Source organism: Dipodomys merriami, unplaced genomic scaffold, assembly GCF_024711535.1.
Source record: "Dipodomys merriami isolate MVZ:Mamm:240054 unplaced genomic scaffold, mDipMer1.0.p SCAF_15, whole genome shotgun sequence".
In the NCBI taxonomy this organism is placed as follows: domain Eukaryota; kingdom Metazoa; phylum Chordata; class Mammalia; order Rodentia; family Heteromyidae; genus Dipodomys; species Dipodomys merriami.
The window spans coordinates 5,013,499-5,590,214 of NW_027202826.1; the positions used below are offsets into that span (position 1 = coordinate 5,013,499).

At 40.5% G+C, this 576,716-nt stretch overlaps 3 protein-coding genes across 9 annotated transcripts in view; 1 reads left to right on the forward strand and 2 right to left on the reverse strand.

The window, feature by feature from the left end:
* Il15 (interleukin 15) overlaps nucleotides 1-6,693 on the forward strand; it is a 13,483-nt gene extending 6,790 nt beyond the window's left edge. The window contains exons 5-7 of the mRNA XM_070022118.1: nucleotides 1,644-1,688; nucleotides 3,508-3,645; nucleotides 6,283-6,693. Of these exons, the coding sequence (XP_069878219.1) occupies nucleotides 1,644-1,688; nucleotides 3,508-3,645; nucleotides 6,283-6,393 (294 nt within the window). The 3' untranslated portion in view covers nucleotides 6,394-6,693. The remainder of the gene's footprint in view (nucleotides 1-1,643; nucleotides 1,689-3,507; nucleotides 3,646-6,282) is intronic.
* Nucleotides 6,694-67,492: 60,799 nt separating this feature from the next.
* Nucleotides 67,493-406,491, reverse strand: Inpp4b (inositol polyphosphate-4-phosphatase type II B). Of its 7 annotated transcripts, none has more exons than XM_070022124.1 (25): nucleotides 406,385-406,491; nucleotides 376,029-376,089; nucleotides 363,156-363,345; nucleotides 360,700-360,744; nucleotides 339,613-339,731; nucleotides 337,148-337,264; nucleotides 277,854-277,904; nucleotides 270,292-270,371; nucleotides 252,418-252,529; nucleotides 246,388-246,460; nucleotides 238,769-238,916; nucleotides 218,011-218,141; nucleotides 217,541-217,645; nucleotides 210,308-210,416; nucleotides 199,205-199,382; nucleotides 189,841-190,044; nucleotides 176,582-176,723; nucleotides 160,605-160,777; nucleotides 159,558-159,681; nucleotides 158,449-158,566; nucleotides 154,754-154,894; nucleotides 150,589-150,686; nucleotides 133,716-133,828; nucleotides 129,951-130,105; nucleotides 67,493-67,592 (listed from the first exon to the last, which is right to left on the reverse strand). In XM_070022124.1, the coding sequence occupies exons 3-25, from the start codon at nucleotides 363,244-363,246 to the stop codon at nucleotides 67,508-67,510; spliced, it is 2,712 nt and encodes a 903-aa protein (XP_069878225.1). In that variant the 5' UTR covers nucleotides 363,247-363,345; nucleotides 376,029-376,089; nucleotides 406,385-406,491; the 3' UTR covers nucleotides 67,493-67,507. The 7 variants fall into 7 exon arrangements, with proteins under 7 accessions (XP_069878225.1, XP_069878221.1, XP_069878222.1 ...); XM_070022120.1 differs by lacking the exon at nucleotides 67,493-67,592 and adding an exon at nucleotides 88,152-88,432; XM_070022121.1 differs by lacking the exons at nucleotides 67,493-67,592; nucleotides 406,385-406,491 and adding exons at nucleotides 88,152-88,432; nucleotides 387,614-387,657.
* Nucleotides 406,492-483,546: 77,055 nt separating this feature from the next.
* Nucleotides 483,547-484,386, reverse strand: LOC138827051 (uncharacterized). Its single transcript, XM_070022575.1, has one exon. It carries the CDS (start codon nucleotides 484,384-484,386, stop codon nucleotides 483,547-483,549), a length of 840 nt encoding a protein of 279 aa, XP_069878676.1.
* Nucleotides 484,387-576,716: the final 92,330 nt, after the last annotated feature.

Sequence of the window (576,716 nt, forward strand, 5' to 3'; positions counted from 1 at the left end):
AGCTTGGTACCACCTGGGAAGGAACATGACCCCAGGAGAGAAAGTCTTATATATGGAGTAGAGATCTCTTCTCCCACCCAGAAACACCAGGTGGCCTAGTAGAACCAGCAAACAATAAACAGCAAAACCCCACTCAAAAGAGCCATTGGAAAAGTATTTATACCCATCCTCTACCTAAAACAATGAGCCTGACCCAGAGAAGGGCCTTCTGTCCCATTGGGAGACACAAAAAAGGATCGGTGCTTCAGTGGTATACCACAATACAGAAGCCATAATGACTGGACACCAAGATTAGAGATACAACCAGGATGGATCAAATACTGGAAGTACCTGACATGGACCAATTACAAAAGTTCACTGAAAAGTAATGAATTACCAGTACCATTAAAATAAAAGATGTAGAAATCTTAGAAACAAGATATAAATAGAATCCAATGGAAATAACAGAACTATAAAATTTTAATGAGTAAAACACAAAATATGTTGGAAAGAGTCACTAACAAAATGAATATGACAGATTGAAGAGAGTTTGATGGTAGAGAGTCTATGTGAGAAAAAGTTGGGGGTAAAAATAGTGTCTTTTCAGATATCATTAGTGAAGGTAAGATCAGATCATACTGCAGTGGAGGCTAATTGTAAAGGCAAGTGTCATAAATGGAATTAGGGGTGCAAACTATGTAGTCATTAAAAGGCTGATAAAATGAAAATCAATCTTGTGCTCACAGATCTGAAAAATTACAGGAAACAAACCAGCCCTTCAAACACTCACGCTACCAAAATGTAGCAAGAATAAAGTAGATAATTCAAGTATTCCTCAGCCAGCACAGACATTGAATTCATCATATACTCATTCTAAAGGAAACTCTAGACCCAGCCAATTTCACTGAAGCATTTGGCAAAAAAAATTTTTCAAGAAGAATTAAAATTTCACAGTCTCTTTCATAAAATAAAAAGAGGGAAACTTTCCAACTCGTTTTAGGGGGCTTATTTTGTTCTGATGGTAAAATCAGATGGATTTGGTATTAAAAGTAAGACTAAAAACAATTATCTCATGATTTTATATATAAAGTTCCTCAATAAAATATTAACGATCAAATTTGGCAATAAGTTATATACCTTAGTCAAATAGGATTGATTCTACCTGTTGTTCAATATTTGAAAGCCAACAAGTGTAAATACACACACACACACACACAATCTCCACAGCCTAAACAAGGAAACAATAGGATCATATCAATCAATTGAGAAAACACAGATAAAAAAATATGGGCTGAATGGTGTTCCCCATGGATTCATATGCTGGAATCCTGTCAGCGCCTCAAGATATAGGAAAAAAATAAATCATTTGCAATTATGAAATCCTAACGCTAAATAAAACCTGTCGAGATTGTTTCGGGAAATGGGAGAGGCAAAAGGGAGAGAGGACCAAGGCGGTGAGACTGACTGGACTGGATTGTAAACTTGTGGCAATGAAACAGCCAAGCCCCTCCCCTGCCTGGGCAGCGAATGTAGAAACGGAGAGTATTCGTCAGCACAGAGGTGGCCAGAGGTTACAAGGAGGGGGAGGGGGAATGTGTGGATGGTGGGTTAATAGCTAAGGCATGGCGTACTGTTTCATATTATCTCATTTTATTTCCTTTCAGGCTATACACATTGATGCTACTTTATATACTGAGAGTGATGTTCATGTGAGTACAATCTGATTTTTACAAACCTGATGGTGTTTCACCTTTCAAAAGCATAACTTTTATTATTTAACTGAAATGCACATAGGTTTCAAATTTCATTTTCCACGTACACTTCTGATATATAAACTGTGATTGTTAAGTTTGTAGAAATTGGGAAAGGAAAACTATTCAAATACTATTTTTGTAATTGTGCCCCAAAGCAAAATAGTAGAAAAGAAACTCACCTTATTCTATCAATATAAAAAAATCTATTACACATTTTCATAATGCAGTTGGATTGCGATGAAATTAGATGCTTGAATCGGGTTAACCGATCCAATGCTATCCAACCTATCAGCCATTTCCTGTGCTGTGGAGTATGGATGTTCTAATCACAGCTTCTATAAATTGCCTACGGGTGCCTATAATCTATATTTTGCATAGATCTTGACATTTTTCAGGAGAGCATTCAGACTAGGTATCCTCTATGTGAGAACAGAAACACAATCCACACAACTTACAAGAATTCAAAAATGATGAACCTGTTTCATTAATACGCTGACATTACCTAAGGCCGATCATGGTGGTACTCTTCTCTCTGGAATATTACTAAGACCAAGAAATAAATCTCCAGTTTCACTGAAGGGAAGACAAACTCTGTATAGTGTGTGTGTGTGTGTGTGTGTGTGTGTGTGTGTGTGTGTGTGTGTGTGTGTGTGTGTGTAAAACAGTGTCCTCTTTGCTATTTCTCAACTAGAATATATCTGAAATGTTTTACAAACACTGGAGAAAAGCCGTAGGCAGAAACGAGGGGAAATGGCTGTTTTTCTCTCAGTGGGGCAGGGCTGCTGCTCCTAGAAACTCTGTCTTCTCCGGCATCAGCAGGCTGTCTGATTTTCTTTGCGTTTTTTCCTAAGCATTCAGATCTTGCAATGGCCTTCTTGCAAGAAGGTAACCTCATATGCAGAGGCATTTGCTAGCCTCAGGCATCCACTCGGCCTCTTCTTCCCGGTGTCACCGGGGATGGCACTAAGTTTTCAGAACCTCCATTTTGTTCCTGCTAAGTTGCTTAGAGAGTCTACCTTGCAGTCCCGGGCAGCCGCGGTGCCGCCATGCTGGTGCCGCCATGCTGCATTCCTTCAATAGTTCATCTACTTCATGAGAGCTGTTACATGTTTGCAAGGACCAGGTCCTGTGCTAGCAACCAGGGACCCAAATAAGTCATAGGCAGAGTTCTAGTCAGATTTCTAGTCTTTGAGTTCAGGTTTTTGTTAGATGACTGTTGTAGGAAATGGATTGTCCTGGCACCTTTTAGAGATCCCCTCCTTCTTTGGCTAGCCGGGAGGTAGGGTGCTACATCTGCTTTAATTTTTCCCAGAATTCTGTCTGCTGCGGGAGCTTTGGGATGTACGGGAACAGGATGATGAGCAGCTACCATGGTGAAATGTTAACATTCGATCTGATTCCAAAAATTCTTTCAGACGTACTTCTAGATTGGCATTTGAGAGTCGGGGGGTGGGGGCGATACCATTATTGTTCTTTCCACAGACGAAACACTTTGGCTGAGAAAAGGTCATTCAGTTTGTCCAGATTTTTGACATAATAGCACCATCCTTGAAAGGGGAAAAATTCCTAGGAATTATTTTTAAAGATATGCAGATCTTTATAAAGCATCTGGACTGATGTTTTAAAAATGAGAATGACATTGATGTGAAAATGAGTGAGAATCTTCTGTTTTAATTTTAGTTGATTGTAAAGATGCCATGCAGAGGGGTTACAGTACAGGAGTAAGGCAACGAGTACATAGACCCTTTGTAACATTTTCTTTTCTTTTCTTTAGCCCAAGTGCAAAGTGACCGCGATGAGATGCTTCCTGCTGGAGTTTCAAGTCATTTCACATGAGTCTAGAAATGTGAACATTAGTGAAACAGTGCGCAATCTCATCATCCTGGCCAACAGCAGCCTGTCTTCCAACGGGGTGAGTTCTCTGCTGGTCAAGCTGGCTTGACTGGGAGAAATGGTCCATAGACAAACAGATCTTCCGCAGAGGCACAGAGGAAAGAGGATTCAGTGTGAGTCCAGTGGCCTCCCAAAGGGACACTCGCCTGGATGCGCTCACAACCTACAACTGCCCAATGAGATATTTGTTGAAGATATTTGCTGACCTGTGTCACTGTGTGCTTCTGTGCTAGAGTATAGTGGCAAACCAGAGACGCAGATGCAGTAGAGACGCTAGCTCGATTGCATAAGGTTCAACACCAGTAATAGTGAGCCATAGATAACTCGCATTGATTGAGTTACTACTGCCTGCCAGATTCTATTGGTTAGGCTTTAATAAATCCTTTAATTCCTATACTGTGTCTCCAAAACCATTCTACTCCTTTGTCTTTTTCCTCTTATTTCTTTTCTTCCTCCTCCTCTTCCTGGTTTTCGTTGTCCTCCTCCATCTCTTTCTTCTTTTGATTTAGTGATTCTTACTTCTGTTTGAAGGGAGACAAAACTAGGACACTGTGGGCTTGAGTCATTTGTTCCTACTGGGAAAACAGGAGGCGACGGTCTACTGGAGCAGTGTCTCTCCAAAGCCCGACCTCTCACCTGAAAAGTTACATGTTGAAAATAACAAAAGCACTGATAATCTGAATATACCATCAAGGCTTCACAACACAAACAGGAAAGCTTTCCGGGAGCAAACACCAAGGACTCTCAGCATGTGCAGGAAGTAAGTGATGCAAAAGCCCTGAAATGAAAGAATTACGGCTTTCCGTCGCCAAACAAAGACAGGCAGAAAGGAGTTTAACAAGCATACAAAGCATAGTAAAATGACCTCCTCTAATGCATACTTCTTGGCCCAGAGGATGCAGTATGAAAACAGACAGAATCCACACTCAGCTGGCCCATCAGCGAGTGAATGAGCGTGGTTTCTGAAGTCTGGTGCATACGGAAGGCAGGACAGGAGTCCAGGGGTCTAGCATAGAGAAGTTTGGATGAACAGGCTGGTGTGCGATGACACAGAGAGGCCATGGCCTGGGGACCCAGCCGCTGAGGCCAGGCAGCCGCAGTGCAGCGCAGACCCCAGATCCTGTGAGCTGTGCACGCTGGTTGTGCCCTACCAATGTCTTTGCGTAAGCTGTACGCTGGGGTCTTTCCTCCACTTTGATCCTCGTCACCTTCTCTTTCCTTACGGAGGTTTGTTTGGTTTCCTCCACTATTCCTGGCTGAAGTGCTACCGTGCCATGCTAGCTCCGTCAGTGACAGGGAACCATGCTTCAGTGACAAGGCCGGTGGCCGTCATGCAAAGTGGATGTTCAGAGCCATGCCGGCCATGGCACTGTGCGGAAGTGCTGGAGGGGTGGGCGGGCCTACATGGTCAGATAACCCAGATGTGACTTACTATCTCTCCCTTCCTCTCTGATACGAATATCTTCCGGATCAAATAGGATGGCCGTCTATGGAGCAAGACAGCGTCTGGCAGACAGTCTACACCTGATAGATGTTGGTGAATCTATCTTCCGTGTGCTTAATGGATGCAAAAATCTAATTTCATTTTTTTTCTGGCACAGCCTTTCCACTTCAGATGATTTCTAACAAGGTTATTCATAATCATTGTATTTGCAGTATTCTTGTTATCCATGAGACTGTGTTGGAATTTACGATTTGGGGAAATCACTTAAATAGTCATTTCAACCAAGGATTAAATGGTCACTATGTGCCAGGCCTTGCTCTAAACAAACACACACAGCTTTTCCCTCTCCTGGAAGAGCTTAGAACTAATGACATAAAAAGAGAAAAGGTCTGATATGAATCTAACACGTGAATACGGTGAGAGGCTTAAATGAGGATTTCTTAGGTAGAGTCAGTGCGAGGAGCAGAGCCTGGGAGCCTGGAGCCTCGCAGCATCTCCTGCAGGAGTGAACACCTGAGTGTAACAGAGAGAAAAAAACAAGAGCATCCGGGTTTCCAGTATTATGATGTGTTTGTGGTGGGAGGGAGGCAGTGGCTCACGCCTGTAATCCTCACTCCTTAGAAGGCTGAGACGTGAGGATCCCCACCAGAAGCTGGCTGGGGCAGGAGAGTCCTTGAGATTCTTATCTTCCATTTATCACCAAAAAGCTGGAAGTGAAGTTGTAGCTCAAGTAAGAGACTGCTAGCTGTGAGAAAAGAAACAAAACACAAACAGAAAACCTCAGGGACAACACACAGGCCCTGAGTTCAAGCCTCAGGAATGGCAAATAAATAAATCAGCATACATACATACATACATACATACATACATACATACTACATACATGCATGACATAGGTCATGTACCACACAGAGAAGCAAAGACTTTGTGCTCAGAGTAGGCAACAACAAGAAATCACTGTCAGACTCTGAACAAGAAGTCCGTAGTTTATGAGCTAGGGCTTTTATTTTCAATAATCTGAATCCATTTCAGGAAAGATAAGCTCCTATCGCATCTCCCAATTCTCTTTTGTCATTCTTCTTCTTTATAGGACACTAATTAGCCAACATCTCTTGTCTAAAGGGCTGACCATATGGTTCAAATAACATAATATTCCCAGGAAAGAAATATATTAGGCTTGCCAATCTAATTCCTTCCTTTTCAATTTGGCAGAATATCACAGAATCGGGGTGCAGAGAATGCGAGGAACTGGAGGAGAAGAACATCAACGAATTTCTGCAGAGTTTCGAACATATTGTACAAATGTTCATCAACCCTTCCTGACTGCAGTGGACCCGCGTCCACGTCTCTACCATTAGCAAACGTCTTTCTGCTGTGGAGAGGCCAGGAACACTTCATTGGGACACGCTGCCAAAACCATTCTTCCAAGCGAGAAAGCGATCAGGATTGCGTATCACATGCATGCTAGGGATGAAGACAGATAAAGGTCTGAGAAGCATGCTGTCTAGGAACTGGTCTCAGACTTATTTTGCCCATTTATTTTTAATTTATTATCGACGTTGTATGTGTTTGTAATATATTATAAGATCGTGAATAAAAGTATACCTGTTTTATCCATGGAAATTGCATGGATATTCTACTGCTTCTAAGCATCTGGGGTCCTCTGGTGCCAAGGTAAGGAATGTCCTGGCCCAGGCTGCAGCTCCATAGCTGATTTGCATGTTTCTTCTCCCCCTGGGAGATGGGCCCTGCCAGCCCGCTGCTTCTCCAGTCAACATAGATCCCAGAGAAGGAACGTGCTTTCCACAAGAAAAGGGGGGCTTGTCCATGGACCAGTGCTTGGCCACAATCACTTACTGATAAGGAAGTGAATGCTGCGGAGTAAAGCACTTGTGATGGAAGAAGGCCACTGCAGTCTCTGGGATACCATGTGTATCAGTAAATCAGTCATAAATCTTCAATGACAGGCAGACGGATGTATAGAGAAAGTATGGCTGTGATAGGTTTATATATCTTGTTTTCCTCAGCAGTTGCTTTTTTTTTTTTTTTTTTTTTTTTTACCAACAAAACCCCCTGCTTATTACTTGGAGTTTATTGTATCTAACAGAAATCATTCTCTAGCTGATTGCCGATGGCTCACACGTGTAGTTCTGGTGACTTGGGAGGCTGAGATGGAGAGGACTGAGGTTTGAAGCTCACCTCGAGCAAAATAAGTTCACGAGATCCTTTCTCCACCCATAATCGGCATAGTGGAGCTCGCTTGTCAACCCTCCCTACGTGGAGGGTGGGGTTGGAGTACCGCTGCCACAGCGCAGCACAGCACAGCCAGAAAAGTCCTCGGGACTCCATCTTCAAGGAGGGGAGCCGGGTGTGAGGCCAGCAAAGACAGAAAGCCCCAAAGTGGGTGGATTTCATGCCCGCATGAGAAGCAAGACGGGATCCTAGAAATACCCAGTGAAAACTAGAGATGGGGATATGGTTCAATGGTTCAGGGCCCTGTTGTCCCAGCCTCAGTGTTTCCAAAAGAGGAAGGAATTGTTTATGGTTTGCTTTAGTTGTTTAGGACATTTTTGCACTAGTCTGACTAAAATGATCATGCGTGGTAGCTGTACTGTTGGTGATGAGTAGAAAATAAACTATACTGGTCTCCTCCAGTGATGCACGTGAGCCCTCCTTTGGTGTTTGTGGGCATTGGAAGAAGGAAAATCCTAATGCCAGATGTATTTTTTTTCACTTTGGTTCTACCAAAACCTACCCAAGGTAGGTTTAAAATTTGCAATATTTTTCTTGTGCTCCAACTTAGAATTCTAAGTAAATATTACTTACTCTGAGTCAATTCAGCTGGGTTTAGTAGTAAGCTTTGGACACTGACCTGCAACTTCTGACACCACAGGGGTAACATGAGAGACAAAGCAATCATTTGCAGCAAGCTAAATTGTACCTTCCACTCCCGGGCTCTTAACAACATCTTTCATTTGCATTTCAAAATCTACATTGTCCTTTCTGATGGGCCACTCCAATACCATTTTTCTAGAGGGTATTCTATTTACAACTCATCCACTGCTCTAAATGCTGAAAACACTTGCCATCTATCCCATATCCTAAAGAAAGCCCAAGATCCTACTTGCATCCAGTAAAGGTAAGCCTAGCCCAAATTAGATTTAAAGTCCTTGGTCATATTGGTGAATTATAGTCTAGCATTTTTTAAATTCCCAGCAAAGAAAAGATGTATGAGAGAATATTATCTCTGCATTCTCTCTGGCAGTAAACAATAAAGACTAGAAGGCAGAGACACAAAAACACAAGCAGAACCAGGACATAATTTGTGAGCCAAGAGACTCTTAAAGCCCAGCAACAAGTCTAGTTTTATATAATCTCCTTCTTTGTCTGAGAAGAGTGAAGAGATAGACTTAATTTGTCTTCCTCTGTTGTTGTAAAGAGGGACTTCTATATTTTAATGAGTTACTCTTTATGACCATCAAACTCAATAGCTCATAAAGTCAAACCAACATACACAAAATGAAAATATAAAGTAATATGTCTATTCCATACTCTGTCCCCATCCAACCTGCAAAGAGCAGAGAACACAATATGGTCCCTTTTCTGTTGTCGCAGGCTGAAGCTCTCCGCAGACAGCGTAGGTCATAGGTAACACGCATGCCCTGTATCGGCGTTGCCCCAGGGTAAATCTCATTTCCATATAGATTTGTGTCAATGTTTCCAGATGTGTCTGATGACTGAATTGTGGGATTTACTATGGAAGCAAGTTATGATAGGTAAATGTAGCTATCCTCAAGCAAGTTGCCTAACATAATTGTGAACTCTAGCAGAGACAGCACTGACTCATTAGCGGGGGGTCAAAATTTCACCTGTGTCTCACTTCTTCCGTCCTGCATTGTGAACTACGATAGCTTGGAGGGGGAAAATTGTTTTTGCAAACTGTGTCATCCCTTTCAAAATGCCATCATCACAGGCTCCAGCATCGCCAGCCTGGTCATCTATCTTCACCACCGTGGTCACCTTTCCGTGAGCCAAGTCACTGTTTGAATTGCACTGCAATCCGATATATTGCAAAGATGCCCCGTGAGCAGGATGCGAGGTGCTGCCACTGAGCAGTGTATAGGAGGCTGCAGCCTGCCCCCGTGCAGTTCCCAGTCCAGCAGCAAGGTCGCAGGGGCAAAGCAGTCACCCAAGCAGTCACCTTGCCTTGCCTTCGGTTCTGTAACAGGGACAGGGACGGGGGAGGATCGGGCTCGTTCCAAGTGTCAGGGAGAAATTCTCTGAGCAAGGGATCATCGCTGTGCTTACCTATGCCTAACACATTGTCGAACTCATGGTCTCAATGATTAGTGAATGATCTAGGGGAAGCGGAAAGGATCAAATGGAGACGGAGCCTGTCCACCCCATCAGTAGAGCAAAGCTGCGGGCCAGGGGAGTGTGAAAGGTGACCAAGGTGGAGGTGGGGGGAAACTGAATGGGAAATGTAGTGAGAATGCACCCTGTGGCTTTGCTCTCTACTGCAGAAAGATGAGAAATCTTATTCTGATGTGCATAAAGAAATATCAGACACAACATTCTACCACCAACCGGAGAGCTGAAGTCCAAAGTTCCTTACCTTAGATTCCAGGTTCATAACATTTCCAAGAGCATCGTCCTCCATGATGTATTCCTCCCAACACTTCACGGGGAGAAGCAAGAGGTCTTCATTTCCCGTCATCACACCCACTTGGCCCCGGTGATTTCTGAGAGGCCGAGACCCTGAGACACGAGGCAGAAGGCCAGCACTGGACTCTGGGCACAGTCAGAATTGGTCTGGCGTCCAAACCTGGGCATGGAGAGGTTTTCTCAGAAGAAGGATTTTCTAGGTCCCTGTCCACTGAGGCTCGTTAAAGGGACTCCCATGACTGTCATGGAGAAAAAGTGGAGGGAGGAAGGCCCCAAACAAGGCACCAGGGCTCTGCCGAGCCACAACGGGGCACAGGTTAACACAGGCTGTGGGGAGAGGAAGAGGTCGGGACTGCTTGGAGAGAGCCAGTCTGGAAGCACAAGCGTGTGGCAAATGGTCAAGGCGGAGCCGTACAGAAGCTGGGAAGAGAGGAAAACTGCCAGGTTTGAGGCGAGGCTGAGGAGGTGACAGCTATGAGCCTGGAGTGGGAACACGGAGATTGTGCTATGTCCGCCATGTCCTTTCCAATTCATGGCTATCCGCCGAGTCCCTGGAAAGTCAGCGCTCCCACGTGTCTATGAAGGATGTACCCGGCTGATGTTAAAATAATATTAAGGGGCTGGGAAGGTGGCTCAGTGGTAGAGTGCTTGCCTTGCATGCATGAGGCCCTGGGTTCGATTCCTCAGCACCACATAAACAGAAAAAGCCAGAAGTGGCGCTGTGGCTCAAGTGGTAGAGCACTAGCCTTGAGCTGAAGAGCTGAGGGACAGCGCCCAGGCCCAGAGTTCAGGCCCCACGACCAACAAAATAAAATAATAATAATAATAATGATAACACTTTAATACATTTAAGATTCTTTGCACTACCCATAACAGTTTATCTATATTATTGTCTTTTTAAGTGTGTTTGTCTGTCTTGGGCACAGACAACACGAAAGGGCTTTGGAAATGTTTTACTCTTTTGTCACCATTGCATTAAATTGAAAGGAGAAGCAAGGAGCCACTGGGAATTTTGTCCAAGTTCAGCTGTGTATTTTCCTATGTTCTATTGACTTCTAAATTTATTTTAAGGAAACATGAGCCTAACATGTGGGCTGGAAAATTATATGTTATTCAAGAAATAAACATAAAATTGAAGCATGTATTTTTATTCTATATTTTAATTATTTTCTTCGTCGTCGTCTTCTTCACGCAATTCTATTCTGGTCTTTTGTTTGCTTTGCCCAGATGGCAAATGCATCATTAAGTTTCTCCAGCCTGAATTAATTATCTTTTTATAGTAAACGAAAATCCTCTCCTTTTGACAAGGAAGATGTGTGTGCTGTATGTATGAATAAATAAAGACAGCTGTTGTATACAGCCTTATTAATAGCATTGCCTCAGATATTTCATCTGAATAGAATTCCAGTCTTTGCAATTTAACAGAAGCTCTTCATGCCCCTCAGGTTGCTGATGGCTGAAAGTGACAGACCTGCCATCCACACAGTCATGCTCACGGCTCGTAACAGTGAGCATCAGCGGTGTGCGCGTAGACGGATATTGCCTTTGCTCGCCATGGCCCCGACTCCTCAGTGCTGGGCATGTGAAGGGTCTGGACCAGCAAAGCATCTCTCCTTAGAGATAGAAAGTTAACATGCTGACAGCCCGGCGTGGCCTGAATGGCCACAAGGAAGGAGCCCATTCCCTGCTTTGCAGTTGGAGGGCCTTTTAATGGGTGATTCAACCACTATGAAAGAGCCTTTTTGCTTTGGTCAGAGAGAGTCTATTTGTAAAGTGGAGAACCTCTCTCACCTTACAAAGAAGTGTTCTCATCTCTGAGCTGGGGAAGGTCAGTGGAGGAACACTGCACAGTACATTCAAAATTTAAAAAACACTGTGTTTCACCACAGACTTGATAGTTAATAAAATACTATTCATTTATGGCTAAGGTGATATATGTCCATGTTTTCTGAAGTAAATTATATCCCCAAATCCCTCTGAACGAGGTATTTAAATCTCATCTTAGAAATATGTGTCGTTTGCCATGGAAGGTACTAGCATTCTGACTTGTGTTACTCAACTTCCTGTCTCTACAACAAAGCTTCTGAGTGCATTTTATTTTTAAATTTAATTTTTATTGTCAGGTATGTACAGAGGGGTGACAGTTACATACCTAAGGTAGTGAGTACATTTCTTTTTGAACATTGTTACCCCCTCCCTCGTTTTTCTCCCACTTTCCCTTCCTCTCACCCCCCTCCCAGATTTTAAAGTGGGCCCCTGGGTGTTGTGTATGTGATCTGAACTAGGGAAGGGAAGGGGGAGAGCACAATGGTGAGCCAAAGGACAGAGGCTGAACCAAGGCCACAGTGACTCCAGACAATATGTTGGAACTGAACGCATTTTAAATAGAAAAGGTTATTGTGGCTCTTAGTCTTTGCAGTTCTAGTTCAAGATTACCCAGATACCATTGCTTCGGAATTAATGTGGAGGTGACCGAGCGAAACCATTCACCAACGGTCAGGGAGGAAAAGACAGGAAAAGGAGACCAGGGTTTGATCATGTTCTTTCTCTTTTTTTAAAAATTGATTTAATTGTCAAGATGATGTACGGGGGGGGTCACTAATAAGGTGGCGAGTACATTTCTTGTCGAACTTGTTACCCCCTCCCTCGTTTTTCTCCCACTTTTCCTCTCGCCGCCTCCCAAGCTGTACAGCTCATTTCCGACATCTCGTCTTGTGAGTATCACTGCTGCCTTGGTTCGTCCTTTGTCCTACATTTTGTGGTTCCCCTTCCCTTCCCTAGTTCAGATAAATGTATATTCAATAGCCAGGCTGCCAAAGTCAAATACAGTGATCATGTGCTCTTAAGTGACTTAGAAGTTATGACTAATTTCTAGGACAATTTCTGACATAATTTTTTTTTTTACCATTACAGTGCTGCTAACAGAAAAAGTGTACTTGCTTTTGCCATTTTTAAAACTTATCTTCCAAATGTTTTAATACTGGTTTCGATTTCTTCATTAGCTTAGTCGTCTCTCAGCCTTAAACACGGAGTCTACTGATAACCTGACTGTCCATACTCGGTATTTGTGTGTGTGTGGGGGGGGGTGTCTCTAACCTTGAGCAAGTAAACAGGAGTGTTTATCTGCATGTCTAAGTCTTTTACAGGAGTAGGAGTCTAGTTTTTTCCAGATTCTTAGTGTGTTCCATGAATCCACATAATTAAAGAATGCTTCTCAAAGAATTCCTATTAAGCCAAAGGGCCAGGCAACCTTGTAATGTTGTCCAACTTGATTTGTACTGTAATGCGTGTCGTGTTAAACTCTGGTTAAAATGCAGGTTCTTGTGCAGCAGTTCCCCGAAGGCCTGATGCTCTGAGTCCAGGGGTCACACTGAGAGCGATGGAGGTATAGAACTCATAAATATCATCAGAGACATTCGGCTGTCCACGCCGGGAGGGCTCTGAGCTGCTCCAGGGATTCACAGCAATGGTGGCAGGCTGGGTAGCAGCCACGGAGCCGTGGGCAAGTCTGACCCTGGGCAAGTCCCTCCATCACTGGATCACTCCGCACCTGTACACCAGTGTTTCAGAAAGCAATGCGCTCCAGAGGGGGTGAGACTGATTGGACCGAGTTCATGTGTGGCCATGTGGGGATGAAGTCCCCTCCTGTAGGTCTAATATAAACTAATTTTTAAAAGGCCACAAATGATATCATTTGCCAGCAGGATTATTGGGAATTAAATTAGATGCCAACTATAGCAAAGACTTATAACTAAATACTTCTTCCTTCCTTCTTTTTTTTCTGGAAACTTTTGATTTTATTTTACTCTAGTGAGGTAATTATTTAAGAGCTATCATCACCATAGCTGAGAATTAATATGCTGGTTTAGAACAAGTTACCCTATTTAAGCTCTCCATTTAATACTTACTGCTTTCAAGTATAATTAGAGTTCGTGTCTTTCCTATCCAGTAATCTTCCAAACAAATTAGCCAAATACTGTGCTTTAAAAAACAAAAAACAAAAATAACACCCAACAACTTAGTTACCGGTTGCCTTGGAGAACAACTGCCAAAGTCACCAATCATTTGTAATACATTCAATGTCATTTCTACAGTGAACAAAATATTCCCAAATTCCTTCTCTCTCTCCCCACCTCATTTTCAAGGTATCTGATCTGGTAGATTTTACCCAATTCATTCAAACAAATACTGCCATTTTTACCCTGTTACCATTAGTGAGTGCAGCCGCTTACGTTGTTGGCATTGCTGGCCAGTGGTCGGCCTCTCATTTTACCCTTCTCGCATTGCTCAAGAATCAGATATGGGCAGCTCTTCTTTCCTCACAACTCTGACCCAGCAACGGCGAATCACAATCCCGGACTGTCAGGTGAGCTGGGAGACTGAAGGCTTTGGAATTAGTCATGGTTATTTCTTCCTGGCAATTTACTGTGTCGCCTTTGCTAATGAATGATTTCACAGTCTCATCACTAAGGACAACTTAGTCACTGCTTTTTTATTACTAAGGTATTATGGTCATGGTTACTATGGAACTCACATTAATTTGACTATTATGAAATTCTCATTGGCAAAACCCCTGAGCAGTGGGTAGAAAATCACTCTAGTGGGGGACACCATGGCTTTCATTTATGCTTTTTTTTTTTTTTAGTTCTCAGAGTTGCTGTTTGTGCACATAGATCACAGAATAAAAAAAAAACAGAGAGGAGAAAAAAAAGACTATTGTGCTGTTCTTCAAGACTATTAGGATCAAGGTTACCAGCCAAACATAATTCCAGTTTAATTTTCCCCTTACAACCTAATTCTCTTGTTGTCAGGAACACCTTTAATAGAATGTCACTTCAAATCACAGGACTACAAAGGCAGGCGCTGTAATCTACATTAGCTACAACAAGAACCCCTTTCCCCAACCCCCAAGCCAGCATGCACAGCAGGCCCTGTACTCACTGCCTCTGAGCTCGCTGAATGCCCACCACGCCGTAGCGATGCTTGCATGGACACCAGCCTCCCCCGTTCCTCGCAAAAGTGACTTTTTTTCTGAACCATCAGAGTTGCTAGGTGAGGATCCAGGGTAGAAAAAAAATATTTCTGGTTCCTGACACATTTGTTTTTAACTTTGGGACAGAAAACAACTTCTTTACCCAACTCCTCAGAGTTACTTAGGAGTTCAGGATATTCCTGCATCCTTCAGCCTGGGACTGCCATTAGTGGCTTACATATATCTGTAAGACAAACTCCCAAATTCTTCATTATTGAGATACTATTTGGAGAAATCTGTATTGGCATTTGAAACACAACACTGCAGCTAATACATACACGTTTGGCCATTGATAATAAAGTAGAACAGATTAAAAGTCACCCATAGAACTCCAAATAGAAAATTTAAAGAACACATCTCTGGCACTGCAACTATATAAAAAAAATTCTGACTTTCTTTGTGGTATAATAACTGAAATGCTTCATTGGTAAGGCATGCAAGCAAGAACCGACCTTGTCATTAGGTGACAAATATGATCCGGATAATTGCTTACTAGTCATAAATCAAGACAGCGGAATAATCTTTGATTCTAGAAGTAGTTGACAACTACGGAAGACATTTACATGGTTGCTAATGGAATTGGTTGCAGGGTCAACAAACTGACACCACATTTACCATCAAATGCAAATTCCAACAGTATTTCTCCCTTGTGTCTAGAATATGTACTGTGAATCCTGTCATGGCTTCATTTCCCTGTTTCAGAGCTGGGTTGCTGAGAGCTCAAGGAATTCAGGATGAGGAATGAGGTGGTGGGGCCCCTGAAGCACTTTCCTGATCCCGGGTTGAAGGATCCTATAGGAGGTAGGCAGGTGTTAAGCGAACCACTGCCTTTCACTCCCTTCAAGACTCATGTCATGACGTTAGCCAGTGACTTTTCCTGGTCTCTTGCCATGACTCACACAATTCAGCACAGCCTGGATTCACCTGGTGGCTCATGAGAGCAGATTGTTGGAACATGATTGCGCTTCAGGCTTCAGAGGATCTAGAGAACAGGAAGGAGAAATCATTCGGCATTACTCACAACATAGTGTAGAGACTACCGTTGAGAATCTCTTTTGGAACACCCTGCTTTGGGGTACTTATAACTTTATTCTCAGAGTCTTCTTTGCTTTTTAAAAATACTTTTTTTTTCCTTTTCAAATTAGAACGTCTACTCCAAGACAACGAAAATCCTGTCTTCCCAAGGTCATATGTAATTAAGTAGTAGAGAAAGGATGTGGACAGTGTGTGCTCAAGTTGATCTTGATAGAAGTTATCTAAATAGAAGCTGTAGATAGATGAAAGAAAGAAAAATAGATAAATAGATAAATCCATTCTTAAAAGTGTTTGAAAGGCTTTAAAATAGCCAGAGGCTTAATTATCTCTAAAAGGAGGTGACACACAAAAAGGTGAAGAATAAGTTGGAGTAACTCCAAAACCTGGTGGAGAAGGGTAGTCTACTACCTATTTCCCTGACCTCTACACTTTTCACAGTTGTTCTTGTCCCTTCTCTTACTTCTCCCTCCCAGGAACTGCCTAACTGGTCTCTGCAACCATCCCAATCTTCCTTCCTGTTATGAAAACATGGAAGAAGTTCAGTATGCTGTTCAGTGTTTAATTCTCTCATTCTAGCTTCTTACTGGAGAAAAGCTTCTATTATTTTTTTTTACCTTAAGTGCTGCATAGCCTGTTCCCTTTAAAAGCCCGGATAAAATTATTTCTCACTTTTGCTCCACCTTCACTTTCTTTAAGGCCCTAAGAACGTGATATTTTTCTGTACAGCTGCTTCGCTAAATAACTTTAAAAATTGTTACTCTAGGTGATTTGCTGTAATGCTCAAGCACTCACCCAGGGGAAGACGAATCAAACAGAGGTGAGGACTGGTGTTGAACATGAGCACGGTCCCCAGCAATCTGCTGGGGAATTCTGGGGGCTCAGTGAAGGTCTGAAGAGGCCATTATATTCGAGGAGAATTATCCAGGAGACATGACCCTGGCTCTTCTGCTGTCTGCAAGGGGACTTAGATTTGTTGTGACATTTCAGAAGTTTGTGAGAGACTTGGATGATCTTTGAAGGTCACTTGGGGGTCTGTAAAAACTCAGTGCATCTCAATGCTTCTTGCCAATGAGAACAATCTCTGGTAGTCTGGGACCCACCAGGTCTGCCTGATTTCACATTTTTGGAACTCCCTGGCCCTGAAACCATTCTGTATGCAGCCGCTGATAAACAATGCCACTCAGAACTCACCTGAAACCCTGGGTTTTGACCATAGATATTGGCTGCGAGTGCCACAGCTTTCGGAGCAGTTTCTGGGGAAAATGCATGTACGAAACAAACAAACAGACCCAAGCATTTATGTAAACAACCATCACTAGCTTGGTTCTGGCTCCTGTCCTCTCCAGGAGGGAAACCTTGTAAGTCATCTGGTGGTGGTTCCATGGCCTGTCTTGTCTTGAATCCTCTGAATCTTGGTCCTCAGTGCTGCTTAGGCCCTGAATGGAGAGCATAGGACTCAAAATTTCCTACCTTTAGGGAAGATTAGATTCGAGGACCCTTAGGCTGGATAACTAGGTTTCTTTCTCCTCCCTTAAGCCCCTTAGCTGGGTAGTATTTTCATATTTTTGCAAAACGAAATCCTATTTTCCCAGTAAGTCAAGTGTGAGCTATACCTTCTCCAAGACTCTACTGTGGCAGCCGAGCTCATCATTTCTTGCTATTTTAATCAAAAACCTTTCAGTGACATTAGCAACACTAACAAACAAATGTGTCGAAAAAAACTACATTGAAAGGTAGGCTAGGAGTAAAACCTCCAGGATGTGCTTTACCCCACACAGGTCAGTGAATCTGTTCCTCACAGCCCTTTGAAGGAATCGGTGAGTGGGCTACAGCTGTAGGGAGAGAACTCATACAACAGAAACAGAGGGTGCCGGAAGGGTAGAACTCTGGTCACAACTGGGGTGAGGATAAAGGGAGTCAGATAAGCAAACAATCCAAGGAGAAGCTGCGTGCTTGCTCCCTGGAAAAGGGCTCTCTGGCTGAAAATTTGACTGATTTCTACCAGACGCCGCTCAGTTCCTCTCCCTGTGACACTGGGACCGGGCTTTCCGAGACTGCTGTTTATGCTAGACCCACTGCTGACCAATCAGCAATGAGGAGAAGAGCTGCCTGCCTGTCCCATTTGCCTGTAGGAAGAGAAGATTCTGGCCCTGCCCGAGGGTTTTGCTTCTTGTCCCTTGACAGTCACAACTCTTGTGAATTTGAAAAGTGTATTCTCTTATGAGCTTGCTTGAGCCTAAAGTGTGGATGTACAAAATCCAGACAGAGCACCATGATCCTAAAATAGTTTTTCTCTGAGCAGCCCTGCTTTGACTAAAAAGACACTTTCTTTATATTCATAGGTTAGGATTTATTGTCACTTTTGTTTTGTATTTTAAGTAAGAAAAAGGCAGGCTAACCTGGACCCTCATTTAACAATGCTAAACAATTTGAAAGACAAGTTAAGATACGATATTATAGATATTGATGATTTACTTGCCACAAAAGAAACTGAAGTTGGAATTTCTTAAGAGAGAATTTCCACGTGATACTAGCCAGTTGCATGACATCAACCCAGGAGGTCTTCATAGCTAAGTAAACTTTAAAAACTAGAGTACTTGCTTAAGAAAGATATGTTGGAGCCAGTATGTGAGAAAACTTTTTTTAATTTGTTTACAAATCCAAAGAAAACCACCAAGTGGATGTAGCAGTTTGTGATTTTCTCTCCCTCAGCGATTGCTCGACTCCTCATGTAAAAACAAGTAGAAAGATCGATTTCATTACAAATTTGGTCCTTTTATATTCCCCCTTGAAATCACAATGGCTCAAAATCACTTGTCTGCATCCCAAAGATATTACCTCATAATCCAGTGAAAGTGAAGCTATTTTAACAATATTTTTATTTAATTTTTGTTTGTTATAGTTTATTCAAAAAAATCTGTGAGTAGTTTGTAAAAGAGGTCTCACTTTAACATGTTAATTGATGAGCACCATGCTTCTTGATTATGTTACTGCTTCCAGCATTCACCTCTTCCCCTACATCTTCCAACCACACCCATCCCCACAAGTGACCTGCTTCCATCTTCACATATGTACATTAAGAATTATGACTGACTTCATCCCCCCAAATAGGATCATCAATCATTGGGTCAATCCATGACTGGAGCTCTACCGCTGGCGCCAGGCCTCCACTTCTGCCTTTCTGTGGGTTGTCTGGAGTCTCATGATTTGACTACCACGCTAGATCCCTGCCTAGACGCTCAGATCACAGCCTCCTGAGTAATTGTCTTTTACATCTTGATGAAATTGACCACTCACCCAAAGGGAACAAGATAAGGATGTCAAAATTATCTTAAACTTAAAGTCTCAGAGTAATATCAGGATAAAGCATAAGTGTTGCCAAGCCTTTCAGGTGAGATTTACATTTTCAGCAGAGTAACCGGGAGGAGGAAGATTCCGCAGACACGGTATGAAGGACAAAGGAACTTGTAAGGATTTTTAAAGTGTGCATGTAAGCATTTTTTAAAGCGTGAGTGTAAGAATTTATAAGCCCTACACATTCAATTCACAGATGGACTCTGCGATCCCTGGCACCATTCTAACCCAGGCCCGCACAGGTGCACCTCAGGAAACAGCCAGGCGGGAACTCTGAGAACTGTCTGCCTCCAGCCTGAGCTCTGTGCCTCCCTCTCGCCTGGCAGGAGAACCAACGAAGTGAGGAAAAAATCATTCCAGGCCTTGTGGTATGAGAAGACCTCTGGTCTGGGAACAGCTGGAAGATGACCTTTTGAAATGCACACTGAGGGAGCTTGTTAAAGTACGGTGGCCGAGAGCAGGCTGACTCACCTCACAGGAAGCTGGAGCATTGCACAGAGTAGAAAGAGACGGGGCAGCCATGCACTCCAAGAGGACCAAGAGCTGGGAGAGACTGACCACGCTGAGGGGTCCCCGGGCAGCGGACCCTGTGGGGGCCGAGCTATGTTTCCACCATCAGAAGAGCATAGGTCTCCACACATAAGATCATGCGGTTTCAAAAAGAACACAAAACCAAAGCTGTGGAGAAATCAAAATCTTCGGAACAAATGATGATTAAGGAAGCAGAGAACAGAACTTTTCACATCATAAACAACAAGCAATTTGAGATGATTGCAGATGTAAGCCCGAAAGCTGGAGTCATAAATCTTTTAAGAATACATCAAAGGAGAGCCTTCCCTACTTAGATTGAGAAAAGATAGCTGACTATCCTCAGAAAGCCATTAGCCATAAAAGAAAATAAATTGGTAAGGAGAAGGTCATCAAAACTAAAACTTGTGCCCTGAAAATTCTCCATGAAGAAAATACACAGGTAAGCTTCAGGCTGGGGAAGATATTCTCAACTTAAGGATTTGACAAGAGGATTTTTTTTCCTGGAATATAAAAATAGCTCTTAGAACTCAATAATAAAAAGACAACCCAAAGGGTAAAAAGCTTGAAAGTTACTTTCCCAGTGAAGATGCACAAATGACCGACCAGCTGATGAAAAGATTCTGCACGGCTTTGCTCATTCAGGAGTTCCAAAATCAGCCAGCTGTGCAACTCGAATACACACACTAGCCGCATGCCAATGACAGGGTTGGACGGGTGGTGGACCATCTAGACTTCTCATTTGCTCTCTCTGTTTGTGTCAAATGGTACACCAACTTGATCACAGTGTGGTGGTTTCTTATAGGTGTGGAATATACTTATACATCACTGCAATTGCACTTATACTTGTCATGATTTATAGTGTTGGTTTATTCATGGTAATATCAAACTGGAAAATCCTCAATATCAAAGAAAGGGAGAGGAATGGGAATGTAGTGATACACTGAAACACTACACCATAATAAAAAGAAAGCAGTAATGGCATATGTCACAATTAGTCAATTGTCCTATTAACCATTAGGCAATTTACCAGAGCATTTATGTGAACAAAGAGAAGGCTTCATTGCCTTAAGGTGGGGTTTGAACTGGTACATGGGACAATTCTGGTAGTGGTGAATATATTCTAGGCCCAGTTGAGGTCCAGGTTAGACTAACATGCATTTGCCAAAACCTTTGATACCAACACTTCTGTAGCTATGTAAATCATAGCTGACAAAATTGTGGCATTGTTTTTACATTCTCCGACGTATTTATTTTTTATCAAGTAATTATGATCCAGTATGTTTTCAGTGGAACCTGATCACCATAATGAAGCTAGATTTCAGTCACCTTTGAAATAATTTTACATAAATGACTTTTTTTCTGCCAAAGTCTTGGGGAGGGGCAGTTAACTAATTCATGTTCACAGATAGGGACCCAGCCTTAAATTGAACTAAGCATACTTACAGAGTGTGGGGTTCAGTCGTCGGTAGGCAGAAGGCTGCTGTTCAGCCTGGCAGTGCTCACGGATTCATTGTCCACATGGAGCATGGCTTTACTGCTGGAAATGGGTTACACAGCTTACACCGGGGGTGGTGGGTGGGTGAGGAGGGGAGACTTCATCCTTATTTTCCTATAATTCCTTAAAATGTGAATATCCCAAAATACTTAGCCAACCTTTATTTATTAGACCTCTTAGCCTTCCTCAGATGGGCTCCCAAACACATACTGAGAATTCACATTCATTTGTTAACAAATGTATCAAATTCATTTACCTAAGTTAGTGTTCCTTAGAATTAGACATTAAATCAAACACTTTTTACTTAAGATCTTTTTTTATACTTTTTTTTTATTGTGAAAATACTGTACAGAGGGGTTACAATTACATGGGCAAGATAATGAGTACATTTCTTATCAAGCATTGTAGCCTCCTCCTTTGTTTCCCCTTCTCATCCCTTCCCATCCTCCCCCCCTCCCCCCACCCAATCCTCCTCTCCCCTCCTACCACCAAAGTTGTACAGTTCATTTTCGACATAACAACTTGTACATCTCATTGTTGCAATGGGTCAACCTGTATCCCTATTTAAATGATTTGTTTTTTCCCTTCCCCTCCACAAATTATACCGACATCAAATACAGTGAAAGCAGGGGTTATACCATGGGGGAAGGACATACAAAGCAACAAAGAAATAATCTTATAAATGTGTTAGAAACAATCGCATGAAAGAAAAAACATTTGAATACATATCTTAGGGTTCATTTCCCTAACATCAACTTATCTGACCTTTTCTGCTTGACTCAGACATATACTAGTTATTGCAAATAAGGAAAACCATGGGACCTATGTTTCTTTGGGCTTGGCTTACTTCACTTAATATAATTTTTTCCAAGTCTTTCCATTTCCTAACAAATGAGGCAATGTCATTCTTTCTGATGGAGGTGTTTAAGATCTTAAGAGCTAATTTTCAAAAGCCACCTGGGAAAAAAATGCTCATTGCAGGTTTTAAACAATAGGTTGGTCATGTTCTTTGTTCAAAAATGGTTATCAATCATACCTGGTTATCCATTGGAACATCTAAGTAAAGTGATGATGATTTATTTCAATTAAGAATATTTACAAGTCTCATTTGTAGACCCTGCTTCTTTCAAGGCGCTGCTTCTTGTCAATCTAAAGGTTGAGCATGTATGAGAACAGTTTATCTGAGCCAATTTGAGGATGGCTAACTTCCTGGAATAAATCTTGCAACATGATATCCAGAGGCTGGTGTTCACAGATAATAAGAATTTTTAAAAACTTAGGAAATAGGAATTATACAGGTTATGAGCTGATTATTGCTCCATGATGCTACATGTTCCCTGGATGGATTGTCATGAGGAGAAAAAGTCTTTCCGTAGGTTGTTGTCAGAAAGCCTGCAGAAGCAGGAAACACTGAATAAAGACGATCAATCATGTATCAATAACCATTGTGCAGGCAGAACTTGTGGGTGTAAGTTAAAAAATTAGTACAGAAAGAAATAACAATGGGACATTTTTAGAAGGTGCAGTCTATATGACCCTGCAACTTTAATGATTGAAAGGTTTTGGCAACCATTAAAACTTCTGACTACATCAATGGTGTTGTCAAGTTAATGCAGAAAATATAACATTCAGGTAACAGAATGGAGTTAGTGCATTTTTCTCCTCCCTGGCTTCTGGCTTGATGTACAGCATTCTTCAGAGACTGTATTGAGGCGGTGGTTTGTAGAGAAGAGAATCAAGTAGTAGGTGATGATGGCAGACCTCATTTTCAGAACCCAGACCTCATCTTCAGCATGCTCGTGTAACTCTTCCTTCCAGTGCTGACCCCCGTGAGTTCCTGCGGACAGGCCACATTTACTGAGAAGGATGAACTATAAGCACCTGGTACCTGACCTCTACTATCATCAAGACAATCTCCATGCTTTTATATTTGACCAGATTCATAGCTGGAGCTAAGAGTCCATTTGAGAGGCATTGGTGAGACTTGGATAACACTGAGCATATTCAGATTTTGCTATCTGCTTCCAGCAGAGCGCTGCACTCTGTCTCCAGGGCTGTTTTCTCATCAACAGACGGTGTCACAGTTGATTGCTGTACTCTTGTACCAGCATATAAAATCTAAAACAGCTATCCAAGGGTGCATTAAACAGAGAAGGACTGAGTCATTCTGTCTTACAAGGAAACATATGGGAATCTATGCTTCCTAATAAAGAAAACAATGGGGGTGGAGGCAGCCTCCAAGGAATTAATCTGCACCACAAGCTCCCAGACTCAGGAAACAGCTTGCAGAGTGCAGTGCGGCTCTGTTTATTTCATCCCTGGGCAGCGCTGTGAAGTATCACAGCATTCTGAGGACAGGAGCTGAGCAAGGCTGAGTAACTGACTCCTCCCCACACCCAACACTCAAGGCTACAAAAATAATCATTACGACATTTCTTCTGCTTCCAAACACAATTTTTCTTTTAGTACTCAGATTCTTTATAGAGCTTGGTTTTCTCTTTTATGTTGGCTCTTTCTCTATAGGTCTGTTATCTTTGGCTGTTGCTTTCTGTTTAAGACTTGTGGCCTAGATTTATTTTTCTTAGTAGTGGTTGGAGGCATTCTCTGTTATGGGGGGGATGTCTTCCACATCTGGTCTCAAGGATCTTTGAGACTGTGTTCCTGGCCTTGTTAACTGGTTGTCTCTTCTCTTTCAGTATGTGGACAAGGACTCAAGGTAGTGGTTAAATTAATGTAATGGTGGCTAAATGTAATGATACAATTTGAAGAGCTGTATGCCAAAGGGAATCCCACTAGAAATTGCCTCTCCTGGGACATTTCTTTCATGGTAAACACTCCAAGGGCTAATATAATGTTGGTACAGATATTTCACACTGAAATTTCAATATTATCTTAATATGTAACTGTATATCTATCTATCTAATTTACAAGCTCTGATTTTGGTAGCTATCTTGAAAACATCTTTAAAATATGTTTCTGAGAAATTGAGAGCAGTCGAAATATAATAATAGTAATATAAGTAAAAGGAAAAGAGGATTTAGATGAAATAACAAATGAGCCATTTGTAGTAAGTCACTATTTCTTCTTTCTGGAATGTTCTTCTTCTCTGTGCTGTACTTAGTCTTCTGTTCCATGTCTGAGTTGAAGTCAATCTGCCATAGGCTCTACGTTTTTTTTTTACCAGCACCTAGCTCATTTTCTGTCCCTCACATTCCTTTATGTTTTTATCACAGAATCACGGAAAGCACATTGTTAGCGTCTTCTTCAGTCAAGTGTCAATGATACCAAGGACAAGGATATTGGCCAGTTTTATTGATCTTTTTCCTTGTAGCCCAGGACAAATCTTAGCACGTAAGAGTACACAATTAAAATTCTAAGATAAACTAATATGAGGAGATATGAACCTACTGCCAACCCCCAACAAGGGGACCTTTAACCATACACAACCCTTTAAAGAAACTGTTTAAGCATTAAGGAAAAGTAAATATTTATACTTCAAAAAGCAAGCCATATGTTTCAATTAGTAATGTACAATAATACAAAGATTTAATAATTAATGAGATAGAAATGGCACTAAAAATGTCAATGGCACCCTTAACAAAGCCTTTTTTAATACCTCAGGGTAGAGCAATAGGAAGTGCAGAGCGTGACTGTCGACAAAATACTTTATGTTCAGTCGTGGAAGTGGAACAAGGTGGCGGGTGGAGACTGGGTGGGCAGGGGAGAGGAGGGGGGAGAAGGGGAGGGAAGTGGGAAGAGGAAGAAGCACGTGTCACCCAATGGGGCAGTTGAGATGAAAAGAAAAACTAAATTGTTTACTAAACTACTGTTTAAAATTACCCATCAAATCCAGAGAACGCAGACCACAGAGTAACAGAGACGTAATCCCACCCTAAATACATCCACCGCAGCGAAAGTAAAACGGAACTGACGGGACATGGACTTCATGTTAATATCAGAAAACTAGAAAGGGGACATGAAAAACCACCTTCCATTCAGTAGGAAGAGGTGACTATTTTATTTTAAGTGTATAATTTAATGCCCCTTGTAAAATCTGAATTCCGTTTAGTTCATTTTAAAAAATCACTTTATCGCTCTTATTCTAACTTCTTTGTGGGAATGCAAGAGCTTTGAACTCAGGACCTTAGGCTGGCTAGGCAGCTACTCTACCACGTGAGCCACATGCCCAGCCTACGTATAGTTTATTTAAGACAATTCATATCAAACAATGGAGATTCAGTGACAGAGGATAAAGGGCTGGTTCTCCTTCCACCTCACCTTCTCAGTCTTTCTCCCCGTCTCTCTGAAGGGCATAGCACTGTTCACCCCAAACTTCCCTGCCAGGCCCAGTCATGCCAGCTGCTCCCTCCAAACTCAAGCCACCCTAACCTGAAGATTCAAATTCCAGCAGGTGTCCCAAGCATGCTCAGTGTCTTTGTATTCTGTGTGCTCAGGAGAGAAGAGCTGAATCTGAGGGATCTTTCTGGAAATTCTTTTCTTCCAGGGAATATGATTGGAAACTCATTCTGTGTATGGAAGTCTCAGTTTAGCCTGGTGCCTATCATCTAGCTACTCAGGAGGCTGAGATCTGAAGGTCACCGTTCAAAGCCAGCCTGAGTGGAAAAGTCAGTGAGCCTCTTAGCTCCAATGAACAAAACTGGAAGTGGCGCTATGGCTCAAGTGGGAGAGTACTAGCCTTGAGCAAAAGAAGCTCAAGGACAGCACCCAGGCCCTGAGTTCAAGCTCTAACACTGATACGTGTGTGCGTGCACATGTGCAGACATGCACACACACACACACACACACACACACACACACACACACACACACACACACAAACACACACCCTGAAATCTAAATTTAGTACCATGCTCAATGCTTTTCCTCAGAAAGAGTAGGAGACATTTTCTTTTTTTTTTTTCAACCAATGACAAGGACATAGTCTATGCTAATTTTTTCTTTACTCTGTCAATTTTTGGTACTAAGGATTGAGTTTGTAGCCCTGAGCTCTGCAGGGAGTCTTCTGCTTGTGCTATATCCCCAACCCTTTTGGTTTAGGGTTGTTTTTTGGATAAGGTCTTGTACTGTTTGCTCAGACTTGCTTTAATCCTCCGTCTTTCTATGCATGGGTCTCTCTAGTAGCTGGGACTTCAGGTGCACCCGCTTGTGCAGCTGCCTCCAAACCTCATGTCTTTTTTCCAGTGTCTATTTTTTATACTAGTTCCTAATTTGAGTTTTATCTCCTGCTTTTAGGGTCGTATCTTTACTTTCTTTGTCCAAGAAAGCCACATAAATGCTTCTAAGATGAACTACATATTAATTTGGTGGTTTATTAAAAAAAAACTAAGGCTTTTCCTCCTTTCAGAATTCTGTGCTTGAGAGTTTTTTCCCCTCACTTTAAAATGTAGTTTGGCACGCCCAGGTATTATCTCTGTTCTGCCTGAGTGAAATCATATGGCAACTATAATTTGAATTAATACCAGTGAGCAAGAAATATATTGCCATCTATTCAACTGAGCATTTCTGGTCTTTTCCTGGAGCTCTCCCTGGCCCTCTGAGCCACAGCTCCCTGTTTAGCCTTATTGTTCTAATTGCACTGCTGACACTTTGGGCTGTGGGCTCCAGAGGCACACACACACACACACACACACACACACACACACACACACACACACACCAGTTTCCCAAATGAGTTCCAAACTCAATCCATCCTTCAGTAATTACATTTGTAGATAATGGAAAAGAAACCATTAACACAGAGTGCTTTTAAATCATAATTAATTGCTCATGCAAATGCACTGCTAAATTTGGATGCTCAATTAAACAGCTAATTGCACTGAAAATGAAAGTGTACCCTTAAATGGAGGGCCACAGGCTCCGGCCCACCTGTGTGCGTTCCTCCCGCACACAAGCCTCCGCTTCCTTCCTGGATGCACTTGTAGGTAGAGAAAGAAAGAAGAATAAAAAGCTCCCACCAGCAGAAGGTGGAAGATGTGCCCAGTCATAGCTGTCACGCAATCTCCAGCTGCAACACACGTGGTCTATTTTAAACCAGATCTTTTGAAGATGAGACATCCTGGGGAGCTCAGGAGTTTTAAGCACCTTCACAAGCATTTTGCTTAGGAAGGAAAGGCTATGCTCGAATGAGAGGCCATTCTTTGAAAATGTACTTCTACAGTATTTGATTCCTTGAAGCTTGGGTAGCAGATACTGGCAGTTGCAGGAGAACATTTAAATTACCAACATTATAACTAATACATGCATAGCCTCCTATTATGGAATAAAGGTAGCATAATATATAGTATATATTAAGTGTATAGGTATATGTGTATGTGTGTGTGCATATATACATGTATATGCTAATCTCATCAGTTCTGCATAGCATTCCATAAAAGGAGCAGGAGAATGCAATCAGCCACGTGCAGATGAGCAAGAACCTGATTCAGAGAGGTCACAGTGGTTTGCACAGAATATCCACAGGAACCGGTTTATCCATTTTTCACACACAATCTGTCGGTCTCTCATCAAAGTCGTGGTTAAGTATTAAAACATGTTCTGTGAAATAAGTGAGTTGAAAATGTCCAGCATGCCAAGATAAAGTTGCAGAGTTTGTAGCTGTAGTGTAAATGCAATAAGAAGATCAAAGGCATTTAGACCAAATGAAGTCTATCCACAGATGCCTGTATCACAGACTCTGAGACATAATGAAGATATAGCAAAAGTTAATTAAGGTTGCTGATCAGCTGACCTTAAAATGGGTCCTGATTCATGACTAAGTGTCCTGTGCAGCAGAAAAGGAAGGCAATGCATGCAGCCCGAAGGCACAGATGAACGCAGCGTGGCTGGCTTTGAGGATGGAGGAAGACATCATGACTGAAGGATGGAGGTGGCCGTGGAGCTGGTCACAGCCAGTGAATTACTTCTCCCAGCAAGCCTGGCGACGACACTGATGCTAGCCAATGAGACAGGTATCAGACTTCTTATGTCAAGAATTTTAAGTAACAAATGTCCACGTGGTTAGTTATTAATGATATGGCAACCATAGAAGGATTACACAAGTTGTTCTGTCTAAAATCTGAATTACAAGCAATGGCTTGCAGAATGAATGAGAGACATCTCCTTCGTGCTGTGACTGCACCAGGATGGTATCCTACCCACTCCTGGCCGGTGCCCCTCACCTCTCCCTGTGTTCATTTTCAGAAACTCTCCCTGATGCTTAGCTGAGCGCTCACTGGCATTTACTGACATTGCTGGTCAGAGGAGATGAGCAGGATCTTGCAAAGACAGCTACGTCTCCTTTTCCCTTGACCTAAAGCCTGCCTTGTCAGGCTGTCTGAGAATGTCCACCTCATGGCGACACAAGCTGCTTAGATGAATGACGAAGTGTCCTTTGGACATCAGGCCTATTACAGATGCTGCTGGTCTTAGGATGGATGACACCCTGACAAACCTGCTGTGAGTTATAAGTCAAAAATTCCTGTCATACACCTAACCTACCTACTGAGCTCCACCACAGCTCACCTAATACTGTCCTTCAATGGAGGAAAGAAATAAAAATGGTTGGTATATATGGATGGTTGATGGGAAAGAGTAAGGAGAGAGACAGAGAGAGAGAGAGAGAGAGAGAGAGAGAGAGAGAGAGAGAGAGAGAGAGAATCCAGTCTTTGGTAATTTAGGGGCTATGGGCTAAAGTGCTTTATTTGCATGGTCAAGTACCAATGCATACCGCACACAACCAAATACAAATTCCAAAATGATACTGAGATGACAGCATCATAAAATCGCTTTCAGGAAGGAAAGATTCTCTTAAGAGGATAGGTTCAAGTTCCTAGGAGCCCTTTGGCCTAGAAGAACAAGAAGGACCCGAAGAAGATGCAGGCATGTGATGCCCAGGCCGTGAGTACAGGTGGCTATGAAAACCTCCTAAAGCCCTGGAGGGTGAAGATAAGATCCTCAAACAAGTCAGCTTCTAGCTCCATGGCGTTTCCTGCATCACCCAGGCCAAGTATAGGAGGCAGGCTAGGAAGCGCACTGCCAAGGGGGTCAGGATCTGCCGCCCAAGGTCAAACCAAGGCCCAGGCCCAGGCCCAGGCCCCAGCTCCAGCTTCAGCTTTAGTTCTGGTTTTCAGTGAGACTCGCAGAGGTGCCCAGCCTCCACGCAGACGGCACAGTACAGGGCTCTGCCTGCCAATATAAGGACGGGGTGACAGATAAGACGCTGGGCTGCTGTTGGCAGGGGCTGTCTTCCTGTGCTGTTTGTAGAAATAAAGCAGAGCTAGGGAATCCGCTGAGAGAGAGATGGAGAAGGAGAGAGGGGAAAAGAGACAGAGAGACACAGCAAGAGCGAGAGGCTCTTAAACATCTGGGAAAATAAAGAGATAATTAAAATCAGGAACTGCTTCAGCGACAGTTTTTTAAGCTGCCATTTTGACAATGGCTCTCGGTGGAGGCTGCGTGGCGGTGGGGATGGATCAAGCGCAGGCATGTTCCATTTGACTTAAAAATTACTTCCTTCAGAAATCCTACCATCGCTTCTCTCACATGTGTAGAGAACAACTTCATATGAAAATCATTGTTGGAAAAAATATTTGTAAAGGCAAAATGTAGAAAACACCCTGAATATATTTGAATAGGAAACTGGACAAGTAATAACAGAAATGCTCCATGTTTGTTATACATCAGATGCCATTTCACATTGTGAATGTATTGACTAACTTCTTTCCTCAGACTAAAGAGGTAGAGATGATCGTCACTCTTGAGAAAATGGAAACGTGGACTATTTATCCTGTGGGAATAAAGCTAGCACAGGTAGAAGACCCAGGATTTGACCTAGGGCTTAATCCTCTAACTGTTGGTAGAGACAGAACTTGTTCTGCAGATTTTTTTTATTACTGGTGGGAAACAGAATGAGACCTGTATATGTGTTTATGGAATGATCTCTAGTCCAAAGTTATACATGGAAAGAAAATGAAATACTATATTAAATATACATATCCTCTGTGAGCAAACACATACATGCCTGTTTAGGCAAATTCCACTTGGAAGACTTTGAGTAAAGACCCTGTTGGCTGGGTCTCAGTGGTTGGAGACTTACTTTTCATAGTAAGCACTTTGATATCTTATGGATTTAATGTGATTCTATTGTCGTGCACATTGAAATTTTAAAGTAAGAAAATAAAGATGCGAAAGCACTAAAATAACATGTAGGTGTTCATTGACAAAACCCAAGCTTAAAGGAAATGCAAAGGTTTGTGCGTTGTGGGAAGAGGAAGAGGGCTTGAAGAAGAGCACACTCCTACAACGTGAAGCAATGCAGAAAAACCACCATGTTTTTCTGTTCTTCTTAATTCTACCAAGGAAACACCAGGCGTGAGATCCATTCCCTTCATCTATTCACAAGTTAACAGGATGGGATTTCTAAGTCTATGCACACTATTCTACAAGAGATCATCTGTCATTGCCTGACCTCTATACTCACTTAGATTTGTCAGCTTGGGATAACAAGCATTTAGTTTTGTTTACATTCTGGAGTCTAGAAGTCCAGGATCAGGTGTCTGCACAGTTGGGTTGGGGTGAGGCCTATCTTCCTGGTTTGTAAGTGGGCTCCAAAATGACAGGTGTTCCCATGACCCCTTCTCATGTATCTCAGGAAAGGGAGAGAGCAAGCTCTTGTGTGTTTCTTCTAAGAAGGCCGCTAATTTGGCCTCACCTGGGTTCAATTCTATTCTATGCCTTCATTTAACGTTAATTGGTCCTCTGAAGGCCCTATCTCCAATAAAATCCCATACACGAAGGGATTTTAATCCCATAGTCCCTTTCCTATAGACCTTGAGTGCCCATTAAAAGTGCATGTGCTGAAGATGTTGTGGCCAGGCTGTGGTGCTCTTAAAATAGAACTTTAAGGGGTGGGGCCTAGTACAAGGAAGTCAGGTCCTTGGGAGCATGCCCTGGGACCCTGGACCACTTCTGTCTTCATCTTTGCTTCCAGATGTCAGGAGGTAAAGAGGCTTCCTGCATTATGATTTCCTGTCTAGCCACAGAGCCAAGCAACCAGGATTTAAAATCTCTGAAGTCATGAACTAAAGAAATATATGTTTCTTCCCTCAGAGGAGCTGAGTTCCTGATCCTTAAGAGCTATGGTGGATCAGATAAGAACAGTGAGCACTGGAACTAACAATGCGGGTGGATATGGTTGTTTGTTTTTTTAATCCTTATGTGTGAGTTCCTCACCAATCAGTTAGTTCTGGTATTCTGAGTAACACCTTATCATTTACCAAATGCTTTTTGACATTGACTTGCTCTTAAGACTTTTATTTTTACAGAACATTTTATATCATGTTATCACTATTCTATACAGAAGCCAGTGTCATTTGCCAAAACTGGAAAGGAACACCATGAAAACAAAACAAAAAAACCTGCTGGTAAATTGTTGCTAGATTTTGTTGTCTGCCAACATTTTAAGCCTGAGGCCTGATCTCTTTTTTTATTGAAAAGGAAGATTAGTAAGTGGTAGACTGATATTAATGGTATTTTAAACTCAAATTGGATTATCTTTATCTATTTTTAAATACTCAGCATAAAATGAAAAAGAATAACTATGTAGCTGTTATTTAATACGACCACTCTGCTACTTTACTTTAAAATAATTTCTTTTTATGCTTCAATACGTTGCATTCCTGGGCGTGCATTAGTGTGAAACCTGAATGTTTCAGAAACAAGATAATGTGGGAGTCAGACGGATCTGAGTAGCAGTCCTGACTTGGTCTTTAACCAGCTATCAGGCTCAGGCAATGTGCTTGAGCCTCTTTGGACCTCAGAGCCTTCATATTTAAAGAGAGGATTGAATTCCTAAAAAGACTAAATCCTGAAGATTTCACAGTCTGAGCAGATCTATAGTGGAAAAGAAATTGAATCAGTAATGAATAAATTCTCAAAAAAAGATCAAATATCTGGCCAAGAACTTTAGTTAAGAATTTTACTCAAGATCTAAGTAAGACTTAATAGCAATGCTTCACTAACTCCTTCAGAAAACAAAATGGAAGGATAATTTCAGACTCACATTAGGAGTCCAGCATTGTGCTGATGTCCACACTATAAGAAATCAGCTATAGAAATCAGCAGAAATACAGGTCAGCATGAAAGTTTCAAAAGTGAAATTCAGACTTCATGTGTGGGTGCATTGCTGAATAATAACACGCCTTCAGTGACTGTCTCAGTACTCTCAAGGTATAATTACATTATGCTCTGTGTGTGTGTGTGTGTGTGTGTGTGTGTGTGTGTGTGTGTGTGTGTGTGTGTGTGTGTGTGTGTGTGACTTCTTTTTCACCGAAGTAAGTAAAAATGTTGGACTATATGGTACTCTGGGTATAGTCATCCAGTAGCTAAAGCCTTCCACTTCCGAACTGTACATTCCCTCACATCTAATTGGTCTCTTCATTTGGAGGAAAGGACGTAGCCTTGTCGCTCTTCAAGGCACCAGCCCCAATAGCTTTGCTGACTCTGCAATCCCCCGAATTTCCATGTGTGTGTCATTCCAAGCACGATTGGAAGCCAGTCAGAAATGACTGCCTCAAGGTTTGTATCCTTCTATAGAGCACTTGGCATAATCTTCACATTATGGATATTATTCCTTAATGCAGAAATGGAATCATACCATTACAGTGGAGAGCAAATTAGGTTTTGGCAATTCACTTCTAACATTTCTTTGAAATTTTTCATTTTCATTCTTCAAGTTCCTCTTGGTTGGAGGAAAAAAAAATAGACACAAGAGCAGAAGTTCCCTAAGGGGTTTTTGCGTATTATTCAATTCTTGCCACGGGACAAATCTCCTGACCCAGTAAGATTTATTCTACAACATTTATAAACAATCCCAGCCCCTTTCATGTACTTCTTCCTACACCCAAATTACATTTTTGAGAAATGTGAGGACAAATTTGATTGCTACTCTTCTGCTCTGAGCTGAAGGCATTTTAACTGGAGCTTCTGAGTACAGCCCATTGCTCTTCCCAAACCATTATCAATGAGTCCAGCAGAATGTACGCTTCCTGAATTGATTGGGGTTTTTGAAAGGAAGAGGGGTTGAAGATACCGCCTTGCTCGTTCATGGCTCAGGTGGGAGGGCTCTGGTGGCAGCTCTTCTGAAAGTACAGGTGCAGGGGCACGTGGGTCCTGAGACCACCCATTTCAGGTCAGCTGTCTGAGGAGTGAATTCAGCCTCTGGTCACCATGACTAGAGGACTGAAAGTTCCAATGTGAACGTGTGTGTGTTTCATTGTTAAGTCAATTTGAAGCCTGACCAAACAGTGAAGCAGAGAAAGACAAGTGTGAATGACGCGCATTGTTGGGGACAGGTGGGCAGGCGGAGCGAGGCAGGCTGTGGTGCCAGGACAGCTGCAGGCTCGCTGCATCACCCCATCCCCCCTCACTGCACTGCGGGAGTGGGTGGCTACACCCGCATGGTGGAGCCACGGCCTTCCTCCTTCCGGTGCATGCTGTTCTGGCTCTTGCATGGTGGGCCTTGCTCTAAGATGCAGCTCTGCCTCTGTCCCTCCACCTCTCCTTGCATCTGTGAAGACACGGGCGTTCCCATAGAAGTTGGAGAGGAGCCAGATCGGAAGAAGGTGAAATATTTGTATTTGTTTTATCCATGGTTTTAAGCATGGTGAACCTATTTTAGGTTTTTAGTTGAGTGGTACTCATATTCAATTAAAAAAACCACACACAGGTTGCAGAAATAGGTGTACAGAAAACACTAAAATAAGAGGAGAAGACAGAGCCAGACCCTGTAAAGGATCCTGAACTGGGCAGGCAGAAAGACTGGCCCAGGTATTCACGGCTGGGGCTTGCTTTACCAGTGGACAACCTGTGTAGGTTCACAAGCAGGGTCCAGGCATGGATGAACCCCTCATCTGCTTAATGGCGGTAACTGTCATTGTTTTTATCCAAGGGGATCTGAATTTATATTTTATTCTTACTTATTTCTCCCTGAAAGTCAGGTGAAGACATGATTGAATCACTACTATAATATTTTTTTCATAGAAAGCGACACAATTAAAACTTAAAAATGATTTGTTAGCCTAGTTGTATAGACCGGTACAGAAAGATACACTTTTCATGTTAAGGTAGCACACATTTTCTTACCCCAACTAGATCACTGTCAATATGTCTTCTTGACCATCATTTACGAGAGGAGGAAGACGTAATAGTTGAAGGAGGCGTCAGGATTCTGAATGAAGTCTACTTTTGGACAAGGTGTCAGACAGCTGAGGCCTGAGACAACTTTTTTCACTCAGAGTTTTCACACAGATACCAGGGATCCAGCCCTAGTTCATGTCTGGTCACCCGTCACGTACCACACTTTAGTTTGCTCTGTCACCAGCTGTCTCTTCTGGTTTTTCAGAGCCCTCTGTTTATCTTCTGGAAGGCAGAGGCTGTCTAAACATCTGAGCTGTGTACACAGGTTCTGACACCAGAGATTAAACCTAAGTGACCTGAATTTCTGTTCCTCTGTGTCTCAGGCTTTCGTGTCATGGTCACAGCAACAATTGTGATGAAGAAGAAATGCAAAGCCTTAGAAAAATTCAAAATACTTTGCTATGACTTCATAAAAGTGAGGCTAGGAATATATAAACATATACATATACACATACATATATACATATACACATACACACACACACACACACACACACACACACACACACACACACACACACACACACACACACACACACACACACACACACATAGTTTTCCAGGAAATTATTGCATGCAAATTGGGTGACTAATTTGGGGTTGCTTTTTTTTTTTTGTCAGTTGTGGGGCTTGAATTCTGGGCCTAAACGCTGTCCCCCAGCTCTTCAGCTCAAGGCTAGTGTTCTACCACTTGAGCCACAGCGCCACTTCCAGTTTTCTGGTGGTTAGTTGGAGATAAGAGTCTTGTGGACTTTTGTGCCTGGGCTGGCTTTGAACCGTGATCCCCAGATATCAGCCTCCTGAGTAGCTAGGATTACAGGCCTGAGCCACTGGCACCCAGCTCAGGATTGCTTTTGAAGGCAATACTTTACAGAAAACATGGAAGTAAATCTAAGAGACAGCATTGACAATGGTTTCAATAGCCTATGGAAACTCCTCATGGTCGTGACATCGTAAGCGCTTACAAAAATGGTCATGGGCCTGGTTATTCTTTTCAGAAATTATATCCTTAAAATCATAAAACACTTTAAACAGAAAATTCCTGGAACATTGTTTAGTGAACAAATAGTCCTTTAAAATTTTAGACCTTGGCTAAACGCATGAGCCACAAGAAAGTGAGCGAGAACTCAGTGTTTATTTTTTATGGCTTGTGATGAAAGACAAAGAAAGATACTCTACATATAAGTCAGAATCTTATCTGAAACAGCAAGGCTAAAAGTCTCTGCCGTGTACTTGAGAAACAATCTACTGATAACGTATTTTAACTTTCTTTCCAGAACTATCTTTGGCTGTTTTCAAAGCCTACAAGGCAAAAATGAAGATGAGAACAATTCACAGAATATATCTTTTCATCCTTCCTGACTTCCAGAACTCCCTAGAAAGATCCTCTTGTGTTGGAGATGACATTCCCGTGAATTTAATTGTGTTCTTTAGTGCAAAATCAAACATGTCTGGGACACTTCAGAACAATTAGCAAATTGTCATCCATTTTCTTCTTCTCGTGCCCTGACCCACGGGGACCCACAGAGAGCTGTCACAACAGCGTTGGCAAACCATCTTTCACTTTTCTTTTTCCTGCTGACTCCTTCTAATCTAAGATTCATGCAACTACAGTGTTAAGGTTTACACAAGAAGAGCCAAAAGTTAGCCTCAAAAAGCCAAACTTATTTTCCAGTTCCATGATTTCCTCCCTCTTGGTAATTCATGAGGGAGCTGATTTCCATTTCATCTCCCAGAGAAGCCCCATTATCATATCATCACGGAGAACTAAATTAGCTGCTACGGTCCCCTCAGCCCGTATTCTGAGGTCAGCCAATCGGAATTTATCCTTGCCGATCTCGGGAGCCTGAGCTACTGGGGAACAGTAAAGCAGGCAGCAGACCAAGAGGTGTCTAGTGTCCCTCCTGAGGAATAGAAAAAAAAAATGACCCACTCAGGTCCTGATAAAGGTAATTTCATGCCAAAAGACATTAGCACTGTGATCGGAATCTCTTATTATTAATTTTTATTGCTGAGAGCAAATGTGCTTGAGAAAGGTCAGTGCCCTCCTCTTGTAAGCTCTCCTCATTAGCTAGAGAAGGCACACTGCCTGGTGGAATAGCAAAATCTTAGCCTCAAGCCCACCCCCGCCACCCCCCCAGGAAGTGAGCGCAGTCATCACCCTCCCCCAGGAAGTGAGCGCAGTCATCACCCTCCCCCAGGAAGTGAGCGCAGTCATCACAACACGCTGCTCCCAGGAGTCTGCTTTCCTTCCCCCTTTATGGTCTACAGATTTCACTTGTCTATGTTCTGTCTGGGAAAGTGAGTGAGTCTCGAGGCCTGGAGGTGATGTCATGCCTTTCCAGCTGCTCACTCAGCTGTGTAGAACAGATCGTCACAGCGGGCCTGGGGACTCTTGTACTTAAGCAGAAGAACAGAGTGAGACTTACCTGCAAGGCCTGGCCGTTGGCGGCTGGCAGCAGCCTTGAACTTGGGAAAGGTTGTTGTTATTCCAGGAACTGGTAAGTGTAGTTCAGTGTCATTAAGAACCAACACATTAAGGACGTAGTACAAATAAGGTGGTTTTTGGTGAACACCTTCTTCCATCTTGAGTCTGGACATTTGGTAGACTGTGCGTAGAGAGTGCCAGCTCCTGGTAGAAACCAGGGGCAACACGTTTCTAGTAAGTTTAGAGGATAGATGATATTCTGGTGCACGGCTGGAGCAATTGGGTGCATCACGCCAGATTGTGGTGGGGCAAGACCCAAAGCCGGTACCTGCTTCTGCTTTGCTAATTGTTGCTTTGTATCCTTTGTCACAACCTTGAGTGCACTAGAGGCTGGGTCCCAAGAGTCCTCCTCATAAATTACCCCAACTGGAGGTGCTTACAGGAATGCCTTAACACACACAAAAGTATCTCACTCTAATTTTTAGCTAGCCTTTTGATCTTAAAATGTGAAATTGCATTTGTTTACTATTGTATATCACTTGAACTCAACACAGCATTATGAGTTCTGCACATGCTTCTGTGTTGACTGTCCTCTTAGAAGTCACGATTATTGATTCTGCACTTAAATTAGCTATTTTCCTACAAGTGTTTTGTGCTCTACTGAAATGTGTGTTGTGGCAGCTTTTATTTGTAAGAAAGCTGTCTAGTGGAACAATTATTTTCTCAGAAACAGCCCTGGTTTCTGGAGTGCCACACTGGAAAGGCCTTAGGTCTGACTCAATTACTTTCCCTAGAGAAGTACTTTGGGTTGAATTTTCGAAGAAACAGAAATAAAAGCATTAAATCTGAGAAAACATAGAGACTGGAAGGTCTGACACTCTCAGGATAGTTCCTTCTTAGTGTCTGATGTAAGGACTGACAGCTTTGGATAGTTGTATTAAACATTACATTACTTTATGTCAAAATGCTTTAGATGTGCTTCAGATGGCTCCAAATATAACTTCGGGTTCCAATGAAATCTAAGCTCAATCGAATGATGAGAGATGAGAGATAAAAGAGGCCACACAGCAAGTGAAGGCTGGGAATGGGAAAATGAGAAGAGCACATGCTAATGCTTCTCCGTGCTTGGGAATCTTGCATTCAGGACACAGGAGTCTTCCTAGACCTACTCTGCCGAGGCGGGAGGCGCTTGCCTGCTCGCTCACCACTGCAGTCAACATCCTCTTTCTACCCAACTCGGAATAAGTGGTTCCCAATGCAGGCAAGCATTCTGCTTCAAGCTGAGCTCTGTGTAGTTTATTAGCTAAAAATCAAGGTTGTCACAAGTATGAGTTTGGGAGCCTGATACTAATGCTGTTTGGTAATTGTGTGGCATGACTGAGGACACACCGTTGCTTTTGGGATGGTCTTGCGATGTCCGCGTACCACGGAAGAGATGCCATCTGATGCGCTGCACAGGATTTTAGGAATGACAAGCTGAAACTGCATTCGGAAATGAAATATCCAGCACGCTAAGGACCGTGGCAATGTGGATGAGATGCTGGGCCATGAGGTCAGGGACATAGGCCTGCAATCCAGGACTGAAAAGACCAACAAGAGAAGGACAAGGATATTGGATGAACCGTCAATGGCAGCTTCCATTCGGGAGACATTTTAAGATTAAAAAAAAAGTAGTGAATGAGGGAAGGGGTAACAAGTTTGATAAGAAATGTACTTATTCCCTTACTCATGTAACTGTAAGCCCTCTGTATACCACCTGACAATAAAAAAATAGTGAAATAATAAGGTGTGAAAGTGCTGAGGAGCTGGAGAGTTAATTGGTGGTCAAGGGATACAATTTGTAGCATCAACCTAGGAACATGAAACTGATGGAACAGAGAGGAAAAATATTTGAACCTCAAGAGTAAACGCATCTGGAGGAGAATGAAAAAGTGGGTGACATTGATCAAGATGCAGGTATGCATACACCACAACTCCTTTGCACAGCTACTTGAAGCGGAAAAGAAATAAACATGAGAAACGTAGACTTATTCCCTGCCTCACCTTACTGTACCCCTTTTGTGCCCTATAACCTGGGGTGGCCTGGAGACCTGCTGTTGGCGTAGCTTACTATTGATCCCATTGCTTCCTCAGTCAAGAATGACCTTTGCCCCCATGCATCTGTGCGCGAACACGTGTTCAGGGCTTAAGATTCAACTTGTGCCATTGTTTGGGTGCAGGTCAAACTGCACCAAGTCCTCCTTTGGACTGTCTTTGTTACTACTTGTAGTAGCACATTTTATGTGTCTACAACACATTTTTGCATGTGTGTTTTATGTGGCTTTCTTGTTGATTATAAGTTCCTTAATGCCTAAGAACCCAATTCATCTTTGCAATTATGTGGCACAGAAATGTAATTGAGATTAATGACCAGCGGTATCCATGAAGCAAGGGAAATGAAAAACAATAAGCAAAAGGCATACCAAGAATCTCACAAAGTCAATAAAATGGTATAAAAGAGGATATTTTCCTCACGTAAGTTTACTTTAGCTGTATGTGGTGGGGTAAAAGTTTCTCCTTTCAGTCCTTGCTCAAAGATAATCATCAAAAAATGCACAAATACAACAGCAAAGCAAAACAGAAAAGGAAACCTTTAATCAATAATCTAGACATTCTTAATGGACAAACCACAACTTGAGTAACACTTGGAATGAAATCTAAGGACAAAAAGAAAGCCAAACTCTAGGCCTTCACGTAATTTACTTAAGATCAGAGACTCTGAGACTGAAAAATCACCTGCGGACATTTCCGATGGAGTGTGAACACACGCAATTGTGTGGACACACTTCACTGGCCTGGGCTACCAAGAGGCCTTAGAGAATTAACATAGGAAGTCTACTTCCTTCACCCGTGTATGAGATCTCCACTTTGAAGTTACATCTTAGGCCACAGTGAATTTACCCAGTGTTAAAGTACAGACCTTGGCATTTGTGATTTCTCAGGCCATCAGAATACCACATAGCAATTCAGTTATACAAGTTCACTGACAGCAGTCCCTTTCTTCCCATGAAACACCCAGCCACAAATGGTTCTTAATAAGTTTGAGTCAGGGCTGCCGTGTTGGTCTGGAATCAACAGCAAACTTTTAACAGCATCATTGTGTGTCATTTTGGCCTGGAGCCAGGCTCCTACGGCCAGCCTGAGGCACACCTGCTTGTGTGGATCTGCTCACGCTGACACCCTGGTGCCTCATAAGCAGCCCTTGTCTCATCCTGTGAGGCCGGCCTCTGTAGCAGGATTTGATACTTATCACTAAGTGGAGCGAATCAAACCCTGGCTGCTAGAGTAAAACCAGAACAAAGATGTGATATTTAGAGGTCCTCTCTTCAATGGTCATTCCAAATGTAAATCCTAACAGGATGAAAGAAAGAGGAAACAAAGTTCCCATAGCCCACTAAAAAATGTATGATGGATGCTGAGGGAGAAGAAAAAATTGAAAAGGCAAAGGAGACATTCAAAAATGGAATAGAGAGGGGCTGGGAAGGTGGCTCAGTTGTAGAGCGCTTGCCTTGCATGCCTGAGGCCCTGGGTTCGATTCCTCAGCACCCCACAGGCAGAAAAAGCTGAAAGTGGTGCTGTGGCTCAAGTGGTAGAGCGCTAGCCTTGAGCTGAAGAGCTGAGGGACAGCGCCCAGGCCCAGAGTTCACGCCCCAAGACCAACCAAAAAAAAAAAGGAATAGAGATCCAGTCATGGATGGCTTAATCCTAGCCACTCAGGATTCCTATACCTGGTGCAAGGGGAAGGGGATAAGGGCTCAGAGCCAACCCTGGCATTGAAATCTTTAAGGCCCCATCTCAAATTTACCAGCAGAATGCCACAATGGTGACATGGCTCAAGTGTTAGAGCAGTAGCCAAGCATGAGAAATTCCAGTGAAAGTGTAAGGCCCTGAGTTCCGTTCACTGGCAGGAAAGTATTAGCACAGCTGGCACAGTGATATCATGCCTGCAGGAGTTATTCTGGGTGAAGCATGGGAAAATGAGGACTCCAAAGAGGCAAACCTTAGAGAAGTATGTTGCCCAGGGAGGGCAATACGTTCAAGTCACAGTTATGAGCTATCCAAATAGATGTTACTGAATAGTTTTGAGACACTAAAACACTAAGAACTGCATTTAAAAAGATTGGTCTATTTATGGCTGGAAGAGAAAACTGGAGATAGCCAGAGAGTGAGAAGGCATTGTTAAGAGTCAAAGTAAAGCCCAACAAGAACTTGAATTTGAACCTGAAAGTAAATTAAGGGGAAGAAAAATCACCACAACAGTGAAAGTACTGAGTGAATTATGGGCTGTAGATATGGAGCATAAGAAAGAAATCAAAGATCAATTCGAGATATTTTTATGACATAATGATGCGGTAGGGAGCCAGAGAGAGGTAACGTTACATGATGTTTTGGAAATGTGGGTTTGAGGTGATGTTAAATAATTCCAGCAATCACTGTAAACATGCATTTTGGGTAAGATGTGAGCAAAAGGACCGTGTGTGTGCTGATTTTCCCCCACAGTTCTATGAAGCCACTACCATGTTGTTTTCCTGCTGTGGTCTCTAAGAGGAAGAAGCAAGTCCTGCATAAATGAGTCTGTACTGTGTAAGCTTCAGGTTGTGCTAAGTATCAAGGGATGAAAGTGTTCTGATGGTTATTCAAGGTAAATGTGAATTCCTGTTAGAATTCTCTCTTTGCTCGCAGGCACAAAGCATCGAAGGAGGAGCCAGGGCATCACAGATCTTCTCCAGAGATGAGCTGTGTGTGTGATGTCCTTTGGAGCTATCACTTCTCTTTGTGTCAATCTGTTGCCAAATGACAGACTCGATCCCTCCAATTCAAATAGTCACACACTGACCTGCGTGACTTAGATTTCCTGATTGCAGCAATTGAAACCAGGGTTGGAAAAGATTCCATTCAATTCCATGTTCTTCTGGTAGTAACGTGTCATTTTTCAGACAATGATAACTAGGGTGATTAAGAAAACAGGTTTTAATGGTAAGGCCCGTCATTCTGCTGTATCACTAGATCTTTTCTTTTTGTGTTAATATCTTTTCTACAGGTGAGAATAATATTTGATACAGGACGACAGAAAGTTTTTTAAGGATAGTAATTTTGAAGGTTTGAATACCAAATACAAACATATTAATATATATATATGCATGTACACACTCATATAAGTAGAAGTATACTACAATCATTAATGATAATTAACTAGTTTCACCAGAGATATATGATTAGATATTATTTTTTAATCTTCAAAAAGGAGAGAAAATAGCTATGGGAAACCAGTGGCGATTTTCAATTTCATGCCTGAAAAACATTCCCTAAAAGACTGATGATATTGAAGCGAGCACCCACGTAGAGAGAATTTCTCTAGAGCTACTATGAAAGAGTATGGATGGCAGTGTACCCCCAAATCCAGTGTCTACCATCCAGAACTAATGTCACTCATATTTTCATTTTTCCAGTTTTTTTATCTTAACTATATTTTTCTAATAATATTCTCAGGAAAAGAAGGGCTGAGTATTTTTTTCTTATTCCTGTATGTCCATAATTGATGAAGCACTGCATAGTAAAGATATAAAATTAGTTTGTGGTTAATTGGATAAATGCCCAGGAGTGGGATTGCTGGGTCATAAGGAAGCTCTATGTTCAGTCTTTTGAGGAGCCTCCATACTGCTTTCCAGAATGTTTGAACAAGTTTACACTCCCACCAACAGTGTAGTAGTGTTCCCTTTTGGCCACAACCCTGCAAGGATCTGTAATTGTTGGGTTTCTTGATAATGAATGGCCATTCTAACTGGGGTGAGGTGAAATCTCAATCATGTTTTGATTTGCATTTCTTTTATGGCCAGAGATGTTGAACATCTCTTCATGAGTCTGTTGGGTATTCTAACTTCTTCTTCTGAGAAATCAAAGTCTTTAGCACCTTTCTTAATATGGTGGTTGTTTCTTTGAGAGTTTATTGGGGGGTTAATTTTTGAGCTCTAATTATATTTTAGATATGAAACCCTTGTCTGACGCATAGCTGATAAAAATTGTCTCTCTTGGGCTGGGGATATGGCTTAGTGGTAGTGAGCTTGCCTTGCCCTGGCTTCAATTCCTCAGTACCACATACACAGAAAAAGCCAGAAGGGGTGCTGTGGTTCATGTGGTAGAGTGCTAGCCTTGAGCAAAAGAAGCTCGGGGACAGCTCCCAGACCTTGAGTTCAAGCCCTAGGACTGGCAAGAGAAAATTGTCTCCCATATTGTGGGCTATTTATCTCGTTAGCTATGTCCTTTGCCATGCATGCTCTATTTTCTTCTCTTTTCACCTTCCCTTCTTTCTTTTATCCTTTGTCTCCTTAAAAAAATTTTTTTTCCTCCTTCCAATTTCTACTTTTGGTCTACGGGGACCTTGCTGATCCTGGTAGTGTTTGAGGTGCCGTTGGTTTCTCCTCGTTGCTCACTGGCCACCCATTGGCGGTCTTTTTTTCCTTCTTGTTTAGTAAAGTTTCTTTGACCTCTGTCCTTGCTGCCTTTTTATATTCAGCTGGCGATGTGTCACCTGGGAGGAGCTCAGCTAGGTTGTCGATATGAGCCACTGGTCTCCCAGCAATTCTAGTGCTCAGGCTGTCTTCTCCCTCCCCCGTCTCCTCCTTCCTTCTTCTCATCCAAGGACAGAATCTTAATAAACCGTGTAAGTTACAATATTACCTGGACAGGTACATACTTTATCTTTGTTCCTGTCTTTTGAGATGTCAGTAAGAAAAATCCCACTTTAAAAATCCATCACTTCAGTTTGCAAAGGTCTACCCTTCGAAGAGCCAGAAACACCTTGCTCAGACACCCCTTAGAAAGTAGTGCCTCAAGGAATAGTGCCAATAGTGCTCCCAAATAAATGACTGTTATTAAATTTTCCTCATCAGTGCATTCTGCTTTAATGAATCCCTGTCTTGATTAGATTTTTGAGTTGAGAATTAGATCCAAATATTGATGAAGTTGTTTATTTCTTCACTCAAAGCATTTTTCTGAGTTCTCAAATTCTTGTTTTCCCCTGGTGATGCCTAATAGTTGTTTCAGTGCTGTCGGCACAGAAGAAGGCAAGCACTTTGTTCCTTGATGTTTGATCCTTGGTGCTTCAGCACAGTCATGGCTAAATCCTTTGGGAAGAGGCAGGGCATGCTTCTTTCTTGAAGACCAAGTTTCTAAACCACCATTTATGGTCAGACTCTAGGAAAACATGAGAAGAGCGTATCAAGCATCTACTGATACAAAAAAAAAGACTAAATTGTAGTGATTGCTTCATTGCATTAGGCAACATTGGTTTTGAACTAATTAAGAAATACTGAGCATCTTAATTGACCCAATAACTACTAGTTTTCTACTTTTTATAAGCTGAAAGAGCGATCTTTATAGGTATCCGGGGAATTTTAGAAAATTTCCAACATGATTGAGGTATGCATATTATATTGAAAAATATATTTCTTAAATGTAGGATTTGTTCCTAGAAGAGCAACATCAGAAGAATAACAGAGAAGATAATCAGAGAACTGATGAATTGAAGAGTACAGATACGTAGGAAAAAGAAATGGTTGTAGCCTATCACCATTAATCAAAATGACAAAAATAATGTCTTAAAATGGACATAGGTAAAGGTAATCTAATTGTAAGAGACCTTAACTCTCTCAGAAGTAACTTTAAAAAATTATTCAAGGGCATTACAAAGCGACTCCTCGCTTTACCACAGGAGGTAATTCTGATCTCTGTGGTCTAGAAAATTATACCACAGGTAGAGCATAATTTTTTATTATTTCTTGTTCAGAAGAATTGAGTACTCCAAGACAATTTATCACTTTAGCAAAGAGAAAAAATCAAAATTACAGTAGTGTCTTGATATGTTCATTGGCAAGGAAAGATGAACAAATGTATTTTTTCTCTAATGAACAAACTCATCATAAAGGCATTTCATTACCACTTTTCAGATTCATGCTTTTTGCAGCTTAGAGTTTCATAGAAGGAAAACTTTTTTTTCTCAAAACTTAAAACAACTTCTTATGAGACAGAATAGAGATATCTCCCCCCTAGTCCCAGGTCATTGGGGTTGGAATTAAGCATTCTTGGAGTATGTCAAATATTGTTAAATTACCATTAATAATAATCTTTTATTGTAAGGACCTCCTTTGCTTATTTTTCCTTCAAATGACCTAAAATATTTGGGCCTAGTGATCTGATTTCCTAACTGTTAGACATCTCCCTTGCTCCCAGCTGCTTTGGGTGAAGGACCAGCGGCCAGCTGGACTGCCCTTGCATGGCACCTGGTGCTTTGAGCCCTCTATAAATACCTTGAGGAAGCTACAACGGTGGCTGTTTGCTGCTCAATCACAACCTTGGCATCTGAAGGTGCCATTCTGTCCATGAAGAATCACAATCTATGCACAGCTCCAGTTAAAAACACTGAGGAGGCTGGGCACCAGTGGTTCACAAATGTAATACTAGCTACTCAGGAAGCTGAGATCTGAGGATCATGGTTCAAAGCCAGCCCAAGTAGGAAAGTCCATGAGACTCTTATCTCCAATTAACAACCAGAAAACCAGAAGTGGTGCTGTGGCTCAAGCAATAGAGCACTAACCGTGAGCTGAAGAGCTGAGGGACAGCACCCAGGCCCAGAGTTCAAACACCACGACCAACAAAAAACAAAACAAAACAAAACACTGAGGACCTATCCAAAAATAATTAAAGTGAAGGGAGCATATGGCATCGCTCAAATAGTAAAGTTCCCACCTAGCAAGATGAGGCCCTGAGTTCAAACCCTAGTAGCATAAAAAAAAAGAATTTATTCTTGTATATTAAAGGAAGAGTCATTATTTAACATGTTAAGATAAAAGTTGCACCTTTGAACAAGTATCTTAGAAAGGGTCTAGCATCCCCAGGTGAGGTACTAATTAATTCTGCTAGTATAGTAGTCCTGATGTTTCTTAATTCTTGTATTTCTCTAGAACGATGTGCTTACTCAGCCACCCTTGGCAGATAGCTGGGAGTCTGGCTTTAGGAGTGCTTCCTTCATGGTTAATTTATAAAGCTCTCTTACATGCGTGGGGCACCGAGCCCTGCAATACTAGCTTGTCAAAACTGTTTTTAAAAACAACATGATTTATAACAAGCACCTTCTTTCCTTCTAGAATCTGGTATTTTTGTTCGCAATTGCAGCTGATCACATAGGTAGAGTATACGTAGCCTGCATGGCCAGCTCCCAATAGCAGCTTTGTTCCCTGTCACAAACAGGTTTCCTAGCTGCAGCTGATGCAAATGGCACAGGGCCAGGGGAAGGGGCCTGAGTTACCAATCCTGGTGAGGAAGAGCTCTGAGGACCTGGCTGGAGTCTTTACTCTGTGCTCATTGCGTTTTGTGTCCACCACCAGTAAAACTCAACCCTCCTAAGGTCCTTTGAGAGCTTGCAGGTATGTCCTCAAAACTGTAACACCAGAAACACTTCTGCAGGGAAGAGCAGAAACCCGATTTCCTACATTTCCTCATCCTTGGAGACAGATGACTAACATGCCAATGCTGATCTCCAAGAAAGGAGGTTTCCAAATATTGCCGCCACTAATCGAGAATTAGTTATGGCTTCTGTGCTCATTAGAAACACACCGAAGTTAGTCATGAGCCCGAAAGAAAGGAAAACGAAATAACACAGACATTCCTGTAGTCGATAAAGAAAGTAGTATTGAAATGGTTCCTAAATGTGAAGGAAAAAAATGTTTGATGACCAACAGGGCAATGAAACTATAATTTTCGGAGTTCTCTTTTTTAACTGACATGAAACATGTGTATCTTTCCACGCAGAAATTAACCCATAACTCTGAAGCACTTGAGCCTCTGCCAATGGTCCACAGTAATTTCCAAGGCTCATTCCTGGAGAATTTCATAATCCCACCGTGGATCTGTTACCCAGTGCCCCAACGCAACATTTGCAAGGACATTCATTCATCCTTTTGCTCTGTCTTGAAGTGTAGGATAAGTCTTCTTATGAAAGTGACTACAAACATACAAAAATAGACAGCTATATGTGTGCATGGTAGGATATTGAAGAGTATGTATGAAAACTGTATTGACATAACTTAAAACCAGATTTGAATAAGAAATACAATTTACTTATTCACTACATGTCTAACATCAATAACCGACAAAAGATCATTTGCTCGTTTATTAAAAGATTGTTCTGTACTCACAGTGAAATAAAATGAAGCATAATATATATTTTCAGGGGAGGGACATAGTATGCTCCATTCTTTGTGGTTAAAGGTAATACAAAAGATTTATGCTAGGTTCAGGCAATGAAGTATAATGAAAAATAATTCTTCTATGGGATAAGAATTATAGCTCCATAAAACTTGCCTTCTGCAAAATAATGGTGCAGTTAAGTGAATGTTTGTCTCCCCCCTGGATTTATACATTGAATCTAATCCCTAATGTGGTAGGATTTGGATGAAAGACTTTGGGAAGGTAATTAGACCATGAGGGGTGGAGCCTGAGAGCCTTCTGAAGAGAGATCGCAGCCAGCTCGTCCTCTTTCCGCCACAAGGATACAAGTCAGCACTCTCCAGTGAGTCACTTAATGAAGACTCTCCAGTGAGTCACTTAATGAAAGACTAACAAGCTGGGGCTCAGATCTCCAATTCTCCCCTTCTGGAACTATGAGGAATACATTTCCAGGATTCATTTCTGTCAGGGCTGGGATCTTAGCTCAAAGCACCAAGCTCACTTGCCAGGTAGGCACTCTACGGCTGAGCTGCACCTCCAACCCTTTTGGGGGTTTCAGTGATGCTATCGAATGCTTATGAGGAGGTAGGAAAACTCCACCACTGGGAGCTTGTGAAGGTGTGAGAGAACACATAACGCTACGGAAATGCTCGGTCGTGTCTCCAAAGACAAACACAAAATGACCGCAAAGCTCAGCAATGATACTTTCGAACACTTACCTTGGAGAAAGGAAGCCATATTCATTCGTAGACCTGTACATGGCCATTTCTACCAGCATTGTGATAGCTAAACATTGGGGATAACCCATTGTTCTCAGATGGTTTAATGGCTGACTGAATTATGACACATCCATACCTTGGACTACTAATCGGGCAACCCAAACTACTGATGTATGCCACATCTAGAAGAATCTCTGTGGAGGAATGTGATAAGTGAAAAAGAGAACTCAGTCTCCCCAAACTGCATCATATACAACTCTATTTACCTCACATTGTTGAAATGAGAAAATTATAGAAATGGAGAATGTGTGACTAGTAACAGGAATTCTGGGAAGAGTCACCATGAGAGGAAACAAGACAGCAGCTGGAAGGATTTTTCTTTTGTTCTTTTCTTTTGTTTTTTTCTTTTTCTTTTTTCTTTTTTTGTTGGTCATGGGCTTGAACTCTGGGCCTGGGCGCTGTCCCTCAGCTCTTCAGCTCAAGTCGAGCACTCTACCGCTTGAGCCACAGCACCACTTCTAGTTTTCTAGTGTTTGTTGGCAATAAGAGTCTCACGGACTTTTCTGCCTGAGCTAGCTTTGAACCGTGATCCTCAGATTTCAGCCTCCTGAGTAGCTCGGATGACAGGCATGAGCCACCGACGCCTGGCTAGTTGGAAGGATTTTTGAAGTGATGGAAATGTTCTCTATCTTAGTTGTATCCATGTCGACATCCTGATTGATTTTCTTGTTGTTTTGGTTTGGTTTGCACTGCCGTTTTGCCAGATGTTTCCATTAGAGAAACCAGGGCTGAGGATTCTTGAATCTTACTATTTCTTACAACAGCATGGAAATGGATAATGGCAGAAAAGTTTGGAAAGCTGAAGCAATCACGGCGCAATGCTGTGTGTGTGGATAGAATTGTAGATCCTGTTTCCTCCTGATATGTGGAACCAGCGGAAGGGCTGGCTTTCTTCTCCATGATCTACCCGTGAGCAACCGCAGAGGAGACACAAAACAAGGGCCACACAGAGGTGAAGGAAGCGACTTGAAACTCCTGGTGTGATAGGAATTCTTCTGAACCCTTACACAGAGAAACGGCTTTTCCTCTAAGAAGGAAACGGCCATGTGAGGCTGCGGCAGGACACGGCATAAAGGAACTGTTGGAATTCTGATTTTGTTTCTCCCCATGAGTTTGCCCTCCTTTGAACCCGAGGCTGCTCACAGCTCTGGTACGGCTGCCATCAGAAGATAATTCATACCTGACAAGAAGTCTCCAAACCGTGAGAATCAGATTTAAAAAGTAAAAGTCTCATTTTAAGCAATCATCTCTTCCAAATTTTTCAAGGGCTGGCAATTTGTAATATGAAGAATCTCTGCGAATATAGTTCTCTCTAGGAAACAAAGAAATTATGTCACTGTTTTTGCTAATCTTTTGTGCTCTGGGCTTCTCCACATGAGCTGCCTGGGAATGTCCCCAGCACCTTCCCAGGATCATAAGACTTTTGAAGATTCCAAATTAAGTGAAAAGATAAAAAGAAGTACCAGTGTACTGAAGATCCTATTTGAGGAAAAATAAAGCACTCGAACAAGATGAATAAGAATTGTAAATTAAACCCTGGTAGAGTGGCTCATGCCTGTAATCCCAGTCCGAGTGGGAGGCCTTGGGTAGGGCCATGGCAGCCAGATAGTGGTCCTGGGGCAAAAATTGAGACTCTGTCCAAAAAAATAACTTACAGCAGGTTGGAGCTGTGGCTCAGTGCAAGAGACCTATGTAGCCCGCATGAGATGCCGAGTTCACACACCCGAATTGCCAAAATTTAAATGTGTTTCCATTTAATGTGGCCATCACCTGTCACGTAGTCAATGTTGTTTTCTTCCTGACAATTGTCCTTTGAAGACAGCAGTGGGATACCAATGTCCTGTGGCTGTCAGTGTCTCTGAAATTGCCCTATTAAGGGCCTACTCTGAAAACACTCGCAAAAGGAGAGCAGACACCTGGGGGGGCGGGGAGGAGAGACGCCCGAGACTCACAACGAACCTGAAACCGTGGGGTCTTTTATCACACTCCAAGTCTCCAGGGAAGAGCACCCAGGATAGGCAGTGAGTGGCCCTCATGCACAGAGCTCAAGTCCCTCAGGCCCCCCCAAGGGAAGGCCTCTTGCTGTGGTGTCGGAAGAAAGACATTGGCTTTATTTTTTATTTTGGTTAAGTATGAATGCCGGGGGGCGCCCTGGCTTCCCATCCAGTGAAGACGGGGTTCAGTGGCTGCCGCTTCATCCTAGGCTCCAGTCACAGCAGTCCGAAGGTCTCCTCAGAAGGAAATTTCCCATCTTGTGTTGGATGCAACATCAGAGGTGGGCTACACATTGTGGCCGGTGATGGGGATCTGTGTGGAGGTATAGACGACTCTATGTCTGATCATGCAGATGCGTGCATGCATAAATGAAATGTTAGAGGAAGAAGGGAAGCCAGAGCACCTGGGACTCCTGTCAGTTCTTCTTGTACACGCTTGGGAAATCAGGAAGGGAACATTCTTCTCTCCTCCAGGTGTCTGGAGTTTTTTAGGGTCAAGGTATTCTAGTTTAGGGGGGAAACTTGATCATCACTTTGTGTTTCCTAAGCGCTTCTGAACAGTGTATGCTCCTGGCCCTGATGTAGCTTCTGTGTTTCTAACTTGTGGCCCTGGGCAGATTTATGACTAGGAAAGTTTAGAAAACATGCCCAAGGTTGAAGACTATGCACACAGTCTTTCCATAGTTTTTTGGGGTTTCCTATGAGACTTGTACGATGTCTTCCACCACTCAACAGAATAATAGAGCATTCCTTATCTGACATTCACTTAGTAACACTCCTATTTCTAAACTGTGTAAGTCTTGGTTTCCTCACTCCACATATGAAGATGATATTCATATCTACCTCAGGAAGATGTTTTTAAGTTGTGGTAGTTAAATGCCTATAAAACACTTACATAAAAATCTGAGTAATCCTGCAGTAGTTGTGGCTACTGATAATTGTTAGCCATTATGACAGACACCTTTTGCTTATTTAGAAAACATTGCCTTCATTTTCTCTTCTGTACCTTGGGTCTCTATCAGGTAGGTCCATAGCTCATCCTATCAGGACATGGACGTCATTTTTGCCCTGCACGTGCATCTGGAGAAGCAATGTCAGCTGCTTGGCTAATCAGACGTGGTAGCAGAAGAAACACGGTATTATTTCAGAGCTTCGGCTTCACAAAACTAAACATTATGCTTTACTTATCCATTTCTTCAAAATAAAACATTAGAATTTCTTTTGTGTGCTGTGCAAATGCTTGGGACACGTGATATAGTTCCATAACAAAATCAGACTAAGGTCCCTTTTTATAGAAAAAAATAATTAATGAAAGTCAAATACTAATGTGAAGAAATAAGTAAGACACAGCGATCGCATTCACAAGGCTTACATTCTAGAAATATAAACAAAGACAAACTATGCATTCATAGAATTGTAGGCCAGTAAATAAAACTGTGCCCAAGAAACAGATCCCTCCCACTTATAAACTTCAGAAACTTTTAACAATCTTTGACACTATTACTATGATTGTTGTTATTGTTATCTGGCAGTACTTGGTTGGAACCCAGGGCTTCATGTTTGCTGGATAGGTACTTTATAGCTTAAGTCAGTCCTCCAGACATCTTCTACTATTAATTATCTATGACATGGATTAGCTTCCAAAATTGGGAAAAGTAGCTTTATATTATCTACTTAGTGAGCAATGTCAATATTTTGTATTGATAAAATGTCATGTGAGACGGAAGAGTTCCCTTTGTAATTCTTTCCAGAAGTCCACAATGACTTAGGACAGTGCTAGGCGGAGGCCAGCTCAAGAGGCTGATGCTGTATATCTTTGGGAAGCAGGAGAAAATTCCTTGGCCTTTAGAAACACAATGAATTCTTAGAAAGGCTGGTCTTCCAAGCATGCACATTGCAAAGTGCACTCTTATCTTTGAATGACAGAGACAAGCTACACTCTTAACTCACATAATAGCTGAGCCTCCTTCCTGAAAATTGAAGAACTCTTCCTGGAGTATTCATGAGTCCAATTGTGAGAAGAGTTATGGAGGAAACTTCCAAGTTATTTAGATTGGGCACTGCAAATAGAGATATAGTTTTTTCCTTCTGAGTGTGAATGAAATCTCAAATGAGCACATGTAAGTAGATAGCATGTTGTCAATGGTAGATTTTGGTTTTGGCTGCTCTTGTCTTTAAATTTTATATCAGCACTTTATTAAAGTGAGCCGCTTTGTACTTGCTATGATTCTTGATTCTTTCTTGTTAGCCCTGACTATGAGATACTTTTTCTTACCTCTTCATTAAAGCCAAATGAACTGCTTATTTTCCCCAATCACTATTAAGTAATAAAATAACAGTATCTTGTTTTAGGTGCCAGGAAGTCTCATCAATGTGACTAGACTAATCTTTACACAAATATCTCCAATGTCCAACTTCTTTAAGATTTCAAATCTCATTTCTACTCCTGCCTTGACACATACGTCTGGAAACCATGTTACTGGATTTGCTTTTTAAGACCTGTCCTCACTCCTGAATACAGGACTATACTTCAATTTTTTTTGACACAGTAACTAACACATACAGTTCTTATTTTGACTGGCAAAATGAGTAAAGTTTTATTTCTTCTTCAAAACCCTACTTTCATTAGTGAATTGGAATTGAATTCAGGGGACCAAATTGCTGGTAGTAAGACTTTATTTTGTTCTCATCCAGTGCCACACATTTTGTTTAAGAAGTCCCATGTCTCCTATGTCATCTATATTTTGTGTTTTATTTTGGTGATATATAATGAAAATAAATGTCTGTGCCAGTACTTGAACTCGAGGTCTAAGTGCTGTCCCTTGGTTTTTTAACTCTCCCAACTTGAGCCACTGGCTTTTGGCTGGTTGACTGGAGATAAGAATCTCATAGGCTTTTCCTGCCTGGGCTGGCTTTGAACCTTGATCTCAGATCTCAGCCTTCTGTATCGTTAGCATTACAGGCATGAGCCCGTGGGACTCAGCTAAGGAAAAAAAAATATGTTTCCCAAAGCAAATGCCCAAGTCTAAGAGAGAGGAGAGCAAAGAAGTAACACGGAAAGATGTGAGTCTTGAAGAACTGGCTTTCACCTGGGCAGGTGGGTCAAGGTGCAATGTGCTTCTTGTGCTTGCTTCTTTGAGGGAAAGGGATGAAGCTTTTGGTAGATCTTTACCAGGAGGAAGAGCAGGAACATGGAACTTACAGCCAGAAGACTTAGACTCAAGTATGTCTCCATCCCCTTTTTTCAGGCAGCCACTCACAGGTGTTTATTCTCTATCTGTGTAAAGGTGGTAATAATAACCATCTCCCAGGATTTCCATCAGTGATATATGGAGAACCGCAGTCCTCTGAGACAGGTACCATTACCTCCCTGCCTTCCCATGGCCAGAACCGTGTAGTGATATTTGCCTGAAGATAGTAAAACTAATTTGAAAGTCAAACCTCCCTCCTCTCCTGCTGGGGAGAAGGGCAATTGGAAAAATAACACCTTTGCCCCTCTAGTCAAGCATGTCGATTTCCATTTTTGGGTTCAGTTGCTCTCTTTGTGCAGATGCACACACAGGAGTTGGAAATGCCCCCAGCTAGCAAATTCCTTACACGAAAGGGATTCTTTTGATTTTGATAGTCAGGTATTTTTTGGCATGCTTCGTCTCCGTAAGACACGCTATAAATCACTCAAGTCTTTGATTTGAACCCAAGATCTAATCAGCTATAAAACAAAAACTTGTGGTGGCTGAGAGACATAATTAAATTTTGATTAATCTGGTATCTCTACTTGGTGTCCCCAAGCAATGCTAACCTCCTTACAAAATGATTTATTGCCTCACATGTCAGCTTGGGAAATACGTAAGTTTCCAACTAAAGGGAATTTCACAAGGCAACAGACCCCCACATTTCCTCCAGGCACACTGAAGTCCTTCTGCTTTTATTTCATGATTTTCCATTTTCTGACCTCAGGTTTTGAGTTTCTTTTTCTTGAACATCTATTGAATAAAACCTTGACTCTTTATGGTGTAATTTGCCAAGATGTTTTGGTAAACTTCACCTAATCTGTTACTGACTGACATGCTTTTTCTTTCTGCCATCAAACAAAAGGAACGCTATGTTTTGATTATGCTGTGACATTTACCTTGTACATAACAGATGAATCCTGTGATTTCTCTAAGCACTTTCTTTGTTAGCAATGTGGTCTCATTTCTAAGTAGGGAATTTGGATAATCAAGAATGTCATAATCCTCAGACTGCAGACCAGACCAGCACCATTGATACCACCAAAAACTTGCTAGAATTAAAAAAACTTCAGAAGTCACTGCAAATATACTGTTAGAACCTCAGTACTCAGAGTCAGAAAAGCTCTCCCAGGTGCTCTGATACATGCATCCCGAAGTCTGGGCTATGGGATGATAAACCATCAGAACGCTAAAATTTGTGGTATAGAATGATGAAAAGAACATATGAAGCAACATGTTATAACAACATTGGTGCTCCAAAAAGTTAGGTGGTAGGTGGCTGTAATTCCCAATCACCTCATATGCACTTTATGAATAACTAGAACTGAGGAACTGGAAGGTGGCAAATCAGAAGCGACAAAGATGGAGTTATTACTAGCCCTGATTTGATATAGTTTATATTAATATATACACTGAAATAGCACACTACACCCAGTGAAAAGGTATCTTACTAACCAAGACTTCCAAACATTTTAGGAAGGCTGAACTACCCTGATTTTGTAAATATCCACTGTCGATGTGTATTGAGGTATCACATGGTACCTCACAAACCTACAGAGATTAAATTAAAAAAATAAACACAGAGAAAAAGAAAATCACCCTAAGACCCCTGTCTCTTCTATATGCTCCAGGCTTAGGACCACGGATGTGGAAGCCATGGCTTCACAGAGTCCTGTGCTGGCCCCTCCCCCCTTCATGCCCCCCTTTTCCCAGTGCTTTTCTGCAGGACTGTGAGCTCACTTTCCTAAGGAATTACACCCTTTGAGTTCTCCCCCTGAATCTACCATATTTCAGTTAACACACTTATGTACACTTGGATACCGCCTGGAAATTGAGCTTTTCTTAGAGAAGTATGAGTTTCACAATGATTTGCCGTGTACCCCATACCCTCTCACAGACACAGCCCATCTCCTATAGAGTAGCACATTGACTGTCACTGATGACCCACTACACACCGTAATCACCCAAAGCCCTTAGCTGACATCAGGGTCACTCTGGCTGCTGTACCGTCTGTGGACTTGTGCACATTTCACGGCATTACTGGCGGCTGTTCTACCACGCAGAGAATGCTCAGTGCCCTCCTTCCCACGCAGAGAATGCTCAGCGCCCTCCATCCACCCTCTGTGTTCTGTTCATCCACCCCTACTAAAAAAAATGAAGATAAAGGAAGATAAAGGCATTTCTTCCACCTGTGGAAATGAAGAAATGATCCATTTTGTCACAAATCCTAGACAGTAGGCAACACGTACAACAAAACAGGAGAGAGAAAGAGGGAGCATGTCAGAAGCGTCTTTTATCTGGAATTCGTGCTTAGTCCATCGTTTCTTGTGAAGGAACGCCTGGGGAAGAAAGCAAACATCCTTACACGTATGTCGGTCTTCCCTCAGGAGCTCCGGGCGGGGTCTCCCCGCAACCAGGCCGAAGGGAGAACCATCGCCTCGTCTCTTACGGACTTTGAAGCTGAGCTGACTCAGTCATGGCTACATGAGGATCTGCGGGGCCTGCCCAGGCAGTTCCCCAGGTCTGAACCTGATGAGCAGCGATTCCCTCACCCGCTACACGACGCAGGTCCTCTAGCTGGAGAGGCAGAACTCGACTGAGCTCCGAGGTGATGACAGCAATGTGCTTCGTAAGGAAGTAGTCTCCTGAGAGCACCTGTCAGGAAAAGCTCAATCCTCCCTTTTTAGTCGTTTTCCTGGTCTACTGCACCTCTGACAAGCTTCTGATCAGAGTCTGGTGGGGACGAGACAGTCGGGGGAAAGAGGGCCTCTGAGCACCTGCTGGGCTGAGGAGCTTCTTTCCAGATATCACTTTAGCCATATAGATGTCTCCATGGATACAGCAAAGCATCTCAGGAAATCCTCTAGATGTGGACCTCCATTCTAACAGAGAACAGGCTTGGGATTTGGTGAGACAATTGTTTTAGAACTCAGTGCTTCTCAAATGTGAGAGATCCTTCCACTGTCTGTTCCTTTCTGCGGCTCCTGGCTTCCACGCTGAGCAGCAAGAGGGTTTCCAGATGGATCCCGACACTCTCCCAGCAGACCTCAGGCACCAGCAGTACAAGGAAATGACCTCACGGCGAGCAAACTCCTCAGCCTCACTCCCAGAAATCCATTCTGAATGCTGAGGATCTGCTCACCATTTTGACCTTAAAAAAATTACCTGTGGGGCTGGGAAGGTGGCTCAGTGCTAGAGCGCTTGCCTTGCATGCATGAGGCCCTGGGTTTGCTTCCTCAGTACCACATAAGCAGAAAAACAAACATAAAAAACAAAACAGAAGTGGCGTTGTGGCTCAAGTGGTAGAGCGCTCACCTTGAGCCAAAGAGCTGAGGGACAGCGCCCAGGCCCAGAGTTCAGGCCCCATGACTGACTAAAAAAAAAACAAACAAAAATCCTGTATCTCCTATGACCACCTTTTCTGTCCTGTGAGAGCACACAAGCCATAATGAGAACATGAGACGTGTCTGTCGCCGCCAAAGCAAAGTTCATGGAATCCAGTGCCTTGAAGAACAAAGTCCAGCCCTCCAGCTCCAATGGCAGATGTCCCTTTCCATAGGTGTTTATTTCTTATGTACTCTTTTGCCTTCAATTCTGTAAGGGGGATCGTTAAACTATGGGCACTTCAACAGAAATAAATAACAGATGTGAAAAAATCAAGATGTAAGTAGTTCAAATAAATAAAACCAAGAGTGAGTGGAGTCGCCAGACCGCAGTGTGGAAAACACAGTGGCTACTGGGACCTGGATTTGGTTTGAGCGGGGAAACATGAAACCCAGACACAGAAGTGGCTAAGAGAGCCACAGTTTTGAGAAGGGGCGAAGGCGTGTCTCCAGTGGAGGGAACTGCCACGTTCATGTTGCATTGAATTGCAATGTGAGAAGAACGTTCCCGAAACGGGCTCATAGAAGGATTCTCAGGCCCGTTCTTTCTGCGTGCACCTGGCCTGAAGTTTGACACGACCTACTGTTCCCAGGCCCCCGTGATGGGGGGAAGTGTTCTCATCTCTCCCCAAAGTCCTAATAGAACACGTTATTGCACACCGCACACAAGGCAAGAGCAACAGAAAATTCTGAAAATTAGGTAGCTTAGCAATAGGAAACCAAATTTTAAAAGTGCCCTCCTGCAGTATCTTCAGGGATGGAAATATCTGATTATCTTCAGGTACTATAGCTTCTTCCCTCACACATAGCATGAATGAAACCAGAACAATAATTGACCCAAGACATTTGCAGAGTAGCCTGTCCTTTAAACCACCACATTGTGCTACCTCGTTGCTAAAAAAGTGTATTCCTGACCATGTTTTATGGTGCTTCCACAGTTCCACATATCCGGGAGACTGAGGCAGGAGGTTTGTAAGTTTGAGGGCAGCCTGGTTAATTTAGGGAGATCCTTTCTAAAAAAAAAATAGGAAAGTATGGAGAGTTCTCACCTACTGACATGCTCCAAGACCTTGACTAGTACTAAAAAAACAAACAAACAAACAAATCTTACAAAAAGCTGAATGGTTATCATCAGGAATTCTTATTTAACGTGCTAAATTGGTCCATGAACTTCTGTCTGTATAATCCAAGAAGTTGAGGAACTTCTGCAAGTGCAGGAGACCTTCGGAGCTTAGACGTTTGGCTTTGCCTTCATGCCTGCATTGACCCTGGTCTCCATTGTGCTAAATCCCTTTCCTCGTGATCTTCCTTTTCTCTGTGTCTCAGCATGCTAGGCATTGTATGTAAGTTCAAGAGCAGCCTCCAACCCAAGCTATGATGTAAACATTCCATCTACCTTATTGCAGATAGAATAAGCTGATTTTATTGAAAGGTAAGAGGAATACCCTTGTCCAGATGGTTTTCAGTGATACTAGGACATTAGACGGTACAATGGGAACAAAACTGCATTGCGCTTACTGTGTGGTGGGGTGTCCCTGATAGTGTTCTTCCAGTAGTCAGTTCAAGAGAAAGATGGCAGCTGCCCTTACTTTGCATTGAAGAAAGATTATACATCCTTCTTAATTGCCACCTTTCCTTTTTTATGGAGTCTGTGTGAATTATTGTCTGTTTCATCATTTGTAATCAGTCTGAAACAGATGCTGAAGGTTAGTTTAAAATGATATGTGTCTCTTATAACAACTTGCAATATGCTCTCCAAGGTTTATTTACCTTCCACAATCCAGAAACTCAGCCCTAGGGACTTTATTCTTAAAAGCAGATTGAGGTAAGTTAAACCTGATGAATGTGACTTTTATTTTTAGAGAGCATGTGGCAAGTTCTTCTAGGGCCTGTTCGGCCTGCTTTGAGGGGTATTCGCCTTAATGTCTGCGTTTAACAAGCGTCCACTTCCTTGCTATCTGAGCTGAAGCATTCTGTCTACTATTTGCTCTCAGGAGTTTGGTGACTAAATGGGTGCCAATCCCAGCGTGGGGGTACTTGTAAAAACAAAACTAGTATTTACGAGAATCATATTAACAGCCTCAATTTCAAGCCATGCTGGTAAGATGTTAAGTGTCGTGTGCACATGTTTTGTGCTGTCTTCTGGGGAGAGCTGGAGGCCTGGAATTCAGGACAGAAGCTGCCTCTGGCTGACAGGTGTTCTTACTTCTTGCAGAGCAAACAGCGCACACAGTGAGCAGCGGAGCTCACCAGCTCATTCTCTACATGCACTGGGGTAAGTACTGGAGCCATCCCAGTACCATGGGCGAAGAGAGCTGGAACCCAAACCAGCATGGCAGATCTCATTTCTCGTTGGTTTAACTAAATGTGAGTTGCAACAAAGAAAAGACTAGGAGAAAGTATATGACAAGAAAAGGAAGAAAATTTGTAAAATACAACAACAGGATCACACAATCCACCTGTAAATCGCCAAAGCATAACCATCAATAATAGATGAAGTTATGAAAACAAAGTCATTTTTTATTTTTGTTGGTCGTGGGTCTTGAACTCTGGGCCTGGGTGCTGTCCAGGACAAAAAAGTAAAACATTTCCAAGGCTCTACACCTTTTCCTATTGTCTGTGCCCACGACAGGCAAACAAACTTAAAAAGACAATAATATAGATAAATGGGTATGGGTACTACAAAGAATATTAGGTGCATTGAAGTGCTATTATTATTATTGTTATATTATTATTATTTATTTTTTGTTGGTTATGGGGCTTGAACCCTGGGCCTGGGCACTGTTCCTCAGCTCTTCAGTTCAAGGCTAGTGTTCTACAACTTGATCAGTGCCACTTCTGGTTTTCTGGTGGTTTATTGGAGAGAAGAGTCTCACAGACTTTCCTGCCCAGGCTGGCTTTGAACCATGATCCTGAGATCTCAGCCTCCTGAGTAGCTAGGATTACAGTCATGAGCCACCAGCGCCTGGCTACAAAGTCCAATTTTTTTTCTTATTTTTTAAAAATTTTTATTTATTTTTTATTGTGAAAATACTGTACAGAGGGGTTACAATTACATGGGCAAGATAATGAATACATTTCTTAACAAGCATTGTAGCCTTCTCCTTTGTTTCCCCTTCCCATCCCTTCTCAGCCTTCCCCCACTCCCCCCACCCAACCCCCCCCAAAGTTGTAAAGTTCGTTTTTGACATGAGAACTTGTACTTCTCATTGTTGCAGCGGGTCCACTTGTATCTCTTGGCTCATGCTTGTAACCCTAGCTACTCAGGAGGCTGAGATTGAGGAATGTTATGTTTATTTCTATCTATAAATCTATCTAGCTATCTTATGAATCTATGATCTATCTATCTATCCATCTACCTATATTACTCTATCTGATTCTCTACCTACATGAATCTGTATCACTCTGACAACATCTGTCTATTATCTATCTATCTATCTATCTATCTATCTATCTATCTATCTATCATCATCATCATCATCATCATCATCATCATCATCATTATCATCATCTATGTTTCTATCATCATCTATCTGAAAAAGAAGGGAGGAAGACAGGAAGTTAAGTTTGTTCCAAGTGCCCTGTGAGCATGTGTGGAAGCACCACAACAATCCCCCTCCTGTTACAAATCTGTCTTAAAGATTTGAAAGGAAAGGAGAGGTAATAAGCATGCTTTGGAACACAGCGAAGTCCCTCCCTCTGCAGCTGTCACTGTGAGTGTGCTGTCTGTGTGAGGGGCTAAGACTTCCTCCTAGCATTTCACACTGTTCTTATCTCCATCCACCAGACATCTGAACTGCAAACTGTTGACTGTCAGCTAAAGGGAGCAGGCTATTTCTGTGGGTGTTTTAAGTAGCTCTAATTTTCTGCTTCAACTGAAATTGGATGCCATTTTTCAAATATATGTAAATATGCGAACACAAAACAAACCCAAGCACTGACAAAATAAGAATAAATAAAATCACCTTTCAAAGGAGAGTTTTTCGCAGGGGAAGGATGTCATGTGGGCAAACTTGTGCTTAAGCGGCATAGCAATATGTTACATATATAAAAATTCATGAAGGAGGTTTAGTAAATGAGTCTCACAATAACAGTGACATGAAAAATCACTTGAATGAAGATGAAATCCCAGATTAAGGTGGCAAATGTTCAAGTAAATCACTATCTTCTCTGACAAGGGAGTTCCTAGGGAGGCTTTAGCGTGCTGTGTGCATTCAGTTCCCTGATGCCCTTCCCATGAGGGAGCTGGTGTCAAGAAGAAAGCCCCCAGAAAGACTGAACCGACTCAGCAAACAAGCAAGGAATCCGAAAGAACAAACAAGCCAGAAACACATTACGTTCACACCTTAAACTTTTCCCAGGTAGTGTGAACATAGCCACACAATCTGCTTTGTAAAATGTGCCTAAGAGAACTCTTATTCCAAAGCTAGATTCCTCTGAATGGTGCAGCCTTTTCGCCTTTACTTTTCTTCTCTTACCATTAACATCTTTGATCCTGCAGAGCAGCATTTTACCAAGCAGAAAGTCAGGTAAGTGAGCTATTGTGTTGCCAAACCTAACATATGTGCCTGTCTTACCTACCCTCTGCCTCCCCCTCCCCCCGCTTCTCAGCACAGTAGGAGCTGTGAAGAACAGTAGCCACTGTATGGACACCTTTATTTTATAGGTAAGGGCTCTGAGTGTGAGAGCTGCGCTTTGCAGGTTGCATGGTTAGACCACAGGAGACAAGACCTCACCCCACTCCGACTGATCTCATTCAGTCGCCTCCCTAGCTTAGTGATAGCTACCATACAGCAAGGAGACTTGTCTTTCCCTCAGTTTCCCAGATCACCAGACAAGGATGTGTATGTTCCACATGACGCTACAGCTCAGGTGGACCTAATGAAGGGAGGTGTAGCGTGCACGCACCGCACATCAACCCCCTGCGCCCTTTGCCGTCTACACGCTCTTCCAGTTCTCTCTCTGAAACCCTCCGGTCTGCTGTGGTGTTGGTTAGTTGATGTTACAATGTTGTTTGCAGCATTCTGTTTTCTATGATCCAGTTCAATTCCATTGACTGTGATGTTTTGTGTTTTTTTGGAAAAAGATTTCAAATGAACTCAATTCTCTATGACATTTTCTATGCACATGTCACTGGATAGCTGTTATTATATGAGATTGTGCACATACAGGGCTTAATTCAGCACCAGGAAAGCAAATATAAACACCGGTGACACTTTCCAGTGCTTTTCCCTCTTCTAGGAATCTAAAGGCTTGGGGCTTTTTCATGATGTTTAAGATGTAGAGCAGGAGTTCTTATAACACTTAAAACTTGCAGAATGGTGGAAAGATTAATATATTTTATAGTTTAATTGAAACATCTCAAACATTAAGACCAGTAACAGGCACAGAACAAATAATTCTAAATGAACCAAGGGAGGCATGTGAGCAGTGGAACCATTCAGCAAGATAACTCAGGAGTCCAGCTGTGATGATTGCAGCTCAAGCTCACAAATGAAGCAGCTGCTCAGGATGGCAAAGCTGAAACTCAGGAAGAGACAAGTCTGATCAAGAAAGGTCGCTCGTAAGGGGTCTTTTCCTTCACAATACCAAGATAAAGAGCTCTGTGGCACTGATTCCATTATGAGGAATTAAAATGAATCCCAACTCCCGTCAGAAAGATCATTCTGCTAATTGGGACTGAATTTTTTCATGGTTGATATTTAAGAAGAACGAAATCATGCTGTTCCCCCCAAACCATAGGTTCATTGACTTCAAACCACCATGGATTTCAGACAATTTTTCCATCATTGTTGTTCATTGTAATATTAATTTTTTTAAAGAAGGGAGATACTGCTTTTAAAGCTTACCTATGTAAATCAGATGGTTTAGAAAGCTCTTGCCTTGAGGTAACTCAGGAAGTAATTATCAGATTTGCTAAGTTTATTTGCTTTCTCTGTGTTAATTAAAGTCCTGTTCTTAATTAAAAAGAAAAAATTTATTTTTAATAAATTCTCCTAAACTAGGGTGTCATCTATAATGCATATCATTATAAAAGGTAATGTATTCAACAATGCAGCCCAGAGAAGTGTAATGGTAAATGTCACAAGGTCATTTTCAATTTTCTAGTACTGAAGTCACATTAATATGAGACTAAAGTAACTTAATAACATATTTTACTGGGTCCAGTATTATTTCAGTATGCAATTAGCTTAAAAAGGTTCATGAGTTGTTTTACTTTCCTTGTCCTAATTTTCCCAAATATGACTTTGGGGAAGTCACACATGGTTAGTGTCTCCCAGGAAACACAGAACATGGTGAGAGGGGAGGAAGTTTTGCACTCAGAAAATTCTAGGTATAAGTCTTGCTTCAGGAGTGACACACAAAAGAAATTAAAGGATTTCTGAGTTCTGATTTCCCAGCAACTATGAAATAAGAATAGCATAGTTTAAACATGTTTGTGAAAGTTATAAATTATACATATATACATATTAAAATACTTCTAAATGCATTTGTATTTATCTACCATCCATCTGTCTATCTATCATCTATCTATCTATCCCTCCCTTCCACCTGCTTACCTTCCTATCTATCATCTATCTGTCATTTATCAGCTATCAGCTATTCTACTATGTTGGGCAATCAGGAGCTACTACTTTCTGAGAAAACTGAGGTTTCAGTGTTCAAAACCATTTTTTTTTATTAACTGTCATTGCTAGTCACATCTTCACTGTACGCCTTTGAAACTGCAGGAAAACTCTGAGCTTAACTTTCTTCACTGAGAAGCCAATATTACACTGACGTAGGAAATGAAGCCTATGGTGGTGGAACATCTGAAAGGTGACCTCATTAGCACACAGTAAGAGAGATAATACTGGTGTCACTTCTCATTGAATGTGCATTTATCATGAGACAGCTCACTTTCACCATCAGAGGTCAGAAGGAGATGACAGATGATGCATTCCTTTCAAGGAATATTATCTTTACCAAAAGTCACACAATGCCTTGGTCATAAAATTCATCCGAGAATAAATTAAACCATTCCCACGCTCTGTGAAAATTAAATTTCCTCTTGGTTTCAATTCACATGTTCACTCTAATCATACAGTCTGGATGAAGAAGTTGGAGTTCTGGCTCCCACTAGGAATATAAAAATGGAGACGTGTTTGGATTTCTCTGGAAGAAAGGGATGGACTTGTGGATCTGTGGATGCCACAAGCAGACCCTGGAGAAAGAGGGCCAAGGGTTTAGTGGGAAAAGAAAACCAAAGGAAGGACCATTTCTTGTCACATGGGAGTACCAGTTGGCTTAGTTCACATCGTAGAATGACGAAAGCATTCAACAGATTGGAGTATCGGATGGTACATTTTAAACCTTGAGGAATGCTCAGTTAATAATTTCATTTAGTGAGAAATAGGTAGGGATAAGCATTAAGTGAATTATAGTAAATATTGCTCGATTGGTCCTTACTACCTGGATAGTTAACACGGCGAAGTTGGGAGGATTGTGATTTTGTGAGGCTATTAAGGCAGATAATATATTTTACAAAATTCTATTGCAGTTATATTGGAATAATAAGTTAAAGAAAAATGATTTCTGCTGTTGCTTTGTTTTGTTTGTTAATGGATTTTTATCAGAGTCTGCCAGGGGAAATTAAACATGAAGAGCTTGTGAGAACAGAGCTCTTATGACTCAGTCACTTTCCCAAAAGTCCCAACTCGTAACCCCATCGCATTAGGCACTGAGATCCCACATGCTTAAAAGAGCCCAGCCGTCTTGTCATAACTCCTTCGTGTCTTCTATATACCTCTTGTACAAATTCCTATTCCTAGGAGATAAGTGAAATCACTGAGATCACTAGCCAAGCAGTCATGTCAACCATTCACACCCAGAGTGCTTCTTCACTGACATCTGACATCTTAATTGTTTTGAGAAAACATCTCAGCTAGCCCATCGTGATTGGCTTAACTTGCAAGATCACTTTCTCCTTCCATGACTTGCAGGGTTCTTCCTGTCTTACACAATCTCCAGACTGACTTGCCTGGTGTTTGTGCTAATTTACATTCCCACCAACAGTGTAAGAGGATAACTTCCCTACCACCTTCCCCAAATCCTCATCAGCATTCTTGTTTATTTTCCTGATGGTGGCTACTCCAATCGACATGGGGGAATCTCAATTTTACTACACCTATCTTAAATTGTGGTTTTAAGGTGCTCAGTTTTTGAAGTGGTTTTGACATTGTTTATAAAAGCAGATAACAAAAAATATAAGCCAACATTCTTTCAAAAACAGTAAACCCAATATATTTTTTCTCTATTCAATATAAGCTGGTACCTTGATTCCTTCTCTCTAACTCAGTTCTGAATAGGAAACAATGAGTAGTAGTAGACAAAAGCCAATATAACATTTTCGTTGTTAATCCAAGCTAAGTTGAAAGTTGTATGGGAGCCAAGTGAGTTTCACAGTAGTTCATCGCCAAATAGTGAGAATTATTCTCCCTGGCAAGGGAACCAGGACAAATACCTGGAGGGAACATCTTGGGTCATTTTCATGGTAGGTGTGGGTAGAAGAGAGTGGGTGAGCAGGCTTGTCTCCAAGAGGCGCAAAGAATGGTTTGTTCTTCCCAAATTACCAGTCAGATGAATCACTAATCTGGGTTGGGTGAGGTCTATTGAAGGGAGAGTTCAGGAGTTACACTAATTCACTCCTTCTACAAAAGAGGACAGACTAGGAGAACATAAAAAGAATTTTCCTTTTCACAGTGAAAATTGATATGAATAAGAAGTGATGGAACTGAAAAGCTTGTGAAAATAATATACAAATATTTTCAAATTGTCTTAATTTTTATTACTGATTATAATTTTAAAAACAATGAATCTCATTAAGGCTTTTACATATGTGTATACAATCTCTTTCATAGTCTCTTTTTCCCTTCCTTCCTTCCTTCCTTCCTTCCTTCTTTCTCCCCTTTTGTTTTCATGGTGTTTGGTCATTATTAAGAAAGTTAATAATAACAGATGCTGACAGGGAAATAGCCAAAAGTGAACATTATTACACTGTTGGTGGGAATGTAAACTTGTTCAACCTCTCTGGAAAGCAGTATAGAGGTTCACAAAAAACTAAATATAGAGCTTCCTATGATCCAGCAATCCACTTCTGGACATTTATCCAATAGACCACAAACAATGCCACACTAAAGTTATCAGAACAACCATGTTCATTGCAGCACTATTTACCATAGCCACAATATGGAATCCTCCCAGATGCCTCTCAGCAGATGAATGGATCAAGAAAAATGTGGTATATATACACAATGGAATTCTATGCTTCCATCAGAAAGAAACATATAGTACCATTCATAAGGAAATTAATAGACAGAAAAAATTATACTAAGCAAAGTAAGCCAAATCTGAAGAAATATGGCTTTCCTCATTTGTTGTAACTAGAAAGTTACAAGTATAAATCTACAAGTAAACACACTGGATTGTAAAATACAAAAAATATACTTGGATATGAGAAATTATACAGGTTTCTAGACTTCACACAGTGAGACCAAACGAGGATATTTTTAGGAGAAGATTACAAAGGCTCAATAGCTATGTGCATATGATCATAAAATGATGTTTATCAAAATGATCTCCAAGAAATGGAAACAAGAGGTTTTTTGTTATTGTGCTTTTCCCCCTCCTTTTTTGCTGTTTTTTTTATTTCTTTACTTTTTGTTCTGTATATAAGTTTATCTGTTTGGAGGAGCATAAAGAAGAGCACAGAAATAAATGGTGAGACAAATTGTGAACAAATGCAGCAGTGATACTCACTAGTCACTACATTGAAAATGAACTATGTAACTTGTGGTGAAGGGAATTGGGTAGGGAAAAGCTGGGAGAAAATGGGGAAGAGGTGACCCTATTAAAAAAGAACAATAAAAACAATAACAATAAAAATGACTTCAATTTTACATAGAGAAAACATGTGACATTTGTTTTTCTGAGTAGAAGACGAGATAGTAAGAACAATTTGGCTTTGAAATGGGTTTTTCTAGTACTAAGAAAATGTAATCATACATACTTAAGGAGATGAGTTCCTGGGACCATTTAAGAAACTGACAGTGTAGCTACTATCTACATTATAAGCTAATAATATGAAAGCAAGAATTGCAAGTCATTACTCAACAGAAAAGCTACATAGACTTTATGGAAGAAGGAACACAACAATGACAGGACATATTACAAAGGTATCTACACCTTGTGAAAATGGAGGTAGGGCAACTTCTATATGCTTAAGTGATGCTATGCCTTTAAAGAAAAGTTGATCTCTGCTTGCAAACATTTCACATGGTAATTCTGCCCTTGATTTTCATCAGCTCTTAGATCAACAAGCAAAACCCTTTCTTTCCCTCTTTTCATTTGAGAACTGCAGTTTATTAAGTGTCTTGGCCCAAACTATATAGTTAGATCCCCCTAAAAAATAGAAAATACTAACATAAAAATTCTAGAAACATTGAGATGAAATAGGAAAGGACAAATATCTTCCAATGATAGAAAGTAAAAACGAAGAACTTGAATAATGAGTAAACGTTATGAAATACTGTATATACAGTATTGTGTATTATATATACAATGAAATAAGTTGGAAACACATTGGAGCTATAACAAAAGAAAATAAATGAATAAACACAAAGCAGAGGGGCCTGTTCACTATGTAGATGTTTACTAAATCTGGAGTCTCAGAATTTCTTTTTGCCCATGTTTGATTTTCAAGCAAAACCCTTCCACGCTGTAGGTTTATTTAACACATCATAGGTTTATGTAACTTCCCACAGTGGTGTTTTACTCAACAATATTATTATAATTCATCATGTCAATGACTGTTCTGATCATTCTCTCACTCCCTTATGGTCAAGTGGGAATGCAACATTACTAACAAGGCGTATAGTTGCAAAGGATAGCAAAGGACCAACTATTTTCAGCTCGACTCTTACTTTTATTGTCCCCAGGTCAAACATTAAAAAGTAGCCAGTGAAGGATTCATTAGTAGTGTTAAAAAAGAAAGCAAGAATGACTGGGCCTGCTGACTAACTCCGGAACCCAGGAGCAATTATCAGATGACCTTCTAGATGTCCGGACCACCATGAGCCATACAGGATGGGGATGAATGTCCTGAAAGGGATGAGATAGAAAAAGAAAAATTGTTATGGGCTGAAGGCATAGATTCTATCCCCCAGTCTGTGGGCATTGAGCCCCGGAAGAGCTATACGGTAGCTGGGAAGGATGAGCATGTGTTCCTGTGTACTGAGCATCTTCTGTGTGTTGCATCATTAGCACACCCCATGTGCACTTTGATTGAAATAATTTAGATTTACTTGGATTCCTAGGTACATTTCTACTTTCCCAGCTTTTCCACTTCATAACCATCGACATTATGCTTCCAGGCTGTGAGAGTCTGTGCTGCTGTTTCATGTGAGATATGAACACATGGTCTCCCTATGCAAAAACATTGATCTTCCTCTTCACCTTCAACGCCCTGTCCAGCCCCATCTCCTCAACAGAACAAGGTTCCAGCCCACGCAGCAAAAGCACATTTTCTTTGAAAAGTGGAATAATGATTTGATGAGTATCACTCACCTGGCCAGAAAACCTAAGGCAAGAAAGAAGTTTCCTTCCTAACCATGAGCCAGTTTATGTGATTTCAAGTACACGGGAATAGGTTTGTTGTTTGGCAACAAGCTAGAAAGCAGACGGTATTAAAAAGCCCCCCAAGACCTTCAAGCAGTGATTCTCAATCTTGTCTTCAACTCGAATGAATGCTCAGGGGAGTCTTTAAGTCACGGGATGGATGTTCAGGTACACAGTAGTTCGATTAAATCAAAAGTTCTGAGAGAAGAATTGGAATAAGTAGTCCTCACAGATTTCAGCTGGTGTCAACGGGTGCCCAAGGCTGATATCAGCTGCTCCGAGGGCCTCACAGGGGAGGGAGGAGGAGAGAATCGCATTGTCTGCGTGCCCGATGTGCCCACAGCACTGGAAACAAGCCTGAGGATCTTTTACTCCCGTAGCCTGTTAATCATGTGGTCTCTCGAGGGGCCACGTAACAGGATTTGTTGACTTGGCAAGAGGCACTGCTATGGCTTCTGGGGAAAAATCAAGCCTACCTCAGCCTCACAAAGAGAATCTATAAACGCGTTGCCTAGTCTGAATTTTAAACACATGTTCCTTATTTTAAATCAGAAATGGTTTACCGGAGCCTGATAAATCTAAATCTGTGACTACCAGGAAGATGGTTCCATAATGAACTTCTTGAACAATTACCTGAACACTGCATAGACATCTGTCATCGCAAGTGTCTGGGGGTTTCATTCGTCCTCTGTTTTCCGCAATTATTTAAATGATTTCCCTGGAAACAGGGTGATATCAGGTAGAATCTTGATGAATATTCGAGTGTTCATTGCATTGGAGGCATGCATATGAGAATCACAAATTAATCAGGGTTGTTCCTTTCAATCGGTCTCAATATAATGGAAATGGCCAGTGTAAAGTAAGAAAGACAAAATGCATTGAGGAGCATTCAGGAATTCTACAAAGCCACCTTATGAATCCGATGACTTACATGCAAAAGAGGATGAGGATTACTAATCTTAGTTATTCAACACTAGTTTTTTCCTAATAACTAATTCAGAAATGTGTAAGGAAAATCGGAGAAATATCACCAGCAGTCTTGTCATTCACATGAAAACATGCATTTCACGCACATGCATATGTGTACGAATATAGTGTGTGGATTATATACTATGTTTGAGATACTTGCATGTGTCCTTTACACAAGTGTGTAAGTCTCACACTTATATAGACACACGTATATGTACATACATAGTATATTTAAAAACATGTATTTTGTGTATTACACATATAAAAACATTTTTATATGTACCAAAATATATTTGTTATTATAGGAGAGGAAATAAATAATGGCATAATTCCTCTCTTCATGTTCTTAATTCTTTGAGAAGATGAAGGCTCTAGCAAGGCCTTTATTAGTGGTAAAGACTACATTAAAGAACATAGCTTTGTCTGAGAATCAAAGGAATCATCTAACAGAAGTTGAGAATAAGAATGATGCAGAGCTGCAGGGAATTCTGGACAGAGGCTACCTGAGCTTTGTAGCATAACTCTAGAGAAGCAGAGTTGATCATGAATGCTCTGTAAATAGTCTCGCTCCCAAGGAGAAGAAGAGTTGGAGTTAAAATGAGTATGCCATGTCTAGGCTATACAAGTTTACTGTATACATGTAAATTTTCCATAACATATGCATAACTATATCACATAGAACGTGAACTGCATCTACAATTGTAAAAACTTGATGATCTGGAGACTTAGCTGAGTACAAAGTAAATTCTTGAGAAGTTAGCTATATTAATTTAAAAGCAACTTACATTTGTACCTATTCTATCAGAAGTTTTGCAGTAACACTTACAGGCAATGAATTATAGACTAACTATAACATGAATAAAGACATGAATTCATGGATTCCATCAACAAAGTTGTCCTAATCTTATATAGACACCTTCTGTAAGTATTAAACTTCTATGGAGAAATTAAGGTTGGAACAACTGATACCACTTACAAGTAAGTCCAAGAAAATTCCAAACTTGGAATTCCTTGGAATTTTGGGTGTAAGTTAGAGTCCAAAAGTTATCCTCACGGTTATTAATTTCTTTTGGTTGGTTGTGAGGCTTGAACTCAGGACTTGAATGTTATCCCTGAGCTTTTATTTGCTCAAGGCTGATGCGATACCATTTTGAGCCACAGCTCTACTTCCTGTTTTCTGGTGGTTGAGTGGAAATAGGAATCTCACAGACTTTCCTGCCTGAGCTGGCTTCAAATTGTGATCTTCAGATCTCAGCCTACTGAGTAGCTAGGATTCCAGGCATGAGCCTCTGGCGCCTGGGTCTTTCCTAACTTTTTAATCTGTTTAGATTGGTTAGAAGAGTCCAGGGTCCCTGAATGGGGTTAATTTCCTTCCGAAACTGAAGCCTGGAAATGATCCAAGTCTGCCAGAGTCTCAGAAACCCTTAATTCAGTCTTGAAAACCATGTTTAATCTAACAGAACTCTCTAATAGGACTCACAAGCTGCAAGACAAACCCTACCCTTCAGGACCGCAATCCAGACCTCATGTATGGATTGTAGAGGCTCTCTGTAGTCTGAGCCAGGGAGGTGAGTGAAGGAAGGGGAGAATCCTAATTCCCATGTAGCTAGTTTACTGGCCAATCTACCTTTCTGGAATCCACAACTCATGGAGATAATATATAGGGACCTCCTAGCGAATGACAGACACTGGCAACATACCCTACTTCAGGGAGAGCAGGAATCTCTGTCTCTGTGTCCATCAGACTGTCCTCCACCCGAGGACAGCCTTGAAACAGCTCTCTCTTCCTTGTGAACATGCCAGCAGCTTCTTCACCAGGTGTGGAGTGGATTTTATTTCTGGCTCATCTGACTTTAAACAAACCTCTTGACTTCCATTTCCTCTGGAGCACTTCAGCTCTGAAGATGAGCTCCACTAAATAGTACTGACTTCAAGGGAGCTGTCAAGCACACACTTGGGTGGCTGTGTACGTCGGCCCTCTTCTTTCGCCTCTTGAAAAGGAATTGCTATGGTCTGAAAATACCCTGCTTTCCACCTCAGAGCCAGCGGAAAAAGTGCCCTGGGAAGAGTTCTGAGCTGCAGCTGCTCTGCAGGCTGTGCAGGCTGGTGCTCGTAGGGAGGGTCAGTACTGCAGTCATGTGCATCCCTAGGTCTACTGCAACTGCTCTATTTTCCATCCCATAAATTTCATGAGCACAGTGGTACCCACGTGCCCAGCTACCACAATTAACATTTTGAGACTTCCATACCTTTTATGGTTTTTCTACTCGTGAGCCCTTAAACCAGACATGCAATTTAAGATTGAGTTTCTCCACAGCTTCAGCCTCTACCCTGAATATCAGAGGGAATAGCATCTACTGTGCCCCACCCCACCCCGATGAGAGAGCCTAGAAGCTCCCAGGGCTCTTTGGCTCATGAATAACTGTGCTGATTACTGTATGTGCTGCAGGTAATATCCCCTCTTTAACCTAACCAGGACACCAGGCCAGGCTGTGCACCTATCGTATAAACTATCTCAGCCTGAGGCTGTAGCACCTGCCAAAGACACTCCCTTTGTTAACATTCAAGGTCAAACTGCAGCAGTCTGCACGCGGAGACCATCTGTGCTGGCCAGGTCTGGGCCTTCGGCCCTCTCTCTTCAGAAAGTCATCTGGGGTTAGAACCACAAAGTCAAAAATACCTAATGACTAATGCTTAAGGACTCAGTATGTGCCCCGTAGTTAAAAGCTAATTATACACAGCAAACCTTACTTGGCCTCATGCAGATGCCACAAATCACCGATGTCAAACTCCCTCCCCAGATGCTAGGCCTAAGGCTTTACCAGGGGTCGTATTCATTACACCTGCAATTGGCTTTCCAAAGCCACTTGTCTCTTGCCTTGTTTCCCAGTGCACTAGGTGATTGTGCAGAATATGGATTGAAATACACAGATACAAACATATAAATATATAGAGAGACACACATATATATACACACACACATATATTTCCTTTTTTTCTTTTAATAAGATTTGTATCATAGGAGACATCAGGACACTGCATCCTTAATAGATTGTAAATGCCTCATCTATATTTGCTCACATAAAGCTATAAAACGAATCAATTGGTTTCTAGGTTAATATGTAATACATAAACTGTTGAGTCAATATTGGTACTATTTAGCATTAGTCACTGCTCATTACCTGCAAAAGAAAAAAAGACCCTCAAAATTATTTCATCCACATGAAGAATTTAATCATTCATGGAACCAAAAAATCCTAGTAGAGACAAACACCGAAGAAACCATGACCGGTGATAGCTCTCCTTGGACCTGTTTTGTTCCCGTCCACCACCCAAATCGCACTTTCTTTGTGTTTAGCTTTCCTCAGCCTGGCAGACATATTTGGCTAGCTAACCGACCATGTTGCATGCCCAGAGAAAATGGTGGATACGTGGAGACTCCAGTGGAGGATATGGAAGATATGTCCCGTGGGAGGATATGGGCTCTGCTCCACCAGCTCTTGAACAACATGCCTCCAGGTTTCATTCATGACTGATGCTCACTTCCCTGGGGCATGTCATGGTTCTGGCCACCCCAAGGGCAGGGGTACTTACCCAGCAGCCCTCACACACCCACCAAAGTCTCCCATCCTGCCGAGCCATTGTTCAGGAATGGGAAGACAGCTACAATTTTCCCAAGACACAGCAGGCTCTACAGAATGAAGAGCCTAACAATTCAAGGGCAGATGGGGCTATCTGGGCTCGCTGTTTCAGAGGCGCCCGCTGAAGAGAGAGAACCTTGGTGGAAGGGGCTGGAGGAGCAGAGCTGCTCATCTTGTGGTGGTTCAAAAGCAAAGGGAGAGAAGGTAGGGGAGAAAGGAGATGGACAGAGAAAGAAGGGGTGAGAAGCCCAAGACAAGATCTAGCTAGCTTCCTAAGCGATTGGAGTCCACCTGGCCTGCTGCTGGTATGCACAAATGTCCACCAGCTTTTCTTCCACTGGTCATTTGTGAATAGACATTCATGACTTTTCCATGAGAAGAGTCTTTAAAAGACAAAAACATGGGTACTAGCATTCGATAGCTAAATAAAACAGTATTTGAGAAGAAATGGGCTGGAAAGACAAATTCAGGTTTATTTAATAGAGATTAGTGGAGGAAATAGGAAGGATTAAAGAAATTAATCTTTAAAATGGCTCCAGAGATGGATGATGAACAGACACTTGCAATAAAAACAACAGCAAGTTCAGTTGAAGCCTGAACTGAAACGTCAGTTGGTCATATATTTGATCTCATGATTTATTTCTATTCACCCTTTATCCTGCTGGAGCAGGAAAGGACCCTATTCTGAGGCTTCTGGGGGAGGGGCATAAGGAGTTTGATTAATTAGGGGACCACGCAGGAGGAGGTGGGCAGGGCAGGGCAGGACAGGGAAGGGAAGGGAACCGAACGTTTTTGAGGAAATGATGAAAAGTGATTAGCCAAGAAAAACAAATACTCTGCACTGCTGGAAAGGCTGGGGTGCCTGTATAATTCTATCATCCTGGAAATCTAAAGTAAGAGCATTTGTCAAAAGGGACAACATTTTGCACACTTAAATATTTCTTATTAACCCCATTAACTACTTCAGTGGAAGTAAGAGCAACCTGTTCTACATGAAAAGTCTTTCGAATGCATTGATACCTTGAACTCTTACATAATTGAAAGCAATTAAGTTGGCATATAAAAGCCATTGTTGAGCCCGGCACCAGTGACTCACGCCTGTAATCCTAGCTACTCAGGAGGCTGAGATCTGAGGATTGCAGTTCAAAGCCAGCCGGGGCAGGAAAGTCCAGGAAACTCTTATCTCCAATAAACCACTTATGAAACCGAAGTGGCGCTGTGGCTCAAATGGTAGAGCACTAGCTTTGAGCTGAAGAGCTGAGGGACAGCGCCCAGGCCCAGAGTTCAAGCCCCACGACTGACAAAAAAAACCAAAAAACCAAAAAAAAGCCACTGTCATATAAGAGTTTGGCTGGAAATGGATGAAATAAACTCTGAATTGTCTAATTATTTAATGTATTTTGGTGAATTCACTGACTAGTGAAATAAATGACAGGTAACAAAACTGACTTCAAAAGTTCACATTAACATAGACCTTCAAGGTGTTCTCAAAAGTCTACAATTGCCTGGTGTCTGCTGGTCAGCTCTCAGACAGAGCACTGTCTAGTCCCTGACCTTCTATAAAGAAGACTAAATATTAAATCAACAGTTTGTGTCTTATCTATAACACAGCAGTTCCATATCCCAATTATCAGTTTTAGGGTACAAATTGCAATCTAGCTACTATAATTATTTCATTTGCTTCTACTGTGACCTTCATAACCGTTTTGTACTAGTGAGTGCTGCTACTTATAGGTTCCAGATTCAGCTAAAATAAAGGCCCAATGTTAACGTGCTCTTCATTAGGCTAATGGGAATTGGCCGCAAACTTATGTCCTCTTAGAAGATACCAAAATGGTTTTTAGCAAATTAGGTTCGAAGCATCCTTGTGAGCCTGGCGCAGCCGTTTTAAAGCACACAGTTGTTAGACATGGCCCTGAAGCCCTGCTGGTAAATCAATAGCCTAACAATTTTATTTTCTGTCTTTTATCCCCAAGTATTGAAGTGCTGTCCTTAAGAAAGAACCTTCGGAGAGACCATTCTTTCAGACCTGCAGAGCAGAGGACTGTATTATTGATCTATTTATTAAGAGAGAGATAAGACCTAAAAACGGTGAGTATCGAGCTTACGTTTTATTTTCTGTGCTCAGTGAACATGAACAAAATAGAATAAAACCACAGTAGCAAACCTCATTCCTTACATTAAATATAACTTGCCCTTTTCCGTGGCTACTATAATTACACTACAGTTGTGATAGACAAAATGCCAATGAATAATTACTGCATTATGTATGAAAGACAATTGAAAAATTACTGGATGTGGAATCCAACGGCTGGGTTGAGATTTTCCTTGCGTGGCTGCCAATAGACTGCTTTCTTTTCCTGAGCTTCGTTTTAAAATTGTCCTGAAAAATCAGATGAGGTCATCCTGCAAAGTACCTGCCGTTTAGTCTGACAAATGCTCCACAATCATTGGTGCACTCTGTGGGAGAGAGAAGTTTGAAGCAGATTCTTCCTGTTGCTCTGTAGCCCATGTGTAACAACCCTGGTGTCTACATGCCAATGACATATTATTCTCTGATGCCACACGTAGGCTGTACTTCCAACTCCACCTGACCATGTGACAAAAGAGGGAGAGTGTGAATTTCTTTGTTTTCTTACTGCAATGTCTAAAGTCACCATTCACCTAGAAAGATGCTATTTTCTTTATTAATGATGTCTCAACAAATAAAATGTTAAAAATAAATTGCTGGGAAAGATAGTGCAAAATGAAACTTAGCAGGTGGAAGATCAAGTAGAATCAAGCTCTTGACCACGTCATAAAAATGGTTTGACCTAATAGGTTGGAGGTAAATAGAGGTACATTATTTGGGACATGCAAATGTGCATGCATACATACACAATCATATATATATATATATATATATATATATATATATACATCCTTAATGGTGTGTTCACATCTTCTTTCCAGTGTCCTTTTAGAAATGTCATGAATAAATAAATAGTTTTTTCCATTTAAAAACTACATCTTTTTTCTCCCTTAGAGATGTGCTGGGTTTTGAACTTATGGCCTTATGTTCTCTAAGTAGATGTTATACCACTTGAGTCATACCCCAGCCCTAAATTCAAATTTTGAGTCAGAAATTAGAAACAAAATAGCAGCTCACATATGAGTGGAGAGAGTTGAAAGATCATAGCCACGTCGGAACTGGCAAAGCTAGCTACTGCTGCATTTCGTGGCCAACGGAGTGTGATGGCTTCTATCACATCTTCGTGATTAACTCAGTCAAAACCTTCCTGTAATTATTTTTTGTCATTGTTTGTTTCTTTGTTTGTGCACCTACTATCAGACAGCAAAGTCCTTTTCTATTCCAAAGCTTTGCCAGGTGACTTGCAGTGAAATACGTTCTGTCAGGTCTCCTAACAAATCCTTATGGAGCCTCCAGGGCCCAGGTTCACATCCTGCAGCCGGTGTTTCTTTTCTCCCTTCTTCCTATTCCTACCAACAAAGTGTCCCTGCTAGGTGACCCAGCAGTCTTCAGAATATTAAAACTGAAGATCTGTCTGCGAGCTCCCTGAAGTTGGGGACCTTGAAGTCCTGTCCCATAGCACTATGCCAGCACACAGAGCACACATGAAGCAAGTTCGGTTGGTGTCATGATCATGAGTTTCTGCATTCGCTATGGTTTCTGGGAGAGAAAAAGCACACATGAACCCACAACAGGTGTTACATGAACAGCCATGGGCTGAGTTTATACATACAGACTTTCATACATACAAGCTCTCAGATACTCTTACACTTGTACCTGTGAGTTCGACTCCATATTTGGTTTTCTGATCTGCAAAATAAAAATAATGACGACCTGTCCTCCTTATCTAACAGAAGCAATCAGGACCCTTTCTCTGCCCAAGAAGACAAGGGAAAGATTACTTCTGACTTAATTAGAGCTCATTTTTTTTCTAACAGGGTTCTTTCCTAATGTACAAAATTATTACCATGAGTACTCTACAAAACACACATGGAAAATATCAGTTATTTTTAGTTATTAGTTAGTAATAATATGTAAAATGCAGTTTAGAGGAAAGTGAAAAAATGCTAGAAAAAAATACAACTTCTAGGTAAAAAATGTCTTGTACTTAATAGAATCATGTCCCTTTTATATGACAGGCATCTTATTTTGCTAATTATTGCAACTAGATAATTTAATGGAACACAGTAGAACAATTTAATACATGTATAAAATGGGTGATCATCAATTCAGGGTTAATATGCCATTTTTAATATTCTAAAATTGTATTGTTAACACATTATGATCACAGACATTTGTGGTTGCATTGTGATTCTTCAACACATGAGTATAGTATGCATGGATCAAATCTGGCTAACGAGTGTTTCCAAGACCTCATCATTACTTTGTTTGGAGCCTTTAAACTTCTCTTTTCGATAGTTGCTCATAAAATGTTTTCTGTCCACTATTCTCCAGGTCACTAGGACTTATTGTTCTGTCTATATGCAGAGATCCATGAACAAATCTCTTACCAGCACTCAAACCCACCATTTCTGTCCCAAATAATCAGTAGTGCACAATCTGACCTGTTAAAATTGTCCTCCCCTGAAAGAACATGTGGGACTTGTCTTTGTACACCTGAGTCACAGCCCTGGGCATTCTGCCTCTTCCGTCTATTTTCCTGCAAATGATTACATGTCATTTTATCACCAAATAGTATGCCACTGGGCATATAACTCATTCTTTTTTTTTTAATTTAATTTTATTTTATTTGAGAACATACTGTACAGAGGGGCTACAATTACATGGGCAGGATAATGCATACATTTCTTACCAAGCATTGCAGCCTCCTCCTTTGTTTACCCTTCACCTCCCTTCCCAGCCTCCCCCCTCCCCCCACCCAATTATACTCCCCTCCCCCCCCACACCGACATTGTAATGCTGGTTTTGACATGACATTTTGTACTTCTCATTGTTTCAACAGGTCCACCTGAATCCTTAAACGACTTGTTTGTCCCCATCTCCTCCACATGTTATACTGACATCAAATATAGTGAAAGCGGGGGTTACACTGTGGGGGAGGGACATACAAAGCAACAAAGAAATAATCTTATAAATGCGTTAGAAACACATGCATGAAAGAAACGCAAACATTAAAATACATATTTAAGGGTTCATTTTCCTAACATCACATTATATGACCTTTTCCGCTTGACTCATACCTATACTAGATATTGCAAATAAGGGAAACCATGGGACCTATGCTTCTTTGGGCCTGGCTTACTTCACTTAATATAATTTTTTCCAAACCTTTCCATTTCCTAACAAATGGGGAAATGTCATTCTTTCTGATGGAGGCATAGAATTCCATTGTGTATATATACCACATTTTCTTGATCCATTCATCTACTGAGGGGCATCTGGGTTGGTTCCATATCTTAGCTATGGTAAATAATGCTGCAATAAACATAGTTGTGCTGGTAGCTTTAGTGTGGTCTTGTTTGTAAACATTTGGGTAAATGCCCAAAAGTGGGATTGCTGGATCATAGGGGAGATCTATGTGAAGTCTTTTGAGGAACCTCCATACTGCTTTCCAAAGTGGTTGAACAAGTTTACATTCCCACCAACAATGAAGTAAGGTTCCTTTCTGTCCACATCCCCTCCAGCATCTGTTGTTGTTAGAGTTCTTGATTTTTGCTGTTCTAACTGGAGTGAGGTGATATCTCAATGTTGTTTTGATTTGCATTTCTTTTATGGCTAGGGATGTTGAACATTTCTTCATGTGTCTATTGGCCATCCTTCTTTCTTCTTCAGAGAAGCTTCTCTTTAAGTCTTTCGCCCACTTATTTATTGGGCAGTTGTTTCTTTGAGGATTTGTTGTTGGGTGGTTTAATTTTTTGAGTTCCAAGTATATTTTAGATATGAGACCCTTGTCCGTTGTATGGCTAGTAAAGATCTTCTCCCAATTGGTGGGCTTTCTATTGATCTTGCTAGCTATGTCATTTGCCCTGAAGAAGCTCTGCAACCTTATGCAATCCCATTTGTCCAACCTTTCTTTGATTTGTTGTGCTTCCGGGTCTCTATTCAGAAAATTTCAGCCTGAGCCAAGGAGACCTAGGGTTTCTCCTATTCCATCCTGTAATGTATAACTCATTCTTTATCAAGTCTTCTGTGTATGGACATTGAGGTTGGTTTGATATTTTAGCTATTAAGAACAGCACAATGACAAAATCAAGAATTGGAGTGTTTCTGCTGTGCTATTTTCACCTCTTTGATCGATACCCAGCAATGTGGAAGCTGGAAAGCAGTTTGGTTTTAGGCTTCGTTTCTTGAGGAACTCTGTTTCTGCATGATGACTGTGCCAGGGAATTCTCTCCAAATCCTTGCCAGTGTTTGCTAGTTTGGTCCTTTGTATGATAGTCATTCTAACTAGGGTGAGATGCTATTACATTGTGAGTTTTTACTTATATTTCCCAATCATCGAGGAAAGTGCACATTTTACATATTTTACATATATCTGCTGATCACCTGAATTGCTTAAATTGGGAAATATCTATTTATAGAAAGTAGAATATAGAGCATTTCTCGATTGTTGTTTTTTTTTTTGGGTAGAGCTAGGATAACAAGATACATTTGACTTCTTTATAAAGAAAACTGAAATGTTAAAAAGCAATTTTACATATTCAAATTGAGTTACACCTCATCTCTCAAAAGTACTACAAATAAAATAACTTGAAGTACAACTAACAGTATGTCATCCAAGACTCCAGAATTAAAAGAAAATATTCTTTCAAGAAGAAAAATCATTCCATTTTATGTGTCATAAGGAGACAATATTGATTTACCTTTATAATGATTTACCTTTACTTTTTTCTTGACTTAGAATACAGTACAAGGAAGGATAACTAATGTATTTGTATTTACTTAACTTTTATCTCTGAAGAATGGGGCGATTGCCACTGAGGTAGGATGGCACCTACTTCCCTTACAAGGAGAATCGGTTCTGTAGTGGGAACCCAGAGAAAGATTTATTTTATTACAGTGCTCAACATTAGAACCATTATTTGCAAGTTTTCAAAATTAAATTCAAAGACATAAAACACAGAACAAAAGCAGGGCAAATAGACTATAAAGTATTTTTAAAAAAATAATTATACACAGAGTTTCAGTAGTCAGTACCCATGAGGAAAAGACACGCTTTACTAATTGTCTTCTCCTATAATGTTGAATGCTATCCTGTGAAAGAGTGTGTGTTGTCTCACTTTCTAGTAGTAACAAAGTCTTCACTAATAAAAGATCAATTCAACTCAGGAAGAAGTCATCAATGCACAGGACACCCACACAAAAATACACAGGTGGGATTCCAGCAAAACTTCTCCACAGCACAGAAAATCACCAGGATGAAAACGTGACTTAGAGAATGGGAGAAAGCTGCACGTCAACACTGGGTTGATACCCAGGACAAAAAAAGAAAAAAACTCAACAGCAAAAAACAAAACAAAAAAACCCCACATACTTTTTAAATAGCCAGTGGACCCTAAATAAGCATTTCTCAAAAGGACACTTAACAGAGACCAACAATACATGAAAAATGTACAACATGTGTAATCATGAGGGAAATGAAAAATAAAAAGTACAACATGATATTGCCTCAGTCTGGTAAAAAAAAATGGGTATTTTATTATTAAAAGAGAAATGATAACAAGAGTTGGCAAAATGGAACGCTTCTATAGTCATTAAGAAAAACAGTACTGAGATTTCTCAAAATATTAAAAACAAGTACACAGGATGCAGAACTTCCACTGCTAATATATATATATATATATAAACAAAACAAGAGTGTTGAAAGAATTTTAAAATTCCCATGTTTATTGCAGCACTAGTCCCACTAACCAAGAAATAAAAACAACTGTCTACCAACTGATGAATGAATCAAGAAAATGAGGTAAACACACACAACGAATTGCTCTATAGTCCCTCTGTCATTAGCGGTGACATGGACGTGACTGGAGATCATTATATTGGGTACCACAGACACAGAAAGACAATTCCTACATGATTTTGTTTATGTATAGAAGCTAAAATAGGCGAATAGCTGTTGTGTTACAGAGGTTGGGGGTGGGGAGGAATGGGGAAAGGTAGATGGGTACTAAGTTCCAGTTCGATGGGAGAAGAAGGTTCTGTGTTAATGCAGTGCAGAGTGACTAGAGATGAAGAGAACTTGTACATTTCAAAACATGGGAAGAGAGGATCTTGAATGTTTGAACAATGAATGCTCAAGGAGATGAATAGGTGTAACCTGATGTGAACAATAAGCAAAGTTCACTCATACTGAAACTGATACTGAAACACAGGCTGCCCAAAAGATAGGAATGGTTTGTGTTGTTGTTGTTGGTTGTGGGGCTTGAACTCTGGGCCTGGGTGCTGTCGCTCACCTCTTCAATCAAGACTAGTGCTCTACCACTTACCACAACGTCATTTCCGGTTTTCTGGTGGTTTGTTGGAGATAAGAGTCTCGTGGACTGTCCTGCCTGGGCTGGCTTTGAACCACGATCCTCAGATCTCAGCCTCTTGAGTAGCTAGGATGACAGGCGTGAGCCACAGGTGTCTGGCTAGGAATGATTTTGAGGGTTGTGTGTACAGAAAAGTTTTGAAATACAAAGAAGCAACTTCAATGCCCGTCATATGTTAAAATTTGCACTGTGAAACCTCCTAGATAGACAATATTACGTTAGTTAAATATCATGTTAGTGCCTCTGGGTTTAATGGAAGTGGAGCTCATGGACACTCGATGGGCTAGGCCTTTTAGTTCTGTGGATATACTTGATCACCTTCAAATGGTACTTGAAGCATCCAATGGCAAAAGCACTTGTACATTCCAAGCAGGTTGAAAATTCATTATGCATCTTAATACATTTTAAAAAGGTGTTTTTGGGTTTTCCCTTTAAAAAATAAAACAGTCTCTTAATGGTTTCTGGCTCCAAGGTAATAAACCACATAATGTGTTCACTTGCATACATTTGTCTAAGTGCTTTTTTTCTTCTTCTGTCTAGGATATTTTAACATTTGTGCCAAGACAATCTAAAAGATTTTGGTTTGCTATCTATGCACCATCTGTGTAATTTAAGTTAATTTATACAGAAAAGCTTCTAAAATCATCCATTATAAATATTGAATGCTTATGTTCTTTAACTGGGGGGGAATTTATACTAGAAAAGATTTTAATGGGAGAAAAACAAATGTGTGTGTGTGTGTGTGTGTGTGTGTGTGTGTGTGTGTGTGTGTGTGTGTGCCTAAAACAGAGATGGGAAGTAATTTCCAGTCACAACTCAAGTATAGGATAAAACCTTTTTCTTGATACTGGGATCATTTTCCCCTCAAAAGAATATTTTAAGAACTAGTACTTTATAAAGTGCCCCCCCAAGACCTTTTTTTCTTATAAGCTTAACTCATACATGAAGAATTTACAATCCTAAAGTATTATGTGTGCTAAGGTGTTCATATTTGCTCTCCTTTTCACTTTTTTCCTAAAAGAGAAATAACCCATATGCATACCATCTTCCAGCCTTTAATTACTCAAATGATTGAAATGGATCATTGGGGCAGGTGCGTTGCTCCTCGCTGTAAGTTTAATGTATCAGTAAGAACAAGCGGGGCATGTTGACACACAGTCATGAGCCCAAAGCCAAGGGGTCACAGGTTTGAAGCCAGCCTGAGTTTCATAGTGACACTCAGTCTTCTCCATTCCCCAAAGTGGCATATTCAAACTATCAAGACTCAGCTAAAAGTGTCACAACTGAAGGGCAATTTTAGAATATCTGGAATCCATAATCAAGTCCTGTGCTAAAGCTGGGTCTGGCGAAAGCACACAATTCTGTTGGGCCAGAGACTGGGAGCAACCCTAACGTTAACTACTTCTGAGTCTTAAAGGTCATATAAAACTGTTTGGCGCGGGGAGAGTTTCAGAAGCTATGGATCACATTCCCTTGCCACTTGTGGTGCTAAGATTTTAATGGCAATGTCAAATTTGCCATCCGCAACATTGGTCAAGAGGCATGGTATTCACAACCTGCTCTGTTCAATGGCAACTCCTTTGTGCAACTACTTCAATATTAAAAAACCAAACCAAACCATTAACCTCCCCCCAAATTGTAATGGCTGAAATAATCTTAAATCCACACTACGGTGTCCTCACGAGCTGCAAATGCATCTCCCTTCTGGGCAGGGTCCGCGTCGCCACGGTCTCATGTGTGCATGGAGCTGGATTTCTCTAACGCCGGAGTCTCAGCTGGCAGAGGAAGCTGGGAAGCTCTTTTGACACCTTAGAAGCTGCATTAGCTCACAGGCAAGTGGCTCTTGTTTTCACGCCTAGCGAGTTAACAAGGCCTACAAACACGACTCTCCACAGCCTTCCCCAGGTCTGTGACAGATGACACTTTCAGCTCCTAAGTCAGAGGCTTCCTGTGGGGGTTGCCACAAACGAAGAGAAATTCAAAGGGTTTCTAAAGAAAAAAAAAGGTAACGGAAGTCTTATTGATTTTAGTCCATCCTGGATGCCCGTTAAAGATGGTTATCTGGGTCCATGGTCTATGAAATCAATCTCAATTAGTGCATGTCTTGTTTTCGGTAATAGCCACCAGATCTGAAAATATCACAACGACACCTGGGGAAAACTTCCACTGGATGCTTCTAGTCTCTCAAAAGTGGCATTTAAAGCACATATAAACTGACAAGTTGGTTTTTATCTTTTCCGTTTTAAAAAGTTTAATTATTATTTTTGCGCCCTTATTGGGGCTTGAGTTCAGTGTCTCACTCTCTTGCGTGGCTTCTTGATCACAGCCGGCGCTTTACCACCTGAACTTCCAAATATTAATTTTGTTAAGAATAGTTTTAGGTTCACTGCACAATCGAGATGAAGGTATAAAATGTTTCTCCAATCACCTCCCCTTCCACATATGAACAGGCTTTGTCATTATACACATCTTCCACTACACTGCTACAGTTATTATAATCAGTGGAACTATACTGGCACACCATTAACAACCAGAGTTCATGGTTTGTATTAGCTTTCACTCTTGTTGTCTCTTCAGAATCTCTCTCTTTGTTACCATGACACGTCTCATTCACGGAATCAAATGCAGGATACATTAGATCCATCATCCTGCACTGCTCTGAACCAGTTTTAGAACTTTTAAAAGTCGTAAGATTGGTAGTAAAGTTAAAACACAAAGATTGGAAGTGTTTATCATCATGGAAATTTGAGATGAGCTATTTTCTTTGGTTGTTTAAAGGCCCTTACAATCAATTCTACCCCTGTCCTTACGGCCTGGTGTTTCCGGCATTTCATTCTGCATTTCTTTCATCATTATTTTATTGCTGTTAAGTTTATTGTCATCATGTAGTTGTACAAAGGGGTTAAAATTCAACATGTCGGCTTATGAGCACAGAGCATTTTGATCAATGTCATTTCTTTTCTCATTCTCCTTCACCCAAACTCACTCATCCCCTCAGTTTACCTGTCACATTCTCACAACTACATTGAATATTATGCCTACATTCTGCCACCTTTCCTCTCTTAATTTGTCCACCTTCTTCTTCTTGACTTTGCTTCCTCCAACGACAACTCAAGGAACCAGTTGCCTGGTATTCACTTTGCTAGACTGTAAATTCCTTGTTTAACGGAGCTGCACCGTTAGAATTCTCCCTTCTATATACCAAACTTTAGGTAATACATTTTTTATATGTGAATATGACCCTGTATATGTCTAACTGTATATGTTAGAAGTTTCACAGATGAGAGAAAACATGCATCTTTTATTATCATTATTTTACAGTTTTTGTGACAGATTTTAGTTAGGTATTTTTATACTATTGTAAATAATACTGTTTCTTTGATCATTCAGGATTTTTATTATCAATATACAGAAATACCATACTTTGTATATTAATTTTTTAGTTTTTATTTCCTACATCTTCACTGACTTCATTTACTGAATCTGACAGAGGTGTATGTGTATATGTAAGTGTGTGTGTGTGTGTGTGTGTGAAGCCTGGTTTTCAACATATTGAATCATATCATTTACAAATAGTAATAGTTTTAAATTTTTCCCCAATTTGGTTACCTTTGATTTCTTTCTCTAGTCTAACTGTTCTGACACAACTTGTAATACTCTGTTGAATAGAAATGTTGGTGGTGTGTACTCCTACCTTGTACCAGGTCTTGGAGATAAAATTTAAATCTTTCTTTTTGATCATGATATTAGCTACAGGTTTTCCAAAAATGATTCTTATTATGTTGGGGAAATTTTGTTTTATACCTAAATGTTCAGAATTTTATCAAAAAGAATGTTGAACTATATTAAATGTTTTTTTTCTCTGCATCAACTGATATGGCTAAGTGCTTTTGTCTTTTATTCTATTAGTCTAGTGAATCACTTTGGCTGTATTGCACATAAAACTAAGCTTGCTGACAGTAGTAAAACTCAGTAGTCATCATGACTAGTCTTTTTTGATGAATTTTAAAATTCACTTTGCTATTTATCACATCTTTGTTCAGTAGAGAGTTTTTCTTCTGTGGATTTTCTTCCTTTGTGGTGTCTTTTCTCTGACTTAGGTATCAAGGTATGGCCAACCTCATAAAATATCTTAGGAAGTAATCTCTTGATATACTTTTTTAAAAGAAAAGTTTTGAAAGTCTGTCAATTCTTCAAAGTTCAATAGAAGCAGTGCTTGTACATTTTTATTTGAGAGATTTTTAATTACTACTTCAAACCTTTCCTCATCTTCTCAGGGTTTTTCTTTGCTTGAAATTCAACCTAATAAGGTTTTTTCTCTAGGGGTTTAGCCATTTCCTCAAAATTACCAAATTTGTTGGTAATTTGTTGGCATATGATTGTTCTTAACATTCCCCCAGCCTTTCTATTTCAGAGGTATATGTTGTGATTTTTTCATTCTTATTTCAAATTTTATGTATTTGAGAATCCTTTGCTTTTTCTAGTTTAGTCTACCTAACAGTTTGTTAATTGGGTTTATTTTTCAGAAAATAAATCTTTTTGATTCTTGTTGTGTATATTTGTTGTAATTCTACTCTAATTTTCAATGTTTCCCTTTTTTTCTGCTAACACTGGATTTAATTTGTTCTTTTTGTGGTTCCCTGAGGCATAATGTTTGGTGGTACATTTGGAATCACTTGACCTTTTTCAATGTAGGATTTTGTGTTGAGATCTTCCCTCTTACATCTGCTTTTGTCATATACCATATCCTTGATATATTGTATCTACACTCTTGTTTATCTTAGATAGTTTTAATTTTCCTCTTGATCTTTCCTGTAATCAGTTGGTTTTTCAGGAGTGCACTGTTTGGTCTCCACATTTTTGTCCATGTACCAAAATTCCTCCTGCTACCGCTTTCTGGTTTCATAACATTGTGGTCAGAAACAGTATTTGATATGATTTCTACTTTCTTAAATTTGTTAAGATTTGTTTTGCTTTCCACCATATGGTTTGTCTTGGAGAACTTTCTATATAAACTACAGAAGATTATATCTCCAGCTTATGTTGGATGGAGGGTTATGTAAATTCATGTTATATCCATTTGTCTGAGGTATAGTTCAATTCTATCATTTCCTTCTCAATCTTCTACCTAGTTGATCTTTCCCTTTTTTGCTGAGCATGGTATTAAAATTTCCTGAGTATTATCACATTGCTACTTATTCATTCATTTATTCATATCCATTAATACTTGCTTTCTACATTTAGAGGCTCCAAGTGAATTCACAGGCTGTGCCGTAAATGTGTTTCTTTACAATTATTATTTGTTCTTGATGAACTGAATCTTTTATCATGAAATAATGAGTTTGTGTTTCCTCTAGTGACAGTTTATTACTTGAAATGTGCTTCATCTGATATACATGATGCTTCTGCTCTTCTTTCCCCTTTGCTTTCACAGTACAAATGTCTTTAAGGCTAATGTGAGTTTCTCAGCCTCAGATGTTCTCTGATCTGTCCAGCAAGTCAATGTCCTGACACTTGTCCATTCACACCCAAATTAATCACTGAGAAGTTAGTAAATAGTTGAGCTTTTTTTTTTTTGTCGGTCATGGGGCCTGAACTCTGGGCCTGGGCGCTGTCCCTCAGCTCTTCAGCTCAAGGCTAGCGCTCTACCACTTGAGCCACAACGCCACTTCTGCCTTGCATGAATGAGGCTCTGTGTTTGATTCCTCAGCACCACATAAGCAAAAAGAAAAAAGCAGGAAGTGGCACTGTGGCTCAAGTGGAAGAGCACTAGCCTTGAGCTGAAGAGCTGAGGGACAGCGCCCAGGCCCAGAGTTCAGGCCCCATGACCGGCAAAAAAAAACATTATATTTTTGACATCACATTTTAAAGGTGATTATATTATTTCTCTTGCTTGCTTCCTTCCTCCTTCTCTTCATATTTCTCCTCCTCCTTTTCCTCATCTTTCTCTTCCTCCTCTTCCTCTTTCCTACTCCTTTCCCACCCATCCCCCAAATACAGGATTTGAATGCAGGACCTTGTGCTTGCTAGGGAGATGCTTTACTACTTGGCTCATGTCCCAGCCTTTTATATTTTAGGGCTTTGCTCATCTTAATCAGGCATATCTGATCTATCAACTTCCTACTTACCTTTCTTATATAGACGAGATTAGAGGAACACACAACCAACTCTGTGTGGTATGCTTCTTCTCCATGTAACATCTGATTTGGTAGCAGAGTGACATTGGCCTAAAAGAATGGCTTCAAACATATTCTCTCACTCCATTTTGTAAAAGGAACCATGATCAGCAAAGGTAGGGAAATATCACAAGAAAGCAAATAGGTAATGGCTGAGCTACACATGGTGATGATCTCCCTTCCCACATTCAGCCACCAAGTCGCTGGGTGAAGGCACATTGTACGGTGTGCCATCTGAAACAATAAATATCACTGCAGAGGGCAGTCCAAACCTAAAAATATGAAAGGAGGGTAAAAGGATGTTCATGCTGTGCCTTCTGTTTCTGTGAACAGGAAAGGCATTTAAGCCCAGAACTAACCGAAACACCCCCGAAATCATATATTTTAGAGGAAATGCATGTTTTTATAAAATCCTTGAATTCAAGTGGATTCATTCTTTGTTCCCTGAAGCCTTTAAGGGACAGACATGGAGAGCTATTTATCTTCAGCTTACATATTGGAAAATGAAAAACAGGACTGAATCGAATCATTCACGGTTAATGGCAAAACAAGACACCATTAGACCTCTCGTCTCTCAATGCACCAACATAATTGTTTCCTTAGTTACCTTTATGTCTCAGCAAAAATGACTTTTCATTTTCATCTTCCTAATGCATTTAGAACGTAGCTCTACATAAGACACAACTTTAAAGTATCCTCAGCCAAACTGAGCTTGCTTGTTTTACAATCTGCCTTCTTAATGTTGGAGCGAGGGCCGCATTGTCAGTACCCAGAAGAAGTGGGGTGTCCGTTCCCCACCATGTCCTTTCCCCTGGGGGATTGCTCTTTCCCAATAACATGGTTTCAGCTGTGCTGTCATTCAAGGTGACCCGCTTCGCCTGCACAGCGGTGTCCAGCTGGCCCTCCAGGATCTCCCTCCAGGATTTCCTGATCATCAAAATCCATTTTAGAGAGTCCATGCTGGGAGAGAAAAAGAGAATCCCATTTTCTTTGTGAGACATGAACTACCATGTAAGCTTGAAGCTGGCAGAACTTTCTGGAAAAAAAAAAGGGGACATAAAGAGAGACAGGAGTACAGACAAAACCAAACATCCCTAAGGTATAAAATGTACTATTATGTTAACAATCATTATTCCCATAATTATGTTAATATCTACAACTTTATATTCTTGGTATATAATGCATTTCCCAAAGAGAGAGAGAGAGAGAATATGAGACAGAAAGACAAAGAGGGAACTAATTTTGTCATTTTAAACAGCAGACAATTAATGTGTCTACAGTTCAGTTGCTGCCTTTGTTTTTCAGGTTACAAGTGAAGACACTGCCTTTTATCCCTGGCATGGTAGTTCATGCCTGTAACCTCAGGTTTACAGCAGGCAAGGTAAGAGGATTCCGGTCCAAGGCTGGTGCCAGGCCAACATATTAGGAGTTTATCTGAAAAACAAATTTTTTTAAAGGGGGAGGACCGAAGAATGGCTCATCAGTAAAGCACCTACCTAGAAAGTTGAAGGCACTGAGTTTAAACCCCAATAATCCCTCCAAAAAGAAGAGGAAATTGCCTTTCAGTGTGGAGTGGTTTCTTCATTTGACATTTTAAGTCAAGTACAGACTATTTTGAGTACTTTTTGTGTCTTCATATGGCATAGGACGATGGCAGTCACTACTACATTTTCACTTTGACTCTACCGCAAACTTGGGACTCATGAATATTTTTAATAGACCTGACTTGCTACTTGCACAACTCAGAATCGTTCAGATCCACCATGTTTAAAGCCAAATAACAGTTTTGTCTCGCAAGACTAGTGTCACTTTACGCTTTGTAACCCCCCCCCCCCCCCCCGGTGTCACCACTGAACCTTTCAGTTACACAGGCTCGAAAGCTAAAGCTTCCTTTGATTTCTTGTTTTCACTCCCTTTATGTTACAGGAACCTTCCCACACTTTTACCTCTTATCCCCTGGCCAGGCCCGTGCTGGCTTCCACTCCCACTGTATCTTTCCACCAGCCTCACTGGTTTCAACTCTGATTCCGTCATGCATTTGCCGTACACTTAGAATGATCTGACTTCAGTCCTTTGCCTGGAAAATTGTACTTGCTCCATATTGCACATGAATAAATTCCAAATTCTCTTCACAGTCAGAAATCATTTTGTGAAGGCCAATCATCTCCACCTCCCCCGCGTGGTACTATAGGCCCGTGCACTGGAGTCACACACACCCTTCCCCTGTGTGTGACTCTCACTTGAGCACAGCTCAGCGGAGAATTTATCTCCTTATGAAGATCGACTCCTTCCACCTTTGCTAAAACAAAGAACCCAACCAACATCATCATTCTCTGCCAAAACTCTTCATCATGGCTTGATACCATTCATGATAACGAGTTATTTCAGGACAATAGTTGGCTTCCTCTTTCTCTGCATTCCTCACTGCACTGGTCCCTGAGTAGAATGATAACTCTTGTCCACTACTAAACACTCTGAGTGTAGCTCAGTGCCAGCTACAGACATTCAAAGGTACCTGCTAACTAAACACAGTATCAAATGCAGAAATGAAGGAATGGATATATGAAGGAACAGGATGTTTTACAGAAGTAGATACTGAGGAGACTGACACCATTCAGGATAATAAGGGAAGATGGCTGAAAATAAACAGCATCTGGATTTGCCTTCAGCAGCAATTTGGAGAATAGTGGGAAGAAAGGATATGTCCTACTATTGTCCTCAAGTTTCAGATAAAACTGTGAAGACAGACACATTGAGTAACTGCACCGGGTCAAAAGTGAGAGCGACGCCAGTGGAGGTGTTAGTTTATGATCCCTTGTTTGAGGAATAGAGACTGATGCCAATCGAGTTAGGTTACTAGTGCCACTGCCCATATGTCATTAATTCTCACCCAGAAGCTACACATGCATTAAGCAACAGAGAATAGCTTTGGACTAGTTCGTAGCACATCCCTGGTATTCTCCCCATGTGTGCCTTCACCCATCCTCTCATATGGCTTCCAGTTTATTAAAAGATGTAAGCCTGAGCTCAAAATCAGCGAGAGAATGGAAAATTCAATGCTTGTTTTAGATGGACCAATGGTATAGAGCCATGAAATCATGTTCTTGGACTAACTCCAATGGCATAGACCCAGCCTGATGAATCTGTTCTCCGGTACAATAAAAAGTTCAGCCCCAGAGCAAATATCTGAGTGCCTATTGTATTTTCATTTTGAGTGAGGACTCCTCTAGCCTGCTTCCAATTCAGACACAGAAATACCCATTAGAATCAGCACACACGGAGGATGCTGACGTTACATCGAGAATTGTTGGCTTCTCACTGGATCAATGATGCTCTTAAAGCACTCCAGATGGCAAAAGTTCATTCTCTACGTTTACACAGGGGTCTCATCTGGTTAACTCTCTTGCAACAAGGTCTAATTAAAACTCTGAAGTTGATCTACTGTTAACTGCTATGATAAATCATCAATGATCAAATCCAAAAAGTCCATGAGGATATGTTGGAATGACTGTATGTAATGAAGTAGACAGAGTTGGATGATTTACACTGTCAGGAAATGTCTGAATCTTAAATAAGGGTATAGGTTGAGCTTGCCTCCATAGAAAAACAGCCCTTAAAAGCCCATTCTGTTGGTGAAATGAGACTAATCTAAGTGGAAAATTTGTCCTATAATTTTGATCCAGCCCAATATCATTCCATTCTCATCCCATTACAAATGCTACCCTTTGAACTTTTAATTATTATTTACACACTGTGACACAATGAAAATGGAAAGTAATGTACAATAGTGAAAACAAGTCAGAAACGTAAAAAATAAAACCATGTTTATTAAAAAAATACACACATGTACAATGGTACAATGAATATGGTTTACACAGAACAATACAACACAAATGGTAGTTTTTAAATGCCAGTATAAAATGATCTAATCTATTTGGGCTCATTTCCTAGGTATACACATTATTGGTCTAATTAAAGTATTTATTTAACATTAAAAGAGAACAAATGTCAACTTTCAAATGAGTACCTCAAGAACCTGAGAACGCAGTATTAGGTTCAATGAAATAATGACCTGTTTATGTAAGAAGTCATACGGATTGCATGTATGGCACATGCATGTATGGCACATGCAATCCGCAAGGTCTACAGATATCTGCACTCTGCCTTTTGGAAATAGGAAAGCTCTTTACAACAGGAAATGGTTTATAGTGTTGATAATGGTATAGAAACATCACTGTATATGTATATACATAATTTTGGTAAGATTGGAGTCACTAATGTCTCCCAATGACCACTACCACAGCAGGTCATCTTGGAAGATATGCTAATGGGTTGTATCCATTTCTCACCTGTGAAGTTTAGATGTTTTCAGTAATATCATGGCTGGTTTCTTAGAACACATCATTGATCTCAGGCCTTCTTTGTTTTGATATTCACTTTTCAGTGTACTGCACTTGTGAATATTTGTCCTTTCAAATGTAAAATTCTATGCTTGATTTAAAAATAAAGGTTAAAAAAAAGCTCAGGCGTGATTGCATGGGCCACTTGGGGTTTAATATTATTCTATAATTTTTTCATTTTACTTTGTTACAAATAGCTAGACTTCATTTATTTCTTTAAAATCAAAAGTGTCTAAAGACTTTTTCTTACTTGCTCAGAAATTAAATTCAGCATGATTAACATGCACCATTTCTCAGAAAGGAAGAAAAGCAATTTTTTATTCCTTAATTTCATACTTAATTGGCTTGTCATATTTTATCTAAAACAGCAGTTTTATTTCCCTAGCTTTATAAAGGTCAGTTTTTGTTATAGGTAGCATCTTTGTGTGTGAAGGTCTAATTTCAAACTGCCAGAGAAAAAAGAGATACAAGAGATACAATATATTGGCATTTTCTGCCCAAAGCTGAGAAACAGTTTAAGGGTGGAGGAACGCAGCTCCAAAAGACGGCAGCTGGGCCAAATAAATGTGAATTTATGCTAAAATGGTCCATCAGCTACTCAGTTCTTAGCAAATTATTCTTTCCAATAGTACACAATTGGTAAGGCTTCCAGCCATGCCGGATGCTTTTGCTTCCTTCCATAACTGCTGAAGAGAGTTTCCTCAGACCAATTTCTTAAATTTGTAATAAAAGATAATTTATTCCTTCACAGATTGCAAAATGAGGACTGTATATGTTGATGTAAAACAATGTACCACCCTGCTTGGAACTCAACTACCTACAACATCTGTCACGCTTTACTACACTGCCAGAGTTTAATTCATTTAATACAACAGTTTGGGTTTCGATTGAGCTATATTTATTAGAGTCCGGGCATAGCAATGTTACTGTTTGCATACTTTCAGCAAATGTCAAAATTATAAGCTTAAAAATCAATATGGTAAGCACGTTATTGATTTCCCTAGTCTACCCCTGAGTCCTTGCTCACACTAGGGCTTCATGCTGTGGAAGCACATCAGTGGTGGGTTTTTTAATGCACCCCTACAATCTAATAGTTTAATTATAATTACAATTCATACCTTACAGACTAGTTGGAGTGTTTACAGAGGATAAAACTCCCAGTAAAATTACAGCTATCTGAAAGTGACTTATCTTATTTAATGCCATTTTAATAATTTCATCTTGCTTCTGATTCTTTGTTGTATCCAGCAGAGAAAAATAAGGTGCACCAATATGTGATTAACAACCTGATTTCCAGGGCCGAATGCCCTAGTTTACTATTTGACAGTTTCTGTTGTAAATATTCCCACAGTGGCTACTTTCAGGGTATTCAGAGTACCACTATGATGATCCTAAATGAAGAGTGAGAAAGAGCTTCACAAGAGCATCTTATTATATAAGCTTCACACCGAGCCTCACTCCGCTCAAAGCATAAATAGCAAAATTCAGTGGAAGAGTTAGGAAGCAGTAAGCAAGCTTTGATTATATGTTTTTTCCTTAATAAAATCTATCCAATTACAATTATGTTTCATAATTTTGTGTTAATCATAATTATGTTTAGCAACGAGAGGACAGAAAGCTTGAAAATTTCACAATCAACGCTCAAGAACAAAACAAACCCAGTTCCAACATACCAGCATGATCATGTCTCTTGGCAGAGTATCAACTCCTACACAGAGAAAGATTTGATTTACTTTGGAAGCAAACCATTATTCTATACACATCACAGGACTTTTTCTCCCCTCTTCTAACTTGTCTTATATTTTCTGAACAACACCAGAGTAAATGTAAAAATAGAGAAGTACCCTCTCTCCAGTGCTAGCCTTCAGAGTTTCCAGGTTCTTCAGAAGTGGTGTTAGTCTTATGAATGGCTCCCACTGATGAGTGGACCATTTAAAAATAATTGACCTCTTGGATCAAATGGTTACTGTGACTCCATAGATGATAAGACTCGCCATAACTATCTAAAGGATGCACTAGCAGTGTGTAGCGAGAACTCGAGGCAATATTTTAAAAGAACAAAAAGACACAGGAGAAATTAATGAACGGGTGAAGCTAAGTATGGGTCTGTCTCTGCCAACATTTAAACCATCTCTTCACCAGACAGGGGAGACATTTCTACATTTTGGACCTTTTCATTCTGTGTAACTCATAATGGTAGTTGTACCTTTTTGTGTCTCTAAATACATTTTTCCCCCTCCTGGAACTCTGCAAATCATCAGTTTGGACTTGATACTGTATTGATGACAGTGGAAGGAAAACATAGTCTTTAGCCCAAATCTATGGTGCTTGAAAATGTCACTTTCCTGGTTCATTTTTGGCTTACTGTGATCTCCAATAAGTCTGCTGATTGACCTTGTAAATGAAGCTGTGGGGAGGAAAGCATGGGAGACTTAAGAGGTTTGTTTTTAATTTCTTTCTGTTGTTTCACATTTGGTTCAGAAAGTTTGATGATAACACATAATGAAGTGCTTGTCCAAGTATACTTTTTTTCTACTTTAAATTTCACTTTTAGTTGATACAGTGACACTGTTTAATGGTGGATTTTCCTAATGATCCACTTTCAGAAATAGGCAAACATGTACCCTTGTGTATTAGGTAATGGTGAAGATTATGCTAATACTGAATACAAATTCACATGAATTTTTATTACAGTAAGGTCCATTCTTCAAGACTTCTACATTGGTATTTATTTTAAAGAGAAGGAAATCATAAAATGTTACCTAAAACCCAATAGTTGGCTTCCTCATTTTTTTTCAAAATTTGACATGAGGTTGTTTTTTTTTTTAAATATAAGAATTACTGTTTAAATCTTTAAACACTGGTAAATCAAATAACATCCCCTGGGATTCAGACCATCATTTGATATTCTCAACAAATTTTATAGCTATTCTAGAAGATCTCTGTCATCCCTACCACTCTACCTTAAATTCAATGGGATAGTGAAAATAACCACAGACCCTTCCATTTGGAAACACAGCAATTCAAAGATTCTACTTAAATGGAGAATGAACCTTATCAGAGAAGCCTATGATATTTTTTTCATTGAACAAATCCAGCATATACAGAACATTTTCAATTAAAGAGCTATAAACAGTTTGGCAATTGTTACAGCAATACCCACAGGTCATTAGACAAAATGATAATTCTAACGTGGGAAGGCTCAGTATTATCCAAAGTTGTGAGCGATTTGAACAACTCAACATGGAACTAATGATCTGTTTGAAATTCTTATTTTAACAGGCATCACTGACATAGAGCTCATATTAACTATGCATTGGATGTGGTTTCACCTAAAAGATATATTAATAAGCCCTGGTATTTCCAAAAGATGAAGAACAAGATTTATGTTTCTGAGTGGCATACTCCAATCATGAGAAACAGAAAACCCACATACATCTGGAAAAATACAGGTTTCATTTATTCAGATTTTATTCTCTAAATTTCAATTCCACTTGTTAAATCCTAATTTTGTTGTCAACTCTTCTTTCTGAATTGGCATGAGTATTTAGCATAGCAATGTGGAGAAGAGATGAGTCATAAGTTAGGAAGGTAAAAAATAAAATAAAATAAAACAAAGGAGGGATTGTAATGGAGAGTCTGCAATATTCGAACCAGGCCTCTGGTCTTAGTTTACCAATGTGTGAATACTAGTTCTCTGTAGGATGATCTCTAAGGCAACGACTAATTTGGCACTTGGGAAAATTTATCAGTGGTGTTATTTTAAAGAAGCGGAAATTCAGCTAGACAGAAATGTGTGCTCCTTGGTCATGGTAGCTGCATAGATCTTACAAGTGTATTTATCCATATTAACCTATGTGGCGGTGGATTGCAAATTCACATCAAGGTGACTGTGAGGAAACATCGGAAAGATCTCCTGAATTTCAAGGTGTAAAGTTTGAGCTGATGGGGAGTCATCAAGAGATTCCCCAACTCTCACAGCCCTGCAGTGTTGTGCCGGTTCTATCACCAAATAGTCTGTGTTGTCACGTTACCTCAAACTCACACAACCCAAGTCCGAGTTTTGACAACACCAAACTAGTGCTGAAGTGTGTTCTCCCTCGTCACTTACAGGAGCGCCACAGCTGGACTGAACACAGACACAGCTGCAAGCTGTCAAGAACACGCGTCACAGTCTCCTAGTGTAGGTTTACCAGGAGGAGACTTCATACAGGGCCGCCAATAGGCTCTAAAGTGATCTGATATCAAGAAGCAGCCCATAAATTCTTGCTCCCATTTTCCCTCTCACTCCCTGAATCATACTGGCCACCTGGGAGGGCCCAGAACACTTTTCACTCAACTCCTCCACAAGTGAAGTTTACCCTTCTCCTTCCAACCAGTGAGTGTCAGCACAAAGGGGCTGGGAAACAGAAACGACAATGTTACACGAGGCTTGGAGAGGCCTATGCCAGGCATGATTGGAGTAATTCCTCAATTTGGGCAAATGCTTCCCCTTCCTTAAAAAAAAAAGAAAAAGAAAAAAACCATCATAGAGAGATTTTTCCAACCAAAACGTATTTGTGTTTCTGTTTATTGACATGATGGTAAACTTAGGTGTCAGCTTTTCCGTAAGTCCCTTCCGGAGGTCGGTAGTACTTGGGGAAAGCCATCAGCTGCAGCATGTTGAAAGCATACTTCCTGCATTTGATATTCTTCAGTACATTCTCTATGCGGCATCCTTCTCTGGTGGAAGGGGAAAGCACAGCTCATGAAACATGGGATACATAAATATGCTTTATTTGTTCAATGCAGAGTTGCAGCAACAGTCCCAGTAAAAATAACAGAGAGTCAACTCTACATTTGTTTGTGTGTTTGTTTTCCACAAGTGATGATACATCTTACAAAAGTAAATCCCAGGCCAGGCCCAATACCTTTCTTTATTGCCTTCACAAAGAGATAACTAATGCCTCTTTATATTCTTAACAGACACATCAGGTTTCATAAACGCTCTAAATATAATTTACTCCACAATACAGTTTCACTTGAGTTTCATAAATATATCTGCCTTTGTATATCTTTTCCACAAATTAATTTGTCAGTCTCTTTAAAACACATTAAAATCTATATGTAGCCCTAAGGATGCAGTTTCTAGGAATAATAAGGCATTAAATTGATTAAATCTGGCCCTATAGATTTTTTTAAAGGAAAGTTTCATCTCTATTTTTTTTACTTCAATATTTTAGCTGTGCAACAAAGAGAACATGGCTTTCTGAGGAACCTGGTCCAAGTCTCATCTTTGTGACGGAAGAGTTCTTGTCCCCAACAGTACAAAAGTCACAGGTGCGAAAAATGGCGCATCAAGACACAAGGAGACCTTGTTAGAAAGAATAGAAAAGTACTCTGAAAGCCAAATCAACCCAAACAATAGTTACAAACAGGATAATTTAATTACAAAACATAAATAGCCATTCTCTCCATAAATGTATGTGACAGAAAAGGGTTAATTAAGTGCAGCAAAGAAATCAGACAACAGGTTCAAAGACCAAAGGGAAGTTTCTATCTATGATGGTAAGTCTGTTATAAGCACAGTGGAAAGAAAAGTCTGGAACCTCTCTCATCCTGGGGGCATAGCTCAGGGTTTTAGTCCAGTTGTGCAAATTTAATCTCAATTCCTTTTAATAAATTGAATGGTAAGAGGAAGAGGAGGTTCAGAACTTCAAGCTTTCAGGATTCTGTTCTTTGTCTTATTTCAAAGACAATCATTGGGAAATTCTTCTTGAGCTAGTGAACAGTGGGGAAAATGTGTTACCAGGAACAAAAGGGCAGAGGAACTGACATATGCATAGTACTTTTTGTTCTGTAGAGTTTAGGAAAACAAACAAAAACACAAAGCCAACATTTTTTTTGTTTAAATTCAGTGAATCTGAAAATGTAGAAATAGTACAGCATTGTCTCCCATAATTTAAAGTCCATTGTCATTTGTAAAAAAAAAAAAAAGAATACAACATAAAACTTATTGGTATTTGGCTAATAGTAATGCGAGACTTAAAATAAGCCACACAACTAGCAGGTGTGAGCTGACAAGCAGCAAGGCGACAGGGTAGAAGTGTCGAGAAGTTGGCTTGTTATCAGTTAGACAGCCTGTTTCCGGATCATCGGATTCACTCAGCGCTCCCTGGGCTTGTCTGCTGTTAAACAGGGAGGAGTTAGAGGAGAGAAGAGAACAGGATAGCATTCACAGAGCAAAGCATTCAGCCTTAAATACGCTAACATACAGCACACGATCATCTGCATGTTTCACATGGAATTTTCATGCTACCTAAATTCAATGGCCTCCAGTGCATGCTTGCATGGATGGCTCAGCCGACTATGGGGAGCCGGTGTTATTGGCAAAAGGTGATTCCTTTTGTTTTGTCTGCGAGAACAAGTTGGCTCTGGGGCTGAGTCCTATGTATAAGGAAGACTCAAATCAGAGTGATAGCCTCATTAAGACTGCATGGACACAACTAAAATACAGATCAACTCATAAAGGGAAGCTCATCAATACATCTCTGGGAGAGGACGTAAGGATGAAATGGAACAGGACGGACGGGAGCATATGGATATGTCTGTCACATTCACATGCTGCCTCTTCTGTTGGTATACCTGTGTAATACATTTAAAATTATATAACTGATTTACTGAGATGGGTCGGTGTCTAAAATGAATGAAGCATCTGACATGCCATCCTGCCAGCCATACTATTAGTTTAACACACACACAGCTCTGAGCCTTCCTGTTAGTCCAGCTCATGAACTCGTGAATTATTTTTGTCCCCTGCTGATCTTAGTCCCCTATGGACTCCTGATCTGGAAAGAAATGTATATTTACAAAGTCATTGTTCAGAAAATAGAGGTTTTAAAGTCCCAATTCCCAGAATGTTTATTTCCTGCATAAGTAAACAACAACAACAAATCAGGTTTTGCCTAAATGCAGCTGTAAGGACAAAATTAGACGACACTTCTGAAATATGTCACAGAGATGGGGATTGGGATAGTTCCCCAGGACTCAGAGCATGGAGAATTCCAACCACAAATCAGAAGTGATTTAACTCTATGTGATCCTCCTACAGACAGAGACAGATAATGGGTTGTTGACTTTAAAGAAAACTTCTGTCTATAAGCTTCTTAACCATGGGTCCTTCACAACATGGTACAGTCTCTGAATTCTTCCTCCACAGTCATTTTTGACCAGGTGCTGACTTTACCAGTGGCCACATTTGGACACATAGCAGCACTAATTATCTCAATGTGTGTGTGTGTGTGTGTGTGTGTGTGTGTGTGTGTGTGTGTGTGTGTGTGTGTGTGTGTGTGTGTGTGTGTGTGTGTGTGTGTGTGTGTGCCAGTACTAGAGCTTGAACTCAAGGCCGTGTATTTTTGCTCAGGTTTTTCACTCACAGGTGGTGCTCTACCCTTTGAGATATACCTCCAGTTCTGACTTTTGCTGGGTAACTGGAGATAAGAGTCTGGAGGATTTGTCTGTCCGGGCTGGCTTCAAGTCATCATCCTCAGAGCTACTATGAAGGCTCAGGTTAGTTTTACTGAGGCAATGCATGACTCAGGACTGGCTGTCGAGGTTGGTGGAGAAGGAGCCTGAAGGCTCCACACAAACTGGAGAGAAGGAAGGAAGAAGGTTGAACAAGGAGGTTGAACAAATGGCACAGTCCTGGGCCATCACCAAACAATGTAAATCCTGAAAAGGATCTCAGAGCTGGAGGGCAGCGGTTGGCATTTCCTCTCTGAACACCGTCAAAGTGATCTGCCAAGCAGGATGCACGAATCCCACAAGAGACCCATGGGGGGGGGGTTTGGGGGGGAAAAGGGGGAGAGGACAAAATCAGAACTGCAACCCCAGCACTCTGTGTCTGCTCCTTTCCAAATTGCTTCTTTGAGCAGGACATGGTTGTGCATGCCGGTCATCACAGCACTCAGCAAGCTGAGGCAGGAAGACGGGGAGTTTGAGGCTATCCCGGACTACACAGCCAGACAGTGTCTCAAAAGAACAACCTAAAAGTCATCTTCTCGTATGTCACGTAGGCTGTGCGCTGGCAGAAGGGAGCAGCTGCTGTAGCAGATCAGAGCCCAGACTCCCGAGCTGACAACCTGTACTAAGACCCTTTCTGTCACTTGCTAGTACACTGGCCTTGGTGAGTTATTCAAGGTCTTTTCCTTCTCTGTGACATGATGGTAATAACAATAACGCCTACATCATAAAACAAATATGAGATAACCTACCCCAGTTAATAGTTACAAATTTCTTAGGACAGAAAGCACATCCCAAGCATTCAAGAATAGATATTATTTTATATCTTTGTATAAATACACCACACACACACGCACACACATGCGCGCGCAAGTGCGCACACACACACACACACACACCTTGCTACTCTAGCTGGAACTTTTTAAACTTAGAAGGGTACAGAACCAAACGAGCCAGCACGCTGCTGCTTTTCAAAGATGATTGTGCTGTGAGTCAGCACAGGATGAGCAGAACAGATGAGTCATGTTTACTTGGATCTACAGTACTTACAATCTGTGCACCACTCTAGTGGCTACAGTCAAATAAACTTCAGTTACCAAATCTGCCGTTCTAAAGTCTGACTGTAAAAATAAAAAAGGAGGTTAAAAATAACTGTTCTGTCTCACGCCTGAACAATACCAGGAACTAAATGTTCTTCTTCTCAAAGAAGTTCACTTCACCTGCACTAATTGTGTGTGTCTGCTGCAGGGTGGGCATGTGGGGGCAGCGGAGATGAGGCTGGGGCAAACAGCCAAGGAGGCTGGATAGATGTCTCCAAGGTCCTCTTGGATTCCCGGATGTTCAAAGTAAGGAGAGATGCTGGAATGAAGAAGTCTTGTTTCCTCTGCTGTGCCTCCTACCAGCTACCCAGCGCAAATTTTCAATCTGTTTCTAGTGAAGCTCATCATATGCACAGCAATGAGGTTTCTGGAAAAGGCTAAGTGGGATAATGTATAAAAAATAGTTGTCACAGTGCCAGGCAAAATCCAAGGTGTGGATAAATATTAGTTATTATAATTATTGTTAATGTCTTCTTTGCTAATGATGTTTCTGGATTTGTCCAATTTTAAAGCGAAGTTTAGCTATAGCAAATCCTAACTAACATTGGTTAGTTTCATGTTTCATGTTAGAAGAAAAAAATGGATCTATCTATTTATCTCTTCTATCACTCTGTTTCTATCACCTATTGATCACCTATTATCTATTTATCAATTATCTATCCATCATAGGATACATATTACATGCTGATTGAAAATTCATGTTAGGATATTAGCTACAATTTATCAATAGAGTAGTATAAAAAGTAGTCCTCTTCCCAGTAAGGTAATGCTATTAGTAGACCATGGCTGATGAAAACAGCTCTCAGACGAAAAATTAAAGCTGAAATATAGGTAGAAAATATCTTATAATAACAACCTTTACTCTAAGTAAGGGACTCATTTATATGCAGTTGTCAGAAAATATCTAATATTTTTCATTCTGAATGTTGGGTATGCCTGTCAGGTGAACATTATTAAGTTAAAAGTCTTTTTTATAGCATTCAATTCAATTAATTTGTCTCATAATTCAATTCACTTGTTGTTTATTCACCTCATTGCCGGATATTAAAATAAACTAGACTGCGTATTAATAACGCTTCACCTAGCTGGACAGTGTAGCTTAGCTCACACCAATAAATCCAGCCACTCAGGAGGCAGGAGGATGATGGATCAAGGCTGTTCTGGGCAAAACGTTGGTGACAGCCTGTCTCAATTAACAAGCTGGGTGTGGCTGCTTGCTCTCCAAACCTAGATATGTGAGAGGGATAAATAAGGAGACTGCAGTCCAGACTGGCATGGCTAAAAATCCTTGACCTAATTTGAAAACCTAACTAAAGCAAAAAGTGTTAGAGGTTCAGTGCAGTGGTAGAATGCCTGTCCACCTAGTAATCCCCAGGTCCTGAGTTTAAACCATAGTTCCACAACAACAACAAACGTTTTACAGAGAATCATCCTAGTATTCAGTTAGGACTCAAGCTAGCCGGCTTCTGAGGCTGCTGTAGGGCCAAAGGGCAGAAGGCTGGGCCACAGCATGGACAAGACGATGTGGAAATGCTTCTTCCATTTTGTTGAGAGTAACACACAGACAAACATGAGTTTCTAAGGATTCGACGAGCACAAAATGCAAAAGGTTCCTTAGGCCATAATATCAGCAATTTATTCCCCAGGAAATGATGATGATCAGTCAATTAATGGCTGCCTGAAGGGCCAGGTATCCTGATTGTCCAATGGTATCAGTGTCAGCCTGCAGTGCGGGGAGGATCCCTGGAGGAAGTGTGACCAGTCAGACCCGGTGAGAGCAGTTACTGACTCTGGAGGGTAAATACATCATCTGTTCTTTGAAGATTTGTCAAAGCAATCACTTAAAATAGAAGTAAAAAGAAGCATCTCCTTTAAGATACAGGCCATCTAGGTGAGGATACATTTTGTTAACTAAAACCCCGTAGGGGTCACTTTCAGTACGGGCTCATTTTTCCTGGCTTTTCTGTCAGTGACTGTATCAAATCCTGGATCACTGTGGAAGATTGTCCTTTCATATTATTTAGATCTCCACGTATATAATTAGAACCCCCGTTCTTTCTCTTGCTGGGTTATTATTCATGAAGGGCTTTGCTATTTGATACTTTATTTCATTAACCATTATAATGCTTCAAGCTTCTCAAAGGAAAATTACCAATTAAAAGTGAATTTGAAAAAAAAATCTTTCACTGTGACCAGCAAATGGGTATTGGCCCATGCTAGGACTAAATAATTTCACATTTAATAACCTGCTTCCACTTTGGAGCTGAGGGATACTATCTTAAAATTACAAGCTGTGGCGATATCTTACAGAGCTTTGTTGGATCACTCTCATCAAGTGCCATGTTTTAGCCCTGGCCCCCAAATGGTACCACATCTGCATGTGTCAAAGAGAGCTTGAAGAGTTGTTCAGGAGACACAGAATAAGATTCTCAGATGTGAAGTTGATTTGAAAAATTTTCAAGTTGAATCCATATACTTCACAGCCAAGAAATTAACTTCAAATCTTCCTTATGCTTTCCCAGCCTAAAGTAGCAAGCAAATATTCTTGACCATGCTGTACCTCTGGTTTCACTTTTTTTTATAATTTAGAATATTAAAAGTAGCTTCTGAGAGTTTTCAAAAACTATGCAAATATTTACAGGAAGGGGGAATTTTAGTAAATGTGACAAAGGTGAGGTAATTCTGCTGACTGGAGCTAAGAGTAGCTATTGCAGGTTCACCAGCTACATCTCACACGCGGTGGTGGTTCTAACTGGATTTCTCAATCTGACTCAGAACACAATATCCAACCACAAGAACAGCCCCTAGCTGGTCTCACTTGGTGCTGTTTTGGTTGTATGAAGTACATCCAAAATCAGAATACTTTCCCATTATAGGAGTCCACATGGCCACATTATCAGATGGTACCTTTTTAAAACACTGTTTTAAAATGAAAAGTACAGAATAAACAACTCAAAAATAGGTAGAAAAGTGTCCTGGCATGAGATCTAGAAGTGTTTTATTATTGACAAAAAAGAAAAGCAAAGAGATGCATAATGAGTTGAAAGCATAATTGCTTCCATTAGCTAATTATCATAGAATGAATTCCACTTTGGATCTCTGGGTTTTAGAAAAGAGATTATTTGGAGCAGATCCAGAAAGAAATCTTACGATTAAAGGACTGAGGAGAAACCCTTATTAAGAACTATTTAAGTTAGGTTTGTTTAGATAAAAGAAGGCTAATGTGCAATATCATCCTAAATATTAAAAATCTATGTAAGATGTGGTAAAAATAAAGTTAATAGATCCATTGGTAAATTGCTTTCTGTTTTCCTTTCTTCATCATATTTTTTGAGGCTATAATTGAAATACATTCAACTACACAGATCTCAGCAGCATGGAAAGACAGAGCTGCCTAAGCTAAATAGATTTACCCTTCTTTCAGGATATAGGAGATGTTGGGGTGTCACCTTGGGATGTCACTGGGAGGGGTGACAGCATGTGAGAGGATGTGAGAGGGTTTAAGGAAAAGAGAGTTTCTCTGCTTTTTCCCCAACACTTCTGTTAAATCCACGAGACAAATGCTGCCAACCTTTCTCAATAATGCAATACTGCAATTGGGACTTGAACCCAGGGCCTGTGCTCTCCCTTGGCTATTTTGCTCAAGGCTGATGCTCTACCACTGGTGCCACATCTACACTTCCAGCTCTTACTGGCTAATGGGAGATAGGAGTCCTCACTGGCTTCAACACTCAATCCTCAGATCTGAGCTCCCCGAGTTGTTGGGATTATAAGCCAGAATCACCAGGGCTGGGATGTCCCCCCCCAGGCCCCCCCTTCCCCGCCTCTTTGAATCACAGTCCTCAAAAGAACCAGTTAAAAAGTTTGGCCCCTAGGATTGTTATCAAAATGTTTAATGTCTCCCACGGAAGGGTGGGGTTTCTCTTTATTCCCAATGTTCTCATTTCTATGAGAAATCTCCCAATGTCTATTTCCCAGCTTTTCCTTCTCGTCTCACTGAGCCATGCAAATAGCTAAGGCATGGCCACCGCCTTTTATATTAGCAACTCCTGGAGGGTGACAGATGCAGAGACCGGGAAAGACTTCTCAGAGCTGAGAAGAGTTTCAGCGTCCAGCAACTTCCTGGGGTGGAGGAGAGGACGGACACCAGCAGCAGCGAGGGAAGCAGAAGCCCTCGCCACGTGTGGCTACTATGATGGGTTGGCAACAGAACCACGAAGACAGGAAAAGGAAGCGTGCTAGACCTTTCTTTGGCTTCTCTAGTTTATCGTTGTCTGAACTGGACATACGTTTTACAATAAAGAATTCGGGGAGCGTTGCTTAAAGGGAGCGAGGGCTGTGTTGCAAATGTCTGGGTGGCCAACAGAACATGGAGGCTGTGTTTTCGAGGTGGAGAAGGGACAAACACTGGCGGCTCGTGGGTAATAAAGCTGTGATTAGTTCTGGGCCACCGCACAGCCCCTGGCAGCCATAGGGTCTGATGGCTCGGCCAGAACTGCAACAAGGAGGAAATAAACTAGCAGCTGGGGGTGGCAGGGTGGCCTTTGCAAATGCTCAGGACAGGCAGTGAGGAGGTGAACTGGGGGAGGATGAGAAAGGTGAGAGAGGGGCTTCTGAAACGGAAGTCATTGGAAAATTCCGGTATGTTGAGTTCACGTAGGGGAACACCGGGGAGAGGAAAAACGTTTAAAGTGATGTCAGGCATTAGGTAGAAATGCATTATATTTCAATTTGCTAAGCTTGATGCATGATTTCTAAAGCAAAGATGAATGATTACAAAAATATTAGCTTTGAGCACCATCTCTTCTTGTGGGGGTCAGTGCAGGACTTTCAATTCGGAGCCTAACACTTGGCAGGTAGGTTTACTACCACGTGGCCCATGCTCCCAGCGTTCCATGCTTCCCATGTTTTTATTTACAGTTTCAGAAAGGTCTCGCATCTCTTTGCACAAGGCCTAGACTGTGATCCTCTTGTGCTGGGTTGGCAGGCACATCCCACCATGCCCGGCCTTTTTTACAGTGAGATGGCTTGAGTTGGCCTTGAACCACAATCCTTTTCATCTCTGCCTCCTAAGTATTACAGGCCACCACGCTGGGCTTGGACAGAATCTTGTACCGTTGACCTATGCCCTACATTTCAACATGTCATGCAAAAAGTGGGCTAATTCAATGAAACCATCCATGTAGGAAATATCTGATGACTAGAGACAGCGCTCAGGGCAGAACTGGAGGGAAGGCGGACGTTGGTAAAGCTAGGGAAGAAGCAGACAGTGGACAGGGGTGGAGGAAGCAATCAGAGATTCAGAGACAGAGGATGACCAAAATGTGACAGCTGCTGCGGCTGGACTGAAAAACCTTCCAAAGTAAACAGTGGTCCCTCCACTCCAGGATGATATAACATGTAGCTTGTGACTTGGTAGGATTTTAGAAATAGGAATCTAGAAGCAGCTTGTGAACAAGAGATGAAGAATAGGAAAGAGAATTCGGTTCTGCTTAAGCTGTTATGGTTCAGAGCACAAGCAGTGGAGGAAGAAAAGAAACCCTCAATGCAAGTGTATGTCTTCTGATAATACACATATTGTGTACATACCTGCATGCATATATAGAAACATCCAAAGTACACACATGAGCTGAATGTCTTCCTTTTGTTGTTAAATTTAAAGAATAGCAACAGGGGATTAACTAATTCCATTTCATACTGTTATTTGGGTTAAAGCCTACAATGTACATATAAACAAATACTGATTAGACATATTTTACCAACACACATAAATAGCACAGGGACTGCACAGGAGAACACACTGTTCTGTCATTCTTTTACACTCTAATGAGCAATCATGACCTTGAATTATTTGGCACGGGATTTTCAGCACACTCTCCCAGTCCTGACCTTGAAGGGATATAGACAGCTAGCTCTCTAGTTTTTTAAACTCTTGAGTTTTTTTTAAAATAATTCCTTCTATTTTCAACTGACCAGAGAACTACTTCCTGCAGTTTCCCTGTTTCATGCCAAGTATTTATTTTCCTGCTCTTAAAAAAATGGTTTGCAGTATCTCACTATAAATTGCACTTACTTGAACATAAACCTTGATGGCTCTTTCTCCTTTATTGATATGTACCTTGTGACCTAAGGACAGAGAGTAGCTAGAACACTGAAAATATTCTTTCCCAATATTTAGAATTAAATATGTTGTAGAAATTCTGGGTCAAACAACAGGAAGGGTCTGTTTGAAGTGCCAGCCAGAGGAAGAATCATTTTGGAAACTAACTTCACCCAAATGTACACATTTATTTGGTTGAAAAGAAATGTATAAACCAATATTTGACAAGATCAACCTTGAGAGGGGCTGCTCTGCTACTGCCAGCCCTTAGCAAGACTTCTTGCAAGAATTATTTGAACAAGAACAAGTGTGGTTGATATAAAGCAACTTAAACTTTCACCAATAGAGGAACAAGCTTAACAAGATGACCAGGAAAACTAGTTTAATGTTAGTTGCCATAGTGTTTGAGCTCTAAGTGTGTTCAAGAGCCTCACTGGAATTCAATAAACTCTAAGGGAAATCAATGAGGACAGAATCCACAGAGGAGACGTTTTGCTTCAGGGTACCTTTGGGGGCTGGGGTGGAAGGCCATTGGTACCTAGAAGCAGCAGGTTGTTGGTAGAGTTGAGGGAGATGGTAACAAAGCCTAGGAGGAAATGAGAGCCTGAGCCAAGATGCTGGAGAGGGTGAGTTAAAGGCACAGCCAAGGTACTGTGTCTCGTTCCAACTGAGACTTAGTTGGACTGGATAGGACAGGGCTCCTAAATTCCACACAATAGCAACGTCATTCTGTATGTAATGTGAAGAGTTATAATTACTAGAGAACATTAGGACAACTATCGGGAGGGGGTATAAAGTAAACTGGATTATAAAAGATGAGGGAAAAGAGACAAGTCGGAGATCACCGATGCGGTTCATGTGACAAACAACAGAGGTGCAAAATCGTGCAAGAGAAGTAGAAACAAGAGAGAGTTGAGAAGTGGTGCAAATGAACACCATTCCCAAGAACGGTAAGTAGAGGAACAATTGTGAGCTGTGAGACAGAGGAGCCTCTTTGATCTCCGTTCTATGTTCTTTCCCTCTCTGTCACGTCTTATATATTCACTGAAACAGAGACTCAGGCTGAGTCCCCCGGAACCATTATTTCTGAAACTTGCAACAATGGCTTCACAATAAGTCTTGAAATAGCCGTATTGCGTGGCACACAGGTGGTGATGGGGACAGGCACGGACTCGCGGTGGGAGCCAATCACGGTGATGGCGCGGTGTTCCCTGCTCTGATGAACATGAAAAGTGTTTCAGTCGGCTCCTACTCGGAGAACCAAGAGAGCTGTCGGGACCCCACCGTTCCTTTCTGTCTCCATATGGCCAGTGCTTTGTCCCACGCCAGTGAGAAGTCACATTCTGTATTGACCATTTCATTTGACTGGACCAGCCACAGACACAGAGAGCTTGGAGAAGCTGTGTTTTCACCCACTTTTCTCTTTTGTGGAGGGGAGAAATCTCAGCCCTCTCTTGGAGGACCAGACCTTGTTAATAGTTGACGTGAAAACTGTTTAAAAGCCAGATGTCGAGAGAGGAAAAGAAAGATCAACACATTATATGCATAGATGGATGTCACAAATCGAAACCCTCTGTAACTATAAGTGGATTTTTTGTTTTTTTGTTTTGATTTTTTTTTGTTGGTCATGGGGCTTGAACTCTGGGCCTGGGCTCTGTCCCTCAGCTCTTCAGCTCAAGGCTAGTGCTCTACCACTTGAGCCACAATGCCACTTCTGGCTTTTTTTTCTGCTTATGTGGTGCTGAGGAATCGAACCCAGGGCCTGATGCATGCAAGGCAAGCGCTCTACCACTGAGCCACCTTCCCAGCCCCCCCTTTTTTTTTAAGAGAGGAAAAAGAAAAAGAGGCCAAGGCTAAACATGGGAGACTCTCCCAAAATCAAAATTAAAAAATAATTGATAAAATAATAGTCTTTGAATCTTGTGCATGGGAATTTCCATGAGTATCATGAGCTGGATTTAGGACTTTGCAGGAAGTAGCAGGTGCCTGCTAAAGATCCGGAATCGTGTGGCTAAGATACTTTCTTTTTCTTTTTCTTTTTTGTTGGTCCGGTCGTGGGGCCTGGACTCTGGGCCTGGGCGCTGTCCCTCAGCTCTTCAGCTCAAGGCTAGCACTCTACCACTTGAGCCACAGCGCCACTTCTGGTTTTTTCTTTTTTGCTTATGTGGTGCTAAGGAATCGAACCCAGGGTTTCAGGCATGCAAGGCAAGCATTCTACCACTGAGCCACCTTCCCAGCTCTGGCTAAGATACTTTCATTCTTGTATTGTACTCTGCTAAGTAAAAGAAAATAATTTACTGGGGAATCATGGAGAATTGACTTTGTATAAATGAGATTCCAAAATTAACCTAGTAGTGATCCAAAGCATTATTTAAAAATATGAAATTTTGGAGCTGGGGGTTTAGCCCAGAGGAAGGGCGCCCACCTGGCACGCACAAGGCCCTGGGTTCAGTCCTCAGCCCAGGAAAAAAAAGAAAAGAAAAGAAAAGAAAATTATCAGGACCCTTATCCTTGACTCCATCCTAACAGACAGCATTCCAATAAAAGACATAGCTAACCCTTCATTACCTTGACATCAGCACTGCTGTCAAGGTACTAAAAGCAGATTAAAAGACAAAATACAGCAGTCCAATAAATACCCAATATTTTTATTTTAGTAGAGAACAGCATGCACACAGGTACAGAGCGGTGCTGTGCATCAGGAAGTCAGATCATCATAGTCTTGGATCTGGCTTTTCTTCCTGCTGCCTTGGTCCTTGAACAGGCTAAACATTTTGATAAGCATTTACTTTGTGTTATTCAAAATAAGGGTACTAGTATTGTTGTATATAGGTGAACGGGGAAGCTGAATGTGTATGTGCAAACACAAATAAAGGATATATGCCTGCAGCAGTTTAGCGTGCCTGGTATCTACGAAAGACTCAGGAAATTGTAGTTGTAATTATTGGCACAATTATAAATATCAATAATAAGCAAGTGGAAATGATAATGAAATAATCGATGAAATAATCTATTTTTCTTCATAGTTAATAAATTTTGAAAAGACTGTAGTTGAATATTATCCATAAAAAATTTACAGCCTGCAGTAATGATTTTAAAACAACATTTAACTATTATGTTTAATAATATATTGTTCTTTTGGTTTATAAATAGAAATAATTCATATGATATTGCCATCTCTACTCTCCTTAAACTTTGCAATTGCGCATTTGGTAGGCTATTCTACAGAATTTGATTCTTTTTACAAAAGATTTACTTGAAAAACGCTGCTTATTTACTCTTATTATTACATGTTTTATAGTTTTTATTTCTTTCACATTTATATCCCATATCTAATATATTCATATCTATAAAAAGAAAAAAAACATTGAATTTCATCATTTATTTTAATTTTTCTCAGTAATTATTAAATTTGGAAAACATTTTGCTATAATACTTTCAAATCAGTAATCATTAATATGTATTAGAATGTAAGCTCAAATATTTATACCTTTAATAATTATAAGCATTTAGTTTCTTATACTCTAGATAATGATAATTAAGGGTTGGATGAAAAATAAATTATTGACATAAGTAATTATTTCTATATGGAAATATTATTGTACAATTATTACAAAACTAGCTTATTTATTCCCCAGGAATTACTTATCTAAAATTAATTTCCCCAAGAATGTACCAATCTGATTACTTAAATATAACTCATATTCTTCTTCTATGTTAACAAATATAAAGCAAGTGCATGCAGGTATGTTATACCAATATAGGTTTCTCTCTACTTCAGAAACAAATACATTGATCCTCTGTAATATTTTAAAGTCCAGAATACATTGAATATTTGCCTTTTCTCTCTATATTTTTAAATATGATGTCTTCATTTCAACTGCTGGCCAAAACTTAGGCTTAAATCATAGAATGTCTTAAGAAAGAATTTCCTGTCTTGCAACCCATTGGTGTGTAGACCTCAGTTACGAAGAGATTTTTGGGGCACAGTGGCTCATTCCTATAATCCTAGCTACACAGAAGGTTCAAAGCCGGCTAGGGTAGAAAAGCCCATGGGACTCTTTCTTCCAATGAACCAAGAAAAAGCTGGAATTAGGGGTGGGGTTCATATGGTAGAGTGCTAGCCTGGAGCAGAAAAGCTTCTAAGCAAGTATATGAAGTGCAGAGTTCAAGCCCCACTACTGGTATAATAATAATAATAGTATAATAATAGTAATACAATAATTATATTTCTATTAATTTTTATTAATAATTACATTTCTATTAATAATTATCATTATAATATATCAATATATTATATTAATTATATATTACATTAATTAATGAAAACAATCATAAAGAAAACACTTGAAATTCAACAGCTCAAAAGTATAAAATAGCGCCAAGATACTTCTGTAGTAACTTTAGGAACACTCCCCCCCAGGGTGGGTTGGACCCACGGATGGTAGTTTATGAGACAGAGAAGAGGAAAGGGTACAGTGGGCCCAGCTGTACGGGTGTGGTGGTGGTGGGAGGAAAGGAGCCGGGAAGATGAGGGATTCTTCTCAAACAAGCAGTGGGGAGCTGGGAAGACATCAGATCTGTTAAAGACACAAGTCTGGGTGGTGAGGGAGCACAGAAGGTGGGGCTTCCGGAAGGCAGTCGGGGGAGAGGGGTGGTAAGGGATGCCAATGCCTGAACTAAGATAAACATTAAGCGGATGCCAGCCTTCAATGTCATGATCAGAAAGGAAATCAGTAGCTTCTCAGACACCAGTGAGATTACTTATTATTTTTCTTGGAAAAACTGGACACACTGCGCTGTGTTTCTATCTCAGCGGTGATATTCTTACCATCTCCTTACACAGAGGTGAGTTAAAGTTGCACATGCAATCATGCCTAACCTCTCCAGATAGATTTTCCATATACTACCACACTTAAGAATTGACCTGAACCCCTCTAGTTTCTCTCTAAAACACCACAGAAAGAAAAATACCCACCAAATTGTAGGAGGGCACAAGTCAATAACTATTTCTACCAGAAAGCACGAAGCTTACAATAAAACTGAAATATAGGCCTTTCTTGATTTCTCCTGTCAAGTTTCACCCTTATTCTTGACTCTAGCAGCTCATCTTTATTCTTGAGGGTCATTTTGTCCCCTTGGAATTCTACCTTATAAAGACATAATTCACTCATGTCCATAGGACACATTTTGGTATTTCACCATAAAATCAGGTAGATGAAGGGGTGAATTCCTCTTCCAGAAAGTCTAAGTGGTCCCAGGAAATTCATAAAGTACTGAGTGAGAATTAGTTTATAAGCCAACCATGCCTTTCCTTCATATGTGCTTTGGTTAGTTGTTGGCATTTCAAGCATTGATTTAGAAATTTCTGATGTAATGTTATTAAGTCATTTAAAATAAATTCTCTGATGATGCCACTTGTTTTTCTGTCATTTTCTGTTAAGTATAAACCAGAATAAGCTCAAACCTGGCCATCAGCTCCTTCCTTGATGTAGTAATATGCCAATTCATGATCTTCTGTTTGGTATTTGTTTTTTTAAGTACCAGATGCTTTCAGAATCATATCTGGAAAAATCACTGCCCTGCTGTGTCTGAATAGTTCCCTGTGCGTGTATGAGATAATCGGTGTTGCAAGTTCAAGTTCATTACAGTCTCATTTCAAGTTCCAACTGGGAATTAAACTTAAATTGAGACTGAAATAGGTTTTGTTATCCCTGTTGTGCTGCTTAGAGGAGGATGGGCAGAAAGATTGCCTCTGGGGCCAAAAGCAGTGTGTAAGAGCTCACACAAACACACTCACTCTCTCACACATACCATCTAAAAATGAGATAATTCCACAGATGGTCTCCAGGGCCCTGTCTTTTGCTTTCCTTGAGAGCTGACTCAATCATGGTGTTTGCTTGATTGAGTTGGAGATATGGAACATTTATTTTAATGTTTGCTGATCTCTTACTAAAACTAGAGCTGTGATTATAGAACTCTAGATAATCACAAAAGATTCCTAAATCATGTTTAAACATATCCACAGCCAGAGAAGAGCATTGATTGGCAGCCAGTATTGGGAGATGGAAATAAAAACAGATAAGACACTAAGTTTTTACTATTTTCCATTTGTAACTTGGGATAGATGAGACTCCCTACAACTGTGCTAACCTATTCAAAGTAATTTGTCCCACTGAATTTGTATACATTCTTTAAAACCACTAATTTCTACCCCAACAAGGTCAAATGTGAACTTACATCTGTAAGACTCTCCATTGGCTTGAATTGTAGGTTTCTTGACTTTGCCTTGTTAACTTGAAAAAAATATTTTTTGTGGATCTGTGATACTAATTCATAATTATTAAGGGAAAAGAGACCATAAGGGTAAATTTGTAATAGCACAATACATTACTAAGGTTGTTTTCGTGGCTAACAGTAGCAACAATAACCAAGCAAACACAGAATAAACCTATTGTTAATACAGTGCTGACGATCATCAACTTCTAAAAGACTCCTGCTCTGAATTCCTTCTTATTGTCTTAGTGACACACATGATTCTAAAGTTCAGATGGACCTTGACATTATCATATAGAAGAGTCCAACACAATTACAACCACTACCCCCAAGGGAAAGTCATTTTCCATCCTTGTTCTGATTCTGTTATAAATTTGATGGCTAGATAAGCCCATGTCCACGAACTTCTTTGAAAAATGATACAAAAATAGAATTATACTGGCTTTGGAGTTAATTCAAAGGACTTAAAAAACATATATCATCTCCTGGTTTGGGGATTTGCATTTATACAACAGACATTTTAAATCTTGTGGGGATTGAGGGGCAGGCCTCATTTGGGAGGGAGGGGGGAGGATGATGAGAGCGGTGACACTGATCAAGATGTATTGTATTCATAAAGTGCTCTGCTAAATATCAACCCCGTTGTACCACTCCTCAAATAGACATATCATACACGTATCACCTTGTGCTGCTGAAACTGCATCTGCGAATGAAGCTCACTGAAAGCTGCTGAATAAAGCTGTTGAATGGCAAGGGAGAGTGAGGACAGGACATTGGGAATCAGGAGGTCAGCTTGATTAAAGAATGGTCCGGTGAACCTCCTCCGAACAGGGGACACACTCCAAGCAAATCCAAGAACACAAAACACAGGTCTTGTCTGAGGAGTGGGTACCTATGAGAGGGAAGGGCAGGTGGAGGCAGAGGGGAAACATAGTCAAAATACTTTATATACAATATGAAAGTGGAACATGGAAGCTGGCCGAGGTTGGCGTGGGAAGGTCAGTGACCAGGTGACGTGGTGTGTATATCAGGACATATCAAAATGACCCCCCCCCACACACACAGAGTGTGTGCCATGAATTGATGCTAGTACAAATAATTTGTGTTATAAATAGCAATTCATGGCTCAATGTTGACCTAAATCTTAATTTATTTTTTGAAAGTTTTGTTGTATGGAATGTAAAAAGGCTCTTTCTGTAAGACGGCAGAACAACGTTTGCACAATTTGTAGGTTTACGATGCTTTCTTTTCTACGAGACACGAGTCTCTGCACACTGCTACCCTACGTAAATTTAAATTTAGAAAGAATCGGAGATAAAATGTTACACGATCTTGCCCTTCCCTAAAATATCAGACTTTCAGGGATCTCTTTCCAGACAGAAATAGAGACTCAACATTCTAACGGTACTAGGTTGGGGGGAAGCCAGCCTTTTAAACACTGTTAAATACGATTGAAGATGTTTTTGCCAACACCTCTTCTAATGTTTTCCTGGGAGCAAAGGAAGTGGACGATTCCACAGGCCTTTCCTTCACGCTCTGAGCAAGGAACCGTTCAGACGGAACGGCGAGCACAGGAACACTGCGAGCAGAGCTGCTGAAGTTACCCTAACCTCTGCTCCAAGAGGCCCGGTGACAGCCACAGCCTGCACAGGTAGAGATCTCCACTCTCCTAAGTGTAGATGACCTGGTCTGCGGCTTCTCTGCTGCTCTGGCCCTCGGGGAGGCTGCCTTCCGTCAGACCTGTGCCTGGTGGTAAAGCTCGTGGTTGACGGATGGAAGGGTTCGTGCCATGCCTGACAGTGCACCGGCATGATCCGCTGTGAGTGGGGGCCGTTGCAATCCTGTTTACACGTCCCATTTCCCGGCCTACCTACAGAAGCAGCCTGCTCAGCCCTCCTGAGCCGGCTGGGAGACACCCTCTGGCGCTGCCCCTGGTGAGGGAGCTTTAGGCCCCAGTGAAAGGCTTCTCCCCCAACAAGCTGTGGTCTCGGTCAGCATTCAGCAAACGAGGTGATGGTGTAAAGGGAGACAGAGACAGCAGGAGGCACAGTAGCAGTTACACAAGGAGACTGAGGACAGCCTGAGGAGAGAGGACAGACCCAGTGAAGCGTGGCAGGAATAGCGAGGAGATGGAGGGCTGTGGCCACCTAGGATGAAGGACTGTGGGCCTGGCCTCCGGGCGAGTCCTAGCAGCTGAACAGTCACCGCCAGAGGCTCAGCAGCTGCCACACGAGCAGGCGCTGACTGCTGCTGCTGCTGCCCAAGTAGCTGCTTCTGGACGCTGGAAGTTACTTTCGGACAAGGAATGTATTTCACGAGCTGCCAAATAGCTGGGCACCTGGGAATCAAAGCCCAGAGCACCGACCTGACCCGAGCACCTGGAGCTGAAGTCCCAGGTCTCCCCTGCCCGGCACCATGGTGCTCTTACTCTCAGGGTGTGGCGCTGAAAGCTTGAGTCAGCCAAACTCATACATAACAGCCCAGTGGTGCCGGAAGTAAGAGAAAGTCTTGAGGACTTGATTCCTAGAGAAACTTAAGTTCCAGGCCTCAGAAAGAAGCTAATATTTAGGTAGTTTGGTCAGCCACAGATGCTGAAGAGGGCTGGACACTTATTTTACAAGGAAACAAAGAGCCCCAAGTGCTAGATAGGAAAAATAATATCTATATAACTTCACACGAAGTGGGGATATTTGACATTCACAGTTAGGGACAGGGCGTGCTGAGCATGTGGCAAGTCCACTGTCCCCTATCTGCCTTTGGGCAAGGAACCCGAAGGAGGGACAACGAAAATGAAGGTATTCCATCAATTTCAAACGACATTTTCCAACCTGGAGGCAGCCATTTCTTATGCCCTGGTTGCTCAGGAACTTTGAAGGCTCTTTTCCAAGAATTCACTCATCCGCCCTGTCATTCACCCACCTGACAGAGAGGAAGAAAATGCAAAGGAGACAAGGTTTGCTCTTAATTTTGATTACACTCTTTGTGGTGTCAAGGTACTCAGATTCTCGAGTGACAGGCACCATGGAAACAGGCAATTACTTTGGGAGGAGAAGGAACCTATGAATATGTCACCAGGAACGAATTAACAATTAGGAAATGCAGCACATTTCCCATGAATTTTCATAATGACGGACTAGCTCACCTTTTCAATATAAAGAGGTTAAAAAGCAACCACACTCTCCTTGCAATCTGCATTAGGTGACCTGTTTGTTTTATTCCCCAACTATGGAAACAAACTGTAATCAAATGTTTTCATTGGCTGCCACTTAAATGATCTCTATCTTTCTTCCCCTTCAGTGTTGGTAAGAGACTGAAAGTAAGGAGAAAGCAAAGCTTCCTTGGGAAAGCAGCTGAAATTTATCTACTTCTACTCAAGATTCTACAAAGAGAAAGTCTCAGCAGCCAGTCCACATGTGTGAAAGCCAGTCTGACACACACACTCCATTCTTGACTTGAAATTAGGAGTGCAGTCCATTCTGACTCGACTGTTAACAAAGACCCACAGGCCAAACCAGAAATAAAGTTGCCTCTGAATAAAAGATGATGGGGGTTTCTTACATACCCACAGGCAAAAGATAAAGGTATAAAACCCAGAACTACCAGTATTCTGTACCCTTGAGCAACTCAAGCATAAATTAGAGAAAAATTATTTCCTTAAAAAACTTGTGCAAATCCAAATCTCTTTTTGCATGGTACTCATTTTGCTTTTTATTAACCATTTCTAGAATTCAACCTATCATTCAGTAAAACACATATACATATATATAATTAAAAAATAAATTTCAGGCTATGACCCCATAAGATCCAACTGAAATATCCAGAAGAAGAGAGGATCAGAGGATGGGGGCCCTTTGTTTTGGGGAGCACTTAGAGCATACTCTGGCTCAGTCCCATGGTCCCTGCTGCACACAGCTTTGCACCTTGCTTGTTTGGCTCTCACACTGGACTGAAGTTATTTTAGGGCAAAGAACGCTATTTTATCGACCTGACATGCCAGATACTAAATAATAGCATAGGGAAGGTCCACCAAGAGAGCCAAGAATTGTTCTGACTCATTCTACCCTGAATCTTTATTTGTATTTGCAAATTGAAGCATGACACTCGCTAAATAATACACACTCAATAATTATTTACTTCTCTGGTATAAGAAAGATATCAGGGCTGGGATGTAGCTCAGTGGCAAAGCACTTGCCTAGCAAGTGCAACGTCCTGGATTCAATCCCCAGTACCAAAAAAAAAAAAAAAGAAAAGAAAGAAAAAGAAAGTTATCAGAACTGTGCTCTCAGGATGGTCCACATCTTTCCCACATTGGAATGCAAGGCATTTTGTAGCAGTAAATCACTGCCAACCAAGTCATCCACCATCACCCTGTAAGAATGAGATCTCCATTGCCCAAAGAAACAGGGTCCAGACACAGATCACCATTGTAATGTCACCATTGTAATGTGTTTGGGGGAACAGGCAGACCCTGAGGGAAACAAGGCTCTAACACACATAGCTCAGCATGTGATTTGCTGCTCACTTCACTATTCTGGTGCTTGGGATTAGATTTTATACAACAACTGAGTGCTGGCAACTTATTTCTTTACTGAGGACTACTGCTTTGGATTTTCTTGTGCTGACTGCCTTAAAGAACTGAAGAAAACTTGAACCACATTCTGAATTCATTACCTTGCCAACTTTCAAACTTACTGAAGATACTATGGTCTGGTTTAAAGCAAGGACTGACTGCACTTTAATCCTATAGGGGCTATAGGAGCGGTACATATGACTAATTTTTGGTTCTGTCCATTCCATGATTTTTCATGACAGGGATCTCTCTATGTCTAAAGATGGCATCCCACTGGATTGATCTTTTAAACGTAACTTTTTTTCCATATATATTTGTTATTGTAAAAGTACAGAGGGGTTATAGTCACATGAGTAGGATAATGAGTACATTTTTTCTTATTTATAAAAAATGTTTAGTTGTAGATCCCTAAATTACCTATTAATTGGATATCCTTAGATAACAGTTTTCTATTAACTGCCGGATTTTTAAAGCTTGGGGAATATGAAATAGTGTGCTAATCTGAATGCTAGAGCCAATAAAATAAGAATATATTAACTCACATGTCACTGGAAAATATTAAGTGGGCCAGTAGAGTCTTTAGCCTATCTATGGAGGAGTATATATGACAAAGAATCACATCTGGCTACTCATCACGTAATGAGACAAACTTCCTTTAAAAACATGGTATAATGCATGGATCTAGGCATAAAGATATCACTGTAAACTTACTAAGACCCTTAGAAGAAAGAAGAAGACCTGGTTCTACCCTACTAGCTGTGAGGGCGTAAGCAAGTCATTTGAGCCCTCTACGGCTCATTCATCATTTTAAGGCTTAATCCATAGGGTTACAATAAGGTCCAAAGAAATCAATATTTGTAATGTGCAGAGAGAAGTCCTAGTACACGGTAGGCATCACTCGCAAAATAGTAACAAGCCTTTCACATTACTGTCATGTGGTTTTATGTCTTCACGGTAGCAAAGACACACAGAGCCAACAGTAACATTGCAATCTGACTGGGAGAGAGGGAAGAAGGCAGGGAGGGAGGGAAGAAGGGAGAGAGAGAAGACAAACTTTGGTCTTATTTTACAAGGTATTACAATAGTGTGGGGATGATGGCAGTACCATTCAGAAGGGGGAGTATATATTTTCACATCTTAAAGGGGCTAAAAAACTATGAATATCTTCAAATATTTGACAAAGTGACTGAAGGAAGAAGAAGATGGTGCTAGCGATCCAGTCCATGTTGACTTGGGTGGTGAGTGGCTCATGGATTAGAATCTAGGAGATAACAGATTTCAGATCAAAGTGAAGGTAAGTTGTATTTAGCACAGCTGTCTGACCCCGGCACAGACTGTTGCTCAAAGCAACAGGCTTGCTGCTGCTGGACATGGCAAGTAAAGGTTAGCTGACAATCTGTCAGGGTGTGATGTAAAGCCCTGGTGCCCGGCTGGCAGGGTCTGTGGGCAATCTCTGAGGTCTCTTGCAAATGCTGTGATCTTAAAATACCATTAGCATGCAAAGTTACAAGTACACAGGGATGTAAAGGGCTTGAAAACTGACATTCAGAATAACATCAGAGCAAGAGTAAACATTTTATTCTGTAACTGGAAGTTTGTGGTATATTTCAATCCATGAAGAAAAGGGCAAAGTAATCAGTTGGGTGTACTAGAAGGAAGTGAATGCGCCAATTTATACCCTTGTTTTCTCCTCTCCATTTATCTTCATTTTATGAGCTACACCGATGTTGAGAATCTTAGTATCGATATTAAGTTTACTAACTGAAGGGGTGGTACAAGCATAAGATGGAGGCTGAGTGCGGAGAGAGGGCACATGGGGTGAATGAGATCAAAGGACTTTTTAGACCTGTATGAAAAATTCTAAAATATTCCTCCCAATTCATTTTCAATCTCAGTTGCTTTCCTTGGATCCTAAGTCTTGGGAGCTTGCCAAATTCACTTTGTTGACAATCGGTGATTTTTTTTTTCTGAAGTGGCCTTACCCAATTTCTTCAAATATAAGGGTTAACTTTGCTCTGCCAATTCTGTGCAGTTCTCACTGTTGAGCAGCTAAACAGAACTCACACGCACTATGCCTCAATTCAGACACGTGGTGGAGACACCCCTGTCACTGGGCACACCCCTCCCCCCGACCCCGCTGCCCACTACACCCCTCCCCCCGCAGACCCAGCCTGTCACTCCCATTCAAGGTGCACAGCCTTCCACTGAAAAATCTAGATGGGGTAGTAATGAATAAAGAATACCATCTGGATGAAAAACCATCACCTTACTAGGGACACACAGTCATCCTTACAAGGTACTGTGAAGCTGAGGGACAGACTTTATCAACTGCCTGTGTAACACTGCTTCAATGGGAACATGGTATGTATAGACCCTGACAGGAATGAAAAGACTTGGTGGAAGCTGTTCGGCAAAGCTGTTGTCCTCAGTTAGAATGCTGGCCTTGACTTCCTGTACCTGTTCTGATGGGCACCTAACGGCCACACAATGATGACGACGATGTGAAAGGCTTGTTATTATTTTGCAGGGGATGCTGCTGGGGTTTGAACTCAGGGCCTTGTGACTGGCGCTTTACCCCTTGAGCCACACCTTCAGAACTTTGTGCTCTGCTTATTTTTCATTTAGAGACTTGCAGGCCTTGGGCCTATCTCTGCCTCATGTGGAGCCTGGATTACAGGCATGTACCACCACTCTCTGCCTGCATACCGATTTCATTTTACGTCAATAAAAATGCCAGGTATTTTTCCCTTGCAAAAGAACTGATTGCTAGGTGTTTTATCCTGGAGGAGAGATCAACATGGACGAATGCTGTGGTCTACCTCCAGGGCAGCAGAGCTCTCTCTCTGGGGGAAGTCCTTGGTGTGCGTGGTCTGCCCCAGTAGGAGGCCTGCCTGGGCGGAAGACCCCCAGGGCCATCTGCCTGGCTGTGGGCTCCCGGTCGTGGGTTAGAGAAAGGTCACGTGTGCCCCTGTCTCACCACAGCCCCGATCATGTGGACTATTTCTCTTTGAATGTTCGTATACAAGCGCCTCCTCCTGCCACACCTCAAACACACACAGACTCAAACTTGGCTGCGAGTAAGGCGTCAGAACTCTTTCTCAGATAGAGACTCACATTTCTGCCTAAGCAGGTCTTGGGATCATGATACCCAAACATACAAACATTCCTATTTACATACATACTTACCTATCTATATACAAACATACCTACCTACACACATACATACTTACTAGCACTAATATGTCAACCTCTCAAAATTCTTAAAGCTCTAAAAAAAGTTTTTTTTTTCCACTTTGCTGTTATCTGAGCACCTGCTCCAAGGTCATTAGCGTATCCTTGTTGCTATTTGGTTATTGATGTAGTTCTTGTTCAAGGGAGGGAGGCAAATGCCCTAAAATGATCATCTTCACATTAAGCATAAAAGGATGTCGCGCAGACTGGAAGAGAACCTGATTTGCTTTTACTTTGCCACCAACAGAATAGAACACAGCTTCCATTTTCCATCCTCATGGTTTGAAACCATTAACTCCACAATAGGGAATTCTAATTTGTAGAAGAACTAGAAGATGGCATAGGGGGCAGTAACAATCCACTGTATGACCATCAAACTGCAGAAGCATTTGAAAATAGATTTATACAACCCCCCATGCCCTGTGATTTAGAATTATTTGGTAAATGGCCATAATGTCTACTGACTAGACAAACGCAGCTTCCACATCTAACTTCCTGCTACAAAGTCACTCAGAACTGGATCTTCCCCATTCCCTCCATCACATGACATCTCCCACTGATCACACAGTACGTAAAAGTCAGCCAAGTCTCTGTTCAGAAGCCACACAACCATCAGCAACACCAAAGTTACCTATATGCATCAAAAATATTCATAAATATAGTCAAACCAGGGGGGACAGGGGACCATGTCCAACAGACTAGGCATAGGCTAGCCATCAACCACGGCTTTCGTACGTGGTCAAGTTTAATCCGCAAACAGGTCGCACAGCCATTCCTGTTGTCCACTCACTTTGTGATCATGTGACATTTAGTATATCCTACCTGTCTATGCAAGTTATGAGATTTTCTTTTTTACCATGACTTGAGATACAAGTTTTTGATAAATGAATCTATTTTAAGAGCCACTTCTATAAAATCAGTTGTTGCTATCGAGGGGAAGGTGTTTTCTTCATTTTTCCCCCCCTGGCAGAAATAATATATGATGACAGCTCTAATGTACCTTTTTCTCTTTTCTACAGGTCTCATCAAGGGAGAAAAAAAACTATCACAAAATCAAATAAGATTCTGTGTTATAAAAATTCTGTTTGTGAATTTATGCTATAAAATAAAATTGTGGCAGGGAAAATGAACAAAAGATGATATCTATTATATTTCTATTTTCAAGAGCAGTCAAGGTGATTTGCAAACTATAAAGTGCATAGAAATCTAATGACATTATTTTCTCAAACAGTTGAGAAGATACAGGCCATGTTGGAAGCTCATAAATTCAGGTAGAAGAGGTTGGTCTTTATACAGTTTGAATATATATCTATATATATATATGCCAGCAACAGTCAAGTTGGATTGAAGAGTGTGAAAATGGGGTTTAGAAAGTCTTGTGCATCAGGTACAGTGAAAAGCATGATTTTACTCTTATTTAAGTTTTTATGCTATGCGTTCTTTGAAAAGCACGTAAAGGCAACTGAAATGTGCAAATCAAGTTTACAGAGATAAAAGAAAAATGAGAAGAGAACAAATCAGCACAAGGTCAAGGACATAAACTAGAAACTAAGACACTGTATTTAAAAACAAGAAGAAAGGAAAAACACCAGCGAATGCTTTGCATCTGAAGCGGGCAAATCCCAACATCAGCCCTGAGCATTTCAGGAGTCCATACAAACAGGAAAATACAAGATTAAATCCCACATGCAGGCACATCTTCACAAGTGTGAGTCACACGCATGGCTCCCGCAGGCTTACACCGTGCTTGGTGCCGCAGAGGATTATAAAGATGGCTAACCGCAGGACTTCTGGGGGTAGGAAGAGGAAACGACTGCAGAGAACACAAAGAAGGAACTCTTTTCAAGGTGATGAACAACATTTCATGAATAAACCCAGACAACCTTGCAGGGGTGTACAAAGCCTCCACAGAAGAAAACGGCGCTGGCTGCCGATGGCTGGGTCCTAGCCCTCCGGACAGGCCGTAGTTTCTATGTGAGTGGTAAATAGGTATGGACTTTATTCTCGTGATTTTTGCGCTTATCGGAATATATTAAAATCTACTAAATTATACACTAAAGTTTATGGATATCTCCAAAAGTATTACAATGTAACTAAATCCTTAACACTCCTCATGTGATTATCAAACTGAAGTATGCATCCAAAACACACACACACACACACACACACACCACACACACACACACACACACACACACACACACACACACACACACACACACACACACACACACACACACACACACACACACACACCCCTGAAGATTTGATTCCAATGTGATAGCGGGGACCCCTCCTGAGGGATTCTCTTCCAGCAGGTAGCTTCGTGATACGGTCTGAGGCTGTGTATTTCTCTCAGATGTTCTTGGGCAATGCTAATGCTGTTTGGGGCAGAGACTAACTCGAGATCTTTAGGAGGACTCACAGCAGTGCCCACCTGAAAGGAGGCCGTACCACACTAGCAAACTGGTCACACGTGTTTTGTTCCAACGAACAAGGCTAGATGAAATGAGTCATGGGAGGAACCATTTCTTGTAGATATGTGACTACTCAGTATGAACAATGTTGCAGGAAGCCAGTGTGACAGGAAACACTGCCAGCAGTAAGAACACCAGGAAATGGTGCCATCCGTGTCAGCCCAGACTCAGCAGCATTGAACCTTTATGCATTCTCGCTGCACTACCAGCACTACTGGGCCTAGGGCTTCAACCGTCAATCATTCTTTCAGCTCTCCCAAGATTCTTATGAGCATGCTGGGTGCTGAGACTAGGGAGAAAAATGCCACATGAACATTTCATCTTTATCACATACCTGCCCGACCTAGTTACCAGTTAGATATAAATTATCCTTTTTGTTGCAGACAAATTACCTAGAATTTGATTCCCACTGTGGAGGAGTGAGTAAAACCAGACACACGGACTCCATAGTCCCCCCTCCTTCTACAGCCCTGTACTTCCTTTGTACGCCACGCTGAGGTACCCTGCCAGTGGCTGAGATCACTTCATTACTAGAGTCTAAAAGTATTCACAGCAGTGTTCCCCCAAATTGATGCTGTGATACTAGAGAAATGTCACATGTGATTTGCTACAACCAACAAACTGCCAATTTTGCAAATGATATGCCTTATAAATTACACTCTTCATCCCTGTAATGATGTTTTTCACACTCATGTGAGTTCAGATATGCTCACTGAATGGAAGAGAATGGGGTGTAATTGTGCATAACACATTTTTACCCCTAGGGCTTTAGGCTATTATCCTTTGGGCATAAATGTATTGTGCTGGGCATTTGAATTTCTGCCATCAGTGATCTTCTGATCAGGAGAAAATTCTCCTTGTAATGCTTTTCCATAAACACTCACCTCTTAGTTCAGTTTTCATTAGACACTATTCTGCCAAGACTTCTAGTGCAGTCTCTTGAAATAGAGATTGGAAAAAAATACAACTAAAATTCAAGCTAGAAAGGGAGGGGAAAGAGTAGGGTTTGGATAGATGATGTTCACAATACATCGATTAAAAAGTCAAGTTTATTTTCATGTAAGGACAAATAAAACAAAGCTCACTGGTGTAGAGATTCATGAATAAAAGTGCCTAGGGCAAGGGTAGGATAAATAGCTGTTCAACTGGTGCTTGTTAAAAAAAAATACCATTGGAAGAAGAGCTCAGGGACTGCAGCCAGGCCCTGAGTTCGAGCCCCACGACTGACAAAACTATTAATGGTTAAGCGAATGATATTTGGTCATTGCTACCCTGACTCTCCTGACTCAGTCTACCAGTACGTAAACAGACGTTTTAGATTTGTTGTCACTATGTTAGCACCCGTGCGAGGACTCGAGCCGCGCAAGTTTCTTTTATGAGAACCAGTCCTTTCTATGACTCATTCTGCTGCATTGTTTTCCAGCTGCAAAGGCGTCCATCACCACCTAGCTGACCAGAGCTGCTGTTTGCGTCTTTTTCTTCTCTTGTCTGAAGTAGAGTGCTGCTCCCCGACTCATAAAAATCCTCCTCTCATGTCTCAGTGTCCTGTCAAGACACACTCTATTTTTCTGTCTAAACCCAGAGGACGCTCTTATTCTATTCCACAGTGCTTTCATGTGGTAGCAAAAAGCTGAAACAAATAAAAAACTATGCTTGCTAAAACCCGCTACTCTGAAATCTTCTTCTAGAACATAATTTAAGCCTCACATACAAGAGGTTTATAAATATGGGATAGTTTCTTAACCTGTCATTATATACAAAATGCCTACATCTAAAACATGAATGAGACACTGGAAGTAGGAATTTGGATGGTTCACTTTCACTGTATGACTTAAAACATAACAAGTTAAATCAACACATCACAGTTCGCCCCAAACTTTTATACTACAAGCAGTAGAAAATGTGGAGAAATGGAAACGCATGCACATAGAAGTTGACTAGGAATCAGTCTAGCTATTTTGAAAAAACAATCTAGCAGCATCTAGTAAAACTGAATATAAAAATACCTTGCTAACCCTTCTGCCAGTGTTTATATGCAGGAGAAACTACCATACTTGTACTCTTGAGAAGGAGTCTACTATATGAATATTTAAAGTAACAGACTATCAGAAACAACTTTAAATTTTAATATGGGAGTAGATAAGTTATGATTGAGTCACATGAGGGAATATTCTATGTCAACCGAAAAGAGAAGCTTGGGCTTTATGTATGAGCAAATATCTCAAAAACGTATCAGTTGAAGGAAAAAAAAGTGTTCTATGTTACATAGCAGTGAACAAGAACACTCACAAAGTATGTTGTATGCGTAAGAACTTGTCTTAGCTTTCACTACTTAAACAGTCCTAAGCCAGAACTTCCTAACTCCTCTCACTTACTACATACGTCATAATTCTCATCAAAACAAGTTTAACTCCTACCTTCCCCCATGTCCCTGCTCCAGGCTACTGTTATTCCTCTTGTCATCCAAACCACTTTAAAGGTTACTATGTACATTACTTTTATTATCTCAGATCCATGTGAGGGTCAACAAAATTTACTTTACAATTTTATTCAAAATTCACAATAACCACAGCTGTTACTACTACTACTACTACTACTACTACTACTACTACTACTACTACTACTACTACTACTACTTTCCCCTCTTGTTTAGCCTGTGTTCTTCCTTGGGTTACTAATGTCTGCTGAGCCCCATGTGGTAGAGATGTTGCCACAGTTAGTGGTGCTCCAAGAAGGTGATAGAACCTTTAGGAGGTGGAACTTCATGCAAGGAAGTTAGGTCAGTAGGAGTTTGCCTCTACAAGGGATATTGAGACCTCAGCCCCTCCTACCTTTCTCTTCACATTCTAGCCACTGCAAAGAGGCTTCCTCTAACACATTCTCCTACCGTGACATTCTATGCCACCAGAGGTCCAAACTATGAAAGTAAATGAAAATGGACTGTAAGTTTTAAAACCATGAGCCAAAATAAAATTTCCCTTATTTAGCTGATTCTATCAGGAATTTTTTCACAGTAAGGTTATGTTAGTTATAACATGAATTGTTACTAAGTAGAGTGATTGCCATTACTATAACAATGTGGTTCAGAAGTTTTGACGTTGCTTTGTGAGAAGGATTTGGAAAAGTTTGGAGAAGCAGGTTAGAAAAACGCAGGTTGGAAAAAGATCAATATAAAGACCAGAAGTAAGTTTGAAAAAAAAGGATGAGATATTAGTAGAGATAATAAAGGTTCTGGTAATGAACTTAGAGATGATGAGAATTCTTGGTTGAAAAAGGACCTGTGTGCTAAATCATGGCAAGGGACGTAGACATATTTTATCAATGCCCTGAGACTTCGTGTGCATCTGAGCTTAACGATGACAGACCATTTCATCTGGTGAAGTTTGAATGCATCATAGATTTCAGGCAGTGCTGTAAGTGTGACTGGCTGTTTTTAGCTAGATTTCATAGTGAAAAACAGATAAAAATAGGAGCTGAGTGGAAATTTTTAGGAAACCATAAGGTTTCCTGGAGCACAGAGGTACTACCAAGGTAAGACACAACTATTAAGAGACTAGAGGCTTAAAAAAACCGACATGCTTTGCACCAGGGCAAGAAGATGACTCCAAGGTATCCAGAAAATCCATAGGACCCCACTCATTGTCTATTGGAATGTGCAAAGGTCTAAACTTGTGTCAGGCTGTGCAGGTGAAAACTTTGGCATCGTCCACACAATGCTGGTTTTACAGGCATGCAGAATGCAAAAGTAGTGATGTCATGGAAGACGCCACTGAGTGTCCAAGGGTAGTTCTTGGAAGCCAGGCTGTGTGTGGCAGGGTCAGAGGCCCCAGAGGCAGCCCTGGAGTGCTGACATCACTATCCTTCTTTAAAACAGAACAAAAAGAAAACACCCAAAATGAGCTACATTTGGTGAGGCTTTGGATAGCAGGAGAGCAATGGAATGTGTGATTCTGATTCAAATATAACATATGCATGCTGGAAATACTAGGATGAAACCAATTAGGTTCATTAGATGGATAACAGCAAAGTAAAAAAGACTCTACTCTGCTGACCAATGTCAGAAGGCAACATCCTATCACAGCAGGCTGGCTAGGTAAAATTCCAAAACGTGATTTCTACTGAACGTATACTGCACCACTGCCAAGCAAAAAATATGAAAGTGAAACAAAGCTGTCCTCGAGGCCATCTGTAATAGATATGTAGAAAATAAATCTGTCCCCAAATTTTGAATACTGGATTCAGACTGAAAGTTAAGGTTGCTTGCTTGTTTGTGGCCAGATTGGTTTTGAATTCTAATCATAACCTCTCATTTCTGGAACTTTTGCTTATAAATATAGTTCAAAATTGAATGATAATTCAGTATGCTTAATTCTAAATGCATCACTAACTCCAAAACTGCCTAACACATGAGACAAGGCTCTTAGAAACCTGTGTCCTTCATACCCTCAGTTGTTCCCTCGATGAACATTTATAGAGGAACCATACTACTGGACATTGCTGGTGGATTGTGTCTGGTATAGTGAATCTCTGGATCATCTTGACATTTGGTCTTCTTTTGTTTTTGTTTTTGCGAGAATCCTGGGGCTTGCATTCAGGGCATGGATGCTATCCTTGAGAGGTTTTGCTCAAGGCTAACACTCTACCACTTAAGCCACTTCTAGCTTTTTTTAAATAATTTGGTTGGAGACAAGAGTCTCCAGAATGTCCTGCCCATGCTAGCTTCGAACTGGGATTCTCAGATCAGACTCCTGAATATCTAGGATTACAGGTGTAAGCCACCAGCACCCAGCCATGGTGCTTAATCTGAAAATAGAGGACTTTTCCCCCTTTTTAAATAATCAGCCAAAGGAAGCCTTAATTGTTTCTTTTCATCTACTGCCTCTTACTCAACCATATGTAATTGGAAACTGCTACAGAGATGAACACAGCATGGTAGGAAATATCAGTATAGGTAAGGATAAAATTTACCCACCAAAACAACAATGACATGACAACCCTGGTAAACTTAAAAAAATATAGTTCTATGATCCTTTCAGGGTAGTTGGAACAACTCAAAAATCAAATGAACTACAATTTAATGCAACTGCATTAAATTCAATATACTAAAAAAAAGTCTAAAACAGTTGTTGCTATTCTAATTGTTTTTAAATCCAAATATCATTCTTAGTATTATATATAATATATTTATCTATCTAGATATGTATCTATCTATCTATCTATCTATATATATCAACTTATTTTTGTCCTGGGTCACTACCATGCAAGACTACTATTTTCATGACTGACTTTATAGAGGAAAACCCTGAGGCACTAGGTCACCTGACGTACCTCAGGCACTGAGAGATAACTTGCTCCTGGCTAGTAAGTGCTAAGTAGAGGGATTCAAACTGAGCCCCCAGGCTCCAACACCTTGCTTAACATTCATCAAGGCCTAGCCTTGCCAGAGCTTAGAAAACCATGAGCTGCTGTTATAAAACAGAACACCCAAAGAGGAAACTCAATTATTAAAAAAAATATGCCCTGTCTTCTGGAAGTATGCATGCATACAGACACATACAGACAAACTCATAGTTTCATGGTTAAAGGACAAATTTGACAGATTTGAAATTTAGCAAAAAAGGAAAAGAAAAAAAAGGTATCAGCCCAGTGGTGGAGAAACGGAAGTTAAGGGTATTAGTGTTTTTAGGTTAAATTTTTAGCACCTTTCTTTCAATAATTCAAAAACAAATTTCCATAAATGTCATGTCCTGACTATATATCTTGTTATATATAATGCCAATGATGAATGACCTTGTGCCATACCAAACTATGGCATTTTGTAGTACATTCTGTATCTGACACCTCTGATCTTTGTTGGCCTGTTTGAAGAGAGGAAGGGAGCAGTTTTACCTGCAGACAATCATTCGTTAAATCAGTTTTGACCCTGTGGTATGCCTGGCCAGCAGACTCCTGTTGCTCCCTTCCTCATTAAGTACTGGAAGACTAGATTTAGAAGACATTTTTATACCAATTGAACGTGTTTTATATGGCTGAGATGTTCATGTCAGACCTTGAAAACATCCCCTCACGGTTATCAAAAACCATGATAGAACTCGGCTACACGATGAAAATGGCAGTGATATGAAATGGCGCAACACAACACAGAGGCCTCTCGTGAGTGGGAAAACACACAGGCCTCGCAGGGGTGCGGGCAGATACTGAATCTCCAGGGAAAGAGAGCAGAAACGGAAGGGGAAGTGGGGTGCCAGATGGGAACCAGCCCCTCCGGAGCCCGGCCTGTCCCTCCCTCGCTTGCTTGTGTGCGCCCCTTTAGAGGACACACCGTCATCTGGCTTTGAGATTACCCTGTGCCTCGTGGATAGACCTTGTGAAGGGGCACTTTTTCCCTTTCCATGATGGCTCAGCGTTCAGACTTCACTGATGTGGAAATGCACTGAGATACGTGACTTGGGGCCTGGCTGAACCACCACATCCATTTCCTAAAATCCTGGCATCCCTCTCCCCTGACAGCGGGTGAAGGGAACAGAATTTCTGGAACGAGATGACTGAGGCTGGGCTCAGGAAGACCAGGGAAAGATGAGCTGTGAGCTGCAACATGGAAGGGACTTCTTTGGACACTGGCTGAGTTTTCGTTTTCACATCTCATTTGCACTATCCAGAAAATGCGCTCTCAACGGCTGCACATATCCTGAGCTAATAATGAACTGTGTCTCTCATGCGTGCTGGCAATGCATGCGTAGGTAGAATACTTAAAATTACTTTCTCTCGCATGCCATGAGCTATACCCCATAGAGTGACGTTCCTAATACTTACTTCTTTAGTGAGATGTATGTGTACAAAAAACCCACCAAAGCTCAAGATAACCTTAAGATAAAGAAGACCTTAAGGCACGTGAGATACCTTCTCATGCAGTCCAGAGCGCGGATGAAGAAGTCCTTGTGTAGATGGTGCTCGTCCCGCAAAATGGAGCACTGCTCCAAGGTCACGGACATGGAGGTCCGGTCTTTGGCACTTTTACAGCACGTGAAACGGATTCCATTGAGTCTGCGACAGATCTGGAAGACACAAATGAAAACTGGCTGCTGTTCGTTGGTGTACAGTGGTAACAGGCTGCTGTTCAGCAGTGTACCGTGGTGACAGGATGTTATTTGTTTGTGCCCTGAGGTAGCCCTGGCCATCTCTAGTCAAGGGACCTCCCCCAGCCCTTGGAGTTCAGGCTCACAGATGAAAGTAAATGGGTCCGATCTACTCGGTGAAATGTAGATGGCAGTGCCTTTTCATTCCAAAAGCCAGTGGGGTTGGTGGAATTGTTTTAGCCCTTGGTACATGAGGTGTGGAAATCTCACAGCTAGAGGACACAGGCAGTCACCCAGTGCTGTGGCTCAGCCAGTGGAGGCAATGGTACCCAAGCAGACGCCTTTGTCTGTACCTAATAATGAAAAATCACAGCTCAGGAGCAGCAATCCCACTGGAAACAGAGAAAGTCTCTATTTCCTGCCTCCAATACTTGGTTTGAATCTTAACTAGCTAAATCGTCTTATTTTATATTTAAGAAACCTTTGCTAGTTTTGGTCTTGTGTGAAGAGGCTTTACGCAGTGATACAATACAATGTAAAGGAAACCGCCCAGCCATGTTGAGAACACTAAAAATGTTGCACAGCTACCACTGTGTCCCAGGTACATACTAGGAATGCTCTGCATTCTTTTGCTCTGTTAATTATCTTCACACAAACTCTAGAGGAAACATACTTACTTTCTTTGTATAGAGGAGGAAACAGATCTCCTTTTGATTAGGTTAAGTAAATTGTACTCAACAGAGGCAGAAACCAGCATTCAAATATAGTTTTTCCTAAGTCTAAAGAACAAGACTTTAAAGACTGTGACATCTTGTTTTCTTTTATAATTATTTCTTTCATTATTCTAAGTCAGAGCAGAGTCTCTGAACAGCAATATTTTCTCCTCTCATTGCTTTGTGATTAGTGGGCAAGAAACTCCATGCTTTGTGTTCTGTCCCAGGACAGGCTTATGAGACACCAGTAATCCAGTTGCTAACATTGTGAACATCAACAATGTTAATCAAAGGGTATCTAAGATAAATTTAAGGTGATATGATCTACACTTTATTAATCTCCATGAAGGATGCCTTGAGATATGTCTGTATTGTAAAAAGAAAATCTGGCAGTTTTTATCAAGGATTTTTAATGTACTTTAATTGTGAGTCTGATAATTAAATATTTATATGTCCACATTCATTTAGATCTTTATTACCTTCTATTTCAATAAAAGCAACTAGAGAAATATGAGGGCATGACATCACCATATGATTTTCTTGTGCTTAGAAAATTCAAATCCCTTCAAATCAACACTATTTCACATGTTTAAAGCTGACTACAGTCATAGTAATAAAATAGGCCTTAATAGCTACTACTGAAATATGATTTTTAAAGGAATCAATATTCTTCATATAGATATATAGATATAGACATATATCACTTAGGATATTTAATGTTCTATATTTAAAATCAGGCAGAGGTGGGGAATTTCCATCCTAGCATCTTGATTTCTATATCAAGAAATATGCAAATTTGGCTTAGCCCAATTTGACTTAGCATTTGGAACCTTCCGTTTCTTGTTTTTATCATTTAAATTAAATCAAGTTAAAGGCAAACAGCTTTGTATTTTTCAATTAAGAGTGTAAAACATTAGCACAGGCAGTATTTCATCAGGTTTCAAGAGAATAAAGAGATACAGCAATAAAGACTTTTTGGAAAATACAAAGGGCATTCCCATAGTTCCTCATCTCAAGTGTCTCCATTTACAAATAGGCTACGGAAACACATATCAGCCTACAGAAGCAAACTGTACAGAAGCAATATCTGAATAGTGTACACATTTCAGAGGGGTATTTTAGAAATGACAGGAAAGTTGAATATACTAAGCGAAAAGCATTTTTGCATGCATTTCTGTATGCTTTAATTCACCTCTTTATAGAATTTCACAATATTTATATAATGGCTTATTTATATGTTCCCAAAGTGTCAGATTACCCCAGCAAGTATTCAAATTACCAGAATGTCATTATGTTTTGAGTACAATAGAAAAATTAACTTCTAACCTACCATTATGAAATTGGGTGAGAATGAACCATCACAGAAGTCTTTGAAAAGAAACAAGTAAACAGCCACCTAGGGAAGAAATACTGCAGACAGTCTTCCTGAAATTCAGTATGGTACTGAAAATGAAGCCCTAAAAAATTCATGCAGTGGTAGAATGCCTGCCTAGCAATTGTGAGGCCCTGAGTTCAAATCCCAGTACCACCAGAAGTACATAATCAATACATAATCAATATGGAAATACATAATCAATATGGAACCAGTATAAATGAGCGGCATGAGCAATGCTCCCTGGTAAGGTTACCTTTGATGTTCCTCCCTGGGAAGCATTAGGGAAAGCAAGCTCTCCTCCCCCTTGTCCTTGGTAAATTACCTCATATAGGCTTGTGGCAAATTATCATTCTTTTCTCCCCCACCAAAAACATAATAATAAGCAATATTGGGTTTCAATGGAATTATGGGAAATAAAGAGTTTGTATTAAATGATATTGAGGGCTGGGAAGGTGGCTCAGTGGTAGAGCGCTTGCCTTGCATGCATGAGGCCCTGGGTCCAATTCCTCAGCACCACATAAGCAAAAAAGAAAAAAAATGGAAGTGGCACTGTGGCTCAAGTGGTAGAGCGCTAGCCTTGAGCTGAAGAGCTGAGGAACAGCGCCCAGACCCAGAGTTCAGGCCCCACAACTGGACCAACAATAAAAATAAATAAATGATATTGAGAGGGAAGAGAGAATACTCTAGAACCTTGGTTACCATACACTCCAAATTGTAAGAATAGCCAGCTGTAAAGAAACCAAGAACACGGCATTCAACACGGCCTTTCCCATGGAAAGGATGCTTCCTATGGAACATTTTAAGAAAGCTTGTAAACTTTACATGAGCTCTGCCTGAGAAGAGCTTAAAATACACCAGCATGCCTGTCTGTAACCGCGGTGGAAATCTGGAACATGAAACCAGGCAGACCTTCCGCCCGAAGGGTGCCATTAAGTGAGAAGGAATCACACCAATGACAGCTCAGTGCTCCACTGCAATCCATCAGTGATACGTTCTCTGCCAAGATCTAGATGAGAAAGCACATTTGCAGGCTCATTAACTGAACCATACATCCAAGAGCCTCACTAAGGCTGTGAGTCAGAGATCGGAGAGCCACATTCTCCCTGGATATACGGGTCTCTAGAGCTCCTGATGGAAATCCTGGCTGATACAGACCCCCAGCCATTGTCTATAGCCTGAAACACCAAGAAAATCAGGGCTACTTCATTTGAACTTCAGAATGACAACACACAGCAGGCTTAGTCAGAACAGCTCAGGAGTAAGGTGCTTCTGATCGACAGCAGGAGAGAGAACATGACCTACTGAGCTACCCATGGAGTTTTCTTGAAGGTATGTGTAAAGGACACAATAAGTGTTCTGCAAAGAGCTAGGAAGATCCCATAGGATAGGAACAGGTGTGAAAACACCTCACTTCCCAGATGATGGAGGCTGACATGCAGGAACCCCAAGTGTGCCCGACTGCGTCTGCGGGGGACCCACGGGCTGGGTGACGAGTGCTTACCGTTGCTGCCAGCCACATGATTTCTACGTTCTTTCTTTTTTTGGCTTGGATGTTTTGATGTAGGTTTTCTAGCAATCCTTTTAAATCATTATGTTCTTGAAAGCGTGAAATGTCTGAGACAAAACAAGAAAGGGAGAAAAAATAAAACGTGAAACAGTTGTAGCATCACGTTCCCGCGCGGAGTTTTCTTCACTATATTTGTAAACGTAACTTTCAAAGCAGCACACATCCTTTGGAGCTGACGGGATCTGAGCACAGTCGCACTTCCGAACCCCCCCACTTCTGTTCTCTGCTTGGAAACCGGCTTCTGTTTTCTCCATTTCCTGTCCTGCCTTACTGTACTCAGGTCCATGGATCGTTTTACAAAGAAGGAAAACACTTTTGATGAAGATGATGGCCACTGGCACATTTTACCTACAAATTAAGATTGAGGTGCCATGAGATATAATCTCGCTTTTACCACTAGTCATCTGGTGAATATCAAGAAGACGTACCAAGCATGTCAGTAGCCAGAGAGCTTGGGATGTTTTGTGTCCAAACCCAAGGACAGCTTTCTCACAGCAGGTTTTCTCAGCCTTCACTGGATCTCGTGAAACAAGACACTGATCAGATCTCAGGTGAATCACTTAAGACTTTACTGGGGGAGGGTCTTGAGTGTTAGACACTGTCTGGCAGCCAGCATCTCCGGAACCTACTTTTCCCATGCCAGAGTAGCTTTGCCTTTGTGACAATTACAAACATGCAACTGGGCATTCCCAGAAGGGCCCATTGTGGAAAATAGCCTATCCTGGACAAGAACCACTGCTATGAAGAAGCACAGCTCTTGGCAGGGAAAGAAGAATGACACAGGAGGTCACCAATGACATGAGAAATTAAAATAGGAAGCATTGGAAATGTCCATGATCACACAGACCTCTTCATGCTAATAACTAAAGCAGGGTAAAAACTGGCTTTATAGTACAGTAAAGCCACACCAGTGTCCCTGAGATGGTAGGATGGGATTTAAGGCTAAATGACAAAAATTGGAAACAAAAAGTATTTTTTTGTTGTTGTTATTTGTTGTGGGGCTCGAACTCAGGGCCTGGGCAGTGTCCCTTATGTTCAAGGCTAGTGCTCCACCACTTTGAGCCACAGTGCCACTTCTAGCTCTCTGGTGGTTAACTGGAGATCAAAGTAGTCTCAGGCTGACTTTGAACCTCGGTCCTTAGATCTTAGCCTCATGAGTAACAAGGATTACAGGCGTGAGCTTCCAGCATCCAACCATACAGAGTAATTTAATTGTACTGTGTTACCACTGCATGGTATGCAGATGAGCAGACTACTGAGGTATGGAGAAGTTGTGAGGGCCCTGACTAGACTCAACAGAGGGGACGAGGGGGGATTCTCTTCCCATGAACAACATCTCCATGACTCTGTCTCACCGTGGAATCTCACTGGGTAATCTCACTGAGTAACATTTATTACTTATTCTTGGTTCAGATCTCACACTCCAACACAGGACTTTATTAGGGATAAGGATTTCATCTTTTTCAAGTTTACACCAAGATATTTCATCACCAAAGTAACATAACCAATTAGTTCTTAATATTCACTTCACAGAATAAAGATATACCTGTCACATTGCTAGGTAAGAGAGTCATATATATATATATATATATATATACACACATATATATATATATACACATATATATATATATAAAGTGCAAGTGGTAGAACACACACACATGCACACACACACACACACACATGAAGTTCAAAAGTCCACAGCCCAATGACAAAGGGAAGAAGGTCCTGAAGTTATAAGACCAGTGAGCTCTGAGGCTAATCAACAAAGGTAAAGACAGGAATAGTACCTTAAAATTTATACTGGAGGCATGTAAGGAGTAAGAAATCAGTCCACCATGACTGCTTTTAGGGTTGATAAATGGCAACTAAGACAAACCCAAGTTGATCCAGTATATTAGAATTATAAGAAGCCATTATAAAATATGTACAGGTATATTATTGGCATAGAAGGTGTCCTTGACATCATTTAAAGGAGAAATTGGTCTGGTTACAGAATAGATTTATTCACACAGCATTGTGTGTGTGTATGTGTGTGTACACCTGTATATATGTTGACTTCTTGTATGTATATAGGCAGAGTGAGACATTAGTGTATATATTAGTTGATCATCTTTAGGTTGGAGCATTTCATGTAATTTTTCAGCTGACTTTTTCAAATGTTTAAAGTGAATCCATGTCATTAAAATACAACAAAGTCCTTGTAAGAGCAACAGTGAACAGAAAACACACATGAATAAACATAAATGCATAGGGTATGAAGATCTACCTTTAGAAGCGCCACAGTTTCATAAGGTAGGACAGATATTCGAATTTTTATACAGTACAGGAAAGTGTATCATGGCTGTATCAAACCAGTAAAGATGTTAGACCCAACAGACGGAGTACACCACTGTGGAAGAGTTGGGGTAAAACAGCCTTTATTTTGGAAAGGTGCTCTGCGATCTCTGGATAGTGTTTGAAGACAAGGGGAAACCAACAGCAAACACCACAGAGACCAGGAACATGTGTGTCTGGAATGGATGGGGCTGGGATAGAACTCAGTTAGAGCCTGTCCTGCGCTCCTTTGTGATCAGTGTTAGACAGAAACCAGGAGCAGTGTGTAAGTTCTGAAGTCAGCTCATATGGATGGCTTTTAAAAATCTTTTTAAAGCAATAAGAAATTTATTTTAAATGAGTCAAGTTCTGGATGTCTAATGTACCAGACCTTGATTATAACTAATACTATTTTGTTGTGTATTTGAAATTTTCTTTTTTTTTTTTTTTGGTCCGGTCGTGGGGCCTGAACTCTGGGCCTGGTCACTGTCCCTCAGCTCTTCAGCTCAAGGCTAGCGCTCTACCACGTGAGCCACAGCACCATTTCCAGCTTTTTTTCTTTTTGCTTATGTGGTGCTGAGGAATCGAACCCAGGGCCTCATGCATGCAAGGCAAGCGCTCTACCACTGAGCCACCTTCCCAGACCCAAAGGTGTAGCCCAGGCTGGTCTCGAACTCATGATCCTCCTGCCTCATTCTCCTCATTGACTACCGGCGTGCGCCACCACAGCCGGCTGTATTTGAAATTTTCGAAGAAGGTAAATCATATTTTTCTAGACTAAAATAAATTGTAGCTGTGAAGCAATATATTTGTTGGCTGTCAGTGATGACTTCATTATATATATATATATATATATATATATATAATCATCAAATTATATGCCTTAAATATATAAAATTGTTAACTGAAGCATATTTCAATTTAAAATTTTGCAGTGTCCTACAGAAGTCTCATATAACCTACACGCACACACACACACACACACACACACACACACACACACACACAAATACCTCTGTAACAAAAATTTTATGCAACAACATTGAGCCATAGTGTACACACTGTAAACTAAATATTTCTGCCATCATTACAGTTCTAAACACCAATATCCATCTATCAAGTTGAAATAACAGTTTGTAAATCAATCCGAAATAGTTGCAGTGCTAACTTCAGGCAGCAGCTCAGGTCTAAGATGCTTGTTATAGTTAGGAATTCCGATGGCCTGGAGGGACCATGGGTCAGTAAATGTTCATTACCTGGGGGAGTGGCAGAACATTTGGGGGGGGAGGCTGGTGAGAGGCCCTTACTTCACTGGAGGTTTCCCTCAAAGGGGATGAATGTCTATGCAAATCTCCTTAAGTATAGTCTTTGTATCCCTCCAAGTGAGATTCTAGAGAGCAATCAGATGTGCAGAAACTACAGAAACATCCATTGCATAATTGTTTATAATAGCAAACAAACATGTAAAACACATAAATGTTCAGAGTGAACAAATTGTGTCTTTAGTCCATGTGCAGTAAATTATATACTATATAAAACAGTGATAATAAATACTATAATAGGTTAAATGAATAAAAACAGCATATGTATCAACAGATATATCATAAAACTTGGAGACAAATGAGACTTATAGAATTGTTATGTGATGTCAGAAATAACATAGCTAAGTATATAGGTTGTATATATTTTATAACTCTAGTGTAAAATTATGTATGATAATGCCAAATATGAGTTTGGCAAACATGAGTTTTGGGGATTTTTTTTGTTTGTTTGGTTTTGTTTTTCAGAAAAGGAAGTGTTGGGTTGGAGCTTAGGGTACAGAAGGGATTTTTGTTCTATCTGGAAATATTTGCTTTTCACAGAAATTTTGAGGCTGCATAATAGATTCTCCAAATGTTTGCTATTTATGATTATTCTGTTTTTTTGATATAACTGTCATAATTCTCTTAGAGAGAAAACAGTGAGCCAAGATTCCAACTCTACCCCTGCTTTGCCATGCAGTGTTGGGCATAGTTCTATGCCTCGCTCCCCATATTTCCTCCACTGTAAAATGGGGAGTGGGACCCTGGCAGCCATCTCTGATCCATAGTAGGAAACAAGTAATAGAACTGTGTCAGGAGAGCTACATTATTAAATTCTGCATAAACTCTAAAGAAACAGAGTTCATAGCCTCAGATGGGAAGGCTACTCCTTCCTGTAAGCATCACAGTGTAGGCAAGATAGCACACATTTTCCTCACCCACTTAGCACACAACCACCATCACCAGCATTCCCAAACCCCACAAATGTCCAAAGAACATGATTAAATGGAGGAAATCTTGGTAGGAACAGCCGCTCTGTTCTGCTAGTCTTCTCGAGTTGTCAAATGGGATTTCAACAAGAGTTCTGAATATGTGATTGGCCTGAGTCCAAGACAGGGGGCCGAGAGTAAACAGGAATGTGGCTAGGAGTTCTCAGCTGATTGAGCTGTGATGCTAATGAGACCACAACAGTATTTTCATTTTCTCATGGTCAAATGACTTCATGATTTATGCTAGAGAGTGTTCCAAGATGAAATGAAAATGATAGCCTCTTTTCCAGTTACCCAACTCACTCATTTTCCACTTAGTAGCAACACAGAATTTACATAGGATCAACTATACCTTTACTTCAAAATTAATTTAGGTAATCTAGACTGAGAATTCTAGTGGTTAAACCAGGTTTCAAAATCTTCAGTTATCTTTCTAGTGGTTAAACCAGGTTTCAAAATCTTCAGTTATGTTAATGAACAAAATCCTTCCTAGTTAAACTCGCTGCAGTCAAGGTTTCTGTCACTTGGATTCAAAAGTATTCCAAGATCCTTCCAAATTATTATACGTGTGCTTCAGATTGCAAATGTGTACTGTTGGTTTCAAATGTGGAGAGGAGGATGTGAGGGCGATCTGGCTGCGACATCTGTCACCCCATTGATCGCCAGGGTTGATTCGGCTGATCTCGCTGGCTAGGCGGGTGTCCCCTTCCTCCCTCACCGCTCCATGTGCGTCCCTTCTGAAGCTGCGCACTCGGTCGAAGAGGACGACCATCCCCGATAGAGGAGGACCGGTCTTCGGTCAAGGGTATACGAGTAGCTGCGCTCCCCTGCTAGAACCTCCAAACAAGCTCTCAAATGTGGAGAGAACAGCAAGTCAATCATGTGATTTAAAACATGGTCTCCACATCCTTTGACATGCCAACTCTAGGGCAGGAGGACCTATGCTCTGGAATGTAAGCGATCTGGCTACTGTCCTGACGAACAGGGTGGCAGAGGTGATGGTATGCAACTTTTGAGACTCCTACTGTTCCTGTCTGACTGAGAGCCAGGTGTCTGTATTCTTTCTACATTCTCCATAAGAATTAATATGTGTTATGTGTCACTAAGAAAAACCTATGTTGCATGCAGTTCCTGGTCACATGATACACACAACAGTCAGCACCCAGCTTTTGGGGTGAGCTGTCTTAGGTAAAGAGTGAAAGCAGGAAAACCTCTGGTGCCCCCTGCTTCCAGCCACCCTGTTCCTTCTTTCTTCCCTCTGAGACCACAGCTAACATGGGGCAGAGACAAACCATCCTTGCTTTCCTGCTCTCACCCCCTTTCCTACTCTTACCCCTTGAACCCCCTAATCCATGGAATCGGGAACATTATATATGTGGTTTCCATCTCCTGTCTACAAACTTCATATTTTTTCTTACCTAGCAATAGCTCAGATGAATAATCACAATAAAAGCAACTGAGGAAAGGCCTGTACCTACTTCCATGTGTTATTTTAAAAAAAAAAAGGATGGTTTTCATACTCTTCTCTGGTTGGCATTATAGCCTATAAAACGCAGTCCCTGTATTAACTCCGAAAACAACTATAGTTAATTATACTAGCAAGCAGATAAATTAAATTGGATAAAACTCATTGTTCCATCTCAGAATTCTATATTATGTCCTTTTGGAGGCAATGAAATCTTTTAAAAATATGAAAAGACAATGCTTCTCCAGCTATCTGCACTTAAATTGTATTTTCAATCACAGTTTATGAAGAAGGTGATATAAGAAATCAAATAGCAAAACCCCAACCTGATCAGAACTGAATCATTTTGACCCATAACACTTTCAGCACACCCTCTTAAGTACATTCAAGGGTTCGTCTCCAGAGCAATTGGGGACATTTTTAGAAATAACTGTTAAAACACATTCCAAGCATTGAATCATAATCCTTCACATGAAATTCCCTTCCTCTGTAGCGTACACTGGGGCCATGACACATGATGAGTAAGGACAGGAATGAAATTATGACACATTATCTCCTAGTTTTTTTTTTCTTTTTTGGAAATAATTTATGATTTGGTTGCAGAATCTTAAAACAAGTTGAAGTCATGTCAAAGGGCTGAGAAATGGTTTGCAGCTAACTGGCTTCCTAATGCCTGGATTCTGATCAGCGCAGACATCTGAGGCAGCTGCATACACGGATAGAGAGCTGGGTATAAAGAAGACTCGTGTGAAGGAGGTCTTCGGTGGGCAGCCAGTGCAGTCTGTGTGGGAGCCAGCCTGAACAACACAGACAATGACATTGTCAGTGCGGGTGAGACCCAAGATCCTGGAGCTGAAGGGAACTGGAAGATCATCATCTCCCCCAATCGACTTTACTACCATGACAGAAACAGAAGGGAAGGAAAGGCCCATGGAGAGCACACCAAAGTCTCAAGATGGGAACAGCTTTCTCAGAGCTTAGGCAAAGCAGGACTGCAGATTGGGAGGTGATTCCAAGGCCTCTTCTCAGTGCTGCTGAAATAGACTAAGTCCACACAGCACCCCAGAGAGGCAGATGCACAACAAGGCTTCCTCCAAAGGAAGGGGGTTCGCCTCGATCATGCTCCTCCTCCTGGGAATCATGCTCCTCCTCCTGGGAACAAGGAAGGAACTTGTTCTGCACTGCAAGAAAAGGAACCAAGAGGAAGGAAGAGGACTGAGAAACTGGGCCTTTCCCAGCTGTCATGGTCTCTGGCTCATCTCTGTGGGTCCCTGGAGGAAAGAGAGAATGAGATCCTAATATACAGCTCACTTTGCTGAAGTGTTAGGAAAGGCAAAAATGAGGTAAAACAGAGAAAGAGAGTTGTAGAAATGGTGTTGCTTTGGAGGTCTTCAAAATGGGGGGAAAAAAGTGTGTGTGTGGGGGTTACTAAGAGCATTAAATAGTTGATAAGAATTACCAAGCTTGCATTTGCTTTTCTTTCCTTTTTGACTGAAATTGGAAGTGTATTTGGTCATCTTAGAAACTCCTGCATTTACAGTTTAACAAGAGCCCTGGACCTGATAAAGACAATGGTGCTGGGCGCCAGTGGCTCATGTCTATAATCCTAGCTACTCAGGAGGCTGAGCTCTGAGGATCGAGGTTCAAAACCAGCCCAGGCAGGAAAGTCCGTGAAATTCTTATCTCCAATAAACCACCAGAAAACCAGAAGTGGTGCTGTGGCTCAAGTTGTGCCTTGAGCTGAAGAGCTGAGGGACAGAGCCCAGGCCCAGAGTTCAAGCCCCATGACCAACAAAAAAAAATCAAAACAAACAAACAAAAAAACCACTTATAGTTACAAAGGGTTTCGATTTGTGACATCCATATATACATATAATGTGTTGATCAAATTTATCTTCTATTACTCTTTCTTGTCCTCTCTCGACATCTGGCTTTTAAACTATGGGTGTGAATAGAAAAGAGGTGTAAATTGGTTCAAGTTATAGATAGGACAATCAAATTTAACTTGATCAATAGATGGTTTATTTGTATACACACACACACACACACACACGTAACTCCCTAAGAAACTCAGATCCACTACAGTCATTATCTTATCTATCTCTCCAGCATTTCTAAGGGCCTTGTGACTGACATTTTGTCACATAAAGTGACAGGGAAAATATTAGTTTCTGTTCCTTGGTGAGCTATTGGAAGAATGTACTATGAAGTACAAGGTATAGATGTGTTAGTTATTTTCATCTGGCTGACAATGAGAAGCAGGCATGCAAAAAAGACCCGTGACTCACCTGAGTGAGCATTCAGTTGAATTCATGCCGTGATGTGCTGAGTCAGAGACAGGGATATTGGAGTCAAAGTCAAAGTGTACAGAAGCTGAAATGTTGGACTGGGACATTCTAAAGAGACTCAGTGACAAAGAAAGCAGAAAAATGGAAGGATGGCTGAAAGGCTCGACAGAAACTAAAGTTAACCTTATTTATACCACAGCAGAAGAGGGGTAATGAAGCTGGGATGGACAGGCTGTGAGGACTACTAGATGTTGTAGACATTGCACAAATCAGTGCCTCATTGGTTATTTGTTATGTGTTTCAGTGGGTCACTGTGTTGCTTGTAATGCTGTTTGTGCTTCATACTTACATCTAGTTTAAGGAACACTGAATATCTAAGTCTGTACTATTATGTACCTTGAAAAAATTGAGATTGAATATTATTTCCTATCATTTTTTCCTTTAAAGATACACAGAAGCACTTCAAGAAATACACATAAAATTATCTTAAATTTTTTTTCCAACCTGAGGAAAACATTGAAATCTTTCATTAGACTCCATGAGAATTTTTCTTTTATTAAGTTGAAAATAAATGCAAAGATTAGAAGCAAAACAGATGCCTAGTGCCAATGGTTCATGCCTATAATCCTAGCTACTCAAGAGGCTGAGACCTCAGGAGTCTTAGATCTGAGGATCTTGGTTCAAAGCCAGCCTGAACAGACAAATCCTAGTGATACTTAGCTCCAACCAACCATCAAAAAGCCAGAAGTAGAGTGTAGTTCAAATGATAGAGTGCCATCCTTGAGTGCAAAAACTAAGCAAGACTCCATGGCCCTAAATTCAGGCCCCAGTATATACGCACACGCGCACACGCGCACACGCACACACGCACACACACACACACACACACACACACACACACACACACACACACACCACACACACACACAAAGCATGGTACTGAAATTAGTCAATTACTTTAAAAGTGTCTAAAGAGCAATGGCAGTGCCACGGTATGAAAGCCATAAGAAGACCCAGCTGTGATTTTCCATACTGCTCTTGGGTATGTGAATTTAATGCAACCTCATCTCTAGGCGTCCACATCCTTCTAAATAAATGATAAAGCTGAGCTAGAGGTGAGTGAGGGCTGAAAGAAGGGAAGAGTCATGACTCCATCTTCTACCTCCAAAGCAACCGGACAGTTGTGATATAAATGTAGACAACGGGAGACTATGGCAAGAGCAGTTTTAAGGATGAACTGAGAACGCGGCGTGAGGGGACCCCAGATGCCTGAGTTCAGGGGAGACAGATGGGTCAGAGTAGATACGCAGCCAACCATTCCATGATGGCACAGAAAGGGATGAGACTTTGTGGGCTGAGTTCTAGACTGCACCATGTAGATGTCAGAAAGACCCAGACTTGTAGAGGAACTCAGCAATCAGGACGGCAAAGAGGCCTTCAGAGCAGCAGGGCAAGTCCAGAAGCAGACACAGTGATGACCCAGAACTTAAGGACCATGTCAGACCGCTTACTGCATCAAGTGAGGTGAGGGAAGGCGGCAGCTTTAAGAACAGACACGCGCCAAAAACAAACAAACAACAACAAACATCAGTTCCAGCAAAGTTCTGTGCATCAAGGCTAGCTGGAATGGATTCAGGAGAAACGAAATAGGTAGGGAAAAGAGTCGGAGAGACAGAGTGTAATCTTCAGATGCTGCTTTCATCTGCTCTCTTCCAGGTGTTTTCAGATTTAAGGTTGTCCCCAACCTTGAGGAGACATACTATCATTCAATATGAAGATGTAATTTCCCCTCAAATCGCCAATCCCTTTGAACGCTTCTGTACCCATATGCAATGCCAAACTAATAACTGAGATTTTCTGGTCATCTAAGTACTTCCAAATATGCTTATATTCACAATGAAATAAGAAAATATTTCAATGATGTGCTGGATTTCTAAGTGGCCTATTTGGATGCCTAGATAGCATCAAATTTCAGATGTCACTAAAATTATTCATCATGAACTAGCTTTATTTATACTTCCACTGGAAAGATATTCATATTAACTTAAGAAAACTTCACATCTTCCTATACTTTTTCCCTTCAATTCTGTCAAAAGTATTTTAAAATCTGCAATACTCAGATTATTCTTGGTGCCCATGAAGCTTAAGGCATTTCAATTTATCTCAATGTATTAAGTAAACATAATCTCACATTGAATAGGATTACCATTATCCTGAGTTGTTTGATATATGTATTTCACTGAGGTCAGTCAACCCTAAATGCTTGTTAGACAAAAACAAATAAAAGATAAATCGCTTAAAATATTCTAGGCAATTTTACCTTCTTATGGGCGTAAGAGAGCAGTATAAATGAAATGGAAAAATATATATAACTTGGTAGTTAATTCTTGGGACACGTATAAGTCAGGTGTTCTTAAATCATACTGTGCAGGAGAGTGAACTGGAGGGTTTTACCAGGACCACCTCCAGCACCTGTAGGCATGGACAGGTGTGAACTTCCTCCTGCAGAGGTAAAAGGTTAGGAAAGAGGTTGAGCAGACAGATCAACTGCATCTCTCTCTCACTCACACATTTCCCAGGTTATGCATCACTCTCTGACTTATCATAGACTTAAAGAAAATGAGGAGATGCAAGAAGTTTAAAAGACAGAAGTTTAAAAGATAGAAAGAAAACAGAAGCCAGCAAGAATATGTCTCCAAAACTGGCTATTCCAAATACATCTGGAAGTGACTTGTATGTTCCTCCTGGCTCATGCTTCTGCTCAGGAATTGCTTTGTCCGGGGGCCCAACAAACTGAGTGGGCCCCGCTTCTGTCTTTGGAGACACGGCCTTTCATCTACGTCCCTTTAACACCTGGTCCAACAGCCATTACTGAATGCTGGGTCATTCCATCAACCTCAGTTTAGTTGATAAACTCCTCGGTGCTTGTGACCTGACTCAGGTCTGTAGACCACAGCCACTGAGAATTTGCTATTATTTTCGGCTTGATGACCAGATTCTCCAGGCTAGCATATACCACAGGGTAATTTCTTCTTGCATAGCATGGCCTCTTTTGTAAATTTTACAGGCAATCAAAAAGAAGCAGAGAGAAAAGACAGGTTTGGAAATGAACGGTGGGCAGGGAGGAGAGTGGAACAGTGCATTTTGTCACTGACAGCCGAACCTGTCTACAGAATGAGATGCTGTAATGCTGAAAAGCTCTCCCGACACTCACAGAGTATCCCACTCCAAATGCCAAAGATATTCCTAGAAAATCTACTATAACCATGCGTGAGAGCAACAACTAATAGCAGAAATTCACCTTGGAACTTAGGACATAGTTAATCAGAAGTCTCCCTGCTAATCAGAAATGCTCAAATTCCTGGAAGACCTGTAGTTAACATGTGTGTGTTGATATATATGTGTGTGCACATGTGTTGCTGTACATGTTGGTGTGTGAATGTATGTTCATGTCCTTTGATACATGTGCCTCATTTCATTTACAAGGGCAGTCATTTGCAGACCCTCTTGAACTGTGGGGACAGATGGGGCTCTGTGTTTGTTTCTAAGGACAAGCAGGGACCAGAAGTACATGGCAGGGGCCCCAGGGAATGCAGTGCAGCCCCCTCTGACATATTACCCAGTGCATCCCAGGGGCTGGTTTATGTTCTGCTCTCTGGTGCTCTCATCTGCTTGTAGTGAAACACATGCTAACAGGCAATGGTAACACTGCCTAAATGCCTGTAGTTTCCTGTCATGCTTTTTACTAAAATGACTATAGTAAATGCTGTCAAATGATTCATAAACACTGAATCTACTGTCCTCTTCCACACTCTTCCATCATGAACACATTGGACATTCTTGCTCACCTTCCCTTGGTTTCTTGTATGTCTTATTGGTTTCTTATAATGCTTTCTTTATTTTATGGGTCCTTTAGTACGCCTTCCTATGAACTTACAAATAGTTGTTTTCTCATTTCCTGTAGAACTCCATAGAAAAAGTATTCAAATAATTTGTCAAAAACAAGTCGTTATGTCAAAAACGAACTTTACAACTTTGGTGTGTGTGGGGGGGGAGCGGGGAGGATTGGGTGGGGGGGCGGGGGGAGGATGGGAAGGGATGGGAAGGGGAAACAAAGGAGGAGGCTACAATGCTTGATAAGAAATGTACTCATTACCTTGCCCATGTAATTGTAACCCCTCTGTACAGTATTTTCACAATAAAAAAATAAAAATTAAAAAAATTATTATTCATAAAATATTGGGAATCTTGTTCTATTTTTCTATTCTATTTTTCCTATTTTTTTTTGTAGCTAGAATGGATACTTAGGATGTTTTATTTTTCCTAGTGCAGAAATAAAATCCATGACAATACATCACTAGATAGGGCATCAGGTACAATCAAGGAGAAGGTAAAACTCTTTGACAAAGAACAGAAAGGCAATAAAACTGAATTATTTAGAAAGAAAGACTGATACTCCAAAACAGCAGATCTTCCTCTGGGAAGAAGCTTAGAGTTAAAGCTGATTATCCTGCCATCACACTGAGGGGCGGTGATCTGTTCCTCATAATCCATAGTTGACTGGTAGAGCTTTCCACATGAGACCATCTCCACCCGTGTCTGCCACACCGAATGTGAGCTTCCAGCCAATGCTGCACATTCACAAAAACACAATATTCTACTATCATTAAAACCTAAGATTTGTTTTTGCTTTGGCAAAGAAAGGTTCTGCATACAATTCCTAATCCTTTGCTAGATGAGAGACTACATGTTTCACAAGGATGTCAACAATTTGCAGAAATAGTTTAGACCTGGTTAAAAAAAAATTCTGCCTTCTTTTCTGTCTTCGCTCACAATCCTACCTAGCCCTGCCTTGCTGTGCAAAGAACGGAGTCAGTCAGTGACAGAATTTCAGCAAACCTGGGGGACAACAGATGTCTCCTTTGCTTGGATAAAGAGAAAAGATGCAGGCATCATAATTAGAGAGACAACTGTGAGCTTGGAGGCGATAAATTCACCTGTGTCACTTGCACCAAGATCCTGAAATCTACCAGAGATGTAACAGGGCTTCCGCCTTTTGTGCTAATTATTTACAGGAGTGCTTTTTATTTTATTTTACTCCTAATGCCAAAGTTAAGTGTCTTAATGCTTTAGGGAGGTAAGAAAGAGGAGATGAAAGATGTCTGAGATCATCAAACCCAATGGGGAGATCAGAGGAAGAAGGAGAAGAACTAATACCTGCCTCATGGGATTTCTCTAGTTGATCAAAGGGGCCAGTGAACATCACAGCCCCAGCCTGAGGCGAAGTAGCGCCTGTGCCTCAGAGTCAGGGAGGGGGGCAATAACTGGAGAGCTGCATAACTGTGTAAAGAAAATCTGGAGGGAGAAATATACAACACACGGATGGATCGGCCATCAACTGCTCTGACACATGGTCTCACTTCCAGATGCCTGCCATCTGCTCCAGATGAGACCCCTTGCTGGGATGTCTGCATTCTCCTGTGTCTCTGTAGTGGGCCTGGCCCACCCCAGCTCCGGGTGCCATGGAAACTCCAGGGAAAGATACCCAAGCCACTCTACCCTCCCAAGCCTTCTGCCAATGCCCATTGTGCAACTGAAAGAAGATGGGGAGGAAGGTAATAATATCTGAGTTCAGCGGACTATTCCAATGGCATAGAGATTCACAGTCTGTGAATCTGTAGGGTATATTGAGCATAGCCTGGGCTGTTGCTGACAGTCACTAACTCTCACTAACTCAGTCATGTGATAACATTTCCTAACAGAAGGCTCTAGCGTGTCTGGAGACTGCTGAATTAAGACTACCAACTAAACTGACTGCCTATAAAATGGAATTAGAGAATATTCTAAACATTTCTACATAATAGGAGTAAATAAGAGCTATTTGGTAGTAAGTGGAGAGAATGGGTGAACATTTGTCAGTAAAGAAAAAGAGGTATCCTTTAAGCTGAAAATAAATCATTAGTTTTTAATGACCAAACAATGTAATATTCAATTATTTTGTCTATTAACATTTTTATAACATATTTTAAAGCTGAGTTAGTAAATTAATAGACAGACTTAATAAGTAAAATTATCGTTAAGAGAACTAACATACTCTTTGTTACTGATACAAATCCATCCCTTGATTTTGCTGTGAAGGAAACATAAGACTTTATGTATCATAGATATGAGCTAACATGGCAACTTCTTCCTCTTCAGCAGGTAGCTTAGCTTCCATTCACGCTCTGTATATCTTCCCACCCCACGGCAGAATGTAACCTAAGTCATGTTTTGGGTTACAATATTTCTCCATGTGATATATCCCCACATATACAAATTCATTTTACAAGCTGGATTTGTGTTTAATTATACAATGTGTTAGACAGCATACCATAGCTCCATTCTGCTGAAAATCCAAGGAAATAAAGTATGAAAAGTCCAATATGTTAAGATACTACCCTAACTAATGAAATGTAATTGGTGGGATTCAAAAGGCTGTCCTATTTGCACAAAAAAGTGAATATATATGTGTAAATTTCTAAAAAAAAATACTTGGTTTAGAGTCAGTTCTCCATACATATGGAATTCCACATGTGTTGAATCAAACAAACAATAGACCAAAAATACTCAGAAAACGATTGTATCTTCTGTGTATCATTATTCCCTATAAGTAATACCATTTCACATAGCATCTAGGTTGAACAAAGTTTTATAAGTAGAGGAGATTTTAGACAGTGGATGATGCAAAGGTTACATGCAATGTAACCTGCGGTCATCTGCAAGAGATCCTACCAGCAAACCTCCACAGACAGACAGACAGACAGCTATATTTAACCGGGAATGTGATAGCCTTTATGTTCTTAAATATTCTTAGTACTTGTTCTTAGGAAATGTTTAAGTTACCTGAATATAGACTTATTCTTTGTTTTGTGTCTCAAGTGATAGTTCAAAAAATTCTACAATATTTCTTTTTTATGACTTTTATAGAACAGTCTTAAAATCCTCTGCAGATTGCCACAAACCTGCTTTGTAATACATATTTGGTATGTGGACGGCATAGCAATGGTTCCAGGACAGTGTGAATCGGGAATCACTTGCAAGCCTATGTGCACAGACACAGAGCACGCTGTTTCCATTTGCATCGGGGCCGGTGCACTCCAGACAATCAATTAACATTGAGCAGATACTGTGGAGACTGATTGTATTTTCTAAATACCAGTGTTGGTAGAAATCATGTCGTTGGTAGAAATGCTGAGAGTCCTTTTCTAGTTACAAGGAACTTCTTTAAAAAATGTAACTCATCAGTATTCAATTCACAGTCATCTTCATTAACCATGAAAGCAATAATTTGACTTTTTTATAATTAACAAATGTGCAATTCAAAGTATATTGGCTACCAAAGAATTTCCATATGCTTAATTTCAATACAGGCAAAATAGTTGATGTGAAGTGAAATAACGTAAAAATCATAATGCAAAATCTAGCAAGTCGAATTCTTTCTGATCACAGGCATTAATATGCTACTGTGCTGTTTGAACCAACACTCACTGTGTTATTAAAAGATGTAAATACTCCATCACATAAGATATTTCAAACCTATATCAGAATGTAAATGAGTAAACAAACTGGGCTTTGTTAAAAGACAGGTCAACTTTGGTCATGGATTTGGGTTTACAATAGTTCTTATTTTATTAAAACTTATTTTCTTATCATAGTGAATATCACAATACCTCAGCATACTTATACCATTTATGGATTTACTGTAAATGCATTTCTGATTCTCTGGTTTGGGAACTCAGAAATGCTATGCACTTAGTAAGGTAGAAAAGAACCATAAAACTGAACAATAGGAAGTGGCGTTGTGGCTCAAGTGGTAGAGCGCTCACCTGGAGCTGAAGAGCACAAGGACAGAGCTCAGAGTTCAAGCCCCACGACCGACAAAAAATAAATAAATAAAATAAAACTGAACAACAGCAGAACAGAGTCTCAGAGCAAAGCACTTGATGTATAAGTTCTGTACTAAGTACATTCAACACTTTTTTCATTCATTGATATCAATGTTACATTGTATAACTCCTATTTGATCTGATTTTCTACTTACATGTGTGTGACATATGACGTCTACAAGTAGTAGAATACAATAGTTATTAAGGCGTTCAACATTGTGAAGCATTATAGAAGTGACAGTTGAAGTGGATGGCCATTGCTAATGATGATATTGTCAACCCTTGGTATTTTCCACTGGCCCTGGGGTTAATGTCCCAGCATGACTAGCAGGACAGGTTCAAGAGTTCACTCAAGGTCAGAAGCAAGGGCTCACCATGTTCACTTTAGCAATGGTTCACATCACCTCAGCCTCACTCCCAGACCCCTTCTCTGCCCCTCTCATCACTGGCCTCTTTTTTTTAACCCTTTCCTGAAGATTTATAATAAATTAGTGTTAATGTGTTCTGTAACGAATATACTTACAGTCAGGAGGCATCTTTTCCATAAATATTGTATAATAGTCTTTTAAAAGCTCAAAATTTTCCTGATTAATGTTTTCTTGCAAAGAGACATCACCAAACCTAAAAACAGAAAGAAAAAAAGAAAGTAGTTGTGTGTCATATATTTTGAAGAAAAAGTAACACTTTCTAACTTCCCTTGTGAAGCAACCGGCAAGAGCTTCCTAAGGAAAAGTCTCATTATTTTAGACAGTATTGATACGGGTGATTGCAAACATATCTGATTTGATCGACTGCTTTTGATGACACCAAAATAGTCTTATATCATCCAACGTGGACTTAGATGAAAGACCAGATGGAAAACAATACTCCTTTTGTCCACGCATGATTGATATTCAGCGATTGTTAGTTTGTTTAACCTAGCCTGTCCTCTGCAAAGGAAACTCCCTTGTTCAGTCTTCCTCCTTCCTCCGACAGCTTAGAAGAGGTCCAGAAGATGGGAACTGGAGAGAGCTCCTTCTGCACACAGCCACGTGCGCAGCCTTCTGGAGACTAGCTCACCTTTGCTGACATTACTTCCCATCCACGAAGGCCATCAGCTGTTATCAGTGCTTTCCTACGTCTTCTCTGAGAGAATTCTTTTCCTTCCATTTCTCTGAACTTGTCTTCTCTTTGTGAATTTCTGTTTCAAACTTAAGAGTCTACCTCTACTTTAAAAAAAAAAAAAGAATGCTGTGAGCATTCCTCCGTGCACACCCATAGTTCTAGATTTTCAGTGTGAGTTCTCCTACCTCAAATGTAATACCATCAAAAACGAAAACCAACTCCTCACCTATTGATGCTTTCAAAGCCCTGACCCCACATTCTGTCACGAACGCAAGTTCAAAATCCACACGGCACATTGGGGTCTCAACCTTATCCACTCTCCGCTGAGCTTGCCAAACATCTGCTACCTCTCCTTTCTATCTTCTTTACTACTATAATATATATGCAACTACTCTCCTACAGCCTGCCAAGTGCCCAAGTACTACGCCTCCCGCCTCTCTCCTTCCCACTCCATCCTTTACAAAATGCTCAGATCATTAACTCATTCAGCAAATATTTATTGAATATCACTCAGGCAATGCACCGTGCGATGAATAAAATGTTGGAAATTAGCCTAACACACATTTCATCACGTCAGCCCACTGAACTTGAGAGCTCATCCTCTCCCGATAAAGGCCTGCTCCATTACTTCAGCCTCTAAAACATCACAAAGGCCTCCACACAGACTTGAGGAAATGCAGGTCCACCCTTCCTCCTTACCAGTAGTATTTTAACAACTCTGAGACTTTTCAAAAATGGAATAAAAAGAACGGTCAGAGGACTGGAACATCTTGTCCTCCTCGTGGTTTGATTTCTTCCTGTCCCTCCTTCAGGCCAGTGAAAGGCTTGCCTCTTCTATCAGCCCTTCCCCAAGAGCTCAGCTCCTATCCCAACACTGTCCTTCCTGCTCCATTCCTGTTTCTTCCCTATCTTTGATTACTGAGTGAGCCAGGCACACTGCAGTGATGGTTGGTGTGAACTCGCTCCTTAGTGGACGTGGTCCTTACATGGTATCAATCATGGTTCACATTCTTGTTCTGTGTCCCAGAGCTTACAAGGGCAGTTCCTGTGTCCCCAAGGCTCAAAGTCTACACTGAACTTGGAGAGAAGTAATATAGTTCCTGCCCTAAACTCTGAAAATATACCCCCTAACGTTTGCAGACTATAAGCAACTGACTTGATTCTTAACATCAGTGCTTTGGATTAAGGCTTGAATCCTCACAAAATCCATACACGGAAGCGCCCCCCCCCCCAGTGAATGATGTGTTTGGGATACTTATGAAACCAAATATTATAACTGGATTCATGCAATATACCTAACGTGCAGACATGCAGACACTGTCTGAGGAAGACCAAAACTCTGAGTTAGAAAAAAAATGAGAAAGGATGTGATTTTGTTCTAATCCACAGTTAATGTCAGAAAGCTATACAAATTTGCTTTCCCGCTCAGTAGTGCTTATCCCTGCTAGGCGATTTTTTTTTGTCATTTTGTCTTCTTTCAAAGTCTGTGTGTATTATACAGCTTCCAGGTTATAAAGGAGGGGGGAAAAGGATTTTTCTTTTTCTTTTCTTTTCTTTTTTTTTTTCCTTGGGTCCGGTCGTGGGCCTGAACTCTGGGCCTGGGCGCTGTCCCTCAGCTCTTCAGCTCAAGGCTAGCGCTCTACCACTTGAGCCTCAGTGCCACTTCCAGCTTTTTTTTTCTTTTTGCTTATATGGTGCTGAGGAATCAAACCCAGGGCTTCATGCATGCAAGGCAAGCACTCTACCACTGAGCCACCTTCCCAGTCCTTTTTTTTTTAATTGTGAAAATACCGTACAGAGGGGTTACAATTACATGGGCAAGATAATGAATACATTTCTTATCAAGCATTGTTGCTTCCTCCTTTTTTTCCCCTTCCCATCCCTTCCCATCCTCCCCCCGCCCCACCAAAGTTGTAAAGTTTGTTTTTTGACATAATGACTTGTACATCTCCTTGTTGCAATGGGTCCACCTGTATCCCTATTTAAATGATTTGTTTTTGCCCTTCCCCTCCACAAATTATACCAACATCAAATACAGTGAAAGCAGGGGTTATATCATTTTAATTTGTAAGAGGAGATGGAAGATAAGGAAGGAACTTTTTTCTTCCTTTCTCCTTCCTCCTCTACCTTCTTTCTTTTCCTTCCTTCCTTCCTTCCTTCCTTCCTTCCTTCCTTCCTTCCTTCCTTCCTTCCTTCCTTCCTTCCTTCCTTCCTGCCTTCCTGCCTGCCTGCCTGCCTCCCTATCTTTCTTTCTTTTATTATGGCTGTCACTGTTCTACTAGAGCCTGAACCAGGACCCTGCCCTTGGGAAGGATTCTTATCATCACTTGGGCTTTGCCTCCAGATCTTTCTGCTTTATTCTTCAGATAGAGTTGCTCACTAATTTTCTGGGCCTGCCTAGCCTCAGACCTTGATCCTCCTCCCTCCCTCCCACATAATTGGGATAACAGGCAAACACTACTATGCCCATTACTGAGATATGGTCTCACTAATACATTTTCCTCAACAGAGGTTCTAATCATAATTCTCTCATCCCTTTCTCTTGCATAGGTGGGATTACAAGTGTGTGACACCATACTCAGCCCAAGAAATACTTCTTAAATGAAATGACTGATAAATGAAACAGGCATGATGATGTGAGTGATAGAAAATTTCACAATCTATAAATTAATTGTCTCTGCAAATGTGAACTAGCCCTTATAAAGTCTAAATGGAAGACTCTCAACATCTCTGCCAAGGCCAAACTCACAGCCCTAACTTATTCACGAAAACCACAAATGCTCTGTGCTCTAATGTGCCTTTTAGTATAGGGGATCTGTTTTTTTTTTCCTAAAGTCTCTCATTATATTCAAGAATGTGATTCCTCATGTTAAATTGACCACTGGAATCTGATTATTGCTATTGAAAATATTTAATTATCAAAGAAAACTTTTTGTACAATACATTAAGATTAGATTTATGCATATTATGAAATGAGAAATGAGTAACTTCCACACACTTTGAAATTCAACATGTAGCAGAAAGCTGTACCATCTACTTTAACTGGAAATTGAGAATGATTAAAATCTGTTGTTCAGGAAATATCTTTTGAGTAAGAGGGAGAGAAAAAGAAATAGTTTGAAAATAGTAGGTGAAAAGAGGCATTACGAGTATCATCAAATTCAGGAGGACTATCATTATAGTAGAGGATTTAGTAAAAAGCTAAAATGTATTTAGCAAGCAATAGCCAGGCACAGGCAATTTAAAACTGTTACCCTCTGGGGAAGGAGACATAGAAACATGACTGGTAGACAAGAAAGCATTCTATCAAACTCTCACAAATGTGCCTACAATATCTTGGTTCTCTACAAGTGTGTTCTATGAACTTTAACCATTATACAAGTTTTCTAGCATTCCTACCTGAGAACTACGCAAGATGAAGGCTTAAATTCTTTGCTCAAAACAGTGTTCTGATAGGGAATCATGGCATCACATACAACTGTTAGTTGTTTGGCTGAGCAAGCCTCCTAAAAACACATAGTCAAATGATGCCACGCAGCTATTTAACTAGGCTATTTTAGGCACAGATTCCACCCGAAGCCCACCTCTCGGCGAGGGTTTGCTGCTCGTTGATGCCCACGTTGAAAAGTACTGGATGCACGCGAAGCAGCTGCCCTTCCTTGATCTGGAGCGGCAGCGACTCAAACATGGCAGCCGGAAGTTTGACTTCCACCACGTAGTGTTCCCTGGGGGAGAGAAGCACAGAGAAGCAGCAGCGTCACCTACTTCATTTGCCTTGGCTTCTGTGAGAACACTAGCTGCTACCTGCTTCCTTCCTATTGTCCATTCATTCAAGTCTCACTCCTCAGTTACATGCTGCTATACATAAACATGCTTTATATACACACTATATATAGTACATATATAATATATATACTATATGTATATTTATTATATACATAGTATACATGTAATATATAATGGAATTTTATTCAGCTATCAGGAACACTAAAACTATGTCATTTGCAGGAAAATGGACAGATCTGTAACAAAACATACAGAGTCAAGTAAGCTAGGCCAGAAAGACAAAGAGTACATATCCTCTCATATGAGAACCATAAAATCCAAATACAATATCCTCGGTAAATACATACAGCATCATATATGCATATACGTGAGGAAGCTGTCTAAAGTATGTTTACTGAGTGAAACTCCATGGTGTAAGCAGACAGTTCCACGAATCAATATCAGAGTGTTTTGAATGGGGAGGGAGAAGTGGGAGGTGGGGATCAGGTACAAATACAGTTTGGTTACTCAGCGTGCGTATGTGAAAGAGGAGGTGGAAAACTTCATGTGACTGATGGAGAAGGGGAGGGGAAGGGAGAATAATGGAAGGGTGACACCGATCAAGAAACGCTGGGCACATAAACAGCATCTTAAATTCTAATTCTTCCGTGTAACTACTTATAGATTTTTTTTTTTTTTTGGTCCAGTCGTGGGGCCTGAACTCTGGGTCTGGGCACTGTCCCTCAGCTCTTCAGCTCAAGGCTAGCGCTCTACCACTTGAGCCACAACGCCACTTCTGGCTTTTTTCTTTTTGCTTATGTGGTGCTGAGGAATCGAACCCAGGGCCTCAGGCATGCAAGGCAAGCGCTCTACCACTGAGCCACCTTCCCAGCCCTTATAGATTTTTTTAAGTTTTGAAAAATTGAAAAGAATTCATTAGCTCAACTTGCAAATATTTGGCCCTAAAATTTTCTCAATTTTAGCCCTTACGTTGAGACCTGGGCTAATTTTTGCAAATGGTATAAAGGGTCGAAATTCCAAGTTTTGTATATAGGCAACCAATGGCTACTGCATATTTTGAAATCTGTACTTCCTGTTAAATTGCAAAGGCATCTTTGAGTAAAATTATAGCTAAAGATAATAGTTTATTTCTGGCCTTTAAATTCTGTATATGTATGTAACTTCAGTATAAGTTTTCAAACAAGAAGGCTAAGTTCTCCAACCTTGTACTCATTTTAAAACTTGGAAGGGATGATGCTTTTCATTTACATTAAAAAATTAGGTGTAATTCAACAATTTCTACAAAATGAAAAAAAAGATGACTAAGATTTAAATAGTAATTACATAATCTCTAGATATATTTGTGGAGAATTTGCATCTATACATTGATTCTCCCAATCTATGAACAATAGATCCAGTCTGCTCACTGGATCTGATTAATTCTTGTCAGCAATGTTTTATGTGTTCTGTGTCCAATGTTCAACCCATTTTTTTTGTTTTTTGTTTTTTGGTTGACTGCGGGGCTTGATCTCTGGGCCTGGGTGCTGTCCCTTAGCTCTTCAGCTCAATGTGAGCTCTCTACCACTTGAGCCACAGTGCCTCTTCCGGTTTTCTGGTGGTTTATTGGAAATAAGAGTGTCACAGCCCAGGCTGGCTTTGAACCATGATCCTCAGATCTCAGCCTCCTAAGTAGCTAGGATTACAGCACCTGGCTTTCAACCCAATTTTTAAGATCATTTCTCTTTATTCTTACTGATGCCATCATGAATGCAATTATTATGTAAGTCACCACTGTCCTGACAGTTTTCAGGAGTGTTCTCCAGCCTGAATCAATGGGCTTTTCCCATTCATATTAAACAACACATTCAAACCAAGCAGGTGGCACGGGATTCAGCAAGAACAGCACATATTCCCACTGCCACCAGACTCCCTGACTTTTCATGTGACCTGCTACATTTATCGTCTGCATTTGCTTTAGCTCCTGACTCCTAAGGTGGTTGAGTTAGATGAATTTCCCAGATACAATATTGCTTCTTGGAGAGTGGATTTGTCAAGTCTCCTACTCCATTATTCTAGGAATCCCGCTTCATCTTTTGAATTTAGTTGAAGTTAAAGGAATTTCCCCACACAAAACAGCCAGTGCTTGGTTTGTACCAGGTGGCCTCCAAAGTCTCCTAAGAAACTATAAGAGAACTATCACTTTAGGCTCTTATTTTTTATTATAAACTTCATTGTAATATCCAGAATTGTGTTGTTTTCCAGGTGACTAGTATTATTCCTTTTTCTTCCAACAACTAGCAAAGAACACATTAATTTCCAGGTGACACATGTAGTTTCATGAGGATATAGGAAAACGTCACCTTTGGTTGAACCATGTGGCTATAAGCCATCCCTGTACAAAATTTAAGGTGACCATTAAACGTCAACCACAATACAGAAAACAAGTTCACACTGAATCATTTTTTGAACTTCTTTTCTCTATCTTTCTCCAGCATGCAAAGTGCTAGTGCTCTTTGTAGGTTCTCATGTTTTCACATAAGAACTGAGGATGTTTCCGAATTTAAACCACCTCATTCAACCCTTATAAGTGCGCACACCACAACAGCTGAAGGTTGGAAAACTTCTGGTTGAATTCAACAACTTATTATAGGATATGTTCTATCAGGGGTCTCTTTGACACCCAATCATTCTCCTTTTTTTAAAAACTTATTTTTGTGTTATCTTTAAGTAGTTGTACAAAGGAATTGCCACTTAACAGAGCAGGTTATGAACACCATGCATCTTGATCAATGTGACCTCTTCAACATTCTCCCCCATCCCTCCCAAACCACTCCTTTGCTCTTCTTAAATTTCTAGGATATACATGGAATTCTTGACATTGTTTCTGGTATTTTGCCCATCCTCTACTGACCTTTGAGCTATTTATTTAAAACCTTTCTCGGAAATCTCAGAATCTAAGAGTGAATTGTCAAAAATAATTAAGAAAAATGGTGGTGTTCAGCCCTAATATAGGAATATATCTTTCCTAAAACGTTACTGCTTTTAACTGAGTTTAATTTAAAGTCATCTCAAGAATTATGAAGCTATTAACTGAACGATTCCCGCAAAAGGAAAACATCCAGGCTTTACACCAGACAGTAATAAAAAGAAAAATGGTCTTTTCAAACATGCTTTTTTTGTCCTTTGTCTTCAGATTCTTTTTTATATTTTTTATTATTTTTAAGTAGTTGTCCTAAAGAATAACCATTTAACACAGCAATTTATGAATACAACATATCTTGAACAACTTATTCTTTCAAATTTTGCATATATCACAGGGTAACAGTCCCATTTATAATATACAAATATTTAGGAAACTTCTAGAAGTTTTATAAGACCTTCTCTTTCCTATCACCTATATTTGTTTCCTACCAAAATAAGTCCTGCAACTGAACCTGTGTCTGAAGTTCCTTTGCTGTGAGCAGATGTAACATGTCTACAAATTCTGGGATTTTAGGAAGAGGGTCTGACTCACCGTCTTCCTGTGATAACTGGCAAAACATCACTGGAGTGGCCTTCAATGATTTTAAATGCAACCTTCTTCAGGTCTGAAATGCCAACAGCCATATCTTCCAGCATTCCGAGTTCATCACCTAAGCCAGGGGAAAATGCCTCGTTGCAGAGTATTAAAGGACACAGTCACCGGGGAATCCCGCCAGTCCCCGCTGGCATCTGCTCTAGCATTTCAGCAGGCGAGTTTCTGGATGCAGCAGACTCACACTGGACTCTCTTGCCCTCACAGGCTGGGGCTTCCCATCAGTGAAATCAGAACCGTTCGGATGGTCCCTGGAAGCCCAGGCACCCTTTGAGAGATGAAGAGTCTATACTTTTTCTCAGATGCTAGAGAGAGACTTTTCACCCTTTTTAACACATTGCAGACATTTTTTTAAATTAGTAACAGAGATATCTTTCTAGAAAGATATCTTTTTGTGGACAAGAGGCATAATGATAGCCAAGATCATTCTAGATCATACACAGATCACTAGAGCCAGACAATGAGGAAATTAAGGACATTTCTAGATCAGCCCTGCTCAAAAGTGATACGTATAATTTTCAGATTTTTCTAGTGGTCCTACCTTTAAGAGAGCAAGATTATAAAGGTAAAGTTTAGTAGTATACATAACCCAATGAATTCAAAATGCTATTTCAGATGTAAATTAAGATAAATTCACTTATAAGCACTATAAAATTCTTCTTCTACTCTTAGAAATCTGGTGTGTGTGTCTAGAATGTACTGGTTTGGACTAGACACCACATTTCTACCACACCACATGCACACGAGGCTCCCACATTGAACAGGGCTGGTGTGGACATTAATGTGTTCAGACTTTAAAATCCATTCCTTGAGACCATGTTGGCGAAGCGTTCTTTATATATTTAATCCAAAGCCAGATGGTGGCTTTGAAATGATGCATAATTCCATTTTCAAAACCTAATTCGAGGCAAAAGCAAGGTACAAGGTGAGTGAGTGCAAAACTCCATGGCCCAACAGTAAACCTCTCATTTCAACGCTTCTCTGGAAACCGACGTGCGCGGTGTGGTAATGAGCGCGGCGTGACGATGCAGCGAGGGAGAGATACTCACTGTGCGTGCTCAGCAGGCCTTCATACTGCACGACCAGCCCCACCGTGGACAGCAGCCGCAGGAAGTCAGGATCATGCCAACTGGTGTATAATTTGATGATAAAACCACAAACTAATCCAGCAAGCTGCATCAAACAAACCAACAAAAAGAAAAGAAAATCACTGAAGAAATGTACTGGGATCATAAATGTGAATTTGTGAGCCCAACCTCTGAGGAACTTAAAGGCCTTTGATTCATCACCAACTCCATTCAAAAATAATCTCAGATGCGTGGCACAAAGCTACTGTAATCTGTACGTGCGGACTAAAGGAAGTGGATCCTTTTTGCTGTAGCAAGGCTGTGTATAAAAGGCTGGGAAGTCAGTGTCGTAATGAGTTAAGGGCAGGCATCGCATCGTGGGCTCTGGTTTTTAAATCTCGTAATTCCCATTTATAATAATGAAAGCGCACAAGTGTATGGAGTAGTTTCAAATCATTATCACACGGTGGTATCACTCCCACAAGTTATTGTTCACAGGATGGTTTGGAAAGGGGAGGCATTCTGTCTCCTTGACTCCAAGTGCTCTGTCTGCAAAGCTCAGCCAGGGAGGTAGACACTAGAGGGGACAAAGCAGACGACACACAGCCCTGTGACAGGGAGTCCTGGGTGGAGCGTGTGGGGAGGGTAGACAGAGAAGACGGTCCTGTCAGATCCCTCAAGCAGGCCCGTCCCCTGGGGTGGAGGGTGCTGTCCCTTCCCTGATGGTAGGCAGACCCTGGGCACCGCACACACGTGGGTTTGCTGGTCCTTCACCTGCTCTACACCCAGTGCAGCAAGACGCACGCATGCTGGGTACACTGGATGGTCTCTGTGGGGAAAGAATTCCTTGATATTTCATGAACTGTGTCCTACAGGTGCTGTTCATCTCCTGAGCGAGCAAAACCAGCTCCCAACCTGTGATGGAAGGGAGCTCTTTTGAAGTAACTCAGACAAGAGAAGTCTACGTCCGTGAAGGCCACGGTGCTAAGGATTCAGTACTGTGCTCAACAGAAGGCCGCCGGCACCTACCGCCTGGCTGAAGACGGCGTCCCGGCGCAGGGTCAGCATCAGACACTGGGGCAGGCTGTAGGCGAGCTCCTGGAGCAGCACGAACGTCAGGGACTGCTTGGCCCGGCTCACCACTTCGCCCATGCAGTCCTTCAGGGCAAGGATGAGGGGCTGCAGCTGCGCGTGCCAGTCTTCTGGGGACATAAGAACAGCGGGACAGATAAAGGCCACTCTCCACGATAGCGCCAGCTGCGGGAGCTCAGCGGAGTCATGCATCCTAGCTACGATCCATAAAGGTTCCACTGCAGGTCCTTTTTCTAGGAAATACGACCCCTAGATGTCCTCTAGACTGCAGCGGGCCGCCCACGGGGGTCTCCCGCCTGTACGTCATTCCCAACAGAGCGCCTTTCTAACCTGGGCACTGCCTGTGTCTTAGAAGACACACCCAACCCATTCTGTGCAATTCTTTCATAGTTCTCTTAGCAACTCGGCTATTGAATAGTTCCACGATAGAAACAGCCCCTCACACACTCATCTCTCCCTCTGCCCGTTTCCCTACCCACTTACTCATCTCCTCTGCTTCCCCTCCCCCCCGCACCCTGACATGTAGACGCATCATTTACTTCCTACAGCAGTAGATACCAACAAGGAATAGCTTACGTTTTTATAGTATTTTTCATGTTTGTATTCTTTTTATCCTCCATTCCTTCACTCATGGATTATTTACTCCATATGAATGAGCAGACCGAAACCACACACACACTCAGAGAAAAATTTAAGTAGCACACACATATGCATGCACACACACACACACATAGAGAGAGAGAAAAAAATTTAAGTAGCATACACACATGCATGCACACACACACACACACACACACACACACACACACACACACACACACACACACACACAGAGAGAGAGAAACTTAAGTAGATCCAGGTATAAATGTTAAGCAGACTGCAACCCAATTCTGTTGAACCAGTTTCCATGGAAGAATTCCCAAGCATAAAATAAAGTTTCTATACAGTAGGTGGCGCCCTGTCATCAGGCTGAAGAACAACAACTCAGTCATTTATTCAAATAAGGCTCACTTTTTTTTTTGTATTTTGAATCTACTGCTTTAGCACCTAGCACCATATTGTCCTGTGCCAGGAGGGCAAGAACTTGCTTAGAAATGTGATTTTCTCTCTCTACTTAGGAAACACAAAGTTAACTCAGATGTCTACTTCTTTATTTTCTCAAAAGATTGGGTAACAAATCCATTTAAATATTAGTTAATATTTCTTGAAGGCCTTTAAAAGAAGAAACCTCACATATTTCATTATTAGAATCAGAATATCTTTATTCACTTCTAAATCTATTGTGACACTATAATCTGATGAGAGAAGGAGAAAGAGAGAGGGGAGAAGAGAAAGCGGGAAGAAAGAAGAGAGAGAAAGAAAAAGAGAGAGAGGAGCTGATTTCTAGTCCTGCTAGAATAGGGCTGGAAATGTAGAATAAAAAGAGATATATTGTTATTCTAGTTTTAGGAATAAATGCTAGATACTTAGAATGATTCCATTTAGTAGAATTATATGTACTTTGTATGGCTCAGATGGAAGGAAAGTAAGGATTTAGGAAAACATCGATACTGAGAATCACAAATGAGTGGGCAGGTAAAATGTCGTCAAGATAGTATATCCCCCACAGAAGAGTAGGCATGAGAAAGCTAAAGAAGATATATTTTCTAGAAAACAACCCCAAGAGAAGTTTACGAGCAAGCGCAGGATTTCCCTTTTGGCAGCATTAATTACCCCATGTACATGCAGGGTCCTGGAATAAACACTACGGGCCGGGAGCATTCCAAGTCCAGGGAACAGACCACGCTTGAGATTTCTCTTTAAAACTGTGTTTGGGGTTAAGCGATCAAGCTCTGGTTCTGAGAATCGTAGGCCTGGCGTGGCTTTTCCCTCAGGTTCATGTCTTTGCACCCCCCACCATTCACGGGGTGCTGGATTTTGTCCTGCAGATCAAACCATTTCATGGTGAGGATGAAGATGACACTTGGTTTGCATTGTCTCGCCAATGTAAGAAACCCTGAAGCGCACCCACATCCGTGCTTCCTAGTTTAAGTTTTGCCTACATTTCATATGTGTGTCATGTTCATAAACACACACACACACAGACACAGAGACGCACACACACACAGACGCATATGCTGTCTCTGGGCATCTGGGCAGCTGCAGGTCCACACTGTCCATCATCCCTGCACCCAGACGCCTCCCACAGTCTGGGCCTTGCAGGCACTTAGGTGCAGCTGTCTCCCCTAGGCATCTTTCGGTGACAGGAAACTATGAAGAGAATGTTTTAGTGTCTGTATCAAAAACTTGCTGAGACTCCTTAACCCTGAGACCAATGAGCAGCGTGTGTCCTCGGGCAGACATAAAATGCATGAGGCTTAGCAGAGCTTTCCCTCAGCTTTGTGGAGGGAGCTGGAAACAATCCAGGCAGAACTCTGCTTCCTGGCCCTGGACTCCCGAATCTAATGCAGTGAAGCGCAGGGAAGGATTCAAAGAATGACTGCCCTGCGCCCCCCTGCCCCCGCCCACCCCGATCTATTTCCTGTATGGGATGTTTGCATCCTGGGAACTCAAGGACTCTTTATGTTCCTCAGGAGTAACATAGAAGCGCCCAGCGTCAACCAACTGTAGCGGGGCCTAATGCCTTCCTTCCCATGTCTGAGCCATTTTTCTGCTTGAGTGTTCCACCCTTTTTTCCTCGTGTAAAATAACTAACTTCACAGAAATATGTAGCCATGGGTATTTCTGTTACCACTGTTTTTTTTTTTTAATTTTAATTTTATTTTTTGTGAACATACTGTACAGAGGGGTTACAATTACATGGGCAAGATAATGACTAAATTTCTTATCAAGCATTGCAGCCTCCTCCTTTGTTTACCCTTCACATCCCTTCCCAGCCTCCCCCCGCCCCCCACCCAATCCTCCCCCCTCCCCCCCTCCCCGCACCAAAGTTGTAAAGTTCGTTTTTGACATGTCAACTTGTACTTCTCATTGTTGCAACAGGTCCACCTGTATCCTTAAATGACTTGTTTTCCCCCATCTCCTCCACAAATTGTACTGACATCAAATATAGTGAAAGCAAGGGTTATACTGTGGGGGAGGGACATACAAAGCAACAAAGAAATAATCTTATAAATGCATTAGAAATAAATGCATGAAAGAGAAAAACATTAAAATACACATCTAAGGGTTCATTTTCCTAATATCACGTTATCTGGTCTTTTCTGCTTGACTCATACATATACTAGTTTTTCAGACTAAGGAAACAGGAATGTGAGGGACAGAGCACTCATCAAAACGGATTTGGCTCAGAGGATTCGTCTATGGTAACACATTCTAGAAGCCTGAAGATCAGAGTGTCCTGAGAGCCAGGTGACAAAATCCTCACTGAAGATGTGAAGATCAACAGCCCAAACCTTCAGCCAGCGGAGTTTCCCATGATGCCCACACCCCAGACAGCACAGACGATGAAAACGGGGGGCAGGAGGGGTGCGGTGGAGGGGCTGATGGCCCTGCTCCTACAAATCTCCTTGACTCTGAAGAGTCTGTGTCTGGCATCGACCCAGATCGGTCTCTGGGCTCAACTACAAAGCTCAACAGCCTGAGTGGGGGAAGGCTCAGCCACTGATCAGGCTTCTGCACAAGTGTGGTAAGTAAACTTCCTCAGATGCGTGTCAGACACCTGCCCGGGAGACGAAGGGGAAAGCCAGCGGCACAGGCGTGCTGGCCCCTGCTTCCTAGCCTAGGAAGCAGGGCACTTCCTTCCCCCACAGGATGGGCTGAATCCCTGAGCCAGCCCGGAGAACTCCTCATTCTCTGCTGTATTTTCAAGTGTCTCATCACGCTGAGGTCAGCAGCATGCACCCTGGCGTAGGGGGTCGGTAAGGACATGGTGTAGTAGTTGCCATGAGAACAAGGAATGGAGGACGTTTGGGATGAGGGGTAAACGGAAGGTGCAGAGGGTGTGTGAACCAGAGCTAGATGCAGGGCACATGGCGGGCACCTCAGGGGATACGGGAATGTCTGCACAAAGGACAAAGATGTACCTTAAAATATAACCATGCTCGTGTGGTAAGCGACTTCACTGGTGCCTCCCAGATTAGAAATGAGTACACACCAGCCAGCCCAAGACAAACGGCCACGGGAAAAACCAAGGCAACTCTTCTCCTGTCAGGGGAGCCTTGTTTGTTTAAATCGCACCAGGCTGAGCACACAGGGTCGTAAAGCTTTCCAGCCGTGCTTTGAGAAAAAGAGCCAAGGAAATGCATCAACTGATAGCCTGGTTAAACTTCTCATTTCGGACCACAAAGTTGAAAGCTTCTAGTAAATTCCGTTAGGACGGTTTCCAGGAAGCTGCATTCATGAATCACGCGGGCCCTCTGCGTGCGGGAGCACGGGAGTTGTGAATTCGGGTTGTGCAGGACCAGCAGGAGGCACGGAGTCACACTCATTGGATTTATTTTGTCTTTTGGCCATAAACAAACTGCATAACCCCAGGAGTCCAGGCTATAAACAAGCGGGGTATTTAACCATAAGCTCCATGGATCCTGGACCATTTGGTAACCTGAAGTCACCAGTATGTCTGCATGCATAGTTCTTGTCATTTTAATATCATGTGGCATCTGAGGTTGGGAAGAGACAGGCAGGGGACAGAGTACTAAGTGTCATGCAGACAACCAGAGGCAGGAAGATTTGCTATGCTCCAGTCTTGGGTGAATGAGGTAAGTGTAATAGCTTTCTATAGTATCCAGATCCCGTGGAATGGAGTACAAGAGTTTTTCTTTCTATAAATACAATAGAGCCTCATGTGTATTGATTTGACTTACAAATGTTGAATGAGTAGGCAAGCAACCAAACATAATGCAAACACTCTATTTCTCATCTAGTCAATGATCCTGTGTGTGGAAGTCCCTGGTGCAGGGAAGCACTCTACTTCATGAACTCTGGTCTCTTGGGGGGTGGTGGAGGGGGTGGTAAGCATCATCATCATCAAGAGAAATTAAAGTCATTCTATCAAGTGTAATTATAGACCTGAATTTTCACGTACAGTTCCATAGTAAACTGTAAGAGTCTCTTTTTCAGAGCTGATTGCCATGAAGCTATTGCAAATTTATACCATACAGTAGAAATGTGTTGTAGTGTCACAGATCTTTGTCTGACAAGTAGGTAGTCAAGAATTCATTATATATACCACAGAATGAAGAAAAACCAAGGATGGAGTGCGGGTCGAAAGGGGGTGGAAATTTGAAGGGGTGACAGATCAGCATGCATTGTATTCATAAACTGCTTTGTTAAATGGCAATAAAAAGAATTCAAAGTACATCCTACAGAATTAAGAACCAGGGAAGGTGGGTAGGAGGGATGGGTGATCCTGATCATGTGTTCATAAACTGCGCTGCCGAATGGCAACTCCTCTGTACAACCACTTACAGATAATATAAATATTTTTTAAAGTTAATATTTTGTTAAAATAATGATAGCAGAAAAGGAATAGTATGGAATAGGGTGCTGGGTTTCTCCTGGAGAGCACAGAGGTCCACACCACAGGCTGTGGGAGGTCCAGCTCTGTCAGGCCATCGGGAAACACTGCACAGGGCACCTCAAGTCGACTTCTCTGTTCGCTGTGCAGTAATACTCTTAGGAGTATTGTGTGCATCCAACAAGTTAACCCAGGAAATAACCTTGAAACCGTTTTTAGCACATAACAAGCGGTTCATAAAAGGATGCTTTTATGTGAAAACAATAAATGGAATTAGTTCATCTCTCCTTGCTGCTCTGCACCTGCCCACTTTCCTTCTGTCTCCACCTCAGGCCAACTCCTCTGTGCTCCAAGCCAGCACTGTGTCCCCTTCCCCCATGCCCTCAATATTTGCTCCTTTACTGGATCATTCCCACAAGCAAACAAACTTGCTCCTGGCTTTGTCTTGTCTCTTAAGAAAATAACCCTGCTCTCTCAACGTTAAGCTGTCCTTAAGTATATAATCTATAGATCATTTTTCCAATATGACTCAGCCTCCTGGTTTTAATGAAGAACTACTTGATGCAACTTTCCATATGGATATCTTTGGCTTGCACTCATCTGAAGGAACCTGGATTCTTACATCAAGGTGCACAGTAGCTGTCTCCGCAGCAAACACAACATGCTCCACTGTGTTCTTGACAGACTCCCTCATGAGACCTGCTCTGTGCGCAGTCTTCTCCAATTAACACGTGGCTTTCCACTCCTCCAGTTACCGCAGCCAAAACAGTTTCAGCCCTTCCTGACTCCTTTAAACTCTGCCATCCAGCCCATCAGAAGAATGCTGGAATCACTCACAAACAGGCAAAGAGTCTCAGACTCTCACAACTTTCCATCCATCTGCTACTACCTTCTGGGACAAGTCCCTGACCTATGCTTTGTGTTTGTAGCCTTGTATCTTACAAAATAAAACAGACTACATACATTTATATAAAATATAACTGAAGTGATCTATATAGTATATATTATAGCATATATCATGTAGCTGGAATACTATAAATATTATATATTTTCATATATAGTTGAAATAATACAAATCACACTGAAATAATTATGTCATATTTAGGATAAGTTCTGAAGTTATTACTATCTTTCTTGCACACAAACATAAACCTGCACATATGCTGAAGATGGTCATTAAAAGCACATCAAATGGTTTAAGCATTTCTCAGGAGCTAAAATTTTAGATTGGATGATGAGGTCTTTATTCCCAAAATTTGAGCCTCTCCTATTTGCCAAGAATTATGCTATGGAGACTCCAGACTACACTGTAAAACTGGCCATAATTTGTCCTAGAACCATGTCTAGTAGGGGAGAGAACAATGAAAAGAACATGCAATGAGAAAACCAAGATTCAGAGGCTTAAAAAAGAAGATCATTACTGGGGCCTGTAAGCCTGTTTTCTTTAGCTTTCACCAATTGTTTTTAACAATTTTTCATCTTTTAAAACAACTGAGATCTTTCGTGTAAAAATTAAGAGATGGAAACTCGAAGTCCACATTCCCCTGTGGAGATGATGGGATGGGAAGGGGGCTCCCTGGTCTGATGTACTGTTCCTCCATTTCCTGGACTCATTCTAACGTGTTGCCCGATGCCTGTGGCCTCTGTGCTTGCAAGGCCTGCAGAGTGATGGTGTAATTGGCACATTCCAGTGGGGGTGGGGGAGAGGGGAAGGACTCATTCAAATAGCAGTATGCAAGTTCTCTTTATTCTTCCTCAGTAGTGGCTGACCTGCTCTGGTGGCTGGAGGTTTTAGTTATCTCTTTCAAGTCACACTCCCTTGGCTATGGGACTCCCTTGGGTATGCCCCAAAGGCATCCAGCCTGAGTCTGAGGACCCTGAAGCACCCACCCCAGTCCCTTCTGCAGTCAGCAAAGGATGTGATCACTGGCCAGCATGAGGCTGAGGAAACTGGACAAACCAATTCAGGAGCTGGAACTGCATGTGAGTGCACTGTTCAAGTCCAGGGCACAGGTGTCATTATCTGTTTGGACTTCACTATTACACTGTGATCTGTATTACACAAATACAGATCATAATATTAGGAATTTCAAGATAGGGGCAGCTCAGGGCTTTCAGCCTACAGCTCAGAGTCTTAAGGGCAGAACGACGACACTGGTCCCATCAGTCCATCTCAGGGAAGGTGCTCTACCCCGTGAAAAGGTGGAGAAGGCCAGCCTATGAAGGCTTCATAGGGAAAACACAAGATGAGTTTTCCAGAGTTCACTGTCTGGGAGCAAAGAGTGAGTCAGGATGAGGGAGCAGAAGACGTCATTATCCCACGAAGGAGCAGGAAAAGTAAAAGAATTTGAGGGCTTGAAAAATAAGGAGAAAGTTTAGCAAATGAAAGAAGGAGTAGATAGGACTAAGAAACATAAAATACCAGGGCAACAAGTATTCACAAACAAGGCCACACTAAAGCTACCAACACAACTATGTTCACTGCAGCATTATTTACCATAGCTAAGATACAGAATCAACCATGTGCCCCTCAGTAGCTGAATGGATCAGTTGCTGAATGGTATATACACACAATGGAATTCTATGCTTCCATCAGAAAGAATGATATCATTCCATTCATAAGGAAATGGAAGAACTTGGAAAAAAATCATATAAAGTGAAGTAAGCAGACCCAAAGAAACATAGGCTCCATGGTTTCCCTCATTTGCAATAATTAGTACATGCCTAGGATAGCCCTAGCAGAGGATCACAATAGCTCAATAGCTATGTACATATGACCATATAAAATGCTAAATGAAATACAACATGGAAACATAGTGTACTATGAGAAGTTATTCTTTTTTCCTTTCATTTTTCCTCTTTGTTTTATCCCCTGTGACCACTGTTTTTGATTTTGGTTCTTGTGTGTCTTGTATATAAGCTTATCTGATTTGGGGAAGGGAAGGGGAATCACAAAACGGTGAGACACAGGACAAAGGGTGAACCAATGCAACATCGATACTCACAAGACACTATGTTGGAAATGAGCTTTACAACTTGGGAGGAGGAGAGTTTGGGGAGAGGAGGGAAAGTGGGAGAAAATGAGGGAGGGGTAACAGACAAGAAATATACTCATTACCTTAAGTATGAAACTGCAACCCTTCTGTACATCCCCTTTACAATAAAATTTAATTAAAAAAATACCAGGGCAAATATAAAAGCAAGCCAGGCCCTACACATAGCTCTCCTTCAAATTTAAGAATTATTTTAGCCCACAACTATTGTAAGAAAGAACTTCAGATTCTTTTGATCAATTCGGGCACAAATAATTCTACTGGACTGGAATCCCTGATCAGATTCCAGTCAGCTGGGTGATTTCAGACAAACTGAAATGTTTGTGAAATGTGAATAAATACAGAGTCTTCCCCATGGACTGGTCATGAGGAAGAAGACAGGAGGACGTGTGAGCTGGGAGAAGCTCTGGGACATAACTGCATGCACAAGCGTGAGCTGTGAATGCGCCTGCGATTTCCATTCTCCTTTGATACTCAGCTTACTCTTGACTTTCATCCTTGGAGCTTCTTACCTCAGTGGGGTAAATCTCAGTGGCCCCAAGGCTCTTGAGGATGGATTTTTCTTATTGTGTCTTTACTCATTGGTTCTCTTTGCCTTTTATCCACATGAATCTATCTATCTACTCATGTCTCCGAAATCCATACTTCCTTTACTAAGTTCTTTGTCTTTAAATGCCACTGTTTGTAAGCTCTCAAACAGACTATCTTTAGTCACTAAGCAGGTTGTAGGAACAAGGCAAGAGCTGAATCTGATCCTGAACATTGCTGGATATAGGGTAAATGGTCAACAATGATCAACTGAATGAATGGAGGAATCTTCCTCCTTCTCTCTAAACAAATTTAGTGTCTCTCTTACATGAGCCTTACTACCTACACTATAAATAGCTTCATTAATTAATCAATTAATCATTATTTCAAGTATGTTAGACAGATAGCTACTCTGGGCAATGAAGGATAAAATATGGGACAAGGAGCAATTTATCTAAATCTTCGATTGGTCCCCATTTAGAGGCTGAGGTGTATTTATCAGATGACTAATTTTTGACATTAGTAATCTGTAGTTGCCAGACAATTGTGTTAACTGAAAGCATCCAGAGATAAAAGATGCGGTGAAAACAATGAACTGACAGATCACAGGGGGAAATATGGAACTCACATTACAAGTTAAAAGGGAATTGTAAAGCAGGCCATGAGTACCGAGGCACCAGAAACACATTCTCAAAGCAGTGAGGAGCGAAGCAACCCTGTAATCTGAACAGAAGCTCTTTCTCCTGCTCTGAAACAGGAAGCAGGGAGGACTTAGAGCCAGCCTGGGCTCATTCATGAAAATTATGTCATAGGAACTCCATCTCTTTTTTGATAAGGCTTATTGCAGGGTGAATTAAGAAAAACCATATTCAGCCAGGTGTCGGTGGCTCACGCCTGCAATCCTAGCTATGCAGGAGGCTGAGATCTAAGGATCATGGTTCCAAGCCAGCCCAGGCAGGAAAGTCCGTGAGACTCTTATCTCCAATAAACCACCAGAAAACCGGAAGTGGCGCTGTGGCTCAAGTGGTAGAGTGCTTGCCTTGAGCTGAAGAGCTGAGGGACAGTGCCCAGGCCCAGAGTTCAAGCCCCATGACTGACAAAAAAAAAAAAAGAAACCCCATATTCAGTGGTGGATTTGGCCTTTCCCCATTCCACTTGTGAGTGACAAAGTAGTGTAGGCACGGGTGAACAGCTAGCTACACAAGCATCCCAAAGGGTAGAGGTTAACAAGGATAGTTGAATGCTCGTAGTTATTTCTAGGGTTGTACATCGAGGACCTGCACTTAGCTGTGTTCCCATCATTGTTATCTATACTTCTATGAACAGACAGGAATGTACTTAATGGTGGATAACATAAGCCTGCAAAAGACACAAGTTATGGTGGGTCAAAAAACAGGTATTCCTAAGAGTCTACCCCGAAGGGTTTGATACTACAGTCATGGACACAAACATCCATCTCCTCAGGAGCATCGAGACGGGTCTTCTTCATCTCCTCATGACACTAATATTCCACTTTGCCACTTTGAAAGGTGCTGGTGGCTGAAAAGTGATGGAGATCAATAAAAAGCCTAATAAAATGTGCTGCCAAAATGCCTGCTGTGAGCGTAGGTAGCATTAATACTGCTGGTAACTAAATGCAGGAAAGTGATCCTTGTGTGTTGCCATGTAGTGAGCAGCCCGTGTGTGTGTGTGTGTGTGTGTGTGTGTGTGTGTGTGTGTGCGTGTGCGTGCGCGCGCACTTAATTCTAGAGAAAGCCTGGACAAATGAAGGAGGGCTCCAAGAGGAACTGTGTGGCGTGCTTGAGGCTACTCCTTTGAAAAATGCCTGAGAACGGGACAACTCAAGAGGATGCAATGGTTACTTTCAGAGATAAGTTCAGCTTAATGTGGGGAAAAGGAAAGTCTACGTGGGCTGGAAGGCAGAATGAAAGGAAACGTATTTGGATCAATGTCTGACATCAAAATGGCACCATCACAGGTGATGTGGAAATCAGCAGAGATATTGTGGTGAAGCTTCTTGACATCATTACGAGCTTTAATGACCCAATTGTTAAGGCCATATCAAAATCTATGATTTTTAATATTCACCAATTTAATCTTTGAGCCTGCAGTTGATCATAACATCGAAGCCCTCTATGGCTACATGTAGAAGTGAGGCTGATGAATATATTAACATGCACATCAAACCAAAGAACCACCTGCGTTCATCAGATTCTCACGTAGGCATATATGCCATAAACATTCCGAGTAAGTTCCAAAACTGCTGGTAATAATAAAGATTTACTCCTCTCAGTACTACTTGATTTCAGCCTTAAGAGAAATTTACTAAACCAGGAAACATTCTATCCTAACACCCTGGGTCTAAAACAAACAAGCCACACCCTTTCAAAACTATAAATTCAAAATGGTATTACTGACTGCACTCCAAAAGAAAAATATGCAAGTTGGAGAGAAAATATATGCAAGATACAGAAGAATATAAGCCATTGGATAAATGTAAGGGCAATTCCAGAGATCACCTGTTAAATATATACCAGCAAAACAAAAACAAATCCTAGCTAGGATGCAAAAATAAAGGTGGTAAATAAAAAAAAAAACTTGTCTAAACTTAAGTTATTCTAGGAGACTTACAAATATATCTTAATATGAAGGCCAATAATGAAAACTAGATGTCATAGACTAAGAATTCCAGAAATGATTTAAATTATTTTCAGGACTTCATAGATCAAACACAAATCCCAAACTCAGGTCTGGAAGCTGCCTGTGAGCCTAAACCACACAGAGGCAGAGAGCAGAAGGATCAGGGTCTGAGGCTACATAGGGAGACCTCATGTCAGCCAAAACACAAACATCGTGGTATGTGTTTGTAATTCCAGCTGTATAGGAGGAGGATCATGACTCAGGCTGGGCTGGAAAATGCCCACTTACGTCCTTTTTCTATCAGCAGAAAGGATGGGGGGTGTTACTTAGGTGGTACGGTGCCTACCTAGCAAGACAGAGGCCCTGAGGTCAACTCCCAGTAATGCAGAGAACATTTGTTTTTTAATTTGAAAGATCATAAGTGACAGAATGTGAAGAAAAGAAGCACTAACAACTGAAGTTGTAAAAATCCCTAATAATAGCCAGGCACTGGTGGCTCACATTTATAATCCTAGCTACTCAGGGGACTGAGATCTGAGGATCGCGGTTCAAAGCCAGCTCATGCAGGAAAGTCCGTGGGACTCTTATCTCCAATAAACCATTAGAAAACCAGAAGTGGTGCTGTGGCTCAAGCAGTAGAGAACTTGTCTTGAGCTGAAGAGTGCAGGGCAGCGCCCAGGCCCAGAGTTCAAGCCCCATGACTGACCCCCCGCTACCCCCAAAAAAAAATCCCTAATAGTGTTTCTCAGATTACCACAGTAACAAACACTAGATGACTCTAAATGACTAAACTTACTCAGATGATTCATTAGTTAATTGTAAAAAAAAAAAAAATCTAAATAATCCATCACAGCAAGGTGATGCTATGACTCAGGGCTATCAAAAATAATTATAAAATATAACAGCAAGTTAGACAATGTCAAACTTCACAGATAAGCAGAAATTACAATTTGTCAATTAAAAACAATCATTACAAGAATCAGATCCTTTGAGCCAGGTGCCGGTGGCTCATGCCTGTAATCCTAGCCACTCAGGAGACTGAGATCTGACAACTGTGGTTCAAAGCCAGCTTGGGCAGGACAGTCCATGAGACTCTTATCTCCAATAAACTACCAGAAAAACCAGAAGTGGTGCTGTGGCTCAAGTGGTAAAGTGCTTGCCTTGAGCTGAAGAGCTGAAGGATAGCGCCCAGGACCAGAGTTCAAGCCCCACAATGTATACACACACAAAAACAAAAAGGAAAGAGAGAAAGAAAGAGAGAGAGAAAGGAGAAAGAAAGAGAAAGAAAGAAAGAAAGATTGTGAACTATAGAATAAAGTAAGTACTCATGAAGTTACACAGATAGAAATGAATCATTGTATCAACGAGCACATAGGAGTAAAGGAACAGGTTTTCCTTACAAAATAATTCTACTTTCAGCAATCTAACCTAAAGGGGAATATCTGAAATGTAGTTGAAGACTCAGATGTTCCATGACATTAACATACCAATTATAACTTTTCTATAATAATAAAGTAACTGAAAGAGTGATTTCCCTTCTGCTAAATTAGGTTACAGTCATTAAAAATCTCATTTCCAGGAAATGTTTATGAGGAAATATTCATATGCAAAATATAAAAAACATTCATCTGTATTTATAAGGTATTTTGCACTTTGGTTATAATATATGTATGAATGAGTGTGGGTATGTAAACACTGGAAATCTATAAAATGGTTATGTCTGGTTGAGAAAACTGATAATAAAGCTGTTTGTTTTACCTCGTAAGCCTTCTAAATGATACCTTTTGCTAACAAATAGTTTTAGATACAGATAAATTTGAGACAGTTGACCATATATCTCAAACATGGCCTTATCAGAAATGGCTTGGGCTTTAGCATAGATGCCTTTATTCTAATTATCTTAATTAGATGAAAAAGCTGCTACTGCCTTGATTTATTGACAAACATTAAGATAGAAACTAGAAATGTTTTGGTATTCTTAAAGAGAAAACCTAGATGAAGTTATTCAAACACTAAATATTTTATCTATTTGATTTACTAAATCAACCTCACTCGGGCTAAGGAGTAGCATCTGCTTATATTTGGTATCTGTGAGCACAGATTTATATTTAAAAATCTATGTACATTAAACATTCTTCTTCTATGTACAAATAGATGCCTTCAAACATGCATTCTGTGTGCAACTGCATGGCATATAAAATGTGACTAAACACATTGATGCTAAACCTATTTGACATTTGCTAATTCAGACACAGCTTCAGTCAAGAGTACTACTTGATTTTACAACACACAAAAAAACAGCTAATGGATGAAATACAGATAATAAAATGAGACTTCAAACCAACAGCATGAGCTGGAGGGTAACATTCTGGGGCTGACGACAGTACTTGTGAATTCCACACTTGCAGCCACTTTTATCTGGTTTTAGATTATGACCACCCAATGCCTCACATCAAATAAAAGTGATCTAATTGAACATTCCATTCACATGCCAAATATTTTTACCTTTTAAAAAGCACCTTTTGTCTTATACATGCAGAATTGATCAAATACAAGATACTGATAAAATTCTGTGCCTATAACTATTTTGGCACTTTGTTTGCTTTAGTGAAAAGGTTGAGGCTAGTAAATAAACAGGTAGTACTACCTATTTACCCTTAACCTATGTGTGCTAAGAACCAGCAAGTCTTGAAAGCCACTTATTTCCAGAGTGGCTCAGTGGTAATGTCAATGCAGGTTAAACTGATGAAAAATTAAAGCATTCTATTTCTTTATGGCATAGCTATGACAAGCTTTCATTGTGATTCATGTGAAGTTATCTAACTATACTGGATCGATTAGCTTATAAAACTAATATTATTAAATAAGAAAATGCCCACCTATAGTTACACCGATCAGGTATGAGCCTACAGATTAGTCAGTGTCAACTTTTTGCTTATATAAATGTACAATAGAAGGTAAAGGATCACCTACAATAAGAAGGTAGTTTTAGAATGCTATTGTTCACCAATATGATTTAGAAAGAGTTCTACTGTCAACTCAGAGAGGAAATAAGGATATTCCGCATAATTAAACTCCTGATAAAAAAGTGAGTAACAGAAAATCAGGAAAAGAAATTGGGAAAGCATAAATTTAATTGTATAAACCTCTATACTTTCTTATGACTCATTTTCCCCAAGTAAAATTTTAAAGAAGATATTACAAGAAGGCACAGAAATACTGGTTTTCTCTCCAAAGGGAAGATACTTAGCAAAAGATTAGCCAAACCTAATAGAAGTGCCTACTACCATACAAAAATGAAAAATTGTTTTTGGAGGTTTTTTGTGCCAACATAAATCAGATCAACAACAGCAACAAAATAAAATCTTCTGGAGATTCTTCTGGAGATTTTAAAATCTCATCACATTTGCTAGTCAGCCTGCTAATATATACACTTGAAAGCCTCTGTGTGTCTGTATCTGTCTACAGTCTATGTCTGTCTATTCATCTATAGATACACATTCATTCATATGTACATTTGCACTCGTGCACATTTATGCATGTGAAAATCTAACGCCATGATATGCTTTCAGAATCACATACATAGTTCTTAGAATCAAATCTTCTTGTAAGTTTTGGGGAAAATTCATACAAATTTCCTCCCCCAGAGCATACAGCTTTTGTTCATACTGTGTTCTATGCAAGATACTGTCTCTTGTTATCTCCAAATGTTTCTAAGAGTTAAGGACAGGTGTGTGTTTTGTTATGTGTGTGTGCATGAGTGTGTGTGCATGTGTGCTGATGCTTGGCTTGAACTTGGGACCTTGTGTTCAGCTTTCTTGCTTAAGTCAAGCACGTTGTTGCAGCTGGAGTGCCACAGGCTTTCCTGTCCAGGTGGGCCTCAAAAAAAGATCCTCCTTGCCTCAGCCTCCTGAGCAGTGAGGCTCGCAGGCTTGAGCCACCAGAACTCAGCTTGTCTCCTCTTCCTAATACTATTCTGGGACAGAGTATCCATGTCGATCTGATCATGGCAGACCCTTTTTAAAAGGGACCACTGCCTTTCTTTCAGGAAGATGTTTATGTACCTAAAGAATACAAGCAAAGAGCATCTCAAGTGGTTCTGAAAACACAACCTGATGCCAGCTGGCACCGCTTGCCCCCCGAGGCCCCGCTGACCCCTCTGGAACCAGCTCTCGGCCATGCCTGTGCGGCTGTGTTCCCTTGGTCAGTGGGGGGAGGGGAACGAGGCTTCTTACCCTGGGGGTGAGGGGCGTCCGCCCCCTCGGGCTCCGCTTCTCCATCGCCGTCCTGCTGCGCGCTGCCCTCTCTCTCGATCAGCTTGTCCACCATGGCGATCACACAGTTCAGGCTCTTCCCCACGTTGGCCCACACCCTGTCCTGAGAGAAGCAGAGTCTCACTCCACAGCCACACTGCCAGGACACCCAATCCTCCCCCCCAACCCCACGCAAGGAGACCTGAGGACCAGGCCTTCTGGCCGAGCTCGGGTGGCCCTTCCTGGATGACAGCACAGCTCTTTTATCTTGACGAAGTCAAAGATGGCTTCCACCAATACTTTTAGTTAGGGCATTTATTTTTGTCCAATCATAGAGAAATGATAAGCTACAAGGCAATATTTATATAACATGTGATCAATACATACAATATGAATCTATAATTCAGCACAAATTATGACATTTTAAATGAGATAAAACTGTTTTCCTTATCCTCATTATTATCAAGAGAGCAAAAGCAAATCTATCTATCTATCTATCTATCTATCTATCTATCTATCTATCTATCTATCTATCTACCTACCTACCTATTAAAGAATAGCAACCTTTTAAACTAAAAAGCCCTTTTTGATTGTGGTAATCTACAGTGACGTACGTAACATTTACTATACTCATCATCTCAAGGGCACCAGGTATTAAATGTATTCACCGTCTGTGGGATCAGTGCCTGTATCATTTTATCTGTCCAAACTAAAATCCTTCGCTTCTTCTACCCCAGGCCCCGTTCCTCCTTTGGCCAACCCCTGGCAGCAATGGCGTTTTGTTCAATCTGTACGATTCTGACACCTGGTTTTGAAAGTGCAGCATCCCGATCACCACAGACACAGTGGTTTAGAAGATGAATGTGCAGGAGCCCCGCGCCCGGCTTCTCCCGCATCACTCAGAATCCCCCAGGGAAAGTCTACATTCAATTCTATGACCTCCTAGGTGTTTCTGGTCACGCGGCGCCTTAGAACTGCTGCTCATCAGTATCCACCACAGCTAAACAATAAGAAAGTTAGGGAAAGTTGCTTCCTAGAGAGTAAGTCTTACCAGAGAGGGACTCTCTTTGTCACAAATCTCCCCAGTTCTGATTTGTACTCATTTGTGTTTAGGGCAATCATTAAGCTGAATTCTGTAATTCATAAAAAACTTGCTTTCACTTTTGACAGGTGCTGGTGGCTCATGCCTGCAATCCTCGCTACTCAGGAGGCCAAGATCTGAGGATTGGGGTTTGAAGCCAGCCCTAGGCAGGAAAGTCCATGAGACTCTAAACTACTCCACCCATTACAGGAAAAAATAATAAAGCCAGAAATGGAGCTGTGGCTCAAGTGGCAGAGCACTAGCCTTGAACAAAAGAAGCTCAGGGACAGTGCCCAGGCCGAGTGCAAGCCCAGGACTGGCGCGTGCACACACACACACACACACATACAGACACACACACACGCGTGTGCACACACATATGCACACACACACACACACACACATACATCTTCATTTTTATATAAAAATGTTGAATGTAGTTATCTTAAAGGAATTCTGTCATGCCTGGCTTCCCTTCTTGCTCATCTTTCTACCTAATTTTGATGAAAAGCACCTACTCTTATCCCTGTTTCCAGGCTTGAGAATCAAGCAGGTATCTGCTGGTTTCTCTGCAGCACAGCACAGAATGTCTTCCAGCCAGTGCCTCCTTGGTAACAGCTATTTTGAGCGTCCTGAGTATCACTAGGCATAAAGGTAATTCTCAATTACAGCTATCCTCAGTGGACTGGAGTCTTGCTCCTCAAATGTGTATGTATTTTTTAGCCTAAGTTCATTTTGCTACTTTATAAATAAATAAATTAACTTGGTGAAGGGCAAATGTAAGAGGAGAAAAGTGTCATTTAAATTCGGATTACCTGATTGACAATGTAATGACTATTCGGTATCAGACGACAACTATAAAGAGTCAGATAAAGAGAAAGCAAAATCATGAGAGCACATTACAGTTACTTGTCTTGCATCATGTAAGTCAACCGAGCAAGCCAACTACATTACAAAAATGTAGGTTTGTACACAATTGCAAGGTTCCCCTTAGACACAGGATCCTTTTTTCAATAGAAAAGCAGCATATTCAAAGTTGAAAAGGGAGTCTCTCTATGATGTATTCCTAATGACACTGGAACGAAGCCCCTCACTTCTGGGGAAAGGGCAGGGGCCTGGTCTAAGATTTGGAGGCAGCTCAGGCCACATCCACCTCCCCCTGCAGCAGGTGCCATTTCTTTGAAAGCCCTTGGGGAAATTATTACAATTTAGCATCTCCAGCCCTTACTGGCTTTCCTCAATGAGTCAAGCCTTCCTTCCTCCACCCTGTAATCTTGAGGGAGAAGTATGCTATTAATCCACAAATAATCATAACACTCTTTCCCCTAAGTGTAGATCCTTACTTCAAAGAACTTAAAGCACTTCCCTGCTAAGGGAAATGAAGACACTAATCACATTGGTGGATGATATCACCCTCTGCCTGTTATCTGAGAATAAGAAGGAGAGTTGCCTTGGAGCCATAAGCCAGCAGAGCTAAGAAATCTCACCTTCGCAGGAGGAGATGCTGAGAAGCCAAGTCAGTAACCGCTAGGGCCAGCCATCACTCTTCCATTCCAACCACAATAACAGACTGAATGGCTTGTCTGATGAATATGCCGCTGGTGGCATCTTTATGGTGATGAAATTGAAAAATGAAGCATGAAGCAAATGTCTAGCTGGTGGTGCTAGGAATAAACTACCGAAGGATAAAAGGGAAGCAAGTTCTTCTTTTTCTAAGTTAGCTTTGTATAGGAGATAAAGGGTCAGCTCTCTTCCTGTTGTCCATGTAGAAAGGAACTTTCTATTTTGATGAAAACAATGCTTCATGTTGCCTTTTGGCTGTAAAGGAATATCAAGGGCTCCAAATTCTACCTCTGAAACTGAACATCAAGGTATTTAAAAGATAGTTTGATATTCATATCTATAGGTTGTTCTTCCTCTACAGATACCCTAGGCTACAGGAGTCCACTCATCTACAAGACCATCTCTGTAACCAGCAGAGACATTTTATTGGACTGTGGAATGAAATAAAGCATATTTACTGGCCAAGACTGCCAGCCATATAGTAACATTTACATGGTAACCTAATAGACAAGGGACAAATGTGTGGTCACTGCTATGCCCTTTGCTGCCCCTGATGCAATGCCAATATACAATTTATGGATACTCAAACTCTTCTCCAAAGTGTAGCTCAGTAGTAGGCCCTGAGCAGATTCATTCCACTCTCTCTGGGAAGAGGAGATCCAACCTCAGTGGTGAAACTCTAGGCCTTACTCCTGACTGCTCCTCTTTTACGGCATCTACAGAGTAAACTCGCTGACTTGTGCCTCCGTCTCTAGCACACAACAAGGTACTGAAGTGTTCTAGCCTCACGATGCTGCACAGGACCTTTGGAAGCTACCGGATGTGGTTACGAAGGGCTGTGCTTCCAGAGAGGTGAAGAGACTCCAGGCAGGAGAACCGGAAGAAGCCTCCACATTAAAACGGCCGCCATGAGCTAGCACCTCACTGCCTTTGACTTCAGAGTGGAAGACTTGATTTTCCCAGTTTAATTCCCTAGAGAACTGAGGCACACAGGGTCACAAACTGGACACAGGAGCATCAGATGAAGGGGACCCCAAGGATGGAGATTCCTGTCACTTCACAAAACCATGACCAGGTTTTAATTATCTGAGACTTAAAAATGAGACCAGTAGAAGGCCTTGGTCTAAGATAGGACTCTAGGCTGGTCACACATGCCCTAAATCCAAGATCGGCGGTGTCAGAAGCACAGATAGAACAATCTCTTGGCTGAGGGTGATCAGCTGAGGTCAAAGGACATTCCTGGCCAAAATTAGTAGAGAAAAGGACCAACCTGTCAAGATCAAAGCCCAAGATCCATTCAGATGACTGGAATATAAAGCAGAGTATGGATTACAAGGAGGCAAGATTCAGATGCTAAGAGATTCCAGTAGAACATATTCAATTATTTTGAAATGAAGAGGCTAAAGAACAGCCGAGTTCTCTCCTAAGCCACATTCCTTTATGTCTCCGAGAAAACATGTGCAGCAAACCTATCTTCCAATTTTGGTTAACACTCACTACGCTAGTCTATGGGGGGAATTCTTTGTGCTTAGGTTACTGGAGCGTACTCCTCTCTCTTCTCAACTAAAAGAAAAAATCACACCTTTAGTTCCAGACTGCTGTCAGGATAAAGACAGGATGGTTGGTGCAAAGAGTAGAAGTGGTGGAACGTTACCCTGGTCCATAGTGCTTTCAGTCCTCTATCCCAAACAGCCTCCAAATCCGGTTTCATGAAACAACCATGACCCAGCAGATAGCTGGATTGGCAGGTCATTTCCTGGACACAGCAGCTGTCATCTAGCTGGACTTCCTGCTAGAGGAAGGAAATACAGGAAGGGTAGTCTACTTCTATTCACGGAGCCTCTAAGCCTGTGACTGAAGCCACACTGTGGGTGGGGAACGAGCTGCAATGTTTTTTCCACGTTAGGTCAGGTGCTGGTCCAGAGGCTTATTTATTTCTGGGTTAGGATAGGAGTTAACAGAAAGGGGAGGCCCTGTGGCAGAGTTGGAAAGCATCCATCAGTGCTCCCGCAGTGTCCAGGGGCTGTGGCAGCTGGCGCCCTGAGCCCGTGGGAGGGGACGCGATGCTGAATCAGCATGCCACACGTTTATGAACTTGGAAACATCCTGAGAAATCTCAACTGCCACGGATCAGCGGTTAACTCTAAAGAAAGAGTTCAGCAATGCTTAGCGGAGAAGCTATTGTAAGGCCAGCTTTTGATCAGCAGGGATGTCAAGATTCAACCAGAGCTGATGTGGACGTCCGAAATAGCCCTGCCATGCTGCCATTGCCAGGAATAAGAATTTCTCTCTTCACGTTACCCATTTCTGAGTGCTTTGATTAGAAATAGTGAGCTGAACATGGCCACTCCCCCGTGCAAAGAGAAGCTTCAGCCTCTTCGTGACTTGCATGACTGAAGTTTGTTCTACATTAAAATCCTTTAACCCTGTAGACTATCCCTTCAGCAGACTGGTAGCTCTTCTCTCTGAATCCTAAATTTCCAGAACTATGAATTGAGAAGAATTTCATTTAGGAGAGCGCACATGTGGCTAGAACTGGGTAACACTTGAATACATAAAAATGCTCAGAGATAGGGCTGGGAAAGTGGCTCAGTGGTAGAGCGCTTGCCTTGCATGCTCGAGGCCCTGGGTTCCATTCCTCAGCACCACATAAGCAAAAAGAAAAAAGCCAGAAGTGGCGCTATGGCTCAAGTGGTAGAGCGCTAGCCTTGAGCTGAAGAGCTGAGGGACAGCGCCCAGGCCCAGAGTTCAGGCCCCACGACCGGACTCCAAAAAAAAAATGCTCAGAGATCCACTAGCAATGTCTAGACTTAAGATATTCATCAGTAATGAGATTTTTCCAACACTTTGGCCTTACTGATTCCCCCCTTATATAATCACGAAATAATCCTTGATGTTCATTTCCTCTCCTGCTGAACATGAAATTAGATCCTGGTCTTGCCTTGAGATTTAGTTACGAGCAACACAAACAGCCTCAGATGACCGGCTGGCAATTTTCCAGCAATGATCTCTCCCAAATCCTGTGATTTAGACCTAGCCCAGGCCTCCTGCATTAGCTCTCAGGGTCAGCGCTATGCACAAGTGCCACATTTATCTTCATCTGTCACCATGATGAGTTCCTCTGTCCCAGTCAGTGCAGGTTTAGTATTACAACATCTCTCAGCTGGGAGCCATCTCTGTAATCCAAGCTGCTCAGGGGGCAGAGGCAGGAGGATCTTCAGTTCAAGACCAGCCTGGACAGTTAGTGAGATCCTGTCTCAAAAACCAAATATAATAGGAAGGTCCGGGAGCAGAACTCAAGTGGTAAGTGCTTACCTGATCAATGTGATGCCTGGTATTTGACCTCAAGTACAACAAAGCTAGGAACAAACACAATGAATACTTGTCCATTTCTGCCTATTTGCAGTCCTCAAGCAGGCTGGTAAAGTAGCTCCACACTTATTTACCAGACACCTGCTGTGTGCCTGCTTAGTGCTAAACACCAGCCACATGAAGGAATTAACATTTCTACCAGGACACATGCTGGTTTGTAAGCAGAGACTGATTTCCCTCTCCCATAAAATCTCCCAGCAATCTCATTTCTCCCCTTTCAAATCTCAGCATTTCTGAGATTGTTCCTGCTAGTCTCCCTCTACTTAGACTACGGTTTTCTTTCTTCTGGAAGGAAATGGCCTACTTATTCCTCTCTTTGAAGGGCCTGGAGGGTCTCACAGGATAATAAATAAAAGAAGAAGGAATGAACAAATGACTAAAGTGGGTAAAGAGAAAGGGATGATTCTTCTATCCTCTCCAGTGTGGGGGAAAACCTCTCTGAATATTTTTAAATTTTTTTTTTTTAATATCAGGATTTGAACTGAGGTCTTGCACTCACTCAACTGGTCTTTTCTGCTGGCATGCTATCACTTAAACAAAGACTCTAGCCTGGCTTTTTGCCAGTTATTTTGATGGTATTTATTATTGAGCAGACTTTTCTGCTCAAGCAGCTTTGAGCTGCATTCCTCTGAATCTTAGCCCCTGAGTACCTAGAGTTATGGGCATCAGCCACCAATGAATAGAGCTTTTCAAATGTTACATTTTAATGTGTATCACACATCTTTAATGTGTATCACCACAAGTACTTTAGGGATAATTTCGGTATTGCTGCTTGTGTGACGCGTGCAGATCATCTTCTTGAACAAGAAGCTCTTGCTGTTCTCCTCAGTGCTTGTAGAGTTACACTATTCCTGCTTAGTGAACATCTGTTAACTGTTAATAGCAAGCTAATAGGAGTGAATGGAAATTGATACAACTGTAAGAAGTTCTCCTTGCATGCATCTCAAGTTAAAGTTAGAACTAAGTTTCTCTGAATGGCCGAGTTTAACCACATAAATGCCACACCATACTAAAGCTTTCAATCTGGTCAAAATATAAAGCAAAACAAAAATCTTTAAAAGCAAATAAGAAGATTCCATTGATTCATTTTCAATTGATAATTGGATGTTATCTGTATATTATATTATTGTCCCAACTGGTTGGATTATAGGACATTAAGGTACTGCACAACCATTCTCAAGAATTATTGTTTCTAACTTATGAATGCTGGTATATCCAGTCAAGGGCCTTTTCTGCATATAGCTTTGTATTTCTTTTGGTTATTCATGAAATATTGGGTATCAAAATTTTCAACTTAGAAAATATTTGACTGTTTTCAGTAGGAGATATTCAAGTTTGCAGATGTTTTCTTTGATTATCATCACCCAGTATTGAACCTGGCATTTTAAGAAGCAGGAACATATCCCAGAGTATATAATATTATCAACATAAGATCCTAGGAAAGTCAATTAATAGGAATAAAATACCTCTGTCTGTCAAAATACAGGTTGAGTTAGAGGATGAGCTTCTGATTTGCCAAATGCATCCATTCCCATATTCCTGCATGACCTCTGAAATCCACCTGGCTGCGCCAGTGTGGCCGGGAGCGGGGGTGGGAAGGGGAATGCTTGGAGGCAGGGAAGTGAGGGTAAAAGTACCAACGGCAGGAGGGAAGAGGTAGACTTCGTAGGCAGGCCTGCATGAATATGCATGCACAGGAAGATCTCACTTGGGGTTTTCTTTTCTTTAATAGAACATTTGTGCATTTTAATGGACAGTCATGAACTTTGCTCAGTCGCCTTTCATGGAGTTTAACACTGGATAAGTATTCCAAGCACATTTCTCCAGGGTAAAATAGACCAGAGGAGTTCAGAAGCCTTTCTCATCATCAGATGATAGCCAGTGTTCAGACACCCTACAGGGAACCACAGCCTCCTTCTCCCTCTTTGTTTTTGCTGATGTGGACAGGACAGCTTTGAACTATGTATGCCCTGCTCCCCTCGTCCAATCAGACTCCTGGGATTTGGGAATGGAAAATACAAAGCAGGGCAAAGGAAAAATGGTTGTTTCCAGTGAATCATTGATTGGACATGTGTCAAGAAATTAATTCTATGTGACTAGGATCTTGGTAATCTGCATCACCAATCAAGTAAAGCAAAACTGCTGCCACCTCATTTCTGGAGACCTGAATTCAGTAATGTTCTTCATGTTGGTCATTTCTGACGTTCTGCAGCTGTCTTAAGATCCATTACCCTCTGGGTCTGAACATACTTTGAAGATGACTTGGAAGGATCACCACAGAGTTGGCCAAGGCACTGTAAAATACGCACTCAGGTGGGGGTGGGAGGAGTGTGACTGAACAGTGAGCAGGATGATCATGTTGCAGTGGACTGAGAAACTGGGAAGACATAGGAAAGGAGGCTTGGGGGGAAGGGCAGGGCTTCAAGAGAAGGAAGAAACAAAACCACGAAAAGAATTCACATGAATTCTAGTGAAGAAAAAAGATACTGGATGTAATGGAGAATCATATGGAATTAAAAGCATCTGCTTTTCAAAAGCCAAGCGTTAAAGCCCATTGGTTATTCTATAAACGTGTGTAGGGAGCGACTCTGTGGGACAGGTGTTCTGCTGTAGGGGAGCAGAACCATATACTGCATTTTCCTTCAGAAACTTGCAAGGTTCCCTAACGCACAGGATAAAGAGACATATAAACAACTTATTAGAATTCAGTATTCACTAGGCTGTGCATGCAGGAAATGCAAAGAAGTTGCTTTGTTAACACAAAATGAGTCAGAGTTGAGTATGTATCACAAAAATTATAAGTAAATGGTTACGTTCTAGTGGACACGATACTCTTTTGGGTAACAAGTTATTAAGATGCAGCCTTGACAAAGTTTAACTACAGGTTCTATCAGACAGTCATTAAGAATTAATAAGGAAAAGAAAGATGTATCTCCTTTGTAAACTAAGCTCAGGTCAACGGTTTCATACAATGTAACTTGAGCCAGTCAGACAAATGGACAAAATTCTCCTTTGAGTATCAGTCTGCTTGGGCAGCTCCTCACTCTGAGTGGAGCCTGAACCGCTCTTTCTCTAGAGAAGTTCAGAATGCTGAGGCTGCTTATCTGTGGAGGTCCCTGGTTATCTGTGTTTCATCCCTAATCTATGTTCACAGTGTGTGGCAATCCTCACTGCTACCAATTACAGGAATATAAATAGCTCTGTGGAGCTTACGCATTTGTAGTTGCCCTTCACGTCATTAGGTATTGTATAAAAATAAACTATATGATATAGGTAAGAAATCTATCAGAAAATGGCTTATCTAACGCTTATTACAAAACACTATATCTTTGGTCACAATGAGTTATAGAAGAGCCACAGGTTCCGGGTTATTTAAGTCTTTCAATAACAAGATGCTTAACATAAATATTACTATGAGAATTCACAAAAATTGTTACAAATTGTTATGGATCATCTACTTTCCTTAGGTGACATAAACATGTTTACAATAATAATCAATGTTCTCCTGGCTAAAGAATGGAGACTAAATTTTACTTACCTATTTAAAGTAAGAACTAATTTTAAATTCCATTTTAAGTGACACATAAAATGCAAACATTGCACATATGAATGGAGTATCATCGATAATCTGAAATATGTATTTACTGCATATTGTTTAAATCGGGTTAATCAGATTATCTTTTCAAACATGAACAATTGTCTTCATGGTGGAAACTTGCAAAGTTCTTTCTTCAAGCTATTTGACATCTGCAGTCATCACTGTTTTCTATGCTTACCCTAGTTTGTGACCGTACAGCAGAACTTGTTCCAAGACTGAAAATTTAAACCTGGTTTATGTGTGCAACATAAAATGGGGGGAGAGGGAAATTAATTGGGTAATTTTGATACTGAAATGATCTGTGATATAAAAATATATCCATTCAATTAAAAACAGATTTGAGAGATGGCCAATTAATAATTTTCCTGGTATTCACCTTGCCAGAAAGGATTGAGAGTTTATCTTTTTAACAATTTACGTGAATAGGGATAGGCAGATTTAGCCTCAAACCAATCTGTAGCAAGGCTGAAATGAAATCACAGGGTTGTAGAGAATGGAATAATTACTGGAAGGCACAAAATCTGGGTCAGCCTAATAGTTTGGTTGGATGACACACTTTCATATTCTGGGCAAACTAATCTTAGAGTCCCAGCTGCTAGAAGCATCTGCTGTAGAGACGCAGAGAAAGAAAAGCAATATGTCAACTTTACTGGCTGATAAGCTTGTCTATTTTCTGGCACACATTGTCATAAAATCCCAAGTATTCCTTTGAGCTTTGATTGTTTACTAACTTTTAGGAAAATAAACTTTTAAATCATTTCATCATTGAATAAGTAAAATTTAGCAAATAAAAGTCTTGGAGGGGGGTAGTACTCATTTTAGATTCAATCTCTAGCATATTGACTTGATAATTATTGCTCTTCAACTGGGTCAACAAAACAAGTTGAAAATCAAATAGCCTCACAGCAATTTCGAGTTCATAGCAATTCTCTGCCCTGACCACAAAAGAAATGTTGTTGGTGCATTGACAGAATAGAACTTTAGAGTAATTTACCAAGATGATTTCATGTTCCAAATCTTTATTGTAAGAGCTGAAGACAGTTATTCAGGTTAGGTAATAGTTATTGCCACTGCTAGAAATTAAGTAAAACAAACAGAATTTTTTTAATGGTGCTACTGTAATCTTAGTGCAAACTTAAGCTAATTTAAGTGATCGAGGAATATTTTCATATATCACTGAAACCCAATTACATTAATTTAAAACACTGAATTACTTCCAGAAGTAGACTGCATTTGTAATCAGGGTTGAAACTTTCTAACAACTAATTAAGGAAGGGGCTATACAAAGTTATGCTTCCAATTCATTTAATAGCACAGTCTCAAAACCATTTTCAATTAGCTACATTTTCTTTAGATTTACTCTGTTAGAGTTGAATAAAGCGTTGAAGGAGGGGAGGAGGGAAGGAAGCGGAGGAGAGAAGGAAAGATGGAAGGTGGGTAAGGAGAAAAAGAGGAAGGGAAGAAGGAAGGAGAAAAAGAAGAAAGGAAGGAAGGAAGGAAGGAAGGAAGGAAGGAAGGAAGGAAGGAAGGAAGGAAGGAAGGGAAGGAGGGTGAGAAACTGGGAGGAAGATGGTAGAAGAGGGAGGGAAAGAAGAAGGAAAGAAAGGGAGGGAGGAAAAAGGAAAGCAGGAGGGAGGGAAGGAAGGAAGGGTGAGGAAAGGAGTAGAAACTGAACAGGAGGAAGAGGTGAAGGTGAACGCAGAGAACTGCATAACACAGTGAGAAGAAATAAAATACATCTAATTTCAAAGGAATCGCTTGGTTTCCTATAAACTGGCAATTATACATTGAAATAATACTGCGTGTTTAATAAAATAAAATATTTCCTTTCCACATCTACTCAAACTCCTTAAAACTCACAATTCACATTCCACGATATATAGTTTCCCCACTAGAGAGGGACCAAGGAATAGATTTGATCTTCATCAGAAGATGATATAATTTCCATTTTTAAAGCAAAACACACAGCAATTACATGAAGTAATATAACACATTTGCTACAGCTCATCCAGCCAAGAGCTTCACCAAGTGAATAAATCACTTATCTCACAAGTATCCTAAGAGCTAAGGAAGAACAGATGATATTTTTGTTTTTCAGTTGAGAAAACTGAACTTCAGGGAGGTTAAAAGGTATGCACGCCTTGGAGCTGTGACTAAATTGAAGAAGGTAAAGGTAAAAGGGAGAAATATTAGATTTGCTCTTTTGAAAACGCTGCTGTGGGAGAAATGTGATCTTAATCAGTCACAACAAAGACTTACTCAGCATTTACCTCCAGCAGAATTTACCTAAAGAAAGGGCAAGCATCACTGCCTAGGTCTTGAGATCATAATTTTGTTTGAGAGATCTGGACCTCTCAAATAACTTAATCCCAAACATGCTAGAATTCTAGGCTGGCAAGAAAAGTAACTGTTAACTAAAAACAGCTACCATGCCTTTATTTGGTTGTTACTCTAGAACAGAATATAGTGTTTCCCTGTGGCATGAATGTGTGTGTGTGTGTGTGTGTGTGTGTGTGTGTGTGTGTGTGTGTGTGTGTGTGTGTGTGTGTGTGTGTGTGAAAGAGAGAGAGTGAGCGAGAGGGAGAAAGTGCATTTACTTTGCAGGGTTTTTAGCATAAGTAATGTGCAATAGTATTAACTCAGTAATAACTCAGTACATTAACATTACTACCTTTCCTTCTCTTTTCAGGTTCTTTTCACCCTATTCTGGCCTGCAAAAAGGCAATGTTTTTGTCTGTCCATTTTTCCATCTTTTGCATTTGAACTTTCTTTCTTAATGATCTTATATTGGAATGATCATACATTCATAGCATGAAGAGGTTTTACAGTGCTCGCTGAGCAAATTCACTGGTCTGCCATATTTCCTGGTGTCACCAGGTGGTGTCTCTCTGGTGTCACCACTTTTTAAAAAATTTTTTTTAACAGTTGGTAAGTTTCATTATCCTGTTTCATCCTGCAACAGCCTTCTATCCCCTCAGCATCCCCTCCTTCCTTCCTCCCTGCTTCCGCCCATCCCCTCATGGAGAAGTTCCTGCTCGCGGATGCCCCCCTGCCTATGGGTCCACAATTTGCTACTTTTTCAGATGTCCATAAGGCCACAGAGCCTCAAAGCCCCTCTAACCACATGGACGGAATCACACGATCATGGGCAAGAGGGGATTCCAGAGCCCTTGATGTGTGATTTAAAGGTAAACATTTGGAAGTATTCTGGAAGGAGCTCACTACATCTCAGCAATGAGCACACTTTGTTGCACACACATGGTAGAGACAGGGAGAGTTTTTTGATTCTTCTGAAAGACAATTTTCATCCTTGTGCGAAGCTCAGTCAACCATAAGGAAATGCATTGTGGGATCCTGTCTCTGGGACATCTTTGCTTTGAGGGCTGTCTATATGATTTCTTTGCTAGCAAATGTATTTTTTTTAGAAAATATGTTTGATCAGGAATGCAAGTTTCAAATCTAATCTGCCCCTAAGGAAAAGTGTGAGCTGTTTTCCCACAATTTACAGGATGACAGCTTTCCAGTAATTGTTTTCTTATATGGAAGACACAGCTTTCTTATCATGCTTGTTGTATTTCTCAGGGCAAAACAGTTCCAGGTGAGTGAGGTGAGGTGTGGAAGACTTACCCACTCCTCCTCATCGTAGTCTGAGTGGTGCGGAATGGAGTCCTGCCTCTTGAAGGGCGGGGACTGGCCCTGGGCGTGGCTCTCCTCTTTGCTGCTCTTGGGAGATGGGGTTTTGTTAAAGGTGCCCCCTGGCCTTGCGGTGTAGAGAGCCAAAAGGGCGCTTCTGACCAGCTGATCCTTAAAGGCATGCACGAAAAGTTCTGTCTGGAAAGGAATGGGCATGGATTAGAAATGGCACGGTAGGCATCGCGGTGGAGGGCGGCAAAAAGGTCAATTGCAGATTGACCACTTAAGTGGTGTGTATGGTGGAAATGCCCTGGCACCAAAGAGAGAAAAATGATTCATACCACTCAATAGGAGATGGTTTGGTTCTGGGAAGCTGCCAAGGCCTGGAGCCCTCCTGTTTTAAAGTTAATGCCGAGGATCTAAACGCACTATAAACACCATCTGTCTCCTCAGCCTATTCTCCAAAGCCTGTCTTTGAAGATGCATTTCACTGGGGAGCGTCACTGGAATGACATTTACCTGTGGCACCATTCAAGTGATTCCAAACATACCTCAAAAGAAAACGTGGCTGGATTTTGCCTATTTTGTATTTAAAACAGTTAAAGGCTATGAAGAAAATAATAAAACACAGAACTTCCCTCTGGACCGTAGACAGCCGCACAGGAGACATGGTAAAGGAGTCATCTCTAGGATAACACCCGCCTGCCTCTTATTCATATCATCCCCAAATTCTCTCCCCCACCAAATTACATTCTAGTATGCGGTGGTAACGAGGTCACTGCAGTCTCTGGCGTGGCAGATTTTATAAGCTAGTGGTAAATACCTAGTAAGTACTATCATAACGACAGCTTTCCCACAACAAAGAACTTGACAGCTGCTCTTTGCATTTTCTTGATGAAATGTTTAATAGCGCCAGCCTGTAATAGTCTGCAAGGTGAAGAAATTGATTTTCTGTATTATAGTAATGCACTTAGCATGCATGTGGCTGGACAATCTGTCTGAAGTCTGGAGTCAAGCTTTGACCCCTCACACTGCATACTCTGGTAGAAAGAGCCCTTTAACACACAGTGTTATTTTGGACAATACTTGGTGTTATCCTCCTTTGATATAGTATTCTAGGATATAATACCAACTCAACTCATGTTATAACTCAAGGTGATCATTTTGGTGTTCTCTCCATATGCCACCAACAGGGCCTTGTCTAGTCCACTGCTACACTGCTGCATACGTTCTTGCAAATGTCAGCAATGAAGGAAATTCAACCAACCCTACAAAATAAGTGTCTGAGAAGGTTTTTCTCTTATCTGTGCAATTACTTCTTTGCCACAGATCATACAATTCTGGAGCTGGAAGAGACCTTGAAGTTGAAATCACCATTAATCAGATATAAAAATTAAGAATGTGGTGATGTGTTTTAGCACAAACAGCTGATGACGAGCACAAATGGAAGCGATCACATGTTTGTCTGACATGCTCAGTAGTGTTCGCTCTTATTCTACACCACCCACTTCCTGACAGTAATCTGCATGTCCTTCTTCCCTGGTCATTGATCAGATTGGGTGGTTAAACATGTCCTACCCGCATAACTCTCTTTACTTCTAACTTAAGGCTCTCTAAGGTTAGTCATATTGAAGCCACCTTAAAGACAAAGAAACAACTTAGAAAACTGCATATATAGTAAGAAGAGATTGAATGGTACTGTGGAATAAATTAAGAACGCCAAATGAAAATTCAGCTTATACTGGAAAGACACAAAAGGAGTCGGACAATAAAATTATCTTCAAATGGGAATAGAAGGTACAAAATAAATACGGATGGCAAAATTGGCTCAATAGAATTCAACCAGTCAATGGAGTTAGAGGAAGATGCAGAAACATGTTATTTACATCATTTTTATGCCACATGGATACAGCTATCGATGGGAATCAAAAATGCAAATGTATTCCCATTCAGCTTAACGAAACTATGTCTCTGTTGATAGTTTCAATAATCTGTTTTGATGTATTTTTAGAACAAAACAGCTTGCCTTCTTTGAATGCCTGTTAGCACAGCTCCAATTTCCCCATCCTTACATAATTACGACGGGGCCAATATGCAAGCACACCCATGGAATCCCTTCCCGCTCTTCTCATCATTCACTTTGCATCAGATGCACACAGAGAGATCCTACTTCATTTACTCAACTCCCAGTTACGTTGATTTACCACTACAGGCAAGGAAGATAATGCAGCACATTTTGCATTCTTACAACCCAGAATTTTCTTTGGATAGCTAAACACAAGGCAGTAAAATCTTAAACAAATGCTATAAAGGCTAATCTTTTACTTTGTGTGTGTCAATACTGACAAATTTATCTGGTTCCTTGGAAACGTTTTGGGTACCAGGATCCTGCCTTTAAAAATGCCTAAATATTCTAAATATCAAAATATCTGTATGGCCTGAACAAAACCTGAGTTTTCTGGGCTAGCACTACTGAGTAAATGTAGACCAATATAAATTCTGGGTCCTATACCTTGAACATTGCTGTCCTTACCACTGAACGACTAAGAAAGTTAAACTCAATGGAAGGAAATGACTGCGTTTCTAAGTTGCCTATGAACTATTCTGAAGACTTTGGCTTTTTCTGGTTCAGCTTGTACCAGACCAGTGAAAGAAGACAGGCTGCTTAAAATGTTATAATAAGAGTAGGCAAAACAACTCATTTGAAGTACTAACCTAATACATTAAAATTTTAATTTATCATGTAAAAGTTCAACTTAGTACAATAAAATGCTCAACCTAAGGAAGATCTATGTTCACTTGCTTGGTAATAAAAAGAGAAGACAGATGCCATCTTAAAAATGAAATGATTTTATTCTTACTTTTTTCTAAAACTCATATTCCCAGGTAACTATTCTTTAAAGGGAAACACTGAATTGTCTGCAAACTTAAACTACTAAAAATTACTTCTCTGGGAAATGGGTGAAGAGCATTTCCTCATTTCTTCAATACTGATGGTAAAAGAGTAGCTAGGATGTTTATTTAAGATCACTCCTTTTTCACAAGAGATCTCAGCAAAGACCTAATAGAAGTTCATCTCACTGAAAAAGAATTCAAGACAATTCTCACAAAATTCTACCTGGAATACGAATGCAGCCAGGGACCTAAGGAAGGGATTGTTATTTTAGCAGGAAAGAATTCTGTTTATTTCAATGAATTTGATAGGCTTTAGTTATTTCATAGAGAAATAGCACAATTCTGTCATTTTACACTGATGAGTTTTCCCTTTCCCTAAAGGTAAGTCTATCTAGCAGGCAGGAAGTTACTTGATAACTGGGCAACTATTAAATATACATACTATATTCTATGGTATAACTATGGTTATGCCCATATACATGTACAAGTATAAACTTGAATTTATATACATACATCATGTAATCATTTTGCCAATTTTATACAAAAGTATAGTGCCTTCCTGTAAAAGTCTTACTGAAATTCATCATAAAGTATACTCTTCTATTAAGCTCTATGATTTTCCTGAACGCTTTTCCTTTCCTTCTTGACTTATCATCTTCAGCTCACCCCACATGCAGTGAGCATCTCCCAAGAGTCTTACATGACTTTCTTAATAGCACTGTTCCTTCATGGTGATGGAATCCATCTCCTCATCATTTCAATTTTTAGCCTTACGCTTAAGTCTCCAAAATTCCATTTCTAACTCTCCTGGAACCAGATCTAGCAAATCTTTTTCACTGAAAGCCTTTGGAAGTGGTCTTGGGGTTTGTTGTTTGTTGTTTTGTAGGCTATATCCTGAAAACCACGTTGGGATGTGAACGAAATACAAGGATCAGAAGGTCCCTTTCCTTCCTGTGCTGCCCGTTTTCCAATGCTTGACCCATTTTGTCCAAGTTTCTCCTTGTTTGAGGAAGAGGACTCACTGATGTTAGCTTGGATGGAGACATCTGAGCCGCACATTTCCTGTACAGCCCCTGTTCCAACATTGCCCTACCTCCTCATCTTTACTTATCCTATTATCCAAATGTCCAAGAAACACACATTTGAATAATTGTATATTAATTCATTGATTTTTTAAATTTGAAGGTGATTGTAAAAAGCTGAAAAGTAAATTCCAGTCTTAAAAGTTTACCTTCACGTCAACTGGTTATTCCAAAGTTCACTAAGACCCCTAATATATACTTTAACCAATGACAAACAACAACCAAAGAAACCCTTCTACTCATGATAGTACCCTCTTCCTTTCAGTTTGGGGCTGGGACTGACCTAGGGTTGCTGCAGTAAATAAATAATAACAAATTCCTTATCTGTCGCTCATCGATATTCTCTATGACATTACATGTAGCGCCAACTTTTTAGAACTGCTTTCATGGCATTGCTATGACAAATAAGCATGATCCTCTTTAGAAAAATCGAATTCTGTTTCAGACTAAAATTCTTTTTAAGCTTTTCTTTGAGCATGACAGCATCCATGGTATATGGGCATATGGAGTGTATAGCTAGCCTCCAATAGCTGCATTGTTGAACATTTGATGATGATAATATTGTGAAACACCCCCATGGTTGTTCATGTGAAAGTCCACGTCTGCATAGAATTTCTATTCTAGAATCAAATACAGCATTACTCACAATTCAGTGTTCATTCAATTATGTTTTTGAGCAAAATAACAATGACTTTCTAAATGAGGTTTAATCACTCTCTGTGAAATCCAGAAAATGATGAGCATAATATAACTAATCATCTACCTTCTGAACTAAGAGAAATGTCCACATACTACATGCATCTAGGTCCTTATTTTTCTTATTCATTTTTTTACATTTCTTTTTCCTTGCATAGATTTCATGCAATATACAGAGAAATGTATGCTTTTAGAGTAAGGGAAAAAAGTGCATTCTCCCTCTAATTTCAGCCATTCATATCACATGTTAAAATTCTGGCATATCTTTGGTCTTCACTGTTGGAATTATTCAGAGAAACTCAGAGCTTGCTTTGTATTAGATAAAATTATTTCTTATAAAAGTTAATTGTTTAACACATTCACAAACTAATATGCTATAATCAAACTCAAATATCAGAAGTAATAAAATAATAGTACAATTTAGCTGAATTTGTATACCTAGGATAAGAAAAATGATAGAATTCATTTATTACTGTGAAATTTCTACTTCCTCCACTATCACACAAGCTTGTCAGTCCCACATGGAACTATCAGAACTTTCATAGAATATTCAAAAGACAGTAAGCATAGTGATTAATTTTAAGCAACAAACAAACCAGGAACACAAATTTTTTTGACTGCAAGCACATTATTTAATATATTCATGTCTCAGTTTCCTCAACTGTGTAAAAAGAAGGAACTTGCAATCATTCATAAGATTAGAAGTGTAAATGCTGAAAACAAAAGAAGGTACTTCATGGAACTATAGAAGTTGAAGTTCTTATAGGATTGGGGGTATATTATCATGATCTTATAGTATCTGAGGGTGCATTATCATTTTCGATTTGTTAATCTGACTCACTCAATTTTGTTTTTGTTTTTTTGGGTCCGGTCGTGGGGCCTGAACTCTGGGCCTGGGTGCTGTCCCTCAGCTCTTCAGCTCAAGGCTAGCGCTCTACCACTTGAGCCACAGGGTCACTTCCGGCTTTTTTCTTTTTGCTTATGTGGTGCTGAGGAATTGAACCCAGGGCCTCTGGCATGCAAGGTAAGCGCTCTACCACTGGGACTCACTTAGTTTTATTGCTTATGAAGTAAATCACTGTAACAACATATTAAATAAGAGATATTCACTGTTAAAAAAGGATCTTGTGGGGACAGCTCACCATCACTAAGCTGTAAGCAAATGCTACCTACTATGATATTGTTTTTACTATTACAATATTACAAGGACCTTGAAAGTCTTGTGAAGGAAAAGCCTAGTCTTATTCTGTTCTTAGAGACAGTGACCAGAAGACAGTACATCGTCAGGAAATTATTTTATTTTTACTTTTACTAAGTTGATGTGTTTAGCTTTTATTACCAATGGAATGGAATTCCAGTAGAAGGGAAGAACTTGGCTGGGTAACCTGAGCCCTACCATCTAGTGCGCTGGAGTGGCAGAGGTGACATGAATTGCTTTTGGATCTACACATCGTCATCGACTCTGAGACTCCTTAAGTGTGCTGTTAGCAAGTTGGGTTCCTTCGTGCTCCATGTTTTTCCACAGATGTTCAATGCAGGTCCACTTGCCAAGGAGTCCATTGCCAGCATCGCCAAGCGGCCTGGTGCACGTACAGGCAGAGAAACCATCTCCTCACAAAACACTCAATTACTTCCTTCCACACGGCCCCTGCACTGCCTTCCACCTTGCCTGTCCCCAGAATGAGCTCGCCCAAGGACGGGAGCTCATGGCCTGCAAAACCTTCCATCTCTTCTGAAAATGACACAGAGACCATGCTTATTCTTTCTGTATGGATGAGGTACTGGAAAATCAACATGAAGAAACTACTTCTTAAACACACCAGTTCATGGATTAAAGAAGCAGGAAATGTCAATCAGAGGATTCAAAGCAGTCAAAATATAGGATGAAGCATCCTGGAGGTCACAATGTAAAATGGAGAAGATAGCTATATGTGGGCATCATGCCAAAGAACAAGCTTAACTGTTCTTGTTACAGCAACAGCCAAGGATGAAGGTGTCATCGACACATCTTGGTAACCTTTATCTTATTCGTATGGGGCCCGATGGCACCTTAAATATGCATTTTAAAATATAATTTTTTAAAACAGGGTTTACCAACCAAGAATGATTTTTTCAGAATGAAACTCTGAAATTAAAAAAACTTTCAGAATTATAATCCTGTTAATACCAACTTAGGTTACAACTTGTTACATCACTTAACTACATTTGTTTCTTGCTCAATTCATGAATCATACTTTTATTTCTAAATCACGAGTTCCTTCGCAGTCTTCAGAGACAGGAAAACTGTTAACTTGGCTGATTCTTTGAAATTGCAGGCATAGATGCTTAAAAGAATGCATGATTTAGCTGGGCACTATTGGCTCATGCCTGTAATCCTAGCTACTCAGGAGGCTGAGATATGAGGATTGCAGTTCAAAGCCAGCCTGGGGAAGGAAAGTCCAAGAGACTCTTATCCCCCCAAACAAATAAACAAACAAACAAACAAAAACACCAGAAGCGGCACTGTCGCTCAAATGGTAGAGCACTAGCCTTGAGCGGAAGAGCTGAGGGACAGCGCCCAGGCCCAGAGTTCAAGCCCCATGACCACCAAGAAAAAAAAAAAAAGAATGCATGACTTGCAAACTTAACTTTAAAATGATCCTCTTAGTTTCCTGGGTTGAAAGTTTTATTAGCAGACAATGCTTGTCAACTGTGTAGAACACAAAGGGCAATAAAGCTAGACCAATGCTCGACTAAAGGAGGAGGAACCCGCTATCCCCGCCGCACACGTCTCCACCACCATGGCCGCGTGCTGCAAATGATGTATGAAATGATGAATCCTTGCCCACTGCACAGGGAGAATATAAACACTGCTCTGTAATCACTGCCGTGATGTGCTATTTGCTAAAATTTTCTGCTTAGGTGAACGCAGAAGAAAAAAAAAAATATCTCACCTCATCTAAAAAATACCACAAGAGAAATGCTCCAAAATGAAATTATATAGCACTCCACTGGGTACACAATCTTCTAGCTTACTTTTTCCGCTTCTTTCCCTTAGAGGTAAACATGTATTTGTTGACTATTACAATACTTGCATAATGCCAACAAAAAAGAATTTTACAATTGCAAAAAGGGCAGTGTCAAAACACCCTTCTATAAAGGGTCCAGAGCTGCTTTTGTTTGGTTCCTGGGGGATGATTCTAGCTGCCTGATTCTGTACATTCTTTAGTTCCTCAGAGCTTTGTGAAATGAAGAAAAGATGTTCCCAACAGCTGTAATGACTCAATAAAACAGCCCACAACAGCCCATGACTGAGTAATGCCGCGGAAACCTGTGAGGCGGGGCCGTCTTTTCTTGCGATGAAGGCATCTGTTCTCGCTTAGAAAGATGCTGCACTTCAACTGGCCAGACTTGGACTGTCATCCTCCTCTCTTTTTATATTAGACTTGTCTAATACAATTATATATCGATTTTCTCAATAGATAGTAGCTAACTTAGAAGGAGAGAAGATACTAGTGTTTCCCTGTGAGGAAAATATATGAAAATGGGCAATTTAAAATGTTAAATAAGGACAAGGTATTGTGAATACCAATGATCATATCAGAATGAGATGGATGGATGCAAGCATCTATTCTGGTTTCTATTCATCTGTGGTTTTAAAAGATGAAGAACTGTTGACTAGTTCTAGAATTACTGAAAATGTTTATAGGTCAGTTTCTTCAAGGACCTATTTATTGGAAGTATCTCATATTAAAGCAGAAGAAGTCAGAAGTTAAGGGTGAGTACACCGGTATTTCACCCCAGCATGCCTAGTTGGCTTCATGTTTAAAAAAATCAAGCCATCTTTTTTTTTGTCTTGGTTGTCTCTCATTCACACAGCTGCCCTAGTTAGCTATGGACATTGATATTTAGTACCTGCTCCATGCAGGCCAGAGTACAGTTAAAGGAACAAGTCACCTTTGGCAAAAATTAGGCATTAAGTTCTATAACATTTTGGGGCTGGGAAGGTGGTTCAGTGGTAGAGCGCATGCCTTGCATGCCAGAGGCCCTGGGTTCAATTCCTCATCACCACATAAGAAAAAAGCCGGAAGTGGTGCTGTGGCTCAAGTGGTAGAGCGCTAGCCTTGAGCTGAAGAGCTAAGGGACAGTGCCCAGGCCAGAGTTCAGGCCCCATGACCGGACCCCCCAAAAAAAAGTTCTATAGTATTTCAAATAATAACTAATATTTGGAAATTTCTAGAATCTTCTATAAACTGAATTAGGCTAGAAGAATGACTACACCTCTCCCCCCTCCCCCGACCCATGGCATTCATCTGAATCCACAACCAATTTCTGACTTTAAATGAAGTGACATTCTTATTTATATTAGAAATTATGTGGATGAAAATAGGTGATCATCAGAAGAAAATAATTTGCAAACATTGAATTTAATGTGTAAAGTCATGTAAATGAAAGATATCAAGGTAAAGAGAAAATATACTCTAGCCAATAACAGGTTTCATTTCCTCCTAGAAAAAAATGCTTAGTAAGATTTGCAAAAGAATAAAGCCAATTCATTTTGATCCCGTGGCAATACTTTGAAGCTTACTTTTAACCTAGACTCCTAACATTTGCAGAAGCTATGAAAGGCAATGTATGCAGAAAGCAACACCAGTGGGGATTGGAGAATTTCATTTTCCCCACGGTGGTGATGATTTGGATCTTACTTTTTCTGCAAGCAACTTTAAAGAATTCTTCAAGCTGTCTGGAGAATGCTGGCTTGCGGAATGAAGCAGTAGGTCTGCCTGGGTTGCTATCAGAGGTTGTAGTTGATTGATGTTGCTGAGAACTTCCTTTGCTTTTGCTGTGTTTTCAGGTGAATAGTAAATAAATTGGTATCCAGTACTGCAACAACAAAGATAACGGCAAGTTACACAAAAAATCAGAAAGAATTTGCAGCCCTTAATAGCAGAGGGACCATGATAAACAGATCTCCAAATGTCATTAGTTCCCATTCAATAGATAAGAGCTGCTGTGGGAGAGCTTGTTTATGTACAAACAGTTCTTAAGTTTTTAAGTAAGGTTAAGGAATACCAATCCAGTTCTTGCTCAATCACAGAGAAGATTCTCTATGATGGTTTAGGTATTAATATTCAAAAATTACTAATAATTCCTAAGCAACTCCAGGCCAAATAATAGAGGGGGAATCATGTGACTCTTTAGATTCAAGCCAATCTCCATATAAATCCTGGCTTACCACCACTTACAAACTGGATGACCTTGAGTTACCTTCAGCTTTCTTACCATGCAAATGGGGGTCATTATGAAAAATTCTCTTAGGGGAGTAAAGTTAGAAATATTTATATGACGTCCCTAAAACAGTGCAGGATACAGAGCAGATGTTGAAAAAAATGTGCACCCACACGATACTGGACCAGGGCAGGAAGGGTATAAGTATTAACAACTCAGAAAGAGGGAAAATGAATTGATATCAGGTGGCCACAGATAACTTTATTAGGTAGAGAAACAACATTTAAAGCATAGGAATTCTGTTCTGTTATTTTATCACCACCTTTTTGTGTTCCTTTTGTCAGAAGTTAAAACATAGACTATTTATTATAGACTTTATGGCTTCCATCCAACTTGCTAAAAAAAAACTAAACATTTCATTACTAATAAGAAAGTCATTGATTTTCATAATCTCTAAGAACAATCCCAAAACTATGAAGACATAAGATGGCATGGAACATGGGAATCTTTAACCAGATGCATTATGGAAGAAAAAGCATGTACTGCAGTAGAAAAAGGAGAGGGCAAACACTAGCAAGAATGAAGGAAGAGGACGGCATGGTTGGTTCAATCACAAGGTTGATGCTTAGCTCTCTAACTATCCAACTGTCAAAGCATTTTTTTCACAATACATTGCAGCCTATTTTGTATAGTCATGAAATATGCCCCCTACACTTACCAGCTGATAATTCTCACAATTACATTTCTCATTTTGAAAATAAGAGAAATGAATTGGGAATGTGAATATCTAATAAGTATTCTTTCTACTCAGGTTTTTCAGAGATTAGGAGAATCTTTACAGAGATGATATTCTTTCACAAATATGTAATAAATATTTCTCCTATGTCAGTCAAAAAATTTGCAACATAATTAAAATAAATGTTCCTGGAAGTTTTACCTACTCCACCAATAGTAGAAGACGTCAATGAGTATTACAGGTTTAGGAAGGCTCATGAGTACACTGCAAAACTGTGATAGACATTAAGATTTGTTCTCATGTCTTACGTGTAAACTTCAGAACATCAGAAGTTAAAATATATCCTAAAATATTTACTATACACTTTCATGCATATTGAGGCAGATGAAAAATAACAATTGAGGAGAAAGGAAATGACAATTCTCACTGATAACATCTCTATTTCTAGAATATACATCATGTGCCTGAGATCAAAGAATTAGACATTTCCTTGGTACTTAGGTTTCCCTGAGAGTTCAATCCCCAAACTACTTGGGGTTAGGCTTATAGAAAAAGAATAGATTATCTAAAAATACTGATGTAGCACCAGGAAAGGGAGATAATGTTTTGATTCCTTAATCTGACAGCAGAAAACAGGATGGGCTGCAGGCCCAACACCGAAAGCAATGTATAGGAGCTGCACTGTGACCGCCACCTGTGCCCAGCTCTTCTGCCACTGGAGTTAACTTGCTGGTGTGGCCTTACTAAGAAGGTTCCTGTTGTCATGATTCAGGCTTGGGGAACCTCCCTCAAGGCCAGGTGTTCCTGTATTTGTGCTCACAGGACTTTCTGAGGACATCGCTTAGACATATTCCCACTCATTCTTTTTGACACCTGTCTCAGTTGTGCTCCTTCTTTACCTAAACCATTCTTGACAGCTCACTCTTTATTCATGAGTAGTATCTTCTCCTATTATCTTCACTGAATATTCCTGGTCTGCAGACAGTACATATCAGCGTCCTAGAATCTCTTCTCCACTTGATCCTAACACATGCATACCCAAGATTTCTTTCTCATGTGTTATCTTCCTTACATCTAGATCGGTAGTGCTGAACATTTAGTAGGCAGAAAGCCCACTTAGGAGGTCTTGAGCATTTAGTTTTCTCAATGTTTATTTTTTTGACCAAGCCAAGTAATTCTGCCTCCTTGGGTTATTACATTTACGGTAAATCCTCAAGAGTTTTTGGTACAAGTGGATTATTGAACATCTTCAGTGATATTCACCACCATAGTTTGACTCAGAGTCATGCTTCACAGTGACTCTGATCAAAGTCTACCCATAAATGACTTTAATTTTCTCAGCTATTCTTACAGTAGCCCATCTCCGTATTTTGCCTAAGTGGCTTTCGTTCTCTTCTCAGTACTGTGGTCTCCTCTTTTAATGTTTCCCAACATCTTTTTATCTTTTCCTTCTATTCTTTTCCTCACCTCAGTCGCTCTTCCATCAACTGCATGTGACATAACCCTAACTTTTGCCTCTGTGGCTCAGTCATTCTCTTCTGGAGCACTTAGGCAGAAAGCATTGATTCTTTCATGATTTCTTTAACAATGAACATCTTGTCCTAGTAAAGATTCACTTTCTGTGATAAAGCAGTGTTGGTATCCACAATGAAATAGCATGATATAGGAGAAAATATTGCCACCCACAAAATAATTATAAGTGTACATAAATTTCATCCACCTATTCAGTGCCTTAAGTTTAAAACATGATATACTTCAATATTTAGAGGTTCTTCAATGGAAAGTTATCACTATAATTTAATTATCTAGATAAATAGAATATTACTAAACTATTTTAAGTTGTCTGATACTTAAATGGAATCAGCTATCAGTCAGATAAAACAAGAAGAGAAAATATTTGCTTGGATAAGATATATAAAAGATCTAGTGAATTATGAAAAACAAAAATCGAAATTAGTTTCATATTAATTAAACATGAACTAATATACATTTATACTTTAACTTAGTCTATATATTTTACAACACTCTCTATATTTAAAATCATTTCAATTAGAAGATAAATCTACTCACATATGTACATTTGGTGTAACTCGGGGAACTGTATTTGGCGACATAAAGAAAGGCAGCACATAGTGCAGTGAAATGCACATTCATGCTCTCTGCTAGCCAAATTGCAACAAAAACAAGAATGCATACACTCTTGTTTCAGTTTCTGTGGCTGCTCTTGTTTGTCTCCCCCATCTTCCCTGATCTGTGAGCTCCAGGACCCAGCCCCTGCAACTCTGGTCTTTGGAGCTAGATGACCTTTCTCACTAGGCTCATTCCACCTTGTGGTTTAAACATGTCGGTCAGGTCCATGGTTCCTGAGAGCACCTCTCTAGCCTGGACCTGTTCTAAACTGCAGTGAAAACTGACCCTCTCCTCTTGTCAGCTCCAACTCAATGTGACAGAAGAATGAAGCCCTCTTCCAGCTTCCCATTCCTAAGAGCCAGCTCTGCCACACTCTGTATCTCAGAGGATGGGGTGACTGTTCAACGAGGCTTTTGTCATCTTTGCCAGGAATCCTGCCTCTTCCTACAAAACCAACCTGGAACCCGAGGACTGGCGTCCACCTTCACCAGAGATTTCATGGTACAAGCTCACGGCAAAGATCCTGGAAAAATCCATCATCCTTTCCAACCACGGGGATTACTGCCATGACCTACAAACTAGCCAGTAGAGTTACCTACATGGGAACAAATAATTCTTGAAGATGTGGAACTTCTTGATGGATGTGTTATGTTTAGAGCAACCTGACCACAAAACCACCTCCTGGGGTGCACATTGTTACTAACCAGATTTCCCCCACAAACTGCTGAACCCATCTGCTCAACTAAGGTACTATTTTAGGCAGTGAGCTATGGGGGAAAAAAGATAGAAAGATGAAAGATGACAGGTAGGTAAAAAGGGAAAGAGAAGGGAAGAATAGGGAGGAAGGGCAGGGGCAGAAGAAGGCTGGGCTGGTGTACTGAAGAGCAAAATACTTTATAGAGTGTTGTATCTGTGCTTCTGGGGCTGTTGAATCTCCAGAGGAAAAAAATCTAAGGACCATTTCTACTTATTTTTCCCAATCAAGTACTACTTCAAAAAAAAAAAAGGTCTTTGGAATCCAGAAGTGGGGACAACGTGCTCTCAATTCTGACTGTGAAGAAAACCATGCAGGAAATAAGTGAAAATGTACACCTTAGTGCTCTTGAATATAGCCTTTTGGCTTCACAGGGTTTAACCATGTGCTTCATGAAATCGTAGACGGGAAGCGCACAGCTCTCTCCTTCCCTCCGTGCGCTTTCCATCTTCCAGAAGCTGGGCTTGGAGGTCACAGCCCGAGCGGAGGCACTGTTTCTTTTGTTTACTTACAGGCTTCACTTACATCACCAGAGGACTCACACAATCTATCCTGAAAAAGAGATTTGTTTTTAAACCTACTTTTGATTTTGTGGTTTAAAGCAGGGAGCGTCCGTCGAAGCTTGATGTTAGCATTTGTCAGCTCTGCGACGAAGGCTGTTGATTGCATGGGATGAGGCCTTCCCTTCCTTTCCGCTCACTTCGTGCCTGAAGGAAGCTTGGGCCTCTCGTCGTCACGCTGCCTCCTGCTCTCCCACTTTCTCTTTTTTTATTATATATATTTTATTGCAAAGATAGTGTACAGAGGCGTTACAGTGACCTGAGTAAGGTAATGAGCATAGTGCCTATGGAGCACTGTCACCCCTTCCTTTGTTTGTCCCCTACCATCCCTCAGAATACAGATCACAAAAATCAAACAGAGTTGTAGATAACTTGGGAACATTATACTCCTCGTGTAAATTTGGAAAGTAGGAGTAATAATTGCTAAAAAAGTTATATAATTTGGCATGCCTAGAGGAAATTGCTTAGCAAAGTACACTAAACGATTCATTTATTCTAGGGGAAAAAAAAAGATTCTACATGCTCTGTTAGTCTTTGAATTAGTGTGCAAAAATGAAATCTTATGCATAGACTCATCAAAAGGGAGGGTATGGAAAAACTGCCATCACAAATGCATGCAGGATTATTTACAATTTTGCAGAACTACTTCCGTTCACATGGCCACCTTTGGCCTAATGCTTTTTGAGCTCCATCATTCCCATTAGACAGAAGGTTGAAACCTTGCCAACACTCTTCAATTAAATGTATTTCATTCTCTCCCTACCCGAAGTGCAGATATGAGGTGAAGCTCACCTCTTCAAGATTTGGTTTGGTGCCCAGCAGAAAAATCTCAGCAAAGTCCCTTTGGATAAGAAAAACCTGGCACACAGGTTTAGAGGAAACAGTGCTGGTGTTTACTACAATATGACCAGAACTGAGTACTGCAAACAGAATTCACAGGAGAAGGAAAACATCCCTCCAAGGAATCAAACTATAATCAACAGGAGAGATTAAATTAGCATCTCCTTCAATGTGATAAACTGCCAGCAACTGGACCCAGTTCCAGAGAAAAAAATGGAATTGACCAGAGCTTTCAACTTATTCTCATTTCCATTGTGCCCATGTGAGTTCATTACACTGCTGAATAGAAAATTCTATGACAGAAGGTGCTCTTTCAGAAGGGAGAACAAAAATTGTACTGGAAGTGAATAAGAGATGAATTTTAGTTATTGACCCTGAAATTGATATTTTTAAACACATTACATTTGGGATATTAAACCTGACTTCCAAAGAAATACAAACATATGTGTTGTTTGAAAAATGAAGAGCAATACATGTATATATTATATGATATATAATATATTAATATCTCACAATATTATATAATTATATATATTATAATATTATGATATTTTTACTATTACCTGAACTGGGTGCTACAAGTGGTAAACATCATACATATGCACATATGCATACATGTATATATGAATCTCTTGTTTAAAACAGAGAAGGAGGAAGAAGTCAGACATCCTCCAAATTTTTGTGCAGACTTCAACTTTTAGAGGCTCAAGTATAAACTGCCACATTTCTATCAGCAGAATTCGTGTGTTTCCCTTAAGACTTCTTTGTTTTCCTCTTCGGCAGCTAATACTGTCTGTCGATGTCTGGAGTGGAATGTGAGGCGGTCGGTAGGTAACTAGGGTTCTCACCCAGGAAGACATTTGGCACGATGATCATTTGTGAAAGAGTATTAGTTCTGCTTGTATTCCAAATAATAACTGGCAGATGGTAAGGAATTAAAATATTTAGGAGTAATTTCTATCATTGGCCTTTTAAAATTCTTTATCTAAGCTTGTGATTTTATATGAGATCATTTATCTTCATGAAAGCATTATGGTTTTAGGCCATTTAGTGAAAGTTCTGCCTGAATCTGATCTTCCTGGTGAAATCAGAAAAGTTCACAAATATAGGTTAAGGTGGTAACTTGGCCTTTCTTTTAACCAATGCTGGAGGCAAAGAATGCATTCATCTTTTGGGGGATAGGTACTCACACTTCAGATGGTACTTAGGTAAATTCCTGACACCTTTCAAAAGTAGAAGTTTGATGTTAAATTGAATACCCTGTTTTTGGTTTTTAAATAGATGACTGTGTAACTAGGTTCTTAGTTCTCCCAGAAAAATTCAAGTTTGCAGCAAGAAAACCTCTACAAATTGTTTGATTGTACTGTTTACCTAATTGAGGCCAAGGTATCTCAGATCAAAATCCTTAGAGCTGGCCAGGCACAGTGGTTCATGCCTGTAATCCTAGCTACTCAGGAGGCTGAGATCTAGGATCTCCTTTCAAAGCCACCCTGGACAGGAAAGTCCTTGTGAGACTCTTATCTCCAAATAACCAACAGAAATATGGAAGTGGTGCCTTGGCTCAAAGTAGTAGAGCACTAACCTTGAGCATAAAGCATCTCAGGGTCAGTGCCCAGCCCCTGAGTTCAAGACCCAGGACTTACCAACAAAAATCCTAGGGCTTTACTCTCATATTTTCTTTCCATTCTGGAACTGTCTCTCGGGTTTGAAATTCTGTAAACAAATACTTGTTTTCATAGGTTTACCTTCTTCCTAATATATATCAATTTGGTGCATCTGTTTAGCTGTTCCTGTGTGATTCTTATCTTCCCACAGCTGTGTTGGTTTACGGAGAGATTGGAAGTTTGCAACCTCCCTTAAACATCAGACTTTGCCTTAATTTGCCTAGGGTGCTGTGTCATAGATATACAACACTTTAAAGCTCCACAGGTGATGCTGATATGTCAGCCAGGATGAAAACCCATGTGCTGTAGTAGGATTACCTGTGAAATTTTCTCTACTGCAGTTGCCCGGACTTTGAAGTGAGAGACTCGATCTAAATTTATACATGAATTCTAATTGAACTCCACCTATAGAATACAACACACAAAATATTCTGTAGAGCTCTCGGTAAGATCCAGATCTCAAGACCAAAATTTCTTACTCAAGGAGAACACAACCTACTATGAGAATATCAGGCAATAAAAACCTAGCACAGCATTGCCATGCCATCATAAGGCCACAAGGAAGTTAACAGCAGCAGCAAAAATACAGAGAGGGTGAGTGGATTGATTTCAGAAATCAGGAAGCGCGAAGGATGACTGGGAGCCTCAAAATGGATCATGTACAGAATTTTCAGTAAGATTAGATAGTTCTGACAGAAAGGAAAGGGAACTGGCAGGGAGCAAGAAGGGGAGAATCTGTTGTGAAAGGACATGAAACAGGAGGAGGTGGGAATGAGTGAATCCCATTAGGACGTGGTTTGCACAGCATGTAAGAAACACCTGCAGAAGTATGCGCTGAAGGTGGAAAGGATGAAGAGAGTGCCCGCGGCCAGAGGCTGAAGCCTCTGAATGCTGATGGATGGGTAGGGCCCTGAAGAGCTCCGAGCACAGAAGTCATCTACACAGATACATGCTGAAAAAGGTGGATTTTCCTAATGACCCGGAAGCTTTCAAAAATGTGTTTGTACATACGGTGACTTGTGTTATACGGATGCTCTTTCTGTCAATAGTCATTGTGTTCATCCTAAATTAGATGTCTATTTTAATATAATGAGACTAACAAAACAAAAAAATGAGGGGCTATCATAGGAAGGGGGACAGGAGATTAATAGAGTGAATTTAAAGTGTATTATATGTATATATAGTAATATCACAACAAAACACTTTTTATAACTTTTATATGCTAAAATTCCTTAAAGATCTCAAGGAACATAAATATGTCCATTCTCAGAGAAATAGATTTCTATCTGTATATCTATATCTATTTGTCTGTCTGTCTGTCTATCTACTTACCTACCTACCTACCTACCTACCTACCTACCTACCTATCAATCTATCTTTCCTTTGTCATTTATCTATCTACTTATCGTTTAACTGACAAGAACTTAAGGCAGTGGTACCAAAAGAAAGGTAAGACAACCAAACATCCTTTATTAAGGTGATTCTCTGTCTTGCACAGTGTAACTTTAAGTGCAAGACATGTTACCCAGGCAGGTCTTCTAGCCTACATTCTCTCTGACTAATGTGTGCACCTTTTGCTGCTAAGAAGGCTGCAGCAAACGAATTGGCATGGTGTCATAACTCTTCAGGCAGGAAGTCTTTGCTCCAGTCAGTTCAACTTAGCCAACGGGTCTGTAACCCGCTCCACCATGGATGACCTCAGCAGGTTCTATACTATGGGAATCCTTTATTTTTTTAGATCCATATTAAATGAATGTTTTAAGTATTTTATTGTAGTTTGTGAATGACATAATTAATACATGAAAAATTCACTTGCATTTCTCTTGCTTTTAAGTTTGATTCTACAACTTTGTATTTATTTGCAACATTCAAGAGAGAAGTAGAGAATAGTAAAGAGTTAAGACACTGCTGCAGATGTTTAAAACTTAAAATATACTGTTTGGGGACTAGCCACACAATTTAACATTTGTCTTTGCCAATAGCACGTAATGGTACTTTATAAAATTATAGGCTTATTGTATGGCTCACATACGGATGCTTCATGTTAAACCAGATTCTGGATGTTCTGTAGACAGATTCAAATCTTCTAATTAGGTTATATGCTTTCCAATTTGATTGAAGAACATGACAAAACACAACAAAATGATTAAGTCAATTCTTGAGGCAGGGACTTCTAGTTCCAGATAAGATGGAGTAAATGTAGTCCATTTTACCTCTGCCACTAATTATAATAGGTTATGCCCAAATACTGAAGTTGTAACAAAAGACAAAAAGGTAGGACAAAGAAAGTGGTTTTGTTTTTGTTTTTTTGGCTGGAGGGGGCAGTTTATCAGGGCTTCAGAAATAATATCTTCTCTTTGTCCAAACTCGGATTCTAGCAATGCTCGCAAAGCAACAATATGCCAACAACAAAAACAATCTCCAAAGTTGGGGACATGGGGCTCAGTGGAATATAAATCTGCTTTTTCTGGGTTTGAGTACCACTGGAGGTGGTGCAGAAAGGAGTCAGTGAGAAACATGTCCTTCCAATACAGCTCATGGGCCGAAACCTGTCCTCCACTCCGTCCTATGTCAGGAAACACAGGGCACCGTGTTCATCAGGTCTGTGTTCAACCTGAGTTCAGCGCCCACTGCCCAGAAAGATAATGGGCGCACCACAGTCCTATGGCAGCTACCATGGGATTCCTGACCTCCCCCAGCAATAGTCACAGAGCCACTTCCCATAGCGAAAGCTTTGGGGGAAAGATGTGGAAATGAAGATGTAACTTGAGGGAAATTCTTGGTGCTTGATGGAATGTTTCCATATGATGAGCAGGGTGATGGCTCCTCTATTTCATACTTAAGATATAACTTCATAGAAATATTTACCTTCCACAATAGAAAGTAAGTAAGAGTCTGGAGAAATAGAAATAAGAACTACGGCTGAGCTAACAGTATTATAATAAGATCAATTTCCTGTAGAAAGTATATGTATTATATAATAGCATGTTAGTTATTCACTCCTAACTCATTTTCAGTGCTTTTAATCTGAACACCTGGTCACTAAAAAATGTTATACGTGATCAATGAGATCCTTCTTTTAAAAGACTTTTCGTTTTGCAACTGAAGTAGATTTTTCTCATACAATTACAAAACTAACTGCAACTGAAGAATGAGGATTTTCTCTTAATTCTGACATTTAATGTTCTTAGTCCAAGTAAAGCAACTTCTAAAAAGTTATTCTTCACCCATGAAAACGTTCCTTATACTCTACCTGAGTGAGCCACAGTTAGAGAACTCTAGAGAGTAAGCACAGCGGGGTGGGGCATAAGGAGGGGTGGATGGCAGAAGCAAAGGGTTTACACAGCAGTGTTTGAGAGTGAGCAGAGAACGGGAACAATCAGAACTATACACAATGTCAACACTGTGCCTAAGGAATAGAAAGATTGCTCGGTTAACGTCGTGACTTCAATGGTAGATTTCTCCTTTTCAAGGGGCATAGCTAAGGACAGGGCAGGCAGTTAACTGTCCTGCCTCCGACCACAGTGGATCCAACGGGACCCAGGCTTTCCATGAAATGTCTTTGTTGCCACAGTCAAATTAGACAATGCTGCCCCTTAAATCCCTGTTCCTCAGCCAGCAGTGGCTGAACACAGCAGTGGCCACATGGTGGAATGGATTATCCCCTCCCCTCCTGGGAGAGGGCTTTTCAGGACAACGTGTAGTGGCGCAGCAAGGCTCACTGCGCCTTTCGGGAGTTCGTTGAGTCAAATTTCTTTTCTGAGTAGGTCCAAGAAATCCAACAACTTTCAGTTATGGAATGAATGTGCCAAGTGACCAAGTTTCTAATCCTGTCTGTAGTGCGTCTAGTTCGAAGACAGCATCTTTAACAGACTTTTCCTCCCAAATTTACTTACTTTCTTCTTTCCGTCTCAAATCTATGGAGCAGTTTTCGAAGACCACCATTCTTAAACCCCTGGAAGTGGGCTGCAGGGGCTCCCACGGTGACAACATCGTAGACGGCATCTGGAACGGGGTGGACAAGGAGATGAGCACCCGGCAAACATCCATCTCCCACTCACCGGTGCACTCAGGCACCCAGCCTGGGAGAAGGCTGAGCAATGGTTCTGCTTAAATCTGTAGGAATAACTATGAACTCTCATCTCAAGGGGGCAAGGGACGTTAATCAATCTTTTTACAAGCCACCTGTGCACCTAAACGAGTTATCATATTTCCCTGATTTATGACAGTATCTTAATTATATGCTACTGTGGAGAACAGCATGTTCCCCCATTCCTCAGTATACTTACTGAGATAACATGCTAATTGGTCTTTTGTGTATTTTACCTTATTGAGTTTTGCATCATTTAATTTGCAATCATATTGAAATTCAACAATAATGAACAATCTTTCAACCACATTTTACCGAGACAAGAATGAAAATAATAACGCACGGTGACTCAAGGGAAAAATGGTAAAAGTGCCTTTTAAAAATCCTACCCTCATTTCCTGCTTGTGTGTACTAAATCTTGCACAATTGCAAACACATAGTGTTGCAAGGACCTGATATAACATGGAAAGAATCTACACAAAAGTGCTTCTGGTCTATATTTTAGCTGGCTACTTCCTTGTTGTTCATTTAAAATTGAAACAATCCATACATATAAATTGCAAATAGAATCCTTTGTTCTTAAAAAGCCATCCAGTTTGGTATATATTAAGTTTATAGCTTCAAACTATGCTACCCACAGTCTGATAGAAAGTATCTACACAAGAAGGAGGGCAAGGAATGCCTTCTGGTGAAACTATGTTTTCTTAGAGAAATTTAATTTCATACTAGATCCTGTTCAAATTGATTTTGGTATTAACACATAGGTGTTTTCATATTTCATTTAATAAGAAGACATAAATTATTTTATCAACCTTGGGTAAGCTCCAAAACTTTTTCAGAACTGTTCAACCCAAATAAATTTGATTTTTTTCTTAATTTAAAAAAAACCTCTTCAATGGAAAGACATGAATAGCACTCTAGAGGTTTAAGGTCAGAAGAAAAACCAGAATAAAACCCAAACCAACCTACCATAGACATATGCTGAAAGATGACTGGATCTTTCTCTTTCTAACCAAATAGAAGTGACCCTCCACAGAAGAATGGCTGACTTAAGACACTGAAGTGCTACCTACTCCAGGGAATTACATCTATGACTAAGATAAAAGCACAAGATTCCTACAGATGTTAGCAGTTGGGCCCATGCATCTGTTTTGCTTCTGGAGACAGGTGTAGCTTTTCTCAAAGAGTCATGAGATTACCCGGAGTTACCACCAGTAAATTCTAGCCTAATGAGAAACCAGAGAACTATGAGCAGTTGTCTGCTTTGTCTGTGATTCCAAGGCCCTAATACCGGAATTGTCGGACTTCTTCCTGGGGTGGCAGCCCATGTGTGGTGGAGGGCTTACGTGACCAGCTACAACCTGAGTCCCCGGTGTTGGATCCCATCTCTGCTCTGTTGAGAGTGACAGTGGGAAAAATCTTTACTTGCCTTATGTCTCCACCCACTCATCTACAAAAATGAAGTCAAGAGTGAAGTGAGAATCATCTAGTAAATATTATCTATGTCTGCGTTTTCTCTATAAGAAAGAATCCCACCAATTGAAAGGAAGTGATATTTCAACATTTCTTCATTTCCACATAAAAATATTAAGGAGTTAAAGGAGAACAGAGGCTCAGTCCTCCCTCTCTGAGTAAGATCAGTTCCTGTATTAATTTACACTTGTTGCATAATGACAGATCTCCACGTCATCGCAACCCAGTGGACCGCATCCCTGCCACGCCTGGAGGCCGGCTATACCAACAACTCCCAATGGCACCAAAGGCTCCCGCTCAGTCTGCCAAAGAAAGGAAGTCCCGCCTCTTTTGACAGCCGGGCTGAGCCTGGAGGACACTGTGCTAAGAGAAATGGGCCAGACAAAGACAACGCTTCCCCCTCCCTGTGCGTCTCCCTCCCTGTGCGTCTTTAAGTACTGTGAAATAGTCTGAGAGAAACAGAGCCTGGCAGAGTGGGGAGGACAGAGGCGTTAATTCTTATTCACTGGGTATGAAATTTCAGTTATGCAAGATTACATTTTAGAAAGCTGGCGACCCATGGTACCTAACTGACATTTCCAACATTGTCAGAAGTGAGAGCTCCGCTTCAGGGCTCTGCCGGCAACTACAGGGGCCAAAGGGCACAAGCGGACATGCAGACGTGAAAGATATATAGTTTAAATACATCAGATATGTGTGTATGTATATATTCATATATACATTATATATATATATATCTACAGAGAAAGAGAGACAGACAGAGATAAGGGACAGAGACAGAGAAGTGGTGGTCCTGGCATGAGGAAGAAAGCTAAGCTCATGAGACCCTATATTCAAGCCCATATGCTGTCACAAACAATATATAAGCACACTTTTATCTATGCTTCTATGTTGCACTGGTGGCTAGTACTGTGTTTACTTAGCATCTGCTCACTAATAACAAAAATGTCTGCAATATAATAAGCCAAGAGTGTGTTTCATGTATAAGTCTAGCAGTTCCTACGCTCTTTACAGACGTCCTTTGTATTTTGAAGTTTTAGGTATTTTTAACTACATTTTTACCTTCTCAAGACACAAGATGATTCACATTCATTTACCTTTCTCCTTGGCCAACCCTGAAATCAATAAACCTTTCAAGCTGCTTCGTTGGGGAGGAGAGCTTACAGATCAAGCCGCAGGGCAAGCTGTGCTCTCTGCAGCAGAGTGGTCACTTTTCCCCCTTGGTTTTCCTGTATTACCTGCAGGTTCAGCCCATCTGGCTCTGAGGCACCTTTAGAGAGTTTGGGCCTTTCTATGCATATTCCACAGTTCTGGAGTCTGGGTTTCACATTTCAAGCGTTCAAAAAGTTTCTTCGAAGGTTAAAACTTTTTACTTTGACAGCCAGAGTGGTTCTGAAGGAAACAAGTGGAAAGTAGCTACTGCGTGTCTCTCTCAGAAGCGACATGACTTTAAGCCAAAGGAAATGGTTTTTATCCCCAGCTAAGGGTATGTGTTCTTTGTCTCAATCTGAAGTAAGAACACTCTGGATACAGTTGTGAAATCTTAAGTTAAGGAGAGGCTCCCCCTCACTTTTAAAATCAATCAGAAAAATTTTACAAACCACTGCTTTTCTACTGAAATCATGTTCATTATTTTAGAGTCATAATATTGTGCAGTTGCCATTTGAGAATGTCAATTATTGATATCTCCAGGCTAGAATAATTAAGTTTCTCTTTGGCCTTGTATTTCACTTTCAACTACTAGAAAAAAATAGTAGATTGATCTATGTAGGTAATTTGTTTCCTGGTCTAGTTTCTGAAAAATAGAAGATACATTTACTTCATAGTACACCACCTTATTTCTTAGTTGCAAATGGATTGTTTTTCTGTAGAAAACACTGGATAAATAAAAGTCAATGAGAAAACAAAAGGCAGTCAGGTGCTGGTGGTTTATGACTATACTCCTAGCTACTCTGGAGGCCGAGATCTGATAGTTTGAAACTATCCCGAGCAGAAACTACTAAGGAAAAGCCAGAAGTGGAGCTGTGGCTCTACTCTGTGGTACCAAAGAAACAACAATAACAATCACAGTGGGAGATTTTACAGAAGACTTAAGAAAAAAACCCTGCAAGGCCCTTTGTCTTCCTAAGATAACAATGAAAGCCTGTAGATCTTGCTTCACTGACATTTTATAGTGTTTCTAAACCGCCTGTGTCTTTGTGATGGTGGCATGGCATTTTATGCATAGAGAGGTGGAATTTAAGTCAATGCACCTCAAGAAGCTAAAGAGACCAGGTTGGTTTGAGATTACACAATAGAATTCCTTTGTGGCCTTTTAAAAGTCATCTAATAATAGAAATGAGATACCAATTTTTTCCAGAAGGTCTGGTTAAAATTCTTCCAACTATAAAATAGTGCTCATCTCTAGGACCAAGTTAAAAATAATCCCTGACTTAAATGAAATGCGCAAGTCCTTTGACAGGTATCATATGGCTTTAAGGACTTAAGGGAATCCTGCTTCAAAATAAAACAAGCAATTTAGCATCATCCTTGAACTAATCTGAAGGTAACTATGCTTCACTGGTAGACCCAAACTCCTAAGATACAGAATTCAGGGCCCTCTAGGAGGCCCTTAGTGTAGAGATTGGAAGACGAAGAGGTGGAGGCTAGGCACCACCCACAGTTACACAATAACTATCTGGTGTTGAACATGATTCCAACTGTAACTACGATAGTGTCATTGTATACCAGTTAAGGCTCTTGACACAACAACAAAGAAACAAATGAAAGGAACAATGATGTATGCGTGGCTGTGCTAGTGCTTAGGAGCTGTGCTTCATTCCAACAGGCGCTCACCTTGTGAAAGAAAAACAAACAAACTAGTAAGTGAACAGTCATGAGATACCTTTGATCACTGCCCTTCCTCCCAGCTGTCCATCTCTCCTCTCTTTCTGTGTATTGCTTTTCATTGCATCTGATTTTCCTTTCTATGGAAAAGATGACCAGTGTTTGATTCCTTAAGAATGCAGTGAGAGTTAAACTCAAGAGCAAAGATCATCTTTGAATCCTTCCAAATAACCTGCATGAAACTCAACAGATTCATCTGGAGACAAGCATTCACCAGAGTGTCTGTCTGTCTGTCTCTCTCTCTCTTTCTTTCTCTCTCTCTTGCATATACTATATATGTTAGGCATTGTGATTGTCCAATAGGCTACAGATTCACATTGTAAAATTACAGGCATTTATAGAGCACTGATATTTACTGCTAGTCCTTTATTAAGGAGAATTTCATAAAAGTTTTAATTTTATAAATAACAGCAGGTCTATTAAGAGTATTTTGCTAAACTAAACTATTACTAGCCATAAGCCAATATTAATGTATTACTTCTCAGAAAAAAAATTGTGTTAATATAAATTAATTATATTTTAAAAGTACATTAAATGAAATGTACCTAAAACATATGAAAGAATTAAAACCGAATAGTGAAGTATTCTTGGGAGCTGTATTTGCCAACAGGCACAATGAAGTCATAAGCAAGGAAAACCTATTGAAGGACATCGGAGAAACATCTTTACCTTGTCATCTGGGGCTTTTGTTCTTGTTGGCGTCACCACGGCTGTGCAGGAATTGTGTTGTGGTGCATGTTCTATTTATTGCAATTAATTTAAATGATGAATAGGGATGAAAAATTAGCTTAATGGTGTGGGGGCATCCGAAGTTAACTGCAGGTTACTTTGCTTGTCAGGATGAGACATCGCAATATTAGTTCTGCTCAGTGGCTTGTTTCTAAAGCTAGACATTAGCCTTGTGCCCAGAGAATTTGCCTACTGCTACCTGGGTTGCTGACTCTTCAGGTACAGCAGGATTATTAATCAAACATAGATAGGCATGATTTACTCATGGTAAGGATGAACAGAAGTGGGAGACTATATCCAAGTAACTCACCAGTGAAATACCAAGGCTTAGCCAACCCAAAATGCCTCATCACCTCGCAAAACACTGAACATTCACAACAGTCAGTATCCATGAATCTCAAATATATTTATCTCCAATTCAAAATCCACTCCATATGTTATATAAATAAGTAGAAAAGTTAAAAATTGGGTCACTGCCACCTATTTCAATTTCCAATATTTTTATTTATAAATAAGAAAACTGATGTTCAAATATATCAAACAACTTGGTCATGACCTAAGAAATTAGCAAAAGGACCTTCAGATTTGGTGTCAATTTTCAATCATTATTACTAGATGTAATAAGAATATATATATATATACACACACATATATATATAATCTGAGCTTGATTTTCAAAATAATATTTAAACTTAATTATGCAAATAAGCTTGATGATTTAATATTTTATATATAATAGGTATATATATAATATTATATGTAATATTATATATAATATGCATATGGGTATTCATGTTACAAACATGAATATATATTATATATGTTATGAACATGCATATATTTAACATGTAAATCATTTTAGAAAGAAATCAGTGTATAATTCAGTACTTTAACCACTGATTTGGCTCTTAAGATATCTAGCCCATTGGGAGAGAATATGGGATATTGTTTTGAAGAGAACAATTATCTTTCTGTTAACAACTTTCTCAAAAATCCTCTCATTTATGGGTTGTCTCCTAGATTTATGATAATAAACTCCTGCTTTTCTCAGTATTATTTGATATTTGCTATCAGTTTTCTATGTCCTTTAAAAAGATATCTAAAATGGAGCTGCTTTTAGAAAGGGGTTCTTCATAAATGCAATCAAAGTGAAATCAAGTCATTGTTAATGTGGTTGCTAATTCTATCTGATCAGTTTTCTTGAAGGAGAAACTTAGATGAGCACACAGAAGAAGATGGAGGAAGACACAGAAGCACCCTGGGTAAAGCTGGAGGGCAGGGGAGATTCATCATCAAGGTCAGCAAAGCCAAGAATTGACAACAGCCACCAGAAAGCCATAGAAGTTGAGGATTTCCACCTATGATCCAGAGTGAATGTGGTCTTGCTGACCTCTGACTTAAAGGTATCAAGCATCCAGAATTGTAAGTGAATATATCTTGGTTATTTAAGTACCTGAGTGTGGGGCCTTGTTACAGTAGCCATAAAAAACTGATACACATTCCAAAACAAATTAGTTAGGGTGAACTTTTTTTTTTTGCATTTCTAAAGATTTTAATTTTAGTTCCCACTTTCCCTTTTCAAATAAGTCAGAAGCTGAACACTTTGTTTTCATCCTACTTATTCTAGACACTTTTTCAGAAAACATCTGGGAAAACAGCCCAAGAGAGAAACACGAAGTAAAGGATTCTGCGTTGTGGACGTATGTTAGGAATCATTCCCAAATACGTGAATGTGCAGTGAAATATCAATTCCTATCAATTCAGCCCACGAAGTATTCCCCAGAGAAGCAGCAACGGAGGTACCATGGCTGTTTCCTCATCACCAGCTCTCGGGTGTCATCTCTGTCCCTACACAACTCTTTACCTTTTGAGATCTGCCAAGAGTTACATCTGTTTATAAAGTGCACAATGCAATGTAACAGGGAAATCCAAAGTGAGTAATATCTCATACCTTTCAAGTGAGGGCTATGTACATGCATTCTTTGTAGATGTAGATTTACTGGAACAAATTCTAATGTTTTCTCTCCTTTGCTGCTGCTTGATTTGAAAGAGGACCCTAGAAGAACAAGAAGTTTGATTTTAGTCAATAATTAAACAAGAAAGCTTGTCATGTGGAGAGACACCTTTGGTAGAGAAATGTTATAAAGAACTTCAGAAAGAGAAATATATTCTGTGTTTATGAGATGTTCTCTCAGAATTTCAATTTAGAAAAAAAATCCAATTATTCTCACAAGACTTTGAAGTAGAACAACAGCTTTTCCTCTCTCTTATTTTAACTATCAGCAAAATAGAGTAGGAACTTACTAATTTTTTAAAAAATCTTTGGCTGTGTCATCTCCGTTGCGTAGTGCAATGGCTTCACCAAGCATAAGAGAAGAAACGATTTCGTTCATCTGCTTTAGTGAAATTACTGTTTCATACCTGCCTCCTTGTTCAGTTCCGTCAGAATGTCTTGGTATAAATTCACCATCTGGTCACAGTGAGTAAGGACGTTTTTCCGTAGATTGTCCCAGTGTGGAGAAAGTTCGCCAAGTTCCTTTATCTCCTGATTTCTGTAAAGATTACAAGAGAGGAGAAAGTCTTTGTCCTACATCTATAGACATGGAACTTTTAGTTCAGTTACCAAGCCAATGAGGATTGTTTAAAGAGATTCCACAGCAAAGTGTTGAAGTATCCTAGCTTGAAAGATTAAAAAAATCATTTTAACACAGAGGCAAAATAGCAATTCAGAAATATTAAACACTTTAAGGGAAAGGGGAGAAATGATTAAATTTCCTGATGAAATGATCACAAAGATGGCAGACTTACTATCCTTAATATGTAGAGAAAAAATTACATTAAAAAAGCGAATACAAATGCCTCACTATAAAGATAGGTAAGTTCTAGATTCAGTCCAAATCAGAGAACATAAGAAGGGTCTTTTGCCTATATTGAAAGAAGACACCCAGTGCACAGCTATATATATAATAAAACTGTGGGGTTTTTTTTGCAGCTCAAATAGTAAATAGAGGTATTTTCAGGTATGGTTTTCTTGGCACTAGTTTATCCCAGAGCACACATAAATACCCTTTGCATAACTGTTGTCTCCTCTTTATCAAAAGGAAGAACTGATCATACCATTTAGGTTTTAATTATCACCTTTTCTCCAAATCTCTATCCTTTAGCCTAGTTAATTCAGACAATTCAAATACCTTTTTAAATCATAGTGATAGATGGTCCAATATTCATCTCTGTAACCTTTTACCAACAATGTTTTCATGAGGCTAATTTAACCAGTACTAATGCTTGGTTAAATTTGCTATTTTGGCCATGAAACATGTTAAATACCAAGCTAATAAATTCAGAAGGTGTAGATTCTTTAACAGCATGTTAAGCTCAAGAATAATGGCTATTATACAAAAATATGACTTGCTGTCTGATATTCTTATCTGAGTCTGTTTTGTTTCAATAGCTATGCCCTTTAATACTGCTGTGCCTTTCTTTTGAAGTTCTTCTAATCTTCGTAAACACGAATCTCATTTTTCCACTTCCCTGCAGGTTACCTTTCATGACATATCATTCATGGGGGAAGTACATAATCAGAAGAAAATAGAATACAACAGACTCATGACCAAAGAGCAGGAGGAAGGAATGTTGAAGAAGAACCAAGTCAAGTCCTCTGCTTAAATGGAAAATATTCAAACCGATGACAAAACAATGCCTAAATCTTAAGCTATCTAAGCAGAGGGGAGCCACAGGATTCAGGAGAAAGCTGAGAGGGCTAGCAAGTGTGGTAGGGAAGGTTCAAGGCTTTGTTTCCCCATGTGGTTGTAATAGAATCAGTCCTTAAGTGATATTTTTAATCCTAATAGATGCACCATTGGTTTGGAATTTACATTGTCTTTAAATCCTTGTTAGAAACATCAAAAGGGGGTTGGCGGGGAAAGAGAGGGCAGGTCACAGAGAGGACTTCCCAGGGTATACATGAGCTGGTATAAATTGCCTTGCCTAAGAGAAATGTTGCAAAATGTGGCCAGATACATTTAACGCCCAGTGGAGAGTGACTTGACATAAACTGTGAAGTATCCATAGATCACTGCTAAGAATGTATCGCATGTCTCCAATATGCCATAATTTACACAGAGAAATACACAAATGAAACTGCTATAAGAGTATGGCACTGAGAAGGGACATGGACCGAGCGAGAGAACCAAGCAGCCTACGGTCACATGCATTCAGAAGCTCCAATGGGGAAAAACTGGGAAAGGAAATCAGAACGTAAAAGTAAAGCAAAATGAGGCAGAGTGAGTCACTGCAAACACTGAAGAATTACATTCAATACATTAAAAATGGATAAGGAGAGAAAAAATTTTGACTATACCAAATTCATAAAACGTTTCCATCAGGAAGTCTAGGCCAGTCATTCAGAAGGAAAAAAGGAAGGAAGGAAGGAGGGAAGGAAGGAAGAAGGAATGAAGGAAGGGAAGGAGGGAGGGAGGGAAGGAGGGAGGGAGGGAGGCAGGCAGGCAGGCGGGCAGGCAGGCAGGCGGGCAGGCAGGCAGGCAGGCAATAACTATAACCACAAGGAATGTTACAGTAGAAAGAGGGCTCAGAGTACACCCCAAATCTTTCATTTTACAGATGGCAACAATGTTAGGGAGCCTCAGAGTCACTAGCATAGCACAGAGCCTTAGACTACTGTCCTGTAGAATCCATATCCATGGCCTTAGATCATGTAATTCTGCACTGTAAAGAAAACATAATCTGAGCACCGGTGACACATGCCTTTAATCCTAGCTACTCAGGAGACTGAGATCTGAGGAGCACAGTTTAAAGCCAGCCCTGGCAGGAAAATCCACCAGACACTTATCTCCAATTAACCACAGAAAAAGCGGTGTTTCAATTGGTAGAATGCTAGTCTTGAGCAAAAGAAGCTCGGGGACAGGGCCCAGGCTGAGTTCAAGCCCTAAAACCAGAAAAAAAAAAAAAAACCCAAAACAAACAAAAAACCATAAATACAAAACAAAGCAGCAATAAAACAAAGAATATGGTGCACTTAATGAACAAATGTTGGGTGAATGGGGTTTAGAACCTGGGCTGTTGACCTGAAGTACTATATTTATAAACTTTCATGTGCTCTAAAAACTGAACGTAAACTAGATTCACTGTAGCATGGGGTTTCTTGTTATTTTAGAGGTGCATGGCCACTGACATTCTTTAAATATGCTCAGGATATGCAGTATTACAAAGGCCCTGTGCTCTGGATATACGTGGCAGACTTGTGTTCATATTTTATTAAAAATCTGAGCCAGGTGCCAGTGGCTTCTGCCTATAATGCTAGCTACTCAGGAACCATGATCTGAGCATCATGGTTCAAAGCCAGCCCAGGGAAGGAAAGTCCTTGAGACTCTTATCTCCAATAAATCAGTAGAAAACTGGAAATGGAACTGTGGCTCAAGCAGTAGAGTGCTTGCCTTGAGTGGAAGAGCACAGGGACAGCACCCAAGCCCCGAGTTCAAGCCCCGTGACTGACAAAAAATAAAATCTGGATGTTTACTAAGCCCTTTGTCTAAATGACAAAGAGGATGGGTGAAATTATTTTTAACTGACAGGCAAATACATTATAAAATATAAACATTTTTACTTATTTGTACTAACAAGAGCTTCCACTTTCAAAAATGAGCTTATAATACCAATAACAAAACCATTCTACCATTCTCCCCGGAAAACTCACCACCCTGCTAACTGAAGACAACCTCATCGGTCTACTGTGCTCACCTCACCAGCACCTCCATCACTGAAATAAATCTTCTAACCTGTCCAGTGCCTCCACTACTCCAGGAGTCCAACAGGTAGACAAGAGAAGTTGAGAAGAAAATACCAAATAGGAAAACATAAACAAGCTTAGGCTTTTCCACTTTTCGTCATTGACAGCCATCTGTCCCATTTCCCTTTGCTCCCTACAAAAATGTAAAGCCAAAGAACCAAATCTCCAAAGGAGACAGATTGATGGCCAAGGTTTACTCAAGAACTCTCCAGTGTCCTACTGAACTTGGCATTTCAACTACCAAGCCTGACATTCTTGATACTTGACAAAATAGTTATACAGATCCCTGGAAATCACCTTAGGAAGTGACTTCTGTCTGCAGGACTTGTTTTGCCCTACCTTGTTTAAATATTTCAAAAATGAACCGTGCCTTTTCAGTAGAAATAGCAGTTTCTCCGAACTTTGTACAGTGTTATTCATGTTACATGTTTGAAACACTTGGCACTGAGCAAGAAGGGTGAATGAAATAAAACAAAGTCAAGCTATGAAGACTGAGGGGAAGTAACTGAACATAGAATGAGTCTCAGAAGGAAAAATAACATACCTGCTTTGTATGTTTTAACTAAAATAAATACAATAAAGGCAAAAAAAAACACAGAAAAATAGAACTTAAACTTTGGTCCTTATACCCTGTCATGGTAGTGGCTACAGGCACTGAGGCACATATTGAGTAAAATAGGACAGTGAATGAGAATGACCAGATCATTTACCTCACTCTGCACCAGGGCCCCAAACAGTCTCTTTCCTTTACACTGAAATTCTATATGCAATTCTGTTGTGCAGAAAAAAAAAGTTTCTTTTACTGAAGCGATAAGAACAAAAGGTTTCAAATCAACAGAATAGCCTAGGAAAAAGATAGCTTCTGTTTAAGTCTTCTATTACAATTTTAAGGCCTATGTGGGATTTCATGGTGTGGGGGATGGGCAGAATTCTAGTAGGGACAAATGTCGATATTGGACAGCTTTTGTTCTCCCGCAGTGTGCCAGTCTGAGGACAGCGCGGCCAACTGACTGGAAGGAAAGCACACTTGTATATTGTCATTGTTAGACGTGTCCTAAAACATGGAACAAGGACAGATGTAGACTACTCCGTGAGCAGAGTGATGAGCTCTGTCCCAATGGCAGAGGACAAAGAACAACCTTATTCAATCCTCTTAATTTTGTATGATTTAGGTCTGTAATTATATATTGGGGAAGTCTTCCTTCAGGACAAAGGTTTGAAATCGTGTCTTCTTACAAGGTTTCTTACTGTGAAGGTTAATTTGATGTCAATTTCCCTGGAACACACATTGCCCAAATATGTGGATCAAACAAGGATATTCTAGTAATTTCTATGAAAGTATTTTTGCGTGGAATTAGCATTTGAATTGGTAGACTGCTTAATGCTGACGGCACACCCTAGTCAGATGAAGGCCTAAATATACCGGAAAGGCTGCCCAGGAAGAGAATTTCCTCGCTACCTTTGAGCCAGGACTTTGGCTTTCTGAGTCTCAGGTTTGCTGCATTTTGGACTTGAAAATTACTGACTTTCCCAGTTCCCAGGTCTTCAGAACTGACAACTTTGGCGGGAGGGGGGATGGGGAGGATGGGAAGGGATGGGAAGGAGAAACAAAGGAGGAGGCAACAATGCTTGATAAGAAATGTACTCATTACCTTGCCCATGTCATTGTAACCCCTCTGTACGGTATTTTCACAATAAAAAAAACCAGGCAGAAAAAAATTAATGAATAAAATATTGTCAATTTGGGGCCCAAACTGATTAAAATGACAGGGACAGAAAAAAAAAATGAAGCCCTCCTTCTCCTGCTTCTCAGATATCCCACTTGAGCTGGAATTGCACCAGGAGCTCTCCTGGGTCCTCAGTTTCCTAAATCAACTTGAAAGATCTCGGGAGCCAGCAGCTGTCATTCCCACATGAGCCAATTTCTCATAATAATTCATACATACATATATGTATGTGCATGTACACACATATATATGAAAAATGTGATATATATGTGTACTGGGTATGTGTATGTGTGTGTGTACAAGCGTACACATACATCATTCTTAGAGGAATGTATGTGTACACATACATTTCTTAGAGGAACCCTGACTAATACACTAACCAGGCAGGAATTTCTATCACAGATTTCTCAGCCTGGTACATAAAAAGTCAGGCATAGGTAGGGGAGGACAAGTAGTTATTCTTGACAAGAGCATGGAAGAAAAACATCTGGAATATAGTAGCGCCTCTTCCATGGGTTCTTATGCATCTGACCTCACATCACAAATCCACTTGTAACTCCTTAGGGGAGAAATGATTACAATCCTCAGTCTATCTATCGGGCATGCACAAGGGATCTCTGTAGTTCCAAGAACTAACTCTAGCTATGAACACTTTATTAGAAGCGTGAATTTAGAATGATACACATAAAAATTTAGGAACTTAAATTCAAAAGTTCTCTGAATGACAAAATGGAATCATTGTCATAAAGATTACTTGAGAATAACAGTTAATTCATTTACAAGAAGGTAGCAAGCCAAACAGCCTGATAAAAATTTATATACCAAAGAATATGGCTGCGTAAGAACAACGTTAAGTGTTATTTCTGATTGTTACTACTTAAGTAAATAGAAATATTTCCCCACAATGAGCTCTAGAATGCCATTTTGTGGAATAAATATAGCTACACAGTTTACACAGAGTCTTTTGATAGTTATCACATAGTAAAACTACATGTGGATATGTACAATGGAAGTTTTAAGAGCCAAGCTGGTTTCCATTCATTAAGCAAAATTAGACCTTAAATCAAACTTCAAAGAAGTCATAAAAAATTTATCTGCTAAGTAAAAAAAGTGAAATATTAAAAAGTCAGTGAAGAATAGAGCACACCAATGACCGGTGGGCAGCCTCAATTTCATAAAGTGCTTGTGTGACACCATCAAACTGAGCAAAGTTCAACTAGATGTCAAGTTTCCCAGCTCATTTATCCCACAACTCAAAAGAGCTGTGCTTTAACTGATAGAAGGATTAAGAACTGCGCCATAAATTATAGGCTTATTTTTTCATTCATTTTCATAAATGACAGTGTAGTTACTGTGGCAATCCATGAACCACTATTTCACTGAAAAATGATGAAATTTTCTGAGTGGCCATTCACTCCAGCTTTCACTTGACATTATAATAAGTGGTTATTGTATGATACACTCAATAAAGTTTCAATTTATATGCAAAGACTAAGAATTGGAACACAGTTATTACAGGATTTAGTGGTAATCACAGAATCTATTTGTATCTGATAAACAGCCGGATTCTATAATTTAATTTTAGGTAACTGCCTTAGTAAAAAAATAAAAGAAAAATAATAAGCACATCTTGTTCCAGTCTCGGAGTCCATTTGTTACTCCTGATAAAGGTGAATTGGTGTTTAGTTCTAAATAATCTCTTGCTTACTCTTGCTAGCTTGTTTTAGTTATGAAACATGGGCTATATATTTTTTAACCTGAAAGTTCAGTACACCACTTCTGTTAAAAGTGGTGGTATTTTACACTGGGTGAAGGTTTCTCTCAAATCCACATGTATTAATTACAGGCATTTTTATTCTGAGGGGCTGTTGAGACCACAAGCTATACTGGTAAGGATGGTAGTGTGACCATTTTAGAAACTGCAGACATTATCCTTTTAAATCCCCAGCCTTCCCCTGATCTGAGGACAGTGCCCAGTCGAACTTCGCAGGTAGATGGAATCCAGAAGATTTCATTGGATGTTTTGTATCACATCTGCCTGGCAGATGGACACCGTGAGACCTTCCAGGTGTTAATTTTTATCTCTTCCTTTTGATAATCAAAATGACCTTTGTACAGAATAAATCTCCTCATCTGAGTCTCACAATTCTCAGAATTCATGATGTCAGGAGTTGCACTAAATAAAATGAGAACTTTGGTCACAGGAAGCACATTCCATGTGTCCAATAGATGTATGGTCATCACACGTGCAGCTCAGCACTTTCTATCATTCTGGAACATTCCACTGGATAACATCGCTGTGGACAAATGGCGAGAGCATGTCGGAGAAGTCAAGTGACTTGTTCAATGCCCCATGGCTGACAACAGCAGAGCCAGGACGTGTACCCAGGTATCATGAATGTAAATCCTCTTTTCCTTTTCATCTTAATTCTTTAGGAGTATGATTTTTTAAAAGAAAGAATCACTGAATAGAAGGGCAAGATTGGAATCTCCCACCTGAGAGACTCCTCGGATATAACTTTGTCCAATTCCACAGAAAGCTGGTTCAAATATCTCCATGAGTATGTATTAGATAGTTGTGACTGTAACCCATCATCAGAAAGCCAAGTGAAATGGCAACATTTCTTATTTTCATCTTATTTGACAAATGTTTGATGTGCTTCCTCTATGCTGAGAACTGTTCAGAGCACTTGATAAATATTTACTCACTCATTATTCATAGCAACCTGTGGGAGAAGTTAATATTGCCATCTTCCTCTTACAAATGGGAAAAATTGAGATTGAGCAAAGTTCAATATTCACTGAAGCTCAACTAACTCACTATGCCCAGCCAGTCTGGCTTGGCATTGGAGTTTTCTAGAACTGAGTAGGAAAATATCATAGACCGGCTTAGTGAACACAAATGGAAGGCTTCACTGCCATGCCCTGGGTATCAAGGGAGTACCATTTCCTCTGAAGCCTCTCATTGTCTTACCTATGATGCCTTTTGCTTCCTTGCTTCTTTTCCTCTGTGTGCACAAGTCTCTGGTTTCTGTGTGTCCCAATTTCTTCTCATCAACTAAATTGAATCAGGACACATCTCAGTGGGCTCTTGTTAACATAATCACTCCTTTAAAGGCCTTAGATTGAATACAGTTATATTCTGAAGTACAGGGGTTGAGGACAGAGGATAATTCAAGCAAAACTGAGCTCATGCTATAGATGCCATAGCTTATGTCTTAACTGTCCCCTATCTGTGCACATGCTAAAGGCGAGGTAACCCACCTATAAGATAATTGGGAGGTAGTGTAGGCTTTAGAGGGCGGGGTGCAGTAGGAGGAGCTGGACCACTGGCGGTATGCACTTGAAGGGAACACTGGGAACTTTCTCCCTTTGCTTCTTAGCTACCATGCAGAGACCTCTCTGCCCTTGCTCTTCCATGACACAGTGTGACCGCAGCCCCAAGCTATGAGTGACTGTGAACCGAAACCCAGGAAACTGTGGACAAAAATAAACCTTTCTTGATTTATGTTGTTTGTCTTAAGTATTTTGCTACAGTAACAGAAAGATGACTAATGCATGTATTACTCTCTATTAGAAACATGACAGTCTCTTGTCTTTACCACCAATAATGAAAGCACAGAACATGCAACTTGAGAAAACCCACCAGGTGAAAACGCAAATCAAGTACCAAATATCTGACCTACCCACGAGGATGAAGGAGGAAGTTTGAGGTGAGCCTGTTCATTTTCCACCTTAAATTCCAATGGGCCATAATGGACAAGGGTGTTACATTATCAACCTATTATTTTTAACATTAGAGCAACAGCTGCTAGATATCTTAGCTCAATCCTCTCCAACAAAACTCTTAATAATGTTGGAAATATCTATCTGTGGTATCTAACAAGGTAGTTGCTAATGACATGCCAGTAGCTATGGGAATATTGACTTATATCCTAGGCAACTAAGTAAAGGAGTAAAAACATTTCATTTAACTATGATAAATTTAAATAAGTTTAAATATCATGTGTGGTAAGTGATGACAGTATAGTACAGTCTCTGTTGACTTAGCACCACAAAACCTCAAATGTATATACATATATCTATCTAAAGCACCATCACTAGTTTAGACAACCATAATGTGCTAATGAACTTTCCATTCCAAACTCCTCCCTCCATTTTCCAAGTGTACATACATTGCTGTCTGCTGACAAGTGCATTCATTCCTAGGGAAAACATTATTCTAAGTGTATCATTATATGCTTGATATTGTGGTGAATTTCAGAGAAAGTATCAATAGCAAAATTAGCAAGTTTTTCCTTTTATGTTGGAGAAGAGTAGAGGCCCTAGCTTATCTGAAGCCTGACAAATACTCCACAAATCATTTTCTCAGCTCAAAGCCTACCAGCACCATGAACTCAAGCTACTTTTCTGCTCACTGCAAATTCATGGCACAATCTAGTAAGCATATTTACAGGTGTGCTAGGTTAGTATTACAGTCTCATTATTGTGCTGAGATGCTACCAACTTTCCGCTGAACAAACAATAATGATAGCTTTAGAGTAGGTCAACAGTGGCTCATGGCTGTAATCTTAGCTACTTGGAAGGCTGAGATCTGAGGACTGTAGCTCAAGGATTCTTATCTCCAATTCAACACCAAAAAGCCAGAAAGTGGAGGTATGGCGTAAGTGTTAGAAGACCAGATGTAAGTGAAATAGCCTGAGTTCAAGTCCCAGGATCAACAGAAGAAATTAAATAAGTAAAATAACAATAGCTTTAAGTGCTGTATATCTCATTTGTATGATTCTTTACATAAATGCCAAGAGGAGTTTCCATTCATTGAGAAGATTTGCTGTCTCTGTACCAGAAGTATTTCATCCATGGTTCACGATAACTATGTGTATACATTACTTAGACCTTTTCTGGTTTGAGGAAACTGAAAACTAGATCTATCACATACATCATGCTCTATCACATAGCTTTTCCCTGGGGAGGAAAGTTGAGCAAAATTTCCTAAGTACACATGTACACACACACTCCTAAAACATATCCTCTTAAATGTCAGACCCAATGATTGTTTAATTAATACATTAATCTTACAAGATAAATGGGATGTATTTTTTTAAATCAGGAAATTTAGAGGTTAATTAATTCTGTATATACAAAGAAGCAGATATCAATTTTTGATTCAAATTCTGTAATTTTATGTTTATAACACAGCCTCTCATATTCAATCCATTTGAAATAAAGAATCTTGGCACCACAGGGTGGGAAAAAAATGTGCTTCTGAATGAGTTTTGCCCTATTTCCTTCCTGTGGGGATATTTTAACACCCAAACAGTGAGATACAACCCATATTTCTAATGCCAGCTTGACAACCCTAAGCTCTCCACAGAACCTCTCATTAAATGGCGTCAAGAATTCATAATGATGAACTGAATGGCACACAGCATCTGCCCTCCACACCGGGAGCTGGTAGGACAAACGCACTTTATACAACAAATAACATAACGCATGGTATTCTAACTGTGTGTCGACATTCCATAAAGAAAAATGAACGGAAGAAATAACATTAATCAGGAAAGAACCCACAGTGTCATCCTGGTGTGCCATTTGTTAATGCATTCTTTTGGAGGCTTAGGACTTGATCATCAGGAACAAACAAGCCAGGGAAGCCAAGACAGAAATATAAATAGAAACCGTGAGACACAGAACTATAAAACACGAGACTTGTCTGTTATGCATTTGGTATGTATGACGTCTAAACAGAGGAGCTGGCTCCCTACTGCTTTTCCTACTCATCAATGTTTCTTAGATGCCTGTAAAGATTTCCACTCTGCTTCTGTTTTATCCAAGCTTGTCAATGCCTCCAGATATACCCAAAGATACATGACCTAGCCATAGGAAAAACAGTCCATATAAGCAGGCTTGAGAACTCAGGAGAAGTAAGATTATGCTTCCTGGTTGTCCACAGAAAAGGAGTCTTTTCTCATGATAAACATACTTTGAGAAAAAAAGTAAATAAATTAATAGCAGAACGTCAAACCATGCTCAGTGGGCAGGCTGACTTCCTAAGTAATAAAAGCCTACCACCTATCTTTGCTATATAGGAAGGATGTTTTTGCAATAAAATTTTACTGGAACATATCTGCCATTAATTTTAAAATATTCTTATTTTTACTTCTGAGCTCCCCAACCTATATCCTGGAGGGTTGCTCCCTTCTCTGAGCCATGACTTAATGGTAATGACTGTATAGAAGGAGTACAAGAACTAGGATAAAAAAAGAGAGGAAAATAATAAAAATAAAATTAAGTTTTGCTGGAGAGTTTATTTGCTACAGGATTCATTTTCACTGAAACAGTTCTAATTTGCCTTCTGATATTTTTATACAATGGTATGTTTTATACACCACTTTATGGCACAGGAATTTATATTTTTTGGTAAAGCCAATTGAGTACGGCCACAAGTCGTATCTATACACGTATATGGGCACATGTCGCCGGCACAGAGCTCATACTATATAGGCATCATCATTTTGTGGAGTAATTAACATACTTCAATGGAGACTGAACCTAGAAAACTCTGAACTAGTACAAAATGTGAAGGAAATTCTCAACATAAAATATGTGGTCACATTAAACCAAACCGCAAAATTTTTATTCGTGGTAGTTGGGGAAGACCTCTATAACTTCTCTGCACTCAACTCAAGCTCTAAGGACTATAAAATTTGAAGCACTATGAAAAAAAAAAACAAGTAAACGCACACATACACATACATAAACACACGAATAAAGAGAAAGACAACCAATCATTGTCAATGTATTGTTCCCTTACTTCTTCCATGAAACAGTACCTCATACATGAGTTGCTATTTCCTTCCATTTGTCAGTTATTCATATCATTATTATGTGTCAATTTGCTAAACTTCTCAAAAAACGATGAAGGCATAAAATCTTCAAAATACACAGGGAAATGAAACTGTAAGATGACCTGTGCCGCTTGTATACACACAGTCCTGACAAAGCTAACCTTCCTCCCTCAGCACAGCAGCAGACCGCACCATGAGATGCATGGTAGAATACAGGCCAGAGATGAGCACTGCCTCCCCTTCCCCTACGGCCAATGTTTTGTTTTTGTTTTGGGGTTGGTTTTCTTCGTCAGTTGTGGGGCTTGAACTCTGGGCCTGGGCACTGTCCCTCAGCTCTTCAGCTCAAGGCTAGTGTTATACCACTTGTGTCACAGCACTACTTCTGGCTGTTCTGTTTATGTGGTGCTGAGGAATTGAACCCAGGGCCTCATGCATGCAAGGCAAGCGCTCTACCACTGAGCCACCTTCCCAGTCCATCCCCTATGGCCAATGTATGGTGCGAGTCAAATCTAAATGATTCTACGTGGCTCAGTGAGGATTTGTTAAAGTGCTGTAAAAAGCCAATATTTTTGGTACAGGTATAAAACCAGGACCCAAATCAATCAATAAATACAAACTGCCAAGTGTTGGCACTTCAAGGTCAGGACAAGGGCACAGGGACACCCCAATACTATGCCCACATGTCACTTATAAAATAGGATGGAACACGTGGCATTTCAGTGGTTACGAGTCATCTCTGTGAGAGATGGCCTGGCACCCAAAGCTTGGGACAAGGAATTAAGAATCTCTCTGTACCTGATACGTGTCAACCCAGTAAGCCTTACATCCATATGTTCTTGGTGAGGGCATCAGGGAAAGTAAAATGAAAAAGGATGTGTAATTTTCCTAAATTGACAAAGGCATCTAAAATTTTAGCATAGAGCTGGGGAGGAGCTAAATTTTGAATAGATTCGATAACTAAATGGAAGTCAAGCTGTGAAAGAAAACCAAGCTACAGTGAATTGGCAGGTCTCAATCTCTTAGGTTCCTTGCAAGGTTGTGTGTTAATTTTATATCGCTGTGAAAAAATAATTACCCTTCCAAATCTCCCACCCGAGAACAAGCATTACTAATGTCTTAGTATAATCCTTTTAGTTGTTCTCTTAAATACATGTGAATTAAGACTAAGATAACATATCTTAACTGTTCCCTAGCTTTCATTTTCATCTAATGTCATATAGTAGAATTGTGGATGTGTTGAAAATACAACTCAGTGTGTCCCAGAGGTGGAACTGCTGGGTCAGCCCAATGTCCCTCAAGGGATGAATGGATCAAGAACATGTGGTACATGTACACCATTGAATTCTACTCAGCCATCAGAAAAGGAACGGAAGGACTTGGAGAGGATTACATGAAGTGAAGTAAGCCAGACCCAGAGACACACAGGTTGCATGGCTTCCCTCATTAGCAGGAACTAGAATGGGACTCAAAAACTAGAAGTAGACACACTGGGTGGTGCCCAAACAGTAACAAATGGAGTGTAATAGAATCTATGGAGAATGCAAATAGTATAGTTCTTTGGAAAGCTTAAGTCAAAGACTAACCAAATGAATACTAGAAAAAGGGCATTGGCCGGCGGGGAGTGGTAGGGGGAGCGTCAACAGGAGGCAGAAGCGTGAATGAGTAGAATGCAGGCAACAATGCATTGTGCATGCCATAGAACTGAGAAAAATAAGGGAGAGGGTGGGTGGATGGGGGTGAAGATGTTGAAGGGAAGACACAGATCAACATGCACTGTACATGTAAACTGCTTTGTCAATGGCAAGAAATTCAATACATAACCCAAAAATTAAGGAAGGCAAGGAAAGCAGTAGGATGGGAAGGGTGCAGGGGGCATGAGTGTATGTTGAAAGAGGCAGCATTGATCAATAGGTGCCGTGTTCATGATCTGTCTGTTGAATGCAACTCTTTGTACAACTATCTACAGGAAGTACAAATATATTAACAAATACCATTCAGATGTTCAAGCAGAGATGGCCAATTCTGCTTACTTCAGTTGAGTGTTTGAAGATGAGACGAGATGGAAAACTTAAAAGATCTTGATTTTTCTTCTTGGAAGAGGATTCCACGATTTTTTTCTTTATTTCTATGTTTTTGTAGCAGCCATGTATTATTTTTATGGTAAAAATTCAATTTATATTTTATTTATTTCTAAACTGTGCCTCCAGGAACAAGCATTCAGAAAATCACAAAGCACAATGTAAGGTTTTCTTCACAGTAGTAACAGGACTTGAGTAATGGCTAAGATTTTCTGCTTGAGAATTCTCTGAACCTGAACCATACATAAAATTCAAAGTGTAATGTTATGAAAACACTTCAGCGCCCATTCTGAAAGCTGTTATGGATCTGAACTTGAACTCAGAAGGTGCTACTACTTAGCCTAGTCACAGAGAATCCTCGAGGGACAGAAACTCTGTCACAGCCCTAAGACTTTGTGCATGTACAATCTTGAATTTAATAAAAGTAGTTCATGTCGAGTCCAAATGTCACACTTGCTGTGAGAATAATAGCCAGGGCTTTTTGGATAGCAGCTGTAGGCGAGGGCAGATGCTGCCCATGACAACTGTAAAAGTGGGTGCAAAGCCATCATCTCTCCCTGCCCCTGCATTCACAGACAGTGCCAGGACTGGCCACAGGGATACAACTGACTTTCTTTATACCATACGTATGCATTATGCAAACCAGCCAACTGTATATGCCTAGTCCCTGCAAACAGATCCACACTAGTGTTCTCTGCCAGCCTCATATGTGTGAAAATTAATATGCTTGGATCTTATGAGTAAGACTTGATTTCTAAGTTAAAAATTATTATGAAACAAATTGTGTATTTTTAAGACATACTTTTGATTATATTTCCCTAATGTTTCCTGAATTATTTCTTCTTAACTGTTGTTTTCTTTCACAATTAAGTCTCTGATCCAACTTTAAGAAATTGCTGTGAGATTATGAGACTATGATCCATCATTTCAGTATTGGCAGTTTCTATTCTCATTTCTTGGTCAAGTGGGGGTAGTTATGTAAGGAAATAATGAAATAATTGTCCAAATATTCCTATAGAGAGATGGTGCCACTCCAACTCAAATACTGACTATAGTTTGTTACTAATTAGCATATAAAAGATTAAAACTGGGATGTAAAAGGTTATTGAAAGAGTAAAATTATCATGAAAAACTAAGGTTTTTCAAAATCCATACATCATAGATTTTTAAGGATTGCCTATGCTTATAAATTCATCACCTTGACAACTCAAGAGTCAAATTCTGCTTTTGTAAACAAAGTCTGACTGAAACACAGCTACAATTATTCATTTCAAACACAGTCTACACTTGCTTTTGTACTGAAATGATAGGAGACCAAGTAGCAGGGACAGAAGCAAAAATACTTACTCTGGCCTTCTAAGGAAACATTTTTTATTGACAGTTGATATAGGTCATGACTGAGTTTATATTATATTTACTGACTGAAAAAAAACCCGCATTTATCTTTATGTTTATTAATCTATTTACTTCCCACGAGTTTTACAAAGGATTAAAATATGAAGAGATGGGGGAGGGAGGAGGTGGTGAGGTAGGGAGGGAGAGGAGAGTAGGGGACAAACAAAGGAGGAGGTAACAACACTTGATAGGAAATGTACTCATTACCTTACTCATGTAACTGTAACCCCTCTGTACAGCATTTTTGCAATAAAATATATACAAAATAATATATAATATATGGATTAAAAAATACAAAGAGATGTGGAGGTGTAAAGGGAACTTGATGCTTTTCCTGGGCCATGTGAATTCACTAAAAGCCCTCCAACCTTATGTCTGCTTTTGGCTCAAGCTATTCCCTCTTACAGCCACCTTCCAATTGGCCTTGGGTTCCAGGAAAGAGAAGACTGACTGAGAAGCATTTGCGTGGAAGATTAAACAACCCCTCACATAGGAGATCACCCACAGGAAGAGGAACCCATTCCAATGGTAAACTCCTCCAAGGATGAAGACTGAGAAAAAGTCCACCAGATGCCCCTGTGACTTGGGACTGTTTTAACTATGCATACCTTTCTCACTTCCTGCCCTCAACTTCCCCTATGTTACAAGATGAATGTCTGGCAAGTACCCCATCATGTGACTAAAGATATACTAACATGCTGTCTTCCCAGGATTGCCAGGTAAGGCATCTCTTTTCTCTGCTCGTCACCCTGTCTCTTTATTTGGTAATGTGGGGGTCAGTGGCCAGATCTTAAGACTTTGGGCTTGGGGTCTAATAACCCAGTTTCCACAGCAGACACTTACGGGCCTATTAGTCTTCACCAAAATGTGAGGACAGAGCTAAATGTTTCCCACAGAGGTGCAGAAAATAGACAGGTTCCTGACAATATAAATATATTCTTTATGAAGAACTCTACTAGTAGAGTTCTTTTTTCTTTTTTTCTGAAGAAAAAGCCAGGGACTTTGATAATTCTTGTACGATAGACTTCTAAGCATGGGAGCAGAGTGCTTGGCCCCCACTCCAGGGCTGAGTGAGCACCTGCGGTTCTCATGGCAGTCAGTAGCAGAGCTTATCTAATCATGGCTGCAAGGGAAGATGATGGTCAAAGCGGCACCCTTTTGAAATCAGAATGAAAGGAGTAGTAGAGCTGTTGTTGACCAAGTATTTCAGAATGAAGTTTTCACCACTTGGGAGATTCTACCTCAGTAAAAATGATGTTTTAAGTAATTCTCAAAGACATTCCTTTAATTTCTTATGTTGTATGTCAATTTTAGAGCACAATGCAATTTTTTTTTTTTTGCTATTGTTGGTTATGAGGCTCTAACTTGGGGCCTGGGCACTGTACCTGAGGTTTTTCCCTCCAGGCTAGTGCTCTACCACTGTGAACCATAGTGCCATTTCTAGTTTCCTGGTGGTCAACTGCAGATAAGAATCTTACCCATTTTTCTGCCAGGACTGGCTTTGAATCATGATCCTCAGATCTCAGCATCTTGACTAGCTAGGATTACAGGTGTGAGCTCCCAGTTGCCAGGCTGCATAATGCAATTTTATGTTAGGTTAAGTTATGCTTATATTACAAACAAAACAATCTTTATTCTCACAGTTGGATGACTTGTATCTTCAAGAAGGTTTTTCTAGAAAGTATTTTGGGTGACATATTCTTGAGTAGGTTTTTTCTAGAATGATTTTATGGTGACATAGTCTAAACTCTTGTATCATTATGTCATTTCCATCACTTTCCATTCATAAAACAATTGTAACCTTGCCCTAAATAATGATTGGTGAAATTACAGCCTTTTCCCCCTTGGGAGTGCTGTTGGCTACCACCATTTAATTTGGTAAAGAAATATAGTTAGTTGGATAGTATGTAAAGGGAAAATGAAACACTTTGTTCTCTGCTACATATCTACTGCGATCACAAAAACAACCACTGCTTTTCCCTAAGAAGACTCAAAATTATTTACCAGATTCCAGCTTTTTCTCTATACACCTAACATCTTCTCCCTCAGCTCTTTGAACTTTTTTGCACCTTTACTTAGCATTTAGAAAAGGCTTATCGTATTTGTCTTCCACATTGCTGACATGATTTTGCCACTAGCTGTGTAGATTTAATTCAGCTGGCGCACTTTAAAATTTCATAATTTCCTCCATTATCATTTTCTCTTGTCCTTTTCTCTTTTGATAGATCTTTTTTAATAGGTTGCTGATTCTATTTGATAATAATCATATCTTCTTACATTTTACCCAGATGACTAGTCATCTTTTCTATGCTTTTTTCCCCTATATTTCTCTTTTGAATATCTGGGAGGATTTTTTTCTTCTCTTTTTTCCTTATAACAGGTTAAAGTTTCGTTGTTGCATCTTTAACATATTTCAGTGTCAGGAGATTGATGGAAAAGGTATTAGAGAGAGCAGAAGTTATGAACAGGACAGTCATCACTGTCCGCAGGCAGTACCTAGAACCGATCAGATTTTTATACAGTTCGGTTTCATAAAACTGAAATATGATTTTATTCTCTGAACAATCCTGGCTCCAAGTTCTCTCTATGTACTTCATACTTGGCAGTACTGTCCCTTTACCCCCACCCAAACTTCTCCGTATGGTGGTGGATATTTGCTATGAATCCCTATAGAAAAAAATAAAAGAGATATGGTGAGATACAAGAAGACAGGGGAGATGACAACACTGTGTTTTAAAAAGGGAAATCGGAATCAATAGAAATGATAAGGATTCCTGCCTACCAAAATGCAGTGGCTTAAATGACCTACTCGTTGTATCCCCCCAGGATACTAAATGGACAGAGACAGAGATCTCGGTGGGAGGAGAGTGAAGACAGAGGTCAGAGACAACACTGTTGAACTCAAATGCTGAAGACACGCAGAAGAGGAACAGCTGTTCCATCTTTGGGAAATTTCTTTAAACTGATGACAAAGGACAGACTGGGACAGAATTCTGGCTCTTTTTCTTTACTTTTTCTCATTCACTAGCTCGTTGCATTTTTAAAATGAAATAGCATAAGTGGTCCATCAACTCTGCTTTTCCAACCTCCCAAATAGTTGCCTAAAATTAGTTGTGTTAAAGATAGTATACAGTATAATAATATATTATTATGTTAATATGTTCCGGTGCTCTGTGGAGTACCGTCATTTTCCATTGTCTGTGTGTTCATAGATGGCTTATCATGAGCTTGGGGATAGCTACTTAGATGCGGCCGTTCAGCTGCCATTTGCAGTAGATAAGTTCAGATGCACTTTATGGGATAATTCTAGCCCTAACTTCTCTAGCCTGTTTCTGCTTCATCTGCACACTTGTCTAGGTTTCTCAGTTGGAGAAGGACGCTAGATCCTTCCTGGCACTTCCAACTCGTGCTTGGCTACCGAGTCCTTCCTTGATCTATAACCCCTGTGAGAGGAGCTACCCCTTCAGCTCTTCTATGGGAAAGGGAGATTCTTACTTGTCTCTAGTAGGAGTGGTTCTTGGTGTCTATTGGTCTGGAATAGAACCAGGTTGAGGAGAATGACTCAAAATCTTTCCTGCCTTCAAAGACACAGACTCTGTTCACTTTTACATGGCAGCCTGATTGTCCCTCCTGGGAATTTTCCTGTGGGTCAGGATCCGCTATTCCTGGCACTAGACTCAAGTGGGGACAATCCTCTTGGTCCTGACTTACATGAACTCATTCTTGCAGTGGACTCTCATATCAACGCCCCGATTCTTTACGTAGCACATCTCCCTTTGGCCAGCGTCGACCCAGCTGTCTGATTTCTGTGGATCCATTTCCTCATTCCGCTACCTGAAACATTCACCTTCTTGTTTTTCTTTCCATCTTTGTTGTCTAGATCTGGACCAATTTAATAAAACTCAATTTCCTCACTAGCTGCCTCAGAAATTCAACCCCCGTTTCAACTTGCAAGTTAAAAACTTCAACTTGCTTTGTTATATATTATTTGTGCAGCTATTCCTATGCTATCCTAGAAACCAAGGCTGACTTATGCACTTATGGTACCCTGGCTGGAATACATCCAGGTATCATTTCTGGGGACCTTAAAGCCTAGCAGAAAGGTCTAATACTACCAAGCACTCTATGTGCCACTGTGAGCATAAAGCAGAAATGTGATAATTCATTCTCAGGTATAAACATCAGCACTTGAAGAATGCTAGCTATGAAAAAAATATCAATTACCTGAGAGAGTCTTAAAGGTATTTAGCACAATACAGAATTCAGCATTTTTAAAGTCATTGTAAGTCTGTTTAGACAGCAGAGACACAAATGACTTAATTAGTCCTGGTTCCAAGATACTCTTTTCAACCAATAAGCTCTCAAATTCTTCTGTCTCGTTATATGTTACTCATTAGCATAAGCACATTTTATCAGTTACCCCAGATAGTTTCTAGACCTGCAAACATTTGAAAGGCCATAGACAGGTAGGCTAAAGATGAGGATGAATCTTCTTTAATCAAATAGGAATCAAAAGAAGCAGTAATAAGCAGAAGAGATAAAGAGACAAGAATGGCTATAGTTCTAAGCTCAAGCCATTGTCTCACTACCCAGCTGTCCACAAGAAATATATTTCAAACCACAAAAAGACAATGTGATTTGCCATTTCAAAGTCTCTATCAGTCCTATGTAAACATTAGAAAACCAAGATAGTTGAGATGAACTTCACCGATATATTTTCACTATATTTCCATCTTTGTTGTCTAGATCTGGACTATATGTTGTCTAGATCTAGATATATTTCAATATATCTAGAATGCTAACCATGTAATTATTCAATCATTTGCATGTGCATGTGCACTAGGAATTTAAGGTCTTATGTATAATTTCCATTTCCAATTTTGGCTAGTTGTATTTCAAATGCTCAATAACCAAAGAGGCTCAGTGGCCACCACAGTAGACAGTGGTAATCTAGACCCAGACCTTGGTCTTAATCCCAAATCCTGAAAAGTGATGAATGTGTGGACAATCCACAGTCTTGTCGTACTTGGTGAAAGGTGTATTGACAGAGGCAGGTAATCAATATTTCATATATATATACATATATATACATATATATGTATATATATCATATATCATATATATATGATATCATATATATACATATATATGTATATATATTATATATATGCATTACTCACTTTATGTCTACATATATTTCAAAACATGCTTGACATGATAAATATATACAAAATATAAATTTGTTCACTCAAAAAATTACAAAAGGACTGATATGGAGAAATGAAGAATTAGTATGCAAGGCAATGACAGATTGCTTTCTCTTACCTACACAAATCTTCTTTTATGTGAAGGGAAATCAATTCCTTAGGAATATGGAAAGAAAGTATGCTCTCCGACATCTGCTCCCGGATACGCATCCACTTATTGTCCGACGTGGGAAATCGATATAATTTGCACACTGGATTCTTTAACACTAAGGAGAAACATGCAAAACAGCAGGAGTCAAATCATAAACATGTTCCTCAGACACAAAGAAGTCATTAAGTAAGGTGGAACTGTACATTTTAACTTTGTAAAAAATTTACTATTTATAAGAACCTACTGGTGTATATTTGAATTTTGATGAAGTTTTGCTTTTGGGATCATATTTTTTTCAGGAGCTTTTGAAAGTTTCTGCTATATTCAAGAAAAAGATATATCAAATTCCCATTTATAAATTCAGCTAGTGTGACTCTTCTATTTAGCCGCTACTGATTTCTTCCTGTTTAAAAATTTTAATTTAACTTATGTACCTTATGTGTAGTCATGTTTTCTAAAGGTAACTGTAGATGTAATATGGATAGAAATACAAGTACATACACATAATACACACTTAGAGTTTTGTTTATAAATTTATTATGATCAATCCCTGTCACCTTTACTTGTATAAGTGGCAACAGATAATCTTATTCCAGAAATTCTTCAAAGTCTTCCTAGTAAAAATTGTATGTCAGGAAGTTTTATTCCTTTCCCTTCTTATTTACTGAAATTCAAAATACGGAGCATATTTTAAGGTACCAGTGAATCAATACTACACTTTCTTGAAGCCACATATTATCAAAACCAAGTTAAGGAGACTAAAGAAGCTCAAGATACGGTAGGGTGGACCGTGATTGGAGGAGACAGGGTGATGGATGCAAAGATTTAAAAAAAAAATTCAGAAACAGAGTGTAGGGTCAGATGTTAAGATAATATTTGGCAAGCACTTAGGAAGATTGTGTTTAAGAACAACTAAGACCAAAAGTAAATAAGACTTGATCTCAAAAAAATAGACAAGGCATGGTTGCACATTCCTATAACCCCCACTACATGGAAGACACAGGTAGGAGAATTGTGGATTGAGGTTAGCCTGAGCAAAAAGCACGAGACCCTACCTGAAAATAACCTAATGAGAAAAATGGGATGCAGGTATAGATTGAGTGTAGGGTTCTCTGAGTTCAAACTTCAGCACTACACACACACATCACTTGATCATTTCATTCTTTCTCACGAAGCCAGCATCCTGTCACACTGTAAGCTGTGTATCTTAAGGCAGATGTTTCTCCAATGCTACTGTTCCATGCCTGCACCAAAGTTTAACAGGCAATGTAAAAGATCAGAAAGATCTTTGGATTTTTTTCCTGGCCTTTTGTGGAGCAATAATTATATTTTAGAAAATTGGTATTTTAAATAATGTCCAGAAGTATGAAACTATTTTATCTTTTGATCCCCAATCAAATACTTCACCTTTGTATTTGTTATTTGTGTTTTCATTTTAACACTGCTTCTGTGTTCTAAATATAAACCTTTGTGAAATAGCTAAAGCAGAATCCAAAGGCGGTTTGATTAATGAGCTCTAGACTTCTCTAACCGCCAGCTACACATTAACCAAGGACAGTATGGGAATGCTCCTGTTTCTTGATGCAAAACGAACACACACTCAGGAAAATGAATCATGCAAACATATCCCAATGAATACTTCCTTGTTAATGTTCACGTTAGGGATGCTGCTCCTTTAAGAGTCACAGGTCCTCAGCATTGGTGGTAAATTAAGTGTACTTCTCAATGTCTCATTAGAGATACAAGGTGCTCCAGTTTGCATTGGAAATGTCCCCCAAAGGATTCCATGTCAAACACTTGGGCACCTGCCTGGGGCACTGTTGTGATGTTTAGGACTGGGAGGTCTTTGGAAATGTGCCACTAAAGTGGACACTGAAACCTTGGCCCTTATCTCCTCCCTCTCTGTCTTGGTAGCTACCTCTGTCTCTCAGTCTTATTCTTTCTCTTTCTCTCTCTCTGTCTCTCTCCTCCTTTTCCTTGTCTTTCTCTTCCTTCTCCTCCTTTCCTTCCTTCTTCCCTTCCTATCCCTTTACTTCCTTCCTCTCCTCCTCCTCCTTCCCCTTCCCCTTCTCTTTTTTGCAGGTGAATTCCACCATGAAACTTCCTGCCATGATAGTTCGCTTTGCCACAAGCTCAAATCAACGGAACCCAAGTGAGTCTGTACTGACACTTGGGAAACCCAACTCACAGTATACCTCCCTCAATTCCTCTTCAAGATGATTTCCTTGTGTTTTTGTTTTTGTAGAAAGATAGAAAGCTGACCACACCACGGGGGAGAACCCACTTCCCAACTCCATTTGACCCAGCCACATTCTCTCTGAGCACCTACTACCTCAGAATCAAAGACATGCAGTACACATCTTAAATATATCATATAATGGCAGCATAATTGTTTTTAAAAGGACACGATCTGACTTTAATCAGCATCTAGTCTGCTGCACTGAGTACCCACAGACCAGATAAAGTGATCTCAACTCAAAATTCTTGCCGTGCTGATGGCAGAAATACTTCTGGATCTTCACCTAAAACAAAGGGGCGGTGCCATGTGCACAGCAGGCCACACAGGATAAACGCATCCGCTTTCCTCACTGAGTCTCCTGAACAGCAGGGATACAATTCCGCTTGAGCGGTGTGCCCGAGCAGAGGACTGTATGAATGACTTCGCCCGACTCTCCACTATGCCAAGCTTTTGTGTTTTTCTAAGCAGGACTGTGGGCTCATCCCCTTAACAACTATGTCATAGCCAGTCTGTCTTCATCAAGACAGATCTGTATGTGTATTCTGGTCTCCACCGTTAGAATGTTTTCTCGAAAGAAATGTCAAAAATACCACACATGACAGAGACCACCAAGGGAAAAGTCTTTGCTCTGAGAACACATCATGGTCTTGAGATGATTTGATCAGCGTAAAGTTATAAAATTGGCTCTGGTCTTGATGGATACATTTTGCCTTGATTTCCACCCTTTGACATGAACGCAGGATGGCAAGGATGTGACAGAGTTATATTCTCCCCGCAAGGCAATGCCACTGTCATAGCTCTATTACTTCTCTCAGGATCTGCAATGGGAACCTTTAACAAGGCTGCACGCCACCTGCATTTCCGTGAGATTCGGCAGTTGTAAAAGCCACCAAACTGCAGGGAAGCTGAATCATTCACAGTACAGATGCCAAGGAAATGTACGACAAAACCCTCACAGCAGAACGCACAGAAGGACTACTGTTCTAGCAACCCGGGGCGGAAAGGTAAACCAGAGATACCCCAGGAACACTTTTCTCTTTTCTGTTTCTGTCAATAAGAAAGAGCCAGGACATCAGCGAGGTTGTCACAGTAAGCACTTTGGAGATCTAGTTCAGGGTGACTGTCTCAGAGACCATCAACAACTCCAACATCTATATCCTTCACCAGGCTCTCTTCCATATACTTCTCCATCAGAGGCCCGTCTGTGGTTATCTTCATACACTTCCTTTCTTTCAGGATGTGGTGGACGTGGCATATGTAAATAGAATCTGACTTGAATGGAGATAGGCCTTACAAAATCACCACTTTAACGGACTTGCAGGGTCTTGTGGAGAACCCATTCATTCTGTCCTTTTAATTATGCAGTTGTTTCATTGTTTCATTGTTCAGCTGAATGTAAAAACAGGGTCTATTCTCTAAGTGCTCCATTACATAAAGAATAAGACCTTGTAATCCCATTAGAAACAGAGGCTCTCTCATTTGTCCATGAAAAGATCATAGATTTATGTGCATCAGAAACATAAGTTGACCCTTTTAAGATTGGACAAGGACTGAAAAACCTAAACAGGGATCATTAACAGCATCCTAAGGATAGCTATGAGAAAAGAGCGGCCAAGAAAGACACTTGAGGAGTCCGGAGAGCACATCCACGAGATTTCTCTTTCACTCAGGATATAGGCAAGACAATGGCTCAAGACTGAACAAGGACATCTGCAGGAGTGATTTCCATGGTGTAATTCCTTTGAACATTAACAGATGGATGGTTTAATACAATGAATACCAGAAAGCTGAAATATGTCTTGTCTGAGGAGTTTGGGCTTAAGGGGAAGGCAGGTAGACAAACAGAGAGAAGAGTGTATCCAAATAGTCCTAGTAACGTACATATTTGAACATGAAAATTAGAAACTTGACTCCTGGTGCTGGCCAGTCTCCCTGTACTCAGGAGATAACAGGAAAGATGCAATGTCAGATCTGATGCTACAGATGGAGAAAGTCACTCAGAATGCAACAGCAGGAGAAATCTTTTTGGCAGAATGCATTCACTTCCCAGATTTGGCTTCCTCCATGGGCCAAGTAGAATTTTACCAAAACAAGTGAAGAATTAATGACTCGAGAGACAATCACTATCTCAAAAAGAGATTTCTTTTAAAGTTTTATCTCTCAGCAGGGTTCCTGCCTATAAATGGTAACTCCTAAGGGGGAAAAAAATAAAACTGTAAATGACAAAAATTTGTTATGTGTCACCACAGAAAACTGATTGAAATGAAAAATGTTTATGAAATGTTTAAACGGAGAAAAAAACAGAGCAACAAATAAACTCTAGACTTCAAATATTTGACAGACAGGCAAAAGGCAGAGACTTTGTGAACATTGAAATTCAAAGAGACTGACAAACCCCAACTTGGACCCTAGTCCTTTGGAGCTTGTGGACTGTCCTTTATTATCAATACCATAAGAGACCATAAATCCTTGCTCACCTATGGGTAGTAGACAAGGTGCCTCTGTTAGTGCAGCTTACTAAGAACACTTAACATCAGGAACTTGTGAGAGCTAACCCTACCACCAAAACTTCTCTACATTCAAAACTAACTTCCTCAGCCTCCTTTGCCCAGTATTGATGAGTTTTAAGCTGTTCTATTGTCATTTTACTTCAATGGATCAGAAAATAATGAAGGAATGAAGTCTCCTATTATTGTTGTGTGAGTGGTGGTCCTAGGGCTTGAACTCAGGGCCTTGGCACTGTCCCTGGACGTTTTACTCAAGGCTATCTATCACTCTGCCACTGGAGCCCCCGTTCCACTTCCAGCTTTCTCATGGACTTTTCGGCCGGGGCTGGTGTCCAGCTGTGACGCTCAGATCTCAGGAGTAGCAGGCTTCCAACTGTAAGCACTTAGCTTGACATTTCCTATTTTAACATCTTTTTTTTAATGAGTTATGTAATTTAAAAATCAAAGTAAAGATATACTTTCCAGATCCAATACTTGGTGTCTTCTAAGTGTCTATTTGTTTTCCCATACAACTAAGGCAAGAATAGATCTTTCTTATGGAATTGTAAATTCTGCCCTAGTGCTCCATGTGCAATCTCTCCTACTCTCTATCTCCTAGATTCCCCCCCCCCCCCACACACACACACTCAACTTGCAAGATAAACAGACCAGGGAAAGAATAAGACCTTAAGGGCAAAGTGGTTTGGCTTTTTACAATAGATAAGCGGAATTCTGGAATTATAAACGAAACCTCTAGAGATAGAAATAGAAGCATGAGTTGCTGCACGAATATGACATTCCCTCCCGCCCACCCAGTAAGTACTTCATAACTCACTCAACACCAGCAAGGTCCACGGCACACATTAATACGGAGCCTTGAGAAGAATGTCAATAGCTCCTTTTCCCTACGCATTAAAAAAACAATTCCACGTGGGAATCAATGTATTCATGATAAAGCTGCTGAGTTCAGATAGATAAATAAACAGAACAAAAGACTAAGGTACACACAGGCCAAAGTCATACATATTCCATACCTGCGCAATGCAGTCTTTATTTTGAATGGAGATATTTTATGGCTAGTGCTTAGATTTTACTTTTGAAACTTTTTAAAGAATCTAGCCTTCTGGGTACTGACTTTCATCTGATCTTTCCTAATATCACTCAAAATAATCTATTTTTTCCTTCCAAAAGACCTTCAGAGCAGAGTGGGTTATTACAGCCAAGACTGTCATCTCCATGAAAATAGAAGAGCAATAATCGATCTTCCCTTTACCAAGTGAATGGGCCTCAATTGCTGAATGTAGCTGCCCCCATGGATTCCAGGTGCTTTTCTTTCACCTCATTGCAGTGTAGACAGAATACCTAGTAATTCAGTAACCCAAAAAGGTCCATGTGGCTGCTAACACTCACACTTCACAGATTGTGGACCCACATATTAGGATTTAAAGATTTAATTTTCAATTTATTATCTCTGTCTCTTCTTCTAGCCATAAGATATTTGTTTATTAGGGAATAAAGTTCTCTTTCCCTTAGCAATTTATATTTAACAAACCAGTTCCTTAAAATTTCATTTGCTTTTGGTGTGTATTAAAAAAATGGCACAGAAGCCACATGAACAAACCTTTAAAAATTACCTTATCATTATAGTGCAAATGTCTTCTGTGTTCCTCCAAGTCATTTAAACTACATTCAACATGAGCTGAATATTTATCACACTCAATTTATTTTTTCCTCCCCAGACATTCAGTAAATGAAATAGATTATCTGAATATTACAGTAAAACACTGAGAGCTGAGTTAAATTTCAGGTGAGGCAGACTCTTGGACAGCAATTTAGATGTGTCCAATGCACTGAGGATTCCTCAGCTGATATTGTTCAATGATTTGATTCCTGTGTGATATGAACAAAGCCAACATGGCATCTCTTGTTCTACAAGGACGCACTGATCATAGTTCAGGGGTTGTATATCATCAAGAGTTTGAAGTTCTATATGTTTTAGTAATGTGCTTTTCATGCCATCTATGGCATTACTTAAATGTGGAGCATTTAACAGGTCAAGACAAAATAGAAAGTCTTACATTATGGTGACAGCAACTTTGTAGCTTTTTAGTATTATAAATACAAAGACCTCAGTAGCAAAACCCCATTTCAGTTCTGTTCATTTTTTCCTAGGGGATTATTGAACTATTACCCTAGGAACACTGAATCATTTCCTTGTCTGTGAAATGTCAATAATGATATATCCCTTTTCTGAAAACATATGCTGGAAGACAGCATTTAGCATCTTACCTGTCATTATAGTTATCACTGTTTACTATTATTAATGGATTATATAATGCAATTGCATAATTATTATTTTGCATGTTAATATTATTATATACATTGGACTATATTATATAACTCAATTTTATTCAAAAATACTTTTCATGCATTATTTAAAACCTTGATGAAATAAAAATGCATAATTACAAGTAACATGGTAACGCAGATATTTACTCAAATGCGTCCAGATGTGGTTTTGAATTTCTCCTTATTGATTTCTTAAGGCAATTATTTGAACTTTACTTCATAAATCATATAATTAGGAAGTCAAACTAAACAGACACTTCACATTTCCACTGTTCCATCCGTCTCCTAGAGTCATTTGTCTCAGATAATATTTGCTTCAGTAACCAAAGGAATCGATTGCTCTATTAACATCGAAGGTGCTCACACACCTTTTCTGTGGCATGGTCCAATCTGCCCCGAAATGATTCAGTGAGGATGCTGACCAAACTCGGTGTTACCACTCATAGGGAATAAACATTTACTTACATATACTAAAGCCTGCTGATGTAAGCACTCGAAATCGAGTTACATACCTGCATTCAGAAAAGGGAAGTTATCTTTTCCACTGATGCTTTCTGGAGCTGTACATTCATATACCAGTGCACACTGGAAAAAGAAGAAAACAACAAATGACAAACATGGGCAAATAATCAAGAGAAACTGAAGTATTTTGTTCATAAAATCATACTCATTGTCTCAAATTTTTTAAATCATTTCTGTACAATTGTTTCTAGTCTTATCTTTGTAATGCAGTTTGTTAAATCATCGTTAGTTGTACAAAGGAGTTATCATGCAACATATGAGTTTATAAATACAATGTATCTTGTACCTTTTGTCAGTGTTTTCATCAGTGTGTAATTATTTGCTTATATTTATGTGCGATATACTTGCATCATATAATTAGAAGAGTACATTTTGGCTCTGATTAAAGGCTACTCAGGGAAGAACACAAAAGTAGGAACAGGATTGCACCTAATATGTTTTTACAGTTGTAAATCATCCTTGACAAGCTGAACTGTTTATTTATGTCTTTCATTTGAGTTAAGTTTAGATCAATAAGAAGGAAATTATTCTCTTAAGTTTTAAGTAAAAGAAACTTTCAGTTAAAAATAAAATATGTTGGAAGATCTAATTATAGAGGCCCAAAAGGTATTCTTTCTCCAACACAATGGTGGAAACATTTCACTTAAAGCATTTATGTGCATCATTTATAATAATGATTATGTGAATTATTTATAAATAAGCTGATCTACAGCATCTGTGTCTGTGAGATTAAGTTCATGACATTTGCAAAATTGATACTTCTCAGGACAGAAAGAGAGAAGGGACATAGAAGGGCACATTGACATGTTCTTACTGTGTGTTGAATCAGATTGTCCCAGACAATTTGTAGATGAGGTAGCATTCTCCCTCATCTTCCTGTAAGGCCACATCTAACAAAGGAAATGAAGCTCTCCTGGTCTCAGGAGGTAGAGACCAATTTTCACAGGGGCATATTATTACAGAAGGGTTTGGGGACATAGAGCACTCTCGAAGAAGAATTCGGAATTCTGTACTCAATTTCACAACCCCTGAAATCCTGAATGAAGAGTGTCAAAAGTGAATCCACAGCTACAGACAAGAGAAACTCAGAGTAGAAGGCTAACAAAGCTTTAGTCAGCAAAGCAGGATGTCAGTCAGAAGAAACAGAAAAAAGAAGTACCTTCTGACACGCCAGAGGTGGGTACAGGAGATGGTTCAGACTGGTGGTCCCTGTCCCCAGCATACTGCATGTATAGCTTCTGTATTGGGGGGTTCTAACCTGACCTCTTACCTAGACCCCTGGCTATATCACCTAGCAATCATCATTTTCCTATGTTCCCAGGCACGGATACCCTTGGTATAGAGTGGGCCCAGTACCACCCAAAACACAGGTAGAATGAGTTGAGCATTTTAGACATTCGTTTCTAGTCAAGGAGTTACTTCTATTCTTAGATTGACTTAGTCATCTAGAGAGATTGTAACTCATAAAGCAGCTAAAAAGAAGAAGAAGAGGAAGAGGAAGAGGAAGAAGAAGGAGGAGGAGGTAGAGAAGGGAGAGGGTGGAAGGAATACAGACCTAGGTGTTCAATTTCTCCTTGTTCTAGAGTTCCTGATTTTGCTTTAGTTCCTTGCTTTTGACATTTTAAAGTTGTTACGAAAATCTGTTTTAATTTTTGTCTTAGAGTCCTATCCATCCTGTCTCATAGACGCACATCTAGCATTTATTTCCTCAAGTACATTTCCTTCTATCTCCAGTGAAAGGTAGGGTTCGGGGAGGTGAGAGGTAGAGGAAAAGAGAAGCTTCACAGAAATATATCACATATAAACAAGCAAATATCAATGAAGCAAAAGGCCTGGAAAGTTCTTGGGTGGGTGTATCTAAGGGAAACAGCCAGCCTTCTGTGGGTCCTCCAAGAGAATTCAACACTCAGGTGATCCTTGTACCAGAAATCCTTGAGCTATGGCCCACCTGTCCCTGCAGGCGTTCCTTCCCCTGCCAGCAGCTTCCTTTCACTGGGGCTGACCTCCTTTGAGAATCATGGGTACTGGGATCACTGGGAAAGCTATGCTCTCTGTGGTCCCTAAACATTTTGTTGAGGAAGGTAAATAATTCAGAGCATTGACTTTCATGGTACATTCTATATTTACAATCTACTACTTATGTCTCTATGGTGACTCAGTAATTTGTCAATGGGCAAAATGTACACTCTCCCAGTTCCCTTACTGGTTTTAATTTTATGAAGGAATGGATGGACTGCCAATAGCTCTTAAAATGTCATGCCCTCGAATTCATTGTTTCTGACCAACTAGAACTCACAGAAGCCCCTCCTCCTTTCTTTTACTTCCCAGCTAGTTTGGAAATGCACTTCTCCTACCACTAAAGTAATGGGCAACGAATCTTTGACATTTTTTTTCTTTTCTAAGTCTTTAATCTTTATTTTTATTTTATTTATTATCTCTAATTAGGTGTATAAAGGGATTATGATGTCAACATACCAATTTATGAGTACAACGCATCTTGATCAATGTTATCCTTGAATATTTTTTTGGGGGGTCCGGTCGTGGGGCCTGAACTCTGGGCCTGGGCGCTGTCCCTCAGCTCTTCAGCTCAAGGCTAGCGCTCTACCACTTGAGCCACAGCACCACTTCCAGCTTTTTTTTTTCTTTTTGCTTATGTGGTGCTGAGGAATCGAACCCAGGGCCTCATGCATGCAAGGCAAGCACTCTACCACTGAGCCACCTTCCCAGCCCATATCCTTGAATTTTTTATCTATCCTATTTCCCACACGTCTTCTATTCCTTTCAGCCAACATGGCCTGATAAGATCATCTTTCATAAATACGACCCCATTGGTACTCTGTTCTAGCCTATATCATGGCTATTACGGAGCAGTCAAGTCTAATACTCTCAACTATGGACGAGAAATCCTTTCATGGTCTGTCCCTGACAGCCTTCTGTAGAATGGCCAGATAGACTGCTCCAAAATGAACATGACTTACAGGAATGATTTAGTGAAGTCCCTGGCCCACGGAGACCAAGCCATCATTCTACAGCTGTAGTTTCCCATGTGGAAAATCCTGACTCTATCTACTAAGTCGACTTTATGACCCCCCCCAACAGAAAGTTTGTACTGTTTTATAAAGCAGATACAGAAATGTGACCTTCATCTGCTCAAATCTTCCATTCAAATGGAAAGGAAGATGGGTGATTTCAGTCTAGTGGCACTCTCAGTTTTAAAATCCTACTCCCGTAATACTCGCAAGATTTAGACTTACAACATAAAACCAGAAAACTTTTGATAAATAGTTACTAAATTAATATCAATTAACTCTTTACCAGGAACAGAATCCGCTGGCACATAGCCTCCAGAGCATTAGGAAAACAAGCTTCTGCTGTTTAAATTAACCAGCCTATGGCATTTTGTTATAGAAGCACAGGCTGACTCACACAAACACCATTTTTTTGACTCCTCAATCTACATAAGAGCTAACACATGGCTATGTAACTACAGTGCTAATAGAAGTTCCGCTTCTTTCTCCACAAAATTAGGCAGTTCTGTAGGAAGGAAGTGATTTTAGAGAGATCTATTTAAATTGTTTTCTCTCGTCAGTCATGTCTCAGTCCTAAATCACCGTTAGTAACAACTTGCCTTTATGTGCTCCATGTGGATTTTGAGTGTGCACAGCCATAGAAGGCTCTGTGCATGTTGTGTGTTTCAGAAATCCTCCCCCAGGTTTTGTGAGTGCCATTTGAAGAATGCTGACATAAAGGTATTTCCATACGTCTCTAAGCATTATGGATTGGATCCTGGCTTTCCTGCCCATTCTTCACGCAATCATAAATATTCTTATGGACTGTGGAGAGAGTTGAGTCCCTTTGTACAGGTTTTGCAGGAGGTCAAGGTTTCCGAAGAGTCTCCAGGGTGTTAGGTATTTACCATTTCTGTCAACTGATGACTCATACGCAGGGTGTATTGTGGCTGCCACCTTCTATTTTCAGAATAGCTCAGTTATATCTCTTTTTTTTTTTCAGTTCACTTTACTGAGCCAGAAACCTTATGCAGGAATTTGGCAAGGAGTAATCCTAGGTCTCAAGTTCTTCATTTATGAAAAGAGCATGATTTAATGGTCATGGTGTCCTAAGAGCGAAAGACTGGAGGTCAAGGAGAGGGTGTGCTGGGAGGAGGCTGGCCAGGGGGCCAGGATTAGATTTAGAGTCAGGGAACGCAGCTCTGCTTTAAGACGGGGAGGGTCCTGCCTATTGCTCCTGACCTGCTTCCCCGCTCTGTCCCCAGCCTATCACCCAAACCCCTCCTCTTCCTCACAGCGCACGGATGTGCGTGCATGATGGTGACAGGGTCTTGTGTGGAACTCTAAAGGGAACAAGGCTGGAGGGAGGAGTGAGCCCCAGGAGGAGTCTCGAACACACCACCCAGAGCGGTGCTGCTGTGAAAATGTGTCTGTGGGCTCGACATTTGCCAGCAGCCTGATTTGAAAGAAATGAGGCATCCTTGGAATAGTTTCATGATAAATCCCAATGACTAGAAGCAGCACTGTGGCTCAAAGTGGTAGAGCACTAGTCAGGAGCAAAAAGAGCTCAGGGACAGCACCCAGGCCCTGAGTTCAAGCCCCGCAATGAGAAGAAAAACAAAAACATATAAAAGCAACAATGACTCAAGGAGAGGATGTAAAAACAGAGTAGGATAAAATTTGGGGCAATAGACATGATCTTTGACTCTTTGGGGACATGAAGATGTTTGTTTAGCCTTTTTTTTGGAAAACCAGATTTTCTTTCTCTATTTATTAATTTATTTTTGTGATGGCACTGATTTGTTAAGGATTGATTAGATATCATTTGTCATGTTTTCTAGACCAAGAATTAAACATATTCCAAGATAAGAAATGATAAAGTACAAAAATAAGTCACAATAGGCCCTATCATTAATAACATTCATCACTGAAAAAGGGATTATACTATTTAGACTTCATTTTAAAAAAGAAAAAGAAGTGTTAGCAGTTTTTAATTCTGCCCTGTGTATATCAAGTGCTTCAAAAAAATGGTAATTGCAGTCCTCAGAAAAGACTTTAGTCTAATATTTTACATTGTGTTTTTATTTCTTTATAGCAAAGGGAAACAGAGAAAGATAAATCCCTGGATGTATATTCTCATGCCTATATATTGGGCTTCAAAAAAGATACTTTACCACTGGGCACTGGTGGCTCACGCCTGTAACCCTAGCTACTAGGCAGGCTGAGATCTGAGGATCATGGTTCAAAGCCAGCCCAGGCAGAAATATCTATGAGACTCTTACCTGCAATTAACAAGCAAAAAGCAAGAAGTAGAGGTATGGCTCAAATGGAAGAGTACCAATCTTAAGCCCTAGTATTTGTACCAAAAAAAAAAGAAAGAAAAGAAAAGAAAGAAAGAAAGAAAGAAAGAAAGAAAGAAGAAAAGAGAGAGAAAGAAAGAAGAAAAAGAGAGAAAGAGAGAGAGAATAAAACAAAGAAAAAGAGAGAGGGGGAGGCTATTTTACTTCTGGCTAGCATTATATCCCCTCCAGAGATGTTCCTCTATTAGATCCTGTTTTCAGCCTCTCTATATAATCTCACAGGGCACTAAGCGGTTGTTAAATCTTCTGTTCCCATGAAAATTAAATCCAAATTAAAACTTGGTCTCTTTCCAAGACAGCTTTGGGAACCGAGAGCAGGTGACTAGGCAATCGCCCTCCCAGAATCCCCCATGGGATTGATGATGCAGCAGTGATCAATAAGTACTTTGCTTCCGGCTAAGAGGAGGCAGTGTCCATGCAAGGGCTGGCAGGGAAGAGAGGGTGTTTCTGAATGTTCTGTAGCTTTGCGTCATCCCATGCCAATGGGTCTCTGGGTCACAGGATGACACACACCTATATACTCCGGTCCACGGCTGACTTCAAAGCTGTGGTTCTGATGAGATTTCAGAACCGCCAAGTGTCAGTGAGACAGGCATCTGGCAGAGCTGGTCATTTCTGGTTTAAGCTGTGCAATGCTGTGGCTGGAGCCTACCTTTTGCCCCTGTACATCTGTGGTGGTGTGGTCGGCATCTGCATCCTCCTTCTCCCCCATCTTCACCACACTGACTTCTATGGTTCCAACCACTTTGCCACCATCAGAAGCTCTGCAAACAGAAATGAAATGCAAAGGTAGAGATCTTGTTTGTCAAAATCTGTGTGTATGTGTGTGTGTGTGTGTGTGTGCATGCGTGTGTGCGTGTGTGTGTGTGTGTGTGTGTGTGTGTGTGTGTGTGTGTGTGGTGTCTTGGTGGTACTCAGCTTGAACTCAGTCTCTTTCCTCTCTCTCTCTTCTCCCCCACCCCAACTCTCTTTCAGCTTTGTAGCTCATGAGTGGTACTCTCCATATCCCTGGCTCTAGCTTTTTGCTTTTTTGCTGGTGAACTGGGGGTAAAAATCTGATCGTCTTGTCTGCCTGGTCTGGTTTTGAACCCTGATCCTCAGATCTCTGCCTTCTGAGTAGTGTGTTGTTTTTAATTAAACAAAACCACGAACTAATAGGATAAACCATACACTGTCAAAAACAACCTCAAGAAGGGGAAACTCCCTAACATCTATCAGGAGTAACCACTGAGACAGCCTAGCGTGTGCGTTAATACCTGTGGGAAACCATCCAGTTCTAGAACAGCATCAGCCAGGTCTGCCCTGTGTCAACCGCATGAGTCCATGACTCCATGCTACCAAAGAAATAACCACTGAGTAATGCAGAAAAGACTCTATGGCTAGGTTACTGGCTACAAAATCTGGTATTTCTTACTTCTCTACCATAACTTTCCTTCTTATACTAACAGGTAAAGAAGGTTCTCTCTGAGCCAAAACAGGTATGTGTAAAGCAGAATAATTCTACAGTTTACTCAGTGCAACCCCTTATACTTTAGATAAAATAAAGCAGACCCTATAATGTATGGAAGGACTTATTCAACAGGACAAAATGGCAGCCCCAACTCATCATTTGCAAGTCTACAGCTCCTTCATCAATACTGAATGTTAATAATTCCATCATGTTACCATTGTGATTGTCATTATTTTCATCAGCATGAAACATTAAATATGACATTATTAAAGAAAGCCAAAAATAAAATTACCAAAATAAGATTTTCTAGTTTCTTCATCTGGACAAAAAAAAAATCCACAGAATTAATGGTGCCATTATACCATGGCAACACTATAACACATACTAAACTTCCCTCCAGCCTTGCTGGGACAAAGGCAGCAGGCCACATCTCAGGTCGCGTGTGTTGCTGTAGCTTTGGTCTAAGTGGAATACATTGAATAACAGCGGGCACCACGAGACCTAATTAACTTTGTTCTTTTCTAAAATTTGTTCTTATCTTTAACACAAATACCAGTGGTTTAATTTCTTTTAGCCACTTCCTTCTAAAATGCTGCTGCTTTGTTATAAAAGGCATTAGGAAAGAGAGATAGGAAAATTAGTATAAGTAGTTTACCCAGATGCTAATTAAACAATGAATTAATTAAATAAAAAGGAAGCATAATTATGTTGCTAGATCATAGCAGTTTTTCCTTAATGAAAGAAAAATGTACCAACTTTGAATTATGTTTTTAAGGAAATCAGAATAGGAAAATCCCAGTGATACTTATATAGCTAACGTCCTGCTTCAATAAAATAATGATATACACACATATCTCTTAAGCTGAAATTATAATTTCTTACTACTATATGACATAAAATGCTTCTTAGTGTATTTAAAAATCAGTGGAAATTATAATATTGATTTAATTATATGACATTAACACTGAAAACAGTATAAACACAGATTACAACACAATGTGTGATATTACTGAAAACTGGGATGGTTTTCAATAACTTATTAAACCATTACCTATTTAAATATGACATAACATTTGTCCAAAACCATAATGCATCATATTTCTGGGTAATTTACCAATACCTACTAAAGAATTTCATAAGGAATTCTTATCAGTACTGTGAATTTTTTTCTGGAAATTTGTGATCTTTCACCTCACTATTGATGATCACAAATAACATCTTTTCCTTCTCAGAAGGAATTGTTTAACATTTTTTTGCTTCTGCACACTTAAATTTCTAGAAACCCAAAGCCTATATATGGAATTATTAATTTTTCACCCAGCTAAACCCAAGTACCAAAGCTAATGATTGGAAACAGTAGGTCAGCTGTGCACAGCCTCTTCCAGGGTTGTCAGTACGAAGACAGTATATGTCATAATGCTGAGTGAACTCAGGGGTGGAGCGGCAAGGCAGCCATATGGAGCTGTGTCTTCCCTTTGTGGCTGGAGCCTTCTTGTGAGGGCTACATTACATGAGATGGTGAGTGCAAGGTGCTTTGCCTTCCCACACCTAGATCCTAGCTGTCGTATGCATTCAGTAGCAGCATAAATAGAGTTGCTATGGCCATTGGCTGGTCAAATTATATTGTGTTCAATTCTCTCTGCAGAAATGTTCCTGAGGAGGATATCCAAGATTGCAGCAGAAAAATAAAAGGTATCTGCATTTTAAGGGTGATTCAAGGCTCCCTGGAGACACGGGGACTTGCTGATGACAGAGAATGCTAAGAGGCTTACATTCCCAGCACTGCTGCCACTGTACACGAATTTGTAACTATTGAAATTCAAACAAATCTCCCCAAAATGCTGAGCAATGTACAGTAGTTTGATTCCCTTTTTAAAGGATCTGCCTATTTCTCAATGATTTTTTCTCCTTTTCTCAATGTCATCTCTACTTCTTGAGCAGAAGTAAAGCGAATCTGAATCAGCTGAATCTGCTGATTACAGAAGCCTAGCATCAAGTTTTCTCTGAAACATTTGAGGTATGTCATTCCTTGAGTTCTTTAAAGTGCATCTCCTCACAGAATTATGAGGGACTGAAAGGAGAATTTAGGGTATAAAGAAATGAACCCACACCATTCCAAAATGCATCTCCCCTATTACAAATAAAAATATAAGGGTAGGGTGATACTACCCAGAAAGTAATGTACTCACGATCTAATTAATAAAACACTAACCCCTCTGTACAACATCTTAAGAGTAACAATAAAATTATATTTTTGAAAAATAATATAAATAAGTAAATAATGAGGGCAATCTGTTTTCTACTTGTTTGTGACAATTTATCATGCAAAGGGTGTGGATATCAAAAAAACCCTCTTCATTTGAGGGTCACAAATGAAATAATCTCTGACGTGTACACAAAGTTCTTCTCTGTTTTGATTTCATAGAGATTATTTTTAAGGAATTATTTGTCAAGGTTTAACGATGCCCTCAAGTATCACCCATCATATTGGGGAAACTTAGTCGTAATAGCTTAAGCATTGTTCACTAAGATTCAACTGGATTTCAGCTACTGGGAAATTTATCGCATCTGACAGAAAATGCTTTGAAGAGGGTCTTGAACTAAAATCAAGAAACTCAAGTTCTACTTGTAGCTCAGGTAGAGATTTGCTACTTGAATGAGTACATATCATTTTATTTCTTTGGATTTCAATTTCTTTTTACTCCAAGACTAAAAGGGGGTTTTCTCCAGCTCTTCTGTGATAGCTTTCTAAACCTCATGCTCTAAACACGTGTATCATTTCCTCCTACGCATTGCTGCCGTCGTGGGTGGAGAAGGGTTTGAAGGACACCGCAGGCACATGCTAGGCACTCTTGCTCTCTGCATTCCCTTCCACTCTTCCCCCAAACCAACCAAATGGGTGTCACACACTTGGAAATGACGGAACAAATCTGAGTGAACCAGGAGCAGAAGTGTTTCCTAGGACTTCACATGCAGATACAGTAACAAATACCTCAGTCTACATGAAGAGAATGCGTCATTGCAGTAGTAGATCGCCGATGAAGTCAGAGAGAGTCATAAGAGAAGGAAAAGATAAATAGTTCATGGCTCTGCAGCACTTGCGTTGCAAGGTCAAGTTCCTTATCCAGCAGCAGAAATGTAAATATTTAGCCATGCAAAGGAAAGGTGGGGGTGGGCAGGAGATTTAAGCAATATAAATTTGTACTTTCGTCTCTCTTGGTTATCAGATATACAATACATGAATGATTAAGGCTCTTTAAAATCCGCTGTACAGTAAGTCCCCCAGTGATTCAAATGAAATATTCAATCGCACATACTGAAATATACAAACACTTTCAGAAGATTAAAAGAAAATATAAAACCTGTGTGCTAGGGGCCGGGGAAGAGGTTGGTGGGAGAATGTATACTTAGCAGGCACTGTGAAGGCCCCGGGTTTGGTTCCCTGCTGTTATGAAAAGCCTTGAGACCACAGGGAAGAAAATGATGGAGGGATGAAAATCAAAGCGGCCCTATGCTAAATTGAGGCATTTAAGGCATTTCAACCAGCATCGTTCAGAGGGAGGAGGGGCAACTAGAAAGAGAAGCGGTAGCAACCAATGGTAGGAAGGATAAAAAAAAAAAGTCTAGGGTCCCAGATACCAACTAACTAAGGAGTAAGTGATTGCGCACTGTGTGGATATGACTACAATGAAGCGCTGAGGATTAGTCACTGGATGTGGCAGCATGGGCTGCCGCAGATCATGACAAGTCTGCTGTGTAGGTGACAGGGAGGAATGAAAGCGAAGAGGACAGTTCACAAGACTATCTGAGGAAGTTCTAGAGATGGATCTGAAAAGGCTCTGCGGTGAATGGGAGCAGGGAAAGGAAGCGTGGGTTAGAAGGAAATGTGGAAGACTGGACGGCAGCTTTTGCTGATTTATCTAGATAAAGATAGATAGATAGATAGATAGATAGATAGATAGATAGATAGATAGATAGATAGATAGATAGATAGATAGATATAAATTATGAGCAAGAGAAGGAAAGGACATACTTGCTAATGCTCTCAGATGAGTGAGAAGAAATGGAATCTAAATGGGAAGTGGGTATAAACCTATAGCAAGAGGACAAACAGAGTGGATGCACGTAGGCTGGGAATACAACGTGGGAAATTGCTAAATTCCTCTTTTCAATGAAACAGAAACCAGATAAATAAACAAAAAGAGGAAGACAGATATTTCAGATGTTTTAGGGATGAGATAATAAAGTAAAATACTGTTCTGGGGGGGGCGGTAAACACACGGAACTAGAGCTGTGCTATAGTATTAGGGCCACTCACGAGATTAGAGACTACCTCCTCAGATGCCACCTGTAAGCACAGAAGTCAGGCTGTTCCCAGCCTGCTCTGGGGCAGGGGGGCAACTGCAGAGTCATTCAGCTAACTATTGGGGTGACTGAGGTTATTTGCCTCTAGTAGTTTTCAGTTTCAAGTGGTTAATTACATACTTGGCTCCTGGAGTACAGCAACAGGAGAGATTAAAACGAGAACCCATGGGAATTGTTACATAGCCTTTTGTAAACTTTTTCTGAGAATCATAATGAAATGTGTTCCTAATAAAAAGTTCACTTGTTTTAACTAACCCGGATGTGACCATTGCTTTTCTATTATTCTGACAGAGTCCTCCTTAGAACCCTTAGTATTCAGAGCAACTAAAATCAGAGAATGCTTTAAGCTGTGTGTGTAGCGTTGGGTGTCATCCAGCCCAGTGTGGGGAAACTGAGCCACCAGCAGGGTTGTGTGCTTTCCAAGAACTGTAAGAATAAGAAGACCGCATCTTGTTTCTAGAAATCTCCAAAGGTCAAACCATAATGTGCTAGAACTTTATTTCTGTATGATTTATGCTTTTATTTAGTTGTCAATTAGTCAATACGTGCTTTGTCTTTATTTTTTAAGTCTTCGCAGAAAATGGGAGTGGTTTTGCTTAGCTCTCTGTGTTCTGCTAGAGGTTGAAGGAAATCTCACTTCTGCTGAACTTGTTGACCTTTCTTCTGGGCAAGAGAATGCTTTGGAATGTTCCTCATTTCTTCCTGGGGTTTCTTCTTACAGGCCGCCTTCTATCCCTGGCAGCTTGAGCTCGCGTCTCTCTCTCCTCTGTGTCTGAGTGATGCTGTCCTCTATATGTTGAGAGAATCATTTCTCAAAGCATCTTCATCTTCTTATAACCTGCAGGGTTCGGATCCATGATGTGCTTTCAAATGGCTTCCACCCAGAATCCTTTGCTTTCTGAGTTGTAACCAGGGAATCATTCAGCAGTGTGAAGAGCAGATGAGCTTCCATCCACAACGCCTTTCAGAGGCCCCAAATCACTTTATTTCCCTCCTATTTCTGGCCAAGGACTCCATGCAAATACAAATCACCTCCACACCCCAGTTTGGGAGCTCATGGACATATGCCGCACAGACTCATGCCTCCCTGGGTGCGTGCAGGAGCAATCTGTCAGACACACGAGCCATCAGCCTGTATTCAGATGGGCTGTAGTTAGTATTGTCTTGGATTACTAAACATTTCCCATTTCACTTTTCAGTATTTTTGCTTGTGTTGTTGTGGTATGTAACCATACTGAGGCTTAAACTTGGGGATTTGGGTTTGTCTCTTTTCCTCTGGTGGTGCTCTACCATTTGAACCATACCTCCACTTCTGGCTTTTTTTTGCTGGTTAATTGGAGATAAAAAGTCTCTCTCAATCTGAGGATCGCAGTTCAAAGCCAGCCCGGGCAGGAGAGACCGTGAGACTCCTATCTCCAATAAACCACCAGAAAACCGGAAGTGGCGCTGTAGCTCAAGTGGTAGAGCGCTCGCCTTGAGCTGAAGAGCTGAGGGACAGCGTCCAGGCCCAGAGTTCAAGCCCCACGACCGACAAAAAAAAAAAAAAAAAAAAAAAAGTCTCTCTCAGACTTATGTTCCTGAGCTGGTTTTGAATGGCGATCCTCAGATCTCAGTTTCCTGAGTGGCAGGCAATATAGACACGAGCCACCAGTGCCTGGCTTCTTTTAAATTCACTGGCATCTCTTAAAGTGGACCTGATTCTTGACAACTTGAATAAATTCCACTCTGTAGAGGCAAGGCCTGGCTGGCGTAATGAGTATGATCTTAGAAGTCTATTCGCTGACCTCTGCCGGAGTTTAGCTACCTTTGGTCTTTGTCTGCTAAACCAAAGCACTGAGTGACAGAAAGGTTTGTTCTTGCATTCTGAAGGCTAGAGGTCTGAGATCAGGGGTTCAGCATTGGGTGGGTTTTGGCTTGTAGGTGGCTGCCTTCTAGCTATGTCCTCACGTGAAAGAGAGAGAGCAAGTTCCCATGTCTTTCTTCTTGTCAGGGCATGGATCCCATAAAAAGCAGTCCCACCCTCAACTCAGCAAACTTAACTATCTCCCCAAGCCCCCATCTCCCATTCCGCCACACGTCAGGTGGGGCTTCTACATGTACGTTTGGAGGTGGTCACAGTCTTCCAACTTGCAACTTTCAAACTGATCAGAATGCAACTTACTGCCTTGAATGGCATGCATTAAGACAAGGGATGTTTGCATCTTGATATAACTGTGATGACCACCAACCTTCAACTATGGAATTTGTCACAGTCTTATAAATTCTCCAGGCTGTAAGCTATCTTCCTTCATCCTTCCTAGATTTTTAATTTTTTTATTTTTACTGGAATGTATCAACAACATAGTGTTGTACAGTTTGCTTGACCAATCTAAGTTTAATTCTCTCTTTGTAGGAGCAATGGGGAAAATAATATTACCTGATTTCGATATCTTGAATCTTAAGTGAAAAAAAAAATGGGCAAGCAGTAAATTGGTGGTATTTTTCTGGGCATCACAATTGGCGGGACCAGCAACAATGAATGGAGAAAGCCGGTCTAGCGCTGAGAACATGTCTTGGGTTCATATTCAGCCACAACGATAAAGTTTCCTCCTTGATCAAATTACTATTTCTTATTTTCAATGTGTTTTTCTTTAAACCATTGTGGGTTTTTCGCTCCTTATGACACTTTCTATTTTTTATCCTATTAATTTATTAAGCTTAATAAGATAACGTCTAGGCCATTTACTAAAATACACTTTCGTCAATGGACTTCAAAACGTGATGATTTTCTCTGTTTACTCGGAAATTTGAGTCTCTTGACTGTAATTCAAAATATTTCCTTAGGTTTCGGGGGCGGCTTCACTGCTTTCCTCAGTCACTCATTCTTATAACGTCATCTGACATTTAAAATGCTCAAAACTGGATTTCCCAGCAGCAGGACCGCCGCCTCCCCCAGCAACTCCTCTGTTAACATCTAGATCCTACTTTTTACGATGGTTTTGTTGCTGCTCTTCCTCTCAAATATTACATCCATCCTAGTCGTGAGGCCGGGTTTGTATTTGTTCACAGTGAATCCGGAATGCAGTGCCGCCTCACCTTCCCCCTGCATCTCCCCCCCGCCTGTCTAATCCCACGGAAGTCAGATCACGCTACTTCCCTACTCAAAGGGATCTCCCCCTCCCCCCATCCCTCGAATATTATGCCAGGCACACTTGTTTGGAGCCTTTATTTCAGCTTTACTTCCCTTGGCATGCCAACCCCCAGCTGATAGGTATAGAGTGGTTGCTCTCCGGCACCTTTCTGCTCAGATGTCCCTTCCAGATGAGATTAGCCATGATCTCCTCTTGAGCAAGGTAGACACCAGGAAGAAGAAGTGTGTGACCAAAGACAAGAAGTCATCCAACACTGGAGATGCTGGGTTCTTATGTGAAAGAAGAAAAAAAATCTATTCGGCACGCCGTGTAATGAGAACCTCGTGATCTGGTGATAATGCAGCCATGCTTACTGGGGACTACCTAGTGGCCGCCATTCCCTTGCCCTGCATCTGTGCCCGCTTTCTGTGAAGCACAGCAGTTTCATAATGCCACACATTGCACCAGTGTTAGGTGTCTCTGCCATTTTTACTCTCTGGAACCTTCATGTCCACCATCTCAGTCTACTTTTCAAATGCGCTTGGCAGGAAAGATAGCAACATTTGAACAGTACTTGCTTCAAGAATAGAGGGGGTGCAGGGAAAAGGGAGACAGCAGAGAAGGAAAAGTAGGGAGAAAAATGTTATTTGCTTCTATTTATATACAAGGGGATCCTTTTCTTTAAGTCAGGCTTAGGAATCTACAATTTAAACTCTTCTTGGTGCTATTATTCCTAAACAGGGTAGGAGAGGAAATGTAATCAAATGAATTCCCAATTATGATGATGATTGTGATATTCTCTGAGGACTCCAGTGAGCCCCTCTGTTTCTGGGGACTTTGTAAGCTTTGATCCTGCAAGGTTAACCTCCGGGAGCACAGAAGTTATCTCACACGCATTAATACATTTCCCTGTGTAACTCATTAGGATCCCTAAATAAAACAAACATGACTTCCTTCTCGACTCCTAGTCCCTAAGAACGAATCATAAATGGAGACATCCTTCAGCAACTATCACCAGGGATTCAGTCCTCACCTCATTCAAGTCTTTATTTCAGAGCTGATAAGCCTGTGACCCAAGCTTCTCTGTCACTGTTAATGCAGAATACTGATCACAATTCTTAGGAGTGAGGTGACTTAGTTTCCAGGCCTTGCTGACACAAGTAATCTCTAGGGCAGGCTGTAGGCTTTGTGAGTCACCTTTCTGGGCTAAGAATAAATGTGGATGACTCAGAAACAAGAAGGAACTTTCTCAGAATGAATATTCATGTACTACTATAATGTTGCATGGTTTTCTAATCTTAGCTTCCCTTCCTGGGATACTGAGCTTACGATTGATTCCAGAAGGATACCCTCCTCTTCCCAGAGAAACTCTTTACCTTCTATCCTAACTGCATCTCTCTGTAAGACAAGGTTGGGGAGAAGGTCTGTAAATGAGTCTGGAAGGTGTTTTTTTAAAATAAGGGTGGGGGAGAACCCTCAGTAAAGGATAGATTTCTCCCATCTTACCTTCACCTTAGTCCTAAAACTTTAAAGAAATTTTTGCTGCATCATTTTATTTCCATGACCAACACTCTTTGGACTCAAGGAATTTAGACACTTACAAAAACAATCCTTGAAAATATAATAATATAATTTCATATCTGGTATTATAAAAACCCATTTTATGTATTTTGACTATTTTCCCCCTCCCTGGAGCCTCCATATCTCTTCTATCATCTCAGGTCTATTTTTCAAATGAGCTCAGGGGGGAATATAATATCACTTGAATAGTATTTGCTCAAAGAAAGGGGAGATTAGGGATAAAGGGTTTCTTTTTTTCATTACAATATTAGGGGATCACTTTCTTTAAATCTAGCTTATGAATCTATAATTTAAATACTTTCAGTCGTACAACTACCATTGCTAGGTTGAAAAATCTGAGAAAAGCAATTGACTCCTGTGGACAGTCCTGGGACCCCAATTTCCTCCAAAGCAATCTCAGAGCCAGCCATCTATAGCATGAAAGGCTACCATGTCTGAGCCTAGCCGTAACCCGTGTGTACACGTGCCAGCAGCATCTCAGTATCAAGACATTTAGTGTTAGTTGGCAGTTTGCCCAAGAAATAAGCAAGCCCAAGGGCCCTCGGAAAACTTTTTTCCTATTCACTGTGTTAGTCCTTGGAAAATCTTCAATTTTATTCGAGATATAAGAGAAGACTAATCCCCACTAAATAGTACTTCTAAATTTAGGATGGAAACTTTTAAAATCACTCTCAGTGAAAGACCGCAACAAAAAAGCACTGGGAAAGATAAAAATAATTCAGACCCAGTGGTTCAAGTGCCTTTCAAGATGAGAGTAGGTAAAAGAAATTGTAAAACTCCATCTCAATCAATGTGAAGACAAACTGGGCATGATGGTATGGCCATTACAACTATTCAGATAGCATAAATAGGGGGATTTCCATTCAAGCCTGCTCAGATATTCGACAAGATACATTTTGCAAAGTAATAAAAGCAAAAAAGACTAGGGACATGGCTCCAGTGATAAGAGCATTTGCCTAACAAGTGCAAGGCCCCAATTTCAGCTCCAGTGCATTGAATAAATAAAATAAAATAAATTAATTAAAGGTATCTGCTCTAGTCTTTCATGCAAAGATCTGAATCATGTGATCATCTGTGTGTGTATGCCTGTATGTATTATGTCTTCAAATTTATTTTATTCATCAGTTTTCATTTTAAACTCTGAAGCAATATGTTTGTTTACATCTTAATTTTTGTGTCAACATCAGAAAAAAGAAATACCTAGCCAGGTACTGGTTGCTCCCATCTGTAATCCTAGCTACTCAGGAAGCTGAGATCTGAGGATCGCAGTTTGAAACCAGCCCAGGCAGGAAAGTCAATGAGGCTGTGGCTCAAAGTGGTAGAACACTAGTTTTGAGAGAGTGAGTTCAGGGACAGCACCCAGGTTCTAAGTTCAAGCCCCATAACCACTCCCACCCCCCAAAAAAGGTAACATCTAACATGTATCTCTAAGGAAGTGCTACTTGCTTATATGAAATAGGAAGGTGACATTTAGAGCAGATCCAATGAACCTGTATTCCATGATTTGGTACATTTTCAACCAATCCTTCCAGGAAGATAGTAAAACTACCCAACAATGCAACAAAATTACTGCTGCAAGGCAATGTTTTCAAGAACAATGCTTAATGCCCTAAGGTTTTCTATGAGAATCTAAGAGACTTATATATATTGATCAGAGAAGACGGTGTGTCTCGGCTGGGACCAAAGCAGCCATCTCCCCTTATAAGCACAGAGAAAAGCAACAGGGTTATTACATCAGTGTTACATAGTTAAATAAAACAAAATAAAGCTGCTTGATCGCTCCTTCTTCTCCTATTTCTTTTGTCTTCACTACATCCTTCCTCATTTATCATATTAATTGTGATATGTTTTTAGTGCTCTTTAGTGCAGTAGTCTTCTTACTTTCTCTGTCTCAACTCTTTATACCTAACTTATTGTGAGTAACCTCTCTTAGCCACAGCTTTCCTGATACACTATGAGAACCACAGGGTGCCACACACAACGGGCATTCGTGAATTCCACTTAATAAACTAAGGCAGGAATTCCTGGGCTAGAGCAGTCTCTGAGGAGGAATAGTGTTCCGGACAAGTGACATTCTCTCTGCTCAATACACAGTACTCTCCGTACCACTGACGCGTGGATATGAAGTAGAACTAACAATTTATAACCAGAAACACACAAGAAATCTCACTGGAGGTTCAATTAAACGTTTATGATCTTCTTGTGACCGCTGATCCTCTGCTAGCTAAGAAAGAAAGCTCAGAGCTGCTTCGTCCAGTATCTGCTTAAAAGCAAGACAGGAAGACAGGAAAATGGGGAGCCAACGGGAAGCGATCAAGGAAGAGGGTGGCCAAAAGGAGGTTGACATATGCCTCAGAATATCACTTGTTTACCAGAAAGGGTAAATTTGTAGACTACCAGGGTCATCTAGATGGATAACCTCTGTTTCTTGGGCAAGGCTAATGAAGGTTCAGAGACCTCCTATTATAAAATAAGATCACTTTATTATTTAAAATATAGGATTTATGAAATATTTGAATATAGAGTTCCTCTATTCATACACCCTAAACTAAACACTGAAGAAAAACAGAAAGACCCAACATAACCATGTGCAGAGCATTAGCAACACAGTAATAAATGATAAAAGGGACTTTGGCAAATGTGAGGAGATCTAATGTAAATTTTTCAAGTCAAATATAATTCCGTTTAAGCCTAATCATTCCTGCAAATTATCTCCAAAGCTAAATTAGCTCTATAACTTCTTCAGCAGGTAGGTCTTTGTGTACAGACATTGACATTATATGATTTGCATTTGAAAAGAAGGAAGACTTCGGGCCTTTCTTGTATAAATTGAGGTGTTACTGAAGTGACTCCAAGCATGCATGGCCCTTCAGGGCCTGACAACTCTGCACCGGCTCACAATCCAACAAATCTAGTACCTTCCAAATAATGCAATTTAAGGAAGTATAATTGGTTTACATGGCCATAAGAATAAATCAGGAAAATAAAGAAAAGCTGAGAGTATATAACTATAGAGACATTTCCATTATAATTAAAACTCTAGTAAAACAAAATAGAAGATAATATGGATAACAATAAGTTAAACATATGATGAACACTGGTTTCCCGGTGGATACTACTTCAGATAGTCTGTGGCCAGTGTACCTCTCAGACCCACTTGAAAAGAGAAAAGAAAAATGAAAATCAGGGAAAAGAGGGGAGTCAATAAGGAAATGTCAGATACCAGTGGCTCACACCTGTAATCCTAGGAACTCAGGAGGCTGCAATTTGAGAATCAAAGTTCAGTGCCTACCTGGAAAGTCTGTGAGAACCTCATCTCCAATTAACCAGCAAAAAGTGTGAAGTGGAAGTGTGGCTGAAGTGGTGGTAGAACACTACCCTTGAGCGAAAAGCTAAGCAACAATATGAGAAGCAATTGTATGGGGCCTTGAGTATAAGCCCTAGTACAAATAATAATAATAATGATAACAACAACAACAATAATAGGCTCAGACCTATCAGAATCCTGCTATTATACCAGGATCCAGGCTTAGATATGTCTGTAAACCACATCTAAATCACACACTCTGTCTTTACTGTCTGAATCTCCTGTTTGTGTAATTTGCATTTTTTTAAATTTTATAACACGTTGCTGGAAGTTTAACAGTTATTATCAGATGAAGTGTATTACAGCCCTTCAATAATTTTCAGCAATTATCACTAAGGATATTATTTCTTTTTCATAAGTTGTTATTCTAGTATTTTTAGAAACGGCAAACTTAAGTTTTGAGCTGTGTGTGTGTGTGTGTGTGTGTGTGTGTGTGTGTGTGTGTGTGTATAATTAACTTGGAAACTTACAATTTTGATCTTACTTTCCCTAAGCACAAATGCTTGGAAGCAGTAAAAAATAAGCATTCATGGTCTTTAAGAAAAATAATCCTGAATTAATATATGTATATCACACTTATCCATCAAAACATTCTATGAGCCTCTTCAGTGTATTCCTAGCTATTCCAAACGCTAAGATCTGAACATTGAGGCATAGAGCCAGCCCAAGCAAATAAATTTGACTGATCCTTATCTCCCATTAACGAGCAAGCAGACAGAAGTGGAGGTGTGGCCTTTAGTGAGTTAAGGGAGCCTAGGCTCACTTCAGTTTAAAACCAGTCACACAAAGAAACCACTTTATGACATAGTTAATATATTGGTGTATATGTTTGCATATGTACACATAACTGATACATCAGATGTGGAGGATTTAAAGATAAGCAGGGGTTGAGCAATATCCTTATTCATCCATTTGTACATTATAAGTCACAATCCTATACGTTTATACTGGGTCATTAGAGTTTCACTGTGTTTGATGAGAGAGCACGATTGCAAAAGTGGCAAAAGTATTAAGTGAAAATAAAGCAAATTTTCTCTGTATGAGTAAATAGTTGCACATCCAAATTTAAAAAAATCTTTTTATCCTTAATATCATATGGTATATAATTTGTGATCATAATATCATATGCATTACTACTATGATAATATTAATGATCACTTAGTTTGGGGTCAGTGGATGTTGCAAAGGTAAAAGTTACAGAAGAAATAACAAAGCACTTGTAAGACATACTGCAGAAAGTTCCATGATGAGTAAATGTTCACGCTACGGTAGCTGTACTGGAATAGATGCTGATTGCTACGCAAGGGCTTCAACATTTCCAGCACTTTATACCCTGTCGCTCACCACTGCTGTGTTCATCTCACAAACACTGCAACGCTTACAATGCACCCTTTCTACTAACTTAGCTGGAATCCATCCAGAAGAAAGGATAGAAGCTGATCTATCAAAGATCTAAGGATCTAAGCAAGGATCCAAACCATCTATAAAAATATAAGGAAATCATCACAGCAAATTAAAATCCCAACAAATAATTACTAAAACTTCATGTTGTAGGCACATAAAATTGGTTTTAAGTGTTAAGATATTGAGGGACGTAAGCCATCCCATGGGTGGACTACAAAACAGAAAAGGATAAAAGATTCTGTTAGGTTGTGAGTTTTCTACAAGGTAGTAAAATACACACACAACAAGTTCTGGACTCAAACTAAATTGAGATCTGATCTTACTTGTACAGTCATAGATAGATAGATGATAGATAGATAGTGCTGCAAGGATTAAATGATAAGATAGTGCATGTCTTCTTGGTCCTTTGCATGCTAATTGATGCCTCACAAATAGATCATTCATCAAACATACTATTAATGATATCGACTGAAAAATATTAATATCGACGGGAAAATATTAACTTTGCTGTCATTTAAAAACTTCTGTAAAAAACCTATCCCAGTTCTTAGGATATGAAAAATTCTTAGTGAATGTTTGCTAAATGAATGAATGAATGAATGAAAACAAATGAAATTCATGCTCCCAGGAGACACACAATACAACTTCCACCTGCCTCTCTGAGGATTTAGTAGGGCAGAAGTTTCACCTATTAAATTGTTATTGTTGTTTCCCTTTGTATTTAGGTTTTTCCCTGGCTACTACTACTAGCACCATACCCAGGAGTAGATCCAAGTTTTCCATTCTTTTATCAACTCAAAAGGCATTATTACAATGTTCTAACATTCTACTTGGTAAGTACAGTATTTAATTGTCGTTACTTGTTCAGGTTCTGCTAATGTCATGGTTCTAAAGAGTAAATATACATCTCTTGCCTTTTAAGGTTTTCTATAGGAAAAAAGAATCACTTCCAAGGCACTTGATTTCCAGATCTCTCTGAACCCAAAAACACATATAATACAGTAGGCACATTAAATCATGGCATTGCACGAAATGAGCAATGGAGTCTGAATTACCTAGCCAAAAAAGTTCCTAACAGAGCATCAGACACAGGTCAAAATGTCAGATTTGCAAAGCTTGAACTGAACACACAGATAAGGAACTTCACCATCCTCAACTAGTAACCACAATCAGCCTCTTGCTTTTTAGTTTAATTCTATGGTTTAAAAATAATGACTGGAATATTAAATGAATAAAAGAAATAATTAGTACATATGACTAAGAAGTAAAACAAAATTTATTTTTTTTACTCTTGACCTAGTGTTCCTACAATTCACCACTTCAGACACAGAGCAAAGGAAAAAAAAAAGGAAGGTAAATTATATCAGAAATAAAAGGCAACACCGTGTACAAGAATTTTTTTAAAAAAATTATGATACATTTACAATCTGGCTGGCTTGAAGGACGTTAGCCGAGCACTGAAGGGGCAAATAACACCACAGCCATTTCAAAATCCGTCTCCTAAAATTAGTGTTTTTCAAGAAGACAATCCTTGATTGTTCAACTTGTATCCTTTTACACAATCAAGACCAAATGACCTCAGATCAGGGTGCTGAAATCAAAGGTGGAAATCTGTAGTGCTTTTGACTCAATGTGAAATGTTTGTATTTCCTTTTTATTTAATCCAAATATAATATCAACCCTTGGGCTTCCATTCTCAGGTTACTATGTTGCCTCATTTTCATTTCACTAGGATGTTCTGGTGTCTGGTTTCCGTTCCACAGCAGGGTCTCTTTGGAGGACTAGCCTACAGGTCCCTGCCTCTGGTGTTAATGCTGGTGACTCAGGATGAAGAAGGGGACAGCGGTCACACATGCTTGAGAACGCACGCAAGCCGTTAGTAGTTCTCCGTTAGATCTGTGTTTGATATCTTCTATCACACATCCTGGGATCTGAAGGTCAGTTCCAACGGATGTGCTAGGATGATGGTATCTTGGCATGGTATCAGTGACATGAACAGCTAGTATTTTTCAGCTGGTCATCTGACACTTTTAATTGAAAAAATAACAGTAGAAAATGTATTGGGAGTAACATCTGCAAACCATAAAGATTTTTATGTTTCCCCAAATAAACCATAGCACTACAAAATGTTGAAGAGCTCAGACCTAAAGGAAGTTACAGACAAGGTAGCAGCCTTATTAGAATCCACAACACTCATTGATCTGCTTGCATATTACAATAATTCTCTATTATGAGTTCAATAATGCAATACTATCAAATCACCATGCAGAAATATAGAGAAAAAGAGGAGAATGTAGAAGAATACAGTCCAACATAAACCATAGAAACTTGTCATATGACAAAGTAAGTGCAATGAAAATTAATCAAATAGATTTGATGAATTAATTGCTAGTTGCAAAGGTTGTTTGTGGAGGACAGAGTCAAGCAAGACGCTTTCTAGTGTCCAAAAGAGCCCCTATGTTCCTTCACAGCAAGAGCCTCTTCAGATTTACAAATAATGCCCTAAACATTTTTTTTATCCACTTGAACTCTAGGGCGGTATTCTTTATGTGTATTTAATTATAAAAGTTATAAAAATTTTAAATATGCTGTAAATTTTAAAAGAATTTTAAAATTCTCCTTAATACTCATCCTCCTTAATACTCATCTTAGTAGTCTGAAGTGTTCTCAGTATTAATATACTCTTAATATTAAAATGTTCTTAGTATTAAAGTACTCAACGATTTCCTAAGCAATGTTATTATCTTGATATCTCAACCTTGATATCAAAATTATTGTGCTTATACTCAGAATTAGCTATAATCTACTGTCCATTTTAATGAATCTCTTCTAAATGCTCAGTGTTTTAGGTTGAATAGCATAGCAACAAAATGAACGAAAACAATCCCAGTTTACTCTCTACTAAGATAAAGCTACAATACTGCCTCTAACAAGCACATTTCAAACAGACTTAAAAAATAACTTTTGGTGCGAATATAATGAGGTAATGCCACCATAACTTAGGTGTACCTTTTTGAAAGAATTTCATCATCTTAATGATAGTGTAATGATAGCGAATAACCTTTCCCAACCTGTACCATGAACCTGGTGTGAACCTGGATTATTGCTAGTTCATAATAACTTGTTGCACAAAGTCACAAGCTATCTGAGAGCTGACGTCTAACCCCTGGGAGACCTCTGACGCTGAAATGAAACCTGCACATCACAGGGTCCACACTTGAACAGTGCTCCTCCAACGAAGGGACTCACCTCAGACTCAGGGTCAGCAGCTGCTCCTTTGACTTCAGTAACTCCCCGACTTGAAAGATGGTAGAACCCAAGAAACTTCTCTGAAAATCAGAAAGAAAAAATGCCTTCTATTAACTTCTGAGGTCCTTAATATTTTTGTTGTCACACCAATCACACAGCCTTAGTCTTTAGACAAATAACATACAGAATCTGTTAGCCTGATAAATACTTCACTGACAGAAATATAATTATTAATAGTATCTATCCACCTCAGGGGGGTGAGGGAAGAAGGGTGAATAAGTGTACCATTTCTGTCCAAAAACAAAGAGATTCCTAGCCTGGAAAATAACTACATGCTAAAGATGCCAGGTAGGACTTTTCCACTAGTCATATGCTTCTCTCCAAAAGAAAACTATAGTGAAAGAAGAGCTGATGAACTTCAGTATTTACCAATGCTGTCGTTCTTTGAGTCTTCTTCAAATTACTGAGTGCAACAAGTTTATACTCCAGATATGAGCAAATCTGTTACTTGGAGCTATTTTTATGTGGGACACTGGACAAGATATAAATAGAAAGGCTATATTTCTCCTCCATCACAGAAACATTCAAAAGAATTTGTTTCCTTAGCTGTTGCTGTAGTAAATAGCATGAGACAAATTCAGTCCCATACACACAAGTAAAAGTGCTTCTTCCGTTATCCTTTCTGAAATTGCCTTTTAAACTTAGTATACTGGGTATCAAAGCACCTATGTTTTCTAGTCTTGCAGTCAATGTAAAGAAGAAAACTGTTATTTTTTTCTATCTCAAGATAAGAACTTCCATCTCTTTTTACTATTCCTGGCTATTATTATATAAAGAACATAAACAATATTGATCAAGGTCCAAAAAAAAACCCTTGCATTATCCATCCCATATCATTACCTATGCATCTGCTGTCTCGGCATGTGATATTCTACAAAAGTCAAGGTTATTGTACTGACTTTCTCTCATCATAGGATTACTGCCAGACTTCACTTGTGGGAGAAACTGAATTCAAGGGGTCTGAGAGCAATGGCATGTTTTCTTTGTTTTTTCCTGGACCTGGGGTTTGAACTCAGGTCCTGGATGCTGTCTCTGAGCTTCTTTTGCTTAAGGTTAGAGAGCTCTGCCACTCTGAACCACAGCTTCACTTCTGGCTTTTTTGGTGTTTCATTGGAGATAAGAGTCTTCTGGACCTTCCTGCTCAGGCTGGCTTTGAATTGTGATCCTCAGATCTCAGCCTCCTGAGTAGCTAGGATGACAGGTGCTAGTATTGCATGGGCACTCAGCACAACTGGATTTTGTTTTTAACACTTTGTTAACATAGCATTTGTTAAACATAGCTACGCAAGGACTCAGGTCAGAAATTGCATGCATTTCTATTTTCAAGCCCATACCTTCAAAGAGCTACTTCAGGAAGGCAAAAATGCAAACATTTGGGAACACATTCAGCTCTTAAATGGGAAGTGTCTAATATTTAAGAATGGCAACCCTGATGAATTTGTTTGGAACTAAATGCTAGTTCAGACACCAACTTAAATAAAGCTCAGGGAATCTGAGATTCTCTTACGAGATGAAAAAGATGAGGGAAAGAAGAGGTTCCTAGGAGTGAGGCGATGACTGGATCAAGGCAGACGAGTAAGCTAGGGCTTCACCAACAAAACCTGCAGAAATGGACAGGCCTCACCAAGGGACTATAGAGCCAAGCAGACATTCAGGAACCAGACCAGTTAATCACCTCCTCATTCCCTACCATCATCCAATATTTTATATTTAATTGCTTATGTTTACACCTCACAAATAATGGTGATTTGGAGATCTAAAATAAGCTTTATTTTACTTTCTGATAAACTTTCCTGCCCAGAACAAGAGCGGGCATGTGAAAAACATTCCCTGCCCAATAATAAATGAATGGCACAGCAAAGCGTTCAAGTAAGTTATATTTAACAGATGCAGAAGAAATACTCTGTATGCAACTTACAAATCACTGCAGCCCACTGAAATGGGAACAAATCAAAATAATTTTATAGTATATAGATTATGTACTATTTTTTGAAATGTTTATTGTAAAGGTGATGTACAGAGGGGTTATAATTACATGGTTCAGGTAATCACTACATTTCCTTTTGAACAGGGTCACCCCTCCCTCCTTCTCTCTGTTTTTCCCCGGTTGACTACCCTCCCTCCAGATTGTATAGTTCATTTCCAACATAGTGTCTAGTGGCTTTCACTGTTGAATCGGTTCACCCCTGGTCCCACCATTTCTATGTTTCCTTTTCCCCTTCCTAAACCAGATAAACTTAAACACAAGACAAAGAGTACAGAAATAAAAACAGTAAAGAAGGGAATAAATCAAAGAAAAAAGGAAAGAAGAAAAGAAAGGGAAAAAGAATCACAAACAGTATAATAAAAAAAAACCTCTGCCATTTCTTGGAGCTCATTTCAATAAGTATCATTTTATATGATCATCTGAACATAGCTACTGAGCCTTGAGATCCTTTCCTAAGAATATCCTCCTTTTATTCTCACTTGTGAATGTTTAGTTTGCAGTAATCATGTCCAGGTGTAATTATTTGTCTTTTACTGTCCATTGGGTTTACTTGTAGATTTATAGCACATTCTAGTTAATACAAATCAGAGAAACCATGCAGCCTATCTTTCTTTAGGTCTGGCTTATTTTACTTAGTATAATTTTTCCCAAGTCTTTCCACTTCCTATTATAGTATACTTCCAGCATTTTGTCATTTATAGATGCATCATTTCCTTTCTCTTTCACTGATAATCAAAGGTTTTAATTTAAATTCCTGCTTCTCTTTCACTGTACTCAAAAACTCTTAACACATTATAAATTTTATGCTGCTAGACAGGTGCTGGTGACTCATGCCTGTAATCATAGCTACTCAGGAAGCAGAGATCTGAAGATCCTGGTGCAAAGCCAGCCCAGACAAGAAAGTCTGTGAGATTCTTATCTCCAATTAACCACCAGAAAACTGAAGGTGATGCTGTGACTGAAAGTGGTAGAGCACTAGCCTTGAGACAATGAGCTCATGGATAGTACCCTGAGTTCAAACCCCCTGAACAACAACAATAAAAGAAAGAATGACATGGCCCCATTTGTTAGGAAATGAAAAGACTTGGAAAAAGTAATATTAAGTGAAGTAAGCCAGGCCCAAAGAAACTTAAGTCCCATGGTTTCCCTTATTTGCAATAATGTCTGGGACAAGTAGAAAAGGTCAAAAGCTATGTACATATGACCAGATGAGATGAAGTTAAGCGAAATGAACCCCAAGATAGGGACACAAGTGGTTTTTTTTCTTCTTGCTATTGTTCCTAACATATTTATAAGGTACCATGTGATTATTTTGTTGCTTTGTATGTTCCTCCCCCATGGTATAACCCCTGTTTTCACTGTATTTGATGTAAGTCTAATTTGGGGAGGGAAAGAGAAAAAACAAAATGTTTAAATAGGGATACAGGTTGATGCATTGCAACAAGGAGATGTACAAGACACTATGTTGAATAACGATCTTTACAGTAGGGGAGAGGGATGAGTGTAGTTGAGGAGGTGGGAGGGAAGGGATGGTAGGGGAAAAACAAAAGAGGAGGCCACAATGCTTGGTAAGAAATGTACTCATTACCTTGCTCATGTAACTGTAACCCCTCTGTACAGTATTTTCACAACAAAAAAAACTTATAAAAAGAAATTCAAATTGAATAAATCCTGAATCATTACAAAAATAACAAATAACATACATTTTATGAGGCCCTCCAATTCCTAATTATTTTCTATTTCTAAATCTGTTTTGGCGTTTTCTAGGTAGGGATGAGGAGCCTGCATGTGTCGCCGTTTTGAGGTAGCCCTTTTCAGCCAAACTCCTCCCGCTCAGCAAGGCCGGGTGGGAGGGCTATAAATAGACAAGCTCCAGACGGGCCATATGGCACCGCTAGCTGTGAGCAAAACTGATGGCCAGAGCCTCCGAACGCGTGTCCCATCCACCGGGCCAGGGGCTCCCCAGGAAGCTGGGCCTTGGCCTTTCCATCTGCCCAGGGAGAGCACAGAGGGGGAAGGGACCAGGACCACTGTCACCAACGCTGTCACCGCCGCTGCCAGCCCCACATGGACAGTGTGTATGCATACCCTGGCCTTCCGACCCAATCCAGCTGAGAAAACCAGTCATGGTAACTGTGATCTGAGATCATATGAGCCTCACTATGAAACACTGTCAAGTCAGAGGCAGTGCTGGACGCAGGCATTCGCCTAGTTATTCTAAAAGTAAAATAATGGTATTGGGGGTTCCAGGCTAAACACAGGAACAGCAGCTCCACATTCTCACAATAGATCAGTTTCACACGACAACACCCAGCAAGAAAACTGTCTACACCTTTCCCTGGGCAGTTGGGTTTGCTTCACATTAATATCAAGAACACTGGAACCCTCCCCAAACCCTCCAGTTAGAAAACAAATCATCCATCAGGAGTGTGGCGTGTCTGACCACTGGGCCAACTAAGGCCCACACACCACTGGGTGCACAAAAGCACACACATGTGCCACTCATGCTCTGTCGGCAGGGCTGTCTGTCTGTACTGGGGGTTTGAACTCACGGCCTTGTGCTTGCTAGGCTGGTGCAATACACCTGAGCCACGCCTCCAGCTCTTCTATTGACAGCACGATATGACTTACAAAGGCTATAAATATCTGTATGGCCCTTGGCTGACAAAAGGCTGACAACTGTAAAAGAATGGAATCTTCTTTGTTTCTCAGCTCTGAGTTCCCAGAGAGGGGAAAAAAATGGTACTTATTGCTAATGGAGGAGAATTGCAACCCAGAGCTATTTTTGTCTTGGCTCCCCCTGTGGTTGTAATCATGGATTTTAAGAGAAACTTTAAAAAATATTATGTTTCAAATATAATTAAAGGGACAGCCTTTCCTGTGTCTACTTTGATGCTGTTTCTATCAGGGGAAGAATAAAGACATAAAACACAAAGCTTCATTGAAGTTAGAGCTCAGAAGTTTAAAGTATGGCCCTGAATTAGTTATTCTACCCACAAGTGATAATCTGGGAGATTTTCCTGACTCTTGCCGCGTTATTGACTGGCCAGCATTGAAGCTCTCATTTCCTTGGCATTCCCAACGGTCTGTGGTCCTGTACAAGTTACCCCAACTCTGGGACTATATTCTCATGATAACTTTATCGAGAAATCAAGAAGCCTAGAAAAAGCACTTAGTACACTCCCCAAAAATAACAGGAAAGAGATAATCAGTCTTAGGATGCAACGTAATTGAGATAGTACACCCCACGGAAGATGCTTTACAAGTGTCTTCTGTCCAACTTAAATTCCCCGCAAAATGCAGACGTTGACCCAAAAGAAGAGGAAAATATCTAGGAAAAAAAGGTCTGCAATGCAGAAAGAAAAATACATGAGTAGAAATAAAAAATTAGACTCAGAGAAAATATAGTTAGGAAGGCATTCTAGATAAAAAAAAAAAAAAAAGCAAGATATAAAACTTAAGATCCTTAGTGATTACTGAGAAAGCATTTCTGCAAACTCAGATTTGTGGAGTGTCTACAGGATGTTGTGGCTTGTTAGGGCATCACATGGGTGCCGGGGAAGGAGCTGGAGCCCATGAGAGGAAACTAGTTTTCACATAGGCACAGAACTATTAACAAGCAGAGAGGCTGACTCAGAACCTCTAGCCTCTCTGCCTGTGCCTCACTCACAGGGTGGGTGGCAATTCTTTCTCTCCTTCTGACACGCTCCCTGTCCACTCCAAACAAGGCTCTGGCCTCTTTTTTTTCCCCGGTCATGACAATCCAACACTCAGAATATCGTACTGGTGCACAGACCCCAAAGCAGATAAGCACTGATACATGATTTCAATCACCCAGTGCAGAGCAACAGCCAGAAAGCGAGTGTGTCGTCTCTCCCTATTTCTGGACTCGCTCTCTGAATAACAGCCAGGGAACCCTATTTCTGGACTCGCTCTCCAGGGAGTATACGAATAATCACCCTATCCCGTCAACCTCATCAAGGACTAGACCCAAGTCACAGAGTCCCTCCAGTGCTCACATTGATCTCACAAGGCATTGACTTAGGTGGAGGCCTTCTACATACTATAATTTGCAAGCTCCTCCCACAATATTTCCAACTCCTATCCAGAGCCAGGCTACCAGAAGGAAAAATGATTTAGCCTTAACCCCTAAAATGGGACTACTTCAGTGGAGATATTCTCCAAGTATAAATACCCACTGAATTTAGAAGACTTAGCACAAATAAAGGAACATGTGATACAGCATATAATTTTGTATTGATTGCATTTTCAGATGAAAATATCTTATGTTAAATAAAATATATTAAAAGTAACTTAAAGAAAGGGGTGATATTGATCAAGATGCATTGTACTCATGTAAGCCCTTAATACAAGTACTGAAAGATAATACAAATACAATTTAAAAACAGATAAGAAGAAAAATACATTCTGTTTTTAAAAATAATTATCCTTTTAGTAAACTGGTTAATATAATTTTAATCATAATATAATTTTATTTATTTATTTATTTTTTGGGTCCGGTCGTGGGGCCTAAACTCTGGGCCTGGGCGTTGTCCCTCAGCTCTTCAGCTCAAGGCTAGCGCTCTACCACTTGAGCCACAGCGCCACTTCCGGCTTTTTTCTTTTTTTTGCTTATGTGGTGCTGAGGAATTGAACCCAGGGCCTCATGCATGCAAGGCAAGCTCTCTATCACTGAGCCAACTTCTCAGCCCTATAATTTTAATTTATTCTTTACAAACATGGCTACTAGAAAATTTATAATTACTTATGAAGCATGCCCTTTGTGGTATATTCTATTTCTATTAGTTACTGATAGTTTAAAAGTTAAATAAATATATCAGCATTGCGTGACATATTCCTATAAAATTCTCCCCCCCTCTCTTCCCCCCTCTCTCTATTCTATCTATATATATATATGAGATATATGCTTTGAAGAGCCAAAGTGGATATCATAAGTCTGATATACAGTGTCTACACATATAACTTATCAGATAGGCCTTTTCTAGGTATACTTTCTTCACTCTTAGACATAACAGATATGAGTTTTCATGGTTTTCCATCCCATAATAAGGGAAAAAGAATATAAAGACTATTAGCATTAAATAAAAGATACCAGAAAGGAGAAAAACGGAAGGAATTGTATTAGAAGTTGATAAATAATCCTCACCAAATCAACAAGTTCTTTAAGGTAGTCATTTACTATAGAATTACATCTTAACTATGAATACATTTCAAAAGATCTAAGAACACAATTGGTAGCAACTTAACTAATTCATTAAAAAACAGCTTGGAAGTGGGCAACCAGGGCCTCACATCTATAATCCTGACTACTCAGGAGGCTGAGATATGAGAATCAAGACTCAAAGCCAGCCTTCAGCATGACTGTGACGGTGCCTGCTAATTTAACTCAGTTGTATTTGTCAGCGATCAAGGAGTCAGGAAGCCAGACACCATCCAAACGAACTTCAAAGAGCAATGTGGGTGCCTATTTTCTTTTTAAAGACAAAATTCTTACCCCAACTTCTGGTGGGGGATCCTTGTGCTCAGGTTGGACACTGGTTCGAACCTATGGAAAAGAAAACAAACATCTTCTATAGGATTTTAGTAGAAAGGAGAGCAGAAGCTTCATACAGGTGGTAGACTTCGATTCTCTTCCTATCCTGTCAATTCAGACTCTTATGGTTGATCATTAACAAAGGCGCTGGCTCTGTCAGCACCCATGCCAGCACAATAAAACTGCCCTTTTATGGTCTTCAAACTTCCTGATTTTCCTAAGAAGACTGGGCTGCTTAGGATTCTCATACATCACATCCTTGTTGAATACATAGATCTCTAGCATTTAGGCCAATCACCTTTCATCTCTTCTAAAACGACCATCCAATGACAGCCTTCGGATAGAGGACGTAATCCCATGCAGGCTTAACAAGTATTCCCCAAATGAACTCCAAAACCCACATATCTGTCCCCCTCACAGGAAAATTCTGGACTGAAGAATAAGTCCTCAGCATCTGCATTCATTTGAAAAGTAATTTTGATTTGGGGGAGGAGTAAATGTCAAACAATCAGCCACCTGGGAAGCCTTTCATATAATCATTCTAGGTAAAAAAAAAATCCTCTCCTAGGACAATAAGTAAACATGGATTTCCAACGGACTGGGAAGTCTGGATCCTAAACAGTTGTTAGAGCTACCCTGGGGGCACCTATTCAAATACACATGCCCCAACCTGTCTTCTGATTTTCCAAGGCTAATGTAGAACGAGAGTCTAGTTCTCTCAAGAGAAAAGAGGATGCTTCAAACGGAAATAAAAATCACAATTGTCTTTCTCACTTCAAAAAAGAAAAAGATAAGGACCAGAGTAAACTCAAAACTTCAATGGAACATGAGTTCATTTGAAATGCAAATAAGACAAGCCAGCTAAATGCAATGTGCAAGCAACACTGGTCTTAGTATGAGCAGGGGGTACAGGGGCTAGGGAAGCAGCACCCCAGAAGCACTTGATGGATCAAGAATTCAAGGGTCATTTTAACAAAGTCCCCAAGAGTTGTGGGGCTCCTGAGAGCACCAGGTCAAGGATCTCAGAAAGAAACGATTCCTACCCCAAACGACACTCAAAGCCTTCCTAATGGCTCATTCATCCTTAACACAGCTTCCATTTTCTTGAAAAACAGTCACAAATCATGGTTTAAAGAAAATAATGCCTTTGCACTTCCAGCTTAACCCTCCTTCTTCAGTTCTTGGTTTATGGCAGACCCCACACTACTTCTCGCGCATTTTGTCAATCCTCAGGACTCCAAATTGTTCATCAGACCCCAAAACAGATGACAGGAGAGATCCCACCAGAGAAACTATGCTAGTTTATAGAGCACCCTGAACTCAGAATTGCCTGAGAGCACTCACTGGCTATAGCTAAGTAGCTGCAATAAGGTTCTTGGGGCCCATTGGATCGTTCATCTCATTATCTGAGAGCCATCAGCTGGCTCACTATATTATCAGATGCTGTGGTTGCTGTGGACCATAGTGTTGTGTGTGTGTGTGTGTGTGTGTGTGTGTGTGTGTGTGTGTGTGTGTGTGTGTGTGTGTGTGTGTGTTGACTATGTATATGTTGCATATAAACACACATTTTCTCTCTCTATTTCTGTATCTAGACAGGTAGATAATAGACAGATATGACTATAGGTAGTGATCTCTATAGTAAATATCCATTTGTATGTAACACACCTACATGTATGCGTGAGCATATACATTATTTTAAAACTGTGACTGACAAATAACACTTTCCAAAGACATAAGTTGAATTTACAAATAAAGAATAAAATGACAGAGACAGATAAGAATCTGCATACACAGAATTGTACAAAATATTTGATTTGGATTATTTGTGTCAATTTATAATTAATGATGTACAAAGTATGAATAATATTGACAACTAAAACATGGCCCATTAAATTAAAATTTATATCAATTTTTATCATTCCTTACAAATATGAATAAATGTACAAGATGATCTTATTCCAAAGCCATGAATGTGAAAAAACTCAAAGGCAACTTGGAAAAAATTATATTAAGTGAAGTAAGCCAGGCCCAAAGAAACATAGGTCCCATGGTTTCCCTTATTTGTAATATGTAGTATATGTATGAGTCAAGCGGAAAAGGTCAGATAATGTGATGTCAGGAAAATGAACCCTTAGATGTGTATTTTAATGTTTTTTTCTTTCATGCATGTGTTTCTAACGCATTTATAAGATTATCTCTTTGTTGCTTTGTATGTCCCTCCCCCACAGTATAACCCCTGCTTTCACTATATTTGATGTCAGTATAACTTGTGGAGGAGATGGGGAAAAACCAGTTGTTTAAGGATACAGGTGGACCTGTTGCAACAATGAGAAGTACAAGTTGTCATGTCCAAAACGAGCTTTACAACGTCGGTGCGGGGGGGGGGGGGGGAAGGAGAAGGATTGGGATTGGGGGGAGGGGGGAGGCTGGGAAGGGATGTGAAGGGTAAACAAAGGAGGAGGCTGCAATGCTTGGTAAGAAATGTACGCATTATCCTGCCCATGTAATTGTAACTCCTCTGTACAGTATGTTCACAAATAAAATAAAATTAAATTAAAAAAAAACTCAAAGGCATTTATGGACTAGTTTGCCATATTCTGTGCATGTATTTGAAGGGGAGAGAGAGGGAGAGGAAGAACCAAGAAAAGTGAACTTTCTTTCACGTTATGTAATGCTGGTATGAGTACAGTTGTAGTATCTTCCAATATGGAATACTTGCATCATTTGTAGAGCTCCTGATTTAGATATACTGAAAGATCAAAGCTATTTAGATTATTATGAAGTCAGAGTTTCACAGGAAACCTATTTAATCTAGTATACATATATATATATATATATATATATATATATGCAGTTATAGAACGCTTACATTTAAGCTTCTATTTACTGGCATTATGATACTTAGTTTGTATATTGTAATTGCTTTTCTGACACACAGCTTCATCCCTAATTTCAGTGGACACAAGCCAAGTGGCAACCGTTGGATTTGCCATTGGGTACATCCCCTTTCTACTCTTTGGATCTTCAGTGTCTCGTGGACAAGCCAAGTGTAAAATACACTAGCATACAAGGTAATGAGTGCTACAGTGGAAATATGGGCATCTGCTTGAGAGCAACCACATCACCCTGTCCCTCTCAGAAGAGACTTTTCAAAAGAGGTAGTTCCGGAGAGTGTATCTTAATGCTTTTATAAGAGATTGCAAAGAAGTATCTAAATTTAAACACATTCCAAAGAATAGGACTGTTTTTATAAAGAAGGCTGTCTATCATGTCACGTAGATGGGGTTTTATTTGATTTTGACTTATCTACTCTGGGCCACAAGCAATAGGGAAGACACTTAGACAGAGGAGGGACATGAGCGGAGACCTCGAGTCACCTCAGTCACCTGGGGAGACTAACTGGACCTCTGAGTGCCTGGGCATATCTAGTCTTAAGTCAGATGTGTAGCCTGGGGCTAAAAGTCATCCCTCTGAATTGTATCACATCCTTTTGAGCCCTTGGAACACTACCTAATTTAGAAAGAGGGAGGGGGAGAGAGAGACAGAGACAGACAGAGACAGAGAGACAGAGAGAGGGGGGAGGAATGAGGTATGAAGGGAAGGGGAAGAGGATGGTGAGACAGAGAGGAAAGAGGAGGAGGCAGAGAGAGAAAGTGTGGAAGGAGAGAAGAACATCTTGTCGATGGCTACCGCTGCTGCACTTGGAATATTCCGCCTCACCACAGCGCCAGGCCTCTCGAGGCTCCGGCTTCCTCGGGAGCTCATTTTCCCTTTTTTGGTCCTCTCATGAGGTCTCCCTGTGTCTTCGTGGAATGTAAGAATGAGGGCTGGCTCCACCATTAAAGCTCTTCCCGCTTCCCTTGCTGGAAACTTCTATGATAGAACCTAAAGCACGGCAGGCCAGATCATAAGAATGATCCCAGAGTAGCTTGTGTTGTACATGCCACCTTGATTATTATAAAAGTAAATGGATTTTCTTCTCTATTCGTTTCAAAAGTTCAAAACTAAACTAAATCCACCTGGAACTCCAGGCCGAACTTAACACAATTCCCATCATGTTACAGACCTGATGTTTGGTTTATGTCAGCAGCCAACATAAGTTAGACTTCTCATTTGCTTTAAATGAAACGTTAGGTTCTGTGTAGCTGTGAGGAAATGAAAGCACCTGTATTAAATCATAATTTGCCAGCGTAAGCTCAGCACACAGACTTAAGCACACATTATCCTAGTTATGATTCAGCCATTGTTATAATCACTCAGGATCATAAAAAATAAAAGGCAGAGAAGACAAAGGGTTTTGATATTGTTGCTGCTGTTCTTTGAAACACAGGCAAGAATGTGACACGGCAGAAGGCAAAAAGAATGATTGCTAAGACATGTGAATTGTCCAAAACGTATCAGCAAGTCTTAGATAATGGTCTTATAATTTTAATTTTATGATACATAAGCAAACCTAAGTGAGTTAGACCATAGAATCTTAGAGATAAAAGAAATCAGGGTAACTTTGGAAAGATCACCTATTCAGTAGGAAACTTTCTCAGGAAAGTACATTTAGAGTTTTTTCTTTAATACATTTAGCTTCCAGCCTATAATCTCACAAATCAGTTTTGTAGAGGTGGTATTGTAAACTCACATGCCTAAAGATTCTAGGCTACCTGCTTTCACTGTATTTGATGTCGGTACAAATTGTGGAGAAGGGGAAAAACAAGTCGTTTAAGGATAACTGTGGACCCGTTACAACAATGAGAAGTACAAGTTGTCATGTCGAAAACGAACTTTACAACTTTGGGGGGGGAGCATTGGGTGGGGAGTGGGTGGGAGGCTAGGAAGGGATGGGAAGGGGAAACAAAGGAGGAGGCTGCAATGCTTGATAAGAAATGTACTCATTATCTTGCCCATGTAATTGTAACCCCTCTGTACAGTATGTTCACAATAAAAAAAAAAAAAAGATTCTAGGCTAGTTCAGTGAATGGAAAAAGAGATACAACAGGGGTTGCCAAAGAAGACTTTGGCAAATGGAAATCGCATTCCCATCCCAATCCCAGCCTCCAAAGAAACAACAACCCTCCAGCTCGGGATGACTGAAAAACTCCTGGAAAAGATGCCTTCCGAATATCAACAGATCCCAATTCTCTTTGCCGGAGGGTTATTATTACTGTTTACCTCTGCTTCCCAGATGCACACCTGGTACATAGGTCAGTCAGCCAAAGCAGACCAACTGCCATTGCAAAAACAAATTTTGTTTAAAAACAAGTGCTATCCTGAAAGAGTTGCTGTTAACTGGCAGCATCTTGTTGCTATAAAAAGAAAATGCCAGAGACAATGCACATGTACAAAAGATGAATTGTGTCACAGTTTCAGGTTTCAGGTACTGGTGGTTTGGCCCTTTGCTTTGGTCCCCTAGCGGTACATCACAGTGGCGGACAGGCCTGTTCTCAGGGCAGCAAGCAGGTGAAGAGAGACAAAAAGAAGCTGGGGTCCTAATACACATATCCTGTAGAACACCCCAATCTAAAGTGTAACATCGGCTTGGACAACACATCAGAATCAAGTGATAGATGTTGGCTTTCCACTCATTTTAGCTACATCCTAGGGTAATTAAATCAACATTGTTGATGGGAACAGATGAATATTTCTTTGCATGACTTTCTTGGCTAGGAAGTTACTTAGTAATGTTTTCTAGTGCTAGGCAGCTGTCAAAGTCCCCAGTGATATATGCCAATGTGTGTGAAGTAGGAGAGGATTGTGGGATTAACACAGAATAAAGCTGGGCTAGAACTGGATGAGGGCTAGGATGATTTGTTTCCCAACGTTCCTCTGCTGGGGCCCATACTATCCGTAACTAAAAATGTGACTATTTAGAGATGGGAGTTTCCATGAAGGAATTAAATTAAAAGAGGTCCTTCAGTCAACAGGATGGGACTAGAATTAGAAGAGGTATCTAGAAGCTCTCGTACAATAGAAAGACTATGTTAAGAGGCAGTCAGAAGGTGATCATCTCCAAGCCAGGGAGAGGTCTTAGAGGAAACCCACCTGACAGTATCCTGACCTTGGACCTTCTAACTCTGGACCTGTGACTCTCTGGTACTTAAATACCTAATCTGTAGTGCTCGTTATGGACAGTCTGAATAAACACACTCACTGGTCTTCTAGTACTATGTACCTGTCGGACAGTATAGGCTGGACTTCACCCCCGCCCTGAAGGCTCTGGAGCCTTTGAGATGCTCCGCTAGCATTGTGCCCCATACAGCCTCAAAACGTAGGCTATGCCTTTAGACCAAGACCAGCTGAGGGGGAAATGAAGTCCTCTTTGGTCCCCATTCATCATTTCAGTGACAACCATGCAAACCAGAGCCTTTGAGGAGGTTTCTGTTTGCTGAGTGCTCCCTTCTGCTCGGCAAAGCCTTGATATTCAGACTTCTAGCTAAGGGGAGGCTGTGTGAACAACCCCGAGAGGGAAATGGCTTTCAAGTCCTCTCTGTCAGCTCAGCATTCCCTCTGGGCTTCCTCTCTTGCCAGCTTTCGGCCCTTCTCCCTGGTTTTCTGATCACTATGAGGCTGTGGGAGTTTGACTGCTTTTTCTAAGCCTTCATCTAGCTCTGTAGCCTCCTGTAAAGCACCAGAATTCAGCAAGGGTTCTTACTCTGAGGGGGAAAAAAATGGCCTCTGATTTGAGCCCTGAAGTCTCCATTTCTTATATCACACAACTCAGTGGCAGAATGTTTTGAAGATTTCTCTTTCTCCAAGTAGCCCCGCATGTGGGCAAAACCTATTCTTCAGAAACTCTCAAAGAAAAAACATGTCCTGGTGCAACAGTCTTTGCTCTCTGATGGCTCACCACCGAGTGGGACGCTTTTATTTTCCAGTACTGGGGCTTGAACTCAGAGTCTGTGCTTGCTTGGCTTGTTTGCCCAGCTGCCACCCCTTAAGCCATGCCTCAGGCTCTGCTTTTTGCTGGTTATTTCTAAGACGAAGTCTTGTGGACTTGTCTTCACTTTGAACCATACTCTTCTAGAGCTCAGCTTCTTTAGTAGCTTGGATTAAAGGTGAGAACCACTAGTGCCTTGTTAGAAGTATTCTTCCTTGGAAAATGTGTCTACTTAGTTGTTTCTGTTTCAATAGCAGGATGATGTGTTCAAACATAATATTTGTAATCTGTCTGGGTTTTTGTTTTCTAGGTATTTCCAGAAAAGAACTGCTTGTACTTACCACATCCTACTCAGGATTAACTAATCATTCAATTATTCTCTCTCTCTCTCTCTCTCTCTCTCTCTCTCTCTCTCTCTCTCTCTCTCTCTCTCTCTCTCTCTCTCTCTCTCTCTCTCTCTCTCTCTGTTTCTGGTGGCAGGGCCTCACATAGGCTAAACACATACTTTTTATTCTGAACTAACATCACCAGCTTCTGAGATTTAGATTTTAGTAAGTTTAGGGATAGGGTCTCACTCTGTAGCTCAGGCTAGTACCCAAACTATGACCTTTCTGCTTCAACCTCTTGAATATTGGGGTTACACTGGTATCCATCATCCTTGGCTCTTTGAACTTAATACATAAAAGTTTCTGTCAACCTAAGGACTTTTCCCAGGCTAAAGGATGAGAATATGACTGTCAATAGAACAGAGTTTGTTGTGACTAAAAAAGGAAAATAATTTTGAATCTGTGTCATACTAGTTAACCAAATCCATTCTGACCAGTAGCTCTTAAATAGCATTTATTTCAAATACTACTACTCAAATGTGATACAATAATTCCTGACCACTAATGCTATATTGGTCATTATTAAGAAACTGTGATCAACTTTCAAATGTCAACACATATTGCACAAAAGTTGGTATATGACATTCTCTAGAACTCCAAGACTAAAAATAAAGTAATAGTTAAGCCAGGTTCCAGGGGTTCATACCTGTATGAACTACTACTCAGGAGGCTGATGTATGAAGGATAGTTCTTTGAGGCCAGCCAAGGCATTAAAGTTCACTAGATTCTAGCTCTGTAATAACCAGCGAAAAACTGGGAAGCAGGGATAGAGGAAGGAAGGAAGGAAGGAAGGAAGGAAGGAAGGAAGGAAGGAAGGAAGGAAGGAAGGAAGGAAGGAAGGGAGGGAGGGAGAGAGGGAGGGAAGGATGGAGGGAAGGATGGAGGGAGGGGGAAGATAGATGGAGTTAAATCACTGGAAGGCACCGGTTTAGTTTAAATGCATCTAATCTTAGGTGTTTTCCATTTCTCTGAAGCAGCAGTTTTTACCCCACAGCTCTTCAGTCACATGGGTCCCCTTATGTTTAATTGGTGGCTCTTTAAGACTTCTAATTTTTCTCTATGAACGCCCCATTACACTACAGTCTACCAGTCATACAGGAGTCGTGTGGCTGTCCAGGTTAATGGTGGCTGCAAACGGCGCTCCAGAGGTGCATAACTCCAAGTTTTGCTGCCGTTATCCACGTTCATTCCACTCCTGTTTCCAACTATTGCAGCATCTATTGCAGGCAGGTGAAAGAATATGGAAGAACAGAAATATCTGTAGATATTCTCTTCCTCTCTCAGAAACTTTCTAGGAGATCCAGGTTTCTGCTGAGAAGAAGAGATGCCAAGGCATGAGCCAAAAAAAATACTCTACAGCTGCTCTGAGAGCCCAACATTCTGCCCTCCAACTCTTTACATCTGGATCTTTCTGACAGGAATACTAGGAAAGCGAAGTCTCTCCAGAACCTACTGTTCTTCTTGTATTATGTATAAGAGAAGTCCTATGCTGTGCATGTATCTAAAGCAAAAGGGACACATTTCTAAAGAGCTGTGGGTTTAATGCTAGCAGATTTCCTTTACATGTCCAGAAATGTTGGAGTTGTTTTCAAATGGGAATAAAGAATAATGGCATTATTGTGCTGCAACAGCACAGTCTAAAAAGTCCTGCAGACAAAAGCTGATAATTCATTAAACAACCACCCGGTGTGAGTTAGAGCTCCATTCCTGCTGCCACATGCCACGGTGTGTACCGGGAATGGTCCCAGAGACACATCTGCCAGAGGTCCGGCGCTACTGAAAAGCAACGAAAACGCCATGAGGTGACGCCTTGGGGGAAGTCTTTTTTCCCACAGTTTCAAACTGGTATCATTTAGTTGTACAAGGAAAATTGATTTGGTTGTGGACCTCCACATAGGCAACATGCCTTCACTAAGCTTCAGAAAGCGTTCAACAACACAGGGTATTTTGACCATATTCACTCTTCTTCATCCTCTCCATTTACTTCCTCCTCCTCACTAGTGCTGTTACCCCAGAGAGGTCCTTTTTGTTTTTTTAACAACCCTGTCATTTGGTTTTCAGCGCATGCTCATTGGTCAAGGGGGTTTGGCCATGTCTGTGTATGCAGTATCATTTTCATCAGATTCATCCTTTGGCTCACTCTGGCTTTCCTCATCCCCAACACTACCACTAGTCAATGCCTTTCAGTGAATTTCATGTCTTCAGTCACAGATGGGACATTCAGTCACTGAGGATCTGCAGTTGAAGGGGGTCCGGGGACCCCAGCCCTTTCTCCTTCCTCTTTTTTACTTCCCAGTATGAGTGGGCAGCATTCCCACCATGACACACAGGACCAATAACCGAACACGGCCTGAGACCTCATGCGCTGTGAACCTCAATCAGCCTTTCTTCACAAGCCGCTTTTCTCAGGTGTATCCTACAGTGTTAAAGATGACTACAACACTCTCAAAGCTCCACATGCAGAAGTTGGTAATATTAGGCATTAGTAATTAATATTAGGCATTAGTAATATGTGACATAGGCACATAGCTCAGTACAAATATTATTACTCAACATCAATCATTCATCAGATCCTTTTCATAACTGCTTCCATCTTCCTTCTCTACCACTTCAGCATACAAAACTCTTCATTCCACATATGACCACATGAGATAATGTTAAGCGAAATGTACCCCAAGACAGGGACACGAGTGGTTTTTTCTTTCTTGCTAGTGTTTTTAATGTACTTACAATGCACTATGTAATTCGTTTGTTTCTTTGTATGTTCTTCCCCCGTGGTATAATCCCTGTTTTCACTGGATTTGATGCCAGTATTCTGCACCTTGTATATACATTTTTGTAATTTGGGGAGGGGAAAGGATATTGGGGAATGCTTAAATGGGGATGCAGGCTGACCCATTCTGACGATGGGATGTACAGGACACTATGTTGAAAATGAACTTTACAATGTCGGGTGTGGGGAGGACAGGGGGAGGTGGGGAGGGAAGAGATGGTAGGGGGAAACAAAGGAGGAGGTAACAATGCGCACTATGAAATTTACTCATTACCCTAGTCATGTAACTGTAACCCCTCTGTACAACATTTTTACAATAAATATATATTTTAAAAAATCATCATACTCTTATTCAGAAAAGTGGAATGATCATTAAGGCTGATTCACTAGTTTTATCAGTAGACCTACATGGAGTCTATGCTACTTTAGAAACTTGCTACACAGAGAGGAATCTTATAACTGGAAAATAAAGATAAAAAGAAGCAAAGTAAATATGAACACATGTAGGCTCAGGTTCAATTACTTCAAGGACACGTGTGTTAATAGTCTGTTTGTATTGTCTCATTTAATTCTTATGGGTCTGGGTCACATTGTTATTGCTTTGTCTGTTTGTCAGGTAAGCAAATTGGACTTCAGAAAATCTGAGTAATTAGTATAGGATTTCTTCACCAACGAGTTACAGGTTGGACATTCAATGTTGTTTCTGAGGGCTAGACTTCTTCCACAGCAATGTGTTTCCAGACTGATGGTGACTCTAATTGTCTTCCCTAGGGCTGCTTAATGAGAGATTTAAAAATCAAAAATCTATTAGCCTCAGGGAATAGACACAGACACAATTTTTCACATCACCAGACTCAAAAAAGAAAGAAAGAAAGAAAAAAACATACCACCATTCTGTATTAACAGCCTCAATTAGGACCACAGTCATGAGCTAATGAACAAGACATTATACAGAGAACAGCAATATCAACACAAGTGCATGTCCATTCATCTCTGCTCCCTGGAAGTCATTTGTCCCAACCATATAATACTAAATAATTTCTAGGTAGCTTCAAAGCTACTGTGAGGTAATTAACCACTTGGATCTTGGGGACTATAGTTAAAATATAGTAAGGTCCTGCAAAAATACAAAGTATGGTGTTTTTTTTTTTCCTGAATAGTGGAAGAATGTTTACTTAGGCTTGAAGAGGGGAGGCTATCAACATAGATAGCCAAAGAAATGTTATTCATCATTTTTAGCCAAAACTGGGATGAGTATTCTAGGAATTCAAATCTACCAACACAACAGATCCTTTCTTGGGTTACACCAAAGCACCGTCATTTGGGCAATGAGCCTCAGCTCTGGCCTCATTAGATTTATGTGGAGAAGTGTCCAATGCAGCCTTCCGGGCCCTACGTGTTTGCGTTCCTTTCACTGGGTCATGGCTAGGCACCGGGCATCCTCTTTCCCTGCTTTTATTTTAAGGTGCACACATGAATTTCAACCTATGAAAGCTGAAAAGCTGAAAAGAAACTATTCCTCCAGGTTACGTGGCTAGCCACCAGAGGCCTAACTCCTCCAGCTGGATCTGCTATGCACGAAAGGTAATCCCTCTCTCTGAAGTATTGCTTATAGTTTCCAACTGAAATCACAATCCAAGACCACTACGCAGAAGACATAAGGAGAAATTGAATCCCAGTTCCCAGATGCTCTGCAAGAGGGGAAGCCATGATGAGGGTGTACTGGGAAGAGAGAAACAGAAGAAACACACACATGGGCAGTGGCCAGGGTCTGCTATGTGAATAACTTGATATCTTCACTCACAAAGCTATTAAGCTCAGGGTTGTGGGCTCTTCCTTGCAAGGTGATGATAAATACATGTATTGGAACAAATGTTTTTACAGTTTTGAAAGACTGACTTAGGAAACTTGAGAAGGCAGTCCCATTAAGCTGAGTGTTTAATTATATATAATAAGCCAGGTGCATCATGAGTACTCGAGGGCAGGGAGTATGCGGTTCTCAAGGATGTTCAAACTGGGGGATCTGGGAGGTCAAGATTATTTCCATAATCATACTCAGATAATAGCTTCGTTTTCATCTCTCATTCTTTCAGCTGGGTATCATGGAGTTTTCCAGAAACTATGAGACGTGGTATCACAAAGGTCACACAGAGAAGCAGACAATACAGATACAATGCAGGTCTTGCCTTGCACAAACACATTCGCAGAAGTAAAACGGTGACACTCCCAGGGGCTGAGGGGTTTTCAAAACACAATTTTCAAAACATGTGTTAGTCTAGGACACGCAGAAAAGGTCAAAAGCTATGGACACATGACCATAGATGATGCTAAGCGAAATGAACCCCAAGATAGGGACACAAGAGGTTTTATCTTTCTTGCTGTTGGTTTTAATGTATATATAATGTACTATATGATTTTTTTGTTTCTTTTGTATGTTCTTCCTCCATGGTGTAACCCCTGTTGTCACTGTATTAGATTTTGGTGCCCTGCATCTTGTATATACATTTTTCTAATTTGGGGATGGGAAGAGAAATAACAAAATGCTGAAATAAGGATATAGGTTGACCCACTGTAACAATGAGATGTATAAGACACTATGTTGAGCCGGGCGCTGGTGGCTCACGCCTGTAATCCTAGCTACTCAGGAGGCTAAGATCTGAGGACCGCGGTTCAAAGCCAGCCCGGGCAGGAGAGACCGTGAGACTCCTATCTCCAATAAAACCACCAGAAAACCGGAAGTGGCGCTGTAGCTCAAGTGGTAGAGCACTCCCCTTGAGCTGAAGAGCTGAGGGACAGCGCCCAGACCCAGAGTTCAAGCCCCACGACCGACCAAAAAAAAAAAGAAAAAGACACTATGTTGAAAACGAACTTCAGGGTGAGGGGGAGAAATTGGGGAAGTGGGGCAGGAAGGGATGGTAGAGAAAAACAAAGGAAGAGGTAACAATGCTTGATAGGAAATGTACTCAATACCTTACTCATGTAACTGTAACCTCTATGTACAGTATCTTTACAATAAAAATATATTTAAAAAAACATGTATTAGTTGACATACAATAGGATAACTTGTAATGATTTCATATGAATTAATAAATGCTCTGATTTGGGGGACCTGAATTTCAGTTTGAGAAATATCCATCGTCAACATAGCATATGTAAGCAAAAGTTCTCAAGACTCTCAGTGAATTTTAAGTGTCCAGAGATCAAGTGTTTAAGAAACCTTGTCAGAGTGGGCATCTATGTTGGGTCAGTGTTACCCTTCGCAATAAGGCCCTGTACTAGAGCCTGGCAGTGGTGGATATTTACTCTCTGCCACTCTGGACCTCAGTGGTTCCCTGTATCATCTGCTCTCATGCTCTTCCCCTCCGCGGCACGTGCTAATCTGCCATGCATAAGGAATAATCACTTCATGAATCATATTCCAGCATCAGAGAGATGCTATCCAAATAGTTGAAGCAGGTAAAAATAGTGAGAGACAGCCATGCCATAGAAAAGAACTTGCTGAGGGGACTTTAGCTACCTTGGTGAGGGTAGTTTGCTGAAAAAAAGGTGACTCTGGGTCAGACTCATCTAATGAGGAGAAGCCAGCTCAGAAAAAATAAAAAAGAATAGTGTTCCAAGTCAAGGAGGCATCAAGTGCAAAGGCTCCACGAAGTGACCGAAAGCTCAAAGCGAATGAGAGGAAAGAAGTCGGTGGGAGAGCTGCGGGAACATGGGGCTCATATTGTAATTACAATGGAAACTCTGGCAGAGTTTTAAGCCAAGAAGTGAGGTGATCTTTTTGATGCCTTAAAAATAGCATCCAATAGGTGGAGAACAGACGGAGAGAGGCCAAGAGTGGAGGAGGTGCCACAAGGAGCTGTTTACAAATTAAGAGTCTTATCACCATCCCTCTACTTCTTCCAGAGTTGGGATCAAGCTGGGCATGTAGGTTTTAGAGGAATAATCATTCGGTTATTAGAGTCATTCACTTCTGAAAATTTAGAGAAAACATTTTGATGCTGAGAGAATAAATTCAATATAATTTCCTATAAGCATAACTATCTTCAGCTATGAAAATAATGAATAGCTGGTTATCAAAATTGGGGGAGACTAATTCTAATTTAAATAAGTTGAGTACCAAATAACAAATGCTCTACTATTTGTGATCTTCTCACATGGTGAATATGAAATAAAAGCAGCACAGCTCTTAAAAGGTAAGACTATTGCCAGGTGTCTGTGGTTCACAATTGTAATCCTTCCTACTCAGAAGGCTGAGATCTGAGGATCACAGTTTAAAGGCAGCCTGGGCAGAAAAGCTTCTGAGAGTTTTATCCCCAATTAACCACCAAAAAGCTGAAGGTGTGGCTCAAGTGATAGAGTACCAGCCTTTGGCAAAAAAAAAGCCAAGGGATATTGCCTAGGTCCAGAGTTCCAGCCCTAGTATTAGCCGTTCCAGGTACCTGTCATGGGACCCCTGTGGGGAAGTGAATATGGTAGAGATCTTAGATCTCCAGAGGGCCTGGTCTAATGCAAACAAGATTGCAGGTACCTGCTTAAGGTGAGCTTAGTGCATAGTGACATACCAATCAATAATTTGAATAGAGAATCATTCTTCATCTTACACATCAGAGGGTAAGACAATGTCTCTGGAAATACTAAGTTAAAACTCATTAGAATTTTAGTGTCTGAGATAAGAGGAGTCCAGCATTATCTATTTAACCAAGTTCCCAGAAGTGGCTGAGGAACTCTTTAAAAATGAGTGGAAAGTTTGGTCATGGGAAAGATACACTCATACACCCCCAAGAATCTGGGTCTCACGACATAGCTGAGCTCCAGGGTCAGTACTAAGTGCCCTGGCAGCTAGTGCTGGATGTTTCTAAATTTTCTCTATGTTTGGAGTCCCTGACTGTGGTCTTTACAGGCCACTCAGTGTCTAGGAAAGTTCTTCTACCGGAGAATGGAAGAAAAAAAAAACCCTAAGGTTACTAGTCCCCATGTAACCCTAAGGTTACTAGTCCCCATGTAACTCTAAGGTTACTAGTCCATATATGGACTCATAACTAACATCCCATGTTAAAGACTAAGCTTTCAGAAAAATTTTCCATTAGGAGATATGAAAAAAAATGTGCCAATTTAAGTGTATTAACATGGCCCCTAGAAGCTAATGCTAGAATAGCTGTCTTGCATTGTGTTACTTTCATAGCTTATTCCACACAAAGCCCTAGAATTCTACCATCTTTGCTTATATTTTGGAGACCTCAGATGATTTTATTTTTTTTAAAAATGACATAGGTATTTACAACACAATGCTAGTCTTTATTCTTAGACTCTCTTCAAAATAAAATAGGGATGACAACTGTGGGTAGACACACAATACAGGGCTTGGAATAATAATTAGATTAGCAGCCTGCATGGACACACCAAAGGGCAGGAAGAGAACAATGGCATAGGAGAGATATTAATGCTATTTGTAAAACAAAAGAGGCAAACTTCTCATTAACTTCGTACACTGTAATAAAGTACGCTGCAATAAAGCATAACACATTTGGTAAGGAAGTCAAAGGAAAAGAGAAAAATAGGATGGGTTTTTTTTCTTTCATTATCATGAAGACCACCATTATGATCCAAAAGACATCAGAGCTAGACGAGACCTTACAATGGATGTAATCCAAGTTGAGGAAACGGAGGCTACTCATAGTTACACGGCTAGTTCTAGGTCTCTCCAAATTTCATTCATAACAAAATGGTGCTGAGGCTCTGTTGTGTTTTATCCTTTACGGACTTCTAAAACCATGAGCATGCACCCATAATGCCACTGAAACAGACAGTGACAGGGAGAACTCATCCACGCTGGTCATCGGGAGCCCGTCTGATCTGGGGAGCCGGGAATCGGATCCCTTCTGTTCTCACTCCTCAAAGTGCGGTGCCACCTGCTGGAAATGCACAATCTGCTGTCTTGCCTTGCACTGAGTTTCTGAATTCAAATCAGCACACTAACCATCCATCCTGAGGTAGTCCCTGAGAACATAAAGGTCTGAGAAGCCCTGACACCGGGGTCATACTCATTCAACGTGGAGGAGAGCTTGTTAACTGACCAGGTCTTTCCTTTCTATTTTTCACCTTATTCTTCAAAAACTAGACAGATGGAAAAATAATAAGAGATTATTTAGCATACACTAAAATATATTTTGCTATGTTTCAGAAGGGCTTCTCATCTATGTGAAGACAAGAAGAATTCTACATAAAGCCCCTTCATTCAACTATAAGATTAAATAGGACTGCATTAAGATGCTAAATTCACCTGTCTTCTTCTTGCTGTTTATTTTTGTTTATTGTACAGTCTTTACTCAGGTGGTCTACTGCCTTCAGTTTTTCCAGGTGTACTAAAGTATCATTGATAGGTAAAAATGGAAGATACTTACTGTGCACATGTGTTTTTGACATACATGTATGTTATCATAAGCAAGCTGATTAGGCTCTCTCTCTCCTATCCAATGCCTTTCTGTATGTATGTGCCTGAGAGATGAGAGTTCAATATGTTCAATAGAGTATTGTTGTTAAATTCATCACGCTACCCATGGGACTCAAAGCTTATTCACATTTGTACCTTTTGAACTGAATTACTTCCTCCCCGTCCCTGGCAAGAACCATTTTAATTCTCCTACTTTAGATTCTACATGTAAGTAAGATCATATAGTATTTGTCTTTCTCTGGTTTAATTCACTCAGCCTTATAATACCCTCAAGGTTTATCCAAGTCACAGCAAATGGCAGAATTCTAATAAATGAGATGTCATCGATCACAACATACTTGGGTGGATTCCACATCTTAGAGTATAGAGTTTCAACGAACATCAGAGTACATGTTGTCTCTTTAAGATGTTGCTTTAGCTTCTTTCAAACATATACGGAGAAGGGGATGCAGCTGGATCATATGGGAGCTCTGGTTCTGAGATGTTTGCAGCACCTCCATACTGTTTTCCATAGTGACTGCACTTTACTGACTGTCTACATAAGTCCCTCAGGGAGCAGCAATCCCTGGGCCTAATGCTGCCTTGAAGCTCCCTTAGAATTTTGGCCTTGGAACCCCTCCTGGGACAACTGTCTGCAGTTGAAGCAGAGTGGCTGATCCTCTGGCTGCTATTTCCTGGGAAACATGCAGAAGACTCTCTGAAGATCTGCACACGAATTCCCAAAGCAGCAGGAGGAGCTATAAAAAGAAAGGCATTCCTCTGCTTCTGTGGGATCCTCCTCCTGTCTCCCGTCTCCTTTAACAGTGACTCAGCTTAAACCGTGCAGCGATACAATTAAAAAAAAACAAAACGCCAGCCAAGGGCTTCCTGGCATCTGCTTTCCTGCCCTCAGTGCAGCTCAGGCTTTATTTCCTAATCCAAGGTGTTGACTTCTCATGTGCTAGTCCAGTGGTTTAACTCTGCAATGGAACCATTATTCTAAGCACTGTTTTGTTGTTTTCTCCTCATAAACCAAAGCTTGCTTTCCCTTGGCTACCTTAAGGATGCCATTGCTTTCCTAGAATGAGAGGAAACCAATCCTCATGTGAAAGAATACTATATATTCACTATATATTCACATTTACTATCTATTTACTATATATTCACATTTCCCACTAAGCTTCTGATGTTTAAATCCTCAAGTGCTAACATGCAATCTGTGGTTTAAAAGTACTACCAGAAAACCCTTTGAAAGGCAGCGCCAACCACCAAACAGGAGAACATTGAGAAAAGATGATGCAATTGATTTTAAAAAGCTGATCATCCATGGGTGCATCTCTAAAGCCGGCAATGCTAGCCACATAGAAGGCAGAGATGGAGGATCATCACTGGAGGGCCACATGAGCAAAATTAAGTATGTGAGACTGCATCTCAACCAGTGGCTGGGCACTGGGGTGTGCACGGTCATCCCTGCAGCACTGAGAGGCACAGTGGGAAAGTCACAGCCCTGGCCAGTCTGGACATAAAACAGGACCCTACCTCAAAAATAACCCGTGCAAGAAGAGACTGGAGGTATGACTCGAGTGGCAAAGCACCTAATGAAGCAAGAAGGAGACTCGAGGTCAGTCTTCAATTTCACCAAACAAAAAGCAGTTTGTCCATTTTGATCAGAAAGAAAACTGTTTAATCACCAAGGTGCAGTTGAGTAAGTACCAACAGTTACTCCACACAGCAACTTTTCCAGCACCCTTTTAGTCTCTCCCCCAAACCACCACTACCCCCACATCCAGACAATCATTGGCCTTTGTTAAGATTTCTTCTCCTTCTTTGGAGTATTCCCACCAAAGAATGCACCAGAAAGCAGAAGAAAAGTGTGTGCTTTCTTTTCACCTACTTTTATATTTTATATAAAACACAATGTATATACTCCTTTGTCTTAGTTTATGTTCTGACCCTATTCTGAAATTTACCCATATTATTTCATATTTCATAGCTAAGGTTCATTGATTTTCATGGACAGATATTAACTTATTATACAACCATACCATGATTGTATCTTCAGTACTCTCGATGGATGTTGGAGCTATTTCTATGTATTAGTTGGAATGAACTAAAATAAATTGCTGTTATGAAATTTTTAATTTAACTTTTAATGTAAAGATAATGTACAGAGGGATTATAGTTACATATGTCAGGTATTGAGTACATTTCTTTTTTGAACAATGTCACCCCTCTCTAATTTTCTCCATTTTTCCCCTCCCCTACCCCAGGCTGTATAATTCATTTCCAACATAGTGTTTCATGAGTATCACTGATGAATTAGATCACCCTTTGTCCCACCATCTTGGTATGAAAATTTTGCAAGGGGATCTTGAGACTGTGAAGAAATTATTTTCTAAAGTACAGATCCAGAAAAAGAATGACAGGTTCTTTAGCAATCAGATCTTTAACAGGGCTTAGACTCTTCTCTGTTTTTCAAAATCATGTACTCTCTGATCATTACTAAGAAAATTTCACAAAATGGCGAGGCTTTTTTAATTTTTGTCAACTGTAGATAGATAATTACCTATTTTTCTCTGATTGTAGTTTTGTTTTTTCACATTTAAAGAATTATCCTAAGTGTTTGTAGGAAGGGGTTTCAATGCAACATGTCAGTTGGTAATTGCAATATGCCTGATCAGTATCAACCTGCCATCATCCTCCCCATCACCCTAACCCCATCTAGCCCTTCAGTTCACCTGGCTCCATTTTCATATATGTACACTGAATATTATGAATGCATTTGTCCACCCTACCCTTGTAGTTTTAATTAATATTTTTCTGATTACTAATACAGCTCATTCTCAAATATTTACTACCCATTTTATCTTGGGTAATTTGCTGGCCAAATCTTATTTTTCTGACTTTTGTTGATTTATAGGTACCCTTTATGTATTTTATAGGTCTTATTCCTTTGCTATTTATTCCTACAATGAATGTCTTCCTCACTCAACAACTTGTGTTTTGAGTTTTCTTTAGGGTTTTATCTTTTCTATGTGACTCAGGCATTCACTTTTGAAAGCATGATGACAAAGTAAAAAAAAAACAGCATATAACCTTATACTTCTAAAAAAAGTACTCCCTGAAAAATGGAGTGAATATCATTATCTCTTAGTTTGTATTCTACAAGAGATCTGTCAGCAGTTATATTTCTGACTTCAACCTGATCAACCCTGAATTGTCGATGCTTTGTTTTCCAAAAGCTTTAAAAAGATTTCAGTATATTCCTGAAACTTTGCTTTTACAAAACCCAAGCACCTAGGATGCTGACCTATATCTAACAAATTAGTTTTAAAAATTCGGTTGATTAAATGCCATATGAGAGAGAGAATTAGTGCACAATGTTCCTAGAAGTTTATCCATAAAAGCAGCTCTTAAAATTGAGTGACCTGCACCCACAGGAATCTTCTCATTTGCCTTGGCATGAGGTCAGCTATCTAATGGGCTGAATTGTGTTTTTCCTCTGTTCAAATGCAACAAAGCAAAGTCTTCAATACCTCAACTTCTCCTGAGTACTAAATATTCTTTTTATTTTAATTATCATGATTATTGCATTAAAAGTACATTTCCAGATTCTAATTTGCACATATTAGAATTTGTGCTAACTGGGACTAATTCTCTTCTACTTGCTTTTCCAGTTCTTAAGCACTAGTCTTCTCCATTTTGCCTTCTGTCCTTGGAGACTGAGCTCTGTGGATTACTGCCAAAGGTCTTGCCTTATCTTCTGGCTTTTGGTTGGGTTCCCACCATGGGGCCTTGACAGGAAAATGGAGGGCCCTATTGGGGGGGGGGGAAGGACGGGAGAGGGAAGTCAAGATCTTCATGCTCTGGTTGTGTTCCTGGCGAGGGTGACTGGTGGCTGGTTGTGTCCATGACTCAGCTGACATTCTCTATTCAATTCTCTCCTGGTGTTCCCTTCTTTTGCACTCGGAAGTACTAACATCGCTACCATTACTAAACCAGGTTACTGCACCATTCTGCGCTTCTACTTTGCAAACAGTCCCTGTGTAAACAAGCCCTCCTGGCATTATCCTAATTTGCCAGTGCCATCTGTTTCCTATTGGGATGCTGACTGATACAGACGTAATACCCATGGTTCTGAGCAAAAAGAGAGAAGCAAAACAAAGCATTCAGGTAGGTAACTGTAAGTGCTGCTCCTCCAGGTTCATACAGAAATCACAGAGAAGCACAAGGACTCTTTTCCAGGGGGCTCAGAGAATGATTAGGGAGCACACACATTATGCTTGGCCTTGGGACTGTGTTCAATAATGAATACAGAATGATCCTTGCCGTTAGAAAAATAGGTGCTTTCTCTCAGGCCTAGGTATAGACTCCATTCATTATTCTTCAGCCAGACAGCAGCCTGGCACACACCTGAGCACCGAGGATGTGGACATACATCTAACCAATTAATTTAAACATTTTACACAATAATTGCGTGAAGAGTAATAATTGTTCAAGTATTCGCATGCTCTTGATAACTCATTCATTGTCACTATTATATTTTTATTTTGAAACTAAACTGGGGACATTATTCAGTGGAATAAGTTGAATTATGTTTTGAGGGACCCTATGAATTCAGGATCTGAACTTCATTCAGAAATTTTCTCCCTTAGTGTTTATTAAATGTGTGTGTGTGTGTGTGTGTGTGTGTATTCTCACTAAGGAAGGGAGGCAGTTTTGATGCCTTTTCATCTGCTACTCATGGCATATCTCTCTTATTTTCTCAAGCTTTGATACAATGTTAAAAGAAATAAAAGTGCTTCCTCTTATTTGTAGTTCAGTTCTGGCAAGACTAAAAGGGTGGAAAAAAGAAAACAAAAAACAATATAAATAACTGTATCTCAAGGTGCTATAAAAAATGTTTTTAGCTGAGTGCTGCTGGTAGGTTATGACTGTAATCGTAGTTACTCAAGAGGCTGAGTTCTGAGGATAGCAGTTCAAAGCCAGCTTGGGCAGAAAGGTCACCAAGATTCTTATCACCAATTAATTAGCAAAAATTCGGAAATGAAGCTGTGGTTCGACTGGTAGAGCTCAGCCCTGAACAAAAATGCCAAACAAGAATGTGAGTTTCTGAGTTCAGCCCCAGTATAGACACAAAGTTAAAAAAAATAATAAAGTAGGCCAGATACCAGTGGCTTATGATTATAATACTAGCTACTCAGGAGGCTGAGATCTGAGGATCACAGTTTGAAGCCAGTCAGGACAGAAAAGTCTGTGAGACGCTTATCTCCAATAAACTCAGAAAAAGCAGGAAATGGTACTGTGGCTCGAGAAGTAGAATGAGGGGGCTGGGAAGGTGGCTCAGTGGTAGAGTGCTTGCCTTGCAATGCATGAGGCCCTGGGTTTGATTCCTCAGCACCACATAAGCAAAAATAAAAAGCTGGAAGTAGCGCTGTGGTTCAAGTGGTAGAGCGCTAGCCTTGAGCTGAAGAGCTGAGGGACAGCACCCAGGCCCAGAGTTCAGGCCCCACAACTGGACCCAAAAAAAAAAAAAAAAAAAAAGAAGTAGAATGAATGCTAGCCGTGAATACAATTAGGCTCAGGGACAGTGCCCAGGCTCTGAGTTCAAGCCCCAGGACAGACAAAATAATAATAATAAATTATATATAAATATATAAATGTATCAATACAGATATAAATATATATTTAGTCTTTATTTCTCTGCTTCAGGATAGTTTCCTTAAAGACAGCTTAGTTTAGAAACACTATCAAGGGGAATCGTCTTCCAACTCAGAATGTATTTAACATGAGAAACACAGCAAATGAAGAGAGAGGTTCACAAAATTGCTAACTGGGCACATGGAGTGAATCTGGAAAAGGAGGGGCAATGGTTTCCATTGAGAAGTAAAGAAGGCTTAGTGTGAAGGCCTTGCTTCCCAATCACCTGCTACATTAGCACGTGGCAGAGAGAGGTGGACCAGAGAACAAGTCTCCTCCATGTGGAGCCGTTTTCCCCTTCCTTTTGAATGCCACGTGGGCCCTGGCTTGCTGGCCGGCAGGAGCCCTGGATTTGTACCTCCCTTCTGAAGGTGAGAACCAGTATGACTAACCAGTGAGTGTTCAGACTGCCCCTAATGCAGGAGAGAACAGAACTGCAGCGCTTTTCTTTCATCATTTTGGTTTCTGAAACTGGACCAGATCAGACTGCATTTGGCATTATTCTGCTAGAGCTTCTTATAATAAGAAATTACATAACACTTTCAAACAAGTACACTGCATGAATTCGACTGTGCTTCCTAATGGATAGATAAATATTCCTATATGATTGGAAACGCTACTTCCCTCTCTCCTTTGATGACATTTAACATTTACAGAGAGGAAAAAAAAAAGATTAAAGAAAGTTTTAATGGTGTTGGGTATACAATTTGACATTATAGTTATATTTCCAGATTTCATACAACCCATATATATTTTATTTTGAGGGGTAATTTAGGAATAAAAAATATCCTCACATAAAAATTTTTATAACAACGAATGTTACTTGGTGAAGGTGGTGAGCTGTTACTGTGGGATGCTGTCACACATGGTAAGACTCCCACTTGGTGGTATCTGGGCCCCATGGCTCTCATAAATGGACCCAAAGAGGCTCACGTGGCAAGCAGTCTTCAGGGCATGCGGTGACCTCCAGTTAAAACCTAGCACAAAGGGTCCTCGCTCACCCAGGCCCAAAACACTGAGTTCCATCACTAACAAACTGACAAGGGAAAAGGCTTCCTCCAGGTGAGAATACAGCCCATTGCGAGACCTGGGCAGAGAACTCACAAGGCCGAGGCTTGTCCAAGGGAAATCTTGAGACAGTAAATACATATTATAAATAGCTCATTTGGGATAAATATTTTACACATTCTCTCACACTCAGAATCTTTTCATGTAAAGCAGAAGATAAAAATGAATCTTTTAGAGTATATGTCAGCATTCAGGATTGCTGTCATTGCACACAGAGTAGGACCTAACTCATGGGAAATCCTGTCATTACCAGTGGCATTGTTACTGCAACTATACTAGAAAATCAAACCTCAGACAAGGAAATATAAAATAACTGCCTTAAGAAAAAGTGAGTTCAAGTAAACACAATGGCTGGTAAGAAACAAAGATGTACACTTGGACTTGATAAATGCATACAGGGAGACAAAAGGAAGATATTCTTAGGAGAGGATCCCAAGGCTCAATAGCTATGTGCATATGATCACGTAAATAATGACGCTTAGCAAAATGAACTCCAAGGCATGGAAGCGACATTTTTTTAATTTTACTTTTTGTGGGATCCTCCCCCTGCCGCTTTGCCACTGTTTTTTATTTTTTTATTTTTTGTATTGTATGTGAGTTTTTCTGATTTGGAAAGGGTAAGGCAAAGGGTGAACTAATTCAGCAGTGAAACCCCCTACGCACTATGCTGAAAATGAATGATACAGCTTGTGGGGGTCGAGAGGGAAAAAAACGATTAAGAAAAACGGTGGGAAGAGGTGACACTGTTCAAAAGAAATGTGCTCATGACCTGACTTATGCAATTGTGACCCCAAGGCACATTACCTTTGCAATTAAAAAAACAAACAAACCACAAAACACAAGAAAGAAAACTGCCCTGAAAACATGGGGAAAAGAAAAAGTGAATTTACCTAATATGAACAGTGTACCCTATCAAGTAGCATAGCAATTCTCCAAAATTCAATAACTTTATTTGACTGCATCTAATTTTTGAATAGTCCTAAACACTGCAACACAGGAACAACTACTGTAGGAACCCGCTCATCCTTCCAAGCAACGTTGTCATTCTTAGCACACCCTCCCACTGGAGACAGTTTCCCTTGGTAATTATATATGATACAGATCAGAGAATCTATTGGAAGGAAAAAAATTCCTTATATTTTCAGCCAAACCAAGAGCACAATTGGCTCTTCTGACAGAGTGTAAGAATAGTTCATGTTTGTACAATAAGATAAGCTAAAACCATGGGGAATTATTTATGAGAACTGAAATATTTTTGTAATATAACAGTTTCAAAATAGGCTTCATACATTTTGTATGGATAATTTTTTGCTGCAAAATCACTCATGTTCCTTAATTGCGGTCTGGGCTACTTTGCTGACTGCCTTAATCTCTGAAACTGAGCTTTATTAATTACTCTCATTCTGACTCCAGATCATTTTAATTACCAATAAAAAGCAAGCACCAACACTGAATGGATTATTACTTATGTGCATGCTTTTAAAGCTGGAATAGTTAGTGGCTTCATTCCAAAACTTTTATAACCATTTTATAAGTGAATGCCATCATTAAAAATTTTGGATAGAAATCCCATTAATAATAGAGAAATGCAAATCAAAGAATGACTAGGATTTTAAATGTGTCAAAATAGAAATCAACACCATTTGCTGAAAATTGCAAAATTTCATTCTTCAATTTTACTAGAAGAATCATCAGTGAGAAGATGGTTTCATTTATCTCCTGTTACTTCAATTGAAGAAATTTGAATATTACCAACATAAATGCTACAGAATGATTTGTTGGTCTCAAATTGTTCTTCTGAAGCCAAGATAATAGTTTCCAGTACAACCCAACCAAACAGGGAACAACAGAATTGATATTTCACCTGCTCAATTCACTAGGGATCTCAAGAACTGAGTGAGTGTACAGCCCACTTTAAGAAGCAGATTTTATATTTTACGATGACAAAGATATGTTCTGGAGGTGAAGGAATAGACAGATATAGAACATTTATCTAATGGAGTATAAGAATATATTTGGCTTGGCCTCACATAAATCCTTATACTTGTGAAAGCATAAAGAAACCCGAAAGTTTATAATAAATCAAATGAATATAATTGGCCTTTCACTAAACTGAGAAATTGGAGTTTTGCCTGTTTTTAAAAAAATATGTCTTCCATATGCAGAATTGCTAGGTGATCTGACATAATAATGACCAAGCACGCTCCGAACTGCTCCCAAAGCTTTTTACGTCTACTTTTATTTACTATATATTCTGTCTTATTTATCTTTTCATCAACTGGAACGCTAATAAAGTTCAGTAGTTGGCTATTAGTCTTAGCCCAGCCACTAACTAACTATAAAATTTGGTCATTTAATCATCCTGACCTTTTCTTGTGTGGCTAGAAAACCCTGAGGAATAATTTTCTTTATTCTTTTTGTTAGGTGTCACAAAATCAATACCATGTGAGGCACATAGAAAGACAGAAATTCTCTGTATAAATTAGACATAAAATTACTGAACATATTAATAGCTCTTCTATCCTTTTCCGAGCTCATTGAGCATTTGCTAAATAACAAGCTAATTTTTTCCTTTTTTTGGTCAGTCATGGGGCCTGAACTCTGGGCCTGGGTGCTGTCCCTGAGCTCTTCAGCTCAAGACTAGCACTCTACCACTTAAACCACAGCGCCACTTCCGGCTTTTTCTGCTTATGTGGTGCTTAGGAATCAAACCCAGGCCTCATGCATACAAGGCAAGTACTCTACCATTGAGCCACCTTCCCATCCCCAAAAAGCTAAAATTTACTGACATTTATTAACAATAAGATTTTCTATACATTCCAGATGCCACCATTAAGCTGCTTTTAGTATGGAACATACTTTGGTTATCTTTCTAGTAATGGTTTTAAATTGCTGTTATTCCATTCACATCTTGTGTGAAAAACAGCATGCATTCAGAGGAACAATCACAAAAGCACAAAACTCAAAAATTTATACACAAAAAAGAGAGCTTTAGACCTCAAAGCAATAATGTATACTAGCCAGATCTAAGCTGTAAAGCAAGTAAGTCCAGGAGACACACAAACACACACACACACACACACACACACACACACACACACACACACACACACAGAGATGTGAATGAAAATTATCTGTAAACTTTAATATAAATAATAATAGGAACTTTGTCTGACCTACAGTGGAGTGGAATGAAGATGAAACCATCACCTGTTCTCAGGTAGCTCAGCACAATCAGTGTGCTCCAAATCATGTAGTTTCTACAAAGTACAAATCTGCACGAATGTGGAAAGTGATCAGATGCGGCAAGAAGAGCAACTTTCCATCCAGCCCTGCACTCATCCGCCATCTAGGTGAGGACAGACTGTGTTTGATAATGTGACAAATGTGATAAATCTGATAAAGATTTACTACTTCAGATAGTTTTTCTTTGAAATGTAAAAGCATAAAAGGCATTTCCACTTTTGTCCCCATTTTGTGTCATTCAGGAAGAACACAACAATATTTTCTCTAATTGAGTACCTTAGAATAATCCAGTGTTCTCTTGGCTGTCTATCATCTCATGAGATTTGCAGAGAAGCATTTCAGAAGCTCTCCTTGAATTATCCTGAGCTAACTTACCTTCATTCTGCTGACAGTATGCAGGCTTTAAAAATTCACAACTGAATAAATAACAACAAAGTGCAACTTACATCTTCATATTTGGGAGAAGATATACAATAAAATTCTATTTATGGACGCATCTATGCATTACAAGGGGTCAGCATTCTTCTTTAGTGGGAAAGAGGTATTATATAGCAACAGATAATTAAATTCTATAACGAGGCACATGAACGGTGACAGGTCTCTAGGAAAGGAAAGGAATTTCTCAATGATACACAGTATCAGGAAACCACTCCCTGATTTTAATAAATTCCACGGGGACAATATTGTTGAATTATAAAGATAGTATCCTCCACAAAATAAACATTTGGAGAACAATGGCTGGCACTCAGAAAGAACGGGAAACCATTCTAGGTGTGGCCCAAGGCCTTTCTTGTCATGTAGTATGTGTGCCCCTTGGGCTGGAACGAGCAAGCATGTGGGCAGACGTAGCATGGGACCATTATGGCTGAACATGGCTTATCCCACCAATGCCCGTACGACTTGGTTCCCAGTGAATCACTAAGGAAACAGGGTGGGCCCTTCAGGGGCAATGCATGCCCTCTCGTGGGAATGAGTTCTCACAGACTTGACTGGTCACTGTGGGAGTGGGCGACATGAGAAAGCCCAGTACCAATCCTCCATCTGTTGAACGTGTGTTTTCTCCTAACCATCTGCTATTACCCACTTTTCGGACCCGAGTCAACTGCTGAGAAACCCTCTCAGAACAGAGATGCTGGAATCCCGCTCCGAGACCTCAGGAGCTGTGAGGCTATAAACATGGTCCCTTTATAAAATACTCAGCCTTGGGCATTTTGTTGCAGCAACACACACCCAACCAAGATGACATCCTAGCAGGCAGCATGGTCACATTCATCAGAAAATATGGAAGCCAAGCAGGGGCGAATAACAATCCATTTAGTTCACATAAACATAAGTGGTTCAATTCATCAATTCAAATAAATTCCAATGGTCTTAATAGTAAACAGAACCATAGTAATTTACATTTGATTTATCTTCACAATGACCAGAAGAGCTAGAATAATCAAATAAATGAAGGTTTTCTGCTTACATGGATTCAGGACCCATAATAGTTGATTTTCCCCTACACTGGCTGACCCTTCACTTTTGGTGTGTATACACAGCCCAGCCAGTGGATCTGTAAGAATGGCCTGTAGATCTTTACGTGACTGTGGCAGTTTGGATAAACCCTGATTCATCTCAGCTCTCCATTTCAGTTTGCTGATGCAGACTTACAGTTGTATGTCTTTCTCATTAAGCCACGCATGTAGTCACAGTGACAGGGCACGGCACGGTAGGAAGGAATACACAGAAATGGCTCGAATTGATTACACATCATTATCGTCATCAATTTGATGCTGAGCTGGGCACTTACTTTAATAGGCCTGGTTTCTGCAGTCTAAGAATTTATGAACTAAGGCATCAACAACACATTTCCATTCCTTTTCCAAGAGGAACTGCCCTGTGGGCTCCCTAATTATGAAATCCAATCCTCAGAACTCTAGGATAAACTGGTCATTAGCTTTACTCTACTTCACTTTCATTCTTTTTGACACATGCCCTCTATCACTCTATAATTTCGGAAGATTTATTAATTTGGAACAAGAAGACATGGAGATAGATCAAAAGGAAAAATATCCTCAACTATAAAGTAACACGAAATAGAAGCTAAAACGAAGCCACAAAAAATATGTGGTCTGTTGATGAGGAAGGAAAAGATAAACTAGCACCAGGTAAACAGAAGTCAAGAAAAACAGTGTCTGGAAGAACAATGTGAATCCAGAAAATGTAAATGAAATTCTAGACTACAGAGGAATAAATTGCATTTTTTAAAAATTAAAAGAGAGGACTTGGGAGCTATTTAAATGTAATACATTTTCCTACACGTAATTAAGGCTCTAGCAAGTCAGCAAAATAGACCAAATTAGACACCCCATACTCTCTAGACAAATAAAATATTTGGCTTAAGCCAGGTGCCAGTGACTCACACTTGTAATCCTAGCTACTCAAGAGGCTGAAATCTGAGGATCGTGGTTTGAAACCAGCCAGGGCAAGAAAGTCCGTGAGATGACTCCATGCAAACGTTACAGGAAGGAATAGGAGAAACTCTAGGGCTCCTTGGCAAAGGCCGACATTTTCTTTTTAAAAAAAATAATTTTTTATTGTGAAAATACTGTATAGAGGGGTTACAGTTACATGAGCAAGGTAATGAGTACATTTCCTATCAAGCATTGTTGCCTCCTCCTTTGTTTTTCTCCTTCCATCCTGACCTTCCCATCTCCACCTCCTCGTTTACACGCCCCCTCCCCCCCACCCTCCTACCCTGGGTAAATTGTAAAGTTCATTTTTCGACATAGCGTCTTGTACATCTCATTGCAATGGGTTCCCCTGTATCCCTATTTAAACACAAAATTTTCTTAATAGAGACCCAGAAACACAACACATCAAAGAAAGGTTGGACAAATGGGACTACATGAAACTGTAGAGCTTCTGCAAGGCAAAGGACATAGCTAGCAAGATCAATAGAAAGTCCATGGATTAGGAGAAGATCTTCACTAGCCATATAACGGACAAGGGTTTCATATCTAAAGTATACTTAGAACTCAAAAACTAAATCCCCCAACAACAAATCCTCAAAGACACAACTGCCCGATTAACAAATTGGCTAAAGACTTAAAGAAAGACTTCTCTGAAGAGGAAATAAGCATGGCCAATAGACACATGAAGAAATGCTCAACTTCTCTAGCCATAAAAGAAATGCAAATCAAGGCAACGCTGAGATTCTACCTCACTCCAGCTAGAATGACTATAATCAAGAAATCTAATAACAACAGCTGCTGGAGGGGATGTGGCCAAAAGGGAACCTTACTGGTGGAAGTGTAAACTTGTTCAACCACTCTGGAAAGCAGTATGGAGGTTCCTCAAAAGACTCCACATAGAGATCCCTATGACCCAGCAATCTCACTTTGGGGCATTTACCTAAACGATCACAAACAAGGTCATACCAAAGCTACCAGCACAACTATGTTTATCGCAGCATTATTTGCCATCGCTAAGATATGGAACCAACCCAGATGTCCCTCAGTAGATGAATGGATCAAGAAAATGTGATATGTATGTATAGATAGATAGATAGATAGATAGATAGATAGATAGATAGATAGATAGATAGATAGATAGATAGATAGAGATATAATATGTATATTTAATATCTATATATACATACAATAGGATTCTATGCCTTTGTCAGAAAAAATGACATTGCCTCTTTTGTTAGGAAATGGAAAGACTTGGAAAAAAAATAATATTAAGTGAAGTAAGACAGGCCCAAAGAAACATAGGTTCCCATGGTTTCCCTTGTTTGCAGTGACTAGTACATGTCTAGGACAAGCAGAGTAGGTCAAAGGTTATGTACATGAGACCATATGAGATAATGTTAAGCAAAATGTACCCCAAGCCAGGGACACAAGAGGTTGTTGTTGTTGTTTTCTTTCTTGCTAGTGTTTTTAATGTTCTTACAATACACTATGTGAGTCTTTTGTTTCTTTTGTATGTTCTTCTCCCATGGTATAACCCTGTTTTCACTGGATTTGATGCCGGTGTTCTGCACCTTGTATATATATTTTTGTAATTGGGGAAGAGGAAGGGATATTGGGGAATGCTTCAATGAGGATGCAGGCTGACCCATTGTGACCACAAGATGTATAGGACACTATACTATATTGAGAAGGAACTTTACAATGTTGGGGTGGGAAGGGCGGGAGGAGTTGGGGAGGTGAGGAGGGAAATGATGGTAGGGGAAAATAATGGAGGAGGTAACAATGCTCGCTATGAAATGCTCCCGTAACTGTAACCCCTCCACAACATTTTTACAATAAAAACTAATTTTAAAAAGATTTTTAAAATGTTAATCTCAAAAGATTTTTAAAAAAGAAAGTCTGTGAGATTACTATCTCAATTGAGCAAAAAAGTTCAGTGACAGCACCTAGCCTTGAGATCAAGCCCCAGGACTGATGCACACACACACACACACACACACACACACACACACACACACACACACACAGAGTGAGGGTGGGGGGGATTTGGCTTCAATAGAAGTCAACATTTTAAAAATCATAAAGGTACAATACCAAGAACCTTGGAAGTGGAGCGATGAACTTCTGGGCACACAGTAAGCTTCATGGTGGAGCCCTCCCATTTGAAAGGGCATGGGAGAGAGGTAAGGAAACTCATTACCAGCTTCAACTTCACGGCTCATCCAGACTCGACAAGATGCTAGACCTACACAAATTCTCTAGTTATCTTTAACTTTCCGATTCACCTGTGTACTGATGGCCCAGTCCTCCTTTCTAACAACACTGGAACACATCCAGCCGGCTTAGTGAGAGGGTCTTGTGTTTGGTTGGTTAGTTTGGGAGAGCCTTCCCCCTAGTTTTGTTTTTCCTCTAGAGTTTAAATACTGGGCTTCCTACTTGCCAGATACTTTCTTAAAATGCCTAGGTAGCAGTCACCCACTTAATACAATATGAAAACACATATGGAAAACATGCTGTCACATTACTTGTTTTGTTTCCATTTCATCTCATTTAATGCCATCACATTGTAAACTGGGGGACAGTGATGCATGCTGAAGACCCCGTGACAAATGCTTGGTGCTCAGTCTTGTGCTATTGGCAGGTGGTCAGACTGTTGACAGGTGACGTCCAGTCAGAAGCCCTAGGCTTCTGGGGTGTGCCCTGGGTGTGGATTATGATAAGCTAGTTTCTCTTTCTCTCTCTGCTTCTCCAAGGCATCATGCAGTGAGCAACGTGAGCTCTGACACCTGTGTCTGCCACCATGTGCTGTCCCATCCCAGGCCCCAAAGCAACAACTCTGAAACCTCTCTTCTTCTGAAGTTGTCTAGCTCGGGTATTTTATGACAGCGTGTAAAGCTCACTGACACACATCATGAAGGCTGGAAAAAAACCAAGTGTATATCAGCCTGAGCACTTGCCTCAGAAGTCAGAAGAAATTCTCAATGAAATCAGAGGTTTTGTTGTTTTTTCACCCCTCACTAAATTAGCAAAGATATTGTTATTTGCAGTTAATTGCCAACCTGAAAGTTGAAACATGTTACATTTTAATTTAAAATACTCTATTGCTTTAAGTGTCTGATTGAATGACTTCTCTGTGCACTTTTCTCCTGACCCCTCTCTAATATCATAAAAGACTGAAAATGAAATAGGAAAGCATTTATGTGATAGGAGAGTTTGCCCTGGATGAATAGCTTCTTCTAAGAAGAGGCACACCTATAACAGCACAGGTACTTCATAAAAGGGGACAAGCTCCCAGAAAGAGCAGAGGAAAGGGGGTCCCAGCACTCCCATACTTTGCTCCATCACCAGTTATAGCAATTTCCTGGGGAGACCGAGAAAGAACGGAGCTGGTAAACACGGCAGAGTTGGACCTCTGCTGCGCCCCTTATAAACAAAAACCACAGTCACGTTACCGACTACGAAAACCACCGCCCATTTTGACAAAAATGAACATCAACCACAAAGGTAGCATGAGCTCCACCTTGGGGATCATGTCCTTCTACCTGGCAGCCTTCGTTTAGCCATGGGGCAAAGTGGAAAGCAGACTCTGATCCCATAGCCTTCTCACCGAAGGCCTCCTCACCCTCCACCGACCCTGGATTATTCATTTTCCTGGGAGAGGATGAGGAGGGACATCGTGTGATGTCATCTCACGGTGCCCACCAGGCAGATGTGCCACTGCCTGGTGCTCTTGAGGCATCGTACCTTATGTCTGAACGATTTTTCTGCAAAGGAGGAGTCACTAGCCTGTTAGGAATTGCAGTCAGGTGAAGCCCCACCCTCATTCACCTTCCCCTCACTTCTCCCTCTATGGCAGAGCCAGGGAGGAGCCGCTGAGACGCTTAGCTCCAGCCTCTGTCACTCATGCTCATGGCTCACTAATGGAAGGCTGGGAATCTGGGAATAAAAGAGTGTCTTTCTCAATACAAACTTGGTGATAAAAAAAAAAATCTGAAGTAGCATTGCTCCAGGATTGCAAACGAGCTGGCCCCACGGAGGGTGACGATTCTCAAGAATGCCACACACAACCAACGTGAAGGTGTCCCCTTCCCCCAGGCCCAGTGAGTGGAGGTTACCAGAGCGAGGTCCCCACTCAGTGTGTCACCCAGCGCTGCCCTGGGGAGGGAAGAGTGGCTGGAGGCTTCCCAGTCTGCTCCACCCAGGCCCCGTTTGCCTTGCCGGAGCAGGGCTGGGGGAAGCTGGTGTTTACACCTCGCCACCAGCCAGGAACGCAGAGCAGATGTGACATTTCTAGGGTTTTTACACTCCTTCTGAAAGAAAGACTCAGACCTCTGCCAAATTTCTGCGACGTCTGGCTGTTTGTTCGCGTGCTGCCGCCGTCTCTGTCTGGTCGCCAAGACTGTCACGGCGATTGTCATTTATTTACAACCTGTGTTTAAGTAAATTAACTTGAGTCAATTATCTGCAATATGTCTTAGTTGGGAGAGCAAGTCTGACATCGCAGAACGCGACGTAGGCCATTCCCAGCTTATGCCTTTCTTTTCCCCAGAGAACAAGAGCCAATGATACCCAGGAAATAAAAAGAACATTCTTGTATCACTTTCCAAACTTTTACCTCACGTAAAAGAGATGTTCACTTTACACTGTCTGTCATACTCTTACTTGGTGATTAAGAGTCTTAGAAAGTAAAGTATACTTTCCCATGGTAACTTAGCATGAAATGGTTCTCTTAGGGAAGAAAAATCAAAAACCTGTCTCAACAAGTAGCTTGAAACGAGACAGTGATTTTAATACAAGGGAAATCTCCTGATCAGTTTTTTCCCTTCTTGCAGTGGCAAACGATTAGGACTCTGGAAAAGATGAGACATAGGCCTTTGTTCTGCAGAAATAATTTACAACAATCAAATATTTTATAAAGGTTCCTTACATATCAATAAAAGTGACTTTCAAGAAAGAACTGTGTGAAGAGAAAAATATTAATCATTTTCTATTTTAATATCAAAAATCATTTCCTCATTAAAAATCACATCTCTAGGGCCTTCCTTTCTCTAGAGAAATCAATAGCGCATCTTTATTTTTATTTTTATGGCGGGGCTGGGGATGGAGTCCAGGGTCACACCATACAAACTAGACCAATGCTCGGTCACAGAGCAAATCTCCAGCCATATTTCCTTATCTTTCAGCTATAGTTCACAAGTGGGCAAAAAAAAATGTATGCTCAAATAATTCTACATCTTTCTGAAATCAATATGTCAAAGAAGTTTAAAAAATAAAATAAAATCTATCATTTTACCCATCCAACCATTGAGAATTAGTCTATCCATTGAGAATAAGTCTATCCATTGAGAATTAGTCTATCCCCTTAGATTGAGGACAGAGATAAAGAATTTTTCTTAACAGATACACAATTTGCTCTGCAGATAATCATGCTGCAGGACTCAGGCTGTTACCACAATAAAATGACCTCTGTGCACTTAGATGTGACAAGCTATGGAAGGAAAATTGCCTTGAGCTGTGAGGCTGAAGAACAGGGCTGGGTGTTGCTGCCCACTGTAAAGAGCACATTGCTCTGTTAGCTTTTCTCCGAGCATCTGGGGACATTGCTTGTAATGTTACCTCAACCACATAAGGCATGCCCTTGCTTTATGTAGGCAAAATAATAAGAGCAGAACCAGACATGTTCCCTGGAAGATCATTTATGCCCACGTTTCTGGAGGATAACATAAAGACAAATCAAAACCTAAGATGCATAGCCTTTAACAATTAAGTTTATCTTATACATCACTAATTTTATCAACATAAGTCAACATCCCAGTCCACTTCTTTCACCCTAGGCTTCATAATGTTTTAATCCTTACTTAACTTCAAACCTAAGAAACCCTTATAAGATGTACTGATTAGGTATCCTGCCATAGGAAGATACTTGACAACATGGAAATCATTTCAAAACATTGAATCCACCATTATTTTTCAAGATGTAAAAGAAAAATAATTCTGATGGTTATGAAATTATGCTTTTCTTTCTTCTTTCTCTCCTTTTTCTCCCTCTTTCTCTTTCCTCTCTCTCTTCCATCCTCTCTTCCTTCCTGCCTGTTTTTCTTTTCTTCATTTCTCTCTTCTTTCTTTCTTTGTACCAGTATTGGAGGTTGAACTCAGGACTTCATACTTTTGCTTGGCTTTTTTGCTCAAGGTTGGGGCTCTACCACTTGAGCCACAACTCTACTGCCACCATTTTTGCTGGTCAATTGGAGATAAGATTCTCACAGACTTTCTTACTCAGGCTGGCTTCAAACATCAAACCATGATCCTCAGATCTCAACCTCCTGAGTAGTTAGGACTACAGGCCAAGCCACCGGCACCTGGCTAGTGAGCTCTTTTGACTCTTCTGTTTCCTTGACATCAGTCTAGTAAAAACTTACATATACTAAATAAATATGCTTGGGTAACGAATGCTGATCTCTGTCTCTTGAATGGGTTCCTGCGATTTCCATCATCCTACTGGGGCAATGAGAGCAAGAGTTATTGTCTCCACTTGCCAAAGTTAACATTTTCTTAAGTACTTTGACTTGTTCGAGGAAAACCTGAGACTAGAACTGGACATTTGAATTCCACCGGGGATCCAGAAACCACAGCAAATGCTTCCATTTCCAAAGCAAAAGAAGTTCTCTTACAGACTTATGACACGTTCAATCAAAACTCACGTGTGCCAAGTCTACAAGGTGGCCAGATGAATGTGGCTTTTCACAGTCAGATCTTTTGTATAAAGCCCCGGGTTCATTTTGACCTCAAGGCCATCATTTCTAATGGTTTTGAGCATTTCAGTGAAGAAGTGTCTGGAAAAGTAAACCACCCAGTAAAGTATCTCTTTCTTTTGCATTTCCTGAGGCTACTTGTGTGAACAGTATTGTAGATATTGCTGTGTAAAATGAAAGTCATCACTATTTCCTGCTGGGGGAGGGCACAGGGAAATTTTCCAGACGGAGTTTCCTTACTCTGCTTGGCCAAATACTATGTTTTTTCCTCTTGTCAGTGCAGGGACTGTGTTTCCAGAGATGCTTTGTGTTTCTGCGAAGCAGGAATTCCTTTAGAAGACAACTAGGCTCTGGCAGCAAAGCCTAATCAAAAGGAAGAAAGTCCTGTAAATATTTCCCAATGGCTGTTTACAATAGGTAGCATGGAGACAACAGGAGAAAGTGGAGATGGAGCTTGGAAGAACTTTCTACTTTAGCTCCTTTCTTCTATCCTCATGTTTTCTATCATCAGAACTAACACTTAGAAAACAGACTCCAGTTGCATGTCTAATTCTCTCTCTCTCTCTCTCTCTCTCTCTCTCTCTCTCTCTCTTTCTATATATATATATATATCATATATGTTATATAAGACATAAAAACCTGTTTTACTGTAAAGTGGCATATACATATTTTGTGTGTATATAATTACATATAGTACATGTACATAATACACACATATATACACTCTTCTCAGACATAGCTCTACATATGAATTTCACACATTGCCCAGAACTTCAGTAGGATAAGACTTCAGTTTCCTCTTAGTGGTTTCTATCATGTATGTCACTTGCAGAGAACAAACTAAGGAGAGACAAAGAAATGAAAGAAATACCTCCACTTCTCCAGTTGCTTTTTGTGAATTGAACCCATGACCGTGCAGCCTCCCACCTTCATAATTCCCTCTTCATCCAGGTTTGTTCCTGAGAGCAGCCAGGGTGTCCACCTGCTGCTGAGTATGCTCTGCAGCGTCCATTAACTGCCACCTGCTAAGTTACCCATGGAAGTTGGCTGGTGACGTGGCCTGCTCAGCTGTGTGTGCAGCATGGACGCGTGCAGTGCCGTTTTCCCAGCTTGCCATCCACACAACTTAACCTAGATGGCTTCGCTCTGGAGACTGTCTGGACAGAATCACAGAAGTCCCTGTGCTGCAAGGAGCGCACAGGAAAAGGTAAAAAGTTACTAAATACTTTTGTTCGCTTAACTGTCCATCAAAAATCTTTCTGAATGAAGCAAAACTGCAAAGCTCCTACTTTCCTCTGATCAAATGTATAAAGACAGTAAATCAAGCTCAGACAAAAACATTCATCAGGAAATTAGGAAGCCCTGAGGTTTCTTACATTGCCCTGTTTTTTGTTTTAAGCTGCAAGCATATATTTTATCCTCTAGGGGGAACTCCATGTTCTTCCCCTTTATTTTCCTGAAGGCTGGGAGCTGGAAAGAAGAGAGAACGCTCCATGCTACTGGGAAAGAATAATCCGATGCGGCAGATTTCAGAACATTGACTGTGCCATGTTTTATGGAACTAGAAGTTTCAGAAGTTTAACAGACCAGCATGACAACTGCTCCTCACATTTCACTCCTGCCGTGTGGCAACCAGACTAAATCACTACCTTGGGAAAGCCAGGGTTCATCATCCATCTGCCTATCTGTCTGTCCATCATCTATTACCTATCATCCATCCATCTAGCTAGCTAGCTATCCTATCATTTATCATCTATATTTTAGCTATCTATCATCTACCTTTTATCATCTATTTATCTAATCTATCCATCATCTATCATCTTCTATCAGTCTATTTATCTATCCATCTATCCTATCTAGTTACCTATCTATCCTAACATTTATCTATCATGGGATCTTTTATCATCTATTTATCTATTCTACCTATCAGCCATCTATTTATCTAATCTACCTATTATCTATCTATCATCTTCCATCAGTCTATCTATCTAATCTACTTACCTACCATTTATGTAAATATCATCTATCTTCTATTATTTATTATCTACTTATACACAGATGCATACTCCACACGTGCATATACAACCACACTAGAGGAATACAATGACTGCTTTTGCTGTCTATCTTCTGAATATCATACAAAGAACATTTGGCATGCCTGCTATACAGATCATAATATTGGAGCCAATAGCTCTTTCTCTGATCTAATTTCTAATAGCACACAAGAATAGCACAGAGGCTGCTTATTCTAAAATTTTACAGAACCGTACTGACTACTGACTAGCTCTGTGACCTTGAGCACATGCCCTTGTTTTCAGAACCCCAATTTCTTTATTAGAAATGTTTTCTACTGTGCTTTCTGACTCTGACACTCCTCGCCTTTGGATCTTCAACAATTTCTTTCCAATGCTGAACAAAATTGTGTTCTCTAACTTTTCTGGCAGTCTAAGTCATTTTTTTTCACTGTTTTGATTTAATTGGCATAATTCTACTCAAGGTCACAGTGCCAAACCTAAAATATCCAGCAAGTAGCTAAGAAGTGAAGTCGAATGCATATGATCATTCAGCTGCAGGACCTGAAACACAACAACCCCAAACCACCTCCAAAGGCAAATCTCAACAGCAAACGCCCATCTGCTTACATTTAATCTACCATATTGGGCACCATGTGTAACAGGCTCTTGTAGAGCCTAGGGACATAGGCGCAGCACATGTGTGCAATTACTCTTACACCTACAAATGCAGTGAGTGTACAGACACCTTGCAGACATTGTTTTCCTGATGGCACCAGCAGCATTCTTTCCCGTAGCTCTGGCATTTTGGGCCCAGCTTTGGATGGGCACACACAGCTGTGTAGGAGGAGCAGGGTTCTCACAGAAGAAGATGAGTAGGAGAATTTCTGTACTTTAAAAACTCTCCTCCACTTCCACTGTGCATCTTTTACGTTTCTTGGGGACTCAAGGAATAAGCTGGCCAGGACACAGGACAGAGGCACAGGACAAAGGAACATTAGAATCAGGAATTCCAATTCTTCTAGAAAATTCACCTACCAAAATGTGTTCAAACTATAAAAGTAGAACAAAAACTCAAGATCTCCAATTACATGAGCATAATACCCTAATTTTTCAAGGAAGGGGACTGAAATTAGAGAAGACTAAATCCTTCAGGAGTGATCTTTACCCGCAGCCTCACTCAGATGCTGCTGTGAGCCTGGATGTCTGGTGAATGGCATGTTCTGCTCCTGTGTCAAAATACACATAAACACATGGCTGATGTATCAGTTCTCTATTTCTACTTAACAAAGCAACCCAGCATCGCCTGGCCTAATGGTGGCTTACTACTCTCCTCATGGTTTTGTGAGTTTGTTCTGGGTCCTGTTTGCTCAACTAGCGGGTAAGCTAGTGGCTTGGGAGAGACTTGCCACATGCCTGGGGTCTCAGGCAGGAAGGATGGATGAGCTGGGACATCCAGTATGCTCTCTCTATGCAGTCTTTCATGCATGCTTTTCCCAGGACGCTGGGAGTCTTTCAAGAGGGCAAAGGTAAAACCTGTAAGTCCTTATTAATCAAAGGTTCAGAAACCACAGTGTATCCCTAGTGGTGCAATCTTCCAATCAAAGCACTATGTAAGGACAGGCCACATCTCAAAGGTAGGAAAACAAGCGCCATCCTTTGTTGGGGGAACTGCAATAACCTTTTACTTGATCTAGGCTGGACACAAGAGCACAGTGGGGAAGTTGAATGGAATGTTGATACCTGTTCCTCCCTTTCATTGCTCCTGGTAATTAATTACTTTGTAGTCTAACAATGACAGCCTTTATTAGTGCTAATTCTGTGTTCACAAAACCTGCAATCTGGTTACAATGGGGGAAGAGGAGGAGGCTGGAATGTTTTACAGAAATTAACCTGCATCTGGTCAGTTGACTTATTATGACTATATTCTTATCTATGCTGAAGATTCATGCCCTTCTTAACTAAGGAAACCAATTACTTTCTTACAGAGAATCATTATGTAACAAGGAAAGAAGATTGAAAGTTACTAATTTCTGGCAAGACTAAAGCATTCTAAGCAGCCACTGTTTAATCAAGCACATTTCATGAAGCAATTCAGCTTATCAGAGCATGAGGCTCTGAACTCAAAGGTATGATCTTCAGATAGGCTAATTAACTTCATGGGAAGAAATCCTCTGTTGCATAAAGAGAACCATGGTCAGGTCTCTGTACATTAAGACATCTTAACCTCCAGGGACATGGGCAGAATGACTCAATGGGAATGTATACGTTTCATTAAAGCACATTCTCTGATAGATGCTACCTGAACTACACATATGTGGGCTATATACTTTTATCTTCTAGAATCTTTCAGATTGATAAACAAAAAAAAATTACTCAAATGGTTGCTTTACAGTGACTCAAGTTACAAACTGCTGGATACAATGTATGAATTACAAACTAAATTTAGAGGAGAAAGATAATTATATTAGGAAACATAAAATATAAAAAGATGATAGTTTGCTTTAGCTTTAAATATGGGTACAATTTTTCCATGTAAAGATGGGGAAGAAGATGGAGGAAGAATACAGAACAGTGAACGTTGTCTTAAATTTTTTTAAAAAAGAGCCAGGCACCAGTGACTTACTCCTGTCATCCTAGCTACTCAGGAGGCTGAGATCTGAGGATCAGGGTTCAAAGCCAGCCCAGGCCAGGAAAGACCATGAGACTCTTATCTCCAAAAACCACCAGAAAACCGGAAGTAGTGCTGTGGCTCAAGTGGTAGAGCACTATCCTTGAGCTGAAGAGCTGAGGGACAGCGCCCAGGCCCAGAGTTAAAGCCCCATGACCAAAAACAAAAAAAAACAACTTACAAGAAAGGAGCAATGCAGTTGGGTGAGAATGTAAGATCTAAAAAGATAAGCTATAAATGTAGATGGGAGCTAGATTAAAAAAAAAAAAGAATTGAAAACTAGGTGTAGTGGTACATTCCTATAATCCCAGAACTCAAAAGGCAGAAGCAGGATGGTCATGATCCTGAGTTTTAGGCTAGTGTAAGCTGCAGGTCCTTATAGTGAAACCCTGTCAGTCAGTCAATCAATCAATCAATCAATCTAGAAGGCAGTAGAAATCTACTGAAGGATTTTAGGAAAGAATAATATATGCAGCCAATGATGAGGAGCACCTCCTCATCTTCTAGAAAGCCCCATATTGGTGAACATGAGAACTGAAAAGGATGCTTGCTGCAATCTTTGGTGGCATTAGTTTTTATGATTCTGTGCTGTTATCTCTAGTTATCAATGCAGAGGAGGCATACGAATGGAGGGAGGATGAGCAAACTGTCTGTATGCACACATACATTCAATATACAATATGCACAACTTGAATGACACAACTTGAGGGTAGGAATGGGCTGGGGAAAGATGAGGGAGAATGATGGAGGATGGCACTGATCAAGGTGTATTGCACTGACATCTGACTTGTGAAGCGGAAACCCCTTTATCCAGCTACTTCGTTGTTGTTTTTTTAAATGCCTATCCCCAGTTCCCCAACTCTTCAAAGCTAGGCTGAGAAAGTATCCTCAGTTTCATCCCCAACAGTAGTATGGGTATATACTCAGAAGCAAAATTGGCAGGTCTCAAATGAACAATGCTCAGAGACCTCCTTTAAAGCTACTTGAAAACCCTATTAGTTGGAACAATCAATTTGAGCAAGCAATCTTGCCTTTCCAGATAATGTCCGTGTCACAGTGGCCATTCTGACCTTCTTAGTGCAAAGGTTGTTCTGGCTGGAATTGGAAAAATCCGTTCGGAATCCATCCAAAGTGGATCTCGGCCTTCTGAGGGGCTCCAGACAATGGTACTGGCTTGTCATGCACAGGGAGTATTATCTTTGGCGTGGAGATAACCTTTGGGATTGTAGCTACAGAAGGATGCTCTTACTTTCTTGAAAAGGCTGGTTAGTATGTTGTGAACAGCAGGCTCTGAACTCCGGATGCCTGGACAATCCTGCTCCTCCAGGAGCTAGTCATGCAACCGAGCGCAACATACTGAGCCTAACCCTGCCTTCGCTCCCTCTTGAGTAACGAGAGTTAACGTTGGTGGTAGTGCCCACCGCCGTGTGGCTGTCAGGCAGATGAAAAACTAAGTAATCCCAACAGATTACTGGATCAAGATTTGTTTATTCCTATCACCATCACCAACTTCCATTTAAAAACATGTATCAAAGATCCTCTCTTTTCATTTACTATCATCATGATACTGAGAGAGATTAATGTCAGGAAAATCCATCTATAGTGTCCGCTTTATTTCAATGCTATACCATTTGGATTCATTTTTTTCCAGGTTCTCAGGATCCCATTATCTTATAACGTGTTGAGATAAAATAACTCTTTTAGGCAGGAAATTCTTCTTCATGTCAACGGTTATTTGGTCATGCTGAACTGGAAGCCTTTTTTTTTTTTTAACCTAGGTTCAGTTTTTGTGCCCATTTCTTTTAAGGATGAGGTTTGTGATAACTATTATTACATGGCATTGCCTCTAGAAAGAACTTCAAATCTTTATCCCAGAGCATTACAGAGTCTTTCCTTCCCAGATAGTGATACATATGAGAGGGGCTTTTATAAGAGGGGCTTTTAAACAAATAATAAAAAATGTCATTTGGAGAGATTTTAGCCATTAAGTGCTCCCATTATGGACCTTGAGATTCTGACATCCTTGTGAATGGTGACCCTGATGTTAACATAAACAGAAAAACACACAAGCTGTAATTAAGGTGAACTACTTCAGGACTCACTCTTCAGAAGCGTGAGGGAATGGCCAATCTGCTAGACATAAAAGCAGGGTCAAATTATCAAATTTGCTCACTTACGCTTTTTAATATTCCTCAGCACTGTTTTGTGTGGTGTAAACCATCTGTTGTTTCATGCTAGATAGAAAGGTATCACAGGAAAGGTGTTTCAGAAGCCATCACTATAGAAGCAAACATTTGAGACCTGGGAATTTCATGGAATGCTACTCTAAAAATACATTTCAGACATTTTCATTTCCCAGCATTGCTTCATATTACAAAGCCAAGTACAGTCATGATACATTGAAAGTAATTAATGCTAAAATTCCTCTCTGAGCTATAAAGAATTTAGGTCATTCTGGGATAGGATAATGTCTATGTTAATTCTGAAAATCTCCCAGGATTCAGGTCAGAGAGCTACACACTGTAGGGAAGGAAAACATAACTTTAGATAATGATTGAAGGTGAGGACTATGTTGACTGGAGAGATGAAATGCCTTTTAATTATGTCTGTTCACCAAAAAAAAGATTATATTTAATGAAATGTAAGGCAGAGAATATATATCCCAGTAGTCCCACAAATAGTTTGAAAAATATTTATGCAAGGTACATACATTGAACATACAGTGCACATACCTCCTGCATGCTACCTTCTACAGTTTAGATGCAGGTGTTACTTTGCTCTTCAAGTGTCATCTGGACGCATTCTTCTTCCTTGAGCTGCTCTCTTACTGTTCTAAGCCCTTTGTCTCCTAAGCATATATTTCTAAACTCTAAAGGCTTGACTCCACTCCCCTGTCAATACACAGATCCAATTCCCTCTCATCAAAGTGCATCTGAGGACCAAATACTATTATTTTGCTGCACATCTGTGAGATGTAAGAAGTAAACGCAAAGAGAGGATGTTGCTTGCTTAAAAAAATAATCAGTTCATGCTGACAGGCAAGTGGAACCAGGAATTTAAAACTCCCTGGGATCCAGCAATCTTTCTATTACACTTGGCACAGCACAAAGACATACCCTTGTGGAAGAAAGATTAAGGTGGTATCTCATACATAATGTCGCCCTAGATTTAGACATCACATTCCTCCTCTTCAAAAAGGTTCTCAGGTATTACCTCATTTGTCTTATTCCAACATCCCTGAAAGATAACTGGGGCACAAAGGTTCAACCACGGTTCCCACCACGGGTCATCTGAGATCAGGAAGAGCAAAGTTGCACACAGCCTTCTGCTGAGCTCAAGTAAGCGCTGGGCCAGAATGTAAGACACTGCTTCCAGTCTTGGGTTCCTTCTGCTGATGGCAATGGACTTGTGAGAAGGAACTGGGGTGTAGGGAGTGTGAGGTAGGGGTACTGCTCTCTTATGTCCCTGTTCTCGCTAACGTAGTTCTTGGGTGCTTTCGTCCATGGGAATGAAGAAGAACTTCAACTGGACTTTTCATGTTGTTCCAAGTTGGTGATTAAACATTACTATTCCATATTCTACATAGAACTGAACACAACAGAGCATCGAATTTGCAGACTTTAGCCTTCTGGCTTCTCAAATTCATCTTTAAAAAAAAAGTGGGAAAAGAGACAAGCAAGAGGTCCTCAAGAAAGACACATTCTTGCCCTAAATCCTTGACTTAATGGGAAATAAAACTCCACCGCCCCCTGTCCCATACAGTAAATCAGAACCATCTAAGAGAATGCTGATCAGATACAGTAAATCAGAACCATCTAAGAGGATGCCGAACAGATACTAAGATCCCTGCAGCTCATCAGTCCCCATGTGAAATATGGAGGGCATTTCTGACATTCCCTGTGTCTAATCCAAGGAGATGCAGAGTTTTGAAAATGACAAAAGACAGAAACAGGTGACTTCAGTATTACAGCTCATCCCTCCAGTATTGAGCTCCTGTGCTTAAATGGGCATAGTGGAAAGACAGCTGGACTGAAACCATCTTACCACGAACCCCACACAGAAGGACCGCTGGCCAGGGGAGAGGCCTCCCACAGCGAGAGGCTACAGGTGTGCCCACAGTATCTGGTGCAGAAAACGGTGTGAAAAGGATGCCCGGATGCCTCTCTTCCCAAACCCTTCACCACATTCTCCTGTCTTCCCTATGAGAGACTCAACTACGCCACCAGTGAGCCATAGCCTGAGAAAGAGCAGCAACCAACAACAGGCCACAAGGGCAGCAGTCGGGTCAGAGGAAAGCATCCTCATTTCCTTTCCTTTCCTTTCTGCCTCACCACACCAGGAAAACACGATGGGGGGTGGGGTGGTGTTGAAGACCAGCTCCCCATTCCTACCCTCAAATACAAGAAAGAGCGAAGCACACCGACCTGCATGCTGGAGACTCCTAAAGTCTCCATCCTGGCCTTGGTGTTAGGAAGGACAGTTTTATAGAAGAATCATAATTGGGGTTGCAACAAGGCAGAATGTGAGTCCTGGAAAAAGGACTTGAAGGTCGCAAAAATCTGCCTGGGGTGTTATGAAGGGATTGGAAGAGAGATTTGACATTCCACGGTAGGGGAGCAAGGATTGGTGAAAAATAAAAGCATTTCATGTTTGTTCCCCATTGAGCTGAGCCTTCTCACTAGGATGGATACAGGCACAGGCTAAACCACCTGAGCTGGTCGGGGAGAGAGGGTGGGCTTCCACAGCGAAGGAGGGCTATTATTTATGCTTCGCCATAGAGATGATTTGCTGCAGGAAAACAACCTCCAAGTGTCAGGAGGAAGAAACGCAGACGGTCTGAACACTTCCGGCCCCATCTTTCCTCAGGAGTTGGAAGTTATCAGATATCTGACACTACGAGGAACAAGTATTGAAGACATGTTGCCACATCAATTAAAGGCAATGTGTATCCACAACGCCAGTCATTTCACACAGCAACCGATTACCACGTGTATGCCTTGCAAAAGCAGCCTGGATTCAGGGAGGTGGGAAACCACAGAGCACCATCATAGATCATACGACTGATTGCTGATTGCATAATAGATCATTTAATTATTTTTAAAGTAGAAGTTTTTCAAGAGTTTACTCTCCAAATTATTAATCCTTGTCACAAAAACCAATTCTTTTTTTCCCCACTTACTCAGAGTAAATTCCATTTAGGCCTTCCATCCTGATGATATAAATCGACACTATAATTATCTTCACTCAACAATAATCTTTAAAAGTGTCTTCCTACCATTATAAAAATGACAACCATAAATCTGGCATAAAATATTTTAAAAATAAATGGCTCTAACAATGTATTATTAGGGCCAGTTACGTCTAATTTTAAAGAATCATTAATTAAGTTCCAGTAAGAGAATAAATCACCCAAATGAAAAGGAGAAATAAAGTAGAATATAATTACATAAGTGAAATAATATATGTATGCTAATTGTCACTCAATAATCCACATGCTCCTTAACACATTGCTTGATGTAATGAAAATAAGATAAGTCAGTGTGAATTTGGATCAGTTCAACTAAAAATGATATCCTATAGAAATACAATGTGCAAAGGATTGATCAAAATTCAAAACTAACAGAATAAATAAGACGTAGATTAACAAGGAAGGAGAAGAAGTCTGTAAGTACTGCCCTCAGCAAAAGGCTATGTAATCAAATATCCTTGCAAGCTAAAAAAAATATGTCCTATTTGCTGTATCAGTTAGGTTGTGATTATACAAAAAATAGCCTACTGGGATGAGAAGGTGGCTCAGTGGCAGAGTGCTTGCCTCACATGCATAAGGCCCTGGATTCAATTCCTCAACACCATAGAAGCAGAAAAAGCTGGAAGTGGTGCTATGGCTCAAGTGGTAGAGCACTCTCGCCTTGAGCTGAAGAGCTGAGGGACAGTGCCCAGGCCCAGAGTTCAAGCCCTACCACTGACAAAAAACAAACAAACAAAAGCCTACTCAAATTGGTTGAACTAAATAGGATCAAAGGAAGAAACCACTTATAAAAGCCTGCTAAGGATGGGTCCTAAGAAGCAGCCGTGTCTCAACATTTAAAACACTATTCGTTGGCATGAACTCCAGGAAATGGAAATACATTTTTTGTTGTTGGTGGTGGTGGTGATGGTGGTGGTGTCTGTTTTTGCTTTGAGTTGTTTTTTCATCTATGGGGGGGGGAGGGAATAGAGAAAAGGAAGGAGAAAGGGGGAACAAATGCAGTATACACTGTGTGGAAAAGATCTATGTAACCGGTAGGCCGGGTGGGAGGGGGAAACGAGTGGGGGGAGCAAAGGGAGAGGTGACATTGTCCAAAAAGGACATGTACTCATTACCTGACACATGACATGGTAGCCCCTGCAGAACGCCTTAACAATGGCAATACAATTATTTAAAAGAATAAGAATAGGAGGAGGAAGGGGAGGAAGAGGAAGAAGAGGAGGAGAAAGAGGAAGGGGAGGAGGAGGATCCCATGAAGCCAAAAAAAAAAATGTGGGCTAGTGGTCACTTCTTTTTACCACTGACTGAAAAGCAGAAATAAAGGCACCACGTCTGTGGGGCATGCTGAGCGATGGAGCAGGGGTAAGGCTGCAGAATGACAGAAAGTACCACTAGAGAGGAGAGTGGCCAATCAGAACCAGCACAGGGGTGGATGGCTGCCAGCAGCCAGATCTTCCCCATCCATGTCCTCCTCACCAGCAGAGGCTGCTTAGCATGCTTTGGGAAGCTCAGGGCCTAAGACCAGAGAGGCCAGAGCAGGGAGGAGAAGTAGGGGAAAACAATATGTACGGGGGGGGGGGGAGGCAGACAAAATAACCAGACTATTTGCTAAGATGGAATATAGTAAGCCAGACTCCTCCTTAGAATGTAATCAACCAGTCAACAGCCTGTCAAAATGGAAACGATATTCATTACAGATTGTAATGTTGGTAAGGCATCTGATACTCTGATATTGACAGTCCATATCCCTGACCATCAATGAAAGAAGTCAGAAGTAAGTACTAGCAGAAATAATCTTCTTCCCTCCTCACTCCTTGGAGCAAGACGCACCAGCTAAAAAGACACAGTTTTTGGTTAGTGCCTAGGAATCCAAAGTATCTTGACACACCAATGGTAATACACATAATAATTACTTAAACAATATTAGAATTCAGGTAATTAAATAGGTCAAGATGACAAACAGATACTAAATACTCAGACCCAAGTCTGTTCATTCAGAGTGTCTATCTTCCTGATATAAATAAATGTCCTCATAATCGTCAATTACTAGTCTGGGACAATGTCCAGCAGTTTGCTTTGAAAAACTACACACTCTCCTGAAGCACAGTAGCCCATGCATAATGAGTCCCGAAGGAGTTTGTCTAGAGTTCTAAATCTCTTTTATATTTCCCTCTAAAATAAATCACCATAATAAAACAGTTCAGACTCGGAATGATTTCCCGAATTATATATAATGCTGTTCATGAGAGGGGTAAAAGAAGGAAAGACTCAGATGGTAACAATAAAAACAGAACATACCCCGCACATTTGGTTCTGTGGGGGGAGGAAGTGGAGAGGTTTAAGAGCAAGGTCGGTGAAGGCAGGTGGCCCTGACCACGCCCTGGCTTCATTTCCAACATGGAGGCCTCTCACTCGCAGCTTGCAGGAATGCTGGCCTTGGAAGGAGACTCAGCACACATTTTTGCGGATAAAAAAATATGGTAGAAGAGAATCTCTCCTTCCTATCGTGGGCAGAAATATTCCCTCTCCTGGATAAAGGACCCCATTTTCTCTCATCTGTAGCTGTTAGATCTCATTTATAAATGTATATGTAAATAGATAGGGCTCATATGCATATAAAAACAAACCTATTAACTAGAGTCTACTACATGTCGGGGGGGCAAGGCGAAGGAGGGTATAGAATTCCAGTGGGATAACTCCTTTGGACAATTAGCTCGCAGTCTAACAAAATGAATACCAGGAACCTGGAACCTGTGTCAGAGGGCCAAAAATTCAAGGCGCCAGTGGCAGATGAAGGGAGAGAGGGAGAGTGGGCAGATGCAGTCATACTCTTCAGTGTATAGGAGTGAAAGTCGGACTAGAAAACTGAGGGTGTGGATGGGATGGGATGGGAAGCAATGGCGGACAATGATGACAGGGGTGACATTGATCAAAATGTACCTGACTCATAAACTAGCACACTGAATCAAAACTTAAATATGATTCTTACAACATTGAAAGAGGAATTTTCTCTCCAGAAAAGAGTCTTCTTGTCTCAGAAGTGAACACCACTCCAACTCCCGTTACCTTGCTGTCCCCACAAATAGCATCCTACATAATTGCTTATTTAGGTGTTCCACCCTGAACCAAGGACACCTGCCTACAAAATATATAAACACAGACACAGACACAGACACAGACACAGACACAGACACAGACACAGACACAGACACAGACACACACACACACACACACACACACACACACACACACACACACACAAGGCCAGACAGCACAATTTTCTACTGGTCTTGAAGAACAGACAGTTTAAAATGGAATCGTCTCTTTTCCAGAACAAGGATCAGCCTCAAATAGCTGTGGGCTGTAACAATTACTATTTTGCAGCCCGGGGGAGTGGAAAGTGGCCTGCAGAGAAGCCAAGTCCTATAAGTGTCATAAATTCCATGTTTGCATCTATATTCAATAGATTGGTGCCCTTTCATGAAGGAGAAAGTGTTTGAAAAGATGAATAGAGTAACAATGCTTGACCTTTTAAGGTTCTGGAAACCTAAGATAATAAATCCCAAATACATAGAGACAAATATGTTTCTGTAAAATAGAATTCCTCTCTTTGAGATTTGAAATATGCAAGTAAATATACTCTTGAGGCAAAATGTAATAGAAACCTAGACAATGGATGTTAGTTGTGTTTCTTTTAGAATAGAATGATTAAGAATAGTACAGACTCAGGAGCTAAAGAGACGCAGTTAAAATCTGAGAATTTCTACTTAATTACAGTCTTAAGGTGGGTTTCCTTTTGGTGTCTTAATCTCATCTAGGAAGGAAGAATGATATCCATTTATCTACAGCATAGTAAAGATTAAATGAGCAAATATAAGGAGCCTAGAAAAGTCGGTGTGATTCAGAATGGTTGTGTTAAGAATTTCCTGTTATTCTACTGAAGATGAAGATATTTATCTCTGTAGATCTAGGCAACTCTATCCTTTGATCTTTCCATCTTAACATGGTGTCATTTATTTCATCTTTCTATTTTATAAGGTCCCAAATAGAATTATCCCTGCTATTAAAGGGTAGATCTAGCTTACTCTATTGTGTACTGTCTGCATTTGTACTCTGGTGTAATTCAGTAATGACATTTGCATCTTCTATCTTTGATGTTGTTAGGAATCCAACTGGTTAAACCATGTTTACAGGCAGGAGAGGATTTTTAGTGCACTTTTTAGTTAGTTGTGGTCTCAAAAGTTGCTTTAACCAGTTTCATCTAATTAATTTCCATGAATTTCATGAGGTCAGGCTATAAAAGAAGCATTCTACTAACAAAACGCTTTAAAGAAGGCAAATTCCACAAAACCCTTTCACTCAGTGCTTTTGGAATGATCCCTTACATATCAAACTGGACAACGACACTCAAAGTGGAAAGAGAGCCAAAGAGGGATGGGCAGAGGCACTATTCATCACACTGGGAGGAAGCATGGTTTGACAAGTGGATCTCAAGGAAGTGGACATGTTTCTCTCTTTCGTTCTTCCTTATGTGTGGTTTTAGAAGACAGACCCACAGATAGACTGCCATGTATGTTACACTGGAAAACCTGAGTGTGCCTAGCAAGTCATGTTTTGTCCTTTTTCCTCTCCTTTTGGAAAGAAATAATTAGGTAATGACTGTCAGAGATGCAGAATGCAGAGCATCAGAATCATGAAATACTAAAATCAAAAGGGAAAATGTGGGCTCTTATTCACTGCTCTTCACCTATCACTCTGCACAGACCCCTGAGCAGCCACAAGTTACCTGACCAGAATATGGTTGAGATATTAGACTAATCAATGCTCAGATAATGTTGACAACCTTGTGGATTCTGGTACCATCGAGCCACGAAGACTTCTCTTGGAAATACAATGCTGCTCAGGGAAAAACAAAATCCCTTGCTGGCACATGCATTTCTATTTCATTTTTTTTCCCATGTCTAAATCAAGGGACAGAGCGAGTATCAAAGTCCACATTTTATAGCTGCAGAAACGGACTTGCCCAAGGAGAAGACTTGTGCAAAGTGCTATCATAAGGAGCAGAAGCCTGGAGCTTCTGTCTTTCTAGTGTCTTCAGCTTGCAATTCAGCCTTGTGGTTAGAAAGGAATCTGAGAGGACAAAGGGCTGTGCTCTTGATCCTGGGTTTGAAAGCCTCCCTGGCACAGCTGGCTTTAACACTGCGTGTGTCTGCTTTCCCACAGTAGGGACAGGAAACCCAGCGTGTGCCTCTCTCGGTGAGTTTTCCAATGCCTCTTAAAAATCACCATTGTCTTTGCCAGGCTAGTATAATAATTCATTTCCAGTTGGTAATTGTTCTTCTATAATACTTTCTTAAGGTGTCAAAGGGGAAGAAAGCAATGCCAAGAAAAAGCAACTATTTATACCACATGTATTTTTGTGGAAAGCCGAAGACAAACAAAACACTGGGTAGGTAAGAGCTCTGCATTTTAGCCCACATTAACGGAAATTTTTCTGCCTAGAAAAATTCTCTGGATATTCACATTGTCTTGAGGATATTTAAGGCTCTATTTTTAGCTGCAAATGAACCTGAGCCTATGATTGAAAACATCGCCTTGCTAAACACACAGAGACATACAACTTTGTGACAATTACTCACTGTAAAGGGTTCATATTTAAAATGATGTAGCTACAAGATAGAGTTTGAAGAGGCCCATTTCTTTGTTCTTCTGAGAACCAATCGAGATGCTCTGCACATTTTACTATGTCTCTGCTGAAATTTGAGAATAACAAGCAAATGTGGCTGCTAAAACATATGCTTCAAATTCACTGTGGGCGGGGGGGGGTGTTGCGGTGGGTGAGGTATTACTGCTACTTAAGCCCTATTCAATTAATATTTTCTTGGAATCTGCTTTCAAGACACTCATACGAATATCAGATTGTTTTCTTAAACACCCAAGTGGGGAAAAATCAGTGTGTTTTGTAAAATTTAACCTATCACTGTAAGTCCCATATATCTGATTAAATAGTGCCTGCTCTCATCATCATAGCTCATCCACCAGGAAGAAAAACATTATGTCATTTGTAGGAAAATAGATGGACCTGGGGAAAAAATTATGTTAAGTGAAAAGAGTCAGGCTCAGCAAGACAAAGTGGGAGTGTTTTCTCTCATGTGCAAATTAAATCTAAATTATAAACATAGATGAAGCACACACAGGGTCCTATGCATTACACATAAATAAGTGGACTAACGTATGGACATACACGGGGGAGATTCTAATGGTGTAACTCCTTTAAACAACAGAATAACAGTTTTACACAATGAATACCAAGAAGCTGAAGCGTATTTATACAGGAGAGAGGGAGATGAAGGTTAAGGAGGCAGATCAATGGAGAGAGGAAAGATGGGTGAATATAGTCATAACACCCAATGAACAGATTGAACATGGAACCAGATAACCTAAGGGGATGAACAGGGCTGGGGCAGATGGAGGAGAATGAAGGAAGCGGTGACGTTGGTAAGATACATCACACTCGCAAACGGACGTGCTGAGCAGAAACCCCTCTGTACAACTACTTCAAGATCATTTTGAAAATAAAAATTAACCAAGTTATGTCCCCTAGTGGTTGGAAAGACTCCCTCTTTCTGAACACACACACTGACTGAGTTCCTCAGGGAGAGGTAGAGGAAGGAACTGAACCCTCGGCCTTCAGCTCCCAGCCCAGTGCGCACATCAGAAGATGCCCCAGCCCCAGGCTATGAAATCTAACGAGCCTGCCCCTGACAGAAAGAGAAGTCAACCGTGGTGCCGTGGAGGCAACAGGGGCCCCTTTCCCAGCAAATGACATCACCTTCTACTGCTGTACATAGGACTTTCCTTGGTGAGCTTAAAAGTCTTACCTGAATTTAAATACCAGCCTCAACCCAGTTGCAATTACCATTGCATTCAAATGATAGCAAGGAAAGCCGATGTTTCTTTAGAATTGTCTTTTGTTCCCACTGTGCGGTGTCTACAAACTTACAGTAATTAAAAGCTATTCCGAGCCAAAGCAGACTAACCTTTTAAATGACTAGCTTCTGCTCCTTTCAAAGCACTGGAAATATTTTGGCAATGTATCATATTTCATCTGTGCACAAACAGGAAGCCAATGCCAGGCATCCACCACCACTGCGCCCACTGGCGAGCTCCCTGGGCCCCCCGGGACCACAGCTGCTCTGCTCTGCCCTGCTACAGCATGGACACAGCAGCCCTGGCCAGCCAGGCGCCAAAGGCCTAAGCCACGAAGCAAATGGTAACAACTGCACAGTACTTAAGACTGTAGAAATGAGGAAAACATCCCAGCACAGAGGGAAGTAACTTGAAACAGAAATAAGCCATCTTCCAATTCAGGGCCTCACGGGTCAGCTATCAGATTATTTAATTGGGGGGTGGGGTAGACAAACATGACTGTTAACCCTGCCGAGATGGTGCATTCCCATCTGCTGCTGCTGGAGCGCCTCCTGACCCCAATGAACATCTCCCAACTTAATGCAGACCTTCAGGAACCATCGCTAGGGATTGCTATTTTCCTCCTCCTCCCCTGCACAGACCTGTCTACCAATCTCCAGAAGTTGCCTTCATTCCCTACAGATGGCCACCAACAGTAGGCCTGCACGGCTCCCAAGCCCACAGTGGACAGCATGCTGTCAGGCTGCAACATGTCCACAGTGGTCCTTCCGTGGAAGACCCGCAGCTCTGACATACAGCTTCATTCTGCCATTGCGCATTATCTCGCCCTCTTCCCTGGCGTGCTCCTCTCCTCCTCCGTTCTATGTATGGTAAGGATGCGCATGCATTTTCCTCTATGCTCATAAGAGCTATGTGCAATTACGTGCTCTATAGATGTAAACAACACCCACACACGTATAATACACACACACACACACATTTTAAGTGTTTTTAAAATGAAACTACATATTCTCTGAAACATCTTGTTTTACTTGGTTCTACATGCAGCGTGGTTGAATTCCATACGGTGTGGTTTTAGCGCTCCCTTGCCTGGCATCGTATTTACTCCAGGTTTCAGGATATCCTGTTCTGTGGTTGAGCCATGATTTTCTCACACATTTCCCCACCCTGCACTTCTGCACTCTGTTTCTAAGCGTTCACTCTCATGACTCGGTCTTTTTGCTACTTTTTTTACATTTTGGTGTTTTATTTCTGTGAGTTTGGTAACTAAGACTAAGGTTCTGGATCAGCTACACACGCAACTTTACTTGTAATACCCAGGGTAGACCACTTTTTTATTTATTTATTTTTTGGTCAGTCATAGGGCTTGAACTCTGGGCTTGGTCGCTGTCCCTCAGCTCTTCAGCTCAAGGCGAGCGCTCTACCAGTTGAGCCATGGCGCCACTTCCGGTTTTCTAGTGGTTTATTGGAGATAAGAGTTTCATGGACTTTCCTTGCCCGGGCTGGCTTTGAACCGTGATCCTCAGATCTCAGCCTCCTGAGTAGCTAGGATTACAGGCGTGAGCCACCAGCACCCGGCCACTTTTTAAATTGAGAAAAATTGACATTTAACCAGTAATATATGAGAATAAAATGTTCTCACATCCTTGCCATTAATGGTCTTTAAAGGTTTCACCAGTCTGATTGTAAACAATTAACAATCACCTCGCTATTCTAGTTTTGTGTCTCCAAGGGAAGGTAAGTAGCTTCTTTTCTCAAATTTCTTGTGCTTTTTCCTCTAATTTAGAATCCTTTGTCTGAAGACTGTTGCATTCTTTGTTCAACTGTTGACCAATTTTCTTATATATTATAATTACTTATATGGGGATTATAACAATAATTGCTAAGTTGCAAATAATTTTCCACATCTATTCTATCTCTGTTGTTTATGATATATCCCAATGTAAAACATCTCGATCACCAAGTACTCATAAATTACCATGCTTTTGTATTCACATTCTTTAGAAAACTTCTATTGTTCTGCCTGTAAAATGTACAGAGTTTCTGGAATTGTTTTGGATGGGTTTTCATGTAGTTTAATTTCCCACACTTAATTGATGCACCTGAAATACATTTCTGTATATAGGATATGGTGGGGCTATAATTTTTCTTCCACATGTGCATTTTTGTCACCATCTTTTTTCTTAGATGCTGGATAAAAAATAAGTTGAAATATAGATAGTCATCACAAGCTCTGAAGCCTGCCTCTGGGTGGGACAGGCTGCTGAGCACCTCCAGGCATCCATTCCTATGATCAAACCTTGAGGTGGTTTTAACCATAGTAGTTCTATGCTGTGTTTGATGTCTGATCAGGTAAGCCTTACTATGCTTTTTAAATTGTCCTTGATTATTCTTAGGTATTGATTTTCCCCATAAGCTCTAAGCAGAGTTCATTCAGTCCCCAACATCCCTGTCTATATGAAGAACTCTGGACGTTTCGATTAAAGTTGCGTTATGTTGATAAACTGAATGCTGTCAGTTTCCATTGGCCCTTCTCCTGCAACACAAATGCCATTTATCCAGTTATAAAGATCTTTCTGCATATTCTTCTATGCGCTTTTATGCTTTTCCAGATTTTATGCTTTGCTATAAAAGGGAGAAGCTATTTATTCATAAATATGTTCATTTACATCCAACCAAATTATATTCAACTTACCAACTAATCATATTGGACTTTTATTTACTAAATTCTTTTGGACTTTCATATCATTAGAAAACAATTTTATCTCTGCCTTTAAATTTTATGTATAAGTAATATAATTTTCTCATTTCCATTCCTCTAACCTGTAGTGAATATTGAATAATAATAATGGCATGGCTAACTTAGTGTCCAATTATTTAAGCACTTAATTGTTTGAGAATACTTACATCATTTTATTGGAATAGATTTTTTTATTATCTTCTAGTAATCAATTTCCCCTTTCTTATCCATGTCGCCACACTATCCAATACCTCTTTAGCATTGAGTTTTCTCCTTTAGTTATTAACCAAATGGATTGTATTGACTGACACAGTAATACTGAACAATTATACTTTCCTAAAATAAACTCTACCTGGTTCAAGCATAGTTTTTTCCCCCTCACATAGATGAATTCTATTCAGTAGTCTTTCATTTCAATGTCTTCACTTGTTTTTAATAGAAATTTAATTGTAGTTTGTTTCTTAAAACATTCATCAGGTTTGGGTATTATGTTTACCTAGTCTCTATAAACTATGCTATGGGAGCTTTCTGTTTTTCCCCTGTAATCACATGATATTTTCTATATATCAGTAATTCAAACATTTCTAGTACAATACCTATAAAGGGCTCCTGAAAGAGTTTCTGCTGCTGGGGATATAGCTCAGTGGTAGAGCTCTTACCCCACATGTACAAGGTCCTGGGTTTGATTCCTGGCATAAATCTTAGTTCTGGTCCCCATGCTCCCCACTCCTGCCCCAAGAAAGGAAAAAAATGAAAAAAGTAAGCAAGAGTAGCCGCTCCCCACCTGATCTGTGTAGTTCTGGGTTAACCTACATCCTTCAAGTTCTGCCTCCTTACGGTGAAGAAACAGAGATTTGTAAAAAAGAGAAGATACATACCAAATTAGATTTCTGTGGACAAGAATAAACCCCAGACTGTCTACCTCACTGGCTCAATACAGAGCGCCACATGGCTCCTCCACCCCTCTCCTCAATGCTGCCTCCTGATGCTCAGTCCTCCCACTGGACAGAGTGAAGAGCTCAGAGAGCCTTCTCATGATGCTCAGTCCTCCCACTGGACAGAGTGAAGAGCTCATGAGCCTTTGCAGGGCCCAGTCCTCAAGGATACGCATGCTCCCTGGGCTGCTCGCTGTGGATGCTTGACTGTAAGAAAACTGCCTGGAAAGCAGCTTTACCCAATATCTCTATGGAATTCGAAAAGGGGGCAGTGCATTCCAGCTGTTATGATCTAGCTAGGTTACACAACTCCCCTGTCCTCAACAGACAGCTAGACATTAGAGCAATCCATTCTGAAAAAAAAAGTAAATTTTTCATCACGAGGGGAAAAGAATCACAATGTCACTCCAATCTGAAGAGTCACCCCGACACCTCCTATACCAAACTCTACCCCATCCACCAAGCACTACCCATCTGCCTCCCAGGGAGGCTCCACCAGCCATGGGGAGGCTGAGATGCCATAGGAGGGAACAAGGAACATTCCAGACCATCACTCTCCCACTGGTTGTGATGCAAAGGTCTGGATAGTCACAGGAACACAAGAACAACAGCTAGATAATAAGTAACAGCTGAACTGGGGAGGAGGGACAACATAAAAAAGGCCATCATTTCTCTCTTCACACATTTAATACTAGCAGGTAAATAAATATGGAATGGCAAAGCAATATATCTGTCTCACAAACTCTAAGTAATGATCAACGCCAAAGGAAAACACAACCAGATTAGTCACCTGCCTTAACTAATTAGAAATCGAGCTACACAGAAGACTGCATTGCTGAGTCAGTCTAATATGATCATTTGATGGACTCAAATACACTTTGAACTGCATACATATAATTCATGAGTGATCCAAAATCATAGAATTGTTCAGTCTCATTCCTTGTACCTTAAACACATGACAATCTTAAAGTATTTAGGTTGTTCCTTATAAGCCCTGGACCACCTGCTTTATCTCCCTAGCCCCAAAGAAGAACATGACAAATGAGAAGATGAGGCTGGCACCAGCCCCGTGTCCCTGGGGACTATTAGAATATTCACAAACCGCGCTTCTATTTACACTACCATCACTGAAGCTAATCCTTAGCTATTTTAGGGAAAAGGTTATGCTTTAATTAACAGCATTTTCCAAACAAAAGCTGTTTGCATTTCTTAAGTATTTTCAAATTTCAGAAATTTTATTTCACAGCAGGAGCTCCAGTTGATCCCATGCTTTTATGTGATAACACTTCTGATAAAGAAAGTAAGTCTTTGAAAGATGCCAAATAATTAGTTTCCAGCAACAGAAGTCAACAAGAACCATAATTAATGCTTAAGAACACTGTTTATGTCTAGAGCATCAATATATAGTGGAGGGACCAGAAGAGAAAGAAACACCTTTGCCCCTGAGTAAACACAAGCACTGAACGGGCAACCTTGGCACCTGAGGTATAGCGCTTTCCTAGCTCCGTGCTTTCATGTTCTCTGTCTTTCTGACACCGTGGGACTGTTGCAAGGCTGAATGTAATCATATGCTTTGTAGGGGATAACAGTCCATAGTTTATGCTTGCTTCCTAATTTTTCAGTGGCTGGCTTCACCCAAGATCTTATCTCTTTATCAGAAAAGTTGGAAGCAGCAAATGTAGGATCACTTGAAAAAAAAATACAAAGACACTAAATACAGATAGCCATTTCAGCTACTATTCCCTGCTTTGACTTGTACCATGTATGGAGAAATAGGAGCTGGCAGCAAAAACAATAATAATTGCAGTAAATTAACATTTGCTAATTACTCTGCGGCAGCTAGTCTTATAAACAGTTCCATGCGTTAACTCATTCAATCCTTAGAACAACCCTACAAGGTGATAGAATAAATATAAGAACAACAACAAATAGAATAATAAAGGAAATTAAGGAACCCAACATTAACTCTCCTAGAGTCACAAAGCTGGCAGTTGAAATAAATCCAGACAGTCTGTTTGTAGAACCTTCCTTCTTAATAACTTTAGCAGACCACCATCATTATTTCTGTTCTCTGTATGTACTGTGCACTTATCTGACAACCTGTACTATAATAGAGAAATAAACGTTTACAAATGTTCCTTAGAGAAAGGAGTAGTTACTGCAGCTGAAGGGAAATCCCTCGGCGCGGCTCCTCAGCTCGGTAGCCACTCTTAGTTTTAGCTATAACCTTCCTGGAGTCTACCAGTATACCTGCCACCAATGCCCTTCCTTCCTTTTCCTTTACTGTTGACCATTAAGAACCCCATCTTTCTCCTGCCTTGAAGTTCATTCTGCTGGGAGAGCTTTCATGGAGGAGGCTACCTCCTTCTCATCAACTTCTTCACAGAGGCATTCTTACCTGCCCAGGTATTGTGCGAGTGGCCACTAGGGACTGCACCAGCACCTCAATGTCCATACAAGAGTGGAATTCACCAAGTCAGAAGATAGAAGTATCTACAGCAAAAGGCCACTGGGATTATTCATGGCCTTGATGCAACAAGATCAATTATTACCTTCTCTGTTGACTTGGGTGCCAGTAACAATGACAGTAAAAATTGAGGAGATTTCTGGCCTGATAGTATTCAAAACAATAAGTTGTTAAGAGTACAGCACTTTATCCATTGTGGGCTTTTGTGGGTTTTTTTTTTTTGAATAATTACAATATGTTGAAAACTTTGACTATCTTCTACCCGCTTTCTGCTGCAGTATCGCCCATTCAGATCCACACAACAGTAGTAGCTACAGCCACAAACAAGCCACGAGGTCATAAGCCTCTCTAAAAGAGAGGGATCTACCCTGAAGGTTTTTCCTTCATCGGCTCCCATCCTGGCCATCAGCCAGATGAATACGAACAACACCCGAAACACTAGAAATGGAGGACAAGGATGAACACAGACCCTGTACCCCTTGAAAAACAAATGTCAGTGGCTTCCAAAGCCCACTCACAGAAAAGCACAAGTCCTTCGTTTTCCCAAAGAAAGAAAGAAGCAGAGGCACTTACAGTGTCGTGGGACTTGTCCTTCACATCATACACGGCTAGTTTTATTGTGGTCTCTTCGTAGATGGGGTACTCGGGTGGGAATGTGACACCAGTCAGAAACAGTGGGTCTCTTGTTCCCTGAAATAGCACACGCAGACAACTTGGATTCAATAAGGCAGCAACTGCAGGCAACAGCATGCAAAGACACACAAGTGTGCGGACTGTGACCCGCTCTTCTAGGACATGGTTCCATTCGAAAGGAGCTCTAGGCAGCCAGCGGTAGCACGTGGTGCAGGAGGAGGGCGCCACCGAGCTGTACGCTCGGTGGATTTCTGTATTGTCAGAGCCGTGCATGACAGGTCTTGAACACATGAGTGTTACTTTACCCCTAACCTTTCTTTCAGGCCCGATTCAGTCCATTGCAGCATACTTAACCATTTTATTGTTATATAGTTATATATAAATTGCGCAGGTAGGTTAAGTTAAATGTAAGCTATTCTCTCAGATTTACTTGGTAATTCTGCTACCTAACCTATGCTTTGACACCATTTGTTTGTGTTTTGAGGTGCAGTTGTGACTTTTTTCCCCCTCCAGACTGACTTGAACACTAATAAAAGGAAACTGAATATGGTATATTAGGAGCTGTGGCTCAGGATGTGGCACACAGGATATTTCAATTCTTTAGAAGGCCTTTTTAAGAGCTGACATCCAACCTTCAGTTTTATGCACACACACACACACACACACACACACACACACACATGCACACACATGCACACACATGCACACACATACACACAATTGTCTATGGAAGTTTCTAAAAGCCCATGTTATTCTCTCACTCATTTGTTTATTCACCCATTTTTTTTTTTACTTGAAAAGCAAAATACAGTTTTCCTTGGCTCTTTGAGGATCCACAATGAATAAAACTGCCAAAATATAGCCACACATATTCCAATATAAAATTCTGAAATGATCTACTAGAAATTACTTTTATGAAAAAAGAATAATTGTTTGATATGTGTAAGTAGAATAATAAGAATTTAGAAGAAGAAGAAGAAAAACACATCAATACGTAATTAAGTTTTAAAATTTGGCGAAATTTTAAAAATAATCAGCCAGGTGCTTGTGGCTCATGCCTGAAATCCTAGCTACTCAGATCAGGCAAGAAAGTCCACAAGACTCTTATCTCCAATGAACAACTGAAAAAGCCAGAAGTGGAGCTGTGACTCAAGTGGCGGAGCACTAGCCTTGAGTACAAATGCTTCAGGACAATACTCAGGCAGGCCCTGAGTTCAAGCCCCAGGACCTGCACCAAAACAAAACAGAACAGTACTTGAAAATACTCTTCAGAACAATTTTATGATTTTAGTCGAGTGAGCAAGTGAAGTTATTTTGGTTAAGTCAGCAATGGCATGAACAGTGCATGATACCAGCCTGAACTCAAAGTTTCCAAAGAGCACAATTAGGGATCCAGGCAGGATCTAGGTCAGTCCCATAATAGAAGTGACTCAGGATCAGTCTGAATCACTTCTTCCACCAAAGCAGGCCCCGTTGGCCCCAGGCAGCCAGGTCTGGGGCTGGGTGCCTAGGGTCCCACAGACCACACCTCACACCACACAGACACGGCTGACAAATCTAAGCAAAGCAAACAAACCTGAGGGAGAGACTTAGTCAGCTTTCTCCAGCCGCAGAACAGCAGGCCAGTCTTTCTCCTCCACTTGCGTCTTGAAATGTGTGATCCGAACAAAATAATCAGAACGGAAACACTTCCTCTTTTAAACTGGATCCAACACAATAACCAGTTTCCTCCTGACACATCTGAACGATCTATCACTACCCATTAACGTAAATAGGAAATAGCTCGTCGGACGAGTGATCTTTACACCTTTTGCCTGGAAACATTACCGATTCTCAAGTTCATCAACCAACCTTTCTTGGAAAAACAGCATCCTCTGAAAGACAAAAACACACACACACACACACACACACACACACACACACACACACGCTCGCTCACAGACATGCACATGCACCTGCCCACACACAGCAGGGAACAAACCAGACCGAAGAACACAGGACCAAATGAAAAGAGCAAAACCACTGAACACATGGAGCACTCCGACAGGTCCTCTGACAACGTTCCCCCACTGTGAGTATGTTCTCTCCAGTTCATTTCAAATCTATTGCTTTTCTGTGCTGCGATCTGGTTTGGGAATTCCATGTGAAAAGTTTTGTGTGAAAGAGGCATAAAAGTCTTCCAAGAAAAACGGGTGATTTCTTTCTCCTTGGGTTTATTCTGGTGATGGAACAATTCATGAACCCTTGATAACCACAGGTATGCATTGCTTCCTTAGTGACAGGAAAATAACAGCTCTAGACCACAGAGTAACTTATGCTCATGCTCAGAGAAACAGAGAGGGGGGCGGGGGCGGGGAGGGCGCTAGAGGAAGGGAGGAAGGGAGAGGGCGCACCAGCAAGCTCACCTCCACAGTCTCGGTGCTGGAATACCTTGAGACACTCTGCTGGGTGGGCTGGATTACTGAGACCTGCACCAGGGTGTTCAGCTTCCGATCACGGCCAGGAGCCACGAGATCCTTGCAAGCTGGCAAAGGCAGAGGAGAAAGAAAGAAAGAAAAGAAACTGACACCATCGCTCAGGGAAACACGCCTGTCAGTCTGTCTCTGTCCGGATTGGAGAGTAAACTTGGCGGGGCTCGCTGGGACTCAGGCAGCTCTGCAGAGGAAGTCCCTTGGAAGTACCTTACAGAAATAGGAAGTCACGTGGCCCCCCGTGCTGAATTCAGACTTCATTTCCACTGACTACATTTGCAGCTCCTGAAAGTTGTTGGCTGTGTGAGAACGCCCATATCCACTGCCCCAGGGACTTCAGGGACTTTAATTAGTCCTGAAGCCCGTGGGCTTTAATTCACACTCCTGGCCGGGGAAACTGATTGACTGGGCTATATCCAGGAAACCAGCAATATGCACATACTAGCACTGGCTGGGTTAGTTCACATGTGTGAGTGAGCGCACACTTCTCCTCACCAGCTCTGGCCTCTGCTGCCATCCATAAGCACAGAAACAGGAACAGGAGTTACCAGGACAGAGCTCAGGGGGGAGGAAGGGTTAAAAAAGCCCTTTGTCTGGAATTCTAGCCGAGCCTGAGAAAGCACCATAGGATAAGCATGGGGTAATTCTTGCCCAGGGGCCACAAATCTTAAGAACTTTCTCTTGGGACAAGGCTCAAGTTACAGACACCAGCCACCATACCATATTTCCTTGAGTATTTTCTCCTCTCACATATCCTCCTCCCAATTTGGAGAAGAAAAAGCCAACAACAACAATAAAAAAAATTGGCTTTCTTCTCAGCAATCCAATATCTGCCCTCTTCCTTCCATCTCCCCGCTGGTTTTGAAATAGGAATTTCGCTCTGTGAAGCAGAGTTGTTAGGAGGTGATGGAAAGGGGCTCAAGTTTGGCTCCACTAGTGTGGCCTGCCAAGGACTAGAGCTCCTGCTAGGGGTTCTGAGAAGCAGCAGCCCAGGGGCCTAACAAGAGTGCCTGGGTCTCTCCCTCAGCGCCCCCACCCTTCCCTCTGATCACAGCCAGCTCACAAAGAGCTTAAGCTCTGCCCTGGCTCTGTGGCCCTCAGCTGCTAGGACAGAGGTAATATATAGGCTTATATCTTAAAAGCAAAGGAAATTATACAGATAATTATCACCTTTCAATTTCTTACAGATCATCTCAGGAGATAGAGAACACAAGTGGTTGGCAATCAAACAAGCTAGGGCTTTGTTCAATTCTAATAGTCATAACTGGCAAAAAAAAGAATTGCATTTCTTTTTGCCAGACTTTGGGGTCCTCTTTCTTCTATCGAGATGGTATTTTGATTTACATTTGTCTTATTCAATCCACATGACTCAACAATACATGAGAGCTTAATAAAGGACATGTGTGGGGGGGAGGGGGGGAGGGAAAGGTAGCCACAGTTAATTTAACCCTCATTATTTTTGAGGCATTCTGTTTTCCATCTCTTGATTCCTCACCATCATACTTTGAATGATTACTTTAGCTTGGCATATTAAAAAAAAACTAGAAACTTTGCAGGACACTAGTGGCTCATGCCCATAATCCTAACTACTCAGGAGGCTGAGATCTGAGGATCACAGTTTGAGGCCAGCACAGGCAGGAAAATGAGGAAGAATCTTACCTCCAACTAAGCGCGCGCGCGCGCACGCACACACACACACACACACACACACACACACACACACACACACACACACACACACACACACACACACACACACACACACACACACACACACACACACACACACGCCAGAAGTGGACCTATGGCTCAACTGGTAGAGCCCTAGCCTTGAGCATAAACAGTCAGAGAGAAGGTTCAGGGTCAGAGTTAAAGCCCCAGGACCTAGGAGGGCGGAAAAAAAACAACTAGAAGCTTAGAAACATGATATGCTATATTTACATGACTAGGTCCCTTCGGAAGCTTTCTTACATCAGTACCTTGAGCTCCATTTCTTCCTTGGCTTGCTGACCCGCCATGTTTAGAAACTATTGCCGGGTGCCCATGGTTCACACCTGTAATCCTAGCTACTCAGGAGGCTGAGATCTGAGGATCACAGCTTAAAGCCAGCCCAGGCAGGAAACTCTGTGAGATTTGTATCTCCAACAAACCACTAGAAAACCAGAAGTGGTGCTGTGGCTCAAGCGGTAGAGCGCTCGCCTTGAGCTGAAGAGTGCAGGGACAGTGCCCAGACCCAGAGTTCAAGCCCCACGACCGACCAAAAAAAAAAAAAAAAAAAAAAAAAAGAAAAGAAAGAAAAAGCAACCACTGCCACTGCCCTTTGTTGCTCAACCCAAGAGCGTTACACTTTTTAAAACTAGTGATGCGAGGTTTCAATAACATCAACCTGTCACAGAAAGGAAAGGAAAGCTCCGCTTTAGATGTCACTGTTCTCGGGGAGCTATTTTGATCGTTTCCTCTTGTTGCCCTTTGAATGTGTTGAATTGTGGCATTCCCTGGGTTTCTGCGCACGGTGAACACTTACTGATGATGGCCTGTGTTGGTTTTAGGATTCCCAAGGGTGGGCCATATTTTTCCACTTTCTGATGATAGCTTTGTACTCTGTGAACTCCTGACACCCAACCGGCTCAGAATAACTCACTTCTTCTCTGAGTTCTTATGGTGCTGGATTGTGGTCTGTGGTTAGTTCCCAGAAGTGAGCAGCTATGTCTCCATTTCATCAGAGAAAACCTGAGTGTCGCCGCCTTACACCACGTTAAGAACAGAGAGAATCTCTACTAGGCTGGCATGTTTTGAAGAGGGATTCAGATACCCCAATACGAATCATAGTAATTTGCATTTCATTATATTCCAGGCCTACAAGTAATCATATAAAAACCTCAGCAATAATTAGCCAGGCACCAGTACCTCCTGTCTGTGATCCCAGATACTCAGGAGGCTGAGATCTGAGGATCACAGTTCAAAGCAGCTGGGGCAGGAAACTCCATGAGACTCATCACCAATTAACTAAAAGAAAAAAAATGCTCAAAATGGAGAAGTGGAGGTGTGAACCAAGTTGTAAAGTGCCCTGGCTTTGAGTGAAAAAAAGCCAAGGGAGAGCATGAGGCCCTGAGTTCAACTCTGACTACAGGCACAAACAGAAACTGAAAACAATAATAATCACTATATTGGGCACTGCAGTCTTCTCTTTTCTTCCTGACAGCCAACAAAATTCACTCTTCCTTCTGACTAAAGCACCAAGATTTCATAGGAGAGAAGTGTAGCTCACAGAATTTCTGAGACACGGGCCTAGGTTCTCCATAACAACTTTACACTGGACACGTTTCCTGTCTCAACAGGGTGGGCATGTGGAAGCAATCTGGCTTTTTATGAATCAAGTTTTCTATTCAGAAATAGGTTTGCCAGCAACAGTTTTAGTATGTATAATTCCCTCATGCTTTCAGGATCCCAGTTTGAAGCCAACCCAGCCAAACAAATCCAAGAGACTCTTATCTCCAATTAACCAGCAAGAAGACAGAAGAGCTGTGGCTCAAGTGGTAGAGCACCCGTCCTGAGTGTAAAAGTTAAGTGCACAAGGACCTGAGATCAACTTCAGTACTGGTACCAGAAATCAAATTTAAAATAAAATCTCCATCTTTCTCAAAATACTGTTGATGTGAGTTTTTCAATGAAATATCAGCTTGTGTTTCACACAGCCAGCCTTTCTAAATCATGTCAAGTCTACCAGCTTCTTAGATCCTTTCTATCATTCCAGCTAACCTTGGATACTATCAGTGAGCTCCGTAGCAGCAATAATTGATTTGAATGGGAATGCTACTACCAGGTCAGGTGGCTTTGAATCATCACTGAATTAGAAGGGTTGTGGAGCGTCTGCATGAACGTGCGGGGCCCAGCCTTGTGGGAAAACCTGAGGCCTCGGGCAGCCTGGGTCATGGCTAGCTACAAGCAACTGCCCTTCACTGTAAGAACGGTTTGTCTGTTTTTCTACAAAGTTTGGCCATTTTTCTTCCCTTACCTACACTGATCTCTCTTCCTGGCCTTTCATGTAAGTGACAATTAACAAAACCTGCTGTCTTTTCCCCACAACGAACCACCTGGGTAAGAAAGGAATGAAAACCTTTGAGAAGAAGTTTTTCATCTTTGCAATTCTTTACTGAAACGAACCAAAGGACGTTCAGGCCTAGAGAAGACACCACACGGCATAGCACGGGAAGCATTAAAATAGTTGCTGTGCTTTGTCTGCCGGTGTTTTATTTATAATAAGAGTTGCACGCGAGGCAAGTGCTTTACTACCCTAGCTTGAGTCTATTATTCAGACAGGATGCTGAGATTTGGCCCAGACTGGCCTCAGACTGTGATACTCCTCCCTCAGACTCTAGAGTTGCCAGAAGAACAGGGAGATCTCATCACATCAGGGGCTCAATCTTTAGTTAAGATAAATCATATTTGATTCTGGCGTCAGGCCTAAGGAGCTACACGGCCTTTCCTCCATTATTCCATGTGACTTTGAGTCTCTGGAATTAAGTGAACAGACTCTATTTAAAAAAAAGAAGATATGAGAATACTATCTATAAGAAAGTGATATAAGAACACTAGGCATCTAAGAAGTCTTTGAATGTGTTATTGTTGTTATTATAGATCTTAATATGAATAGTTACATATTAACATAAAATTGATTTATTATTACACATGTTTATTATTACATGTTTATAATAACCATATGCTCAAGATAATCTAGGTTGACCCTGGTTTTAGGTAAGGTTATTCTTTTTTAATAAAAGCATTTATTCATCAAAATTATATTGAAGCTCCTCCAAAACTGAGAAAATTGAAGGCAGGGGTGGGTTGAGAGGAATGGAGAGAGCATTGAATGGAGTGGCATTAAGATGCACTGTGTTCATAAGCTGCTTTGTTGACCAGCAACCCCTTTGTACACTACTGAAGATAACAACAATAGTATAGAAAGCATTTATTAAACATATTTATGGATTTTTGTATCTTGTTTCTATATCGTGAAATAAGTGTTTTTAAACCATTTATTGGATCATGTGTTTATTTCAAAACACAGTTATCATTAGTGTATTTCATCTGTGAAACCAGATGGGTATTTTATATTCTCACCTCTGATCAGGAAACTTCCAAATAAAAAACAATGGCAAAAATTGCAGAAAGTTTTATCCTGTTTCCTGGCAAATATATCACAAGGGTAAAAAACAGAAAAAAGAAAAAACAGTCGAAGCCCCCTTTATGCAGAGGCTTACCTGGAGAGTGCATTTCTTTCCTCAGAAGATCAGGGCTCTGAGCAACATTACCTTGACAATGGCCATAACCAGGCTTTTCTGCTCTCAACACGCCCTGTCTTTAGCAAATAGAACTGCTTTCTCTCTCTCCCCCTCTTTCCCCGCCTTCTCTCTTTCTCCTCCTCTTTCATAAATCCTTGCTATACATCCCAGGCTAGCCTTGAACTCACAATCGCCCTGCCTCAGGAGTCAAAGGGATGGGCTTTCATGTCTGTGCCATACAACCACCCAAACTTGCTAATCTTGCTGTTAAACAAACATGATCTGGATCCAGGTGATTGTTAATATACAGAAATATATATATATATGTGTGTATATACTATATGCATATGTATGCATATATACATATGGATGGATACGCATATATACATATATGCCTATGCAGATATATACACTATGTATATGAAAACAATTATAAAACAATACTTAATAAAGAGTAATAGAGAGGGAATTAATTTGATTAGCATATATATCAAAATGAAATCCCTCTAAAAATCCATTTATGATCATTTTTATCCAGATTACATACTTAATAATTTTCATTAGGTCGCGGCATATAACTGTGTTTATACATTGAGAGATGGAGTTTGGTGTTTTTTGTTGAAAATTGTTTTCATCTTTAGTCGTGAGATATCTGTAGTTCACAGACTTTTGTTTATTATCTCTTTCTGGTTTGGGTATCACTGAGTCTCTGGACATGAATTAGTGTTAGTTCTGCTTCTGTTTCTTGAAAGAGTGCACAGCTGATCCGTGTCTTCCTTTCATTAAATGTTTCACAGGACAAACAAGTAGGAATAAAATGTGGTCTTGTTAGTCACAGTGGTGACTAGTGGAGGCCGACTCTGACTTTGATGTGAGTTCCCCCCTTCCACTTCATTGGGAATGCAAGACTGAAAGGCCAAAGGACAGAGTGCCCCAGAATAGAAATGTAGCCTCACACACAGGACCTTAGAGAAATACCCAGGGCTTCCCGCCCCCTGCTTCCTGAGCCTCCACCTCATTCCTCGCCAGCCACTAGTGGGCCAGAATCAGCCCTTTCCCCGAGGCTTAGGGAAGATGTTTGCTTCATAAGTACATTAAAAAAAAATTCACTTCTCAGATTCTTAACACTAGGTCAAATTTCTCAAAAACTGTCACATACATATTCTCTTTGTACTCCTCCAAAAATTAAGAGTCTACTTACTAATCAATTGATAAGTCAGTATTTGTCCAGTCCAATATTGGACTCTACTATTTGGTTTCACAGTTACTGTTCTAAATCAGTGATTACATTTAGATTAAATCAATTTACATCATACATTAAAAAAATATGCAACACTTAAAAGCCTAGTGGCTCCTTCCCCTAATCACTTTGCTAGTATAAAATCCTCTCGCATTCTTAGTTTCCTCTGCTCTCTGTTGGTCTATTCTTCCTTCCCTTTGGAATTCCAGGAAGACAGGAATTTTCTGCAGCCTGGGGTGTCATCTACAGTTGGAACTCCCTGAGGAGATTTCCAAGACTAGCCTACATACCTTCCAGGGCAGTTTATGACATGATAATTCAACTAACTGTGTGTCATAAACTTCACAGTGACATCATACAATACGAGGTCCATAGCTGTGGGCACGCTCCACTCAGGTTTGATGATTTGCTTAAGGTTAGGAATGTGGTTCTAAATGGTTCTAACCCATTTATGACCATTCATAGCAATCCTTCCGTGTTCATCCTGAGTTTTCTGCAGTCTTCAAGCTTTCCATCAGTGAATATACCCCATGTCCTGCCAGCTGGGGCCCTTTGAGCAACCTGCTCACTGTCCTTTTTTCATTTGCTATTATTCCTATTTGTTTTCTCAGACTTCTAACACATGATCCTCTCATCACTTTGTAACATGAGGGTCCTGAGAGTCACCACTCATATATTTACAAGACCTGGACTCCAGCGGACAAGAACAGATTGCACATAACAAGCTACAGCTTCTCCCCATAGTTGACCACATTAGTCTTCATAGAAATGCAACAGTAATGTATTATTTTCCCTTAAACACTGGGTGGAATATTTTAATAACTGTACATTTCCCTATAGAGTATGGGAGCCATGCATTGCTGATAGCATCAGCTATGTGTGTTGGCAGAATGCTAGTACGTGCATATGATGAAGGAAAAAAAATGCATTTGAACACTTTTCTTATTTTAAATTTCCATTATATTTACTGGCACTGAATTGAAGAAAACAAATAATGTCCCAAATTCAAACCCAAGCCCTTTCTTTCTAAAAAGGATAAAACTTATATAATGTGACAACATGATAACAATTTTAGGTTCCTAGAGGTTTGTGGGAAAAAATAATTAATTCAGTGTTTAAGGTTAAGAAATCTCCAGGCAGGGGTAGCTCATGCCTATACTCCTAGATATTCAGAAGGCTGAGATCTGAGGATCATGGTACAAAGCCATCTCAGGCAGGCAAGTCTATGAGAATTATATCTCCAGTTAACTAGCAAAAAGCAAGAAGTGGGGCTGTGGCTCAAGTGGTAGAGCACCAGCCTTGAGGGAAACACTAATGGACAGCACTCAGGCCCTGAATTCAAGCTACAGGACCAGCAGACACATATACACACACACACAGAATCAACACACACCTACACACTGAATGAACAAATGAATAAACAAAGCCATTCCAATGCACAAAGCCCTTGGACACTGAAATAATGCTACATACCCTGGCTCATTTGCAGCCATGACGTATGAAATCATACATATTCTCCGCTTAAGGTGATACATGAACCACAAAGTGGGGAATGGAGAGGGAGTGGAGGCAGGACATTAATTTCATTACTATGTGTCTGCAGCGTAGTCTGAGGCCTCTGCTCAGCCAGCTTACATGCACAGCGGCAGCGGCCCGCTCGCGCCTCACAGTGCCATAGGTTGTGTAATGAGCCAATGCATATCGATTATGGTGGCTAGCTCAAGGATGAAACCATCTTTTCATTTTACCAATAGCGCAGTATCTAGAGATTGAGTTAATTTTTTCAATAATATCTTTCTATTCAGTCTGGACCTCTAGCAATGCTTTGTGAGGAGGTTTGTAAGACATTCCACACATAGATAACAGAATCCAAAGAAAACTTGAAGAAAGGATGGATTGAATACCACTGGGAGGAGGAAACAGAAGACAGGGTTCTTGAGGAATAAGGTCATAATTTATAAGAGCTACCTGAAGATGCTTTTCTTATAGCAATATTGCTCTCAGATTTTCGCTACATTGAAATCGGAGCCCCAATGCCCCCAAATCCCATTACAATCGATTTGCTTATAAAATTAAACAGATTTCCTGGATGGGAAAAGCTACATTTATGTTGGTGAGGAAATATACCCCCAAATCAAATTTGTTACCTTCGTCCCATCCCAGAATAATATAAAAATATGTCAGCAAATTTTATGTGTGTGTCTATGTATATTGAATAGAAACATACCAGTCTTTTTTAAAGGAAGGAAAAAAAAAAAACGGGCTGAGATGCTAACATTTATCTCCTGAGTTGGAAACATTATGGATGCTAAAAAATCCACATCACACCTGACACCCATGCTCAGTTTCGGTATCACTGAGGGATTGGAGGGAAGGAGTCCAGACCTGCCACGGGAAGCTCTGGGGAGGCTTCTAGATTGCCGGGCCTGGGAGCGAGGAGAAGCCAGCTGCACAGCAGACAGCTGATTTGCATATGAAAAGAACAAATTTCCTTCAAATCACTGTTGTCAGTACCAGAAGACTCCCATCCTCAGGCTTGTCCCTGCTCCCTCGGCTTCGCTCCTGTCAATCCTTCGAAAATCCCATCTTGTCCTGTTTTCATGAAAATTACCTAGGTGGCTAAGATTCCATCTTCAGGCAATTGAATTACAAATGCCGGCGTCTCCGTGGGTGTTGCCATCCCATACTCCACGCTAGCCTGGCATTGCCTGCTGGAGAACAGACTTCACTTTTTCTGTGCGTGCTCCAAACCCACGTTCCCCTTTGGAGGCAAGTGCTCGCAGCTCTCTGCTGTTCTTTTCAGCGAGAACATATGTGCTTCTTCACAGAGGGAGAAAATGTTATTCTGAGGGGAGAAGCGGGCTCCACTGAGAACGAAAGGGAGCATCGCAAAGCAGTTCATGGAAATCGGGAGAGTTGCAAAGAGGATGGAAGAAGTAAGAAAGGCAGAAACACAGGGAATATAATCTATATATACACACATATATATGCTATATACATATATATGCATATAGGACTATCTATATTATATACATATGTATGTATATGAGACTAGCTATATTGTACATATACATATATACAGCTATATTGTATATTATTGTATATATATATACAATATAGCTAGTCCCGTATACATACATTTATGTACACACACACACACACACACACACACACTGGGCCGGGGCACTGCTCCTAGGCTCCTTTTGCTCAAGTATACTGCTCTACCACTTTGAGCGACAGCACCACTTCCAGCTTTTATCTGTGGTTAATTGGAGATTAGTGTCTCATGGATTGCCTGCCCAGGTTGGCTTTGAGCCACAGTGCTCAGATCTCAGCCTCCTGAGTAGCTAGGATGACAGGCAGAAAACACTGGCACCCAGCTGGGATCACTCTTTAATAAGCCTTTTACTCCCCTTTCCAGGGATCAAGAGTGCACTTATTTTATTTTATTTTATTTTTCAAAACAGCTGTCATATTGACCTGTGAACAAATGAGATCCTTGTCAGCAACACGCTAATGGCTATTAATGGATGCAGCACTTCCTGTGGTTTCTGCACAAAAAGATCAGTGCCACTGGTGGACAGACACAGCTCCAGCCACCCTGGACATTGGGACGTACCAGTCACCAGAGGTGGATGGGGACGATGGGCTCAAGGTTGCCTGATTCAGTTGAGGCCATGTAATAACATTGAGGCAGTGTCTGGTAGTCTGGAGTAGAATAAAGGGAACTGCTAGAACTCTGCCTTGCGGTGGCATTCTCCCCGCGGACTCAGAGGCCCACCTGGCTGGCAGGAAGCGCCAGATGATTTCACACACAGCACTCTGCTCCACAGGCCTGGGCATCACCGAATCTGTAGAAGGCCCTTTTCACACATGGGATCTCAAGCCACAATGTTGAGGATTGAATTATACCTATTGTGTCTAGAGATGACATTTGAGGTGATGGTGTTCCATTCCGTTAAGGTAAAAAATGATTCCAGTATTTCTTTCTCCTGTGAATGCACTGGGTTTAACGTAGGTGTAAATTCAAGAATTGTTATGAATTCTAAGAATTCTACAAGTAACGTTAAAATGCTGCATCGAAAAACATATAAAAAAGATATATTGGGAAATATGGGGAAAGGAAGACATAGAAAAGAGTCGTGCCGGGGATAATTAGCTTGTCATTTTATTCTCTGTGTCTTGATCATTCTTTGGAAGAGGGCAGGTTTTGAAAAGCTTGAAGCTAAACTTCCTGTTTTGTTCAAGTCTTCACACATACATCTCCTTTTGAGCAGACCAAAGAAAATCTCCCTACTCATGTTGAAGAACACAGCTTTGAGACTGTCAATGGCTCTGTCTGAGATGCTGACTTGCAGGAAATAAAACAAGGTTTAGACAGATAAACAAATGCTAGTGATGATTAGTGATCCAGGACACTTGAAATAAGAGGGAGGAGGAGGAAAAATTAGTTGAGAAAGCAAATGTAGGCTAGCTGGAGGACACACATGTCTTAGTTGTTTGGAGCAAAACCTTCTACCACACAAGTCTATAGAAACAATTTCACAAGTTTCTCTGTGAAGAATATAAGGCACCTGATCTGACACCAGTAATTCTGTAATTCACTGTCTGACACGATCAGACCAACTTAAAGTGAAAGAGAGAAAGAATGAAAGAAGAGCATATTTCATACAACCTCTGGGATCTCCTCTCCTCAGAGAACAGCTCAAGCCGCCGTCTAGCTCAGTATGCTTGGAGCCATGTGTACACCAGTATGTCTGGAGCCATGTGTACCTCAGTATGCCTGGAGCCATGTGTACATCAGTATGCCTGGAGCCATGTGTACACCAGTATGCCTGGAGCCATGTGTACATCAGTATGCCTGGAGCAGCTATCTGGAGCCAGAAGGTTCCTGAGCCCAGGTATTGATCTGTTGCTTTGAAAAATAAAATAAAACAATAACAACTTTTTAACAGAAAAAGTTACAAAACAAACAGAAGAACCTTCTTAGTGATTTCAAGCCAGCTAGCAGACAGGTAAGATGCAAATGAAAGATACCTTGTATTTGTGGTTTCCTTGGCAATTCTTAAGTTGCTCTCTCTGTAAATAGACAAAAGTTCAAGGAAATAGTTTCCAGACCTGACTGTGTGCCTTTGGATTTTGTAATAACATTTCTGTATCCTGATTTGGAAGTGGAAATAATTATATTTATTCTCACTGAGAGCTTGTAAAGGTGGAAAACTTCACTAAATATTGTATTAATATTCCTAATATTGTGTTAATAATGTGCTTCTCACGTTCATAGATTAAGCTTGTGAAGTGGGAGCTATTATCTGTAACTCACAGATAAGGAATCAGCATTAGCTAGATGGAAGGATTAAAACAAAATAACAATCAGAATAATACCATCCAGTGATTTCTCATACACCTAGTGCCATCTTAGTGCTTTAGGTGAGCTGTCGAGTTTAATCTGCAAAACAACACAGTCAGAAGAATTTTTTAGGCTCACACAGGTAGCCAGAGGCAAAAATCAGGATCCAAAGGCTCTCTGAACAGCACCCAGGCTGCAGCTGTCAAACTCTGCCCGGGTGCTCTCTTCCTCGGTGTCATGGGCTGAAGCGCAAGCTCGAATTTTCTGCACAGTCCATTTCTATTATTTTACTTGTCTGTTATTTTCCTTGTTGCTATTGGGTTCTGTTTAGTCTTAAGGACATCTCCATGAGGGAGTGCATGCCTATTGAGGCTGCCATCAAAGCAAACTCAAAGTGACTTCGTGGAGAATCTGATGCATCAGGTTTGACACAGGCAAATCTATACTTCAGCAGCAGACACGGTCAAGCTTTAGAAGCAACCTTGCCCAGCTCAGCCTTAACTGACACTTCAGGTCAGGTCACTCTTGGAGAATCCTAAAGCCAGTAAGACTCTATCCTTCCTAAAAGAGAACTTGTGAACAATGAAATATCTGTACTTGTCTTTTCATTCAGAATTTTAAATTTTGAATGTGTTAACCATAATTACCAAACATTTCCCAGAGCATCTACAAATATATTGGTTTGTTGTGTTAAAAAAATGTATGAGGTGAAGCACTGGAATTTATACAAGCATTCAGCCACTGGGTCATATACCACATACCTAAAAGGAGTCTCGCCTGATTCTCAGTTTCACTGCTGTGCAACCAAGTCCTTACAGCTATGCAGAGAAGTCTAAAATTATGAGAGTGTTGAGTATGGTGGCCCAGACCTGTAATCCTGGCACTGGAGAGATGGAGAGGATCTCAGTTCAAGGCCAGCCTGGACAAAAAGTTTGCGAGCCTCATTCTCAATCAATAAAAAGCTGCACATGGTGGGGCACCCATCACCCAGTTATGTGGGAGACAGAAACAGATCTTTCAAGAGTTAAGAGTTGGATAGCAAAGTCAGGGTTCCCAAGACAGAGAGACAGAGACAGGGAGGTAGAGAGACAGAGAGACAGGGAGGCAGAGAGACAGAGAGACAGGGAGGCAGGGAGGCAGAGAGACAGAGAGACAGGGAGGCAGAGAGACAGAGAGACAGGGAGGCAGAGAGACAGAGACAGGGAGGCAGACAGACAGAGACAGGGAGGCAGAGAGACAGAGAGACAGGGAGGCAGAGAGACAGAGATACAGAGAGGCAGAGAGACAGAGAGACAGGGAGGGATACATGGAGAATAGTGGAGGACACGCTGCTGGGATGAGTTGACATCGAAGCTGTTCCCTAAAAGGCATCAAGGAACTAGCTGAGCCAGAGCCACAAATGTGGCAAACATGCCCTGCTTGAGAAGCAGTCAGGACACCGTGCAGTTGGAGTAGAGTAGGTCGCATCCATGAAGACAGGTAAGAATCTACAGCCTCCCGGGACACTCATGCATGATGTGATATTTTAATTTGATCTTAAGCCAATGGAAGTCCCTCGAGGGTTTTCACTAGAGAAGAGAAGACATTAAAGCTCTCACAAATAATGTGTCCATCCAATAAGGCACAATCAATTGAAGCCCAGGTTGGTGTTACCCCTAGCCAAAGACATCCTAATTAAATGTTCCTATGATAGGTCCCTCAGAAAGCAGGATGCCAAGAAGAAAACGTGTATGTTGTTATGGTACTACAGCTCAGTGTGAGCGACACAGCTGCGGTAGGAGGAAGCAGAAAGAAGAGCTCAGTTCCCCACACTTCTCACGTGTTGACTGATAATGTTGGAACATGGGCGCCCACCAGCACTGAGTAACCCACAAGTAAAGTCTATGATACTGATACAGAACATATTAAATCTTTGGTTGCCAGCAACTATTACCACACGGCAGACCCGGGGAGATAGCCGAATGGGTTCAGTTTCTTTTTTTTCAATTAAATGTCTATGTGGGCAGTACAAACACCATTATGTACATCTTACATAACCTTCTATTGCTCTTCCTTTTCCCATTTCTGCACTTTTATTTTATTTATTTATTTTTTTGGGGGAAGGGGTCCGGTCGTGGGGCCTGAACTCTGGGCCTGGGCGCTGTCCCTCAGATCTTCAGCTCAAGGCTAGCACTCTACCACTTGAGCCACAGCGCCCCTTCCGGCTTTTTTTCTTTTTGCTTATGTGGTGCTGAGGAATTGAACCCAGGGCCTCAGGCATGCAAGGCAAGCACTCTACCACTGAGCCACCTTCCCAGCCCACATTTCTGTACTTTTAATACTCAACCACAAAGACACTGGCCTTTGGAGTTGATTAAAAAAAAAACACCTAGGTACCCCCCGCCCCCACATCCTTGCACTAGGCCCTTGTGCAAATAGTTGAACTCTTCTGTGAGAGCTGAACAGTGAAGATGGAGAGAAAATGTAAAATATATGCAGCCTAACACCTGATATTTAGGAGGAATTCCATACGTGACAACCATGAAGCACAGGAAATCTAGGACCAAGATTCCCTGCTCTAGGAAGCATGCACTGTGATCCAGTGATTTACCTAAGGTAGTGTTCATAGTAATAACCAACAGTCACTTACCATACATCTCACACCAGTGTAAGTGCCTGATGTGAACTCATTGACTTCTTACATGACCTCAAAAGTGGAGAATGACAGATATCTCATTCTATAGATGAGGTCTGGAGACACTGGGTGTCTTTTCTAAGGCCATACAACCAAGAAGTCTCAAAGATAAGAATCAGATGCTGGCATGTTAGTATCATGTGCCTGACTCTTAGGACATGAGCAAACAGCCCTTCCCAATCGTGTTCAGCTTTAGCCTAAAATATAAATCCACTTTCGTGAGCTATGTCGATTTTTGGTGGTATAAATGATTGCTTTGAAAAATATGCATTCAGCTGGGCTTCTAGGGACCTGCTGTTGTCAAAACTGAGATCAGAAGATTGCGTAAAGACTCACTGGGGAGATTCCTGCATATGAGAAATATATAAGCTAGTGGTAGAGGCTTGGTACTTCAGAGTCCTTTATATTCAGATTACAATGACCTGAACTTCTTCCATAAAACCAGTAAAAAACCACTTTTTCATATCTAAATGTAATTTATGAGCAAAAAGATGGTGTTTAAAGACTTCATTTAGAACTTAAAACCAAATTCCTCATCTACATAAGGTAACTGTAAAATACTGCAAGAATATTTCTAGCGCTTTAATTTATTTTGGAATGAAATGATAAGCAATGAGAGAAATGGAAAGGAACATTAAATACATCACCTTGGCAGATGAGCTCTCGGGTCTTACATTGTTTGTGGTTTTCTACTCCCTTTGCCTGAATATCTGAACTGACATCTCCCTCAGGCTTCCAATGCATTTTCTAAGATTGCTGTTTTGGGTGTGAGCAACAGGAGGGTTATAATTCCTATTGGTTCAGCTATTCATGATTGCTGGCTAAGGATTTGTTTCTCCCATATCACAATTTACCTGCCATTACTAGTCTTTTGGGTTGCTGTTTGTTTGTTGTTGAAGCTTAAAACTCAGCCCCTTACACTATGGCTTCACTTTTTCACTCAAGATTAGCACTGTCCCATTGGAGTCACCCGTTCACTTCTTGCTTTTCTGGTAGGTAATTGGAGATAAGAGTTTCATGAACTTTTCTGTCCAGGCTGGCTTTGAACTTCAATCTTCAGTACTCAACCTCCCGGATACATACAATCATAGGCGTGAGCGCCCAGCATCCAGCTACTATTTTCTGCACTGTCCCTGAACATTTCTGGAAGTAGGAATCAATAAGTGGACAATGGGGATACATTCTAGTGGTTAAATGCAGCAGCTTCAGAATTGGACAACACCCCACCTAGATCTTGATTCTGCCATTCAGTGTGGATAGGTCTTAGGGAAAGTTCACTTTGGGGATTCTAAGCATGCTCTGGGAACAAAATTCCTGAATTGAAGTCTTATACTCATTATCAGCTCATGTCTACATTTTCTTACCCTGTAAAATAGGGCTGAGAATAGAGCAATTACTCATTAAGAAATTGTGTGAATTGAAGCAATTAATCAATGTAAATTATTTAGAACGCCATATGGCAAACAAGAAAGCAGTCAATAAATTGTTGGTTGCTCTTTATATTATAATCTGCTGGAATTATGGTGAGGTATACTTGACATCAAGCTTGTAAAGAATAAATATAAGGTGTTGCATCAAAGGCTTATCTCCAATCCCATCATCCCTCAGGACTTGGCACAATGCCTTGTCTTTGAAGCCTCCCAAAAAATGATTTTAGTGGAATATAGTGCATTATATAAGACGTAATGTACTGTAAGAATCAAGAAAACAGAGATCGATTTATTATGAAGGGCACAATAACCACGAGCCTGACCGCTGTTCGGCAGGAGTTTCTCTTATTGCTCTGAAGCTCTCCCATCTTATATGGGAAGTACTATTTTTATCACTGAAGTAAATACAAAACAATCTTTCTGTGTTTGGTAGCCCTGTCAGCTGGCCCAGCATACCATGTAAAAAGTGAGAATATTAAGGAATATGAACCAAAACCTTCCATTCTCCAACTGGTGCTGTAAAAATGTCAGAGCCTTATTAGCATTTATAGAACACAGCCAGTAAGACAGTAGACATGTGAATACAGAGAGCTGATAAAGTTAGACCTTCAAAAGTTGTTTGTTTTTTTTGAGAAACATAAAATGTCTGATTTATAATGGTTCAAAAAATATAAATGGACCTGACACGCAGGTCTTTGCAGGTAGCAGAATCTGTGTCTCTTAAGAGATTAGACTGGTTTCCTATATGACTTGTCATTTGGGGAACAATTCTGCATAGTTTCACATGCCAAACACTAGAAACTGATCACTGTTTTTCCTTAACTGGATGATTAGAAATATATTGTCTCTGTCTATAAAATCCCAAATCAGTAGACATAATCTAAGAACTAAATAGCTAGAGCCAGCATTTTTCTGGACCAAATCTTAACAAGTAAAGTGACTGTAAATTGGGGGATAATTGAAAGAACTTACCTAAGGACATTTTATCATTGTACCAAGACCTAATGTGATAAAAATGAATTACTAGCATTTATTTATCTGGCACAAGTGTGTCCTGGGTTGCATAACCAAGGGGCTTGTGTTTTAAGTCATGCATGTTCACAGAGAAAACACTGTTAGCAGTGCTGTCCACTGTCCCTGTTCATCACATTAACGGCTACTGGATTTACGGTACAGAGGATAGGATGTGTAGAGTTAAAAGCAAAGTTAATCTGCTAGGAACTGCATGGGATCACCAATTCTGTATGCATACCAAGATTGGCAAAGGACTAGGAAGTAAGTAATACATGAATCCTCTTTGTTTTCATTTTTCCTTCTAAGAAAACAAGACGGTTGGCCATGAGTATATTAAAAACAAGAAAACAAGTGTGAATATAAGGGTCAATTAATTTATATGCAGTCAACCATTAGAAATATGATTAGCAGTGGACATGAGATACATTTTTAGTACATGCTTGTACAGAGCTATCAAGACCTTGTGAGCAAATTATCTTATTCAACTAAGTGTCTCCTACTGCATTTACTTGAATGAAGAGGTAAAAAGGAAACTTGGGCAGGGCATAATGATTTCATACAGCACTTACATGAGGGAGAAACAAGTTTTCATGAAAACAGCGAAAGCAAGGCAATATATCACCTAGAAACATAATATGTGTTTGAAAAATGAAGCCATTTAAAAGTTCAATAGTTTAATTTAAATAGCTTAATAAAGAAAGAAAAAACTGGGGTGGGAAAGAGGTGACAGCAATCAAGGTACATGATGTTCACGAACTGTCGTGTTACACGACAACCCTGTATACCACTACTTAGAGGTAACACAAAATATTTCAAAAATAGGGGTGGAAAAGCTTCTTATTTTTCTCGCTAGAATTTGTTCTTATTTTACTTTCGATTAAATAACTATGTCTACCCTTAAACAATATTTTAGGAAGTGATTTTTCTCTCATTGTTCATTAGGTAACAAATAGAAGTTAATAATAAGATAGATGAAGTCCAAGGATTTGGGAGATTAAAGAAAAAACTAAAAGGAACAAAAGTGACGGAAAGGTGTGGTAGCATCAGCGCTCGCTCAGGTAGTTTACAAACACACTTCAAGGAAAGGTAGAGTTGAGTTCACCAAGCACTAAAGAGCCTAACAGCTTGGAGCAAGTGTCTTCTAAAAATCAATACTATAATTCCCCGAAGACGCTAAGTGACTTTCTTTAGTCAGTACGTGGTGTTCACTCATCGGCCATTTGTTGCCATTTGATAAGATAACAAATGTCTGCACTTTGAGTGTCAGCATATATTTGAATAAATCGAGCGGTGGGAGGGAACCCTGAAGTTTCTTAAACCAGAAGAACATTCTTATGAATAAATTCTCACTGTTGTACTCAGTGAGTGGATCTATGACTCAAAGCCGCAAATGTGAGTGACAGAGTTGCTACGGAACTTGACGAGGCTCTGGGAACAAACAGCACACTTGGGACTTTCTACCCACCGCGTGCTGGAATTGCAGTGGAAGGCAGGCCTTTGGTTCAGGCGAACCTTCTCTGGCCAGCCTGGTTTGTGGCAGCTTCCATGCCCAGCGCTGGCCCCTCTTCCGTCCATCTCCCTTCTCAGCACACACAAATAAGGCTGTGCTTGTGCTTTGAAATCCATCACTCTGCTCTGACAAGTTTTCTTTCCAGAAACCCTATCACAAAGGTAAAATACTAGGAATTTCTTCTCTTAAAAAGCCTGAGTTCCAGTCTGCAAGTCACACCCCCCCCCCCCCATGCATACTCTGCCTCTACTTCTTCTGAAAGCAAATTCTTTCCATATAAAACACGAGGAAGTTCAGCACAGCTTTATTAGTCTGACCATCAAAGTTTCCTCACTTTTTGCGTTTTGGTCTCTGAACCTGGGAAACTTTGGGAAAATCTATACATGTAAACAAAAGTAAAAAAAAAAAATCAAAATGTAAAATGTATCTAATCATTATCTCAACAGGTTAAAGTTCAAAATGGAATACTTTGAGCAAAGGATATAAGTTTGCAGCATCATTACTAAAGAAATTAGGTCCTCCAATAATTGGGATTTCATACCACTAAAAATCACTATAGTATATGAACATATTTAAATTTGGCCCCCAAATTTGAGAAAATGTCCCTACTAATATGAAAAGATAGGAATATTAAAATGCATCTCATCTTTGTACAATAAGTTGAATGTGGGCACGTGTTCATTTGTAAAACTCAAAAATAAAATATATTGGGGTAGATGGAGGAGGAGAAAAATGGAAGGGGTGCTATAGATCAAGGAGCATTGTACTTAAAAAGTGAATTGAAATCCCATTGGATGACTACTTAAGCATAATTTTAAAATATTTCTGAGCAATAAGAGAAAGGAAATAAAACGTCTCTACAGAGTTCATATGAACCCTATCTTTAGCCTCCTTTTTTTTTTTAATTTTATTTTATTTGTGAACATACTGTACAGAGGGGTTACAATTACATGGGCAGGATAATGCGTACATTTCTTACCAAGCATTGCAGCCTCCTCCTTTGGTTTACCCTTCACATCCCTTCCCAGCCTCCCCCCTCCCCCCCAATCCCAATCCTTCTCCTCCCTCCCCCTTCCCGCCCCCCCCCCAACCGACGTTGTTTAGCCTCCTTAAATACATGGTTGCAACTAACTTCCTACCGGTCATATTGCAGTCATATGTCATTCAAGTACAACTCCCCCTTCGGTCCTAGAATGGCAGATCAGACTCAGGGCACACAGTTTTAATCTACCCGTTGACAAAGTTACAATTGTCTACAGCTGACAGATAACTTCAATCTGGTTAAACAAGTGAAAGTTTGCATTTGATGTGAAGTTGTCATGAGACAAAGAGCCATCCCCAGAATCAACAGGAAGAGCAAGACAGAAAGGGAGCAAAGAAACACAAAGGATGTCTGAGACAAGCAGAAAAGGTCAGATAAGCTGATGTTAGGTGAAATGAACCCCAAGATAAGGATTCAAATGTTTTTTCTTTCTTGCGATTGTTTCTAATGTATTTATAAAATGATTCTTTGTTGCATTGTCTGTCCCTCTCCCATGGTATAACCCCTGCTTTCATTGTATTTGATGTTAGTATAATTTGTGGAGGGGAAGGGAAAAAACAAATCGTTTAAACAGGGATACAGGTGGACCCATTGCAACAATGGGATGTACAAGTTGTTATGTCCAAAAACGAACTTAACAACTTTACAACTTTGGTCAGGGTGGGGGTGGGGTGGAGGGTAGGGGTGGGTGGGAGATGGGAAGGGATGGAAAGGGGAAACAAAGGAGGAGGCAACAATGCTTGATAATTACCTTGCCCATGTAATTGTAACCCCTCTGTACGGTATTTTCACAATTTAAAAAAAATATAAAAAATTAAAAAAATAAAAAGAAACACAAAGGAAAACTCTATGTGTGGCCAGTTACCTACCCAAATAGAAAATTACACATGCAGATTCACGGTAACATTCGCTAGCAACAAAATGAAGTCCTTGTAGCAGAAGAAAAATCCTGGACACGGGATCTGGCAGAGAGGCAAGTTTGTCACTGAAGTCCCTTGGCCTGGGGCAGAGAACTCTCTCACTAGCAGCAGCTTTTTCACTTACAAAGTCAGGGAAGACAGGGACAATCGCCATAGTGCATGCCTCCTGTGTCCCAAGTTATGTGAAAAGACTGTCTCTCCAAAATGAACAAACAAATACATAAGCAGGACATGGTAGTATATACCTGTAAACCCAGCTGCTTGGAGGACGGAGGTAAGAGGATCATGTTCCAAGCTTTATCCTAGACAAAAATGTAAGACCTCATAAACAAAAAATATCTAGAATTATATCTCAAGTGGCAGAGCACTTGCTATCAAGTGTAAGATACTGAATTAAAATCCTTTGGGGAAAATAAGAACTGCTTTTATAAGATGATTTTTAAAACTACAACAGCATTCATAAAAGTGAAATGTCATGCTACAAATAATGCACATTTAACCTGTAAACTACTATATAAGTTCTGAAAGTTACGGATACAAATAAGATAGAATTGCTTACCAAGGATGAATTCCAGCTGTGGCTCATTGGGCATCTTCTGAATGCCTATAAAAAATAATGGGGGTTAGTTGTCCAGATTTTATAAAAATTAGCTCATTACCAATACTATGCCAGTGTCAGGAGCGGATGTGTAAGTACATCGCTGCGCAGGATGAGTAAGTGAACTCAGGTTTTCAGTCCTAATAGTTATCTCTAGGGAGGGGCACAGGAGCTGTCCCAGGCTTGAATATCATGCTCTATGGCCATAAACAATCGGAGAAATACTCTGTTCGTAAGCCATGACAAATACAAAGCTTCTTTTTCAGCTGTGTCTGCTTCTGCAGAGAGCAGTAGAACGTTTAAAAGGAGTTACCTCACCCCTGTGCTTCCTTACATGGATTGTCCTTCAAGCAGCTCTGAGCCTAGAAGAAATTCTTAACTAAAGGGATGCCTACTACTAGGTGGTAGGGGCCTTATAATGGTGCTGGTTGTCCTGGTGGTTGGTGGTAAAAAGTAGTACTCCAAACGGAACTACCAAATGAAAAGGTACATGTGTCCATTTCATTTTCTACTACAGCATGGCTAAATGACTGAAGATGAACTAGGGAGAAAGCAAGCGTGGAAAGTGAGGAGTTAGAGGGGGAAGGCTGGGGTTAGGGAATAGCTTTTGTGAGAGGAGATTGGTGCCTGATGGCCACACACACCGGGAACTTCCTAAAGGAGAATGCACAAACCATAAAAATTATTGTTGTTATTATTATTATTATTATTATTATTATTATTATTATTATTATTGTCAGTCATGGGGCTTGAACTCTGGGCCTGGGCACTGTCTCTCAGCTCTTTCAGCTCAAGGTGAGTGCTCTACCACTTGAGCCACAGCGCCACTTCCAGTTTTCTGGTGGTCACTTGGAGATAAGAGTCTCATGGACTTTGCTGCCTGGGCTGGCTTTGAGCTGTGATCCTCAGATCTCAGCCTCCTGAGTAGCTAGGATTACAGGCGTAAGCCACTGGTGCCTGGCCAAAAATTATTTTTAAAAGGTAGGAAAGAGGGGAAGAAAGAGTAATAGAGGGGTATGACCTAAGGACATAATACACATGTATGGAACTATCACCATACACATGTATGGAAGGCCCTTTGTACAATCAATATCCACTAATAAAAAGAATTACTTTTATAAACAAAAGAGAACAGGTGAGGACTTGGTTCAAAACTGGGACCATATTTATTACAACTCATAGAGAACCAAAGAAGCAAACATAAAACATAGGAATATAGGAAGAAATATCATTGTAGTAACAATAATAAGTGTATTATTAAAAAAAATACTCTCCTTGTTTATTTTCTGCTACATTCATCAGACACTATTTTAATTTATTGACATTTGGTCACTAATGTATTCTTTAAAGCCACCTCTTTGCAAAAAGAAGTAATGTTTATTCATGGAGTTAACATTTTTTTGCATATAGGCATGTTTCTTTCACGCTGACATTTAATAGTGCTATGGTTAACAAGTTTAGACTTTTCAATAAAGTAGAAGGACATTGTAAAATTTGAATAGTCTGAATTTTCTAAATGTCATTAATTATTAACTCTGCTGTGCCACAAGCCCTAACAAACAAATTTATTGAAAATGTATCCAACAGGTACCTTTTTCTAATAATAACTTTTGAAACATAAATGAAATAAGGTTTTATATATATATATATATATATATATATATATATATACATATATTTGACAGTGTTAAATAAATCTTCTGGAAGAAAAAAAGCTAAAATCATACTAAAAAGTAAAACCCCAAACCATAAGTTTTTAAGCATGTTTTTAATTACTTTAGAGGCACAAAATTCAATCAGTTCTAATGGGCAAATGCAAATCATGAGCAAATGTCATGCTTATTCCCACAATGTGATTTAGTGCTATGTGGTAAAGGACCAGAGTCCTGTGATATTTTTTACTAATGCTTTCACCTTAAATGCCTTTGAGAATAAAAGTATCTATGTTTCTAAAATAAAATGATGTAAGAATATATAAATACCAAATAGAAGGTGTTCTTAAACATATTCTTAAGTGTTCACTAGTGTTAAGTGTCCAAACATGTCTTTAAAAGTGTTTCATCTCGTTAAGTCACATGATTTAATCACCCCATCCTGTACAGACCCATGTAAACATGACACTTAATGCATAGTGATGACTTGTTAACTGGAAAGGATATTAATAAAAAGCGTAGATCATATGCATTCAAGAACTTTGATGTGTAACCATTCCATGGACTACAATCAACCTCATCTCGGATAAAGGCTGTTGGGCCAGCGTGGCCTGAGGATCCCGATGTATACAATAAATAGTGCAAAGGACACACTGAGGCAATACCATGCCATTCATTAGGACACACGTGTCTGTGGTGCACAGCCCAGTGTGTTCCATGAACCCCATCTGTGTCGCAGAGTGGAGCGGGCACACGCACACTTACTCGTGAACTGAATGTCCCCTGTGTCATTTGCCTGGGCGGGAGGGAGGAAATGTTGGCCTTCTTCCGATGTGCCTTCTTCTTTGATTTCCATGATGAATCTTCACAGCTGTTTACTTTGCCAGGTGTTCTTATCCAAGCGTTGACGTACCTTCACACTAAATATCTGATATCCCACTCTGAAATTCTGCACCTGGGAAACATCAAGAATGAAATCTGCAGTTAGCACAATTGGAGTTCAGGATAAAGCTAAAAATGAACGGTCCACTGAAAATACAACCACCTGCAAATACACTTCCTTTCATTTCTGTTCCACTCCCACTCAGAACCAGGCCATACAATTGCTCTGTAAACTCTAGGCTGAGTAAATGTTTTCCAAACCCTAAAACAAATGCCTTTTCTCTTCCAGTGACTTCTGCCTAGAGGCAGGTATGAGGCTGCGAATTTCATATGCACCTAATCTAGCCATGAGTACAGGTCGCCACTTGCAAAGGCTTCTCTGTGGTCTGCCACAGTGCCTACAATTACCAGTCTGCCCGTGATTTTTGCCCTTCACATTCATCTCTCTATTGGCCATTGTTAGAACATCAGTCATGACCACAGAAAGATAAGTTGGCCTGACATTCTCCTCTAAGATGGCTCAACAGGTTGAACAGGGGAATTTCCAGCTGCTAGAGAGTCTCTGGCTGTTCCACTTGATAAAGATTTAATTGTTTAATGATTTGGGGTATAGGGTGAAAAGAACGAATAATAGTTTTTCAAAGCCAAAAAGCTCATGAGGACATGAAAGTAATAGCAAATTGATGGAAATTAGCATGGGGGGAAAGAAAGCTACTCCCCAAATTTAATACCCTGTTACATAGACAGCCTCAGATAGTTACAAATTCATTTTGATACTTAGCATGATCTCCATGACCAAGAGTGAATTGGAAAAAAAAAATCAATGTTGTTTTAAATCAAGTTACCAGCTGAATTAAAATGTGTAAAAAAATCTTTAAATGTCTACCCAGCGCTGTGTAATGAGGCGGCGGTGGCGGGGTGGTGTGGAATACTGATGCGGTCTCAAGCCACACAAGTCAACAGCCCCATGCTGGAAGCTTCTCGGCAACACGGCTGCATTTCATATGCAGCTCTAGTTCTGAGAATTCATCTGGCAAACATTAAACCCAGAAAGCATCTTTAGGACATAGTACAATAAAGTTGCAGAAATAAATCCTGATTGGCTCCTAATGCTGTAAGGAGGAATATTTTCTGAGACAAGAGCTTTCCACCATCGATTACAGTACATCCCTCCATTAACACAGGATGGCTTACAGCAAGGTCATATATTCAGATTTCTTTCACAGCTATTTCATTTAGAGTTCTTTTCTGAGTAGGATAAACATGCACGCATGAACCACATGCTTCCAGGCACCTGTAAGAATAGGGTCACAGACAAGGCTGTGGCAAAGGGCAATGTGTTTCTCAGCTGGACAGAAGGGCCATATCAGCTTTACTATCATTCATTTATTTGTTTGCTCTTTGTTTATCTATTGGTGCCAAGACTGAGGTCTCATAATCTTAAACAGCTTTTGGCATGTGGCGGGTGTTCTACCACTTGAGACATGCCTCTAGTTTTGGTATGTTGCTGGTAAACTGGAGATAAGAGTCCCTTGTATTTGTTTGTCTGGGCTGGCTTTGAACTTTGTTTCTGAGATCTCAGCTTCTTGAGTACCTAGGATTATGGGCGTGGTAACCAGTACCCATCTTAATGTCATGATACACGCATACACACACACACACATATACACTGTTCTTTAATCAAAGATTCCACTCTTAATTTTGACCAGACATCACAAAACTGTAAGAGGAGACATATGTGAAGTATTGTGAATGAATGAATAATTGGAAAATAACAACTCAGTACAATAATGATGACTATCTGGTGTGATGACCGCCAGCCTTCTGTGTGAGTGTGTGTGTGGTGTCACCTGGAGGTACAGAAAGGGGCCTGCGGGAAGATGCCTGTGCACTCAGTGCCATGTTCCATATGAAGTGTAGCCACCCTCTCAAAACTAGTTCACTAAGTGTAAGTAAGTGTGCAAAGCCAGGATTCGGAGACAGTTTGTGACGCTACTCTAGCTTCCTTCCACTGTTGTGTTGAGGAGTCATTTAAGGTTTGAAACCTGTTATCAGGAATCAACAGGTTTGATAGCTGTTAATTCAGAAATTAGTGACAAGCTCCAGAACTCTCACCTTTGTAGGTAGAAGTAGAGCTTTCACCTGGTTACCGCTGGGTTCTTTCTCTAGGTCAGTTTGGAAGTTTCTGGTTTGGCTAGCAAGCACAAGAAGAAACAGTGGTTTTCGCATACCACAAGTATAATGAAGAGAGACAGCTTACAAGTGCAGTGGCTGCCCAGTGCGACTCTCATACCTTCTGTCCTACTCAGAACAGCAAGGAGCCAAATGCTCAGGACATTCAGAACAATATTCTTGGTTCTCTCCTGCTCCCCAGGAGAGAGAAAGGTCTGCTAGGGATATTTCAAGTGATATAGAATCCTAGCCTCTCAGGAAGCTGAGATCTGAGGATCATGGTCCAAAGCTAAGTCAGGCAGGAAAATCCATGTGACAATAATCACCAATTCACCAATAAAAAGCTGGAAGGAGAAATATAGCTCAAGTGGTAAAGTACCAGCCTTGAGCAAAACAAAACGAACAAACAAAACCAAAGAGAGATAGTGCCTGAATTTATTTAAGCCCTAGTGCCAGCACATATCACTCACACACACACACACACACACACACACACACACACACAAACACACACACACACACACACACACACACACACACACACACACCAATGTCTCACCAATCAAAGTAAAAACAGGAATGTGTGAAGGTACTGTATACCTTACACTGCAAAGAACAATCTATCGAGCACTTAAAAATGACACAAGGAGATATGGTTAATTCCAGAAGAGAAGAGCAACCACATATATGGGGAAAATAATGAGCCATTCCATCAGGGCTGGAAGGCAGATTAGATGACCCTGCGTGCACGATGTCCCCTCCCCGTCACCAGACAATGAAGGATAGCTTGTGACAGGGTCACCACTAGAAACCTGCAGTGCCAGGCGGGTGACTTCTCAGCGAACAGGAAATCAAAGAGCCTCTCGGGTCAAGGCAGAGCACTGGAGCTGAATTCAAGTTCAGGAGATGGTGTCACGTAGGACACGTCAGCATGTCCTTGGCCGATGTGGCACGTTTTAAATAGCATACTCACTCCACAGTGCCACACAACATTGCTGGCCTCAAGTTTGAGAAATTTGTAAAGAAAATGGAGATAAAAGCAGTAAAAAATGACTGAGAAGGTGTAATGAACAGTACAGAAGATGAAAGACGGGAGAAGAGGACTCCGATCTGTTGGTGATTACACGTAAAAGGTTGTAATAAAGGTAACTGTTTTATAACTATCAAATAAGGCAACTTAATTATGTGAAATAGTTTCTTCCATAAATCTTTCTATTAGAGATGAAGCTTTGATATTGATTATTCCAGTGCAGGAGGAAAGGGGGAAAACAATTAGGTTTGAGGACACAAGATATGCTGAATTATTTCCCTTTGATCTTTCCACTATTGGGTTATAACAGGTTGGCAACATTCTAGAACATTTACATAATGGATACATTTGGCATCTTGAAGCTCGAACCAGAGGTAGACAAAGAAAGCTGGGTGAGAGGGCAGGTGTGGAGACACGAGGGATCTGATGCTCATGGTGGATGGCAGGTGAATGTCCTGTCTCCTGTGTGTCTGTGGGGTCACCCTCAGGGCGCCCCTGTGTGAACACAGGGCTTCCTCCTAAATGTTCAAGAGAGCAAACTGCGTGGATGGACGGGGACAGGCGTCAAGAAGACAAACCAGGGCTGGGAAGGTGGCTCAGTGGTAGAGTGCCTTGCATGCATGAGGCCCTGGGTTCGATTCCTCAGCACCACATAAGAAAAAAGCTGGAAGTGGCCCTGTGGCTCAAGTGGTAGAGTGCTAGCCTTAAGCTGAAGAGCTGAGGGACAGCACCCAGGCCCAGAGTTCAGGCCCCACGACCGGACCCCCCCTCCCCCCAAAAAAAGAAAAAAGAAAACAAACCATGTGGATGGGCGGGGGACAAGGACTCTGGGACACAGGATCCCCTCTTCTGCTCTCCTGCATGGATGGACATGAGGAAAGACAACTCTGCTCTCAATGTGGGGGCAGAGAGGGAAAGGAACCAACACTTACAACGTTGCTCTGGGTTCCTAATGAAAGGAATTCTGGCTGCAGAGATTGGGGTGTTGGCTTCCCAGGCCAAGAAGCAGATAGAAGATGTGGCCCAACCACAGTCAGCTTCCTCTGCAGCTACACAGCCCAGGAAAAGCCCCGTCCAGCAGGACCAACTAGAATAAGAGAAGGAGACGATGGGTTACTCCAGCCATGGAAGGGAGCACTAACAGGGCCAGACCTGCACGACCTCGCTTTTACCATTTTGTAATAATGTGAGAGCAGGCATTTAATTGGTCCAGTGTCCTGTTCCCACAGGAGGAGAAGAAGGGGAAATGGAGAGTCACTGAGATTCCGAAACAGAACAAGGGATTTCAGATGTACCTCAGACTGTATTTTTAAACATTGATTTAAACCCAAGTGGACTAAACAGTAAAGACCTTTTATTCATTTATTTTGCTTTGTTTTGTTTTCCTGCTCTCAGCGAGACAATACTTATCTAGAGAAGAAAAAAAAGAAAAGGTCTATTCTATGAAAGTAAAATTTGCCATACTTTGCACAAGTCTTTTATAAATGCCAACCAATTTCTCTCTTTAAAAGGATCAGATCAGCTGGAAACAAACAGGAAAATAAATGACGTTGGATGTGTCCTTAAAAGAGGTCACTTCAGCTAGGAGCCAGTGGTTCAAGTCTGTAATCTTAGCTACTCAGGAAGCTAAGATCTGAGGATTATAGTTCGAAGCCAGCCTGTGCAGAAAACTCTGTAAGACTTATCCAATTAACTAGCAAAAAATTAGAAGTGGAGCAGTGACTCAAGTAAAGAGCAGCAGGCTTGAGTGAAAAAGCTCAAGATAGTGCCAGGCCCTGAGTTCAAGCCCCATACCAGCACACACGTGCACACGTGTGCGCGCACACACACACACACACACACACACACACTCTCATACACATACACACACACACACACACACACACTCTCATACACATACACACACACACACTCTCTCTCTCTCTCATACACATACACACACACACACACACTCTCTCGCGCGCACGCTCTCTCACTCTCATACACACATACACACTCTCGCTCTCTCTTTTTCTCTCTCTCTCTCTCTCTCTCTCACACACACACACACACACACACACACTCTCGCGCGCGCTCTCTCACTCTCATACACACATACACACTCTCTCTCTCTCTCTCTCTCTCACACACACACACACACACACACACAGTCGCACTCAGGGAAAACAATAAAGAAAAAAGGAAGGTGTGAATGTGACAAAGACACCAGTGAAGATGTGGAGGGGAAGAAGAAGCAGGTGAGAGCTGCGCCCGTTACCGGTGCCGCGTGGTGGAAGGAGACCCACGAAACAAACACAGGATGGAAGACGCTTGAGAGAACTGAAAGTACTTCCTTTAGGCTGAAAAGATGATGTTCACTGGGCACAGTGGCTCCCGCCTGTCCTCCTAGCTACTCAGGAGGCTGAGATCTGAGGACCGCAGTTCAAAGCCAGCCTGGACAGGAAAGTCTGTGATACTCTTAGCTCCAATTAATTATCAGAAAACCAGAAGCAGTGCTGTGACTCAAAGTAGTAGAGCACTAGCCTTGAGCAAAAGAGCTCAGGGACAGGGCTCAGGCCCTGAGTTCACGCCCCATGACCGGAAGAAAAAAGTTCACGTTACCACTTTTTCATTCCATGATTGAGAGTATTTTTTTCATATAAAATCTAATGATTGGCAAAACACATGGAAGAGTAAAAGCAGAGGTCTTCTGGGAGAATTGTGAAGGACGCACCGGCAGTCCACCCCTGCTTCTCTCCTTCCTTCACAGGCCCAAGAGCACAGTTTTAAACCTTTTTCTTCTTCTTTTCCTTTCCTTCCTTTGTTCTTTCTTTCTGTTCTTCTTCCTTTTCGTTCTTTTCTCCTTCCTTTCTTTCCTCCCTCCCTTTTTCCTCTCCTTCCTTCCCTTCTCTCTTCCCTCTTTCCCTTTCTTTCTTTTCTTTCTGGCTTTTGTTTCTTAAATGAAGTAGAAATTGCTTCTAAAGAAAAACTACTATCTCTGTAAATTGCTTGCAGAGATAAGCAAATATAGAAGAGCCTAAAAGCCAGACGTGAGAGACTGAGCTCAATTACTAGAAGAGCTGGGAACCATGTTAAATCGATTCATAAGCAGGATAGTAACACAATTATACTTGAATTTTGGAAAGTTTACCAGGCTGTCAAAGAATGTCCTGGAAGTCTAGAAGGTAAGAACAATAAAGAAAACCAACCTATATGGAGGTGTGTTAATTTTCTAGGAAACTAAAATAATAACAGGAGTTTACACAAAGATAGAAATAGATGATAAGGAGAGAGAGCCATGGTTTCAAAGAAACTCATTTAACACAATTAACCATTCTTGGTAATAGAATTAGGTGTGATATTAGAAATCATGGAAAACAGAGGTCTTGATGATACCCAGTGAATTCTGGCCCACTAGCCAACCTGGAACATGAAGGAAGAAGAATTTTATTCAAGGATGATGAAATGAGTTTTAGCTGCCTTGTTCTTGGGTGGCATGCTAATACTTAGAAAGCACTTGAACATATATAGATGTAGATCCTCCGGAGATATGAGGCTAGAAGAGAGCATTTAGAAATCACTGGCTAATGGTTTAGTAAAAATAGTGTATAGTCGCTGGCAGAGTGACTATAATAAAAAGAGTGCACCAAGGGGCCACAGGTAGCTGGTAACTAGTGCGTAGCTGCCATTAACGTGTTCTGCACATCAGCAAGGTCACTGAATAAAGAGATGGTTTCCCGTTTCAGTGATGTGCAGATGTGAGCCTACCCACGGTGCTGGGCACGACCAGAGAACATGTCCACGCTGATGATCAGGCGTGGAGCAACCTGAAAACGCGTGTGGGCTGCCCAGGAAGGGGTGAATGCTTGAGGATGTTCAACTCATGATCTCATCATCTTTCCTGTTAAGAAAAAGGCATATGTATAAATTAAACCTGGAGGAATGTCTCTCAACCCAACTTCAAAAGCCCAGACCGTAACGGAAAAGATGAGTAAACACCATGACGTGAAAATAAAACTGTCCCATGAGCAGAGAGACCATAAAACTGAGAAGACACACCCCACACAGGAAAAACAACCATCACTCCTTCATTCATTCATCACACTGCTGGTGAAGATGCCCAGCCTCACCCTGCTCCACCTGCCAGTGGAAACGAAGAATGTGTCACTCACGACACAGATCCCTTAACTAGTGAGAACTGAGAGCTCTGGGAAACCACCTAGCCCGACTGGAAGGAAAAACAAATGCCCCCATGGGGTAGAAAATGCCAGAAAGGAACATCATGCCCCGAACCAGCTGGGAATCACAGGTGAGCCAGACTACTTACTGAATCACTGAAGGTCAGCTCTGAAGGAGCAGGAGGGGTGAGCGCAGAGTTCCTGACAGACATAACTCGAGGGCTGTCTGCACTCGCAATCAGACTGTTTTCCATAGGCCTTACGCAGGGGCTTATGGGAAAGACTGGCTGCAAAGCGGGTGTTTGGTGAAAGTACCCCTTTGTGACCTGTGCCCACAGGAGGGACAGGAGAAGAACCATGGCAGGAAAAGCACGAAGCACTACTGAAACACTTTTCCTTACAGAACAAAAATGACAGTGCCCTCATGGCCACAGGTAAAATAACCATAAACAACAGTAATAATAATATAGTCATTGCAATTAGGAGATGGGGAGGAGGCCAAAGGAAATCACCCAAGCACCAGAGCGTCATGTTCTTCTGATCCTTCTATAAGCTGAGATCAAGGAGCTGCGTGCATGTTCCAGGCTGCAAAGAAGACATGACAGAGAGAGAGAGGGGAGGGGGAGGGAGGATGTCACGCCTTCCTGCTTCTAAGCAAGCAAACAAGAGAACACAAGTGGCAGAAGGCCAGCAACCACTAGAAGAGGCACAGACACAGAAATATTGGCCTCCTCTGATGTAGAAACGTCTAGGAAGAGCTCTCCAGCCATCTAGCCCCTCTCTAAGCATCAGTAGCACTGGAGGAATGTGCAGCTAGGGATGACTGGAGGTAACCATGGCAACAGCAAACCCCAAACCCAACTGAGTTACTGACTTGCTGGACTCAAACTTCCTGGCATATAAATTAAAGGCCTTGCAGAAATGTGCAACAAACAGTTCTAGGGATAAATACTCTTTATTTCAGACTCTACTACCCAACAAACAAACCCAAAGGAGGAGGAGGAGAGCAAGGAGGAGGGGGACAGGAAAGGGAGAGGAAGAAGAAGAGGAGGGACAGAAAATCACCACTGTCAAGAGACAATACAAAAAGTAATCTAAAGAGCTCATTAAGATATTACCAAAGTGCATATTCCAAACGCAAGGACTCCTCCGAGCAGCCATCCTCTGCCTATGCCAAAAAGCAGATGTACGGAGAAAATGATCATGTGTGGGCCGTGGATTCTTATTTCATATCCCTCAAGAAGAGAGATGAAGAAGTGTGTCTGAGCCACATCAAATGTTTGAATAGCTTTCTGAACGCAATGACACATGTACATCGAAGACCTGATACACTTCGTGGGATCTGACCAAACAAAAGCTGAAGCTCTGGTGAGATCCTCCAGACCTTTCTAATACAGACATCATCACAAGTTATTAACTCACAGAGCTGACTGAATTGCTCCCAATGATCCATTTCTCAGGGCTCACATTAGTACTGACGGAATGATCTGTAGTTTCTGATGATGAATTACACATTTTCTTTGGAAAACTGTTAAAATTTCAAAGCAAGACAGATAACACATTTAATTAAAATTTTATCTTCTGCTTTTCTATGACAGGAAAAAAATAAACTTATATGTCTGAAGATTATAATTTCACTTTAGCTCTCCAGCGAAGTTCAGCCAGTGCCGGAGGTTATCTCCGGTGAGGACAATAAGGCATTGCTAAGTTTTCTCATCCTCTGATACTGAATACAGATCACGTGCTTATATGCTCCCATAACAAGCTTCCCTTGTTCTCTGATACATGCAAACCACACAGTCTACCTCAAAAAACTTCAGAGCAGTGAGAATAATGACAAGGAATAAGGAGAAGGAAAACGATGTGGAATAAGAAGAAAGAAATATTCGCTTGCTGAACACACAGGAAGGAGCCACAGAGAGACCCAGGGAAGCACAGTAAAGTTCTAGAGCACAACTTTGCCCTGAAAACACCCAGAAGTTCTCTGCTGAGCCTCATTCAAATAAGGAAGATAATGGGAAGATAGAACAACCCCTCGATTACACAGCTCCACCTGTGATCAGATAGGAAGGCTATCTCCCTGAGGTACCAGAGGACCATGAGCTCAGATCCTTCGTATGGAAGTCTATGCATGACTGGTGCCTGCATATGGACTAAGACACCACATGGCAGCTTGCCTACCCCTTTTCCTGCCTTCTGGACCTCTGGTGGAAATGTCCCAAATTTTACAAGCGTTGGTCCTCTATTTAAAACATAAAGAAAGGAAATATGTCAACCATAATTCCTGCATTCGTATTTATTGAGAGCCTATGGTATGCAGTATAAACCACTGTAAACAGAAAGGTCTTCTTTCATGCTCTGCCCAGGCCAGAGTACAACCCTCAATGAGTACAAACATCCTAACGCCCATTCTATACATCTCTTTCTGTGCCTTCTCATTTCTCTATCCTGCCATTTTATGATAGAAAACCCTTGACTCCTTTCCTCATTTTGAACTCTTCTGATCATTTTGTACAAGGTTTTGTTCGGCTCTTCTTAGTGCTAGTCTTGTGTTCTTTAAAAAAAAATTCTGTGATGCTAGGTAAGCCTTCGGCACATATCAGAATGTTTTCACAGAGCACTTACTGTACTAATGAAGCAGGAAAGATGTTGCAAGTTAGTTAAGAACAAGGCATGGATTCTGGCTTCCTAGACTCGTTTACTCGAGCACCATGGGCAATTCACAAGACTACACTAAAATCTCATTTTAGAGATGGACAAACAGAAATGGGGACTGGGTACAGATAATGAGTCCAGAATCACGCAACATTTAGGAAGCTGACATTTAATCCAGACATCAAAACTTTATGATTTAGGCTCAAAGAAAAAAAAAAGAAAGAGAAAGAAAGCGAATCAGATAACCTGTGGGAATATTTAGTACTTTCAAGAACGTTGTAATCTTCTATAAAATGTAGATCAGTCAAAAGTTTCTGGAGTTGATATATATGTGCTCCAGAGAGAAAATTGGCTGAGAAAATTCCTATTGAAAGAGGAAGATGATGTTAACTGTGCAGCCAGACACCCAAGTTCCCACCGGCGAACTAATTTTCACAGAGTGATAATTCAGTCTGGAGGAAGATTACCATATCTGTTTTTCTCCCTATTTTTCTGCTTCCATGTCCATCCTTTTTTTTTTCCTTTTCCATTTTTAAGGGACAATTTCAATTAAGATTTCTAATCAGATTCCAGGTTTGAGATGCATCTTTAGTAGAGAGCAAATGGCAGAAGTAGTAATTATGAAGGCAGCTGTCTCTTGTCTTCTGGAGATGAGACAAGGCTTTTTGTTCCTAAGTTTTGAAATCCTGGGGAATTATTTGTCATTTCCTGCTTCTTTTTTAAATAATAATAATAATGGAATGATGCTGAATTGATCTAACAAAGCTCCTCTCAGGCATTTATGCAAGAAATTTTTCTTCCGGTAAAAGTCAAATCTTGCATTCTGGATTCTGGACACTTTGACTATTACTAGTAGAAAATCTCCACATTTTGTGCTGGGCACTGGTAGTTCACAACTGTTATCCTAGCTACTCAGGAAGCTGAGATCTGAGGATTACAGTTTGAAGCCAGTCAACACAGAAAAAACCATGGGCTTCTTTTCTCCAATGAATGAGTAAAAAAGCAGAAGTGGAGGGATCGTTCAAGTGATGGAGCTCCAGTTTTGAGCAAAAAAAAAAAAAAAAAAAGTCAAAAAATGGAAAGGCAAGGTTTAAGGCCTAATACCAGCACTAAAGCAAAAACAAAACATAACAAAGCACAAAAGCCCACCTCTACATTTTATACAGGATTAAAACACAAACTCTCAACTAGACATTACTCCAAGGCCCTCTGCCTCAATATAAGGCAGTTTGTATGAGACTCTATGAGACTAAATTAAGAAAATTGCATAAATCAAGAACAAGCATTTTCAATGGGAAGGAATAAGTCAAATTATCAGAGATTCAAACAATATTTCTGTGTTTTCCTCTGACTGTTTGACTTAAGCAAACCAGTACTGATAATGATAACATGAAATTTTATTTTCAAGCTCTTACACCAGAGGTTTTTATTGGTACTTCAGGCTATATTTTCATATGTAAAATATAATCAGGACCTGAAGCAATAAACCATATAATTCTGGCAAAAAAAAAACCCCAATAATCTGCTAAACCACTGAGACAAACAATTCCTAACCCTGTCTTGAATTTTCTAGCTTGTAGGAATTATCTAAAATAGTTCAGTGGGCAAAGAAATCAAATTGATTATGCTATCTGAAAGCAGGCCAGTCTTGTGAGTAGGAGGAATCTTTTAAAAATCCATGTCAACAAGAAGAAATCTTTGAAACTATTCACAATATAATGCTGAAAACAGCTTTAATAAATGCTAAGTTAAAGGCACACAAATGCACACACACATGCACACACATATACCCATACCTTTGTTTTGTTATTTTGCATTTAATCTCCTGAGAAAGTCTCCTAAAATTTTCAAATTTACTTGAATTGAACCCAATGTAGGTAGAAAACCAAGGAAGAAACACCTTGAGAATTCTGCAGAGAAATTACCCATTCAGTGGGTAGGGCTAGGAGAGGTGGTAAGATTTGAAACTATTTTCAGGGGGAAAGAGAGACGGTGTGACATCACCCAGAACTACCAAGGGTGAAAAGCCATCAGTGAGGGCTGGCTCCAGTTGCTCTGTTGTGGACATTGAGACCTGTGGTACCAAGCCAGTTCTCATTTTCATCATCTCTGTCTCCCTGCCCATTCTGTGGCTGGGCTTCGACACGCTAGTCCTGTTCCAAGTCTTTCTTCTTTGATTATTTTGTTCAATTATTTTTGTACCATTGTACAATCTTCCTGGGAGTCTTTATTCTCCCATGTTAGGTTTTGGTTTGAAAGTCATCTTGCAGAGAAACTTCTACCCACAGGAGATTCTTTTCTTCTCTCCCATTCATTCTATCATCTCACAGAGTTCTGTCATTTTCACTAATAGCATTCATCACAATTGTCACATGTGAATTGGGATTTATGAAAGAGTTCCTCCATTGGACTTCACATACCATGAAGGCAGGAATCAGCCCGTTTAATTCTGTTATTTGAAATCATTTTGTGGATGAGAGTTTTCCATGTAGTAGGTCTTTAGTGAATATTAACACTTTGCTAATTCCTTCACGTTTCTGCACAGACCTGACACAGATCATAAATTAGTTTAATGTATACACAGAAAATAATTTCTCTTTAGGATATAGACAATTACATTACCTATTAGCATACAGTCAGACCTAGTCTAAGACATCAAACTGACATTTATATAAACTGTTAATAGAACAATTTATACATTTGAATTTGTCGTGTGCCAGTTGCTGAGAATGACCCTTGTACCTGATTACTGTATTCTTCAATTGGTCTGCTCTTTGCTGATTGTTTTGCTGGTTTCAGGACTCTGAAAAAAGACAAAAGAACAAAATGTTAGTAGTTGGTGTTCCACACAAAATTTTTCTATGTAATCTTCTTTGAATGCTCATCAGCGCAAACTTAGGGAGTTACAAAAGATCCATAGAACACTGCTATTCCTCATTTCTATTCCCAATTAGTCTGTATCATCTGTTCATAGAACTCCACTGGCACAATAATAGGTGAGTCTTATTTCCTGCTCGTGTGTGACAGGCCCAATTCTATGCCAGGTGCTGTTCTAAGTCAGAAAGACAGATTCATTTATTACTCCTAACTATGGGCCGGGAAGGGTTTACCCCATCAAGTCTGCATTATTCAAGCCCTACATATTCCAAAGAAATGTTCATTTGCAGGATGAGTCTTTGGTTGGTTTCTGGATGATAAACTCTGAGTTCCTGCAACAGGAGGAGATTTGTACTTAGGAGCCCTGGGCCTACAGGGTTTTCATCTGAACAGATGAGTTGATTCTAAGAGGCGATTCGCGTGAGCAATGGTCTTTGCTTGAGGATGAGGGGCCCTGGATACGGGAAGCTGAGGCCCCTTCTCGGCAGTGACTTCTGGGGCTTTGCCAAGCTTCCTTGCTTACTCACTAAACGAGTTTGGGTTGAAGGCTCTAACCCACTCGAGGAACTCGGGGAGTGTGCTCCCCTGAACCTCGCTTCCTGAGCCCCTCGCCTGTCACTGATCTTAACCCGTATCTTTTCCCTGTCATGAAAGCCTGGTTTTCATCACTCAGATTTTCTGAGGCTCTAGATAATTCCAGCAAATCACCGAGCCTGAGCATGATCTTGGGGACCTGTGGCTCAACGAGGTGTGTGCTATCATTATGTACATTGTGTAGGCTGGGACTCTGGCAGGGAGCCCACAGCTCGTTTCTGTGTCAGCATTTGAATTTGAGTAGAACGAGCAGGCCAAAGATACGTTTTCTCCATGCAGTGTCCTTTTAAAGTCAAAATATTTGTTGCATGCCCTTTGTTAAGTATATTTTAGTATGCCACCTGGCCTTTTCCTTATTTTTATTGGCAAGAATGATAACTTTCAAATTGTACATTTATCTTCAATTGCAAAGATTTCGTCGTAGCTGCCAAAACAAGTATAGAGTGTTAATCTTATCCTTGAACCACTGTACTTTTTTCAAAGCAGACTTTCCCCCAGCCACATTAATAATAGAGACATGACACAACTGACCAGTTTCCCAGCAAAGTGACACATGAGCTCGGCGGAGCTGTTACTCAGGTAGACATTTCAGAAGCTGCCTGGAGTCATAGGCCTGGCCATGAGGCATCTGAGAGAGCCGAGTTGTTCCAGCCCCGGAACAAAACCACGATTTGTCACTTATCCTTTCCAAACCCACCCGAAGCTTAGCGTGGTGCCGTGTGCCGGTGTTCTGACCTGGCCACCAGAACAGATTGCATATCTACTCTTGACTTCCGTGATGGGGGTGAGGCTACCTTATAAATCCAGCGTGGATGGACAGAGGTCAACAGAGTCCAAACAAAGGCCACAGTGTCCAAACAAGCCCTTAAACTAAGCTTTAAAATGTTCAGCCCCTCTTACAGTGCCGAATCAATACAGTCAATAGACACAATAGCTCTGCATGTCAAAAAAAACCCCACAGGTTTATGATGCAGAGAGACCCACTGTACTATAGGAGGCCCCGCCCTTTCAGGGATATTTGTCACTTGCCAGCTCCCCCCACGAAGCAAGAGCCAAGATTTACCCAAAGCTACTGAGTTGTGAGGACCCCTAGATAAACATCCCAGAGAGTTCACACACACAAGAGCCTCATTTAGTACTTGTCATTGCCTTCGCATTAAATTAATCCAATGGGGTATTTTCATTCATTAGGATGCCAAAGCTTTCTTTTCAAAACAGAACACAACTGCATTTTAAACAACCTCAGGATGTCAGACTAGACAGAACTGATCGTTATTATCTATGATTAGAATTTTCAAGTGCAACAAAGAAAAGAGAAAAGGGACCTCTTTTGAGATTCTACACGATGTCGTGGGTGGTGGTGCATTCTTTGGTCCCTGTACCTGTTCCCTTTGTCATCCCAAAAGGGGCATCACATTCATCCACTCCTCTTCTGTAGGCTGCACAGACATGAACAGCTGACAGCCGATGTCACACACTGAGCCGGGGGAAGGCAGGAAGGCAGCCAGCTCCAGGTGTCTTCTGCTGACTCACGGCAACCTCTTTAAGGGGAGGTGGGAATGTGATGCCCAGAGCTGGACTGAGAAGGGTGGAGTTGAGGAGTGCTCAGGGAGAGAGGATGTCCCCCGGGCAAGGACTTGAGCAATACAAAATTCCTCATGGCTTCTGAAAGACCAACACATGTGTTCCCCAAAGGCCCAGCATGTAGATAAAGGCCTGGCCAGCTGCTTGCCTGTCATTACTAGCAGCTATTGATTTGTCTCTAAAAGAGATGCAAAAATGCAACAGAATCTCCTTTCTGTTGAGTGATGATTCTCATCCCTTTAAAGTCAAAGTAACAGTGCTACCAATGCCACAATGTTCAGCCCAGCTGGTCTCCAGTGCAATGGGGGGGGGGGGGAAGCTATAAATATTTTTTCTATTAGAATTAATGAAATAATTCAAGCAAAGTCCCAGGATGCAGGGTAAATTTGTAACAATAATTTCTCTGTACAATAGCAATAAAAAGAAAGTTTTTTTAAGGCAAATGCATATGAATCCCAGGAGCAGCAATAATAACCTGAATCACAACTGCAGTTATAACAAAATCAATAAAATACTTGTGACTAAATCTGAAAAGAAAACTATAAAAAGCTGTAAAGAGAAAAAAAGATAAAGAACATTCTGAGCCTGAATACTAATAAAAAGTTTTGCTCTAATGGTAAAATATATTATTGTGACACAACATTTAACACAGTGCCAAAATGGTTTTGAAATTGATGCATAAATTAATGTAAAAATGGTTATTCCAGCAATATCACTTTTTATGCATTCCTTCACTCAACAAATATGTAATACCTGTCATGTGCCAAGTGCAAGTTATTTAAAGGACAACGTGATTTCTGCCCCTCCTGTTAAGTTTGCTGGGAAAACTTAACAGCTATTTTCATTATGCTTGAATTGAAATAAATACACACAGGACCCCATAAAAGCTTAGAAAATTCAATGTCTAATAAAATCAAAACAAAAATTGAATGAAACAGAAAAAATTGTTTAAGCATCATTAGATAATGGCCTAGAATTTGGAAATAAAATCAAGCATTCCTATTTGACATAAATAGAAACTCGAGATGCATTATGGAAGCCAACGCAAATAAAATACAACATAAAAATGAAGGTAAATGAAATTCATTATTCATGTACTTTTTGGAAATGTCAAGTGTTCATCTGACATATACTTTTACAAAGAAAATATCTAGTAGTTTGAATTATGTTGGAAAGAAACTTCCACAGATTAAAATAAAAGTAAATTATATTATTGGCGACAAAGACAATACATTAAAACCTATTTTATACAAATACAAAGTGAGAAATAGCAAAAGGATGTGTCACAAGAAAGATCCAACTCATTAATGAACATAGGTAAAAATGTTCAATCTCATTAGTACTTCAGGAAATACCATTAAAACAACAATCAAAAGCCATTTAATCTGACACACTGACAAGGAAGAAACAAAGCATGCAGTCAAGGCTATTTTGAGATGATGAATGTCATTTTCCCAACGTCCTTCTCCCCCACCACCATCCCTCCCGCCCTACCACTGCTGCCCCAGAGTATTTTCCAAGAACTTTAATTTTTTTTTGGGGGGGGGGTCCGGTCGTGGGGTCTGAACTCTGGGCCTGGGCGCTGTCCCTCAGCTCTTCAGCTCAAGGCAAGCGCTCTACCACTTGAGCCACACCACCACTTCCGGCTTTTTTCTTTTTGCTTATGTGGTGCTGAGGAATCAAACCCAGGGCCTCATGCATGCAAGGCAAGTGCTCTACCACTGAGCCACTTCCCAGCCCAAGAACTTTAAAATGTTACTTGGACCATGTAGCAACTAGGAAGCACTTCTAGTGCATTTAGTTAGTGAAAGAGGTTCAATCATTCCAGGCACACCTTGTGTGACCAACCTTTTAAACATGGCCTCTCTTGAACAAGTGAGTGCTACACACTCAACTTCACTTACAGTACAATGGGCAGCATTTGGGAACTTCGGGTGAGCATACTGGATGATAAATAGATAGACTAGTAACTTGTATCCTCATAGTAAAACAAAAGATGTATGGCACTACCTTCTCAGAAAGTATGTGTCCATGATCTAGCAATCTAAGTTTCTGTTCTAGAAAAGAAATCCAAAATATAGAGGGGTGGGGGAATATACACAGAGAATTTCTGCAATGTGACTTAAGTAGGGAAAATAGAACTATCCTAAATGTTCAACAATAGAGAAATCTTTGAATAAATAGTGGTTACATTACCTTAGTAGACTATTCTGTCACCAATATATATTCATGAAGAGTTTAAAAATTCACATTGTAAAAAGTCTTATAGCACAATGTGAAATGCACAGATCACACTTAAAGCTTTTTCTCTTCTCTACAACCACAGTGCAGAGGAGAAGGAAAGAGTGTAAAACGTCATCCCCACACTCAGACCCTTTGAGCAGGAGTTCGTTTTATGAAATAAGAAAGAACAATATTGCCTGTCTCCAAATACTGTTATTTTAAATAATCAAGATTAGAAAATTCAAACAGTGTTAACAGAAACTATTGTACATTAAGTATTCAGTCATTGGAGCTATGGCATTATATCTTAGCTCCAATCTTAGCTATTAAATCTATGCACACTGGAGAGTTCATACAGTAGTACATCAATGTATGCGCTCTAGTTCTGTGGTTGTTGGATTGTCCAGACCCGTTGATGTATCTCTCCTATATGTGAGAAATGTCCCATCTTAACGCGTGCTCACGTCACCAGGACAGATGCCAGAAATCCCATCCTCAGTTAGTGAGTGCACAGCGGTGGCCTGGCTTCCTGTGATGGCATCACTCAGAGATCCAGCTCAAAGCACGTGCTTCCCACAAGTCATCTGGCTGTGTGCTCTAGGACCTGATGCCTCTGCCAGCAATCAGAGACAGAGGGAATGAGGCTGCAGCCTGCCAGCCCGGCGCTGGCAGCGTGGGCAGCAGCAGCAGCACGGTGCATGTGTACCTCCAAGACACAGCCTCCGTTATTTCTTGTAGTGGGCTTGCGACACTTTGTCTTCATTACTTACTTCTTCCATAGTACACACACACACACACACACACACACACACACACACACACACACACACACACACACACACGCACGCACAATACCCTTAAAAGCATTAGATTTTAGCGTCTATGCCTACATTGCCAATTGGATTATTCTACTCTATTGAATGTCTTCAAATAAATTTTTTTCTTTAAACTACCTTAAGTATATTCTGCCTTTCTAGCTAAGACATCTTGAGTATGCAGATTACAAAATTATACTGAACTTTTTGTTTTGTTTACTGTTTTTCTGTTTTTCAAGAATTCTCAACTCTTTGGAAATATTAATGTTACTCATTAAAGAGAGAATAATGCACTTATGAACAAAAAGACCATTTGACCAATTAATGTATCATTGATATTTTATAGCACCCACTCGAAAGCCATGCATATCTCAGAATCTCAAGCCTGACAATTACTACAAAAAATGAAATAAAATAAAAGGCCCTGTGTGTCATCACCCATGCAACCTGTTCATCACTTCTAGCCCAACTCCTGACCTCAGTAAGTCTCCTGCTGGAGCAAGTCAGACGTTTTGTGCCTTCAAAGTCTTAAATACAAAGCCAAGAGATCTTCCTGAAAAGTTCATTTTTCCCCCTGCATGTGTCTCTAACATGTGAGTCTTTTTAATGCTTCCAGTTAGAAACCGCTGCAGTCCTCCCCAACTCAAAACGCAGTTACATTCCCACTCCTTCCACTCTCTAGCAGCCTCGCTCCCCTGGGTCACCTGTTGCTCCAAACAGAGATGGAAACTGTCAAACCGTCATCTCTTCTTCTGATTTTAGTCCTGGATCTAGGTCTCCATCAGAAGAAAACAAAGTTGCAATGGGCCAGTTTGAAAAAAAAAAAAAAAGAAAAGAAAAGCTAGCCTCTAGTACAAGGATGCTTTGAAATAATGAAGTACCTTTGAGAAATGTTTGCCAAAATTAACTAAGGGGCTTGGGCTCACCCTGACCACCGTGGGCAGAGGTCTCTAGGCCGGGGTGGGGGGCAGATGGACTACACGGAGGAAGGGCAGAATCCCCGTGCATAGACCTTCTCCCCTCTGCTTCCCACACACCATGACACATACTGTAAAGAGAACAGCTCCACCTGCCCTGCACAGCACAAAAACTCACAGGGCTGAATCTGTGAGCCAAAATCCATCTTTCCTCCCTTGATTCCTTCAAGTATTCGCTCACAGGGAGAAAGGCTAAAAATACAGTCACCGAGTCACTTCAGGGGATAATTTAGATGTTGAAAATATGAGGACTTAATTTCTAGCAAGAGATTAGATACCTTGAATCATTAGTTCGTGAAGCAAAATTAATAAAACTGGTTCATTTGTATTTGGGATTTTTTAAAAAAATCAATGGGCAGGGAGTGACATTGAGTCAGAATAAAAAATTTACTATCATCAGTTATGTTTCTCATGGTCATTCCAAATATTAAATTTTTTTTTGCTGTTGGAAATGGACAGATCTGTATATCCCATGCATTCAAATGGGACTTGAGCCTGGGGCTCATAGTTCACACCTGCAATCCTTGCTACCCAGAAGACTTAGATCTGAGGATCGTGGTTTGATGCCAGCCTTGGCAGCAAAGTCCAAGACACTTATCTCCAATTAAAAATCACCTTAAATTAAAATTGAAAATGTCAGTACCTGTAAAGTGTCACCTGCCACAAATCATCTTTCAGAATTCAGAAAGTCAGGCACAGAAACAAACCACTCTCAAAATAGCCTGTGAATGGAGTGTTGTCTAGAAATAAATGTTTTCCTTCAAATAACTTACAAGATTACTTTTCAGGCAATGTTAAAGCAACTATAAGCACATATCTCAAAGGGAAGGAGGCAGATGGAAACTCGGTGAATCCCGTGGTGATGGGTCTATGAAAGAGCACTTGGGACTCAGGGACCTAAAAATGACAGACTAAATGTGACGGGAAGATTTTAGAGGATACCAATCAGTCCTCTAAAATTACACACTAAAGGCACAGAATAAAATAACTATGTAAAGGATGTGATGTGGTGGCTTGTGTCTGTAATCCTAGCTCCTCAGGAGATAAAGACAGGAATGGTGTCAGGTCAGCCCAGGCAAACCGTTAATAGCTGGTTATGGAGATGCATACCTGCAATCCCAGACATTTGGAAGGCAGATAGAGGAGGACTGAAGTCTGAGGCCAGGTTGGCAAAAGTGTGAGATACCAAAGGAGGAGGCTGCAATGCTTGGTAAGAAATGTATGCATTATCCTGCCAATGTAATTGTAACCCCTCTGTACAGTATGCTCTCAAATAAAATAAAATAAAATTTAAATTAAAAAGAAAAAAAAGTGTGAGATACTATCTGATAAACAGCCTAAAGGCAAAAAGACTGGGCTCATGACTCAGGTGGCAGAGTCCCTGCATAGGAAGTGTGTGGTCCTGAGTTAGATCTCTGGTAACACCAAAATTTAACAATAATTACATGAAAATCTAACTATAAAAGTTAGCTTTTGGAAGATTTATCATATTCAGGTCCAATGTGTAAACACACTAGCTCATTATCATCTTTTCCTCAGTTATTGACACATTATAAAGATGGCGGAGGGATAAGTACAATGGCTCATCCTTATAATCCCAGCTACTCAGGAGAATCCAGATGTTTGTTTTGTTTTGTTCTGTAGACAGCCAGTCTTCCAGTACAACAGTGCCCTGAAGGGTCACCTTCAAGACCTCTCTAAAATCCATGACTCCAGACAGAAGGGGAGGCGACAATCAAAGAAGAATCAGCGAGGAAAATGACAAATTCCATCTGGACCCAATGACAAAGTGTCTTTGAAATAATGCCATCAAAGCCTAGGAGGTGAAGGTAAATAAAATGTGCATAAAAATGTTTTTCTTGTAGATTCAGATATTGATTTAATGGGACAGACGTGGTGGTTCAGGACTAGGGAGGATGAAGCAGGAGGATCACAGTCTAAGACCGACCCGGGACAAAAGCGGGAGACCCTACCCTAAAAACAAACTAGGGCAAAAGGATGGGTGCAGGGGCTGAGGGGAGGGAGAGTACTAGCCTAGTAGCCTAGCAAATGCAAGGCCTTGAGTTTAAGCTCTAGAACTGCCCATTTAATAACGTAAAATGGATTGTGTATCTCTCATTGCAAGAGACCCTATAACAAAGAATTCAGAAGGATATGATAGAAAACGGTTTTCTGGACTAAAATAATAATAATAAAGAAAGATTTGCTGCCCAGATAGAAAGTGTGCTGTGAGGCTGATGGGAAAAAGGAACTAAATGAAGAAGCAAACTGTCTAATCTCCTTTAGAGCCTCAGTTCCCAGTGTGAGAGAATGACTGGGGGTCCACTGGAGGCTGATCATTCTCCTGCAGAGCAACATCAGGGTAAGGAAATCTTTCCTCTGCTATGAAGAGATGAGGAAATCTACTTATGGTCTGAAACTGTGAACAAGGAGCATAGAAAACTCTGTGAGCCAGGACACAGGGTCCCACTAGACCCTGGGGAAGGAATCCACACTACCCAGCGGAGATCACACTCAAGCGCCTCACTCCACAATCCGAAATCAAGACAAGGGACATTTGGAAGTTTAATCTATTTGAGCTTGATTTCTTCCCCGCTAGAAGTATTATAACATTATTTTTTAATATCTTATTGTCTTTTAACAGTTATACAAAGGTGTTGCCGTTTTCCAAAGTGGTACATGAAAACATACAACACATCTTGATCCGTGCCACCTCTTCTAACATTCTCACCCATCCCTCCCCAGCCAGCCCTTCTCTTACTTTTCTTAATTTTGTGGGATGTACACTGAATTCTTGATTGCATTAAAACAATAATTTGTTGACAGATCATTAGTCCTTGTCATCCATATTATAACTCCTTACCAACTATAATGGACACGTGGCTAGGGATTATTGGGGTAAGAAATTAAGTTTTTGGCTTAAGGCACATCAAAGTTCTAAAGTTCATGAGGGTACTATCTTATTATTTTAATAATAATAAAATCTTAATAAGATGCTTTTATAATAAGATTTATAAACATATAAATAGAATAGGATTTTATAATAATCAAATCTTATTTTAATGCCCTCCAGAGTCGTATGATCCAATCTATGGTACAAACATGTTCTGGAATGCTCTGTCCTAGATTGTGCCACTATCTGCTGAACACTGACATGTCCCTGTGTGGCCAAGGAACATAATTAATAGGTAACATTGCTCCTCAGAACTTCACCCCTGAGTATCTCTGATAGTTAAATAGCTTCAAAAGTAAAAGACAGGAGCCGGGGCATAGCTCAGTGTAGAGCACGTGGCTAGCATGTGCTAGGCCTAATTCAATTTGAGATGGAACTTTATTGTTTCTGAGACAGATTACTTGATTGGTACTTGTGGGCATCTATGTAAGTGATGCATGCATTGGTTTGTAGTAAGGCAGCCATGACCCAGAGGAGTCACTCATATGCAAGCACTCTGTATGGAGATTTAAGGACTTCCTGACCTTTTTAAGACACCACACTTCTTCTTCATAGCCCTTTAAATATTTATTTGCATGATTTGTTAATGAAGAGGTTAGAATCCCCATTGGATTTTAAGTTCTTTAAGAAGATGAGACCGTGTGCACTTTTACAGCACTTTATTATTGGACTGATGACTGGCGTATGTGTGATGTTCAATAAGTAAATCATGGAGAATTTCATTAAACGACATAAAAGATTATCTGTTATATAAACAAAGGTTATGATGCACAGTCATGTTTTGGCTTTTTCTATGGGTTAGCCCTCAAAAATAAGGGTCCTATTTAAAAAAAAAGGTCTTGTTTGGAGAAATATAATATTTCCAAGTACTGCAAAACTAACAGTAATCATAATGATAGGAATAGTGATGACTTGCGTCCCCTCGCACAGAGGTGGCCAGATGACTCCGTGTGGTGGTCACCCAGACAGACTCAGGACAGGGACAGCTCCTCCCACAGCCAGCCCGAATCCCTGGCCTCAGCCACATTCCCCATGATGCTTCAGGTTCACAAAGCAAAGACCAGTAGGAAACCCTTTGTGAATGAATAGTACAAAGGGACCTCAGGAGCCGTGATGCTGAATGCTCAACTCTTAAGTTCCCATTTTTCGTATCATCATTTTTCTAGCCAACTTTCAATCATCTATTTTTTGGGCACATGGAAAGCCCGCACACATCATTCGGATGAAGCCGGAAGGCAGAGGGCTAAAGGGGGAGGGATGCGAATGCATCAACAGAAAAGTGGAGAAGCTGCCTGGTCTAAAGTGACAAGCAGCAATCACAGTAGATTTGTGGAGCACAAAATGGCTCACTGGAGATGCTCATGAATTTGGAGGGAGACTTGGATTGCTTTGCACTGAAGGGAATAAGGACCCCAGGCGACTGCCACTTAGATATGAAATATAAATGTGATGTAAAGAAGAAGATAATAGGTCCTTGGAATGAAACACTGAATGAATGGGAAAGGGGTGGGTGGAAGTTGGAGATCTTTTGACTACTGATGGGACCGGACCTCGGTGATGCAGAAGTGTAAAAGGACCTAAGACAGTTGTGCCTGGTGAGAGGCTTAACAGTATCAGAAAACTTTTTTCTTGTCCTGAGATGCCTACAGCTATTAATACTGTATCATAGGAAGACCATTTAAATTTTTATAGGGCTTGGAAAATAAGTCTGGAGACAGTCAGGTGACGGAAGGAGGGTTGCCATGATTGACTTCACTAATTTAGAACCGAAGCTGAGCAAGAACAGCCTCATAAAAGGAGCAACTGGAAAAGCAGAGTGACGTTCAAATTTAATACAGATTTGCCCCGTAAATCTCGAAGTACCAGGGCAAAGGCTCCTGTGGAAATAAGATTATCAGTATTTTATTAACATTAATTTGCATTACATTCTGAAAGTATCTATACTCTGTCATAAATCATGTCACGTTTATGAAAAACTGGGCCAATGGTTATTAAAGGATACCCCAGAAGTAGTTTGTGTTTCAGGTTGAAATCCTCTATTGCTGCCTCCTTTGGCAATCAGATTCTAGATATGAAGGGCAATATTATTAATACAGTCCCAAATTCTGAAATGCTTTGCAACATGTAATCCAGACGACTAATATAGATGAAATTAAACATTTCTAAATGAAAGAATTCTTCCTAAAAAGGTCTGTTTGGTTATTGCAAAATATAGTCATTAAGACTCTTCTAGTTAATTTTTAACTATTCACAATTATTTCTGTCCTAGAAATGCCTGTGCAAGAAATAAGAAATTAAAGTTACCAGGTTGTTAATTGGTCGTTGGGGGCACCGAAGCAAAGATGTCTGACCAGTCACCAGAGAGTTCTTGTTCCCTATGGGATCTTAAGAGAGGAGTCTATTTCTTTCCAAGGATTGAAAGCAGTCTTCATTGAAGTCACACACCAATAAAATTTTAACCTGACATCAAGGGAGATACGAAGTTACTTTGATGGAGAAATCTTTGATCTTAGGCCAGAAAGCTGAGAGGAGAGAACAAAGCACTGAGGATCTAGGCCTGGTCTCAATCTTCTCTTAAATGTTTTCAGGAGTACTTCATTGAAGTGGAAGTCTTCTTATAAAAACAAACCAAATCAAACCAACCAACCTCAGGTTTTCAACTTGAAGTTTCTATCTCCAAACCACCAAAACAGTAAGGATACTTGGGCGAGGAGAGCCTCTATTCTCCAAACACAAACATCACAGCAAGTACTGCTGCTCTTGTCAGAGTGGAGAAAGAAAATAACTTATCTTAAAACATGCACACGCACAGTTCAAATAGTTTAGATGCTTCTATGTAATCTCTAGCACAAACATATAAGCATCATGATTTTCATTTTGTAAAACCTTTTCACTAAGTACTAGAAAACACAAGAGCTTCCTCGTTCATAAGATCCACTTCACACCATGGTTTCATGAGAGACTCTTGCTCTAAGAGCCCTGGGCAGGGGTCGAGCAGACCACGGTTCCCCAGAGGTTCTGAGTGGACCACGGATATGGCCGGATGAGAACCTCCATCACCAAGAGGCCTTGGTTCACTCCCTGACCCCACTTCCCCAGCTTCCCAACCAGCACCCATGGGGACGTGGATGCTGGTGGAGTTCATGGGATATAGGCTGCCATGTTTAGAATGGTTGGCAGGGGCTGGGCTTGGCACTGTGCCTGGGAACCTCATCTTGATAAATGCCAAGAACACTTCTCTGGCAGAGCAGCTCTTCTATACTAGTCTGGGTCTCTCAGAGGCCCTGGCTCTTCTGCCTGCCTGTGTCCTTTCTTGTTTCCTGAGCTTTATGATGGGGGCATTTCCACGTCCTATCATTTTTTCTGTCTCATGTCTTGTCTGCCCTGTGTGTTCCTTTCTTCTGTATCATCCCCAGGAAATTTGGGCAACGCCTTTGGCTCAGGGTTTGACAGAAGGCAGGCAAATGAACGCTGTATCACTAAAATATTTAAGAGAAAGAGAGAAAGAGAGAAAGAAGGAAAGAAAAAGAAAGAAAGGAAGAAAGGAAGAAAGGAAGGAAGGAAGAAAGAAAGAAAGAAAGAAAGAAAGAAAGAAAGAAAGAAAGAAAGAAAGAAAGAAAGAAAGAAAGAAAGATAGCGATTAGAAAAATCAAATTCCAAACCCAGTCTCTTGATCGACTGAATTTAAGTTTTTCTTGTACAAGGTAACCATTCATTCATTACTAGAACTGGCAATTAAATGTTCTCCTTATTATAGAAATGATCTAAATTACCTACCAGATACATCCACTACTAAATAGCAATAAGGCTAGGCTAGTACTCAGCTGCTAGTCATCAAAACCTTCTCCTTTGATCCTACACACAGCACTATGTGATGCTGTCCAGTTTTCTATGCAATCGGGTAGCTGATTCTTGGCTGATGCGGTATAGAGAGATGTGATGTACATTTGTTCCTGGTAAATTTTATGGTCTTTTTTCCTGTGGAAATGTCACATGTATTTATTAAATATTCCTTTAGTAGTTTATGTTGAGGGGATGATTTTTTTTTTACAAATAATTACCTACAATTTATTTCCTTGTGTGTGTACATGTACAGAAGTTTGCCCTGTATTGTGTGACATTTCTGTATCCACTTGCTTCTGGTAGTGGAATTTTAGACTGGTCAAAATAATCTACACACACATCCACTGGAAGTAAAGATCATTTTATTTACTCCTTCTGAATTAAGTCTCTAATCTGGATTTCTTGTCTACACAATGTTCCCATTCTTAACTGGAACATATAATTCATACCCTTAAGAACAATGTTGGTTGTAGAATTTTTATGAATGCACATCATGAGATTTAATTCTTTTCTATTCCTAAATTTTCTGATAGTTTTTTTTTAATCACGACTGTTGAATTTTCCAAATGCCTCATTGTCATGGTCAGGGTTTCTTCTGCTAATATGGTGCAATACCTCATCTGTTTTAGAATGCTCAATCTTGGAACTCTGGGAGAAATTCTAAATTCTCGTAATCTATTAACTTCTTCATGGGTAATGTAATTGACTTGCCTATGTTTTGTTATGGAGTTTCCTTGACCATGGGGCTAATGGAATGCACTTGGGTTGTACAATCAGGAGGTCTTCCTAAGTCCCTAATTCGTGTTACATTGTGTGAGAGTTTGTATAAGACTGGAATTTCCCCCCCTAAGTATCTATTCAAATTCACCTTCGAAACTATGGTAACCTGGATGGAGTCCTATTTTCAGAAATGTTTTCAATTAAAAATGTATTCTTTAGTAAATATAGGAAGGCTCCTAACTTTTGTCTTTTTGAGACAATTTTAATAAACCATCCTTTAAGGAAGTCTCTCTTTCCATCTAAATTGTAAACTTTATTTCCAAAACATGCAAAATTGGTCACTGCCCATAATATTTTCTTCATTCCTCTTAATATCTATAGTATATAGCTATAATACTGTTGGTTTCTCTTTGGAAGTTAATTGTTCACAGTTTCTCTCTACTTGATCAGTCTAAGTACAAATCAAATCAATCTGACAAGTGTTTTAAATACCAACTTCTGTTCTTTTTACCACTTTTTTGACTTTTTCTATTTTGTGGGTTTTCTTCCTTGTGTCCATTCTTTTAGTTTGATTTTAAGATACTCTCCTTTTAAGCTTCTCTGGGTAAAAACAAGTCACAAATTTTGAGTGTCTGTTCTTCTCCAATGTAAGTATCTTAAAATGTATATTGCTTTCATACTAGTTTTGCTACATCTCCAAATTTATACTTTTTATATGCTGGTTAGATGAAAACATTTTTATAATTTTCAGAGATTTCTTCTTCTTCTTTTATGCTAATACTAGGGCTGGAACTCAAGGCCCATGCACTGTCCCTTATTTTTTTAAACTAATATCTCCACCTCCAGATTTTTGGTCATTAATTGGAGATCAAACTTTCACAGATTTTCCTGCCCAGGTTGGCTTCAAACCACTATCCTCAGATCTTAGCTGCCTGAACAGCTAACAATACAAGTATGAGTTACCAATGCCTTGTTAGGGCTTTCTTCTTTGATCCATGAGTTTAGAAATGTGCTACTAAGACCAACAGCAAAAAGTGGCTCACAGCTATAATCTGAGCTTTGTAATAATTACTGTTTACATGGTATCTATTCTCTCATTCTTTTATTTCAGCATCTATGTATATTTTTAAATTAAGAGTTCTTGTATTATAAACAATATGTGTTCTTTAGATGTGGGGTGGGCTGTGGTCTTATTATAATCACTTGCTTTTGCAAATAAAATAAATGTATTTGTGAGGTACAACATAGTGTTTTGATGTACAGGTATATTATAGGATAAAATAAGATAATGTATCAATGCAATATATGCTTTTTGCAGTAAAATAGCTTAAAGTTAAAATTTGTTCTCAACTATTTTCAATGCATTATCATCGACTATGCACTACACTTCCGGAAGTCACTTCTGAGGAGTTGGAATTGCAAGTTTTTTGACATCTTTCTGATTCTGCATCTCTGTGCACCCTGCTCTGGTAACCAGTGCGCCACTGAAGGTCTCTATTTACTCTTTCCTTCTGTGTTTCTTTGAAGGCAAAGGAAATGAAGAAACCTTTCTCAAAAGAAGACATACAAACGGCCAATGTGCATTTGAAAAAAAAAAAAAAAAACCTTTCACATCACCCTGCAGGAAGGACAACCAAATTAAAACCACACGGGGATCTCCACAACTCTCAGGGAGGCTGTGACCAAGAAGACAGGAAGGAGAACAGAAAGCTTGTGTTTTTTATTTTATTTTTACTGCCTTTTTGTTAATTATAACTTTAAGATAACCTTCTAGTTCTAAAGGTTACAATTTTCATCCTTCATTTATCAGAGTTTTAATTATAGTTTTATTTATTATAGCTCTAATATTTTGTTACGTTGCCATGGGCTATGACCTCAAAAGAGAACATATTTTAACTATCCTAGTTTCCAGTCACAGAAAATAACAAAAACATCAAATATTGACTTTCACATTCACCAACCTATTTATAATTCCTTTGCTTTTTGCTGCTCTTGGTTTTTTTTTCCCTGTTGGTACAAATCCCTTTCTGAAAATCACTTTTCTTCACCTTAGCAAAATCTACTTTAACTTTTCTTGTGTACAATTCTGCAGACACAGAACTTTCTCAAACTGAAATATGTTCTTATTTCACTATTCTGATGATTTTACTTCCCCCTTTAAAAGTTTAAAGATACTGTTCCATCTTTTTCCTGGCTTTGGTTACTTTTGAGATATACAAAATTTAGGGGTTTTTTTGTTCTCCTATATGCAATGCATATTTTTTTCTCATTCTGGCTTTTGTTCTTAGTTTGGTTATGTTTAACTAAAATAATTAGTGGTATGCATTTCTTTGATCCATTGATTTTATATTTTTATCATGTTTGGAATTTTTGTGGAATCATTCATTGTTTTGCATTTCCATGGCTTTCTTTTTCCAAGAATCCTCACATTTTATACCTCTGACATCATGTCACAGACAATGGTGACTCGTTTCTGCTCTTTCTCCTTCAAACTTGGGGCCGTCTGTTGTTCTGTCTGTTCACTCATTCTTTTTGTCTGCAGTTCCAATCTGCTGCAGTTCCCTTCCAGCAATTTCTTGAAAGTTCAAATTTTGTACATTTTCCCCTCACAGTTCCAGAATCTCAACATGTCTTTTTTTAATCATTTCCACTTCTGTATTATTAATAGCTATCTGTTCTCTCACTTTCTCCTAGATTTTCTTTAAGGTTTCCCACACGTTTGCAGTAGCTGTTCAGAAGCCCTGTACTCGAGCCTGTGTGTGCCCTGTGACCTTCAGAAGCCCTGTTCTCGGCCTGTGTGTGCCCTGTGATTTTCAGTGCCTGGAGTCTCTAGGAGTCAGTTTCTGCTGATTATTTGCACTTTTGGTGATGGACATATTTTCTTATTTCTTCCCATGACCCATACTGCAAACTAGCCCGGATTCTCAGCCTCCCGCTGACATTAGAATCCTTAACTGTGTCTCTGGGAAAAAGAAAACAGTAGTTCTGTCAATTCACCCTTGGCGATGATGTTGCTTCTTCTATTTTCTACTATTTTTAATCTCAGTAAAGGCAACAATATGCTGTAGGTTGAATAATGGTTCCCAAAGGCCCATGTGTTGAAGGCTTTGTTGTCAGTATGAGGCAGTGATACCTTTAAGAGGCAGAGCCAGTGGGAGGAAGTTAGACCTTTGGGGGGGGGCTTGACCTGGGACCTGGGACCTGGGGCCTTCCCTCACCTCTTTGCCTCCTCTGCCACGCTCTCCTGCTGCATGGGGTGTGCTCTCCTCCACAGAGAGCATGACAAAATGCCATGGGTTGCACCTTCCCAACACATGATCTGAACGAAGCCCCTCCCACTACTACTAAATGGATTATCATCTCAGCATTTCACCACAGCAGATGAAGAGCTACCCTGAATAACACCAGCTGACAGGAAGGGTGTAGCCCCATACTATCATTCAAACCTTAGAATGCACTGAGTGGTAAACATGCCATGTGTTTGAGGCCCCTCACTTCTCTAGTTTTATTACTTCTGTGCTGAGTGATGACTCCAAGTTTGGCTGATTTTTTGTCTTGTCTCATTTGGTTTGGTTTTGTGTCTGCCAAGAGAGCTCCTTACTTTTCTCTGAACACCTGAATCTCCATCATCACCCTATGTGCACAGGTGCCCCAGGAAAGAAGGCAAGTGTTGATTCTGAGCACCCCAAATGGTCTGACCATCTGGGGCACCATTCTCTTGTGCCTCAACTCCACAGGTTTCTGGTACTTCTGAAAATATGAATTTTGTAATTCACCCAGCATTTCTGTATCTGGCCGCTGTTTAGGTGAACTCACACAATTTACTACACAGTAACTACTTTGAAGCAGAATTCCTGTTTTGCCTGTTTTAATCTTCATAGAAATTTGTAACTTGGGGCTGGGAAGGTGGCTCAGTGGTAGAGAGCGCTTGCCTTGCAAGCCAGAGGCCCTGGGTTTGATTCCTCAGCACCACATAAGCAAAAAGAAAAAAGTTGGAAGTGGCGCTATGGCTCAAGTGGTAGAGCGCTAGCCTTGAGCTGAAGAGCTGAGGGACAGCGCCCAGGCCCAGAGTTCAGGCCCCACGACCGGACCCAAAAAAAAACTTTGTAACTCATGTTTTCTAGCTAGTTTTGTTGACTTTATTTTTCATTTTTTTGGTGCTCCATCTAGGTCTCATTCTCATTGTCCTGAGTTATATTGCTCTATGATTGTACAAAAATGTCTTCAGACATGTAAATGTACATTTGACAAATTACCACTTTCTGGCTATAAATGAAATATATAAAGTAATTAGTGTTGTTCTGACATTCTTATGAATGTACTTTCATGAATATATATATATACACATATCTATATATTTTATATATATCTATATATTATAGATATAGATATACCTGATGGTTAGTTCATTATAGTAGTAGAGTTCCTAGGTCACGGGGTAAATAGACATGGTTATCTTTATTAGTTATTGTTATTGCTCTACAGCTTTCTAAGATAGTGGTCCTAATTTTTACTTCCACTATTAGCAAAAGAGAGCTTCCCTTCACATATATGGATGTGTGTGTGTATGTGTGTGTGTGAGTGTGTGTGTGTGTGTGTGTGTGTGTGTGTGTGTGTGTGTGTGTGTGTGTGTGTGTGTATACAATGGTCCCAGGATGGAAGACCCAGGGCCTTACATTTTCTCTTGGCTTTCTTGTCCCTGGTTGGCACTCTACACTTGTGCCAAAGCTCTACTCCAGCATTGTACTGGTTAACTGGAGATGTAGATTCATAGAATTTTCTGCCTGAGTTGCCTTCAAAATAAGATCTTTCAGGTCTTAGCCCCCAAGCTAGGATTATACACTTAAGCCATAGGTACCCAGAAGAAATGTATGAACCCTCATTTCTTTATTAGAGTATTATTTTCCTGTTGTCTCAGATAGTTTCTTAATGAAATAGATATTATATTTTTGCCTTTGCAGCAAATATATTCTCCTGTACTCTGTTCTTTTTATTTTCTTTTTAAGTCTAGCTATGTCAAGTGTGTGAATGACTTTGAGTGACTCAAAGTTTGAATTATTCACATATCTGCTTCAGGCTATTAAAGTAGATAATTAAGCCTTAACTTTATCAGAGCAATGAATTCCTTACTGCAGATTTACCTGTCAGTTCTCAATGTAATGACATGAAATATTACTTTCTATCACTGATATTTATAAAGCAAATTAGAAAGAATGGAGATTTAGTCACTCCTGGGGGAGACAGAATTACAAACTGGAAAGTAGATAAAAGAAAAAGAAGGTATCTGTACCAAAATAATTTACGGTATATCATCAGAACGATAAAGATCTCAAGGCAGGGAAGATGGTAAAGTGATTTGGGGAAATAGTTTTCGTTGTTTGCCTTTTCTCTGAATTTGCCCCACATGGACATTTGGCTACTAGAGCCTGCATGTGACTAACAACTGTGCTTCATTGTGTGCCACATAAACTAGCCTTTTTTCCAAATACACTAGCCAAGTCATCCCTATCACTGAGGTGATCATCAATGCTAAGCCCCAGCTCTTGCAACATCACTATAACTATGAGAAGTCATAACACCAAACCAACCAGCAATGTACTATGACCAAGTTATATTTGTCTCAGCATTTAACAAACCCAATTTCTGTCTAATATGTTCCCATAACTAGACAACTCATCAGAAAGAAAAGTGCGAGATGAACAAAAGGACATTTGTTAATGATTAAAAGACCAATTTTGTGCAGAACAAATATGTCCTTTAAGACTTTCAAGAGGACTCCTAAATCACAAAATGTTTCATAGTGATCAACATCCCCTAATCTAAAATATACTTAAGGCAAGTGCCTCACTGGCTCAACACAGGTAGATAGTCAACATCATCAATCAGTGAATCAGTGAAGCAAAACTTTGTCTGGATTCTTGGTGTGTTTTGAACTTCATTGGCTTTCTCATCACCATCCTAACACAGTTCTATTTCTCAGGAGGACTCTTCATCTCCTAGCAGCACTTCAGTTCCTAACAGCACATTGAAGGCCTTCAGCCATGCCCAACACTAAGATGAATGGCTTACCTGTCATCCATGTGTCAACCCAGAACCCATCTGGAATGCAGAAAACAATGAAGAGAGTGTTTAGAAGTGCTTAGGCAGGTTGTGTGGTCTGTGTCCCATGTGGCACAAAGAAATGAGGAAGGTATTGACAAATGAAAAGACAAAACCACATTCAGAGCTTATCCTGCACAGGAAAAATTTAGATTTTTAATAAACTTTTAAAAGAACTTGAAGTCACAGTATATTATATATCCTGTAACTTGTATTTCATCAGTGTACTAATTTTTCTTGGATGATTTCATTAAGGAAAGTAAGTCAGTATCTAAAAATGCCAACCAAAGCAACACATAAACTCAGCTCTACCCACATCTACCAATGCCATCTGATAGGTAAAAGCCCCATCCTACAGGGCACTGTGAGTAAAGAAAGCTGAAAGAATTACAACCACTGTAAAAGTTGACAATGACTCTGATTTTGCTGAAACACCATCTGTCATTATAAAGAGGCTCTCTATGGAAAAGGAATAGTTTGAAATGCATTTAGATTAGAAGATAATCTCTATAAATTTATTTGATTATTAGAAGACAAAATTCTCAGTTAGAGCTGTCAAATATAGAGGCAAATTATATGGCAGTAACTATCTAGTCTGATTTTAAGAGATGATTTCAATTTCCCACAATGTAAAAGGCATTTTAAGAAGTTACTTGGAAAGACCTTTTGTCTTTGAGAAGACTGGTTATCAAGATCTTTGACGTTGGATAAAGCAGAAAATGTTCCATCAGACATGTGATCTGCCTTGAGTCTACAAGAATGAAGATAAAGCATCAATTCAATTTTTAAAACACCCAGTCTATCTAAGGAAACAGAACAGAGGCTTAATTCCACTGGGAAGAAACTCTGGTTGTTTGCTTGACTTCTAAAGAAGCAATCCAAATTTAGAGATAGAAAAGTATGACATGGAAACCTTATATGGGTTAAGCAATGAGAATCAAATAGATAAGGACAAGAAATTACAGTTACCACATCCCACTTAATCCAAAAAAAATACATTATAACTTTGAATACATTATAACTTTGTTGACTTAAATGCATATACAACCTACAGTTTGTTTTTAGGAGAGCTAATAAAAGCCAACTAAGATTTCTTGATTCTGTTCAGATTATGGGATAATTTTGCTTTAAAGATTTAAAATTACTAGCTACCTTTTGTCCAAGACATGCTATGCAGAGATATAAACTCCTTTCACCAGGAAACTAAATCTGTGACTGCCTAGATATGGGATGGAATCAAGAGTTTTCCCAGAAAAAAATGGTATTTGTCAACAGTCTTCAAGTGTCCTTCCTTTCAACCAATTTATAAAGAGACTAAACTTCCCAGATTTGTAGGAATTTCCCATTATATCCTGAAAGAGCAATCTATAACCTCCCTAACTTTACTTTTTCCTCCATCATCTCACTTTTATAATCTGGCCAAAGCTCTATAATTCTACCACAAGGCATTCATCGGAATACTTATGAGGCACTTGAGCACATGCCCCCGCCTCTAGAAAGAGCTCTGGAAATACAGCAAAGGTATTCCTTATGGTGAATACAAAGTCTGAAAGCACACAGAGAAAAACATCTGACAGGAATTTCTCATATGAATCACTGAAATATAAGACAGTGGAATGAAACTGAGAATTGTTTAAGAAATAAGGAAGGGCAGGCATGATGATACAAGCCTATAATTCCAGTTATGCAAGAGGAAGAGATATAAAGAGAGTGGGTCTGAGAATCAGCCCTGAGCAAAAAGAATGAGATCCTGTCTGTGAGACACAATGAAACAAAGGGCTGGAAGCTTGTCTCGAGGGTAAAACACTTGCCTCTCTAGTATAGAAAGTAAAATAAAGGAAGGAAAGAAAAACATTTGTGTGCTGCATACCGAAATTATTCTATACTTTAAATGTACCAGGATATTAAATGTAAGAGGTTTCTAGAGCCTATGGGTCTTGGCTAAGGTCCTAAAATTGAGGAAGGCAGGTGACAAATGTTCATACATTCCAAAAAGAGGCGCCAGACAGTCCAATCCAGACCTGTGCACACAAATCCAAGCACATCTTCACCTCTTCCGCATCCTCAGCACCAGCTATGTATGCAACGAGTACAACGTGCATTTGGTATGGAGACTTTTAGGAAGTTTGTTAGCCTGGAAGAGGGAGGTAAGACTTTCCACATTGTGTTCAAGAATCATGCCATGTTAGAGAAAAACCAGCTATTGGGTATCTAAGAAACAGGACAATGTGTCTGATTACTAGAGAGACAGCTGAGTGATTTGTCCCTTATCTTCTGCTCTTGCTCAGGGCCTTGAGGGAAAAGGATGTAAGGGAGATGTGAAGAAAGCGACAAAACAAAGAAAATGTCCCTCTTCCGACACCCTGCAGGTTTGGGGAGACCACCTGTCATGCTGAGCCAGGAAGATGGCTAGCTAAAGTTAGGATGTGCTATAATACTAAACAGTTACAGTCCTAGCACCCCATTCTTGTTCTGATATTATTTCTGAAAAAGCTGATGTTGTTCTGAGAGATCTCGCAACAAAGCCTGTTGGAGGGCGAGGTGGGAGAAAAGAGAAAGCTACTTCCTGTCTGTTCCTTACTACCTAAGCCACCCTGTGTCCTCTGCTTTATCTGACTTTGTTGACATTATTCTTCTCAAAATTCTTTCCAGGTTCTACTCTAATCTTTCTTAAACCTGCTTCCATACGCCTCTCAGATATCTCTGGGTCAATAAATCTTTTCTTTTGTGTTCCCAAAGCCCTTAACCCCAAGTAATCATACCACATTGAAACCAAGAGGACAATCAATCTCCCAGAAGCAAGAAGGTCTGGTAAGATGTCCATGTCTTGTTTGTCTTTTATTCAAAGAGATTAGGGCACAGCATCATACCCAAGCGAAAGACTGAGTGCTGACTGAATAAATTTCTGAGAAGTGGATCTGTGCGTGAAATCACCCATTGTCTTCAGGACCTATTACATACAAGGGCTTCCAGGAAGTAAATCCAGATAACACCCCGTAGGCAGTGCAACTCTGTCACCAGTTTCCTGATGATATAGTCTAAGAGTGAAGACGACTCTGATTCAGCTAATTCCAGGGAAGCTGAAATGCAGGAGCATCTGTGCCTGGAGTGGCCAATGATTACGCTCCTGAGTGTGTCAACCCCCAGGGGTGAAAGGTAGCAACATGGCCACTCCCTGAGCCTTCAGGAAACAGATGTCAGAGGGGAAATCACATGGTTCCCATTAGCTGACAGCACCCTCCAGGGAAACCGGCTTTGGAAGGAGTCTGCCTGTGATCCCCACTTTCTGCACAAGAAGATATAGGCACGGAAGTGGGCACAAGTTGAGGACATTAAAGCAGGCTCAGGCACACACACCAGACCTTCACAGACCCCTATGGCTGAGAGTGTATGTGCTGGCTGCATAAATCCAAACATAACCAACCGGTTTAACAATAACATCTTCCAGATCCACTACCATAACCCAAGGAGGCCTGAACTCCCTCAGCTGGACCAAGCTTGAGCAGGTTCCTTTCTTTATGGGTGGTCATTTTACTACCATGAATATCTTTATTAGGATCTGTGGCCATTCTTTTGATATGTAGTTATCAAAAACACAGTCCCTAGCTGGGTGCTGATGGCTCACGCCTGTAATCCTAGCTACTCAGGAGGCTGAGATCTGAAGATCTGCCCAGGCAGGAAAGTCTGTGAGACTCTTACCTCCAATAAACTACTCAGAAAAGACTGGAAGTGGAGCTGTGGTAGAGCACTAACCTTGAGCCAAAGAAGTTAGGGAGAGTGCCCAGCCCCTGAGCTCAAGGCCTAAGACCAACACTAAAATGGAAAGAAAGAAAGAAGGAAAGAAAGAAAGAAAGAAAGAGAGACAGACAGACAGAGAGAGAAAGAAAGAGGAAAAGTAAAAGAAAGAAAGAAAGAAAGAGAGAGAGAGAGAGAGAAAAAGAAAGAAAGAAAGAAAGAAAGAAAGAAAGAGAAAGCAAAAGACAGAGAAGGAAGGAAGGAAGGAAGGAAGGAAGGAAGGAAGGAAGGAAGGAAGGAAGGAAGGAAGGAAGGAAGGAAAGAAGGAAGGAGAGAAAAATAAAGAGGAAGATAAAGAGAAAGAAAAGGAGGAGAAAGGGAGGGAAGGAGGGGGGAAAGAAGGAAGGAAGGAAGGGACAGTCCCTATTTCCCAGTCTGTGTGAGAGAGGAGGACTCTAGTTTCTAAACTCAATGCTTTTCAACACCGAAAGCCACATGACTTTGGTCAACCGGGGCCAGTACATCCTCCATCAGTTTTCCACTAGCTGAACCAGCATTTATCTACTCCTCTACTTTTTATTTCTCAATCTCTTTCCCCTCTCTCCACATTGCTGATTAAGCCTTCCTTGGCTGTTGAACTCTATCCTGTGAAGTTTTTCTTTGTTTTACTTCATAGCTTTCTGCCATGAACAGTGGCAAGGCTAGCTGTGACTAGTAAATACTTATTCTATAGCATTTCTTGGTACTTTAAACCAGTTATTTTCAACCAAAGCCAATTTTGCTGCCCAGGGGAAATTTGGCAAAATCTGAAGAGATTTTTAGTGTCCACAACCATTAGAAAAAGGAGCAAGTTTTGCTATGGCAATTTATTCCTTAATAAAGACCATAAATGTGCTAAGCATTTCACAATGCCCAGGGCAGCTCTTTACCAGAAGGATTAATTAATTAACATTGAATGCTGTGGCTGGAAATAAAATGGGAGAAAATACATGTAATATACATTAAAGACCCAAAGTACGACATAAAATATGTCCTTTAATCATGTTTTTTTAATAAAACGAGAGGCATTCTAACAGAAAAATGGGTAAAAGACCTGACTAGGTATTTCACAAAGATGGCTGGATGGCCAGGAAACATGAAAATGTGTACAAGGTCATGAATCGTTGGAGAAATGACACATACTGAAGCTACCTTGAGACACCACTCCCCATCACAAAAGTGGTAACATGCAAATAGGGCAAAGAAATCAAGGAAATAAACAACCATGCATCACTATTAGGAATGAAAACTCACACAACCCCTTTAGAAAAAATCATCAACCTAGACGTCACACAGACATACTCAATGATCAGTGCATATCTATGCACACATTCGTGTGACCTTCAAAACTCTTATTCAGAGCATCATCAGTAATGATACTTATTCAGAGCATCATCAGTAATGATACTAGCCAAGACCCAAGGCAAAGGTCCATTGAAGAAAAACAGATGAAGACATTGTGGTGCATTCCTTCTAGGCAAAGAGAAGGAGCAGATGGCTGCTAAACTCTCCCAACATCGACAAACACTAGGAATATGATGTTGAGTGGGTATCAAGCATTTCCTACTGTGGTATTCAGCTTTTTAAAATGCTCAGTAGCAGACAAGACTCATTAGCAGTGTTGTAAGTCAGAGCATGGTTATCTTTTTCGGATGACAGTGATTGAAAAGGAGGAAGACAGAAGCTTCTGGTATTGGTAGCTCTTGTCTAGAGATTGATTATCTAGTTGTATCAATTTCCACAAAATTGTAAGCTTACCATCTGTGCAGAGTTTTGTGTGAAGGTTCGAGTTCAATAAAACATCTTTAAAATAAAAGTTAAAGAAATATTTCAAGACCAAACTCACTCTCTGCCCATCATTATTTTTATAAGATTTTGAGATCCTGATAATCCAATCTGAGAACTTGCTGCGTCACTCCGGACTCACAATCCACAGGAAGGCATTTCCTTGTAAGAAACTAATTAGATGCTTAATTAGTCCACACTGACTAACGAACTGCCACTCTGCCGCGATCAGCTTTAGAGGGTCATGCCATCAATTTATTTAGTCAATAATGACTGGTTAAACTAATGCAGAAACACATCCCCTAGCCATTCCTTCCTGCAAAATAGTAGCTCTTCAGTTAGTCCATATTATCTTTAGAAAAATTATTAAACTTGCACATACTGTATTAGTACCTGGGAAGTTAGCATAAGTAGGTTTTCGGATTCCATTTGCTCTAAAAAGCAGTTGTTGTAGCAATAACTGAGGATAAATGAGTGCAATATACTTGTGAGCCTCGATCTAAGTGTAGTTAGCAAACACAATAAAAGAGTAAAAAGTTCTTCTTTTTTTGCACACAGATTGAGAACTTACATCTGGACAAATTAGTTGAAGAGCACTGTAGATAACTCAGATAGAAACTAATTTGGCTTAGGAGGTTCTAGCACATTTTCAGTTTTCATCAACTATAAATTGAGTAATAGACCTTAAATTTTATGTCATATTTTTTGATCCCACATTTAGTTTGTGATTTATATTGGTCTAAACTCAAGAATTTCCTGAGGTTCTTTTTCTGAGAGCTAGACTTTTAATTAAAAATTCATTATTAGCATATAAGACATAAAAGTGTGAAATCCCTTCATTCTCAATAACTTGTGACTAAATCAATATGCAAAGACTATCTTTATACCACCAGACAAATTGAAACTCAGAGCTCAGAAACAACGGATTGCTCAACCCAAAATTTTCAACACTATTTTCAGATAGACTTCTGAGCTTCAAATTGGATGTGAGGGGAGTGAAGGTTTATCTCGCTTCATTTTCTATGACTCTATAAGGCAGAATTATATTCAAATTTTCAAATTCCTTTATGAGCTCCACAGGGTGCCTTTTAGTTAGTTCAAGGAATTCTTCCTACTTTAACCTTCTCAGATGTTCCATGTTTCATTTTTTATTCAAAAATTTTCCAGTGGAAGAATAAAACCCGCCAAGTACATGTCCTCCCAAGTGGACTTTAGCCAGCCAGAGGAGGTCTTCGGCTCAATCCCAGGAGGCATAAAGTGGGACACAAGGCTCAGAAGTTTTTTGGTTTGTGTTTTTTTAAGAGCATTAGAAAGAGTAGAGAAGTCACAGAATTACCCTTCACAATAACCCTAAAAGAAATGGTGAGTGCGACAACCCATGGAAGAGAAAATCTGGGTATAGTATAGAAGGATCTTCGTCTTTGGAAATCAGTACCAATGACCAGTTCTGAATGAATAATGGCTGTTTGTTATTTACACCAGATTAGTTACAAAGCAATATGGTACCCTACATGATAGAGTGTTAAAAAGTTCAAACGAGTCGTTCTCAACTTTGCTTTCTGCATTCTGGAGCTTATTCCAGTGCCCAGACTGTTCGTTCCCACACCAGCCAAATCGGCATCAAGGTGGGACCCAAGTGTCAATGTTTTAATGCTCTCCCCCATGCGAAATGATTTCACAACCTGCCACAGTACAGCAGACTTGAAAGGAATACTTGAGAACATTTTCATTATAGCTACAATAAAGAGATGAATTAACTCTTTACTTCAAAGTGTAACAATTAAAACAAGATTTCAAGTTGTTACTGAACTAGATTTACAATGGAATTCTGAGATCCTTTCTACATGCGCATATCAAAAGTGGGCAAACTGATGTGCCATTGCTACTTATAAAACACTAACATGTGAAGGTAAATATTGCTAATGCATTCAGTGGACTGTAAGTGATATAGAATAATTGGTCAGTAGACAATTTTATCTCCTCAATGGCAGATGATTATATGAAATTTGACACAAGATTGGCACGATGCATCAGAAAAAAACAACATTTTCCTTTTTAGCTTGCCATAAAATATCATGAGCAGTTTATTAATTTATTCATTACAAAGATTTGAGCACTCTTTTTAGGTGTATATAGCTTCATTCTAGTCCCAGAAGGGGTGAGTGATAAGATTCCATTTTTCCCCCTTATTGATTTATAGCCCAACTGACTAACTTATAAGTCAAGGCAGAAATTATGACCTTGAATCAATGTGCTCACCTTCAAGCTAGATAGTATTAAAAGATTAGCAATATATTGAGCTTTGAATGAATTATTTGTCCATACACTGCTCTTTAGATGGTCTTACCTGATTTTCTCAATTTTTCTTCTACACTGTTCTCTAGAAGACTGAGAATGATAAAGAAATATTCTCTCTGGCCTTATGCAGCTTTCTGAATACCTCTACCTATCATACACACATTTATCCTGTTTCCTTTACTGTGTTACCCTCCTCTTCTTCCTCCTCCCTCCTACGTCCTCCTCCTTCTCCTCTTCTTCATTGTAACTGTCCCAGCCACCCATCTGGGATCTCTAATCTTAAAAACAAACTCCATGAATGAGAAAGTTATTGACTGATTTTGAAATCTCTCATTTTGCTTCTTACACATTTACCTTATAAACAATGTTTTTGCTCGCTAAACTGTAATGAAATTGAGGGGGAGCTGGGCACACCTCTAATTCCTCCACTTTGGTGGCTGAATCTGGAGATCTAGGCATGGACGTGTTTGGGTAGCCTGTGTTGCCCAGCCAGACTGTCCCAAACAAGACGAAAGTACAAAAATTACCCACAATCCTCCTACTTGGTGATTGTACTTGTTAACAGTTACAAATTTTCTCTCTCAAATTTCTGCAGTCACTATTCACCATAGCTAAGATATGGAGCCAACCCAGATGCCCCTCAGTAGATGAATGGATCAAGAAAATGTGGTATATTTATACAATGGAATTCTATGCCTCCATCAGAAAGAATGACATTGCCCCATTTGTTAGGAAATGGAAAGACTTGGAAAAAATTATATTAAGTGAAGTAAGCCAGGCCCAAAGAAACATAGGTCCCATGGTTTCCCTTATTTGCAATAACTAGCAGAAAAGGTCAAAAGCTATTTACATATGACCATAAAAGATGATGCTAAGTGAAATGAACCCCAAGATAGGGACACAAGAGGTTTTATCTTTGTTGCTGTTGTTTTTAATGTACTATGTGATTTTTTTCATTTCTTTTGTATGTTCTTCCCCCATGGTATAACTCCTGTTGTCACCGTATTTGATATCGGTACCTTGCATCTTGTATATACATTTTTCTAATTTGGGGAGGGGAATGGAAATTTTTAAAAATGCTGAAATAAGGATGCAGGTTAACTCATTGTAGCAATGAGATGTACGAGACACTATGTTGAAAACTAACTTTACAACTTTGGTGGGGGGAGAGGGAGGAGTTGGGGAGGTGGGTAGGGAAGGGATGGTAGGGGAAAACAAAGGAGGGGGTAACAGTGCTCGATAGGAAATGTTCTCATTATCTTACTCATGTAACTGTAACCTCTCTGTACAGTATCTTTACTATTAAAATATATATAAAATATAAAAAATTGTGTAGTCATACTAAATATAAAAACTTGTATATGTTATTTACAGTTTCCTTTACAATGTGCAGAAGGAATTTTAAAATGCAATTAAAATCATGTTATAAATTTCCTTTAAAATTATATGCTGCTGGCATTCTTAGTATGATGTGTACTTCAAAAGCTTCTAAGTATTCCTCTTAAGGGCAAATATGCTCATATCATCTAGACATTAAAGATATGGAAAGGAATGAAAACAAGTATCTTGTTCTATTTAGACTGTCATAATAAAGTACCCATAGTCTAGGTAGCGTAAAACAATTTATTGAAGCATTTATTCCTCAAGCTTTGGAGAAGAGAATTGGGAAATTGAAAATGAAAACACCAACATGTAGAATCTGGCCTCAGCCAGATTCACAGGTGAGCCACCTGATCTTTCCTCCCATATCCTCACATGGCTATTACAGCGAGACAGCTCCCTGCAAGCTCTTTTACAAATGCACTACCCCATTCACAGGGTTCCACCATCATGTCCAAAGACCTCAGTTTCAAAACCATTCCATTGGGAGTGACTAGTTCAGCATATGATTTTGAGGGAGACAAATCCAGTCTCCATTTAGACTCAATATTCTAGTGGGTAGAAACAGACAAAAATAAATAAATCAACAAAGTTTCAGATAGTGATTTTTGTTTGGAAGGAAGAAAATGGTCATGGGATCCTGACCTCTTGAGAAAGGAACTGGTTAGAGAGAGAAGATACCAAGGAAGTTGCTCTAAGGAAAATTAGTCACATTTGGTCTATTTTGTGAAAGTAGAAATCATACACAGTGGGGTTAATGGGAAAGGGGAAATGACAAACACAAAGAAGAGGGTGAGCATGCAGTCAAGAATCCAATGTATGGTGACACTATCCAAAAAGAAATGTATTCATTACCTGACTTATGTAACTGTGACCCCATATAACATATATGACAACATATAATAATACATAACAGTATAACCATAAGAGTGTATTAATAACAATAAAATATTTTAAAGAATCCAATATATATTCTATAAGCTAAGAAGAGTGAGGGAAGAGGTGAAGAGAGTAAGGACCGGTAAGAATATTGAAAGGGATGACAGTGATTGAGATACACTGGATTCATCAACCACCTTGTTAAACGGAACTCTTTTGAACCACTACTTGAAGATAATAGCAAAATTAAAAGGAAATAAAGAATATATAAATATGAGAAAAGTAGAACAATGCTACCTTCCTAGAAATTCTTCCTGAGCTGGTAGTCATCTTCACAAGGGTGCGGCAGAGTGGCCCTCCCGTCCCCAGGGCTCCCCGACTCCGCCCCGGCCCATCTCGGTCTCAGGTTGTCCTTGCTGTGGGGGCCACGGCCTTTGTTACATCACCCACCACTCACAATGTGGGCCGAGAAGACCAAGTTCTTCTCTGAGCTTCTAGCCAAAACCATATTCAGGATGTGTTTCGACAATGTGATGAGAAGGAGGTGCTGTCCTTTACGTTGACCTTAAATGTACAGTGAGCCCACATGTATACAGCTTTTTCATTCATGTACGTTCATTTTCTAGAGAGCGGCGGGGAGGGGGGGGAAGGGGGGTTCTATTTCAATACATGTGTACAATTGATACATGCGTACAATTGATACATGCATACAATTGATATATGCGTACAATTGGTACATATGTACAACTGATACATGTGTACAATTGATACATGCGTACAATTGATACATACGTACAATTGGTACAATTGATACATGCGTACAATTGATACATGTGTACAATTGATACATGCGTACAATTGGTACATGTGTACAACTGATACATGTGTACAACTGATTCTACTCCATCTCCTGCCTCCATCATTTTCCTTTCCAACTCCCTTCCCCAAACAAATCTTTAACACGTCTCTTTCTCCAGTTTTCAGAGTTCGTCTATTTCAGCCACCTTCATCCTCCTTCATGCTCCTCGCTAGCCACACCTCCCCAAATTTATGATTTTGATTGTTATTCCCGAACCATTTGAGGAGCTGCAGCAGAAAGAACTGGTGTGAATAAGGTGGGGGAGTTGTGCAAACACTTTGGAGAGGTGACCTTCAGAAAAACCACTCAGGCCACATGCAAATTCTTTGTCACAAATCAAATCTTGAGTTTAACAAGAGATGAGGAAGAGAACTCAAAGGAGACGATAACACCCATGAATCCTTTCATAAGTAGGAGGCGAGCAAGTGAGGACACAAAAAGTGAGAGAATGAATTCATAACTGGTTTGAGATGATTGCAAATAGGCGGTAAGGTCTCAGTCTGCAGTGGTAAAAACGAGATGTGCCTACTTACACAGCGGACTACGCTACGCAGCTGGTTTCGTTTGGTTTGGTTTTGCGCCTATGCTGACTGGGGCTTGAATGCAGAGTCCTTGCTCTCACTGGGCTTTCTCGTGAAAGGCTGTGTGGCTCTGTCTCTTGAGCCACTTCTGGCTTTTTGGTGGTTAACTGGAGATAAGAGTCTCTCATATTTCTCTGCCCAGGTTGGCTTGTAAACTTCCAGATCATATCATCCAGAGACAGTGGAATTACAGGCGTGAGCCACCAATGTGGTCAGCTCTGCAATCTAGTTTTGAATAATCTGCTCAAACTTCTTTCTGTTTGTGGCCATTTAGGAAGGGTTGCTCACTAATTTTTCATTGTATGCACTATTTAATACACATATTATACTGTATGTATATCATATACATATATATGCACGTTACGTACGTGCAGGACTTTGCAGGACATTCACACTTGATCACAGAATTCATGTCACATTTCACATACACTTCTGATGGGGCACAGAAAAGGGACGCACACATCTTTCCCACACATCTCTTGTTGTCAAAGCCTTCAGTGACTTCCTCTACATTACACAGATATTTTTTTGACTGATTGGAGGTCTAGCACTCCTCGACTGTAATACAACCCCAAAGCCAGTCGACCGCTGAGCCCTGCACCCAAGGGAGGTAGGGAGTTTAGGGAGATGAGGCTGAGGCAGCCTTCATCCAAGACCCAAGGCCCCTCCACCAGAGGGGGCGGCAGAGGCAGTGGGCTTGAGCCAGATCACTCCTCATTGCTCTATCTCAGGAGGCGATGGTCCAGGGCTAAACCTCCATTTGCAAGCCATGGAGCAGTAAACCTGGGACCCTCACCACGGTACAGTGATTTACTAATGCTAGACTTAAACTTGATTATGGCTGTACCTTGGTTCCTGTGAAAATTTAAATGGCTTGTTTTATTGGGAAATTGCTTCATTAGATAATATATCTCCAGAACAGGCATTGTTCCAAGCCAAAGATTCATTTTTTTTCCTACTACTCTGTGCACTAAGCACATTTAAAATGCTGTTGCTACAAGGATTCATTTAGTAGAGAAAATAGCAACAGTTGATGAAACTTTATTTTTATCACAACTTTAATTCACACTGGGGCAGGACAGCCAGTTATGGCTGGAGAAAGAAAACTTACATTGCACGCATAGTCAGGAAAATGTTCCCTGACTACTTCTGTTGGGCTATAAGGATCTCAATTCAGCTATTGTCAACTGGGTTTTTCATTCCAGGTGATAGCAAATACCAAAGGGAACCTGGAAAGCCATCACTGACAACACAAATTCATTTATGTCATTTGCTCTAAAATTAGCATACAAGTAGAGGCTGCTATATATATGTAACTACATGCTACACCGTTGAGTAGGGCTTTCTGTAGGCCAGATATATGGAATGTACATTGTGTTGTCCTCAAGACAACATACAAACGGTACTCATCCTTCCATACAAGTTCTCCAAAACATTTTTTCAGTTATAAGAATTACAACAAAATGAAAACTTAAAACATGAAACCTAAATACTTTATCACTAAATAAAACAGTTCAGAACTTCATCAAATGAAAGATGGCATAGAGGGGCATAATTGTGGGGTGATAATCACAAACTGCTTTGTGGAAACACAAATGGCCATAAGCTAACTCCTTCACTATAGTAGATTTTTACCTATCACTTATATTTTTTTCTTTGGTAGTTATTTCTACTCAATATCTACTGTCAATATGCGTACAAATTACTGAAGGAAAGAGAGACATTATCCTCTAATGGACATCCAACTTAATATTAGAGGATGATAATCCTAGTTACTCAGAAGGCTGAGATCTGAGGATGGCAGTTCAAAGCCAGCCACGCAAGAAAGACTGTGAGACTTATTTTCAATTAACCACAAAAAAGTCAAAAATGGAGTTGTGGCTCAAATAGACCCTCAGCTTTGAGGGGAAAAAAAAATCAGTCCAGGCCCTGAGTTCTGAGTTCAAGCCCCAAGACTGGCAAACATAATAGTTGGCAGTTGTCTTAAGAATGTCTAATGTGTGGAATAATGCACAAGAAATAAAGTGTATAGTCAATACATTCTTGCTTAATCATGCTCTTCATTTTATTCCTTGTTGTGTCAAAATTCCATCCTTGTTAATCAAGGAATTTAAGTTATGTCTACTAGTCACAATTCCTTGAAAGAATTTATTACTTAAATAAATATGTGATTGGATTTCAAGAATCTGAGAAATCGCTGAGGATTTAACTCTGAGAAATGGGATGCATTGGGTTGTATCCAATTCCTAAATATGATGAAGGTACATTTCCCAGATATCTCATACTATTCATTGAGCAAGACAAATGCATGAAGAACTCTTTAGCTACTAGTTCTTGCAATGTTTTGGCACAAATATTCTCCATTTCATTTTAAAAGTACTGTTAAACTTATGTTGAACTATGTGTCCTTCAGATTTACTTTTTAGTCAGCTTTCAAATGGCAGAAGTATGACTTTTCCTACTTCCTGCTCCAGACCTACATTTAGCATAATGAACTACAGAGTAATTTCTAATGACAATAAACAATCTAACAAACCATCAAAGTTTTTCTAGCTAAAAGGAATAAGACTTAGGTTCTGACATCAAGGAGATACAAAATATAATCAGGGAAATTAAGTTAAATTACATAAAACAATTAAGGGAAATTAAGTGCTATAATGTATAACAGCATTTCCCAAAATAGCCATGAAATGTTAATAGATGTTTCATTTTTAAAAATAAAATAAAATGTTTTCATGGTCAAATAAGTTTAGGAAAATATTTCATAAGATATTACCCTCTTGGCAATTTCTAATTTCCATTAGTAAATTAATGACTGAAAGTTTTACAGCAAAGAAAACGGTTGTACTTTTTGGTTACCCAGAATTTCTTTCATCATGGAAGTATTCGTTAAAATTTTCTTTTATTAATCATAAAAATTTCAATCAGGGGAAAAGTGAAAAGATGACTCAGTTCCATTGACAACATTTATGTAACAGACATTAACAGGTTCAGCTATTTTAATCTCAGTTATAATAAAACATGGTTTTTTAAATAAATTAAGGCCATCTGATATTCTTTTTTACCTCCTTCTTTCCCCAGGTATTAAACATCATTCTGTGTGTGTGTGTGTGTGTGTGTGAGAGAGAGAGAGAGAGAGAGAGAGAGAGAGAGAGAGAGAGAGAGAGAGAGAGAGAGAGAGAGAGAGAGAAAGAGAGAGAGAGAGAGAGAGAGAGACAGCATATAGAGCATATATATATATATATCACTTTGTGATAAATTGTGATTCACATATGTCTAACCTTTAAATCTATATATCTATCTTTTTGAATGTATAAAAATTATGTAATAATGACATTTCCTTTCCTATCCTAGCAAATCATTCGTTGTTTTTCATTCTGATTTCTTCATTGTATTCAACAAGTCTTGAGTTATACCTTTGCCAATGCATACAGACTGAATTTGTCTGTTTTAATGAAGAAGTGATACCCACCATATAAATAGACCACACAAGCCTTATTTCATTTGTTTCTTATGAAGAAAGGATTTTTACACTGAGATTCCTACATGGAATCCACACACTAATAATAGCGGGTTTGAATCGTGCCTCTGCCCCGTGCGCTGTGTGCTCTCAATAAGCTACTTCTGCCATTTGGGACAGAACACAATGGCTGGACTTCTGTTGTCAAGCTGTTGGACCTGAATTAGACAGAAAATGTAACAGGCCCAAGGCTTTGGTGCTGGGTGAGCCAGGCTGGCCTTGCCTGTTACAGTGTGCTCCTCCTCTGCTCTGTAAAAATAATGTCTTCCTCTGACTCCCTAGCAAGAGTTTTTGTTTTCTGACAGATAGTATCCTGGACTGGCTTCTTGTGATCCTTCTACCTCTGCCTCAAGAACAGCTGTAACTAGAGACATATAGCTCATGCCAAATGGCATTTTAATGCTGCATTTGAGCTTGATACTTTATTAATTTTGATCTGTATTACCTAAAATGATGCTCATCATGGAAGAGCTGCTGATTCTTGACAAGTAGACATTAAATGAGTGACTCAAATTCAGAACATGTTTCTGCTCTATAATTATTCTGAACGTTCATACTTGATACATTATATTAAACATTGTCATAACACATGTCTGTGCTTAATTGCCAAAATTTCACATGGGGACCAGGTGTTAACATTTTCTCAGAATCAAGGTAAATGAATCAATGATACAAAATTAAGTATCCAATAACCTGCTGAGGATATCTGTATTGTTTCTGGAATTTACTATTCACAACATTATGGCAAACATCCTTTTACAGACGTGCTTGCTCTAAGTGAGCCAAGATGAAACAAACATGGAAAAATCCCTAGGAAAGAAAAGACAGAACTGAATTGTTCCCTGACAACAAAGCTGGGACTTTGAGATGCTCCCAAGTGGGGTTTGGAGCTGCTGGTTCAGGAGAGAGGCCCCGGAGTGGGTTTCTGCCTATACTGTCGCTGCTTTCCCCCAAAACACCTTATTACCCATGCTAAGTGAGGACAATGCATCACTGAGAAGTTCCCATGCCTAGACTAGCAGCTGCCATCTGACAGTAAGGTGGTTTTTCCAGTTGTTATCTATGGGTAGTTTACATATCAGTTTGTGAGTACAATGCATCTTCATCAGTGTCACCTCTTCCCTCATTCTCCCACATCTTTGCCAACCCACCTGTCCCCTCAATTTCCCTAGTTCCATTTTCACGTGTGTCTATTGAGTATTATGTCTGCATTCACCCCCCACTTCCTCTCTCAGTTCATCTGACCCCATCCACTTGACTCCTCCCCAACCCAAGTCCTAGCTTCCTGGTTTTCATTTTGGCAAACTGTGAGTTGTGCAAAAAGTCACACCCGCAGATACCATTCATCCACATGTTGGTGTAGACATGCACATGACCCTATGTATGTTTGCATATTCTGAGGCGTGCATAAAGTTGGGAACTTGGAAGTTCTCAATGATCACGGTGCCAGAAAAACCAGGTGAGCCTGATGTACAAAGAAATGTCACAGCTGCAAGTGCAGACTGGTCACAGAGTGGGTCAAAAAACTTTTCTGTTGTTTGTACTTTCCGTTAACAGGATTTATTTTATTGAACAGCTTCCAAGTCTCAGAATCATTTCAAATTCTCTTTGAAGTCCACCTACTTGGCAAAGCAATGTGAGGTTCACAACCTTCCCTCTGTCTGCTCTTCCCACAGCCTGCTTCCTGCTCTTAGCCTAGAGACCTGTCAGCTAGGGCACTGTCTCTGGGACCATTTCATCTCACATTAAATACTACACACGTTTACACAGACTTATCAATAACAAACAAGGGCAGAAATAACCTAGAACCCAGCTTTTGTCCATGAAATCCATGGCCATGAAAAATAAATATGTTATCAGTAGATGTCTCCAGGGGCTGCTTTATCGAGAAGACAAGACTTTGGTTTGCAAAGAATCTGCTGTCTGTACTACTTAAGAACAGTTGTATCGATTGTTTTTTTGTGCCATTACTGGGGCCTAAATTCAGGGACTCGAGTTTTCCCTCAGCTTTTTTGCTCCAGGCTGGTTCTACTGCTTGAGCCTGAACCACAGCTCCATTTCTGGCCATTTGGTGGTTCATTGGAGTGAAGAGGTCTCACAACCTTTCCTGCCTGGGTTGGCTTTGAATTGTGATCCTCAGATCTCAGCCTCTTGAGTAGCTAGGATTACGAGCATACGTGGTCAGCACCTAGAGAAGAGTGCTGTTATTTTAAAAGCAAACAACTTCTATCCAATAGGGATAAGTATGCTGTAAGAACTGAGCCTTAGCCAGTCACAAAATATGTGACTGCTTTGATTTCTCCATTGCATGTTTTAATAGTTTTCTTGACTCTATGAAGGAAATCAAGGCGAGGAGATGGTGACAGATGTCCTGTTGTCACCAAGAAGTGGCTTGACCAGTGTCTAATTCTGCCCTTAAGTGTCGGTTACAGCTGCAAAGGCTTGGCTTGGCTGTGGCTCTGCAGACCAATTACAGACGCCCAAGCCAAGGGAGCAGCTCTCTCTCCCTGAGGAGGAGACGCCTCAGGACCCGGCCAGATTTTAAACTACTGACTGTCTCCTAGCAGTGTCAACCCATGTTTCAGAAAACAAAATCAATCTTCAGGGACTTGAAACATGTCATCTTCGTTATGTATAAGCAAAAGATATTTCTCATATGTTTGTAGAGAATTCTCTTTTTACTTTAGAATTATTACATTGCATTCATTCATATAGGAAAAACCTTAAATATATATATATATATAAAATGTATAGGATGGCATGTAAAAAGCAGTCCAATATAATTTTATTTGTTATCATATTACATGACATGCTTCTCCATTTAAATAAAAGTGGGAAAGAATTAGATGCTTCAATATTTTGAAGAGTACAATGCCACTGCCCTTGTAATGTAGAATTGTGACTCTTCACAATACAAATCAATTCGCTTGGAGGCTTCTCTACAACAATTATGATTTGTAAAGCAAGTTCTACGGGTATAAATTGCCCATTCATTTTCCTAAAACACCCCCTAAACAAGTTTCAAGTACACAAAAAGGAAAATATATAGACCAACTTGCCAGCGCTTTGTTTCAGTGGAAAGATAACAATCTGATCTTTTATATATAGAATTTTTTTCTACGTTCACTTTCATAGTAACTATTGTCACAAATTAGAGAAGTGATCATAGTCAGAAAACTGGGAGCTAAGTACTTAGAAATACAGGCATCTGCTTATACATTAAGGCCAACAGATTTGGCATAACAGTGTGAAAAGTGTGTTGATAGGGTTTCATGTTTTACACTGTGATCATCCAAGAAACTACCACCGGCAGAGATCTACGGCAGTATCAAAGAGAAATATTCACAATTAGCAGACCATTTTGCTAGAATACGCTTCATTTTCGACAACACAAATATGCATCTCTTCTTGTATGTCAACCACAGCAAACCTCAACTGTGTGGGCAGAAGCAGGCATGGCAGCCTAGCTTTCTATGAAGCCAAACACTCAAGACGTTGACATCTAGAAAACATTTTCGTTCATATGTAATATTCTTTTGCTTTGGGAAACATTTTCATTAAAATGTATTTTATGACCTTGATATGTATGAATTTTAATTATATAGGTTTGTTGTTTGTTTGTTGGTAGTACTGTGTTTAAAATTGGGGCTTCAAACTTACTAGGCAGGTGCTTAACCCTTGAAGTCATGCCCTTAGACTCTATTGCTTTGACTTCTTTATTAGATAGGAACTAATGTTTTGGTCTGGGAACTTGCTTCAGACAGTGATCCTCCTCATTAAACCTCCCTCAGAGCTGGGATCACAGCTTGACTTTTTAAGATTGGGAGAGAGGATGGCTTACTAACATGTTGTCCAGGTTTTTTCAAACTGCTATCTTCTTGATCTTTGCTTTAAACTAAGTAAAGGCTACAGTGAGCCACTGTGTCGTGCTTATTTTTAAATAAAATTTTAAATATTTCAATTACTAGCTTGTAAATACTAATAGATAAAACCTCCATCCATACAAGCTTTTGAAAGGAGTTTCCAATAAATTTCAAGATCATAAAAAGATCCTCTGACCAAAATACTTGAGAACTACTGAATAAGATCTTGCAGTTTTAATAAAAATAACCCCAAGTCTCAGCTGCTACAGCCCAGGAATCTATTCTCATTAGGACAGGACATGTCCACTGGTACTGGCTGAGAGAATGTGTCCCTTGTTTTCCCAAGAAGCCAGGATCAGGGAGATTCCATTCCATCAAGCTTCTACACCCACAAAAACAAAAACAGAGCTGTGGTAACACGTGAAAGGTTCCTGAAGGCTTATCTAGAGTATGCATGTTATTTCTACTCATTAGTCATCAGCCCAGGAAAGCCAGGCAGCCACACCTCACAGCCCTGGGAGATGCTGGAATGTCAGATTTTGCCAAATGCCCCAAAGGAAGTTGGGAAATAATCTGTGAGCAGAACTCACCGCTACCTTACATGCCATCTCCAAGGCAGGGACACCAAGCGCTGAGCTGAAACTTACTCTGAGCTGTGTCTTAGCTCTGAACCTGTGTTAGCTTCCCATTTCTGCGGGAACAAATTTCTACCAAGTCTGTGGAAGACTGTAATCTTAAAACAACTGAACTGTTTTGTCTTATAATGACAGAGGTCAGAAGTCAAGGTTTTCCCAGGTCTGCCTTCTCTCTGGAGCCGCTCAGGGACAAGCAGCTTCCTGTCCTTCCCGGTTCCTAGAAAACACGGGTCCTGTGAGATGACTCTGTATCGGTACTGATTGGGTGCCAGCCATGGAAATGCGCTGTTCTAAATGCTGAGGATAGCGAAGGGAAAGAAAAGTGGAAGTCCCAGCTGCCATTGAGTCTACAGTCTCCTACAAGGACCACACAACGAACAAGCAACCCAACACGCACTGGTTAATTGAGAGATCTGCAAAATGAAGGAAATAAAATGTCTCTGAAATAATGCAAGAAGTGCTATTTTAAATAACGTGGCCCCACAGGCCTCTCTGATCAGACTACAAGTACACCCCGGGATAAAATGAAGAAACTGGAGGAAGAATACTAATACACAGGCATTGGAAACAGCAATGGGAGAGGCCATAATGTGTAAGGCTCTTTGGCTCCAATGATCCCTGCACTGGCTTGAGACCAGAGGAGGGGAGGAGGGGAGAGACAGACAGCCTAGCATTGCCAGGAATATCATTTATATGTAGCTTTTACTCCAAGAAGCCAGAAAGCCATTTATGTAAAGGAATGCTATGAAACTGATTATATGTTTGAAGGCTTACAGCAGCTAGTAGAATAAAGTCCTGGGGCCCAGGGTAAGAAGCCAGAAGACTAGTTTGAAGACAATTATAGGAATTTTAGAAGGAGGGGATGCTGGTTTCAATTAGATCCATTGGGCAGAGATTGGGTGAATTATTGCCTACTGGACAGGTGGGAAATAACGTCAATAGCTACACTGGTAGTGTCGATGGAATATGAAAGGTTTATTATGAAGAATAGTCACTCTTCCAACCAGGGAAGAAGAGATATGGAAGACAGCAAGAAAGGAAGGGAGGGAAGAAGTGGGTAAATTCTGTAACTTAGGCAAGTCCTCCCATGTCAGTGGGAAGAATGATGAATCACATACATAGGCAAAACATGCCTAGCTAGTCTCAAAACCTAGGAATGGTATTGGGCAAACTCTCCGCGTGGGGCTGCTTATATGCACCTGAGCAGTGCCTATGAGAAGTCATTTCCCTTTTAGGAGTCCAAGTTGGTGATGTAGCTTTCAACATTATTACAACATGATTGATTGTTATCTGATCTGCACTTGAACAACATGATCCTGTCCTTTTCTGAGTGGAGTACTATGTGTAGCATTGATTTTTTTTTTTTAACAAGCCTATATGAAGGTCACATTTGCTATCCATCCTGTAGGGGAAAGAGCTGTGAGCTAAACCAGAAGACCAGCCTGAAGTGGGCCTTTTACAAGCACAACTCCTAGAATTTCCTGGCATCATCAACAAAGGCCAGCTAGTTCCTCTTCAAAACAGTCCTATCACAGCAGTTGCTAAGGCAGACTGGGACTGGCAAATATATAGATTATTCATCTGCTCCTGGATGTCTGAGAGCATTTGCATAAGCGCTATTTTTGTTTTTGTTTCCTCTCTGTTTCTATAGGCAGATGTTAGATCCCGAGCCAGGCTGCGTGAGAACAGATGTGAGAAACACGCACTGGCTGCACAGAGCCAACTTCTACTTTCCCCTCTCTACTCTTCCTTGAAACAGGGCTGCCTCCCCGGCATGGCTACCCTTCCCCCCTCGCTCCTGCCATCTCCCTTAGTCGGTGGAAGCATCCCCCCCCCCCCCCCCGCAGGTGTGCATTCACCTTTTCCTGTGTCCTCTCCACAGAGCCGCAGGAGCCATCCTCTCTCCATCCACCCAGAGAGCACCTGTCCCCAGCCTCGACACACTCAGAGGTGTGCACGGTGTTCGCAGGGTGATGAACAGCCACCAAAGGCCCGCGCCAGCCTGCGGCTGGGCTCCCCACCCCCTCTGCAGCATCCTGCCTGCTCCGTGGCCCTTCACTCTCCCTTCCAGAAACAGCTCTGCCGCCTCCCAGCCCAAGGCCTCGAGCACCAGCTGTTCCCCTGCCCCGAGCCGCACCGTCCTCCCATCCTGTCCCCGGAGGCTCTCTCCTTCCATCTGGAGCATGGGAGGAGAATGCTCTGCCGCTCTATGTCTCCAGGCCCTTTTGTTGGGTATTTCGTTTTTGAGTCAGGGCTTTGCCACCTTTTCCTGGACTGTTCTTGAACTTAGGGATCTTCCCACTGCCACCTCATGAGCTGTTGGAATCGCAGGTGTGCATTTCCAAGTCCAAACCTTTATTTTTTTTATTATTTTTATTATTATTATTATTATTATTATTATTATTATTATTATTATTATTATTTATTGTGACCTTTCATCTGAGAAAGGGCAACTGCATGTTTGTTAAAGTTATTTTCAGAGTTATTGGGGCCTTTGTTGTAACCTTTTCTTACAGATACAGTATAATTTACTTCTTACTAGAAATAAGATCATTCACTCTTAAGATACATGCTCTGGAGGAAGTCAGAATTCATTCTGTAGCTTTTTCTGGCTCAGCATTAGTACTACATGTGTGACCATTTCAAGGGACCATACCGATGATGGCATCCATGAACAATCTGTTCAGCAACATCCAACACTGGATATTCCATGAGCCAGTTGGTGATTCAACGGAAGTCTATACCCACCTAAAAATCAATCTTTCGTCTGCTATCTGATGATGGCCCCTAAGTAATAACTCAGAGACAGATAAAAGCCCATCAAGAGTTTAGCTCACCCACTTACCCAGAACAAACTACATTCTGCTTTCCTTGCCTCCAGACAATGTCAACAATTTTTACGACCTTCAAATAAAAACAAAATTTGAAACAGAGATGTAATGCCCTATGCCCTTTATGCAATCTGTTCCCTATTTCTGTGCCATCACGGACTTCAGGCCCCCATGCGAAATCCTGTGGATAAATGGGAGCTAACTTTATGGCAGTATGGCCACAGTGACCCATCTGCTTTTCTACAGTTGCAATTCTTGGTTAAAGAAAGAATTTGACAAAATTCAGCAATAGCAGTTCTTTCATCTACAATCTATAAAGACATTGTTTAGAAATTTAGAAATTAAAACCAGAAATGCTTTCTGAAATAGAAAACAGAGAGAGCAAAATAAGGCAGGCAATTATTAAGGGGTACCCACAGAAATGAGTTATCAAATCAATTAGCACTGTTTATATAAAAATATTAAGTAGAAAACTTCGTGAGTCCAGTGTGTTTCTTTTAATCTACATACAGATAATTGGGAACTTGGGTTTTGTAGTATTAATCTGTTAGTAATTATATTTCCCCTCACGCAACTGAGCAATTATTCTATAACTGTACAGGATCAACAAGAGAATTTATCTTGAGGGACAGTCCCCACAAACTAACACGTAGTACTAACTCAGTAAATTACTATTTTGATAGCAATTACCTGAGTCAATAAATAATATGTGTGTAGATATTCCCTAAGCTCAGCACTTAATTATCTTTCTTTTCTGGTAAAACTCTTCCATGGAAATCTCAGATGAGATTAGTCATTCACGATCAATTCTAAACATGATTCCAAAGTTTCTCTGACTCTTTACTTCTAGACTAGTTCCAACTCACTCCAAAATATTTCCAACTTAATAGCCTACAATGTTCTCCAACTTCTTATATCTGCATTCTAGTCTTTGTCATCGTTCAGATTTAGGTGAGAAGGCTCTGTTAACTTCTGAATGTAGCAGGCTCTGTTCTAGTCCTTCTTTGACTAATTTTCCACAACAAAGACTTTTCAGGACCAAGACGCCTCATCACTACATAGTTGCTTGATGATTCCTCGGTTCTGTGAAGGAAAATACAATACTAATAGATGAATACTACCAAACCAAACTTCCCAATTATCTGAATGAAGATTAAAAGAAACATACTGAATTCACGGAGGCTTCTATTTAATAGTTTTATAAACAGTGCTGAATGATTTGATAAACAGCCCTGATTGATTGGATGAATCCTTTTTCTGGGTATGCCTTGATAACTAATGGCCCTCTTCTTTTCTCCATTTTTTTTTCTATTTCAGAAAGCATTCCTAGTTTTTATTCCTGAAAACTTCATGCTGAAAAGTTGCTAAGCAGGGAAAAGATAAATGAGCATTATTCATACAACAGATAATCCACCACCTGAAAATCAACAGAAGACTATGTTAACATTGTCTTCTTCCTTTTGAGAATTCAGCATCTTATTTCCCTCCAAGAAGCCAAATTGTAAAATGGACGTGGCAGCTGCACATAGAGTGTGATTCCTGGGCCTTCCTAGAGTCCAGGCTGTCACGCCACGCCTGCCACTGAAAAGCTTCTATCAGAACTTCCGAGGAAATTAGGAGGGCTCAGTCAGTAGCTTGTCACTCCCTGAGGGTGCTGATCCCTATGTCATCAACCCATGCAACTCTAGGCAGGAAAAGGAACCAACGTTTGGGAAACATTGATTTTTTTTTTCTCTTCTGTTTCTGGCAAGAATCTACTAGGTTGCACAAGTCAGTTACATTCTTAGATTTCACTTTCTTCTTCCTATCTGTGGGCTATCTCAGTGGTAAAACCAAAACTTGCTAGTAACTTCATTGTTGGCATAACTGTTCAATATTCTCCCCCCAACCCGCAACCTATCTGTTTGTCCTGACTCATAAGGCTACCTGGTTCTGGAAATCATGGTAAAGAAGGAGAAAAACAACCTGGTAACTAATGAGGCATGTTCTCTTGAATGATGAAGTAAAATAGCTGATTACCATTCAGTGATAACTTCAGGTAGTCTCCTGGGACATCCTGGAAAGGTCTGGATCTCAGCTAAGAAATGCATAATATCTGGAGTATCCCATATTTATCTTACCTAAAATCTTAAGTATTTTCTTTTTTTCAGAATTGCTCATGTTTAACTAGATAATCCGTATATATTTCAAAAGAAATTTCAAAATTGTAAAAGGATATTCAAACATATATCTACATATGTGTATATGTATGTGTGTATATATATGTGTGTGTGTGTGTGTGTGTGTGTATATATATATATACATATATATGTATATATATATATATAAATGATTCTTTTCTAACCCTAACAAACAGCTAGGCACAGAGTCAAACTCGACACAATTTAGAAAAAAGTAATTATTCATAGCCAAAACATTTTTGTAAACAAGAACTGTATTTTATGCTTTCATGCATGTTGACTTTCGTTGCTATTCAGGTGAACTTTATACTACATTTGTACTCCCATCTGTTAGATTTTTTAAATTGTATTGCTATCACAAAAGGTAGACAACCGTGCATTTCTTTTACCTGAGGGATTTGAAATGAGCCATGTTTCCCCAAATACATTTCCGATGTTGGCCACATACTCGGTATAGAGTTTAGCCACACTCCACATCTTGTAGTGCCCCCGAATGCCCCCTGGATGTTAAGGAGCTAAGCTGAGGCGTTTGAATGCACCCCTTAGAACCGAGCCGTGTCCACAGCACACACTCTTCTGTATCACAGAAGGTAAACATTAACACCTATGAAATAAATTTTACAGAACAAGTTGAAGGTACTTACACTTACAATCCAATAAAAGTATTACGATGCTTTTAAGTGATTAATTGTTCTGAATGCTACCCTTTCCTGCTGTCTACAGAGGTTTCTTGGTGGAAACCAAAGAATGTAAGATTTAAGGGAAAGGTCATGAGCCACTTCTCCAAGCCTGAATGAATCCTTCAGCGTGCGGGAATTCCTGCATTGCTTCATGAACGTGGTCACACTGACCACAGAGCGTAGAAGGAAGGGAAATCAAGTGCCTCGTGTCTCCCACACACGCTGTGGTCAGCCCACACGGGCACTGAGAGCTGCAGCTGAGCTGTCCTGGGAGCCGGGTGGCTGTGGGATCTCGATCCTCTCCTAAAGTGCTTTTCTACTTCTGCTTCCCCGCTTCCATTCAACTTTATTCCAAGGCTATCCTAGGAAGTACATAGTTCTTAGACTGTCATAAAAACAACTATAGATATTATCCAGAACTGTGTGCCCCTATCTGCCTACCCTCTCTAGTAGCCTTTACCCATAATCAGGGGGTTGGAAACAGGGCCATGAGACTCAGTTCATCCTTCAATAACTAGCCAGTCACCTAGTTGACAAGTATCATAACTTTCAGGAAATAGGAGGTGACTTGGGCAGCTGGGCTTAATTAACAAGATAAGAGATCAAGGGAAGAGGATTAGTCGAGTGGACAGTGAGAAGAGGGAGGGGGAAGAGAGAGGGAGAAGGAAGGATGAAAGGGTGGGAGTAGGAGAGAAAAGAAGGGAGGAGAGAAAAGAAGAGGAGAGGAAAGAGGGAGAGGAAGAGAAGGGGAGAAGGAGAAAGAGGGGGAGGCGAGAAAGAGGGAAAGAATGAAAATAAATACTACACCACGAAAACCTTAGAAATTAGCAAATCTTCCAAAATGGAGTAACTGTTGCAAAATGGAATAGTTTCAAATTAGTATATCTTACAGTTACAACAAAACTTACTTAGAATCTTTCAAATCTTGGTTTCAAAGGGAACACAATAGGATTCAAAGCTAGCTTTTAGAATACAAAGGTTCTTAGGAAAATATATTACTCTCCATCCCCTCATTAACTTTAAGAAACATCAGATGGCTCTGGGTACCTTAAAAATAACAACAAAACCCTCATCTAAACCAGAAAATTTTGGAAAGCAAATATGATCATTAGGCATGACCTTTGTAGGAAAGAAATCAAAAGAGCACAGCTTGGTTTTGATTGCTAATCATCCACTCAGCCCTCTTACAAGTGGCGTCCCAGACTCCTTCTTTGTGAACATTAGTTTCTAAACACTGAACATATTCAACACCCACTGCTAAATTGGTTAAATCCACATGGCAAGAAGGGGAGCCAACAATCTGGAGTGTGCTAAAAATGATAATTCATGAAAAACAAGCTATTGCAAATTCTGTGACAAGATAGAAAAGTATAAAATAATAATTGTTGACATTCAAAGCCTGACCTAGTAAAGTCATTGGTATTGTACATGCATGTGTACATTATGCATATCAAAAATCAAAAATGCATGAATGTATTTAGTAGTTGCAGAAAATGAGACTCATGCTAATTATCACCTGAAGGAGCTTGAAGGATTCTTTTATAAACACTGGAAGAGTATTGTAAGTTGAACCTTGGCCAACTTTTTGCCCTGTTTTTATTTAGATATTTACAAAAAATTATTGTGCCTATGATTCCATCTGCATTTTAAAATTCTAATATTCTTCAGCAGAACAGAGTTAATTCACAGGCCTGGAATGTAGGCAAGGCTACAAACAAGAATGAGAATAAAAATACTTCCTCCAGAGTTGTTTCAGCAAAACAATTTTCCCACTCAAATACCACTTCTTCCAATATAGATATTGTAGGGAGACTTTTACACTTGTAAGCTACATATACATTCTCATGCCAAACAAAGTAAAAAAGTTAATAAGAGTGAATTGGTTATAGTAAAAACAGAGAGAAGTAGTGACAATGTAGAGGCTAGAAATTGGATCACTTATACCCAAATAAAGCAATTTATCTATGGATATATATGTGTGTATGTGCAGTGTGCACACAGATAGGGCTCTACGAATAATCATACTATATATACATACATATTTCAAAGGCAACTCAATATATTTCAACAAAAAGGTTAAAGCAAACTAAGAAAAAAGAAAGTGAAAAAAAGGAAGGAAGGAAAAGGAAAAATTATATCAATTTGATGCTGATCTAGTCACACCCTTTCTGCGTAAATGCAAAAGAAATAGGCTAACACACACACACACACACACACACACACACACACACACACACACACACACACACACACACACACACACACACACACACACACACACACACACACACACACACACACACACACACACACACACACACACACACACACCCCCTAAGGAAATGTTCAGTTGTTAATTATAACTTCCAGATAATAAATGTGGACTAGCACTGTTCCTCCATTCTCCAACCAAGAACTCTGGATTATCTCCAGGTTGGAAACACAGACCTGCTTCAGGCTGCTGACACCAACTGCGAGATGTTTGCTGCTTTGTTACCCAGACACCTGAGGGTCCGGGGACGTCATAAAACAGCCAGATGGCATTTATTTTGCACATCTACATGATAATATCACAACAACAAAAAATGTTCCCAATTGGAGAAGAACATGTTTCAATGTGTATTTGCATGAAAATTTTTACCAAGCAAGATGTTCTACATTCAAAGATCTATTGGCATTAAGTCAAGGCATCGATGAGATCAATTCTGATTGCTGGTAGATGAATTTGGTATTTGTCACAGTAATGGAGTTCAACTGCATTAATTGACTAATCTGAGCATTAGGTTCAATCAAAACATTTGGTCAGTAGCCTTGAGGAAAAAATGCTATTTAAGCTGTGTACAATGGCACATGCCTATAATTCCAACAATGAGGAAGAAGACGCAGGAGGATCATGAGTTCAATACTAGCTAGGGTTACCTAGCAAGACCCTGCTGAAAAAGAAAAACCCACCTTTGTATGTGGTTGCTCTTTCTATCACTATTCTTAATTTACTTTAAGTCTATTTTACTATTTACTGCATTCTCTCCTTTTTATTTAAGTTTCTCAGTCTTTGGTAACAAACCCAGCCTTGGGCAAATTGAACAAACACTGTATCCATTTTTTTATTTTTTAACAAAGTTGATAGTTTTTTTTGATAGATTCTAGTTGGATTTCTTTTTTGTTTCATTATTTGGTGTTTGTGCTCTTTCTTACTGTGTTGTTATATTATTTTTGTATGAGTACTGGGACTTAAACTCAGGACCTCATGCTCTTGCTCAGCTATTTCACTCACGGCTGGCACTCTACCACTTGACCCACCTCTCCATTCTGGCCTTTTGCTAGCCTATTTGGAGAGAAAAGTTTCTCAGATATGTCTGTCTTGGCTGGCTCCAAATGATCAGATCTCAGCTTCCCGAATCACATAGGTTGTAGGCATAAACCACCGGCACCAGGCTGGTCTGGTTCTGGTCTCATTTTGTAGTCCAGATTTGTCTCAAACTCTCTATCACCTTGCCTCTGCCTCTCAACTCCTGGGACTACAGTCATATATCATCATGCCTAGCATCAAGAGGATAGATAATTCATATTAAGTTTGCTGTGTTTAAATAAATGTTTGAGTTCTAACTACTGATAAGATTTAGATTGATATAATAATAAAACAATTTCTATTATAGAAAGAATATGGAAATCCGTATCAGAAAGTGAATAAATCATCCCATTTTCTCGTGTGTGAAAATTATCTATGAAAACCTAGCAGATATATTGACTCGTGTCTGAAATAAAATGTATGCTTCTGTTAATCCATAAATAATATTTCTCTCCCTTAATTAATCACACAAGAGAACTGCTTACAATAGTATCTGAAACTTAACCCAGGATAATGGAATCAACTAGCAAAGACTAAAATGTTATGAAGTACTTTCTTGGGCTATAAATTATAAATTATAAATTGGGTTTCCAGAGCGAAACTCTTTGACACTTGTTCCTTCTTTTCAAAAATCTATTTCTAGTCATCTCATTTCCCTCTTAAATTGGGAATACTATACAGCAACAAAGCCATTTTTCCAAATCAACAGTAACTATAGTACTCTCTAAAAATATAACCTACTACAATTAAATAAGATACTGTATCTACCAATGAAAATTCACACAGTGAATACTCTTTTGCACAGTAGAAACACTATAAATCTGCCTTATTCAAATACCCATTTATTGGTTGGGTAGTAAGAAAAAATGGAAGCAGATGTTCAGAGAAAAGAAAAATGAGTATTTATATGCTCCAAACAGTATTTTTCCCATTAGCTTGGGTGAAAATAAAAGCCCTCTGGAAAATGTCATTATTGTAAGGCCTGAAACTACATTCATGGGAATTGGACTCTTCCTACTCAAAGTATTGATGTGAGCAGGTTTAAAATGCATCTTGTTTATACTTACAAATTAAAGCATAATACTCTTAAACTGAAATCTATTAATTCCAAGAGAAAACATTACATTACCATGGTTTATGCTTTCAAACTTCCCATTTCAATCACTAAGGAAATACTATTTCCAATCACATCAACTAGTATGCATTGCTCGGAAGGTGGCTTAACTCCACTGTTTCTGCATTTCTTAGTTAAGTGGGAAGTCTGGTAACTGTGATGGCTTCTATTTTCAAGTCAATGAATTTTATGCACACTCATTACCAATGTCACACGATTAATTTCCCATTAGCATTGTAATCTATTATATTTGCGGATGATAGGCAGAAAATGAAATAGAACTTTTCTTTCTGAGGGAGATAAATCCATTAGTGCAACTTGGAACTGTGCGGCTGGAAGGTCACTTTACTGCCTTGCAGGGTGAGCGTGTAGTGTGGGGGTGGCTTGTTTATTTATTTTGGTCCTGATCTTAGGATTCTGCAGCCTCACCCTGCAGGACGGGTCCCCCCCACCACGCCCTCCTTCGCTGGGGGGACAGCTTCAGCTCTGCATCTTCCATTGTCACTGAAAGTTTACCTTGCCCACGATGTTATGTGGCCCTGGTTATTTTTAACTTGTAATCTCTATGTTGTAAACAACCACAGGAACATTTCCGAAAAATGTTTAAACTCTATGAGAAAGGCCGACCAGCGTCTTGTAAAGAACAGGTTTTAACTTGGCCGTTTGAGCTGCACGCACAGCCTCAGAAGCTGCCCCACCCCACCCCGCAGGAAGGGGCAAAGGAGAAAAGAAGCAGGTTTTTATTGGGAGAAGTTTGTGGGGAAGTAGTCTTGGGAGGATGGCGGCTGTCATGGAGGGGAGAGCCGGGAGGGCAGAGATGTGAGATCTTCCTGCAGAGGGTCAGCGCCAGCCGTGTGCAGCCCTGGCTTTGCATGCTGCGGTGTTAGAGTCCACAGGCCTCACATTCACCAGGACAGCTGTGTGAGTGTGCACTCAAGACCAGACGCGGAAATCCACAGGAGACAAGCTACCCCAGAGGTGCTCTGACTCGGGTTCAGAAGGGGAAAGGAGAGGGCGGCAGGAGGCCGTGTGCAGGAGCGGGCAGGGGCTGAGCCTCTGGCTGAAGCTGAAAAGTAAAAGGCTTCCTCAGGTCATGAAGTAAGTTGCCATCAGAGGCAGGTGGAAGAAACTACAGAAATGACCACCACAGAAAAATATTTCATAAACCTTGTGCATGGATTGTAGTGCAATACTTATGTAGAACACACAAGCTCTCAGTTCAGTCTCTAGCACTGCCAAATAAGAAGGAAGGGAGGGAAGGAGGGGAGTGAGGGAGGGAAAAAGCAAGAAGGAAGGGAAGGAGGGAGGGAGGGAGGGAGGGAGGGAGGGAGGGAGGGAGGGAGGAACGAAGGAAGAAAGGAAGGAAGGAAGGGATCCCACTAGAACAAGGAAAGTAAAAACAGATTATGGTTTCGTCACTCAGAAAAGATCTCCCCATCCTTGTATTTTCTTCCCTTTGATCCTATGTTGACTCTGGTTAGGTTGGAAGCAACAGCTCCAGAGAGAGAGGGAGAAGAGAGGCTAGGGTACAGATGGACAAGGCTGACATACCAACTCCCCGGAGACGGGCCCAGGGAAGCCGCCCCCGCTGGAGGGGAGCATTGAGTGAAGATCGAGTGTGGATGAATATACTGGAGCAGACAACCTAGCTTGTCACTTAAGACTGCATTTCATGAAGACAGCGACCTTAGGACTTCCGATTATCCAGGAGTAATGAACCTGGGGAAATATCTATCCAGTAACAGAGGAAAAAACTTCTCCTGAATTGATTTTCCATGAACACAGAAAACAAAGCCATGTGAGTTTTCTGAGCACATTATAGAAGCTGTGTAGGTTATCATTATGAAATCTAAAGTTTGAATCTGAAAGGCCCAGGTTATTGGTCTATAGAAAACAAATGAGCAAATTTATGGAAGTTTATCTGTACAAATGCCAAAAGAATCATGAGAAAAAGTATTGTAATAAAAGTATATCTAGAAAAATGGCCTTTATATTAATTCAATCCAAAATGATATGAAGATGGAATATAGTAACCTTGCAGCAAATTTATACTCATTTATACAAATTTATACATAATAAAAATAGTAGTAGTAATAATCAATTCAATTCAGCTATGATACTTACCAGACACTAAGCTGGAAATGAGCTATACAACTTGGGGGGGAGGGGGTTGGAGACGTCAACAGGAAAAACTGGGAGAGAATGAGGGAAGGGGTGACACTGTTCAAAAAGAAATGTGCTCGTTACCTGACATATGTAACTGTAACCCCTCTGCACATCATCTTTACAATAAAATGTTTTAATTAAAAATGATAGATAGCTGAAGTATTATTGAGCTATTATGTGAAGAATGCTTACAATGGCACTTTAAATAAGACTAAACGACAGAAACTGAGGCACAGAGAAAGTAACTAATCATTTACTCAAGGTCATTGAGAATGTGCTAAGTGATCGCAGATAAAACTTCTAACCCACAGGGGCACGGGTGGCTCACGCCTGTCATCCTCGCTACTCAGGAGGCTGAGATCTGAGCATCATGGTTCAAAGCCAGCCCAGGCAGGAAAGTCCGTAAGACTCTTATCTCCAATTAACCACCAGAAAACTGAAAGTGGCTCTGTGACTCAAGTGGTAGAGAGCTAGTCTCGAGCTGAAGAGCTGAGGGACAGTGCCCAGGCCCAGAGTTCAAGCCCGACAACTGACAAAAAAAAAAAAAGAAAGAAAGAAAGAAAGAAACTTCTAGCCCACAGGGCATTGGTGGCTGTCATCCTAACTGCTCAGGAGGCCGAGATCTGAGATCGCAACTCAAAGACAGCCCTGGCTGAAAAGTCCCAGTGAACTCTTATCTCCAATTAACCATCAGAAAACTGGAAGCAGAGCTGTGGCTCACATTAGTAGAGCACTAGCCTTGAGCAAAAGAGCTCAGGGACAGTGACCAGGCCCTGAGTTCAAGACCCAAATCTGGATAAAACAAAAACTCCTAACCCATATCTGCTAAGCTGAAGATAAATATAATCAAAAAGGCAAAAAAGACTATCAATCTACCTCAGAGTCCCTGCTCTGAACCAAAAGGCAAACTTATGTTTGGATAATTATTCATCCTGAAGACCTCCTTTACCTTCAATTACATTCAATGCTACTTCATCTGTGTAAAGAACAAGAGTTATTCAGTCCAGCACAGATATACAGAATGGTTCTCAGTTCAAATAACCAGTGTTCCAAATTTCAAGAAAAATGACTGAGACATTCAGAATTCTCAAACAGTTATTTTATCTAAAAATTGCTTAGTCCAAGAATAAAATGTGCATGTCCCATACTAAGAAGCTAAAAGTGAGCTCCATGCATCAGAAGCCCGGGTTCCTATATGTCACATAAGATTTAGGAGAATGAAAATATCATGATTAGATAAGGATATTCTAGAAGACCAACTAGGTAGCAAAAATAGAAATGCTTAAGAGTTGGTTAGTAGTGCTGTTAATTAATAGCATGGGACAATATTCAAAGTAGTATCCAAACAGTATTTCAAAATAGTCTTAATTTCTCTTGTTAATTTAACTAAAGGTATACCATTTATTCATTACACATCTTGAGGCTACAGCAGAAAAATTCCAAGATGATGCTGAATCCCCACTTCTATTAACTTTCCAAGTTACATAAGCAACATGTGCTTTTTGAATAATATTAATAATCTAAGGTAAAAATTACCAATTTTACCGTCCATATGTGAACACTATTAATAATTTGTGATATTTTCCAATGTAAAAATCATCATATAATCATTTTATATAATCATTTTATATAATCATATAATCAGATTATTTCACTTAACTTACACCTTCTGTCTTTGTTTCATTCAAGACTCTGAAAAACACTTTCGATTCTGTCTAGTTCTCATTATATAGCAATACATTTTTGTACCCTTTATCTGTGTTCTTTATTCTTCTCCTTCTGGAGCTTTTTCTGTACTTTCCCAAGGCAGCCAGAATGACAAATAATCTCTCCAGAAGTTATACTGTGACATCTACAAATTTTAAAGCTTACCCCCAAGTCAGTGTGTCCAAACGGCACTGCTGAAGTCCCACAGGTCTCTGAGCATTCCAGTCAGACTCTTTCAAACCATGAGACACCTGGCTAAAGGGAGATAGGCCCTAATGTTTCTCCATGCCCCGAGCCTCTCTACGGTGTATGGGAGGATCCCTCGGCTTCTGAGCTCCCCGGCACTTGCAGAATTACCTGGGCAACGGTTAAACATTCACCACTTAAAACGGACCTTCCAAAGCTCTGCACTCCTTTCCTGTAACCCAATTAGCAACATTTGGCAACAGAAAAGTGTCCTTCATCCAGTGGATCACTAGCAAGTCACAGAGCAAAGGAGCCAAATGGGCCATTGGAGGTCATGGAGTTTATATCCCATTTTATAGCTTGGGAAAGCTAAATACCATGAAGGTTAAGTGACTTGGCTGCAATGTGTGGAATGACACGCAAACTCTGGCAGGCAGAATAATAAAATTTTAAAAAAAGACTGCTTTTATATTTCCTAAAAGATGTCATCTCTATGGATTGGCATTGAAAAAACTTCTCACTTTAAATCATATATTTCTTTAGCAGGAAAACAAATTTGGGCATCAATTTAATACCTGCTGTACTGTATCCAAGCTCTTTTGAGACAAATAATCTGAGAATGCATAAAAAGTAATCTTGGACACTCTACTAGTCAGGTAGCATAAACATAATTCCACGTATGGCCACCATGTTTGTTTGAGAACTTGGACTCTTAAAGTCTTCCTCCTTGTCTAGAGAGAGAGCTAGAAGCTAAGGATGATTTGGGCTTAGGCCATTCTTGGGAAGAACTGCCTGTGATCAAAGATAAGCTCAGAGAGAATCCCCAGACGCAGCAATATCCCAAACCTCTCAGCAAAAGCATCAGAGATGGACCTAGGAACACTTGACTGTAGAAGCCCCAGCTGCCACCGAGCAATGTCAGTCTCAGGCCTTGAGGGTACACACATGGAAACTACAGTGGCTGGAGCTTTTTGTCACTAACGGAACCGCAGCCTTCCAAAGAATGTTGCTATCCAAGCAGAGAAACAAGGACACCATCAAAAGAAGAGTCTACTTCCCAAAATGTGAACAATAAGATCAATATACAAATTGGAAGAAGAGGTTCTTTCTGGTGGCTCTGTGTTACAGAGGACAACATATTACCATGGACAATCGATACCACTGGAGAGTAAATTTAATTGCCTCTTTAACAGCCCATCTGAAGCTGGAATGAGCTGACCAAAAGCTTCATAGCTATCCCAAGCTGCACTCTGTATATGAAATTTAAGTTATTCAAGATGACATGTTTTCTGGATAACAGGAAGATTATCTTTTTCAAGATCAAATATGGTGTGTGTGTGTGTGTGTGTGTGTGTGTGTGTGTGTGTGTGTGTGTGTAGACAGATTCGTTCATTCAACATTCTGACAGAAAATCATTCTAAAATGTATTAGAGTTTGAGTCCTTCCTTAAAAGCACATTGGGCACAATGTAATTTTCCTGGATGACCCAAAGTCATCACTGGGGATATTAATTATTATACTCGACTGCCATAAAAACCATGTCTGTGAGGTCCTTCAGCAATGAATACTCCCTACTGCCCTGAGAATTACAGGATGTCAGAATTAAACAGGACTCGAGCACCTGTCCCGCCTTCTCGATTACAGATGAGAGCACGAATAGCTGGAGAGGAGCCACGCCGTGACCCGAGGGGACACAGCGAGGACCCATCCTGGGCCTCCCGACGTTCTGTCCCCAGTGCTTTCCATTCTGACCTGCACCGCGCACCGTGGCAAACGGCACGCAGCATCACCAGCTCCGCCTGGGCTCCTGGGTCTCCGCCCTCCTCCCTGCTGCTTTCCCCCAAACAGGAGATGGGGAAGGGGCTGGGGAGCCACAGTCAGGTTCTAGAGAAATCTAGAGTGGAACTCCATCAGGGCATCTAATCAAATACTGGAGTCAAAGGGACAAGAGTATAGAGGGGAGGGAAGGAGGGAGGACCCTGACCCTGGGAAGATTCTAGAAGGGGCACGATGGGTGAGGGTGTGGGTGAATCACAGTGCGGGTGCCTTGCCTTCTCTCGGCCTCTCCCAGGGTGGCTGTGTATTGAACGTGAACACAGAGGAAGGGAGAGCGGCCTCCGCGCTGCAAGAGCTCCCTTCTCGGATGGGTAGACGGGCGGCACGGAGACCTGGAGCAACTAAGGGCTCATGGAGGGATAACACAGACCGGACGCTTCCCTCTGGCAATCGTCCCCACCCCGGCCCTGTTCCAGGGCTCTCAGAGGAGTCAGAACCATGACACGCCTCGCATTGTCCTTCAGGGCTCCGAACGAAGAGGGCAGGCATTTTTAAATCTAGCTGTCCTGAGCTCCGTCTAGCGGGCTGGTCAACTCCCACGGTCACAGAGCACTTCTCTTCTGTTTCAATGGAGGTGATGAAGAGTTCCGGGGGTCACACCATGGCAGGGCCGTGGGCTCCGAGGAGAACCGATCACCCCTTCTTCTGCACATCCACCAGGACCAAGTGCTGCGGGCTGCTGGGGGGGGGGTCCTGGGGCAGGGCTGCTGGGGGGGGGTCCTGGGGCAGGGCTGCTGGGAGGGAGGTCCTGGGGCAGGGCTGCTGGGGGGGGGGTCCTGGGGCAGGGCTGCTGGGGGGGGGCCTGGGGCAGGGCTGCTGGGGGGGGTCCTGGGGCAGGGCTGCTGGGGGGGGTCCTGGGGCAGGGCTGCTGGGGGGGGGTGGTCCTGGGGCAGGGCTGCTGGGGGGGGTGGTCCTGGGGCAGGGCTGCTGGGAGGGAGGTCCTGGGGCAGGGCTGCTGGGGGGGGGTCCTGGGGCAGGGCTGCTGGGAGGGAGGTCCTGGGGCAGGGCTGCTGGGAGGGAGGTCCTGGGGCAGGGCTGCTGGGGGGGCGGTCCTGGGGCAGGGCTGCTGGGAGGGGGGTCCTGGGGCAGGGCTGCTGGGGGGGGTCCTGGGGCAGGGCTACTGGGGGGGTCCTGGGGCAGAGCTGCTGGGGGGGGTCCTGGGGCAGGGCTGGGCCTCAGAGGGGACCCGGCGCTGCGTGGCAGGGCTGTCATGCTTCTCTCTCTTCCCCAAGGGCCAGAAGATGGCACCGCCTAGAGAACAAATTGGTTCTCTCTGAAGGAATGGACAGGGTGTCTCATGCTGCGGGGGACATAATTAAGGTCTGTGAACTCCACATGAGCAAACCAGAATGGTGGCGGTGCTGGCAGGAGGACAGAGCCACAGGAAGGCACGCCCTTATTCTTCATGGCCATCTCTCTGGAGTAGGATGGCGCAACTCCTCCGAGCTAAGGGAACTTTACCTGGCTACGTGATTGAGCCACTAGTCTCCAGCTCTCATTTCCATCACACACACACACACACACACACACACACACACACACACACACATGCATGTTCAGATATAATAGATATTAGAGATTATATAATGCGGGCTTATATCCTATACAGATCTACATTATATATGTGTGTGCACATATGTATTGTATCTGGATTTTTCCCTCCTCTCTTGCAGTCTGGAGTGTTCATTCAAGCCACAAAATGACTGAAGCCCTTCAAAGTACCGGAGGACTCATTACTTCAAAGCCACATGGCTTTCCCTTTCACAAAACCCCAGACTCACTGGGGAGAGAGCGCGATGGCGCTTCCCGTGTGCTTACCTAGCTATGTCACCATGGGCGAAATTAAAGCCTATAATCCCAGTCTCTTGGACTATAAAGCAACAACACTACAACTTGGATCTTGCCCCCAAGGTTGTGTATGTCTGATAAACCCTGGTGCAATGTCATGGCAGATACTAGATACCTAATACAAACTAGGAAGTGATAAAGCAGAGTAAGGGTTCTGACCAAGGCCCGGGAAGGCCTGGGAGCGCAGAGGGAGGCGGCAGCCTGCGAGGAGAGGGAACATGTGTTGTTTTATGACCTGGACAGTTGCTATTTGATGAAGTGGACAGTTGCTGTCTGGTCGCTGCCAGCGAGCACACATCCTGCCTTTGGCAGCGCCGTCCAGTTTCCTTGGACAAGACCCTGGCCCACTCCCGCTGGCCTGTCCACGCGGCCCTGAGAGAGGAAACTGCATTTTGCTGGATGCACAGCACGACAAGAGCCTCTTCGCAGCCCCAGCGGAGCCTGGCGGCCGAGCCTGGCCGAGCCAGACACCAGGGGCAGTTCATTGGAAAGGGGGAAGAACAGGACAGGGCATTTCCCCTTCTGTGATTTCCTCTCTGAGAGTCACAGAAGTAGAGGGAGGTAGGGGAGGAACCCAACTTCCATGTTCTATGCAATTTACACCCAGGCCTGCCAGCTGCCCTCGCGTGAGGAAAGGGCACTTGCTGTCTTCCGATGGCAGCGTGGGAAGGCTGAGTGTGAGGCTCGGTTAGCTTTTTCTGGAGGGTAAGGGAGTGAGAGCAGAGCGCTAGCCTGGGCAAACGAACTGAGCACCAGTTAGACTGACCCAACGGAGCAGAAACAGGGGGCAGATGGCCCTGAGAGTGCCAACTAGTCGAAGCAACTTCAGAAAGCGGGATGGCAAGATGGTGCCTTGGATCTCCCCTGGGTGTGGAATGAGGGCTGGAGTCAGCTTCATCTGCTGTGATGAGAGGACTCGGGGGCTCGGCTGCAGGTCCTGACCCAGCTGCCCGTCCCTGTGAGGGGATAATGTCGTGCCCGGTTTTAGACCGGGCGCGTAGCTGGGTGCTCTGGGGGAGCAGGGAGTGCTCCACGCAGAGAGGAGGAAGCATCGGGAAGGTGGGTCCTGAACTCCCGCCACCCTGCTTCAGGGAGCTTGAGAAGTCTGGTCAAATCACCTGACAGAACTTGGGTTCTCATGCCATTTGAGATGGAAGGCAGAAACCCCAAGCGCCCCAGGAGGGCACTTCTTAAATCCACAAGAGTGCGTGAATCGCCTCAGCTTCGCACAGGAGGTGTGCAGCCAAACCTGGGGTGCCGCCTCGGTTCTGCTCAGCGCCCCGCTAGCACCCAGGCCGCCACACCGAAGTCTCGCATGCGGGTGGAAACAGTGGAAGACCTTGACATGGATTGAGTAAACTAATATTACCTTCTATCTTGAAATGTAAGAGTCTTTTAAGGAGAAAGTAGGCAACTCCTGGGACCTTGAACTCCCCGCCAAAATACAATCTCAGAGAAACTAGCTGTCCACCGAACACTGGAGGTCAGAAGAGCTTTTTCCAATTTTGACAGCTATTGCAAAATCCTTGGGACACGTAACAGCAAGGCCTGAAGACAATTCTGAATAAAGGAGGCATTGTTGGCTTTCAGTAAAATAGGATGCGAAGAATGAAGTTAGCAACAATGCCCTTTCGATCTGTACCATCTGCCTAGCAGGGACTTTATCCCTTGATTCTTCCCACCATAGCAACTCCACGAGGCAGGGACCATTGTTGTCTGTGTTCTACCTGCTCAAGGTCGCGCAGCTTTGGGCATCTGAGCACAGGCAGTTTTGTTCTACAGCCCCCACACACTCACTCTCTCCGGCTTCCCTCCTTCCTGGCACAGTCGACGCCACACTGTGTCCTGTAGGCCTTCTCTTCCTTCTCTATAACTCTTCTCTTGCTACCTAACTCTGGTGTTCAGGGCTTGAACTTCTGCTCCTCTTTTATAGGATTCTTCTCAATTTTCATGCTAGCATCTCCCCTGGCTGAGCCCACTCACAGCTGCCATTCCTGTGGGCAGAAGTTTTACCCAACCCGGAGTTTCTTCCCAGAGACCAAAATCAACCCCTGTTTAATCCCTGCCTCTCCCCCAGAGGCCCCTCATTCCCACGTCTTTTCAATCCTAGACTGACAAATCCAACATCTCTATTTCTATGTCCCCAAATTTAAAGTCAGATGCAATAGTCCTAACACCGAGCTGAGGATCGCAGCTACCTGCGCCTCCACAAAGCCCCGGCCCCAGCGCTGTGCTCTATCCACAGTCCCGGGTTCATTTGCCCAACGTCCGGCTGCCAGTATTTACATCTCCTGGCCATTAAAGTCTCCTGAACTCAACCCACATAGCCAGTCGTAGGGCTGGAGAATTGGTGCCTGCTTGTCAGCTAACGACTGACAAGAGGCTAGCTGAATGAAATGCATCCCTGCTGCCTTTCCTATCCGTGAGGTGGACTAAGGTACATGCCGGGATGCCTTCTGCCCAACAGACAAGAGGTCTGTGCTTCACAGTAACAAACACACCTTCAGCTGCCAGAACTCCTTCCTCCACCCTACATGAGGTCCTATCACTCCCCTGCGTGTCTCCCACATCTCCCTTCCCGGCAGATAGGTGCAAACTCCAAACTTGGCTGGCTAGACCTGCAGCAGCATCTTTGGCACCTATGGCTCCCTTCGACTCCAGAGCCATTATGTTCTACAAAGATTGTGCACAGCAAATAGCTTCGAGGCGTCCACTCTGCCATCTTCCCCACTAACCATGTAGGTCTACTGCTGTCATTTCCCACCCAGAATAATAAACCATCCGCTAACTCATCACACTTGACCCGTCCAGTCAGAGGCGGGCAAGGCAAACCTGCCATGTTCTAGTCTCTGAGTGCGCCTTATTTCAACACTTCAGTAGCTTTTACGCTAATGGTAGATAAGCTGAGCCAGGGCATGAGACATTATATAATTCTTTTTTTTTTTTTTTGCAGTTTCATCTTGTACAAAACCACCTCACACCTTAAATCCATGCTGAAATTTAACACAGCATTTAAGGTTTCAACAAAGTATAAAAACAGTTTTGCTGGTGGAAGACAGAGATTTAATCTTAATGAAATGAAAGAAAAACACATTAGAACTTTGCTTTCAATTATAATGTATACTGCATTAGAATTAAAAATGTATTTGTTACCAAAGATCATAGTCAGAAAGAGTTTGAAAAGTTATGTCTTAAAATATATATCATGTTCTACGCAACAAAGGCCAAGAAACTGCACCCAAACTGAGAATCCAAGAACCTTAGGAAGAACCCAGTTTTCACAGCCCCCAAGAAGGTGGATAACATGGCAGGAACCCCCAAATACCTCTCAGTCCTATCTCTTAACGTTAACGGACTGAACTCTCCAATTAAGCGACATAGACTGTCTAGTTGGATTAAAAGACAAGACCCCTCTATCTGCTGCCTGCAGGAGTCACATCTTGCCCGTAAAAACAAACATATTTTCAAAGTTAAAGGCTGGAACAAAATCTACCAAGCAAACGGCCCTCATAAACAGGCGGGAGTTGCAATCCTAATATCAGATAAAATAGACTTCAAACTAAAATTCGTGAGAAGAGATAAAGAAGGTCGCTACATACTAATTAAAGGATCTCTCCTTCAGGAGGATATTACAATTCTAAATATCTATTCGCCAAACAATGGAGCACCCAAATTTATCAAAGAAACACTACTTTCCCTCAAATCCCATATAGATCCAAAGACATTAATTGTTGGGGATTTTAACACACCACTCTCCCCACTAGATAGATCAACTCGGCAAAAACTCAACAGAGAAACCGCAGATCTAAACAGCTGCATAGATCAACTAGACTTAACAGACATTTACCGAACATTTCACCCAGCAGCAACAGAATACACGTTCTTCTCAGCAGCACATGGAACGTTTTCTAAAATAGACCACATTTTAGGCCACAAAGCAAACTTGTCTAAATTCAGAAACATTGAAGTTATACCTTGCATACTCTCTGACCACAAGGGAATAAAATTAGATCTCAACACCAAAAGCCACCAAAGAAAGTCCGGTATCACATGGAGGCTGAACAACACACTGTTGAATCATGAGTGGGTCATGGAAGAGATTAGAAAGGAAATTCAAATGTTCATGCTATTCAACAAAAATGAACACACAAATTACCAGCTCCTCTGGGACACAGCAAAGGCAGTACTCAGAGGCAAGTTTATAGCTCTGAGCTCCTACATCAACAAATTGGAGAGATCGGAAACTAACAATTTAATGACACATCTAAACCTCCTTGAAAAAGAGCAGCAAGATAAACCACAATCCAGTAGACGGAAAGAAATAATCAAAATTAAATCAGAATTAAATGAATTAGAATCCAAAAAAACTATAGACAGAATCAACAAAACAAAGAGTTGGTTCTTCGAAAAACTTAACAAAATTGACAGACCCTTAGCAAACCTTATCAGAAAAAGGAGAGAACACACCCAAATTAATAAACTCAGAGATGAGAATGGAAACATCACCACGGAAACAACCAAGATTCAGAACATTATTAGGGGATACTTCTCAAAACTTTATGCTAATAAGTTTGAGAACTTGGCAGAAATGGACCTTTTCCTAGCAAATATTGACATGCCAAAACTAAACCAAGATGAGTTAAACCAGCTTAACAGGCCCATATCAAGCATTGAAATAGAAACAGCAATAAGAGACCTCCCAGCTAAGAAAAGTCCAGGACCAGATGGTTTTACAGCGGAATTTTACAAGGCCTTCAAAGCAGAGCTCACACCAATACTCCTCCAACTCTTCAATGAAATTGAAAGAGAAAGCTCACTACCGAACACATTCTATGAAGCCATCATAACCCTCATCCCAAAACCAGGCAGGGACTCATCAAAGAAAGAGAACTATAGACCCATTTCTTTGATGAACATTGATGCAAAACTTCTCAACAAAATTTTGGCCAATCGACTTCAACAATTCATCCAAAAAATCATACACCATGATCAAACAGGATTCATTTCAGGGATGCAAAGCTGGTTCAATATACGCAAATCAATTAATATTATTCATCACATCAACAGGAGCAAGAATAAGAACCACATGGTTATCTCAATAGATGCAGAAAAAGCATTTGACAAGATCCAACACCCCTTTATGATGAAGGTTCTGGAAAAATTAGGAATCCATGGAACATTCCTCAATACAATAAAGGCTGTATATGACAAACCTACAGCCAGCATTATACTCAATGGTGAAAAACTAAAGCCATTTCCTCTTAACTCAGGAACAAGACAAGGATGCCCACTCTCTCCACTTCTCTTCAATCTAGTATTAGAATGCCTAGCTACAGCAATAAGACAAGATGCAGACATAAAGGGGATCCAAATAGGGAAAGAAGAAATAAAACTCTCCCTCTTTGCAGATGACATGATCTTGTATTTAAAGAATCCCATAGACTCCACTCCCAAATTACTCAAGCTGATTCAAAACTTTGGCAAAGTAGCAGGTTATAAAATTAACCCCCAAAAATCAATGGCCTTTCTATATGCCAACAATGAGAAAAGTGTGGCTGAAATTAGGAAAGCAACTCCATTTGTAATAGCCCCACAAAAAATAAAATACCTAGGAATTAACTTAACCAAAGAAGTGAAGGACCTCTATGATGAAAACTTTAAAATCTTGAAAAAGGAAATCAACACAGAACTTAAAAAATGGCAAAACCTCCCATGCTCCTGGATTGGCAAGATTAACATCGTGAAAATGGCAATACTTCCCAAGGCTATCTACAAATTCAATGCGATACCTATCAAAATTCCAACCTCATTCTTCAAGGAAATAGAGGAGGCAATCCAAAAATTCATATGGAACAATAAAAGACCCCGAATAGCAAAAACGCTCCTCAACGGAAAGAACACTGCTGGAGGAATATCAATACCAAATTTCAAACTCTACTATAAAGCCATAGTAATCAAAACAGCTTGGTATTGGCATAAGAACAGACCTCAGGACCAATGGAATAGAATTGAAAACCCAGAAATGAACCTACAGACCTATAGCCATCTAATCTTCAATAAGGAAGCTAAAACAATACAATGGAAGAAAGAGAGCCTCTTCAGTAAATGGTGCTGGCAAAATTGGTTAACTACATGTAGAAAACTAAAGCTAGATCCTTATATATCACCCTGTACCAGAATCAACTCCAAATGGATCAAAGACTTTGAACTCAAAGCAGACACTCTGAAAACATTACAGGATGGAATAGGAGAAACCCTAGGTCTCCTTGGCTCAGGTCGAAATTTTCTGAATAGAGACCCGGAAGCACAACAAATCAAAGAAAGGTTGGACAAATGGGATTGCATAAGATTGCAGAGCTTCTGCAGGGCAAATGACATAGCTGGCAAGATCAATAGAAAGCCCACCGATTGGGAGAAGATCTTTACTAGCCATACAACGGACAAGGGTCTCATATCTAAAATATACTTGGAACTCAAAAAATTAAACCACCCAACAACAAATCCTCAAAGAATCAACTGCCCAATAAATAAGTGGGCGAAAGACTTAAAGAGAAGCTTCTCTGAAGAAGAAACAAGGATGGCCAATAGACACATGAAGAAATGTTCAACATCCCTAGCCATAAAAGAAATGCAAATCAAAACAACATTGAGATATCACCTCACTCCAGTTAGAACAGCAAAAATCAAGAACTCTAACAACAACAGATGCTGGAGGGGATGTGGACAGAAAGGAACCTTACTTCATTGTTGGTGGGAATGTAAACTTGTTCAACCACTTTGGAAAGCAGTATGGAGGTTCCTCAGAAGACTTCACATAGATCTCCCCTATGATCCAGCAATCCCACTTTTGGTCATTTACCCAAATGTTTACAAACAAGACCACACTAAAGCTACCAGCACAACTATGTTTATTGCAGCATTATTTACCATAGCTAAGATATGGAACCAACCCAGATGCCCCTCAGTAGATGAATGGATCAAGAAAATGTGGTATATATACACAATGGAATTCTATGCCTCCATCAGAAAGAATGACATTTCCCCATTTGTTAGGAAATGGAAAGGTTTGGAAAAAATTATATTAAGTGAAGTAAGCCAGGCCCAAAGAAGCATAGGTCCCATGGTTTCCCTTATTTGCAATATCTAGTATAGGTATGAGTCAAGCGGAAAAGGTCAGATAATGTGATGTTAGGAAAATGAACCCTTAAATATGTATTTTAATGTTTTCGTTTCTTTCATGCATGTGTTTCTAACGCATTTATAAGATTATTTCTTTGTTGCTTTGTATGTCCCTCCCCCACAGTGTAACCCCCGCTTTCACTATATTTGATGTCAGTATAACATGTGGAGGAGATGGGGACAAACAAGCCGTTTAAGGATTCAGGTGGACCTGTTGCAACAATGAGAAGTACAAAATGTCATGTCAAAACCAGCTTTACAATGTCGGTGTGGGGGGGGGGAGGGGGGTATAATTGGGTGGGGGGAGGGGGGTAAAATTGGGTGGGGGGAGGGGGGAGGCCGGGAAGGGAAGTGAAGGGTAAACAAAGGAGGAGGCTGCAATGCTTGGTAAGAAATGTATGCATTATCCTGCCCATGTAATTGTAGCCCCCCTGTACAGTATGTTCTCAAATAAAATAAAATACAATTTAAAAAAAAAATCTCAAAAAAAAAAAAATATATATATATATCATGTTCTAAGCTGAGCACTGGTGGCTCACACCTATAATCCTAGCTATTCAGAGGAGGCTGAGATCTGAGGGTTGCAGTTCAAAGCCAGTCCAGGCAGGAAAAGCCCATGAGGCTCTTATCTCCAATTCACCACAAAATTCTGGAACTGTAGCTATGGTTCAAGTAGTAGAGCACTAGACTTGAGCGCAACAGCTCAGGGACAGTGCCAAGGCTCTGAGTTCAAGCCCCAGGACTGGCATCAAATTATATATGTGTGTGTGTGTATCATATATATTTGTATGTATATATATATATACATATATATATCATGTGTAGTATATTTGTATATACCCATATACACATATAATATATGTACATATCTTATACCATACATAGATATGAGATATATAGATACATTGATGCACGGATATATAGAGATCATGTTCTCTTTTGTCTGTTCTTATACAGCTCCTTGTCTAGGAATTCTTCCCCAGCAATTTTCCAAATGACAGTCCTCAGAATCTGAAAGACTGGTCCCCAGGTAACACTACAGGGAACAGGGAAGAGTCCATCATACTCAACTGGAGAAGATTAAAAGCAAAACCGGGGAAAGCCCAAACATTGGGCATCAGGGTGAGTACCAGACCTGCCTGACTAAAGGAGGGAGGGAGCTGAGCAGGTAGCACTTCCCTGGCCTGCAGCAGTGTATCCCACCACACTCCCCCAGGGCTCTGGCCCCCATGACACACAAAGAGGAGCCTGCCAAAACTAAGGCGGAAACATCATATCAGAGAGCCAGTCCACTAGCAGCCTTGGTGAAAGATGTTAGGTATATTTGCAGAAATAACAGCCATGAGGGAGGTGGGGGTCAAGCCTGGGATGTCTAGATATCTAGACATGTGATTACAATGCAAGTCTACTATCTCTTCTACTTACTAGACACTACATGGTTGTAAATGGGCATGGTACAGTTGGTTTATGTAGATTCCAGGGATGGTTTTAAAAGTACAAAGGTTTTAAGACTAATTGGAAAAAAAACAATTAAAGGACTTCCTATGCTTCTGACTACTACCAGCAAGTACACATGCGCACACATATATACACACTCACACACACAAGACCTTATTCAATGATAAACAAGATAAACAAGAGCTCTTAGCTGTGCATAGCCAGCAAAAACACAGAACTAAGAACCAAGGTATCATCCAAACCCAAATTTTAGCTAGCTGAGAAGAGTGTGGTTCCCTCTAAGGTATGTAGGCAAAGGTGTGTTAGGAGAGTGCTGCACCAATCAGAACAGGACGCTCCCTTGCTTCACTTCCAGTCTGTGTCTGCCCCTGCCAACCATCAGCAGGTACCGTGTCACAACGTCACCCATTGGCAGTAGGCCAGGTTGCGGCTTAGTCCTTGGTTCCTGATGAGGGGGTAACAATGCTCAATAGGAAATGTACTCATTACTTTACCTAACTGCAACCCCTCTATACAATATCTTTACAATAAAAAAATTAAAAATATAAAAAAACACAGTTCCAACCCCACAAAAATGGATAGAATAGTTATTACTTTAAAATGAGCACAGAGATCAAAGTCACAAATATAAATATTCCAGACAATGAGAAAAAAAGTGAATGCCCTTAATATCTGCACAGGTATAAGGGATAAAGAAGCAAAAGGTGAGGAGGAAGAGGCTAACACTTCTACTCTGGGAATAAAGTCAATGTCAATCGGCAAAACAGGCTCATCTGGAAACAGAGGCAGCAGGGTCCCAGGAAGAAAGCTGTGTGAGGATTAAGCTCACTTTGCCAAGAGGGCACAGTTGGCATGTGGAGATTTTCTGCTGATGGGTTAGTTGGGTAAAATGTGTTTATATCACCTAAGACAGTTTTATTTCCACTTTGAGCCAGAAGGACAGGTTAGCACTTACTGTAAGGAGGCGTACAAATTGCCCGGGTGAGTATCGATTGTAGTCTTTATCATCTAAGCTGATTCCTGGGAAACCCCCCCTTATTTCTTCATATATTCAGGCAAAAGAATAGACAACAGAGGGCTGGCGAAAAAGACCTTTTTCTTGATGCCTCAAAAGTGGCAGAGCACAAAGCTATTCCTCAAAACGGTCCTGCTGTGGCCCCCAGAGCAACCGCCACCTCAACCTTGTATTATCACTCACGAGTCAAATTTTTCCCCAGCTGCTCAGCTGGCAAGATGCAGAGAGGCTGCATGGAGAGGTCTCTGGGGCAGAGATGAACATCTTCCCAAAGGCTGGTGATCGCTGACAGCGCTGGAGGAAGGCTGGCAGCTTTCCAGGAGAAGCTGCTGACAGGAAATTTTGAGAAGGGTTTGTGAAGAAGAGAAGCTAAAGAATGAATCTAAGTTGCAGCTGGCTCAGATGTCAAGATCAACCATCATGAATCAGAGAACAAGAGGAGTGTGTAAAAGAAAGCTACTTCAGAACCCAGAAATGGAACTCCTGTGAAAGTCAGAGTTGCGACAGAATATTATCTCAGAGAGCTGGAGAGACGAGGGCCTTGGCATTCAGGATACCATGGTCCACCTTCCACTCACACAGACGCGCAGCCTCCACAAAGAGGAATCTGAGCACAGAAGGGTCGCGTGCCCTTCTGCAAACCCAGAGGAAGGGGCTGGTGGCACAAGCCATGAATACAACCAAGACTCTAGATACAGCCATGATGAACATTAAGCCTGAAGTTGTGGTGAGGCATTCTTGGTTTCTGATTAACAGTAGAGAGTTAAGATTAGGTAAGAAAGGAAGCACCTGTGAAGAAATATAAAATGGAACTGAAAAAGAAAGTTATAACTCACATGAAATGGAATGAAGATGTGGAAACTATGTACCATCCACAACCGTACAATGCGAAAGAGAGGCCCACGCGCGACTCAATCCTGCCCCACCGTGCACCGGCTACACAATGCCACCCAACATCCATCAGCCAATCAGCAAGCGATGAACAGAGGTACTTCCCTTCTAACTCCACAAGACAGGTTTCATCCAGAAAAGCTTTCTCTACTTGGATAAACAGAGAAGTGAAGGACTGAGGATAGGTTTAACCTCATTGCTGGAAGCCTGTGGTTTCATGACATCATATTAAAACAAACAAACTCCATTCCAGCGGTGTATGCTGAAGTATGAAAGAGGGTCCACTTGACATGGTCTTCTTCTCTACATCCCTAAGAACACATCAAAAAAAGGCACTTAGCCCTGTCTGTGGAATTACAAACATAGCAGCTCTGCCTTATCTGTGGAGATAATTCCAAGATGCCCAATGTAGGTTCAAAGCACAGAAAGCAGCAAGCTCTGTACGCCTGCCCTGCCCCTTCCTCTCCATGCCTGCAATGATAAACTCAACCAATTAGCTAAGCTGAGCAGGCAATGAACAACAGCAACTAATAATAAAACAGAACCATTCTGCTATGAAACAATACACTATAGCAACACTCTTACTTCAAAACTATCAATGGTTTACCTCTGGAATTTTTCATTTGATGCTTCTGGATCATGGCTGACAACAGAAAATTGAAACCAAGGAAGATGTGGAGAGGGGGACTGTTTCATCTATAATCCGGAAAACACATAGTGCTACTATTGATATTTTTAAGTCTCATATAGTTGACAAAATCGTAACTATCATCTTGGTAAAATCTTACATTTTAATCTCATCTTTTTAATCACACTTTACAATGCTGACTAATGATCAAGTCCACATGATCATTTCTCTTAAAAAATGCTACTTAATAAGATAGTGTTTAAATTTACTTTAAAAAAAGGTTACAAATTCTATATATGTTGCACCTAGCATAATTTAGAGATCAAAACTTAATATTTCTGTCTGGTGACACAAAAATTAAAATTCATGAAACACTGTATTTTGTAGATAAATTATCTGTTAGGAAAGAATAAGATAGGATGCTTGAAAAGAAATAGAATGAAAGTGTACTGAAATAGAAATCAATTCACCAAATTATTTCATTTGAGTAGGAAACCAGTTTGTAAATGGAAAAACCAGCAGAAAAATATTATATTTTTCAAGTTTCTAAAGTTGATTTGTGCATGGAGCAAGAAATAGATGTTTTCCTTCTAACATCAATTCAAATACTAGACTCAAAATTTCTTTAAAAGTCATATTTTCCTACAGATCTGAAATATTTACTCTCATGTACAAAACTAATTATACAAAATTATATGTACATGGTAAGAAAACAATCTAACCAAAGTTTTTTAAATATCTTGTTTTAAAAATATCTTTTTTTTGCAAAGAACATCTATGTACACTTCAAGCCTGCCATGGTATGTCTAAATTTCTTTTTTTTCTTTATCTTTTTCTATTTCTCCTAAGAGTTTCATAGGGATTGGAGAGGAAAATGAAATATCATCAGAGAGCAGTTCTGATAAACAAAAATGAATAGAAGACATAAAGAAGAATGGAAGTCTTTAAACAGGAGGCTATCACTACCTTGTTTTGCTTTCGATGGCTTTAAGGGGAAAGAAAGTAAGTTTTCCGTTGTTGTTGCTTGAGCAAGGATCAGGATTTTTTCTTATAAGGCTTCAAAGGGTTTTGTAGTTGAAAAGTAATGTGAGAAACAATAACTTCTGCCACTGAATGATTGTTATAAGGCTCAGCACCTTCAATAAAAAGACGCGTCTGTTCAATTTCCAGTCACATCAAATTCTCATTACTAGCAGCTAAATCCCATCTCTCCATGAGCCACATTGTATCAAAAGCAGCAGCTTTATGTATTGAGTTTTGCAACACACACTTACATCCCATATATCCCAGGTCACAAAGCAAATTTCCCCTCTATAAGCACAATTGATGCCAAGCTTCAAGCAGACCAGGAGTTAGAAAGTAAGGTGACCACAGTGCCCTTGAAGATAAGAAAGAAGCCCTGTTGTTCTTTAAAAGTCAGAATTGTCCGATTCCAAGCGTTTTCATAAAACTCATTTTGTATTAAAGGGGAAAAATGGATTTCTGAAAGTTTTATTCAGATACCATGAGAAAGAAAATCACAGGCAATCAGGCTAAGAATCATTCCTTAGGTAGAAAGTCCAAAAGCTCACTTAATGTCCATGCTATTCTCTCTTTTAGAGAGAATGTTTTGCAATACCTTGCAAATGTAAGATATTGTTATTTGTCCTTCTAAGATCTAGTGAGGAAATCAAATTAAATGTCAGTGTAGTGGCCATGCAAATCAGGATAAGAAGGTTCAGACACCAACAGTGAATGCTGAGGTTCATCATGCAAGATCTAACTCCAAGCACCCCCTGCCTTCCTAGAAAGAGGCCAATGGATATGTCCCTAAGATGGCTTTGTCCTTTAAAGAAAGACCTTCTGAGCAGAGAGGAGTCCCATAAGAAAGAAGAAAGATGAATGCTACGTTACAAAGGAAATAGATCAACTGGTATGACAGAATGAAAGCAAAAAATTATCAATTTTTAAGACAACAAAGCTGAAAAAGAAAAATAAAATTCAAGGATCCAAAAACACAGTGTTTTTTTCTTGGTGACATGCTTTTTATATTACTTGAGTCTATATTTTTCTGTGCCTGAGAATATACTTTTCAGACTTAACTAAATCCAAGTAATTAGCTGCACAGCACATCCTTATCTGTATTTCCCTCAAACAGCTGCAGTGGGTACTCCAGAATAGGCTAATTTGAAGACAAGTTAGGTGACAGCGTTGGAGAAGCAGCAGTAACATTTGGAAATGGAATGGTTTGAAGATTAAAATGAAATGATGCATATTCATAAGGTAAATTAGAACCCAGCTCATAGTTACATTACAAATGATAACTCTCAATTAACATACATTACAACCAAGGTGTAAACTGCATAAATGGTCATAATACATCCCACTACCTCTAATCAAGAAGTGGCCTCTGTTTCCACATCTTTGGATTTGAGTGGTATTACAACTTCTTCGTCTAGTGGGTGGTGGCAAAAAGAATGCTGTACCAATTTTGAACATAGACCCAAAAGTATCTTTCAGATTCTCTCCAGCACCTTCTTTACTTCCCAGAACCTGCCAGCTCCTTTTGAATAAGGCCCAAATCAGGGTTTCCTTCCAAATGAAGGAAAACACAGCGATTGCTTTTGCACTATGCAGCAATCTCCACGTGTGGAATCACGTCATTCATCTGTAGCTGACCACAGATTCATGAGTGGGCACAAAGAACTGTCCAGCTGGTCCCAGGCCAAATTGCCAACCGAATTGCCACAGAATTATGAGCTAAACACATGATGGTTATTTCAAGCCACACAGTTCCAGGTGACTTGTTACACAACCAAAGATCATAGGTAGAATCTAACAAGCCTTATACAAACACTACTGACACAATTTGCCCATTTTCTATGGAGTATGAGTTAGGTGCTAATAAGCACACTGGCAAAGATTGGTGCGAGGAGGAGAAAGAACTCTCCAGTACACAAAGTGTAGCATGCAATCCAGAGGTGATGCATGCCACCAAGGCTTGGACAGCTTAGTGAGGGATCGATATTCCAAGTCATCTATCAAGACTTGTCTGTGCAGAAGCTGAAGTTAGGCAGGAGAAGCATTTCAGGTAAAAGGCATGGTAATGTTCTGAGCAAGTGAAAAGGCAGACAGGTACAGGGGTTAATAGTAACATAAGGTGAGGTTTTCATCATGGAATGGCAAGAAATGAGACTGAAGACATCAGTAAAATGCAGGCCAACAAAAGCTTCGGCTGTCCCCATCAGTAGCTTGGATAGAAATGTATTGGTACACAGCTATCAAATAAGAAAGCCTATCAAAACCATCTGGTGTTGACACTACCAATGGAGATTTTGAGCACCTTATCACTCATTAAGAACACGTAATTCCAAAATGGCTAGATGAAGCTTAATCAGGGATACAGAATCTTTTGATTTTGCATATTGAATATGTACTGTTGGAGGCTCTGAGGCCTAGTCTTTGAAAAAGAGTATTGTGAAACCCCAATCCCACTGAGCACACCTGAGCACAGACGTTAGCATCAAAATGACGTATTCTAAAATACAAGAAAACCACAGCTTCCTGGGCAGATAGGTGGCAGAATCCAAGGTTGGAGTAGGCAAAGTATGAGCTGAGCCTAAAATCTCTTGAACCAGAAAACAGCAGAAGTACCAAAAATGAAAAAGAAAAAGAATGGATATATTCCGAAAGACACAGGAGTGAACAGGAGCTGCCCCAGGTGAAAGCTGGGAATGCTGAACAACAAAATAAACAAATTGCAATGAATCATGCCTGTAGCCGCGTGCCATCACAGAGAGGTGGAGAAAGAAATAAGTAGATCCATCAATGAACAAGAGAGTTATAAAATTCTAACAATAAACAGTATTATACATTAAAACAGAAAATTACAGCTTGGCAAACAGAAGAAATTATTTCAGGCAAAAGAAAATATCCATGGGTCTGATGCAAATTAATTAGTGGTAATATGACATAAACAAATGTGCACATACTCTCAAACTGTTTCCCAGGGGACACCTAGACATACACTGTCTGGCAGGGGAGGTACTCAGCAGACACCACCCTCACCAGGCTGCTCAGACTTAATGTTTCCTGCCCTGGAGCAAATGGACGTCACAGCCCTTATGTTCAGGGCACCGAGCAGGTCACAACCTCACTGTGGTTTCCTTGCCAAAGATGACAAGGAAATATAAGCAGGAGGAAGCACAAGAGCTTCACCGGCCTGGTGTGAGAGTCACCGGGGTGCCCTCATATGTATTAAATGCACATTCCATTTGGCCTATCTCCAGTTTGCAAAGAGATTCATTTAAAGACTTTAAGAAGAAAAATTGCAGGATGAGCACTGTGTCTGGAAGAGATGAAACGTGCAGCAGGGAGAGGGGAGAAAATGAAGGGGGTGGAACAGATGCTACAGGAGAGCCGGTGCCTGTGAGGAACCATCACATTATTTCAGACACAAAATCATAATCATTTCAACCAGGGTAATGGCCACAGAAGTGGAGACAGGACAGGGAGCAGAGGAGTAACAGGAGAAAGAATCCAAGTGGTTTGTCCATCCATTGACTGAGAAGGTGCTGGAGAAGGAGGGAAAGAAGGATCTCCATTCACTATGCAGGTCACATAGGTGTCTAGGCAGGAGACAAGTTAATGGAAGGAGAGTAATGGGAGTTACATGTTGGAGCAATACTTGGGGTATGATTGAGATATCTTAAAGAGAATGTCTAGCACACAGCAGGAAAGGTGAAATTGGAATCAGGGAGAGAAGGATTACATAGAGGAGTGATTACATTTGACAAGAAACTGAGTTTAAAGGGAAAGGGTAACTTGTCCGGTGTTGCAAAAACCATTTACAGAAAAGAACAAGTGTTTAAATATAATGCTCCTAAGTTCAGATGTCTCTTGTGGCCCTCCAGAAATTCTGTGATATTTAGAGGAACTCTCCAAGGGGCTAACAGAAAAACAGTTGTACACTTTTGCAACCTCAGTTTCTAAGTGCAAAAAAAAAGAAAATCAGACTCGTGCAAAATTATTAGCAAGTCATCAAAACAATCAAAAGACTTAGTGAAGGGCCTTTTCATCTGAGTGCCATCTCAAATCCGGACTGCGTTTAAAGGTCTCTAGGGATTCTGACCGTGGCTGTGGTGGAAGGTCGGAGCGTAGGCAACCATCTGCTCAAATGACCTCCTTTTACAAACCGGCTATCTGCACCTGCAGACGCAAGCATTCATATATGTGAAGCAGAAGGGAAAGACTCCGACGTACATAACTTAATGGCCTGGGGACCTCGTGGGAGATTTTTTTGGAGCAGTCAAGAGCTAGACTTTTCAGTCTTAATTCCCTGTATCAACTGAAAGTACTCATCTAAAGACTATCATCCTTTGAATAAATCTGAATCTATATATCATAGCACAACTTGGGTCAGCTCTTTGGATAGGCAAAGGACACCTCTTTCTACCTATGAGGGCCAAAGATAAAATAGCCTTGGCAGGAACAGAAGACTGGGAAGGAGCTACCGATCGCTAGTGCTAACTGGCCTTTCCCACAGCACCCCAGGCCTGTGGGTGAGGAGCCTAGAATCTCCATCTCCCATCTTCCCCCTGCAGTCAGGGAAGGTGATAGAGCCAAGCAGCAGAGCTGCTCAGTCTCTTGGCAGACCAAGTACAGTGCAAGAGAAAACTCTCCGTCATTTTAATGCATTGAACACATTGAATACACTCATATATTGAATGAAATCATCATGTGCATGTATACAAATGTCACAAAGTACCCCCCCGCCTTGTACAACTCATATAGGCTAACAAAAATTGTTTTTTTTAATATTGAATGAATATATGATGAAATAAGTAAGCTTATTCCCATTAAATAACTTTTCTTATGTCTGATTCCTGCAATAACCGTGAAATAGATATCTACATATTGGAAAAATACACATACAAAGACATATTCCTTACGTACATGGTGTTTGTCTTAAAATTACCACAGCTGAAGTAATTACCATCTTAAATCCTTCCTAACCACAGTTCATTACATACTCTAAGGAAAGGGTTCATTATTGTTCTTTATTTATTTATGCTCCTTAAAAGGAGTGAAAAATAAACAAATCTCTAATTCAGATGCTCTCAGATCTGCTTTCTTGCAATTATAATACAAATTTACTTAAGATACTGCTTGCCTCAAACCACCCCATTTTCCCAGTAGATGTTTCATGAGGTTTGTTGGGAACAGCTGCACACTTTGGAGCTGGGCAGAAGTTCAATTAAAGGAATACAGCTTGGAGCTAACAGGGGAGAGACAGAGGGCTCAGGTTTCGCCTTTCCCCGCCACATTCTTTCCTTCTGATTGCCATTTGGTTTCCATTATTTTTGCCTCTCTGCCATGCCTTCCTTTTCTGTTTCCTATTGAATAGAATTGCAAATTATAGGGGGGAAAAACGTAGTCTGATCTTACCAAAGAAGTTAGTTCTCTCAAGTCCTTCCTTTCATTTCAACTCGGTTCCCAGCTCCAGCTCCTCCCTTCCCAAGACCTGAACTTAAATTACTCAACAAGGTCCAAAGTCTGCCACAGAGACGCTTTGACTCATTTAGGAACTAGCTTGCTGGCCTTGACCTGTTCCTGTCTCTCCTCTCATGCAAAAGGAGAGAAAGAGGAAGTGGCGCTGTGGCTTAAGTGGAGAGCACTTGCTTTGAACTGAAGAGCTGAGGGACAGCGCCCAGGCCCAGAGTTTAAGCCTCACAACCAACCAAAGAAAAAAAAAAAAAAAAGAGAGAAAGGTTTATCAAAGGGCAGACAGGCACATGGGTGCATGTCTGGAACCCCAGAACTGAGGAGGCTGAGGCAGCAGGGTCATAGTCCAATTCTATCTCAAGAAAAAAAAACAAAAAACTGGGTGTCAATGGCTTATGCCTGTAATCATAGCTGAGGGTCACAGTTCAAAACTAGCCCAGGCAGATAGATCTGTGAGACACCTATCTCCACCTAAACATCAAAAGGCCTGAAGTAGAGCTGTGGTAGAGTACCGTCCTAAGAGACAGTGCCCAACACCAGCTTAAAGACCCCAGAACCAGCACAGGGGGAAGAGGGACAACAACTCAGCGAAAACTAAAAATCGGAACATACACTGGTCGTCATTGCCTAGTGTTTCTCCTTTTGCTTTTCTACTTCCAAAATGTTCATGAAAACTAGGAATTTCTGTTTTTCAAGAAAAATTGCCATGTTAGTCTATAGTCAAGAAATCTAGTAACAACAGATGCTGGAGGGGATGTGACCAAAAGGGAACCTTACTGCATTGTTGGTGGGAGTGTAAACTTGTTCTACCACTTTGGAAAGCAGTATGGAGGTTTCTCAAAAGACTACACATAGAGCTCCCCAGCAATCCCACTTTGGGTATCTACCCAAACGATCACAAACAAGGCTATACTAAAGCTACCAGCACAACTACGTTTATCGCAGCATTATTTACCATAGCTAAGATATGGAACCAACCCAGATGCCCCTCAATAGATGAATGGATCAAGAAAAGGTGGTATATATGCACAATGGAATTCTATGCCTCCATCAGAAAGAATGACATCGCCCCATTTGTTAGGAAATGGAAAGACTTGGAAAAAATTATATTAAGTGAAGTAAGCCAGGCCCAAAGAAACATAGGTCCCATGGTTTCCCTTATTTGCAATAACTAGTACATGTCTAGGACAAGCAGAAGAGGTCAAAGGCTATATACGTAAGACCATATAACCTGGTGCTAAGCGAAATGAACCCCAAGATAGGGGCACAGAGGTTTTATCTTTGTTGCTGTTGTTTTTAATGTATATATAATGTACTATGTGATTTTTTTGTTTCTTTTGTATGTTCTTCCCCCATGGTATAACCCCTGTTTTCACTGTATTTGATTCTGGTGCCCTGCATCTTGGTTTTTTATTTTTTGTCTGTCATGGGTCTTGAACTCTAGGGTGCTGTCCCTCAGCTTTTCAGCTCAAGGCGAGCGCTCTACCTCTTGAGCTACAGCAACACTTCTCTGCATCTTAAATATACATTTTTTTCTAATTTAGGGAGGGGAAGGGAAATAACAAAATGCTGAAATAAGGATACAGGATGACCCATTGTAACAATGAGATGTACAAGACACTGTTGAAAATGAACTTTACAACTTAACAGGGTTGGGGGTAGGGAGGAAGGAATTGAGCAGGAAAGGGATGGCAGAGGAAATATAAAGGAGGGTGTTAACAACGCTTGATAGGAAATGGACTCATTACCTTACTATGTAACAGTAACCCCTCTGTACAGTATCTTTACAATAAAAAATACATATTTTTTAAAAATTGCCATTTTAGAAAAGCCAGTTGTGGTAGCTTAAACTTGTGATTCTAGCTACTTAGAAGGGATGTGGATTGGAAAATTGCTAGTATGGTTCCCCAAAAAACCACTTCTAGACTTGTCAAAAGCAATGGCATGGCACCTTGCAGGTGACAAGGGCTAGTACCTGCAGGAGGAGTGCAGCCTAGCAGCCCAGCCCAGCCTTAAGTGAGACCTTACCTTGAAAGGTGACCAGTAGAACAAGGGCTGGGGACATGGCTCAGGCAGTAGGGGTCCTGCTTAGTGAACATGAGCCCTGAATTTGATCCCAAGTACCAGTGAGGCCTAAGACTCCAATACCTGGTACCAGCAAGGAAAATAAGTTTTTGACAACTCTTCTCTAAAAGTCTGGTGTCTTTCTCATCACCAATAAGGTTGGTACAGAAAGAACACATTAATAATCCTGTTAGATCAACGCAGATATATTTAACAGCTACTGAAGATTCTATTACTTGATAAAATGTACTTCAGTATATAAGTCAGAACCACTCAGGATTGAGCTAGAATTGCTTCTCAGTTGGAAAAGAGATACTTTTTAACTTCTCAGTAGGTAATAATCCAGTGGTTCAGAGGAGAGACTTTATAGGCAGGAAGGGAAATGAATATGATCATCGCAAGGCTTACTAATACTGATAGGTCAGAAGACTTGATCTTTCTACATCTAACAATTTTATTTGTGCAAGAATTTTAAAATGAACTAGATGTTGTGATACTTGCTTAAAGGTTTTAGATAAATAAGAGATGATTAGTCAATTATTTAAGTAGCCCATTTGATTTTTTTGTATAAAAGCATGAATGAAGAAAACTGCATACATATAATCACATTCTGTCTATCTGCCTTACAAATTCTAGATGGTTATTAAATAGCGGGAAGGAAAGGGAAAACTACCTAATGTTCTTCATTTCAATTTTGACATATTTGGAAAAGATAAAGGCTAGTCCTCACCACTGCTTCCTCAATTCCACAGCCTCCTAGAATGGACCATGTCAGCTTCTCAGCAACGTCACTCATTTCCAAGACAGCAGAACCATTTTCCAGATGAAAACCTGTTTGGAAAAAGATTTTCCTTATATGGCCCAATAAACCATCTGCCATACCTAGGTTTTAAAATATGTACCAAACAACAAAATGAAAGGAATAAAAATTTAGGGGAATGATATCAATAAAAGATTATATCATTAGGGACAGATACAGGAAAAGAACAGCAAATAAATGGCAAAAATCCATACCAAATGCAAATGAGCATAGGATTTTTTTTGTGGCTAAAAAGAACATCCCCTCTGTTTAAATATACTCCACTCCATGAAGAAGTGGTCTCCTTACTTGTGTTTATTAGCACTCACATAGTACTATGTGCCAGTTCTGTTCAAAACACTTTGTAGCAATTAAGTCGCTGCATTTGCATAACATGAGCTGCAGAGGTAGACACTGTTCCAGATGGGAAGAATTGAACAAAGAAGCTTGTGTTCAAATCCAGGCACTCTGACCCAAGATTTTCACCCCCAAAAACACACTATTAAGGTACTTTGTGATTGGCTCCTTCCTCACATATAATCATAAAAATTTCTGTAAGGTTCTGGTAACTCAAAAAATTGGGTGTATATTCTACAACTGAATTCCATGTCCAAGTCATTACTAACATCCAAATTCATACTTTGATTTTCATTGCATATATATACTTCTCTTCCTGGAGAGCTCTCATATGAAAGATGAACCATGCTTTCATTCTTCCAGTGATTACAAAATATACAGTGATTAGATCTGTTTATATATATATAGGTGCATATATATGCATATGTATATATATAATAGACACACACACACACACACACACACACACACACACACACACACACACAACAGATGTCACCTCATCTATAAATTTCCTATCTGTAGCAAGTGCATAGGTAATAAAATAAAATTCAACATGGTATTGCCTCCCTTGCTTCTTGAAAACATGCTTCACTGTTTTGGCTTTTAGTATCGAGGTATGAGAATCAATAAGAATCCTTCCCTTTGCCCTGGAAAATTTATAGAAATTTGGGAATGAATAATAAAATGAAGGGGAAAAAAATCCTTGCCTCCTTCTAGAGAATGGCAATATGTACAGAATAAATCATTACATTCCTCAGTACTTCTTGTATTTTCTTCTTCTATTTCTTATCAGATAATCAGATACTGATTTTCAGTGATGTTAATAATATCTTCTCTCGCTAACAATGACATCGCAGGGCATCACCTGCTCCTTCAATCACTGAATGCCCATTTGCAAATTAACCTACAACAGCCATTACATTTGTTCCTGTAGCCACTGAACATCTTCAACACACTAGAAAAAAGTAACATTTCATTGCAACCTTTCATGAGGAAGTAATAACTCTAATATTATTAAAAGTGTTAGTTTTAGGGGTAAAGATCCTATACAAACTAAAAGTTGAGTAACTGAAGATAATTTTTAGCTCTCAGTTTTCATTTGAGCTGTTATGTTTATTTTTTAACCCACCAACCAAGTCACCTATGCAATATATTTAAAACTTTACAGTTGTATACATTTAAGGTACATACTGTGATTTTTTGGTAGGTATATTCTTAGTCATACCAAGTCTATTAGATTTACTTATGTGAAAGAAGTACACTAATTCATGATTATAGACAATGATAAATGAATAAGAATCTGTTGTTTCATTTATTAAAAATCTCTATTCTTGTCATCTCTATAAATTTCTGCATAAATAACATAATTACTTTACTGTAAAAATAATTCAAATAAATACAGTTTTACATCTATATACAGATAAAAATACTGGCACAATCAATAAAAAAATAAGTTTTATTAACAGCTAGAGTTAAGCAAAATGATACCCTGAGGATTTTGATGCAGGAATGCCGAAGAGCTAATAAGAATCGGATTATTCCAAAAGTAAAGGCAGTACCTATTGAAAGCAGAAAGAATCGTACTGGGTTGCACAAGAGAACCTGCCTCAAAAAACAATCTTAAAAAATAACCCCTTACTGTCATGGTGAGCACCTGAAATACCAGCTACTGGAGATGCAACGGGAAAAAGGGCAAAAGTATCATATCTTACCTTTTAAAGAAAAGGTAACAATGTTGAAAGGGATGACATCGATCTAGATGCATTACAGTCATAAACTGCTTTGTTAAGTGTCAACTCTTTGTATAATTACTTAAAGATTTTTTTAAGCTATAGCTAAGAGGAGCAAGGACAAGGCTCATGTTAGAGTGCTTGCCTAGCACAAAGGAAAAATCCAGGATGTAATTTCAAATGCAAGGAGAAAGTATTTTTCAATTGGCTATTCATGTAATCCCAGAGTTTGTAAAGTACCTTTATATATGTTATTTTACCTAATTGTCTTTCAAAACTGATAGAGAATGTGGTACCATCTTAGTGTTCAATATGGCTTAAGTGATGCTCCAATAAATTAAAGTGACAAGATGCTACACTTCACACTCTCATCAAAACCATCTAGCTCTTGGACTTGTGCTTTCATTAAAATTAAGTATCTTAATACAACATGCAAGGCAAAAAAAAAAAGTCAGGATTCCCCATTTCTATTCCAGCTGTTACAGTAACACTCCCACGGTAGCAAGAGGTTGAGCCCTTGTATCCTGCAACCCCAACCTGGAATACTTTATGCCCTGATTCCTGATCTAAGATCCCTCATCTTTTACATGCTGAAGGTCCAAGTCAAATCACACTCTCCCTCCAGGCCTTCCCAAATGGATTCACCCCGGCTGTGCCTTTCATCCTTCAGAATTCTGTGCAGTTCTTACCATCTCCCACAGGGACACTGCATGTGAGCCCTCCTGACATTAAATGCTGTCTCTGCCAGTAGTCACTCACAGCCTTTCTGTGGCTGGAGAGAATTTCTCAAGGCAGAGAGGGAGAAGATCTCCTGAGATTCCTTGCTGTCTTGTCAAGTTCTGTGCTGCTGCCACTGGAGACGGAAAGTCGCATATTTATCAACAGAATCCTTTTCAAGGCTCTCAGAATTCTGCCCAAATATCCTCTTATCAATAAAAGGCTTTTCTAATGCTTCTAGTCCAAATTTAGCAGGTTTTCCCCATATCCCCAGAATAACTGGTGTATGCTGCTTACGTCGCACTTGAAGACACCTTGCTACTAAACTTTTTGTTTGTTTATCCAACAGTCTCTTGCCTCCAGCTGCAGTTTCCTGGACCTCAGGCAAGAACAGTCATTGTGGTTCACTATGGTACTGCCTCCAGACAGGCATGTTTCCTGACTTGTTTGCTATTAGCTAGAGGAATGAATGTATGGATGGATTGATGGATAGCTGCATGGATGAATGGATGATGGACAAATGGATGGGTGGATGGGTGGATGGGTGGAGAGATGGATGGACAGACAGACAGAATATTGGTTAGTAGAAAGCTGAACACAGTTTCACTAAATAACATTTAGACAGCATTGAGAGCCTCAAGCTCTCCAATGCAGCCCCCGATAATTCTTAATTCAGAGGCAACTTTCAACTCTTATCAGTATCAAAAGAAGAGAAACATACCATGGGTTGTTAGTCCTGTGCTTTGGCTCCCATTTGACCCACAGTGTAGTGAAATCATGAGAAGAGGACAAACACAAGGGAGAAACAGAACGAAAAGGAAAAAAAAGACAAGAGTTATATACTCAGCCTTATTGCAACAAACACCTGAAATAATCTACCTAAAAAAGAAGGAAGGTTTTTGGTGGGGGTTTTTTGGCTCAGTTTCAGAGGTTTGAGTCCCTGGTTGGTCCCTTTCTTCAGGACCTGTGAGGCAGCTGCTTGTCCAACGGTGGCCAAGAAGTAAGGTAAGAGGAAGAGGCGGGGCCTCAGAATGCTCTTCAAGGATCCAATCCCAAATACCTAACCTCCTCCCACCAGATGTAACCTCTTAAAGGCTCCGCTAAGTCCCCATAGTTCCAGAGGCAGGTAACCATGTTATACATGGGTTTCTGAGGGGCATTTTTCTAAACTATAGCAAAGAATACCCACCCAAAGAGAAAATCAAAACAAGCACTTTAGAGGATATTTGAAGTCTAAGGTGAGTTGGCACTTGACTAAGATTAATTCACTGAACTAATAATATATTCTATCCACCACTACTTTTTCCACAAATTTGATTCTATTTCTAATATAATTTTACTGTAAATAGTAATTAATAACAATAATAACAACACTGCTGAGCCCTGAATTCCCCATCCATAAGATAGAATAGCCAGAATAGGAAAATCAGGGAGCCTATACTAGTATGAGAAGGTGAATATAAAATGCTGAGCACTGAGAAGGCATATTGTAATAACATAACAAATATCACTCTCACTAGATGCTATTGCTTGTCTCGATCTTATACATATTTCACACACACACACACACACACACACACACACACACACACACACACACACACACACACACACACACACACACACACACACACACACACACCTCCTGAAATGTTGACATGGAACCTGAACCAGTACAAAAGAGATATAGTCATTTGAATGAAGCTTATGACAACCACACTACAGCCTCATACCCTTGACCCCAAGAACAGTTTGATCATCTGCCTAGTTATTCATAATCATTCAAGCACTGTATGCAAGACTACATATTATTTGTACCTAAGATATCAAGATCTTGCCTGTGCCCTGTCATCGATGTCACCAACATAAAATGTAGTAAGGGCAGTGATGAAATGCCTTCCAACAAGCCAGGCTGTCCCCACAGCCTCCATGCTACACACTGCATTTCCATTCAGTAACTCATTTGTTAAGAAAATATTTATTGAATTTCTCATATGTAACAAGCATTTGCTTATTGTTGGGTGGTAGTAGTAAAATAATAAAAAGAAAAACCCACAAAACTCCCTAATCTAGTAGAATTATATTCTTGTGGAGTAATCAATGATTCAGAATTGTAAACAACAAAAATATTTATTCCATAGAAATGTCATCTATTAAGCCCAAAGTACAAGCTTCTCTTGCATTTGAAGAGATGCTTTTATGCAAAATTATCTTCTCTTGACATTATGCAAACTATCCAGTAAGAACTTAAGTATGGCTTTCTACAGGGTAGTCCATTGTTTTCCTTCTCTTGCTTGTCTTCACTGGAGAGACTCCAAATGAGAACAATATGTCAAAAACATAAGATGACAGAAAGCTTTGACAAAGAAGGTGATAATTATAGATCATTATAACAAAGTAGAAATGCTAAAGCTTTAAAGGAAATCCATTTAGTCATATATTGAAGAAGAGAATGGCACCAAAGTCACTTTTAGGGGCCATTCAACCTGTCTCTCATCTCCCTCCCTGCCCCTCCGCCCCCCTCCGCTTCCTCTCTCCATCTGGTGTCTTAATAGAGACACTAAACACTCATAGCTTGTGGTCACTATCAAGGGGTCGCGTGACAACCTGCCACCTCATCCCTCCACACCCACTGCAGAGGAAATAAATCCAAGTTCAGAATTTTAGGCTTACACATATGGAGTAATTTAACCATAACAGAATTAGCTGTGAAATCTCCCAATCCCCAATTCAAGTGTTGATATATTTTCTGCTGCAAGGGGCAGGCTTCTTGTAAGCATTGTATTTAAAAATATATAAGGAAACTGACAGATGAATACAAATGTGTGAGTTAAGTACACATCAAAACTACAGATGAAAAAGTAGTACATGATTTACAGATAAGAAAATATTTAATATTCTATTCAATTCCATGTAGCTATTGATTTCTCAGACAATACACTTTTACTCATGTTCTACTTGTATTCTATCTATCCATACCAAGTTATGGTTACAATTCACAATGATGTGACCACTGCTTTTACTCTTTAACAATTCATGCCAAATCCGTCTCAGTAACATATCGTCTGTCACTTTCTTCAATTGCTGGTATCTCTATGTGTCCAAGGTTTTTCTTAGAAGGATATTATTCAAACTGAATTGAGATCCCCCACTAATGGTCTCATTTTAATTAGCAACCTCCTTTAAAGTCTTATCTGCAAATACAGTCACATTCGGTGACACCAGAGGTGATTAATTCAACATGAATTTTACAATGAGAGGGTACATTGGGTACACTTATGACTGGGCTGTGTTTGTCTACAAACTTTTTAAAGTCATTTGTCTACCTTAGCAATGCTCTTTCAGAGGAAACTTTAGCTCTCAGAGAGAAATCATAGTCCCTTCAACTTTAAATTACTAGAAAATTTGTGTCTTATTGTAACCAAACTATAAGCATGCTCTATGACCTAAGTCAATACACACACACATCCTTACACACTACAATTGTGCTACATCCATTGTATTAGACATTCTATTAAATAGCTGCCTCCATTCATTTAAAAAAATTAGCTGATGTTTTGTAGATTGGGAACTTTTCTGTACAATTACTTGATAATAATAAAAAAATTAAATAGTTTATCACCTACAGCAAAGTCTACACGGCCCAGGGAAGTAGGAAAAGGAATGGATATCCAACTAATCAAATAAATACAAGTAACATTCACAGGTGAATTCCACCTGGTAACTGAGGTGACAGAGACCATGCTGGTGGGCTGGATGCAACCCACATCATGGAAGGTACTCTATTGGTTTTGTTTCTTTGGAATCCCAATATGCACAAGGAACAAACTCGCACTCCCAACGCCCAATTGACTTTTCTGTGTTTGAAGACCTGGAGGTTGACCTCAGAAGACACTGAGGAGGTGAAATGAAAAGAAACCAGCTGTCCAATAGTTGACAACTGCAAGCATTATCCAGGATAGCACTGTGGCTAATAAAGTAGTTCAGACACATTCACAGGTTAGAGTGAATGAGATGTGTGGGTTCAGTTCCTACCACTGCAGTCTCCAACTGTGTTACCTAAGACTCTACAAGGGCTTATCAAATTGTAGGTCAGTACAAGGATTTTGTGAGTCAAACAATATAAGAAGCTTAGTTTCTGGCATTCATTTGTGCTCAGCAAATATTAGTAACCTGAACATGAAACAGGAACATAAGACTTTTTTTCCCTTTTTTTCTGCTACTTTCTATATTAAGCAACCGTCTGAAGAGATAATTCTAATGGAAATTTTTTCTTGATTAAGGATCTCCAATTAGGAGGTGCAGTTAATTTGGGGAAGACTGAGAGTTAAAAGATTTCATAGCTATGATAGCTCTGGTGAAAATTCAGGTGCTAATTCAACACCTGAAACAGAACCCAGTGTGAGTCATGAAGAATGGACTTGCACTGTCTACTTACACTCCAGCAGCAAAAGAAGACAGAAACAGGTATGGAGCACAAAATTTCATTAGAAGAATATCAACTTGTTACTTTCATCTCCCTCCAAAAAATGTCTGAAATATTTTGAAGTATTTAAGAAAACCTGGATCTGTTCCACTATGCAGTAGAGAGTTAAGCCCCAGAGGAAAAAGGAAAGGGAGGAGAGAATGGGTAGAAGGGAGAGGGGAAGGGAAAGGAAGGGAGAATGAGAGATACTAAATAAATTGGGTCAAGATCATTTAATTCATCTCTGGCACAATTTTAGTTTCTGCAGAAGATTACAGAGTGCAGCTTCATGCTTCATCAGTCCTGATACACACATTGCTATTTGGAAGTTTATGTTATTATACAGAGTCTAGCCAAAGTTCAAGACATCTCCTAATTATACAATATGTTTAGGATTTATCCTCAGATCAAAAAAAATTCAGGACTCTTCTGTTGCTTCATCACTGTGAAATCCGTGAAAGAAATCTATCTGAAATAACTTTGGAACATGCACTAGAAGGAACGGAAAAATGGTATGGCCTGTGATTATTTCAGTTCTAAAGAACAGGACGAAAGAAAAGAGAGTAGAGAAAAATCCATCAGGTTTGGGAAAAATATAGTTCTGCTTCACTCTTTAAAGAAAGTATATGAAATCTGGGAGGACAAAAATCAGGACATATTTTATATCCCTCAAATAACTTTAGGGACTTTTCCCAAGTTCAGCTTTGTGTAATGAAAAGCACTCAAGTATTTCCACATAGGAGCTATCTCTCAGATCCAGCTTTCCTAGTGCTATTGGAAATCAAGGACAAGCAAACAGACTACCCCACTTACTGTCAGATTAATAGGTTATTGATTGATACGTTATCTTTCAAAGAATCATCAAGGTCAATAGGCTGCAATTCTCCATAAGCCTTAGCTTACTAAGAAATACATAGAGGCTCCAGTCCTAGCAGAGCAATTATTTCTGGAAATTCATCTACCTTCTTTCCTGATGAGAAAAACTGCCTACAGATAAACTGTTACAAGTATTCTACTATGGCAGGTCCATTACAGGTGCAGTGTTCTTTATATGGGAATATTCCAGAGTCTTATTGTCACAAACAGATCTGGAATTTGCTGGGGTGGGGGCTGAGGTCCTAGATGTTAGGCACAAATGACTAGATAATGGCTGCCATGAGAAACTCTTTGTCTTCTGCAATTATATTGAAATGAGAGAATATTAATCGTGCTCAGGGGCGGGGAACCTGTGGGAGGAGAGCTGCGACCACAGTTCCGTGTGGAAATGTGCATGTGCAAACTGCCCACGAGGCACTGCTTCCCAGATGCCTTTCGCCTGCTGCCGCCACTGTGCTCTCTCGCAAAAGCCCTGGTGGCCTTGAGCCCCTTCTCCACTCAGGTCCCTAATTTCTGCCAAAACATCCTCATCGCGGAGGAAAGGAAATCAGGCTGCTCGCAGGTGGAGAAATGGCAGATGTTACAAAATTATAAATTAATTTTTAAAGACCTGGGACTGGACCTAGAATGTATTACTTCATACTTATTAAAGCTGTCAAGCAAACCCATGAAGACAGACAAGAAGGGGAAGAAGTGAATGCATTTTCATTTGATCTGCCCAGGTTTGTACTCAACTGGGAGGAACGAACCCCAACTAACCAAGAGACCACAGAACTTTTCAGTAATTTGCTCAAGCAATAATTTCCCATGGATATGGGAGGTACTGGGCAGGAAAAAATGCAAATTGAAATTTATGTCGAGTGGAGTTAGGCAAAGTAGGAAAAGGGCACTGGTAATTATTACCAGCAGCTTAATTAATTTATAAGGAATGTAGTATAAGTTCCGAGGAGAAAGGATCCTCTGCAAACTCCTTTTAATAGCAAATAAGGTGTGTATGAAGTCCCACCTCATAAACTGGACACAGCCAGGCTAACTGGAAGAGGGATGATACAGCTTCCCCCCAAACATGTCTCTCCATACGTGTTCAATAAAACCAAAATGATTAAAATAAGGACATAAAAATAAGCACGTATGTTATGCCCATGCCCACAACACATTACGGATTCAGCCTCTTGCTTGCCTCACAGTTTGTTGCTGCTGCAATTCCTTATGGCCAAAGATAATTCTTTATTTGGGGTTTCACACACACAATACAGAAAATAACTTATTAGAATTGAGTCCCCGTTTGTTTCTGATTTATCAGCTATATAACCTTAAGGAAATCTGAACTTCTCCAAGCCCTATCTTATCATGAAAAATGGATTATAAGACAACTATGCCTCTTACTTGTAAGCATCAAATAAAATATGTGTCTCTTCAGTATTACTAGCTTTGCCAGATTTTTACTCTGAATGAGGTCATATTTACTTCTAGGCTATGATTACCAAGACTTTGAGAGCTTCTCTGCCTCGGCAACAAATTAGTCCTGCTGAGTTTCCCGCTGCTCAGACCTACTAAGGAAAGGGAGTCCGACCTCCACCTCTGCCAAGGGAAGCTGTTCACAACATGCCCTTATCCCACTGAGTCAAGCCAGCTTGTGAAGCAGCTCATCATCAAGGGCCAGGCAGAGCTAGATTCCACGAAGGGCCATGGAAACAGCCTTTGTCCCAACTCTGTGATAGACGCTCCCTCCACCTTAGCCCTGAGCTCCTCAGCACTCACCGCACAGTCTCCCAAAGAGAAGCATTCTCTGGAACCTTCCCTTATTTTCCGTAAGAGATCAAGTCAGTCCAGGGACCCCCATGGTGAAGCAGGATCTTTCTGTCCCTTCCATCCATCTTTCTTTTCCCATCTCGTCACCTCAAACCAAATGTCTATGAAGATTTCCAGACACAGTATCCTGAGGAAATAACATGGGTGCAAACATAGAAGAATGGTATCTGAAAGGTGGGTAGGATATACGGACAGCACACAAGGCCCCACTCAACCAATCGAGGTATTTAATTGTGTGTGGTATAAATGTACTGGTACCCAACATGTAGTTCACTTAACTAGATTATTGAAAAAATGGGTTCATACAGGATAAACAGGAAATAATATTAGCTTTCAAAAATCCACTCATTTAGATAACCTATTCTTCCTTCAAACGGGAATTCAGAAGGGTGGTGTGGCCCTCTCCTTCTCTTTTGTGATTGTGTCATTTGAGAGTAAATAATTGTATGGCTCAAATGGAAACGCATCTCGTGGGGGGATGAAAGCCTCCTTTCACCTCACAGCCCATCCTAGCAGTGCACTGAGAGAAAAGAGGGCACATCCCTCCTTCGCTTCTCCTTTCCATGTTCTCTTCTCTCCTTTTTTGACAGGGAGAAAAAAATGAAGACATATTCAAGTTTTATGTTTATTTGTTATTTTCCTTACAATAATTTTAAGCTATATTTCATTTCAGTCTTAGATAATCATAAAAATTGCTAAAATAGTTAACAGTGTGCCCATGTAACCCTGTATCCAGTTTCTATTATGACTAATATCCTACATTAATTAATAGGACATAGTTTACATATTTTAGGATCAATGGACCAGTACTGTCGCATTAGTATTATCTGACGTTCAGACTTAAGATTTCTGTAGTGTCTTCCCACATACTATGCTTGATTTCATTTAGATATCTTGGGCAAGTCTTGTCTGTAGAGATTTTGTGAACTTTCCCAGTTTTTGAGGACATGTTTGGAGAAGACTGATCAGTTGTTTTGCAGAATGCCTCTCAACTGAGATTCTTCTGACGTGTTCTCGTGATTAAACTGGGATTCAGGGACGAAGTCCACAGAGACAGGTGCCATCTCCTCCACATGACCTCAGGGCAGGAGATGTATTGTCAGTACAACTTATCACTGCTGGCATTGACCTTGATTATAAGGATGAGGCACTTTCCATCAGCTTTTCTTTCCATAAAGTCACTTGTCCTGCCCCCTTTCCATACTCTGTGCAGAAGGACGGCACTGCGTGAAGTCCGTGTTCAATTAATGGGGTTATGTGCTCTATATCCTACGAAGCAGAGTAGCTTCATAATTATTTGGGATTTTTTTGGTATGGAGATTTATTTATACCCCTCAATTTACTTATTCATTGAATCGTTTAGTTGCATTTGAATGGACTCAAGATATTCAACTTTAAACTATGAGGTATAAGCCAATACTGCTTATTTTCCTGCTCAAAGTGTCCCAGCTTTAGCCAATGAGAGTTCGTTTTCAGTTGACTTCTGTGTCATGTGCCCTGCACTGTGGGGGTATGGAGCTGGGAATGGGAGGAGGCACAAAGGAAGAGAATCATCATTTGTCATTCCTCATACTTTCTGGCAGCACAAGATGATTTCCAGAGCATTGTGTATAGTCACTGTCCTATCCTCAGACTTCTATCTGCATTATTGAAGAATGTAACAGAAACCAAGATTTGTTTGCTTGCTTTCTCATGAATCCTATGTAGGACACTTGGGGCGGGGGGGCTGTCAAGTGGTCAGACACATCTTAGAAGACAGTCTTCCTTCCTTGTGGAATGCCTTCATTCAGAGCAGTCTGTCTGTCCATAGAAACCCACTGTAGACTGAGAACACAGCTATGCTTCCTTAGTTTAACGCCTACAGCTCCCACTTTTGGCGTGGCTCCTGACTGGCTGGTGGAAGGGTGTGCCAGCCCAGGAAAGCTAGCCTCTTGCCTGAGGAGTTCTTAAAGCCCCTCTGGTTCTCAGGACGGCAGTCATGACCTTGTGCATATGATATTATTTGATTAGTGGTAGAAATTTAGTACAGGCTCCTCTTCTTGGTTTGCTCTCTGGAGAAATTCCAGACTTTTCACTGTTAGATTTTGCCAAGCGTGAATCCAGTTGGTTTCTCCTTCACATTTCAAGGGTATTTGACAAACTCTTAGCTGCTTTTTTGAAATCTCCCATGTCATAACTTAATAGAAGGCATTTCATAACTGTCTCTAAAGAACATCATGCTAAAAAAACACAACTTCATGCTAAAATCCTTCCCAGACAATTCTTATATATCATCTTATGTAACCTGCAGGCAGGCAAGTTACAAAAGCTACTAGTACCTGTTTGGAACTCCCTCAAAGTCCTGTAAAAATGAAGTAATGATTCTTTAGACATGGTATATTCATACCATATTCCCCATTATTCTCAACAGCATTTTAAAAACATGGAAAGTATCACATTTTAATATCTTATCTCATTTATAAGCAGTAAGGCTTGGAGTGTTGATTGTAAGTCAGGGATTAAAACATAGACGCGTAGTGCCAGTGAGAAAGAAGTTTCTATATCAGAAGTCTCAGTGTCTTTATGCTACTGTGATGATAAATGCTGCAAGAATGAATGGGAGAAGGGCTTTTCACCAGTGAGGGGGAACTAAGGCTTCTGTGATAGCGATAGTTTGGCCTTGAAGAATGCATCAGAAAAGACAGTAGTTGAGTGTTCTAGGTAAAGGAACAGCATGTGCAAACTCCTGAAATTAAAGAAGAGCAATGCTTATTCCTAACTACAGCGTCTAAAATATGACAGAAATAGAGGGCATGAAAGACACACTTTAAGATTCAATGCTTGTCTTATAGCATATCTTTGCAGGATCTCCTCTTCATTTCTCTTTATTTCATTGTCCAAATTAAGGAAGTTCTGATATCTCCAAAGAGCCTTTCCAGTATGCCCGATAGATAACATGAAAAATGACCACTATATAAAGGTATGAATCAATGGTAGCAGCCATTCACTGGGGGTAGGGCAAAAATTAATCTAACTTTAGTCCCTAAACATCTCATTAATAAGTTTTCTCTGCTTTTCAGATAATGAGGAATAACGGAGATAAGTGTGTGGACTCGGCTGATCCAGGTCTCGATGATTTTTCCATTTTTGTGACTCCACACCTCCTCTTTTTCCTAAAGCAGAAAATCACCTCTGAGGTAGCACTCGTTTCTAGAAGGTGGTTGTCAGCAGGTTTCGAAAGCAGACTTACTGCCATATAAATCCCTTGATCTGTGAGCACCTTTCCACTGGGGGAAATCTAATGACTATTAAAGAAAGTATCATTTAAGCATCTGTGATAAGTCATTAGCAGTTTTGTTCACTATGGTGAAATATCTATTCCCCTAGGTCTAAGGCGATTGGGCATTTTTCTACAGCACCACGAGCTACAGTGGGCAAAAGCAACTGGGTAGAGTGTGCTGGGAGCCACCTCCCTGCTGGAGACAGGAATTTACAGTTGGAAAACCAAGGTCCCTTGCTTCCAGGTGAATTCATTATAGAAATAAGAGCAAGATGGCCCTCCTGTCTCAATGAGAGCGAAACACTGCTGACATATCAGGGAAAGCGCAGCCGTTCAAATGCGTACTTTCAAATATTTGAGCTCTTAAAAATGTCTGCCTCAAGGAATGCTTTTTCAGTATTTCCACACATGACATCCCAGCCTTGAAAGTGCTAAACTTCCACAAGGCAGCCGCTGGCAAGGCTTCTGTTTGTGAAGGAAAGAACCCTGGCAGGAGACAACTCTGGACTCCGATCGTACGATGGAAATGTGAAAACCACGGAAGATGACATTTTCTTCTCTCTGTGGCACGAGGACAGCACCACACCTCCCCAAGTGGGGGAAAAATAAACAACTAAGAGACAAACTCCAACACGAAATAAATTCCAGCATCTAGATGTTCTATAACTCCTCTTAGCACTCTTTTCTGGTGGATGGGTGGAAACAGTAAGCATTTTTATTGCTAAAGGCCACCAGGGTAACATTTTCAGAGGAGAGTGTGCACATCCTAGTAAAGTGAATGTAACACATCTGTAAATTCTTGTATGTCCTATGCACATGTGTAAGCATGGTGTAACTTCATGTATAGTGTGCTTCCATCCTAACTTACCACCACCGCTGGTCTGTATTCAGGATTCTTTGTCTCTAGATTGAAGTCTGACTTGTTGATCTTATCCAAAATTAAAATCAGAGAACTTGCGAGTTCCTTCTTCAGATGTCTATGTGAAAAACAAGTCTAGCACTAAAAGTATGATAAGTTTCTATGTATAGACTTACTTTTATCTTTGGGTACATTGACAGTAGCCTTGTTCTACAGAATAATTATAAAGGACATAGACACGCTGATACAGAAGATAGCATTTTTTGTACCAGTATTAGGTATTGGACGTAGGACCTTGTGCTCTTGTATAGCTTTTTCACTCAAGGCTGGCACTCTACTACTTAAACTACTCCTCCACTTCTAGGTTTTTTCTGGTTAACTAGAGATGAGTCTCTTGCAGTTGTCTGCCTGGGCTTGTTTCAAACTGGCACTGGAAGTTATACTTTTGATTAAGAACACCGATTAGCTTTCAGGACCAGGAGGAGACATGGCGTAGATCCTGCTGGGGCTGGAGGAAAAGAAATACCTTGTGCTATGCCTCAAAAACCTCGTGGATGGTTATGGTCCTGATGCAAATGGAACGCGGCGGCAGCCCCTCGTAATAACAGGCTCCCGTGAAATCCTCCCAGGCAACGGCATAAGCTTTGTTCTGTACTTCCGTGCCACTCGGTCAACCCCAAACACTTCCCATACCTGACATATCTACTCTCCTATCGTAAGAACAGAGGTAAGCAATAAGGAAGTTGTTTTGATTTTTTTCATTGTAATGAGTAATTTGTGAGGATCTGGGGATCTAGTTATAAACAGCCACAATGACTGCTGCGCCTGACTATTAGTTAATGATTTGCTAACAATGAAGACGGTTTTTTCTGGCGTGTCTGGCCAGAGTTAGCAGGGCTTCCTTCCTTTATGAACTCTCTTGCACAAGGCAAAAGCCAGGAAGGCCGGATCCTCTCTTATATCCAGGAAAATACCCCACCTTCAACATGGTGCCAAGTTTGTAGGAAACAAATACAATAGCATAAATGACCTACACAATAGAGCCATAAAAACAAGAACACAAGCAAACTATCTGCAGGAAGTGGGTAGCACCATACCTACCAAAATAAGCCAGAATCACAAATGGAAGCAGCAGGTGTTTTCTCTCAGACTATGAGAGGTGGTAGTGAAATTAAAAGAGGAATTATTAGCCATATGGAAGAATAGGCAATAGAAAGAATATGACCAACATATATATTCATGTCTGATGAAACTTTGTGTAATTACTCTGCACTAAAAAATTTTAAAAGCTGGGCACTGGTGGCTCATGCCTGTAAACCTAGCTATTCAGGAGGCTGAGAGCTGAAGATCGTGGTTCAAAGACAGCCCGGGCAGGAAAGTCCATAAGACTCTTATCTCCAATCAAAACCACTAGAAAACTGAAAGTGGCGCTGTGGCTCAAGCGGTAGAGCGCTCACCTTGAGCAAGCTGAGGGACAGCACCCAAGCCCAGAGTTCAAGCCCCATGACCAACAAAAATAAATAAATACATAAATAAATAAATATTAAAATTAAAATAAAATTGTCACCTAACCTGAGAAAATTCTCTTTTTTGGTACCAGCATCTAAATACAATGGATCTACAGGTTGCTTATCCCTTCTATTTACCATCTTCTCTCTTAACTCCCCATGACTCTACCCCCTGTGCTGAAAACCATGAAATGGCTGGTTCCCTTGTGTCTCTACTGTCTAGAACAATGCCTGAAGCCACAGGCTCTCAGTAAGTGCGTGTGGGCCCCCTTGGTCTCCAGTGACTCCATCCCTAGACAACACCCTCCTCAACACAGAATTTTGAGAGAACAGAGCTTTGCTCTAACCGAGAGTCAGTGGAGACAACATGGTCGACCGTATCCATATCAACAAATTTTATTACAATACAGTCTTTAAATAATTGTACAAATGGGTTACCATGCAACATGTCAGTTTATGCCTGCAATGCCTCTTGATCAGTAACGCCTTTTTCATCATTCTCTCCCACCCTCCCAACCCCCTGGCCTCTAAGACCCTTTCTGCCCTTGCTGAATCACACCCCTCCAGCCAAGATTAATATTATTAACTTCAGACAGGTACTTTCTGCTCCCATTAGGCCTCCTTAGGGTCTGCTTGTCAATTCTTCTGCTTGCCAAATTGTACAGGTACTCCAGTCTCTGGCACCACCCCTCCCTTAGAAATGTGAGTTACCACTCTTTCTCTCTTTCATAACTAGAGCTTCACTTCATCAAAATTCAAATTTTGCATCAGCGAGGATCTGTCCCTTCTCATTGTATATTGAGAGTTCCTCTCCTTTTGAAAGTATTTACTTAGGGCTTTATTCCCTTCTGGGTTTTCCATGGGGTTGTCTCTTGAATTAGATCCCCTCTCGTAGCACTCAATAATTTTCCAGCAGTGTCTTAATGTGATTAACATCAAGGCTGTGAAACTGAGTACAGGCAGGGCCAAGCGTGCCAGAGCTGCCCTTGAATTACCCAGAGGCTGATTTAATTCATTAGCCAGGTCTTGCGGAATGTACAATGTCACCGTTGTCGTAGAACTAACTCATCCACATGAATCTGATCCAGTGTTGGCTCGATCAAATCCAAGGCCTCAAGTATATGATTATGGGTGCCTAAGTATATGTGGGGGTTTTTTGTTCCTGAAAGAAAAAGCCCAGGTTTCTCTCCTATTCCTTTCTGGCTACTTCTCTTCCTCTTTTCCTAAAAAATGATTACTGTGTCCAACCTCACACGGTTGAGTATCCTCTTCACTCTAAGTGTTTAAACCTTCAGTGACATGTCTCTGAAATGAACTCTTACAACATTGTCCCCAAAAGGCTTCATTGCTCATAAAAATTATGATCCAAACTGTTTCTTCCAAATAAAAGCTTATCTGGAGTACCATTTATAAATATCCACAGTACTGATGACTTCCTAAAACCATTTATCTGCTTAGTTGCACTTATTATTCTAATTTCACACATACTCATTTTCTCTTGAATAGAAAAAAAAATGCTTCTTGAAGAGTCAACTGTTTTCTAAACCCTTTGGATGCTGCTGGTTTGCTTGCTCACTGCTCAGAATGCTCCTTAGCAGCAGCTGAAGCAAGAATGTAATTATAATCCGTGAAGTAGTGAATATTACAGCCTTCCAATGTAGCTCTGTTCACGGTCTTCTGTGGTGATGGAAATGTGTGATTTGCACAGGAAGGTAGACTACCCATATCTGGTTATTGCACACTTGAAATGTTGCATTCAGGAAATGGACTTTTTAATTTGAGGTAATTGAACTTGGAATACTCATACACAGCTATTGACTGCCACCTCTGACAATGCAGCCCTAACATACACTGCACTGTTCAACACTGGGTTTACTACTGACAGTGAAAACACAGAGCTTTCTGCTGCTGTGACAAACTACCTGAGAAAAATAACTCAAAGAAGGAAAGGTTTATTCTGGCCCATGACTTCAAAGGCTTCCGTCTGGGGCTGGTTGGCTGTACAGTACTGAGCTGAGCCTGAAGGACAGCAAACCATGGGGCTAAAAGAACCTGTGGCAAGGGAGACCATTCACCTCATGGCAACTAGAAAGTACCAAAAGAGGGGCAGAGGCTGGGACCAAATGCCCCCTTCGGAGGCACATCCCAGAGACCCGTTTCCTTCAGTTGGCCCCAAATGCTAATGGCTACCTATTCATCCATTAATGGAGCATCCCACTGATGAAGTTAGAACCCACATGATCCAATCATCTCTCCAAAGCTCCATCTGCGGACATTGCTGCAAGCCTGCTGGACCTGCCATTAATGGCCAAACCATAAGGGTAAGTGGATAATACGTGGGATAATATGACATTTATTTCAACAGAAAAACTTCTCAGGCTTGCAGCTGGTATCTCTTGGAAAATAAAAGAAATAATGGAAATGACATGCTCTAGGATTCAGAAGTTCAGCATTGACAGCTACATTCTCAACTGCTTGGTGGCACTGGTGAAACTGCCTTACTCTTTGGGGTCTCAGAATGTAGAAACATGTCATCACCATTACTTGATTCAATACTGGTTTTATACTCACTCTTGTATTACCTAGAGAACTGTTCTTGAGGAGCAAGTTTAAAAAAAGATATATAATACACAAATAAATATGGCTATATATTTGTATGAGTACAAACAAATACTGTTAAAATATATATAATAAAAATATGACTAAATACCCTGAAAGCTTACACTGGAATTTTCTAGTTTGTAAACAAGTGCTAAATATAAATATATGACAAATAATTTTATTTCTATTTATATTGAATTTTATTTATAATTATATTGGACATACTATGTGCTACATATACAAACACGTTGAACCAGAAAGTTGAATTTCCACAATATGAAGGTTTTCCAAACACTAAGCATAGTTTCCCTATGACCCAGAAATTCTACTTGTGGACATTTATCCAGTAGAACACAAAGAAGGCTACACTAAAGCTAATAGCACAACCATGTTCACTGCAGTATTGTTTATCATACCCAAGATACAGATACCAGATACCCCTAAGATGACAAACAGGTCAAGAAAATGTGGTATATACACACAATAGAATTCTACTCCACCATCAGAAAGAGTGATATTGTACCATTGATAAGGAGATGGAAAGACTTGGAAAAAATTATAAGTGAAGTAAGTCAGATCCAAAGAAATATGGACTGTATGGTTTCCCTCATTTGTGGTAACTAGAATGTGCCCATAAATGTACAAGTAAACACACTACATGACAAAAGACAGAAAGCACAACCAGGACATGATACATTATACAGGACTATAAACATTCACACAGTGAGACCAAAGGCAGGTATTCTTAGGACAGGATCACAATGGCTCAATAGCTATGTGCATATGATCATGTAAAATAACGTTTATCAAAATGAACTCCAAGAAGTGTAAACAGTTTTTTTTTCTTTGTTGCTGTTTGTGTTTTCTTTACCTTCTGTCTTGTTTGTAAGAGTAACTGTTTGGGGGAGGGTAAGCAGGGACATGGAAAGTGTGGGACAAAGAATGTACATGCAGCCATGATACTCACTACACACTATGTTGCTGTAACCTCACATGACACAAGTAACAAAGGTCTCTCTGAGGCCTCTTTCATTAGGATACTGACCCCATTCCTAGGAGCTCCTCTCTCCTGACATAATCACCTTCTAAAGGTACTCCACATACTTTCATATTATGTTATAGGAAAGCGAGCATTCAGCCTACAACACTCTATGTCCCAACTGGTAATGGAAAGATGACTCTTAGCTCAGTATGTCCCACCTAGAAAAAAAGTTGTCACCTCTGGGCCTTCCTCACAGTTATTTTAGCCCTGTGAAAGAATCCGAAGTGACTGGAGGGCCATCCAGGAAGCTTTCTGAAAAAGGAAATATGGCCCTTGTTTTCTCCCTTTCTTTTACTCCCTTCCTTCCATCTTTCTTGCTTCTTACAATGTGAATGTGATGGAGATAGATGAGCAACTACTTTGGGAAATGAGGTGGAAGACTCATGGTAAGAACAGAAGTTTCAGAAGAGAGTCCTTTCCCTAATAACTTCATGGAATATCAAATAATCCTTGACCTTCAAACTCCAGATTTTACATGGAAGAAAAATTAAATCCCACCTCGCTTAAGACACTACTGTTTGTGTCTTAATTAATTGTTCCATTATACAACGCTAAACCTAAGCTTGACTGATATGTATGGAGTTGTTAGGAGTATATTCTATTAGACATAAATTAATACATATGTAAAATGAGGCTCTGTATTTACCATAAGATATATAATAAAACATTCTGGAGATTATAGGGGTAAAGGCTTATTACCATCAAGGACATATTATTTTTAATCAGTTCCATTTAATGATGATAATCATATTATGTTAATTACACTATAGTATACTTGATATTTGGGGAAGATACATTCTTAGAAAATCTAAACCTCATGATACATATATCTTTGTAAGGATGCCTGGCTTTTTCACAAATTTACTTTTTTGTCCAGAGTCTTGTTTTCTCTGAACACAAACTTCCAGCACATTACAAAAGAAAGTACCTGAGTCCTTTCACAGATTCCTATATAATAACCAGGTGGAGAACTCAAATAGCATTAATACTTAATTGCTGTCTTGCTGGCTAGAGTCACCTGTCAGCTCATAACTGAGCCTACATATCAGCATCATCATGCATAATATTCAAATCCATACCTTGATTAAATTATAAAAAAATTAAATCTCATGATCTTTGAACTTGTTTGCAAATAGTTAAATCCTCCAGGATAAGAGTATCCAAAGGTTTGTTTATTAAAGAACCAGACTTCCACTGCGTTCCACAGAGCTACAGCAAAGTTCCTATTTAACAGCAACTCACACGCATGTTTAAACCCAGCAGTGATGGCTGTAAAGTAAAATAATAAAATATAAGTAGTACATAAAGATAAAAATAAGCCCCCAATTGGCCCAAGCTTGCTCCTGCAGATAGTTCACACACAAAGCCTCCAATCATTTATTCCACCCAGTAGCTTTCCTTAAGTATCAGGAGTTTATAAGCCTAGTGTCACTGCTGCTACTGAACAATCAACACTAAAAGAGATGCATGGCCCTAGCTATGGGGAAATGAACGTAACTAGTAGACATTCACTCTACCCAGCAGATGTGCAGGACTGAACAGATCCACCTCCTGCAGGGCACGGGTGTCAATGAGGGCAGACAGATGGACAAACGCTAAGACTAGGGACCACAGCCACCTTCCAGCCAAGCCTTCAGACTTGGGGATGCCTGTGGGCCATCGGAGGAAATGAAGCCTTAGGATACATATAAAGAAGGCTACATCACTAATGTTATAAAGTTTAGCCTGTGCCGCAATCAATGAAAAGCTGGCCCTGTGCCAAGCACTGAGTGTCTCCCCTCCCAAGCACAGAATCTCCTGGGTTCTGAGGAGACAACACTGATGAACCAGGAGGACGGCCTAGATTGAATCCGATAGTCGACCACAATGGAAACCCATCAGAAAGGCCCGGGCAGAGGAGGTACAAGTCCCCACCACCACCCCACCCACCCCCCACCCCCAGCTCCCGAAGGTGTAACTAAGCAGCACCACTTCCGTGTGGTGGGACAGAGAAGAGAGCACGGGGGTCCGCTTCTTCTGTCACTTGTCATTCCTCCAGCTTCCTCTTCTTCTGTAAAAATCAGTTCAATGTTTCAGTCAAGCTGTCACACGTCAGGAACACTCTGGAAATGTGTCAGCCCAGTGATAGATGATAATTCAAATAATACTTTCTAAAAGGAATTAAAGGCCATTTGTTTCATATACTTTATGTGCTCAAGTAATATTTCCAATGGAGTATATTGAAAAATGGATACTGGAAGACTTAATATTGTTAAAATGCCCATACTACTCTAACTGGCTACAGATCTAATACAATGCCTACAAAAATGACATTTTCTGTGGAAATAGGAAAGACAATCCTAAAATGGATATGGATCCACAAAGACCCCCCCAATAACCATAACAATCTGAAAAGAGCCAAAGCTGGAGGCAGCACACGTCTTGTTTTTAAAATATATTACAGAGCTGCTGTCATTAACACAGTAGAGTAGACATCAAGACAGGCAGCAGGACTAAAGGAGCAGACCAGAGAGCCCAGGACTAAGCCCACACAACATGGACATCGGATCCTTGGAAGGGTGTCAAGAAAACACAAGTTTTCCATAAGTGCTCTGGGAAGGCTAGGCACACATATGCCAAATAAAGAAAGGAAGCCCTATGCTGACAATGTACACAAAAATCAACTCAGAAGAGAGAGTCAAATACAAGACCGAAAAATACAGAGTCCACAGTGCAAAACATAGGGGAACATCTTCAGGGTCCTTGTTGTCACAGGTTATGACCCCCAAACCACAGTCAACAACAGCAGTAGCACCAATGAAAAGGATAATTTGTGTTATTTCAGACCTTGACACAGTAAAGGAGCAATCAACAGAATACAAAGGCAGGTTCCAGGATGGAAGAAAGTGTTTTCAAACCATGAGTAAGAGACTAGTATCTAAAAATAAAATTTGCAACTCAGTTTTTTCAAAAAAATATGATTTTTAAAAAGCAATCAAAGAACTTGAACATACCTTTTTCCAAAGATAGGATACAAATGACCAAAAGGTATATGAGAAGATGTTCAGTATTACTAATCATCAGCAAAATGCAAATTAAAATACCGCAGTGAGAAAAAGCACATACTGACCACTGATATCAAGGTGAGAAAGTTTGAACCCTGTGCATGCTTGGTGAGAATGTAAAATAGTACAGCTGCTATGGAAAACAGAAGGGAGGTTCCTCAAAAAAAGTGAAATAAAACTATTCTGTGTTCTATTCAATAAGCCTATTTCTGAGCTTTTACCTAAAAAGCTAACATCAAGATTTCAAAGAGGTATTTTTACTCTGATGTCAATTGCAGCATTATCCACTATAGCTGAGATAGGGTACCAGCCAAAATCCTCATCAACAGATAAAGAGACGAAGAAAACATGGTATGACCACACAACAGAATATTAGTCAGTCTTAAAAACAGGAGGAAATACTGCCATATGCAAGAAAACAGATTGATTAGAGAAGGAATATTATCAAAACCATAGAAAGCAAAGAGCATACTCGTGGTCACTAGAGAAGGGAAGAAATGATGAGGAACTGGAATTCCATAGTGTGTTTCAAGTAGGCAAAAGAAATATAGGTTTGTTGTACAACATGTAGATGTTGTACACAAATCAGCACGTGTTAAAACTCATGGAGATATATGTTACAGCAAGTAAACAAAATATCTAAAAATAGTCTTCAATATTATTTGAAGGAGCTGATTTTTATCTTGTGTATTTCAGTTGTTTTCTACTGTGATTCCTGGGACTGTTTTCACTCCTGTGTCTGTTTTTACTTGTTATGTTTTATTTGGTGGCCTATTTTACCATATGCTATGTCTCTAACATCAAATAAACAGCTAAGAGTGAAGGATAAAACTTTCTCATCACTGATCAAATCTACCCCCACAAAGAAAATATTGTTTGTGGAAAAACTTACTAGTAAATAGGAAAGCTATAAGTACCTGCGCTAAGGACTGTGAAAATTTCATCCATTTATATGATTGTTTATGGTAAAATGGATAATGACTGACACTTCCTTCCACTGGCAGGTCCTGGGATGCTGGACAGTGCATCAGATGCGGGTGTTCAAAACTGTCATCAAGAGAAAACAAATACTTGGGATGTCAATTATTTGTATTTAACACTCACATAGGGGCTAAACTCAATAGGCCATAATAGAGAAGTCAGAACTTGGCCATCAGAGCAGCTCAATGGAATTTGAGTAGCATGTCACTCTCTTCTCACTCTGAGATACTTGACAAGTGTTTTTTAAAAGCATCTCTTGGTTGTTTCTCATCCTGGTATAACCCCCTGCCACCATGCAGGATTAAATATGATAGTATATGTAAATAATAACAATTAACATTTAGTATCTGTCATGCACCAAACAATGTTTTAAGTGCTATAAATAAGATAGTGTATCTGTCTGTAGAAAAGAATTCTAGAGGTGAGTGCTGTAGATAGGAAACTGGCACCGTGACTCATGGAAGGGCATAGAAGAGTTAGTAAGATGAAAACTGAGATTTAGACCCCAAAATTCAGGCTCCAGGGTTCCAACTACTTACACGTCTTCACCACTAGCATTTTATGTACAAACGACTTGACATAAAGTAGAGACTCCATTAATTGCTAGTGCTGTAACCACAGCTTTTTTATGGCAAAATAATTTCTACTGAACTCCCAGGAAGCTCAGTGTTGGCCAGGGCTGCAAACGTTAATGAAGTAAATAAACCATTTTGCTAACATGGATACTTTTCATTACATTCTCCCTCCGACAAGGCAACAAAGCCAGAAATTTCTTTTTAATGCTAATATGAATCAAAAGTGAAGGTTTCCATTAAAAAGAAAATGTCCCACGTGCTTCTCCTCTTCTGAGCCTTGGACTCAGATGCCCCTGGGGTCCCCAAAGTCTCCTCATCCATGCTGACCTGTTCCTAGTGGTTACAGTGAGAAAATACTGGGTGGACACCAATGAGATGGAACATAAAAGGGAAAGCAAAATGGAAGAACTGCAGGTCAGTCCTGGTGAATGAATGGGTATTTTGCAAGAAAAGAAGCAATGGCACTGCCCAATGAAAGAAGAAAAGAATTCTTCAGAGAAATGCCTCCAACCAGAAAAATCAACCAAGCAGGAGAATCGTGAAGGAGCATGAAGGATGATGCAGAAGACAGGGATAAAGGGGACACCACCGATTGCGGCCTTCACACAAAACAGACTATCACCTGATCTGGGGCAATGTGTAGACCGTTGGTTTTTCATGACCAGCAGGTTTTCTGTTAAATAGGAGAGAAACAATCTTGGGCTTCCTTCGGTTGCACAGCAGGTTGACAAAAAAATGACAATAATGGTCCAAGACTCTGAAAGGAAGTATTGCAAATATTTCACAGAAAAGAAATGGCAAATAACTAAGGCCAGGGATATGTATAAACATTTGAATGTTTTACAGTGTGACCCACACATCACATGGTATTCTGTGAGGATGTACCATTTTATGTGTCTTGTTAAACAGTAATTAAATAAATAAAACACAAATATTCTGCTAAGGTTTGGTTTTGAATATTGCCACTGATTTTTATGGATGTATTTACTGAGATATCGGTCATTTGCCATAAAATTCTTCCATTTAGTGTACAAAAAGTATATCCACAAGTATTAGGCAACCTTCACCATAACAGATTTTAAATTTCTTTTTTCTGCTAAACTTAGGAAAATTCATTTCATCTAAGGGGTGTATTTTGGCCCTTGTGGGCTTCTAAATTTCTTCTTCACTCAGATTCTCCTGCAGTTCTGACTGCCTGAGGCAAACTGCGATAATCACCTGGGCAGAGACAATCCAAGTCAGAGTCGCCTTCACTTCTGATGCCCTAAATGTTTCTGCCTTCCAGATTTCCTCCACTCCTACTGCCCTGCCCCACTGAAGGCTGATCTGGTCCAGCGCCAGGACAACTGGGGCATCCCAGTGTGCTTACTTTGACCTCCCCAATTCTTTGGGACTCCCCTCCTCTTCCTGGGTTGGTGAACTAGACACATCCAGCTCCAGAAGGCCCCAGCCATGAGAGTGGCGTTGGCAAACAAGATGGCCCCTGTTGACTGCATCCTCACACCTTCCGCATGCACATCATATATATATATATATATATAATTGTAAAGATACTGTACAGAGGGGTTACAGTCACATGAGTAAGGTAATGAGTCCATTTCCTATCGCGTATTCTCCCTCAGACCCCTGCTGCGGTGGGCAAATTCTAAGGTAGTCCCCAACACGCCCTTCCTTCGGTACACATGACTTCTGTGGAATGCGAATGCGATGCACTGACATCCTCGTGATTAGTTTAGTAATCATGTGACTTTGAATTGTTCAAAAGGAGATCTTGAGCATGACCCTGGACTAGTCAGATAGTGTCATGGCCTATCCTAAACTCAGACTGACTTGCCAGAGAGAGAGAGAGAGGAGAGAGAGAGAGAGAGAGAGAGAGAGAGAGAGAGAGAGAGAGAGAGAGAGAGAGAGAGAGAGAGAGAGAGAGAGAGAGAGAGAGAGAAGAGAGAGAGAGAGAGAGAAAGAGAGAGAGAGAGAGCTATGTGGGCAGTAGATAGACATGCAGACAGACACAGACAGACATGTGGACAGACAGGAAAGACAGACAGATAGGCATGCAGACAGACAGTTAGCCCCACTCCCAGCTTTAAGTATGGGAGGAGCACACAGCAGCCATTGGAGAGCGGCCATTATGAGTTTGCATCAACCCCCGCCAACCATCAGCAAGAAGGCAGTAAACACGGTTGTGCTGGTAGCTTTAGTGTGGTCTTGTTTGTGAACATTCAGGTAAATGCCCAAAAGTGGGATTGCTGGGTCATAGGGGAGCTCTATGTAGAGTCTTTTGAGGAACCTCCATACTACTTTCCAAAGTGGTTGAACCAAGTTTACACTCCCACCAACAGTGCAGTAAGGTTCCCTTCTGTCCACATCCCCTCCAGCATCTGTTGTTATGAGAGTTCTTGATTTTAGCCATTCTAACTGGAGTGAGGTGGTATCTCAATGTTGTTTGGATTTGCATTTCTTTTATGGCTAGGGAGGTTGAGCATTTCTTCATGTGTCTATTGGCCATCCTTCTTTCCTCTTTAGAGAAGTTTCTCTTTAAGTCTTTAGCCCTCTTATTTATTGGGCAGTTGTTTCTTTGAGAATTTGTTGTTAGGGGATTTAATTTTTTGAGTTCCAGGTATACTTTAGATACTTTAGATCCTATTCTGTTGTATGGCTAGTGAAGATCTTTTCAATGAAATTCTATGCCTCCAACAGAAAGAATGGCATTGCCCCATTTGTTAGGAAATGGAAAGACATGGAAAAATTATATTAAGTGAAGTAAGCCAGGCCCGAAGAAACATATGTCCCATGGTTTCCCTTATTTGCAATATCTAGTATATGTCTGACACAAGCAGAAAGTTGATGTTAGGCGAAATGAACCCCAGATAAGGACTCAAATGGTTTTCTTTCTTGCTATTGTTTCTACCATATTTATAAGATATTTCTTTGTTGCTTTGTATGTCCCTCCCCCATGTATAACCCGTTTTCACTGTATTTGATGTTGGTATAATTTGTGGAGGGGAAGGGGAAAAACAAATCGTTTAAATAGGGATACAGGTGGACCCATTGCAACAATGAGATGTACAAGTCGTTATGTCGAAAACAAACTTTACAACTTTGGCACAAGCTGGGGGGTGGGGGGAATGGGAAGGGATGGGAAGGGGAAACAAAGGAGGAGGCACCAATGCTTGGTAAGAAATGTACTCATTACCTTGCTCATGTAATTGTAACCCCTCTATATGGTATTTTCACAATAATTTTTTTAAAAAAAGAAGGCAGGAGCCTCAGCTTTACAACACAGATGACCACATTCTGTCAAAAATCATGTGAACCTGGAAAAGGACCTTAAGCTCTGGTTAGATATCTAGCCTGATTTCAGCCTGCAACCTAGGAGAGAATTTATCACATGATCTAAGAGCCACAAACACACAAATAGAAGATTGTCTTAAGATGCTGAGTTTGTAAGAATTTAGGACACAACAACAATAACTAATTTATCCCTACCCCTTTTTTAACCTGGAAAACTCTACCTTGCTCTTTTTTATTTTTTGGTGGTGCTGGGCTTGAACTCAGGTCCTTAGGCTTGTTTATTTGACTGCATTCTACCCCTAAAACCATGCTTCCAGCTGGGCTTTTTGCTGGTTATTTTGAAGATGGACTTTTCTTCCCTAGCTGGATTAAAATTGTGATTCTTCAGATCTCAGCTTCCTGACTAGCTAGGATTATAGGTATGAGCCACCAGCACCCAACTCCTACCTAGCTCCTAAAAGAGTTGCTTGTTCTTAACGCTTGATGAAATTTACTCAAATTTCATTTGAAGCTAAAAGATGAGTGTTTCTCCTGTTCTCTGGCAAGAACTCACAGTCCTATTTCCCTAATGTATTTTCTCACTTGAATGGAAGTCTTGCATAACTAGCTATGCTTAAAAGACTCTGATTGGGAGATTTCTAAAGAGATGAGGTTGGCACAACACCACTGCAGTGTTTAATGTGTGCCCCTTGAGAGAAGAGCCCTTCATCGCCACCCCCTCACCCTAACTAGAACGACCCCTCCAGGGCAGGCCCCTCTGCAGAACACCAGTGCCCCTCAACCACCTGCATCAACTCTCGAGACTGGTTCTTTGAGCTGGGCACCGGTGGCTCACACCTGCCATCCTAGCTACTCAGGAGGCTGAGATCTGAGGATCACAGTTCAAAGGCCGTGGAGACTTTTATCTCCAATAAACCACTAGAAAACCAGAAATGGAGCTGTGACTCAAGTGGTAGAGCACTCGCCTTGAGCTGAAGAACTGAGGGACAGCACCCAGGCCCAGAGTCAAGCCCCAATGACAAAAAAAAAAAAAGACTGGTTCTTTGATTGTGAATTACCACAGCACCATTGTTATTCTGGGAGGAGACAGTTTGCTTATATTTCTCCTTGCTTCTTGCTCCTGACCAGCATTTCAGCCCCATTGTGTTAGAATGCCTAATGCTTACTTTCTTTGTAGGGAAAATAGATCCATTGTCTAAGACAAGTTTATTCTTCCAAGGGAGTGTTCCCCCACAACAGATAGTAAACAGAAGTGAACAGCCAGGATGTACCACAGGGCTAGTGCTCTCAGGAGGACCCCAAAGAGAACACCCAAGAGATGACAGAGAGCATTCATTTCCAACCACCCATCCCATGGTGTCTACGAAAGGCACAGTTGCTTGACTGTTCTTACATGTCATTCATCCCCCTCTCTTCTCCTTATTTTATGTGAGCAGGATGCAGTCCAGGTTCCTATCATTAATAATGCAGCAAACAGCAAATCCTACCCAGATGAGAGCACGCTGCTCTCTTCCAGGGCGAGGAAGTAAACAAAAGTAATTAATGGTAAAACGCAGGCCCAGGGGTTCTTCCCTCAGCCCAAGTCTGCTGGAAGTGAGGAGATTCTTGGGCTTGTATTAAAGCTGCTTCCTAGGGATCAAGCAGCCTGTCAATATTGACTGACTGTTGGGCCAAACACTGAACCATGGAGAATGGCTGCATTTATTTACTCATTCAACAAATGTTCATAGGCTATTTGGATGTGGCGAAGGATAAGAGAAAGTATAGGAAAATAAGAGATGGCAATTGAACTGGAGTTGATTGCAGTTGGTTGTAAAAATATAAACGTAATGAAATTAACGTCAACAAGATAAATGCAGAGGTTCTGCTTCAAGAAGAAGAGGGGGTAATTGTATCTGGATAAATTGGAGAAAGTCTAGCCTCTGTATGTGTGTGTGTGTGTGTGTGTGTGTGTGTGTGTGTGTGTGTGTGTGTGTGTGTGTGTGTGTGTGTGTGTGTGTGTGTGTGTGTGTGTGTCTCACAGAGAGACAGAGAGGAGAGAGAGAAGGTACAGGAGAGAAGATAGAAAGGAGAAAGGTGAGATGAGGGTAAAGCAAGAGGAGAGAGAGAATGGAAAAAGAAAGGAAGCAACTGAGAAAAGGCTGTTTTGTTTTTGTTTTTGTTTTTTGCCGGTCATGGGGCCTGAACTCTGGGCCTGGGCGCTGTCTCTCAGCTCTTCAGCTCAAGGCTAGTGCTCTACCACTGGAGCCACAGCACCACTTCTGGCTTTTTCTGCTTATGTGGTGCTGAGGAATCAAACCCAGGGCCTCATGCATGCAAGGCAAACACTTTACCACTGAGCCACCTTCCCAGCCCAGAAAAGGCTGTTTTAAGAGAAGCAAGCGCACTACACCTTCCTAAGACGACACTGCTTCTAATACGGTCACTCACAGAGAAAACTGATAACACCCTCAGCGCCTCTGTGGGGTCAGAAGCTTGGACCTGGGGCGCTGGGGAGCTGGGGACCTCGGGAGCTGGGGACCTCGGGAGCTGGGGGGCTGGGGCGCTGGGGACCTCGGGAGCTGGGGACCTGGGGCGCTGGGGAGCTGGGGCGCTGGGGCGCTGGGGAGCTGGGGAGCTGGGGAGCTGGGGCGCTGGGGAGCTGGGGCGCTGGGGAGCTGGGGCGCTGGGGCGCTGGGGCGCTGGGGAGCTGGGGATCTGGGGAGCTGGGGAGCTGGGGCGCTGGGGAGCTGGGGAGCTGGGGACCTCGGGAGCTGGGGAGCTGGGGAGCTGGGGAGCTGGGGAGCTGGGGAGCTGGGGACCTCGGGAGCTGGGGACCTGGGGATCTGGGGAGCTGGGAGCTGGGGAGCTGGGGAGCTGGGGAGCTGGGGACCTCGGGAGCTGGGGACCTCGGGAGCTGGGGAGCTGGGGAGCTGGGGCGCTGGGGAGCTGGGGAGCTGGGGAGCTGGGGAGCTGGGGAGCTGGGGACCTCGGGAGCTGGGGACCTGGGGAGCTGGGGAGCTGGGGAGCTGGGGAGCTGGGGAGCTGGGGAGCTGGGGAGCTGGGGACCTGGGGAGCTGGGGAGCTGGGGAGCTGGGGAGCTGGGGAGCTGGGGAGCTGGGGAGCTGGGGAGCTGGGGACCTGGGGATCTGGGGAGCTGGGAGCTGGGAGCTGGGAGCTGGGGAGCTGGGGCGCTGGGGACCTGGGGAGCTGGGGAGCTGGCGAGGAGTGGGTGGCGTGACTGCAGAGTGCTCTTATTTTTGTGGAGTTGTGGCTCCACACATTTCACAAAGCCTTCACATGCATCTACTATACGCAAATTACACATCAGTGACACAGATGTCTTTGAGTAAGGAAAAAAATGTCACATTTCAGAAGACAAGACACCTACAGCCGAACCCCAACTAATGAACAGCAAGAAAGCCAAAATGATCTCTTCGAATGCAGAAGAAATGACAACTGGGGCGTCTAGGCCTGGAGGAGATGAGCCCAGACTGAAGCGTCTGGGTTGGAAAGAGACAGGGGTCCAGGAAAGAATCCCCCAAGGAGCAAGGGAGAAAAGACCACCCATGTTTTATCTGTCAAAAGTGGTACTAAAGGACTCTCAAATAGTCTAGGATGCAAACAAATCTCTGCAAGCCAAAGACAAGGCAAATGCTAACTTAAAGCAGAAAGCCTTAGCTAAAAGGACAGGGCCATGTGCCTAAGACGTGTTTGCACTGGGCTGAGGATGAAGGCTCATCTTGAAGAACGTTTCACGTATAGGCAGGAATGCATTTTTATTTAAAAAAAAGTTTAAAATGGAATTCAACTAATGCAACACCTGAAGCCCTCTGTCTATATTACCTGACGCCAATCCTTCCTTATTTCTATGAGTACAAAAAGGCAGACAGGACCTGAAGGAAGACATCAAGAATAAAGTGGGAAAATGAACAATGGGGACTTGATGGGATGAGACAATATTCATCTGTCTCCTGAGATTTTTGCCTTAGGCCTTGCCCAACTGCAGGTGAAGAAATTGAGGCTGTGCAGGCGGAGGGGGGGAAGAGGGGGGGTTGGCGGGAGGTGGTGTTGGGAATGTTTCTCTTTCAGGGCATGCTGGAAATCCTGTGTGAGATCAGGAAATCCACCAGGGCTTCTTCTTAGGTCCAGAGGGGGCACAGCGCCACCCGCAGGGGACAGTATGCCACAGCACTCCCAAGAAGACACCCTACAGGCATCCGGCACCCAGGACATAGCACTCACGCCGACACAGTAAGATCCCAAAGCAAGAAAATACAGAAGGAAAAGGTATAAACTTGACCCAGAACTCCAATTTTCTCGGTCCTACTTCATCGCCTCACACTCTCTGGTTTCAGAAGTTGAAACTCTTCTGAGATCTATCATGATAATAATAAAATCCCTCCTAGGAAGCCTTTCTGTCATTGCTCATGGCATCCGTTTCCCTGGTTAACAAGAACTTAGGAAAGTCATCTTCACTGTGGTCCAGCCCAGGAGGGGGAGCACCATTACCTCCACAGCGGCACAATTCTTGCCTTTTCTTTTCTTAATGTTCAGCGGAGATTCTCCTCCTGTGAGGTGGAACCCACCATGCCTCCCAGACTGGGCTCAGGTCTACATGAGTGGGTGCATCCTCTACATGCTCATGTTTAACCTTTGCCTTGAAAATTATCCGGGAAGGATACCTAACTTTATGTTAAGTGCTTTAAGGCATGGGAATAAATTATATTTTTAAAACCCTTTGCTTACATTTTTCCATAATTAACAGTGTGGGCCTATGGTTAAATAACTTAAAAGGGTTCTGCAAAGTTAATGAGTGCCACATTAATTATATGAGAACAAAAAATAGAAATCTGTGTCAACACACTGTAGAGGATGAACTTATTTTTATTTCTGTGTGTTATTCCTCTCAGAAGGGCATGAGTAGCTTACCAGTGACACAGTCTACCTGCTATTTTAACCTGCATTCACCTAGCGTGTCCTAATTTGTTGAATTTCAAAAGCAGGTGTATTATCAGAAAACTAACATTATTTTTTGTATACTGGCCACCTTATAATACAGAATATCATAGTATAATACTGAGCTGATTGTAAATTCTGAAACACAAAGTACAGATGAAATAATGACTGAAGATTAAGGACCAAAGTAAATCAAAATCATGAGGAGGTTTAAACTCATCCATGATGAATATATGGACAATGGTAAAACAAATTTTAATAGGTCAAATGCCATAACCAGGTATTATGTCTATTCTGAAGAGCGTAAGATGAAATGAGCTTAATTATAGAATAAAGAATTTCAAACTAGGTAGAAAAGTTCATGTGAGCCTTACCTCCAGTTAATTAACAAAAAAAAAAAGGCCAGAAGTGGTGGTGTGGCTCAAGTAATAGAGGACCAGCCTTGGGTGGCAAAAAAGCCATGCAGTCAGTAAGAGATGGTTGAATTGAAATAAACAGTTTACAATCTCAGTACCAGCCATGTTTGATTCTTTCCCCTCACAACAGTGTGTCCTTTTTGAAAGTTGAACACAGGGAACTTCCTAACTTAGCTATTTTTTTTTTCTAAGTTGAAAACTCCTTAAAGAACACTGTCAGAGCTTCCTTTCATAAAATGCTAAGGACAGCGTGGAAAACAGGAGTCTCTCAGCCCATCCTGACTGTGTAACACCCAGACTGTGCTTTTTTCCTTCTGAAGTTACACACGTTGCCAGGCTTTCCCTCTTAACAGGAAACAGTCCTTCCAAGCTTGAAGTCGCTACAGAGTTGAGATGGCCTTACAGTAGAGAAAGGCCGTGAAATACTGCTTTGAGCTCAAATCTTCCAAAGGACTAGATAAGGACGAAGGAGAACAGGATCCTGAAATATAACCAGCAAGATGAATGGGAGAGAGTAAACATGACTTGATCCTAAGTCTGAAGTCTCTTCTGTCTCATTATTCACGCGCATCACGTACATGGGCCATGGCATGTTCAGTTTTAATCTGTGGCAATGATGAGTAACTACTGGGTGGTTAAAGCACGGTACTGAGGTATTGGAAACAGAGATACAGATATCCTCTGTCTTGGGGACAGGTTTACCTATATGACTAAAGGCAAGAAAGGAGCTGTGTTACTTCCCTTTGGAAGGCTTGAAGAACAAATGGAACTGTGACAGGGAACCCGAGGCACTGCAGATGCAAAGTGATTGTGGAATCAGACTTGAAAACAATATGAATTTCTGCAGGATTTCACTAACCAAGAATATGCACACTCGACCCTTACAGAAAAGTGTGATGTCGGGGGGAAAACGGTGTTTATTAATTAGAGCGAGTACAATAATGTTCTAACTCCACACCCAAGAATAAAAAGGAACTTAACTCGGAGTTAAAATAAAATGCTAGCACACCAGGTACAGTAGTAATTCCAACACTCAGGAGGCCGAGGTAGGAGAATCAAAAGGTCAAAAATAGGTTGAGCTACACAGGGAAACCTTGTCCAACACAAACAGGTTAATTAGTTCATTCATTCGAAATATTGGATCAATGTTTTAGTTACCATTCGAAGAAGAACTGAAAAGTTAGTAAAAACGAATCAGGCTTCTTTACGGAAACTAATCTTTATAATAAAGGAAGAGTTGAGCTTGGAAAATAAGAAATGGAAAGACTTTCAAAGTGAGAAAGGGAGCAAGTGACAGGAAAGTACAAAAGACTGAGGCACAGGATGGAGAATAAAGGCAACAGCCATATTCACAGGACACTCACCACGTTAGAAATGAACTGTACAACTTGGTGGGGAGGAGTCCAACGGGAGGGAGAGTGGAGGAGGGAGAAGGTAACAATGTTTGACAAGAAACGTACTCATTACCTGACTTATGTAACTGTCACCCCTCTGTACACTGCCTTTACAATAAAAAAATAAAATTTTAAAAAATACATATGAAGCAAACAAAAAGAACAAAAGACCAGGGGTGTTTCTGTAGGTCCAAAAATCTAGAGAATTAGTCCATCTCCATTTCCTTCTCCTGGAAATGTAGTATCTATCCTGTTTATCTGCTGAAAGGTCAAGTCAGAAAAAAGATGTAGTAGCTCTTTAAGATTAAGTAGCAAGACACATAAATCAACATCACCACTAATGTATTAGAATAATCAGAGCAGGTCCATAGATTGAAGAGTAATGAAGTTGTATTAATTTCATTTGTCTTCCAGATTAGATTTGAAAGTCCAGGGAAACTTGTTATATTGTAAGAAGTCAGGTCCACAAGTAAAATGAAAAGTGAGAATTAAAGGGACAATAACTAAGGTGACATTATAATAAGGCAATGTACTTTTATTTAGAGGATAAGAATATTTGGACAATTAGATTTTTTTCAATATAGGAAGGAGATCTCTTTACAGCACTTAATTCTAAAATGATTCCAATTTGGTTAAATGATTATATTTAATACTTTAAATTACCCACTTATCCTCAATAAAGAAAAAAATAATAGATTTCAGATTTGTAAAGGCCATTTTCATTGTGTCTTAATCTCTTTCTAAGAAATTCTATAGCAACTGTTACCATAGTTTTCATATTTTGAGACAGATCTTGAAAACTTTCCTTTCAACTCTTTTCAACCACATGTCTAGCACACAGCCCCACCCATCCAGGGCATTCTTTCTGGGCCTGTCCCAGGTTACTGCTTTCCAATACCCGGCAGGGAGAGTGATTGGTAACATAAGGGTCAAAAGTGGGATATTAGTTACAGGAAAGAATGAACCCACAGTCCAACAAAATGAATGCCACGAAACTGGTACCTGAAAAGTGAGGGGGGGTAGAGGAGGGGTCTTGCATTTGCCAAGAACTCTGTCACTTGAGCCGTGCCCTCAGTGCTGTTTGCTTTTAGTTGTTTTTAATCAGATAACTTTGTGCTTTTTGTCAAGGGTCAGCCTTAGACTGTGATTCTTCTGCCTTTACCCCCGTATAGCTGGGGATACAGATACAACCTGCCATGTCAGTATTTCTCTATCCTGGCCTAGAATCATGTAGCAATTGACCTCTGCCTCCCTCTGCTGGGAAGACAGTCATGAACCCCTGTGCAAGCCCCATCATGTATCTTTTGTTTCACCTATTTTACTTGTAGGTCTTTATTTTATTTTATTTTATTATTTATTTATTTATTTATTTTTGCTTATGTGGTGCTGAGGAATCAAACCCAGGGCCTCATGCATGCAAGGCAAGCGCTCTACCACTGAGCCACCTTCCCAGCCCGTAAGTCTTTATTTTAAAAAAATAATGACTGATGTGTTAAAATCTCAACTGTTGTATTATTCTCTAAGGCTTTGGGTAGTAATGTAAAAAATGGAAATATAGCCAAAGGAATTGATTAAAAATTATGATACATTAGGATACTATATGTCATCAAAATATTTCCACAAACTAAATGAAATGATAAGAAAAAAATTCAGAAGACTTGATTAATAAAATAGCACTAAAACTAGCTTATATTTAGAATGCTTATTCTATTTGAAAAATAAATTAACAAATATGTGTATGTGTATAAATATGTATAAGCATATAAAAAGTAGATATCAAAATACTAATAACTGATGAAATATTACTGATGTATACATCATTACCTATATATAGTATATATAATTGATCTATAATTCCTAGTTATTCTATAAGAAACACAATTAATTATCACAATAAAAATTAGAAATGTGGGGCTGGGAAGCTGGCTCAGTGATAGAGTGCTTGCCTTGCATGCATGAGGCACTGGGTTTGATTCCTCAGTACCACATAGGCAGAAAAACCCAGAAGTGGTGTGGTGGCTCAAGTGGTAGAGTGCTAGCCTTGAGCTGAAGAGCTGAGGGACAGCGCCCAGGCCCAGAGTTCAGGCCCCATGCCCAACGAAAGAAAAAAAAAATAGAAATGTGAACATAATTTCAGTTTAATGAAAACTTTAAACTCTGCTTACCAGAGACATAGCTAAAGAATTGTAGAAAAGTGTACATATACAAAGACAAAGAAGAAACTCATGGTAAATTAAAATAAGAAATATCAGAGGTCAAAATGTCACTTTCTATAAAATTAAAAATTACATGTTAAATCTATTCTGCAAATTTATATATGTACTATAAGTAGGCCTCCTTAATATTTTATAAAAGAAAATCTTAGGAGAGAATAGTAAGCAAAAAATAACAACTAGTATATGCAATAGAAGCCAAATAAAAATCTACAAAAGATACCAGATACTACATTAATTAGATTCCTCACTGTTGAACACCTATAACGTACTAAGGTCCAGTGACCTCCCTGGCACTGACCTTGAGAACAAAAGGGCAAAGACAGGCTCAATCTATCAACCTTTTAATTTGCTAACATCCCTTAATGAGGACGTATAACCCTTAACAGTCACTGGCTCGATAAACAAGCTATTGCGTATGAATGGAAGGTCAACACAGCCCACAGATATTTCATGCTGTTCTGTCAGAGGCTATAAATACCCACACAGAATGTCCACTCATATATTTGAGCATGGAACTCATAAATAATGGAAATCATTAAACATGATGTGCATTTGTCAATATCCATCTTCCTGGGCCTGTATAAATCATTATGGTGTGGCACAGGACAGCCTAGCTCTGAAGAGCACTGCTGTGGAAATGTGCGGTTCGCTCTGACCCGGTACACTGGAGCGTCAGCGTGACATGGTCCCTCAACGTGAGGACGGGAAGAGCTCTCAGAATCTCTGTGCTCCTGCTCAGTCTCTCCCTCTGTGTCTATTTTTCTTTTCCTGATCCATGCTCAGGGTTTTCTTTTTCTTTTTCTCTTTTTTTTCTTTTTATTGTGAAAATACTGTACAGAGGGGTTGCAAGTACATGAGCAAGGTAGTGAGTACATTTCTTTTCTTTTTTTTGGGGGGGGGGGTCTGGTCATGGGGCCTGAACTCTGGGCCTGAGCACCGTCCCTCAGCTCTTCAGCTCAAGGCTAGCACTCTACCACTTGAGCCACAGCACCACTTCCAGCTTTTTTTTTCTGCTTATGTGATGCTGAAAAATCGAACCCAGGGCCTCAGGCATGTAAGGCAAGCCCTCTACCACTGAGCCACCTTCCCAGCCCAATGAGTACATTTCTTATCAAGTATTGTTGCCTCCTCCTTTGTTTCCCCTTCCCATCCCTTCCCATTTCACACACCCCCAACCCCCCACCTCCCCACCCCCCGGCAAAAGTTGAAAAGTTCATTTTTTGACATAACGACTTGTACATCTCATTGGCGCAATGGGTCCACCTGTATCCCTATTTAAATGATTTGTTTCTTCCCTTCCCCTCCACAAATTATACCAACATCAAATACAGTGAAAGCAGTGCCATGCTCAGGTTTGTTTCCACAGACTTAACGTCTTCGTGGCCAGGACTTCCACATCTCTATACGGGAGGATGCCTCTCCTGTGGTTAAAAGCACCTGGGTTCACAAGGGCAAATCTCCAAAACCAGTAAGTATAGCACAATGTTTTAGTCTGTTTGAACATGATTGCTACCCACACATCAGAGAAGGTGGCAGTGCAAGTTCTGGAGTTGAACGTGTTTCCAGTCCACTGTCGGCTTCTTAGGAAAATTGCATATGCCAGTGTTTTCATTTGCAAAATTTCTCCCACACACTTACTTTGGAATTAAATACGATTCTACACAAGGAGCTTGTCAGATGGCCAATCCCACCCTTAATAAGTAGGTATAGGATCAGGAGCTCTTTGGGTAGTAAAAAATGCAAGACCTTCACTAGCACAAAGAGTAACAAGAGTCCATAGCACCCTCTGTCCAAGACGGAGGCTCTGGGTCCATGACTGGGTACAGATGATTGAGTAGAGAAGTACGATTGAAAGTTCAACTTCAGTGATGATAATTCAAGATTAAATCTTGGACATTTGTAAACCTAGAGACCTAGATAATTAGATATAAAGTCAGTGCCAAAGCAGAAAGACCACCTTAACATAACCCTTATCTGAAATGCTGAAGTTAGCCTCAAATTTCACCAGCAAAAGAAAACCATTATTTCTAGAGTACTAGATAGAGAATAAAACATAGGTGTATTTTTTTTAAATAACACCAAACATTACACAGAGAGAGAGTAAGAGTCTCACTAGATCCACCCTTCCTCTTGAGTCACATAAACATGTCCTGAGGCTGGCAGGCACAGGAGTCTCCTAAAGGGCAGCCATGATCCTCAGCCGGTTCTTCCTTCCAAGCCCTTCAGTGACGCCTGAATTGCATACAACCTTTTCAACACAGTATCATACCATTGACATTCCTTTACAGCCTTTATCCCAACACAACAAGACAGACTGAGGAACATATTGTGCATTTCCCTGCCTCCAACTTTTTGCTCTTACAATTTCTTCCTCTTGGAAATCCCTCTCATTTTGCAAGTAGATTACAACTGAATCCTTCAAGGCTCATCCCAAATGTAATTTTTAATGTATGGTGTTTCAACTCCAAAGAAGTAGAATTTGTAGATCCAGACATAAAAGAAGAAAAGTAAGAGCAATCCAATGGTAATTGCACCTAGGAAGTTTATCATAGACACAGGACATATATGCAAATAATTTATGTGTCTATAAGTCTTAGTTCCCAAGAAGGACATTGGGCAAGGGGACCACTGGAACATGGAAGATTAAGAACAGCCTGGGAAACTCTATCTCAAAAAAATAAAATAAACAAATAATTGATTGAAATCACACTAAAACTATTCTGGTTCTAAAAGTAGAGGTAAACCATAAATTAAATGTAATCAATTTATATACTTACACTGATAAAGTTTGAAGAAAGTCTTATCTCTAGGTCTCATTGCCTTATTGTCAAAATTTACAGCTTATCCTGTTAAACCTTGGGTTTCTACTGGCTCTGAAAACATTGACTCTAAAAGACATGGTGGACAACATAAGAACATGTGCAAAGGGTTAAGAGAGAGGTAGCTAAATTGTACGGTCACACAAACTAGATACAATTTCATTAAGGTTTTAACTCATATTAGTTGTACTAGCCAAGCACCGCATTGTGCTATTTCCATTCATGTATACAATGTATCCAGTCTACCTGACCTCCTCCATTGCTCCTCCTTCTCCCACTTAAAACAATTTCAAGGGTTTCATTGCTCTATTTTCATACCTGCATGCAAAGTACAGTAACCATATCATTCCCCACTGACCTTCTCCGGCCACCCTCTCATACACCCTCCAATACAGCCAGTTCTGTTTCCTGTCACTTGTGTTTCTACTGCATATTAATTATATCGAGGGGCTTCACCATGGTATTTTGTTGTATTCTATTTTTTACCAGAATCACCACCTCCATTGCTCTCTCTTTTCCCATCAAAATGTTTAATCTGTATTTGGAACTGGTAGCGATGGGAAGAAGATGGTCCTCCCACGGCTTCATTTGAAGCTTGAGTAACTGAGCTGAAGCCTTAGAGCCCAGAACTAGCTGAATGTCTCATCAAGCAAACCCCTATTCTTTCCTTTAGCTGAGCAATGAAAAATTATATAAAACATTCCTGAGTCATCTTCCCAAGAGACATTAATTCATCTTCTCTAATCCTTAAAATTCTTTTCAATAGTCAGCCTAGGGAAATGGTTCTGTTGTGCTAAGAAAAAGAAAGTTTAAGGAAGAAGTCATTTTTTCTGCTAATAAAAATAGATTTCCTTTCATCTGCTTCTCATTTTTAGCACTTAAGCTATCACTGACACACAATTAGCTCTCCAAACCCCTAGACCAAAGGTACCTCAGAGAGAAGTTGCTGCAATTCACAAGACATCAGGAAGAGCTTTCATCCACTTCATACACGGCTGATACATGCTTTCATTAGGAGGGAGGGTCCTGCTGCCTTACAAAGGGAAAAAAAATGCAGACCTGGAGGGCTGGACAACAGCCTTAATGCTCTGCTCATGCCATGTCTTACAATAGCAGGATTAACTCACTTCCCCTAGTGTATGTTGGAATCTATAGGCTACTTGCATGTATAGGAATCTATAGGAATCTACTTGCATCTATAGGAATGTCATATATAGGAGTACTTTTGAATGTATGAGTATTTTTACTTGTTACAAGACACATTATTTTATGATCATTTACTTTTCTTTTGAATCCTAATTAAAAATTAATCCTAGTCATTTTTTTCTAATTAGAATTCTACGTAATCACTCTAATTATTTTTTATTTTTAGTTGGCATTGGGTTGAATGTATTTAAATTCGGTGGGCAGGAAGGTTGTATTATTTTTGAATTCCATCTCATGATAGTAAAGCAAGTATTTCAAAATAGTTGTTCCAGAAACACAGAGAAGCACCAATGAAAATGGTGTGGCACCAATGCTATGAGCAGCCAACCTCTCCACAGAACCATCAGCACGTTGCAATCCACACTGGGTGGATGCAACATCTGGTAACATCTGGAAGGTGGTAAGTCAGCCAGGCCTGGCCCAGGAGAGAACGCTGCTGTGCTGAGAAAGCCTTTGGGTTATATACCCAGTGCTCACCCAGTAAACACTAAGGCCCAACCCCTCATGGTCTAAGGGAGCATGCTCCTCAAGTCAGCCCAGGCCATGTAAGAGAACTGTGCATAATTCCACTGTCCACCCAGACTCGATACATTCAAATAATAAATACACTACATTCTCACCCAAATATTAGAGTCTTGAACAATCAGAGTTAGAGGTGAGTGGCACCTCTAAGTGTAGATCTAGTTTCCATTCTAACTCTTGGTTTCCTGTGGATAAAGGCCACACTCACTGGCTGGTTTTAGCTAACCTTACCTTTGTGTTCTGATATGGAACTATAACTTCACAGCAGGCAATTCTAATTACGGGTCTTATCTGGGGAATTCAAACTAAACTTCACTATTTTTAGGCTAGTGTTAAAATGCCATTTTAGTATAAGATATTAAAATTTCACATATTCCTATTAATTTGATTTCCTCCCTTTGTGCCAGGAACCTCAGCCAAGAAATCAAGAGGAAAACAAATCAAAATATTGTTTAGCTGCACTGCATCCCCAGATTACCTGTCCAGGCCAAATCCCACTGCCATACTTACCTGTGCGTTCCTCAAAGGAGGCACTTCTGCTAATGCGATCATTTGTTTTAAGTTCACATCCAAATTAAAAAGCCATTCAGTTCATCCTGTGAAATACTTATTGCTAAACAACCTAAATCTTTATTTATAACTGGCAATTCATCTCTAAATGACCATGAAAATAAAGAGATGGGAAATTATAGACTCAAAAGCTCTTACCTGGCTTGAAATAGTTTCTAGCATGTGCCTAATTTAGGTGTCCCTTCATAACCAGTTGCCTGTGTGCTACTTAGAAACTCATCAGTCTTTTGAAAAGTGCCTTTCTCACTCATTCTTTTTTTTTAACCACAAGAGGCTCAGCAAACACAATTCTAGAATGGGGCTATTACTATTGGAACGCCTCTTCACCATCTTTCTACTTCAATCTCTAAGGCATCTTATTGGGGTTTTACCCACAGGACCCAGACGAGGCCATAGAACGTTTCCAATGGCGAGAAGGGAACTAGCTTAGGCAGCCATGGTTGCTTTCTCTCATTTAGGGTTCACACGGTGTTCTAATAGCTCTCCTAGTACAGATGGCTTGACGCACTCCCAAAACACAAATGTGAGGCAGCTCTGCAGAGCCGTCCAGCTCAGTGAGAGAATCCCAGTGCATTCTCTGGAGGCTTCTCCTCCTCAGGAGCCAAAGGCACTGAGCTTCTCTTACCCCAACACTACCTGCACCTTCACAGACAAGGGCTGCTGAGCCAGCTCAGTGTACAGTCAAGACTGCATATTGTTAGGTCCAATTTCAGGCATAAAACTACACATTCTGAGAGTTGTACTCTGTACGTATTCCTTAGATTGCAATTACATGGCCCTTTAAACAGGGTAAAAGACATATTTATGTTAGCATCGTTTTCTAAAACCCTGTGGACTCTTTAAATGAGCCGTGGACATGAAGTCAATGACTTTCCCAGCACACACATTGCATGCCTATTGTGATGTAAAGAAGAAACACTATTCAAAGCATCTGGATCTATATAACCTGGGTCTTTCTAAGCAGGGAAGAGTCCACTGAACTAAACCAGAGTTCACAAAATACCAACTATAATTCATTAGCACAATAAAAGGTATTGGGAACAAGTACAGTTCTTACTTCTCCTCCGCTGTGGATGCTACTTAATTAGCTGCCTTTTGACTCCTGGGTAAAGCTGGAGCCAAAATGAAAGAGATTAAATAAGCAGGAAAGGTCACGTGGGTGAAGCTTAAAATGAAAGAGTGAATTTTAAGGTGGCCATTAATTTTGACATTAAAGCAAACATCTGCATAGAGAGAGAGGGAGAGGGAGGGAGAGCGGGAAGAAAAGTAAAAAGAGGAGAGGGAGGGAAGACAGAGAAGAAATGAAGGGAAAAGCAAAGGAGGAAAAGGGAGGGAGGGAGGGAGAGGGAGGGAGGGAGGGAGGGAGGGAGGGAGGGAGGGAGGGAGCTAGAATCTACAAATGAAATACTGCTAATGATGATATAAAATACTGGAAAGATTTATAGCAGAAGGCCAAGATAGGTGATGGGTCCTAATATCATTTTTTAAGTATGTCTTAATTTTTTTAATTCAATGTAACAAATTACATCAAGTGGTATTTTAATGCTCCATATACATTCAATCGCCAACAAATACAGCTAGAGAAACTGCTATCTACGCTTTGCAACTCTGTATGATGCTATCCCAAATCCATGCAGAAGCGCCTGGAGGGCTCATCGAGAGACCGTCCTTCCTTCGGTCCACTGTGTCATTCAGTCTAAAGTGGCACCGCGGGCGGGCGGCTGTTTCCAGAGCTGAGCTAGAGCTCTGTAAGCTTTGGCTTCTCCTTCAAGAAATATCTGTAGTGAAATTATTTCATCTGTTTCTGACATTTCAAAACAAATGTTCTAATGATGTGGAAAATGATTTTACAAGAAGTTAATTTATTTGATCAATTTCTACAACTTCTCTAGTTTTTTTAAAACATTTCCCTCAGAGAGAATATTTAATGTAATTACTTGGCAAGAATCTCTCTCTCTCTCTCTCTCTCATTCTCTTTTCTCAAGGGTACCTTCAACAAGGATTGTAAAAAAGAGAAAAAATAAGTTCTATATTAAATAAAATTTCAGAAGTGTTCTCCTGTATTGAAAATTGTTATGTTGTCAATTAAAATGCCGGAAAAGTAAAACAGTATTTCTAGAGTACATTGCAAATACAATAATAATATTTAGCAATTATTAAGTTATATCACTGATAAAAATTCTGTTATGTTTTCCCTTAATGTTCACTTCCTGTCCTTTTTCTAACTTATCCACAATATTGTCTACTAAAATTGATAACATCATTTGCATACCAACACACAAAATGGAGAAAACTTGCAAAGCCAACCTTGTGGAAAAAACGGATATACTATATGCATAACACTTCTACAGAAAAAAGAGATTCATCATATAACCAAGATTCAGTGCTCAAAAAGGCAAATAGCAATGATTAATATAACAAAATGAGCAAGTTATTTTACACAATAGAAGATAAAGTTATATTGACATGGATAAATAATAGAGCATAATTTAAAAAATAAACTCCACCTTTATGAGAAAATCCAATCAGTAAGGTCAAATCAGTATTTTAATATCCTCAGGCACAACAATAAATTATTTTTGTTTATTCTGTCACAATCTTTTTCAAACAACATGCTCAACAGCTTTATCACCAAATCACTATTTTGCTTATAGAGGCAAAATAAAATTTAGGAGATGGAATAAAATCTTGACATATAAAATGTTATATTAATGACTACACTATACTCTTCCTGTAATTCATAAGAAGAAGCCCAAGGTGGTAATTAAGTGTGCCTTTAACCAAGGATGGAATTTGACCAATATAATATTGATTTTCCCCCAGAAGAGCACCTAGTATTATTCCAGGCAGAGAAATAGTAATGAATAAATATTTGCGGAATAAATCAATTTGTTTCCTTGGCCTCTCTGTTAAGGAAAGATGTGTAACCCGTGTGTGCTAAATTGGTTCCAGCTTCCCCCAGATTCACAACTGCTGAAGAGAGGTTAAGCTCAAGCTATTCTTTGTTCCAAGGCAGAAGTTTCAAGGTAAATCTTAAGTTACTCAACATTGAATCAATAATTCATTACTCATTATGTCTACCTTTCTCATGAATGAAAATTGTATGATTATTTATATCTTCTCTATGTATCCGTGGATTTTTTTAAACTCTCTTGAAACTGATTTAAGATGTGAAGCATATTTTTAATTTGATCGTTTTACCACTATTATTAAAGATATTTGCAGAAGCCACTGATGAAAACACCACCACAGTAATTAGGAATACATTTGTGGATTATGGCTAAAGAAAATAATAAAATAAAATGTCTACACGCTTAAATCCAGAGAATTCGGAGTTAAGATTGTCTTGTATGTAGCATAATACAATCTAAATGCGTAACTTTATTATAACTCACGGGCGTACTCTACGTCTGATGTAATAGAATATATATAACTCATGGAAATCATTGGCTTTCCTGCCAGTGACATTGGCCATTCCCAATAGCAAGCCAGCACTGAAGTCTCCAGGGCTCTTGATGCTCACAAGAGAAGAGTCACAGACTGTTTTGTAAGTGAACACAGGGGTGAGAGAGAATCCTGCGTCCCACTGCCTGGCTGTATTCATCTCAATCCTCCATCTACCTTGAGTGGGAGTCGGTGCACTTCACTGGCACACTCCCAGACTGGGATCAGTCTGAGTTAATGATGCAAACTCTTCTATAAAAGTCTCTCTCCCATTTCCCATGCCCAGCCCTACTTAGACACCAGAAAGAAAGCTGTATCAGCAAATCCTGAATGGCTCCACAGCTATAAAACCAAGAAATGCCGGAGAGTGTGAGAGACAGGTAGAAAGGGAGTTAAAATTTTAGAAGAAAAAGCCAATTACTTATGATTTAGTACATGCCATTAATATTGAATTGCAGAATCCCCAAGTGTTCAGAAACATTATTTTCTTTTTAAAAAAAAGTACCTTTGATATCTAGCCATCTCTATTTAAAATTTAATTAAATATACCTGCCTCACATTCTTCCCACATAAAAAAGGCATTCCATGTTACCAATTACTTGGCAAAACTGTAATTAAAATAAATTGGCATAAGACTACAAAAGAACTTAGATACTTATAATCCAAACTGTAATATACATATATACACATGTATATTATATATTTAAACATATATACACAGGTTACATATATATAGGTAATATATTAATAAAAAGAAAAAATCAAACAACACAGGTGTGGCTTTGAGCATTTCTAAAATTTATTATATTTTAAGCTGCTGCCAAACAAAAATGGCTATTTATTCTCTCTGATATTATTCTCTGATTCAGATTTACATATGTCTTCAATAATTCTGAAAGCCTAACAGTCAGTGATACATCAAAAGAGCACTGGAGCTTCAGTTATGCGGCTTCTCAATTTTACAAGCCATCACAATATTACTTAATAAGCAGAAGCTGACTTCCACTAACATGGCCCTATACCACCTGAGACAGGGAAATACATAGTACTTTACAGGAAGAACATTTGAGTATTTACCTTTTATACATCTTTTCAGACTGTATAGAAAAGTCAATTGCACTGTAAAATAATTTTTCACTGGGGAGATTTTTTAAGGGGTACTACTTCAAAGATTGTTAATTTTTTTAATAAACAATGGCTATTTTAATGACTTCCTTGGAGCAAATTTTATAGTAGAGACACTTCTAAAAATACCGAATGGTCAAGAGGTTCCCTACCCAACTGAAATCATCTTTACATTTTCAAGTCGATAATACTTACTCTAAACCTAAAAGAATTTCCATGGACAATTTGATCCCTAGCACTTTTAATATGTGGGTTGAGTCAAATAGCCTAAATGAGTAAGTGTAGAAAAATTTTCCAGCAACAATCAAATGATTAACCAAACAGAACGCATGCGTTACAATGAAATCATTTGAGTTGGACAACTACAATTTTGAGTTTTACAAGGAACTAGCAGGCACAGGCTCACAAAAGTCAGAAGACTAGACCTCATACTGGATACACTTGAACTCCTAGGCTGTTTACTAACCAAACGGCCCAGATTCGAAAACTGGAAATACTCCCAAGACACTGTGACCAGGTGGTCCTGAGGATTTACAAAATTGTTTAGTACGCCAGACCAAATGCTTGAGGATTACAGCTGAAGAGTCAAGACTAAATTACCAGAAAGAGAAAATCAAGACAAGCTGAGCAGGAAAGGACACAACCAGAAAGCCACTAATGTAGGTTAAGAACCCGGAGTAGAGAGAAATGTACATTCTAAAGCTTTGGCTGCCCATGGGGGTGAGCAGCATATGGTAGTATATAGCATCAAAGCCAAGAGCCAAAACCCAAGTAGAGGCCAGGACAAAAATCCAGTTGGCTCCTTCATGAGCTGTCCTGACCCTCAGTGCTCAGGACCCCCCAAAAGGCTGGGGTACACATGAGGTCATGGTATTGAAGGTCTACTGTGAGTAATGAAAACACGGCGCTGCAGCCTCTTCACACAGTATGAATGCAAAGGACAGTCACTGAAAATAAACTCTTCAACGTTTCCTCCCAGCCCTCCTAGAACTCTACCATCACGACTAAATACCATCCTCCAAGACGGCACAACTTCTGCAATGTAAGATTCATTGTGAAGAACAAATTACATACCTGGAAAACAGCTTCAGTTATCAATGTGAAGATTTTGCTCATTCTTGGATTTCAGAAAGTTTTTTTAAAAAAATAATAATTTTGAGCTGGACACTGGTGGCCCATGCCTATAAGCTTAGCAACTCAGGAGACTGAGATCCAAGGATCCCAGTTCAAAACCAGCCTGGGCAGAACAGTCTGTGAGACTCTTATCTCTAAGTAATCACCAGAAACCCAAAGTGGCGCTGTGCCTCAAAGTGGTAGAGTGCTTGCCTCAAAGTGGTAAAGTACTAGCCTTGAACAAAAGAGCTCATGGACAGCATCCTGGCTCTGAGATCAAGCCCTAAGACCAACAAAATAATAATAATAATAATAATAATAATAATAATTTTGAAAAGCAAACTTTTTGAGAAAACAGCTACAACAGAGATGATTAAAGCAAGTGATCCAAAACCCTGAAAATAAAAAATAAAAATCTGTGTCACTGGAGCCATATTCTTAGGAATAAAATTATTTTGGAGAAACAAAATAGTACAGTATTTTCCCATTTCAAGAGAAACACTGATAGTATTTTACCACTGATAAGCTGGGGAATTTTTCACTGAAATCTATATGTGCTGAGACTTACTAAATAAGATTAGACAAAAGACAATATAAAATTAACCCACCAAACAAGAAGTAAAGCTGTGCTCCAGTTCAGCAGAAAACTAGGAAGAAAAGAACTCATGAGCTTAGCAAGACTGGGTTTTTTTATTATTATTTTTACTGATTAATTTTCAGATCATTCCAACAGGGTTCAGAGAGCTTCCTAAAATAGCTCTAATAGCAAAGCACAAAATTAAGCATCAAGGAAATCAAAAAAAGCAAAATAACCATAATTAAATAAGTCTCTGATTAAGATGAGTAGAAAGAAATACATAGCACTAAGTTTTACAGAGTAGTTGAGTTAGGAAATAAATTTAGCTATAGTCTTCCAAGATTCAAAGTGTAAAAGTATGCAAGGATGGGGAGATTGCTACTTCTTCTTCTTACCCAACTGTCTTTCCTCTTTCCTCAGGAAAATTCTTGAAAGAAAAATAGGATTGGGTTAGCCCCGCCCTGTAAGTTGGAAGCATACTTTTTCAAATTTATTCTCTCTCTCTTCCTCCTTCCTTCCTCTCCCCTTTTCTGTACTCTCCTCCTGCCTTTTCCTCTCCTCTGTTCTCAGTCTTTACCATTCTGTCTTCATCTCCCAAATGCTAGGATTACAGGCATGTAATGCAGCGGACTGCTGAGGATTCTGCAGAATTAAGTCTGGCAGGAAGAAGATAGCCAGAAATGGAGGAATGGCAAACACCAGAATCTGCTGGTTGCAACATTTAAATTACCAAGAGAAGAACATAAAATGACGGGGAAAATAAATGACTGTAATGAAATATTCTGAGATAGTTCAAGTGGTACAAGACGTCACTCGGTTGAGACTTCCTCTGAAGGTTTATTTATTCATACTTAATTTGTCATCCTTTCTGCAGTCCACCTAAACTTTTTTGTTGTTGTTTTCACCTAAACTTCTTAAAGTGGTAACTTATGCTTAATGGTACCAAAGGATCAGTAGAATATTTACATTCTAAACCACTAAGAAGTCTTGGGGTTCTTATCGATAAAAAAAAAAATTTTGAGTCTGTCCAACAAAAACGGTGGTTGGTGCTCAGGTACAGGTGAGAAATTCTTTAAAAATGAAGATTACTCTCATCCTTTTGCTACATAATTCAGTTTACCATTAAGTACTAAACTCATACTGTTTTACAGGTCCAACAAGCGTTCCTTACTTTGCTAGACAGACAGACAGACAGACAGACAGACAGAAAGTAGATAGCAATGACTGTCCAGCTATGAAAATGAGCTGACATTTCACACATTTGAGAATGTTTCCCATGCTGTGCCGTCTTAAGCACTGCATAGCGTTGTCTTGTGCCAGTGGGTGGCAGCATCTTGAACTGTGTTTGGCAGAGAAGGGATACAGCCATCGATCAGCACCATGACACAACAGTTGAGTTGGGATCTGGTTCTTAACATCCTTTTATGACACAATAGGACATCTTTTATTGATCCATGAATATGATTCAGATCTTTTGCAGGGCACTGAAGACTCTAGCTGAGGTTGATCTAAAGGATGATCGAGGGGGTCCTGAGCTAAACATAGTATCTTGGGGGGGGGGGGGAAGGGATGTGTCAAAACTTCGTCTTGTTCTTTCGGACTAGGGAAAATACTCATCATCTAAAACAAATCACACTAGGGATGCGGTAAGGGAAAGATCTATGAGGATGGACGATAGATTTAAGAATAAATGCAAAGTCTTTGCATTGCTACCTCCGTGGCCCTTGGCTCTTGGGTGTTTCTGTCTGCTGCCCCACTGCCCCCTCCCCACAGCTCCCATCCCACACCCACAGGAGACCTGGCTGCCTGCAAAACTGTCTTCACTTAAAAAGACTAGGCTGGGGGACTGACTGCGCTCTTGATTGAGTGTCAATTTAACATTGAAACAATTTTGAAAGAGCTCAGGGATCTCCCGCAGAGAACCGCGGGAGAGTTGGCAGAAAGGACCTGAGAAGGAATGGTAAATGGTTGCCTCTGTTTTCTGAAAAATAAAAAAAGAGCCTTCTATACCCCTTCCACTTTATTAGGGAAACCAATTTAGACATTCTAAGTGGTTCCCAGCTCCCACCTTTCTAGCCCAGGGAACAGTGAGATTGACCTCTTTATACAGCACAGCAAGGGGTTAGAAATGAGCCCAAAAGTCCCAGATCCCCTTCCTCTCTTGCCACCGCCCCCCCTCCCCAGAAGCCAGAAACTATGTCACTGGAAGCTATTCAGACAAGCAGACCCGGAAGCTGTTTCTAGAAAGTCACTTGTCTCTTTGCACTCTGCCATTGCACATTTTCACTAGAAATTCCATGGCCACAGGCATGTGATGCAGCCTGCAGAGACCAGCTGGCCTAGATGACCCCCAGGCTAAGAACCAAGCAGGAACCCAAACACCTCGCCTAGAAGCTCCACCACGGACCACAGTCCTGTGCTGTCTCCTCTGAAATAACCAGAATGGCCTCAAGGCTCTGTGTCAGGTATCCATGACAAAGTACCCATTGCCTCCAAACACATGCGCACTGTATCCGTACACACAAAACAACACACCCACCACATACAATTACCTTCCTGGGATTTGTGTTCAGAAGCAAACATGGGATAAATGAGAATGGTCTCATGTACATATTAGTCACCTTAAATGGCTTGTTAGAAACAAAGAATACCAACAGGAGCTTTTCCAAGTTTCTCCTTTCTATTTGCTGGTAGGGTTTACAGTTAAGCTAAAATGTTTTGGAATAAGTTTACCAAGTGTCTTTCCCTTAAGAGTCTTGAAAAGTTTATTCGCTTTTTTTATATGTTCAGGGAGAGGCACCAATTAAAATCTCTCAGGAAAACATTTTTTTTTCTACCAGGAACAAAAATGTTAAAGCCACTTTCTTATACAGAACACTCCATTTCATTATTGATTCAGTTATAAAATAAGGTCTGGAAGAGAATGGTATTGTCAATTGGTAAAGTCAAGGATATTCACAAAAATTGCAACAAAAGTTATTGTCTATAAAACACCTTAATAATTCACCATATTTTGTGCCAGTCCCTAGACTTGAACTCAAGTCCTGGCACTGACCTTTAGCTCTTTTGCACAAGGGTAGCACTCTGCCACTTGAGTTACAGCTGCACTTCCAGCTTTTTGGTGGTTAATTGGAGATAAGAGTCTCATGGACTTTCCTTCCCAGGTGATACTCCGGTCTCAGCCTCCTGACTAAGCTAGGATTACAGGTGTGAGCCACAAGCACCTAGCTCATTCACTAGTTTTCAAGTATTAAACAGCACTATCCCTGTGTGATAAAATTAGTAAACATAAAATTAGGTATAAATTTTACAAAATGTTTCCTAATATGGGAAAATCTAAATCACTGACTTTCTGGACTATATAAAAATGTAAAGGTCTGAAATGAAGGTGCAACAATGACCCAGAAAATGAAGATTTCTATGTAACGAGCATTGTGGAAGCTGAGCATGGATTCTGTTAGCCAGAATCTCCAAACAGAAAATACTGCCAATTTCAACAGCAATTTTGCTCCCCTAAAAAGAAATAAAACTGAAAAAGATCTAAGTGGAGCTTCACTCTTAATGTGCATTTTTTAAGCAAAGGATGGAAGCGTACTATACCTGTTGCTTTCCTGATACAATTATCTGCAAATTAGTAGCTGAGTTGTAAAATAATATGAGCACACATCTATGATTGGAAATAACCGTCTGAAAGACAAATGAGATGTGATATCGTGTTGTTCACAGCATTCCTTTTAGCAGCAGGAACCTATCCAACAGATATGATTTAATAAACTATGCAGTAGAATTTAAATCAGTAATACAGTGATCATTAAGGCAGTACGGCACTGCACTGAGCAGGGCATGGCTGTCGGGTGGTGGAGCAGGGCATGGCGGTCGGGTGGTGGTCACACGCAGCACTCACACAAATGCACAGAAGTTTCCGCACCAGGATCTTGGTCATTAGGGACAGGATGGGGCCAAGGGAACCCAACCTAGATGCTATTGGTTAGGTGAGAGGTCCAGTGTAGAAGCATGAACTAAGGCCCACGCTAAGCAGAAAAACAAACAAACAAAAAAAAAAAACCAAGGAATATTGAAGGAGAGCTCAGAGATTAGAAAGATACTAGAACCTGGGAAGAGATTGTGTGCAGGCCACAGAGTCAATTGGCAACACTAGGATATTGGGTAAACTGAGTCACATTCTGATTCCCAAACCAAACATCTCCTCTCTGCCATTTTTCATGTCTTCAAGACAGAGTGAACCTTGGGCCTACAAGATTTTACACAGTCCCCCCAAAGGCCAGAAAGGCAGAGGAGAATATCACAAGCGATCACGAAGCTGCAGCCTTCCTCGATACTGTGCCCAGCAGCCCACGGTGACACACACTTACTCTTGAAGAGCCTACAATCTTCTGAGGGGACAAAACATACCGACATACCAATCCATGGCACGAGTTGGCCCGGTGTCTAAATGTGTACCCTAGCATTCCCTTCACCCTACCGCCCACCTCCCACAGAAGAATTCCCTTCCTGCCTGACCAACTTTGTCACCAGCTCCACGGCTCACCGCCATGCCAGCTGTCTTATGGTGGTTTCTGACCCACAGGCCATCCCAGCTGCCAGGGCTTTAGGAGCTCTGGGAACATTTCAAAGCCCCAACCCCTCCACCAGTAGCCAGGAAGAACCAGGGCAAGGGCAGACTGGAAAGCACCAAGGGTGTCCAAGAAAAAGTAGGTTTATACTTCTTACTCTTTTATTGTGAAATTGCTTATTATATTACTTCCTCCTGCATGTTTTACTTGTGTTTATAAAAGTACTTTCTTCCAGCAAGGAAGCAGATAAAACCTCAGTGTGGAGCCCAGCGTTCGGCATTGTATGCATTTATTCTTAGAACGGAAGTCACAGAGAGTGAAGCACAATGGGAGAGTTGGCAGGCTTTCATGGTCTCTTAATTTAAAAGTGTGTCACTTATAGTTTCTGATTATGCCAATGATGAATTCTTTAAAAACTCTTAGAATCACTTGCTATGCATATGATGCCGTCACTCGTAAGCAAGCTAAGTCAAGTTATTAAAGCATCTGTTTTACCTGTTTCTGGTTTTCTGGGAAAAGGAGACATGTAAGTGGTGGCTGCTAACGAAAAGACATTTGTGACTAAACATAGAAAATGTAACCACTGAAAAGCTGCCTTACTTTGCTGAACTGTCATGAATAAAAGGCATCTGGTGAACGTGTATTATACGTATTGGTAAATGATTAAGTAAATCAAAGTAATCCTGTAGACAGTATGTAAAACAAGTATACTGTTTCTGGTAATAGGTTTTAATCACATGATAACATTCTGCATCTTCTTTTCCAAATCTCACTTACCAAGGTAAAAATGTCAACTGATCTCAACCAAAAAGTTTTGGACAGAGCATTCCTAGTGATGAAAGATGATTGCTCTTTATTACTTTATATGGGCAGAGCATATTATGGGGACAGTAGACAAAAGAAGGCAATGTGCACTGAAAAGAAGGAACTGCAGCCATGAAGTGCCCAGCACCATGAGCTGAATGTGTTCAGATCAGCTCACCAACTCCAGCAGAAACCCAGCTCACTAGGCAGGGGTGAAAGATCTTCTACAGGAACAAGACAGTGCAAATCACTTTCTATATCCTGATTTGCTCAAATCTTGTTTTTAAAATCAGTATTCTTACACAGTGATAAAAATAATAACCATCTTATTAGACAAATTAAGAATTTTAAGAATTCCGTTCTATGCCTCCATCAGAAAGAATGACATTACCCCATTTGTTAGGAAATGGAAAAACTTGGAAAAAATTATATTAAGTGAAGTAAGCCAGGCCCAAAGAAACATAGGTCCCATGGTTTCCCTTATTTGTAATATGTAGTATATGTATGAGTCAAGTGGAAAAGGTCAGATAATGTGATGTCAGGAAAATGAAACCTTAGATGTGTATTTTAATGTTTTTTTCTTTCATGCATGTGTTTCTAACGCATTTATAAGATTATCTCTTTGTTGCTTTGTATGTCCCTCCCCCACAATATAACCCCTGCTTTCACTATATTTGATGTCAGTATAACTTGTGGAGGAGATGGGGAAAAACCAGTTGTTTAAGGATACAGGTGGACCTGTTGCAACAATGAGAAGTACAATTTGTCATGTCCAAAACGAGCTTTACAACATTGGTGCAGGGGGGTGGGGGGGAAGGGGGGGAAAGAGAAGGATTGGGATTGGGGGGGAGGGGGGAGGCTGGGAAGGGATGTGAAGGGTAAACAAAGGAGGAGGCTGCAATGCTGCCCATGTAATTGTAACTCCTCTGTACAGTATGTTCACAAATAAAATTAAATTAAATTAAAAAAAAAAAGAATTTTAAGAATTCCTTTGAAAGGTTCCAACTCCCCCAAAACTGAACAGGTAACAAAATAAAGGCCTATGTAACTTAATTGATTGCTTAGAACGTGACATATGATTGAATTTATAAGTGAGGTGTATGATGACTGGCTTTTAAAATTCTGATCTGTGAGCCAGGGGCCAGTGGCTCACGCCCATAATCCTAGCTACTCAGGAGGCTGAGATCTGAGGATCACGATTCAAAGCTAGCCAATTAACCACCAGAAAACCAGAAGCAGTGCTGTAGCTCAAGTGGTAGAGAGCTCGCCTTGAGCTGAGGAGCGCCAAGGCCCACAACTGACAAAAAAAGAAAAAAGATAAAGAAAAAATATTCTGATCTGTGAGCCAGGCGCTGGTGGCTCACGTCCATAATCCTAGCTACTCAGGAGGCTGAGATCTGAGGATCACAGTTCAAAGCCAGCCCAGGCAGGAAAGTCTGTAAGACTCTTATCTCCAATTAGCCACCAAAAAAATGGAAGTGGAACTGTGGTTCAAAGTGGTAGAACACTAGCCTTAAACAAAAGAGCACAGGGAGAGCACCCAGGCCCTGAGTTCAAGCTCACAACTGACAAAAAAAAAGAAAAAAGAAAAGGTACATTCTGATTTAACAGACAGCCCTTGGTTGTGTATTTGCCCAATTTTTCACTCAAGCTCATGGAACTAAAATTCTATTCATGCAACAAGTGCTCTTTCATATCTTATATTGTGATCTTTTCTAAGAACTAAGTCACATGACCATTCTGTGAAACCATGTGGTTTTGTGTTTATGTGTCAACGAAATCTCTTAATTTGTATCTTCACACCCATTTTCAACTTTAAAAAATGGTCAAGAATAATCGGTTGGTGTCATACATAAAATATTATAAGATGTTCATCCACAGATAATTTAAATAGTTGTTATTTCAGAACATGCTGTAGCTGAATTAAATTCATATGTCACTCTAGATCTAGATCAAACACAATGGAAATAGGCCTGGTTATCCCAAGCCTTATGGATTTTATTGGAAAGGTATTAGGGCTAATGAGTATCTGGAAAGATAGTCTTGTAGATCTATTAGGACCAAGGGAAACCCAGGAAAGTAACAAGCATCGCAGGAATGGTTACACAGCAAGAACTAACAAAGGCTGTATCTGAAAGCCACAAGAAAGCACAGATGAGAGCCACATTCTATCACAAGTACCCTGAGATTCCAGGGGAAAGGGTGGGACAGCAAACCTATTCCATTTCCAGAGTGACTTATAGACACCTCCTCTCACCCTGCCTTTGAACACAGGAATGGCCTAACAGGAAAAGAGGGGAACTGATGTGGGATAGCCAAGAAAATGGGAATCCGTGCTAAGCCATTCTTTGAAAATGCTACACGGATCTAATCAGACACAATGCACTCAGACTGAAATAATCATTAAACATACTTTGACGATTATATATGGTAGCTGTAAGAATTAAGCAGCCTGGAAAAATGGAAGGTCTAGCCAAAGGAAAGGAGATTTGTCTTGGTGATAGTTTGTTGTTTCAGTTCACCAGATAGTGATATAGATAAAATTGTTGACTTATTATATACAGGAAAGGGTTGTTGTGCTCATTGTCTTGTCTGATTCATGTTATTTGTTCATAAATCTGTCTTTTGTGTTTTGGTGACTTGAATCAGTGCCAAGGGCTCAATCACCATAACAGATAAGGTATTAAGTAACAGTAATCATCCGAGGCTAAGGCTACCAATATATTCAATACTCATTGAAGTAAGTAGTCTCTACCACTTACTGCTGACAAATGCTAGCCACTGAAGCTTACAGCAAGGATTTCATATTCATATGTCAAAAGGGGACATGTTAGCATCGTGAATGGGCAACAAGGGAACCAGATAAATACATGTGCATTGTGTAACAGCGGGCCTGAGCTGAATGAAAAATACAGGCTTTGTCTAAAGAAACTAGACATTGTCCCACTCCAGTGAATTATTCCTAGATCTTGTAATTGGTTCTTTAATTCTGGTAATCCAAAAATCCATGGATGAAGCTTCTCATCTTAAAACTTGATTTATTAGTAATGGAGATCAACCAAAAGAAAATCTATGAGTCCTATATTGTTCCTTTCAGTTACCAATTCATGATTTAACGTCAGAGAGAAAGAAGGTAGGATTTGAAACTGTGAGTAGAGAATTAATAACCTGCTATGGCGACCAATGCCACAACCCTGGTATCAATATTATCTACTCAATTACTAGTCCAAAACCTCAGTGCTATCCTCAAGCACTTTCTTAATATACGCCATCTCATTCAATGGAAGAGCTGGATTCCAATCCATAATGGAAATCCTAGACACTCATAGACAAAGCTCTTCCTTGTCTTCCCATTCACTCTATAAACATAACCGTGATCAGTCTAAAAGGACAGCTTGAAGGAAAATCATCTCCTCTAATAGTATCCCAACTAATTGTGCTTTCTCTCTCCCTTGCTTTCTCTCTCTCTCTCTCTCTCTCTCTCTCTCTCTCTCTCTCTCTCTCTCTCTCTCTCTCTCTCTCTCTCTCTCTCTCTCTCTCTCTCATCTTTATATCTTTCTACTCAATGCTTCCCATCTCTGTAGATAATGTCATCCTTTGATCTTTCTGTCTCTTCTGCCTTCTGCCTGCTTCTTATTTATTTTACAGTTTATATTTCATCCTATTCTACATACTTCACTATTATATTTACAGTCTGTAGACCAGGCAACAATAATCTCTTTTATTGGCCCATTCTAAGTGTTAGTGCTCAAAAACACACTGCTGGACATCATTGGCATGTTTATTTATCCCCAATATATAGTAAGCCCTGCTCAAGAAGGATCCATTCTAAGGTGCAATTGTAGTCAAGGCTCCAGCTTACCTCACCCACCACCCAAGCCATACTTGGTATCCATAGAGATAGGATAAACAAAAGAGGGGAAACCCTCATATTGCTTTGTTAACAGGAGACATGTATCAGTGAATACAGCCAATGCCTTTAACTATATATAAAGTTTTCTTCTTTTTATTGGGGTTGGGGTAGGGATAAAAATCCTGGGCCTTCCATACACTACATTTGCTACCTAACTCTGAGGTATACCCTCTGCCCTGTTAGACTTATTGATAGACTGATTCATATTATTTGCTCGTAATTCTGTCTTGTGTGCTTTGTTGACTTGAATATGGGTGGTGCCACACCCATAGACTTAATGATCCAAAAGAAGTTTGGTTAGCTTTCTACTGATTTTCATTTTATGAAGGATATAGATTTCCTAAGTAAGAAAAAGATGATGCTTCTGGAAGCTTCCACACAGGGCTTAGGTATGAAGTGACACACATAGAGAACATGAGTGGTGAAACTACTTTTATACTGACTGTTACCTGTGAACTGACTTTCTAATTCCCAATCAGGACCCTATAGTGGGTTGTGCTATCAAGTAATTGGATTTTTGGCAAGTAATTTTTTAAACAAATCACATGAAAGAGAATGGAAAATATCATACATTTCAACAGTCATTACTATGCTACGAATTTCTGTTTATCTATGTATACTGGTGTGTATACACATATAAAATAGATTATTATAGAAGGGGTATATCAATATAAAGACTGAAAAATGCTTTTGGCAAGTCACTAGTCTGTATCCATCAAGATTCATGAATGAGTAATATATATGTTCTGTCTACACCTTTCCTTTTCTCAGGATCTTTCTGTCATTTCTTCAGCAGCCCAGTTAAAATCGCTCTTGCTCATGTCACCAGTAGCTTTTTATTTGTCAAATCTGACATTCCTCCTTCAGGTATATTCCTGTTTGGATTTCCTACAGTGCCGAACAGTGTTTATACCTCCTTAAAACTTCATCACCTTTGCCCCATGGCTTCACTTTTTTTTTTTTTTTTTTTTTAGGTCCGGTTGTGGGGCCTGAACTCTGGGCCTGGGCGCTGTCCCTCAGCTCTTCAGCTCAAGGCTAGCGTTCTACCACTTGAGCCACAGCGCCACTTCCAGCTTTTTTCTTTTTGCTTACGTGGTGCTGAGGAATCGAACCCAGGGCCTCATACATGCAAGGCAAGCACTTTACCGCTGAGCCACCTTCCCAGCCCCTTTGGATTCACTTTCTAATGATTCTCCTCCTCTCTCAGGTTTTGTTCCCTGGTTCTTCTCCCTCTGTCTGATCCTGAAACTCTCGTATCTCAAAAAAAAAAAAAAAAAAAGTCTAAGTGGCACTGTGGCTCAAGTGGTAGAGCACTAGCCTTGAGCTGAAGAGCTAGGGACCGCGCCCAGGCCTAGAGTTCAAGTCCCCGAACTATCACCACCAACAACAAAAAAAGTCAATGCATCAAAAAAAAAAAGTCTCAGTCTTAAAGATGCTGCACAGAAAAGACAGAACTTCATCCCTGTCTTGAGTGCCCTTTAATCCAATCTTGGTCCCACCATCTACAATCTCCTTCCAGGATTCGTCCACACACAGCATGACTCCTTCGGGTCACAGATTTATCTTAGTGAAGACTTCTGGGGTTTCTTATTTAAATATGTGACTCTACTCCTGCAGCCGCATGCCCTGGACCTCTGCTCTGCCTTTGTTTTCTCCATAGCTGTTTTCTAGAATGTTGCATGGCTCTTTGTTTGTTTACCCTCTACCTCCTCCTCCTACTACTACTGGGATATAAAATCCAGCAGGGCGGGTATTTCTGTCTATTTTGTAGATTGCTATATTCCTGGCATCTAGAGTTAATGGCCCATAGGAGGAGGCCAATAACATTTATTAAAAGAATGATGACTATCATTAATCTTGTATTCTCCTTCCTATGATAGGAGTCCTGGTAGTGCATACAGCTGTGTGCTACACTCTGCGTTCTTGAACAGGCTTTGAGCCCTAGCTGGGCCCCACCTGCTTCTCAGCCCTCCAAATGCACATATTGAAACAGAATCATCGGTAGGGTAGTATTACCAGCTGGGAGTTTTTGAGGGGCATTAAGCCATGAAGACAGAGCCTCATGAATGGAAGAACAATGTTACAAAAGGGGTGCTGGATTTGGAGGGCCTCTCTTCAATGTTCCAGCCTCTAGATCTGTGAGGGGAAAAAAATTCTCTTATTTGCAAATGAGCCCATCTAAGGTAACACATTAGAACGTAGGGATAGATATAAACAGCCGTTAAGCAAAAGCAGGAGGCACAATAGTAAAGCTGATGGAGATGAACAGTCTCAGGTCATACAGGCTAGGACCCCACACCTGCCCGACGAGGGTCCCCGAGTTCCAGCCTCACAACATGCAGATGTCTGCTTTAACCCCCGGTAAACAAGAGCACCAAGGCCTCAGGCAGGCTGCGCAGGTGCCGATCTGTGTCATCTACGCAACCACACCCAGGGCCGTCTCTTCTGATGGCCCTGGAGCGTGGTAAAGGCAGTTCCCTTTCCTTCTGTCCTTTTCCTAGCAATAGTTGTACAACAAAAGAGAAACAGAATTAATAAATCATGTCTCCATGGATTCATTATTTCAAGGAAGTTATTTCCATATATACACCAACGGACCCAACTAAGTTTTTTGCCCTAATAAAAAAAAACCAAAGCATTATGTATTTTTCTAGGGGCACTGGGGTTTGAACTCCCAGTTTAAGGGTGAACTCTGCTAGCAATCCTCCTCCTTATGTCTCCCAATTAGCTGGAATTTACAAGCATGGACTGCCACCATACCCTGGCTTGAACTACTGGCACCTAAAGGAAAAAGAGAGGGTTGAACACTTCGCGGGAGTCACATGATACTAGTGCAGTTTTCAACTAATCATCTCCCATTTGATACCAGTGAGCTTCTGTAAGCATAGCTCCAAAAGTGAGAATCCTTGCCCAATGTGCTTAATACCTCAGGGCTTCCTGAAGTCTCAGGAGATGCCCTCTGTGCTGGTCTTGTCCACAGCCAGGAGGACCTAGGATCCTGTTGAGGAAACAATCTGTTTGAAGGAAAGCTAATGGACTAACGCACTGTCCTTCCCTCATAACTTTTGTATGAGGGATACCAAGACTGATCCCAAAGCAGCGTCTCACCAAGTCTTTCCCTGAAGCCCAGGACCACCAGAGGTAACAGGTATCCTGTGGAAATAAGGATACTTATATATAAGGATACTCAAATAAGGATACCTAGAAAAAAGTTTCAGGCTCCACTAGTTTCAGGAAATGTTGGGTTTAAGAAACTTCAAGCAGGTGTCTTTGCAAAAGAAAATTTCAGGAACTAATACTTTAATTTGTATCATAAACTTATAGGAAGGAGATACACGATTTTGCATTCTCCCAAATTACCTGGCTGTTGCATGAGTCAGGATTTTAGAAACATATCTTGCTAAGGTGGGGTATTTGAGGAATGTGGCTGTTTGATCAGCACTTGAAATGGGCTCTGTGTTTGTGGCGGCAGGCTCCATCTCCAATCACGGTCTCTTCTGTTCACTTGCTTTCAACATTCCTCGCCGACATAAATCTAGGCACAGCTACTTTTTGGCCCCTGCTCAAAAGGCTTTTGAGCAACTAAATTCTATGCTTTTCACAACAGAGATTGGGGCTTGTGGTGCTTTGATTTTGCAGCCCTATGGTGACTGACTACCAATGGAGAGGAAGGCAATGAAAAAATGCAGTGATCACTGATATTATTTCCCTGTCTCACCCCCCAACTCCCCCTTTCTCACCCCCCAACTCACCCATTCTCCCCTTTTATAGTTTGCAAGCTCAGTGGTTAAGGGGAAATCAATACACAACTTTTCAAGGAAACTTTCACTCAGGGAAGATAAAAAAAAAAAAAGCCCTTTGCCTTGAAGTTATTCTTTTCCTTTTTAAGGGCATAATATCCAGGCCACGGTCAGAGTTCACCTTCAAGTCAACAGGAGCCCTGCGTGCTCATGAAGACTCTGCAGGAAAAACCTCCAGAATTTGCAGAAAGATACCTTTTGTTGCTGGGATAAGCTCTATAAATTGGATTGCTCTGAAAATCAGGCAGGATTTTTTGGAACGTAAAAAAAAAGAAAGAAAGAAAGAAAAAAAGAAAAAAGAAACCATTTCCTAGCTCAGGGGCTAGGAAAGAATTTGGGAAAGGCAAGAAAAGGCCATCTTTTTATGCGGATATAAATGACACAATCAAGAACCCACTAAGGTAGAGATTTTCTCTCCGTCATCTCCATTGCTCATACTTAGAAAAGAGACCAGGTCCTCTAGAGCCTTCTGTTCCAGGTCAAAAGCTGTTTTACCATCGAATCTCAGTATTTAAAGAATTTAGCTTCATACCACAAGTGTAAATTGCAAATCAGAGAAGTATCCACAAGAAAGAAGAGTGAGATAATGAAAGTGCTTGGTAATTTTTCACAGTTTAGTATGCTAGTCAATAACCACAGATAAATAGTGAGCACTTGAAATGTGGCTAGTGTCGTTAAGAAACTGGATTGCTAATTATATTTCATTTTAATTTAATTCAAAGTCAAAGACTCACACGTGCCTACAGGCTACCATATTGGCCAGACAGCATAAGAGAATGAAACAGAATTTGTCACGTTAGGATTCCCAGGACTTTAAGGACAGAAGCCTCCTCCCTTTTGATCAAAAAAAAAAGGGGGTGGGGGGCTACATCACAAAGCCAATGTAGAAACTAACCAATATGAAATGAAATGTCCGCATCTACCAGGTAAATCAAAGCACATTAAAATAAAAGCATTACTGCCTGTGGAGCAGCGGCTGACAGGAATTAAGAGAGCAGAGCCCTGGGAAAGAGCCGAATGTCACATCAGCATTGCAGTTAGCTATGACTAACACATCACCCGAAAATTTAGTGACTCAAAGCAGTGACATCTGGTGTGCTCAAGAATCCAATTAGGAGCCAAGCTCTTGGGGATAAAGCTTGTCCTTATTCTACTATCCCCCTTCCTTAGGTTGTATCAAGACTAGAATCCGGGACTCAGATAGGTGCTCACATGTCTGGCAGATAATACAGAGGAGGAATTTGGTCAGTAAGTATCTGTTGTTGTTGTTGTTGTTGTTAATGACAGGTTTCAAAGAGGGTATTCCTTAATCAAGAAAAGCTTCCCAAAGTAAACTCCACACATAAGCAAAAATAAAAAATGACACATCTGCCACAAGTTTTATGTGAGCATTATACTAAATATGAATAGCAATCAATTTTATCAATTCTGCTGAAAAAATATGAATTCTTTTAGTAGGAAGCATATTCTAATAATGGGAAACAAGTAACTCATTGTCAATGTAGTGAGAATAGATGCTTTCCAAGGTCTTTTATATACTTTATATAGATTTCAAATATCTACCCCATGCCCAGCTATTTTATTCCCAATTAGATTGATATCAAACTTCCTTCTTGAAAATTGGACAATAAAAATTTTATCACATGGTTAATTGCTGTTATTAGTGATATTTATACCAGGTCAAAAATTGGGTTAGAAGTAATTGTATCTCTCCTATATTTTCAGAAATAGTAATCCTACCTTTGACGATGGATTTGCAAAAGTTTAATGCATTCATCCAAGAAAATACTATTATGTGCTTGAACTTACCAAAATTAGAGACAACCATGACACTAACCCTCTCTTTTGGAGAGTGAGGAAGGGAGGGGAGGAGATCATCCTGGCTCTTCTTTCCAACCAAGCCCTCTCTCAACAAGTCACACAGACACCAGCACAGCTTCCTCCCGATCCTGTCAGTGCCCAAACATCTCACCTTGTCACTACTCTTTTGGATCCCAAGGTTTTGTTTCTGTTTCTCCTTGAGTTCTATGCTTCAGTGTTCCGCCATCTCCTTCCGCAATAGTTCTCAATGAGGCTTTGTTGCCTTCCTGCCCATCCCCTACCGAACATACGTGTGTCATTGTGATGAATTAATATGGGTAAGGCCTCTAATTTAGTGTCCTACACATGATAGGAGCACTATAAATGATGAACTTTACCAATCCTGTTACCATTTTTGTTTCCTAGTTTTGCCCACACAGTAACACCTGCCACACTGCTAGTAATTATAACACACAATGAAGAGAATTATGGAAGGGGTAACATGGGTCGAGATGCACTGTGTTCAGAACCTGACCTCTGGAATTGAAGCCACATTGTACAACTACTTAATATGCATACATGAATAAACAAGATACATATTTTAAAGTATGCAGTGGTTTAAATGTGCAGCTCACTAAATATCAACGTACTTGGGAGATGCTCCAGAAGGTATAGCTTCAAATGACACCAGTGTGCTTGGTGACTCAATAGATTTGAGGCCAAGTTTCATAGAAGTGAGTTTTGAGGCTTTATAAGTCAATTATAAAGGCTTTACTAACACACATTATATATTAATACGTAGTCTAATGGTAGTTGTCTTGCTTATTTAAGTATTTATCTTCGTTGGTTTTGATGAATGTAGCAGCATACAAAACTGAGGGTTAAGTAGCTTGTCTTTGGTCAGAAGCAATAAGCTCAACTGAGATTTGAACCTAGGATGTCAGACCACTGAGAAGTGCTCCTTCTACATTCTGCTATCCCTGACATGAAGAAGCAGAAAAATGGGTGAAGTCGACTCCTGGGCACAGGTAATGGTAAAGGCAGATTCATCGGGGTAGAAGGAGATAAGTCTTATGCAAGTTGGATGAGCCAGGTTCTCTGGATTACAGGGCAATGTATGGGGGAGGAGTTGGAGGGAAATGAACTGGGATAACTTGGGATCTTTGAATGTCAGACAGAGGTGTCTGAAGTTATGGAACAGACTAAAGGGAACTCAATCCTCCTGATATTTTAGCTTCATCTATTTTAATGCACAGGGCAAATGAGCATGTTGAGAAGAGCCGCCAGGTCCTATAAGCATACAGAAATAGAAATCAAAACATCTCAACCAATCAGAATGGCAATCAGGGAAAAAGACATAAAGTAGCAAATGCTGGCAAGGATGAGGAAAAAAAGGGAATCATGCACCACTGTTTGGAATGTAAATTAGCACAGCCATTATGGAAAACAGTAAGAAGATTCTCCAAAAAACTAAAAATACAACTGCCATGTGATCAAGCAATTCCATTTCTGGGTACCAATCCAAAGGAGATGAAATCATTCTCCACAAACATACTCGCATCCCTCCTGCAGCCCTGTCCACTGAAGCGCAAATACAGACTCAACCCAGAGGCCCTTCAGTGAAAGAACGGATACCAAAAATGCAACACATACCATGAAGAGTGCATATGTAAATATAATGGAAGACTATCTCTCTAAAACAGAATGAACCCTGTCATTGGCAGCAACATGGGTGGAATTTGAGACCATTATGTTCAGTAAAATAAGCCAGATTCAGGAAGACAAATGCCACATGTAGAAATTTGTCTGTCCATAGCATAGGACAGAATAAGATAGTGGTCACTCGTAAATGGAAAAAACAGAGGGAGAAAACATGGAAATAATTTCAATAAGGGATAGCAAAAACAAGCATAAGGAAATTACTTCTGGTTCATCTTTAATGCTTTGGGGTAACTTAAGATAATTTATGGAGTATTACAAAATGGTCAGGAATACCCAACATATAAATATGGTTAATGAAGAGACTGAAATGCTTACTGTCTTGATCCAACTAATACATATTGCATACACGTATTGAATAACCATAACTTACCTTATAGAGATGTATAAATACTGTCTCAAGAAAAGATGATAAGGAAAAAAGAAATGCATTTATGCATCTGGACATGGGTATTAGTTTTTATTGTGGCAACCTTTCTATCCAAAAATACCCTATGAATAGCTACGACTTAACTGCAAGAAAGCAATGGACAGATGGAAGTCCTCACCTCCGATCCCAGCCCTGTCCGCTCCTGGAGGCTAAAGTGGAAGAATAAGTTGGACTGCACATGTCCACATCAGGCTTAGGGTTAAAACCCCCTTACTGAGCATCTGATCTACACCACACCCTCATCTACTAACAGCATTTGCTCCTTGTACCTTTTCTGGGTGAGATAGTGCCTGAGACAAGTCATTGCAGCGTGATGCCAATGTTCACCTCTAACAACCACCATCTCAGTGCTCCTTTCCTCACAAGTGCTACTTGGGATGTGACTCAGGGCCTCCTACTTACAAAGCAGCTCCTCTACCACCTGAGTCAGTCAGGTCCTACACTTTTTTGCTTCAGTTATTCTTTTGATAGGGTCTTATGTGTTTTGCATAATGTCTGGGAGCACGGTCCTCCTATTTACACTTCCCATAATGCTGGGGTGACAAACATGTGCCACTACATACAGCTTGTTTGTTGTGATGGGGTTTCACGGACGTTTTAGTCAAACTAACCACTATCCTCTCAATCTCCTTTTTAATTGCAACTCATAGATACATGACTTCTTTTTTCATATATATATATATAGATAGATATAGATAGATAGATACATATATATGTATCTATCTATACATATATATATATCTATACACACATATATCTATAACTTAGTATTACTCTTATTCTTATGAGGTTAAACTAATAATTCTCAGATTAACTAGTATAAAAAGATTTTTCTCTTCAATCTATGTACTGGTACCCTTAACCCTATCTATTTGTTACCTAATAGCCTACTAGAGCAATCACTTTATAAAAATTTATATAAAATTTACATTAGTATATTCATTGGTAATATTTGTTTCAGGAAAAGAAATACTTTCAACAATTCTCTAGAAAATTTTTCTTAAGATATCTTAAGTGCAATTAAGAGCAAATATTTTTACCAAAGGAAAGAAACAACTCTTTTTTTCTCACAATTATTTATAAATCTGCTCAGTCATTGGTCATCCTACAGCTGAAAATCTATGAGAAAAATCTCCCTGAAGCCTAAAACTCAACAGATTATCTGATCAGATATTAACTGCATATTTTAAAAAATTACTAGTGTCTACTGAATATGGTTAATACCACAATTTTCTTATGGATTTCTGGTAAAACCATGAAATACTTTCACCTCATTTTAAGAAGTCTAAATAATTTTAAACTGCAAAGCCAGGAAAAGACCATTTCTTGTTATAGTTTGAGATTATTTTCTTTGTCCTTTGGATAGCAAATCTCTATTATACCCTGTATCAAAAGAATCTGAGTCACTTGTAATTAGAGAACACAGATGCAGGGAAATTTAGACATTAGTAACTAAACAGTAACCAATATTTCCTGGTGCCAAAAAATTAACATTTCACAATCTTCTGATGACCTATAACACCAAAAAAATCTATGAAAACAAAATTTAAAATTTCCAAAGGCCAAAGCATATGCAGTGACATCATAAATGAATCACAGAGTCGAGATAAGTGGAGCTTTCTGGCAGCAGCTATAATTTCTGGTCAATTACTGAACTCACAAACAAGCCTTCAAACCATCTCATTGGCATGCTGGTGCATATGAACGGGAAACATACAAAAGACGGTGTCACTGTATCTTATGTGTTTATAATTCTACCTTTTTACTTCAAATTTTGGTCTTAAACTTTCAAAATAAGTATTACTGTCATATTGTTCTTCTAGTAAAATGTCCTTTTATTTGACAAATTAAGGTCACACAAACCCTAGACGTTACTGCTGGCATCTAGTGGCATCATTTGTTAAAAGCATTTGAAAGGAAGAAAAGATAATGCATATCATGTAATATATATACACTAAATATGTATACTAAATATGTTCACGGTATGTATATACAATATGTATTTTAAATATGGAACACATGCATATTCATGGCCCAGGCTACTTTATTTTAGTGACTCAAATTCTCTTAAGACTAGTACTGTCAAACTGAAGAACTGAACATTAATACATTGAAAACATCTCTTAAAATCTTAAGGAAGCCAACTTCTTCGACATTGTCTTTTGCTAAAAATTGGCAGTTCCCTGAGACTCCTAATTCACAAAGGCTCAGTCTCAATCCAGATACACCTGATTTCATCACAACTTCCCAAATCGCCATAATCCAATTCTAACTTCTCTACTTAACAGTTAGAAACATCTGGAAACTTTGACTAGAGAGACTGTGTTGAAGAGTGGGATATGTGTCATTTCAGAATACATACTGACAAATGTATACATAAAATCCCTAAACATGTCATCCACCAACAATCAAAGATTTAAAACTAGCTGGGTAACAGGGTTGACTTCAATGGTTTCTAGTCATATAAAATGGTGATGATAGACAGAACCTAGAAGGCATCGAAGTTTATGTGAAAACGGATAAAGAGCTTAGAGATAACCTCCACCAGCATGGAAGTAGGTTTGCCTGCTTGTGTATAAGTGCAAACTCATGTAGCGTGTGTGTGTGTGTGTGTATGTATGTGTGTGTGTGTGTGTGTGTGTGTGTGTGTGCACATGAGGGGGAGTGTATGTGCACTTGTATGTACATAGAACATACTGAGATCCCTTTGCACTCCTACTGTAGCACTTTGAACATAACAGGCATATGCTGAATAGATAATCAATAAATAATGAAGAGGCTGACAATGAACAATTTCTTTTTCCTATTGATTCTGGTATGAGATAGAGAACAGGTTGTGTTCTCATAAGGCATTGTTTTTCTCTTAAGCAAAAGTGACTTCTTTGAGCAACTCATGGTAGATTCCTCACCAATGACAAGTGCGAGATGGCACAGAGCCAGGGTGGGTGGACCGAGGCCATCTCCGCTGCTGAGGACAATGAGTTTCTCCAGGGCTTTTTTTTAACCCATGGATTTGAATCCTGGTTTGACTCTCATTGAAAATAAAGGATTCAAAATAGAGTAGGTTCTCAAGTTAGTTCTAACTAATGTGACACTAAATTATAACATTCATCATACAAAAGAACCTTTTAGCCTCTTAAATATTCTTTCAGTGGAAATCTTGGAGATTCAAGAAGCATCTTCAGTCAAAAATGTGTCTACTCGGGAGTGGGAGAGCAGAAGAATGGCAGACACACAGATTTTTATAATTATGTCGAAGGAAAACTCATGTCTGGATGTACTTTAAGTATAATACTATAAAATTATATATGCACATATATTTGTTCACAGAAGAACACAAAACCACATGCAAATGAGAGGCAGCAGGACAGTCTACTGAATAAATGTGGGCTGCAGGTGAGTGGCCAGAACGCCACGCTTATTCAGGCTGTGGAATAAGGGAGATATAAGGCAGCCATTCTGAATGGCATTTTCAGCAGAAGCAAAGGATGAACCTTAAGGCCTCTAAAGTTACACTACTGAAACACTGAAACTCCAAGAAATGTATTTCTCTCATCCCAAATCAGAAATACCTCTTTTAAAAAAGTGAACACAAAGGATAAACCTAGAGGCATGATGGCATGAACCCATTTTCTATATGGCCTTTCTCACCACAGGGAACATCTCCACACTCTGTTCCGACTGTGAAACCAACACACACATACCCTACAGTATCATCACACCAAAGAATCTGAGTCTGGGGACTATACTTCCTTTACTCTCTTGTAAAGAACATTCCTTTACCCTGACCACACAGATGACAAAAACTGCATCTACAAATGAGAATTTCTGTCCCTAACTCTAACTCTTCCTTTACAGCACTCAATTCAGATAAGTTTATCCCTGTCTTTTTTGTGTGTTTTCCCTTTAGTTAGTATGTATTAGTTGTACCGAGAGGGTTTTACTGTGATATTTTCATATCTGCATATAATGTGTCCCACTCAAACCCATCCCTGCATCACTTTCTCTGAAATAAAGAAAGAAATGCCTGATAAATTATATATAATAGTACATAGATACCTGTGAGAGAAAAAAACAGTCATATGAAGCATCCCAGAGAGTCCATCCTTCCCCTAGCGTTTAATTTATCGAACACATCTACATCTATGACCTCCTCACCTCGTATTTTCCACTTTTAGTTCTCACTAATATATTGCTCTTTGGGGAGTCCTAGTTAGCAGTTCTATGCAAGAGGCATCCATCAACTACTTTTATTAACTATTTTAAAATATTTTTCTCTGAATTATCACCTTGCTATAGATGAAACAATAGTATAGAGTATCTACAATTCAAAACTCAAAATCTCCTGTAAGGGAGATGCTGTTTTCACAACAGAGCTCCATTAACAGAAGCTCAGGAACAAGTAGAAAGAGCTCAATTGGTAAATTTAATTTAACAATATATTTGGCTCAAATGCAAATCAAAGCTCAAAAGTTTCTATTTGAGTCTACAAAATTTTCAGTGCTACCTTTATTTCAATTCTTATTTGGTTTAGGGGAATTCAACAATTAGGCAAATTTAACCCTCAGCATCACAATCAATCAATCAATAAAAACCCTATTGATGCTAATTTGTATGCAGCTGTATAATATTTCTCAGTTAATGTATGATCACATACAGGTGACAGGTCATGACTTGGCAGCAGTATAAATAGTGCTCAATAGATATAGATATATAGGTCTTTCCATATTTCTAACCTGTCTGGAACTTTTTCTATACAAATTTCTTTTAAAATCATAGTTTTATTTATAAAACATCTCTATATTGTGTATCTGTATCCACCAGCACATTTGCTTACATGCATATGTCATTAGAATATTTGCATGAGTTTTCGTATTCTCAGGACAACATATGTAAATAAATCACATAGCAATTTGAAAATTTAGCAACTAAATATGCAATCTGTTAAGCACAATCAGGCATGCTATTCAACAACTGTATGATATAATTCAAACTTCCCAGGGAAAAATATATGTTTTGTATGAGTGCCTTCATAAAAACTTGATGAGGTTTTTCTAGAAATTTGAAAATATTGCACACTGAAAATATTATGTACTGAAAATACTGTATATTCAAAAAATACTAAGTAAGACCTGTGGCTAAGGCCTAAATAAATGAAAATTTCTCATCAATATCCCCTTAAAAGCTTCATCCTCTTATTGCATATCCTTTGTAAATACTATCTAATAATTACATGATTTCCAAATCAAGAAAATGCAACTTCTCAACAAGATCCTATTTGCATGATAACATACATGAAAAGGTACTATCAGAAAATAACCATAATCAACACTTTCATAAGCTTACATATATTTCAAAGATCATTGTCAATTCTCTCCTCTACTTTTCAGATAATGGTTTGCTTTTTTCTTGCTGAGTCACTTCAATTTAAAAGCAGTAACCTGAAGAAATCAATAGTTTCATGTATTAAACAGATGGAGAAAAACAATTCAAAATAAGCATCACTACCTTGGTCTGGTTTCTCATTAAAGATGGCAGATCTCTGGCCAGGTGATACCATTTCTTTGGGTTCTGTGGGCAAAGAGAAAGAAGATGAATAAAAACAACCTTTCTCTTTACTCTTTAAATGCTCTTAAAGAAGATTCATTAGTCATAAAGGTCACAGAAGAAAATCATTTAACAAAATACAGCAGCTACTTTGGGAACCACTTGCTCTAAATACCAAGTGACTTCCCCAAGGGTGCTCTCTCCCCACAGTAGAGGGCATGCGACTTCTGCTGTCACGCAGCCTGTGTGCTTTGCTTCTCTTTTCTTTTCTCACAGGGGAACAAAACTTACTCCTGAGCAAGGAAATGCATCAGCTCCCATCATTGCCAAAGACAGGATGTAAATCCTATTGGAACTGAACATTTACTTGGAATACAACAGACTGGAATGCAATTTGCAAGTCCCTAAACTGACTTTCCTCCCTCTTCTAGTGACTATGGGCCTTTAAAATATTCATGAAATTTTTGGTCTTTCTACAAAAATGATAAGATGAGATATAGTGGACCACTCCGTAAATAATTGCCGATTACCCTCCTTATGGAATGCAATTTTAAAGCTTTTCTGTGCTGCAAATAAGAAGGAAAGTACTTTATAGAAGTCAAAAGTTATGAAAATACATCTTATTCCCTCCCTTGGCATGTAACAATCTTGAGTGTACCATAAAATATTTTATTGCATCATTATCTGAATGCTCAGACTGGAGAATAAGAAATTCATGTTGGAGCAATAGCTTTCCAGAAATCACACAGGTAGGCGAAACATTCAAATTCAAGTTATCTAAAGGAATGCTAACCGTGAAAAGCAACATGGATTGGCACTAAGGGTCATTATAAACAGTCAGACAATCACAGTCATCACACCCGACCGGCTGTTGGGAGCAGAGTTTCCAGTAAATTGTGCTAGCGTCTAATTTTCATCTTTGATGTAGGCAAGACAATCCTTCCTTCCTCACAGAACTGGCGTGTTCTTTAAGTGGGGTAAGTGGTACATACATGTAAGGAACAGAGCACAGTACCGAACTAAGCGCTCACACGTGTTATCTGATAGAAACACCAACATTATCACTGGGACTGCTACCTTTCTCCTTTAAAACCCTCCAGCTCCTCTACTGAGAAGCCATTCCCTATCAAGCCACATGTGGAATGGGTAAATCACATCATAGGGGGCATTTTCTATGTTTTTCTATTTATTTTCTATTCATCAGACTCTAACAGCAAATGAAGTCATCATACCAGGCCCTTTGGTGATTAGAAGGACAAGATTCTATTGTATTTCAGGCAGATCATTAGTAAGCCATCGACTACTACCCTGGCTCTCGACTTTGCTGAGAACTGTCATATGAAGAGGACTTCCAAGACACTGTGATAAACTTCAGTATGATATGCTACAGCACCCCCTCGAAGTCTGGCTCTTGTTTACCCTTGTGAACGTCTGTTCTACTCTATGCCTTGTCCGCCCCTACTGCACACCAGGTCAGTGACACACTTAAGAGAAACTACAGTAAACAAGGACTGATGGCTAGGAAGGTGGCTCAGTGGTAGAGCGCTTGCCTTGCATGCTTGAGGCCCTGAGTTCGATTCCTCAGCAAAAAGAAAAAAGCCAGAAGTGGCTCTGTGGCTCAAGTGGTAAAGCGCTAGCCTTGAACTGAAAAGCTGAGGGACAGTGCCCAGGCCCAGAGTTCAGGCCCCACGACCGGACCCAAAAACAAAAACAAAACAAAACAAAACACAAGGACTGACTCAAAAAAACACACTATTGAACGGGGGGGGGGGGGCACAGATCTGTGGACAATTTTTCAAACCAGTGGTGAAAATTTTGTCATTAAACAACATATACCTATGTTGAAGGTACAGAAAATACGGGAAATGTAATACGAGAAATTAGGAGAGGGTATTTTGTAATCTAGAAGAACAGTCAGATGGCAGCACCGGCACACATAGCTGGCAATCAGTCCTGTTTGGTCAAAAAACATTTTCATAAACCAGGAGCACCTGACAGAGTCAGCCTTGTAGGCAGCATTACTGTCTGAATGCTCAATGTCCTCTGAAGGCCAATCCACTACAGGCTTGAGCCCCAGGTCAGTAGTATTGGGAAGTGGGTTCTAGTGGGACCGAGTAGGTGGTACCCTCAGATGAGACCATGGGACCCTCTTCTTTGCTCCTGTCTCACAAGATGGGTAATTTGCTCTACCACGTATTCCAGCCATGATGTGCTGTTCTAGTCAGGTGCTCAAAGCCATTTAATCTTAGACTGGAATCTTCAGAGCAATATCTCCAAATAAACCTTTCCTCTTTATAAGTTAACCACCTCATATATTTTGTTATAGTGCCAGGAAGTTGACAAACACAGGGAGGAAAGTAATGGTATATCTTTCAAGAGTGATGGAGAATTCAAAGAACTAGAAGAAGAAGAAAAAAATGAAGACCAGATTAACATGAGATCTGCAGGAAGTGCTATTGCATATGTCTTCAACTCCTTGTAAAATACTCAGTATATCAAAGAAGGGAAACATGGGGAACAACACTGAAATGAAACAGAGTCATCTCCTACAACTAAACCCCTGAGTGAGACAGATTACAAAATACTACTTTTGAGTCAGAAACTCAGACAGTGGACTTTGAAGAGTTCTGACATAGGTTGTTAGTATTGACATGAGAACTGATTCATACCTACAAGTGTCTCTCACTCCAAAGGGACACATCAAATGAACCAAAGTCTGATCATATCTCTTCCGTGTTAAATTACATTCCTCAAATAGATACGTTGAAGGCCAACCCTGGACCTTGTGAATATGCCCTTATTCAGAAGTGACACCTTTTGGACACAATTATGATGTAAACTGTTTCCATTGTAGTGAGCTCTTAATCTGCTCTGCCTGGTATCCTCCCAAGAGGAGATGGGAACACACAGGCAGAAACCCACAGAGAAGAGAACAGCAGGTGAAGAGAGACTCACGGGGAGACCACCACATGCCCGGGGCTGAAGCAGCCCCTGCGGTTCTGACTGGCCGCAATGCCTCTCTCTGTGCATTCATTCCACTTGTGGTTCAATTTTTACCTTTCCACACCGTCCAAATTTACTACTCTGGTTTATGTTTGCATGTCAACCTCTCCACAAAGGGGTCCCCAGGGGCTCTGGTCTCTGTTGACTTCAGCTATAATCTTGGATGGCAATTATAGTCAATGCCAAAAATGTACATTATGTTAGAGTGTTGGCTTGTGCGATTATGTCTCCTCGACTCTATTGTTTAACTTCTTCAAGGAGAGCTTGCTTCTTGCCCAGCTATCTCCTTCAGTGCTTAATTCAGTGATCAGCCCACAGGAGGGAAGGCCCTTACTTACACCCTTTGCTGTCTATTAACTATCTACCAATGCAGATAAGATCGGTATAACATCAGTGGCATAAATATGATACAGGTTGCTTAGCAATTCCTGATTTTTGCTACATCAATTTTAAGCCACATTTGAACAAGAGGCAGAGTACAAAAGAACATGAAAGATAACATGAGATCCTACAATAGAGATGCTATCGCTGGGAAACACATCGAAATGCAAGGCTTTTGTGTTTCTCTGTTTGACTTCCCATTTCTGCCAGGGATAACATTTTCCTCAAGGTGAATAAGAATCATTATAAGATAAAGAAATTAACAAACTAGCAGTATGAATTTTGACATCTGGCAATAATTCCAGATTTATAGAAACATCAGTGCTATTAAGATTTCTTTAAATTAAAAAAAATCTTTCAATACAATGGTTGAAACTCAGGACCTTGTGCTTTGTAGGCAGCTATGCTACTATTTGCACCATATCCCCTTTACTCTTGGCTCTGATTATTTTTGCTGGTTTTGGTGCCAGTGCTGGGGCTTGAATTCAGGACCTTGGGCTGTTTTGCACATGGCTAGAGTTCTACTACTTTGAGCCACACCTCTAATTTTAGGGTCTTGTAAACTTTTTGTCCTACATAGCGTCCAAGTCTCTGAAGGAGCTGGGATTACAGAAGTAAGTCGTATTACCTAGCTTTTAGAGAAGAAAATAAAAGCTATTTTTAAATTAGGATCATTTCCCTTAATCTGCTAGAAGTTAGACCTAGAGAACCAGGTCATGTAGTTTTGCAAGGCTAAAAATAGACGATATTGTACAAAGCATATAGAAAGCTGCCTTGTATTAAAGAGTTAGTGACTGAATCTGGAGTCCCCTCACCCCAAGGCCCATGTGGTCACAATGTGTGGCATTATGGGTAGGTGTTAGACTCTTTAAGAAAGGGAGGAGCGATATGCTTGATTTTTTTAATACTTTTTTATTGTAAAAGTACTGCACAGAGGAGTTACAGTGACATGAGTAAGGTAATGAGTACATTTCCTATCAAGAATTGTTGCCTCTTCCTTTGTTTTTCTATCTCCATTACATACTTCAAAAATACTTCATGTAAGATGGGAACCTAACCTATATGCCTATAGCCCTTGAAAAACAGGACACAACTAGATTCTTGTAAGTGATCTGTGATTTTAAAGACTATGATAAGGGAAGAAAGTGAAGCTATCAATCTGCAGGTGTCTGTCATTAGCACTGACAAGTGTGACAATGGGACAAACAGACAGAACACAAAAAAGACAGAAAGTTATTTTCTCCATAGAATACAAAGATAGATAGATAGATAGATAGATAGATAGATAGATAGATAGATAGATAGATAGATAGATAGATAGATTTTTTAACAGTAGGAAAGAAATCCAGGAACTCAAGCAGGGTAGGCATCTAATACTGATCCATACAGAAACCTTCAAATTTTTCGCTTCTAAGATTCTTTCTCAAATTATATATTCATTTTGTGTGTGTCTAATTTAGCATATAGTAGATGGTAATTCAATTTTGAAGTATATTTGTATAGTACCTAACGTTACATAGCTTTAAGAAAAAATTTAAATTTGGGCAAACTTTAGGAAGGAAACAGAACCAGATTGTCAATGCTATACTTCATCCTAGAAACCACTTCCTTCTGCAAATGGTAAATGTGCTGTCAATTGGATTTCTGTCTAATTTTCCCTTGCTTATGAGTCTATGTGATAATTATTTCAAAAAAGAAAAATACAAACAAAGACTTAGAATGTAAGTATTTAGAAGCATGCATATTTAAACTTTAGGAGGAAAACATAACCAAGGAAAAATAAATAAATGTATATCTGTTTCTGTCTACAGGCAATAAGATAGAAAGGAAAATAATCTTTCCTTTTCTAAACTATAATTATACTTAGGTCAAGTATCAATATTGAAAAACCACAGTAACAGTAATCAAGTGGTAGGTATTGTGAAATGTATGCTTAATCATATCATAGGAAAATCAGAAATAAAATAACAAAGCCACAACTTATGTTTAAATCATACAAAATGCAATATTATATGCTGGGAATAATTCAACTATTGGCTGAAATTCTATTTTTAAAAACGGTCAGACCTAGCTAGGCACTGGTGGCTCACGCCTGCAATCCTAGGCTGAGATCTGAGGATCAGGGTTCAAAGCCGGATGGGCAGGCAAGTCCATGAGCCTCCTATCTCCAAATAATCACCAAAAAGCTGGAAGTGGAACTGTGGTTCAATTAGCAAAATAGTCAAGGGTCAGCATGCAGGCCCTGAGTTCAAGCCCTAGGATCAATCAGCATATGAATATAATCATAATCAACCTTTACTTAGTTGATTTCAACATCCTATTTTATTTTAGATAATGTATAGTCTTTCCTTAATATGCACAGGATACTGTTTGGTGAGGCTTCTGCAATTATGACATTATTATACAAAATAGCCTTCAGATGTTGTCCCATATATTTTAAATTTTCTCTTTATAATACTTTCTCTAGGTTTATAATACTACAATGTGAATGCTGTACAAATAGTTCACATAGTGTTATTTAGGAAATAATGATGAGAAAATAATGTCTATGTTGTTCAATGTAATTTTTTTCTCTACCTATTTTCTGTCTACTGTTGCTTGAATCTGAAGTTGTCGAGCCCAAGGATACAAACAGTTAACTGCACTCCAGTTTCACTGATAATTTCATTCCCTCAGCCATCCTTTTAATTCTCATTTATTCAAATAAGCAATGAAATACTTCTTCATATGCAACTTTGCATGGACTCAGAATAGGTTATTTCTTGAACACTGAAAAAAATATCTGTCAGGATTATGTTGAGGGTAAACCGCTTTTGTTCTTATCATAATAAAAACAATGTCCAATTCCAGTTTGATATTCACCTGAGTTGCTCTTCTGCTCATTTAACACAACACCCTTAGCGATGGCACATTTTAGAGAAGAAGAAGTTGAGACACAGTTTGGTTCTTGTGAGTTGCCTGAGCCAGTGAGCGAAGGTAGAATTTGTGGGCAGGCTAAGGCTCCATCTCATTCCTTCCACTCCTCAGCTAAACTAACATCCACTGCTCTTTCCCTGTAAGTCATTGTTGCTATGGAATATATTCCCTTTTAATGTCTTACTATTGGAACATATTATTGCCTGCTATAAATTCTCCACTGTTCTTTAAATGCATGTTCCCCCAAAATATTTCTCTTCCGTGTGTTTGCTATATTTTTAAAGCATTTATTATAATTGGAAACATACTATACTAGCACTTGAATGTAGAATAGGTACACCCTACTAACAGTTTAAAGCAATCTGCATACATCACTCTATTTGCATGAAAACACACATCCACCCCAAGTTGTCTTCTGGAGCCTGACATTGTAACTGTCAAATTCTCAGAGTCTACCTGCCAGACTCAGAGGGGGCAGTGGGGGCTCACTGGAAACCCATTCTAGGCTCCAGCTCAAGCCAATAGATCAGAGTCTGGATTTCTAAGGCCTACAGATGACTTGAAAGCATGAGAAAGCTACTTTGCATAACATATTGCTCTAAACTCAGAGAGTTTCCTTGCCCTCTCCTTCAATTAATTTACTTCCCTATGTTCTGTTAAAGATATTCTTATCAATTTTACCACCAAATGTTCTAGTCTATTAAAATTATTACTGAGTGCTTCACTGCCCTTATCACCTCTCCTGCAGAGGTATTGCTGGATTTTACTGAATTAATTATTGAAGACTTAGAAAACCTTCTCCTCTTATAAACACATCAGGTTCAAAGAGCTGTTTGAAAAGCTGGCTGTTTGCAAGCTTCAGTATTCTCCAGACATGGCACAAATGCCTCAATTGAAAACAGGCAGAGCTGACAGGCTGCAGCTCTGCTGGGTAAATGTCCGGTCTTATAAATGTCCACGAAACTTCCTACATTAAAAGATCAATAGCAGAAGAGTTTCTGTCTTCTCAAAAACCAGTATGATTTTCTGCCTTACAATAGCAAATGTTGATTTCAATCTCTGTGTGAGCTCTTCCTAGTTTCCTTCTTCCTCAGGTATTCACTTATAGGTTGCCCTAGGGGTTTCTTCCTTTTTGTTAAGTTGACCTGAAGAAGTTCCAGAAAGACAACTGAGCAGTGATACATGATTTTGGCTTCTGGCTACAACAACCACCATCAACAACCAAAACCAAATATAGCTACATAAAACACACAGAAAAGAGACATACCTAGGTTGAAAATCACCAAGATAAGCTTAAAAAAATCAATGCAAAGAAAAATCCTTTTTCAGTTTCAGTTTTTAAAATGAGACAAAAATCTGTGTTGGAAGGTACTTCTTTACCTCTTAAATAAAATAACCAATACCCACATCTTGAAAAAGTTTATTAGTTTTTATCACCTTATCTCTTTGTATGGGCTCCTGAATAGTGTTCCAATACAAAAGCTGCCCAGGGTAAGAATGCTAATTTACTTGAACAAACATTATCAAATAAAGTCATTCCTTAAAAATGTTGCCAATAGGAAATTAAGGAATGTTTGAGTACAGGCTGGGTACTAGATGGTTATAGGAAGTTAAATTGAATTCTGTCAGGTGTAGAACCATACTGTGGTAGTATAAATATCTTTATGTTCCAGAGATTCTTACTGAGATAAACTACACTGTAATATCAAAAGAAACATAACATAATGGTCTATACCACCACATCTACAAAGGAAATAAAATAAAACCACAACCTACAAAAAAAAAAAAAAGAAAAAAGTAGGAAGGAAGAAAGGGAGGGAAGGAGGGAGGGAGGGAGGGAAGGGTAACATTGGGACTTACAAAAGATAATGACAAAGGTATCAAGACAAAAAGAACCCAAACATTTTCAATCTGTGGGATTAAAGTAATGATGGGGGAGGGAAATCATGTATTTTTATATAAAAAATAATCCTTGTCACAGAAATAAAACACACATTTGAGAAATGCTATGGGTATCTTTTATTGACTGCTCAAGTTCATCAGAATCTGTAACACCCACATAGGCAAGACATGAGGAACATGCAACTTTCTAACAATCCTGCCCTGGTCCAAGGTGTAAGAAAGTTTTAGCAAGTTCTAGGTGGTTTCTGTGCATAATTTATTAAATAAGACTAAAACTGACTCAATATAGGTATATAAAATAACTGTCTGTAATCCTAGCTACTCAAGAGGCTGAAATCTGAGGACAGCAGTTCAAAGCCAGCCTGGGCAGGAAGGTCTGTGAGACTTATTTCCAATTAATTACAGACAAAGCCAGAAGTGGTGCTGTAGCTCAAGTGGTAGAGTGCTAGCCTTGAGCAAAAGGAACTTAAGAGACAGCACGCAGACCCATAGTTCAAGACCTAAGACTGGCAAAACAAAAACAAACAAACAAAAAAGGTGAATTAATTCTTGTTTTCTCACAGTTTTCTAGGAATTAACACTTTTTGGTGGAAGATATAAACAAAACTAACTCAAATTTTTTTTTAAAACTTACAATATTAAAGATATATATCAGAAAACTCATATAACATCTAAATTCAAGACAAATAAGCAATTTGAATTTAAACATTAAATACTTCCTTATTCTGCTACCAGAGTAAGACTTTTTAAAAGGTGGGGTTTGAGGTGGTGAAAAGTAAAACTACATGGTATTAAAGAAGTAGATTTCTGCTCCTGACAACATAGACACAGATCATTCTAAACGTCTTACTGCTTCAAAACTTTCAGAGAAAGTTCCCAAAATATAACAAATATACTCTGCAATGCACAGGTGAACTTACAGAACACAAGAAGGATCCTACTGGGCAAAATGCAGATGGAGCTAAAACACTGCTGGTAGCCAGTACAAAATTCACGGCACCCTAGTGGGACTTACTGATCAGACAATCCAAAGTTTTGTTTCTTAACTGCCCTACAAGAAATAGTGGACAATAGGCTTACAAAAGAGTAGGGATTTAGAATACTCAACACTTCAAAAAGGGGCAATCAAAACTACCTTTTGATGACAAGGAGGAAATGACCTGTGACATCCCTGCAGAAGAAAGGAAGAAAAGAAAAATCTTTTTACAAAATGCTCACCACTTAGTTCCTTTCTACATAACCGTTAGGCTCGGTTTTATACTGGTTATAAATCCTGAAAATCTTCAAGCAGAAAAAACTGTCTTAAAGTACAAATTGATTTTTCTTAAATGGAATGCAACCTCCTCGCAGAACTCTTAGGTTTCCCAAATTTTAAAGAAACTTAAAAATGATCCCTTCATCTAACTTCACACAGCCTATAAGAAAACAGCCTTCTTAAAGAATACCCTGAGCTAGAGGTGTAATGATGTGGTAGAGTGCTGGCTTAGGATGTATAGAGCCCTGGGTTCAATACTAGCAGCAAGAAGAAAACAAACTAATAAAAACCTTACTAAAGAAGGCTCTAAGGAAGCAACAAATTGTAAAATTATACTGCCAAGGAAATCCAAATCCATACTGTCACAGAGACAACACAAATGAATATGTTTAAATTACTAGTCTATAAAAGAGGATCTAAAGACAAATTCAAATAGTATAAAAACAAAAGTAATTTCTAGAAATGGCAAAAATGTGTACGTAACATTATAATTTCAAGTGAAAATCACAATAGACACCCTGAAGAGAAATTATGCACAACTTCAAAGAGTATTAATGAACTACAAAATACACTCAAATAATTTCATGAAATACACTTAAGAAGCTGGGTACCAGTGGCTCACACCTGTCATCCTAGCTACTCAGGAGGCTGAGATCTAGGAATCACAATTCGAAGGCAGCAAGGGCAGGAAAGTCCTTGAGACTCTTATCTCCAATTAATTACCAAAAAAGAAAAAAAAGCCAGAAGTGGAGCGATGGCTCCAGTGGGAGAGCACTAGCCTTGAGCCAAATAGCTCAGAGACAGTGTCTATGCCTTGAGTTCAGACTCTAGGACCCATAAAACATAAAAAAAAAAAAAAACCTACTAAGATAGAAAAGTGGTCAAATATATGGGAGATGGAGGACACAACATGCAATTCTACCATGAGACCAGCCAACTTCTCAAGAGAGGAGAAAATAAAGAATCAACACTCCAGGGCCAGCGCTGGCTTGGGCAAGGTAAAGAAAGTACCTGGGGCAAAAAATCAAACCTTATCCTTAACTTTTGTCCCCTATGAGAGACAATACCCAAAAAGACCATGGTTAAAATTTTTCCACCATTGAAACTTCCAGTCCAAAAAAAAACCCATAATGTTTTCAAACAGGATAAAGGAAAAGAAATTTACAGTTTGATATACTAGTAAAACTGCAGACTATCAAAGACAAAAAGATCATAAAAGCAGACAGAAAGAACATACTAAGCCTTGAGGCCCTGCCCAGGTTCCTTTAAGCAGGACGATAAACTGACACTTGGGCTCCTTCCTCCTTTTCAGTGTCCTCAGGCCACTGGGAATGTCTCAAAGGTTCCACATTGCTTCTGGGGACAGTGTGCAGCCAGAGTACCATTTATAAACTCAAAAGGCCCAAGCTCTGGCACCTCTAGGATCCTCAGACTGCAATACTTCTGGGATAGGGCGGAGGTCCAGTAAATCACAACTTTTTTTTTAAATCCTTTTCTGCTTTCCTACTTTCTTCTTTTTCTGATTTCACCTCATCAAATCAGAATCATCTTTTGACTCTGACTTCAGGAAGTGCAAACAAAGTTAATTAACAACAAGGAAATTTCAATACACAGTAGAAGACTACAGAACATGAAATTGAAAATGTGACAGTCATGCACAAAGGAAATCCCAGGGTCTGATGGATTCGATGCTGAGTTCTCCTGGAAACTTACAAAACAACTAATATCAATGATCCTCAAACTAGTCCATAAACAACAACAAAAAAAGGAACACTAGCTAGCTCATTCTATTACATATCAAAAACAGACCAGGATATAGCAACAACAACAAAGAAAATTTTAGATCATCTCTTTGGTGAACGCAGACACAAAAGTTCTCAACAAAATACTTGCAAGTCAAATTCAACATATTAAAAAGGTAATATATAGTGATCAAGTTAGCTTCATTTCATGGCTGCAAAAACAGTTCAACACACGTGAAATAAATCGATGTATTATTCAGTGAGGACGGGAAGCCTAAAGCAGGCTGGTCAGGACTAATGCGTACACCCAGGAAGGAAGGGAGAACCTATCTCAAAATAACCAGCAATAACGAAAAAATAACCATAACTACTGGCGTCTCATCTGAACAAAGTAAGCCAGTTTGTTTTGGTTTCATGTTTCTACTATGCTTTTAAGTTGGCAGAGTAATTACATATATATTGATTTATATGCCATAGTTAAAAAAAATCTCATCCTTTGACTAGGTAATTTTTCTTGGCAACTTATTAAGATATAGTGCATGTATAACAAAATTAACAATAATAAAGGGATTATAGAGAGAAGCATTAGTGTGAAATATTAGATGCAAAGTAGAGTTAACCAAATAGTAGGAACGTGTACTCTCTTCTCATTTGTGCATGGGGTTTTCACTAGAATACATTAGATTCTGCTTGTGTTCTTGATGGTACTTTCTGAGTGGGAGAATCTCAGCGTTGCTTTGATTTGCATTTCCTTTACAGCTACGGAGGTTGAGCACTGCTTCATGTGTTTATTACCCACTTGTATTTCTCTTTGGAGGAGTATCTGTTTATCTTCTTTCTCCACCAATTGATTAGGTCATGGATTCTTTGGGAGGTTAATTGTTTAAGCTCCCTGTGTGTTGGTCCCTTGTCAGATATATGGCAGTACGGAGTTGGCTCCATTCTACAGGTTGTCATTCCAGCCTCCTAACTATCCCCTCCACCATGCAGAATGCTTTGTGGTGTGATACACTCCCCTTTGATAACCCTCACTCCTATTTGCTGAGTTACTAGAGTTCTACTCAGAAAGTTATATCCTATACCAATAGGTTCTAGTGTTCATCTTATTCTGACCTGTAGACATTTTAAACTTTCAGGTCTTACGCTAAAACCTTTGGTTCACTCTGAGTTGCTTTTAGTACTTAGGTGAAGGATAAGGGTCCAAGTTCAGTTTTCTGTATGTGGACAGCTTTTCTACTGGTTGGTGGTAGCGCCATTTGTTGAGGAGGCTACTTTTTCTTCAACATATTTTGGGGCTTATTTACTGCTGGCAAGGATGTGGGGTTGGGGGGAATCCTAATACACCATTGGTAGGACTGTAAACGAATGCAACCACTATTTAATCAGTTTGGAGGCTCCTCAACAACTAAACATGGAACTACCCTGCAATCCAGAGACAGCACTCTTAGACATTTGTCTGCAGGAATGCCAATCAGGACATAACAGAGGCATCTCACACCCCGTCCCCTGTTCGCAGCAGCAATATCCACACCAGCCGAGCAGCCCACAGGCCCTGTAACTGATGGATGGAACAAAAGACATGTGCTATAGATGCATAGTGGGGATTTTTTTTTGGTGCCTTTCTGAAGTTATTTATTTCACTCTTCCCTAGGCATATCACATCCTGTATACATTCACATTTAAAAAAAAGGTTTTAGGTTTTAATGTGCTCCAGATGCAAACTCTTATTCTACTCATCTACACTGAAGGCTCACCTTGGCCCCTGTGTGTGAGGAAGTAGACATTTCTGCGTTGTAGAATGGAAGTCAAGCTGCCAAAGTCAAAGATCAGTGAGTCACAACATGCAACACGGAAAAGGAAAATTAAATTGTCCCATGTGGCGAGAAGAGATTTAGGGGACAAAAGCCTCATTGACAGGAAGACGCTGGCCTGGGAAACGACATTCTGAAGAGGAGGTGCCTGTCCCCCTGACGGCTCCCTAACCCGCAGGGTTAAATCTCACGGGGGCTTTTCAGATTCAACGTCTGCAAGACGTGAAGAATCACAGCCTGAATGCCTGCCCAGGCCCGTCCCTGAGGCTTGGAACTGTCGGTCTTTCATGTGTCACAAATGAACACCCTGCTGGTTGTTGGAGGCGAATAAGAAGGCTTTGTCCTTTCTCAGCTTTACTATTTGATTTGAAGCAACTAGCTGGGGAAATTCTGGACTTAATGAACCCTTCTTTCGTCCTTGAGAGAGTCATAGGATGCAGCTGTCACACAGTAAGAGCTGCACCGGAGCCTCAAAGATCCTCCATAATTCTTCAGGTAATATCATATTTTACATTATCAGGTTCCAATGGCCTGACAGCTGAGACTCTGCCTCTATAAATTCCCCCAACAAAGGAGGGCCACGTGTGTCTTCTTTATCAGCCAGAATTTTCTGCACATCCAGAGAGACCTTTGAAGAAAAGAAAAGTTTCCTTTGTTTGCTATGAACAAGGGAAGGAACAGCATGTAGTAACAGATAGTTACTAGAATTCTGTGACCTGGGAAGGACTTTCAGAGTATCTCCTTCGAGCCAGATACTGGTCTAGGGTCTATTGATCTCATTCAGAAGAGTATAACTAATTCCTAGTTTCCCCCCACCAGAAAGAAACAGCCTTGGACAGAGCTCTAAGCCTCAGCACACGCCAAAGAGCCTTTGACAGATCCATAGACATCAAAACCAAGACTTTTGCAGGCACTGGTAGCTCACACCTGTAACCCTAGGTACTCAGGAGGCTGAGATCTAAGGATCATGCTTTGAAGCCAGACCAGGCAGGAAAGCATATGAAACTCTTATCTATTTCCAATTAACTACCCAAAAAAGCAGGAAGTAGAGCTGTGGCTCAAGTAGTAGAGCTCTAGCCTTGACCATCAGAAGCTCAGGGACAGCATCCAGGTCCTGAGTTCAAGCCCCAGGACTGGTTTAAACAACGCGCTTTTAATTTAATAATAATAAAGATCTTACTGAGATGTAACAGCTAAGAGATACTCAAGACTGAAGTTTTCTAAGAATATAGTTAAAACAATCAGATTTGTCCTTATTCCAAGGGATACTATTCTCCACTAAACTGTTCTCCATAAAATTTATTCCAAATCCTTTTGTGAAGAGAGTAAGATGGTCAACAATGATGGTATCGGTATCTTCCTTTTTGCTATCACAAAACATTTAAACATATACAACACCATCCAATAACAAGCTCTGAGACTGTGGGATTCAGTGTACTTTGTGCCCATCACACAGAGAAGCTACAGTTCATTTGTTGCCCAGGTGGCAAGCCTCACCTTGCCCCGGGTACTTCCGCTGGTAGGATGAACCGCAGCGTAGCGCAGGTCACTCTCTCCAAATAATTCTGCATGTGGACCTCCCCTCCCTCTGGTTGGTCGGTTTTGACACTTGTGAGCTGAAGACACTTGGGGGTACCATGTCTTCCAAACAAAGAAAACTGCGAATCTTTCACAAATTGGTTTTCGGAATGAATGTTTACTGTTGAAATCACTGTGATGGTAGGAAATGCTTCTCAAAGAGGAAATAAACATTTTAAGACAAATTGTGTCCCCCATTTTGTGAGATTAAAAAAAAAGTGGGCTTCATGTCAGAATGCTTATGACAAAGAAACTACTCAAGAGCTATATCAACATTATTTTGTTTGTGAAAATTGCTGAAAAAAAAAAAAAGCCCAGCTGCTTGTGAGGGGTAATTTTAGAGAAAGGCTCTGAGTTTGTAACCTACCTTCCTGAAATCACAAGGACCATTTTTCTACTCCCTAGGATTTCTTTCTTTTTCTCATAATGCTCAATGGAGGGCTGAGATTCCAGAGAAAACCCCGGACAGCATTAGCTCGATGACTGATTTTGAAGTTCCTCGACTGAGAAACCATAAGAATAACAGTGGTATGATTCAAGTAAGGTCCTATGTAATGGTGTAGGTGTCAAGTGTGCTGGTTTCCAAAGTAGCAGATCTAGAATGAAGGGGGTCGTAAATTTTTCATTCTAAATTTCCCTGTGTACCTTGAAGCATTCCCCTGGAACTCTTCTTTAATCAACAATAACTCCAAAAATGTTACTGGCTGGGGTTTTCCAGCACATTTCAGTTTCTCAAGTAATAGAATTGAGCTGTTCTGTAGGACATCTCTTCCTAGCGAGTTGCTTTATTTGGGCTGATCAGGAAGATGACTGCCTGAAACCCAAGCAGAACATGCCAGGGGAAGGGATCCCGCAGGCCCAAGATGGCTTGTGCACCTGGTTTTCCTTTCCTTCTTTCCCTGCCCTGCCCATCTCCACACTCCTCACCACACACTGGCCTGCCACAGTGATGCTACACCCAGTCTCAAACATTCTTAAAGTAACATCTGAGATGCAGGGCTAACACTATCTAACAAGATGGATCCTTTTGAGAAACTGAATTTTTTTGTTATTCTTTTAGGAAATGGGAGGTGTGTCTTGTATGTACTATCTGACTAGATAGACCAGTGGGTGGAAAAATTAATAGGTACTTAGTATACAAAGATTCAGGCCTTTTAATCTGATTACATAACCTATTCCTGATGTCACAAATATATAATAAATATGAGGTTCTGAGGATAGCTATAAAGTTGTTCAATGATTTTCACACATTTTTGTTTATATATTCATCTAGGAATTGAGAAGAATCCGTGTGTACAGGATGAACATGTGTACAGGACAAGCATGAACAAAATATATGTTTTGTAAGTATAACATGTTGCACTTTTATAACTACCTCTTTCTTCATAATTATTTCTGCCTTCTATTACACCTGCCTCAAGGGACTACATGGGTGAACTGAAACAACAGAAGTCAGCTCTCCACCTCTACTTATGCCACAATAAGTTGGAATTCTTGCTTTGCTAACTAATTCCATTTCCTTCTGTGGCTAACCTGTTGATTCTTTTTCTTTGTTTTCTTTTTCAAGCTAGCATAAAAATAGAATGGCCGTCAACTTCGATTCAGCCAGGTTTTCCTCCCTGAAGTGTATGTGCTCTTCAGACTATGCACTCTGCCAACACTACCTTCGCTGAGTCTCCTGACTCCTTTCACAGTTCAACTAGCAATAATACTATATTGAGAGCATATGAAACTTTTCAAGTTATTGGATGCTTGCTTAATTATTGAGCTCATTCAAAATTCAAAATGACACTTCCTCTTCCTGACACTTACCCCTGTGAGTAATCTTAATTGTTTCTAGATTTTCATTACTTCCTACTTCAGATCTTAACTACTGTTAAATGAGTTTGGGGAAGACTGAATAAAGGAAGCTTTTTTTTTTTAAAAAAAAAAGGAGCTGTTGTTTGTTTCTGAGAGTTACATGGAGCATTTCAACACAGGGTCAACAATAAATATGGAATTAATCTGGGGCGTGGACAAAGTATTTTTTAAAGAAGGCTTTACGTGCTCTTATTTAGAGAGAAAATAAATACAAATAAGCGATCAACAGAACTGTTTACACAGCTAACTTTGCCTCCATAAAATGTGTGCTTGGTCTTTGGCAACAAGCTGAATCTCAACTCCTTAGTATTTTCAACAACACCATAACAACAACATCTGTACTCTGTACAGAGAGCAATGGTTTGAGCTTTAATCACCTTTACAGTAACAATAAACACTTTTTAATGTAGTGAAAGCATTAATAGTTGCCTGTCTAGAAATTATCCCACAACCACCTGCTTCATCGATCACCAAAACCCAATTTCAGTGTCTTGTGTGTGAGTGTGTGCGTGTCCCAATACAGGGGTTTGAACTTGGTGCCTGGGCTCTGTCCCTTAGCTTTTTCATTAAAGGTTGGCACTCTACCACAGGAGCCAGAGCTACACTTTCAGCTTTTTGCTGGTTAATTGGAGACAAGTCACAGATTTTATACTTCATGGGCTTGCTTTCAAACTTTTCAAACTGGGACTCTCAGTTCTCAGTCCCCTTAGCAGCAAGGATTACAGGCAGGACCACCGGCATGTGGCTTAAAGCCCATTTTTAAGTCAGGCCACAAGGCCTCCATCAGCCTCTTCAGTGGTGGCGGCCCCATCTCTGGAGCCAGGCTTCTCCTAGGCTCTGAGGATGGACCACCATTTGTCCAGTTCTCCTTGCCAGCGACTGCTTTATGCTGGGATAGTTTCGATGAATTTTCAACAGAGGACGAGACAGAATGAGGAGATTCTGAGAAGAAATGAAGAGAGAACCTCTCTTCTGCTCCATGACGTCTTATCTGCCAGCCATTAATGAAACCGCGGCTGCCATGTTGAGGCCATGAAGGCCGTGAAGAGGAAATGCTGATGATGGCAGACTGGAGAGGAGAGAGAGAAGAAGCGCAAGGTAGGATGCCTTTAGAAGCCCGCTGTATTGCTGACCTTGGAACTGCCCCATTTGCAGGGCCCTCATTACTGAAGATACTTAAAATCAGGATTCCTGAGACTTGCAAGCGACGTCATCCTAACTAAGCTACAGCAGCAGTATCTGATGGGGTTCTCACTGAGAGCTGTAAGATGCCTAATGTGAGTGCTGGGAAGTTTCTTTTTTCCTTTATATCCCAGGTCCTGTTCCCTATCACCTTCCAGCTCTACACGCATGGATTATAGCCTAGGAAGGAAAAGTGGTTCCAAGCACTAGGCAAATGAAAAGAGGAGTCAAATATTAGACATGCTTTCCCTAGGTTGGGCAGGGATGAAGGACAGACCAGGATCTGTAGCTCCTGGTAAACTGATCACTTGAGAATACCCATCCAGAATGGACGAATGCCTTCGGGACACCTAAAGGAGGCATGTGAAATCCCAAATGTGAGTAGTTCAGACTGACAGCCACCAATATCCGAGATGAGATACAAGAATAAAGGTCACCTCACATAGCTGCCTTTCAGAAAACGCAGTGCATGAATTTAAAATGAACAAGGAGCCCTATCAGGTGAACACTCCCAAAGCGGGAACGTGTACCATGGTATTACAGAGCTGCCTTAAACATTTTGCTGAGTGCTTCGATCTATACCTTTCATGTCTACCCTTATATTGAAGTTGTATGTGAAGCTTTTAAAAATTGATTCATGAGTACAATTCATTTTTTTAGAATAGGTTTAGGTTCACAGCTCATCAAGTGAAAAGGTGCACAGTGGTGTTTTGGGGGGTTTGTCAGTCGTGGGGCTTGAACTCTGGGCCTGGACACTGTCCCTCAACTCTTCAGCTCAAGGCTAGTGCTCTACCACTTGAGCCACAGCACCACTTCCAGTTTTCTGATAGTTAATTAGAGATAAGAGTCTCGAGGACTTTCTTGACCAGGCTGGCTTTGAACCTCCATCCTCAGATCTCAGCCTCCTGAGTAGCTAGAATTACAGGAATGAGCCACCAGTGCCCAGATGCAACAGTTTTGTGTGTGTGTGTGTGTGTGTGTGTTTTATTATTGTGAACATACTGTACAGAGGGGTTACAATTACATGGGCAAGATAATGAGTGCATTTCCTATCAAGCATTGTAGCCTCCTCCTTTGTTTACCCTTCACATCCCTTCCCAGCCTCCCCCCCCCCGCCTCCTCACCCAATCTCCCCCCCCCCCACCAAAGTTGTAAAGTTCGTTTTCGACATGACAACTTGTACTTCTCATTGCTGCAATGGGTCCACCTGTATCCTTATTTAAACGACTCATTTTTCCCCTTCCCTTCCACAAATTATACCAACATCAAATACAGTGAAAGCAGGGGTTATACTGTGGGGGAGGGACATACAAAGCAACAAAGAAATAATCTTATAAATGTGTTAGAAACAAAAGATGCAACAGTTTTTATAGACCTTCTTCCCCACTCTCTTATGACCTTCTTCATTTTCAATGCTCCACCCTCCACAGGAATGGCATGTTTATTATGCTGGATGTTTTCCATTCACATGTCACTATCACCTACAGTTCACAGTTTACATTAGGTTTATTGTTGCCCTTGGAAATGCAACAGCTTTTGGCATATGTGTAGTAACAAATGTCCATTGTTGCAATATGATGGAGAATAGTTTAATTCCTTAAAAACCTTTCTGTGCTTTGCCTATTCATCCTTCCTCCCATCATCACTGACAATCACTCATTTTTTTCACTGTCTTCACAATTTTTCTTTCTCCATTATGTGCTATAGTTGAAATCATATAGTATGTACTTTCCACATTGACTCACTTAGAAAAATGTATGATGAATCTCTGTTCACAGTTCATTTCTATTTAGTTCTAAAATATTTTCCATTATCTAGATGTATGACAATTTATTTTATGAAATTTATTTATTATTCATCTACTAAAGAATATCTTAGTTGAATCAAACTTTGAGAAATTATGGATAAATCTCTCCTAAATATCCATTTGTAGGTTTTTATTTTGGACAGTTTTCAGTTCATTTGGATATATACAAAGATAGGATGTTATTAAACATTATGGTACATGTATATTCAAGTTAGGTAATAAAACTCTCATAATATCTGCCAAAATATTGTTTGTTATTTTTACCATTTTGGCAATGAATAAGTTATTAGTGTTTCTGTGGAAGTTTTCCTTGTAATGCCAATATCTTGATTCAAGTCCAAACCTAGTAAGTTAGAATATTTGGGGATTGGTGCTGTGGCTCAAGTGGTAGAATGTTGGGCTGAAGAGCTGAGGGACAGCGCCCAGGCCCAGAGTTCAAGCCCCACAACCAACCAAAAAAAAAAAAAGAAGAATATTTGGGGATTGAATTGTACATTGTGTACAATTCGATAAGCAGTACTCATTAGGCTAGATTCTAGGTTAAAAAAAAAAAGATCTGCTAAACTTGACTCTGAATAGATCTCCTCAACGACACATGGAGTGTGTGGAATCACAATTTCAACATTTGAAAGTCAGATTATAATCACAGGAAGAAAAATGGGAGGGTAAAGAGTCCTTCGATCATGTAACCCACAGCAAGCAGACGAAAGAGTAGAAGCATTGGTCAAGCAACGACAGGACTCACAAGGAACCCAAGAAAGTATATTCATGATGGACATTTGAGGTCCTGTGGGAGGGTTGTGACCATTCGATGGCTGTGCAATAAAGGCGCACAGAACTCAGGTGTGGGACTGACAAGGTGATATAAATCAGTATGTGAGAATCTTTTCAAGCCATTAAGCATAAGCAATGGAAATGTCTCTTTCTGAGTAATAGTAAATTTCCTCTTAACTGTAAGTTCCCCAGGGACCGGATACCTGCCTGTGAAATAAAATCAGAAAGGCTGTATGGGAACACTTGCTGTCAACAGAGGGTGGAGAAGAATGCCTCGGAGGCCTCCTGGATGCAGAGCCTCTTATGCTAGGAGCAAATCTATCTCATAAAGATTAAAGACGCATGGCCAGCAGAGAAACCTTAGAATTCACCTGTTAAGCACTCTTGGTTACGTGGATCGCTTTAGCTAACATTAAGTGAGGGCCTACCCTTCATGCATGTTGGCACTAAGCCCCACAGCAATCCGGAAAGATCACATTGCTCTTCAGATTTTGTTGATGAAGAAAAGCAAGTTTCTCCAAACTTGTTGGCCTTAGTTTATTTAACTAATAAGTGCAAGCAGTAGCACTTGGTTCCGTATCTTGATAAAGCTCAAACCAAGAAAAACCTAAAATACAAACACTAAGACCCTGCTTGGTGTTCAGGGTGATGTTTGAAGATCTTTCATCAATCTAAATTTCAACCTCAGTCTTCATGATTACCCTCAACTTGCTTTAGAACGTTCATTGTTTCTTTCCAAGGTCTAGGAATCCTGCCTGTCCCCCAAAGCCATTACATGAAAACCATTCCTTCAGCTTTTTGACAGCGTATCTTCTGTATCTTCCTAAACACAATTATTCTAAGACCCATCCAAGTCCTTTCTGTGCAAATCTTTGATGATCTCAACTCAAGAATAATTTCCACCCTGACAAGCCTAGCTCTCTGATAGTACTGAACATTCTCTGTTTTGCATGCATTACGTGTGTTTGGATATGCTTTGTGGAATAACAATTTTATGCGTATCTCGCTTCTCCTAACACATTTGAAATTTCTCTCCTAAATTGAACCCCAAGTTGAATGTAGCACCGAACTTTGTAAATGGTCAATGCATTTTTATGAAGTCAACTAAAGAAAGCTTGAGTCACAAAGAAGTTACATGATTTCTGTAGGGTAACCAAGGTACTTTGGACCTAAACTGGAACCCGTCTGATAAAACTGTATCATCAAACTAGGGTATGTAACTCAGTGACAGAGTGTTTACCTAACATACACAAAGTCCTGGATTCAGTCCCTCGGGGAGAGGGGAGGGAGCACAGAAAAAGGAAGGGGGAGGAGTAACATGCTTTGAAATATCCTTTGATTATCTTTCCTGGGAAAAGAATGCCAAGAAATCAGTTCGTTACCATATTTTTGAATATTTTGCCTCAGATAATTAGAGCCAAGCTCAAGTACCTCAAACCAAAGTCTGTCAGTGCAGCTACTAAATAATTACGTGGACCGTGGAGCGGAATGGGGTGCAAACTCCTTAAACAGATAAATCCACAAGACGCTGCCTCCAAGCCATCATATTAAAAACAGCAATAAATCATCTTAACAGCTTCTACACCATGTCACACGGAGAAGACAAAGAAAATGTCTTTAATTCCGAAAAGAGATTCAGGGAGAAGAATGTAAAATGAGAGACCTTGGTAGAAACACATAGTAAAGATTTTTGAAAAGGGAAGTTATCATGATAAGCTATTGTTTCACACCAACCAACAATTCACATGAATTGACCAGCAGTGTGCTGGAAGTTAGTGTCAACAGTTATAAAAGGCTCCGTAGCCAGTTCCAGAGAGGAAATCAATTATGCTCAAGAGGCAAGAAACTCTTAAGGAGCAATAAATTATGCTGAAAACACATTCAATGACTGATTCAAAAATGGGACGGTCTTGTTATAGAGAAACCCAAAATATAAAAATGTCTAATTGCAAAATATAAAAGTGAATCTGATCGTGTTAATGAGGCCAACTGTTCTTGTAATAAATTTTGTATAAAACCACTGAAAAGGAAAGTATTCTCTGAACAAAACGTGCTCTCTCTTTTGCTAATGACCTGGAAATGGGTATTACCACATTCAGAAACACCATTGCCAATGACAGCTCTCAACCCCAGTTCCTCTTCTCCACTTCCACTGCTCTCATTCTCTAAGTTTTTGATGATACATTATTACCTTCCAGAATTCCTCCCTGAGCATGCTCTCCAAGGCTTCCCCCTACAAGCCAAACACTGGCTCTCACGCTCTGTCAATTACTCCAATATTGTATTTTCCATCTTCCAGCATGCAAGCATACATGTGCATATACACACAAACACATATGCACACACAAACATAGATGTTCATCTCCTGCAGGGTCAGATCATAGCACCCCGTATCTTCCTAAGAACACAGTATGAATCTAGTTTACTTGAAAGGATAGTCATTTAAAAAGTGATTTTTTTAATTAATTAGTTTTGATCATGGCTAAGAAATAGGCATATCTTCTGGAAATTTCTAACCATCGTCTACAACATTCTCTACTACTTCTGATAGGAGTTCCCAGTCCTATGCAAGTTAGAAAACTTAGGGAAACTTTATGTAGACATTTTTCCTTAATGATTGTCAGCTTTACTAGAGAAAATGTGCATCATATAATTTGTTTAAATCAGCCTCATAAATGTCTTTCCACATAAAAATGCATACTACCACGTGGTCAAGAGGGAAAGTACTACATTTTAGAATTCACAGCAATATTTCTCACAGGACCTGGCTCATAATGTTTTTTTCCTGTCTGGTACTGGTTCACAAGTTTGTGGTGGATATCACTGTACCCTTTGTTGTGCAGGATTTTTTAAGCCCATTTCGTGTTAGGACAGTCACAGGACTTTCGTTCTCCAGCTGTCCAAGAGCGTGTAGTATTCAGCTGCTTCTGTCTTGGACCTGTTGGCCGAGGTAGAGAGATGGCTGGCCACGTTTGGCCAGTATCACAGTAAAGCATCCCCTTAGGAATTCCCTGTTAAAAGCCAGCATTAGGGGAGCCAACAGTTTGCCCTCTTTATATTCAAATGTGAATCTGTCACACTTTGAACTGTTGGGACAGTCCCAGCCACAAGTGGAACATACCGCATTTCAAACCTCTCAGGGACAACTCTACAGACACCAAAGCTAACCAGAATCAACTTGCTAGCCCCAGCGAGCGTTTCTGATCTTCTAATTCCAACTTGAAACCCAGACCCAACTGAATTTAAAAGCAAAAATGTGTTAGAAAACTTGGGCCCATGGTTCACAGGAAGATTGTCCTTTGTTTTCTCAAGCAGAGTTGTCAGTGATGATTGTCCAGTGCCCACATGCTCACCCACCCTTGTTCTCATTTGTTCATTCAGATGCACTCCACATACCTGTTAGTCTCCTGACCCTCATTTGCTTCCCCTGACATTCTGAGAGGATGGTATTCAAGAGGAAGTGGAGCTATTCTGGGGTATTCTTTTAGTTAAAGGTGGCTTCTACTGGTCAGCAGTATAGCAATTCTAAGAAGCACTTTGCCAGATCAAATGTCCCCATGATTCTCTCTGCCTCATTAGAATAGATTTAACCCACATCTGACACTATTCTAGGAGACAGAGAGAGCAACTAGGTCAACCTCAGTGCAGTGGCCGAGGGGGGGGGGGGAGAGGACCTGTATCTGGAGAGATTTGTGAGCCAGAAGAAAGAATGTGACAGGAGGAGCTCTTGGTCTCGAGCTGTCTCTCCTTGCTGTGATATGAACATGTGAAAATCTAATTGCCTCAGCCATGGTCTTAAGAGATGTGATCTTTAGGAGGTGACCAAGTCATGAAGACAGAGGCTTCGTGACCAAGATAAATGATTTTATACATGAAATGCAAGGGAGCTGTTTATTCTTCATCCCCATTCTCCCTCTGCTGTGTGAGACCCAGCAACCAGGTACCATCTGTGAAAGCAGTCCGCATCAGACCCACATCTACAGGGGCCTTGACAGCAGTATTTCTCAGCAGCCAGAGCAAAGGGAAATGAATTTCTGTTACTTATTAGTCATACAGATGAAGGAATTCTGTGTCCGAGTACACAGGGATTAAAATAGAAGTCATTAAGATTTGCTAAGAATCAATTTCTACCTGTTTACAACTGCATTATCTTTTTAGAAGTTTAAGTAGTACTGTGAAAATTGCTTAAAAGTTTCTAATTGAATATATCCTGTCTTTTTTCCAAGTATGCTCACTTGTCATTACTAACAAAACTTTTCATACTTTTATTTAAAACACACACATACACACACACACACACCACACACACACACACACATTAGGGCTAGGAAGGTGGCTCAGTGGTAGAGTGCTTGCTTTGCATGCATAAGGCCCTGGGTTTGATTCCTCAACACCACATAAGAAGAAAAAGCCAGAAGTGGTAGTGTGACTCAAGTGGTAGAGCTCTAGCCTCGAGCTGAAGAGCTGAGGGACAGCACACTCAGGCTTAGAGTTCCGGCCCCACAACCAACAAAACATACACACACACACACACACACACACATATTAGCACATAAGCCAGTTGCTAGTGGCACACAGCTGTAATTCAAGCTTATTTGTGAGGCTGAACGTGGGAGGATTTGGATTCAAGGCCAGCCTGGGGAGCAAAGATCCTTAGACCTCTTCTCAACCCATTGCTGGTGCAATGATGCCTGTGTACTGTCCCACGCTACCAGGAAGGCTGAGAAAAAAGGCTGAGATTGAGAGGATCTGACTACCAGTACAGAAAAAGTAAAATCCAAGAAACCCCATCCCCGTGGAGGAAAGCTGGGTAAAGTGGCACAGCTGTAACTGAAGACAGGAAACCTAAAGTGGGCAGATCCTAGTCAAGCATGTGCGAGGGTGGGAAATGAGACTCATATCTAAAAATAACCAGTGATAAACTGGACTGGAGGTGTAGCTCAGTAACCTAGCAAGCATGAAACTCTGAGTTCAAACACAAACACACACGTACACCCAATTTACTTATGAAATGAAATAGCATTTTTATGAAAAATACTGCTTTGATATGTATTAATTCCTGTTTTGCTTGGATTTAGTACTGAATGAAAATATGTAACACCAAGCGATAAACAAGAAACACATTATAAAACCCTGAGATACTGCCCTCTGGATACAGACAATGGAAGAGTTTCACCCCCAAAACTGACAAGAAGGGAAATCAAGTTTGAGATTTACAATATAATAACCTAAGAATTTAGAAGCTACAAATATATTCAACTGAGATTTGCTTCTATCCTGAAAGGAGAACAAAGAAACTCATCAGGAAGCAGGAAATGAGTAACCACAAATCAAGGCTAGTCCCACCACCAAAGTGAATGTGATATTATAATAAATTGTAAGCAAACTCAAGTTGACGTGCTTGCTTCTCCTTGAAGGTAGGAAAATTTACAAAAGCAAGAGCAAATGTTGCTTTGAAAAGAAGATTTTTTTAATGAAAAAAAATTAGCGAAGAAACAATGTAAGTAGTCATGACAAATGAAATGATTTCAGCTCTCATAAGAAAGAAACAAAAGGAAAGTTCTGTAGGGAATTAATGATTAAACATATTCATGGACAACATCCTAAAAGCTCAGCCTGCTGTTTAAAATTCCTTGAGCTTATTCACTTTTAAGCTATTTTATTTCAACTTCAAAAAGTTATAACAAAATGCTAATTTTATGACTTAATTTATGAGAGCATAAATTTGTCTTTCCTAAAAAAAAAGTTGTATTAAATTTTCAAGATAGTTTCCATCCCCCTTTTTAACAACAAAATTGCATATGGGTAAGTATTAAAACTATATAAGTCTAAACTACAAACTGCATTTAATCAGTATTTTGGAAAGTTAAAGAACTTGCCAACTTAAGGAAGAACAAAAATGTTCTTTTCCCACTAAAAACATTGGATTCATTTCTTGTCTCTTAAAAATAGTTGTTTGAAAAGTATATAAATGAATACATACATCAAACAGGTACTGAAACCCTCAAAGGTCATTTCTTGCTTTATATAGTAATAAAAAATTCAAGGCAACTATCAGAAAATAGTGGGTATAGCACCATACTGGGCTGACATCAAAGAAGTTGTTGATGTTAAAGTTACTTTCAAGGTTAAAAAAAAAAAAAGCTTAGTTTGGCGCCAGAACAATGCTGAGATCCCACCCTGTGAATCCAACCATCTTACTCTGACAAAAACAGGAAGAGGCCTGCTGTCTTAGGGATATATCACAATTCATGGCAGCCATTGTTCCTCAGGAGATGTTCCTAGTGATAATACCCATCTCTCACTGTGATGCTCAGGATGTGCCTGAGGAATAACAGATCCTTCAGGAAACCTTACAAGATGGGGAGACCCTTCAGGTAGGAATGCTAGGACATGGAAGATGGGGCCCAAGCATAACTTGTCTATGAAGCTAAGAACTTCAGGCTTGGTCAGAAAAGCCAAGGGAACTCTGACACTCATGAAAGCAAGGGAAAATGAGATGTACTCTGTTAAAGAACAGTTCATCCTCCATCCTGGGGGCACTGGTCGGTAATCTCCTTTAAGTTTAGTGTGAGATTACCAAGCACTGAAACTACAGTGAGGACATAGCTAAAGGGGAGGATGAGGAGGGCTCTCAGCCCCTCAGTGGAGAAAGCAACGCCCGCTTATCTGATATGGAGGCAGCTAATAATAGTCACTCAAAGAATAATTGAGCAATGGAAATGTTTGAGGGGCTATTCCTAGATCCAGAGCGACCAGTGAGGCCAGTGAAGTCTACTAATTCTTGCAGGTGGAGCCAGCGATAAATTGGTAAGAGGGAAGGACTTCGTCTGTGATGCTGTAAACAAAACTCAGAAGCTATGGGCACCTGAGCACTTGGACCGAAAGCACAATGAGTGATCAGTGGCACTGCAACACAAATACAGAAGAGAGTCGGCGTATAGCAACCACTTGGATGACATTATGAGAGGGAGCTGCAGTGGAGAACCAGTACACAAATGGAGGGAGATCCCAGTGACTGGACTGAGTCAATCTCTTCACTCTTCTCCAACTGATCACCTGACAAACAACTGTGTCTGAAAAAAAATGAATAAGAACTGACTTCGTCTAGATCCAAAGAACAATACGATGTTTTATTGCTAATATCGTAATTCCTACTAGTCCTAAAAAAAAAAAAAAAAAAAAAAAAAAAAACAGCTAAAACAGCACAAGAGCATAGTATGCCAACATCTTTCTTTTATTTATGTCACTTGGGTTAAACGTGAGTGATATTCTTCTGATCAACAATTCTCTTTTAGAAGACTTCAACTCAAAAAACTGTAAACAGTCACTTAACAGCTACTGATTTTATCAAAACACTGTGTGATGCTGGTGTGGTAGAGCAGCCGATAATCCCAGCACTCAAGAGGCAGGAAGACCACGAGTTTGAAGTGAGTCTCCAAAACAATCAAATAAAATATGATATAAATCAAACTCATTTTCTTCTTTCAGGAAACAAAGTGTTATGCTTCTTAGACAAATGTTATTGTTATTGCAAAGGCACAGAGGGTTACAGATGCCTGTATCGGTTAATGAGTACATTTCTTTTTGTGTGTGTGCCTCATCATCTTCCCTAATTTTCTCCCAGTTTTCCCCTCCCTCTCCCCCTCCCCCACAAGTTGCATGGTTAATTTTCAACATAGTATCTGGTGAGTATCATGGCTGCATCAATTCACCCTCTGTCCTGCCAATTCTATGCTTCCCCCTTACTCTCAAAGACAGATAAACTCACATAATAAGACCCAAGTTACAGAAATCAAAAACAGAAATAAAGGAGAAAATGAACAACAAAACAGCAAACTAACAAAACTTCTTGTTTCCATTTCTTGGAGTTCATTTCCATAGAAGTTCATCTGAAATTGATCTGTAGATTTGTTTTCCAGCCCATTAGTCTTGCTTAATGTTACAGCGCTGTAACATTTGCATAAAAAGCCTAATCCTAGATACTAGAATCAGTGACAGAAATGAATGCCTGGGAACATCTATTCATTCAATTCATACTGCTCCTATTACTTTTAATTTTATTTATATTATACAGCAAACATTATCTTTGGGGCACAGCGTACCAATCAATCATTTACATCTTCCACTGCCACAAATTCAAAGACACTCAAACACAGAATGATGACAGAATAAGATGCAAATGTTTGTTTTTCTCCTTAGTGTCTATTTTAAATTCACATCAACTCTTACCAAATAATTCATTCACAGTAAGTCTGGTACTTTTGTAGAAAAATCATAAGATGAATTCATCAAGCCCTTCCTTACCTAAGGCTATACAAAACTGGAGCTGGAATGGAAGACAGAGATCGGGCCCATGGGTTCTTAAATCTAGCAAGTCCACAGATGACAAGAGCTCCTGAAATTAGAGAAGCAATGGGGCACGCTCTTGCACATGTGCACTGAGAGAGGAGCGAGAGACCCTATGAGATGCATGAATTTGAACAGCTTCTTAAATGAAGACGAACATCTCCTTAAACTCTGTATTCCACATTCCACATGGCAGGAAAATGAGACAAGGATGAGGAAATAGTCACCCGGGGGTCATAAAATCTCATGTTTCAGATGGCATAGGTCTCCTGGAAGATGACCTAAATGTGCATTCTATCCAGAGGCATCCCTGAGAAACCTGAAAAATGATCATCTCTGCATTGGTCTTCTGGAAAGAAAAAGAAGTCGAATTTAAGAGTAGGAATTTATTTAGAGAGAGAAAAAGGTCCATAAAAGCAATACAACATTGCTTTGAAACCTAGAACATTTTGGTTTTGTCAACCAAAACATGTTTTAAACGCCATGAGAACAGATGGCTCACATTATGCAAGTGGAGACTCCTAGCGTCTCTGGTGTTTGGAGTGGTGGTCAAGAAAGGGGCTGTGTAGCACAGCCTCCTTCACTTCCCAGAGGCTAGATCTAATGCAAAGCACTGAGCCTCTCTGAGCCTCTGTTTCCAGTAAAATGGGGTCAATGGTAGTATTTGTCAAAATATGGGTTTTACCAAAATGAAAGCCAGTGAGTTCCTATATGCAAGTTTATTTGGAAGATGCCTCTGGAAGGAGTCAGGAATGACAAGAACAAACTAGAGTTGTATAGTTCATCGAAGTTGCTTCACTGAGCAATGGAAGTTTGACTGAGCTGAGATCATGGAGCACTGTTCATCTGAAGGGTGGAGGCTGGGGAATTTACTAACCAGCTCTTGTTCACCCACCCCTGAGGGCTGTTCTGAGAATGTTAAATCCCCTTCAATTCCTGCTAGACCCATAACCAGCTCCCATAATTTCCTGCTGCTTGGAGATGGACAGAAAGCAGACCAACACAGTGTGTGTATGAGGCTATGCTCAGACAATACGGCCTCCCCACCATGATGGAAATCATAGGCAAGTCAAGCCACAGGGACATGGTCACCAGGTTGCTGTCTCTCCCTCAAAGCACTGCTGCTGTAAAGACTGCATCAGAGAATTTACATGAAGTGGGTGGAGCCAAGCTGGCCTAAGGTATGAGATCAATTCATGTCCATTTCTGATTTTTAATATTTGCTGTCTGCCAGACATTCAGTACTATATCATGTGACATAAAAATAAAAGTAAGTATATTTCCATGAAATGGAAACAAGAGGGTTTTTTTTTCCTTGTTGCTTTTTTGGTTTTCTTTTCATCCTATTTGTTCATTTAACTGTCTTGGGGATGGTAAGAGGGGGCACAGAAGTGGAGGGACAAAAGATGAACAAAAGCAGCAGGGGTACTGACTAGACATTATGTTAAAAATGAACTATACAACTTGTGGGGGAGGGACAGGAGAGAAAAACTGGGGGAGAACGAGGGAAGGGCTGACATTGTCCAAAAAGAAAACTACTCTTTACCTGATTTATACAACTGCAATATGTCAGTACGCCCCTTTATAAGAACAATAGAAATAAATAATGTAAGTACATGAATAAAGGATACAGACTCTGTTCTCAACCTCTTCTCCTAGAAGAAGCCAACAAACATTTATCAACCAAACCAGTGATGGCCATGATAAAGGTGCACATCAGTTTAATTGCTACACAGAGCAAGGAGCAAGGAGGACACAGTACAGAGATGGTAGCGGTCAGAGGATGTAAAACCTGCATAGAAACCTGACCGATACGAGTGGTCTCAGGTAGGGAAAACAGTAAGAGCAACACATGAAGAAGATAAGTTGTAAGAGCAAGAAGTGTCAAAGAGCTTTTAGACGGAAGCAAAAGACCCAAGTGTCCACCTGTAGCTGGCAGGAAACAAAACTGGATCCTGAGGAGGGTGAAGAGCAGGATTTCTCATCTTTGGGAATTAATTCTTCAGGCAACAGCAACAAAGCAGGATTTCTGTTTTAGGAACTTGCTGGATATATGAAGAAAGAATAGAGTGAGAGAATATGACATAGCTCAGACTCGCAGGATGAACTCCTGCACAAATCCAGGGGAGTGGCTGTGAGACAGGAGGGAGAATGAATATATTCTGATGGCTGATACACACAAATATAAGGAAGTATGATGTTTCTAAAATGACCTGCAGGACTCTGGCTTGAATAATTGACTATTGAGTGATATTTGTAACTAAGACCCAGGAAATAAAAAAGTGGTATACACCCCAAAGGAGGGAGGAAGAAAATAGCAAATTCTGTTCAGAACCTTTGACTTTTAAGTATTTACCAAGCGAGTACTACCTACAAGTGTGCTGTTTATTTCCATTATAAACACAGCCAAAGCCACCACGTTAAGAGACACAAAAGTTTCCCATAATCCTCTGCAAGGTATTTTGCAATACTATTCCCAAAATGAAAACACATCTTAATAAAAATACCCATGACATTTTAGTAAACCACAACTAAGCAAAACGTAACCATTTTTAACTCCACTCATTTATTATTTCATCATTGGAGTAGGCTTGTGGTCCAAGGCACTTGGGTGCTGTATAATACGATGTGGATTAATGTTATGTCTGAGATTCTACTACTGATGATTTATTACTCTGGTGGAATTTTTATTTTAAAAGTGCAAATACCATGGAGGTAACACTGGGGTGTTATTACCTATTCACAAATCCATGTTTCCTTTATTAATCTAGTTGGAAGGAAGGTGCTGAGGGAATGAGAACTGTAATTTGGGGCTGGAGCAATGAGGGCACTTAAATTGCAGGAGGGGAGGAGAGGCTGGGAAGAGACTACGTTTCCTTTCGGATCAGTAGTCACCCTCAACAGACCTAGCACCTGTCTGAAGGGAAGGTGGCTAGAGTGGAAGAGAGGATCCTAGAAAATTGGAAACCATTGAAAATCAACTTCATGATTTTAGCTCTTAGAAATCTGGTATGGAAAAAAAAAAAGCTACTGAAAACAGACTGCACTACCTTTGGAGAATAACCTGTTAGTTCATATTTTACTTTGGTGTTGATGAACATGGATTAGTTGTACATATTAGTGGTAATCAAGGTACTATTTCAACAAATGCATACATAGTGCACTGAACAAATAGCAAGCCTCCTTCATCCACCTGCCCCCTTCTCAACCTGTGGTTTTCATGACCAGATCACAAAACCCAGATCACTTCCCAGTCTAGAGTCTGCCAAAGAACCTGCACCATACCCTTGGCTGGGAATAAAGCCAGCTACCTCAGCCCAATCTCCCTGCTCAGTGTATAATATTTTTATATAGCCTAAAATGTTACAATAAGGATAAATCTTGAATTAATCATGTTAATAAAAGTAAAAGGGCCATAATTTGATAAGACACACTCTAGTCTTTTCACTTCTGGAGAGGATGAACTTTTCTGACAGATCGTTTTTTTCAGGGAATTAATAGCACTGGTTTTCCTGCCTAATAAACTGTACCCTGAGCATCAAATCTTCATCTCCTCTATTAAGTGAAACTATTCCCACTGCCCTCCTCACACTTTGTTTCATTAGGCAAGTACCTTAGGTCACAGTTTCTTTTACCAATTATAGGCCTCATCAATTCTCCAATCTCAGTTTTAAAAGGCTCTAATAGGAATTTAAGTTTCCTATAACTAACAAGCAATTCTATTAGAAAAAGACCCAAGGAAGAAAGAGAAAAGAATTAAAGGAAAACACATACCTGCCCACTTCTATGCTGGGCCAAGTTCTCTGAGGGCAGGTGGTCTATTCCCAAGCAGTTGCTAGTCAAGCATCAGAAACAGCTGTGGTGTGCATGCAGAGCCACAACACTCACCAGAGGAGAAGGAACTGCAGCCCAGAGAAGCCAGGTGCGAGGCCAGGAGATGGCACTGGTCCGTCAGCCAGTGGGCCCTCTGCTAGGGGCCAGGGACAGCAACCTGGCTGGGAAGTGATGACAGGGGCATCTTACCTGCAGCAAGTGCCACAGAGAAGATGAGATCCTAGGTACTTAGCAACAGGGTAGTCAGAGAAGGCCTTCCCTCCAAGGGATGACTGTGTCAATCTGAAGTTCTCCCAGGCAGAGTAAAATTCCTGGGCAGGGACACACAGCTTGCCTTGTCTGAAGGACAGAATTGGGGTGAGTGTCACTGCAGCACAGCAAAGAGGAAAGAAGGAGAAGAAAACCCAGTATTCCATTATATGAGCCAGGTTGACAGGGTTAGGAATCTAATTTTAATTCTGTATAGAAGCCGCAAGAAGGGATTTAAAATAGGAAGGCAGTGGGTTGATATGTGCTGTAGTGTCATCTCTGGCCACTGTATTGAGAACTGCTTTTAAGGGAGCAATAGAAGAGGCAGGCTGGAGACTCTGACTGGGGTTAAAGGAAGAATACATAATATGATAATGGCTTTGACCAGGACTATAGAGAAGACAGTGGAAACACGATTTAAAGTATATTTAGGCCAAGATGAATTAAACCATCTTAACAGGGCCATATCAAGCATTGAAACAGAAACAGCAATAAGAGACCTTCCATCGGAGAAAAGCCCAGGACCAGATGGTTTTACAGCAGAATTCTACAAGGCCTTCAAAGCAGAGCTCACACCAATACTTCTCCACTCTTCAATGAATTTGAGAAAGTTCACTACCCAACTCTTTCTATGAAGCCATCGTAACCCTCATCCCAAAACCAGGCAGGAACTCATCGAAGAAAGAGAACTATAGACCCATTTCTCTGATGAACATCGATGCAAAACTTCTCAACAAAATTTTGGCCAATTAACTTCAACAATTCATCCAAAAAAATCATACACCACGATCAAACAGGATTCATTTCAGGGATGCAAAGCTGGTTCAATATACACAAATCAATTAATATAATTCATCACATCAACAAGAGCAAGGATAAGAACCACATGGTTATCTCAATAGATGCAGAAAAAGCCATTTGACAAGATCCAACACCCCTTTATGATGAAGGTTCTGGAAAAATTAGGAATTCATGGAATATTCCTCAATACAATAAAGGCTGTATATGACAAAACTACAGCCAGCACTATACTTAATGGTGAAAAACTAAAGCCATTTCCTCTTAACTCAGGAATGAGACAAAGATGTCCACTCTCTCCAGTTCTCTTCAATCTAGTATTAGAATGCCTACCTACAGCAATAAGACAAGATGCAAACATAAAGGGGATCCAAATACGGAAAGATGAGGTAAAACTCTCCCTCTTTGCAGATGACAGGATCTTGTATTTAAAGAATCCCATGGACTCCACTCCCAAATTACTCAAGCTGATTCAAAACTTTGGCAAAGTAGCAGGTTATAAAATTAACCCTCAAAAATCAATGGCTTTTCTGTATGCCAACAATGAGAAAAGTGTGGCTGAAATTAGGAAAGCAACTCCATTCGTAACAGCCCCACAAAAAATACAATACCTAGGAATTTACTTAACCAGAGAAGTGAAGGACCTCTATGATGAAATTTTTTAAAACTTGAAAAAGGAAATCAAAACACAACTTAGAAAGTGGCAAAAAACTCCCATGCTCCTGGATTGGAAAGATCAACATCGTGAAAATGGTAATACTTCCCAAGGCTATCTACAAATTCAATGCTATATCTATCAAAATTCCAACCTCATTCTTCAAGGAAATAGAAGAGGCAATCCAAAAATTCATATGGAACAATAAAAGACCTCGAATAGTAAAAACGATCCTCAACAGAAAGAACACTGCTGGAGGAATATCAATACCAAATTTCAAACTCTACTACAAAGCCATAGCAATCAAAACAGCTTGGTATTGGCACAAGAACAGACCTCAGCACCAATGGAATAGAATTGAAAACCCAGAAATGAACCTACAGACCTATAGCCATCTAATCTTCGATAAGGGAGCTAAAAATATAGAAAGGAAGAAAGACAGCCTCTTCAGTAAATGGTGCTGGCAAAGTTGGTTAACTACTTGTAGAAAACTAAAGCTAGATCCTTATATATCACCTTGCACCAGAATCAACTCCAAATGGATCAAAGACCTCAGAGTTGAAACACACACTCTGAAAACATTACAGGATGGAATAGGAGAAACCCTAGGTCTCCTTGGCACAGGCCGAAATTTTCTTAATAGAGACCCAGAAACACAACAAATCAAAGAAAGGGTGGACAAATGGGATTGCATGAAATTGCAGAGCTTCTGCATGGCAAAGGACATAGCTAGCAAGATCCATAGAAAGCCCACGGATTGGGAAAGGATCTTCACTAGCCATACAACGGAAAAGGGTCTCATATCTAAAATATACCTGGAACTCAAAAAATTAAATCCCCCAACAACAAGTCTTCAAAGAAACAACTGACCAATAAATAAGTGGGCTAAAGACTTAAAGAGAAACTTCTCTAAAGAGGAAAGAAGGATGGCCAATAGACACATGAAGAAATGGTCAACCTCCCTAGCCATAAAAGAAATGCAAATCCAAACAACATTGAGATACCACCTCACCCCAGTTAGAATGGCTATAATAAAGAACTCTAATAACAACAGATGCTGGAGGGGATGTAGACAGAAGGGAACCTTAGTGCATTGTTGGTGGGAGTAAACTTGTTCAACCACTTTGGATTCCTCAATAGGCTCCACATAGATCTCCCCTATGACCCAGCAATCCCACTTTTGGGCATTTACCCAAATGATCACAAACAAGACCATACTAAAGCTACCAGCACGACTATGTTTATTGCAGCATTATTTACCATAGCTAAGATACGGAACCAACCCAGATGCCCCTCAGTAGATGAATGGATCAAGAAAATGTGGTATATATACACAATGGAATTCTATGCCTCCATAAGAAAGAATGACATTGCCCCATTTGTTAGGAAATGGAAAGACTTGGAAAACATTATATTAAGTGAAGTAAGCCAGGCCCAAAGAAACATAGGCCCCATGGTTTCCCTTATTTGCAATAACTAGTATATGTCTGAGACAAGAAGAAAAGGTCAAATAAGTTGATGTTAGGAGAAATGAACCCCAAGATAAGTATTCAAATGTTTTTTTCTTTCATGTGATTGTTTCTAACATATTTATAAGATGATTTCTTTGTTGCTTTGTATGTCCCTCCCCCACGATATAACCCCTGCTTTCACTGTATTTGATGTTGGTATAATTTAATATTTAAACGATTTAAACAAATCGTTTAAATAGGGATACAGGTGGACCCATTGCAACAACGAGATGTACAAGTCGTTATGTCGAAAAACGAACTTTACAACTTTGGCAGTGGGGGCAGGGGGGAAACAAGGAGGGCAGGCGGGGGAGGAGGGAAATGGAAAGGGATGGGAAGGGGAAACAAAGGAGGAGGCAACAATGCTTGATAAGAAATGTACTCATTATCTTGCCCATGTAATTGTAACTCCTCTGTACAGTATTTTCACAATAAAAAATATATATACCCTAAAAAAAAAAAAAAAGATAAATTTGGGGCCAGGCGCCAGTGGCTCAGGCCTATAGTCCTAGCTGCTCAGAAGGCTGAGATCTGAGGATCACCATTCAAAGCCAGCCCACATAGGAAAGTTCATGACACTCTTATCTCCAATTAACCACACACACACACACACACACACACACACACACACACACACACAGCAATGAACTTGACAAAAGCTATTAAGAATTTAATGTGTGTAATATGAGTGAAAGAGAAGGCTTATGCTCAGATTGGGTCTGAACTGAGCTATAAATGGCACTTTTAATAATGTTTCAAAAAGCCCTTCATAAGAGAACCAAATCAAAAGGTTTCTGGCTATGCTAGTGCGAGATTCTAAATACAAATCCAACAGTGATGTGCATAACTGGATCCCAGAAGATCAGAGAGCTAAAGGAGGTTCCCAGTGGGGATGAAAAACTGTGAGTCACCAGAGAAGGGAAGGTTGTGAAGGTGTCTTCACAGGCTCTGAGCCCTGTGATTCGGCGCACACCTGAGAGGCATCGGCAGTGTTTGAGGCCAGTCCTGGCACTGTGCTAGGCTCTGCAGGGTACCTGTCCTGAATGAGCTTCCGACCGGGCGTGCGGCTGTGGGCACCCTGGGCGCGAGCAGAAAGGACCGGAATGCATTGCAGGAGGAAATAGGAGTTGATAGTAAAGTGGCCGATGAAGACGTGATTAATTCCAACTGAACTATCTGCTTCTCACAGGCTCTAGCATTTCAGGTGACCCTTAAATAAGATGTGGATATCCATCGGTGATAAGGGCAGAAAGGGCTGAAGGCCCAGGGTGGGCAATAGCAGGAGATAGAAAAGTGAATACAAAATGCCATCATGGAGCAGGAAAGAGTCTACATATACAGTACAATCTCCAACAGCCAGAGCGTAAATGCTACCTAAGGAGACTCGCATGGAGTCACGCAACAGAAGCAGGAGCCCAGCTGGGACTGTGGAAGTTGAGGCTTTGCAGACGTGTCTAGCAGTACAAGTGCGCTTAATCTACCAATCTGGGAAGTGGCTTGCATCGTTACTTTTCTCAGGGCTGAGACCAAAATACCTACCATAAATAAATTAGGAGAGGCAAGGTTTGTTTTGCTCACCATTTGAGGGGTGGAGCCCTCAGTTGCTTGGACAGAGAACATCATGACTGAGGGAATACATGATGGACAAGCCTTTTTGCCTCATGGCGCTCAAGAGGCAGAGAGGGCCAGGAAATGGCAGGGGCAAGACAGTTCAAAGAACCTGCCCCAGCGACTGCATCCTCCAACGAGGCTCCACCCCCCTAAGCTTTCCACAGCTCCCAAAGAGCATCACCATCCAAGGAACAGAACCTCACATTCAGATCAGCGCATGCATGCCCGTAGAAACTTAGAAACTAAGAGCCTTCTAGACTAGAGAAAAGGAAGGCATGAACTGAGGAGCTAGGCTGTTATGCCTGTGAATTCTCACTTGAGGAAAAAATAATTAGACCCGCTAAGTCTCTGTTCCTACCCCATGACATTAACCTCAAATTAAGTGAACAAACCATGACCTCAGCAGTGAAATCCTAAGTCCAGTAGTATAGCATAAGCACAGACATAAAATCCAATGATTGGTAATGACTACTAAAAATTTACCTTGTTAAAACAATGACCTTGTTACACTGGTAAACTGTTTACCACCGCATACCGGCCATGGTCGAGTGATACACAGCCTACAAATGGAAGGTTTTCTACTTAGCATATCTAAGAGATCTGTATTTCCAAGTGGCAGAATTCTGCTGTTGAATATAGAGTTTACTATTTAAAAACCATACATACATGCAAATATAGATTCATACATGTAAATATACACACCTGTTGCTTTCTCTATAGGAGGTAGTCTGGGATAGTTCTTGGTGTGGCTAGCCTAGTTTGTACTGGAGTGGTTGATATTTGAAAAATGCCTGAACTTCAATCAAAAATAATCATTAGAGATATGACATAACTGAAGATTTCAAACTTCCATTTTCAATTCTGTATTTCCGAAGTTCCACAACTTTTTTTAAATCATGCATCATCAAGCAGAAATATGTTAAAAAAAAAAAAAAAGTACACACATGGAAACGCTTAAGGAAGAACACACAAGGTAGCCAGAAATACCAGAAGGAAAATGACCAGATTTCTTTCTGTTATGGAAGAAGAGAATGCAGTCAGTCTGGATTTCTACAGGGCAAGCGCCATCTGTTCCTATGCATAGCATATCTGGTGTCACCCTCCCCAAACTACTCCCTAGTGCTGGTCTCAAGCATCAGGACACCAGATAGTGTTTAAAACCAATGGGATAATATTCAATATTAAACACCATGGGGGGTTGCTTTTTGTCTTAATTTTAACTTTTTGTTAGTTTCCTTTTAAAAAGAAGCGTGCATGAGCATAAATTTATTATGAGCCTCCTCTTAAATCCATTCCTTGCAGAGCTCAGCAATTATTTCTCCCCTTCTATCCAGATGATCAGGGGGAAAGTTACCATCTGGATGTCGTAAGAAAACGGCTCATTTCTGAGGCCTGCCTGGAGCTAGTGGAACCTGTGCAATCCGGCTGGGGCTGGCTAAGGTGGACGTGGTCACAGTGGCTCAGAGAGCAGCGTCTCAGACCCCTTCTCCCCTGCCCACTCTTCACTGCGGGATTCCCTTGGTCTACCCCAGGATTAGTAAGGGGAAACACGCCACCCCTCTGGAAAGGCACGTTAGCCATATCTGGACAGCTCTAACCATCATAACTTCTTGTTTAATCTATCTTGAAACCTGCTTCCTGTGACTTTGGTCTCTGTGAGCCTGTGCCAACATTGGAGACTATGCCACACAGAATCTAGAATATTCCAAAGTACCAACCATAAGTGCATCAATTACTACTCCTTCATACGTGGAAATCAATCCTCATTTCACTTTTTTATCTCAAACATTAAATGGATAACTTGGTTAGAAGAGTCACTCTCATTCTGCCTTCTGAACATCCTGCTTTTCTCTTCAATGTCAATAGATAAGCTCTTCATGTTAAAACTGCTTTAGACTTATGGGGAAAGTTCCAAGAACAGAATTCCTAGACCAGAGCAGATTGCCCAACCCATGATCCCTTATTTCTAACATCTCACCTGACTGTATCCTTCATTCCAATTAGTGAACTATACTGATCTCAAATTACTAATCCATTCAGACTTCCTTAGTTTATAACCTACTATCTAGTATCTCACTTTGACTCATTCTTGACTATGAAAGCTTCTGAGGCAAATTTTTTTTTGGTCGGTCATGGGGTTTGAACTTGGGGCCCAGGCGCTGTCCCCAGACTGTTTTGCTCAAGGCTAGCACTCTACCACTTTTGAGCCACAGTGCCCCCTCTGAGTTTTTTTTTTCTTTTCTGACTCTGACACTTGGGAGAATGCTTGTAGATGGTAGATCATCCTCCAAGTAGAATTTCTCTGGTCTCTGATAGTTTCAGAAGCCACAGAGGCACTCCTAAGGCGTGTCAGCTGCACCCACATCCAACGTGACTGCTGACTGCTGGCCCTGACCTCCATTTCACTTGGTGAGATGATGGGTGTAATGTTATCCACCCCCAACTGCTTGGAAACCCCGTGGTCACACAGAACCCAGAGCCAGGGTGTAAAGAATGCTCAGTTATGCTCCCCAGAGAGTGAATTCATTTGTATGAATTACATGTGGATATTTATTTTCATTTTCCACTTATTATTTTAATTATTTGTACCACCAATATAGACTTGTGGATATAATTTACATGTGGGGTTACTAGCCAGTACTAGATTTGTTGAGTCTGTTGTTGGAGTTGTTCTGTCTTTGGCTATTAGTAGCTCTTTATTTGGCTCATACATTTCTTTGAAACACCTTCATCCTTGAGTAGGTTTACCTGTTTTTGTTTATTCATTTGTTCAGTTATTTCCTTAGTTTCAGATATTACAAGATGTTCTATCGAGGTTCATCTTGTACAGTTCTAGGCTTCCAGCAAAACTTCCTCAACTATTCAGTTCCAGAGTACTTCCTAACCATATCAGATCAATACCCAGGTGAGAAACAACTTCATCAACCACATCACCATGCTAATGAAGTTGGTTTTGAATTTATTCATGAGTGTGTGAGAGAGAGAAAGTGTGTGTAAGTGTGTATAAGTGTATGTGTTACTAGGAATTTAACACAGTGCTTCAGGCAAGCGAGGGAAGAACTCTACCATTTAAAATATGCCTCTTGCCATTTTACTTTGTTTTGTTTGCCAAGGTTGACCTCAATCTTGAGAGCCTCATGCCTCCACCTCCCGAGAAGATATGATTACAGGCACATGCCCTCATGCTCCGTTTGACTGTATTCCTGTAGACTCAAATCATTTCCAAAGGTAAGTAGACCAGTGTCTTTTCTCTCATCTCATTCAGTGACATTGTTGATAAAGTTGTAATATAGGCTGAGCATCAGTGGCTCATGTCTGTAATCTTAACTCATCAGGAAGATGAGATCTGGGGATTGTGGTTCAAAGCCAGCTTAGACAGGAAAGTCTGTAAGCTTCTTATCTCCCATTAACCAATAAAAAGCCAGAAGTGGAGCTAGAGTGCTAGCTTTGAGCAAAAAATAAAACTCAGAGGCAATATCCAGGCCTTGAGTTCAAATTTCACAACTGGCAAAAAAAAATGTAACATAAATTATTTTTTTAACAGAATTCTATTCTATCATGGAAATCCTCAAAGTAATAGTATATATTTTTAAGTAAGTCTTGATGTACACCCCAGGCTGGCCTGGAATTCACTATACAGTCAAGGCTAATATCAAACTCATGATCCTCAAAGCTCGACCTTCAAGCTGGATTACACGTGGGTGCCACCATACCCAGCGTAACATTTGCGTTTATTAAGATCCCATATGGTGTCACATTCTGTGGACTGTGATCCAGTATGTATTTCAGTATGTGTCCATCATACAGAATCATTCAAATACCCTAAAATCTTTTCTGCCCTTCCTCTATTCAACCCTCTTTGCCTCCTCTGAACCTCTTGTGGCCACTGACAGTGTTCTCCCTCTCTGGAGTCTTGCATTCCCAGCATGCCCTGTAATTGAAATCACATAATAATGTTGTCTTTTCAGATCATCTGCTTTCATGTAGCAATATGCCTTTAGGATGCAACCGTTTCTTCTGGAGGCATGAGAGCTCATGTCTTTGATTGATAAATAATATTCCGTTTTATCATACAGACGTGCCACAGTTTATCCATTCTCCCATCGAAAGACATCTGATTTCTTCCAGTGTTTTAGTGATTCTGCATAAAGCTGAAACTTCACAGGCAGGATTCTGTTTGACTGAGTTGGGTAAATGCCTCTGACAGCAATTGCCAAGCCGTATGTTAAGACTGTTTTGCTTTGGAAGAAACTTCCCAAGTGTCTTCTGATGTGGGTGTACCATTTTTACATTTTCTACTGGCAATGAATGGGGGTTCCTGTTGCTCTATAGCAATTGCTACTGAGACTTTCGGATTTGGGTCATTCTAATCAGCTCCATAATACTGTTTTAACACACATAGACTAATGAAAAGGTTATGCATCTTTTCCTATGCTTATTTAACATCTGTATTATCTTCTTAACGAAGTCTAGTCATATAATTGCACAAAAAAATCAGGAGTAAAATATCTTACTTTTCTATATGAAGTTCTTTGTTAATGATAGGGTATTTGCAGATATTCTTTACCAATGTGGGGAAGAGATAAGTAGAGAGAGACAGACAGACAGATAGACAGGCAGGCAGACAGACAGACAGATATATAGCTATAGATGCCCTGAGAAGCAAACCCACTATGTGCTCTGTCACTGAGCTACATCTTTAGCTCTATTTATCATTTTTATGATCACAAGTATTAAATTCTGTGAAATACTTTTTCCGCATCAATTAGTGGAATCATATAATCTGCATTCCCAAGCCTGATAATACAGCATCTCTCCATCTTTTAAAGTATGGGAGCTTTTGCTCCTTATATTTCATATCCTTATGACATGAACAGTACGTCCCTCGTTTCTACGAATCTAGGCATCTTATGAATTAATTCTATAGTACCCTGATTTCAAATTTGTGCTTGCTGTTCACAAAAAGGCCCAAATCTGTTTTCTCTCCCAATTATTCTGAGGTACCTCAGTTCCCCGCATCTACATATGGAGCCGTATTAGCCCCCTGCATATGGTGTCACACTTGTTCTCATGAAACTGAGCCGCATGCTGATTCAGTAAGCATGCAGAGTGCCTTCCACCTGCGAGTTTGTGTTCTAAGTACCGAGGATTATGTAATGAACAAAGAGGACCATGACTTTCTTCTCATAGCCTTGTACTGGATAACACTGTGTAGGTTGTAAGCAGGAACTACATTTCCCATTCTTCCCTAGTTCTGAGATGAGCGGGCACTTGGGGAATTTCTGTACACTGGAAGAGTGAAACAGTGACACTGCCGGGATTCCTGCAGGCATCTGTCTTGAATCTGTGGGCTGTGGGCTCCAGTGTTGGGGTTCTCACTTGTTGGCACACAGTGGCTACCTGGGCAGCGGTCCTTCGACAGCTTTGTTCTTTCATTGTTGCAGGCACCTGGGTCACTGAAATTGGAAAAATGGTGGTTCCAGTTTGTCCTTGCTTTTCCTGTTTCACACCCACCCCTTCTCCCTGACTTCCTGTCATGCTATCAGTTCCAGAATCCACCTATGGTCAAATCCCTGTAACGAATGAATTCATATTATTCTGAGGGCTTCCAGCCTCTGTATCTGAACCCTGACCTGACTGATACAGGAGCTCACTCTTTACTTCAAGCCAGAGCAAACGCTTTTCTTCAAACTATGTGTGAGTCAACCTAGATGAAATAATTTTTCAAACAACATGAATTCATTTGGCCATGCTATTATATGTGCCACATTTCCACATATGATCTATGAGAACATCGTTAGGGGCTTTGTAAATACCTATCTAAAATCAGAACTACAATACCTATAGTTTTCCCTGGTCTAGAAGTCATGGAAACACATTATAAGAGCAACAAATGAGGTTAATTTGGCATGATTCCTAGTGATTACCATTTCTGTTTCTCAGAGTTGACAAGGTACCTGTTTAATAATTCCTCCCAGAATTTTATAGGAAATTGCTGTCAGGTTCTCTACCTAGTAATTTTCAGGATTCATCTCTTTCTCTCTTTGAAAAAAAAATGGCACCTCTCTGACTCCCTGTGATTCTCTAGATTACTGGCAGTGCCTCTAATCACAGCTATAAATTCTTTCTGTACCCCAAGGATGTAATTTGTCTGACCCTGGAGAGTTGTATTAATTCAAAGCCGTTTGATGTGCTCTTACTGTTTCTTGTCAAGAGACTCTTACCAGCTGTGAGCTAAGGTCTATTACACACTCGCTCTGACCAAGGAAAAACAAGTTGGGTACAGCCCGTAAGGAACCAGGGCGCCCCATGTGGGGACATCATGGTGCTTCCCAACACTAATGTGCATGTAATTACGCACAGGCTTCTGAAATCAGGGTGTTCTTCAACAGGTGATGAGATCCACCTGAGGTTCTCCCACATGGTCCAGTGAGGTCGGATCACTTGTGGAATCGTGAGCAGACAGCAGGAAATGGAGGCATGCTTGTGGGGAATCGAAAGGAGCTTCAAGGCCCATCACTGGCACTGCCTCCCTTGGGTATTGGAAAAGTCTAGAAATACAGAACATTCTTAGTGGATACAAGAAGGCTAAGTGGCAACTAAGAAGCGTGTGGAAGACTGGGCACAGTGAGTCAGACCTGTAATCGCTGCTATGCTGAGGTCACGGTATGAGGCCAGTCCAGGCAGAAGCATTCACCAGACTCTTTCTTCACCTGTAGCACCTGTTCTCTGCGGGACAGACTGGGAGAATCAAGATCCCCGGCCAGCCTGGGGACTGTCTCCCTGGAGGAAAGCTGTTTGATCCTAGCAAAAATGGGAAGCCTAAAAGTGGGCTCGGGTGCTCACCCAGGTGGAAAATGACACCCTATCCTAAAAACCAGCAAAAAACAGGTCTGGAGGTGAGGATGAAGTGGTAGATGCCAGCCTAACAAGGCCTGATTCAAGCCCAACACTGCCAAAGCAAGAAAAAAACATTTTAAAAAAAGGCTAGAGGGGTTACTCAAGTGGTAGATCAGCAGGGCTGTGAGTCTAAATTGCTAAAGAAAACATACTCACATATGCATTTCTAGCAAAGGACAAAGAAATTTCTATCTGCCCCCCGCCTCCCTCCCCCCCCCTCTCTCTCTCTCACACACACACACACACACACACACACACACACACACACGAAATCTAAATCTGCACAAGGTTTGGGTAATTTTTGTGGTTTTCCTCATTCTAATTACTCAACTTGTAGGTAATAATGCAAGTTTGATAGAACTTTCTACAGTTGTGGGCCTTTATGTGTGATAGTCAGATTCCAGGTGACCCAACACACGCACCCCCGAGTACTTCCCACCTCTTGGTGTTGAGGTGATGGTATAAATTCCACCCCTGTGACTTGTTCTAAAATATGGTAATGGCAACTGACTTACAGCAGACTGGAGCTGGGGAAGAAGGGAAAGCGATGGAGACACAATTCTCCCGCAGCTCTGCGGAAGCGGTCACAGGAGCCATGGTGCTGTGGAGGACCACTAATCCTCAGAAGCTGAAGTCCTCAGTCCCTTGGTCTGTCATCTTTTCCCTTGGAAAAGGATCTTGAGTGTTGGAAGAGAAGGCTTCCCCGCCAATACCTGGACTAGAGCAGGTAAGCCTTGGAATTCAGCTAAGCCACGGGCTGACTGCTGGCTCTGAGAAAAGGTGACATTATTCATGTGTGTTGTGTTACACCACCACCACTGTGGCCCTTTGAGCACACAATAGAAGAGCAATCGCTTATGCAAACCTTTGACTCCTCTGGATGGCAGAGCATTCCTATAGCTATGGTCCACACAGGGGATGGGGACCCAAGTGGCCAGGAAACACAACAGGAAGGGGGAAAGGAGAGGAGATAATTGTGTCAGCCTTTTGCTTAGTCTTCTTTAAAGGAACTTAGAAATCCAAACATCATAGGAGATGAGGGTTCGTGGTATAAGGTTCAAGTCAGTGATTTATAAGCCAACTTCTGGAATAAAATCATCACATGGTAAATGTAAACCACCAAGGGTATACAGACCAGAGAAGGTTACAGGAGAAAAACAGACATGTGCACATTAATGGTATATGTTTACTATCAGAAAATGTTTCCTTCCATCCTTTCTATGAGTCTATGACTCCTACTATTATTTTTATTATCTGGTACCAATGTAGTATGCCTGAGGTCAGTACAGTGACGGCAGCCTTCTTCCGTCTTCCTGAATTCCACACTGACAAGATAGAAAAACGTGGCTGAAGCCAAGAGATGCAACTGGATGTATAATTGTAATCAAATAAACAAGGCAAGGAAAGACATGAAAGAAGTAAATTAACGGTCACCGTGACAACATGGAAGAAAGAAAGATTTTTGAGGGAGTCCAAGCCTGAAAATATTGACATGGCAGGTCTGAGAAGGGGTGTTAAAACCCACAGTGCTCTTTAGAGGGAAGAGCTCATATTTATTAAATAAATATCATTCCTTCCATATTCACAGCCACGGAAGAGTAGGGCACGTCCTGTCACCTCAGTGACAGCTTGAATAAGTTCAGGTTCATTGCAGATGGAATTACATCTTTTCTTTAAAGTGGACATTATTTTCACAGTTTATTAATGTCAGTTCCATAAAGCTTAAGTATCTGTACCTTCACATATGATAAAACCGAGGAAGATTTCTTGTCTCTGACCTTCAACAAAATCCCCAAAGACTGGTAATGAGAGCTTCAACTAAAATTCATTATCAAAGGAAATGGGGAGAAAAGATGGAGCCACATGAATTTTCAAGGAGAGAATCAACAAGACTAAAAAGAACAAAATACAGCGTGATGAGGGAAATTGCACTGAAAAACATGGTTAGCTCAATTTGATACATGCTAAGGACACATCCCGTTAGCACTGAGAAGTTAAGACAGTCGTAAACTCTGGGAAAAGAATTTTCCAGTTAAACCAAAATTCAATTCTGTCTAGACTGAATCTGATCATAATGTACTTCTCATAAAGGTGTCAGATGCTGTGTGATTGTATTTTGGGGGGTTGTGAATGTAAAATTAATGAGGATATAGAGAATTGTCTATGAGCTCCTTTATCTCAAGACCTTAGAGGTTTGGAGAAATCAATCTCCTAATACTAAATCTGTGAGCTCCAAAGTGTGATAGCAATGCATGGCATAATTTCTTTCACACTTTGCATGCATGTGAAATAGTCATAAACCTGGGCAGATGTTCAAGAAGATAGTGCTGAGGTTACATGTCAGAGGTTGTTCAGAAAGTGGCAGGGGACGGGGGGAGGAGTCAGGTATGTCATTCATCCTACAAGGATAGCTAGGAAACTCCCCCCTCACAATCATAAGGAAACATGTACTTTTCCTGCCATTCACAAGTCCACCTTCCGTGGTGAGTCATCCTCCTAGCACTGACCCTAAGAGCAGAGATAGGGCTCCCATTGCCCCTCCTCCCTCTATAGATGGAAATAAGAGGAGACAGCTTTCAGTCACTCTGTGAATAAGGACCTCATATTGCCAGAGTTGTTTATCAGAGAATCAGTCGCCTCAGGAGGCGAGAACTTGTCTGCCACTGTCCCAAATAACATGCAAATATAAAGTATAAAGTTGTGGTTGGATTTGATGAGTCTTTGCTATTTGTGACTTCGAGAAACTAGAGAAGTATAGAAAAACCAAAGATCAGCGATTGGATTGAAGAAGAGAAGCTATGGCTCTTGTGGGAACGACTCTTGGCAAACTTGTATGCAAGGGTTTTATACCTAAAAGGTGTGTACTCACCTCCCGTGCTCCTGGACTGGCAGAATTAGCATCATGCAAATGGCAATATTGCCAAAAGCTATCTACAAATTCAATGCAATACCCATCAATAGCCCAACAACATTCTTTAATGAAAAAAAAGCATCCAAAAGTTCATGTGGAATAATAAAAGACCCCAAACAGCAAAAATAATCCTTAGCAGGAAAAACAATGCTAGAGGAATATCAATATCACCTTAGCAGTAAAAACAATGCTAGAGGAATATCAATATCAAACTTCAAACTCTATTATAAAGCCATAGTTACAAAAAAAAAAAAAAAACAGCTTGGTACTGGCACATGAACAGGCCTGAGAACCAATGGAATAAAATTGAAGATCCAGAAATTATCCCACAGACCTATGGCCACTTAAATCTTTGATAAGGGAGCCAAAATCATCAGATGGAAGAAAGACAGACTCTTCAACAAATGGTACTGGCAGAATTGGCTATACACATGCAGAAAACTGAAGTTAGATCCTTATATATTACCATGCACCAGAATCAACTCCAAATGGATCAAAGACCTGCAGGTAAGAGCTGATACCCTGAAAATTATACAGGAAGGGATAGAGGATATACTAGGGCTCCTTGGCACCAGTTAAAGCTTTCTAAAAAGATCTAGATACACAACATATCAAAGAAAGGCTGGATAAATGGGATCACATTAAACTACACAGCTTCTGCATGGCAAAAAACATAGCTAGCAAGATAAACAGAAAGCCCACACATTAGGAGAAGATCTTCACTAGCTATACAATAGACAAGGGCCTTATATCAAAAATATGCCTAACGCTCAAAAAATTAAACCCCTAAAAACAAATCCTCAAAGAAACAACCACCCCATTATAAGTGGGCTAAATAATTAAAAAGAAACTTCTCTGGAAAGGAAATAAGAATAGCCAATAGACACATGAAGAAATGCTCAACATTTCTGGAATGCAAATCAAAACTACATTAATATTCCACCTCACTCCAGTTAGAATGGTCCTTGTCAAGAAAAAGAATAAGTAAATGCTGGTAGGGATGTGGCCCCAAGGGAACACTACTATACTGTTGTTGGGATTATAAACTTGTTCAAGCTCTCTGGAAAGCAGTATGGAGGTTCCTCAAAAGACTCCACATAGAGCTCCCCTAGGACCCAGCAATCCCACTCCTGGCATTTACCCAAACGATCACAAACAAGGCCATACTAAAGCTACAGCACAACTATGTTCATTGAAGCATTATTTACCATAGCTAAGATATGGAACCAACCCAGATGCCCCTCAGTAGATCAATGGATCAAGAAAATGTGATATATATACACAATGGAATTCTATGGTACATCCAAAAGAATGACATCATCCCATTCATTCATAAGGAAATGGAAAGACCTGGAAAAAATTATACTAAGTGAAGTAAGCCAGACCCAAAGAAACATAGGCTCCATCATTTCCCTCATTTGTAATAATTAGTCTATGTCTAGACAGTCTTAACAGAGGCTCACAATAGCTCAATAGCTATAAACAAATGACCATATAAAATTATACTAATCAAAATGACTCCAAGATATAGCAACAAGAGGATTGTTTTTGCTTTTAATGTACCATGTGAAGTTATTTCTTTTTTCTTTCATTTTTTTCCTTTGGTTTATCCCCTGTGGTCACTGTTTTTTATTTGATACACTGTATCTTGTATATATGTTTATCTGATTCAGGGAAGGGAAAGGGAATCACAAAATGGTAAGACAAAGGACAAAGGGTGAACCAATGGCAATACTCAAAAGACACTATGCTGGAAATGAACTTTACACCTTGTGGGGAGGGGAGCTGGGGGAGAGGGAAAGTGGGAGAAAATGAGGAGGGCCAATGGGAGCCCTATCTCGCTCTTAGGGTCAGTGCTAGGAGGATGACTCACCACGGAAGGTGAACTTGTGAATGGCAGGAAAAGTACATGCTTAAAAATGCGCAATAGGGTAAAATGAAACCCAGTGAAAATATACTTTCCATGAGAAAATAAACATTAAACAATAAGAATTCAATTACTGCCCTTTAAAGAATTACTACAGAAAGGCCATCGCTTTACTTGCTGGTTTCTGGTTCGGCTGGAATGAGTTATTCCCTCTTTTTATCTTGCTAACCTTTCTCAAAGTAACCTTATTTCAAATTAAATTGGATATCGTCCAGATTGGCAGTATTTATGTTATGGGGAGTAGTATCGAAACACTATGCTCAGACAATTTTTATTAACCTGGCTTCTTTTCCTCGCTTTTCTCTTAGTTTTTTAGTTCCCAGTTTCATTTTTATGTATCCCTTGTGGAAGATTAATTTTTTAAATACCACATTTTGCCACGTTGGGATTATGATAAACAGAAATTTAGAATCTTCTGTGTACTCTGTGAAACATTAAAATGACAAAGAAATATGCATTAGAAAGGAGAATGTTATAATACAATCATGTTGCATAGTACCTGTTCTCCTCAGTCCCCCTCAGTGGGCTCCGTGTCCAGCATGTTGGAATCAGGTACCAGATAGACAGTGGAAAAGGAAGGAGGGGTGGCAGAAAAGTTGATTTACAAGAATAAGGAACTAGACATGGTAGCATATATCTATAATCCCAGATATTCAGGAAGCAGAGGTGAGAAGACCAGGGTTCAAGACCAGCTATAGGCAAAAGTACAAGACTATCTGAAAAAAAAAATAAACTAAAGGTAAAAAGTGTTAAAGATGTGGTTAGAGAGAGCTCGCTTAACCAGTAAAGACCACCATGAGTCCAAGCCCCAGTACCACCAAAAATAATAAATAAGATATGGAGAAAGACAGACCAACATATAGTAATCAAAGCAAATCTGGAAGAGCCTTGGAGGAATTACAGTGATAAAGTGACCAAGGATCTAGGGGAACCTAAGAGTCCCCAACGTGCAAGCCCCTCATGGAAAACTTTCCATGAAGAGCAAGGCAAAACTGGTAGAACTTCAAGGATAAATAGAGTTACACATCTTGCTTGGTAATCAATAGAACCAGCAGGTAGAACATCAGGAAGGAAATACCCAAACTAAATGGCACCATCAATCAACTTGATCCAATTAAGATGTATAGACCACTTCAACCTACTAAAGCAGAACACACACCCTCTAAGGTTTTCATGACTATAAAATATACTATACCTGAATATTTTTAAATACGGATCATACAAAGTATGCATTAAACGTAAAATGATGTAAACTAGAAATAAATAAAAGTGTAACTGGATATTAAACAATACATTTGTAAATAATGTGATTCAGGAAAGTCTCAGAAAATTTGAAACAAAAAATAAATGTGTTACTAAAGTTTGCATGCTGGATGTATAGCCATACTTAAGAGATTATAGTACTAAAAGTGTTTGGTAAAAAGAGCAATCTAAAAATAAATACTATAAGTTTATATAAACAAAGTAACATTTTCATACATAACAGTGTTGCTAGTTATATAAAGAAATATGTCAGGCCACCATCAGACATGTAGATGCAGAGTGAAGCCAGTCTCAAAAGAGCCCATATTATTTGATTCTAATGATATGATATTCAAGAAAAGTCAAGACTATAGAGACATTTTAAAAGTCAGTGGTTGCCTGGGGTTAAGAAGGGAGCAGGGAGGGGTGAACAGGTAACGTTTATAGGCTTTTTAGGGGGTGATTCAAATACTTTATGTGATACTTGACGGTAGATTAATAATATTATACATTTTAAACCCATACAAGATGTAGTGCAAAGAGGAAGTATCAGTGAATGTACCCTTTTGAATCAATTATTGTAGAGGTCAGGGTATGCAAGAAGGTGATGAAAACGATGATGAGAGAATATAAACATACGAAACAAACATGGTAAAGGAAATAAGGGAAAGATGCTGGCATGAGTGGTTTTGAAAATACAAGACTATGAGAGGAAAGATTGTTCCATAATCGATTAAAAAAACTGTTCTCCCAGGAAAACAAGTGAACCATCCTGCTACAGCTGTGCATGGGCACTGGACCTGAACCACTGAGCAACTTGGTAGGAAAGGTGGGGGCAGGCCGGGTTTCTTAATGTTGGAATGGGAATTTAGAGAGATGCAAAGCAGGTGCTAGCATGATTTTATGTGGTAATGGATTAGAACTGGTGTCACTGTAAGAACTCATGTTAGCTTAATATAGATGAGGGTCTTATGTGCAGATGTGTGTGCATGGATGAACATACATGCACACACATGCATGCATGCATGCGGGCATGCATGCAACCAGGCTAATACAGGTAGTTCTTTGCTCTGTCAACTAAATGGATGTGACAAAATGACACCCCAATAAAAACAAAAGTCTCCTGTAAAAGGCATCTGGACTCTTTGATGGACTATCACAGTCTAGACTGCAGCAAGAAACATGAGACACCGTAAAGCAGTAAATACTATAAAGCAAGAGCAAAGGCCCACATTGATGAACATATATCTAAGGGGGCATACTTTGGTCAAAGCTGAAATGATTTTGTGTGTATGTGTGTGGGGGGCTATCCTGAAGCTTTAACTTGGGGCCTGGGGGTGATCCCTGACCTTTGTTGCTCAAAGCTACTGCCCTTCCCTGAGCCACAGCTCCACTGGTGGTTTTTCAGAAGTTAATTAGACTTTCCTGCCAAGACAGCTTCAAACCAAGATCCTCAGATCTCAGCCTCTGGAGTAGCTTGGATTACAGGCGTGAACCATCAGCACCCAGCTAAAGCTGTAATGATTTAAGCACTCTGGTATAACATTTTGTATTTTGGTACAACATAACCCAGAGTATAAATAATCCATGAATCCATATTGAGATAAATAACAAACAGTAAAAGAAGGGTAAGAGACACATTCCAAATAATGATGTAAAAATTCCACCAGAAAAATTGGAACATAACTCCCTATTCTGTGAACACGGTAACTTCCTTCCAAAGGAACAGAATGAAATGATGGGAGGGGGCGGGAAGAACTCTGTAAAAAGAGCCGAAGACCAGCCAGGTGCTCAAGGTCCATCTCAATAGTGATAAATCACCTTGACAGCACGTCCCCTCAACGTGATGTAAGAGCAATGCCACTTCAGCTCTGCTATCTTCTTCCCTCTCCCAAAACACAGATTCCTCCCGAGAAATCATGAGAGCATTTCAGACAAGTCTAAACTGGGGACACTCTACAAAAGACCTGCTGGCTCTCAGAATGGTCAAGGTCACCAAAAACAAGAAGAGGGAAAAACTGTCCCAGGAAAGCAATGCCCACAGCCCCGGACATTACAAAGCTTCTGGTAATAGCAATGTGTCTGCATGTGCTCATTAATAACATCAAAAATTAGTGAAAACAGGGTCAATAGTACACAGGGGTAGAAGGAGATGCTGTCCTCAAGTTTGCTATAAATCTGAAACACTTCTTAAAATAGAATGTTTTAAAATAAATATCAGGTTTAGGATGACAAGATTCATCCCACTGCTAAAATCTGAATGCGCCTCACCCAAAGCACATGCTGGAAACTGAATCCCACAGGGATTGAGCTGTCAGCCTCGTGGGAGCTGTGTGGCCCTGTGAACTGGGCATCTGGGGGAGTTAAAGCTTCAATCATGGAGGTGTGTTCCCTAAGATAGGACCCAGTGCCTTCTCTCTGTGTCTCTGTCTCACTCTGCCCCTTTCTATTTCTGGATGTCTCTCTGTCTCTCTCCCTCTTTCCCTCACTCTCTCTTCTTCCCTCCCTCCAT

What these genes read in the sequence shown, in the direction of transcription:
- Inpp4b (XM_070022120.1), bottom strand. Translation starts at nt 363,246, where the DNA reads ATGGAAATCAAAGAAGAAGGCACATCGGAAGAAGGCCAACATTTCCTC. An exon ending in ACGCCGTCTTCAGCCAGGCG is followed by an intron (nt 159,682 to 160,604) that starts GTAGGTGCCGGC and finishes TGTTTGATGCAG; the next exon opens with CTTGCTGGATTAGTTTGTGG. An exon ending in TCATGTGGCTGGCAGCAACG is followed by an intron (nt 130,106 to 133,715) that starts GTAAGCACTCGT and finishes TGTGTCTTCCAG; the next exon opens with ATCTGTCGCAGACTCAATGG.
- LOC138827051 (XM_070022575.1), bottom strand. Translation starts at nt 484,386, where the DNA reads ATGTGTAATTTGCGTATAGTAGATGCATGTGAAGGCTTTGTGAAATGT.